This window comes from Saimiri boliviensis, chromosome 9, assembly GCF_048565385.1.
Source record: "Saimiri boliviensis isolate mSaiBol1 chromosome 9, mSaiBol1.pri, whole genome shotgun sequence".
Classification (NCBI taxonomy): Eukaryota; Metazoa; Chordata; class Mammalia; order Primates; family Cebidae; genus Saimiri; species Saimiri boliviensis.
The window spans coordinates 86,396,811-86,910,340 of record NC_133457.1 but is presented as its reverse complement, the minus strand read 5'-3'; the positions used below and the strand labels follow the sequence as shown (position 1 = coordinate 86,910,340).

The following is a 513,530-nucleotide window of genomic DNA, read 5'->3' as shown; positions in this document are numbered from 1 at the left end:
TTATACAGCACTTTTGAATACACAAGATGAACCCCTCAGGTTCATCTTGTCACAGTTTTTGGTGTCAACAAGATTGGTTATTCTCTTTACCTTCCCCACACTATCCATGAAATCTTGACTAGTCGGTGGCTCTATTTTATTGAAAAACGCACTTCTAATTACTATCAAACAGTCATTTATTATACAGCACTTTTGAATACACAAAGTAGAACTCTACTGATTTGTCAGAGAGATTTGAAAACTTTATTTTTAAATAAGTAATCAGTTTTCTCTCTGTCTCAAATATTTAAAAGTTGGAAAATAACCTGTAATCAGTCATTGAGAGTATACTATATATTTAGGTATCTGGCTGTATGCATTTTTATATGAGGTGTTTAATTATGATTTATTGAACAGGCATGTATTCATTGTCTGCCATTTAAGATATGATTTTCTCTACTGCCAAAATCTGTATTTATAATTTGTAATGGGGGAGGAATGACTATTTGATAGTAATTAGAAGTGTGTTTTTTAATAAAATAGAGCTACCAACTGGTCAAGATTTCATGCATAGCATGGGGAAGGTAAAGAGAATAACCAATCTTATTGACATCAAAAACTGTGACAAGATGAACCTGAGGGGTAGAGAACTTAGTAGACTGGCTGATGGGGATGTGTAAGACAGCATGCTGGAACCCTTCAGACTACCCAGCTTATTCTCTTTACCTTCTCCATGCTATGCATCTGCAAATGTCTGGAATTTTTGAAAGATGATCCACAACCATAAGGGAACCAGCATGGACTCTAGAAAGGAAGCAGGACATTGGCTCAGACAGTGGAGGTGGGAAAAGAATAGGAGGTGGAAAAGAATGTTTTACGGAACATAAACAAAAAGCATATGAAGAATGGGTCTCTAAGGAATAATTTCCCCAAGGAAACAGAAAAAAAGTTTAGACAAGTATTTTTTTCCCCAGAGTTTCAAAGAAATGAACAACCATATAATCTCAACAATGTTCTTTAAAAGCACCACAAAGAAATATAAGGATTTAAAGAAGAGACAATAAGGCTAAAATAAAAGATAAACTAGCAGAGGTGAGGGAAAAATAAGTCATTAAACCACTCAAAAGATAAGAGAATAGGGGCCCGGTGTGATGGTTCATGCCTGAAAGCCCAGCATTTTGGGAGGCTGAGGTGGGTGGATCACCTGAGGTCAGGAATTCAAGACCAGCCTGGTCAACATGATGAAACCCTATCACTACCAAAAATACAAAAAAAATAGCAGGGTGTAGTATCAAGCACCTATAATCCTAGATACTCAGGAGGCTGAGGCAGGCAGGGGAATCACTTGAACCCAGGAGGCAGAGGTTGCAGTGAGCCGAGATCACATCACTGCACCCCAGACTGGGTATGACAGAGGGAGACTCCATCTAAAAACAAAACAAACAAAGAAAAGAAAAAGAGAATAGAAACAAAAGACTAACCACAACTGAAATTACAGTGAGACAAGTACTTAGCTACTAACAAATAAGATATAAAAGAAATCATAGATCATTTTTATGGAAGACAAACAAAGGAGGTGCAACACATGTACAACCAGTAGTATGCAGGAGCTGGCTTGCACCAGCTTGCAAGAGCTGACTGGGCGTATGTACCACTCCCTAACTCCGTTTTCAGTAACATCATATTGGTGTCTTGAAATCAGCCATTGTGGGAGTTTTTCCACCACACAAATGGACACATGCTACAAACCAGGGATTTTGTTTGTTTGTTTATTTGTTTGTTTTCAGACAACTTGGTTATTACACATCTACCAGAATACCACTTTTTACAACCTTTGCTGTTAAAAAAAAAAAAAAAAAAAAAAAAAAAAAAAAAAAAGAATAAAATGGAAGAGAACAAAAGTAATTGAAGATATAGTAGAAGTATAAAAGTTAATTTCCTGAAATAGAGATTGTTAGATCAGGAGAACAAAAGAACATAATTGTCTCAGGGGAAAAAAAGAATCAGTCTGGAACAATTAACCCGGAAATATATCCTACTGAAGCTACAGAACTTCAAAAACAAATAATGTTCTGAATATCCAGACAGAAAAGGCAATTGACATATAAGAAAAAGAAAATCAGGGTGCATTTAGATTTCTTCACAGCATCAAGCAATGCCTGAGGGAATGTTCTGAGGGAAAGAAAGGGTGACCTAAGAATGTTCGTTTTCCTAGCCTGGTGTTCTTCAGATTTTCAAGGCAACAGTCAATTGTTCTCAAACACAATAAATCAGTAAACACAGCAGACATAAACCTTTATAATATTCTATTTTGTTATCAAATTTAGACAACTAAGAGATAAATTTAAAACATACGTCTCATGAATGATGAAACTATGGTCAGATGTTGTGATAATGATAATCATATTTATTTTAAAATAAATCTATGACTAAACCACTGTGTTTGGCAGTTTTAAGTTGCAGTAGGTAGATACAAAACCCCATCTCCAATCTCATCATGCTTTTTTCACAGTCTATTTTTCTTATCTTTAAGGGAATATGTTTCAAACTTATCTCTCTTGATGTGAAAAAAAATCTTTTTCTGAAGCTGAGAAATTACTGCAGGCACACTTTAGCTTCTTAATTTTAATAAGATTAAATATAATTTAGTTTTAAAGTAGCTTGTATGCTATCAGATATATATGGATGATACTTGAAAAAGTATATCTGTCAACTTATCCTACTTGTTATAAGCTAATACTTTTATCTCTTTCTGTACAGGAAGCTTTATGGAATATTATAAACTAAGGAACATTTTTGAAGAAAAGATTTTGGGTTGATTGTTTACTTCTCTATCTTCCTGAGAATTCCTTGAAATTTTAGACAATAAATGTATGTGTTTTAAAAATAAGCCATTATTGTCTTCAAAATATCCCAAAATATTATTCCTTTTTCTAACACATTAAAACTTTACAGAAAGCTGGGTGCAGGGATACATGCCTGTAGGCCCATCTACTCAGGAGCCTGGGGTGGGAGGATCACTTAAACCCATGAGTTCAATGCCAGCCTGAACAACAAAGACTTTGTTCCTAAAATAACTTCTTAATTTAACAACAACAACAAAAGCATTACAGAGTATGAAAATGGATAACTAAAAGAGGTCTGCATTAAAATTTGAAGAGAAGACACAAATCACCAGTATTGGGAATAAAATAGGGACTAAAACTACAGATTCTGAAGTCATTAAAATGATAATTTAAGTAAATACTTGGAAGAACTTTGTGTTCATAAATTCAACCACTTACAATAAATAGACAATTTCTGAAAACCACACACTAACAAAATCTCAACTAAAATGAAATACATAAGCTGATAGTCGTAGAACCACTGATAAAAATGGAATTCATAACTTAAAAGCTCCCCAAGATGAAATATCCAGAGATTGAAACTTGAAAAATAACCTGTAATCAGCAACAGAGAGTACAATATCTATTTAGGTATCTGGCTATATACTTTTCTTAATAGGAAGTGTTCAATTATAATTTAGTGAGAGTGTTTCATTGACGAAATCTACCCAACAGAGGAAGAATTAACATCATTTTTTCACAATTTTCTTGAGAAAACAGAAGAGAATACTTCCCATCCCATTTAATGAAACCACTCTTACCCTGATATCAAAACCAAACAAATTCAGTAGGAAAGAAAACAAAACTAAAAGCAAATATGCATTATGAATTTAGATGCAAAAATCCTGAAAAAAAAAAAAAATACCAAACGGAATCTTACAACATATAAGAGTAATTATATGTTGTCAAGTGGGGCTTCTCTTAGGAATGAAGAGCAGATTTAATATTGAAAACTAATGTAATTCACCATACTAAAAACTCAAGAAGAAAAATAATATGATCACATCAATGTACACAGAAAAATATTTGACAAAATCCAATACGTTTATGAATAAAACCTCTCAGCAAGTTAGGCATAGAGGGGAATTACCTCAACTTGATAAAAAGCATCTACAAAAAACCTCCGGTTAACATCAAACTTACGAGGCAAAAGACTGAATGCTTTCCTCCTAAGATGTAGAAAAAGGCAAGCATGGCTATTGTTACCAATCTTACTCAAGGTAGTACTGGAAATTCTAGCTGAATTCTAGCTCATTGAAAGGAAGCAAGAAAAATAACTTTATCTGCAGATGGCATGATTGTCTAGGAATCAAATGTCAAGGAATCTACCAAATAACTTCTAGAACTAATAAATGAGTTCTGCAAAGTCACAGCATACAAGATCAACACACATAAAAAATTGTATTTCAGTGTACTAATCATGAGGGTACAGAAAGTGAAATTTAAAACACAATGCCATTTACAATTTCTCCAAAGAAAATGAAATATTTATGTTTAAACTTAACAAAATGTATACAGTCTCTGTATGCTAACAATTACAAAATACAAATGAAATATGTCAAAGTAGACCTAAATAAATGGAGAGGCATACTCTGTTCATGGATTAGAAGACACAGCATAGCAAAGGTATCAATTTTCCCTAAATTGATCTATAGGATTAGTGAAATTCCTATAAAAATGTCAGTGTATTTTTTTATTATAGACATAGACAAGTTTATTCTAAAATTTATAAGGAAAGGTATGGGTCTAGAATAGCTAAGCAATTTGACCAGGAAGAATAAGGTGGAAGGAATCATTGATTCCAAACATTAAGACTTACTCTATAGCTGCAGTAATCATGACAGCATAGTAATAGCAGAGGGCTAGTCACATAGATCAATGCAACCAAATAGAGAATCAAGAAATAGACCCATAGATATACGAACAACCAATTTTTGACAAAAGCAAAAAAACAATTTATTGGAATAAGATAGCTTTTCAGTAAGTGGTGCTGTAACAGTGGAACCTGTGTCAGCAAAAAGAAACAAACACGCGCATACAAGAAAAGAAACAAAAACCACAACCTCCTCACAGCTAAAATTAATGGTGAAAGACTGAAAGCTTCTCCTCTAAGATCAGGACAAAGACGAGAATGCCCATGTTTACCACTGCTGTTCTATATAGTATTGGAAGTGCTAGCCAGAAAAATCAGGAAAAAAAAAAGAAAAAGAAAAAGAAAAAACATCCAAAATTGGCAAGAATGTGGAGAAATTAGAACCCTTGTGAACTGCTGGTGAGAATGTAGAATGGTACAGCTTCTAAAGAAAACACTTTTACAGTTTTTAAAAAAGAAACATAGAATTAACAGAAAAAAAATCTAAATGGAAAATGGTTAAGAGACAAGAACAGGCATTTCACTCAAGAGAATATACAGATGGCAAATAGGCACACAAAAGGATGTTTAATGTCATTAAACATTAGGGAAATTCTAACTGAAACCATAATGAGATGTCACTAGATACCTATCAGACTGGCTGAAATGGAAAATAGTGACAACATCAAATGCTGGTGGAGATGCAGAGAAACTTTATAACCATATGTTGATGGTGGGACTGTAAAATGGTACAGCCACTCTAAAACACAGTTTGGTAGTTTCTTACAAAACTAAATATACTGTTGTCATATGATCCAGTAATTACATTTCTGGGCATTGTTATGGGATGAATACTTGCATCCCCCTAAAATTCATATATTGAAACCCTACATTCCTGTGTGGTGGTATTAGGAGATGGGATCTTTGGGAATTAGATGAGGTCATGAGGGTGGAGCCCTTATGAATAGAATTAGTGTCCTTATGTAAGCCCTCAGAGAGGTTTCTTTCCCCTTCCTGCATGTGAGATTTCAGGGAGAAGACCACCATATTTAGACCCTCGCTAGCACCGAATCTTCCTGTGCTTTCATCGAGGACTTGCCAGACTCCAGAACTGTGAGAAACAAATTTCTGTTGTTTATAATTGACCTAGTTTGTGGTATTTTGTTATAATAGCTTGAATGAACTAAGACAGACATTCCTCCCAGAGAAATGAAAACTGAAAATTTACTTTCACACAGAAACATGAACAAGAATTGTCATAGCAGCTTTATTTATTATAGCCAAAAATTGGAAACAGCCTACATACCTTTCAATAGGTAAATGGTTAAACAAACTGTGGTACCTATTAACACATACCACAACAGACTTCTCAGCAATAAAAAAACGTGATTGATTTGTGCAATGTCATGGATGATGAATCTGCAAGGAATTATGCTTAGTGAGAAATATACTAAAAGGTTACATACTATTTATGTAACATTTTTGAAATGACAACATTTTATTAATGTAGAACAAACCAGTGTGGTTGTTAGGGGTTAAGGAGGCAATGAGAGGTGCAGGAGGAAAGTGATGTTATAAAATAGCAACAGGAAGTATCTTGTGGAGATAGAACTATGTCTTGACTGTGATGGTGACTATATGAGCTATACATGGTGTATAACTGCATAGCTACACAGAGAGAGAGAAATGCATACATACATACATATACATGGACATATACATAAAATGCATGTTCATATATAAAAATAGCTGGATGTGATGGTACACACATGTACATATGTATATATGTATATATGTATATGTGTGTGTATATATGTTATGTGTTTTTCTCTCTCTGCATGTAATTATATATGTATATATATGTATGTGTGTATATAGAGAGAGAAAGAGAGAAATGAGTACAAGCAAAACTGAAGATATCTAAATAAGGGTAGTGAATTGCATCAATATCAAGATCCTGGTTGTGATAATGTACTATAGTTTTGCAAGATGTTGGGAAAGTTAGATTAAGAATAAACTGCTCTTTTTGCATTATTTCTTACAACTACATGGGAATCTACAATTATCTCAGTAAGAATTTCAATTAAAAAGTAATTCATGGCTGGGTGCAGTGACTCATGCCTGTAATCCCAACACTTTGGGAGGCTGAGGTGGTTGGATCTCTTGAGGGCAGGAGTTTGAGACCAGCTTGGCCAACATGGTGAAACTCTGTCTCTACTAAAAATACAAAAATTAGCTGGTCATGGTGGTGGGCGCTTGTAATCCAGCTGCTCGGGAGACTAATGCAGGTGAATCCAGAGAAGTAGGTTGCTGTGAACTGAGATGGCTTGAACCCGGGAGACAGAGGTTGCTGTGAACCGAGATTGCATCAATAAAATAAAATAAAATAATAAAAATTAAAATTAAAAAATCACCCAGGTGTGGTGGTGCACATCTGTTATCTCAGCTACTCTGGTGGTTGAGGAATGAGAATTGCTTGAGCCTGGAAGGTGGAGGTTGCAGTGAGCCAAGATCGTCCTGGGCAACTGAGTAAGACTCTGCCTCAAAACAAACAAACAAAAAAAAACTAATTCACATATCCTTAACTTACCTTACCAACATTTACTGAGCACTTCCCATGTCAATGCTGTCCCACAGAACTTGCCATGATAATGGAAATATTCTATATATTCATTGTATAATACAGTAGCCACTGGTCATTTGCTACTAAGCACTTGAAATGTAACTAGTGTGACTAAGAAACTTAATTTTTAATTTTATTTAATTTAAGTCTAAATAGCCACATGTAGCTAATGGCTACCATGTTGGGCAGCACAGTCCTATATATCAATCACTAAGATGGGCATTAACACCCCTAAAATGAACACTAGTCTTCCAGAAACTAAGTCTATTTAAAGGAGGTTAATAAACATATCAGTATTATAAACCATATGCCAACGTAGGATTGCTTATATTTATTTTATGTCTCAAAGATGAGACACCTGACCTAGCTGGAGTTAAAGTCATGAGAAAATCCTTGCAAAATAACATACCCTGAGCTGAGTCATCAGGGCAATTAATGTGAGCCAGGTGAGTTAAAGCCTTTTGACTTTGGTGATTTGGGAGAAATAGTGTCCCAGGTACAGGGAACAGGATTTATAAAGACACACGGACATGAAAGGACATTCAGGAAAGACAAGTGTTTGGTAAGCCAGGGCAGAGTCAATAAGCATGGAGAGACAGGAAGGGGCTGGATGGTGAAAGCCTCGGATGCCATGCCTTAGACTTCAATTTCATCACGAAGATTATAAACAACATCAAAGTGTTTTAAGAATAACATAAGAAGGTTGACATCTTTAAAATACCACTTGCAGGCTGGCTGGGCACAGTGGCTCAAAGTTGTAATCCCAGCACTTTGGGAGGCTGAGGCATAGGAATTGCTTGAGCCCAGTAGTTCAAAATCAACCTGGGCAATGTGGTGAGAGCTTGTCTGCAAATTTTTTTAAAAAAATAAATTAGCTAGATGTGGTGGGGTGTGCCTATAATCCCAGCTACTTAGGCAGCTGAGGCCAGAGTGGCTTGAGCCCAGGAATTTGAGGTTTCAGTGAGCTATGATCATGCCACTGTGCTCTAGCCTAGGCAAGACAGCAAGACCCTGTCTCAAAAATAAATAAAAAAAATTACCACTTGCCTCTCAGTGAATTAGATATAGCAAGACTCCAGTTAGGGAGCTACAGGTGTAGCCTCTGAGAGGAATATCTAAAGACTCAAATACGGCAGTGGAAGTAGGCATGGGAAGAAGGAAATAGATTTAATAAACATTAAAGAGGTAGGATCAGGAAGATGTATCCAAATGGATGTAGATAATAGGGTCGTGAGTAATGGAGATAGCTTCCAAGCATTTAACTGGTATAGCTCCTAGACGGTGGTGCTATTGGCAGAGACAGTTAATGAAAGAGAAAGAGTGGGTTTGGAGTAGAACATGTAGGACTTTACTTTTTAAACGTGTTGAGACTGAGCAGTGTGAGAAAACCCCAAAGTCTCAAATATGTCAAGGAGGCAGTAAGAAGCATAAATCCGGGTCCAGGCAAGGAAGCATGGAAGACATGCCAGTGTGGGTGCTACCTGAAACCATAAATAGAGTTAAGATTGCCCAGGAAAACTACAACAAATGAGAATGGCCCAAGAATGTAACTCAGGCATATGCCAACATGAAAGGAGTTGGTGGAGGAAGAAGCAACCATAGGGACAATGACAAAGATTGCCTACAGAGGTGACAGGAGTAAAATCAAGATCAGCCTAGAGAAGGCCAGAGGGTCAGCTGCTGTCCTGAGCAGGGCGGAGTCAGTCCAGTTTTGCAAATAGTCATACAGTTCTCCTTCCTTTCTAGCCCAAGAGAAACCACAATTAAAACATTTAGAGGCAAGGTATGGTGGCTCATCCATGTAGTCCTAACTTTGAGGGAAGCTTAGGTAGGAGGATCTCTTGAGGCCAGGAGTTCCAGACCAGCTTGGGCAACCCTGTCTCTACAAAAAATAATATTAAAAAATAGCCAGGTGTCGTGGTGCTCACCTGTAGTCCCGGCTACTCAGGAGGCTGAGGTGGGAGGATTGCTTGAGTCCAAGTGTTCAAGGCTACAGTGAGCCATGATGGTGCCCCTGCACTCCCGTTTGAGGACATAGTGAGACCCTGTCTTTTAACCACACACACACACACACACACACACACACACACAACATTTTTGTATCAGTATGTGAAATCGGCAGACATCAATAGAACACAGGAGTCTAGAAATAAACCCAAATACATTTGAGAATTTTGTTTACAATAAGGGCAGCATTGTAAATCAGTGAAGAAAAAAATATATTTGTATGGGTTAAAGATTATGGCTAACGTTTTGTAGAATTGAGCTGTAAGTGCCAGTGGCCTTAAGCAACAGTAAATTACTTTATCCTATTTGGTAAGCTCTATCCTCTTTCTGAAAGGGAAATAAACCCATGTAACTTTAAGGCCATGGACTTCAGTGGGAGTCTGTAAAATCCGGATGAAATCCCCTTGAACAATTTGGGTCAAACTTCACTCAGGAACAAGGTTAGGAGTTCTGAATGAGATTTGCCAGATATTGAAAAAGTAAAACATTCACTGCTTATATATCATAGTTCAGGAAGCACAAGCTGTGCCAGTCAAGCAATTAAGACCTTTTGTTTGTGTAAGTTGCTAATACACAAGTGTACTTAATTGCTTCTAACCTGTTGAAATCCCAGCATGCTGATGAATATCAGTACTAGACTTTTTTTCTCTAAGAAGAAAAACATCCTCATCAACACTGTCATGAAAAGACTGTCCCCTAATGCATCTCCAAACCATGGTTTAATTTTGAGTTAGAAGCATAGAAAATAAAGTACAAACTCATCCACCAATGGTGTATCCGTAGCATCTCTATAATTGTCCCTAGGCCATGCTCAGGTGATGAAAAAATTAAGACTCACTTGTCATTTAGTAAAGCTGTCAGCATCAAGAACAGCATGGATTCATTTGGAGGTTTTGTAAGGCACCGACTGCTCTGTTTTGCACAGGTGTAGTGATTTAGAGAGAATCAGAGAGTTGATAGATTTGAAGAAGGTACCACATGCTCACATTAAAACAAAACAAAACAAACAAACAAACAAAAAAACCTGACTCTCTGTCCATTAAATTCACCCTATTCTCAGTTTAATTTTTTTATTTTAAAGCGCATCCTCACTGATGCCACCTAAACCCTTAGTTGCCTCTTGGAAGGGAATTTAAAAGGCTTCCCTTTTTCTGGAAAACCCAGCTCAATCGTATGAAGATCCATCTCAATCTTATGAAGATCTAAGAAGGATTTATTCAGAGGAGACAGATGAGAGAGTATTGCACTTTCTTTTCAGTATATGGTATTGGGAGTTAAACTAAAAGCTCTTGCCAGGATGAAAAGCCAGGACTATGTGGCCATCTATGCCAGATAGAATATAGCAGGGAGTCTATTTTTACCATGACAAGGACAAACTGTAATTTTGTAAGACGGGCCACAAATATAACATTGGAAATATTTCTAAGGTTAATAAGGACAGTCATTTTCTTCTAAGAACAATATGACCTATACAGCAGTAAATTTAAAATATATTAAAAAGGAAGAGGGAGAGAGGAAGTGAGAGGGAAAGAGAGAAAGACTTGGAGTGGGAAGGGGCAAGTTTGAGACTGAGTAATATTTAGCAGCTGTTTGACTTTGAGCATGGTCACTTCTGCTTTCTAAGCTAGTTTTCTTATCTGCAAAATACTGATGTCAGTTCTGCTTTCTTCATGGAGTTGTTGTATCAAAGGAAGGTACCCTGAGGCAAAGGAGATGTCTTCCAAGCAAAGCATAAAGGTCTGGCTCCGAGTCTTTACTCAATGATTTTGAATGAATGTCTAAAAGAGTAGTTATCAGAGTTCTGTGCATCAAAATCATCTGGGAAATTTATTTTAAATAATAGTGTCTGGCTGTATTCGATGTCTACTAGTTCAAGTTGAGAGGGAAACCTGGGCCTCTCACGGCCCCTGAGTGCTTCTAAAGCACAAATTTGATGTGGCAGCTGTCCTGCTGTACCACCTAGATGCCCTTTCAAGGAAGGATTTGTTTTCTTGTCCCTGGGAATGTGGTGGCAGGCAGCCTTTACCTCGCACTCCTGCTTCCCCCTTCTCCATCCTTAGAAGCTGTGTCCCAAGGGCACTTCTTAATACACATCTCAAACACTCAACTCTGTCTCTAAGTCTACTTTCTGCACAACCCAACCTGCTACATTTGGGGAATATGAATCTGAAAAACAGATTTAATTATTTTCTTTGTCATCCTCAAAAACCTACTTAGGTCTTCATTGACTGCAGAACCTTGCATGAAAGTTGAGGCCCTTCATGATTTGATACCAATCTTTCTTTCCTGCCTCTTTTCCTCATGTTTCTCAATCCCACACAAGAAAACAATGGACTGTTTTCTGTTTAACTGAAGATTTTCATGATGGAAGCCTTTGTTTAAGTGTTCCCCTGACATGAACTTACTCTTCTTTTCACTATTAAAATTTTATTGGGTCATGAAGGTTCCTTTCAGGTGCTACCTGAAAGATGAGGTCTTTCTTACTTTTTTTTTTTTTTTTTTTTTTTTTTTTTTTTTTTTTTTTTTTTTTTTTGCGACAGAGTCTCACTCTGTCAGCCAAGCTGCAATTTCGGCTCACTGCAATCTCTGCCTCCCGAGTTCAAGCGATTCTTCTGCCTCAGCCTCCTGAATAGCTGGGACTACAGGCGTACGCCACCATGCCTGGCTAATTTTTGTATTTTCAGTAGAGAAGGGGGTTACACCATATTGGCCAAGCTGGTCTTGAACTCCTGACCTCATGATCCGCCCGTCTCAGCCTCCCAAAGTGCTGGGATTACAGGCATGAACCACCACGCCTGGCCTGATGAGGTCTTTCTTAGTTCTCCAGTTTCATGCTAACCTCATTCCCTTGCTATAAGTTGTGGTGTTTGTGTACCCTGCTCACCAAACTTAGCTTCTCGAAATCAGTTTTCCAGCATTTTTTTTCCACGTCACTCAGCCTAGTACCTTAGTTATAGTGGATTCACAAACTATTTGTCAGATTAGCCAATGGTACTGAGGTAGTAATTAACTTGCTCTGTCAGGCATGGCTTCTATTTTCAGACTTATCTTATGCTCTAGCATGACTGCTGGAGCTCCAGCCAATCTAGTCTCTCATGACTGCCTAAAGGAAGATGGGAGGATTGGAGCAGAGATGAAACGCACTTCTCAGAAGCTGTACCCCCTACCTCTGCTTGTAACCCATTGCCAAATGCTTGGTCACATGACCAGACCCAGATGCAAAGGAGGCTGGAAAAAATCTTTTTTTTTTTTTTTTGAGACGGAGTTTCGCTCTTGTTACCCAGGCTGGAGTGCAATGGCGCGATCTCGGCTCACCGCAACCTCCGCCTCCTGGGCTCAGGCAATTCTCCTGCCTCAGCCTCCTGAGTAGCTGGGATTACAGGCATGTGCCACCATGCCCAGCTACTTTTTTTGTATTTTTAGTAGAGACGGGGTTTCACCATGTTGACCAGGATGGTCTCGATCTTTCGACCTTGTGATCCACCCGCCTCGGCCTCCCAAAGTGCTGGGATTACAGGCTTGAGCCACCGCACCCGGCCCTGGAAAAAATCTTTATTCCAAGATACACATGCCCAAAGAAGAAGGGGGAAAGATATCTGGGGCAATGGTCACTCTACTCTCTCACAAGTCAAAAAAAAAAAAAAAAGAAAGAAAAGAAAAGAAAAGAAAAGAAATGGGAATATTTAAAAATCTAAAATGTAAGTAGCCTCTAACAAAGTTTGAGCTTAAAGCAGTCATTATTGGGACATAAAAGAAAATAAGTGTTTTCCTTAGACTCTTCCTGAACTCATACTTAGGTTATAATCTTATCAACTTAAAAAGAAAATATGTTAAATTTACAAACAGTATGGACCTATTCCAGAGAAGTGGAGGGGGAGATGTATGTGAATATGTGTGAGTTAGAAACCTACAGAATTCTTTCTTTTTGATACCAGCCATGTTACAGAGATGGTGACATAATTTTAACCTACATGAAAAAGAGATAACATAAATAAGTATTCTGAGTACATAAACAAAAATTCTCAAACATGAATTTGTTTTTATGGGTCTTATTTCTCATCAGCATGGTATTCCAATTCAAGTCATTTGTTTGGTTCCTCAATCTGAGATGCTCTTCAAGTCATAATAGTATCATAAGCATATTTAAGTCTTATAATTGCCAGAAGCATAAACAGTCCCTCAGAAAACTCAATTAAAGATCTTTGAAAGAGAATAGGAGAGACATTTTCAAGGTAGACTTTTCTACCACCGTAAGAAACAAACCTAAGGAAAAAAACAGACCATTGGCATTGTCATTGCTCATCAATGCACAGACGGATTTTGCGGTTAAAAATAAAACCACAGGTCTCTTCACAAGAAAGATGGATAGAAAACAAAAAATTTGTGATTCTCCTTGGATAATTGTGATGGATAATCAGGGACACAGCTTTTAATGTTGATTGGCCTCGTCTTTCTGGAGACCAGAAATGGAATCCATCTGGATGCTTGCTAAAAGATAGCAGATGGAGTTATACCACATGACACTGAGCACTTCTCTCTGTCGTAATCCACCAATGGTGTTCTTTGCAAGTATAATATTACTGGAGACCTGAAAGATAATTTTCCTCTCATGATTTAGCTCCAGATTTGTTATGGCTATGGATCCTCCATGTTAGGAGAGAAAGTTTCTGAAATACCCACAGTACTTTCCTTTTTTGAAATTTGGAAAACAAGGAGAGACACAGTAGCATGACTCTATCTGGAAAGGTTTTGGAACAATTCATGGAAGGTTCATTGGTTGGCACCTTGAAAATAAGTGTATTTTAATGAGCAGTAACAACAAGTTTTAAAAAGTGAATTATTATGCCATAAAAGCAAATGAACCATCTCAGTTGGAAAATGTTAATTATTATATATAAAATGTAAAAATACTTGACTTCATGTATTTGCAACTGTCTTCTACCTCAACTCTTCATCCTTTTAGACCCAAAATCTGTATTTACTTGTCTTGAGGACCTAGTTTGTATTTTTTCTTTCACTGTATCTCTTTTCATCTACTTTTGTCTCTATCATCTTTAATACTGGTTCACCACTCCTCTGTTTCCTTGACTTCCATCCCACCTTACATTATACACTTCCCAAATAAGTCTACCTGCTATCATTTTTCTAGGTCTCCAGATTGGTTTCCTCTAACTCTTACAAAAGAACCTTTTTATCTACCATAATTCCCATTCTCCCAAGGAGGATATATCAAGTTAAGGTTCCCACTTACTTCAACAAGTCCGTTAATGTTTCTTTTGAAATGTCCTTTTTGTGCTGGGCCACATGGAGTTTTATTCACTCATTCAACAAGATTTTTTAAATGCATACAATTCTTTAGTTATATCCTTAAATGGGAGGTTGAGGCAGAAGGACTGCTTGAGTTCAGGAGCTCAAGGCTGCAGTGAGCTATGATCACATCATTGCACCCCAGCTTGGTGACAAAGTCTCAAAAAAAGGCATGGAAAAATCCATAACAATGAAGTCACTATTAGATGGACACAAATAAACACAGAACCTGTATCTCTGTGAAAAACTGAGCTTTGCTTTTCTTATCAAGTTTCTCATTGGTCTTTCCAGGGTTCATGTTAGATGCATGTTAGATAGTCTCCCTCATTCATACTTTTTTTTCCTGGAACCCTTTCATGGGATTTTTTTCCTCTGCACCACATACCACCAGGAGCTCACTTTTCCACCACTAGTTCTTTCTGGTCCTGCATCCATCCCATAGTCACAAATCTTTATCAGGTCATTTATATACTGCAGAGCTTCTGGAGACAGCTTCAGGTCTTCCAGTTCCCTCCCAGAAAAATGCCTCCAAGATCATGAATATGATCTCCTATTAATATATATCAACTCTTAAAGCATTGCTTATGGACAATTTTATGCTAAAGAAAAATCTCTTCCTAGAAAGGAGGAAAGAGAAAACAAAACACCTAGGTATGGTGTCTCACCCCTATAATCCCAGCACTCTGAGAGGCTGAGGCAGGAATATTGCTTGAGCTCAGGAGTTTGAGACCAGCCTGGGCAACATAGAAAGACCTCGTCTCTACTTCTTTTTATAAAAAAGAGAGAATGGCCACATCCTATACACCCACAGCCTTCTAATTTGCTATATGCATTCTCCCTAGCATTAGATAATCTGCTTTATTTTTATCCTGTTACCACATTATTGGAGAATATTAGAGAGAAAAGTATAGTAGACTCACTGCAAGTTTCCATTCTGTAATCTTACCAACGCTAGGGCAGATCAGCAAAGCTATCCTATATGAGAGCCTGTGCATGATTCCCCTTCATGCGTCCTTCTGGTTTCCCCAGAAGCTATGTTCCTTTCCCCCACAGACTATTCCTGTTTCTTACAGTGATTTATATTTAATTCCTGCTAATTAAATATAAAATTAGCAAGCATATGTTCATTGGCTTATCTTCCTTGGCATCAAGGAGGATAAAGTGTAGACCAGGAAACTAACTTTAATAATCAGTGATTTAAATGTAAAAATTACAATGGTGGAAAAAGGTGAGTTATATAGTTCTATAAGAGCCTGTAGAAGAGAGATTTAACCTAATAAGAGATGTCTGGAAATTTTTAGAGAAAGTAACTCTGAACCTGAGAACTGAAGACAGGGTAGGCATTAACTAGACAAAAGGTCACGAGAGGGGAAGATTGCAGGGAAAGACTTTTCTAAGAAAATCCGCATCCCTTGGTGCAAGGGAGCAAGAAAACGACAGGAATTCAATGTAAGAAGGAGCGGTGAGCTGGAAAGTTTAGAGCAAAAGAGAGTGTGGTTTAAGGGGAGGCTGGAAATGCGGAGAGTGGGGGGAATCCAGACCATGTAAAATCCTGCAGGCTGTGTTGAGGAGTGTTGGCTGTAATGTAAGACAGATGGAAAGCCATTGAAGGGTTTTAAACAGGGTGTGGGATGTAAAAAATTGACTTAGCTTTGAGAAGTTTGCTTAGGGATGCTAAGTGAAGGAAGAATTGGAAGAAAATAAAAGTGGATACAGATGCCAGTTAGGAGGTCCAGGTGGGAGATGAGGTAGCCTGACCTAGGCTGTGCAAACAGAGACGGAAAAAGTAGATTTGATAGATATTTAGAGGGTAGATCTGTAGAACTTCTCAATGATTTGAATATCAGATAGAAAGAAGAGAGAAATCTTAAAGATAATTTTAGGGTTTCTATCTTGGGGAATTGGGTAGATGGTGGTTCAACAGGACGTGGTTTACCAGGGAAGAAATAGTACATGTTGGTGGATTCTATTTTTTTTTTTTTCTTCTGCAAAGGAATTTAGCTTTCCTCTGTGAATTAGGCTTAATTCCACTGCAGAAAACCCTGAGAAAAAGTTTTAAATGCAAGTCATCATTTTGGGGAAGCCAATGTGAAAATGAGTAGAGAAGAGGGCAGTAAGAAAGTGAGTGAAAGGAATCTAATACGTGTTGATGAATAGGTTGCCGCTGTGAGCAACTAGGGCTCAACCTATCGGGAACCTCCAGATTATGTGCTTTTGAGTTGTTTCACCTTGGGGATGGTGATATGGAATACTGATATGCTAAGTCATATCCGTTATTGTTTGAAGGACTCTCCCATGGGCACTAATTCCTAGTACTTCTGGCTTGGCTTGTGTTCTAGCCAGTGATGCCCTGGAAGCCAGAGAAAGCCTCCGAGGGCAATAGGAAGTTGAATGCTGAAGAGATATTGGCAGAGCACAGAGAGTGTCTTTTGCCCTCTAATGCCCTCCAATATTTTCAATTTCACCATTTCTCTAAGTTTATTTACTCTATCTTGTTAATTTTGCCCTTTTCAACTCCTAACCCGTATCTCAAATTTTCTTTTATTGCTGCATTTTAACTAAATCATTGATCCACAAATTCTTTGATCTTCAAGTCAAAATGGTGCTTTCTATACCGACGTACACTCATAACTTCACATGTTTATTATAGTGAAAGAGTAATATATTGTGAAACAATGCCTGATTTTATGCCAGTCATGATGAAAAGCTAAGAGGAACTCATAGTCAAGCATGAAAATGTTGGTCGCAATGAAAGAACACTATAAATAATATTGACTTAAAAATGGAGACTTCAGTGCATTGGTCTTAAACTGGAAAGAAAGAGCAAGTTGGGTGCTTTCAGGGCCTGAATCCTAAGTTACTCCGTATTTTTATTAATGACTTCTGTGATGGAGCAAAGAACACATTTTACAACATTTGCTGATATTGCCAAGTTGGCAGCAACTGCTAGCACTTTGGAAAGCTACAATGTACAATCCAGTGTACCACTGGGCACAGACTAGATGCTTCATAAATATGTGGTGACTGATGGACTAAAATTGAGTACAGTCTTTGCAGACATTCTTTCAGATCCTGTGCCAAACCTCTCCATTCTCCTGGGCTCCAATCTTCATCTCCTTCTTCTCTGAGGACACCCGATGTCCTTTCAAAGATGTGATTTTAAATTCCTCCATTGCACTTTCTCCACCTGAAATTTCTATATTAACCCGTGATTATTTCTTGCTAGGTTGAACTCTCTCTTTTCCTCTATCAACTGTCTTCTGTTCTTCTGCTCCATTTCAAGCTCTCTTCATCCTCCTGGTTGAAACCTGTTCAAGCGTTCCCTATATTAAAAAACGCGTCTGCTCTGTGTTACGCAATTCCTCTGAGCCTTTTAAGTGCTTCTCTGGAGAATAATTCCCTTGATCCACAACTCCACTTCATCTTTGTCATTTATTTCTTAATGCCTCTGGCCTTAGAAGGAACCTCATAGAAGAACTCTGGTGCAAAGCCTTTTATGTCCACTTCATGGTACAGCTCCAATCACTTGCAGGTGACAGCTGAGTGCTCAATGAAGAAGTGCTAGTCAACACTTTGCAACTTCTCTCCACCCCAGTATCTCTTTCTTAAAAATCTCAATTGCCTCCTTTCCACTGGTTAAGAGTCCTTTATCTTTAGTTCTTTTTCAAATACATTTAAAGTTTCTTCCAAAGTTTTCTTCTATCCTTGGCCCCTTTCCTTCCTTCTCTAAATTCTTTCACTTGAGGAGCTTTCTTCTCTGATAGGCTCCACTATGACTGCAGATAACTTTGATTCAATAACCAGTCACCTGTGAGCTCTCCCTCCCTCTCCCTTGTTTATCTCTCACCTTTGTCCCTTAGTGTTACCCCTGTGCAATTTGCACTTGAAAATTTGACAACATACTATTTCTGTAGCACATCTTGAACATTTCTATCTCTGTACTTTTGCTTATGCAGGTTCCACTACCTATTATGCTGCCTTCTTCACCCTTTCTCCAATATCCTCTTTCCTAATTCTGTGCATTCAGAAAAGCCCAACACTATAGTTACCTCTTTCAAAAAATCTGTCTAGATAGCCTTCAGACAGAAGACATTTACCCTCATACTACATTATTCGAACTTCCATCAGAGTATTCACTGCTTTTCCCCTAGGTACAGTTATGCAATTATATGATATTTTCCCTACCCATTCCAGCCCCTTCAAGTGATTCCAGATTCATCACATAGATGTACTTCAGGAGATGTTGAAAAATATGTAGCACACTGTGGGACTCATTTCTGGAATTATGCCAGGCCACCTATCTCTTCTCCCATGTTCTTGTTCTCCCACCTCCAGCTTTCTAACTCCTGTTTATTTCTTTTTTTTTTTTTGAGACGGAGTTTCGCTCTTGTTACCCAGGCTGGAGTGCAATGGCGCGATCTCGGCTCACCGCAACCTCCGCCTCCTGGGTTCAGGCAATTCTCCTGCCTCAGCCTCCTGAGTAGCTGGGATTACAGGCACGCACCACCATGCCCAGCTAATTTTTTGTATTTTTAGTAGAGACGGGGTTTCACCATGTTGACCAGGATGGTCTTGATCTCTTGACCTCGTGATCCACCCGCCTCGGCCTCCCAAAGTGCTAGGATTACAGGCTTGAGCCACCGCGCCCGGCTTTAACTCCTGTTTATTTCATCATGGATTCCCAACACCGCTCGCTGCTGACCCTACACTTTTGTTCTTCTGTTGGACCTGCTTCTCTGATACCATTGGACATAATTTATATTACTCATAAGAATAATTGGGCCCAGTCCTGTAATCCCAGCACTTTGGGAGGCCGAGGCGGGTGGATCACGAGGTCAAGAGATCGAGACCATCCTGGTCAACATGGTGAAACCCCGTCTCTACTAAAAATACAAAAAATTAGCTGGGCATGGTGGCGCATGCCTGTAATCCCAGCTACTCAGGAGGCTGAGGCAGGAGAATTGCCTGAACCCAGGAGGCGGAGGTTGCGGTGAGCCAAGATCGCGCCATTGCACTCCAGCCTGGGTAACAAGAGTGAAACCCCATCTCAAAAAAAAAAAAAAAAAAAAAAGAATAATTGGGCCAAAGATTCTCCAAACCCCACCCCAGGACTCTTTAGCTTTCTGGATTTTAAATTGGCATAGGGTGGCCAGATGATAAGGAGGCTGAAATTCTCTGGAATTCAGGTACCAGATCCTGATATTGCCAAGTTTATCAAGCCCAATGCAGTTAACACTAATCCTTTTAACATCGTGAGTGCTCAAAATAGAATTTTAATTAATCCATTAGTTTCTTTGCATAATAAATGTTTGGTAAATGGGATTTAGGATAGGGTGTTTTGAAGGACCTAATTGGAGGAAAGTTGTGTGCTTTGGGAAGTCAACTGAGAGCAAGTTCTGTAGACAGTCTGCACAACTAGAGAAACTGAACACTGAGAGTGTATTGGGAAGCCATTTGGTTTGGTAATTAGGTGTGAGTTTTCTGAGCTCAAATCTTGGTTCCATTGTCCATTAGTGATCCATAACGACCCCTCTTTGCTTCATCCATTCAGTTGTGTGCATAATACTATATATGGTTGATATGGAGGGTAAATGACATAGTATCTAGAATTAACATAGAAATTAACAAAATGTCTGATACATAATAAATGTTTATTATTATCATCAAAGGGAGAAGGGCATAAAGAATCTGAGGAAAAAAAGTTGTCTTCTTTTTTAAGAAGTTGTTTTCTTCATAATTTTGCTAGCAATGGACTTGGATAGGGTCTTCCTAGTGGCCACAATAAAGTGGTGAGCATCATTTAAAACAGATCAGTTACTTAAGGAACCCAGACTTTTTCACTGTGTGTCCCATCTAGGTCCCTGAAATCCACTTGTTCAGTCAGTGGATGGGAAATATAGGATGAGTATCAGGAGTGGCGTATTTCTCATGGATCAGGCATCCATAGCCTCTACTCACATCCCATGGATCAGAACTCATCACACATGATTGTAACTACCTGAAAGGGAGGCTGGGAGACGTACTGTAGCTTTGAGTAAAAAAAAAAAAAAAATCGAAGACATGGACACAGGTGAGTAAGTACTTGCTGTTTTGACTACCAGTGCCATTTGATAAGCATCTGCCCTCTGGAATTAAGGGACCATTTCCAGAGCATGATCATCACAAGAAGTAGCAAGTACCAAGCTCATGCACATGTTTATGATGATTAGCATATTCTCCATCAGGGCCCTTCCTCCTCTCACTACTCATACAGGGCCACCTGGGGTTTAAGGGTATAGAGGATCAAGGAGCATAGGAACATGCCACTTTAATTAGACAAGAGACAATTTAAAAAGGCCCTTTATATGTATGCAGTAGACTAAGAAATACCAGGAAAAATAGCCAGATCTACCTAAAACTAAGGTTTCTGACCACGAAGCTAAGAGTTTACCTGAGTAACAAGTGTTCAGCAGAACAACATTAAATAATTAATATCTGCTTCCTTTTTCTCAGTTAACATTCTTGGACAGAGCTCCTCACAAATAGTCGACTAGTTTTAACTTTCACTGCCTAAGGTATGATGTCATTGTGTTCCAAACTAATGAAAAAATATTCGACGGTAATGTAAACCATATAATAGTATCTTAATATTAGTATATTGAAAGCTAAATTTCAAAATCAAATGTATAAGTGACTTGGCTTGCTTTTGAATCATGACATAAAGGAAAGCATTCATTTCAAATAGCATTATTTTTATACACAAAATAATAATTAACATAAATAGCACTTATTATGATCCAGACACTGTTGTAAGCATTGTACATGTATCATCACACTTCATTTTCTTAATTACTCTGTGGTTTGATCTGGCTCTGATTTCCCACCCAAATCTCATCTCAAATTGTAATCCCCACATGTTGAAGGAGAGATCTGGTGAGAAGTGATTGGATCATGGGAGGGGTGGTTCCCCCATGTTATTATCGTGACAGTGAGTAAGTTCTCATGTGATCTGGTTGTTTCATAAGTGCCTGCCATTCCCGCTGTGTGCTCTCTCTCTTCCTCACCATGTAAGAAATACCTGGATTCATCTTCACCTTCCTCCATGAACATAAATTTCCAGAGGCCTCTCTAGCCACGCAGAAGTGAGTCAATTAAACCTCTTTTGTTTATAAATTACCCAGTCTCAGGTAGCATCTTTATTGCGGTGTGAAAATGGGCTAATACACTGTGAAGTAAGTTTTATCTCCATTTTAAAGATGTGGAATCATCTCTCAGAGACGTGGGGAAATTTGCCCAAGGTCACACAGGTAGTAATAGGCAGGATAGTTATATCTCACACGGTCTTGCTCCAGAGTCTGTGCACTTAACCAATTCAATTGGTATCTCTCTCCTCTACCTCATCAAGATTTGAAATTAGTTAAACATAACAGAGAACTCTAGGTTCAGTGGAACTACTTTACATATTCCTTTTAGTTTTCTTGAAATATCTCATAAAGTCATAATATTTCAGCATATTATGGCAAAACATATTAGGCAAAATATTCTGATAAAAATAAAATTCAAACTCTGTTTGGACTAATAAAAATGCTTGTGTCATTCACATGGGACATTCTATGAAAAAATATACTTAGATTTTTCTTTATTCTGGGTAAACAAATTAACATCTGTTATACTAAATAGGCAAGCTTAGCCAGCCATGACGCTTCTCAACAAATATGTTCTGGAAGGTTTTAAAAATATATTTATTTTGGAGGCTTCAGAGAACTAGATTGAGCAGCTGGCAATGCCTAACGAGGCTCCTATTTCCCCTATTCATTCTATAGAAAACATTCTCTTTCAAAGAATCATTCAGATGAGTACAAAAGGAAAATATTAAAATATGGAAAAGTCAGGAGAAATAGAGGGTTGCCATTCTGCAAGTAGTAAGATCACATACATAATATTTCATTTTCCTAGAAAAATGGATGATTTGAACAATTTCATTAATTATTTTATCCAGTACTAGAGAAGGTCATTGCAAATAGATCTTGAGTCCTTAGGCAAGCTCAGTCCTTCTCTCAGCCCGCTGGGCTAAGACATTAAAATAACTATATCATAAGACATCAAAGGACCTGATTGAGCTATACTGTATTGGACATGGTTAGATATATATAACATCATAGTAAATAAACACTAGCACATATGCTACATGAGAGCAGTGGTTATGGTTCATTTGGGAAGAAACACAAGAAACCATGAGGGCACAATGAAACTTTGGGGGGCAATAGACATGTTAACTGTTTCCTGGTGTGATTGCTTCCTGGTATGTGTGTGTGTGTGTGTGTGTGTGTGTGTGATATAGATATATGTCAAGACTTACCAAATTATATATTTTAAATAGGGACATTTGTTGTATGGCACTTATGCTTCAAAAAGGCTGTTAACTTTTTTTTCCCCCAGAGATATTGATCTTAATGATCTCTAAGCAGCATCCAGCAGGAATAATATGTGACTTTAGCAACTCCTGGGGCTTTCCAATGAGGACTAGAGGGATCCTACCTTGCCCAGGACTCAGCAGAGAAAAATAACCTTAATTCCTCAAAAAGCTAATAAATGTTAGGTATGGTACTAGGCATTGAAGATAAAAGGAAAATTTCATAAAAGATTGTATGTTAAGACCAAGAAACAAAATTCAGCTATCTGTAGCATATTCAAGACAGATCTGAAACATAATAATAAAAAAGGGTCAAAAGAATGAGAAAATGCTAATCCAAATGGAAAAACAGAAATCACAGTCTTAATGCCAGGCAAAGTTGAATTTACAGATGAAAGCATTAATTTGTTAAGAGGAAGACTGACACTGCCTCACAAAATTATAAAAGTTAGGGAAATCTGACATAGTTGACTCTATTTTGGTTTAAATTTTCAAGCTATCCTGGGGCATTCCTGGGTATAGACTGAGCTGACTTTGGGAGAAATTTAGTTTATGGTTTAACCTTAAAACAAAGATGGTAATAGCCCTGTCAAAACTATTAGTAAACCACCTTTGTAAGTAAAACCAATGAAAGGTCATGTGGTTAGGATTATTATGACAGGGGCCTGAATTCTGCTAAGATATGGGTGTAGTATTCATAATCCCTCTCTGCTTAGAATCATATGGCCAGAGGGCAGAAGATCTGTGACTTCTATAGATTAGATGTTATCTAATAGTGATGTTATCAATTACTCCTATAGATAACATCACTATTATAGATTGGTTGTTTGAGATATCTTTCAGACTGACTCCACCTGGACTCTAGACTCATGACTCAGCTAATCCTGTGGCCCCACCGAGAGGCTGACTCAGCACACAAGGACTGTTTTCCACATCTCTATGATTTTATTCCCAACCAATCAACATGCCCCATTCCCTAGTCTCCTGCCAACCAAACTATCCTTGAAAACCCCTAACCTCTGAGGCTTCAGAGAGATTGATTTGAATAATAATGTCACCTCTTAAGTGGCATGGCTGGCTTCCCTCAATTAAACTCTTTCTATACTGCAATGCCATGGTCTCCATTAATTGATTTTGTCTGTGTAGCAGACAGGAAAAACCTGTTGGATGATTACAAGATCATCTTTCAGCATGACATGAAATCCCCAGTGGGAGTAGTCTTTGTGGGATTTTGTGGGACTATGCTATTTATAGTTTCTGGAAATGGTTCTAAGGGTATACAGTAAATGAAACAAGTATTCAAGAAAATCTGTCAAAATTCATTAGAAAACAGGAGAGTCTATGGTATTTGAACCAAGACCACTCTCTCCATTTCCCTTCCCAGCTCAGCAAGACAAAAACTTCACTCCATTATAGTGTAGCCAAGAACCCAAGCCTCCCCCTAACCCCAGTTCCTAGCTTGGAGGGCTAGCTTACTGGGAGAGGGAGGATTTCAGCATTCCTCACCCTCCCCTCAGCTACCTGAAGACGAGGCTAAGTTCTTGGAAAGTTTAGCCAAGAGGAAGGTTTCCCTTGCTAGCCCCGACTAGTAAGAGGGAGTCTCTTTGGGCATAGCACCTTTGAGGCTGCCGGGGTCCTTGATCTCCATTTATAAGGCCATTGTTTCATGCTAGGAGAAGCAAGCAGAGGTTAACTGAGACTGTAGCAGGAGTGGCCACGGGAAACGGATCTCTCAAACACCAAATAAAGGAGGGAGGTGTTTATTCAGCCTGGAGATCAGGCAGTAATTTGTCGAAAACCCAGCTCATCTAACAAAGGAAGGTTCTGCCTTTATATAGGCTTACATTTAGATCAGGGGTCCCCAAACTTTTTACACAGGGGGCCAGTTCACTGTCCCTCAGACCATTAGAGGGCCGGACTATGCAAGGTGTGACATCCTTCACAGCCAGCGCTGCTGCCTCCGCTATCCCAGACAGCGGTATACAGTGTCACAGGCCCAGCACCGCCTCCAGTGCTATATACAGGGATGGCGGTGATCAGCCTGTGACACTGTGTGTACAGCGTCCTGGACATCTGCAGCAGTGGTGGGCCTCTTCTGTGGGAAGCCCACTGCTGCATGTTTCCCATATTATAAGACATCTCCTAAAAATAAGACAGCCCCTGTCTTTTGGGGGTAAAATTAATATAAGACAGGGTCTTATAATAGGGGAAACACGGTGTGTAGTAATGTGGGCGGAGACTTTTGGGCAAAGGGAGGTTATAGGGGCCATTATGTTGTTGTACATTTGGGGGAGTATGGGGGCCACTGTACTGTGTAGTAATGGTTATAGTGCTTTGCCTTTCTTCCTACTTCTGCTGTTATTTCACACTGCTTCGGGTGCCACAGCCACAGACCAGATGTGCATCACATGATGTGCTTCCGGAGCTGTGACCCGTGTGTCCTGCGTCACCGGAAGTAGTACTGTACGTGAGCGACACCGTGCTTTGTGGCATCACTACATACAGTACTCCAGGAGCACAGGATGTGGATGCATATGTGGATAAATGGCCTCAGGGGGCCGCATGCGGCCTGCGGGCCATAGTTTGGGGACCCCTGCTTTAGATGTTACACATGGAAGACTTTTAGGTTTATAGCTTTAGGAATCACATATGAAAGAGTCTGGTTTACAGTTTTAGGACTCACATGTGAAAAGGTTTCTGGTTTGATCTTGTTTTAAGTAAAAATACTGCCTTCTGGAGAGTTCTCCCAAGGCCTAGCCTGTCACCTATAGGAAGGCAAAACCTTATCTTCTATTGAAATGCAGCATGATCGTCAAAGGGGAAGTTGATCTGAGAAGCCTGGGTCTCCCTCTTCAAGACTACTGTCTCCTCCTTCTGCTTATAGTTCAGCTTCTAAGGCAGGAATGTTACTCAGAGAGTAGTAGTACATCACTGTTCCACCCTGCCAGCTACCTCCTACCCTTTGCCAGTTCCAGAGCTTTGGCTCAGTGATTCTGCCTGAAGGTCTAAGTAGACCTTAAGACAGATAACTCCTAATTTCTTCACAAAGGAACTGGCTTCATTTGAAACAGAGTGTGGAGACGTTTAATCCTGAGGGCATTCTCAACAAGGATAAAGTTTGTGGTGAAAGGTAATTGAGGAAATACTGGCTACTCATTGCATATAAAGTTACCGTAGAAAAGGGGACTTTCCAGAAAAATGGAGAAAGAGATATCTAAGAAAATCCTTCCTGAGGTCAGAACAAATCTAAAACACTGACTTTAGTTTGATAGTGTTAGTATGCAGAGCAATTTATGCCCTACAATACTATTGAAAACAATAGAGCAATCAGCCAGCAATTAAAGGCTCTTAACAGCTGGGCATGGTTAGAGAGGTGATAGTCAAAGAGAGCTCTGTTAAAGCCAGTTATCCCAAGGTGACAATAGGCCCATCCAAGGCTGCAGCCCTTGAAGGTTATCAACATAAGTTTAGCAATAGTGAGGAAAACAGACACCACTAAAATAGCCTATCTAAAATTACCAGATAAACACACAATGAAATAACAATAATAAGCTCTAGAAAGGTATGTGGTACTCAGAGTGGCTACAATGTATTATCTAAAATGATCTAAAATGTCAATATTCAAACAAGATATTACAACACATGTAAAGCAAGACAAAACAAAACAAAACAAAACAGCAAAGCATGATCAATATGCTGGAAATATAGCAGGCAATTGAAAATACCTGTAAGATAAACCAGATATTGGATTTAACAGATGAAACTTCAAAGTGGCCATCATAAATATGGTTTTTAAAAAAATCATGATTTAAAGAGTAAAAGAAAGTACAGTGACATGTTGTATCAAATAAAAAAACACAATAAAGAGAAATAATTTCTTAAAGTGGGAATTTTAGAAGGGAAAGTAAAATTAAAATAAAAAAATTCTCTTGAGGGACTTGACAGTATATTTGAACTGGCAAAAGAAAAAATCTATGAGCTTGAAGATAGCTGAAAATTGATTACACAACTTGAAGAACAGAGAGGGAAAAAAAATAAGCTATCAAGCCATAAAAAGACATTGGGGAGACTTAACTCATATTGCTGAGTGAAAGAAGACAATCTGAAAAAGCCTACATATTATGATTGTGACATTTTGGGAAAGGCAAAACTATAGAGGCAGTAAAAAGACCATTAGCTGTCTGGGGTTTGGGGAGAGCTGGGGGAGAGATGAACAGGTTAAGCCCAAGGGATTGTTAGGGTGGTGAAAATATTCTGTATGAAAATGTAGTAATAGATATGTTTCATAATTAGTCAAATCTCATAGAACTGTATAACACAAAGCATAAACAATTTTTAGACTTGGAGTTCATAGAAACTTAAACTACTGATTATAGTAATAATGAGTATGTATGTATATTATATGAATATTAGTTCATCAACTGTAATAATATTGTATGAATATTAGTTCATAAGCTGTAACACATTTGCCACACCAATGCAAGATGATATTAATAGGGAAATTTGTGTGCTGGGGTGGAGAAATTGGGTGGGGTGGGTATATGGAAATCGGTGTACTATATCCTTAAATATTCTGTAAATCTAAAATTGTACTAAAAATAAAGTCTATTAATTATTCTTTTAAAAAGTGAACAGAGCCTCAGAGAAATGTGGGATACTATTAAGCAAACCAGCATATATATAATGAGAGTACCAGAAGGAGAGAAAAGATAGGAAAAAGGGTACAAATAATTGAAGAAATAATGCCTAAATAATTCCAATATTTATGAAAAAGATTGATCTATACAGCCAGGAATCTCAAGTAGCATAGAAAGTGATCCACAGACAAACACCTCATAGTAAAAATGCTAATAACCAAAGAAAAGAAGATGGCTGAAAAAGAAAATTTTTAAAGCAGCAAGAGAAAAATAACTTACCATTTAAACAGACTCCCAATATGACTAACTGCTGAAATCTCATCAGAAACAACGGAAGTCAGATGGCAATGGAATAACATTCAAAGTGCTCAAGGAAAGCAACAGTTCATCAAGAATTCTTTAATCAGCAGAGCTATCTTCCAAAAACTGAAAGTTAACTGAAGGCTTCTCATTTTAGAAAAAAGCAAGCAAAAATGTTTCTGGGAGGTCTGCCTTATAAGAAATATGAAAGGAAGTTCTTCAAGCTGAAAGCAAGTGACCCCACAGGGTAATTCAAATTCACATGAAGACAGAAAGAGCAATGGTGATAATCATTTCATAATTATTATAAGTGTGTATTTCTTGTTCCTTCTACTGTTTTAAAACTAATTGTATAAAAAAATGTATATAATGAATTATTTGACCTATGGCATAAAAAAAGATAATGTATTGCCAAACACAGCACAAAGGAGGTGGGTGAAAGAAGTTACTCAAGGTGGTAACTTGAAACCAGAGGAGGAAATAGAGGTCTGGAAATGATAAATGAGGAGAATAACATAGCAATAACTATAAATATATACTTGCCCTCTTTTCTTCTTTTAGATTCTTTAAAAGGCATAAAATTAAAAAGTTCTATTTATAACAATGTATTATGGGTTTGTAACATTTGTAGATGTTGTAATAGCACGAAAACTATCTCATTGGAGTTAAGTCAGTGTAAATCTGAAGCGGGTTCTGTTAAGTTCGGGTGTTTATAATTAAAGTCCTGGAACAACCACTAACGAAATAACTCAAGAAATAAAGTGAAAAAAATCAATAAAGAAATTAAAATACCACATAAGATAGTATTCACTCCATACAAAAGAAAGCAATAAAGGGAAATAGAGAAAAAAAAAGAATGAGACATTTAGAAAACAAAAAGTAAAGTGACAGATGTAAATTCACCTACATCAATAATCACATGACACGTAAATCAATTGAACAACCCCATAAAAAGACAGAAATAGACTGGATTAAAAAATATTCAATTACATACTATTTACAGGAGGCACATTCTAGACTCAAAACCACTACACTGAAAAATCAAAGTTGGAAAAAGATGGACCATACACACAGCAACCGTAAGAAAGCTGGAGTCACTGTGCTAATGTCAAACAAATCTGGCTCTAAAACAAAAACAAATGTTACAATGTTACTAGAGACAAAAAGGAAAATTTAATAATGATAAAAAGATCAATCATCAGGAAGATATAACAGTTATAAGCCTACATACAATAAAAGACTACTAAAATACTACAGGCAAAAACTGACAGAAATGAAAAAATATAGGCAGTTTATCATCATCATCAACAACGAAACACTTGGAATCTTGAATATTTCACTGTATTCCAATGAATACAGCTAGGCCAAAGATCAACAAGAAAACAGAGACCTGAACAACACTACAAAGCAACTAGACTTAACAAACATGTATAGACCACACCTAACAACAGTAGACTATACATTGGTCTTGATTCTACAAAATTCTTTAAAATAGACTTCATGCTGGGCCAAAAATAAACCTTAATAAATTTACCAAAGTTAAAACAGTACAAAGCATATTATCTGACCACAATGGAATGATACAAGTTACAACATGGATGATGAACCCTGAAAACATTATGCTAAGCAAAAATGCTACTTGCAGAAGGCTACATGAAATGTCCAGAAAGAGCATATCTACAGAGACAGAAAGTAAATTAGTAGTAGTTTAGGGCTCAGATGGGAGTGAGGCAGGGGAGAATAGGAGAATGATTCTTAAAGATTTCAGGCTTTCTTTTTGAGATCATAAAAATGTTCTCAAACTGATTGTGAGTATAATTACACATATCTATAAATATACTGAAGTCATTGGATTATATACTTTAAATGGTTGAACTGTATTTTATGCGGATTATATCCCAATAAAGTTGTTTAAAACATGTTGGATAATTCCCAAATAGAACATTATAATAACAAAATGTGTAATCCACAATGCAGAAGTGAGACCTATGAATATGTATGCATCAAATAATATAATATTTGTATTTTAGAAGTTGAAACTGTAAGAAACATAAAGAAATTATCATAGAAATTTTATAGCCCAATATCTTTATTTATTTATTGCATTAGATGACAGATTAAGTAGACAAAATAAAGATTTACAAAACTTAAATTGTATAATTTCTTGCATGGGTTCATATGCATATGTATATATACATACACATTGCTTCTTGCCTGAAAACTGAATATTAATTCTTGTAGACAAGCACTCCAGGAATACTCACAGAAGTTATCAAATATTAGACCTTAAAGAAAATTTAAGTAATTTTCAAATGTAAAAATAAGAAAAATATTCTCTGATCACATTGCAAAAATTCAGAAATAAATAAAACCAAAGAGAGAGACTTTTAGCTGACTTTCAAGGAAAAGAGTAGAAAGCAAACGTAGGTAAACTTTGGAAAAGATAAGAAAGAAATAATCACAGGTGCAGAAAAAACTTTAAATAGTTATCTTAAGGTTGTACATCAAGGCCAGTTAAAGAAGTGAGGAGTATAACGACTGTGTGTGTGTGCGTGTGTGTGTGTGTGTTTGTGTGTGTGTGTGTGTTTTAAACTCTCTATATTAATCAATTGGTTTTTTCATTCCCCTTCTGTATCTGCTACTATTTTGTAAGAGTGTCAAATTCACAAAATCATAAAGGGTCACATGTGAACCTATCCAGGAAGATTGCTTATGTCTGGCAATCCTGAACATGAGGTGAATGCCATGTCTGATGGGACTTTGTGTTTCCTTAGCTGGATTGGAGAGCAGGAATATCTACACATTCACTGGAGTGAAGACGCATGGTAAATTAAAAAATATAAAGTTTGACTGTACCAGACCTGGGCCTGACTATCTAGAGATATATTCGTTTTCTCTCTCATCACCTTTTTTCTGGTTGTTCTGTCTGGAATTAGTGGTGAGGTGAGGCTGATTCCTGCAGCTTCAGATTCTATACTTCAGGATTCTATACTTCAGCCAGCCTCTGATGGGGTTTCACCTTTGGTGGCACTGGTGGTGGTTAGAAAGCTGTAGGAAGGGTCCTTCTGTCATTCTTCTTCCTCTTGAATGGATAATATCTTAGTAGCCCTGTCTCCCTGTGTGGCTCCAGCTCTTCTCTCCCATGATGGTTCCAACCTGTACTAGAACCCCTGTCCCTTGGGTACCAGTAACTGCCTCTTCCCTCTTCTCACATCAGCCTGGGATGGTAGCAGCTTCCTGCTGCAGCTAATCTCAGATTGTTTCATTTTCTCCTGCGTCTTCCCAGTACTTTCACCACCTCTGTCATCAGCACACTGTGCCGCACCCCCAAGAACCATTACTAAAACTCTCAAGTAGGTTTTACCCACCCTTTTGATTATCAGTACATCAAGAAGTATATTCTGCAGTTACATGTGTGCATGTGTGAAGTGACATATGTCTAAGTTTATTATTTGCTTTAATATTTACAATAGCTGAAAACGAGAATAAGATACTGTTAATAATGGCATACCCATACAATGGAATATTGTATAGGCATTAAAAAGAATGAGGCAGAATTTTATGCTTTAAAGTTGACAGGTAATAATTGTCATATTTATGGGATATGAAGTGATATTTCAATACCTGTATAGGATGTATAATGATCAAATCAGAATAATTGGCATATCCATCACCTCAAACACTTACCATTTCTTTGTGCTGTGAACATTCAAAATCCTGTCTTCTAGCTTTTCAAAATATACAACAAATTATGGTTAACCATTTTCACCTTACAGTGCCACCACAGAACACCAGAACTCATTCCTCCTATCTAGCTCTAATTTTGTGCCAATTAACTAATCTCTCTACATTCTTCCCTCCCCCTACCCATCCAAGCCTCTGTTATCCACAATCATACTCTCTACTTCAATGAGCTCAATTTTTTTCAGCTCTCACATATGAATGAGAACTTATGATATTTACCTTTCTGCGTCTGACTTATTTCACTCAACGTAATATCTTTCAGGCTTATTCATGTTACCATGAGTGACAGGAGTTCGTTCTTTTTTTTAAATGACTGAATTGTCTTTTATTGTGCATATATATCACATTGTTTTTATTCATCCATCTATTAATGGATATGTAGGTTAATTGCATATCTAAGCTAATGTGAATAGTCCTGTAATAAACGTGGGAGTGCAGGAATCCCTTTGATATACTGATTTATTTCCCTTTGGAATGAATCACCATCCTTAGCCCATATAGTCATTAAGGATAATAAGGAGACTTTTTGATATTGCATACTTTTTCCACCTTTTTTGCAATGCTAGCATTCCAAAATTTTGTAATCTTTAAACAAAAATGGTTATTATAATTAAACATAAAAATGTATATAAGGTGCCTAGAATAGTTAAAATATCAATAACAAAGAGCCTGAGCTGCCAAAGTGGGCTCACTGGATTCGAAAGTTTGCTCTACTCTTTATGGGATACATGACCTTGATTAATATCCTTAACCTTTCTAAATGACAGTTTACTCACTTATAAAATGGGGATAATAATAGTACCTGCCTCACAGGGTGGGATTACAGTGAGGTGACCCATGAATAATACTTAGCATAGAGCACAGCCTATCATGAGTCTTTTTAATCACTTTGGACTATTGTTAGAATTAATCTTGTTTTCACTCTTATTTTAAAATTAAAAAAGGAGATTTCTTTATCCAAAGCTAGGATGAGCGTGTGAGGCAGCATGGTGGAGCCATCTAGGGGAAAAGCAGAGAAAAAGATTTCTCTCTGTCTCTGTACCTAACTCACAGACCAAGGAATTTGGTCCCTAAAGAGAAAGAGCCCCCACCCCCACCCATATAGCTATTGCATAGAAGCTGTTTTCTAGTAGGGCCCCTTGACATCACCACCACCCTCATGAAGGTGCTGAGATGTTTACAATACTAATTTGTGACACTAAATCTAAGTGCACCAAAGTAATAAACAAAAGGATGAAATAGGTGGGGCTTGAGGGATGGAGATGGTGATTATATTGGAATTCTGAATTGAGCAGTTTGAAAAAATAGACTCTAGTAGCACCTTTTGATGCACATATTTACAGTGGGCTATATATGCATGTCTTCCAACAAAAAAGAAGAATTGTGGACAAATTAAGATTTTTTTTAATCAAAGAAACACCATATTTTTTATTATAGTGGGATCAGCAGATTGCTCCCCAGATGAAAGATCTGCATTGATAAGCACTAGAAAGCATCAGAACGTTATTTTTTCAGCCTCTGAAGGAATATCTTTCCCACCGTGCTGATTGGAACTAAGGAAGTATGCATCCTCTTTCTGGGCAGTAGTAGGACTTACGAACTACTCCAAACTCAGAGATGACTAGTCAGAAAGAAAAGAGGCTATAAAAAAGATGGAATAAATAAAAGATTAGATGTATCATCCCTAAGACATGGAGCAAGCCCATCTACTTAAAAAATACTCTGAAGTCTAGAAAAATAAACATAAAAATGAAAAGCATAATCTTTATACATAATGACACTTGGAAAATTATACATTCTAAAAAATAAAACTCAAATATAAGGTAAGACATGCCCAGTTAAAAAGGAACTAGATTAGAGAAAGACAGAAAATGTAAAAGACAGGAATATGGTAAGAACTTAGAGAAATCTATGAAGGATAATTAAAATCAGTCTTATCAATAAATGAAGATAAGAGATAATAAAAGGCATTAATGGATAGATGTTGAGGATGGATAAAATACATGGGGGTTCATTATGCAATTCTGTTCACTTTTTAAATGTTCAAAATACTCCATGTCAATAAGTTGTGAAATAATCCTTCTTAGAAATAATAAGACATTGCAGAAAAGCAAGCTTCTAATTTGGAAAACTCCAAGAATGCAGAAGTGAAGTTTCAGGACTTAAAAAGACAAGTAGAGAAATGAAAAATATAGATAAGAAAAAGAGGAAAGCAAATAACCAAATAATTTATTATCTATCTATAATGCAAAAAAAAAAAATCAGATTAAATAATGAAAAAAACTCACACCTGTAATCCCAGCACTTTGGGAGCCTAAGGCAGGCAGATCACCTGAGATTAGGAGTTCAAGACCAGCCTGGCTGACATGGTGAAAGCCTGTCTCTACTAAAAATACAAAAATTAGCCAGGCGTGGTGATAGGCACCTGTAATCCCAGCTTCTGGGGAGGGTGAAGCAGGAGAATCACTTGAACCTGGGAGGCAGAGGTTGCAGTGAGCCGAGATTGTGCCATTGCACTCCAGCCTGGGGGACAGAGAGTCCATCTCAGAAAAAAAAAAAAAAAAAAAAAAAAAAGATAGAGAGAGGGAGAGAGAATAATAATAATAATAATGAAAAAATAATTGTTATTTTAAAATGTTTTTCAAAGCCAGAGGGGAAAATAAAATAGCAAATAAAAAAGAAAATTCCTCATATTACTTCTCTACAGCTTTTAATATTGGAAACCAATGGAGAATTATCTACAGTGGCTTATGGAGAAAAGACTGTAATGCAAGAATCATGTAGCCATTTGTATTAATCAGTTTTCTTTTCTTTTTTTTTTTTTTTTTTTTTTTTTGAGACGGAGTTTCGCTCTTGTTACCCAGGCTGGAGTGCAATGGCGCGGTCTCGGCTCACTGCAACCTCCGCCTCCTGGGCTCAGGCAATTCTCCTGCCTCAGCCTCCTAAGTAGCTGGGATTACAGGCACGCGTCACCACGCCCAGCTAGTTTTTTGTATTTTTAGTAGAGACGGGGTTTCACCATGTTGACCAGGATGGTCTCGATCTCTCGACCTCGTGATCCACCCGCCTTGGCCTCCCAAAGTGCTGGGATTACAGGCTTGAGCCACCGCGCCCGGCCCAATCAGTTTTCTTAGTGGTAGAAAAGAGAATCTTCTCTAGGTTGTTTGAGCAGACTTTGTTAAAAGATTCTTGGTTGTCTACAGAATTTCTGGGAGGATTATCATACACCCAAGAACCAAGCAATCAGAGAAAACAACTAACCACACCCACCCACGATTTGGCAGCTATACAGCAGAAAGAGAACTTCAGTGTCTCCGATCCATCTGCTCCAGATCTGAGTGCTCCTGTGACACACAAACATAGCTCAGAGATATTGTGGGTTCAGTTCCATGTCACTGCAATGAAGTGTATCGCCCAGCAAAATGAGTCATACAGATTTTTTTAGTTTTACATTTATCATTGTAAAACCAATAACAATTTTACAACTAGTTTTGTACATAGCTGTTATATGTAGGGCAATCTGTCTTTAAGCAGGGATACATTATTCTTAAAAAAAGAATCCCAGATAGTTTTTCCTTCAAGTCAAGTATTTGTAGTTTGAATATACCTCTTGGTTGTTTTTTTTTTTCTTTTTTTAAAAATTGGAGTCAGTCATCTGAAAACTCTGCCACCACTTTATCAAGTAGGTTATGTAATATTCTAAATGTTTTATTGTCATCGAACAATATTCACTGCACCTTCTCCAGTAGATTCCATCTCAATAAACCAGTTTCTTTGCTCATGCATAAGAAGCAACTCCTCAACGATTAAAGTTTTATCAAGAGATTGCAGCAATTCAGCCACATCTTCAGGCTTCACTTTTAATTCTAGTTCTCTTGCTGTTTCCACCATATCTGCATTGACTTCCTGCAATAAAGTCTGAACCCCTCAAAGTCATCCATGAGGGTTGGAATCGACTTCTTCCGAACTCCTGTTCATGTTGATATTTTTACCTCCTCCCATGAATTACAAATGTTTTTAATGGTATCTAGAATTTTGAATCTTTTCCAGAAGGCTTTCAATTTACCCAGCTCTATCAGAGGAATCACTACCTATAGCAGATAAAGCCTTACAAAATGTATTTCTTAACAAGACTGGAAGATCAAAATTACTCCTTGAATCATGAGCTGCCAAATAGATGATGCATTAGCAGTTATGAAAACAAGATGAATCTCCTTGCACATCTCCATCAGAGGTCTTAGATGACAAGTTGTGTTGTCAATGAGCAGTAATGTTTTAAAAAGTATCTTTTTTTTCTGAGCAATAGATCTCAATAATTGGCTTAGAATATTCAGTAAACCAGCTGGGCACAGTGGCTCACTCCTGTAATCCCAGGACTTTGTGAGGTTGAGGCTGGGGTATCACGAGGTCAAGAGATGGAGACCATCCTGGCCAACATGACGAAACCCTGTCTCTACTAAAAACAGAAAAATTAGCTGGGTGAGGTGGCACACATGTGTAGTCCCAGCTACTCAGGAAGCTGAGGCAGGAAAATCACTTGAACCCAGGAGGCAGAGGTGCAGTGAGCTGAGATTGTGCCACTGCACTCCAGCCTGGTGACAGAGAGAGACTCTGTCTCAAAAAAAAAAAAAAAACCAAAAAGAATATTCAGTAAACCATGTTGTAAATAGATGTCCTTTGTTACCCATTTCTAGATCCAAGCTTTGTGACCCATTTCTAGATCTAGGGTTTGTGAGCCATTTCTAGAGCACAGGCAGAGTAGATTTACCATAATTCATAAGTGCCCTAGGATTTTTGGAATGATAAATGAGCATTGGCTTCAATTTAAACTCATCAGCTGCATTAGTCCCTAACAAGAATGTCAGCCTGTTCTTTGAATCTTTGAAGCCAGGAATTGACTTCTCCTTATGAAAGTTCTAGATGGCATAGTTTTCCAATAGACAGTTGCCTTGTCTGCAATGAAAAACAAGATGAAAACTATGATGAAAGTGTAGCCACCTTCATCTGTGAGCTTAGTTAGATCTGGATAGCTTGCTGCAACTTCTCCATCAGAACTTGTTGCTTTCCACTGCATTTTTTAAAAACTGTACTTTAGGTTCTGGGGTACACGTGCAGAACATGCAGGACTGTTGCATAGGTACATACATGGCAAGGTGGTTTGCTGCCTTCCTCCCCCCATCACCTATGTCTGGTATTCTCCCCACGATATCCCTCCCCACCCTCCTCACCCCTCCATCCCTCCCCTAGTCCCCCACAACTGACTGCAGTGTGTGATGCTCACCTTGCATTTTTATGTTATGGAGACAGCTCCTTTCCTTCAACCTCATGAAACAACCTCTGCTAGCTTCAACCTTTCTTCTGCAGCTTCCTTATCTTTTTCAGCCTTCATGGAATTGAAGAGAGTCAGGACTTTGCTCTGGATTAGGCTTTAGCTTAAGGAAATTGAGGCTGGTTTCATTTTCCATCCAGACCACTCAAACTTTCTCCATACCAGCAACAAGATGGTTTAACTTCCTTCTCATTTGCTCACTGGAATAGAATTTTTAATTTCCTTCAAGAACTTTTTCTTTGCATCACAACCTTACTGTTTGGCACAAGGAGACTAGCTTTTGGCCTGTCTCTGATTTTAACATGCCTTCCTTACTAGGTTTAATCATTTTTAGCTTTTGATTTAAAGTAAGAGCTGTGTGATTCTTCTTAACTTAAGCTCTTAAAGGCCATTGTTGATTAAAGGTTATTAATCAACTTAATTTCCATGTTGTGTCTCAAGCAATAGAGAGGCCTGAGGAGTGAGAGAGAGATGGGGGAACCATCTAACAGGGAGAGCCGTAGAAGAGGCACAACATTTATTGACTAATTTCCCTGTCTTCTATGTGTGCAGTTTGTGTCACTACCCTTCCCAAATTACAATAGTACTATCACAGATAACAGATAACACAGATATAGTAATATCACCGTAACAGATATAATAATAATGAAAAAGTATGAAATATTGTGAGAATTATTAAAATGTGATACAGAAACTCAAAGTGAGCACGTGGCATTGCAAACACTGGCGTGGACAGACACAGCTGGGCGCAGTGGCTCATGCCTGTAATCTCAGCACTGTGGGAGGCTGATGGCATCTGGACTGCGGCCTCAGGAGTGACCCCACACCAGAACTGACCAGCTAAGCTTCCCAAATACCTGACCCCCAGAAACTATGAAATAGTGAATATTTTTTGTTTTAAGTTTTGAGGGCTGTTTTTTGAACAGCAATGTATTAGTCCATTCTCACATTGCTATTAAGAACTACCTGAGACTGGGTAGTTTATATAGAAAAGAGGTTTAATTGATTCACAGTTCCACAAGCTATACAAGAGGTATTGCTGGGGAGACCTCAGAAACTTAACAATCATGGTGGAAGGTGAAAGGGAAGCAAGCTCCTTCTTCTTAAGGCAGCGGGAGAGAGAGTTAGGGGGATGTGCTACACACTTTTAAACAACCAGATCTCGTGAGAACTCATTCACAGTCACAAGAACAGCCAGGGGAAAGTTTGCTCTCGTGGTTCAGTCACGTCTCACCAGGCCCCTCCTCCAACATGTGGAGATCAATTCGATATGAGATTTGGGTGAGAAAACAAAGCCAAACCATATCAAGCAATATATTAATATATTTTCTGAGGTAATTAGTTACAAAGTAATTGATAACTAATACAATGAGAATAGTTTTATTATAAAATAATAAAAATGTATTTTGTAGGATTTTTAATATTGTTAAATAAACTCTCAAGATCATGGTGATTTTGCATTTTAACTGTATGTGTTTTAATTTCATAAAACTATACTGATAACTCTTAGTCTCCGTGTTTCCTTCATCATGAAGAAGGATATAGTCCTAATAAAGTCAGCAGGTAAGGGAGATTTTCCCTTAGTAAACATTTTCAATAGGAAAATTCTCTACCGTGGGATATTAAAAGAATTGTTATGTTCTGATTTTCTCATTTATTCTGGATATCTGAACATGTCTAAAAGGTGCAAAAAATTTTTTTAACTTTTAACTGTCAGTTTTGAAAAGTACACAAGATACGGGACTGTTGATTGTCACTAGAGGGTTAAAATGACCATTTTATATCCCAAAGGACAAAAGAAATCATCCCACATTATGCTGCTCTGTGTAAAAGAACGTGAGAGTAAGAATTATCCAGTAACTGCAACCAATGAGAGACTTCTGTCTTGCCTGGCTCTGGAGGATATGCCTTTGTGCTTTGCACAGCAGAGCTGGAGAAAATGGGCTTACCCCTTGTAATGTCACACAGCCAAGGTGCTATAACAATCATACGTGACTTAGAGAAAATGGAGCTAAGAAGATGCCAGATTTAACATGGTTAAGACTCATGTGAATTAAGTAGTTTTCGTCCTAAAGTATTTAAACTTTTTGAGGTTTTATTGACTTTACCTCATAGTACTGCTTCTACTGCCCTTAATATTCTCTCCTACCATATAAAACCTGATGCTAATACTTCAGCAAGGAGTGCTAGAGAGTAAAATCTCACATGCCCTTGGATTATACCAAATACCTTTTCCATCTATAAAATACCTCTTATGCGTGAGAATAAAATCAGAAGGCATATGGAGATTAGATACTGCTAGTAAATTAATTTTCCTGTTGTTTAAAGAAGCATATCATTTTCCATTTTTTTTGTCTATTTTAACATTCAATTTATTTGCTTTCATTAATTTTCAGCTTTTGCTGGTTATAAACAGTACTATAAAGAACAGAGTAGAACAGAAACCACAGATAGTATGTAAAGGATAGTAAACAAAAGACAGAGAGACCATTAGCAGCCTGATGTTTAAGTGACAGGAACTTATAAATAGTTTCATTTTGACCATTTGGAAAGTATATGAGCATTATTATTATAAAATAATATACTAGATTGATTGCATTGATGGCTTAAGGTTCCCCAGTACTCCGGTGCTGAATCCTGGGGGGATTATCTCTATACTGTCTCTTACCCCTTCTTTCTATTCCCACAGTGCTATTTGGCCATCCATTATTTCTGTTCTAGGAAGTGGCAATGATTTGCTATTGGCTTCTTGCTTGTACCCCCAAATCATAATATGTTGTCTCAGTTTATTCTGTGGCTTTCTTAGGTCTCCTTTTTCGCAAGTGTATTCTCATCCCTATCCCCTTCCCCACTCCTGATATTATGGCTTTAAATATTGATTCTCAATTAAGGTAATATTCAAGAGAATTAACACATTAATTTGAAATTTTAAGCAAGATTGGAGATTGCCTACACCTTTGAAATTATATCACAAATTTTTCTAACCATTCTACATTTTGCATGTACATCAAAAGCAGTGGGGATAAGGGGTGTAGTGTGTTAAAACATAGATTGCTAAGTGCTGCAATCAACAATAGAGCTAACTTTTCTGACGAGTTACACGTTTCAAATCAGGTAATTATTTTGTTTATGAAAATGAATTAACTTCGAAAAGATTTTTATATCTTCCAATTACATTAATCTATTTTAAAGAAAGCAAATCAATAAAGTATATATAACAACAGTGTGTACATCGTGATAGATATCAAATATGTGTAAATTCTTCCCCTTATCTCTTACAAAACCACCTTCACAGGAAAATTTCAATGAATGTAAATTAAGTAGCCCATTCTAAGAAAGCATTTGGCTTCTTGTTGTCTGACAAAACTGTGACAAATGGAAAATGTGGAATTTCAAGATCTGTTAGTGGACAGAAAAAGATTAACAGCAGGCTTGAGACATCCAGAAGTAATGAATTCAGTCCAATTTCCATGTAAATATGGTAATGAACCAAAGACAAGACCCCCTGGTAAATATAGTAATGGTGTTGATTGGTGGAGTGATAACCAGGGAGTCCTGATCTATAAATTTTTTAATGAGATATGTCTGGTTTCTCTTGATTATTTATCATAAGACAAAATTTGAATTTATAGGTCATGAATGGCTGAAAAATGAAGGGTCATACCATAAACTGTAACTGAGAGACTATAAAACGGACTGTTCTAACACAGGAATGGATCTCTTTGTGTGAGTATTTCTCTATACACATTGCTTAGAGAGAAACTTTGTCTGAAACAAATATTTAATTAAATGAAAAAGATAAAACACTTTTGGGATCTGTGCCTTACTTTGTCAGATTCCTCCCAGAAATAAACATTTCATTTGTGCCTGTTTATTTCCTGTTTCCTTTGAATTATTAGTGATGTTTAACATTGGGTAGAATCTATAACTCTGTGAGTCTCCTTTGACAATTTAACCCATTGTATTAAAAAAAAAACTTGGATGTGGATGCTGAGGCACAGACAGGGAATAGTGCAAACATTGATGTCAACTGAAATATTTCAGAAAAGATGCTCCCTGAACAATCATGTGGATATAGTCAGGAATTTTTACCTATATGTTTAAATCCCCAGGAATTGGTAAGGGTTAGGGACCTTTGGGTATAGCTTTTAAGTGGGAATTTAAGTCAAAAGAACAAGGAAAATTGCAATGAAAATGCCTAGAATGAGTGAAGAAGAGATCCCAGAAAACACCAGTTATTTAATTGTCAGGGGAAAAAAATAATTCAGCTAGAAAAATACAAAAAAAAAGGATTATTAGAGGAGAAGCAGTAGTGTGTGGTATCTTGGAAGCCATTCAGGAGCTTTAGGTATGAAGGGATAGCTACAAAATTCAATGTCACAACAGGTCAAGAAAGATATAACCATGATGATAATATTAATAAAATATATGGAGCACTTACTCCATAAGTTATTGCTGATCTTCACCATACCACTCCAAACTAGTCTTTATCATCACTGTTTTACAAAAGAGGAAACTGAGGCTAAGAAGGTTAACTAGCCCAAGATTACACCATCTACTACTAAGTGTTTGAGTGAGGATGCTGACCTAACATTCTCACTCAAAGCTCTGCTTCTGTCTTCTGGTCAGGAATAGCTGAAATGCTGGATCTACTGGGTCTGGAGAGTGGGAGGTATTTTCACCCACAGGATAGCAGTTATAGTGAAATGGTGGAGGCAGGAGGCAGTGGGTCAGTGGGTGGACAGATGGAAAGGAAGGAGTAGCTGTGAGGATTCAACACTCTGAAGATGCCGAGCTGTGACAAGAAAGAGAAAGGTAGTGTCTGGGGGAGGATGCAACATTAAGGGAGGTTTTTTAGGATGGGGAAAAAATGGAATAAGTCTCCTGATGAAGAAGAAGGAACCAGCACAGAGGGTTGGTGGAAGTTACAGAAGAGAAAATGAATCAATGAAGGAAGGGGCTGGAATGGGTAGGAGGGATGGAGGTGAGATATCAGGGAGAAGTTTTAGTCTTGGATGGGAGAAGAAATCTTCCAGTCTTGAGAATGGAGGGAGGAAGGTTTTATGGGGGCAAGTGAGGGCAAGGGACTCTTGCTTGATGGCCTCAGTTTTGTTTCTTACCGAGCAGCAAACTCTGAGAAGTAGCAATGGTTTAAAGAAGCTTGGAGAAGAAGCAGTTCTAAAGCAAATAAGAGAGGTACTGGCCTATGCGGCATTACAAAATCTGACTTTTTAATGGTGTAATAAGACACACTTGTGCAGTTTTCTTCTGCAGCCTAAATAGGTAGAAACCTGAGTAAGAACAAAACATTTTCTCCACTTGCTTTTGATCCTACCTCAATCCCTAGGAGGAATTTCAGCCATTTGGAAGCTCTGGGAGAAATTTTCTGCCTATCTCTCTGTTTCTCACTTACTCTGACAGATGACATCTCTTTAGCAAAAAGCTCATTGTTATGTGCAGCCCAGACCCTCCTGAGGATGTCTTTTGGGACCTGTGGCTTTGTGAGCCTTGGATGTTTTCTCTGCTGCTGTCCCTGTGTGGTAACTCAGCAGGACCTCCCGATCCCCATAGGAGAGGCAGCAGTTGTCCAGCTGCTCTCCCCATGATGTGTGGTGGGTTCATTTCAGGCTGGGAGTTAGCCCCCCATTTTGGCCACAGAGTCATTCCACACTATCAGATCCGGACATATAAGCAATCATCCTCATATGAACTAGTATCTAATTATTCTAATTTTTAAATTAATGCAAAGTTACATACAGTGAAATACACAGATCTTAGCAATAGATTTTGGAAAAGGCATATACCTAAGTATCCTGCAATTCTATCCAGAACAATTCCATCCCTTCAGAAAGTTCCTTCTTGCGCTCCGTCAATTCCAGAAACACTTAGTGTTCAGAGTCACTCATCATGGATTAGCTTAGCCTGGTCTAGAACGTCACAGAAATGTGTCTGTCAGTATGTACTTTTGTTGTGTAAGGCTGCTTTCACTGTACTTGATTTTGATGTTCATCATTTTTTGTTCGTTTTTATTGCATATCAATATTTTGTTCATTTTTATTGCTAAGTAGCACACTAGTATATGATTGCATATTTATCCATTCAATTGATGGACATTTGGGTTGTTTCATGGTGGGGTTTCATGAATAAGGCTGCTATGAATAAATGTGTACAAGTACTTTGTGGACATATATATTTATTTTCCTTGGAATTACTGGGTGGTTTATAACAAACTGTCAAATCTTTTCCCAAATGTACCTTTTTACACTCCAACCATCAATTATAAGAGTTTTGGTGGTTCTACATTTCTGTCAAAGTTGTTAATTTTATATTCTAGTGGGCGTGTATCTAGCTCTTGGTGACCAAAGTTTATCTGCCAGTAGGCTCCTTGAGAAGAGCTTTTGAGAACAATCTTCCATTAATTATTGCACATTCAAAACATGTTTTACTCTTTTTTCTTGAGTGGCAGTTTGAGCTGCTGGATTAACTACAGCACTAAAATTAATGGACATGGAACCATTAATGGAAATAATGTCGAAGAAGGATGATCTGGGTGGCAAATGGCCACAAACATTGCAGTGAGCAGCCAAGAGGAATAGTTTTGCTGTTTGCAAGGTAGGGCTGCCATTCTTTATGGATAGCATCCTGGGATAATATGGTAGGCTAATGATTAAAGTGGCTCCAAATCTTACCATCCGCTTTGCAATGTAAACTTGTGAACTTGAAGTCTTTTCCATCGAGAGGTGGAGTTTTTGTGACTTAGCCAATATAATGCAGCAGAAATGATCAAGTGCCAGTTCTGAGACTAAAATTCAGAAGGCCTGGTACACTTTAGTGCGCTCTCTCTTTCAGTTCTACCTCTGCTATGCGAACAAGCTCAATCTAGTTGTCATCCCATCTCTAAGAAATAGCCAGGCCTAATTCCAGGCAGACCCATAAGCCATGGTTGAGAAATCTAGCCCTTTTCTTACCCACAGAAGTTGACCACAGACACATGAGTGGCCCAAGATTAACCAACCTATAGATTTACCGGCAACAATTGCATGGCTGCTGTTTTAAGCCAGGCATTAGCAAACCTTGGCCCATGGGCCAAATCTGGCCTGCTCTTTTTGTAAATGAGGTTTTATAGAAACATACCTATCTTCATCTGATCCTGCTGCTATGACAAAATACCATAGACTGGTTGGCTTAAACAACAAACATTTATTTTTCACAGTTGCGAAGCCTGGGAAATCCAAGGTACCAGGAGATTTCGTGTCTGGTGAGAGCTGTTCTCTGTTTCAGAGATGGTGCCTTGTCGCTACTTCCTGATATGATAGAAGAGGTGAATGCTCTGTCTTCACATGGTGGAAGAGATGGAAGAGATGGAAAAGATGAACTTGCTCCCCCAAGCCCTTTTACAAGGCACTAATACTATTGTACATATATTTGGGATACATGTGATTTTTTTATACTGATATACAATGTGTAATGATCAAATCAGGGTAACTGGAATATCCATCACCCTAAACATTTATCTTCTCTTTGTGTTTGGAACACTGAAATTCTTCTCTTCTAACTACTTTGAAATATACAATAGATTATTATTAACTACAATTTCTCAGCTGTACTATCAAATACTAGAACTTATTCCTTTTATTTAACTGTATTTTTGTACCCATTACCCCCCTCTTAACACTATTGCACTGGACATTAAATTTCAACATGAATGTTGGAGGGGCACAAACATTCATACCATAGCAAAAGATGAACTCATTGGTTTGCCTATTGACTACGCCTTCTTTCATGCTGTAATGGCAGAGTTGAGTGGTTGGATAGCATCCTGGGATAATTTGGTAGGTTGATTATTAAAGTGGCTCCAAATCTCACCATCCCTTTTGTAATGTAAACTTGTGAACTTGAAGCCTTTCCCATCAAGAGGAGAAGTTTTTGTGACTTAGCCAACATGATGCAGCAGAAGTGATCAAGTGCCTGCCGCAATTGAGACTAACCTGCAAAGCTTGAAATATTTACTTACTAGCACTTCACAGAAAAGTTTTTTGACCCCTTCTTTAAGTCATTGAGCTTTTGGGTGGTTTGTTACCCAGCAACAGCTAACTGATACACATAGTAATTGTCAGATAAATACAGAGAGGACTTTGAATAGTTTCCATTAAAATAGAATGCATTTATTGGTTTCTTTATTATATAGACATCGATGGTCTAATATTTAGCCATACACAAGACAGATATAACTCTTACCCTGACTGAGCTTACTGTTTAGTGGAGAAACAAATTTAAGAAGCAACTAAGGTATAATTAAATAGGTGGATTAAGTCACAGGGAGACTAGGTGACTCAGCCATTGACGGACAAGGTAGCAGAAACAGCTGGTATGGATGAGAGGATGTCATAGGCATTGAGGAGCATAATCTTTGTGAAGGTAGAATGGACAAGTCTAAGGCAAGTCTAAGCCATTGTCTTGTCTCAGGGGAGGTGTAGAAATCTCTCTCAGGGAGTACGTTAGGGAGATGAAAGTGTTCAGTATCCTTATGTGGTGGTAGTTATGCAATCTATACAGTATCAAAACTCATAGAAGAATATGCCAGAAAGAGAGTCAATTTTACTGTATGCTAATTTAAAAAAATCTATGCCAAGTATAGGCAATAAAATACTTCAGAATTTGATAAGAAGGTGAAGTTCATTATTATTTTAGTTGCAAAGTAGTTATAACCTTACTTTCCCTGATTATCTTATTAATTTCTAGGGGGATCTACAGCAAATTCAGAATTCAGTGCAAAGCTATCACGGCTCCAAAAAGTCATTGATATTGAGTCTTCTGAGAGAAAGCAAAAAGTTTCATGAAACCTGGAAGTGTTCTATGTACCTATATATGGACCACATGTGAGCTGTATGTAGTTATAAAATACCCCAGCTATCCCAGCTTCTCAGCTCCATGACATTGTTCTCACTTCTAATTCTGAAGTACCACCACTATCTTCAGCCACGCTTACATACACAACTTTTCAGAAGATAATTTATTCTGTCTAAGCTGACAACATGAGGTTCCACAGTCTCTGCTGCTCTCACACTCCCTTGAACAAAGACAATATTCACATCTGATAAAGTCTTCACTTACGCTTCCTGATCCACTTCTGGACAGTTTCCTAAACACAAATTTTATGTTTTCATCATACAAAAAGACATTTATTTCCTTAGGATCTTTTCCTATAAGCAAGTTATGCTACTCCCAGGTACCAGTGGGTGCTTCGACTGGCAATGTTTTAGAATTTAAACCAGAGGTGTCTAAGGGGCTATGAGATTGCTAAAAACAATCCACTGGGTGCCAGAAGAAAATATAGGAAAAAAATATTTAATACACCCATTTGCACTGGTTCCCTTTCTTGGTTTAGATGTCATGTATCCATAGGAAGGTGAGGTGTCACACATATACCCAAAGTACCCCAAGGAAAAAGAGTGAAATGCTACACTGCTGAGGAGTTGGCAATAGCGCCCCTGCTGGACTTCTGTGTGTCATGACAAATGTGAGCTTACAGGTGCCAGTTCAAGTGGTTTGTAGATGATCTTGTTATAACAAAATAATATCGTGTAAAATTGACAAGTGGCTTATATAGCTTCCCTTCAGAGAAAATTGGATTGAAGACAATGCTAGTAAAGTAAACAGAAGCCATCAACAAGGAGCTGGCGTTTCTCCTATTCTTTTTTTTTTTTTTTTTTTTTGAGACGGAGTTTCTCTCTTGTTACCCAGGCTGGAGTGCAATGGCGCGATCTCAGCTCACCGCAACCTCCGCCTCCTGGGTTCAGGCAATTCTCCTGCCTCAGCCTCCTGAGTATCTGGGATTACAGGCACGCGCTGCCATGCCCAGCTAATTTTTTTGTATTTTTAGTAGAGACGGGGTTTCACCATGTTGACCAGGATGGTCTCGATCTCTTGACCTCGTGATCCACCCGCCGCGGCCTCCCAAAGTGCTGGGATTACAAGCGTGAGCCACCGCGCCCGGCCTCTCCTACTCTTAATGAACGCCTGTTCTCCAAAAGACAGGCTCTTCCCAGGGAATGTGTGTTCCTGAACAGGGCTGGGGGCTGATGCTGTCAGATAAAAGGCTTTCATGGTTTACAACACGAGGACTATGCGGATAAAGTAAATGCCAAAGTTGCCAGAAGGGAATGCTTCAGATCTCAGAAAAAGTGAGGGATATTAGGCAAACAAACAATAGCTGTTTCTAATGAAATTCTCTCAGGTTGGCACACAGTTTAAATGTTGCCATTGGTTGAGTGTCAGATCAGTTTGGATCCTTCGTTATCCTGGAATCACTTGAAAGCTTATGTGCATTTACTGTTTTGCTACTTTTGCTAATTTTTATGTTTTATTTCCCCTCAAATATTAACTTCTTGAAAGCAGGAGTGTATTGTATAGCAGTGTTTCTCAAACTGAGATCACACAGATCACAAGGGGATCCTGATAAAATGCAGATTCCTATTCAGCAGGTCAGGGGTGGAACCCAAGAATCTGCTTCTAACAACCTATTAGTTGATGCCAGTACTGCTGGTCCATGGGCCACACATTGAGTAACACTGGTTTAACTCCAGGTGGATCAATTTATCAGGGTAGAAGTATATTATATCACAGCTGTTTATCATGGGTTCTTAAATTATGGGAATTATTCTGTGACTGCCTTCTATAAAGAAATTCTCTGTTTAAATGAAGCTTCTTCACTCTTTTTTCTTCCTTTAAGATGTCAGGAGAAAAACAGAAAGAACAATACAGCAAAACAATCCTTTCCTCCCTACCCTCCACCCCCTGCAAAGTGGCTGCAGGCTTACTGGAAATGTTTATATAATGACTCTCATCAATGGCACTATGTTATTGAATTATCCTCAGCAAACTAAATAACAAGCATAAAAAAGGCTTTTTCAGAAACGTGCTATTAAAGAAATTTCAGGGCACCTACATACTTTGCTTGACACAGCTAAAATCTTCTTCAACCCCATAGTCCCTGGTCATACCTGTAACACCCATTTGACCCACTGATTCAGAGATAAAATTTTCTACTGAATTTTACTGTCATTTATATATTTTCTGTGCTTGACTTGTTTTTCCTAGAAAATATTAAACTCTTGGAAGTTAAGGGTTAGTAATAAGAAAAACAATTACATCAATTAACATCAATCATTTACTATGTGCCAGGCACTGTACAGACTTTGTATGTATTATTTCATGCGTATTCTCAACAACTCTCTAATTTCTGTTTTACAGATGAGAAAACTGAGGCTTAAAAAGAATAACTAACTTACTTGAGGTATGGCAGAGACAACAATTTGCTACCCAGTATCTATTCCCCATTTCTTCTCTTGCAGTAGAGACTTAATTCCATGGGAGGGTACCAATACAGTTAGCTAAAAGCCTCTCTTGTCCAGGCATGATGGCTCATGCCTGCAATCCCAAAACTTTGGGAGGCTGAGACGGAAGGATCACTTAAGCCCAAGAGTTTCAGATCAGCCTGGGTGATATAGTGAGACCCCCAACTCTACAAAAATTTTTGAAAAATAAAAATAAAAGCCTCCTTTGAAGGTAGGTATGGCCAGGATACTAGCATGTAGGCAAGGAGACGTAAATAGAAAGATGGTATAGAACTTGAGGATGCAAAAAGAGAGCTGAGACTTCAAGTAAAGAAGCAATGTATAAGAAAAGAACGTGTCACCCTTCTGACTTCCTTCTTTTGTCAGACCTTCAATGATCACTTGATGGTTTTAAACTTTGGAAGCCATCTCTAACCACAAGTTGACCTTGGGGATGAAGGCTATACGCTAACATGGTGTAGCCAAAAAATAGGAAGAGCCTGGGTTCCTGGTGACCTTGAAGCTGCATTTCCAATGCAGCTAGGGCTACTAGCTCCAGACTGCTGTTACCTGAGAAAGAAAGACATATGTAAGTGCTATTTGAGGCATTTTAAATCTCTTCACTCTGAGCCTGGTCTTACCTAACTGAAGCGTATCTCACAGCTAACAAGAGATGTGGCACAGATTCAACCACAGGCAACTTCATACTGTCTTCCTACCCTCAGTGCCTAACTGAAAAGAGTATGTTGTCTTCTCTGCTTAGTTTGGCCACAAGAATTAACTCCTTACTAATAAAGAAAAAAAATCCCTTCCCATGCTTTGCTTTCCTGGTCTGCTTCAGCAGTATAAGGCAGGAATGCACTGGTATCCCTCTAAACAATCAGGAAATGGGATAAAGACACTTCAAGAATGGTGTAGATACTTTCAAGATGTTTCTTTTATTAATTGTTGTTCCTGAACTCCACATTTTTCTCATTTGCTGTCCATATATCTGAGGTTGCCATGATCATTTGTGCATTCATTTGGCCCATATTTATTAAGCACTTACTATATGCTAGGACCCAATCTAATGGCTGCGGATGGAAGAGTGAACAAAGCAGACAATATCCCTGGTTTATGGCATTTATATTCTTATGGTGGGGAGAAGAGGACAAACAATAAACAATTAGATAATAGGTCAGGTAGTGCTAGGTTTTATGGAGAAATTAAAATGAACAAGGGGGATCACATTGGCACGTGTATTAGTCAGGATTCCCTAGAGGGACAGAAGTAACACCTGTAATCCTAGCACTTTAGGAGGCCGAGGTGAGTGGATTGCCTGAACTCAGGGGTTCAAGACAATCCTGGACAACATAGAGAAATTCCATCTCTACTAAAATACAAAAAAAAAAAAAAAATAGCCAGGTGTGGCTGTGTGAACCTGTAATCCCAGCTACTTGGGAGGCTGAGACAGGAGAATTGCTCGAACTTGGGAGAAGGAGGTTGCAGTGAGCCAAGATTGCACCATTGCACTCCAGCCTGGGTGATAGAGACTCCATCTCAAAAAAAGAAAAAGAGGATATATATATATATATATCCTCTTTTTATATATATCATATATATATATATATATATATATATATATATACTTTTTTATTACAGGAATTCTTCTGTGACTGCCTTCTATAAAGAAATTCTCTGAATGAAGCTTCAAATGCACACACACACACACACACACACACACACATACACACATATGTATACACACATATCTATATGGGAGTTTACTAAGTATTACATTGCATGATCACAAAATCCCACGATAGGCTGTCTGCAAGCTTGAGAAGCAAGGAGTCTCAAAACTGAAGAACTTGGAGTCTAATGCTTGAGGGTAGAAAGCATCCAGCATGGGAGAAAGATGTAGGCTAGGAAGCTAAGCCAGTCTCACCTTTTCATGTTTTTCTGCCTGCGTTGTGTTTGTCAGCAGCTGATTAGATAGTGCCCACCAGATTGAGGGTGGGTCTGTCTTCCCCATCCCACTGACACAAATGTTAATCTCCTTTGGCAGTACCCTCACAGACACACCCAGGATCAATACTTTGCATCCTTCAATCCAATCAAGTTGACACCCAGTATTAACCATCACAGCAGGAATGGGATATTTACCTGAAACAGGTAAGAATGCAAATCATGAAAATTTTGTTTCCCAGCTTAGGCTGTCAATGTACATTTTTACTCTGGGAATGGACGCAAAATCTGGTGACAGAAGACTGATACATTTCAGAAAATGTTCTACATGATGCTTGACAACTTTAAGAACTTTTTATGTACCTGTGTGAGCATGTGATATTCAACAGTCCCAATTGGACAATAACTGGTTTGCTTTTCTTTCTCTTTTCTTTCTGCTCGGCTCTCACGTCATTCCAGCAGAAGCCCATTGCTTCTTTGCTCAAATAGGATTGTACTTTTTTAAACCAACTTGGAGAAGAGAATGAGAATAGGTGAGTAATTGAGTGTGTGTGGGAGCGTGGGTGCATACCCCAGATGTGCAAGTACGTTTAAGAAGAGCTGGAATAGACAAGATAATCCTGATATTTATTTGGTCAAAAATTGAAATTTCTAAATACTGAATTCTAAGTCTTCTCAGTCCTTTGAAAATGCAAACTTCTCCACAGCATCATGTGGTCTAAAAAATAAGTGGAGGTGGAAAGAGAAGTAGGAGGAGATTTGAAAGCAGTAGAAGAAAAGATAATGAGGTGGCTGCTAAAATTTTTGCACAAGGACATGAAGACTTCCCTTAATGTTTAAAAACATGATCTTCCAGCCTTTTCCAGTTTGACTTAATTTTCCTCATCTACTGAATTAATGAGAATCTGGATGATCTGTAGGTCAAGCATTTGTTGGAAATAAGAAGACCAGAGTTAATAGCTGTTGGCTTTGCCTAGGACCATAATCCATCTGCCCACCACAAACAAAAAGACACCAACTTTCCTGTCATTATTATAGGAATCCCCTCAGAAGCCTACAGTGACTGGCACTTTTTTGTCACTGGAATTAAAGTAACAGCTTCTCATCTTCCATGTGGAAATGTACATGACCCTAGGATAGTATACTATTGTCTCTAAAGAGAACTACTAATTTAATTTTGAGTTCGTGTTATATAAATCATGCCGTTCCATTAGCATGTCTTCGTGCTGTGACCTAAGTTCCCAAAATCTGATCTCATCCTAAAATGCCGATATTTTGCTATCTCTGCTAATGATACAATCAGAAGCAAATATTTTGTGGCTCTTTGTTTGTTATTTTGGTTAGAATTGCCTAAACGCAGAGCCTGAGACAGAGACTCAAGACTAGGTGGCTGAGGAAGAGTTCTCTGGAGAAAAGGAGTAGAGGAACAGGTCAGAACAGGAGAAAAAGCCTAAGCAAGGACACATTGTCAGCTGGCCTTTGGTCTCAGCCTGATCCCACAGGGAGTTCTGCTGTGTAAATTGTACCCTTCTTTCCTGCTCTGTCATGTCCGTGTCTATCAGTCACTGTCTGCCGGACATCCCCATCCACCGGAAGGGAGGGTTATAACCTACTGTAGAAAGCAGCTCCCATTGGCCAAGGGCATTTCTGTGCAGAACAGGGCAGTTGTGCATCATTGGCAACCAATATTTATAGAAGTTGAGACATGGGTACCTTGGCAGATGGGTGCACCAGCCTGACAGTGAAGATCCAAAAGCATCCCTCCCTTCTCTTTTCCATCCTGGAAAACTTCCTGATTGCTGCATCTTATAATATTCCATATTCTTTATTTTGTTTTAATTTTTCTGGGTACATAGGAAGTGTGTATATTTATGAGTTACATGAGAGATTTTGACACATGCATGTGATTCATAACAATCATTTTAGGGTGAATGGGGTATCCATCACCTCAAGCATTTATCCTTCATGCTACAAACAATCTAATTGTATTCTTTTAATTATTTAAAAATGTACAATCACATCATTTTTGACTATAGTCATTCTGTTGTGCTAGCAAATAAAAGTCTTATCCATTCTTTCTATTTTTTTGTATCCATTAACCATCCCTACTTTCCCTAACACCTCCATCCTCACTACTCCCTCAGTCTCTAGTAACCATCCTTCTATCCTCTATCTCCATGAGTTCAGTTACTTCAAATTTTATCTCCCACAAACAAGTGAGGACACCTTGCAGTATTCTTTTTTTCTTAAATTTTATTTTACTTTAGGTGTATACTATATCCAGCATTTCTCCCCTTGTTATCCCTTCCCACCATTCCCACCCCCCGCTGTCCCTCCCCTACCCACCCCCAAATGCCCCCAGTGTGTGATGCTCCTCTCCCTGAGTCCACGTGTTCGCCTTGTTCAACATCCACCTATGACTGAGAACATGCAGTGTTTGGTTTTCTGTTCTTGTGTCAGTTTGCTGAGAATGATGGCTTCCAGATTCTTAAATAATTACTTTTTTCTTCTTCTTCAGAAGAGATCCTTCTCAAGCTCTTCTTCATTCCACTCCTAAAAGACATGAATGATTGTATTATTCTTTCAATAATTGACTCAACCTGTGAATGAGTAACAGCTTATGAAGAGAGAATAGACATTTAAATTTTGTGCTCAAGGCACAATAATATAAAGATGGTACCCTGAGTCCTGTTTCATTTGTTGTACAAATGACAACCTGGAGTTTTTAGTCGACTTTTTTTTTTTTTTTTTTTTTTTTTTTTTTTTTTTTTTTTTTGCTGCTATTGGCTATTCTATAAATAGCTTGTGGCAAAAAATTTCATATCTGTCTATTTCTAACATTCGACATGGTTCCTTGCATGGAACGGACATTCAATAAATGCTCATGAATAACTGAATGAATTGAAAAATGGGTGGCGGTTGAGATATGAATATTTACTATAAGAATGCAAAGACTGAACAGTGCTGCAGTAAACATACATGTGTGTGTATCTTTATAGAAGAAAAGCTTATCAGTGATAGAATGGATAAAGAAAATGTGGCACATATGCACCATGGAATGCTATGAAGCCATAAAAAATAAATAAGTTCATGTCTTTTGCAAGGACATGGATGAAGCTGGAAACCATTGTTCTCAGCAAACTAGAAAAAGAACAGAAAACCGAACACCACATGTTCTTACTTATAAGTGGGAGTTTAACGATGAGAACACAGGGACATGGAGAGGGGAACATCACACACTGGGGTCTGTCGGGGGATGAGAGACTAGGGGAGGGATAACATTAGGAGAAATACCTAATATAGATGATGGGTTGATGGGTACAGCATATCACCATGGCACGTGTATACATAGCTATGTAACAAACCTGCACATTCTGCACATGTACCCTAGAACTTAAAGTGCAGTAACAATAATCATAACAAAAGATTATGTGTATAAGTGCCAAGTGAATAAGGGCCAGGCAGGTCATGTCGACAAATAAAAATGGTTGTGGCCAACTGGAGAGCAACATACAATAGTGTATGAGGGGCAAAAGCTTTCAGCTCTCCCAGATAATGAAAATTGTTTGGGATTGCTGACAGTTTGATACTTTGTCCTAAAAAAAAAATCCAGAAATTCAAAATTGTGTCTGACATTTCCTAATTTTTAGGTGTTGACAGCCTAACTAACAACCACTAACATTATAGGAGCCAATTCATACATGTATTAACAGAATTTCACTTGGGAAATTTTGGTTTGTGTCCACTCCCACGGAATATTTCCTGGTTGGTAATTATCTTTTTTTTTTCACTTTCAGTGAGCAACTAAAAAACTGGAAGAGCAAAAGAGCAATAGCCTTCTTCATCTTCTTCCAAAATCTACTACTCAAAAGTAGCTCAATCAAGAGCATCTTTTTATTTTCCCTGTAAGATTCTGCTTTGAGTCTTTTCCTGTCATAAGGCAGCTTTTTATTCCCCGTCTTTATTCCTGTGTATACCTTAGAGGTTATTATTCTCAGTTCCTCAATTCCTCGGCCTCTTTTGTCTTCTTACTCAGCTTATGGAGTTCTTAATCCCTCTTCCATAAGCCTTGAGGAGGTCCATGGTTGTGCTTCAGAATGGCTCTGTGAACGCCTGGGAATTCCTTTGCAAGATGATATGTATGTGTTTATGCACATTTTTATATGGAGAAAATGGCAATTTTAAAAATCATATTCTAAAAGGAGTACCCCGTGTCCATTCACTTTTTTTCTTCTTTTTTCAACTTTTATTTTAGAATCCGGGAGCATATGCATAGGTTTTGTAATACTCAGGTTTGGAATATGAATGAATCCATCACCCAGGTAGTGAGTATAATACCCAATAAGTAATTTTTCAGCCCCGACTCTTCTCCCCTGCCAGTTAGTCCCTGCTATCTATTGTTTTCATCTTTATGTCTATGTGCACTCAATGTTTAGATCTTCCTTATAAGTGAGAATATGTGGTATTTGGTTTTCTTTTTCTGCATTCTTTCCCTTAGGACAATGGTTTCCAGCTGCATCCATGTTGCCACACAAGACATAATTTTGTTCTTTTTTATGGCTGCCCAGTATTCCATGGTGCATATATACCACATTTTCTTAATCTAATTCACCATTAAGAGGCACCTGAGTTGATTCCAGGCCTTTGCTATTATGAATAGTGCTGCAGTGAACATACACACACCTGTGTCTTTTTGGCAGAACAATTTATTTTCCTTTGGCTATACTTAGTAATGGGTTTGCTGAGTTGAAGGATAGCTCAAGTCTTACTTGAGAAATCTCCAAACTGCTCCCCACAGTGGCTGGACTAATTTACATTCCTACCAACAGTGTATAAGTTTTCCCTCTCCTCTGCAGCCTCAGCAACATCTTTTATTTTTTGACTTTTTAACAAAGCCATTCTGACTGGTGTGAGATAGTATCTCACTGTGATGATCACATTTATGTGATGATTAGTGATGATGAGCATTTTTTTCGTGTTTGCTAGCTACACGTATCTCTTCATTGAGAATCCTGTCCATGTTCTTTGCCCACTTTTCTACAGAGTTATTTGTTTTTTTTGCTTGTTGACTTGCTGAAGTTCCTTATAGAGTCTGGATATTAGACCTTTGTCAGATGTATGGTTTGTGAATATTTTCTCGTACTCTATAGCTTGTCTGTCACTCCCTCGATGGTTCCTCTTGCTGTGCAGAAGCTCTTTAGTCCCACTTGTCAACTTTTAGTTTTGTTATAATTTTGAAGATGTAGCCATAAATTCTTTGCCAAGGCTGATATTGAAAAGGGTATTTCCTAGGGTTCCTTTTATGATTTTTATATTTCGAAGTCTTACAGTTAAATCCTTAATCCATCTTGAGTTACTTTTTATACATGGTGATAGGTCCGAGTCCCGTTTCATTCTTCTGCCAGTTATCCCAGCACCGTCTATTGAATAGAAAGTCTTTCCCCATTGCTTATTTTTGTCAACTTTTTGAAGACCAGATGGCTGTAGGTACGTGGGTTTATTTCTGGGTTGTCCGCTCTACTCCATCGGTCTATGTGTCTGTTTTTATATCAAAGCCACTCTGTCTGTTCACTTTTGAAGCTTCATATACACTTGCTTGGACCTCATAGCTGGTCATAACATGTTTCCTTCCCTTAATTTAGAAAATATTTCAGTGGATCCCCAATGCCTCCATTCTTAGATTTTGCATAATCTAAGAATGCAAATTATTTAGATTAGCATGCAGGATCCATTACCATAACTTCCAACCCTTGTGCCTTATGTTCCATCAATTGCAAACTATTCAGTCTCAAGTTCCCTTATGTTTCTGTTTGTAAGTATGTCCCCAACACCTCCCAACCTCTCATCCACCTGCCTAAGGATAGCTAATAACTACCCTTGGGTTGAGTTTCCCTGGAAGTTGACCATAAAACAAGCACTTGAGTGTGAGTTTTTAATGTGGGAGTTAATGCCAGGAAGCACTAGTAGGGAAGAGGGAAGTGAGACAGAGAATGGAAAGAATCTAGTAAAATGTGTGTTATCAAACCACAGTTACCACTGTGGGCAAGAAGATAAACTTATCTTGCCAAGGAACTCTAAAGCATGGTGTAGAACAACTTCAGAACTGTCTCAACTGCAAGTCAGAAAGTTGGGATACTTATCCACCAACTCCTGGAAGTCACCGGTTGAGGGCTTCTTTGTGGAAACTAAGGCAGTATTTGAGTATGTTCCAAAGCCAGGAAGAAGCCCTCAGGTGGTGAGTGTTTGGTATTCCCAGTAAATTGTCTGTAGCATAGAAGTTGAGTGTTGAAGGAATACGGGCATAGTAATATCAGCTTTACTATAAAATCCCAAATATAAAGATTGTTTTAAACATAGCCAATCAAAGGAAACTAATCCAGGGGAACATCTTCAAGGACTCATACCCTCATTTGAGTTATGTACCTGTCCTTTGTGCTCTCTTACAGATCTGGGATACCTTCTATAAACATATGAACTACATAATTGAGAAAGTATTTATGTAAGTACCATGGGCAAAGCATTATGCTAGGTCACAAAGGTGGAGCAGTGAAAAAGGCAGGAGTGGACGATCAGTTACATGGATGAAGAGAGTCACTGTAGGAGCAAGATGGTCACTTGCCTTCTCCAAGCCTAAGCTATATCTTTTATATATTAATTCTTAGCTCTTACTCATTGTCTGGCAGAGTGAAAGTTTACCCATGATCAGTGAATAAATGAAGTGCATTTCCCAGGCTTATTTGAGCCCTTTATTTGGAAAATGTGAGCATGTGGAACAATTCCAAGTTGAATTGGACATTTGAACTCTACCTGCAAGCACAGATCTGGAAAATCACTGCCTTTGACTGGGGCGTTGGAATGAAGTCATTATCCCTGCCTGTTGTTGCCCAGAAAATAATCTGTGCTCTTCCAGATAGTATGTACTCTTTCGGTAAATTCACAGCAAGCTAACTTTGTGGCCAGAATCACCACAATTGACCTGTTTCATTAAAGCCAGGCCTAAGAGGCAGCCTTTTAATCCTCAAAGTAATTCCCAGTGTGAGCCTTTCAGGCTAATCACCCTAGTGAGCTACAACTAGAGCATAATGAACCACTTTCTGACCTTTCGGTGAAGTCAAGTGCAGGATAATGCATGGAGCGTTTTCTGGATGATTTCATCTTGACACAACTGAGTTTTTCTTAAGAACGAATACAGCCAGACTTTTGGTGTTAAAAAAAAAAGTCTAAAGAAATACTTTTAGATTCAAGAGCGGAAGTTCCTACAGGTTTTTCTAGAAGTTTTGTTAGGAGTCACAAGTTCAAACAAGGAAGGTCATTTTAATTATTCTACAAATATAGTTAGTTGTACTCTTTATTTCCACTTGTTACTTTTTTCTCTGGAAATCGCTTGTTAGGCTAATAATCCTGTTTCGCTAGCATCGTGATCGAGTGCTCCACCTGTGGGCCACTGCTGACATTACACCATAATTGAGCCGGATTTTGTTTTCTTCCAATGCAGCCTCCTGCTGGAACATGCTTTAGACCAGTAGTTATTAAACCCAGAATCACCTGAAGAACTAATAAAGAACATGACCAAGTTTCCTGCAGTAGAACAGGGCCCGAGCTTTTGTATCTTTACTAGGTTCTGACATTCACTGAAGTTGGAGGATCACTGCTATTGATCATGCACTCCGGATTTTCTCACTTTGAGCAATTGTTTTCGGCGGAACACTTATGAAAAATAATTTTAAATTTATATCACTAAAAAGTTAATAAAACAATAAAAGAAAATGGAACGCATATATTACAAAAACAAATGAAAACTATTTTATTGTTATTCGAATTAGGAAACATTTCATTGTGTTCGAATGCTGAAGAAGCAACAAATACTTGTGAAACTTGCAGGTTAGTCTCACAACAGGTGTTTACCAAATACTGATCTAGAGTGTCACAGCCTTCCTTCATTTAGTCTTCAGTGCAAAGTTTTACCTTTAAATCACTTCATCTACACTCTGTAGTCCAAATTTCCCTTCCAGCCCATGGTCCATTTTCTGGTCATTTAAGTTATCTTTATTTAAAAGGCATGTATGTATTTCTATAATACTGTAAATAACTTATTTTTGCATGATCTAAATAATTAAATTTAAGCTGGTCAAGTCATATTATCAAAGAGACTTTAAAATTTTTTTTTTATAATCTTAACTTTTAGATTCAGAAGCTACACGCACAGGTTTGTTATCTGGGTACACTGCGTGATGCTGAGGTTTGAGGTACGATTGATCCCATCACGCAGGCACTGAGCACAGTACCCTGTTAGATATTATTTAGTTAGTTTTATTTTAATTTTTTTCCATAACTCATTGGTGTACAGGTGGTATTTGGTTACATGAGCAAGTTCTTTAGTAGTGATTTGTGAGATTGTGGTGCACCAATAACCCGAGGAGTATCCACGGCACCATATTTATAGTCTTTTATACCTTGCCCCCCTCCCACTCTTCCCCTCAAGTCCCCAAAGTGTCCATTGTATCATTCTTATGCCTCTACAGCAAAATTTTAAACATTAAATATGAACCTCAAAATTAATTTTCTCAGCTCAAATACTGACAATTTCAGGTCAGCATACATTTTATAATTCTGCAAAAATAGTAAAGCTTACCACTTCAAACCTACTAGAGCGGTTAAAACGAAAAAGAAAAAGCCAAACCAGCAGAGTAAGCACACCAAACGTGAGTGAGAAGATATGGAGAGCTACTAAAATTCTCATACACTGCTGTCTGGGGGTATAAAATGGTACAATCTATTTAAAGAAAAAAGAAAAGGAAAATATTTTGTAAAGTTAAAACACTTACAGTCTGATGCTCCTGGAAGAAAATGTATCTAATGTGGTGAGTATCACTCCCGGGTCATTACGTGAGACGTTGATTACTACTTGCAGAGGTATGTCTTGTATACAAAGAATACATGAAATTTCACTGCGGGACACTTGCAGAGCCAGAGCCCGGCGGCGCATCTTGGGACAGCGGCCATGCTGGCCCTGCCCAGGTGCTGCTCTCTGCTTTCCGCTTGTGCTGCTGGCTTTTTCCTGCCCAGGCAGGTGCTGGCTTTGGGCGGAGCTTGTCGGCTTGATTGCAGGGAGCCTTCTAGCGCTGAGCTTTCTCCTCCCCCACTTTTTTTTTTTTTTTTGAAAGGAAAACACGTGTAGGCAAAAAGACCCGTGGAAGAGTTTTCATAGCAGCTTTATTGATAACAGCCAGAACCTGATAGTAACCTGAATGTCCCTCAACAAGAAAATGGATTAATTATGTTATATTCACATAATGATATACTACTCAACAATACAAAAGGGTGAGCTACTGAGACACACGGCATGGTGAATCTCACAATCATTATGCTGAGCAAAGAAAGATAGACACAAACAGGTACTTAGTGTATGATTTCATTTCTATGGAGTTCAAGAACAGACAAAATCATTATATGGTGATAGAAATCAGAACAGAGGTTGCCTATTGAATTGACTGAAATGAGGCACAAGAGAACTTTTTAAGATGACAAAAAGGTTCGATTTGGGTAATGCTACATTTGTCAAAATTCATGTAATTTTATATTTAAAGGCTCGGCATTGCTCTATTTATACATTTTACATCAAGAAAAGTGAAAAAATATGGGATTTCAAATCAAGTGAAATGTTCAAACCATCTATTATCTTAAGCGATGAGAAAGCTTGATAGAGGCCTATGAATCGTCCTTTGCACTGCTGTGATGTGGCTGCATTTGCTGTGTGTGCATGTGTGTGCTCACACGTGTGGTAGTGATGCTAATAAACCCAAAGCTGAAAATGATCTTGCAAAGGTAAAGGTGAAAAGTTACATGGATTTTGTCTGGGGATTGAAGTTAGAGATACTGATCCAAGATCAGACAAAATGCACTTTCTTGAGCCAGGAGAGTCTGAGTATCTAAACCTTGGGTGCTCAAGTCCATTCTCACCTGAGTCAAAGGCAAGCTGTTTATTCCAGGTGAAAGCAAAGGTAATTTACTTAGGTCTAGAAATAAAGGCACATCAAAAACCAGGGGTGGAAGGAAGAGTGAAAATAGATGAGTTCCCAGGGCTTTGGGAAGAGGTTCAAATAGGCCAGAAGGTGATGGGCATCCTCCTGTTGAGATCTCGCCATGCCAGGGAAAGAGGGAAAGGATGGATAAGGAGGTAGGGAACTTGGCACTGGAATTCAACCCATGATCTATCCTCTAAGTGGCTCCTTGAGTTTCTCAATGAAGCTTCACCAGAACCCAAATCAGAGGCAGCTACTATTTCACTGACAAATCAGATGATTTGTCTAGGTGGAGGACCATACGTTGGACGTGTTCATTTCTGTACAAATTTCCTCCATTAAGAGAAAAGAAACACATCAAAGGTGATTATGTCATCAGTAGGGATGACAGCAAATATGTTTCCAATTTCAGCATACTGGTTGAAAAACACCGTCTTTGGCTGACTGCAGTGGTTCTTAACCCCGGCTGTGTTGTAATCATATGAAATGCTCCAATAAATATCCATACCTGAGCCCTAACCACAGAAATTCTGATTGAATAGGTCTACAATGGACCCAGGTAATTTTTTTTTTTTTTTTTTTTTTTTTGAGACGGAGTTTCACTCTTGTTACCCAGGCTGGAGTGCAATGGCGCGATCTCGGCTCACCGCAACCTCCGCCTCCTGGGTTCAAGCAATTCTCCTGCCTCAGCCTCCTGAGTAGCTGGGATTACAGGCACGTGCCACCATGCCCAGCTAATTTTTTGTATTTTTAGTAGAGACGGGGTTTCACCATGTTGACCAGGATGGTCTCGATCTCTCGACCTTGTGATCCACCCGCCTCGGCCTCCTTAAGTGCTGGGATTACAGGCTTGAGCCACCGCGCCCGGCAACCCAGGTAATTCTAATACGTGACGAGGACTGGTTTAGAGCAGTGGTTCACAAAGTGTGGTTCTTAGACCAGCAGCATAAGCATCAAACATCATCAGAGAATTTCTTTTTTCTTTTCTTTTTTTTTTTTTTTTTTTTTTTTTTTTGAGACAGAGTCCTGCTCTGTCACCAGGCTGGAGCGCAGTGGCATGATCTCAGCTCACTGCAACCTCCGCCTCCCAGGTTCAAGCAATTCCCTTGCCTCAGCCTCCCGAGTAGCTGGGACTACAGGCACACGCCACCACATCCGGCTTTTTTTTTTTTTTTTTGTATTTTAGTAGAGGCAGGGTTTCACCATGTTGGCCAGGATGGTCTTGATCTCCTGACCTCATGATCTGCCCGACTTGGACTTCCAAAGTGCTAGGATTACAGGTGTGAGCCACCGCGCCCAGCTGAGAATTTCCTTAAAAATATCACACCTCACCCTACATCTGCTGAATCAGAAATGTGGAATTGGGGCCCAACCATCCTTGTTTCATCTAGCCCTCTTGGTGATTTTAATGCACAATATAGTTTGTCCTGCAAGTTAGAAAATGAGTTGCAGAGGGGATTTTTCATGTTACATATTCCTGGACTGAGTTTTAGTCTCTGTTTTTTGACGTATTTCTCTTTTTATGCATTGGTATTATTTTTTATCTTAAACAGTGGTAGGCTTTCTTACAAATTGCATACAGATGTTGCTAATCTGTAATTCTTCCTCTGTTTCTAGAATTCTCTGCTTCTATAATTTGTATCTCCTTCGTAGCTGATTGCTTTTGCTCTTTTCCCATGTATTCTCTTCCTAAATCAGCTGCTTTTAAAGAAGCGTGTTCCTTCAGGATTTCTACACTGTGCCGCAAGGTTTTGCATTCATTTTCCAGGAGAGCTTTGCTGAAAGAAGTGAGCAAAACTCACTTTCTTTATTTGTTCTTCCAGTCCCTGCTTGGTTGACACCTCATCCTTCAGCTTGGATGGGAAACGGCCTCAATCTTTTCTAGCTATTGTTAACGAAGATTCTATCCAGGAGATATATATCACCTGTCATCTTTGATTTATTTTATCTTCTCACTCTGGTGATTTGCCAGTTATTTCAGCTGCCCAATGCAATTATTCAAAACGTCAAATTCTTTTTTATGTGTGGTAAAAAACAAGCTTCCTCTAGGTCTTTCCAAATTTTATAATAAACTGTAATTTGATTAGTTCTCTTAGCCAAGTATTCTGTTCAACCAGTTTTCTGCTTCCTGTGGTACTGCTCCACGCTCTCCTCAGGTCTTGATCTTTCTCTTTAACCTTCAGAGGTCAGACTTCATCTTCTCTTTGCTGAGTTTAGCTTCACCAAGGCTTTTATTCACTCAGAAAGTTTCAAAAAATTCCTCAAAAATATTTGTGATGTTTTTATCAACCTTTTGCCTTCCAACACCTTGTTCTGGTTGTTTGATTTTGTTTCATTCATTGTTTTCTTTCGTGTTTTTACAATTCCTAGTTTTTCCCAAAACAAGTACATTTCCTTCCAGCATTTCACTGGCTATTTTATTCATTTGTGAAAAAATTCTAGTTGGAAACTTTATGCAGTTCCTTCTTTGGGGGGGGGGGGTGTTTCTTTTGTATCTTGATCTTCACTCCCCCAAAAAGTCTTTGTTGCTTTTTTTGTTCATATTTGACCATTTTTATGGATTTTAATGTAGTCTTAAAGTTCAATAAAACTGTTGTGCTGTCGTTTGTTTTCTTTATTCTTTCTAGAAGAAACACCCTCCAGAAGAAAATGGCAGATGAACAATTTCTTGATAAAGTAGTATGAGTTATTGACTCACAAGGCCCTTCATGAGAATCAGGACTGCCCAGCAGTCTACAGGGAATGTAGCTTGTAGCATCCTGCAATCCACTGTTTCAGGCCTGCCTGGAAGAATCACATTCTTCACAGCCAAAACACATGGTTGCTCTTCTGTATTTACTTGTTTGTGTATTGGTTGTTTCTTCATTCTTGTAGAATCACTAGCCTCTCCCAATAGATCGAAACTACCTTTTAGGTACGTGTTAGCTCAATTTCTGCATTTTCTGGAGGCCTCTTATTTTCTTCTGCTGATTAATTATTCTCATTCATTTTATGTACTTGAGTCTTCAGTTTCAGAAGTCTCTTGCATTCTTAATGATGTATTTTTCAATGACAGAAGAATGTTCTTCTAGAGCAGAAATTGACAAACTATGATTCGTAGGCCAAATCTGGCCCTATCACTTATTTTTGCAAATTAAGTTTATTTATAAATAATGTTTTAGAAATAAAGCTACACCAGGAATCCCAGCACTTTGGGAGACCGAGGCAGGCAGATCACCTGAGGTCAGGAGTTCATGACCAGCCTTTCTAACATGGAGAAACCCTGTCTCTACTAAAAATTCAAAATTAGCCAGGTGTGGTGGCAAATGCCTGTAATCCCATCTACTCGTGAGGCTGAGGCACAAGAATCGCTTGAACCTGGGAGGCAGAGGTTGAGATGAGCTGAGATTGCACCATTGCACTCCAGCCTGGCCAACAAGAGTGAAACTCTGTCTACAAAAAACAAAAAACAACAACAACAAAGCTGCAAATTAGGGAAATGCAGCTATCTCCATTAGTTTGAGCGTTGTCCTTTTTTTTTTTTTTTTTTTGGAGACAGTGTCTCCCTCTGTCACCCAGGCTAGAGGGCAGTGGTGGTGCAGTTGTAACTAACTGCAGCCTCGAACTCATGAGCTCAAGTGATCCTCTGCCTCAGCATCCCACATAACTGGTACTATAGGTGCACACCACCACACACGGCTAATTGTTTTTTTTTTTTTTTTTCTGTGAGACAAGGTCTCATTATATTGCCCAGACTGGTCTCAAACTGCTGAGCTCAAGCAATCTTCCCATCTCAGCCTCCCAAAGTGCTGGGATTACAAGCATGAGCCACCATGTCCGGTCCTTTTGCATATTGTCTATGGCTGCTTTCACGCGTTAAGGTCAGGGTTGGGTGGTTGTGGCAGTGGGGTGGCACCTGGTCCTCCTGGGTCATTCTCTGACTTCCTGTATGTCATCTTAGGCTTGGACTCATGGATATCACTTTTAAGTATTTAGTAGGTTTACTAATTTCCTCCATAGTTTCAACTGTGGGCTTTTTCAAAGGATGTTCGTTGAGGAATTTCTCATTTTGCCCTCATTCTCACCCAAATTCTGAGCTATCTTTCTCCCTTCAAAGTACCAAAGCCTCAGTTTCTTAATTTAAAAAAAAAGCACAATCCTTATCTATTGGCAGCTCTGACATGCTGAAAATAACTGTTTGCATTAGGTGGACACTGAAGAGAGTGAGAATTCAACCCGCATAATTTTTAATTTTCCGCATTTCACATCTCTCAAAGCACATCTTGTTCCAAGGACATATAAATATACTGTGAAGGCACTAATGGGGAAAAAAAGTGCAAAAGTTCCAAAAACACAAAAATATAATATATAATCAGCTTATAATTTAGTATATTACAAAAACGATTCTAATCCTCTGCCCCTTCCTGAATCCACTATCTTTCCAACCTGACTTTGCCACTCTCCTTACCAAGAGATTTTCCCACCCAGTGACTCTGAACTGGCCTTGGGATTGGCTTTGGTGAATAGAATGAGCTGAAACTAGTGTTGCAGTTTCGAGGCTGGACCTCAAGAGACTTTACTTTCATTTTCATTCTTCTGTCCTGGCCACCATTAGCAGAACAAGCCTGAGCTAGCTTGAGAAAGTATTAGAGACCCTTAGAAAGAGAGCTGAATTTTTCAGGTCAAAGCCATCCTAGAGCAGAGGCTTCAAACTGACTCCAGTGGACCTTTCCCTTAACCCAATGACAGTTCTGCAGTTACTCTTTCGAAACCAAAGTCTCGAGACCTGTCTCATCTTAATTTTTCACGTCAGTGTTTGGCTTGCACATTTAAACTTCATCCAATAGTTTAAATGATTAATAGACAAAGTATTTTTCTTATTAATGGACCTCTGTGTTTTAACTGAGATGATAGATGTTTCATCTTTAAATGGAATTAGTTTGTTAGGGTTGCCATAATAAAGTATCACAGTCTAGGTGGCTTAAACAACAGAAATTTATTTTCTCACAGCTCTAGAGGCTGAGATCAAAGTGTCATCAGGGTTGGGTTTTTCTGAGGCTTCTCTCTTTGGCTCATTGATGGCCATTTTCTCCCTATGTCTTATATAGCCTTCCCTCTGTACATGCCTATGTCCATATATTCTCCTCTTATAAGTTCACCAGTCATACTGGATTAGAGTCCACCCTAATGATCTTACTTAATTACCACTTTAAAGATCCTATTTCCAAATATGGTCACATTCTGAGGTAATGGGATTAGGAATTCAACAAATGAATTTGGAGGGACAAAATTCAGACCATAAGGATGACTTTCGGTAAATGTCATTCAGCAAACAGTGGAGATGGAAGAAAGCTTCCAGGGTGAGGGAGCTCTGCAAGGCAAAAGGCCACTGGATATGGAGAAAGGAGAGAGGGCTAGAAACTTCAAACCGGTGAGGCAGCTAGTTTTCATCGAACACTTACAATTGCTAGGCAGTGCACTGAGCAAATTACTATCGTTTGCTCCTCATAGCCACTATATTAAACAGTTCCTATTATATTTATGATCACAATTTTTTTCAGGTTATACAATGATATAAGCAGCAGAGCTGGATTTTTAATCTACTCTTTCTGACTTCAAAATCCACTTTCTTGCCTCTACCATATACAAATAGAAATTGGATCCCAAGCAAAGCTAAGCGATTAGCAGTTGCTTCAGGATCATAGCTAGGAGCAAAATGTGAGGACTGGCAGAACTCAGTAAACAGTAAGTGAAGTCAGATGGGATGCAACATCAGAGTATAATTTCCACGAACTTTAAAAGCGCTACTTTCTCATAAGTATATAGGAAATGTATGTTAATTTGTAGCAGAAACTCATTAATGGCAGAAACAGTGGGATGGAAAACCTGGTTCAAAGGAGGGTTAAACAGACTGAAGCATAGATTGTCAGTGAAAGAATGTTGAAATAAGATTGTTAATTAGATACAAAACTAGTTAATGTACTACAGGGAAATACAACTGTTGCCCTATTTTATTGTCCTGTAGTACAGGACAAAAATCATTTGCATTGTACCAGTCTTTGAGAAGTTAACATTTAACTTTTTTGATTAGAGTGTGGGCCCTAATCAATAGGAAATAGTGAGTAAAAAAAGGGTATATTATGCAATAGCTGTGTTATCCAATACAGTAGCCAAGTTGCATATAGCTATTTAAATTTCAAATTAAACTAATTAAACTTATGTACACTAAATGTTCAGTTTTTTTAGTGACACTAGCCATGTTTCAGGTGTTCAACAGACATATATGGCTGGTGGTCACCATACGGAACAGCCCCCATAGAGAATGTGCCCATCATCACAGAGAGTTCCCTTGGACCACACTGCCCTAGAACATCAGATGAACCACAGGCAGGTTTGTTAAAGAATATTGTAGCACAACATAAAAATGCAAAGTGCTGTATATAATTTTTCATAATAACAAGAGCCATGAATTGTAGGAACTTGGATTTCACTGGAAGAGTCATGAAAACTGAGATGAGAGTTTGGCTGGGCTGTCAGCCAGTGTGCCAAAGGGCTTTTTTCCTGAGACATTTGCATGATACTTCTACCATGACCCATCCCAGTTTCAAAGCATCCTTACCACATGTGGCTGGGATGCTGTATGGACCCTGATACTGCCCATGTGAGCCTGCTTCCCTATAAGTGGCATCCCAAGACAATGGTCTTTAAGTGTTCTTCTTTTTTTTAATTTGAAAAATTAAAATTTAATTTTTCAAATTAAAAAAAAATTTTTTGAGACAGGATCTCACTCAGGGTCTCACTGCAGCCTCAACCTCTCAAGCTCGAATAATCTTCCCACCTCAGCCTTCTGAGTAGCTGGGACTATAGGTGTATGCCACAACATGGCTATTTTTTAATTTTTATTTTTTGTAGAGAAAAGGTCTCACTGTGTTGTCCAGGCTGGCTCTGAACTCCTGGGCTCAAGCAATCCTCCTGCTTTGTTTAAATATTTTGCTGCCATATTCCAAAACTAACTTGGAAAAAGTATAGGTCCTCTCACACTTTTAAATAGAATTCAATGATGAAATAACACTGTTACATCATATTTTAAACATACCAAAAGGAATCTGAATACTAATGACATTTTAAAATTTAGAATCATCCATTAAAAAGAACAAATTCTCCAACGACAGTCAGAAAATTTCCATCACATTTTTTACTACCTGAAATCAAATTTGTATTATGATTCCCCTACAGAGTTTTATTCTAATTTATTTTGTATTTGAAAGTTGTTTTTAATCATTCTACATTCTTCTAAGCACCAAAAATGCATATAACAAATTGAATTTTTTTGTTGATAATCATAAAGTTTGAAATATCTTAAAATATAGTGAAATAAAATGGCAGTTATTAGTAATTCATAACTGATAAAAGCATTGTATAGCTATTACAAATTTTGGTAAATGGGTATTTACATAAAGGGGAATTTTTTTTTTAATCACCAATGCATCTCTTAATAAGGTAAATGGGACTTTTTTCCAATTTTTTTTTTTTTTTTAAGTCAGGGTCTCATTCTGTCACCCAGGCTGGAATATAGTGGCATGATCACAGCTCATGGCAGCCTCCTCTACCTCCTGGCTTAAGCAATCCTTCCACTTTAGTCACTTGAGTTGCTGGGAGTACAGGTGTGCAATACCATGCCAGCTAATTTTTTTTTGGTAAAGACCAGGTTTGCGGCATTGCTCAGACTTGCCATGAACTCCTGGGCTCAAGCAATCTGCCCACCTCAGCCTCCCAAGGTGATGGTATTAAAAGCATGAGCCATGTCACTTGGCCCATAAATATTTATTTATCGATAAAAAAATGGGTCTGATAATAAGCTGTATTTGTATTATTATATGTATATAATACATCTACATATATGTGTATATAATACATCTACATATAATATATGTGTATGTAATACATCTACAAATAATATATGTGTATATAATATATATATGGTTACTGTGAAAGCTTATTCTTACCAACAAGTACATAAGATTAGAAGGGATTTTAATATAGCAATGGCATTCAATTGTTTGAAATTTCCAAATATATGCCAAAATCACATTGTTGTCTGTCATACAAATCTTTCAAAGATTCTATCAGCTATGAGCTTTATGAAGCCCTCCTTCAATTTTGCTGAAAGCTCATAATTGGAAATCTCCAGACTTGCAAAAGGATTTCTACCCCAATTTCTAGAATAGTTCAGAATCTCAGTATCTGGGAGAAGTAGCAAAAAGGCTAATTAACTAATATTTACTGGGTTTATTATGCTTTCCACCAGAGATATACTCTAAAAAGTTTTAGAGAATCAAAATATTGCTTATTTCTGTACTTTCTTTTGTACTTTGCAAAAAACATTTTATTAAATGTTTTTAAAATGTTCTAAGATCCTTTCCCTCTGGACTGTAAAAAGAAAAAAGAAATTAAAAAAAAAAGTCCTAAGATATTACATGCCTTCAATACATTTTTTTTCATCAAAATCTCAGAGGTATAGATCAATGAACAAGAAAGTCCCCCGAATGACCTAATTAGCAAGGCCAGGTCTAATTTTAAAATCCATTAGCCAAATCCATTTTCTCTGCCAGCAAAAGTGGGACATTATTTATCAATGTAAACAGATATGTTATGATACAAATGAAAATACCTACCTTACAGAATGCATCTTAAGAGGCATATTACTAAAAACATAGGAAAAAATTTTAGTTATAAAATGAAAATGATAAATCAATATACTAGTTTCTGTTAATTTGTGATTATTCAATATAGCTAAAATTATGAATTATTTATAAACAAAGAAATATTAGAAACATGCTATTTCTTTGAAATATATACTTATTTACACATCTGGACTTGTGTGTATGTATGAGAGTGTATGTGTGTTTGTGTGCATGCTGGATTCTGGTGTTCTGCTTTTGAGATTGATGATATAAGATATGTATTAAAAATTAGAAAGAATATTTTAAATTTCATTAGATCTCATGATTGAACTTTCTCGATATATTTACTTTACAAGAACAGCATAAACTGCTAAAAAACAAATTTGTCTAACAGCAAGTATATAATTTCTTTTAATTGCAAGAAAAACAATGTGACATTTGTAAAATGAAACCAGATGAGGTTACTGTAATCAAGATAAATAGCTCATGATATTATTCCATAAAAAAGCTTCGATTTCTCTTATTTAATAACAACGAATGTGAAAGAAGTCTCACAAAATTTTACCACTGTTTGTATCCAGAACAAGAGGTTAATCCTAGAAAACAGACTAAAGTGAAATGGATTAGAATTCCCCATCTGTCATTTTCATTCATTCAAAGGTCCTTTTCTTCCCTTTTCTAGGGATGCAGGTTGAGAGAGCAAAACATCGCTTGCATTTAAACACATAAAAGGAATTGATATTTTAGCTTTCAGTGTTTCTGATGATCTCTTTGCTTTGTTCTCCCGGAATCTTCCTCAAAAGGGATTCCTCCCTTGACAGTATTCAGGAATTTAAGAGGTTAGGTTGCTCACTCCCACTTCCCTACTCTACAAAACATCTGAATTAAATATTTTGGAATGAATGAAACACCACATGTCAAATTTTGAGGGACATAAAAGTAGAACATAGAAGAAAATGCGTAGCTTTAAAAATGTATTAAGAAACCAGAAAGAGTAAGAAAAAAAAAAAAAAGCAAGCCAATCGTTCAAATAAAGAATATAGAAAAGTAGCAGGAAAGCACATCCAATAAACAAGGACAAAAATAAAGGTAATAGCAGAAATTTATGAAATTCTGAAAAATGGAAATAATGGCAATAGCAATAATTAAACTAGGTCTTTGAAATGCTTAATAAAACGGGCAGAATTCTGGGGAGACTGAAGAGGAGAAGGAGGAATTTGCAAATAAACCCATAAAGTAAAAAAGATAGACTACATACATATATCTCCAACAGAAATTTAAAATAAAAAACATTGTAAATTACTGTCTATACATTTGAATATATAGACGGAATGAACAAATTCTTAGAAAAAGGTAAACTGCAACAAATCAGAGATAATTAAAATGGACCAATTAGAATTCAAAAAAAAAAAAAGACCTCCTCTTCAGAAACACCCCCGGATCCAACCGGTTTTATAAGTATGATCTCTCAAACATTTAAGAAAATGTTAATTCTATTGTTTACCACTTTCTCTAGAAACTAGCAAAAGAGAAAAGGCCACCTTTCTGTAATTGATCAAATAAAACAGTTTAAAAATGACTGCCACACTCAAGTGTCATTAAAAGAGGAGAGTGATAGGACTTGATTTGCAAAAACTGAATTCTTAAAACTTAGAATAAGGTCACTCTTCCCGCCACTTAAGGCATGGACTGGATGAAGTTTAAATTACAGGCAGGAGGAGGTCCAGTTAGGAGACTATTACAGTGGTCAGGGTGAGAGATGATAAGAACCTGAATTAAGAAACTAACAGTAGTAGTGGAAGAGATGGATTAGAGAGCTTTTAAGAAATCAGAATGGACAGGTCTTTTTTTTTTTTTTTTTTGAGACGGAGTTTCACTCTCGTTACCCAGGCTGGAGTGCAATGGCGCGATCTCGGCTCACCGCAACCTCCGCCTCCTGGGTTCAGGCAATTCTCCTGCCTCAGCCTCCTGAGTAGCTGGGATTACAGGCACGCGCCACCATGCCCAGCTAATGTTTTGTATTTTTAGTAGAGACGGGGTTTCACCATGTTGACCAGGTTGGTCTCGATCTCTCGACCTTGTGATCCACCCGCCTCGGCCTCCCAAAGTGCTGGGATTACAGGCTTGAGCCACCGCGCCCGGCCTGGACAGGTCTTAATAACTGATTATCCATAAGGAGTACTGGTGAGCAGCAGGGACTCTGAGGCCCCAGAGACCAAGACAATCACAGTTCCCATTAGCTAGGGTACGGGAAGGGCGGGAAGGAGCGGATGGTTACAAACAGCCAGAGTTAGAATTACAAGAGGAGGATATTTGGTGATTTTGAGATGCCATAAGCTCCCCCAGAAGCAGATGTAAGCAGATAAATGTAAGAGGTCAGATCATAGGAAGAAAACCTGGGCCAAAGATTTGGAAGTTTTCGTCACATGGAAGATAAGGGGAGACACGAGCATTGTTGAGATGCAACAGCCAAGACCATGTGCAGAGAAAAAGGGGTAAGGAAAAAATGGGGACATGAGCAGATATTTTTAGTGCTCCTCAGATCTCCTCTGTTAGCACTTACACCCTCTACCTGAGGCCTTTCTGCACTTGGAACGTGGTTGCCCACACAGCGAGCAGGCTGGAAATGCCATAGAGTTAATGCCCCTAGGAAGAGCCCTCAGCCAGTGAAAGCTGGGAGTTGTTGGCAGATAGTACCCCAGCCACCTCCCTGCTTGCTTGGGACAGCACTGAGCTCTGTCCTACACTGTCTCACAGAGACCCAGTGGGATTGAGCTCCAGATGCCTACATATGTATCTTTTATTGATAATGCATATTTTATCAGCATTTCCCTTCCTTGTCTTACTTCCCCACTTCCATAACATTGTTTAGTGGGATTGCCTTCCAAAATAAATTACTGCACTCAAATTCTTATCTCAGGGTCAGCTTTTGGGGAAACCCAAACTGTTCTAGGAAAAGAAGTGGCAAAAAGGGGGAACTTTGGAGAGAGGCTGTAGATGAAACTAAGAGAGTGTGATGTCACGGAAGGCAAAAGAAAAAAGAATTTCAAAAAGGGAAGGACATAAATACTTACATGAGGCAATGAAGGTAATGAAATTAATAGAGATAGAAAGTAGAATGGTAGTCTCCAGGGGCTGGGGGTAGGGGAAAATGAGGAGTGGCTTAATGGGTATACAGTTGCAGTTTTACAAGATCAAAAAGGTACAGAGACTGGGTGCACAATGTGAATGGACTGAAAACTCTTGAGCAATACACTTAAAAATGGTTAAGAAAAAGAGAAAATTGAATGAAACAAAACTATTGGTAGTCCTAGATCAAGCCATGACTGCAATCTACCAGCTTCTCAGTGGCATCGCTGATAATTTCCCAAAAGGTATTTTCAATTGTTTGCTGTTACTTACCATTTAAAAAATATGACTATTATTTCAGACACAAAGGAAAAACCAGTTGCCAACTAGTTTTGCAAGCTTGGACATGTTGCATCTTTTTCCTGGCTCAGAGCCTCCTTCCCTGTAAAGTGACTGAAATAGACTTGGTGATACCTAGATCTTTGTCCCTTCTAACATTCCATGATCCTATGACCTAAAATATAATTATGTTAAAATGACCATTTAACAGTATGTCCTCGTTTTGGTCAAATATTCTTTCTATAATCATTTCCATTATTCTAATTCTGTATTATTCCTATGTAATAGAATTGACTTGGCACTATTGTCATAAGAATATGAACTGTACATAAGTTACTGAAGTGAAAGTCATCCATTCACTCTTAAAAAATGATTAAGACGATAAATTTTACGTTATCTGCATTTTACTACGACCAAATTTTTTAACAGTGAAAAAAAGGAGATGATAACGAATAGTGTCAAATGCTATGACAATGTCTCTAAAGATAAAAATTGAGATATTTGTGCACTTGGCAAAATTGGGGTGCTGGTGAAATTGGAAGAGAGGTTTCATTGTGGCAAGGATGACACAAGTTCAACAGCAATTGCCTGAGCTGTAATTGGGGGAGATTAGCATGCAGGAACGTTTATATGAGGGGTAGGAGGAAATCAGAGAGACCTGCTTCTTAAATAGTCTTATACTACAATGAGGAAACATAAAATGTCCCTGAATTAATAGATAACCCAGTTATGTTGATCTCCGTGGCATTCTGTCATTTTTTCATCCATTCTATAATCTAGTGAGAGAGAGAGAGAGAGAATGAGCCAGCAAATGAGAGAGAGAACGAGAGTAAGAGAGAGTAAGAGAGAGAGAGAGAGAGAGAGAGAGAGAGAATGTGCAAGAGAAAAATAATGGTGAGAAAAAAAAAAAAAAAGAAAAGAAAGATAATGGTGAGAAAAACCAGGCGTGGCTCCTGCACCTAACTTCTCAGCATGTGGCAGTCCAGTGAGGAGAATGGAGGGTAAGCAAATACTTCCAAAACCTAATAATGAAAACGGATACTCATACAAACAGCACCAGTGATTAATTCTTGTGAAACAGAAATATGGTTAATAAACCCATAGAATTGCAACTGGACATATCCAAGGAGACAATGTCAAGTTTGATGGTGCAGGATGAGTAGGAGAAGTTATCTAAAGAAGAGGAAAGTGGAGGAAGTGGATTTAAGACAGAGAGGAGAACATGTCAAAGGGACTGTGAGAGGAGGAAGTATGACAATGTCTGAGCCTGAAAGAAGACTCCCATGACTGAAGCAGAAAAAGCCCAGCTGAAGAGCTAACAAGGTATGCAGGGGTCTAACGGTACAGGCTTTGCTGATCATCTTACAGAGCACTGACTTCATCCTAAGAGCAAGAAGGTCTGGGAATCTTTCACGTGGGGTGGGGACAGGTGGGTGTTAATGGTGAGAAGTATAGAGGGAGGCTGGGCAATAGTGGACGAGATAAGTCAGGAGCATCCAGCAGCAGTCCTGTTGTGAGATAACAATGGCTAGAACTGAACTGGGGTGATATCAGTAGATATTTGAGAACATGGAAGGGTTCAAGAAATATTTGGAGATGCAAGATGATCAGGGTCTCAAGTTTCCTATGAAGAAGTGAACTTAGAGTCCCAATAGGATGAGGAGTAAATTAGGCAGAATCCAGACGTCACCCAGACTAGAGTAGCAGGGTCGTCAGAACACATGTCACCACATATTTCGATGTTAGGATGGGATGGGATTTAGGAGAGATGCAGGCAGTTGGGTTGGTACAAGTATAGCCTCCAGGTAAACAAGGTTAATTAAGATCTTTATAATTACAGGAATGGAGGGCTGCACTAGGGCAAGTCAAGGCCCACTTAGTGTCAGACAGGTGGGAATTTTCAATGTTACAAAATTATCATGGCTCTCAAAGAATCCGAAATCAGAAAATCTACCATCTAGACCCATTTTCTAACTATTGGCCCTGTGTCATTCATTCATTCTAGTAGTTGTCCATTAATTCATCAATTTATTCACTTATTCACCAAATATTTATTGAGTGCTAATATGTGAAGGCTGTGTGCTAGACACTCAGGGAATGAGGAAAAAGACACACTACTGCTGCTTTCATGAGAGTATGACCAGAATGTGCTAGTCAAGGTTTAACATCTGCCTCTCCTCACTCACCTCTCCCCAAATCAAAGAACTGCTTTGTAGTTCATGCCACTTTCCATAAAGTAAACGCCTTATTTTAAGTTACCATGATGTCAACACTTCCCTAAATTCCTGGAAACTTACCAATGGTTCTCAGGAACTGCTCCAAGCCAGTTCCAACATCATTGGAACTGACACTCTAGTGGGGAAAACAGGAAAAATCAATAACCAAATGGGGAAATAAATATTATGATAGATTATTATTTCATTATTGGCAGCAAGTGAAGGGTGTGAAGGGGTGCTGTGATTGCAAACCATAAAGAGGGAGAAGTGTCTTTAGTTAGCCAGAGTTGTGAACTAAGACCTTTTCAAGGGAGAGCATGCAAACTGAGACCTGAGTGAGCTTTGAGGCTATTTTGGTGAACAACATGCCACACTCATCTAGCATGCTGCTGTCAGCTTTATTTTCATGAGATCTGGCTTCCCTGTGGTGATTAACATAAGGACAGCATAACAGAATCTGGAAGTACCTGGGCATTAATGCCCAATGGAGCAAATGTCAAGCAATGGGAGACAGAACATGTAAAGTGGCTGGCAGATAAATCATTTTTCTCTTCCTCTCCTTTGACAACCTGTTTTAAGATTATGTGTCTCTATTAGGTTCTTCCAGATAACATCTGCTGTAACCCAGCTACCACATTTTTAAAATCTTTGGAATGCAGCTCCTCATATTTTTTTTCACTTTCCTTGCCTCTGTTTTCCTTTTTTTCTTCATTCTCACTGCCCTTGCACTTCTCAATAAAACGTGGAAAGATTAGTTTTTGCTACCTAACAAAATACCCCAAAACGTAGTGACTTAAAACAACATGCATTTATTTAGGTCACAGTGCTATGGATTGGCCTTCGGGAGGTGACAGGCTCCCTTGAGTCCAGGAGTTGGAGGCTGCTGTGAGCCTGGGGCGCCACTTCACTCCAGCCTGAGCGACAAAGTGGGACTCTGTCTGTATGAAGAAAAAAAGAAGAAGAAAGAAAAAAGAATATCATCTTTACTAGCAATCAAGAAACAACTGCATAGTTTTTAGAAGAAATCAAATTGGCTAGAATAAAAATAATTTGATTTCAAAAGTGGCAGAAAGCAGAAAGTATAAGATTTTACAGATTCTTTTTTCTTTTGGGGAGGGCAACTTCTTGTGAATCAATACTTAAAATTACTCGACCCAACAGTTCTTTATCTAGTACCTGTACATCAGAAATAACTAACCTGTACTAAGAGATCCCAACAAAGAATGTATTATGTCATGGTTTGACATAAAAATTAGAAATAATTTAAACATCCATCAGAAAGTCAATATTTAAATTGTGCAATCTTATTATAGAATTTTATACACATTTTTAGAGAAGCGTGTTTTTAAGAACTGACATGGAAAAGGCTTATGAACATTAGTAAATGTAAACGTAAGTTGCAATACTATAGCTAAAGGGATCCCAGTTTGGGAAAATAAAAAATATGTATAGGTAACATATTCATCCCCATTTTTCTCTATGACAGCCTCAGTAATATCTACATTGCTTGTGTGTGTGTGTGTGTGTGTGTCTGTGTGTGTGTGTGTGTGTGTGCGTGTGTGTGTGTGTAAGAAAGATTCTGGGAGAATATACAATATACTGCTAACAACGATCACTTCAAGATAATGGGATTAGAAGGGAGTAATTTTGATTTTTTTACCCCATGTATTTTTGCAGAGTCTGAATATTTTACAGGAAGTTACAATGCTCCTGTAACTTAAAAAATGTCTGATGTACCAAGAAAAATGCTGTCAACAGCTATTCAAACTGTTATACCATCACTTAAAACCCTCATTCCAAATGCTGTCAACAATAATTTCCAGGTTTATCATCACAGAACATCCTTGAGGCTTAAAAACTTGCCTAGGAAATGTTCCGAGATTGTGTCTGTCTAACAGTTGTCAAAATTTCAAGTTAAATTAATTAATCTTGATACCATTCCTAGGGCTTGCCCACACAATCTTTGCCCATTATAGAACTTTGTTTCCAGTGGTTATAGATGTCGTGTGCTAACGATGGCTGCTGGTGAATTCCAATCTAATAAAAGCCTGCTAAGGACCTTACCAAAATGAACTAAAAGTGTGAGTTCCCAAAGGAATTATGTTGGTTACTCTTTGGCCTAAAACAACAACTACAACAAAAAACAACCATGAACTGCAATTGTGCTAGACACTTAGAATTAATAATAAAAATAGCTTATGAGTATGTACTTATTATTGCTTTATGTAAGTTGCCTCATTTCTCTGCAGTAACGTGAATAGAAGTAACAATACAACTCCAGGGCCATTTGTGCCTTTAAGTTACCAAACCCCAACATCAGTGGAAACAACACGGCCTATTATATTACAGACTAATGTTCTGCTTTCATCAAAGCCCATAGGCTCAAACCAAAACTGAAAATTTGTTTTCAAAGAGCAATATCCCAGTTTTGTTTTGCACAAAACTTCTTTACTCTGAAGCTGATTAGAAGAGCTGTCCAAACCATTTAGAGTTTAAAGAACTACTGGAATAATCCCAAGCCCCTATGGATAAGCCTAGGAGAAAAAAACCTCAATAAATTAATTTCTGAATTAAGTGGAAACTCAAAAACATGCCACTTAGAGAAAGACAATTACCACCACAAATGAGGGTGATATATTAGAGAAAGACAATTCACCACAAATGAGGGAGAGTTTAAAATTAAAATATCATATTCTTTCAAATAGAAATTTATTCTATCTCCTGAAACTCTCCAGTATAAACATACTCTTTAGAAATAAATGTTCACTGAAATCATATTTTTCCTCCTTTGCAAACAACAGTCATCTCAAGCAAAGAAAACTTGCTCTATCTTGTTTTCATGCCTTCATTTTTTAACTCTGTCCCCCTTATTTTATCTTTTTGTTATTTCAAGGGAAATCTCAAGGTAAAAACAAGTTGTAATTCCCAAAGTCTCAAGTTTTCCCTCTTCTAATCCTGATTTAGAAGCAAGTTTCCCATATAATCTTACAAACTGAAGTAATTAGCTGGGGGTCCTCAGTAGCTTGGAGACCATTCTAGAGGATTGTTTCAGGCAGAAGAGGCTGAGCATGGAAGAATGCTAAGTTTCTGATGCATTTGTTTCCATGAGGAGTCATAACCACCCCATCACATATGTGCCATTCCAGCCTCATTGGCTTCCTCCCTATTGCTAGAATAAAAAATTTAATTTCTGCTCACTTTCTCTTCTTCTCTCCTTTTCCCCATTAACCCAGTTCCCACTCTTCATTTAGAGCCAATCTAAAACTGACCAATACTTTTAAGTTTTCTCAAGCTTTTCTGGTCTGGAAATCCCTTCTTGCCTTATCAATTAAAATCTGTAGGCTTCGAGAGGTGCTTAGCTCAATTACGTTCATATCATCACTGACTTTATAAGAGTATGTTCTCTCTAAAAGTATATTGAAAACTCTTAGCCCCATTAGGTTAATGTCCTAACACTACACACTTTTCTAGTTTTAAAAATTAAGGTAGAATTCTTCCGTTTTTATATATTAATTCCACAAGTTCTGACAAATGACATATTGCATTGTATGTATATACCACAGTTTATTGACTCCCAAGTTAAAGGAATTTTAAGTTATTTACAAGTTGGGTAACTATGAATATAACAACTTAAAAACATTTAAGTAAAGGTTTTTGTGTGCATACAAGTTTTAATTTCATTGCAGTAAATACCTAGGAGTAGGATTGTCAAGTCCAGTAGTACATACATAACTTCTACTGTATTTTCTAATGTACCTGCAACCTGTTTTATGTAACTCAGACAGCTGGGCTTCCTTCCTCTAGTGATGTGAGTAAAATGGTTCAGACCATTACTAGCATATAACCTCAAGAAGTTTAAAGTTCTCCCCTAATGAAAACTTGCATTCAGGAATTTTCACTTTAAAGGGCATCATTGCATCTGATTACCAAGACCTTTCATGACGTCCTCCTTCACTACCCCACAACTTCACCAATAATAGTCTGCATACAAAATTTGCAAGACCTTTCAATTACTCATATTGTCCAGTCACGTAGAAACATGAGTTAAGTATCATAGATTTTACTGAAAGTTTATCAGGGCATAAGTTGTGTAGATGAGTGTTACACCCCTCAAAAAACAATTTAAAAATTACATCTTAAACTTTCATCCCTGTTCTTTCATGAAATCCCAACTTGGACATTCATCATTTCAAATTCTTTGTTTGTCCCCTTTTTCAAACTTCTTTTGTCAACTTCTCTCCAACTCTGAAGTGACTTTATTTCCTCCATATATAGGGCAACTCAGCTCTCTCTCTGCTCCCAATGGTGCCATGTACATTCAGATAAAGTCCTCAGCAAAACAAATGCAAAACAGAAAAGTTAAGTTTATTTTCCCTAATTAGAGAGCATCACGACTGTTTCTTATTAAGTTTTGGTTCTTTGAAAGTTGATTCAATTATAATTATTAATAATTAAAGTTATTAATAATGCTATCTACAACTGAGCCACATGATACACTATATTTTTTTCATTTCTTGCAAACTTTTTTTTTTTTTTTTTTTTTTTTTTTTTGAGACGGAGTTTCGCTCTTGTTACCCAGGCTGGAGTGCAATGGCGCTATCTCGGCTCACCGCAACCTCCGCCTCCTGGGTTCAGGCAATTCTCCTGCCTCAGCCTCCTGAGTAGCTGGGATTACAGGCACGTGCCACCATGCCCAGCTAATTTTTAGTATTTTTAGTAGAGACAGGGTTTCACCATGTTGATCAGGATGGTCTTGATCTCTTGACCTTGTGATCCACCCGCCTCGGCCTCCCAAAGTGCTGGGATTACAGGCTTGAGCCACCGCGCCCGGCCTCTTGCAAACTTTTTATCTGAACATATGGTACAAGTTAATAACTATCAGTTATCTAGTACTGTGTAGTAAACCATTCTAAAATTTAATGTGTCAAAGAAACAAACATTTCTTTTTGTTCACAGGGTTTCTTAAAGTCAGTTGGGAATTTCTGGTCTCAGCTTATTTCAGTTGTGTCTATACGATCAACGGTTGTTGGATAGATAGCTCTGTTGTTGGAAGCTGGGCTTCCTCAACGCTTGACTGTAAGACGTTTTAACATAGCCTTGGCTGAGACTACTGAGTTCTCATCTATGTTGTCTCCCATTTTCCAACCAAATAGTCTCTTATTTGCAATGCAATTGTGGGAGTCCAAGAGAAAGTTGTAAGAATGTCCATGTGCCCCTCAGAACTAGAATACCATCGCACCCCTCAGATCTAGCATACCATCTCTTCCAAACCATTCTGTTCGCTAAGCAAATCACAAGACCAGCCCAGATTCCAGGGTAGAGAAATAGACTCCACTTGTCAATGGGGACTGCTCCAGAGTCACATTATGTAGAGGATGCATATATGAAAGATAAAGAATTAGGGACATTTAAAAAATCAATCTACCACACCCATATAAGTAGAATATTCTATTATTTAAAGATCTAATTTCCCTATAATTCTAAATAAGTAAAAGTTTCACTTCTTTAAGGTCATGAACACAAATCTAATTAACGTAAACTTCACATTTCATCTAAAAAGGTATTTTTCCCAGTGAAAAGATCATATGACTGGATTCCTTTCAATTTAATCAACTACCCATAACCTAAAACTTAGTACCTCTATGGGTTTCTGTTGGTTGTTTTAGTCAGTACCATTGAATTTATTTAAATAAAGAAAATTTAAAGGATTGTGTAGAAAAAGTTTTTAAGGAAACCATTAAATAAAAAGAAAGCTGGGTTACTTTGAACTTAGAACTTTCCTAATACAGTTCCCTTTGGGGAAGGGAAGTGTTATTATGAAGTTATACACATACACAGTTAAAAGATTTAAATATTCTCCAAATATTTGTTTTGAAAAACATCAGTCCCCTACATCCCTCCAGCTACCCCCAATGCCTTCTTTCAACAGGCAAGCATTCCAAACCTTTTACAACTATTCTTTTGGTTTAGACATCCTTATTTCTTATAATTGCATGTTTCTATTTATCATTTTGTATTTCCTGTCTTGGGCATTACCTATTGTCTTCCTGATATGAAAAATAGTGACTCTTACATGATCTCTCTTGCATCTTCCAGCTCTCCCATGTAATCTCCACCCTGAAATATATCTTTTCCCTCCCCTCGTCCTCTTAGGATAGTTATATTCCAATGTGGATAGTTATATTCCAATTTGGAATGATGTATAATTACTGCAATTATTAATAATGCTATCCACAACTGAGACATATGATATACTATATGTTTTCATTTCTTGCAAACTTTTTAACTGCAATTAATTGTCTGTCTAGTTTATTTTCATAATTCCACAGGTATTTATTTTTAATAATTTAACCCCAAATTCTCTGCCAGTTACTTAACTCACTTACTGCTCCTCTTTAAATGTTCAGATATATCATTATCCAATAATTTCATTTTCTCAAATACATTTCTCTCAAGCCTTTCTGGCAAGCTTTCATCAGAAGAGTTCCTGTGAGTCTGGTGAATCAATGTCCATCTGATAATTGTCTTTCTCTTTTCCCAATTTTGAATTCTCTTTTTCTTAAACCGTCCTTATTCTTTCGTGGTTTATTTATTCATTTTGGTGTGCACATCCTCTGGTAGCTTCCAAAGAAAAATTTTGGAGGCCTTGAGTTGTCTGTAAATATTCTATACTTACATTCAGTGATGTGTCGTGAAGGTATAGGATTTTAGGTCAAAAAGACATTTCCTTTGGAATTGTAAGCCATGTTTCCCTTATCTATAGCTTCCAGTGATATCTTTATCTCCTAGTTCTGGTCATTAGAAGCCTAAAACCTTTATTCTCAAACTTTATTCTTCAATTACAACTTTAAAAATTATCTTCGAAGTTTGCAATATCTCCTATTCATCCTATGCCTTTGATATTTCCCCAATGTGTTGGCACAGGAATATTTTCAAATATTGCTGAAAATAAATGAAAATTTATTCATTTTGCCAGGCTCTTTCAATCAGGAAACTTAGCCTCCATCTTGGGAAATTTCTCATATCATTGTTTCTTCTTATACCTGATATTTCCCTAATACCTGATATTTCTTTGCAACATTCTTACTTTCTTTCTTTTTTTCCTTTTCTTTTATTATTACTATTCTGCTTTTAGATCTTGTGGGAGTATTTCTTTTTTTTTCTCTCTTTCCTATTTCCATTTCTATCTTTACATTCTTTCATTTGTGGAAATATTTTCAACTTTATTTTCCAATACTTTCATGGAGTTTTTAAATCTGTTCTCACATTTTAATTTCTAAGAGTTTTATTTCATTATTTGAAGTTTTCTTCTTAATAATATCTTGTTCTTTTGTTCATAAATACAATATTTTCCTTTATGACTTTGAGCATATTAATATAGGTGTTTTAAAATTTTCTTCTTATTGCATAATATGTTTTCTCCCAAGTAGATTTTCTTGTCTATTTATTTTGGTCTTAATCTTTTATGTTAAAGAATTTCCTAAATGTCTAGTGATCTTTAACAGTCTGCGTATATTTAAACCTCATTAGATGCTCTGAGCCAGTGGATGGGCTTTGTCAACTCTGGGCTTTACTGTGGAGGTGTCTAAGGGAGGTTTCTGAGGTACTCTTTAAAATCAGAGTTCTTAGCTCTTTCTCCTTGGGCTGCTCAAATTCCCCAGAGGAAAACTTCTAATTTCATACCAGGAGGATATAGGCCTTGCTGCCTGCACTCTAGAAACTAGGGAAAAAAAGGCTGGAAGTCTCAGAGTTAAGTATGCAAATACAAGACCACCACTAAGCTGGAAGGATAACCAAACACCATGGTTTGCCATGGACTGAGGAGTCTGCTGGGACGTAAGACTTTTAGCGCTAAAACCCGTATGGTCCCAGGCAAACCAAGACAGTCATTTTAGTTTGGACAACATTCTTTAAAGCACCTTTCTCTGGCCCTTCTTTGTTGATGCATTTTCCCACAGCCAAGGGCACTGCCCTAGTTTGTAGACTGCCAAGTTGCCTGAAGCCTGCTTCCAGGGACTGTGTTGGCCTCTTCCTTCAGACTGTCCCTCTGAGGGTGAACAATTTTACCCACCTGAGTATGCACCCCTGAAACCAAGAGATATACAAGAGTGGCCATTCGTAGGAGTTTTATAGAGCTTGCACAGGAGGCCTGGGAGTGCACAGGTGTTCATTCAAAGTCCTAACAGCCAAGAAAGAAATCAGGATGTGAAGGCAAGGAAGGGAGGCCAGGGCCACAGCCCCCATGAGTACTCTTGCTTTGGGCTCTGAAAATGCCAGATGCAGGCCTGGGCCTTCCTGTTTTCACCATACCTCCAACCCTCCAGCCCAGAGACCTTTCAGTTACCCTCTCTCACTACTAAACTTCTTGTATTTTACCAGAATGCAGAAAGATGATTGCCCAGCTACGTAAAATGGACTGTGGGATCTTGCAATGAAACCTCAAGAGACTTCCAGCCAATCCCCTGTTTTGGCCCCACCTCCTTCCCCACTAGCAGGGATACCCAATGCTGCCAACTTCTGAGCCTGCTGGAGGCCAGCAGCTGCCAACAGACTGCGTTTCATCAGTCCCCACTTCAGGCTTATCACGTAGCCTTCTTTGGTTTGCTAAGTCACGTTCTTCTGATTTACCCATTTTCTGGCTTCCAATATTTTATGTTGTGGCTGCATCCTCTGTCCCTTGTAGTAGTAGGTCTTATTCCTTTTTGGTGTTTTGTTTTGTTTTGTTGTGTTGTGTTTTGTTTTCTTTTGTTTTGTTTTGTTTTGATTAGCTTACTGTTACATGAATAGGGTTTACAGAGGGACAGAAAATGAATGTGTTCAATCACCCATCTCTGTTAGGAAGTTGAAATGTCAAAATATTTAAAATGTAAATAGGAGAAAAGATAAATTTGAGCAAAGATATGGGTGAGAAAATGAGAAACAGTCAATCCTTGTTTGACCCACTAATGAAACAATATCCCAAAATTACATGAGATAACGTCTACCAGTTTGTTTGCCGCCAGATGCATTATATCAGGCAATCATGAAGCTGCTCTGGAATGGGCGGAGAAAGCAAAGGGAATAAATTTATTTCCAAGATATTTCCAACCTCACCTAGTGATAAGCTGTGGTGATTGAGCTACTTTACGTATGGATGGAGGATAAGAGCAATTGCAAGCTCTTAAATAATACATACGTCTAAAAAATGTTGTTTTTAATTAAGTGTTTGAGTATGGTATTGAAAAAACAGCCCATAGCCTTACTTTAGCCTAAGTTCCTGAGTAGGGAAGACAGTTGGCAACACATTCAGGGCTAGAATCCTCGTGAGTGTGGTGGACAGGGGATCAACAACGCACTCACTACAGTCAGCACCTTGCATCATAAAGGCAGGCCCTGGCCAAAGGGAGTGGCAGGTATTGCCCTCAAGGCCAAGCCAAGCCTTCATTGGCTCAAGGAGAAGGAAGATCTTGACAGTATGCCTAGTATGGATTCCTGTAGCGCATTATTTCACTGAGAATTTCTAGATCTCATCTTACATGCAACAAATGAAGTGCCAGAGAGGTTAAGTAATTTACTCACGGTAGCTAGTCAATGGTTGAACTGGATATCCCATCTGATTTTGTCTAGTGCTTTGCAACTCTTCACATAAAAATCATCACTAATCTAGACAGAGGCAGGGGCTTTTACTATGGTTTTCCAGGAAGCAAGGCGAGGGGCCTTTGGACACAGCTTTTCTCCATCTGGGTACAGTGTACTGGGTCTGCCTTTGGCAACATGGTCTAGACAGTAGAGCGTGTCTCTGGCAGACGGCTTCTCTTTATTAGGCAATGCACTTGGCTTCCCTCACATGCAGGACCCAGCTGACTTCTGGATTTCAAATCTTCTCCCTAGGGATGATCAGGCAATCACTATCCTATAATTTTAGGGGGACTAAACGCAAACTATGAAATGTACTGACATTTCCTGGCTCTTGGCACCCTACACTTTGTGCTGCTGTTGTGGTAATTGTAGAATGGGTGTGTCTATTTCATATCAGGGGCCTCAACCAATTGAGATCAGATGGATGGTAAAAATAGGGGATCTTTTCCTTCCTGGGTTTAGAATTTATTTCTTTTATCATTTTGAACTACTTTGAATCCAATATTCTTCCACAAATCTCGCCCAGTTAGGCTGTTTAAGGAAAAGCAAATAGAAGTCATCTTAAGTACTGGAAGACTTAATAAAGTATTTGAAAGAAAATGCCCGTGGACATATAAACTGTCATTTCAGGCATTCATCCAGGCTTTGTTAAGAGTACAATAATTGAGAATGGCTTCAGGTCTTCTGTAACACAGCTCAGGGGCTACAAGGTCAGGCAAGGCTCCAGAAAAGAGGACAACTGAGCAGCCACTGACACTGGCAACACAGGCTGGTGAGTGCACTGACCCAGCCAGTAAAGGACACAAGGCCTGATAGCATCCCCTCCCAGGCCCTTCAGTGCAGATAACAGCCTGACACAGCTCTTCTCTGTCTCTGCTTTCTATTGGTCTTTCTCATCTGCTTCCACTTCCAAATAATTTACTTCATTTTTAACTGTCTTTAAACATAAAATTGTTTCTCTGCTTACAACACTTCTGACACCAAATGTGTGTGTGTGTGTGTGTGTGTGTGTGTGTGTGTTTTCTCACCAACATCCAATTCTCCAACTCTCTCCAGACACCAACAGGGAGTCCTACAATTTAATTCAATTCTGACATTAACTACCCAGAGTTAATGCAGACCCCACAAATCAAGGACTCAGTCCCACAAGACTGCCCCCAACTTCAGGTGCCAATCACAAGTAATGGGTCCCCAGCTCATCCACACTTCTGTCTGACTTGGCTACTAATAGAGAATTTTTGTAATAAGAGCTAATAGAACTCAGGGAAATACTTGACTTACTGTTTTTTGTAACAGTTACTACAAATGATACAAAAGAACAACCAGATGGGGAGGGTCACAGAGCGAGGTCAAGCACAGGCATTTCTGTGCCTATAAAGCTGGAGTGCACCACCCTCCCTCCCAGCATGGTGCTGCATCATCAACCTGGATGCCCCTTGAAACCCTTTGTTTAGGGTTATTATGGAGCCTCCTTTACATAGACATGATTGAGTAAATCATTGGCCCCATGGTGATTAACTCAATCATCTTCAGCCCCTCTCCTTTGCTTGGAGGTCAGGACTGAGGCTGAAATTTCCAACCCTTTAATCACATAGTTGGTTCCTGGGGTGACTAGTTCTCAATCTTTAAGACTCACCTCATTAGAACAAAAGTTGCTTCTGTCACCCAGAATTACAAGGATTTTAGGAATTCTGTGTCAGGAAATGGGGACAGAGACTATGTATATATTTCTTATTAAGTCATAATAATTATTTTATTTTTAATTTTATAAATTAAAAGTTATTAAATATGATTTTTAATAGTAAAAATGTCCATATAGTTATTATCCAGAATTAGCAACTGTTAATATTTTATTATATTTGCTTTCAGAAATAAATATAACATTACAAACGTGGTCTCTTTCAAAATCAGAAATCCCCTGGGTTTTTTCTAACTCTTTCCCCAACTGGAAAACAGGTTAATAGTGGATTTCTTTCCACTCCATGTTTTACACCATAAACAATAAATACAATAGGATATGGAATATATGTGTTTATTATTTACATAAATAGTATCAAAGTATATCTTGCCTCTTCTTATTTTAAGTTACATTTTGGAGTTCTAGCAATTCGATTTTCATATATTTATACATTTACGTACATACACATAACAATCATTTTTTTTGTTTCTATATAGTATTTCACTATATAAACAAGTTACATTTCATTTATTTCCTCATTAATGGACATTTAGATTGCTTTAATTTTTCTGTAATGTATAGTTGTTGCAGTAAATATTCTCCTAACAGCTGCTTATGCATATATGCAATCATGTATCTACTATGAATTTGCAGAAGTGGAATTGTTAAGTTAAATGCTAAGCACATTTTCAATTTTATTCTACCAAATTGCTCTCTAAAATGAGTGTCTCACTTGACATTCTCAGAGTAATGCTTGGAAGTTTCATTGTTTTCAATACTTTGCCAAGACTTGGTTTTAGCAGATTAAAAAAAAAAAAATTCCCCATCAGGTGGATGAATTTAGCATTTCTTTGTCTTTCCTTTTTTTTAATTCTTGAATTTTTCTGAAAACTAATCATGTTGAATTTCCTTTGAACTGTTGATTGGCCATTCGAGTTTTATTTTCTGCTTTTTTTCTTAATTTTTAGTATGTTTGCTCATTTGTACATTCAGCCAATATGTATAGATCATGTACCATTTCCAGGCCCTCTTCTACGCATTATGAGTGCAGGTGAGTGGTGAACAAGATGAACAAACACCGCAGCTCCCTTAGAGCTTGTATTCTGGAGAACTGGGAGAGGCAAGAAATAAACTAATAAAAGAACAAAGAAATTTCAAAAAGCATCCATGAGAATTTGAGACAATGAAGAAAATTAACATGAAATGTGATAGTAACATAGAAGGCGCAGTGAATTCCAGTGGATGATCCACTAGAGAGTGGCTTTCTGAGGAGGATACAATTAAGTGGAGATTTGAATGACAAGAAGGAACCAGATACCTACAAGCTGAGAGTGGAGATGCCAGCAGAGGAAGCAGCAAGTGCAAATGCCCTGAGAACACAAATGTGATGTCTTCTAAGGATAGAATGAAGCCCTCGGTAGTTGCATTCCGGGAAGAAAAAGGGAGGCAAGTAAGGGGTTATTTAAGAACCCAGATGATGCAGGGACTTTTATTTCATGCCAAGACTTTGATGTTAATCTAAGAGCAATGTAAGCCTTTGGAGGAAGCAGGGGTGCATGATGTAGTCTGATTTACTTTTTAGAAATGTCCCTCTACCTGCTGGGTAGAAAATGAATTGGAAGGAAGAATTAAAACAGTTAAGAGGCCATTGAAATGTTCCAGGATAGAGATGATGGAGGCCTGGATGAAGTTGTTAGCAGAGGAAATGAGGAGAAATGGACAGATTTAGGATATACCTTGGAGAAAGAGGTTACAGTACTTTGCGATATATTGATTAGAGAACAGAAGTGGAGAGAACCAGAATAACCAAAACTGTTTCCACCACACACTCACTTGTTCAAGTCACAGAAGAAAAACCACAATGTGTAAGAGAAGGCACTTAGGTCTTCATTCATTAGTTCATTAATTTCATACTGCTTCTATGGGCTGGATGATTCAAAGTGGTATCAAGGCAATGCTTCTGTCATCAAAGAGCTTTCTGTCTAGTGGGGCAGGACGTGGTGAGCAGACAAGTAAATTTATTATAGGAATGTGTGTCAAAGTCAAAATAAAGTACAGAGACATATCTCTAAATTAAATGTTTTATCTGGGAAGCACAGAATTGCAATTTGGGGTATACATATACACCAGGTGGTCTTCAGGTCTACCCCAGAAGAACCAAGAGAATATTGGGGATTTTATTAGAAAGAGAAATGTTACACACTGTTTTGAAGGAAAGCTCATTGGCACTATGGAAGTTTTTGGGAGCTGGCAAGTTCTGAATGGTAAGTGACAGTGGTAGGTAAAACTAGTCTTAGACTCATGGAAGGTTGTTTCAGCAGCTACAAGATAAAATTGGTCTTAGAGCTATAGCAGACTGTTTCAGCAGCTGGGCCTGTGGAAAATAAAATTTTTGGATCAGGTGCTATGTGTCTTATGTCCTTTTAATTCCTGGTCCCTCAACTCTGATTTAGTTGGGTATGACAAGAATGGCCCAATTTGTATAATCAACTTCCACATGTGTTATAAGAGAAACATTCTAGATGCTTCTGAATGCCCAGAGCTGGTGGAAATTGGAAAGGCAGAACATCATGCTATATAAGAAGCACCATCAAAACCATGGTGGAGACCAGGAGAATTAGGAGTAGATTTGAAGGACAGCCTATATACCAGTCTATCTCAAATAAAGTGTTACTAGAAAACCCTGAATAGGTATTTGACTCCAATAAGAAATCCATACACAGTGCCAATTTTATTTTTCTTCAAAATACTTTCTCTTTCTCATTTTCTTGTCAATTCTCATATGATTATTGCAAGATAATTCCTAATACAAGCACTGTGGTAGATTACTTGCTAAATTGTCCCAATTTTTCACCCCTTCCTATATCTACACCACGTGAGCATGCAGCTTGCTATGATCTTTGTCCCCACAAAATTAATATATTGAAATTCTAACCCCTAAGGTGGTGGTGTTAGGAGGGGAGGCCTTTGGGGAGGTAACTAGGGTATGAGGGCAGAGCCCTTAGGGATGGAATTAGTGGCCTCCTAAAAACAGGTAAAGAGAGCTCAGTCAGGCTATAACCACCTGAGGGGTTCTTCCTGCCCACTACATAAGGAAAGACCAGGCATTGTAGTAGAGAAAGAGTTGAATAGACAGGAGGCTGGCAATGTCACATGGGAGATAGAGTTCATACTCAAATCATCTTGTTCAAAGTTCATAGGTTAGGGATTTTTCAAAGGCATTTTGGTGGAAGGGGTGGAGGTGGCCAGGTAACAGGTGCTTGCTGCTGATGCGTTGGGGAGGTGAAATCACAGGAGTTTGAAGCTGTTCTCCTGATGACTGAATGGCTTCTAGCGTAGAGCCATAGGAGCTGGGTTGGCAGTCCAGGTGGAACCACAATGTCAGACACGCAAAAAACGTGGAAACCTATCTCAAAAGGTCAGTCTTCAATAGCAGTGATATTCACAGGTGTAGTTACTGAAGATGCGCATCTTATGACCTCAGCAATAATGGCTGATGATTGTTTATGTTTGCACCCTAGCAGGACTCAGACTCCACTTCTTCTCCCAGTTTGATGGCCTCCTATTCGCTTTATAAAAGCAAGGCCTATTATTATTTATACTACGGCCTAAATGTCTTCCAAATTTAGGTTGGCCCAATAGCCCAGGAATAATTACGGGAAGGCAAGATAGGGGTTGGGTTAGCTTAACTTACTGTTATAATTTCCTCACTGAAATAAGTTTTGCAAAGGTTGTTTCAACCCCTTTTACCATAGGAGGACATGGTGAGACGACAACCTCTCTGAACTAAAAGGTGGGCCTTTGGCAGACACTGAATCTTTTAGTACCTTGATCTTGGACTTCCCACCCTCCAGACCTGTGAGAAATATATTTCTGTTGTTTATAAGCCACCTAGACTACAGTATTTTGCTATAACACCCACACAGACTAAGATGCAGCACCTCCCGTCAGAAGGTGGAGTCTAGTTCTCCATCTTTTGAATTCGGGCAGGGCCATGAGTCTAGTTTGAACCAATATAGTGTAAGGAAGGGATGGTGTGCCAGGTCTCAGCCCAGGCCTCCAGAGAACTTGCATACATTTTCTGTCTTTTGAAAGCTTGCCTTTGCCATGAGAACAAGTCTAAGTTAGCTTGCGGTAAGATGAGAGGCTGGCCATGAGAAACAGCAATAAAGTCATCCCAGCCAAGATCCTGGACATGTCAAAGAGCATAGCAACAATCAATAAAGCTACCTGGCTGAGCAGCAGCTGACCAAAATGAGTAAGTGAGACCCACCAGGCCTAGCTCAGATCAGCAGATCCACCCAGTTGACCTGAAGACTCCAAAGAAATAATAAATGGTTGATGTTTTCTGTTACTAAACATAAAAGTATCTTACTATGCAGCAATAGCTAACTGAAGGATTTGGGAAAAATAATCAAAGTATTACAGGAACATAGTGGAAAATGAGAATAAAATGCTCTGTCATAAAGTCAAAAAGCCCTCTGTTCCTAGCTCTATTGTTAAGTGACTGATGCCCTTCAGCAATTTATGTAAGCTTTTGGATTTTGGTTTTCATATCTGTGGTTTAGATAAGATAAGAGTATTTCTGACTAAGGATGGAAAAGTAAAAACATTTTTATTTCAATTCCCTCTTGAAACATATCAAAAAGAATAATAAACAGAGGAAGAAAATGTTCAAAGTATGCAAGAGAGTTAAAACATATCCAGGCAAAAATGTGTACACAGATGTATACTATTTATAATAGCGAAAAAATGGAAACAACTCAAATGCCCATCAAAAAAGGAATAGATAAAATGTGCTATATTCACACAATGGAGAATTATTTGGTAATAAAGATAAAGCACTGACACATGCTACAATGTAGATAATCCTTGAAAGAAACCAGGGGGAAGAGGGAATGGGGAGTAATTGCCAACAGGTATCAGGTTTTGGAGGCGGGTAACAAAAATGTTCTGGAATTGGATAGCAGTGATGGCTGTACGACATTGTAAATATTCTGCAAAACACTGCTGAATTGTACATCTTAAAAGGGTGGATTTTATAATATGCAAATTGTCTCAATTTCTTAAAATATACAAAAAAAGAAAGAAAAAGGGGCTCAAACCTCAAATCATGGAAATATAGTTGCCCCCAAATGAAATCTGCACAAAAATGGCCAAGCCATTACCAGTCTTAAAGTGATATACAAGAACTCTGGTTGCAATGCTCAAAAGTGATTGTCAATTTTAAATGACAGCTTGGAATTAAGAAATATAGTTGTGAACCATACCCATTTCTTGAAGGCTGTAAGCAGAGATATACATTAAAGCCCAAGGGAAAATCATATATATTAAGAGGATGTCAAAAACAACCGATTTTGTTAGAGCCAGACTGTCACAGAACATTCCTGATTTACTCCCCTACAAATTATGCAGCATATAGCTGTACTCATTCGAAATGCCTATTAATTAGGTACCAGATTGAACTTGTTGATAGACATCACCAAATAAAAATAAGGGAAGGATATAATGTAAGTAAAAGGTAGAGGAAGAAAATATGGGTATATAACAAGAGGATTCCCAGAGAAACTTATAGGTCCTCATATTTTCAAAGAAATGACATACACCATGATGACGCCAAAAAAAAAAAAAAGAATTCAAACAGCAACCTTGTAAGACAAAATAGATGAAAAATCAACCTGCGGAGCCTAAGGAAAAAACAGAATGAAAATATAAAAGCATTCCTGAGATAAAGGGCCCATTAGTAATAATAGGTATTGAAACATCACTGTGGAAAGTATAATCAGGATCATGATGGATAGGTTTGAAAAAAATCACACAAAACAAAAATGGAAAAGAACCATGAAAACAATTATAAAGTAACTGATAGTTACAGAAGACACACAAAGGGAACTATAGGAACTATGTTTTGGTGGACTCTGTTGGTTTCCAATTGCTTCTGTGGTAAATTATTACAAACTTAGTTTAATAGAATATAAGTTAATTATCTTGTCATTCTGGAGGCTGGACATCTGAAATGGCTTTCACTGGGCTAAAATCAAGGAGGCAGCAGGGCTGCTTTCCTTCTAGAGGCTCCAGGGGAGAATAATTTCCTACCTTTTCCAGCTTCTAGGAGCTGCCTGAATTGCTTGCCTGGGATCCCTTCATCTTCAAAGTCAGCAGTGTAGCATCTTCAGATTTCTCCCTGACCCTGCTCTCGTCTCCTGTTTTTTATTTTTCATTTTTTTAAGGACACTGTGATTACACATTCTAGGTTAATCTAAGACAATCTCACTATTTCAGAATCCTTAGTCCCTTTCTACTAAGTCCCTTTCCCATGTAACGTTACATATGCAGAGGTTTTAGGGATTAAGATGAGGCTATCTTTGGGGAGAGGGGGTATCAGTCTGCCACCCATGGACACTGATATGATTTGGTTGTGTCTCCACCCAAATCCCACCTTGAATTGTAATAATCCCCACGTGTCAAGTGTGGGGGCAGGTGAAGATAATTGAATCATGGGGGCAGTTCCTCCATACTGTTCTCATGGTAGTGCATAAGCCTCAAAAGTTCCTGATGATTTTACAAATGGAGTTCCCCTGCAGAAGCTGTGTTGTCTGCCACCATGTTAAATGTACCTTTGCCTTCCTCCATGATTTTGAGACCTCCCAGCCGTATGGAACTGTGAGTCCATTAAACCTCTTTCCTTTATAAATTATCTAGTCTCAAGTATGTCTTTATTAGCAGCATGAAAATGAACTAATACAGACACCAACATATATCCTGGTGAAATTACAGAGGTTCAAGGATAAAAAGATCATATGGGAATCATAGACAGAAAAAGGAAGTGATATACATGGTGAAAAAGTTAGCTTCTGTCTCCCTCCAGAAATAATAAGTACCAAAAGTATAGAGTAATATTTATAAACTACTGAGAAGAAAGAAGTGTGACTAAGATTATACTCCCTAAATTTCCCTTCACATATAAAGAGAAAACAAATTTTTCAAGTATATAAGCTGTCATGCCTATGAGTTCTTTTTGGAAAAAAAGAAATTCCTAAGGATCAAGTTCAGTCAATTTAGAGTTGAATAAACATGAAGAAGTCAGGAATAGAAATTTAAATAAAATGATAGATAGTAAATCTTGAATACATTTAAACATGAAACTAAGATGAAATTGCTATTGACATTATGATTGCCAAATAGATTATAAATATAAAATTTTTAAATGTCATCTCTTAAACTCTGGAGATAAAGGCATGTTTTCTACCCTAATTTTCTCATTTTTAAAAACAAAGAATCAATAGATATGGAAAAAGTTGGAAAAATATGGCTCATAATTGAGGAAAGTTCTAAAGATGTTCAAGCCAACTCTCTCAAGTGTTGATGGCAAATGCTCATTATTTTTAGTTCCACAGAATCTCCTAACTATTAAACAAAGGCTTCCTAAATCAGAATGGGCTTGGCAAGAATACTAATAAACAACAGCCAAGTCACCACTCTCCCATATATCAATATCCCTTTATGGATTACAAAATGCTTTGGTGCCCATGACTGAAGATTGGGTCTGGTGACACCTTGGTAATCGTGCCTTACATCTTCCATTTGCCCTCAAGAGAAAGATCTTCTCTCTTCCTCTCCCACCCTGCTCTCCTCCCCAGAAGTCAGACCTATGCTGGCTGCATTGGTGGAACTGCTGTGCCCTCCGACTTTGTTTGCTCTGGGCCAATTGGGATACCCAAAAAATTGGAGGGAGAGAAGAGACAGATTATCCTGGGCTGGCTCTGTCCCTCTACTGAATGTCACCATTCCTTGCAAGGCAGCCAGCTCTACAGGAGTCTCTCTTTCTGTGTTCTGAGAACCACTCACTTCCTGCATCATTGCCTGCAACCAACTTCACCCTCTATTGTGGTTCCCCATACCCACACTTTTGTAAACAACCCCTTTGTTAACAAAACTTGTTGGATTACCCTATTGTGAGAATATCATTTGGTTTATGTTGGGACACTGATTAATACAGTTTTCTTAGGTCCGTTTTAAATTGAGCTAGCCAAGGCTGAAATAAGTTATGTGATTCTAGACCCAAGAGTCATTCTTCTATGTTGTCTTGCTTACTAGCCTAGGATTAAACCTGGTCCAGAGCTATCTGCAAAAGCAGTGGTTGGGGCACCTGTTCATGATCCTTTGGCAGGAAAAAATTCTAATTAATCTCTGGGGTAAGGGGTTCCATCTCTAACTAGTCTGGTTAAGTTAGAAATAAGCTTGCAATGAATTATACATCTAGCTTCAAAATTTCATTTTAAATCTAACTGACTGATAATACACAGTGGACCCTTGAACAACATGGGTTTGAACTGTGCAGATCCAATTCTATCTACACTTTTTTAATGAAAGTTCTACTGAGCATGCCTGCCTCTTCTGCTTCCCCTTTCATCTCCTTCATCTCTTCCTCCTCTGCCACCCCAGATAGAGCAAGATCGATTCCTCTTCTTCCTCTTCATCCTATTCAGTGTGAAGATGATGAGAATCAAGACCTTTTAATGGCCCAGTACCACTTGATGGATAGTAAATGTATTTTATTTTCCTTAGGATTTTTAAAATAACATTTTCCTTTCTCTAGCTTACTTTATTGTAAGACTACAGTAGATAATACACATAACATAGAAAATACTTCCTAATGAACTGTTCATGTTATTAGTAAGGCTTCTAATCAACAGCAGGCTATTAGTAGTTAAGTTCTGAGGGAGTCTAAAGTCATACACAGGTTTTAGACTGTCCAGGGGGTCAGTTCTCCTAACCCCTGCTTTGTCCATGGGTTGGAAAGAGTAAAAATTAGTTGTATCTTCCATCAGTCCTTTCCTACGTTCTTTGCATTTAATGCCTTCTTGTAGCTCATCAGCAACAGCCTGGGTTCTTTCCACTTGCACCCTCATCTGAAGTCTACCCTCAGTTCCTAGACATTCAATATGCCCATCACTCAGTTGCTGTGAAGATTAGATGCCAAATAGCTTCCAGTTGCTCTTTCCCCAGAGGGCTACTTTCAGTGTAGAAGGGATGTCTTGCCAGGAAAGTTATATCTTCCCTCTACACAACCAGGGACAAACTTACAGCCAATGACTGAGTGATACGGGGACATAAATCTATGATAGGACTTATGCTTTAGAGCTTCCCCCCACCCCGTCGTGGGATCTCCCTGAGGCTAGACCTACCTGAGACGACATTCTTGCAATCCTTCCCCATCCCCCTTAAGCCCCTTGCGGGCTTACCCTGAAGAGTTCTTCCTCAGTACATCATACACACAGGGATCCCTGTCCTAGGCTCTGCTTTGAGCCTGGACTTCATGTGCTGTGACTTGACAGTCTCTGTACTAATTTCATCTTCCCTCCCCTTGTTTTTCAAACATTTAACGTCCCTTATTGTGGGTGAGTCATTGCTTTTATGTAGCCAAGCATCAGGAAGCTGTGGGTAAGACTACTAGCACTCACTTTAACTATTTCTTTAGAAGCTATTCTGCGTCTGAACATCATTACGCCCAATTTCAAAACAGTCTTGACTCATATTTCATCCAGTCAATTTCACAATGCAGCAAAAGTAAGAATAAAATAGAATTTCCATGCTTTCTCCAATAAGGATCTTTAAATAAATACCATATTCATAAAGCTCTCCCAAGATTCTATTGTACACAAATAACAAGTACAACTTGTAGTTATACTTAAAAAAGAGTAGTTGCATTTAAAAAAGAAGTTAACATCAACTCATTACTCTATCATGTCTATTCCTGAAAAGAGAAACAATACTTGAGATTAAGAAAATAAAACAGAATTAGATTGGTTAGTTAGTTAGCTTGTGTTATTAAAGTTAACTTTATGTGGCTCCCAAGATGAATCACTTATTCACCCTCTACTGTAACAGAAAAATTGATAAAAATTTGTTATCTATGGTACTTAACGCAACTTGTTACTTTAAAGAAGAGAGAGTTTAGGAACTAAGAAATGGTTTATTTTAAAACATCTTTTTAATAGCTGTGAGCTTTTGAGCTAACCACAAAACTGCTGTACAACAAAGATGCTCATTAAGATAACAAGGGTGGGGTGAGAAAAGTGAAACTGTGAGCTGCATTCTCCCTATTATCTGTATACGAGTCTTTACCAAAATCTTCATGACAGCAAACCAACAGAATAGCCAATAGGTGGTGCTGTTGCTATGTGTAATACTAGCAAAAGACAGGACGATGCATGGGGGAAAATATTTGCCGGAAAGAGCACAGGACAAAAACATACCCCTAACTTCTGAATTCTCCAAAAGATGGCAGTGTCATTTCTTTGTCTCTCTTGTCTAAGCTCCACCACTTATCATTGAACTGAAGTGTTCAATTTCTGTGTTCCAGGTCAAAGCTATGGCCAACGTGGCATTTTCATATGAAGGTTGCAAGGATTCAATAGATCTCTGATATTACTAAGCTGATGTGGAAAGACATCCACATGCAGAAAAGATAAATATAGTCACTGGAACAGAGATTTTTAAAAATAGAGGATGTTCAAAAACTCCTCAGAATGCATCTGATTCCTGTAACATTTGGTAGAATTATTCCACAGTTATCTTTTGGGAAAGAAATGACAACTATTTGGGAATAGTTCTGGAAGTTTGCTATATGGTCTGGCTCTGTGTCCCCACTCAAATCTCATCTTGAATTGTAATCCGAATTGCAATCCCCACATGTTGGAGGAGGGACCTCGTGGGAGGTGATATGATCATGGAGGCAGTCCCCTCACGCTGTTTTCGTGATAGCAAGCGAATTCTCGCAAGATCTGATGGTTTTATAAGGGGCTTTTTCCTCCTTTCACACTGCACTTCTCTCTCCTGCCACCACGTGAAGAAGAACACGTCTGCTTCTCCTTCTGCCATAATTGCAAGCTTCCTTACAATTAGGCCTCCCCAGCCATGTGGAACTGTGAGTCAATTAAGTCTCTTTTCTTTATAAATTACCCAGTGTCGTGTATTTCTTCATAGCAGCATGAGAACAGACTAATACAGTTTATAAAGTTAAAAAAAATGCAAAACATTTTCGTAAAATTTAAAATAGTTTTCAAAAGGAGCATTAGCTATGCTAAAGGAAAAAGCAGCAACATGAATAGTTAATAAATATCAAAGTCTCTTTAAAGTATTGCTTTAGGCGTGGATAATTTATTGTTTTCTTTTTTATTTGTGATGAGATTTATCTTCCTAGTGTTAGTTTAGTCAAATCAGACTTCATGGTTTGGAAAGATGTCCAGCTGTGAAAAGGAAGTCACCTTGGGATTAAAATTTGACACAAATGATCAACCAAATTAAGAATATTTTACCATACTGGACATGCATTTTAGACTGATACGTGGAGACAAATTGCTTCTGATTCCAATGGTCACACAAGAAGATACTGGCCTCTTCAAACTAATTCATTAAGCATCTCCATTATTGCTACCCTTTGAAGAGTTGCAATCAAAGAAAAATAAGTTGCCTCATAGGGCAAAGTAAGAAATAAGAAGCAGTGAGCTAAAAGAACATGTTCTAACCGAATGCAAAGAAAATAGGAACCTTGAAAAAAGATTGGACGAACTGCTGACGAGAATGGACAGCATAGAGAGGAGTATAAGTGAATTGATGGAGCTGAAAAACGCAACACGAGAACTTCGTGAAGCATGCACAAGCTTCAACAGCCGAATTGACCAAGCAGAAGAAAGGATATCAGAGGTCAAAGATCAACTAAATGAAATAAAAAGAGAAGGCAAGAACAGAGAAAAAAGCACAAAAAGGAATGAACAAAATCTTCAAGAAATGTGGGACTATGTGAAAAGACCTAATCTACGTCTGATAGGTGTACCTGAATGTGATGAAGAGAATGAATCCAAGCTGGAAAATACTCTTCAGGATATTATCCAGGAAAACTTCCCCAACCTAGCAAGGCAGACCAATATTCAAATCCAGGAAATACAGAGAACACCACAAAGATTTTCCTCAAGAACAGCAACCCCAAGACACATAATCGTCAGATTCACCAGGGTTGAAATGAAAGAGAAAATGCTAAGGGCAGCCAGAGAGAAAGGTCGGGTTACCCACAAAGGGAAGCCCATTAGACTCACAGCAGATCTCTCAGCAGAAACCCTACAAGCCAGAAGAGATTGGGGGCCAATATTCAACATCCTTAAAGAAAAGAACTTTCAACCCAGAATCTCCTATCCAGCCAAACTAAGCTTCATAAGTGAAGGAAAAATAAAATCCTTTGTGAACAAGCAAGCACTCAGAGATTTCATCACCACCAAACCTGCTCTACAAGAACTCCTGAAAGAGGCTCTACACATATAAAGGAACAACCAGTACCAGCCACTCCAAAAACACACCAAATGGTAAAAAAGCATCAACACAATCAAGAAGCTGCATCAACTAACCAACAAAACAGCCAGGTAGCATCAAAATGACAGTATCAAATTCATACATAACAATACTATCCCTAAATGTCAATGGACTAAATGCCCCAATCAAAAGACACAGACTGGCAAATTGGATAAAAAGCCAATACCCATCAGTGTGCTGTACACTGTTGGTGGGAATGTAAATTAATTCAACCATTGTGGAAGACAGTGTGGCGATTCCTCAAGGACCTAAAAATAGAAATCCCATTTGACCCAGCAATCCCATTACTGGGTATATATCCAAAGGATTATAAATCATTCTACTACAAGGACACGTGCACACGAATGTTCATTGCAGCACTGTTTACAATAGCAAAGACCTGGAACCAACCCAAATGCCCAACGATGATAGACTGGATAGGGAAAATGTGGTACATATACACCATGGAATATTACGCAGCCATCAAAAACGATGAGTTCACGTCCTTTGCAGGGACATGGATGAACCTGGAAACCATCATTCTCAGCAAACTGACACAAGAGCAGAAAATCAAACACCGTATATTCTCACTCATAGGCGGGTGTTGAACAATGAGAACACATGGACACAGGGAGGGGAGCACTACACACTGGGGTCCGTTGGGGGGAAATGGGGGAGGGGCAGGGGGTGAGGAGGTGGGAAGAGAGAGCATGGGGAGAAATGACAGATACAGGTGAGGGGACGGAAGGCAGCAAACCACACTGCCATGTGTGTACCTATGCAACAATCTTGCATGTTCATCACATGTACCCCCAAACCTAAAATGCAATAAAAAAAATTAAAAAAAAAAAAGAAATAAGAAGCAACAAAAATGATGCCTCATCTGGGCATGGTACTCACACCTCTAATCCCAGCTACTCTGGAGGCTGAGGCAGGAAGATTGCTTGAAGCCAGAAGCTGAGACCAGTCTGGTTAATCCAGCAAGACGCCATCTCTAAAAACAAAAAAAATTTAATAAATGAATAGCTTGGCATGATAGTGTGCAACTGTAGTCCCAGCTACTGGATAGGTTAAGGCAAAAGGATTGCTTGAGCCCAGGAGTTCAAGGCTGCAGTAAGCTATGATTGCATCACAGCACTCCAGACTGGGTGACACAGTGAGATTCTGTCTCTTAAAATGAAAATGTAAAACAACAACAACAACAACAATGCTTTATAAAGCTTATAAGGTTCTTTCTATGCACCTGATAGTCTAGGCAACCTTTTAAGATAGGCAAAACCACGGATAATGCCAGCTTACGTTGATTGAATACTTAAGGCATTTTTCTAGCACTTTAAACCTATTAAATCATTTAATCTTATAATGGTCATATGAGGCAGGTACTATTATTGTCCCCTTTTACTAATAAAAGACACTAAAACTGAGAAAAGTTAAGTTGCTTCCCAAGGATATACAACAAGTAAGCTAGCTGGAATTAAAACTCAGGTAGTTTGAAAAACTCATACAATCATTGCATCATCATTTTTAGAGGTCAAAATGGACATTAAAGTTTATACAGCAAGCTATTAAAGGTGGAACTGAATTTAGAACCAAGGTATTGATGATTTGTGGCCTGATGGTCTTCCTTGAATTATATTTCATTTTTCTTTGGGTAATTCCTGACTTGCCAAAAATTACATTCCTCTTGAATAGAAGTGCCATCTAGACTTGTCTACACACAGACTGTGGTCAGCTGGTCTACCACAGATACTTCTCTGCACTTGACCACTGTGCTGTTTGGAATTTTATGCCTACCCCTCTCTGTAGGCTCCAGAATAAATGGAGTCAGCCTGCTCTTCCAAGACTCTTCCCAGATACAAGTTCTCATCTGAGAAATCTACAGTGACCAATTTAATGCTAACCTCAAAGAAGGAAGGGAAAAGAGAGGTCTTCAGACTTTAAGTTTCCAGACCTATCTCCATTTTGGCAAGAAAAGGGAGATTACCAGATGACTTCAAGTGTAGGCAATCCAGCATTCCTGAAGGTAGCTTGCCCAGTCCCCAACATTTTCCAAAGGATATATAAGGATGATAGGACAGAGGTATAGAGGTCCGAAATCTTAACAAAATGAGATACTACTCTCATTGGTCAAAGCTTTGCTGAGTTTTCTCGGTTTATTCCTGTTCAGGCATTTCTTACAGTTTCTATAAAGGATGCTTATTGTTATCAGTCAGCTTGGGCTGTGCTGTGCTACAGTAGATAAAGACACCCTCACCTCCAAATCGTAGTAGCTTACAACAACAGTTTTCTTTCTTGCTCATTTTTCATGTCAATCATAGATTGACTTACGCTCTTATATCTGAAGCCACGCGGGCTGAATAAGCAGCCCCTACCTGGGACCTACCAGACCACTGGCTGTGAGAGGAGAATGATGTGAAACCACAGAGTGGTTCTTAGAGCTTTTGCTCAGAACTGGCTTCTGACATTTCTGATCACATTTCATTGGCCAAAGCAAGTCATGTGGCCAAGCCTGATGTCAATGGAAAAGGCAAGTTTAATCCTTTATAAGGATAGAGAGTCCCCTAATATTGGAAACAATAATATAATGAACAGACTTACTAAATTACATTATATTAGGTATAAGGAGGCTGCTATCTGAATAAATTATAGGGTGAAATTACAAGCAAGTTCTAGAAGCTTCAACTAACTCTATAAAAGAAATATTAAAGGAGTCTAAACACTGAAGCTCTTCTCAACCTTTCTCAGCAGTGGCACAGTGAAAAAAATAAAAAGTCATTCCAGGTCATGGTAGTTGATTTGAAAGGGCAGGAAACATAGCCCAAGGAGCTGCTGAGCCCAAAGTGGAATTGCTCTTCCATCAGCAGCTGTAAAGCACAGGCCAGGTCGCACAGCTCCTTACTTAGCAACATTGCCAAAATTCCAGGCTTCATTTATAACTCACTGCATTGCAGTTCTTTCGGAGTACATTACCAGGACTTCATAAAGATTGATTGAGTTCTAGGAAGCCATTGGGTTGAAAGTCCAGATGTACATAAATCAAGTTATAACATCATTTAATTCACAGTGTATCTGCCCACGTTATTTTGGGGTGGAAGTGAAAAGATTTATAGTAAGTCTTGTGGGATTTGATGATCTGAAAAGTAAGAGATATTAAATGGGTGATTTAGTTGCACGAATCAACTGCAGTAGTTTTAAATTGACCCAAGCCTTTATTGCTACTGGTTTAAAATGAATTTTAAATAACTTGAAATATATTTTGGGAGCTCTTTGGGGTAAAGAGTTAAATGTGATTTTTGGCAGTCAAAAAGAAGATCTGACTTATATTCAGAAAAAACTCATCCATCAATAAAAATATATGTCAGCAAACCTCTTTATATCTTAAAGCACTGTTCTCTACCATAGCTAGTTCTAAATCTAAAAACTTTTACATACATATGTTCTATAATAAGAACCCAAAGTTCTCGTACTTGATGAAAACAATTTCTGTGATCTTTTTAGTCTCGAGCCACAAATCAATCTACAATTGAAATCACACTAGTTTTTATGTGGAAGGACATGAGAAGCCACAATTCCGATTCATGCCTCCATGGTCTCACACTAGCCAGACACCTGGAGTTCCAAATCTGCAGAGCAGGTGAAATTTGCTATAATCTCTGAGCCCAACTTGTTCTGTACCACTTTCTTTTGTTTGAATTTTTTTTTTTTTTTAGTCAGAGCCTCCCTCTGTCTCCCAGGATGTCTCCAGTGGTCATCCGCCTCAGACTCCTGAGTAGCTGGGACTACAAGCATGACCCACTATGCTCGGCTAATTTTTTTTTTACCTTTTATAGGGGCTAGGGTCTCACTATGTTTCCCAGGCTGGTCTCAAACTCCTGGGCTCAAGCGACTCTCCAGTTTTGGCATCCCAAAGTGCTGGGATTACAGGCTTCCAACACGGGGCCAGGCCCTGAATTTCACGATATTTCTTAATTCCTCAATTCCCCTTCTCTTTTTTTCCTATATTTTTATCTTTTCCTATCTTTTCTTTCAAAATCTATTCTTTAAAAGAAGTTGTTTTTAATTAAAATTTACCATCACATACCTTAAAGGCTGAGGAAATTTAATCTATTAGCAAAGGCCATCGTATGCAAATACCAACAGAAAACAAAGTTTTGACCAAAGGAAGGATGATTTAAAGGGAAATTAAAGACAACTGAAAATAAAAGTGGAAATACAGTCCTCTCTTTTTTTTTTTTTTTTTTTTGAGACGGAGTTTTGCTCTTGGTACCCAGGTTGGAGTGCAATGGCGCAATCTCAGCTCACCGCAACCTCCGCCTCCTGGGTTCAGGCAATTCTCCTGCCTCAGCCTCCTGAGTAGCTGGGATTACAGGCACGCGCCACCATGCCCAGCTAATGTTTTGTATTTTTAGTAGAGACGGGGTTTCACCATGTTGACCAGGATGGTTTCGATCTCTTGACCTCGTGATCCACCCACCTCGGCCTCCCAAAGTGCTGGGATTACACACGTGAGCTCTTTTTAAAATCACATAGTGGAGCAAATTTAAAAACAAATACTCAAAAGGACAGCTCGTTCGTACGGATGTTACGTTTCTGTCTGCTCCTCTGACAATTTTACAGGCATTTTTGATGGAACAAATTCTTAAAGGAACAGATTTTTCTCCCAGCGACCTCTAAAAATTTGCTCTTCACTTTAAAAGACTGAACGCAATATTTTTTCCAATTAACAGTAATATTTATTTAATTTTAATTAATATTCCTGAGAAATGTTGACTCTGCATTTGATTTTAAATGTTGTATGTGAATTTACTTTCATTCAATCTTTAAAAATGGTAATTCGAAAAATTTGGATTCTTTCCCTGCCTTTGTTACTTTTCCAGCAGTTCTGTGAAATTAGGAAGTTGAATTTGAGATAATATTTAATGGTGTTCAATTCTGAAATTCTTTGTTGGTTCTTTTAGTTGAGGACAACCTTCTTTAGTTGAGAACAATTACCGCCAAATTTATCTCTTTGTTAAATTGGAGCATGTGTGTATTACTTAAGCATAAAGCTAGGTACACTGCATTAACCATCACAATGCCATCTTCTACTGGCTATTAAAAATTACTGTTTAATTTAATATGCAGAAAACTACCCAATGATTTCTAAAACTAGGGCTTAAGTTTAATAAATGCACTGTTGATTACTATATTTTATAATCTAAATTTAATGTCTAAAATGTAGATTATAATACATTTAATTTAATATCTAAAATGTATTATAATCTATCTCCCTTCCCAATTACAATTATCTACACTTCCCTTTCATTCTTTTCCTACAGGTGTGTTGTTTTTGCATGTTGCCTAAATTACTCTTCTCACTTCATTGTTTGATTTTTGCTTCCAGTTCACCCAGCTAATACACTCTTTAAAAATGTATCATAATCTTTATTCATTGTACATTATATTTTATGTGTATTTCATCTGATAGTTATTTGAAGAATAATGCATGGACTTGACAATAAAAACTCAGACTACAAAAAGGGACACAAAATAAAAATGTAAAATCTTTCTGTCTCCCCACATCTGTCTTTCTTTCCAAAGAGGACTAAGTTTAACATTTCTTGGTTTTGGTTCCTGTGATGATTAGCTTGGAAATTCTAAACCAGTGCTGTTCAATAGAAACATAATGTGAACCACGTTTCATCTGTCTAGTAGCCACATTTTAAAAAGTAAAAAGCAGGTGAAAATAATTTTAATGATACATTTTATGTAATACCATTTATCCACAATGTTATTATTTCATATATAGTCAACATTAAAAAATGAATATTTTAAATTATATGTTACATCTTAACTGTATTTTACACTTATAGCACATATTAATTCAGACTAGCTACATTTCAAGTGTTCGATAGCCACATGTGGCTAGTGGCTGTCATATTAGACAGTGAAGATCTAGATAATATGCTAATAAATCCAATTTTTTGTCTAGCAATTTTAAACAGTGTCTGCTAATTTCCTGCCAAAAAGATGAAAAATTTAACAACTTGTACTACCCATTCTATCTTACAAATCTTATTAAATATGTATTTTTAGGTTTCCCATTAGTCTTCTTTATTATTTTGAAAACTACACCAACTCTTCTTTTGTCACACTAATATTAGAAAATATCCTTGCAATTCCAGCTATGCAAGGTGTAGAAACTAATATTCCCCTCACTTCTCTCCACCTCTCCCACTATGCCTCCAAACTTCTGTCAAGCTATAGCACTACTTTTAAATTGTTAAGGTTCATAACCCTTTTATTCTGTTCTACCACGTCAATAAATTTAATTTTCTTGTCTTGTTTTAGATCTCTAGATATGTAAAACATGTGACAGTATTTGAAATATTATGAGCTTGGCAACTTCATTGTACAACCAAGCAGTGTGACTGAACCCTTTGGAAGTACTATCTCCCACTCTCAATCTGTGCTACTTGAAGAAGAAACGTTCTGAATATTAAGCACAAATAAATTCTCATTTCCTCTATTCCATCAATTTGTCAGAATTGTGCTTCAGTTTAGTTTGTTTCATATGAAGATCATAGCTCATTATTCAATGTTGTGGTTTTTCTCGAATTCTCTTATTACCTTTCATTTACCTTGTTAACTAAGATATATACTGGCCATTTTATTTTTAGATCATCATGCTTTTTCATATCACTTAGCATAGGAAAGTGACTGTCTTCTTAGAGACTATCTCTGGTAGCTCACTAAGTTCCTTTTTTAATTTGAATTTATTGCCTTATGTGTCTGCTGCTGAGCTGTGATTCTGGGATTTAAATTCATTACTCTATTGGCTAAATTTGCAGTTTCTTACATGCCAAGTATTTCTCTTTCAGCCAAACAAAATATTTTATTAAATTATATTCTTTAGCAACTTTTTAAAAAAACATACATAAGAGAAATAAACTTTCTGAAGCTTTGCATGATTGAAAATGGCTTTATTTTCCTTTCACACTAGACTGGCACATTTTAATTTTCCAAGAAACATCAGGTTTCTATAATAGCCTTTCAAGCTATAAATGCACATTAGTGTGTCTTTACCCTATGGAAATTAAAATCCAAGTGAACCAGTAATTACACAGTTAGGGGACAAAATAAATCCTTGAACTTCTCATTGGAGTCCCTGCAGTGAAGAAATATTCCATACTTTACCTTTAGCCACTGTTTTGAACCAGTTGGGAAATCAAAAGTTGCATTATACAAGCCTTCCTGGTAGATACTTGGAAGAATTACAACACTCTTCAGCATGTTTAGAAATGTCCATATTCCTGCCCACATTTTACAAAGACATAATTGCATGGTGGGTGCCTTGCGACTTTTGAAATAAATACATTCTGTGAACGAGGAGAAATGCAAACATGTTGGCAAAACTGATTATTTTCATTGTGGATCTCATGCTTGCTTTGGCCACTTTTGTTATCTTTTATTTAATGGCTGCCACTTGTATTTTCATCTTGGTCATTTTCTATATTTTCAAAGTGGAGATGGAAAAAAACTGTGACTTCAACAAGGGCCACATCTGGGTACTGGATTCTAGCGATGCTACTGGGGCGCCCTTGGCAGGTGGCGCAGAGAAAGTCAGCTCCAAGCTGCTTCCTGTCCATTTTCCAGCGGTAGGAGAAGAATCTTTCCTGCCCAGGAGAGTGGTCTCCTCTTCTAAAGAGCAAGCAGCTTTCTGCGGTGGAGAAGGCATGTGAAGACTTCCCAGAACGCTGCACCCACCTGACTGAGAGGTCCTTTTTAAGGTGAGTATGTTAGACATTGAACTTCATTTTCCTTCTTATGAATAATACAAGTAAAATGCATTCATGAGATGAGACGAGAAAAACAAATTCTTTTAATCATTGCCTTCCAGTTCTCAAAATTGGAGTTGTCATCCTCTATAAATACTACGAAAAACTTTTGTTTTTAGCTGAGTCTCAATTACCCAGCAAGCCACGAAATTCTACCTGTGTTATTGTTTCTCCCAAACACTGATTAGACAAAGGGCAAAAGAGGATGGAACTTCGGTTTTAATCTTCTCTAGCAGTTTGGCTAAAAGGTTTGGTAAAAGAGAAAGTTTGAGAAAATGGATGCTTTGATCATCTCTATTCTATTTCACAGCTTTGGTTCAGCGGAAGCAAATAGACCAGTTTTGCCTCAGTTTTTGTCAGATAAATGGCTACCATAGGTTCCCTGTGTTTGGGTTTTTGTGGCATAAATCCATATATTTTATGGCACTTGCATGTATTTTTGTTTTCAGAAGGCTCCAGTAGGTTGATTTAATTTTAGTGGTTGTGATTACTTCTTAAAACCAGCTCCTTGTTTTCATATTTCATCTCCATTGCCTTATGGACTTCTGACTTCTAAACTTTTTAAAAGTATTTCTTCTGATCAAACTGAAAAATCTTCTTAGTCTAAATGTCAGATAACATTTAAATGAATTCCTTACAAAATGTAGCAAAATCACACTTAATAAAGAAAAAATAATAGGCTTAGCCCCAGAAACAATAAATGCATAAACTTTCAGGAAAAAATTAATTTAGTAAATAAGGTTATCCATAGATCAGTCATGCTGCTTGCTGAAGAGTACAGTAGCTCCTCCACAGAAGAAACTGGTTCAGTTTTGTCAAATGAGTACAGATTGTACTATGGGATTTTAAAATCCTCCCATTATATTGTTTCCAGGTTTATGCACAGATGTAGAGAGGCTGACCTACCTGGTGGGATGCACAACCAAAGAACACCTTAAACAATTGCCCTTCACGCTGATTACCTGCATGAAATTTACAATTATGGAAGCAGTATTTTATGAAATGGTTTTTCGGTTTTAAGAAAACTTGACTACCATGCAAGTATCATAGAAGAGACACCTAGAGTATGTTTCTGTTTGTCTTTAAATCTTGCCATTAATTCACTCCACAACATATGTAGAGGGTCAAGAGGGATGAGGAATAACTTCGATAAATTTTGATTCAGATGAGCAGAAGAATAGATTCTGCATGTGAGGCACTGGTGAAGTCAGGTATCCCAGGGAAGAACTAAGAGGAAGGAGTAAGGAAGAAGATTGTGGAAAAGAGACACGATGTGAACCTTGGATGTGATAAAACGGAAGGGTACCAAGGCAAACATTCACTTTTGCCTTGTGTAAACTTTTAGATATTGAAGAAAACTCTACACTCCACTGTGCTAACATTCACTGGGGATGGGCGATGGCTGGACCCCAACAAAGATTTCTTGTGTGGTCTTGGCCATTTGTCCCGGAGTTCTCTTGTTTATTTCCTATGTGTTCCTAATGTAAAGGATTAGGGTTGATGGCAATGATTTGAAAAGAAAGCAAATTTTAAAATGCTTTATAGTTTTGAACATCTGAAGCTGGCCCTCAACTTCCACTATACTCCTGTCTTGTACCTGGCTTCAGAGGAGCTGCTGGCCCTGCAAGGTGTTTACATTTGTATAACCTGTCAGGTTCCTCCAGCCCCACTTGAGTTATTTTTGCATCCAAAGCTGTCTCTCCCTTACCCTCTATGTGGGTTCCAGAAAGGTAAGTTTAATACTCCTAACTTAAAAATTCGGGTAAGTGAAAATTCATTTCTAAGACTTGCTATTTAACAGTGATTCAACAACGGAACCCACGTAACTTTTGGCTCTATTTTTTAGACTACGCTAGCCCACTTTTAAAATTCAAAAGGATCTTGAACATCACTTAGTATACTTCTCATCCACCATTATGAAGTATCTTCTATAAGAAGCTTGTCCAACCTGTCCTGGGCCTGCGGGCTGCGTGTGGCCCAGGACGACTTTGAATGTGGTCAAACACAAATTCATAAACTTTCTTAAAACATTTTGAGTTTTCTTTTTTTTTTTTTTTTGGCAATTTTTTTTTAGCTCATCAGCTAGCATTAATGTTAGTGTGTTTTGTGCTAGCGTTAGTGTATTTTATGTGCTGGTGTTAGTGTATTTTATGTGCTAGCATTAGTGTTAATGTACTTCACGTGTGGCCCAAGACAATTCTTTTTTCAGTATGGCCCAGGGAAGTCAAAAGACTGGATATACCACTCTTCTATAATATCCCTGAAAGATAGTTGTCCAACTTCTGCTTAGACATTCTGCATGAGATGCAATCTTTTCCCTCACAAGGCAGTGTGTTGTTAAGAAGTTCTTTATAACATACGGTAGAAATCTGAGTCCCACAACTTCCATCACTTTGTCCTATTTTCACTCTGTTAAGTGACTCAGAAAACAGCTGACTATGTACAATGACTTCACTGGAACCACAAACTCTAAGAAAAAAGATCAGCTTCTCCTTTTATAAATTTCCTGCTTTTTACTCAAAGCATTGAACAATGTTGTCTTTTTCATTGCAAATGAAACCCATGTAAGATCATGATAGTAAGATAAATCTAGGATGCATTGTGTATATTAGAAAATTCTTGATTTGTCTTTTCTGATTTCTTGTACATATTTATTAATCAGGAATTTTGAAATCCATTTCTTCAAAGCTTCCTCAAGTCTGGGAGTGTTGCCAATTTGCATGGAAGAACAACATTTTATTAGTGCATTCATAACTATTAAAATGTAATTCTAATGCACTGACCCAATTTCACAGCACATCAAAAATTTAATTCAACGCAAAATGACTGTCACAAATGTCTGATAATTTCCCAGTGGATATACTTTGTAAGGTCAGATAAATTTGGGTATTTTAGAAAATTGTCAGTACAATTTTTTGTGAATAATGAAACAGGAATACCCCGAGTAGCAAGCTATCCTAATCTTTACCGAATGAAGCCCCTTTCATCAAAGGTAGCTGAGAGTGGAGAAAATTGGGAAAGAGTCCAGCCATCCCATTTCTGGTGGCAGTGGATTCAGCTAAAGGGACCCTGGGACTGGAGTAGGGAAGTCCATGTTCAGGATCCCCAGGGCTTTGTTAGTAGGTTTAGGGGAGTCAAAGTGTTAGAAGCCAAAGATTTTCTGGCTTAGTGGATGGGTGAGGGTGAGCAAGCTTCTAGAACACAAAGAGAAAACTCAAGTCCTGGAATGCATATCTATTGTCCCTTTTTTGTTTCTGCCTCTGGTGATATTTCTAGTAATACAAAGTTGGCCCTGTCTATCTGTGGGTTCCACATTTATTAATTCAACCAACCGTGTATGAAAAAATATTCAAAAAAAATTTAAAGAATACAAAAAAATAATACTATTTTTAAAATACAGTATAACAACTACTTACATAGCGTTTACACTTTATTAGCCTATGTAAGTAATCTAGCAATTAAAGTATAAAGGAGGATGTGCATAGATTAAATGCAAATACTCTGCCATTATATTTAAGAAACTAAGGTATCCTCAGATTTTGGCAACACTGGGGATCCTGGAGCCAATCTCCCATGAATGCAGAGGGATAACAGTAAAAGTCTGTGGATCTGGGAGTCCCTTTAAGCTCTGGACCACACCACTTACTGGCAGTTTATTTGTATCAAATCACTGCCTCCCTCAGCCCCTTTTTCTTCATCTGAAAAGAAGGACATGTGAAACTAATGCCTTGTAAGGCCCCTTAAGGCCTAAAATACTATACATTTTATTTTTAAAATGAGTTTAAAAGTAATATGCTGGCCAGGCACAGTGGCTCATGTCTGTAATCCCAGCACTTTGGGAGGCTGAGGCGGGCAGATCATGAGGTCAGGAGTTCTAGACCAACCTGGCCAACATGGTAAAACCCTGTCTCTAATAAAAATACAAAAATTAGCTAGGTATGGTGGCACTCACCTGCAATCCCAGATACTTAGGAGGCTAGCAGGAGAATTGCTTGAACCCAGGAGGCAGAGGTTGTAGTGAGTCGAGATTGCGCCACTGCACTCCAGCCTGGGTGACAGAGCAAGACTGTGAATTAGAAACTTCAGGCAAAGTAATTGACTAAACAAATAAAATGTAATATTTTTTCAAAAGTTAAAGTTTTAATAAAGTCCTAGAGTTTGCCAACTCTAATTTTATTTATTTTTAACGTCCTGTGTTTTGAATGAGAAAATCTAATTGTTTTGCATTGTAAATCACCTTTTTTGTCTTATAAGTCAGAATTTGCTGAAAGTAAATGGACTATTTGTCAGTGGTTTCGCAGGTATGATACCAAAATCACAGGTAAAAAAAGGAATTTTTTCAAAATTAAAAACTTTTTATCAAAGGACACAAGTAACAGAGTGAGAAGGCAACCCAGAGAATGGGAGAAAAGATTTGCAAATCATGTGTCTAACAAAGGGTTAATACACAAAATATATAAAGAACTCCCACAACTCAACAACAACAAATTTTAAAACCCAATTAAAAACTGGGCAAAGAATTTAAATAGATATTTCTTCAAAGAAGATATACAAATGGCCAATATGACATGAAAAGATGTTTAATAAAAACCACAATGAAATATTCTCTCATACCCATTAGAGTGGTTATTATTTTTAAAGAGCAGAGAAGATAAGTTTTGTTGAGAATGTGGAGAAATTGGAACTCTTGTGTACCAGTCACTGGAGTATAAAATGGTGCAGACACTATGGCAATTACACAAAAATTAAAAAGTAGGTATATGATTCAGCAATTCCACTTCTTGATATATACCAAAAAAAAATTGAAAACAGAGTCTCAAACATATATTGTACACCAAAGTCGATAGCAACATTACTCAAAATAACCAAAAGGTAGAAGTAATTGAAATGTCTGTTGATGAACGAATGTATAAACAAGATGTAGTGTATACATCCAATGAAATGTTATTCAGCCTTAAAGTAGGAAATTCTTACACATGCCGCAACATGGATAAATCTTGAAGACTTTATGTTACATGAAATAAGCCAGTCACAGAAAGACAAATATGTCCATATAATTTCACTTATATGAGGTACTCAGAGTTGTCAAATTCACACAGACAGAAAGTAGAATAGTGGTTGCTAGAGACAGGGGTGGGGGGAATGGGAGATTGTTGTTTGATGGGCACAGGATTTCAGTTTCGTCCAAAGAAAAAGAGTTCTGTGGAGCAACGGTGGTAATGGTAGCAAACAACATGAATGTACTAACTGCCCCTGAATGGTACACTTTGAAAATAGCTAAGATGATAAATTTCACAGTCTGTATATTTGAACACAATAAAAATAATAATAAGAAGAAAGTAGATCAATTATATTTCGGCTTTTTTTTTTTTTTTTTTTTTTTTTTTGAGACAAGGTCTCACATTGTCACCCACCCTGGAGTGCAGTGGTGCGATCTCGGCTCACTGCAGCCTCCCAGGTTCAAGCTATCTTCTGCCTCAGCCCCACCAGTAGCTGGTACCACAGGTGTGCACCACCACACCCTGCTAATTTTTGTATTTTTTTCTTTCGTAGAGACAAAGTTTCACTGTGTTGCCCAAGCTAATCTTTAACACCTGAACTCAAGTGATCTGCCCGCCTCAGTCTCCCAAAGGGCTGGGATTACAGGCGTAAGCCACTGTGCCTGGCCCTGGTATTTTTTTTTAATCATTATAAAATGTCACATTTATTGCTACAGTGCTGTTATATACAAGACAGGTCTCCAAAATGACTTTAAATAGGATTATTTAAAAATCTCAATCCAGAGAGATCCAAGATGGCTGATCACTAGCAGCTCGGGATTGTAGCTCCCAGTGAAAGTGCAAAGAACGAGAGGACGCCATACCTTCACATGAATTCTTGTTGCTCACGCACCAGGAGATTCCCAGCGGAGGAGCCCCACGGGTCACCAGCGCAACTCTTGTGACCAGCGAGGCGGTTTTGCCGACGCCTTGGAGCGTCAGTTCTTGGTGCAGAGTCAGAAAAGCACTATCAATCTTAAGGCCGCTGATTTAGTCAGTGCAGTGGGTTGCTCAGATTTCAGCGCTGAGAATCAATAAGTCGGACGTCCACTCAGAAAACCAATTACAAAGATGGTAAATACAAAGACCACAGATGGATAAATTTATAACGAAGGGAAGAAAACAGCCAAAAAAGGCTGAGAATACCCAAGATCAGAACGCCTCTCCCTCAGCAGGGGATCACAGTTCCTCGTCAGCAACAGAACAAGGCTTGATGGAGAACGAGTGTGTTCCAATTACAGAAGCAGGCTTCAAAATGTGGATAATGAGAAACTTCTGTGAATTAAAAGAACTTGTTTTAAACCAATCCAAAGAAACTAAGAACTTTGAAAAAAGATTTGACTAAATGTTAACAAGAATACACAGTTTAGAGAGAAATATAAGTGAATTGAGGGAGCTGAAAAACACAATATGAGAACTTCATGAAGTATGCACAAGTTTTAACAGCCGAATTGATCAAGCAGAATAAAGGATATCAGAGGTCGAAGACCAACTCAATGAAATAAAACAAGAAGACAAGATTAGAGAAAAAAGGATAAAAAGGAACAAGCAAAGTCTCCAAGAAATATGGGACTATGTGAAAAGACCTAATCTACGCTTGATAGGTGTACCTGAATGTGATGAAGAGAATGAATCCAAGCTGGAAAATACGCTTCAGGACATTATTCAGGAAAATTTTCCCAACCTAGAAAGGCAGGATAATATTCAACTCCAGGTAATACAGAGAACATCATAGAGATATTCCTCAAGAAGAGCAACTCCAAGGCACATAATCGTCAGATTCACCAGGGTTGAAATGAAGGAGAAAATACTAAGGGCAGCCAGAGAGAAAGGTCAGGTTACCCACAAAGGGAAGCCTATCAGACTTACAGCAGATCTCTCAGCAGAAACCCTACAAGCCAGAAGAGAGTGGGGACCAATATTCAACATCCTTAAAGAAAAGAACTTTCAACCCAGAATTTCACATCCAGCCAAACTAAGTTTCACAAGTGAAGGAAAAATAAAGTTTTTTGAGAATAAGCAAGCACTCAGAGATTTCATCACCACCAGGCCTGCTTTACAAGAGCTTCTGAAAGAACCACTACACATAGAAAGGAACAAACAGTATCAGCCTTTAAAAAAAATACCAAAAAGAGCATCAATATAATGAAGAATCTACATCAACTAATGGGCAAAATAGCCAGCTAATATTAAATGGCAGTATTAAACTCACATATATTATTATTAATTCTAAATTTAAATTGACTAAATCCCCCAATCCAAAGACAGACAGGCAATTTGAACAAAAAGCTAAAACCCATCAGTATGCTGCATCCAGACCCATCTCACATTCAAGGATACAATAAAGACTCAAAACAAGGGATGGAGAAGGATTCACCAACCAAACAGAGAGCTAAAATAAATAAATAAAAAGCAGAAGTTACAATTAAGCAACAAAGATCAAAAGAAGCAAAGAAGGACATTATATAATGATAAAAGGATTAATCCAACAACAAGAAGAGCTAAAGATCCTAAATATATATGCACCCAATACAGGAATACGTAGATCAGTACCACATCATATCAACTTAGAAGTTTAAACGAAATGTTGATTGGCTCCTTGTTTGTTATTCTCTTCCCTCATTTTCTTTTATATCTCCATTATTAAGGACAATTATAGGCATACCCATATTTAGATTGCATTCTAGCCTGGGCAATAAAGCAATACCCCCATACTCTCTCCCTCTTCCTCTTTCTCTTTCTTCCTCTTCTTTATTCTTTAAAAAAAAAAAAAAATCTCAATCCAGCCAGCTGTGTTGACATCTATAAAATTATTTTTCTTTAAAAAAGTTACTTTTTTTGAAAACCAGTTACCTTGAGGCCCTCAGAGCACAATTTCCACCCAATAATTGTGGTTTTGACCATCTCTTCACATTTTTTCCACTTTTTGTGTTGGGTTAATCTCATTATATATATATTATATATGTAGGTATAAATATATCTATCTGCCTATATAGATAGATATCTGTTATATCTGTCTGTATATAGATAGACGTAATTATCTATCTATATAATTCTAGATGATATATAGATAATTATCTAGAATATAATTATAATTTATATCTATAATTATATTCTCTATATAATTGTATTATAGGTAATATAATTATCCATATACAGACAGATATAACAGGTATCTATATAGGTAGATAGACATATTTATATCTACATATATAATATATATAATGAGATTAACCCAATGGAAAAAATTGGGGGAGGTGGACAAAACCACAATTATTGGGTGAAAATTGTGCTCTGAGTGCCTCCAGGTAACCGGTTTTCAAAAAAAGTAACTTTTTTAAAGAGAAAGTATAGTTTTATAGTCAGGCAAAAAATAAATTGTATATATATAATTTTATTTATAATTCAATTATATATTGAATTCATAACAGCAGGGTCCTCATGACCAAATCACCTCTTCTTAGGCTCCACCTCCAAACACTGTTGCCATGGGGGATTAAGTTTCCAACACGTGAATCTTGACACATTAAAGCTATAGTATATTTCCATTGATTAGCTTTTCATAATTCAATTATATATAGAATTACATATATTATATATTCAATTATATAATTGAATTATATATAGCGTATATATCTAATTTTATATAGAATTATATATAGAATTTGTTTTTTTGCCTGATTATAAAAACTAGGCTATGAGGAATAATGCTCTTCACAGGGGGTATTTTGTATAGGTAAACTATCCAGATTATTTGGCTTTTAAGAATTGGATAGAACATACATGCCCATTCTTAACCTTGGCTGCATAACAAAATCACCTAGCAAGCTATTTAAAAATAATACTTTTTTTGGTTCTAGGGTAAAGCCCTGACATGAAGATTTTAAAAACATATCCAGGTGATTGCAACATGTGGCTAGAATTGAAAACTACTGCCCTAGGTTCTCAATCATTGAATTATATTAGTCTGATCATTTGGTTTGTTCTTGGCACTGATAAATATCTTAGTTTATTTTGTGTTGCTATAATAGAATAATCGAGACTGAGTAATTTATACAAAATTGTTTATTTGGCTCATTGTTCTGGAGGCTGAAAAGTCCAAAAGCATGGAGCCAGCATCTTGTGAGAGGCTTCATGTTACATCATTCCTTGGCAGAAGGCAAAAGGGCAAAAGAGTATAAAAGCAAGAGAGAGATGTGGCCAAACTTGCTTTTTTAACTAATTTACTCCCACATTAATGACATCAATCCATTCATAACAGCAGAGCCCTCACGACCAAATCGCCTCTTGTTAGTTCCCTCCAAACACTGTTGCCATGGGGGATTAAGTCTTCAGCACATGAATCTTGAGAGATACATTAAAGCCACAGTATATTTCCATTAATTAGCTAGCTTTTCAAAATGAAGAATTGAATATTAGTAAGCCAACCCATGAAATCCTACAAATAAGTATGGTATGTTCTTAGATAAATTAAAAACAATTCATAACAATTCAATAGCACATTTATCAGATTTGCTTTCACTCTTGAACAAGGTGAGTCAATAATTCACTTGATGCTTAATGGCAGTTAATTCTTAAGAAGGTCATTCAAATACAGAGACACAGCAATGAACTGAAAGCCTCACCTGAAGATTCTTATCAAAAGATACCAAAGTAAAGACAACAGAAAACAACTGCAGAATATTTACTATGTGATTGTTCTTATGGGAGACTCCTAAACTAGGTGACAATCATATTCTCAGAGATTCAGGTTCATGATTTCCACTGGATATTAAGCTCTAAATTTCCAAGCCTGAGTTCTTCCCAAAGCCCATTTATTCTTCATATTGCCTCATGCATGCTGAAATTCCTAGCATCAAACTAAAGTCATGTTTTACTTCTTCTCTGGGAGCTATAGAAGTAGACTCCATTTGAAGTCTTGGCCCCATGCCCTACACATTGTTGCCAGAATAATCTTGGCAAAATGTATGCTCAAAGACTTGTAGTAGCTCTCACTCAACTAAAATAGAGTGATTGTGAATAACTTAATCTGGTATACTTAGTTTTCTGCACTCTATCTTTCCAGCCTTATTACCAATGATTTAACTGCACGTTGCTGAGATTCAGCTGACCTAAACTAAATGTGGCTAGTCTGGGCTCTAAGCTGCAGGTTGGGCCCAATGCCTGGTCCGCAGGTCCCTCTTTCTCCTGGAACTGGCAGCTCTGTGAGGCATGATCTTCTCTTTGTGATGGATGGCTGGAGCACAAGGACACAGGGACACATGTTGACTTTTGTGGTGTAGGCTTGGAGTTGGCATATTGTCACTTTGGATTATGTGCCATGGGCAAAAGAAAGTCACATGTCTGAACCCAACATTAGTGGGGCAAAAAAGTGCACTCCCTCTATGGAAGTCAGGGAGGGGAGGGGTGAATACATATTTTCTGAACAATAATGTAATATACCCATAAAACATAACAGAATAAAATTTCTCATAATTAATAACATTACTAATATAATTAAGTTGTTCTTATTTTACATAAAATAAAATACAGGCTTAACATTGCCTGGGTGTTTTACATAGGATTTGAAGTCCATGTGCTTAACTTTTTAGTTTTTTTTTTTTTTTTTTTAATGACGTCCATTAAACAGAGATCAGGTCCATTTGCTGGAAAGAGGTGTTTGGAAACTGAGTTCTTTCTATTGCCATTTTTCAAGGCTGGAAATTGTTCCATGATATGTTCTTTAAGTTTCTTCCTCTACCTCCATCAACGCTGATAATGGCTAAGCTCTCCCAGAAGTGCACACAGATGAGGCCAAATTTAGTACTTGGTAGAGAAAAGAGGGGCTTTGGCACAGGTAAAATAAGTCTACTACAGACTGGCTCTGAACTTGGCCAAGTCATGTAAACTCACAAGTCTATACAGTTATTTAGTAAAACTTGCCTGAACTGACTAATAGGTTGCTGTGTTAAGTGAGATACTATCAGAAAAAACAATTCAAAATATTAATTATAAAATAGATATTCTTATTTATAAAACCAAAGTCACATGTCACTGAAAGGCGGTGATACATTCTGAGAAATGTATTGTTTGGTGATTTCATCATTGCGTGCAAATATCATAGAGTGTACTACACAAACCTACGTGGTATAGCCTACTACACACCTAATCTATATGGTATAGTCTATTGCTCTTGGGCTGTAAACCAGCACAACATGCTACTGTACTCAATACTGCAGGCGAGTATAACACAGAGATATCTAAACATAAATAAACCTAGAAAGCACACAGTAAAAATATGCTACAAAAGATAAGAAATGGTATTCCTGTGTAGAGCACTTACCATGAATGGAGCTTGCAGAATGGGAAGTTGCTCTGGCTGAGTCAGTGAGGCAATGGTGAGTGAATGTGAAGGCCTGGGACATTACTGTACACCATAGATTTTATACACGCTGTACATTTAGGCTACACTAAATTTATTAAAAATATTTTTCTTACCTCACTAATACCCTAAGCTTATTATACATTAAAAATTTTTAATTCTTAAAACTTTTCAACTCTTTTTTTTTTTTTTTTTTTTTTGAGACGGAGTTTCACTCTTGTTACCCAGGCTGGAGTGCAATGGCGCGATCTCGGCTCACGCAACCTCCCGCAATTCTCCTGCCTCAGCCTCCTGAGTAGCTGGGATTGCAGGCATGCGCCACCATGCCCAGCTAATTTTTTGTATTTTTAGTAGAGACGGGGTTTCACCATGTTGGCCAGGATGGTCTTGATCTCTTGACCTCGTGATCCACCCGCCTCGGCCTCCCAAAGTGCTGGGATTACAGGCTTGAGCCACCGCGCCCGGCCTCAACTCTTTTAAAATAATACTTTGCTTAAAACACAAACACAGCATGCAACTGTATAAAAATAATTTCCTTATATCCATGTTTTTTGAAAAAAAATCCTATTTATGTTTATTTTTTATGTTGTTAAAAACTAAGACATAAACAATACATTTGCCTAGACCTACACAGGGTCAGGATCATCAATATCACTGTTTCCCACCTACACACTGGAAAATGTTCAGGGGCAATAACACACATGGAGCTGTCATATTCTATGGTAACTATGTCTACTTCTGGATATTTCCTGAAGAACTTGACTGAAGATGTTTTATAATTTTTTTTAATAAGTAGAAGGAGCATACTCCAACAGTAAAAAGTATAATGGCCAGTTGCGGTGGCTCACACCTGTAATCCCAGCACTTTAGGAGGGTGAGGTGGGTGGATCACGAGGTCAAGAGTTTGAGACCAGCCTGACCAACATGGCGAAACCCGTCTCTAATAAAAATGCAGAAATTAGCCAGGCATGGTGGCACACGCCTGTAATCCCAGCTACTCAGGAGGTTTGAGGCAGAAGAATCACTTGAACCTGGGAGGCGGAGACTGCAGTTAGCCAAGATGGTACCACGCTCTTTAACCTGAGAGACAGAGCAAGACTCCGTCTCAAAAAAATACAGTGTAGTAAATACATAAATCAGTATCATATTTATTTTGAATTTAACAAAATTGAGGATTAAAACTATTTGCTTTGGTGCTATTTTTGGACATGCATATTACACCAACAGAACAGTTGCTGATGCAAACCTGTTTGTTTTCTTTAGACAAGGAGATTAGAAAGAGCGGGTTTCTCCTTTAGAAAGAAGCAAGTAAGTTGGAATACAATTTGTTTTGTTTCTTGTATTTGAAAGTGCAGTTTAAACAAGCCAAATAGATACCATATGGCTTTCAGTAATTTGACATTGAAGAACAATGCATGATTTGTATTCTATTTCTAGCTACTGCACAGTAACGGTGCTGCAATACCATGGGTTTTAATTCCTCTCTGCCTTTGTCCTTGCTGTGTCTTTGGGGTAGGACATTTATTTATTCACTAATTCATTTCTTTTCCTTTTTATCCAGTGAACTACAAAACAGATGGAAACTAAATAAGTAAATAAATAAATAAGTTCAAACTAAAATTTCTCCTTTTTAGTGACCTCACTGAAGCTGCATCATTGTCTAGGGTAAATACCTAAGGTTTGTTGTCTGATGCCACGAAGATTAAAAACACAGACACTCAGTGGGAGGGACTTTCCGAGAGGAGGTTTAATAGCTAAAAGAAAGAGAAAGGAGAACAAACAGCTCTCTCCCATGTAAGAGAGAGGGGCTCCCAAAAGCAACAGCCAACCAGCCTGTGGCATACTGCATCAGATTTTATAGGCAGGCTTGGCGAGGCGGTGTCTGATTTACGTAGGGCCCACAGATTGGTTGGAACAGGTGTGACGTTTACATAGCACACAGGGAAGACTGACCACCCCACCCTATTCTTATTATGCAAAGGGGCTTTCCACTTGGCTGGTGCCATCTTGCCTGTTCCTTACTGTACATGTGGCTGGTAAAAGAAGGGAACATGCAGCTGCCATTTTGAACATGCCTAGTCCCAGGTAATCATTTCCTATTGGCACAGCTCCTGGCATTCACCTGTGCAAGCTTCCAGCTTGCTTGTCTGTGTCTGCAGCTTGATTTTACAGGCTGTTCTTTGTTAGAAAAGAAAATAATTTGGGGGCTGCTTTTCATTAGAAGGAAAACCTTACCAAGGACTCCCGGACCCTCACTATCTGCCTAATTTTTTCTGAATTCCTATATCATCACCATCTCTGTGAGTTCATATTGTTTTGTTCACATTTTGTATTGTGATTGTATATATAGCCCCATCTTCCCTACTAAACCCCAGGCTTTACAAGGTCAGGCCTGCGTTTCGTCGTTTCAGAAATCCGTAACACCTGGCATGTTATAGATTATTTTTAAATGTTAAGAGAATTGCTTAAAAATTAAATACTTAAATATTTTTAGATCAAAGCCTCAAGGTGAATATCTTTGTAAAGGGAATAATGTTCTATTATGAGTGGTAATTAGATTTTCCCATTAAGTTTGATTGAAGGAAGCCAATTTTACAACCATAGTAACCACTCAAAGATCACAGCTGAAGAAAGCCAGTTTCAAATGCCACAGGTCACCCCACATTTTATCTAGCACATGATGTATATGATCACATTTGGGTTCCCAGTAAGTAATGAGAAAAACAAGCATTTGATGTTGTAAAATAAAGAATCGTCCCACGGCCATGCTGATCTGTTTGCCTGTCCTGATCACTAAAGCAGCTTTCTTTGATTACCAATAGTTATAAGGATTTCCCTACAAGTACATAGTACTTAAAATAATACTTTAATCATCTACTTCAACATGAATTTTCAGTCCTCTTGGATGGCTAACAAAATGATCCCTTCTTCTCTAAAACTGCTTCGTGTGTTTGTTCATTTATCTTTTCAATCAGTAGTCGTTTATTAGGCGCGTGTCAACTTAGTAGGCATTATGCTAGAGACACATACACAGCATAGGCAAATGTTTCAAAAAGTGAAAATACTTTTTGCATTCATCTCATCCTCACTGCACTGCCTTGAACCCACCACACAAGAAAGGTTGTTATCAGTGGCTTCTCTGTGAAAGAAAAATCTGCAGTTTCTTGGGTTTTGCTCATAGCTTCCCACAACAGGTAAGAATGTAAGAATGTTTTATTTCATTTACTTTCATTTTAAATGTATTACTTCATGAAGGGGAGATAAAATTTGCCCCATTATCATAAGAAATATGGAAATGAATACTGGACATTTTCTAAGCACATACATGGTACAGTGAACTCACTGCTTCCACTAGGTGTTTCTCAATGATGGAGGAATTTGTGAGGCTCGTCCATCAGTGCCTGCCATGCGAGGATGAAGGGCAGGGCTTGGGCCTCACATTTATAGGAGGCCTCATCCCGTTTCACATACAGTCACATGCAGCCACAGCAGGAAGTTTCAGAGTTGACAGACAATACCACTTGAGGCCCGGTGCAGTGGGTCACGCCTGTAATCCTAGCACTTTGGGGGCCAAGGTGGTTGGATTGCCTGAACTCAGGAGTTTGATACCAGTTAACATCATGAAACCCCACCTCTACTAAAATACAAAAAAAAAAATTAGCCAAGTGTGGTGGTGGGTGCCTGTATTCCCAGCTACTTGGGAGGCTGAGGCAGGAGAATACTTGAACCCAGGAGGGATAAGTTGCAGTGAGCTAAGATTGAGCCACTGCACTCCAGCCTGGGGAGCAGAGTGAGAGATTTTGCCACCAAAAAAAGAAAGAAAGAAAGAAAGAAAGATATGTGAGGCCCACTTGAATACTTAAAAATAAACATTAAAAACATATCCAAATGTTTAACCCAGTTTGGTCACTTTTTCATTCTGTTTCTTCATTTTGGTCACTTCTTAATTTTGTTTAAGGCTCTCACTAAATTATTTGAATCATGATCCTGGCTGTATTCTTATTTTCTCATTTTTCTCGACGTTAGAGAATGGTAGAATTCCATATTCTTCCTTCTTCCCAACTTAGTACCATAATAAATACACTCCTCCTCTCACCAAATTTATGCCATTTATCAATTTTGTAAACATAAGTACAAGAAGATTTAATTTTAATTTTATTCATTTTATTCTAGAAAGGAGACTGAAACTCTGGAGGATTTATAAAAATATTTACAAAGCTATGAAATATGTGCTTAAGTAAACTAATTTCACCAGTTCTTTTTATGCTTTTCAAAATTTGAAATGGAAAAAGGTAATAACATACTATATTCTCACACACACACAAAAATCCTATGAAAGGAAGAATTCAAAAATCTGTTCTCTAATCCTTTGCCCTGAGGTCACTGCTGTTCAGAGCTCTTTGCAAGTTTTTCTTAGACTTATTGTGAAACATGTACGTGTTATCTTATAAAAATGATATCAAGCACAGGTCTTGTCCCTACTTGTCTGATACCTGGGGAGATTTGGGCAGGTGGAGAGACTGGTATTTGACCACCTGATAAGGAAGTGGTTGGGGTTTGTGGCTCCAAGTTGGTTGGTTTGCATTTGAAAGGTCTGCTAGCAGGAGAGTTGTTCACTTACTGTCTCTAAGAATTAGTGAACCCTGTGAGGCAGGAGCAAGGCCCTGGATGTCAAGACTTAAGAATATAGAAAATCAAAAGCACATGGTTAATATGCCCTCATGCCTGCTTTTTTAATTTAAAGAAACACAGAGAATTTGCTTACATGTTTCAAGCTAACAAACATTTATTCGTGTGGCATAAATAATATATGAACAGACTTTTATGAGTAATATAACATCTGCAGCTCTTAGAAAATAAAACATAGTTAATTGGGAATCACATGAATTATGTAATCATTACTTTTATGTTTTGTTATTTCTAGGTCATTCAAACTGTCACCTTCACATGAATAGCAATGAAAGTCTCATAAAGAAGCAGAAATACCCAGGAGGCATGAAGAGTCATCATGCTTCAAAAGCGCGTGTGTTAGGACTTCACGACCTCGGTAAAAGTAGACCCCATAACTCTTAAAAGCTCAACCTTGGCCGGGCATGGTGGCTCACACCTATAATCCCAGCACTTTGGGAGGCCAAGGCGGGTAGATGACAAGGTCAAGAGATCGAGACCATCCCGGTCAACATGGTGAAATGCTGTCTCTACTAAAAATACAAAACATTAGCTGGGCATGGTGGTGCGTGCCTGTAATTCCAACTACTCAGGGGGCTGAGGCAGGAGAATTGCCTGAACCCAGCGGGCAGAGGTTGCGGTGAGCCGAGATTGCGCCATTGCATTCCAGCCTGGGTAACAAGAGCGAAACTCCGTTGCAAAAAAAAAAAAAAAAAAAAAAAAAAAAAAACTCAACCTTGGAGAGGAGAAACGTGCTATTTGTTGACACAGCACTGAAACCTGTTGAAATGTCTTTGGAGCTTGAGATGTCGAGAGCCATCAAAATGTTCTCAAGAATTAAATTGAAAAATATTTCTTCAAAATATTTTAGCCAACCAAATACAAACATTTTTGTCATTGTGACAAAAAAACTGGCCCATTGCCTTTGCTAGTCTCTGCACAGCCCAAGAGGCATATCCCTCATTAGCCAACTGGAAAACAGTGTGCAGTCTACGCTTCTGACCAGATGGGCGTCTCTCGTCACCATACCATCGTGTAAACACTTTATTTATTATACTGTCCATACTCTGTATTGCACTTGCATTGGTTATTTGTAAAGCTTTTCCTATTTCATCAATAGATTATCCTTAAATTTTAGCAACTGCATTTTAGTCACTCTGTATTTTTAATAGTGCCTACCTAAGTGCCATAAATATTAATAAACATTTTTTTCTGAATCAATAATCAGCCCCCAAAAATGTATAGCCATAATTGTAAATACTGTACGATCCAAAGAAAAGTGGAAATGAATGAAGGACCAATTTTGAGGAAGAATTACAGTTCTCGAAAATTCAACAAATATGTTCATTAAGTTTTTAAAAATTTAACAAAGTCAACAAGTATATCAGCAAGTATTCAACAAGTTAGTTATAAACATTTGCTCATAACTTTACACATGGTTAATGCCTTCAGAGCAGTGAGTCAGCAGCAAGATTCTCATTTTTAAACCTTTACCCCTTTGTTCATTCTAAGGCAAGATGAAGAACATGTTGCTGTCAGAAAAATTTGTCCAGGGGTATGTGAAGAGCCATTAGGAAGGGAGAAACAGGGAAATATGGACCCAAGCAGCATAGGGTCCAGAAAGCTGGGTTAGACACAAAGGTGTACATGCAGGAAAAGGTAAAACCAAGAAAGTGTGTTAATCTAAACAATGCTGTGAGCAAATGAGACTCAGTTCTCAGGGGACACTCTGAGAAACTACACAGAATATACCTCAAAATTGTCCACCAGAAGGACAAATGAGAGGAGAGATGATCCATTGGCTGTCTTGTATCATGGGTCATGTTGGTCCAGAAGGTGTACACAACTTTGCACTTTAAAGATTGCACCTGCTACAGAATGGCTGAATAGTTTGCAGAAGACATCTTAAGAGATGACAACAGAGAAGCAAGAGATAAGTGCTGCACCTGATGCAAAGTGCTGGCAGTGACAGTATCAACACTGGTGTCTGTAAAAATGTGGCCAAGAGGATATGAGCTATAACACAAGAATGGTTCAGCATCAACTCTCAGAAGCACATGAGTCTGATGCACATCTATTGTTCTTGAAATAATAAGGACAGGACCATATTCATCCCTTCTAGACAAGAGACATAGAAAGGGGCACCCATAGAGAGAAAAGATCAGTTGAAACTAGTGGGGAAGTGGAAGAAGCCAGGTGATACGGCTTGGCTGTGTCCCCACCCAAAATCTCATTTTGAATTGTGATTCCCACGTGTTGGTGGGTGGGAGCTGGTGGGAGGTAATTTAATCATAGGGGCGGTTATCTTCATGCTGCTCTTAGGATAATAAATGAGTTCTCACAAGGTCTGATGGTTTTATAAGGGCTTTTCCCCCTTTTGCTCTTCACTTCTCCTTGCTGCAGCCATGTGAAGAAGGACATGTTTGCTTCCCCTTCTGTCAAGATCCTAAGTTTCCTGAGACCTCCCCAGCCATGCTGAACTTAGCTAAATCTCTTTACTTTATAAATTACTCAGTCTGGGTATGTCCTTATAGCAGAGTGAGAACAGACTAATATACCAGGGCACTGAAGAAGCCTCAGACCAGACTGCACCTCTCTGGACTTTAAACACAGACCAACATCTGGATGAACATTTTTCTTTTTCTTCTGTGTATGTTTTTTGTATTTCTCTGCTATTTTAACTTGCCAGCTCTGACAGAACAATGCCATCTCCCAGACACTTTTTATCTACACGTAAATTAAGTTACTTTATTGCTTTAATGTCTCTGAGTTTTGTGCATTTTAGGGAGAGCTCTCAGCTTCTCCTTCTTACAACCTTAGTTTAGGCTCCTCGAAAAGCCAATCCTGAGAAAAGGATGTAGATACAGGTATTTTATTTTTTCAGAGACAGGAGTCTTGCTATGTTGCCCAGGCTGGGCTAGAACTCCTGGCTTCAAGCAATCCTCTCACCTCAACCTCCTGAGTGTCTGGGACCACAGATGCATGTCACCATGCCCCAGGTAGTTTGAGAGGTGACCCCAAGAAGTGCAGCAAGGGAGTGAAGAGTGAAGTAGAAAAGGGAATGAGAGGCCGGGCATGGTGGCTCACACCTATAAACCCAGCACTTTGGGAGGCCGAGACTGGTGGATCACGAGGTCAAGAGATCGAGACCATCCTGGTCAACATGGTGAAACGCCATCTCTACTAAAAATACAAAAGTTAGCTGGGCATGGTGATACACGTCTGCAGTCCCAGCTACTCGGGAGGCTGAGGCAGGAGAATTGCTTGAACCCAGGAGACAGAGGTTGCGGTGAGCCGAGATCGTGCCATTGCACTCCAGCCTGGGTAACAAGAGTGAAACTCCGTCTCAAAAAAAAAAAAAGAAAGAAAGAAAGAAAGAAAAGGGAATGAAAGGTGTGTGCATGAGGTGGCAGGTTACTACCATCTCAGTCTTTCTGGGAGTGTGACCCACAGAGTGTTAGGGAAGCTGGGCTGTTTATGCACCAGCTCCAGTTTCTCATTGGTTGAACATTGCTGCTGTGGAAATTAAACCCATGGCACTTCTAGGCTGCCACGCACATAGGCAGAGCAAACTCCTCTAGTATCAAGAAAGTCCCATAGGCAGAGAAGCAGGAAGAGAGGCATGGATGGTTGAGGTAGAAAGACATGGGAGTGTCGTACAGCTGCAGTGAATCCAGACATTTGGCTGAGGGATGTAGATTGGGGCATCAATAGCTTCTACTATATATTCTGAGAATATTTTACAAAGGGCAAAATCCTGCAACATGGAGAAACAGTAGCAACAGCATTCTTCTGGCATCTAGAAGGAAAGAAGATAAGTTAATTAGTAAAGGGTTAGAAGCAGTTAAAATGAACTCTGAAACTGAGACTATCTGTTGAACTTTGCAGACAAAAACTTTAAACTGGAATTAGATCCCCTTAATGAAAATCCCCTTTGCTGCTTCTGAAGAATGAGGAAAGAAACCCACATGTTTATTGCTTTCACCTATAAACCAAGAACCTCGCTGAACTATGTTAAATAGTAACTGGCTCTGTTTCTGTGAAGACCACATGGGGACTGATGGGTATCGTAAACTTTTCTTTTACTAGTAATCGCCCTGGTTCATCACCAACGTGGAGCCGCTTAAAGATGAGTGCTTTCTGACAGAAAAGCTGGATGACAAGATATGAAAATAGGTCTTAAATGTAGTGGATTTCACCAGGGCTAGAAGCATGGGCGGAGCAAAGAGAGGCTAGAAAGGAAACACTCTCAGTGGTATCATAGATTTTAAAAATTCACCCCAATTCTTCATTTTCTCTTAATTAAATTATAAATGCATACCTCTGCCTCATGGACTGAATGGACTGCCCACCCCTTCTAGATTTGGCTCTGTAACTTGCTTCGGAAAAGAAGTTGTTAGCAGACATGGCATAACCTGTATATTGGCTTTTCTTCTTGGCAATTGTGGTTGTCCATGAGACAAACATGTCCCAGGGGCTGCTATGTCTTCTCCTTCTGTCTAGGCCCTGGAAGGAAACACGGAGTGAACTGAAACTCATCACAGCCAAGAGCTTCAGTCTTGGAACATAAATATGGAAATGGAGATGCCCAATCAAGCATATTGTAAATCAGTCAATAGCAGTCAACTCAGGAACCCAAGTATGAGAGTAGATGCTGATTATTGTAACCACTAAATTTGTGGATGAATCTGTGAGGTAGCATTATAGCTGCAATAGTTGACTGATGTTAAGTGGTAGATTTTTTTTCTTGTCTGTAGTCAGGGTGATAATTATAATAGGGGAATACAGACTCTTGCTAAGACCAAGGATTTAACTGAGGAAACTAAAAAAACATGAAATGATTAGAAAAAAGCCAATGGGAAACCTCCCTGGAGGGAATCTGTAGAGAATTCTGGGTCAAGTGATTACTGCCCAGAGACAAAATTCTGCCTCCTCTCCAGTGATTGTGGATGATCTGAGTAGGTGAAGATGACAGGGCTCTCCAAAATAATGTTCATCTCTATTTATTATTTTATGTTTTTTATAATGAAACATTACAGAATGTTTGCAAATACTTAACACTCGGGTTTCTAATAGGTGAGCTTTCCTGAGTATATGGGGGAGGTTCTCAAATGAAAAGATATTTTGATACCATTTAAAACACCTAAATGAATCAGAGCTCCTTTATGCTGATGCATCACTGAAGAAAAGCTTATTCCAAATAGTTGTACTATGAAGATAATATGTATATAACATTGGACTGACCTTTTGGAGAGAGAAGTATATGATTTCAAATCTTTTCAAGTACAATATAAACCTATTTAAATAATAAAGAATTAGGAGAGTCATGCAAGTGCTTTTGAATGTTTGCTTACTGATTTTAAACATACTTCAAATTAGAAAATCAACATTATTATTATTTTTGAGACAGAGCCTTGCTCTGTCACCCAGGCTAGAATGCAGTGGCATGATCTCGGCTCACTGCAACCTCCACCACCTGGATTCAAGCAATTTTTGTGCCTTAGCCTCCTGAATAGCTGGGACTACAGGTGCCCACCACCATGCCCTGCTAACTTCTTTGTATTTTTAGTAGAGATGGGGTTTTGCCATGTTGGCCAGGCTGGTCTCGAACTCCTGACCTCAGGTGATCCGCCTGCCTTGGCCTCCCAAAGTGCAGGATTACAGGAGTGAGCCACTGTGCACAGCCTAGAAAATTAACATTATTGAAGAACTTGAAATGAAAGTCAAAGATCTAGGCTTTGCACCCTCATAATCCCTAATTTGACAGCAAGCCTTACTGGTTTGTGGGGAGGGATTCCTGTCAAAATTTTAATGAATAAATAATCCCTTTGACAGTTATAATCAATTCCAGAACATTAAAAAGATGAAAACCTTCCTAAATAATTACATGGGGCTTGAAGAATGCTAATAACATGCCCAATAAAGATAGCAGCAGTAAAGAGAATAGACATCAAGTGCAATGAAAATAAAAATAATGAATAAAATATTTTCAAATTTACTGTAGCAACATCTTAAAGTATTAGTAATGCATGGCAATCAAGGAAGGTTTATTTTAGGAATATAAGAATGTTGTAGTAATAGGAAATGCATGTATGCTCAAAGCATTGTATTAAAAGAATAAATAAGCAAACCACATACTACCTCAACAGTTGTTGGAAAAATATTTGACAGACTATATTAGCCACCCCTATCTAAAAATTTAAAACTCTCAGGGAGTTGGGTAAAAGACGACATTTCCTAAATTTGACAGATTGTCTTCAAGAAAACTTTCAAATACCAATAATAAAACGTTAGACTTATTCCTATTACAGTCAGACACAAGGCAATAATGCCACAAAATCCTCATTATTCAAAATACTCCTGAGGGTCCTATAAAAAAGAGACCAAAACATTGATAAATACTAAAAAAAATTCAATCCTTTCACATTAAAATTGAAAATAATAAAATAAAAACACATTCAAGAAATAGACTTGCCAAGTGTCTAGAAATAACACATACAAAAACCATAGACTTTTCAATTCAATGATGAGACATCAATAAAAAGATTCCATTCAAAATACAACAAAAGCATAATATCTGTTTCCCATAAAACCTTAAAGTTATTAAAAAGTCATATTTAAGGTCAGAAAAATAAACCTAAACATAAGAAAGTGAGTAACTTGGCTTGAAATGGGCAGCCTCAAATTTATAAGTGTTACATTTTTTCTTAAATTAATCTACCTTTTCAGCATTATTCCTATTAAAACTCTAAGGGTAATTTGAAATGAAGCTATTCTAGTGATTCAAAATGTTATCTCTAAGAGTAAATGCATAAGAACAGCCAGAAATATTGTAATACAGATAGCATTTATCTGAGTAGGAAAGGAATAAATAAATGATATTTAATATGTGGTACATACTATTATTATTCCATTTACACCTTACACAGTTGAGGAAACAGAACTATAGGGAGGTTAAATAGCCTGTCGAAGGTCACATAGCTGCAAAGTGGTGAAACCAAGATGCAAACTCAGAGCCAATGCTGTCCGCTTACTTACCAGCATGCTACATTGCCTCTGGTAAAAATATGTATGAGTGAATACATATATTGGACAAAGAGTTGACATCCATCACATACAAAGAGTTCCCATCAATCAATATGAAAAATAAACAACTCTATAGAAATAAAAATGGAAATAATGTCTATAAGCAATTTTCTTTTCTTTTTTTTTTCTTTTTTTTTTTGAGACGGAGTTTCCCTCTTGTTACCCAGGCTGGAGTGCAATGGCACGATCTCAGCTCACCGCAACCTCCGCCTCCTGGGTTCAGGCAATTCTCCTGCCTCAGCCCCCTGAGTAGTTGGGATTACAGGCACGCACCACCATGCCCAGCTAATGTTTTGTATTTTTAGTAGAGACAGCGTTTCACCATGTTGACCAGGATGGTCTCAATCTCTTGACCTCGTGATCCACCCACCTCGGTCTCCCAAAGTGCTGGAATCACAGGCATGAGCCACTGCGCCCGGCCAGCAATTTTCAAAAGAATAAAAAAATGGTGAGTAAATGTATGAAAAAATGTTCAAACTCACAATCAGGGAAATGCAATTTAAAAATAACAAACATTTATAAATTTTACAAAAATTTTTAAAGCACTCTGATATTTAATGTTTAATAAGGAAGTAGGAAAATAGCTTTCTATTCCACAATGTTGAAAATTAATTTGGCATTACCAGTCAAATTAAAAATCAACTTTAACTTAGCCATTAGCCTACTAAAATACTCACATATATGCAAAAGTACATGTAAAAATGATTTTTATTTCTAAAAGTGACCAATGGAAATAACCTCAATCAATAGAATGGAATATTATGCAGTCACAAAATTAAATAAATATTGACATGGAAAAAATGTCAGTTTGAAGCTATTAAATTTTTTAAAGGCACATGTACAAAAATTACATATAATGTAATCCTCTTTTCTATTTTATATGCATGGATATGTGCATATGTGTGTGAATCTACTTCTAAATGCATTGTAAAAGTTCTCTATGAATATGATAGTGTTCATAGAGAATACTTTGAGTACTCTCTATGAGAGAATACATAGAGTGCTCTCATTTATTTGTATGTGTGTGTGTATATGTATACACACATATATATATTCTTATTATACCAAAATATTATCCACAGAGAAGAGAAATTAGAAAAGAAAAAAGGTTTCAATGAAGAATGAAGATGCACTTTTATTTTAGAAAACAGAAAAGGTTTCAATGAAAAATGAAAATGGACTTTTACTTTATATATTTCTATAAGTTTTGAATTCTTAAAATAACAATGTATTACTTGTATAATTTATCAAAGGAAATAAAATCTGACAAAAGTTGTTTCCACAAATGAAAAGAGTTGACAAAACAAAATATTATGTTTGATGAATGTTTAACTACCAAATTGCCATTTCTAGATTCTGGTAACTATTATCATCAATTAAAATCTTGCTACTCAAAGTGAGGTCCCTGGACCAGCAGCAACAGCATTATCTGGGAGCTACTTAGAAATGCAGAATGGCAGGTCTCCACTTCAAACTAGCAGAATTTGGAATTTAGTAAGATCTCCAGGTGATTCTTCTGCACATTCAAGTTGTGAGACACGCTCTAAATATTAAGCATTTTTTCTTCTCCTTCAATCACTGACAAAGAAACTGCTTAAGAAGTAAAATATTATCTCATTAAATGTATTTTTTAATATATGAAAAATACTAGGAAGTGTTTTCAAATGTCAAAGATAATATGTGGAGATAATCCTTTCACAGTATTAAGCAATATTTTTAAATGTTCAAATGTTAAACACAAAATTAGAATTTTTCCATAATTTGGGAAGCAGGACAAATGAGTTTTTAAAAAATTACGTATTTTAAGAAGGGCAGGGTGATCTTTGCAGATTGTAGTTTTCCCTCTTGCATCTAAAATCAGTATGTTTCTGCTTCCTGAATAAAAAGCCAACCAAGCCCCAGCTGTCTGGATTTCCCCATCCCCAGGTGAACTTACACAGTGCATCAAGAAACAGTATGGAGAATTAGACACATGGTTCATACCCCAAGACCAGACACTCTACAGAAGGTTCAGCTTCCTGCTTTCACACAAAAATCAAGTTTATTCCCTTCACACCTTCACAACCTCTCACATAAATCTCGCCCAAATTAGCATTCCCCAAAGGAAGAAGCTCTCTGGACCAGGTGTGGCTTCACCTTTAATTGTTCTGTACTGCATCTGCATGTGGTTTTCCTCATTAAACTGCCATTAACACGAGGAAAGGGCTTCTGTTGCCTGAGCAACCAGAACTAGCACGTGCACGTGCCTACTGACTGCAATCCTACTTGTAGTTTTTCTGTTATATGTTTGGATCACTTTTATGGTCAAAACAATGCAATTCTTTCCCCAATTCTGCCCTCTTTCTTCTTTTGTGGCTCTCTCTACAGTGTCTGGCTGATTTGTCTAATTTCTCTTGAATATATTACCTTAACTTCTCTTGTTTTCATGAGCTTACGCTGATCCTTACCATCCTCCTAATCAGACTCTCCCTTTGAATTGCTCCTCTGCTAAAGACTGCCGCCTCAATATTCTGTTTACCTTTTACATGGGTCTCTCTAAAATATTATATTCACCATAAAATTGATTCAATTTGCAAAGATTCCTCATCTATCCTTATTTCCTTCCTTTTTACTCTTGCTGTAGTTATTTTGCTACTGAAATACAAGGCTAATAGAAAAATGATAACTTCTATTATTGTAATTCCTGGTAGTGAGTCACATAAAAATATTATATGCACAATCTCTTTTTCTAAAGTGGTGGTTCTTAACCTTGGCTGGATGTTGGAATCTTATGGGTAGCTATAATAAATACTAATGCTTGGATTCCATCCACAGAGATTCTGATGTAATCAGTCTGGGGTGCTGCCTGGGCAGGGAATTTTCGAAACCTTTCTGGATGATTCTAACCTGTAACCAAAGTTGGGAAGCATGAAGGCTGATAGCTTTTCAAGCTAGCCCTTTCCATTTTGTTACTCCTTGGTATTTATGATGGTAAATTACAAATACACACTTCCCTTAGGGGTCTTATGCCAGTTTTTGCCTAATTGCCCTCTAAACCATTATTCTTTCCTTGCTGTGGGTCATGGATTTCAGGGGGCGGATACCCATAGGCTGTTTCCCAGGCTCATGAGATAGCTGTTCCCAAAGAGCTTCACCCAATATCCAGTGGGAGGCTCTTCCAGGAACCTGGAGGGTGGGAAAAAGGGTGTCTCTTCCTCTTTCTGTGTGGTGGCTCTAGCTGTGTCCTCCTGTGCCTCCACTTCCTGCCAGACAGACTTACTGTGGCTTCAATTTCTTAAGTATAACCTGGCCATGACTTCCTTTGATTTCCATTAAGGACTATTAGTAATTTCCTACTGTATGTAACCTCTAGGGTGTCTCACCATTCCATTTGGCAACTAAGTTCCTCCATCACCTATATGACCATTTCCCAGTAAATTTTCATCTGCGTTAAATACCTTAGAATGGTTTCTGTTTTCATGGTAGAGCCCTGCTTGACACAGTTTTCAACCTACTATTTAGTTTCCCAGATGTTCTATATCTCTGATGTTCCCTCCACTAGAGCCCACTTTGATCATCATGTGTCAGATGTCAGCTTAATGACGTCAGGTCTATGTCACATTGCAAGATACATACATCACACACTGACCCAAGATCTCTTGTTCAGAGTTACCACTTTAACAGTGGAGATAAAAAAGAAACTTCCCTTTCCAGAAAAATTACATATCACTAATACTACATTCAGAAATAGAGTGATACATCCCTCACCAGACCTAATGAGTTCTCCAAGCCCTTTTTAATCCCAAGAAGCATCAACATCATTTCAGAGCTTTCAGAAAACCAAGAATCCTGAGGCCCCACTCTAGACATGTATTTTTAAAAATTGAAATATAAGTTAATTCATATCTGTAAGATTTATCTACAGTCATGCATCACTTACCAACAATGATACTGTTAGTCCATTCTCACACTGCTAATAAAGACATATCCAAGACTGAGTAATTTATAAAGAAAGATATTTAATTGACCCACAGTTCTGCATGGCTGGGGAAGCCTCAGGAAACTTATAATACTGGTGGAAGGGGAAGCAAATATGTCCTTCCTTACATGTGGCAGGAGCAAGAATGAGAGCCAAGAGAAAGGGGAAGCCTCTAATAAAACCATCAGTTCTCATGAGAATTCACTCCCTATCACAAGAACAGAATAGGGGAAACCACCCCCATGATTCAATTATCTTTAACTGGTCCTGCCCTGGACATGTGGGGATCATTACAATTCAATATGAGATCTTGGGTGGGGACACAGCCAAACCATATCAGATACATTCTGAGAAATGCATCTTAGGTGATTTTGTAGGTGCAAATATAGAGTGTACTCACACAAACCTGGATGGCATAACCTATATATCTAGGCTATGAGGTATAGCCTATTGCCCTTAGGCTACAAACCTGTACAACATGTTACTATATTCTATACTGTATAATATAGGCAATTATAACACAATGGTAAGTATTAGTGAATCTAAATATAGAAAAGGTACATTAAAAAGATGCTATAAAAAAACAGAACATGGTACACTTATAAAGCGCACTTACTATGAATGAAGCTTGCAGGACTGGAAGTTTATTTATGTGAGTCAACAAGGGAGTGGTGAGTGAATATGAAGGCCTATGACATTCCTGTATGTATACTGCTGTAGGCTTTAGAAACAGTGTACATTAAGGCTACACTAAACTTATAAAACTATTTTTGTTTCTTTAATAATAAATTAACCTTAACTTAGTGTAACCTTTACTTTATACCTTTTGAATTTTGTTTAACTTTTTGATTCTGTTGTAGTAACACTTGGTTTAAGACACAAGCACATCATACAAAAATATTTTCTTTATATCTTTATTCTATAAGGGTTCTTCTATTTTTAAAATTATTTATTGTTTGCTTTATAAACTCTTTTGTTAAAAACTAAGGCACAAATAAACATGTTAGCCTAGTACTACACAGGATCAGGATCGTCAAGATGTCACCAGGTGATAGGAATTTTCAGCTCCATTGTAATCATATGGGACACCATTGTGTATACAGTCTGTCATTGAACAAAACTTTGTTATGCAACACATGACTGTATTTAAAGTGTATGATGCAGTGGAGTTTCTTGTATATTCACCATGTTGTATGGTCATCACTACTACCTAATTCCAGAATATTTTCATTGCTTCAAAAATAAATCCTGGACCCATTAACAGTTATTCTTCATTTGCTCCTTTCCTAATCCTTAGACAACCATCAATTTCTTGTCTCTGAATTTGTCTACTCTGAACATTTTGTATACATTCATGTAATTTCACATAGATGAGATACAATATTTGGCTTTATCACTTAAAATAGTATGTCTATGATTTACTCATGTTGTGGTATGCATCAGTACTTTAATCCTTTTTATAGCTAATATTCTATTTTATGGATATACTACATTTCGTTTGTTCATTCATTAATTGATGGGCATTTGGGTTGTTTCCCTTTTTTGCTATCATGAAAAATGCTTCTATGAACACTCATATAGAAGTTTTTGTGTGAACATATGTTTTCAATTTTCCTGGATATATATATGCCTGGGAGTGGTAACTGTTAGAGAATATGATAGCTCTCTGTTTAAATTTTTGAGAAACTGCAATACTGTTTTCCAAAATGGCTGTACTATTATGCATTCCCACCAGTGATGTCTAAGTGTTTCCATTTTTCCACATCCTCACCAGCAGCTGGTATTGTCCATGTTTTTGATTATAGCCACCCTCATGAGTATGAAGTAGGATTTCAGTGTAACTCTGACTTGCATTTCCCTCATGACTAATAATGTTGATTTTTTTCATGTGTTATTGGTGATTTATATATTTCTTTGGAGAACTGTCTATTCAAATCTTTTGTTTATATTTTAATTGAGTCACTTGTCTTTTATTTATGAGTTGTAAACGTTCTTTAAATATTTTGGATACTATAACTTTATCAGACATACGATTTGCAAATGTTTTCTCCTAATCTGTGGATTTTTACTTCTTGGTATTATTCTTTATAACACAAAAGTTTTTTTAAATGATGTCCTGTTTTTATATTTTCTCTTTGGTTACTTGTACTTAGGTATTATATTTGAGAGGTATTATGCCTAATCAAAAATAGCAAAGACTTACTGCTATGTTTTTGGCTAAGAATTTTATATTTTTACTTTTTATATTTAGGTCTTTGGTCCATTCTGAATTAATTTTTTTTGTATAAGATGTGAGGTAGGGGTCTAACTTTATTAATTTGCATATAGATATCCAGTTGTCCCTGTATCATTTACTGAAAAGACTATTCTTTTCCCCATTAAATGGTCTTGCAATTTGTTAAAATTCAGTTGACCGTAAGTGTATTGGTTTATTTCTGTACTCTCATTAGATTCCACTGACCTATATATCTATCCTTATGCCAGTACCACATTGTTTTGTTTACTGTAGCTTTGTAGTAAATTTTGAACTCTGAAGTGCTAGTTTTCCAGCTTCACTTTTTTTCAAGAGTGTTTTGGCTCAGCTCTTCTTACTGCATCCTTTCAATTTTGATATGGATTTTATGATCAGCTGTGTCAACTTCTGCAAGAAAGACAGCTAGGATTTTGATAAGGATTCTGTTGAATCTGCAGTCCAATTTTTGGAGTACTACCATGTTAACATCGTCTTCTGGTCCATGCATGTGGGATAGTTTACCAATTATTTGGTCTTCTTCAATTTCTGTCAACAATGATTTGTAGTTTTTAGTTACAAGTCTTGCACTTCTTCTGTTAGACTTTTTCCAAATATTTATTCTTCTTAATTAAATAATTTTCATAATTAATAAAATTCTGAAATTTTCTTAATTTCATTTTTGTGGCCATGCACTTTAAAACTTGCCTTTTAACAAGACTTCCAGATGATTCTTATGAACATTAAGTTTGCAGAGTGCTGCTCTATTGACAAACTGAACTCACGTGACATTCCACACATCACTGGCAAATTCTGTCATAAATCTGCTAGCTCTCCAACAAGAAATGCCTTGAGGCAGCATAGTTACTTACAGAAAATAGCATAAAAACCAAGGATACTACTTAATGCAATGAATTAAATGTTTTTAAAGAAGAGGAAGCAATAAGATTCTAAAGGGTTTTCTGTTTTAATTTTCATGCAATAAAAAATTAGTATTAAATATTTAATTAGGAGGAAACTACAATGCTGACTTTTGTCTGAGTTATTTAGATAAGTGAGTCATTTGAAAAAATTATTTTGGTAATTGTCAATTCTCCATTTCATTTTCAATGCATTTGTTATTCTTTTTTCAATAATAGCAACAATTAAACAGTTAAACCTTATAATGAACGTGTTTCCTAAATGCTGTTCTACTTTGGCTCCAGATCTGACACAAATTACCTTTCTGATTTTGAACAAACCACTTAATATTTGTAATTTACAATTTCTTCAACTGAATAATAAAAGAATTGGACTACATTTCTCCAACATCTCTCTCTCTTTTGGTTTTATGTTAGATAATGGTAAATTTTCATCATATCCAAACATACTATATAATTTTATGAACGGTTACAGAGTCAGTCATAAGCAATATAAAGTACGATTCTGAACAAAGGCTGTGAGGTCTCATTTTTTTATACATAGTTACAGAAACAGATCAAATTCAATACAGCATTTATAGTCATGACAATATATTCTCTTAACTTGCAAGGTAGTTTTAGGAAACAATGCATTATTCCTTAAATTTGATGCATATGGGATTTAGTTACATGTAAGACTCTCCTCCCCAGCCAGATTAACCCTGTTCTGTATAATTTAATACCCACCTTCCCCCCAAATTTCACATTAACAATTTCATAAGAATCAGTGTGTAAATTACTACATTGGTATAAAAGTCTACTAATGTGATTGATACCTTTCAAGATGTTGTGAACGTTTTTGTAAAAAGCCGCCAAACTGGAGGCATTTAACAATATTCATCTTCCTATGGCATCACTAGCCTAGATGTGCTTTGCAATTTTAATAAAGCCTTGTCTTGCTTCAGGCTTCCTAGAAGTAGAGCACGAGGCAGGGATTCTTTCTTGTTTGGCGATTTATTGAAGAAGTGGTCTCAGAGGAAACTGGTAAGAGGTTGAGGAAAACAAGAGAGGGAAGGCGAAGGGGGTTGAGCAGAGATGGGGATCCAACTGGAATCCGACCTTTGCCCGATTATCAGAGCAGCTCTAGGTGCCAATGGGGAAGGGCTGTTCTATTGACAAACTCAACTCAAGCGACATTCCACGCAGCACTGCCAAATTCTGTCCCATAACTCTGCTAGCTCTTCAAAAAGAAGTGACTTGAGGCAGCATAGTTACAGAAAACAGAGCAAGAATCAAGGATACTAAACACAGGGACTTACATGTTTTTAGATAAGGGAAAACAATGAGTTACTATAGGGTTTTAATTTCTGTGCAGTAAAAAACTAGTATTAAATATTTATTAATTAGGAGGAAACGACAATGCTGACTTCTGTCTGCATTATAGACAAAATTGAGTTGTCCCACCATGAGGCGAGGGGCTGGCCTTTTGTATCCCTGCACTACTTGTTTAATGGGTGAGTGGGTTGTAACTTCCCAGGCATCTCCTGGTAGGTGGGCCCCACTGGCCAAGGGCATTTCCCGGGAGAGTGAACAGCTGTGAACCACTAGCAGTAGCACCCACAGCAGCAGGGGGAAAACACACTGGTCAGGTAAAGGGCCAGCATCTATGAAGGTCCAGTTCCACGATTAGTGGAGAAATACTTAATAACATTATTTTAAAAAGTAATGAGGCTGTATGACTTTGATACTTTTCCTCTAGCAGAGTGTCTAAAGAAAAGCAGATTTTTAACTGAGTTCTTATTTCTGTTGCATCTCTAGCCAAATCCATGTTGATGGTTGATAGATTTTTTTTTTAAAGACAGAGTTTCACCATGTTGGCCAGGCTGGTCTCAAACTCCTGACCTCAAGTGATCACCTACCTCTGCCTCTCAAAGTGTTGGGATTACAGGCGTGAGCCAGCATGCCTAGCCAGATTTTTTTGATAAAGAACAGCATGATATTATAAAATTTTATGCATTTGGGACAAATTTTATTTTATTATTTTCCTTTCAATGAATCACAAGATATTCAACACAAAATGAAATTTCACAAAATAAAAAACTCATCTTGGATTCAATATCCACCTCCATCATCCATATTCATTCTTCCAATCTCACAGACCAGAAATTTGGAGTATGTGGCTTCTCTACCTCACACAATTTGCTCTAACTTCAAAATATACTCAGAAATGACTGACTTTTCAATGTATCTATGATTGCCATGTGTAATATATAATACAATGCATACAGTAATACAATAATTCTGTGTCACAATCACACCTAAACTGGTAAGTTTATACATTTATAAGCTGAGACGTTTTGCTGATCTTGGCTGAGCTCAGCTGGGCAGGTCTTCTGCTCTTGGCTGAGGTTCATTCACACACAAGGAGTTGCCAGTTGGCTGATCTAGGATGGCCTCAGCTGGGATGTCAGGCTCTGTTTCCTCACCTTCCAGCAGGCATTCCAGTTCCAAGAAAGAGAAAGGTGAAACATGGAGGTCATTAATTGAGCCCATCACATGAAATGCATCTGCCACACCATCACAGTCTGATATAAACTCTCACTTGGATGTTTGCAAGCTCCTACCTTCTCTCCTTTCATTCACTGTGCTGCCTTACAAACCTATTTTCCAGTGGCTCATGCCTGTAATCCCAACACTTTGGGAGGCCGAGGCTGGTGGATCACAAGGTCAGGAGATCAAGACCATCTTGGCTAACACAGTGAAAACCTGTTTCTAATAAAAATACAAAAAATTACCCAGGCCTGGTGGTACGCACCTGTAGTTCCAGCTACTCTGGAGGCTGAGGCACGAGAATAGCTTGAACCTGGAAGATGGAGGTTGTAGTGAGCCAAGATCAAGTCACTGTACTTCAGCCTGGGTGACAGAGTGAGACTCCATCTCAAAAAAAAAAAAAAAAAAAAAAAAAAGAGAGAGAGAGAGGCTGGGATGATAAATGTAAAATTCAGAATAGGTACTACCTCTGGGAACAGGAAGAGGAGGATGCAGCGTTGGGAAGAAATACACCAGGGGTACAGCAGTAGAGACAGACTTTCTACTTACAGCAGTAGAGACAGAACAAAAAGAACTGTTTGTTCTTTTTCCTTTATTTTTTTCCAGCTTTCTTTTTCTTTAGCCATGGTATGCATTGCATTTTTTTGTACTTTTTGTATATCATATAGTATATTTTGGTGTTCATGAAATTGCCCTTAATAACATTTTTATTATTTTTTATTTTTATTTGACTTTTAAATTCAGGGGTACATGTGCAGGTTTGTTATATAGATTAACTTGTGTCATGGGGTTCGTTTCTACAGATTATTTCATCACCCAGGTACTAAGCTTAGTATCCATTAGTTATTTTTCCTGATCCTCTCCTTCCTCCCACTCTCCACCCTCTACTCTTCCAATAGGCCCCAATGTGTGTTGTTCCCCGCTGTGTGCCCATGTGTTCTCTATGTGTCCATTTAGATCTCATAAGTGAGAACATGCAGTATTTGGTTTTCTGTTTCTGGGTTAGTTTGCTAAGGATAATTGCCTGCAGCTCCATATTCCTGTAAAAGACATAATTTTGTTCTTTTTCGTGGCTGCATAGTATTCCATGGTGTATATGTACCACATTTTTCTTTAGCCTAAGTCTATCATTGATGGACATTTAGGTTGATTCAATGTCTTTGGTCTTAACATTTTTAAACAGTCTGAGTAGAATAGGATAGGTTGGTGTGAGGAATTACTGTTTTTAATTGGAAGCAATTACATACTGCATTAAAAAGCATACACACACACACACACACACACACACACACACACATATATATATTTTACATTCACATAATCAAACCAAAGCTCTCAGAATTTTCCACCAAAAAGTATTTATGGAGGGAGAGGGAGGGGTGTTATGGCGCACTTGTAAGCCCTGAAATGAAATAATCTCCATATTTGCTTCCATTTGTGTATAAATATTTTTTAAGCATGTATGCATCCTAGCGTATGGAAAGAAAATTTCTGGGAAGAATTACAAGAATCTGCAGCAGTTGAGAGTATATTCACTTTTCGTTTTATTGTGTAATTTATTGTATTTTTCATTTAATTGTACTTTGTAAACTATTTTGTTGTATATTTGATTCAATTTTTAACTACCATATGCAGCTTTACTTGTGTAACTGAATTACGTTCTGACTCAGGGCAGGAGGAGGGAGAAGAGGATGAGAGAAGGGCGGAATCCTGAAGACTTGGGTATTCTGTGCTCAGCCCTTGGGGTCCAGGATTCCTGGAGAGCCCAGCGCAGCTCCCCGAACCCGCCCGGCCCGGCCACCTGGCGGCGACGCGAGACCCGCGGGGCGGGGGCGGGGGCGGGAACGGGGGAGGCGGGGCGCGGCGGGGCGCGGCGGGGCGGGGCGGGGCCGGGGGCGGGGGCGAGCCGGGGCGAGCCCCGCCCAGCCGCGCACACGGGGTTGCCGTGGCAGCCGCGCCCTGCGTGGCGGAAGCTCACAATCAGCCAGTCCCGGCGGCTCCCACCCCGCCCCCTGCGCTCACCTGCCCTCGCGCTGGTCCTCCGCGGACCCCGGGCCCGCAGACACACGCACCTGGCCCTGCTGCCCCGCGCGCCATCTTGCCTGCTCTGCCTGGGCGCCTCCACCGGTCTCCGGGAGCCCACAGTCGCGAGCCGCGCCGAGCGTCAGAGTACAAGAGCAGGAGCCGCCCGGGTCGCCCCCCGCAGGCCCAGGCGCATAGATGCCCAGAGATGCGTGACTCCTGATCGCCCTGACGCCTAAGAGGTGAGCGTGGCGCCTGGCCTTTCCTTTGTCTCTACCTGTTCCACTCCTCTCTTCGGATTTTTCTGGAGAGTATAAAGTGGAAAGCACAGTAGAGAACCTCCCCCCCCCCCCCAAAAATGTAAACTCTCGGTCACACCGCGGGTGAGCTGAAACCCACAAAAGTTTGATGTTCCTAAGGAGCCTATATTGAGGGACTTTGCTAAATACTTTACAAGAATTACCTCATTTCCTTTTCACATAGACCCAGGAAGTGGGCACCGTTGCTATTCCCACTTCACAGATGCAGAAACTGAGGTACAAACTTAGGTAGGTAGCCTGTCCATATTTATCCAGCTAGTTTGTGTAAATAATAAATAATGATACAGGGAAGAGAGGATCACAGCAGATTTCCCCACCTCAAACCCCACACTTTCACCACTGTACCAAGCTTGTCTTCCTCCATTCCTCTCTAATCGTCCTCCCTTGTCGCACAGCCCCCTTTGAACACACACACATTCCCACAGATTTTCATGTAATTTCAGAGTATTCGGACCCTGAACATGGACCTCAAGTCAAGACATTCTGCTCTATTCCACTCCCCTTTGAGATTGTCATTGTAGATGGTTAGATGTGTGTAAGGTGCCCCAGGGTCATGCTGGGGAAAAGGGCAGGTGTGCTTCTATGTGGAGGCCCTCCAGAGGATCCTATGTGCTGCTCAGTTTACAAGGAACCCAGGACCCGAGAGTGACACTTGTGTGATTTCCTGCAGTGGGGTGAGCTCTTGGTCAGTCTTTGCAGTTGATTATAAAGGACACTACATAGGGTGCTACGCTCTCCCCAGCAATTGGGGGAGGCAGTCCACAGGAAACTGGCCCTTGGACTGCTGAATTCATCATCGTAGGTGCCAGTTAATTCTCTACTAGGGATGGATGCTAACAGAGGGAACACTGAAGTCCCTGATTAGGAAGTTCCTGATGACACCAATCAGGTGGCATTAATTCAGTGCAGTCATTACCTATGTAAGAGCATCTTGCCCTCTTCCACAGATGACACATGTACAAATGCAGTATGGTGACGCTGCACCTAATCCGAATATGGCTGATAATAAGAAAACAAGCCGTAAATAGCAGCTAAGGTGAATGTCACCAAGCTATGCAGCAAAGGCCAAGTGGATGACTGAGGCAGCCTCAGCTGTTGATTCTAACAAGCTGTGTTACTGGTTCCCTAGTCCAGCAAAGGTTATAAGCAGATTAAAGGCAAAAGAGGCTGGGTGCAGTGGCTCACACCTGTAATCCCAGCACAGCATTTAGGGAGGCTGAGGTGAGTAGATCACCTGAGATCAGGAGTTCGAGAGCAGCCTAGCCAACATGGTGAAACTCTGTCTCTACTAAAAATACAAAAAATTAGCTGGGTGTGGTGTTGGGCACCCATAATCCCAGCTATTCAGGAGGCTGAGTCGGGAGAATTGCTTGAACCCAGGAGGTGGAGGTTGCCAAGATCATGCCACTGCACTACAGCCTGGGCAACAGAGGGAAATTCCATCTCAAAAAAAAAAAAATGCAAAAGAGGGGCTCCAGCAAACAGGATATTGAAGCCACAAGCCATATGATGGCTGATGTCCCAGCAGTAAAGAAGGAAGCACAAAGAAAAGGCAGGCAGAAGAGTAGGAGAAAGAATGAGACAACAGCATGCATTTGATATTGGTGGTCTCTCTCCTTGACTTCTTGTCTCGGCTTGTTCTGCAACCACCAAAATCGTCATAATTCCCCATACACCAGGCCTAGATCGCTCCTGACCTCCTGAAATACGTACCTTATTGCCTTGTAGGTTTTAACTCCGAATGGCCAAAGATTAATGATCTACACTACCCACCCAGTCTGGACCTCATCCTAAGTGCCCCATCTCAGAAACAGGTATCTAGTTGTTCAAGCCAGAAAGTTAGGAGTTTTCCTTTATTCCTTTCCCTCAATTCTGTTAACTTTCAGTCATTTTTTGAGCAAACTTTTACTTAATGCCTTATGTGTCAGCTTCTAGGTGATAGGGAAACAATGGCAATTATAATATAAAGCTTCTGTTCCATAAAGATTATATTCTAGTGGAGGACACACACAATGCAGAAATTAAACATCTCTCTATCTGTACAAACTGGTTTTAGACAGTAAGTGCTTTAGAGAAAATCAAGAGGAAAAGGTAGCATGTGGTTGGAATTGGAATGGTGAGAAACACCAATCAGTGTAAACTCTGAATGAATAGCTCTCCAGGCAGAAGAAAGAAGTACAAACTTCCAGAAGCAGGAAGGAGCTTTTATTCATAAACAAAAGGCCAGTGTGGCTGGAGATGACTAAGTCAGGAGAGACTGGGGTGAAGAGAGGTAGGGAAAGTGTCTTTAAGAGATTGTAGTGAGCAATTTGGATTTATTCATTTTACAATGGAGAGCTATTGAAATGTTTTTAAACGATAACTTGGAGAGAACTTTCTAGCATGAAGGAAATATTCTATATCCTAATAGGGGTTTGGATTACACAAGTGTATATACATTTGTCAAAACTCACAACTACATGCATTTGTACATCTAATACTTGTATGTTTCATTGTGTATTCAAAAGACAAGAAAAAAAAAGAAATGTAAAATAAATATTTGAACTCCAGTTAAGGATATATGTGTTAGAATATGCCTGCAATTTACTTTGAAACAGATTAAAAGATAAGGTGGATTAGTGGATAGAGATAAAGATGGGATAAAGCAAGGAAACCATTAATGGTAGAATTTTAGTGGTATATATATGGGTGTTAAACACACACTTTCTGTTTAAAACTACACTAAAATGTTAGGGACTGTAAGCTTGTCTGATTTTATCTGAACTACATGTTTAAAAGATTTTTCTGGCAAATGTCTAGAAAATAACTAGAGGGGGCTGTTGTGGAAGCAGTGAGGTGAATGATTTGGCTTAGGAAAGTAGCCTGGGGATGGTCAGGATACATGCTGGAGGTAAAGTTGACAGCAATGGCTGCCGAATGTGAAGAGTGAGGGGATCTGTAGGGGAAAGAAAGAATGAAGGTTAAATCCTAGTGTTTTAATCTGAGTGGGTAGATGGATGGTGATGCCATTATCAGAAATGGGGAGAAATGGAGATCAGATGATATGAACAGCCGTGCTTTGACCATGTTGCATTTCAGATGCCTATTAAACATCCAAGGGAGAAAGAAGAGTAGGCTGGTGGATATATGTTTGAGCCTTGGGGAGAATCAGAGACGGCTTTGTGAATTTGAGAGTGAGCAATCAGAAGGTGAAAATTGGGCTGAGGGTCGAGGGTCATGAGAGAGGGCGAGATGCCAGGGGAGTGTGTGAGGACAGAAAAGGATCTTGAGGACCTAGCCCTGGCCACCCAACAATTAGGCTTCTTGAAACGGGGAGTCAGCAAAAGAGGCTGAGAAGGAGTGGGCAGTGGTATTGGATGGAAGCAGGCAATGAGGCAATGGAGATGTTATGGTTCCTAGAGAGACACAATTTAAAGGAGAGAGAGCTCACTGCCATAGAGAATGTAGGTGGGGGAGCAGGCTTGTGGTAGAGAAAAATGGTGCATAGTTTCAGCTTTTGTAGTAAGATGGAATCTTTTCGGTGCAAATGTTGGAAACCCAGCTGACTAGCTTATGCCAAAATAAGGTGACAGGGAGAGGATATATTTACTCATGCCATCCTGAACATAATGGCTTGTGGCACCATGGAATCCATGTTGCAATTAATGCCGTCAGTCTTAGTCTCTCTCCATCTTCCAAGAATGGACTCTTTCTGTGTCAGCCAGGAGAACTACCTGTAGCCCCAGCCTCACACCATACTATTGAATAATTTCAGCAGAATGTCTTCCCTGATAGTTCTGGAAAATGGGCTGCTAATTGGTTGATGTCTTTTATGCACATATGGTTGAGCTTCAGAGTACCTGGAGAGGGATGATTCCTTCAAAAAGGCCAGGCCTAGGTTACAGACACATTCCTCTGGTAGGGGACAGAAGGGACATCCCCATCCAAACAAAAGGGATAGGATTCCCTGTGTGATAATAGAATTCTTTTCTCATAAGAAATGAAGAAAGAAAAACAACTGGGCATACCTAGCATGGCCTGCTATTCAATCCAAAAGATTATTTTTCCGTAAAAAGAAGGAAAATTACATACTAGAATGCCCATCACAATTTAACAGGGGGATTGTTTATGGAGATTTACAATTGCCTTGCAGCCATTTAACTACATCTTTCCCACTTAAGATGACATAGAAATTACTCATCACATCTTTGATATGTTACAGAACCCAGTAGATTTCTTTTTACAATGAACAACTCAAAATTACATGTTTTTATAACACCTGAAGACTATTAAAACCTGTATGATCTCTATATTGTGCTGATATGAAACCATGTAGATAGATGGGAACCTAAACCCTTGCCGTGGCAATTTAGTTAACCTCAGCTTCTTCATGGTAAAATGGGAAACTGTGGTGAGGAGGAAGGGTTAAATGAGATGATAAGAAAACCACCTGGCAAACTATTTATCATTATAATGGAAGATTTGTTTTGAACTGTTTTAACTTTATGCCTACTCAATATTTTTTGTATTTATGTGCATATCCTGCTTTCTGAACATTTTATAAAAAACAATCTCTGTTCTTAAGGAAATGCCAAGATACTGTTATTTAATCAAAACGAAGATGATAACATTAACTTTGATTATTTTTCTTTTTTGTTACTTCAGTTTTAGTTTTGGTCCAGAAAGCATTTTCAAGGAGCTGGTCAGGCATGGCTTTAGCAGATAAGAGACTTGAGAACTTACAGATCTACAAAGTTCTTCAATGTGTGCGGAACAAAGACAAGAAGCAGATAGAGAAGCTGACCAAGCTTGGATACCCTGAACTAATCAATTTTACAGACCCCATTGATGGACTTAGTGCTTTGCACTTAGCCTCAGTTTCCAACGATATTGATATGGTCAGCTTTCTCCTTGACCTTGGTGCTCACCCTGATGTGCAAGACCGAATGGGCTGTACTCCCACCATGAGGGCTGCAGAACTGGGCCATGAATTGTCGATGGAAATACTGGCAAAGGCAAAGGCTGATATGACTATAGTTGACAACGAAGGAAAAGGTAAAAAATCCCAACATCCTCTGCAGCAGTTTGCAATTCACTTTGTAGCCAGAAATGAATAACATGGACTTTTTTTGTTTTCCAGCTTTAGAAGTGAATTACTTATGGTTTTAAGTGAAAGGCTAAATTCTCACTACTATACTTAAACCTAACTGCCTCCTCATGATTTGAAAATGAGATTGCTGTATCATAGGGAAATCAGTTATTAGAGCTTACTCATATAATTAGATTAATTTGTGTTTGGTGATTTCTTTTAAATGTGGAGAATTTTGAACATTATATACACTGATCATTCATTATAAAATATAAGCTCTTGTTTAAAATATAAAATATTTTAATTGTATAAAAATATAAGCTCTTTTTTTTTTTTTTTGTTACATTTTGGAATCTCAGGCATTACTACGCCTAGGACTCCAAAAAGATTTTGATCCCCTCAGTAGCACTCTGATGTAGGAAGGACTTGTACCTGGAAAATGGAAAGGATTAAAGTCAATTCTGGCATAAGCTCCAACTTTCTAGGATTGTCTAAAAATGTATTTGGAAATACAACTTCAAACTTTAGACATGACCTTTCAGCAGTTATTCAGATGAAAGAACTGCACTTCCACACCTGTAATCCCATGATCTCAAGACCATGGTCTGAGAACTTCTTGCCCAAATAACTTGAGGTTCAGGCAAAAATTGACACAGCCTCATAAAAATAACTGAGATAATTACCAATAAACTTAATGTAAACTGGTTAGCTTAAGCAGTTGTCCTGAGTCGCTGCAGATGCAAAGCCATTAACATCAGCCCAGCATTGGAGAAATGAATCTCATTTTATAATGTTAATCTTTACTGACAAGAGCAAAATCTTTCTAACTCTCCCCAGACTTGGTGTTTGATAGGATTACTTGCTTAAAACAAAAGAGGACAAAGAAAAGGGATAATTACATATTTCAGAGTACCACATAACAAACTTCACATGCATTCAGAGGCCAAATGTGTTTTGAAATTGTAAATCCTGAAAAAACAGTAGCCTCTCAAAGCTCTATGGAATACTATTCCCCAAAGTGTACTCCATGGACCACTGAATTGCCAGGATGTTGAGAAGCACTACATGCGGAATTGGTTTCACCATCACATTCATTAGAGAAACATTTTAGGCATGTATCTTTCACATTGTTGGCTCAAAAATGGTGATATTTTCCTTATTTATTTGACCATAAAATAGTTTTTTGATGGCATTTTATATGCCTGAAGTTTTGTGGACAAACTTTTGCGAAACACTATAATAGAGAAAAGTTTAACTTACTGAGTTTGAAACAGAGATAAATCACAGAGAAAGACAGAAATTCTATAGCATAAAAATGTAAAAATGTAAAATTTTTTTAAAGAAGATAAAATTGGAAACAAGGTCAAGTAAATACTTGGGCATTTGGCTAGAGGAAACAAATCTCATAGGCAGAACTGCAACCGTGCTAGGAAACAAATGTAAAATCTTGTTTCACATGTAAGCTTGTTAGGGTAGCTGCCGACAGCCTTCACTCTGCATAACCCAAGGTGCTGCCCATTGTACAGTGTACCTTGTCTCTTCTCCACATCAATGAGCCTCACTCACCTTGCGCATCCCTGTTTGGCTGCCACTGGCCAAACTGCTTTGCTTATTCCACAGTACACTCTCTGCCACTGACATCCTGTTTTCTGGTGACTAATCTTTGACTCACTGTACATCGTTTCTAAAGGATAAGCAAACATTTAAATGGCTAAGTGGGTCTTTAGGATGTGAGACATGACCTAGACTTAAGGTGCACTTTCTCTTTGAACAATTTTACAGAATGTGGAGAAGGTAAAGCTCTAAGCCAATACATTCTTTCTTGTATATTGTCCTAGGGAATTAATTACAGTGTAGAATTATTCTCCTTAAAAGGTAAGCTATCGTAGTTCCTTATAGCACCTATTCCCATTTTATTAGTTTTCCTATTTTTAGGAATGTGTACTAAGTCCTCAATGCAGTATGCCAGTTCTATGATAAGGTACGATATTTTTCAATCTGGTTTTTCCTTCAGTTGAGGAATGTTGATTCGTGTTCTTTGTGGCTTAAAGAGTCAGCCCAGATAGAATTTAACTGTGTGCTGCACGTGCCATCATTATGAAATAGTCATTTCATAAGTGGCTCTGGACCTTTTGTAATGAATTCAGCCTCCTTGGTTATCGTGCTTAGGTTGTTTTGTTGTGGTTTCATTGTTGCTGTTGGTCTGTTCTTGCCTCCTATGTCTTTCTCTGTCTTTGACTTTCTCTTTTCAGTAATATCCTTGAATCTTTTTTTTTTTAAACTGTTCTGAGTAACACTATTTTAGGTTTATCAGTTTATATAAAATATTATTTAGGTTTTGATTTTCATATACATTTTATTTTTTATTTTAATGGTAGAATTTATGCAATTTATAGTTATCTAGATTTCCCATAGGTTTGGCTTCAGAAATGTCATTTATTTTATATTGTGCATAATATATCTAATACATAAAATATATGTGAAATTATTGTCATATATGGTCCATATATTTGTTTTATTTTGCTGTATATGTGTATTTTTCTTTATATGTTTACAAGTATATTTTCTAAAATTGATGGGATGTTTTTTGTTCTTTTAATGGTTAACCTGATACTTCGTATACCCTTAAACCTATTTATTGAGTTAGCATCTTAAACAGTATTCACTGATTCTTTACTCTGATTACTAATATTAATACAGTAGTACAAATTAGATTAGTACAATAACCCTTCCTCTTACCTCTGCTACTTCCCTTCTACCATCCAATTTTATAGTTAATTATAATTACTTAGTTCTTTCAATGATTCACTGTATACTTTAAAATGATAAGTACCTGTCTTTTATCTCCTTACCTGCTTTAAATAATATCTGTCTTCAACCCCCAAAAATGAGAACATCAAATGCTTATACTATTTCTTCTTCCCTCCCTTCTCTCCAAATTTTTGTTAAATTACATTATTTTTACATTATTATGAATTGCAATATTCTTTTCTCTATCTAAAATTACTAAGGTGACTTAGCTTTGGTTCTATGGCTAAAGAGATTCAGTATTTATCACTTTTTTTAGTCACATATTCCCTATTGGTCTCTGGAAGACTCACTTTTGCAATCAAGTAGTTTAACTCACTTCTTTGGGTTTATATCCCTGATTTCTTACATCCTTAAGATTATATGTGTCTGTTGCTTTTATATACGAACAAAGTCTTGACTGGGTATAAAAGTTCCCTATTTTTACTCCAAGTATAGTGTAGAGATCCTTTAATTATACTGTAGTATTGAATGTTGTTGTGATAAATTTTTGAGGGCAGCTTGAGTATTCCTCTTTATAGATTAGTTGAATTTTTGCCTGGATTCTCACAAGTCACTTTCTTTGCCTAGCTTTACCCAAGCATGCCTTGTTGACTATTCTTAATCAACTTTTCCTAAGACCCAACGTGCCTTTTTAATCTTAAGATTCAGGTCTATCTTTGCACTTTTATTTTAGAATAAGTTATATTTAGTTTCTTTGCTATCATGGAAATGAATCAGCCAATAATTTTCACTGGGATAGCTTCTAGTGTGTATCTTTTTTGCTTGGCTTTCATTATGTTTCCTGTTTTCCTTGCAGTTTTTTTTTTTAATAGTTTGCATACTGGTTTCTCTTTTGGTTATTCTTTAAATGAAGCCCCCTTTTGGAATGAGCTCATTACAAAGTCAGTTTGGAATCTGATTGCTGTTTACCTAGATTTCTCTTAGCAACACTCTGCCCTGGGTTTGTAACAGTAACCCTGATATGTAGTATGCTTTTGACATGGATTATATGGATGGCCTGTATGTTACAGGTCCTGGATGAAGGCATTTAGCATTTTGCTTTCTCCAGTGGAACAAAATGATTTGCCAAATGGCAGAGACACTTGCCATCTAATTTTTCATCTCTTTACTGCTATACCGACAGCCTGCTTCTTAACACATGACCAGTCTACACACATTTCATCACCCAGTACCATCTTTTTTGTGATTCTGCAGTTTTAGAGGGGACCTGGGGACTTGCCAGTAGCTCTTTAGCACACATACCCCTGTGCATTCCAGCAAGGGACACTCAGGGTACATATTCAAGGTGCAAAATACTCAGAGTCAACAGGGTTCACCTATCAACACTCCATTTCTTTCATAAGCCAGGTCCTATCACATGTGGCTGGGACTATTTTCTAAGTATGTCAGAAATTAAGGATGTTAGTTTTTTGTTTTCTGTCTTGGTGTTTTAGTTGGTTTCAGAGAGGAAACCAAGGCAGATATGCCTTTAACTAGCTAAATATGGATTTTTAATATTTCTACTTTCCTTTCTGTCAAATATGTATAGATTGTTAATTAAATGCTCTCTGGGGATTTTATTTCTCTGCAGGCGTTTTGTTTTACTGCATTTTACCTACTAAACGGCATTATCGCTGTGCTCTGATTGCCCTTGAACATGGTGCAGATTTCAACAATTCTACCTATGAAGGAAAGCCAATATTCCTTAGAGCTTGTGAAGAAGCACATGATGTTAAAGATGTATGCCTGACACTTTTGGAAAAAGGAGCCAATCCCAATGCAATCAATTCAGTATGGCTATTCTTGTGAATACAAATATTTCTTGTTTCAATTACTGCATAGTATATAATCTTTGCATTTAAATATGATGACATAATCCTATTAGCTTATAGACTGTTCATTTTGATTCAAAATGCTTAAAGATGGTGTACCTTTATTATCTTCATATTGCTATGATTCTGTAGTGTTTCCTAATTATGTTTGGAAACTTGGTATTTATTATGCATAATGTCAAAGTATCATTATAGGGAATAGTAAATAAGGCATTGCTGATACCTAATAGGATATATCTTTTTGGAAAGAAAATATATATAGTTAGTTCTGCTGTTCCTTTTTTTTTTTTTTTTTTTGGAAACAGGGTCTCACTCCATTGCCCGGCTGGAATGCAGTGGTCCAATCTTGGCTCACTGAAATCTCTGCCTCCCCAGTTCAAGCAATTCTCCTGCCTCAGCCTCCTGAGTAGCTGGGATTACAAGTGCATGCCACCACTCCCCACTAATTTTTTTTTTTTTTTTTTTTTAAGTAGAGATACAGTTTCACCATATTAGCCAGGCAGATTTCAAACTCCTGGCCTCAAGTAATCCACTGCCTCAGCCTTCCAAAGTGATGGGATTATAGGCATGCCCAGCCTACTTCTGCTGTTTCTTACATCAATTTTGTTCACTCTCCTTATTTGGCTAATTTTATTATGTTTTCTTTTAATTTCCCTTTCTTGACACTAAAAATAGATTTTCTTCTCATTAGAAAACACCTGTGACCTAATTTTATATTAGGTATTCATATTTTATCTCTTTTTTCCCCTTTTTGTTCTACTTTATTTGCAAGAAATACATTTTTAGTATGATATTCCCACAGGGGCATGCAGTGTGACCTTGACTCTGATTTTAGAATTCTGTATTTTAGGTATTGACCCATTGTACTTGGTTAATTTTTCCTCTTTGTAATAAGATAGATGTAGAGAACTAAACTTGTAAGTGTAAAGCTAAGGTTAAATGGATTCTGACGGTATTTGTACTGATTCTGCTACTTAATATGATGGCTATAAACAGCATCTCATCTGTTTAATGTCCAGTCCACAGGCCGCACGGCTTTAATGGAAGCATCAAGAGAAGGGGTAGTGGAAATAGTTCGAGGCATATTGGAAAGAGGAGGTGAAGTGAATACATTTGACAATGAGAGGCATCACGCTGCTCATTTTGCTGCTAAAGGAGGCTTTTTCGATGTAATAATCAATTCCTTGCTTTAAAATTTGTTGCTAAAACTTTTCTGTCCCTTGTCTCAAAATGTTTATATGTCATATAGATTACACTAAGGCAGACTTTTTTTCTGAGTTGTCTATGTTGCTGTCATCTTGATTTCCCTAAATTACTCTAAAATTATATCTTTTAAAACTTTATCTCTTTATTTAGTTTTATGTGTTTTCAAATTTACTTATTTAATATTGTTAATATTTTTGCTGTGCACTTGATGATAATAATTTAAAATTCCTGCCACCTGGGACTACTGTATTTTGTGCCTTCAATACATACTAGGATCTTCAAAATATGATATGATCTAATTATGGGAGAACAGTGCCCTCATACTCTTATGTCCATGATGCTTGTGTGCATTAGATAATGATATACCTGAATGTTAAACTCAAGTATTCTGATTACCTAAATGTACAGCAAAGAATATCTCTTGATATAGTAACGTTGCAGAAACAAAATAGGAATTAGTACTATTTTTTTAATTCTGAATTTCATCTGAAATTTCTTTACTTAATTTTCTTTGAGTTTCAACATAGTTATCTTCATTTATATCACTATTTTCCCAGCAGTAAAAGTGTACGCAAAAATAGAAAACACATTTGGTAAAGAATTTCCCCCTGGATGCTGTTTTTCATTGCTCTCATGCTTTCTTAAATTACCTACACTAACAAAAATGGTAGTGCCGCGTCTAAGTATAGAGTTTTCTCTGCTCTAGATCAATGCTATTTAATAGAAATTTTGGTGATGATGGACATATTCTGTATTTGTGCTATACAGCACAGTGCAACACAGTGTCCATGCGGCTTTTGAGTACTTTAAATGTGGCTAGTGAAAAAAATGAATGAAACTTAAATATTTTCAATTTAGTTCATTTCAATTTGAATGTTCAATGGTCATGCCTGTCTAACTGATAATATACTGGATCACGCAGGTCTAGTTGCCAGTATTTATGTAATAAATGTACATTTCTATTCCTTCACAATATCCGCTATTTATTTTACAGATACTGAAGCTTCTTTTTGCCTACAATGGAGACATGGGACTGATTTCGTTAAATGGGAACACACCACTTCATTATGCTGCCATGGGTGGTTTTGCAGATTGCTGTAAATATATAGCTCAGCGAGGTAAAATTGTCTAGCAATTTTGTGCTTAAAGTATTTATGATTTACTCATGTCATAGACTAGCAGAGACTTTGGGCCTATCACTTGTCAGTGGCTTATTTTTTCTATAGCATAATTTCACCCATATGTAGAAAGAAAATTGAAAATTATTTCTTATACTACCCCTCTGTTAAATCATGAATCTGATCTTAAAAGTGATGAATGCCCATTTCTCCAAAATGTTTAGGTTATTGTTAAAACCTGAAGGGGATTGTTCCTGAGCCAACTAATTATTAAAATACTTACGGTTGAGGGCAGGTTGTGGTGGCTCATGCCTGTAATCCCAGCACTTTGGGAGGCTGAGGCAGGCGGATCACTTGAGATCAGGAGTTCAAGACCAGCTTAACCAACATGACATAACCTCACGTCTACTAACAGTGCAAAAAAATTTTGCTGGGTATGGTGATGGCACCTATAGTCCCAGTTACTTGGGGGACTGAGGCATGAGAATCACATGAACCTGGGAGGCAGAGGTTGCAGTGAGCCAAGATTGTACCACTGCACTCCAGCCTAGTGGACAGAGTGAGACTGTGTCAAAACAAAAACAAAAACAAAAAAAAACCTGATTAAATTCCTTATTTTAAAAATGCCAGCATCAATCTAAAAAAGGACATACACTGAAAACCATTTGCTTTCATCTGAATTTTTAATTATTTTATTTTAAAAAATATTCCATTATATCAAATACAAAGATAACTTTTCTGGATAATTTGCAGTTGTGGGGAAAATAATTTGAGGGAAAACATGAAATGAATACTTTCATGGAAAATTTGAAACATAAGCAAAATTTTTAATTTTTTATTTTCCTGTAGCTTTTAAGTATTAATTTAGAAATATGAACGATATCATAAATAGCTTAATGAGTTTCTTAAAATGAAAATATTAATTATATTTAAGGATATGAATTAACTTTTTGTTAATTACATGCTAATTAAATGCACATTAAAAGCTTTTTAACTGTTATCAATAGAACTGCATTTTGCAGAACTGTAGATATTTTTTCGAGTTTATGAGAAATAGGCAAAAACTTAAAGTCTAACAAGTCTATAATAGAGCAAAGAAAGTGTTTTATTTTTCTGTCTTCCACATAGACACAAAATTTTAGAAGTCACTAAAATTGTAAGACTAACATGCCCATATTAACTATAATCGCATAAGAACAGATCCATTTTTACTTTTATAAATGTATACTTTCTCTATGCCCCCAATATAATAAACCCTTTTGCAAATGAGAAAAAAATATATCAAATGCAGTTTTGGTTCTTTCAAACAGTCTTATTGGTTTTGTTTTCAAATCTGTCACTATTAGCAGTTTATTTTGGCATTTCAGTTAACATTGTGTGTTTCTAAAAACTAAAGATCCACCCATGTTGAGACAAGCTTCTCTAACTTCAATATATTGACTTATTTCTTATTGGGACAAATGTCACACGTACTCTATCATTTACGTATTCCTGGAATAACGTCACGGAAAGCACATTGAGAAGCCAAGAACCAGAGCCTGGGTCATGCAAAAAGGCCTAACTCAATGATGCAGAAAAGATCCACTTTCCTAGAAGAATAAACCATGAGGCTATTTTAAAGCAAATGTTTGAAAATGTTCTGCGTTATCTGCATGTTTGGAAATATAAACACGTCACCCGATCCTATGTGGGTGACCCAGTTTCACAGCAGAAGTGTTGTCAGTTACATTTCCACCTTTAGAATCTTACATCTAAGGCAGTCAGAGCAGCAAGAAACCCTTGGCGATAAAGTGCATGTTTCTGAATAAGCTCCCTGGGTTTAGTCTCTTCTGTACCTAGTTGTAAACCACTTGTGCTGGCTGGATTCATTTCTCACATTTCCTCATGATGGTCCTCTTTTGGCCCCTCGTCCTCCAGCTGGAGAATTTTATGACTCCCCCTGTAAGCACGTGAGAGCCACATCCAAGGGCAGAGAAAGGGATCTTGGGGATTCCTCCTCCTCTTCCTGGGCCCTCAACTCCCTGAGTTCTGCAGCACCAGCGAGCTGGAAGTTGAACATCTTTACCACAGAGGAACATCATTCTCACAGAGAATGAATGGATCTTTATTTGCTAATCATAAAGGACAAGACAGGAAGCTGTAAGTCAGAAGGACAGGAAAACTGCCTTTAGCTCCTTAAACTGGGATGTTGGAGTCTTCTTTTGTACACAGGGAGGTTTCTAACCAGGAGGAAGCTGGAAGCTGCAGAGGATGAGGTAAAGCAGGATGAAAATCCTTTGGTCCTTAGTGCTGGGTGAACACAGAAGTGGCTTGAGAAGTGGGAGCAAAAACCCCCAGACACCCTGAATAAGAAAAATAAATAGCTAAGTAAAAACAGCATATCAGAATTACTATGGAATTGCACTGTGGAATTACTGTGCTATGGAGTTACACTATCAAGTCACTGTTCTTATAACTGTCCAATAGAGAAAATTTGGAATATTTATTGTCTCAATAACCTTTTTTTAGTTTTTCTATTACTAGTAAAATTATCAGCCTTAGTATAAAAAGTGTGTGTGTATGTGTGTGTAGTAAAATAGATTTTTTGTTTTTTAATTTTTTGTGTGAATAGTATATATATTTGTGGAGTATGTTAAATGTTTTGATATGGGCATACAATGCTTAATAATCACATCCTGGAGACTGGACTATCAGTCCCTGCAAGCATGTATTCTTTGTGTTACAAACAATCCAATTACACTCTTTTTGCTATTTAAAAATGAATAATTATTATTGATTATAATAATATAAATTGTTTTGCTATCAGATAGTAGGTCTTATTCATTCTTGCCTTTTTTTACCTATAGTTTAAAATTTTAATTTTTGACAATACCAAGGAAAGTATGAATCCTGAAAAACATAGTCTGACTACTTCTTCAAAGCCTTACACATACAACGGATTTTTAATATCTCAAAACACTTATTATAGACAACACAGCCTTTTTGGTAGCACTAAATGGATTCCCTAAAGTGTTCAAAAAAGGTTATTTCTTTGGTGAATATTTACAAATATTGTTGGTCTCATCATTTTGTTAAATAAGGGACCAAAAAAGAAAATGAATTGTAATGTCTAACATGCACATACATAAATATAATGCTGAACTCCTCAGATTGAATTACAAATTACATTTTCCTCTGTGAAGGTTGTTCACATGGCCATACCACAAAACAGCAGATTAGTATAAATTATATTATTTAATGAAGAGTATAGAAAAAATAGACTTTATGTTTGTACACAGATTTACAGTCTAAATCATTCAGAAGCACATGAGTATTCTTCTGCTTTTCAGATCTGAGTTCATAAGGTCCTAGGTAAGCTGTTTGAATCCAGCTTCTTTCCAAATTCAAATGCATCCTTGATCTTTTCCTATTGGCCTGAAGTCCCCTGAGCAAGTGTACCAATATGGTATATGTTTCAAATATCTCTAAGGATAAATGTTCTAATCCTACTATAAATTCTTAACTTCAGAATTCACCAAAGTGGTGCTCACAGAAAAAAATCACAGCTGAATTTTGTAATTATGAAAGCAAAATGTATGCATCTTTATAGACACATAATTTGGGGACACATTTTTTACGAATCACAAGAAATTAAGAAAACAGTTGGATAAATGTCACTTATTAGCCATGCAGATGCCTTGGCACCATTCATAATTATGATGCTTTATGTTTTAGGATGTGACCTGAAATGGAAGAATTTAGATCATAAAACGCCCAGGGCTGTGGCTAAGGAAGGTGGCTTCAAAGCAGCAAGCAAAGAAATACGCCGAGCAGAGAGAATTGCTAATAAACTAGCCAGGCCAGGAGCCAAAAATCCAAATCCACTCTGGGCCCTTAGACTGCATGATTGGTCTGTAGAACGTGAGGCTTTCCTCCGGGAAGCCTTTTCTGCTGTTGACAAGGGCGATGGGAGCGTCAGCAAGAATGACTTCGTGATGGTGTTGGAGGAAAGGCAAGATTATGCAAGCTCAGAACAGCTGGCTGCCATTGCCCAACTTCACGAGAAAATCCGGGGAGGAGGAGTCAATATTAATGAATTCTTTAAAGGAACCGGATATTTAAGCAAGGCTTTTGTTTTAGGATCCTATGGACCTAAGAAAAAGAAAAAAGGGATGGGCAAAAAAGGAAAGAAAGGTAAATTTGTCTTACCCCTTCCAATCTGTGTCATTCCTGACAACGCATTTCCACGCCGGCAAGATGGTGGGCCACCATATTACATGATTGAGACCTACAAGAATGTCACTGATAGCAGCCGGTTTAACAGGGATCATCCCCCAGAACATCCCATTCAGGATGACTCTGCTTGGTACATTGATGATTCAGAGAAGGCATTTTCAAACATTAATATTATCACCAAGGCAGGGGATCTGGCTTCTCTGAAAAAGGCCTTTGAATCAGGAATACCTGTGGATATGAAGGATAATTATTACAAAACTCCACTAATGACGGCGTGTGCAAGTGGAAACATAGATGTGGTCAAGTTTCTTCTTGAAAAAGGGTATGCATCTCAGTAGAGAGAGGTTTAAATTTTCATGAGTCTTCACATTTCAAGGAAGTAAAAGGAAGACATTAAGAAACGTTTAGTTCCAGAATTTTTGTAACATAGAAAAGTGCTACTTTATTAAAGTCTATAATGAATTAAGGCTTTAATATATAAAAGCCTTTTATTAAGGCTATAATAATTAACTTATAGGCTTCATTAAAGAATGCTATTAATGCTTTGTTAAAAGTGCTGATATATTATAGGCTTTAAAGTCAATAAAATGCCCTATAAAAGGTATCATATTATTGATGGTCAGGGTTAGAAAAGGAGAATTTATGTTAGATTCTAAGCCCCTTTGTTAAAGCCTGTAATAAATTAATTAGGCCTATAGATCTTATATGGGAAACCAGGATAATGGGAGCATAGGATTGTGTGTACACAAGGATATTTTGCCAATTATGCACAAAGTGAAAGCCAGTGTTTACTCAGGGTTAATGGAGTCTTCTGATTACTACCGGCCTTTTGTCAATGGCAGCACAGCTCAGTCCTGTCTTAAAGCTTCACCTAGATGTGAAGTCACTTTTTAATCTGCCTCTATTTTGGGTATCTCAGCAACTTCAAACAAGTGGAATGGTGGCTATAATAACATGTTTTGGTCCTAAAACTTGCTGCCTTCCTCCAGAATGGGGCAGTCTTTTCTCTTGTCATGTAAATATGTTTAAACTATCAATACATGACATATTTATAATACTTAATTTCTTAGACTACAACAATCACTCAGGTTTAATTCCTTCTTCTTCCATGGTTGTATTACCTGGGGTGAGTTTCTTAACATTTTTGTGCCTCAGTTTTCTCATGTATTTACATAATGAGACTGTAGTGGGATTCATGCCACAAGATTAGTTAAAGATTAGATGAGTTAAAATATGCAAAGCACTTACTAACACAGTAATTGCATACTTCAGAAATAAAGTATTAATCTTACTAGTACTTTAATGTTAAAGAAAGACTCAAATTTGTATATTATCAAGAGAGCAACTAATGAGAATATGAACTTCTGGACAGTGAATTTCTAAACAGGACTAAAGTTTTAAATAATACATGGTAATATTTAGAATTTTAACAATGAAGTTTCATTTAAAAATGTATTACGTGAAGAGAAAGTAGACACAAAATGGAGCAATATAACTTTTATATGTCCTGTCAGCTTTTATCTTCCTTGGATCTAGTTTATAATTTTCCTTGATTTTAACCTTTGCAAAATTGTAATCCCTAGAATCTAAAGTGCCTTTTAATGTAGATATACACAAAGGAAGTTAAGACTCTCAAATAATACAGAGCAAAGAGGTTTGAAGAAAAATTATGGCACAGAGTTTACAGTTTAACAACTTGATAGAACTCTATGAAATCTTACTTTGCCTTTTCAGTGTCCAGTCCTTGGAACAACCAGTATTTTTAGTTTGTGCATCTATCTTATTTTATAGAGCTAATGTTAATGCAGCAGATAATTTTCTGTGGACTCCACTTCATTTTGCATGCCATGCAGGCCAACAAGACATTGTTGAGCTTCTTGTTAAATCTGGGGCTTTAATAGATGCAGTTTCAATCAACAACTCAACTCCTTTAAGTAGAGCCATTGAAAGCTGTAGACTGGATACTGTGAAATACCTACTTGATATTGGTGCTAAATTCCAGCTGGAAAATAGAAAAGGTATGTGTTCATATTATTGATGATTAGGGTTGGAAAAGGAGAAGTTATGTTAGCTTCTAAGCCCCTTCTGATTCTATTCTCATAGGCTTGCATTGTCCCCTGGGTTCCTGGTGCAAACACAAGCCTGAGTTCAATGTTACGGAAGTTTGTCTTATGCCAAATACCAATCAACTCACTGGTGTCAGAGGGCCATTTCTTTATGTTTGCAATCTTTCATGGACTGAAATACTTTTGTAAAATACAATAAAAATGATTTCTTAGAAAAATAAAATGAAAAAAAAAACAAAATACAAGGTCAAATCTTTTTAATCTTTAAATTTTAATGACAAAATTATATTAAGTTGCTATAAGCATTTATAAACACTTATTTTCTGTAGTTACTTCACCATGGATCAGTAAATATTAGTTTGTGAACTTGCGCCAGTTTGCAAATCACACGTTGAATTATTACACTTTTATTACTGTTAATTCCTAATAATGGCCTACTCTGAAGACTCAGCCTCTATAGAATTTGGATTTCTTAACGCTGGACAAAGTAATTCCTGAATTGAGGCTTCCCTGACTCTAGGAAGTAAATACATGGCCTTGTATCATAAATACAATGCAGGAAAAATTTTAAAGTCATTTGAATATATTTGAGCTCTGGTTTGGAAGTATCATTTTCCTATTTTGGAAGCCATTGCTTGCTTTGACTCTAAGTGGGCATTGTACCTCTGGTTGGTTCAGGTGGCCTCTGACTCACAGGTACTACTGTACCTGTCCTGCCTGACGATATTATGGGTAACATAATGCGCAGCCATCAGCTTCCCCAGGCCTTTTGGAATTTACCTCCTTACATCAAGGAAAGGGGAAGATAATGCAAAACTATCACACAGAAGGAAATTTGCACAATATGGGGAGAGAACAATCAATTAGATATTTAAAATGTAATCTAATATTTCCTGTCACTCTTTTAAGAAACATAGTCAAAAAACTAAGAAAAAATAATTTTGTATATTTAAGTGGCACTATACATCATGGGATTTTAGAGCTGTGACTACCATAGAGAATATCTGACCTAGATCTGTGAACTTCCGTATAGATATCACTTGCTATAGGAATCACCTTTATTAGGGCAGGCTTAGAGCTGATGTGCTGAGATATTTTTCCACATGGTTTATCATTAATATGTTTATAGTTACTCTGAATTTATGTTTGTTTCAACAGGGCATACTGCCATGGATGTTGCAAAGGCATATGCTGATTATAGAATAATTGGTCTGATTAAAGAAAAGCTAGATAACTTGCAAAAATCAGCAGAAACTCAAAAACTAAAAGGCAAGACTCCTATACTGAAGACTGAAGGCCCTGAAATTAAGAAAGAAGAGGTAAGAAAAAAAGGGTGATTACCCATTAGTAATTGGAACTCTTTAAAAATCTGTTTAGGGGAAGCCAGCAGCACTATTTATATATTGTTGTACAACATGGGCAAGATAATATGCAGTGCATACTTTCAGTACCATTATTATATAGTACTTTTAAAGAAATAGCTAATAAAATTCCTATCACTGAAGAGCCTAAAAAGTACTCACTGCAAAGAGAATCCATACAAAAACCAAATGGGTTCATCCAAATACAATTAGAATGTTGAAAATGAAAACCAAAATTTGTATTATATATGTATGTATTGATCCTGAATTATACAGATTTGATGAGATGGTCCAAATAGGGAAGGAGACTAATCCTTATGAGGACTGAAATAAAGCATGATTTTTTCTTCATTTTGGTCCACCATATCCCCTTTCATTGCCTACCATATCCCTTCCCCCTACCTGCCGCCTACACCCACGAATTTTACTGCTGAATTCTGGGATATGGAGCCATTGTAACTAGACTATTCTGCAAAATGATTATAGAAGATTTTAAACATTTCTGGTAATCCAGAGTGCTTCTAAACTGCAGCAGAAAGTTGAAGTTGTTTCCCATGGGAGTTACTGAGACATCAAGACTTTACCATTAGCAGGGAACCCTAAGTGTGTCTCTAGGTTGGATGCTTTCTTTAAGGAAGCAGATTTACTGGAGACACTTGGCTGATATGGGACAAGAAATGAAAGTCAAGAAGGAAAAGCTTTAGTGTCATCAAATTGGAAAAGGTTGGGGAAATGTAGGGGTAAGAAGTAGATAGGATGAAGGGATTATAGACAGCAGAGTTGTAAATATGGAGGGTGTTAGGATGGCAAAAGGTGGATCAGTCAACTAAAGGAGGATCAATCAACTAAAGTTCTTCCTTTATGCACCGTTATTTAGTAGGATTCCATCCTTCTGATTAATGAGTGGCCACAGATCAAGGATGGGTATCTCAAAGACTTATGTGATCTTCTACCAATACTTCTAATTCAAGTTAAATAAGGCAAACTATCTCTCCCTATCTTCAAAGTTATAATAATATACTATTTTATCTCAAATTATAACTTGCACAGTAGCATTTTTAGGTTTTTTTTCTGGCTTCAGAATAAGATGTGAAACAGCAAATAATATTAGAAAGTAAATATAGATTTTTGCAATTTATAATTTTTGGTCTTGTTTCCAGGAACCACTGTCATCAATTTATGCTGTACCAACCATATCAGAGGGAAAGAAAGTGCCAAGGGATAGTGTGGTTCATCTCAATTCATTGATTACCAGTGGTTATACCAAGAAAGTGGATATCACATTTATCCCACGGAGGGTAAGTGCTTTGAAAGTATCTTCATAGCAAGGTAGAAGCTCATAATGTCATTTTTATCAAATGCTTTTTAAGTAGAATATCCAAACAAATCTACAAAATTTGTCTTTCACAGTTACTATTTGCGAATGTTCTTTTGTCAGGTTCTTTTTTTTTTTTTTTTTTTTTTTCTTTTTTTTTTATTGCATTTTAGGTTTTGGGGTACATGTGATGAACATGCAAGATTGTTGCATAGGTACACACATGGCAGTGTGCTTTGCTGCCTTCCGTCCCCTCACCTGTATCTGTCATTTCTCCCCATGCTATCTCTTCCCACCTCCCCACCCCCCGCCCCTCCCCCATTTCCCCCCAACAGACCCCAGTGTGTAGTGCTCCCCTCCCTGTGTCCATGTGTTCTCATTGTTCAACACCCGCCTATGAGCGAGAATATACGGTGTTTGATTTTCTGCTCTTGTGTCAGTTTGCTGAGAATGATGGTTTCCAGGTTCATCCATGTCCCTATAAAGGACGTGAACTCATCGTTTTTGATGGCTGCATAATATTCCATGGTGTATATGTACCACATTTTCCCTATCCAGTCTATCATCGTTGGGCATTTGGGTTGGTTCCAGGTCTTTGCTATTGTAAATAGTGCTGCAATGAACATTCGTGTGCACGTGTCCTTGTAGTAGAATGATTTATAATCCTTTGGATATATACCCAGTAATGGGATTGCTGGGTCAAATGGGATTTCTATTTTTAGGTCCTTGAGGAATCGCCACACTGTCTTCCACAATGGTTGAATTAATTTACATTCCCACCAACAGTGTAAAAGTGTTCCTATTTCTCCACATCCTCTCCAGCATCTGTTGTTTCCCGATTTTTTAATGATCGCCATTCTAACTGGTGTGAGATGGTATCTCAATGTGGTTTTGATTTGCATTTCTCTGATGACCAGTGATGATGAGCATTTTTTCATATGTTTGTTGGCCTCCTGTATGTCTTCTTTTGTAAAGTATCTGTTCATATCCTTTGCCCATTTTTGAATGGGCTTGTTTGTTTTTTTCTTGTAGATCTGCTTTAGTTCTTTGTAAATTCTGGATATCAGCCCCTTGTCAGATGGGTAGACTGCAAAAATTTTTTCCCATTCTGTTGGTTGCCGATTCACTCTACTGACTGTTTCTTTTGCCGTGCAGAAGCTGTGGAGTTTGATTAGGTCCCATTTGTCTATTTTGGCTTTTGTTGCCATTGCTTTTGGTGTTTTGGTCATGAAGTCCTTGCCTACACCTATGTCCTGAATGGTTTTGCCTAGATTTTCTTCTAAGGTTTTTATGGTATTAGGTCTGATGTTTAAGTCTTTAATCCATCTGGAGTTAATTTTGGTGTAAGGTGTCAGGAAGGGGTCCTGTTTCTGCTTTCTGCACATGGCTAGCCAGTTTTCCCAACACCATTTATTAAACAGGGAGTCCTTTCCCCATTGCTTGTTTTTGTCAGGTTTGTCGAAGATCAGATGGTTGTGGGTATGTTGTATTTCCTGTGAGGCCTCTGTTCTGTTCCATTGGTCTATATCTCTGTTTTGGTACCAGTACCATGCTGTTTTGATTACTGTAGCCTTGTAGTATAGTTTGAAGTCCGGTAGTGTGATGCCTCCCGCTTTGTTCTTTTTGCTTAGAATTGACTTGGCTATGCGGGCTCTCTTTTGGTTCCATATGAAGTTTAAGGTGTTTTTTTCCAGTTCTGTGAAGAAGGTCATTGGTAGCTTGATGGGAATAGCGTTGAATCTGTAAATTACTTTGGGCAGTATGGCCATTTTCACGATGTTGATTCTTCCTAACCATGAACATGGAATGTTTCTCCATCTGTTTGTATCCTCTCTTATTTCGTTGAGCAATGGCTTGTAGTTCTCCTTGAAGAGGTCCTTTACGTTCCTTGTTAGTTGTATTCCTAGGTACTTTATTCTCTTTGTAGCAATTGTGAATGGCAGTTCGTTCTTGATTTGGCTCACTTGAAGTCTATTACTGGTGTATAGGAATGCTTGTGATTTTTGCACGTTGATTTTGTATCCTGAGACTTTGCTGAAGTTGTTTATCAGTTTCAGGAGATTTTGGGCTGAGATGATGGGGTCTTCCAGATATACAATCATGTCATCTGCAAATAGAGACAATTTGATTTCCTCCTTTCCAATTTGGATACCCTTTATTTCTTTTTCTTGCCTGATTGCTCTGGCTAGAACTTCCAGTACTATATTGAATAGGAGTGGTGAGAGAGGGCATCCTTGTCTAGTGCCAGATTTCAAAGGGAATGCTTCCAGTTTTTGCCCATTCAGTATGATATTGGCTGTTGGTTTGTCGTAAATAGCTTTTATTGTTTTGAGATACGTTCCGTCAATACCTAGTTTATTGAGGGTTTTTAGCATAAAGGGTTGTTGAATTTTGTCAAAAGCCTTCTCTGCATCAATCGAGACAATCATGTGGTTTTTGTCTTTGGTTCTGTTTATGTGGTGAATTACGTTTATGGACTTGCGTATGTTGAACCAGCCTTGCATCCCCGGGATGAATCCTACTTGATCATGGTGGATGAGCTTTTTGATATGCTGTTGCAATCGGTTTGCCAGTATTTTATTGAAGATTTTTGCATCTATGTTCATCATGGATATTGGCCTGAAATTTTCTTTTCTTGTTGAGTCTCTGCCGGGTTTTGGTATCAGGATGATGTTTGTCTCGTAAAATGATTTGGGAAGGATTCCCTCTTTTTGGATTGTCTGGAATAGTTTCAGAAGGAATGGTATCAGCTCCTCCTTGTATGTCTGGTAGAATTCAGCTGTGAACCCATCTGGACCTGGGCTTTTTTTGGGTGGCAGGCTCTTTATTGCTGCCTCGACTTCAGACCATGTTATTGGTCTATTCAGGGTTTCAGCTTCTTCCAGGTTTAGGCTTGGGAGGTTGCAGGTGTCCAGGAATTTATCCATTTCTTCCAGGTTTACTAGTTTATGTGCATAGAGTTGTTTGTAATAATCTCTGATGATGGTTTGGATTTCTGTGGAATCTGTGGTGATATCCCCTTTATCATTTTTTATTGCATCAATTTGGTTATTCTCTCTTTTCTTTTTTATTAATCTGGCTAGTGGTCTGTCTATTTTGTTGATCTTTTCAAAAAACCAGCTCCTGGATTTATTGATTTTTTGAAGAGTTTTTTGTGTCTCTATTTCCTTCAGTTCTGCTCTGATCTTAGTTATTTCCTGTCTTCTGCTAGGTTTTGAGTTTTTTTGATCTTGCTCCTCTAGCTCTTTCAATTTTGATGATAGGGTGTCAATTTTAGATCTCTCCTTTCTTCTCATGTGGGCACTCATTGCTATATATTTTCCTCTAGAGACTGCTTTAAATGTGTCCCAGAGATTCTGGTATGTTGTGTCTTCGTTCTCATTGGTTTCGAAGAACATCTTTATTTCTGCCTTCATTTCATTGTTTATCCAGTCAACATTCAAGAGCAAGTTGTTCAGTTTCCATGAAGCTGTGCGGTTCTGAGTTAGTTTCTGCATTCTGAGTTCTAACTCGATTGCACTGTGGTCTGAGAGACTGTTTGTTATGATTTCTGTTCTTTTGCATTTGCTGAGGAGTGATTTATTGCCAATTATGTGGTCAATTTTAGAGTAGGTGTGATGTGGTGCTGAGAAGAATGTATATTCTGCGGATTTGGGGTGGAGAGTTCTGTAAATGTCTATTAGGTTTGCTCGTTCCAGGTCTGTGTTCAGGTCCTGGATATCCTTGTTGATTTTCTGTCTGGTTGATCTGTCTAATATTGACAATGGGGTGTTAAAGTCTCCCACTATTATTGTGTGGAAGTCTAAGTCTCTTTGTAAGTCATTAAGAACTTGCCTTATGTATCTGGGTGCTCCTGTATTGGGTGCATATATATTTAGGATCGTTAGCTCTTCTTGTTGCAGTGATCCTTTTACCATTATGTAATGTCCTTCTTTGTCTCTTTTGATCTTTGTTGCTTTAAAGTCTATTTTATCAGAGATGAGAATTGCAACTCCTGCCTTTTTTTGCTCTCCATTTGCTTGGTAGATCTTCCTCCATCCCTTTATTTTGAGCCTTTGTGTATCCTTGCATGTAAGATGGGTTTCCTGGATACAGCACACTGATGGGTTTTGGCTTTTTATCCAATTTGCCAGTCTGTGTCTTTTGATTGGGGCATTTAGTCCATTGACATTTAGGGATAGTATTGTTATGTGTGAATTTGATGCTGTCATTTTGATGCTACCTGGCTGTTTTGTTGGTTAGTTGATGCAGATTCTTGATTGTGTTGCTGCTTTTTTACCATTTGGTGTGTTTTTGGAGTGGCTGGTACTGGTTGTTCCTTTATATGTGTAGAGCCTCTTTCAGGAGTTCTTGTAGAGCAGGTTTGGTGGTGATGAAATCTCTGAGTGCTTGCTTGTTCACAAAGGATTTTATTTTTCCTTCACTTATGAAGCTGAGTTTGGCTGGATAGGAGATTCTGGGTTGAAAGTTCTTTTCTTTAAGGATGTTGAATATTGGCCCCCAGTCTCTTCTGGCTTGTAGGGTTTCTGCTGAGAGATCTGCTGTGAGTCTAATGGGCTTCCCTTTGTGGGTAACCCGACCTTTCTCTCTGGCTGCCCTTAGCATTTTCTCTTTCATTTCAACCCTGGTGAATCTGACGATTATGTGCCTTGTGGTTGCTCTTCTTGAGGAATATCTCTGTGGTGTTCTCTGTATTTCCTGGATTTGAATATTGGTCTGCCTTGCTAGGTTAGGGAAGTTTTCCTGGATAATATCCTGAAGAGTATTTTCCAGCTTGGATTCATTCTCTTCATCACATTCAGGTACACCTATCAGACGTAGATTAGGTCTTTTCACATAGTCCCACATTTCTTGAAGATTTTGTTCATTCCTTTTTGCGCTTTTTTCTCTGTTCTTGCCTTCTCTTTTTATTTCATTGAGTTGGTCTTCGACCTCTGATATCCTTTCTTCTGCTTGGTCAATTCGGCTGTTGAAGCTTGTGCATGCTTCACGAAGTTCTCATGTTGCGTTTTTCAGCTCCATCAATTCACTTATTCTCCTCTCTATGCTGTCCATTCTCGTCAGCAGTTCGTCCAATCTTTTTTCAAGGTTCCTATTTTCTTTGCGATGGGTTAGAACATGTTCTTTTAGCTCATTGTAGTTTCTTACTACCCATCTTCTGAAGTCTGATTCTGTCATTTCATCACCCTCCTTCTCCATCCGGTCTGGTTCCCTTGCTGGTGAGGAGTTGTGATCACTTTTAGGAGGAGAGGTGTTCTGGTTTCGGGAGTTTTCTTCCTTTTTACGCTGGTTTCTACCCATTTTTGTGGGTTTATCCACCTGTTGTCTGTCTCTGTCCCAGGGAGTTGGAGCTTTATGAGTTTCCGTTGCACTACTGCCTTTTTTGATTTTTCTTTCAGGTCGGACCCGCCCAGCTAGCAGCACGCCTAGCCTCTGCCTGCCCGCAGGGGCTTTGCTGAGCTGCTGTGGGCTCCGCCCAGCTGCCCTGAGCTCTTCCCTGTAGTCCTTTTTATATGGGCGTAGTTAGAACTGTCTGGGCAATGGTGGCCCCGCCTCTGTTATGGGGGACTCTCTCTGTTGTGGCAGGTTGCCTCGGCAACGGCGGGTTGCCTCGGCAACGGCAGCCTGCCTCCGTAGCGGTGGAGAGTCTCAGTAATGGCGGAAGCCCCTCCCCCACGGAGCCGGACCGTCCCGGTTCAGCTGTGCTTGGTTTGAAGGGCTCAACCCAGAGGGTTTCCAATTACTGTTTTTGTTTTCGTTGTTGTTGGGGGTGGAGGGGTGGGACCAACCGAGCCTGATCACCTGGCTCCCTGACTCTGAGTCTTTTCTTTTAAGTTGAACGACCCCGCGTTCCGGTCGCTTGTTGAAAAGGCGCCGGGATCTCCCGTGCTGCGACTCACGGAGTCGGCTCGAACCGCGGCGCAGGCTCCTGGCAGATTTTTTGCCTAGGAATCTCCTGGCCTGGCTCGCTATTTCAGATGAATGGGCTATTCTGCCGTCTCAAGGCTCTGCTCGCCAGCTAAGAGGGCTCCCAGACCAGTGGCTTTTGTACGGAGAACCGCAGCAACAGGGAGTGGTCACAGCAGCCGCGCGGGCGGAATCAGCCCCTCGGGGGCCAAAACAGCCGCACCGGCTGGGACTGCGACGCTGGCGACCCCTCTGCCTGGGTATCTCCTGGTCTGTGGGCAATAAGAGTTCGTCTGGAAATGCGGCGTCCACTCACCCTCTGCACTTTCACTGGGAGCTGAAGTCCTGAGCTGTTCTTAGGCGGCCATCTTGAAAGTCGGATCTCTTTTGTCAGGTTCTGCTATTTTCAACTCAGTATGCCCAACTAATAGTTCCTGGCATCTGGTTCTCTTTCTATTACTATTTCTGTATTGAAATTTACATTTTCCTAGAAAGGTTGAAGTATTTGTGAATCAATGGCATGTTCTCTAGCTGTTTAGTCACCAAGTCCTAAGGATACCTTTTTTGGGGGAATACTTCACAGACCCAACCCATCTTTGTACTTACTACTACCAGCTCACTTGGGAGTTTCATATCAAACAAGACTGGATTTATTCAGTAGCTTCCTCAAACATCCACAACTAAAGAGGTGGAGGCATCTTATGGGGAAAATAATTGTCTTTTCATTGCCCATCCAACCACGCTGAACAAGCAGCTCCCCTCGCCTTCTATTATAAAAATAATTTTGACTTCTACATAAGACATGCAGGTAGTAAGCCCAGATGATCTTCTAACTCCTTTGCTTCCCTATTTTGGTATTCTAAAAAACAAACAGCAGCTGGTCTGAGCATACCTGGCCAGAGAAGTAACTGGAGAACATTTCTGACATTAGATATTTAGACAGTCATCATCAGAAACAGTGTGATGTTCATGTAACCACTGGTGTCATATGAGAGAGGGGAAGAAGTTAAAACACATCTAAAAGTTAATTTAATAGTTTTAAGTTAAAACTATAAAGAAGTTTTTAAGTTAAAACTGTGTACTGAAAATTGTCTGGATACTAGCATATTTACTGGCTGTCATACTCATACCTGCTCGGGCATGGCTATTTTTTTTTTTTTTAAGATTTGGAGTCCTGAAGCCACAACAGCAGAGCTGATCAGGAAGAGGGAACTGCGGCGGGAGAGGTTTACATATGAAGTGGACTTCGATGATTTTATGATGCCTTTTCAGAAGAACATCACAGAAAAAGCTCGAGCAATGGAAGCTGCCTTGAAGACCTAAGTCGCAGCAGTTACTTCTTGGGATAAATGCTTTGGGACCCAGGGACCAATCTTTGGAGAAAGTAGAGATTTCCATCAAAGCCAAAGCAATCCGTACACCAAGAACTTGTTACCAAATCTTTCTTCTTGCTTTAACAACTCTTAAGTATTCTGAGCTGTCTAGAGATGTATGTTATTTTGAGATGAATGTTATGTCATTCTGGATAAATCCCCAAACCCCTTTATGAAGGTAGTGAAATACATGGCATGTGGGTTATAAACATGCTGTCAAAAGATTTCCCAGGTCTCAAACTCCTGAGCTCAAGAAATCCTCCCAACTGGGCTGCCCAAAGTGCTGGGATTATAGGTGTGAGCTACTGTGCCAAGCCTGCTTATTAAATATGCATTTCTAGTGGAAATTGATGAAAACAATTTAGGTTTTAGAAAGAGAAGCGTATTTAATCTTTTAAGGAAGGAGTTTATTTCTCACATGCTATTATAAAGTGTGTGTATCGGATACCTTGGGTTGAATATACTTTCAACAGCCCCAGCTGTTAAAAGCCCTAGCCCTAGATACATAGCCCCAGCCCTAGATTAATAGATATTAGGTTGGTGCAAAAGTAATTGCAATTTTTACCATTACCTTTAATTGCAGCAAAAATCACAATTACTTTTGCTTCAACCTGATAGCTAGCTAGAAAGACAGATAGATGATTGATTGATAGATCAAAAGATAGGTAGATGAAGAGATTTATTGCAAAGAGTTGGCTTACATAATTTTGGGGCCTGGATGGTCAAGTGCTAAATTTGTAGGGTAGGCTGTCAGGAAGTACAGGCTGGAAACATGCACGAGCTGTCCCTGAAGTTCACAAGTGGAATTTCTTCATCACAGAAACCTCAGTTTTGTTCGTATCCCTAAATACTTCAGTATGTGTTTCCTAAAAGAAAAGGCATCCATTTACCTAATCAGATTACGATTGTCAAAATTTCAACTGTTGTTAAAGTGACTGATGGGGTCAGGTTCATCTAAATTATCTAAGACAATCTCCTTTACATGAAGTCAGTGTTGGTTGCATATACACAATTCCTTCACCACAACACCTAAGATTAGTATTTGATTGAGTTACTGCTTCCTATAACCTAGCCACGTTGAGACATAAAATTGACTATCTCTGGAGGTGTACTCCGGAATAAAAAGCTAGCTGAGGCATTGCTCACACCAGGAAACGCAGTGGGTACTAAACAGGAGCTCCAAAAATAACCAATGTCCCACTGGCCAAAAAAGAAGTCACTTTAGAATCTGTCTTACTAGAAGGCACTAACTCCAGATTACAACTTGTCAGTCACATATGGATTAAACCCCTTTCCTCTAACCTCCTCCCTCTCTTTCCAAACTTGGAGGAAACTTTCACAGGAGCCAGTCATGGAGGAGAAGGGAAGAGAGACAGTGAAGCAGGTAACCATGTCCACCTCTTTGGAGGAGACAGAGCTGAACAGGGGTTGCTTACAAGCATTGCCATTTGGAGCCAGGAGATTTGCTATTACAACTACATTTTGTCTGTTATGTAAGGTTTTGTTTTCGTTTTTTGTTATTTTTCCTTTGACTTAATTTCATATTTGTGGAAAGTTGCAATAATTTTACAAAGAACTCCTATATGCCCTTTACCCAGATTACCTAAATGTTAACCACTTATCACATTTGTTTATCTCTTTCTCCCTCTACATATGTGTGTGTGTATGTTTAATTTTCTTCCCCAATTGTTTGTCAGTTGAAGATTTGATGTTCTTTCTCACTAAACATTTCATTGTATATTTCCTAAAATCACAGTGTTCTTTTGCATAACAATATCACCATTGGCAAAATAAGGAAATTAACACTTAAATGAACTATTTAATCTATAGACTTTATTCAGATTTTGCTTTCTGTCTCAATAATTTCCTTTGTACTCCCAGGTCATAAAATACATTCATTTGCCCCATCTCTTTAGTCTCTTTTAGCTTAGAACAGTCTATTTTTCTTTGCTTGTTTGTTTGTTTATGACAGTATATAAGAACACAAGCTAGTTATCCTGTAAAGTGTCTCTCAACTTTGGTTAGTCTTATATGTCTTCAAGAATAGATTCAGGTGATGCTTTGGGGGCAGTGCACCCTTCTCAGTACATCATATCAGGAGGCACATGAAGTTGACACATGATGTAAACTTTGTAAACTTTAACTGAATTTGCAGTTGAGAGAAATGCAAATAAAAGTAAAGATGCAGTAATAAATCATAACTGCATAAAATTAACTGTAGTACATACTGTACAACTCTAATAATTTCATAGCCACCTCTTATTGCTATTGTGTTGAGTTCAAATGTTGTCTTTTCTCAACTTTATTGTAAGAATACAATATATATAACATACTGAATATGTGTTAATTGGCTGATTAGGCTATCAGTAAGGCTTATAGTCAATAGCAGGCATCCCCAAACTACGGCCCACGGGCCGCATGCGGCCCTCTGAGGCCATTTATCCGCCCCCGCCCCGCCGCACTTCAGGAAGGGGCACCTCTTTCATTGGTGGTCAGTGAGAGGAGCACAGTATGTGGTGGCCCTCCAGTGGTCTGAGGGACAGTGAACTGGCCCCCTGTGTAAAGTTTGGGGATGCCTGGTCAATAGTAAGCTATTAGTAGCTAAGGTTTCGGGGAGGCAAACCTTATACATGGACTTTTGACTGCAAGGAGAGTCAGTACCCCTAACTCCCTAGTAGTTTCCTTGTACTTAATATCTTATGGATAGGTACTTTGAAACTATGAAAATTTGCTTTTACTTTTATACTTTCACCTACTAATTTTACCATCTGTGGATGATTCTTGCCTAAAATACTTATTACAGTATCAGTTGCAATAAAATAATTTCTACATTTTATCATTATTTCCATTTCTTACTTAGCCTTCTGCTATTGGGCAGAGCTTTCTTTTTTTCCTCACTGATTTATGTATTCAAATCAGTGTAGACTCATGAATTCCCTTTTTATTTAATGGGAATTGTATATGTGTGGGGACCAACTCAGAACTCCAGAGTTGACATAAAGATTATTTTAAGCCAAAGACATTTGAGATTTAACATACCATATGCAAGGGAAAAAAAGCCTTCTCAGACCTTTGCTTATCTGACTACAAGCAGTAACTTCTAGAAAATAAGGCTGCCATAATCAGGTTTCATCTGCTTCTAGAACACAAATAATCCTACCCCAAATCCCTTCTACAGAAGTGTTGTATGGCCCTGAAGGAAATGTAAAGACCATTTATACCTGTATAGATAAACATTACCACATGTATTTTTATCTCCTGTTTGTTCACCTGAAAACCCATGTATCTTTTAAAAAAAGTCATTGTGTTTATATAAATGCCTTCTCCCCCTCTGCTTTACTTATCAAGATGATATATGAACCACCAATTTTAACTATCCCTTTGAGTTACTCATCACTGAGTTCTCCCAAGAGTATATGCCTTGCATGCATAAATAATTTTTTTTTCTCCTGTTAAAATGCCTTTTGTCGGTTTAATTCACAGGCTCCAGGCATTGAACCTAAGAGGGCAGAGGAAAAGTTAATTCTCCCCTATATGATCGTTTACTATTATTATTAATTTTGATGTTCAAATTGTTCCTAATTTAACTAGTGGAAAACCCTTCAAGTTGGCTCCTGATAAAAAGACATTTTGTTTTCTAAAATAATCAGAGGACTCTTTATTTCTTAAATGTGAGAGAAAATGCCTACCCTTGGCTTCCCTCAAGAACAAGGAAAATGACTGCAACAGCAGATTTTCAGAGGTGACCACTTTCTGTTTTCACTCTAGTGAGTACAACATTTTTAAAATGTCAGTTTGATACATAGTGGTGTCCTGGGATCACCTTCAGCGACTTGCAACTATAAACTGAGAGTGAACATTAATGTTAGGTCCTATTAACTTTACCCACATATGGAATGTTTTTATTTTAATTCCTCACCAACATGTTTAAAGGGGAGTTGTGTGAGGGGAACAGTTACACAATTGACTGAGTTTATTTGGAGTTTAATGCTAAACCCAAACAGAGCAGAGGCACAGTTCTAACAGTGGCCTAGAAGAACATCAATGCTATTCAAAGAGTGGTCCATAGGCCAGCAGCATCAGCTCACAGTGAGCTTGGTCCCACTCCCCGCTGCCCAAAATTATAGTACTGAAGTTTATATGAGCATAACAAAAATGTTGTAGAGGAAATCTTACTGGCATAAAAAGACCATCAATGTTGCATGAAAAGTATACTACAAGCAAGTAGTATAATATCAAACTTGTAAACGCGCAACACGCACATAAATAGTAATTTTTCTGGGTCTTAGAATTATGAGTTAATCTGACCTTTATTGTTTTATTTTGGCATACCTGTATCTTCTGTTTCTCTCTCTTACTTTTTCTCTCTTTCTCTCTCTTTTACAATGTACATGTACTGTACATGTACTTTGTAATTAACAATTTTTTTTAAAAAAAAAAAAGTTAACACAGAAGTATTTGCTACTTTTAATGCCTTTTTGTGCATTGCATTAAGATTCTCTCAGAAGACATGGAGCCAATAATTCAAGAGGAAATAATGTGTGAAGGGAGTGCTCCCAGAGGAGAGCAGTAAGGTGTATGAAACAGGACAGGGAAATGAAAAGAGCCAAAGAAGGGTGAGATTTCAGATGAAGCCACAGCTTCTGAGTAGCCCTTGGGATCTGTAGTGCACAGGCAAGGAGCTGGCTTCTAGGTTCCTGTATCAGCCAATAGCTGCAGGCTCGAAGGTCTACTAGCAAGGCTGATCCAGTGCTCAAGGGCAAGTCTGCAAAGGTCATGGTGAGAATTATTGACTAGAAAGCATGCAGAAGCTACGGCTGCAGGCATAGCATAGGAAAGGGGACAAACGCACTTATCTTTAAACTTACACTTTGGTGAACTGGGTAAGACTGTGGGTTTTATATTAGCAGACCTGGATTTGAATCTGCATACTGTTAGTAATCTGCATTTACTGTCTGCTTGCCTGTGGATTAAGTTATGAATGGTCATGACTCCCGATTTTATCATTTATAAACTAGGAATAATAGTAATATGTCCCTCAATGAACTCTTATGAGACTCTAGTGGAATAACGTCTTTAAGGGTGCTCAGTCTGTGTCTACACCTAGTTGGTGGTCAATATGTGGTTTGTTTTTAATCATCATTCAGGAGGAAAAGTGAACCAAAAGAAGGCACAGGAAGGAATAAGGACCCAGACCTGGACAGTCAGAACAGAAAGGGCTTCCTGGTGCAGATTCACTTTCAAGCCATCAAAGTGATTTAAACAGATATATGCGTGGGTTTGTCTATCCATATATACATATAGATATAACACCATATATATATCACACTATATATATATATCACCACTATATATCTATATATCACCACCATCTATCATATCTATCTATATATATAGAGAGAGAGAGAGTTTTTTTTTTGAGACAGGGTCTCACTGGAGCACAGCGGCGCAGTCACGGCTCATTGCAACCTTTCCCTCCTGGGTTCAAGAGATCCTCCTGTCTCTGCCTGCTGATTTTTTAAAAAATATTTTGTAGAGATAGAGTTTCACCACGTTGGTCAGGCTCGAACTTCCAACCTCAAGTGATCAGTCTGCTTCCGCCTCCCAAAATACTAGGATTACAGGCCTGAGCCACCGCACCTGGTCCTGAACATGCAGATATTTTATCTGCATATTTATCCACTTTATCTAGTTTCTCATCAGAGAAAAATGAAAAATTCCTATTTGCCGTGAGATGTAGTTACTAATTTCAGTAGTAGTTCCAGTGGATTGTGGCCCAAAGGTTATCTAGGTAATTACTAGTTAGGTAATTAAAATAATGTCTTACGTCAAGTTTCCTAGAAATAGCTTAGATGGGGAATCTAGTGCAAGTGACTTACCGAGGAGGAATGTGTCAGGAAATGAGAGAAGCAGAATAAAGCAGGAAAAGACCTGAGGGAAGGATATGATCTCAGGAGGGATTTAGCACCAGCCTAATTTCGTGGGAAGCTGTGGAAGATGAATGGAACCACATAGGCTGTCCTGCCCAGAGGGAAGAAGGCTGGGCTATTATATCCTGCATCGATCAGTCATTTGCTGGTCCCTTGTTCGGAGAGAAACCTTACAAGTATCACCTGGCTGACTGGCAAGGTGGCTGGGATCAGCCAAAGGCAATCCCCAGAGAAGTGGATAGCGCTTAGCCTCCAACCACAGCAGCTGAGCACTGGGTAGGCCAGCTGGTTGAGGGGATCTGGGCAGTGCACCAAGAGCATCTCCTATAAATGGCATGCTCTTGTATGCAAAGTTTAGGTGCAAAATTTCAGAAGGTGACTCGAGATCGTTTTGCATGACACACTTTGTTTTTAAAAAGAATATAACTTCAACAAACTTCCGAACTTGCCTCATTGTTACGAATAAAGATGAATGAGCAGGAACAGCGTTCAGAACTGACTTGGCAGCTACTTGAAAGGGGTATCACACATCCCACTGGTGGTTTCTGTTTCTTCAAACTTGAGTGTTATCAATTGTTAAAAATTACAAATATGACAGACAGAAAGACGTACTCAGCCTTATGCTCAGGATAAGGTCACGTCTAATTGATACAAATCAATCATCCTCAGTGAAGTTAGTTTAGCAACTTTTATTAAATTCACACTGCAGCCATGAAAAGTGCCCAAAAGAACTACTGAGCCTGTACTTTGTCATTAAAAAGGGTGGTATAAAAAGAGAGAAACAGGAAAATTCAAATGCCTTCTCCACATCAGGCATAAATGTGAAGTAAATAGTCATCTGCTGAACTATGGTATTATTAACTATACAGTATGTATATTTTGTTATATGGATTTCTGTTTATGTAACAATGCATCCTAGGGGAAGTTAACAAATGAAAGTAGATGGGGTGTTTGTGCATATCAAAGAATCTCATGTTAATATTCTTAGATCCTTAGGTAGTTATTACTGCATTGTGAACTTCATCTGAGTAATAAGAAATAACTGAATATTGTGTTAAGATTCTGGAACTGACTGGAGATTTCTTTTATCCTAGATAAATAATTGAGTATTGTGTGATGTGAAGTGATGTGTGACGTGATGTGATGTGATGTGTGTGTAGGTATGTGTTTATTCAGGATTAATAATTATGGTACTTTTCTTTTATCTTCAGTAAATAAGACTTTGAAGAGGAACTAATATGCAAAGAGATGATTTATTTTTCATAGGCTTAGTGACTTTTTATAAGATGTTTTGAAATAGCCATACATTTTTCAAAATGTGGGAGATTGTTAGATTCTTCATTATTGAGACCCGCAGGCTACAGTTCTATGCTTTCCTCTGAAAAGCACTAGAAGTGAGAGAAATAAGTATTCCCTCATAAAAATTAAATAATGAAATTAACACACAAAGAACAAAATGAGTAATTAGTATTATTGAATGCCTGAATATATCTCAAGTTAAAGCAACACTTCCCAACACTTCCTAAAGATAACAAGTCAACAAAAAAGAGGACTGATCAGCAATAGAAGATCACAAAATGAGAGTACATAGGCAGACATTGTGTGTTCAGACTCTGCAGAACTCTAGTCCATAATAAACATGCATCTCAGTAGAGATCGAGACTTTTCATGTTGTCAAAGGCTGGTACCACTAGAATGCTGAATCTGTCAGCAGTCCTTGCTCTACATATGATTTGGTTTTATTCATTCAGCAAATATTTATTGAACACTGATAATGAAAATCCAAGGTCTGTCTCTTACTCTTTTCATGGTGCCTGACAGGAGAGCAATTCATCCAGTTTGTATGTCCCAGGTTTCTGCATTATTTGGCTTCCAGTTGGATCCAAACAACAGAAGGTGAGAGAGGGAGGAGAGGAAAAGCAAGGTAGTTCTCCCTTTCCATCTTTGCCTTCATCAGCATCCCTGGCAACAGCTGAGACTGTCTCCCCCATAGCCCCAGCTCCCCACTGACTCTCCTGGTGTGGTCCTAGTTGGCCCCAGGTGACCCTGACCTCTAGGCTCTGGTAATATGACCCACTCCCTCTGTCCCTTCAGCCTGTAAGGGTTCAGTAAAGGAACGACCAACCATTCTACTATGAAAGCCAGACTCCCAGATATCACCATAACTTTCTTTCCCCAGCACACATCCACCCCAATTTAACTCCACTTAATCTCTTAAATTCTTGTGACGCTTCCTCCTGCTATCTCCACCCATACCACCATAATCTACCTTATCATCTTACTCAGAAAACCAATGAGAAATATTCTGATCTGTTCTTTTTCTCCTTCTCTCCTGCAGTCTTTCTATATGTTGATGCCAGAGAAATCTTTCCAAAGATGAAAAGTGATTATTTCAGTACTCTACTTACCATCTAATTAAAAGACTTTCAAAATTATCATTTTTCTTAATAATATAAGACAATGTATGTGAACATGGCCTGTGATCCCGAGTGGTCTGGCCACACTTACTCCTCCCCCAGATCAAGCCTTTAAACACTCGCTGTAGACAGTCTGTTATTTTATTTTATGTATATGCTCCCACCTTTCATTAAGTTTTTGCATGAACTATATCCTCCTTGTCCAGGAATTCATTTTCCCTCCTCTCCCCCAACCCCTCATCTACTTAATTTTCCATTCCTTTTTCATCTCAGAGAAATCATCTCTTTGTTAGGGCAGCCTTCCTCACCTTCTCATAAAGTTCAACTATCTTCCTATATACACTCATAGATCACAATGCACATTCCTTCACAGCACTTACTACGGCTGCAGCTATATCTTCACCTGTGCAATTATTTGACCCCGTAAGTATCATGACTGAGCATTCCAAAACATACCACATATTTCCTAGCCACACTGATGAGATTATAACATAATATAAATTTGCATTATTTTACAACTTGTGCACAACTGAAAATCACATGTGTACTTTCTCAGTGCCTCATTATGTGGAGAGAGAAGTTCCTCTTATACTAATTCAGCCCTGACTGTTGTACTCCTGAGTTCCTGCCTCCATTCTTTTGAATGGTTCCTTTTTTTTTTTTTTTTTTTTTTCCTGCTAGACTCTATTAGCTTTCCCTTTGCCACTGGGAACACAGCTATTTGTAGCCATCCCAGGTCTATAAGTAGCCTAAATGACTGCTTATAATTTCTGCCCACCAGGAGATGGGCTCCTTTACTCCATTAGTCTCCTGTTTGAATCTTAACTCCTCCTCAGGTTTTGGGATACATAAACATTGCCAATCATTCCTAAGAAGTGAAGGGATTGCAAATAAGCAAAGAGAAGGTAGTTTTAAACATTCTTTGTAAATGACCTTGCAAGAGTTTTTTCCTTTTTTAGAGGGAATAGTGGGAGTCAGAACTGGCAGAATAAAAACAGTATATTCCTAGACCATATATCAACAGATACATGTGTTCTGCAGCATTAAAATTACCCTTGTGGTGCTCATTCCTGGATGTGCCATGTGTTTTGTGATGCAAATCAGTACATATCCTTATATATTTTCCTCTGTGTCATGGACCCACAGAATTGCAGTAGCATGAACTTGTTGACAACAAAATTCTTTCCAGTGCTTTATAAAGCCTTTGGCTTTTCTTCATTTGATATATATGAGTAGGAATGCACAAAAAACAAGAACAGATGATATTATTTAAGCCATTTGGTAAGAAATGTCTGACAAGAAAAAAGAAAACATATGTATCAATTCAAGTGCTGTAATTGGTTTGGTGGTTTTCTATATTATCCTTTCTACTTGTAAAATTCATCTCAAATGCAGCAAAATGTTCTTAAATCTTTTATACTTCATTCTAAAAATCAATAGTCCAAAGAGGTTAATTCTTTTCCGGCTTTTGAAAAACAAAACAAAAACCAGAATAGAGAGGATAAATGTTTTCATTTTTTAGCTAAATTTTTCTGCTTGTTTCTGGTTTTTCCATCTCTACTTAATTATTGCTAACACTGGAATTATTGATAAAGTTTTAAAGAAGAGAAACAAATTCAGATTTTGGGAACTCACTTGAAATCCTCACTTAAAGACTAAAAGTCATTTCATTTATTTTCTTCAATAAACACTAAAGATCCACTATTTTCCAGTTGACCTCTTTGACACTGCTGCTACACACAGCAGTCACTGCTCCCTTGGTTCCTGCCACTAAAATAGGGAGATAGTCATTGAATAAACACAACTATATTATTATAAATTGGGATGCATGTTACCATGGAAAAGTACTGGGTGGAGTTCTAATTTGAGAGCCAGGGAGTGCCTCTCTAAAGAAATGTCTATGGTGACATCTAAAGAATGAGTAGAAGCTGTCAGATGAGGGGGAGGAAAGGTGTTTTAGTCTGTTTTCTGCTACTATAACAGAATATCACAAACTGGGTAATTTATAAACAATAGACATTTATTTGGTTTACAGTTCTGGAGGCTGGGAAGTCCAGGGTCAAGGGGCTGCATTTTGTGAGAGCTCTCTTTTTGCACCATAGCAAAATGGAAGGGCAAACAAGCATGTGAGACAGAGAGGAAGAGGAGGCCAAACTCTCAAGATAACTAACCCACTCCCAAGATTAACAGCATTAACCCATTCTTAAAGACAGAGCCCTCATGACTAACCTCTTAAAAGCCCCATTGCTTGATAGAATTACATTAACAATTAAAGTTCAATATTAACTATGGAGAACAGTTTGGAGGCTCCTCAAGAAGCTAAAAAAATAGCAACCATATGATCCAGCAATACCACTGATTGGTATATACACAAAAGAAAGGAAATCAGTATACGGAAGCAATATCTGCACTCCCATGTTTGTTGCAGCTCTCTGAATCACAATAGCCAAGATTCAGCAGCAACCTAAGTGTCCATCAGGAGATAAATGGATAAAGAAAACACGTTACCTTCACACAGTGGAGTACTATTCAGCCATAAAAAAGAATGAGACCCTGTCATTTGCAGCAACATGGATGGAACTGGAGGTCATTTGTTAAGTAAAATAAGCCAGGCACAGAAAGACAAACATTGCATGTTGTCACCTGTTTGTAGGATCTAAAAATCAAAACAATTGAACCCATGGAGATAGAGAGTAGAAGGATGGTTACCAGAGGCTGGGAAAGGGCAGTGGGGGGAGGGGAGAAAGGGTAGGAACGGTTAATGAGTATGAACAATAATTACAATGAATGAATAAGGCCTAGCATTCGATAGCACAACAGGGTGACTGTAGTCAATAGTAATTTAGTTGTACATTTTAAAATAACTAAGAGTATAAATGGATTGTTTGCAATGCAAAAGACAGATGCTTGAGGTGATGGATACCCCATTTTTTATGATGTGATTACACATTGCATACCTATAGCTAAACATCTCATGTACTCTATAATGCAAGTACAATGTACCCACAAAAATTAAAAAATAAAACGTTATATTAAATTCAACGTGATTTTCAAAGGGGATACTCGAACTATAGCCATGAGAGGCAATCTACACATGAAGGGTCAGTACCTGCCACATGTCTGAGGCCAGAAAGAGCCTGGCTTGGTAAAAAGCAGGAAGAAAACCAGAAAAGCTTGAACAAAGATGGTGGTGGCAAGGAGAAGCCAGCTTAGGATGAGGATAAAGAGGAAAACTGGGCCAGATATGGAGGACCTTGCAGGGAAGAGTAAGGAGTGTGGATTTCTTTCTACGTTCAATGTAGTGGCATAAAGGAATCTAAGCTGACAAATGACATAATCCAATTCATTTCAGTAAAATGTCATTCTGAGTGTTTTGTGGAAAAGAGGGAAATGAGGACAAAGTTAGATGTGAAGCTAATCAGTGAGGGTGTAGTAGTACTCTGGATGAGAAATGATTGTAGCATAGCTTAGAGTGTTGGCTCTTGTGTTAGCCAGTCTTCAAATTAGTCCCAATGAATCCTTTCCTCGTTTTCACATCCTGGTGTAGTTTCCTCATATGTTAATTAGTGTTGACCTGTGCAACCGAAAAGACCATGCAAAAATGACAGTGTGTGGGACTTCCAAAAGGAAACTGTAAGAGACATTGCAGCCTCTGTTTGCTCTCTAATGGATCACTCACTTGGGAAGTAGCCAACTGCCATGTTGTGAGGACACTCAAGCAGCCGTGAGGGGAGAATTCCCTGTGGAGAGAAACCAAGGCCTCCCACCAACAACCAGCACAAACTCCACAGCCATATGAGTGAACCATGTTGGAAGTAGGCCTTCCTGCTCTAGCCAAGCTTTCAGATGGCTGCGACCTTGGCCAAGAACTTTACTGCAATCTCGTAAGAGACCCTTAGCCAGAATGACTCAGCTAAGCTATGACACACAGAAACTGTATGAGATAGAAAACCCTCATTTTTCCAAAGCACTAACGTTAGGACAAAATATTATATATGAAGAGATGACTAATTTAGTTATGGAAGAATAAAGAAGAGAATGAATATTTTAGAGGCAAACCAGGTAAGGTGTGATGAATGCCTGCATTTCTGGGTGAGGTTGAGGAAGGCAGTAATGAGAACACCTCCCAGTTTTCTGGCTTGTGCAACAGCAGACATTGTATCATATAGTCAGTGTAAGAAAGACATCAAAAAGAACCATGTCTGAAGTAAAAGGTCTAGTTTGAGAAATGTTTTGTTAAAGATGCCTGAAAACATCCAAATAGGTAAAGAAGCTCAAAAAAGAAATCTGGGCTAGTGATACAAATTTTAGAGTTTTTGGCTTAGTAATGGAACTTAATAAGAATAAATTACATCAGTTAGACCAAGATGATGATTCTGCCTCAAGAGCCAAAGTCTGAAGATTTCCATAATGTAGAAATCTAAAGAAGAGAAGCAGGCATATGCCAGCAAAGGGAAAAATAATGATAAGAAGAGCTGGAAGGAAAGAGAAAAACAGAGAGTATGGCATCATGGAAGCCCAGATCATAGTTTCCCAAGAAGGAAGAAAAAGCCAATGTCGAAAATTGCTGAGAAGTTTAGTACAGTATTAACTGAAAAGTGGCTAGTTCAGTGATTCCTGATCTCAGCTATATTTCAGAATACCCTGAAGAATGTTAAGTAAATACAGATGCCCAGGTTCTACCCATAAACATTCTGATTTAATCGGGCTTAGGTGTGGATTGGTGTCTGGATTCCAAAATCTTTCTAGGAGATTCTAATGTACAAACTTAGGAAGCAATGGTTTAATGGATTTTGCGATGTGAAAGTATTTACAGACCTTGCCAAGAGCCATTTTGGAGAAATGGTGAAGACAGCAGGCAAGTTAAGTTGGTTAAGGAGTCAAATCTATTATGATCTTACATTCTTTTGGTAGAGCAGTGTTCAATCCTTCCCACATTCCTTATCTACTAAACAGAACTACTATACTTGGTAATAACCTTGTTGTAGGACACTTTTAGTGATTTCCTAGTCTGTAGTTCTCAACCCAATCTACTATTAGAACTATCTGGGAGCTTTGAAGAAAATGTTCATAATCTGTTTCTTCTACCTCAGTTCAATTAAATCAGATCTTAAGAATGGGAATAGGAAAAAAACACCCCAGGACACTAATGTGCAGCCAAGGTGGAGGCCTCCTTTTTGGTACTATGTAGAAGTTGTCCGTTTGTTGTTTTCTTGGTGCTGGAATATCTAGGGAAGTGGGGATTCTTCAATACTTATGGGCAAGTGCTGAAGATCACAAGATACCAGATGCTAAAAGGAAAATGATAGAAAGAAACTCTATTGGCCAAGTCTCTCAATGTAAGTGTGAAGTTTGTAGACTTCTGAAGATTTTAAGATTTTACTGATAATTCCATACCAATGCCTAGTCATAAGATGCAAAATACTATTGAGAGAAGAGCTGAAATTGGAGGCAAAATAGAACATTTGCCCCCATACACAGTTTTTTCACCAATGTATTGCACAACTCCAGGTGGCCCCATTAACATAGAATACTATATGGAATTCCTCCTGGAATTGTGTGACATGACAGCTTTGTCTGTAATTCATCTTAATAAAAAATGCACTCCATTAAGACAGGTTGGATAGATAGCATTGCCTCTTCCTAAGAACTATTGGTCTTCACATTGCTGATAGCATCTCCCAAGTGATTATAAGTCACATTGCTCTGTATCATCCCTAAATTATCCTCAAGAACTCCTAGGGCCATAACAATTTTATAAAAGACTCAGCTCTGATAATAGAAAATCAGTATTTTTAGTCTCTAGCTTTTGAAGTAGTCAGCTGGAAGTATAGCCAAAGAACTTCAGATTTCTCAAATGTGAGACCAAGAGACATCTGCTAGTCTCTGTTCAATCTCTAATTTTTCTGTGTCTTTCTAAGGGACACAGAATTGGTAGGCTTTGAATTTGCTATAGAAATTGTTAAATTCATGCTTTGTTCTTTAATAGCATCTTAGCTCTTCTGCTTACCAGCTATGTGACTTGGCAAGCTGTTTGACCTCTCAGATTCTGTTTCCTCGTGTATAAAATAGGGGCACACTATAGTAGTGATCAGTACTATTCACCAAATATTTCCTGTTCCCTCCACTCTGGACACATGGTAGAATTATACTCCCTGCTTCATTCCCTTGTAGTTAGGTGGTGTCAGGTGGGTAGTTCTGACAAATGAGCTATGCATGGAAGTGATGTTTGCCATTTCCAGGCTGGAGCTTTTGATTGCAGGTGTGAGGCTCTTTGAGTTCTCCTCCCCTCTGCTGCTGGCTTCTCTGTTAGCCTAGGATATATGGAGTAGGATGCAGAGTTGCCCATTAATGGATGTGGTGGGTTATAAACAAATGGGACTTCAGGTTGCTGACCAGCCTCACTAACAGACTTACTTCATACATTTGTGATAAGAACTTGTATTAGTCCATTCTTGCACTACTATAAAAAAATACCTGAGCCTGGGTAATTCATAAAGAAAAGAGGTTTGATTGGCTCATAGTTCTGCAGGCTATTCGGAAGTACAGCAGCTTCTGGCTTAGAGGAGCTCACAGAAAGCTTCCAATTATTGCAGAAGGCAAAGGGGGAGCAAGGCACTCCATGGCCAGAGTAAGAGGAAGAGAGATGGGGGGAGGTGCTACACACTTTTAAACAATCATCTCTAATGAGAATTCACTCACCATACAGTACCAAGCAGGGGATGATGCTAAATCCTTCATGAGAACTCTGTCCCCATGATCCATTCACCTCCCACCAGGCCCCTTCTCCAACATAGGGCATTATAATTTGACAAGAGATTTGGGTGGGGACACAGATCCAAACCATATCAGAACCTAATGGGATAACAAACACTAGGCAATTGCTATACTATCTGGCACACTATGAAGTGCTAAAAATATGTTTCTGTATTTCAGGTAAGTATTATCGGATTTCTCTGCCCAAGTATTAGTATTTGCATAGCTTTCAGGATTTAATTTTCAAGCCTAGAATTGAATGATTCAAGTTACCATTAGAAATATTTACTCTGACATTTAATTACACATGCAAATTATTGGTCATCAAGTTTGTAAATCATATTTTTTATTTATGGTAATTGATGATATGCAAGAACCTCCAGTAACTTAACATTACTTTGCTCACAAATGTAAACCCATAATGGCTGAAAACATATCTAATCTCCTTTTCAGTAAGTAATGACATGCAACTGATTAACTCAGCTCTTACCAAATGTAATTGAGATAAATCTTAACTGTTTGAAAATATTAAAGAAGCGTTTAGTTTTAATTCATTATAGATGCAAACTGTTTGGGTTTTAAAGAGAAAATCAAAAGAAAACACTCTAAAATAATACTGAATTCTTTCTCTCATTGCCTTTTTTACAAACATGCTCTACCTATAAATATGCACCTTTATAAATTATGACTAAATCTATTTTTAATGCTTCACAGTAAATCTTTTGCTCAATATGTGGGGTCTTAATCTCCGGTGTATTATGTACTAAAGGCTAATAAATTTGGCAGCAAAAATGGTTACATTCCATTAAAAACCAATTCCATAATTCATGACTGGACTTGGGTTCTGCTTCCAGCCCAATGGCATACTTAGCTCCCAAAGCTCTAAAACCTTTTCCAGTTTTATAATGTCCAGAGTCATATTTTTCTCCATTAAAAAATACAGCAATATTTATCTTGTTTTCCATGTGTTCTCAAAATGACAGTTTAAATGACTTGACAATAAGTAAGAATCGATTAAATTCAGTAATCCCTTGACAGGGGTGGTTTGATTATTTGATTATTCAAATTATTAATCATCATCTTATCTATTTAATTTTTAATACTAAAATGAATTTTTCTTGTAAAAGGAATAAAAAAATCATATCAGAGAAAACACTGCAAATTACAAGGAAGGAAAGAATCATTCATCATTCCAACCCCAGAAAAATATCACTGTTAACTACTTGAGGACTTTACCCGTGTTCTTTTATTCTGCAAACATTTGCCATAAAGGTGCAATAGAACACAAAATAATGTATGCTGTTTTTAAATCTTCATGTGCAATTATAAATGCAATCTATATAGATCCTTATAAGGAAATATGAAAAATTATTAAAACAAAAACATAACCCAGGGAAAAAAACATCAGAGATAATCATTATTCATATTTTAGCGCTTCCTCTAAAAGCAGCCGTTACTTAGCTACTTTAGTCTTTACTCAAAAGGTATGTTCTGCAGAATGGTCTTTAGCAGTGCCATTGTGTTTTCCGGAGTGCCAAATATTTGTTCACTTCTGAGTTTGAGCACCCACATACATCATGCATTTGCAATGAGGCAACAACAATGTGTTACACCCTGGTGTTATCAATGTAAATAAAACTTAGCCTGTCCTCTCCAAAAGCTCTAGGTCTAAGGATGTAGACTATGAAACAATCATAATGCGGAGTGATTAATGCTAGAATCTGAGATAAGTTCAGGATGCCGTGGCACTGCGATGGAACACAGACCTAGTCTGGTAGAGAAGAAGGTTTCAGGGAAATCAAAAGCTTCCTAGGGGCTGTGCAGTTAAGACTAGTTCTTCATGGATGCAGACAGACAGAGGAAGAGAGTCACCAGTGAGCAAGGTAATTCCATATGGTTGGAGGATAGGAAGATAGTGACAGAAGATAAGGTGGGAGAAGTTGGCCTGCAGGATTTGTATTCCATAATAAGAAGCCTACATTTTATGCCAAAGACAACAAGGCAGTTAAGCAGCAGAGTGACATATTCAGGTATGCATTTAAGAAAGAGCACTCTGGCTGCAGGAGGGGATGGATAAGACGTGGCAGGGCTGAAGCTAAAGAGAACGGTAAACAGTGGTCATCATCCAGATTAGAAATGGAGGGAGCCTAAATGAAGGCAGCAGTAATACAATAAATATTAAGTATGTCAAGGAGGCTTAGACTATTCCTATCTACATGCAGCTTGGGAATTAATGTTAGATGTTGATCATGCTTGCCAAATTATTAATGAGACAATATCTCAAGGCCCACTTTGATCATCTCCTTTCAGTCTTATAATATGAGGTTAAAAACAAGGCAAATAATATATCTTGGATTCTATTCTAAAGTGATCAGTATAATAAACCTGGTTAAGATTCTGACACTACAACAGAAATCCAGGAACAGGGACCTATGCTATGTCACATTAGGAGAACAGATGGCTCAGAGTGATCACCTCAAGAACTTCTCTTTGGGCAACATGACTTTTGTAAAAGAAGTAGGATAGTGTTCCTTTGGCCCATGATAATTTATTGAGGCTAGAAGGTGAAGAGATAATAAATCTGTTCTGAACAACATGCCTACTAAACCATAGTCATTTATAGTCCTCCAATGAGACAGGTACTCAAATGGATACACATTTGCTAGGTAAATAAATGTGTTGCATAGGGAATCAGGGCTTTACAGATAGTAGGGGACATTAAGGCTCAATATTAATGGTTTTCTTTTTCCATTTTTTTTGCTAACATGATTTATTTGCAGTTTTCTTAAGGTGACTGACACAGAATTCTATCCACGTTTTTTAGCACTGCACTTAAAACAGTCCATAATACATAATTTGGCTCCTAAATAATTTCCCCCCAACAATAAGAACTTTCCAAAACTGCTTTCAATTGCCTTATGGGGGTATCAGGAGTTTTCTGTCATTGGAAGTATTAAAAAAAAAAAGTCCTGGAATATCAGTAAATGGGAAGCATCAAGCAGGAATTATACATACATTAAAATACTGGTTTATAGTTTTGAGGGCATTTTTTTTTTCTGCTGGAGCTATGTGACGATATGCATATGTATTAACTGTTTTTCCTGCTACCTAAGACTGCATAAACAAATTCAACTAAGTTGATATAAGATTTCAGGTATGAGGTTAGAAAACCTGATACCCAGAATTATTTTAACACACATCGTTCAAGTTTGCTTACAACTTCACTAGATTGGAACTTCTGAAAAAGCAATGATTTGAACATTTTATTTATTCAACCTTTATTGAAAACCAATTTTATGTTGCTAGGTATGCAAAAATAAATCATATATAGCGGGCTATTAAAAATTGTTATCAACTTACAAACTGAGTACAGGTATCTACTCTCACAGTAAAGCCTTAGCAAAAAAAGAAGGATTTATTAAAATAATCCATAATAGTACATTTAAAAATCTTCCATTAGAGGAACAAACATGGTGAAGAATTTCTAGGAGATAGAAGATAATTATGTACAGAGAAGGGAATTCAAAATACATGTTGGAGAAAATGATTCTTTCAAAAGTCAGACATGCCCAGAGAAACGGCAAGATGGAATTGACAAGGACTATGGCAGAGGGGGACACAACCATCATGTGATGGCAAAAAATGCTGTTTCTACCTGAATGAATTCTCAAAATCTAAAAAAAAAAGAAAAGTGAGATCTGAGCTGTATTCGTTAGGTTTTCAGTATTCTCTCCAGCACTGCTTACTGAACTTGTTCAGGAGCGAAGCCACATGTCCCTTGGGAGTGTGCTGCAATGGCAAAAACAAATGGATGACTCACAGTTTTGACAGCGACTCTATACCAAGAGAAAAATCTGTGACTCAGGGCCTAGGAGGGAAGACTCCCCCCTTCAAAAACTCATCTTCCCCCCCCCCACCACCACCCCCATGCCATGTTATTACTCAGAGAACATTAACGGTCTAAAAAATTTCAACAGTTGTGTCTAAGAGATATGGAATTACCTTTTGCCTGAGATGCTGGGCAGAATGGGGGCAGTTTGTAACTAGAAAGATTTGAGCAAATCCAGGCTTAGGTATCCAAACTGTCCCCTCTGCTGTTGCCATAGGGGATTGAGATTTTGGAATCTTAAATAAGGTTTTCTTTTATCTAAGGAACTATAGTTTCCATGCAGCTCTGAGGGGGCTTAAGAGAAACTTAACATGGAAAATGGGAACTGTCAAAGCAGTGTTAGGGGAAATGAGATGGGGAAATTTCGCTAATGATGGGCATAGAGAAACTGACTAGATAAGAGAAGCATGAACATTATAATGATATCAAATGGACAATTTGAAAGTTTATTTTGAAGGAGATGGCTAAAAACGATTTTATTTTGAATGAGAATGTGATTGCCAAGAATCAGTCTTCAAGCAATTCAGGATTTAAATTTCCTTGTTCTAGGCTCAGAATTTAAATGGGCAAAATGCAGGAGTTCGAGACTGTATGAGCTTTGATCGTGCCTCTGCACTCCAGTGTGGGTACAACAGAGCAAGACTGTATCTAAAAGAATAAAAATAAAATAGAAGAGCAAATGCGCAACAAGAAAGACTTTAAGACCACTCTCCCCTCACTGTTCATAAGGCTGTCTTCTTCCCATTATCCAGGTTTCAATTTTAAGATCACATCCTTATATACAGCTTTCTCTGAATACTTAGCAATTAGATTAGCAATTTGATCTTATGTAACACATTGAAATGCAACACATGTGTTTCGAAGTCAAGTGATTAGAAGACTATGGGCCCTAACTGCTGTTTATGGAAGTATACATTTATACCAGCTGCTGTCAGAGCTCCCATACACACCCAATTCCCGTTAACAGTCTCCTCTGATTCTTCTTCTCACCGACAGCCTCTCACCAAGTACTGGTGCTCTCCTGAGGGTTTTCTCTGGCTGCAGGAGCATGCTTCAGCACGCAGGGCAGACTGGAAGAATCTGTGAACTGACGCCTCTCGAAGTAGCCCTCAACAGACATCAGATGGAAAATGTTGGATAACATCCCAACTCCTCCCCTCTTGGGTAGGACAGCACTAAGGAATGTCCTGCAGAGTCTCCCCAGAGTTCTCAAGGGCCTGATCCCCAGTTTCCCACAGCAGTAATTCTGCACATTAGCACACTCCTCTAGTAATTTTCTTCCTTTCCTGTCTCATTTCCCCACTCTTGTCCGGTGTTTCCTTCAATCACTCCTGGAACAAATCACTTGCGCTCGCATCTTTCTCTTAGAGTCTACTTTCGGGGAGACACGAACTCGAAAGGCATTTTTTACAAAGGAAAATCAAACACAAAAGAATGTAGAGTAAGATGATTTGGAATCAACAATGACTGATGATTAAGCAGCAAGAATAGCTGCAATTGGAAACTATAGATAACACTGGGGATGCACTGATAACACAGTGTCTTGGCCAAGCCCTGTGGGAATTCATACTGTTTGCCTGTGTGCAGCAGCAGTGCGAGTTCTGCAGTGCTGTGAAATATTTAGTAGAAACTGACTTTCACAGAATCCTGAATCCAATAAGTTTCCGTATTGTGTGTGCTATTTCAAATGTACAAATTACCAAATTTTACTAATTGTGAGTTCCTAATATAGCAACTTACTAGCAGGTGGCACTTGGTTATACATTTTAAAATGAAATGATATCATGTTGCATATCATTTCCCGTAATAAGGAAAAAGCTATTACTGTTCTATCAGTGTCAGCCCTTAAGACACCAGATAGGCAGGTAGATGCTGGACCACACTCTCTTTCTGCACTAGACAGAGGTTACAGACACTGGGTAAAACCCCAAGAACCACAAAAAGATGCTCACTGCTTTCCTGGCAGCCTGACCCTTTCACCAAAAAATACTATAACAATAAGTTCCCGGTTCTTAAAACAGCAAACATACCTTTAAAGGAAACAGAAAAAATACACGAAAGTCTTACCGACCTTGGGTTTGATATTTACTCTTCTCTTTCTTAGGTCAAAGCTACTGAGTATAAACTGGGCTCCTGCCAGGTTCTTACCATATTCCTTAAATAGTTGTTTTTCAGGAAGTTCTGTTTTCTAGAAGAGATAAGAAAATAGTACCTGGGAGGAAATGAGCCATGCTTTTGTTGCTGAGTGAGTCTAACATGTTTGGTGGGGGAGAGACACGTAGATGTTAAATCATTCACCCTTGGCAGAGAACCTCCTTTAGGTGGAATGTTTCTTATTCTCCTCCACCCAGAAGCCTTTTTTCTAGATGTCTGTGTTTGCAAGCTTGTCTCCGCCAACTGGGTTGTAAATGAAATGAGAGCACGGGTCTTGTCTAATTTACCTCTGCATCCCCAAAACAATAAGCACGTCTCTGGAGCCTGCAGGGGGCACTGCAGTGGAATCTTGCCCCAGGTCCCCTGCCCAGGTAAGGAGAAAAGCACGCATGAGGCAAGATTCCACTGCAGCGCCCCGTGCAGGCTCCAGAGACGTGGACCATCTTCACTTCCATTCCTTTACTGTCTCTGAGAAGCCTTCCTTAGTAAACCACTTGCACACGATTCTTGGGGTTTGCTTATGGAGATCAACAGCTATGACATCAACCCATAGGACAAAAACAAAAAACAAAAACAAAACAAACAAAAAAAAAACAGCACCAGAAGCAAAGTAGGCAATAAGGAATTAATGACTGCCATGTGTCTTACAGAGGAGCCTCGATTTCCACTCAAATTAGCTTGAGTGGAAAGTTTACAGAAGACTACCTTGCTAGAAGTACTTGATGGCCTTGGGGGAATTTGGAAGTCACCTTTACTTGCTAGAGCCACATGGTCTCTCTCTTCTGTTTCTTCTCTTGCTGTTGTCTTTTTTTGCTGTAGTCCCATATTGCCTATGATGCTTTACTCTAATGTAATGTGTTTGCACATGACTGTGGCTTCTTAAGGGAAATAAATTCTTGCCTTGGCTCCACAGAGAACCAATTTTTCCAGTCCCTTAATTCTGTAGGTCCAAATGCCAGATAAAAAGAAAAGAGGAAAAAAACAAACAAACAAACAAAGTTGGATGAGCCCATCCAAGGTCAAGTGCCTGCCCCATCCCGATCAGATTCAACTGTGGAAGCAGGGTCATCTGCCACGACACAACCACTTCTTTGACAGTACTGCAGGCATGAGTGGACTTTTTCAGGAGGAAATGTGCACTCAGGACAATGACTGACATCTGTAGGACAATAACCAGCTGAGATTGTATTTAGTTTTCAAGCCTCTCAATGTTGGCCTTGCCCTATTCAGCCAAGTGTGAAGATTTCCCCATCCTCTTGAACATGTTCCTTCTCTAGTCTCATGGGCTTGCTCACTGTCTACCAACATGCTGGGCTAAATTTGGCTCCAGGCTTCCTCTCTCATTGTCCCTGAAATTACATAGGCTTTGGCTCTTTTCTGAAAACGCTATCCTTCATTTCCTGCTTTCCCCATGAAGCCTTTCCCAGAATTCCAGTTGTCTCCTAATGCCTAAATCACCATTTTGTTTTGTCCATTTACCCATTGGTGGATGGTAGAGCCAGGGTTGTCTTCCTTACTTAGAGAATAAGTTCCTCCAAATCAGGAAGAGACCATGCCTCCTATTTCTTCTGTTTCCCCTACATCATTTGGCATGATTCTGAGCATGTAGTCAGCAAAACATAGCTGCTTCTCCCTAATGGACTGAATGAGGTAAACAAATCTTTTCTGCAGCACGTTTTTCAGTGCCTTAACCATAGGCTGGATAAGAAACTTTTTATACTACTGCCCCTTGGGCCTCCGCACTGCAGCATGAGACTATTCCACCTCCTACTGTAAGCATCTGTATCTCTTTGTCAGAGAACTTTTTTCCCAAGTAGCAGGAAGCCTGTCTGGCCTCAGGCATAGTAGACTGGACAGTCTGGGAAATTAATTGCTGGCAGCACTCAATCCAGGAGCTGGTGGATGTAAGCCATCTCGCTCACACCTCCACTGGTCAACTCTGGGTATTCTACACTGTTTCCCAGAGTTCCCCAGTGGGCTTGAGCTCCAGCTGCCCACGGTGGTGACTTACTTGATAATGGCCTCCTTGTGTCTGCCTTTCCTTCCTGTCTCATTTCTACACTTCCCTGTTAGTGGGATCACCTCCTGGGATCATCTCCAAAATAAACCACTTACACTTGAATTCTTGTCTCTGAGTCTGCTTTTAAGGAAACCTAAAGTAAGACAGCATTCAATAAATACCAATGGAAAGGTTAAAAAGGTCATTTTCACCTTCCCCTTCACAGGCAGAGAAGCTAGGCCATGGACAGGGTTGAATTTCTCAAGACTAACAGGATAGAGGACTCCACTCCCATGGAAGCACCTTTCAAGAAGATATTCTATGGGAATCAGTTTAAAACACAAAGCATTGCATCCTTGGGGGGCATCTGTGAAGTTCATTGCACCCAACCAAGACTCCTAGAGAGGGCAAGTACTGCCAACATGACTGCCAACAATTTACCGGCCCAATTTGGGATAGGCAAGATATATCTTGGCAGCCCAGCAGCCACATCCCCATTTGTCTTGATTTTCATTAATCTAAAAAAAAAGAGGAAAAAACAACAATAATGATGATAATAATAATAACGATGACAACTATTAGATTTTCTGCTAACCTTGGTGAGCAGCATTTGACTTGAGCTATGAAATCAGGGAAATGTCCCTTTCTTGCCTCTTAATTTTGGAACAAATTCTTCCTGTTAAAATAGTCCTTCAGGAACGAAACAGACAAAACCATACAAATGCTTGGAGGATGATGGAAAACCAGTTACTTCTGACTAACTGGAGGGGCAGCTTGAGCATTTCTGATGGTTGACTGCATAATTTCAGTTCTTGAACATTTAATGTGCCATCCCCTTGGTTGCTAGAGGAATGCAATTGCTCAATGAAATGTGAAGAGACTTGTCAAGAACTGTTTTCATGGTTATGTGCCAAGTTCTTGCTTTAACTTGTTTGCTTAATCAAATGTCTACTCATGATCTCTTTGGGAGTTTCTAAACTTCATTAGCTTTTTCCTTAAAGAGAAGTTAATCTACTTGGCTTGGAAGGTTTATTCATCATAGGTCAGCAAACATTAGCACTTTCTAATAATTAGTTCCAAGATCCAGTTTCTAGATACCCACCAAGTTCAGCCCTGGTTCACAAGAAATTGATCTATTTTCAGTAGAAGCGCTGTAACCAGTGAAAGATGCACTATCTCATACAATAGTGTTAATTTGTCATTACAGCCAAAATGATTTGTTATAGCAAAGCAACAATCAAAGCAAATGATGCCTGTCCCTTCATTACGGAAAATTTAGAAGAATTCTCTGTCATGAGTTTAATATGAGATTTGCCTGGCTATCCAGATGAAAACCATCTTAATGAATATGTTAATTCTTCATTGTCTTCTATTATAAAAATGTACACAAATTTTCTGCTTGGCTATGCATAATAAGAAGAGAAATCCTCACTGCTGTGAATCTGAACTTGAATAAAATTTGTCTTCTAAAAAAAAGAGCATACTAGATGGAGGGGAGGTTAACAAGAGCCTCTAGTTTACAGATAAAGAATGTCCTCCCGCTGTTAATTATTGTGGTAGGCAGCATAATGGCCTTTTCCCCCAAAATTTCCACATTCTAATCCTTGGAAACTAAATATATTACCTCACACAGCATGGGGCCCACCCACTGGGACTGGACCCCTCCAGTTGGCAGGTCCCTTGATGCTTTAGGTACATGGGTAGACACTCGCCTTCATTTACCATTCTGCTGAAACTATATCTCTAGGTTTCTGAATGGGAAGAAGGAGTCTACTGAAAGGAAGAGTCATGACTTCTGGAAAGGGGAAAAAATGAAGCAAAATGGAGTTCTTTCCAGAGTTGCCAAATTATTTTAATAAAAATATCAGACGTGTGCATAAAAAAAAAATGGACAAAATAGCAACAAAAATGCTATATGGAAAGATTTCTGAAAACAGTTCATAACATCCTATATTTTACATTAAATACAATGACTTTTTTATTTCCTTATTTTTCAGAAACTCAGGTATTATACACTCGAACTAGAAAAGCATCATACAGGTCAAGAAAACAACCAAGGCCGGGTGCGGTGGCTCACACCTGTAATCCCAGCACTTTGGGAGGCCAAGGCGGGTGGATCACGAGGTCGAGAGATGGAGACCATCCTGGTCAACGTGGTGAAACCCCATCTCTACTAAAAATACAAAAAAAAAAAAGAAAATTAGCTGGGCATGGTGGCACGTGCCTGTAATCCCAGCTACTCAGGAGGCTGAGGCAGGAGAATTGCTTGAACCCAGGAGGCGGAGGTTGTGGTGAGCCGAGATCGCGCCATTGCACTCCAGCCTGGGTAACAAGAGCAAAACTCTGTCTCAAAAAAAAAAAAAAAAAAGAAAAAGAAAACAACCAAAAAGATTGTTCAAACACCAGTTAATGACATGAAAAATAATAAAAACTGTTTAGTTAGATTGTTCCAGACTTTTATAAGGAAGACTAATATAAATTTACTGACACATTTCTTCAATGAGTATTTCCAGAATAAAAGCTCAAATCCTCAATGGTTTCAGATCAAAAGACTACACCCAATCTTAGATGTGGTAAACACCCTCCAGAGTACTTCAAATCACAGGTTAGATAGAAGTTATAGACCAGCAATATCCAATGGAAATACAGCATGAACCATACTCAAAAAACTTAAAGAAAACATACAAAATTATTGGTAAGAATCTATCTCATTTAACTCGGTATAGGAAAAATGTTATTTCAACATGTAACAAATATAAAAATTAACAAAATATTTTGCTTTTTCAAATTTATTCTTGAAATTTGATATGTATTTTATACTTATACCATATCTCAATTTAGATACTAAAATTTATCAGAAATAATCAGTATTTAGATTTCATAAAATTTATAATTGACAAGTAACATGCATATAATCAAGTTGCTCCAAGTGTACATTAAAAAGTTTCCAATAACTGAATCACAGTTTTTTTTCATTTTAATTTCTAATTACAATTAATTAGAAATTCAGTTTTTTTGTTTGTTTGTTTGTTTTTTTGAGACAGAGTTCTGCTCTTGTTGCTCAGGCTGGAGTGCAATGGCACAATCTCGGCTCACTGCAACCTCTGCCTCCCAGGTTCAAGAGATTCTCCTGCCTCAGCCTCCCAAGTAGCTGAGACTACAGGTGCACACCACTGCATCCAGCTAATTTTTTTGTAATTACAGTAGAGATGGGGTTTCGCTATGTTATTGGCCAGGCTGATCTCAAACAGAAATTCAGTTCTTTAATCACAGTAGCCGGCCAGGCACGATGGCTCACACCTATAATCCCAGCACTTTGGGAGGCCATGGTGGGCAGATCATGACGTTAGGAGTTTGAGACCATCCTGGCCAACACAGTAAAACCCTGTCTCTACTAAAATACAAAAAAAAAACAAACAAAACAAACAAACAAACAAACAAAAAACAGCTGGAAGTGGTGGTGTGCACCTTTAGTCTCCGCTACTCTGGAGGCTGAGGGAGGAGATTCGCTTGAACCTGGGAGGCAGAGGTTGCAGTGAGCCGAGATCGCACCACCGTACTCCAGCCTGACAGCAGAGAGAGACTCCATCTCAAAAAAGAAAGAAAGAAAGAAAGAAAGAAAGAAAGAAAGAAAGAAAGAAAGAAAGAAAGAAAGAAAGAAAAGAAAAAGAAAAAAAACCACAGTAGCCACATTTTACATGCCCCGTTGACACCTGCAGTTTATGGCTACCGTATTGAACATCACAACGCTAGATCATAGACAATTACTGTAAAAGTGTGAGATTTGTTTCAACTTCATAATTTTTTCTGCTAATTTTCCATGTGACCCATTTTTTTCTTCGTAATGTTTAGTCTGAAGCCTTTAAATGAGAAGCCCTTGTGTTCTTGTCACTGGTGTCAATAAGGAAGTGAAGAAGGTTAGAAAAGAAGAGAAGTTCCATGAAAGAATGGGAGGATGTTGGTGGAAGCTTCAGAGAAAGGAAATCAGCCTAACCCTCCAAGACCTGTTGGGCAGAAAGAATAGAGGTTCCCAGGGCAATAGGATGGGCCTAGAAATTGTTCTAGCACTCTTTCAGATGGGGCTCTTGTTTACAAATGACAGAAACTTGATTCAAACTGACTTTCACAATAAAAATACTCTATCAATTCAAGTAAATAAAACATCCACATGCTCTGTAGTGAGAAGCTCAGGCATGGCTAAATCCAGAGGATCAAATAATGTCATCACGAATTTATTTTTCTTAATCTCTCTGCATCAATGTCTCTGTGTTGCTTTAAATCCCAATCAGAGTTTCACCACGGTAGAAAGATGGCCACCAACTACCCCAGCCTATGTCTTATTCTTAACACCTCTATCAAAAAGAGAATACTTCTTTCTGAAAAGCCCTAGCCAATGTCCTGGGCCGATGCTTTTGGTCTGGGCATGGAGCTCATGTTCATTCCTCCACTCATTGCCAGGCCTGACGAATTTCCCGGCCTTGAAGATGGAGGATTGGATCTGACCACTCAACTTCATGAATTAGAAAAGGGAGAGTGAGGCAGGGTGCAGTGGCTCAAGCCTGTAATCCCAGCACTTTGGGAGGCCAAGGCGGGTGGATCACGAAGTCAAGAGATCGAGACCATCCTGGTCAACATGGTGAAACCCCGTCTCTACTAAAAATACAAAAAATTAGCTGGACATGGTGGCGCGTGCCTGTAATCCCAGCTACTCAGGAGGCTGAGGCAGGAGAATTGCTTGAACCCAGGAGGCGGAGGTTGCGGTGAGACGAGATCGCGACATTGCACTCCAGCCTGGGTAACAAGAGCGAAACTCTGCCTCAAAAAAAAAAAAAAAAAAGGGAGAGTACTTTGTTCTTCCAAAGGAAAATCAGGTTGCTATAGCTAGGAGAAGAGGGAATGGATGCTGGGCAGGAAAAATTTCTTGTGTGTCATATCAAGATTTTTGACAATAAGGAGGCTGGTCTGTTCCCCCAAAATAATTTATTCAGACTTCAAGTGTTTCATGAAGAAAATGGTATCATCTGCCAAATACCTAATCTCCTTTCCCCATTAGTCAGTCATGTGGGAATTCATACCTTTTTAAAGCTACCTAACCTTGAAAAAGTTGTTTACTCTCACCATGATTCAGATTTTCCATCTATAAAATAGAAATGATAATAGGATCTACCTCATACATTTATAAAAGATTAAATATAATCTTTATTATATTATCTTTTTATATAAGATTAAATGTAATCTTTATTATAAATGTATGAGGTAGGTCCTATAATATAATAAAAATTAAATATAATCTTTATTATATTATCTTATTACATAAGATTAAATGTAATCTTTATTATAAATGCATGAGGTAGGTCCTATTATCATTCCTATTTGTTCTTATTTGTGAAGTTCTTGCAATACAGTCTGGCAGATGACAAGGGCTAAAAAAAAACCCACTAAATAAATATGCAAAAGTATGGTATTATACATTTTTCTCAGAAGAGAAGATTCATTGACTTCTCAAATGAATTCATCTAGGCTTCTTCCCATCAAGGTGGCCTCCAGAGAGATGACAAACTACTGGAAATGTTTACTAAATGAATGAGTCTCATTTTGAAAGGAAAGGACATAGACACTTTTTAAGACACATGGATGTCCTTTAATGCAGCTCATCTATATTGTAATTTCTGTGAGCCTACATTAGAATGTAATTAAATTAACACCAATGCAGTCCTCCTGTCAAGGAAGCTCTGCCTAATGTAACAGCATCAGGGAACAGTCTGGATATTACGAGTATCATGAGGAAATGTTTCCATCCCCATTCTATTCTTATTGTCACAGTATTTGGTTTAATTAAGTTATATACGATATTAATTATAGTAAATGTAGTTTGGCTGGGAAAAAACTCCTTGTGATATGAAGGTCACATCTCCAGACACCACTGCTGGGGAAGGAAGAATTCAGTCCCTACTTAAGACACAAAAACTCACAGACACATAGGAAGACTGGGAACAGGAATTGCCTGCTCCTGAAAATGCCAATTTGATATATCGGGAGAAACCGAGTCTTAGAGTCCCTTAATTGTTGGATACATTCAATAAATAAAAGGAAAGAGCCACTTATAAAAGGTTATTCAAGGGACCACATACTCTGCCTTTCCAAAAAGATTAGTCTAAAATTACAACCCTAGGGTGAGTTCTCTGATTAGGCATTGCCTCAAGTAGGCCCTTGCCTGTTACAGGGACATTCGATACCTGGGGGGAAACACATTAATATTCTAGCCCCACCACCACTGTCGTGTAGGTAATGTATTAGATTACTCAGCTGGCATGTGGGAATCTTCCCCATTCCTCACTCCCCATACCCATGCCCTTGCCTAAGAACTCTCCAGTTCCTTCCACTAGAAAGTGTGCTTTGTCCCATGTGACTTGCTTTGCCCAGTGGCATACGGGAAAGAGTGAAGATGTACTGTTCTGAGTCCACACCCCCAAAAATGCTATCACGTTCTGCTCACCCCTTTTGTGTTTCTGCCACACCATTCTTCTAGAATAGAAGAATGTGATACATATGGAACAGAGGCATCCTGGCCCATCATCAATGCTAATCATTACACATCACTGAGATTTGGGGTGGTTTGTTGTGCGGTATGGTCAATGTAACAGTTGACTAGTTATTCAGCTAAGACACAAGTTATTCAGGTAAGTTATACACCTGTTATTCAGCTAAGACAGAGAGAGGCTCCGAATGTCTTAACACAGCAAGTAAGTTTCCTGTAAGAGAAAAGGCAGAATTTGTAGACTTCAGTGTAGCCATTCCCTGGCCCCCTTTCCCTGCTTTGTATAATTATAGAATCTAAAGAGTGAAATACTCAAGATTCTAGAATTTTTTACAGCTAAGAATAGCCATATGATGCATTTCTAGCCAGTAATACATGTGGTTTTTTTGGTTTGTTTTTTTTGTTTGTTTTTTTTTTGTTTGTTTGTTTGTTTTTTGCAGAGGACTCCTGGAAAAACTTTTGTCACTGTGAACAGAGCAGATTTCTGTTACTGCTCTTCTCCCATCTTCCTGCCTTGAAGGTAGTCATGATGCCTGAATCTAATGCAGCCATGGTACAGCCAGGAGGGGAGCAGCATGAGGTTGAAAAGTCAACCCCTTAAGGAGGGCAGAGTGGCAAGATGGAAAAGGCATGGATCTTTGATGATGTTGCTGAGTGAGCTAAAGCACCAGTAACAAATGCCTTCATCTTCTTTTTCTTAAAGCTAAAATTTGTGTCCATTTTGTTTAAGCCCCTATTAGATGGATGATATCTAATATGATATCTAAAATTAAATGAATTTCTAACTTATATGCCTAATTTATAGTTTGGCTTGGAACTGGCTTAGTCTGTTTGTATCAGAAAGATGGTGCAGTTTCCCCCACTAGGTACTTGAGAAACTAAGATAGAAACTGAAGATTTCATAGCTTACTGAGGGCAGAGGGAAGGGAGAGCATGGAAGCAGCAGTCTCATTCTTTAACTTCAAATAGAAGTCCCCCAGGAATTGAGATGGGGAAGGCTTGGATCACCTTTCTTCTCTGTGTCTTGACCGATTTAACCTATTAAAACTCAAACCATTCATTCCTAGCCTCTTCCATGAAGATTTCTCAAAATCCAGCCAGAATGAATGACAGCTTTTTCTGAATATCCAGAGTTGTTTACTGTTTTTGATCTATGTGTGCCCCTCAATTGATATATCACACTTGTCCCTGCTTGAGTCCACCTGTATAATGTGTCTTATCTTCCCTACAAAGACATCTTGATCTCTGCAGAATCTCCTGCAGAACCTAGTAAATGCTCAGCATATATCAGGTCTTTAGTAACTAGGAGTAACAATTAATTATATAAAATAAACATAAACTTCCTTTATAACATCCCTAGCATCACACCCCTGCCTATGAGTATATGGGTATATCTGGAAACTTAATTAGGGATTGGTAGCAAAAACAGTCAGCTATTCCTCTTCTACTGCAGAGGAAATAGATTAGGAGAGAAACAAGAGAGGACAACAGAAAGGAGAAACAAAGAACAATCAAAGTCACCTCCAGAGAGACCGGAGTCTCTGTATAATTTATTCCCTCTTGGGAGCATTTCTATCAGAGTTCTGATGAAAAGAGAGTTAGCAATCTGGCACCGTTTTGCATATTTACACTGTTCCTTAAAATATATGTTGAATCATTTAGACTTTATAGCTTCCACTTTAGTCAAAAAAAAAAAAAAAGAAAAAAGAGAGAGAGAGGGCAAGTCTAAGCTGGAGACTGCTAGAACTCATAATTAAGAAGAAGGGGTGTCTTACACTAGTTCCCCAGAAGCAAGCACTGAAATAAGGGTTTGAGTCCAAATGGTTTATTTGTGAGGTGACCCCAGTAACCATTGTAGGAAAATGTGGAAAAGAGTGAAGGGAAGGGAGCTAACACAGGTGCATTAATGAGCAGGTAACTGGAAATCAGTCCCTGTGGAAAGCTCTGTGTAGAACACAGCTCCAAATTGTCCCTCGTGTGTGACGAGGAGCTGGGATACTGATCCACTAACTCCCATTTGCACCTGGGCACTCCTAGCCTGCCCCACTCATAACTGACTGTGCTCCGGCAGCCAAAGTAAGTTCTTCAGCAGAGAATCCAAGATGCTTGCAGTAAGAAACCATTGGCATGTGCAGGAATGCTGAGTATTGATGATATATAAATAGAGCATTAATCATGTCTGCTATATGGGGAAAAGCAGAGGGTAACAGGGTAGGGGCTGGAGGATGAGAGGTCAAGGAATGAGGAGCACTCACCTGGGGATGGCTGACAACTGTATAGCCAGGTCTCAACAAACAACAATAGGCCTTCTGTTGAAACTGCTTGGGAAGCCTATAATATAATACACCTCCCATTTATCTTAATTGTCTTTAGAGTTAGAATGCCTTCAAAATCATAAGGTTCAAAACTTACATTTATCAAACTTCCTGTCCTGTATTGAGGGAATAACAGAGTACATCCATATAGCACAATATTCTGAATTTATTTAAAATTATGATTCATAGTTTTCAATAAAAAGGAAAGGCACTTATAATTTAATATTAAGTGGTTTCTTAAAAGGCAAGATCTAAAACTGTATATCTGGCAGGATTTCCACACTGTAAAAAACACGGACTGAACCAATATTGGAAAAAAATGTTAACTTCTGAAAAATTTTGAGTGGTGGGATTGTAGTTACTTTCCCCCACTTATAATTTTCTAAAGTTTACATGTTTTCCACATGGTCATGTATTACTCTTATAACTATAAAGATTTTTTATAAAATCTCTGAAAATATATATTATGCATCATGCCAGTCCTTGCCACTAACGGTCCTGCAATAATTTTGCTAAGTTGGCCCATCTGAGCCTTGTTGTTAGAGTCTGTTTAGGACTGTGCTCAAGGGCACTGGCTCCCAGGAGATTAACATCTTCAACTTTGTTCTCATTTCCCAAGAAGCTTGCATCACAGTGCAGTTCAGCCAACCAACATGTATTCACTAATTTAACAAATATTGATAGATTACCCAGTGTGTGCCAGGCATGAAATAAAACGAAATGTATTTTCCAGCAGTCATGGAGGGAACTGAGTAATAAAATCAAATAAGTAAAACCGTCCATCTTTGAGCAGTGCTATGCGGGAATGATGCCTGGTTGTATTAGAATCTGTAGTGGGAGATTTGGATCTAATGGGGTGGGCTGCCCTCAGGAAGCGAGGGTCAACCTAAGATCTCAAGGATGCATGGGAATTAACCAGGTAAATGTTAATCGGGCTTCTAATGTGTGCAACGGGGAGTCTTGAGACACAAACCTCTGTCCTCAAGGATCTAGCGATCCGATTGCCAAGCCACAATCAAGTTTCCTAAAATAACAGAAAAATCCCCACCGGCATTAGATTAAGGCCCTCAGTGTCTGTAAAAAGATGGAGTTCAAAGGAAAAGCAATCAATAAGGGCTAAGGTAGTCAGGAAAGACTCCAGAGGAAAAGTAGCTTAGGTGCACTTTTGTGCCAGCCAGAAGGAAAGGCTTGCCTAAGAAGGGGAACTTCATGAGCAGAAGTCCAGAAGAGTCCATATCAATAATCTTTATATAAGAGAGTGAGATGAGAAGTTGAGACTAAAACTGTTAGGAAAAGGGTCTCGATCCCAACCTCAAGAGAGGGTTCTTGCATCTTGCACAAAAGATTTCAAGGCCAATCCATAGAGTAAAGTGAAAGCAAGTTTATTTAAACAGTAAATGAATGGCCGGGCGCGGTGGCTCAAGCCTGTAATCCCAGCACTTTGGGAGGCCGAGGCAGGTGGATCACGAAGTCAAGAGATTGAGACCATCTGGTCAACATGGTGAAACCCCGTCTCTACTAAAAATACAAAAAATTAGCTGGGCATGGTGGCGCGTGCCTGTAATCCCAGCTACTCAGGAGGCTGAGGCAGGAGAATTGTCTGAACCCAGGAGGCGGAGGTTGCGGTGAGCCAAGATCGCACCATTGCACTCCAGCCTGGGTAACAAGAGCGAAACTCCGTCTCAAAATAAAAAAAAATAAAATAACAAAAAAGTTAAAAGTAAAAGAATAAAGAATGGTTACTCCATAGGCAGAGCAGTGAGGGCTGCTGGTTGCCCATTTTTATGGTTATTTCTTGATTATATGCTAAACAATTCATGAGTTTCTGGGAAAGGGCTGGGCAATTCCTGGAACTGAGGGTTCCTCAGCCTTTTAGACCATATAGGGTAACTTCCTGACATTGCCATGGCATCTGTAAAAGGTCATGGCACTGGTGGGAGTGTCTCTTAGCATGCTAATGCATTGCAGTTCACCTATAATGAGCAGTGAGGATGAACAGTGGTCACTCTCATTGCTGTCTTGGCTTTGGTGGGTTTTGCCCAGCTTCTTACCGCATGCTGTTTTATCAGCAAGGTCTTTATGGCCTGTATCTTGTGCTGACCTCCTATCTCATCCTGTGACTTAGAATTCCTAACCATCCGGGAATGAGGACAAGAGGACAGCTTCGATTTGTCATGATTTCATCTCCAACCCAACCAATCAGCACTCCCCACCTCCTGGCCCCCCACCCATCAATGTATCCTTAAAAACCCCAGTCTCCGACTTTTTGGTGAGTTTGATTTGAGTAATAATAAAACTCTGTTCTCCCATTCTGCTGGCTCTGCAATAATTAAACTCTTCATGGCAATTCTCTGTCTTGATAAATCAGTTCTATCTGGACAGCTGACAGAATGAACCCATTGAGCAGTTACACCAGTAAAGGGTGAGTAGCAGGTAGAAAGGATGGCTTATCCTTGGGAGTTGGGTAAGGACGCTTGAACTCATGATAGAAGCTACGGAGCAAAGGATGACCAGACAAAAGTTGTATCTATAGGAGGATGGATGTGGATTACTGAGGCCAGTCCCTCTGACCTCTCTCTTCCCAGAACCAGGAACTATTACTGTTGTTTTTTTGCTTTGGTAAGTAGATGAACCCAGGGCATGGTTTGAAACTCACAGTGTTGGTCATTTTTATGAATCAGTTTGTGCAAACCCATGGGAAGCTTTCCTAATATAAACAGGTGGAAAGAGAGAAAGAAGTCAGAGTGGCTGGCCTCAGTAATCCAGACAGCTGACCATCAAGACCCTCCTTATATCCTGAGGAAACTGGTATATGACAAGTTAACTGGGTTTTTAGCCTCCAAAAAGGAAATTTCTATAAGAAAGGGAAGCATCATTGCATTGGTTATATCATCTGTTTTATCTCACTTGTTTTATCTGTTTCTCTCCTATGGCCTAGGAAACATGCTGAAACAACAAATTTCTTTCCTCTTTTAGAAGCTCTGCCCACAGAGGAGACCATATCTGCAAGTCATCCAGGACTCAGCTCTTTTAGAGCTATCCATGGACTGGGAGACCCTTCTCTCACTTTAAGAAGTCCCCTTTCCTACCCCCGCCCCCAGCCTTCCTGGCTCACAAAATTTGCTGCCAGATGTAGTGGTGTGGGAGTGAGGGTGGGTGGCAGACGTCATGCTAGGAAAAGGCCTCCCATAGCTGGGAAAACTGCAGAGCCAAGGGGTGGAGGAGAAGACATCTCTTGCCTAGCAGATGCTGACAGAGGAAATGGTGTATTCTGCCCATGCATCTGTCCTCATGATTCACATGCCAGCAATTCCTCAGGCTAAAACATACCTTGGAGGTCATTTTCTGGCACATGCCATAACTAGATAGCCCCTCCTATTTTACAGATCTCTCTAGGAAAGGTGAGTTTCTGAACTTCTTTGTATTCTGTCTTACCGTATACTTTAAGGACTTTTTAAACAATAATAAAAAAAAATCAGCTTCATCCCTGCTTCAACATACATCACAAAGCTCCAGTTACAAAACTCTAGAATTTCTACAGTGGGATTAAAGTGTGGCAGTCCAGTCCAGTGACCTAATGGGATTTTGCTTGAAGTTATATTTGCATAGCACACAAGCTATTTTTATCTTGATTTTGTTTATGGTGCAGCACATGGAAATAACAGGCACTAAAGCCCATGCCTCCCAAGCTGGTCCTCGATGCCACCACTAAGCCCTAAGTGAGAGACTTGCTTATAATAGTCCTGCATCCTCACTTTTCCTTAACCCCAAGAATAGAACGGTGTCTTGCATAGAGAAATAGCTTATTGGTGAATAAATCGGTTAATGAATTATCTAGCTTCCCTAACAGAGCTGGTTACTTCTTTCTCATGCAAAGGTGAGCACCTGGTGAGAAGGTTCTCAGGAATCAGATTCACCTGAACACCATACTAAGACCTTGGCAGCTCTCTGGGCGGGGTTCCTGCAAACACCAAGCAGTTTTTCTGATCTCCTAGGCCCTCTAGTGGCTGTTCTTAGGCTGAAATCCCTCAGAACTCAGCCTCTCAGCTCCTGCTAAAAATTCAACCAGCCCTGAATTAAAAAAAAAAAAAAAAAAAAAAAGAACATTATTTAGCTTCTCTTAAATTGCAAACAAAACAAAACAAAACAAACAAACAAACAAACAAAAATTTAATTATGTCTAGCTTCTTATCAAGGTTTATCTGGGCTCAGTCTTCCCCTGGTTTGTGTTTTAATGAGCTTTTAATTTTCAGTTGAAAGATTATACCAGAGACTCACAATAATCAAGACAGCATGGATTGACATAAGGATAGACATAATTGTCAACGGACAGAGTACAGACTCCATACACAGACCTATACATATATAAGCAACTGATTTTCAAAAGTATCCTGCTTGCCTGCTTGTACCCCAAATGGCTCTGCCTCACCCCAAACGCATCTTTAGGTTTGTTTCAGAGAATTCCTGACTGTCTGTTTTGCACAAAAACACCAGGGGTCTAAGTGGGTTCTTTATGCAGAAGAGTGAAGATTTCCAGGCCCGAAGGGCCAAGGTGCCTTCCCCTGCAAAGCCCTTGAGTGATTCCAGGTACCAAAGCCTTGGTGGAACCAGGAACTATTACTGTTTGTTGTGACTTTGGCAAGTAGGTGAACTCAGAGCATGATTTGAAACTGGCCGTGTTGGTCATTTTTATGAACTGATTTATATAAACCCTTGGGAAGCTTTCCTAATATAAACAATCTGCATCATGGTGGTATCGCCTTCATCTGACCCCTGGGAGCTCTAAAGAAAAGCCCATCATACTCACCTGGCCTTCAGCCTGACCAGGCGATTAGGCCACTGGCCAGGATAAGACTGAAAGAGGAAAGGAACCCATACCATCTGATAATGACTGCTGTTCCCTTGGCTGAAAGGAAAGGCCAGAGAGCAAAGCTATTTGCAAATAGCTGGACTTCTACTGGGTGCTTACTCTTGAGTATCTTATATTGGGACACTAGTATGTTCATCTCCGTTTTACAGATGAGGAAACTGAGGCTCAGAGTTCAACATATTTTTGAGATTCAACTAAGTGTCAGGATTAGGATCCAAACCCAGTTCTAACACCCTTTAAAACCCACTGTTTAGCCCCTGCCTCTTAGCTTTCGGATTCAGTTTCTTGACTCAGTCTATGAAAACGGTGCCTTGTGGAGTTCAGCAGTGCACAACCTGCACATCTGTACTGTGTAGCTGAAACCAACTTCTGGATTGAAACACTTCCATGTTCAAGATTCTAAGCCTGGACTGAAATCTAGAGCCTTGTTACTCAAAGTGGTCCCTGAACCGGCAACATCAGCCATATTTGGGAGCTTTCTAGAAATATAAATTATAGCTCTCCTGCCACTACTCCCCCCACCCACCTTCTACTGAATTACAATCTCCCAGAATGGAGGCTATACCAGGATTTTTCAACTGTTATGTTCACTCAAATCACCTGGGAATCTTGTTAAATGGAAATTCCGGTGCAGGAGTTCTAAAGAGGTGGAGCTAAGCTGTTGCTTCTTTAAGCAGCTTCCAGATGATGCCAATGCTGTGAGCCACGCTTGGAATAACACAGCTTTAGATCAGTAAGTCTCAAACTTGAACCTGTATTCAAATCACCTGGAAAGCTTGTTAATACACAGATTGCTGGGCCCCACTCTAAGACTCTCTTATAATAGTCCTGCACCTTCACCTTTACCCTCACCCCAAAAATAGAACAGTTTCTCGAACACAGAAATAGGTTATCCATGAATAAATGGATCAATTAATTATCTAATTTTGCTAACAGAGCTGGTTACTTCTTTCTCATGTCAACATGAGTACCTACTGAGAAGATGCTTCAGAGGGTCTGGAGGGGAGCCTGAAAATTTGCATTTCTAACAAGTTCTGTTAGAAAGCCCAGTTTGGTGGCTCATGCTTGTAATCCCAGTGCTTTGGAAGCCAAGGCAAGGGTATTACTTGAGTCCAGGAGTTTGAGACCACCCTGGCCAATATAGTGAGAACCCATCTCTACAAAACTTAAAACATTAGTCAGGCATTGTGGTATGTGCTTGTCATCCCATCTACTTGGGAGGAAGATCCCTTGAGCTGAGAAGTTCGAAGCTGCAGTGAGCTATGATCTAACAAGTTCCTAGGTAATGATGCAATGCTGCAGGTATAGGGACCCCACTTTGAGAGCCACTGTTATAGCCTATCAGAACTTCCTCTAAGCAGACAACTAACTCCATGTTTTCTGGTTTTTCATTTTTATAAAAAACCTATTCAGTCCTTGAATTATAGCATGTTAGAGCTGAAAGGGACTTCAGAGACTACCTGGTCTCAATTAAAGAAATGCAGGTCGGGGTCCCACTCAAGGCCATACAATTAGCCAAGAGGAAAAGCCAGGATTTAGCATCCTGACTCACTCACTCTCTTTCTATGCTGTTTACTCTGCATCCTGCTGGCTCCAAAGTTCAATTTATTCCCTGGAATCCAACAACGGCAGTATTTTTGGTGAGCTCTCCATCCCAGGCCAGCTTTGCAGGCGCTAGAATCCCTGTGAGACACATATGTCATCCACACAATCGTGGAAATGCAGTGGCCTCCTACCTAACAGCTCTGTAAAAGAGGGCTTTGGAAAAAAACAGCAGCCGTGCTGGCCACTGTGGCAGAGAGGAACTGCAGCAGCTAGCAAGCAAACCCAGACAAGGTGATTCAGCATAGAGGCCCTGAGGCTGGCGAATAGGCCGGGATACTGCCAACAACAGGCACCCAGATTCTCCTGAGCAAATCTGAGGTCATTTAACCTCTCTGACTGAAAAGATGCTCTTCTTTAGGGAAAACAATACTTTCATTCAATAAACACACAAGAGGGTTTCAAAAATGTGCTTGGGGTGGGAGTCGTATCGGTTTCTGTTGCATGACAAATCACCCAATACTTAGTTGCTTTAAACGACAACCATGTATTCTTGCTCACAAGTCTCTGAGAAAAAGGAGAAATGTGCAAGATCCCTTGAAGCCCAGGCTTGCAACTAGCATATTATCACGTCCTCCATATTCTACTGGCCAAAGCAAGACCCAAGGTGAGCCCACTTCTTAATGGGAGGAACTAGACTTTATAGTATAAGGACGTAGAGAGGGGGAGGGTTTGTGGCCAGTTTTGCAATCTGTGACAGAGAGGAGAGAGGTTTTCTTAGTTTATAAAAGTCTGAGACCAAGACTCCAAAGCAAATGGTTTACTTGGGAAGGAAAGGAAATACTGGTAGGGGAGAGAAAGATTGAGACACAGAGAAGCAGCAGCCGGTAAAGGGTGCAAAGCCAAGTCAGCTAGCACTCTGGGCAGTTGGAGTATAATTACACTGGAGAAGTCTGGAAGCAGCAGCTTCCAGACACAGGCCTCATCATTATCCTACCCGAGGAAGGGCGCCAGATGTTCGTACATCAGTCTGTGATATGGTTTGGGTCTGGGTCCCTGCCCAAAACTCATATGGAATTGCAATCCCCAGTGTTGGAGGAGGAGCCTGGTGGGACATGATTGGATCATGGTGGTAGATTCCTCATGAATGGTTTAGCATCATCCCCTTGGTGCTGTTCCCATGATAGTGAGTTCTAATGAGATCTGGTTGTTTAAAAGTGTGTAGCACCTCCCTCATCCAAACTTTCTCTTGCTCCTGCCATGTGAGACATCTTGTACCTGTTTCCTCTTCCACCATGATTGGAAACTTCCTGAGGCCTCTCCAGAAGCAGAAGCCACTATGCTTCCTGTACAGCCCGCAGAACGATAAATCAATTAAACCTCTTTTCTTTACAAATTACCTAGCCTCAGGTATTTTTCAATGCAAGAACAGACTAATACAGTCCATGATGGTCATTCACCGAGGGCTGCTCTCAGAGCACAGAAATTTCCTATCATTTCAGCCTTCCACTGTGGGCAACGTGGCTTAAGAGGTCAGAGTGAGCCTTTTGCCAAAAAAAAAAAAAAAAGTGCAGGTGCAGTTAGCTTAGCTGGACCATTGTGGCCTGCGATTAGGCAAAGAGAATAAAAGGGGAAGGAGGATATGAGTAGGGAACCCACAGCATCTCCTACAGTGCAATGGTTATTAAGAAGAAAAAACAAAAACCTCAAGTTTCAGATTTACGTTATTTTAGTCAAAATGTCTTTTTTTCTTTTTTTAAGTCCGTTTACTGCATTTTGGGTGATACCTCATTCCTCTTGCTGGCAAAGGTTGGAACACTAGATGGCATTGTATTAAGTTGTCCTATAACTCAGGAAACAAAATGCAAAGGGATGTTCCTAGTCGTCTTTGGAATTTAACAATTATCAGCGTGAGTTGAGAGCAAACAACTGTCCCAGCCAAAGCAATGATGGGTTGCTTCCGCTCCACCACTCTGTCTTGAGCTCACATCTTGGCAGCAACATCACAAACCATGAGGGCCAAAGCACAAAGGGCAGGCTAAGGTAGGTGACATTTTCTAAAGACTGGAATTCACAAAACCCCTGGGAAGAGAAGCAGTACGGAGAACGAAGTCTTATAGTTCAAGAAAGATCTTTGAAATGTACAGAAAAACGGACTGCAAGAAAAAAGCAATAGACTATAGTAAGGATTTATTCTTGCTGTAGTAATAGTAAACATTTATTCTTTGCTATAAGTTAGGTGTCTTGGTGTGGCCTTAAAGAGATACTGCCTTTCTCCCTTGAGTGTAAATGAGAGAGAACTCTTGATGTCTTTTGCAAACTTAGAGAAACCCCAGAGCTAGCCTTCACAAAATGCTATAAGAAAAAGAGGGGCCAAGTGTGGTGACTCACACATGTAATCACAGCACTTTGGGGGCCAAAGCAGGCAGATCACCTGAGGAGATCAGGAGCTCAAGACCAGCCTAGCCAACATGGTGAAACCCAGTCTCTACCAAAAAAAAAAAAAAAAAGGAATTTATTCTTGGGGGTAGGAGTGGAAATGAGAGTGACAATAGGATGAGGTTGAAAGTAAGGGTCAAAAGCATTTAACATTTTCTTTAAAATATTTTAAACAAATGAGATAAAATATTAACAATGATCAATTCGTCATAACGGATATCAAGTGGATGTCATCTTATTATCTTTATCTTAAATTTCAAAAAATAAGAGGAAAGAATATGATATTCTCCTGTAATTAGCAAGGGTTGATAGGATTCAAGAGGTGACACTGATACAGGTTTTGAGTAACTGTTGACAAATACTACCCTTTACTGAGTTTCCATTTTCTTGTTTATAAACTGAGGATAATGATAGTACTGATGTCAGGGAATTGTCATAAACCTCAAATAAAATAATGTACTCATAGTGTCTAAAGCAAGGGGGCACAGTCCCCAAAGCAAGGGGGTCCCTCAAAAAACGCTTGCTTGCCTGGGACCCTCACCAGCCACCACCAGCACCAATGTGAGTACAAGGATCAGTTAGGTCCATCTTTCTCACTGAGTCAAACCATGCAATTGGCTGGTTGTCTGGATGTGGTTAGAAACAAAAAAAATCTTAAAGCCTTACCCTGAATCCTCTAAATCCAGAGACAAAGTTGGTCTAAGAAAGAAAAAAAAAACAGAAAATAGTTTTTGGTTATATGGGTAAAGAGACATCTCCTCTTATGGAAAAGGGAATTCTGGAATATAAGAGTAAATATTCCCAACTTTTCCCAAGGCTTTAAAATCTACCTTGAAGGAGCAGCCAATGTATTTCTAGAACAGACTTAGGTGTCTTGGTGTGACCTGTAAAGAGACACTGCCTTTTTTGAATATAATAAGAAAGGACAGTCTCTTCAATAAAGAGTTCTGGGAAATATCCACACACACACAATAATAAAACTATATTCCCATTTCTCACCATATACAAAGATCAACTCAAAACAAATGAAAGATCTAAATGTAAGACCTGAAATGATGAAACTACTAGAAAAAAAAATAAGGTAAATGCTTCAGGACATTGGCCTGGGCAAAGATTTTATAAATAAGACCTCAACAGCACAGACCACAAAAGTAAAAATAGGCAAATGGGATTACATCAAATTAAATACCTTCTGCACAGCAAAGAAAACAATCAACAGAGTAAAGAGACAACCTGGAGAATGAGAGAAAATATTTGCAAACTATTCATCTGACAAGGGATTCACAACCAGAATATACAAGTAACTCAGTAAACCATCATCATCATCATCATCCACTTTTTAAAATGTACAAATGGTCTAAACCAGACATTTCTCAAAAGGAGACATACAAATGGCCAAAAAGTACAAGAAAATATGCTCGGCGTCACTGATCATCAGGAAAATGCAAACCAAAACCACAGTGAGATATCATGTCATCAGAGTTCCAATAGCTAATTATTTTTTTCTTTTTTCTTATTATTTCAATAGTTTGAGGGGGAACAGGTGGCATTTGGTTACATGAATAAGTTCTTTTGTGGTGATTTCTGAGATTTTGGTGTACCCGTCACCTGAGCAGTGTACACTGTACTCAATGTGTAGTACCACCCTTTTCCTTGAGTCCCCAGAGTTCATTATATCATTCTTATGCCTTTGCATCCTCACAGCTTAGATCCCATTTATAACTGAGAACATACGATGTTTGGTTTTCCATTCCTGACTTACTTCACTTAGAATGATGAGCTCCAGCTCCATCCAGGTTGCTGTGAATGCCATTATTTCATTTCTTTTTATGGCTGAGTAGTATTCCATGGTGTATATACATATACCACATTTGCTTTATCCAGTCGTTGGTCAATGGGCCTTTAGGTTGGTTCTGTATTTTGCAATTGCAAATTGTGCTGCTATAAACATGTGTGTGCAAGTGACTTTTTCACATAATGATTTATTTTCCTCTGGGTAGATAGCTAGTAGTAGAATTGCTAGATCAAATGGCAGTTCTACTTTTAGTTCTTTAAGGAGTCTCCATACTGTTTTCTACAGTGATTGGACTAGTTTACATTCCCACCAGCAGGAGTAAGGTGGTATCATGTTGTGTTTTTAATTTGCATTTCCCTGATAATTAGTGATGTTGAGCATTTTCGCATATGTTTTTTGGACATTTGTATACCTTCTTTTGAGAATTGTCTATTCATGTCCCTAGCTGACTTTTTGATGGGATTATTTGTTTGTTCTTGCTAATTTGCTTGAGTTCCTTGTATATTCTGGATATTAGTCCTTTTTGGATGCATAGTTTGTGAATATTTTCTCCCACTTTGTGAGCTGTCTGTTTACTCTGCAGATTATTTATTTTTCTGTGCAGAAGCTTTTTAGTTTAATTAAGTCCCATCTGTTTATTTTTGTTTTTGTTGCATTTGCTTTTGGATTCTTGGTCATGAACTCTTTGCCTAAGCCAATTCCTAGAAGAGTTTGGGGATGTTATCTTCTAAAATTTTTATAGTTTCAGGGCTTAGATTTAAGTCTTTGATCCATAAGATGCCTAATTATAAAAAAAATTAAAAATAGCAAATGCTGGCAAAATTGTAGAGAAAAGGGGAACTATTGTACACTGCTGGTGGGAATATAAATTAGTACAGACATGAGTAACAGTAGAGAATTTTCTCAAAAAACTAAAAATAGAACTATCTTATGATTCAGCAATGCCACTACTGGTTATATATTTAAAGGAAAGACTGTCAGTATTTCAAAGAGATATGTGCATTTTCATGTTTATTATTTATCCACAATAAACTCCAATGTTCATTTATTAACAATGGCCAAGATATAGATCAACCTAAGTATGCATCCACGTATGAATGGAAATGAGTGTTTGGTAACAACAAAAAAAGATGAATGGATAAAGAAAATATGATATACATGCACAATGGGATACTATTCAGCCATATAAAAAGTAAAATCCTGCCATTTGTGGCAACATGGATGATCCTGGAGGACATTATGTTAAGTGAAATACTGCATGTTTTTACTTATATGTGGAAGCTAAAAAAGTTGAGCAATGGAAGTAAAGAATAGAACACTACTAAAACCTGGTCAGGGAAGGGGGAAGGAGGAGATAGGGAGAGGTTGGCTAACAGATATAAAATTACGGCTAGGTAAGATAAATAAGTACTAACCTAACTCTAAGATTACTATAGTTAGCAATATTTTATATTTTGAAATAACTAGAAGTAAGAATTTTAAACGTTTCTAACAGAAAATGATATTTATCATTTCTAAAGAAGTGATAAATGTTTGAGAAAATGGGTATACCTTGATTTGATCATTACACATTGTATATAGGTGTCAAAATATACTGTACTACATACATTTATATAATTATTAAGTGTCAACTAACAAATGTGTAGGACATAGCTAAAATAGTGCTGAGAGTGAAATGTACATCACTAAGTGGATACACTGCTAAAGGAGAAAAGTCTCAAATAAAAATCTAACCTCCCATTTCAAAGAGAATGAAGGGAATGACAAAAATGAGAGCAAAAATCAATGAAATTGAAAACTTAAAATCAATGAGGAGCTGATTTCTTGAAAACACCAATAATATTTACAAACCTCAATTAAAACAGATAAAAGAGGAAAAAGTTCAATATCAGGAAGAAACAGGGAATATCACTACAAATGTTTTCAACAAAAGGTGATGGGACAATTAAACATCCATAAACTATAAAATTAACTCTAAGTTTCACATCTTATACAAAAACTAACTAAAAACTTTATTATCCACTTGTGATATGGCTGTGCCACCAACCACTGAAATCTCACCTTGAATTGTAGCTCCCATAATTCCCAGGTGTTGTGGGAGGGACCTGGTGGTAATTGAATTATGGGGGCGGGTTTCTCCATGCTGTTCTTGTGATAGTGAATAAGTCTCATGAGATCTGATGGTTTTATAAAGGGCAGCACCCCCGCACATGGTCTCCTGCCTGCTACCATATAAGACATAACTTTGCTCCTCCTTCACCTTCTGCCATGAATGTGAGGCCTCCCCAGCCGTGTGGAACTGTTGAGTCTATTAAACCTCTTTTTCTTTATAAATTACCCAGTCTTGAGTATTTTTTCATAGCAGTATGAAAATGAACTAAACCTCTAAAACTTTTAGGGAAAAAAAAACACAAGAAAAACTCTTTGGTATATGAGACTAGGCGAAGAATTCTTAGATTATACACCAAAAACATGATCAATAAAAAGAAAAATTGAAAAAGTGAACTCCACCAAATAGAAAATTTGGCTCGGTGAAAGAATCTACAAAGGAGATAAAAAGACAAGATACAAACTAGAAGAAAATATTTGCAAATCGCATACGTGCCAAAGGACTAGTATCTAAGATACATAAAAAGCTCTTAAATGCAAAAGTAAACAAACAATTCAATTAGAAAATAGGCAAAAGATAGAGACATCTCACTGAAAATGTCATATTGATGGAAATTAAACACATAAAAAGATGTTCAATATCATTAGCCACTTGGAAAAAGCAAATTAAAACCACATTGAGGTATCATTATACATCTATCAGAATAGATAAATTAAAAAAAGAATTAACAAAACCAAATGTTGCAAAGGATGCAGAGATATCATGTCACTCATATATTCCTGCTGGGAATATAAAGTGGTGTGGCCATTCTGGAAAGAGTTGCACAGTTTCTTTAAAACAGAACAAACAGCCACCTGCTATATGGCCCAGCAATTGCTCTCCTGAGCATTTATCTTAGAAAAATAAAATTTATGTTCACACGAAAACCTGTACATGAATACTTACAGCAGATTTATTCATAATAGTCCAAAACTACAAGGCACCCACATGCCCTTCAGGTAATACATAGTTAAACAAACCACTCCATACCATGAAATACTACTCAGCAAGAAAATGGAAGGAGTTATTGATACATGCAACAATCTGAATGAATCTCCACGGAATCACACTGAGTGAAAAGAAAAGCCAGTCCCCAAAGGTTTCATATGATAAGGCTCCTTTTATATAGCATTCTTAAAATGGCAAAATTAAAGAAATGAAAAACAGATTAGTAGTTGCTAGGGGTTAAAGATAAAGTAAGGATGGAAAGAAAGTTGCTTTGACTATAAAAGTATAGCATGAATGATCCTTGTGGTGATGGAAAAATTCTATATCCTGGCTGTATCAATATCAATATGCTTGTTGTGATATTACACTATAGTTTTGTAAGATGTCACCATCGGGAGAATACACAAGATTTCTCTGCATCATTTTTTATAACTTGATGTGAATCTACAATTATCTCAAAAAGTTTATTTTTTAAAAAAATTTAAGGCTAAAGTGAATTTTAAATGCGAAAGAAGGCAAGTGGAGAAATAATTGGAAAGAGCACTGGACTTGGGGTCAGGAGTCTTAGATTCAAGTTTTGATTCAACCAACTTGAGAAAATAACTCCTCTTGTCCAAAATTCTTTGTATAATGCAATTGACAAGACCTACTACAGTTATCTCCCAGAGTTGGTAATAGGTAAAAATTATACTAATTAAGAAAAAAACTTTAAAAACGTAAGAACCATGGCTCTATATAAATACTTGGTATTGAAAAGCTTGCATTACATAAATGATGCCTCAAAACCTATTTCTCCTGGTAGTTTAGAAATACAATTACCTAAGACTACCAACTAATTTCACTTTCATCATCAGTCAGTAAATCTCAGAAATATAAGCAAAGAACAATCCAGACTAGAGAAGAGAAGAGCCTGATCTCTTTTCCAGCCTTATGACTCACTCGAGAGAAGCCAGGAATATGCCACATGTTCTCTTTCTGTTGCAAGGGTTGCTGTGAAATAACCTCATTTAAGCTGTGTTGTACAGAATGGACCACCTTAATGCTGAGGTTCCAACATTTTCTATTTCAGGACTGGTTTGGGGAGATTGCACAGAGTTCATCCTATGATCCTTCATGTGAGAACGAAACCATCTGGGCATTTATAACATAAGGACACAGAGCTAGGAGGGATAAAGCCAATCTTGGCTATTGCTGCTATGGGGACAGAGGGTAGAGATCATTTGCTCCATCGGAGAAATTTGGAACTACAGTTGACCCTTGAACAACATGGGTTTGAACTGTGTGGGTCCACATATATGTGGACTTTTTTCAATAAAAGCACCTGTCTCTCTTGCCTCCCTTTCCACCTCCTCCACCTCTTCTGCCTCTGCCTCCCCGAGACAGCAAGGCCAGCCCCTCCTTTTCCTCCTCATCCTACTCAAAGTGAGAAGAGGATGAAGACCTTTATGATGATTCACTTCTACTTAATGAATAGTAATGATTTTCTTAATCACATTTTCTTTTCTCAAGGTTATGTTGTTGTAAGAATGCAGTGTATAATATATATAACATATAAAATTGTGTTAATTGGCTGTTTATGTTATCAAGAAGGCTCCTGATACACAGTTGGTCACTACTAGTTAGGTTTGGGAGGAGTCAAAAGTTAGACGTGAATCTCTGGCTGCACAGGATGCCTATACTCCTAACCCCAACCTTGTTCAAGGGTCAGCTCTTGGGATGCTTTTTCAGCCATTAACTTTCAGTGATTTCAATGTACTCTAAACTGGCTTTTTTAAATGAGGAAATTTGTAGCCTCATTTAATAAGAAATGTAATAAGAGCTGGTTGATTCAGCACCCCAATGTTATTGCCTAGGGCTTAGGTGCTCTACATTTCTTGTCTTTTCTATACACATGGTGGCTTCATTTTAAAGGCTGGTTCCCACCAGAGGACAATTGTGGAGTCATCCACTTTCATTCAAATCTGGGGAGAATGTGGTAGAACAGCTTGTTCTTTAGAGCAAGGTAGAATTTTTCCAGAAGTCTCCCACGAACCTCCCATCACATATCTGGGATATGTGGCCAGAACTGGGTCACAAGACTTCTTATAAACCAATTACAGACAAGGGGGTATGAGCTAACCCTTAGCCCAATCAGATTTACTCCTGAAGCTGAGGGAATTCCTTGGAGACCTAGGGGCTACATGAAGACAGGGCACTTGAACAAAACTGAGGTTCTGTTAGGAAGAAAAACTGAGGTTGTTAAGTGCTATGTAAGTAGTTGGTGCTCAATAATGCTGCCATCTTGCCTTAGCTAACTAACAGGATTAAGTGGTGTATTTCAGAGGACTCTGATACTAAATAGTGCAAATATAGGGTAGGGTTTGACTTTTTTAGTTTTGAATCTTTCTTTAAACTGACTGTGAAACATCATGGAAGTCAAATTATTGGGCACTTGTTTTCTTATTTCTGAAAGGAAATTAAACTGTATAAACTCGGGCATGGTATTTACCTTCACAGTATGTCAGCTTTCTCACTTGTGAATTCCTTATCTAAAGTTTAATAGTACTTTACTCATAAAGTTGTATGAGTTTTCCAGGTTTTCCCATAACAAAGTACCACAGACTGTGTGGTTTAAGCAACAGAAATTTGTTTTCTCAAATTTGGAAAGCTAGAAGGCCAAGATCAAGGTGTCGACAGAGTTGGTTTATTCTGAAGACTTTTTGCCTTGGCTTGTAGATGGCCATCTTTTCTCTGTATCTTCACCCCATCTTTCTTCTGTGTGTGTTTGTGTCCTATCTTTTCTTCCTATAAGGACACCAGTCATATTGAATTAAGGACTACTTTAATGGCTTCATTTCACATCTCTGAAGACTGTATCTCCAAATAGGTCACATTGTGAATACTGAAGGTGAGGACTTCAACATACGACTCTTGGGGGTAATACAGCTCCATGCTTTGGATATAAGAATTAAGTGATTTAATATATGTTAAGGACGTAAATCTATACAGTAGATGCATACTCAATATTAGTTTTAAAATTACCTTATTTTCAGTAGTAGTAATAGATATAGAAACAATAGTAGTAATAGCATCACTAGTAGAAATAACAGCAGAACTGTCTGAGAGAAAAGGAGAAAGAATCCCTATGCAGGTAAGGGGGAAGACATACTTTATAAAGAAATGAGACACAAGAGAGTAGTATTTGTTTTGCACTCTTCCAGTTTCCATGGCTGTGTAACACATTATGTCAAAACTTACTGGCTTAAATCAACAACACTTACTTTCTTCACGAAATCTGCAGTTTTGAAACAGGCCCAACAGGGATAGCTCGCTCAAACTGTGCTCCTCATCAGCTGGGACAGTTCAGAGTCTCACTCACATGTCAATGCCAGCTGTCAGCTGGGACCTTAACTGGACACCTACCTGGGGCCTCTCCGCATGGCCTGGGCTTCCTCATACATCGTTGTTGTTCTCCAAGGGCGAGCATCCTGAAAGACAAAAAGTGGAAATTGTAGTGCTTTTTATGACCTGACTTCAAAAGTCACTCAAAATTACTTCTGTTGCATTCTACTCATTTGAGGCATTTATAAAGACTATCAAAGTTCAAGAGATGGGAAAACAGACTCCTCCTTTTTATGGAGAGTGTCAAGGTCTGGAAGAATATGTGGAACTGAATTTACTGCTGTGGTCATTTTGGGAGAATATAATCCTCCATTCATACCTACCTTCCCACATGCAGCTTCTCCTTCTGGAGCTTTCTTTCAAACACTTGGGTTTGTGATTTTGTTCCAGATCAGAATTCGATCCTTACACTATGTTACCCAACTTCCAGGGATTTGAAAATAAAATGGTACATTTGCCAGAAAACTTTTGAGAAGATCTTTATCAAAGAGGGAACTCTCTAAATAAAGGTGTAGTGTGCCTCATAATTCTCTTTCAAACAGGCACATACAGAAAAGGGGTTGACATTCTGATTTCCCAAATAATCTTTCCTTTTTATGACTTTGGACATAAACATGTCTCAGACCTGAGCAAGGAACTCAGATTTTCATCCTTAAAATTAAATCTGAAGACTAAGGAGAACCACCTGCCTTTATCAGCTCTAATATTCTAATAAAATGAGAAAAAAATGAGTTAAGAACATTTAAAAGCCATACACTGGGTTCATCAACGATTCTTCCACTGAAGAGAGAATCTGAGCTAGTTCTTGCTTTATATTTGAATTCTGTGCCTGGTTTTCATGATGGCAATAGTAATTTATTGACAAAATGCTTTTATTGAGTTGACTTTACTGAAGAGGCCCTGCATGCTTTTTCGCCAGCTTGCTACAATTAAAAGCAGCAGTAAACAGAGCCTTTCTATTTAGATTGAAAAGCAATGATTAGGCCTACCCAGCTATAAATAGGAGGCAGCTTCACATCTACCGCCCCAACCACACACATTAAAGACTCCAGCTCCAAATGCCCCCAATTTATTTCTACAGGACAAACCAATAAATTGTCCAACTCTGACCTCAAAACTGACAATTTCTTAGAAAATGAAAGTAGGTAAATTATGTATAATTCTAGATAATTACTGGGATGTCTATGAGGCCAGGAAATCAGTACACATGCTGAAAATCTAAATTTGCAGACTGCTATCTTCTCCTTTTACCGTTATTAAACCGTGTTTTGCCTTGAGCAGCTGTCAGAGATGGCTTTTATTTGCTTGGGGGCATAGAAGAAAACAATAAACTTAAGAATTACAGTAGAGAAGATGGAAAATATAAAGTTATTTTTTAAGATTCCTGTTAGTTCAGGTGATTCAACAAAGAAACCAGAACATGGGTAGTTACTGTTAAATATTTTTGAATAAAAATGTTTAAATGCAAGCCATTTATCCCACCAATAAGCTGTAGGTATCTGAGTTTTTAGAGATGTGAAGGCATTTGATTCAATCTCCTCACTTTCTACAGCAGGAAACTGGAGGCTAAGGAAGCCCTGTGAATTGTCCAAGGTCACAGAGCTTGACAGCAGCTGAGCTGGAACTCAATAGCTTTTCTGACTGTCACTGCAGCATCCATTGAATAGAAGAATTTGCTCTCTTTTTATTATTTTTAGTATAAAACCCTAGATTAATGAGATCTAAGTTGTAAAATTCCATAGGGTGCTATATTTCTTTGAGTGCAAGACAAGCTTCCAAAGGTGACAAGATTTTCCCATTTGGAGAAATGTGGTCCCCTCTGCCTCTGTATCCTCCATCTGAGCTAAAAGTTGCCAATTTCCAAAAGCCCAAGAAAGTAGGTTTCCAAAACATGTTTTGGGTGATCACATGTTTTTTAAACTTGTGAGTCTTTTTCATTTTGTGTTTGCATGTGGCCTATGTCTCCCAGTGATTTTCCAACTGCCCATGGTTCCCCTTGGGTCATGCACTGGATATTCTCTGTTGCTTTCTGTCACCTTCCCTACCCAACTCTGTGCCCAGGAGACTGGCTTTATGTACGCATCAATGTCACCCTAGTCTTTTGGCTATAATCAGGCTTAGCTATCAGGGACACCAACAGAAGACTGGAGAGCAGGGAGATAAAGAAGCCATGGGTTCTATTCCCCCATTTCACTTCCTGCAGAATAAAGCAGTTGCCCAGCTGTGCCCAGCTGAGATTAGCCAAATCCAGGAAAAATCAGTGAGAATTAACAACTGCTGTACTAAACTACTCCCTTTTAGTAGTGTTTTTATTCAGCAGTATCTGATTGACACAAAATATGACACCTGAAAAGAATTTAAGACAAATACCAAGTTGAAATAGAGATAAATATCCCTGAGACCCAGAAATGGAAGTAAACCCAGAGAAATAACTGGGATTGAGTTTGCAGATTCACTTGACTCTACATCCAGAAGCAAATGGAGACATCTGGGGCCCTGTGGGGTAGCAAAGCTAAAAGTATCCCATGGGAAGTAAGAGATTCACTCTTCAAACTCATTGCTTGGAACTAGTAACAAGTTCGAGGTTCTCTCATGCATTAAAGGGGGCTGAAATAAGCTCTTAAAACCACCGCCTGAACTATAAAACTAGATAGCAGGGAAGCCGTAGAAAATAGTCTTTTGTCCTGAACTTTAGCTTAATTCTGCTGACTTGGTAGCTGAATATGCAAAAACCTCAATTTCAGTGCAGTTTGGGAGGTCTGAGCTACCAGTATAAGACCTGTTTTTTTACTATGTTACTGAGAAATGGTGGAAGAATGGATTAAATATAAATCTGCAAGACTGTGAGACATAAAATGGGGGAAAGAGAAAGAGACAGAAAGAGAGGGAGAGGAGGAGGAGCGAGAGAGAGAGAGAGGGAGAGAGAGAGAAACTCCATTCAATAATAAAATTCCAAAAGAGAGAGAGTGAACTCCATTTAATAATAAAATTCCAAAACACATAAGGAAGTAATGCTAAGAAATACAGCAACAAAATGAACTAATGCAACTGAGTTTACTCCAGATGAAATGGAAATAATAATAGATACTATTACCCACTAGTCTTCACTAAAATAACTACTGAAGAATGTATTTCAGGCAGAAGAAAAACACCCTAAGAGATATAGAAGGATGGTGTGGAATGCAAAAACAGTAGTACATAATTTTGTAAAGTATGATGATAAATTTAATTAACTATTAATTCTTAAAAAGAATGGTATTTTTCACATCACTAGATAGAATTCAAATTACACCAAGAAAGATATAGATGGGAAAGATATTATGTGAGTAATAAAAGCATACATAGTTCTTGGGTTATTTGGGAGAAGAGCAGAGATACTAAATTACTTAAATTCAGTTCAGAATTTTTTTACTTGAAAATGTCAAAATGTTAAAACAATCAAACAGAAAGAAAAAAATGAGAAAAAATAAGCAAAAAAGAGGATGGTAAACATAAAATATGTAATAACTAAGTCCAAATAGAGCAAAATAAATGTAAAGGAATCAACTTTCTTATAATAACAAGATTATCCAGTCCAGATATTTAAAAATCCAAACATGTGTGGTTTATGATAAACACACCTAAAACATAATGGTCCAGAAAGCTTGAAAATAAAGAAATGGAATAAAACAAGTAATACAATCACCAACCAAAAGAAAGCTGATATGGCAATATGAATGTCAGATGATATTGGATCCAGGCCAAAAAGCATTAAAAGAGACATTATGTAGTGATAAAAGAACAGTTCTGTATTTGAATGGCTAAAATTATGGCTTGAAATATAAAAGAAAAATGCTGACAAAATTACAAGACGAAATTGAAAAATCTACTATCCTATGTGACATTTGAAAACACATATCAAAAGCCAGTGAGCCAGCAGAAAATATCAATTTGTATTAAAAAGCTGAAACATAATAAACCCACTTTCTAGATGTAGAAACTGGGGTCCAGGCAGGTTGAGTGATTTAAGCAAGATCACAAAGTTTGTATGAATTCAAGCCAGAACTAAAACTTACTAAATACTAATCCTATGCCCTCCCCATTTTATAACATTAACACATGTAAAATAAACTGCATATCTGCAGACATGATTAGCCTTTTCCCTGCCCTTAAAAGAATCCTTAGTGTGGTAGCATAACTGTCAGTGATCCACTCAGATTCGCTTGAATTTCTTTTACTTTTTTAGTGCGCCTTTTTTTTTTTTTTTACCTCCTACATGTTATATTTCTAATTACCTATCTCTGTGATTTTCTGTGGAGAACCACTATTAGGCCACTGGGGTGGCTACTGTGAAACAGAAGTTCCTGGGGTTTTACGTCCTCAATCACCGCCTTATTCAATGACTGACTGGTGTGGGAAAACGGAAGCCCAGCTCCTTTGCCTTGTAGTTCCGACAAATCTAAGGTATAATTTTCATTCCCACACTCCCCTGTGGGATCAGGTTGAGGCTGAAACTCTGCTTGGCTTATTCCCTTCTCTTGCCTGCTTTTCACATAAAAGTACGTTCTCTATCAAAAAAAAATCAAAGTGAATGAAAATCATTCACAATCTCACTATTGTAAGACTATTTTGTTCATTTATCTAAGTATATATACTGTGTAAATAAAAGAGTGATAAAGCAGAAAAAACAAAAAAGTGGTTCTAGGAAAAGAACATCTGAGTGGGTAAAGATTCCTGCCGCTTTTATCTTTGGGAAATTTCAGTTTGATTTGGGCACCGGGAACCTGGCGTGGTGAATGTAGTGTCTGCCAAGCCACAAAAACACTGCTGCAACTTCGGACTTCAGGTCACTTACTATTGAATGGCCAACTTTCCGTCCCCAGCATTCCCTCTTGGGTCCAATTCCAGATTAATAATGGCTTAATTCCAAATCTGGAGCGTTCCTGGCCTCTCCCTGCCTCTCAATGCAATTGCTTACTTCCCTTTAGACTGGCTCTGAATCTACAAGGAGGCAACTCTGGGATTCTGACCCTTAAGAGGCAAGAGTCGAAAGACCATGGGTAACCATATAAGCAACATCATGTGCTTTCCAGTTAGTTGGACCATTATTTTAGCCTCTCCTTTGTATCCTATAGCTTTGCATTTCTTTGCTTTCCAAGTCCGGATTTATAGGTGGGCCTTGTCTAGAAATCCAGGTCTACTTGTTGTCAGGCAAACAGTTTCATTAACTACTGGGGCTTAGAATAAATTTATATAATAAAAGATTTACTGGCCGGGCGCGGTGGCTCAAGCCTGTAATCCCAGCACTTTGGGAGGCCGAGGCGGGTGGATCACGAGGTCAAGAGATTGAGACCATCCTGGTCAACATGGTGAAACCCCGTCTCTACTAAAAATACTAAAAAAAATTAGCTGGGCATGGTGGCGTGTGCCTGTAATCCCAGCTGCTCAGGAGGCTGAGGCAGGAGAATTGCCTGAACCCAGGAGGCGGAGGTTGCGGTGAGCCGAGAGCGTGCCATTGCACTCTAGCCTAGGCAACAAGAGCGAAACTCCGTCTCAAAAAAAAAAAAAAAGATTTACTATGTGTTCAATGCACGGTATATGCCACTTTACAGAATAAGAAATGGAAGTTTAGATATGAAGATTAACTTGCCTTGTCCAGATTTACATGCCTACTAAGTGGCCAGGTCGTGCCACAAAACAACCAAGGATTTAGTGAGTCAATCATGAGCCCGACTCTCCATGTATCCTACAAGTCACAACATTCCCTACCCTGGCTTTGCTGGCCCCAGGCTCTAGCACTCTCTTACTGAGCGCTCTAGTTGTACTTTTCTGGTTGGGGCCCTGACACCCATCCTCTGACAACTCATTTTCCCCAGGAGCTAACACCTGCTCCTCAAAGTATGTCTCCAGCTTCTACCTGCCATTGTTCACAGAGACACATGAAGAATCTTCCACAAATACACATCTTTAGGGACTTTCTGCTTCAATGCCCTGCCCTCCTCCTGCCGTACTGAACCATGGCAATGGAGCCTAAAACTTTCAATGCTATCTTAGGTTGGGTTCCCCAGAAGCAGAACCCAAGACAGGGAAAATCAGACACACATGGCTTCAGTCCTCTTGAGGAAGGACTCTCAAGAGAAGCATCTAAAGAAAAGCAGACAGGACAGGTTGGGTAAGAAGCCAAGCAAAAATGCATGCTCAGGAAAAATATAAACCTGGCCCGATCTGAGAGAGGCTCTGGAGCATAAATCACAACACTGACATGATGATTCTCATCATTAAGACAAGTTGGCTGGCCTTTTGTACTCCTGTATCAGCCAGTCATTGCCGTAGACTTCTCCTGATGAAACGGTGTAGGGACTGTAGCTTTCTGGGCATCAACCAAGGGTGATCCTTGGGGAAGAGGACCTCTGAGCTTTTAGCAGTCAACACTCACAGCAGTTGGAGGCTGGAGCCCCTGCTCATCCTCCGGCATCTACTACAAGTACCTGGGCCTTGGGCAATGAACATGGGACTTAAGCAATCAGATCCTTTTTCTCACCCCATCTTCCTGCTCCTGGCCTCCTCCTACTCCCCACCATCCTGTGTGGCTGGGGCCCCTGATGCCATGTTCCTATCAACAGGGTCCTGGATTTTAGTACCTGCTCAGAGTCCACTGCATTGGCACCTGACACTTTATTAGTGTTCTAAATCTTTGTTTACAGTTACCAGGACTCTCTAGGTAGCAGCCAAAAAAGTCAACAAGGAAATAAAACTCCACCAGCTGGTGTATTTGTTGGGGATAAACTCATCACACAGGAAACAGCTGGGTAAGTGCCCACAAACGTCAGGACATTGCTGGTCGCAAAGGCTCATCTGAAGTTGCAAGTTTGAATCTCCCCTTTCCAAGCTGATCTGTTTATATGCACTCCTCCACACCTTCAGTTCCTTTGCACCATGTGAGCCTCAGGAAGCTGAGGCAGTAATGAGTTTTGAAGTTGTTCTACTGCCTGTGACAACCCACTGGCCAGTCAATTGATCCAATTGCTTGCTGCTACCTCCAGCAGCCTCTTGGCAAAATCTCTGCCATTATGTACCACTGTTTCCTTATTCTGAAGCTCACATCTTCTCATGCTGAAGTCTGTGTGCTTCCCAGTGTATGAAAGTAACACTTTAATGTAGCCCTGAAGAAAACTGTCTAGCCCATCTGGACATCTGCCAGTCACTAGGAAGAGAATAGTTTTTTCAGGCACAAATGTTAGAACACTAAGGAGTGGAAGGCTGAAGGGTTTCTGACTTTATAACCAGCGGGTTCTTTGTTCAGCAAAACTTAGCTTCTAGTCCTGAGCCAATTCCAAAATGCTGATTTTCATCCTTCCACTACTTTGAAGGCATTTAAGTTCTAATGAAAGGGATTAGGCCGGGACTTGGTGCCAGAAATTAAAATGAAGGCATAATTTGCATGTTTTGACAATACCTTCACACTTATACCCATGCCATGCTTTCTTAAACACTCTTGAAAATATGTGAGAATCAAGATTTCATAATCCACTTCTTCTGGAATGCCATGTAGAAACATTCTTATATTACTTTCTCCCTGCCTTCTGATTTTACTCACGGGCTTGGTAATCACCATAGGGATGGGGTAGCCATACACAGCTTTAATGCAGTCAGAAGTTTGTGTATTTCCCCCTTTACCTTGTATTGTAAAGCCATGCTGAGGTTCACAGTTAATGCTGCAGCTCACCTTGAAAATAGTAACATCTTTTTCCTGAAGATGCTCAAACTCCAGGTAGTAACCTCAGGTTGTGTCACAGTTCCTTTGAGATGCTTCACTGCTTTTAAAAAATACATGATAAAGATAATGTATTTCTTGATTCTAGTGGTATTTTTTAGCAAAAGCCTAAGCTGCACCAGGGTGAGGTGTTGCAATATTTTCACAAACGTTGAGGATTACTGCTGTTCCTGATAGGTCAGTGTGCCCAGATGGAGACTGTTGCCTTTGTACATAATGCGTAAGCTTCTTTTCCAGCACACAATTGTTTAAGAAACCACATTTCTTGCTATGCCCTGATAATCTTGCCTCTTGAATCACTCATTTCCATTAAGAGCAGGATGGAATCAGAACAGCCTGAACAAGGATAATCTCTAAAATGTGGTTTCAAATGGAGAAGTGTGACATGGTTTGTCAGAGGCTTGGAAGGTGCACATTGTTTAGTAGGTTGACCCAAAGCCATCCTCAAGAAGTAGGATGGTTTTAAGAGCAACGCACATTTTTTGATACTCTTCCCCCTGAAAGTAGGGTCTATTTTCCCACCCATTGAACCTGGGTGGGCTTTGTTATTGCCTTGATCAGTAACAAAGTGCAGCAGAGGTGACACTATAATATCCAAGGCTGGGTCTGAAAAAAGTCATGTAGCTTCTTCCTTGTCCTCCTGGAACATGTATTCCTGGTATCTTCAGCCTCCACGTAAGAAATTTGATTGTCCTCAGGCTGCGCTGCTGAACATACTAGGTGAAGAGGCCACTAAGAGAGAGATGACCAACAAGTCCTAGCTATTCAGGCATCATACATGGGAGGGGCAAAGCCTTCAAGATGGCTCTAGCCCTAGCTACTGCTCAACTGTGATCACAGAAAGCCCAAAACCAGAAATGCCCAGAGGAGCCTAGTGGACCCCAGAACTGTGAGAGATACTAATAAATTGTTATTGATTTAAGCCACTGTGTTTTGAAGATGTCAGTTCCACTGGAATACATAATGAGAACAGGAAGTACATTACGTATAATATAATGTACGATTCAACCCAAAGGACTGTCCTACCCCCCCACTGGATACATGTCTGTGATAGTTGGCACTGCTCTGGGTGCACAGAGCCGAGGCCAGGCCTCACAAGACAGTAGAGTGGGTGGATATCTGAATGCTATGATTTGAGATAGACTGAAAGGAACCTCCCTCAGAGGGTTGCTCAGGTTCCTGACCTCTTCCACAGTAATTGCCTTGATAGGATTTGCAACCTTGGAAACTTGCAAAATGTAAGTGATCCCCTCGTTCAGTGGGTTTCAAACTAGGAGCACTCAGGTTTTGAGAAGGGACTTCCAAGGAGGTAGGTGAAAGCAGCCTACTAGAGACATCATATTCTCTCTCTGGCCTCAGAGGCAGGACTTCTTCCCAGCCTCAGGAGTAGAACTGACCCAAGGTGTGTATCAGTGCACCACATTCTTCTTGACATTTTCATTGGTGTAGGGTTGGGTATTAAAGTATCAGGACTTTCCCAGGGAGTTCTGGGAAAACAATGTTCACCCTTTTTTACTAGATTGTAATTTAGAAGTATAGTACTCTGTGAGCTGCTAGCGGCCATTCTGTGTTGAATAGGAGAAGTGGCAGAGAATCCTAGGAATGGAGTGGAAAGAGGAGAAGTAGATCCAAGAAGAGACAGAAAAAAAAATTGATTCCAATGGCTTTGAACCCGGTATTCAGCTGTTCTTGAAGCTGATCTTCCCTGGACCATTTTGCTATGTGAGCTCACAAATTTATTTTGTTTGTTGATTTACGCAACTCAAAATTTTAAAATCAGTGAGTACAGATATGCTTAGCTTCTCTCAGAGTTTGTGTTTTAGCAGTAAAAGAAAATGATTTCTGCTGCTAAAAACATGTTTGGAAATAGCTGATCTTAGTCCTAGTGATCTAGTCCTTTTTGTTGTGCAAAAGGAAATGCTGAAGTCAAAGTTAGAACAATGGTCACCTGACATAGACCCAAGTGATGTTGATGATGATGACACCAATGTTCACCAAGTACTTATCCTGGGGAAGACACTGTTCTAATTGCTATGAATATATTAGCTCATTTAATCATCTCCAAAACATTATGGAGTATTCTATTATTATCACCATTTACAAATGATGGAATTGAAGTACAGAGAGGATAAATAGCATCCTGACTAGTAAGTGGTGATGCTAGGATTGAGCCCAGCTGTTCTCTTAGCCGTATCCTACACCCCTCTGACAAGATAGAGTGCCTTCTCATCAACCTCTGGGTTCTGGGCTCTGCCTTTCCACGGTGCTTCTATTCTTAAAGCATGCAACCCAGAAGGTTCCTGTTAAATGTGAGAGAATTTCTATCACTGTGGACCTGCTTCCATCATCTGTTTTTATTCTAACCACAAAGTAAATGACTTACTCATGTCTGCTTGGTTCTGACTCCTTACTAAGAGTAAGGGAATGCAGAGATCAAATGGAAGGAAGATTTTAAACTTTGTCACCTTGCTTCTGCTTCCAAAAAAGGCTTATGCTTTAAAATATGGCACAAAATGCTTTATTCTTCAAAAGAATAAAAATCAAATTGTAGCTGACTCCAGCTCCTTGTTTCACTTGGGCGGAGGAAGATTCAATCTCAGTGGGTATGATTTTTTCCTGCCCACTCCTCAGCTCCCAAAATGGCCCAGGAAGTTGTATGCAGTATAGAATTTGAAAGGGGTAATGTCACTGGTTTTTGGTCAACCTGTATGATCATTGTTCAGATTTGTGTAGTCCCTGGAAAGAAGGTGGCTCTGACAGTTCTCTGTCATTCTTGTCTACAGGGCACCTTGTTATATGGTTGATTCCCCAGAGCCTGGTGTCAAGCTTCTCTTTGTGGATCTTATATACATCCTGTTCTTATAAGGAGATGCTAAGTTGTAAGATTGGAAGCCACCATCTCTTTCTTTTTCTCCATTAATCTCTACCTCTCTGCCTTTGCTATTTCTGCCCATCCCTTCCCTTCAGTGAAGAACACTGATCCCCTCACTATTCTGCTCCATTCTTTATAGCACTTTTCATACTGCATAGGTTTTGCCTAAATTAATAGAATTGTGGGGCTTTTAAACATTCAAGCATCGTTTATTTTAATATCCCCCTAAATACCTTTTGAAAAGTCTATTAGAAGTCCAATCGATTTAAGGGTTAGTGTGTATTTTAATTGACCATTCAATTTCAAATAAATGTGGAGGAAATTATAACCCTGTTCAACAGCTAAACGACAATTTAAGAAGGATGAGACCTTGATTGAAACCATTAGTAAGTTAGAAACCAAACTCTGATGTGGTCAAAGAAAACAGCCCAGGAATTTATAAAGCCTGCCTTATTTTGCTTTTAGGAAAAACTATAAAACCATAAAACAAGGAGAAACGTCATCCAAAAATTTGAAGCTAATTAATAAACAGATTAATGTATTACTTTTGTTTGGCATTGAGAAACATTGGTTAACCAAGATTTTATTACAAATATAAAAATAAAATGGGTAGTTCTAACCTAGCCTATGGACTCAAGGCTTGGAAGAAAGACATTTTAATATCATGTCATCTATTAACATATTTTGATCAACCCACATGATCAGACAAATTCTTGATCAGATGGGCTCCCTAAGAACATCCTGTTCTTTCTCGCTTTCTCTCTTTCTTTCTTTCTTTTTTGACTTTTTTTCCATAGGTTATTGTGGTACAGGTGGTATTTGGCTACATGAGTAAGTTCTTTAGTGTTATTTGTGAGATCCTGGTGCACCCATCACCCAGGGAGTGTACACTGCACCCTGTTTGTAGTCTTTCACCCCCGCCCCCTCCCACCCTTTCCCCCAAGTCCCCAAAACCCATTGTATCATTCTTTGTTCTTTGGGAGTTTTTTTGTTTTCTGTTTGTTTTTTGAGATGAAGTCTCACTCTATCACCCTGGCTGGAGTGCAGCGGTGCCATCTCGGCTCACTGCAACCTCTGCCTCTCAGGTTCAAGTGATTCGCCTGCCTCAGCCTCCCAAGTAGCTGGGGCTACGGTGCATGCCAGCACACCCAGCTAATTTTTGTATTTTTAGTAGAGATGGGGTTTCGCCACGTTGGGCAGGATGGTCTCAAACTCCTGACCTCAGATGATCTGCCTGCCTTGGCCTCGCAAAGTGCTTACAGAAGTGATTACAGAAGTGAGCCACTGTGCCCAGCCCATTCTATCATTCTTATGCTTTGGGTCCTTATACTTTAGCTCCCACCTATCAGTGAGAATATAACTGTGTTTGGTTTTCTATTGCTGAGTTACTTCACTTAGAATAATAGTCTCCAGTCTCATCCAGGTCACTGCACATACCATTAGTTCATTCCTTTTTATGGCCATCGTGTGTGTGTGTGTGTGTGTGTGTGTGTGTGTGTCTCATATATATATTTACTTGGGTGACATATGTATGTCATGTATATGTCATATATATCAGTTTTTTATCCATTCATTAATTGATGAACATTTGGGTTGAGAACACCCTTTTCTATCAGTCCATTTCATTTAGTTCCCATTTCAAAGATTATTCCATAAACATGATCATCCCGATAAACATAGAATAAACACTTAACAAAATTCAGTACCTTTTCAGGATGACAAATATTTGACAAATAGTAAACATTCACAGCTATCATTATACTGCATAAAATTGAAAAGATTCCCCACAAAATCAGGAACAAGACAAGGAGGGCTACTCTCACTATTTCTGTTAAACATTATATTAGAGCTTCTAGCTGGGGAAATTAAGCAAAAAGAAGTAAGAAAAAAAGGAAATAAATAAATGACATTCAGATTGGCAAGGAAGAAGTAAGATCATCTCTATTTGCAGATGGTATGATCTTGTATATAGAAAATCCTAAAAAGTCCATGTACACACACACACACAGCTATTAGAACTAATAAATGAATTCAGCAAGACTACAGGATAAAAGATCAAAATTCAAAAATTCAAAAATCAATTCTACTTCTGTACACAAGCAATGAACAACGCAAAAATGGAATTAAGAACGAAATTTTATTTATAATAACATTAAAAAGAATAAAATACTTAAGGAAAAACATAAGCAAAGAAGTGTGTGATTATTTATTTTTTATGTCTGCTGGAGTGGGCCATGGGCTACCCAGACACTTGTCCAAGTGTTATACTAGGCACGTCTAGGCATGTTCTCTGGAGGAAATCAACATTTGAACCAGCAGGCAGCGTAAAGCAGATTGCTCTCCCTAATGTGTGCTGGCTTCAGTGCATCAACTGAAAGACCTCAACAGAACAAAAAGGCTCAGTAAAAGGAAGCTACTTCTGCCTGACTGCTTGAGCTGGTCTTTTCTGGCTTTTGGAGTCAAACTGAAACATCAGCTCTCCTGGGTTCTCCAGCCTGCTGACAGAAAAATTTGGAACTTCTCAGCCTCCATAATTTCATGAGCCAATTCCTTATAATTGATTGCACTCTCTCTCTCTTTCAAAGGTACATATGGGATATATGCGCCTATCCCATATGTTCTGTTTCTCTGGAGAACTCTAATGCAAGATTATACACTAAAAACAAATATATATATATAGTTGAAAGAATTTTAAAAATACCTAAGTAAATTGAAAGACATTTTATGTTCATGGATTGGAAGACTTAATATTATTATGATAGCTGCACTCCCCAAATTAATTTACAGATTAAACTCAAGCCTTATCAAAATCTCAACTGCCTTGCTCACAGAAATCAACAAACTTATCCTCAAATTAACATGGAAATGTGGTAAACTCAGAATAGCCAAAATAGTCCTGAAAATGAAGAAAAAAGTTGGAAGACTCACACTTCCTCATTTCAACCTTACTATGTAGCTACAGTAATCATCTCGAATACTACATATTGGCATAGAATAGACAGATCTGTAGAACAAAATTGAGTTTAGAAATAAACCCTTACATTTAAAATCAAATGATTTTGGACAAAGATATCAACACAATTCAGTGAGGAAAGAATAGTCTTTTCAACAAATGGTGCTGAGGTGACTGGCTATCCCCATGCAAAAGAATAAATTTGTACCCTACTTCATATCATACACAAAAATTAACTCAAAATGTAGGAGAGATCTGAATGTAAGTACTAAAATGTAAAAATCTTAGCAGAAAATCTAATATTCATGATCTTATATTAGGTGATAGTTTCATATGTAAGACACTAAAAGCACAAATCAAAAACTTGTGTGTGTCAGAGAACATCATAAGTGAAAACAAAAACCACAGAATGGGAGAAAATATTTGCAAGTCATATATCTGAGAAAACACTTGTCCATATAAAGAACTCTTCAAAGTCAACAACAAAATGACAAACAACTCAATTAATAAATGAGGAATGGATCTGAATGGACATTTTTCCAAAGAAGATATTCAGATGGCCAGTAAGAACATGAAAATATATTCAACATCATTAGCCACTATGTAATTATAAATCAAAATTATAATGAAATATCACTTCATGTCCCTTAGGATGATTAAAATAAAAGACAGACAGTTACAAACATTGGCAAGGGTAGAGAATTGGAACCCTCATATATCAGTGATGGGATTGTAAAATGGTGTAGCCATTTCTGAATAATAGTCTGGCAGTTCTTTGAAAATTAAAAATAAAGTTACTCTGTGTGTCTGTGTGTGTGCGCGCACACGCGCGCGCGTGTGCACACGTGCACACGTGTGCACACGTATTTAAGACAGGCTCTCACTCTGTAGCCCTGGCTGGAGTGTAGTGGTGCAATCTCTGCCTCCCGGGTTCAAGCAATTCTCCCACCTCAGCCTTAGAGTTACTGTTTGACTCAGCAATTCCATATCTAGGTAATAATCACCAAAAAGTGGAAACAACCCCAATGTCCATTGTCAGCTAATTAATAGATAGACAAATGTGGTATATTACATGCAATGGATTATAATTTGGCCATAAAAAGGAATGAAGCACTGGCTCATACATTCTAAAACATGAATGAACCTTGAAAACATTATGCTAAGTGAAAGAAGCCCATCACAAGAGACCTTATATTTTATGATTCCATTATAGCAATGACCAGAATAGGCAAGGTCATAGAGACAACAAGTAGATTAGCAGTTGCCAGGCAAAAAGAGGAGAAGAGAGAGATAGCAAATGACCATTAATGGGAGTAATGAAAATGTTCTGGAATTAGTGTTGATGGTTGCACAATTCTGTGGCCATACTAAACAGTGTTGAATTATACACCATAATATATTTTATAATATATGAAGCACATCTTAATAAATCTTCTCCAAAAACTTTATATAATATATGCTGAATATCACATATTATATAATACAGTATAATCAATATAATATATATTATTGTGTATTATATATTGTATATATACTTATATAGTATAAAATTTTAACAATTGGACATATTATAATTGTTATGAGCCTATATATCTTCCGTTCCAGTTTAAAAGCTGGAAGTCCCTGAATTCATTTGACAACTGACAAAACTTTCTTCTTATTTAAATATGCTGCCCTAACATCCTTTAAAGATCTGAGAATTAAAACAAAACAATATCAGTCAAAAACTTCCTTGTGACTAGTTTATCCCTGTGTCAGGTTTTCTATTCATTTGTTTTCTTTTGGTTTGAATTGGATTGATTTGTACATTATGTGGTTATGAGTTTCTGCTGGGCTTCTAGTACTGGCATCACCACTAGTAGCTATGATACAGGGAAAGTTAACTCCCTCTCTTTGCCCAGGTTATTGATCTGTAAAATGGGAAAATATTTGAGGCCATCACAAAATGTCAGTAGAAGGACTAAATGACCTCTTAAAAATTCAGGGTTCAAGACAACCTACAGAATAGGAGGAAAATTTTGCAATCTATCCATCTGACAAAGGCCTAACATCTAGAATCTATAAGAAACTTAAACAAATTTACAAGAAAAACATCTCCATTAAAAAGCAGACAAAGGACACAAACAGACACTTCTCTGAAGAAGACATTTATGTGGCCAAAAACATGAAAAAAAGCTCAACATCATTGATATTAGAGAAATGCAAATCAAAACCACAATGAGACACCATCTCATGCCAGTCAGAATGGTGATTATTAAAAAGTCAAGAAACAACAGATGCTGGTGAGGTTGTAGAGAAAAAGAAATGCTTTTACACTCTTCACAGGAATGTAAATTAGTTCAACCACTGTAGAAGACAGTATGGCAATTCCTCAAAGACCTAATACCAGAAATACTATTGGACCCAGCAATCCTATTACTGGGTACGTATCCAAAGGAATATAAATCATTCTATTATAAAGATACATGCACATGTATATTTATTGCAGCACCATTCACAATAGCAAAGACAGGGAATCAACCCAAATGCCCCTCAATGGTAGATGGAATAAAAAAAAAATATGGTACATATACATCGTGGAATACTTTGCAGCTATAAAAAGAAATGAGATCGTGTCCTTTGCAGGGATATGGATGCAACTGCAAGCCATTATCCTCAGAAAACTAACACAGGAACAGAAAACCAGACATTGCAGATTATCACTTATAAGTGTGAACTGAACAATGAGAACACATGGATACAGGAAGGCAAATAACACACACCAGGGCCTGTCAGGGGGCCTGGAGGAGGGAGAGCATCAAGATAAAAAGCTAATGCATGCAGGGCTTAATACAGAGGTGACGGGTTGATTGGTACAGCAAACCACCATGGCACACATTTACATATGTAACTGTATTAGTCTGTTTTCATGCTGCTCATAAAGACATACCCAAGACTGGGCAATTTATAAGAGAAAGAAGTTTATTGGAATTACAGTTCCATATGGCTGGGGAGACCTCACCATCATGGTGGAAGGCAAGGAGGAGCAAGTCACACCTTGTGTGGATGACAGCAGGCCAAAAAAGAGAGCTTGTGCAGGGAAACTCCTGTTTTTAAAACCATCAGATCTTGTGAGAGCCATTCACAACTGCTAGAACAGTCACAAGAAAGACCCGCCCCCAAAATTCAATCATCTCCCACTGGGTCCCTCACACAACATGTGGAAATTATGGGAGCTACAAGATGAGATTTGGGTTGGGACACAGAACCAAACCACATCGATAACAAACCTGCATGTCCTACACGTGTATCCTGGAACTTAAGATAAAATGTAATACAATTTTTAAAATAAAAAACGAAGAAAAAATTTTTTCATTTGAGATTCAGTCATTAAAACAGGGACACATACCCAATAAATGTATTGCTATTATTTTAACACTTATCACTCTGTTCTGTGGATTCTGAAAAGTAGCTTACATTTTAAACCACTTAGGCCTTATAACTGGGGAAGATTCTGCCCTATCCCTAATTGGGCGAATGCAAGAAGCATGAAGGACAAAGGGTCAATAGAGTCACAACCTGTAGACAGCCTGAAAACCCAAATTTGGGGCATCCTTTTGTGCTGCTTTACAAATAGCCTTCACTTGTTTTTCCTATCTGGCTTCAAGATTAACTGCTAAATTTGGAAGGAGGACCTTGAAGTTTGCTCATAAATTTTCTGTGTTTAAAAAGAAGATTTTTGTCATTAATATTCTGGAGTGAGCATGAGTCAGGGAGAGTGACTCAGGCTATGTTCTTAGAGGTGACTGGCCATAAATCCACTTTTGTGGAATATTAATCTCCCCTGGCTCCTTTGAAAAGTTAGCAATTATTAGTAGACAGTATGAAAGAGAGTCTTCAAAAGAGGAATGGTAAGACAATGTCACCTTGAGTTTCTTCCAAACTCATTGCTATTAGAGAAGAGAAAAGCTGTTCTCTCAAAGAAACTTTGGAGCAGAGCTGTCCTGGCAGGCAGAGACAGCAAAAGGAAGTCACTGGTACCTAAAACTTAGGACATATGTGAACTGGATCCCAAGAAAACCCTTCAAGGAAAGATAAGGTTTCATGAAGCAATTTGACTCAATAATGAATTGTTCTTACCCACTGCTAGAATACCTAGGTTGACTTGAAAATATTAACCCATTTGAGGGTTTTAATCTCTAGAACCTAACAACTAAAGGTGGATAATATCCATGTCTTTGGGCCAGTATAAACAGAATCACATAATTAGGGGATTCAAGAAACGGACATGAAGTATTACCACCCACTCCAAGTCCTTGCTTGAGGAAAGGATACATTGAAAGCACAACACACTGGTTTTCTTTTTCTTTCTTTTCTGTACATTTATAATCGTGGGTTCTTACAGTGTGGTTCCCAGAAGGCAGCATGGGCATCACCAAGGAACTTGTTAAAAATGCAACTTCTCAGGCCCCTCCCCAGATTTACTGAATCAGAATCTCTGAGGTTGGAACTCAGAAACCTGTATTTGTATCAACCCCTCCGGATGATTCTGCCACTTGCAGAATTACTGCTCTAACTACAGCCAGTTAACAGAGCAATTTTTAAGAAGCAAGTGCTTATACCAATTGGAATTACTGTAGGAAGGACAAGACAGAGAGAGAGAGAGAGAGAGAGAGAAGAAGAAGAAGAAGAAGGAGAAGGAGAAGGAGAAGGAGAAGGAGAAGGAGAAGGAGAAGGAGAAGGAAAGAAAGAAAGAAAGAAAGAAAGAAAGAAAGAAAAAAAGAAAAAGGAAGGAAGGAAAGAGGGAGAGAGGGAGGAAGGAAGGAAGAAGAAAAGGAAAGAAGGAAAGGAAGGAAGGAAGGAAAATAAATTGGACCACAGTGCCACAGTGGTCTAACTACATAAGGGTTTATTTTTATGTTACAAGAAGAATAGAGTTCAGCTACCCCGGGCTGATTCTGCAAAACCAGAATGTCCTCACTGCCCGAGGCTCCTTCTGCCTTGGCAAGTGGTCTTTTCCCTCAGGTTCAACACTTCAAGGCCATAAGATAGCTGCTTCACCTCTGCCTTTCATCCATGTTCAAGGCAGGAAGAAGAATGAGAAGTGCAAAAAGTAAAAGATACATGCCACCTGGGTCTCTCCACTTCTAAAAGGCTTCCTGGAAGCTTTAGCTAATGACCACCACTCATGTTGCATAAAATATAAAAATATGAATCAAATATTTCATCATCAGGGATGGTAGGGACAATAGGAAAGCAACAAGTGTTAAAAACAAGTGGTTAAGGCCAGGCTCACGCCTGTAATCCGAGCGCTTTGGGAGGCCGAGGCGGGTGGATCATTTGAGCTCAGGAATTCAAGACCAGCCTGGGCATGGTGGTACATGTCTGTATTCCCAGCTACTTGGGGGACTGAGGTAGGAAGATTACCTGAGCATGGGAGGTAGAGGTTGAAGTGAGCTGAGATCATGCCACTGTACTCCAGCCTGGGCAACAGAGTGAGACCCTGTCTCCTAAAAGTAAAAAATAAAGAGTGGTTAGCAATTTTATTACATAAGTTCCAATTCTGGCAAAGTGTGCTTTATTTTATTTTGGAAATTATTATTCTTAATATTGAAAATGCAACGTTTGCCATTGTATTTATACCTTTCCTTATTATTTCTTCATCACTGGGTGATTTTTATTCTTGATAAAAGTTTGGAAGTTGAACTGCTAGCACCAACTGTAATATGAGTGTGTAATGCTAGAGCACTGTAGTGGAATAAGATAGCTTGTGTTGTCTTTTCTTGACTGACTTCATTTCCCTTAATTATGGAATTTTGTTCATATCTTAGTGTTACTTCCTGATCAGAATTTTTTTATTTTGCAAACCAGTCCAAACAGTAATATCGTTATTACAGAGAAGTATTCTTAAGTCCACTTACTTTGAAATATACATCTTTCATCAGCTACGTTTTCCTTCTTGGCAGCAGAGGTTTAGATTTAATTGGGAAAACGTCCTTCTTGCACTTAGAATAGGCACCCTCCTAGCCAGCTGTGCCTCTAGTCTGAAAAAAGCCGTCTGATGCTCACTACTGCCTGTCAAACATCCTAATGGATTATTGTTCCTCTCTGCCAACCCCCACCCAAGGACCTAGCCAGCAAACACTAAAACACCCAATCCATGCAGGCGAAATAAAATGATGGGGGGAGCAAACTCTAGAAACTTGGTACTCAGAGTAGGATCTTTCCACCAGAAGCATCAGCATTGCCTGGACCCTTGTTAGCAATGCAGACTCTCATGTGTCATCCCAAATCTACTGAATGAGAACCCACATAAAAAGACCTCCAGTAGTGGTTGTGCAGATTAGTTTGAAGAGCATTGGCCTAAAGCAGTGGTTCTTAAAATATTGCTCCAGGCCTGCAGCATAATCACCTCCTGGGAAATTGTGAGAAATGCAAAATACCAGGCCCATCCCAGCCCTGTTGAATCTGACACATTAGGAGTGGGGCCCAGTAATCTGTGTTTTATCAAGGCTTCCGGGTGATTCTGATGTAAGCCAAAATCTGAGAACTTTCCCTACGATGATAGTCAACCTTACTTATACAGTACAAAGAAACATGGATGAACCTGGAAACCATCATTCTTAGCAAACTGACACAAGAGCAGAAAATCAAACACCGCATGTTCTCACTCATAGGCGGGTGTTGAACAATGAGAACACATGGACACAGGGAGGGGAGCACTACACACTGGGGTCTGTTGGGGGAAAATGAGGGAGGGACGGGGGGTGGGGAGGTGGGGAGAGATAGCATGGGGAGAAAGGCCAGATATAGGTGAAGGGGAGGAAGGCAGCAAATCACACTGCCACATGTGTACCTATGCAACAATCTTGCATGTTCTTCACATGTACCCCAAAACCTAAAATGCGATAAAAAATAATAAAAATTTTTTAAAAAAGAAATCAAGTAGCATATTTAAACATCACAGCTGTCTCCTATCTTAAATGTTTCTACTCATAGGAGGAGTGTTTTAAGTCAAATTTCCCAGAAGACCACCAGGGAAGACCCCATCTATGTCTAGCCCCCACTCTTCTTCTCCCTCTGTCTATATAACACTTGACAAGAATCCACATTTCAGACTGTTCCTTATGAGCTCACCCACATTGCCACACATTTGTTTCACCAGCCAAGATAAAAACAGCCTGCTGAGCCCCAAAGGAATAAATCATGGAAGAGGGCTAGAGAACACGTTTGACTGGTTTGTAGGGTCAGCGTCAGGGCTGCAGTCTACTGGATAAATGCTGCTTTCTACAGAGACAGGTTGTGGAGGGGAGAAGACCTAATTCTCCACACCATTGTCTTGGTGCCCCAGCCACAGAAAAAGAAAATAGTCCTGATTTTCCACTCCTCCTTGTATGCACACTCTTTGCAATGCGATTTTGTGGTTCTTCCAATCCAGAAATAGACTGTTTCCTAACCCGTTGAATCTGCTCTATGACTTGAATTAGCCATAGAATGTGGTGGAAAGGAGGGTTTGCCAATTCCAAGCCTGGCATCCATAGGCTTGAGCACTCTCCTTTTTCTCTCAGACCCTTAGCCAGCACCAAGTGATGACACCCAGACAAACTAGCCTGAGAAACGCATGCCCCCGCCATGCCATCCCCCAAAAAACAGCCAGCTAGTCACCACACATGTGGGCAAGGCCACCCTGGAGCAGCCCTCCTTCAGTTGACCAACGACCCCCACATGAGCCCAACTGAGGGCAGCAGAGAAGGGCCCAGGGCAAAAGGGCCCCACACTGACCTATAACCTTGAGAACTAATAATGGCTGCTCTTCGAAGATGCTGAATTTTGGGTTCCTTGTTAGGCAGAATTATTGTGACAAAAGTTAATGATACCTCACAACTTTCAGACCCTTCCTGGAGAAACCCAAATATGGGACAGAAGCATTAAACTACAAACTACAGACAGCTCTTGACACCTGACTCTGAGTGTGAGGAAATGGGTTTGCAGCTCAAGACCACGGAGGAGGCAAGGGCATTGGTGGTCAGAGAACACAGCACTAGAGAGAGCAGGCTTAGAGCTCAAAGGGGCTCGTGAGCTGCAAACAGCACAGCCTAGAGCCTTCTGTGAAGTCACACGGGGAGGAAGTGATGAGAAGGCAGGTTCTATTTTTGCTATGTGATCTAGAAAAAGTACCTGGGAAGCCAGCAGGGAGCCAATCAGGGAAGTTGACTGATGGGGCCAACAGGGGCTTCTGTTTTATAAAAGATGTGGAAGAGAAAGAGAGAAGGGCCCAGAAGTGTGAAATTTGGTGGTAAAATTAGAACTAGGTTTTTTTGTAGCTTTAAATTTTTTCTTTATTGAGGTATAACAAAAATACAGTAAACTGGCTGGGTGCAGCGGCTCATGCCTGTAATCCCAACACTTCGGAAGGCCACAATGGGAGGATCGCTTGAGCCCAGGAGTTCAAGGCAAACCTGAGCTATGTAGGGAGACTCTGTCTCTGCACAAAATTTTACAATTAGCTGGGCATGGTGGTGCATGCCTGTGGACCCAGCTACTCAGGAGGCTGAGGTGGGAGGATCCCTTGAGCTGTGATCACACCTCTGCACTCCAGCCTGAACAACAGAGTGAGACCCTGTCTCAAAAAAGCAAAACTAAATAAAACACGAAACAGTACATTGCACAGATCTTAAAGAGTCCAGCCTGGTGAATTTGTGGTGTAAGCTCCCAGATCAACATGAAAAGGCATTGTAGCACCTGGAAGGCTCCCTCGTGCCCATTCTTGGTCAACACTTCTTCAGAGGCAACCCCTCTTCTGACTTCTACCATTGCAGATTAGTTTTGCCTATTTTTGAACTTCATATAAATGAAATCATGCAGTATGTGCCCTTAACTTCATTTTCTTCTGCTCATCATTTTGCCTATAAAATTCTTACATGGAGGTGCATGTTATAGTAAGATGTTCTTTTTTATCATTTTGTAATATTCCATTTTATGAACATACCACAATCTATTCTGGTCTACAGGCAATTTCACCTTATGAATAGGGCTGTTATGAACATTCTTGTACATGTCTTTTAATGCACATACATTCTCTTTCTCTTGCTAAACCAGTGGCTTTTCATCAATCCCTCCTTTGTTCATCAACTGGCCTAATAACCCAACACCCTTGGTCACTGGTTCACAGCAAGTTCACCACAGTAAGAATCTGCCTCTGAATTCAAAGCCCACTCTAAGAGGAAGGGCAAGAGGAGGAAAAGGGAGAGAAAGAAGAAGGCAGCTCTGGTGACTACAGAAATGATCATCTGTTCTTCCTAACTTCACATTTCGTCTCTAGTGGCTATCCAAAGTGCCTAAAATGACATTCATTTGAAGTAAAGATGTGAAGATTCCTTTTAAGATGCAAATGTGCTTTTTAGAAGGGTAAATACATAAAGTAATTTAAATGTTATCTTTCTGGTGCTTCACAATGTTCAAATTATCCTTTATTTATTAGCTCCCTCACTATCCAGAGTAGCCTCTTGACCAGTGGCATCCATTACCCTAGGAGTTTGTAGGAAATGCAGAATCTTGGTTCCCAGCCCAGACCTGGAATCAGGATCTGCATTTTTAAAAGATCCCCAGGTAATTCCCATGCACATTAAAGTTTATGAAGCCCTATATTATCCCACTGATACTTTATACAAAACTCTATAAATAGAAAGAGGAGTAATAATTGTTCTCATTTTACAGATGGAGAAATAATCAAGATGCAGAAAGGTAAACTTGACATGCCAAGGGCACCTTGCTGGTTCTGTGTCAGGGGACGGTCTCTCAGTGGAAGGTCTATTGAGTTTCTGAACACAGATATTTCCATTATTTCACACTGACACCCACTGGCACACCTAAAGCTTCATCAGGCCAACCAGCCTGCCTCTCCCTAGAGGGCAGTGTCTTAAGGGCATGCACTGTGTAACTTTGTTTGGAAGTTGGCATGAGGAGCCACTAAAGACATAAATGTTGCAGTGTGGTAAGTAGGGGTACAAGGGGCAGGGTAGAGGAAGGGCAAAGGAATAAGGAACCCCAGCCACCACATGAAATGGCCCAGAGGGGCTTGGGAAAGAGGAGTGAGGGGGCTCCAGAGACGCATTTCAAATTCCTGGCCTTGCTGTCTGCTCCTCCCTCGCCTGCAGGCAGGAGGTCTGTGCTGTGACGCAGTCTGCTAGAGCCTGTTGGCAGCCAGCCCGGAGTTGGCCTGCACCCCCACTGCAGAGCTTTCAGTTACGCAGGGAGAGTGGAGGCTGCCCAACACACCTCTGCTGGGCACTGCAGAGCATCCGTGCCACCTGCACCAGAAGGAACACAGTTCTGCAGTAAAGCCAGCCAGACTGCAGTAACCCGAGACGGGTGTAGCTCAGACTCCAGTAACCTGAGATGGATGTAGCACCATGCCCTTGCACAGCTACAGGGTCTGAGGACCCTGGCTTTTCACCATCTCTTTCTGCACCCCCCTCCAAGAAGCTGCTCCAGGTTGCAGAGTTGCTCTGCCTGTCCTGAAGATGTCTGGATGCTCCCCTTGACCCTGAACCCCATGACAGTTTCACAGCCAGGAAGACTGGCTCAGCAAGACTCAGGGTTCAGATCAGTGAAACTTACCTAGATTCCATGGTCTGTCTTCCCATCCAGCTGGAGGGGGCTGGAAAATACCCCCAGGGCTCTGCCTGCCTGTGTACTGGTATGGGAAGACTCCAAGAAAATGTACAGCCTCCCCCACACCAGATATCAAAGATACAGTTAGCAGTGGCCTTCCAAAGCCGATGTCTTATTTGTTTCCTAACCTAAAAGGATGGCTCTAGTGGCAGAAGTTCTGGGACAGGCAAAAGGAAGGGGATACCACGGGCTGGTGAGGGAGCTGCTCAGGGCAGGTAAAGAAGCTTGTGGAGAGGTAAAGCTACAATGTGTAGTGAGCTGCCTCTGTGGAGTGTGAGCCCAATAATCTCCTCAGTCTAAAGTTAGGGCACCTGCCTGTGCCTTGACCTGCAGCCTCCTAGTGCTCCCAGCTGCCGAGTTTGCCTCCGGAAATATTACCCTTCTGCCGTCCATGGTAAATGTTACCCTTTCTCAGTGTTCATAGAGAGAGGAGACGGATGCCTCTCCCTATGAACCATTACAGACTGTATTCAGTCAGGGCCTAGTTGTGTGGCAAGCGCACTGAATCCAATCTCCTGGCAGACAGAGCCATGCAAGAAAGAGGGTCAAGTTTCCAGGCCCAGGTTTAAAACCCTTGTGAGTGTCAGGTGTATGTTGGTGAGTGATCAGAGGTGGGGAAAGGAGGTGGAAGTCCTTAACAAGCATCAGCCAAAACCAATGCCTAGGGATTAATGGTTTCTCAAGCAGCCTGGGATGTCCTTCTCATAAGGTTTGCCAGAAAGGATGCTACTCACCCTCTTCCCTACTCCCTGCTATGGGTACCTGTACACAACACCCAAAGCAGGACACATCAGGGAATTCAATCCAAATCCCATAATGATGGTGGAAATTTAAAAAAATCTTCATGGCAGAAAAGGTTCCGTGTTAGATGCCACGTGGCAAGGGTATAAGAGATAATTCAGATACCATGCTATCTGAAATTCCATCCATATTTTTCTCACCTGTTTAACTGAAGCAGCCCGAGTTTAACAATCTCGCTCAGATTTTAGTCTTTAATCTTTGCTCAGATTTTAGGTACTCAATAATTATTAATTGAATGCATGAATAAACTGTCAGTATCTAGGTGACTAGATAGTACCTCTCACTGTGCTTGTAAGAAATCAGTACTCTCTACCATATAGGCATTCACTTATTCTACAAATGTTTATTGAGTACCTGTTTACATAGTACTAGGTGCTAGGGAAGGAAGACAGTATACAAGCCCTCAAGGAGCTTCAAATACAGGTGGAGAAACGTGCAAGACCACAGCGCAGCTCTTTTCTACTGTCAAAGAAATGAACCCTTGCTACAGAACTCTGAATCTCCTGAGAGCTTGTTAGAGATACAGAGTCTCACACCCCACCTGAGACCCGCTGAATCTGAACCTGCCTTTTAAGGAGATTCCCCAGGAGCTTCCGAGCACATTAAAGTTTGAAATCTACTGATCTAGACAAAAGAAGTTCTAAAAATTCAGGGGAGAGAGAGATTATCGTGCACATAAGTGGTCAAAAAAAAATCCATGCTGGAGTTTGCCTTTAAAGAATGTCTGGGCTTTGGCTGAGTATGGAGAGCTCAAGGAATAGTAATTTACCACCTCCAATGAGTTAAAGAAAAAATTATGTCTGCAAACTGCAGAAGGCAGTGACATTTTACAGACACATTTTCCACAACAGCAAAAGCTTTGGCTCAGGTAGGATGAGTCTGCAAATTCTTGTGGCTGATGCTATGAGGATCCCCAAATGGCAACTCGCCCAGTTTGGACAGCTTCAAGGTCAGATTGCCTGCTGTCCCAAAATGGACAGGCCCAGGAAAGATTCCTGGCCTTATCCAACCCACCTGTCAGTCAAGTAGAACAGCCAGTGAGAAACTGGCTTATTATTTTCCAGCAGTTACTCAGTCAATTGGCAACTCCCAGCAAACTGAATTCTGGAGTGGCATCATGTGAACATTGGTGTGGTGGCTGCTTTATCAAGCCAGACCAGCAGAGCAGATAAATCACTGCGAATTTGTGATTAGAGGTTGTTGGCACCATGACTATTGTTTCATATTGGATCAGACTGAGCAGGTGTCTTGGTTTTCTTGAACTCATCCTTCCTGCATTCCATTTAAGAATCAAGATTTTTGTTTTTAATATAAAAACTGACAGAAATGAATAAACAGATCAAACATGACTCTCTTTACTGTTATCTCTTGTTTCTACCTACCACCAATAATGTCTAACAATTGAATCCAAAAAAGATTATACAGCACTTTGCAACTGCATAGTTATATGGAAATTCTCATTCAGCACTGAATGAGCCGCTTACAATTCAAGCCTGTGGTCCATAGTGATAAAATCTGCCCATTGTTTCAGAAGTCATGTCAAGGAGAAATTGCCAGGTGAGCTCTAAAGACAATGTGGCCAACTCATTTACCACTGGGCCATTGTTTTCCAGAAGCAGGGATGGGTTTGTGATGAGTCATCTATACTCTAACCCCCGTGGCCGTGGCTCATGTTTATAAGGCAGCTGGCAGGAATAAGGAGGTTGGGCTGAAGCTGAGTAGCAGGACCTAGATAGCTGGCTCACATGAAGTGGAACCTGGGATTTTGACTCATCAGCTCTTAGTCCTGTTAATTAATAACAGGGCATTAACATCTGCTGTGAATGTACCACTACTCATCCCACTCCCAACCTTTGCTGCCTTCTCTCTATCCCAGTCTCCAGGAAGCTGGAAGCAATGATCAGCCATCCTAGTTTCTCAATTATTATCAAAAATGTGTTTTCAGCCTGGTGCATACTGGGGGTGTGCCTAAGCAGCCTGATGAGAAGGGGCAGACACACACTGAGAAGCGCAGACATACTCCCCTTTATCTAAGGGCTCTGCTATTTAGGAAAGGGCTTTTGAGTGAGGAGGTTCGAGCCTCAAAGGCTTGTCTCATCATTTTTCCCCTGCCTCTCAGAGACGGACCATATTGTGCTGTGTTTTTGAAACGATCAAATGATTGTGTGAGGAGTCTGAAAGCAGTATAGATAAGGAGTGGTTGAAGGAACTGATGGCGCTGAGATGAAACATTATTTCAAACGTTGGAGGCGTCGTCGTGGGAAGAGGCAGCAGGTGTGTTCTTTGTGGTTCCCGCAGGTGGTATACAGGTTCGGTGGAAGGAGGTACTTTCTCACAAAGAAAAGCCACCCAACAATAGGAGGCCAGTCCCTGCTTCTCGAAGTAGGAGCCCCCTATGATGACAGGTACCTAAGCCGAAGCTCCACAACTATGTGCATTATAAGCAAAAGCTGGAATAGAACTCAGCATTCCTTTAACTCTGAGAGTCTATTGACATATGCAAAGCTAACCTTCTTAAAGCAGCTCCTATGGTCTCACTTTACAGATATCCCACTGAACGCCCACAGCAGTCCAATAAGTTAGGTACCGTTGTTATGTTTTGTTTTGTGTCTTTCTGTCCTCACTTCTGCTTGGAATGCTCTTGCCTCAACTATCTCCCTCTTTTCACATTATTGTGGTCCTCTCAGGGTGTTATTTCCTCCTAGGGCTTTCCTTCTCTTCCTAGAGAGGGAATAATATAAACATCGCTCCCCCATTTCTCCATCACTTACCCTGTTTGATTTGTCTTTATGGCATTTAGCATCGCCTAAAATAATGCTGCAATTAGATCCGTTTATGATCTGTCTCCTCTGGGAGAAGAGAAGGACTTGGTTGCCTTTGCTTAGTGTTCCGTTTCAGCATTGGGAATCAAGGCCTGGCATAGGATAGGTGCTCAGGACATACGTGTGGAAGAAATAAAGGGGTCATTTTTACAGATGAGGAAACCTAGACATTAAAGAGGTAAAGCAACATCCCAGGGCCACACAGTAAGTAAAGAGAAGCACTAGGTTGTGAGTAATTTGACTCCGGAGTTCACACATGTGCATACAACTCCCTACTTATGATGGTTCGACTTCATGGTTTTCCGTTTTATGATGGTGCAAAAATAATATGCATTCAGAAGAAATTGTACTTCAAGGACCCACATAACCATTCTGTTTTTCACTTTTAGTACAGTGTTCAATAAATTACATGAGATATGGAACACTTTATTATAAGAAGGCTTTGTGTTAGATGATTTTGCCCAACTATAGGCTGATGTAAGTGTTCTGAGCATATGGAAGGTAGGCTAGGCTAAGCTATGATGTTTGCTAGGTTAGGTGTGTAAAATGCATTTTACAATATTTTTAACTTATGATGCGTTTTGTGGGACATAGCCCTTTGTAAGTTGAGGAGCATCTGTACCCCATTTGACCCTTTGAAAAAAAAACATATTTTCTCAAAGAAAAGCTGAGAGGCCCTTGATAATTCAATGGCTGGTGCTGGCTCTTGTTTTATGACTTCAAATGACTTGTGCCTATAAGCAGGTGGTCACTGGGTTGCCAGTCTTAAAAAGCTCAGGGAGAGAAGTAGAGGGCAAAAGGCAGAGGACATGAAGTTACCTTTTGCCTCAATGGTCTGACTGCACAGTGATTTGCTGAATGAAGCAAGTGAGTCAGAAAGGGATAGAGAACAGCTTTTGCAGTCACCTGGTCCTAATCTATCCCTGTGCAGATATATTGACTCTGACACAGCTCCTGTGCCTGGAGTCCTCAAAATCAAATTTGCAAACTCAGAGCAGATTTTTTGCCTCTCCAAGTGATTTGAAACCATATGCAATGTCATTCTTTCACCAAAGCAGCTGAATTTATGTTCCTTGTTTTCCCCCTCCTGGTAGGGCTTGGATTTTTCCATGACAAAAATCTTGTTCATTTGAATATAAACAGGTTATAAAATGAAATCCACATTGACTTTCGCAGTTAATAAAAAAGAGCATGGACTTGAAAATCAGACTAGCCTCAGTTAGAATTCAGGTTACTACTTAGAATCTCCATTTTCCTACCTGAGAAATAGAAACTAACCCTTTTTGCATGATTTTTGTAAAGATTAGATTTAAAAATATATTAAAGGGGGCACCTGCCATTGATTTTCTCTTCTGCTGTCAGAGAATTGTTTTCCAGCTAGACGTCTTCTAGTCTTTCTGTAGCTGGGTACAGGAAGAAGCATTGTCTGAAGGAGCTATTGGGGTGGAATCCAAAACAGCTCAATTTAATTAGCAGAAAGACAAGGGCATTCCAGTTCATTGTGGCCAGAGAAGTGCTGTACTCACTCATTGTTTGCACTCCTGAGGTCAGGCCTTTGGGTCAGAGCTTGAACCCTCTGCTTGCTTCATGTCCTGGCTCCCTGGGAAGCCATCCATTTGGCTTCAAAGGGGCAAAACTAAGAGAACGATGGAGCTGGCACTTTCATGACCAGAGCCTGCCCTGGCCACTTCCTCTCTTGGAAGCTACAGTGGAAAGTGGGGACCGTTTTGCCATGTCAGACCTTTTTGAGGACTCTGCTGGGCCTGTGGATCTGCCAGTTTGAAATTCTTTCTGATTTGAGAGACAAAAGCCTACTGCTCAGCAGTTTTAGATTAAACCTAATGAGTGCTCTCTCGAAATCACCATTGTTCCAAGCTTAGTATCATCCTCAGTGACCTAGTGGTAACAAATTCTGTTGGCATACCTCTTACTAACAAAACACATCAAATATGTGTTGATAAAATGTGATACTAAATTATAGAGTGTATCAAGAAATATGCTTGTACAGTGCATCTATGTGCTTCTATTGCTGCCATAAAACTTTTGTACCTACCTCCAGCTATCACCAGAAGGGGTTCCGCTAGCTTCTAATACAAAGCCCTACACAGTTGTATCTGGTAATTTATATGATAGGGCAGGAAAATGCATCTCAGGTCTCAGATATCTGCAATGGAAGGCAGGTTCTGTCACTTTCAAGACTCATAACACAGGAAAGGGTGTTCAAAGGTGCAGGGTAAATCAAAAGATGGTATTCACTGTTAGGTGTCTCAAAATGAATATAAATGTTCATGCACTCTTATATACTCCATTTGAAACAAAACAAAGCAAAAATAAAATTAAACCTGACATCTTGGGAATGAGACATTCTAACAGTGTCCTGCATATAGTAGGTGCTCCATAAATAAGTTGAATGGATGCGACAGTAAATAACTAGGTAAATCATGGAGCCTCTGATATCTAGGTAATGCAGAAGCATTCATAAAAAAGGGAGGCCTCAGTGAGACATATAAATCCAGTGAAAGATCTTAAGTCTCAAAAAGGGAGCAGATAATTTCTTTTGCTTTATGTTTTTCAATGGATTAATAAATAATAGAATTCTGGTCTCTTCTCTGGAGGTTGTCACTTACTTGGGCAAGTTTTCCTGTTTGTTCCTAATAAATGATATCAGTTTTAATGCTGTGCTGCCCAAAGATAACATCTGATATGCCCTTAGAGTCAATTATACAAAGAAAGATATATTTAGCCCATGGCTTCTCAACCTTGAAACTGTAGACATTTGGGACTGGATAATTCTTTGCTGTGAGGAGCTGTGCATTGTAAGATGTTTAGCAGTGTCCCTGGCCTCTACCCACTAGATGCCAGTGGCACCCACACCCTATGTGATAGCAATTAAAAATGTATCCAGACACCACCAAATATCCCTAGGGGACAAAATGGCCTCTGGTTGGGAATTACAGACTTAGGCCTCAGAAATGATCAACTGTTAGATAAATTTGATTTCAGGGCTTTTACAAGTTGTAAACTAACTTTTCTGTAAGCACAGCTCTGCCATGGTATTTGTCTTGTAGTCAACTAGGCCCTGGACAAGGTAGCGATAGAGACCAGAGATCTCAAAAGGTGTTTACAAGGTAGGCTGTTATGCCAAATGATATTATTTCAGCTAGCTATTTACACAGTCCTTATTGTTAACAAGCCACTCTGAAATTCACTGATTTTAAACAATAGTTATTTATTCTTATGCTTCTGGGTTTACAGATCGGCTGGGGCCACTCAGGGTCTGTAAGTTGACTGGGACAATTTTATTCCATGACTATTATTTTTAGACCCAGGCTGCAAAGATAGCAGCTACTAGGGAGAAGCTCTTCTCAGGATGGAGGAAGAAGCTTCCAGAAGCACTAGCAGGAAAGGCAGCGGCTACTAGGGAGAAGCTCTTCCCAGGATGGAGGAAGAAACTTCCAGAAGCACTAGCAGGAACATGCATGGTCTCCTAAGGTCTAAGAAGGCACTTGGCACACACTGTCACATCCATCCACTGCTGCTGGCCTAAATAAGACACATGGTCAAGGGCAACATCAGCTGGGCAGGAAGGTACACACCTCCCTTGAAGACTGGGGCAAAAGAATGCATGAACGCCAAAGATGACATTTTCAGTACAACCACTGAGATGGTGTCATGGGTCTTCGGTTCTCACTTGGCCCCATTTCTTTAAGAGACAAACATGGGGAGGTATCATTGGTATTCGAGTCACATTTGCAAAACATATTAAGCCCTCAGTGGGAAAATGCACAACACAGAGAACAAAATTTTCTTAGCTACATTTAAGAAATCTTACTATTGAGTCAGTAGGCTAGTGGTTTTATTTGTTTTGTTTTGTTTTCAGGACTCTTGGTAAATATTGTCTTAATCTGGGTTAATTACTTTTAAAGGGAACCTCAAGTATCAATGCAAATGATTTGATATTTATTTCATATTCTCCTTCCTTGCAACTAGAATACTAAATAAATCACTAGCAGCTTGACAACAGCGGCAGCCTACAACAGAGGTATAGAATCTGTACTTTTGTTCCGCCTTCTTATGTACTCTGCATTAATCATGGCCATGGTACAGAATTCTGTGTACTGTTCAGTCTTCTGTGTTTTTCAGAGAGTATATAGAGAAATGGAATGGGTCCAACAGCAAAATTATTATTGGAAGGGAATAGAAATTGCACTCTAGTTGAATCTTCAATAAATATCTACCATTGATTTCATTAACTCATAAACGTGAACACTAAAAGAGAGCTCAGAGATTCCCGATACATCTTCCCAGGGACCTGACTAAAGTCAACCCTAAAATCTTACAGATGAGAAACACTGAATTCAAAGAAAATTCATGTATTGTTCAAGTTTTCCCTTTACCAATAACAGACCCTAAGCTAGATGCGCCCAGGCTTTTTAGCTCCTAATTCTAGAACCTTCCAGCATACCATACTTGCTTAATAAAGTAAAGGAATTGCAGGTATTTGGTCTAAGGGAGAAAATAGTCATTTGGGATTTTAAGTAAATGAGAGTCTCTTCCATCTGGATGCAGAACTCGGGGGTGTCAAAGCGGGTAAGCAAAAGGCTTATGGAGAACAACGGAACACATCCCTATGGTCCCATTCATGGAGATGTGGGATGAGAATGAAAGTGAGGGTTTTCAGCCTTCGTGACAGAATGTTCGTCCTGTCACCTGAACCTCTGTCTGACAAGTGCCGTGGAGACTTTTCATTCCTATGCTGCTTTATAGCTTTCTGACATTCGACACTGTTGGCTTCCTCCTCTTTGAGAAATTCCCCGGACATTTTTCTGATCCCAATTCTCTGATGACTGTTTGTTTATTCTTTCTGCAGTTTCTCTTTTCAGGTGCTTATTCTAAATAATGGTGTTCCCTTTGGTCCTCTCCTTTCCTCACTTCATATGCTGTCCTTAGGGTCTAAAATCATGGTTCTCAAATCTTCATCCCCAGCCCAAATTCTCTTTTAAGCCCAAAGCCACATTCTCAATCTCCTGGTACACATCTGTTGGCCCACGGGGACCTGACGCCACATTTACGTCTTCCTGTGCTTGCCCCTCAAACACTCTCCTTCTCCAGCAACTCCCCACTAGGATAGCAACTGCATCTACCCAGATACCTAACCCAGAAACTAGGGACTTGACAGAGATTTCACTGTTCCCACCATGCCTCACATCTAAGCAGCCACAAGCTCTGCAACACTACAGCCTCAATATTACCTAATTATCCCCTTTCCTTCATTCGCAGACATTGAGTTCAGACACATCTTGTCATTTCTTACCTGGGACTGTGCACTGACTTCCTATCCATTCCTTAAGCCCAACCCCAGCCCTTCTGGCCTCCATCCATAAACCATTCTCCACATGACCACAAGCCATCTTGCGGTATAGAACACACATTTTTTTCCTCCTTTTTTTGTTTTTTAAAGGATAGGGTCTTACTATGTTGCCTAGACGAGTCTTAAACTCCTGGCCTCAAGCCATCTTCCCAACTCATCCTCCTGAGTAGCTGACACTACAGGTACATGCCACCATGCCTGGCCCACAAATTCTTCAGAGGGTTTCTCTAATAATGAATAAATTCCAATTTTATACAGTAGCCTGATTTATATCAGTACTTGTACTCTGAGCATGAAACATTTATATATTAATTCCACATTATTTATTAAGTGCCTATTATGAGCCTGGCCTTGGCAATACAATAGCAACAAATATTTTTTTAACTCATTCTCATGGAGCTTAAAATTTAGTAGGGAGAAGCACACAATACAAAATTAAATAGATACCTATAATGAATGATATGTTAGGTTGGTGCAAAAGTAATTGTGATGTTTTTGCCATTGAAAGAAATGACAAAACCTGCAATTACTTTTGCACCAATCTAATAAATGAATATAATATATATTCAGTGAGAAAGTGAAGAGTGCTTTTGAGAAAAGCAAAACAGAAAAGGGGAATTTGGAGTGTTGTGAGGGAGGGTTGAAATGCTAGGCAGGGTCTGAAGAAGATGACATTTAAAGACCACAAGCAGGAAAGGAGAGAGCTATGTGGATAACACGGAAGAACAGGATTCCAGGTGGAGTGAACAGCAAGTACAAAGGCCCTGAGTCAGGAGTTCACTTGCCAAGTGGAAGAAACAGCAAAAGAGACCCATGTGGCTGTAAAGTGAGACAGGCGGCAGCAGCCAGCTTGCATAGCACCCCATTGCCAATGATTGCAAAGGTACCTAGAAAGAAGGCCAGCACTGAAATTTAGTGTTTTTGGCTTTCCCTAGTGTCTCTGAGAAAGTGTCAGCCTGGCATATCCATTGTCAGAACAATCCACTTAAATAATACGTATCCTAGTCAGTTTTTGCTGTGCAGCAAACAACTTTAAATCTCAGTTGCTTACAAATCCAAGCATTTGTTTTTCTCACTTATGCATCTGTGGGTTGGGTGATCTTGGTTGGGCTCAGGGTGGCTTGACTCCAGGATGTAGAATTGGGCTCATGTCTGCCCACCTTGCCTCTGAGTTTTTCCTAAACCAAAAGACACATTCTATGATGATTGCAGAGGAAGAGGTCCAGCCAAACCATTAAGCACTTTTAAAACCCCTGCTCACTCAAGTGCCATTAGTCAAAGCAAGTCACATGACCAAGCCCAACATCAAATAGAAGGATGCAAGCCCACAGCAAAGGGCGTGGAAGTATAATTCTGCAATTGTAAAGGAGTGAAGAAACAAGACCAATCATCCAATCTTTCATTATACCATAATTCTGCCTTGAATCTCTATACACTTTTGCAGGTTAGAAAGTACTTACACACTCCTTTCTATGATACCTATTTAAAAGCCTTGTACATAGTAGGTACGCATAAAACGACTTCCTTAATAATGAAATCTATGGTTAAATGCCTTATTTCCTATGACCCATACAACAATTTGTGAATTAAATAAAAATTCTCGTTACTTTACAGATAAGGAAGAATCCAAATGACTTTTCATTCAGGGTGGTAGACTCAAGGATCAAGCCCAATTCTTTACTCCCTAAAACAAAAGACGAAAATTCTATGATCTCAAAATTAAGTTTACAGCAACATGAAGCCTATATTTGATTAGTGTTGTCTGCAGTTCGAAGCACATTTCATTGTAAATAGTTTTGGTTAATCTGACATTTGTGAAACACAGTAAGGGCCACAGTGAGTCTCAGCTGGGTTTAGCCTCCTTTCTGAGATTGGCCTTGCTGAGCTAGGCAAGCTGACTGCTCATTCACCCATTTATATTTCATTCAACCAACATGAACTGAGTGTTTATAACAAGCAGTGTTTCTAATGCTAGGGCTTCCAGTATGAACAAAACAGACAATCATGGAGCTCTTTGAAAGGCAGACAGTAATATGTATGAAGCTGGGAGTGGTAACTGATCTGAAAAAAAAATACAGCAGAGTTGGGGATAGGAGGTTAAGGAGGATGATGACCAAGGTGAAGTAAAGGAAAAAGAGTAGAAAGCTATAGTCTCCATGGCAGAGAAGGATTTTTGTTCAGCTGGTAATAAGAAGAATCACCTCAAAGCACCAGGAAAAGAATTGGGTTAAATGGACAACCCTTCCCCAGGGTTGGTGGCTCAATCGGCATGAGTGTCCCTAGGAACGCAGCCTTCACCCCAAAAGCAACAAAGACCCTGCTTTTAAATTGATTGTTGGGGTTTCTTCACTTTCTGAAACTCTCTGAAAGAGTCATAATTTTTACTTTTCTTCCTTACTAAAATTTCAAATTCAGGTTGAATTTTCAAAAACTGAGTTCTGTCCTAAAACTTAAGACAGAGGATGTCAAAATATCTATAAGATGCTTATATGCTAATAAAATGTTTCACATCAGTAAAGTGCATTAAAGGGCATTGTTGTTGGGAACTGAGAGGTTCTGAGTGGTCTTCTTATCTCCCCCCCGCCCAAGAAAATAAAAGAATGTTGAAAATGATTTGCATAGAAGTCTGCCATAATTCAAGATATGACCTGTAATTTAATTACAAATATTGTTGTTTGGCTTTCACTAGAAAGGAGAGAACCCTCAGTAACAAGGAGAGGCTGGGAGAAGAGCCTTTTTATAATCACTCTGTTCTCTCTAGGAGGAAGAACATCTTTGGGAACCTTGAGGCAAACAATTTCATTGCATTTACTTTGACAAGTACCATCTGTTAATGGAAAATTATCCTGGATTTTCATTTACAGTATAAATATAAAGTTTCCTTTTAAAATAACTTTAATTTGTAAAGTTAGTACAGGTGGTGCATTCTTGGATTAGCTTTTTCAACCTCCCCTTTTCTTTCCAAGAGTTTGGATGTCTTAAAATTGTACTTTCCAGACATGCCTGTGGTTGGGACTCTGTATGAATTCTGTTGTGCCAATTAGTTGCAGTTGCATGAGTTTTGTAATGCAGAAAGAAAGTGGAGAAAGCCTTGCTGCAGTAGTGGAGAAAGCCTTGCTGATTAGTAAGCTTTGAGAGATTTGAGCACATGCAAAAGTCAGACTCTCATGGTTCTACTCTAGTCGACTGAGGCATTTATGATGGCAGCCAATAGTGAAAAACATGAAAGTTGCAGTTTCTTCACTTTGACATCAAAGTTCCACTGGTGCCTCTGACTTCCATACTCTTCTTACCATTTTATAAGCATCTCTTTCCCTGTATTAAGTCACCTTCTGCTTGAAATACCTAGAGTGGTTTCTCATTACCCTATTAATTTAACACATGTGGCAAAATTGTGAAGGTGGTAAACACTGGTCTCATGGTGCCATGACAAGAAATACACATTCTCAGAATTTACACACAAAGGATAAATGAATGGATTTCAGAAATATTACAATTTGGAGGCAAAGTAAAGCTAAAAATGCCAAGAGAAACTCATTTAATTGATGTCCTGTTACTTCAAATTCTGTTACCTCAATTTCTTTTATGAAATGTGTTTTCAATTAATCTAATTGTCTTGGAGTCCTTCAGCCAACTGATTTTTCAACTGGTTGGGAGAATGCTTTTTGGACATTTTGGTGGAGTATAAGGAAACAGAGTTGTCTCTTTGGCTACCTTCATCACAGAGTGAAAGCTACGTACTTACCTGAAGCCACCGCTCCATGTGACTTACTATTCAGCTGACCTAGCACTTGAGCTTCTGAGTGAAGCAGATGTTAGGCTCAGTGGATGACTCCTTCAATAAACATGAAGAATGGCTTCAAAAAGAACTATGGATAAATTATGAGTGGTTGGGGCTTCATACCAGTGGCTGGGGAGGGTGTGAGGAGAAGAAAACATAGCAGTGACTGCTAGCCCTATGAGATCTTATGCACCTAAGAAGTCCATTTAATTTATCAGGGGGTTCTGATAAATTAGGAAAATTTAGCTGCCTCAGAAAACCTGAAGAAAGATAGATAGAGCACTTTAAAATGTCTGCAAATATCTGCACTGTCAGTAATGTGAGCAAAAGAACCTTTTGAATACTGAGTTGACAAGTCTTGCTCTAGCATTGCTCTAGCATAGCCTTAGGTTTTAGGGGATTGCGTAAGCAGAAATTGCCTCTTAAACTACAAGATTCCCTTTTCCTTTTTTTCATTGTTGCTTTGGTAGATCTCTGTTGTTTAGCTTGCCCCTATCCACTCTACCAACTTTTGTTAATCACATTCCACTCTTCCTTTAGGAAACACTCCCTCTCCAAGTCTCAGACCATATGAACATGGGCTGACTGGCCTAGGGTGGGCTGACCGAGCACATTACCCAGGCCTGGCGAACTAGATCATTCTGGACCACTGTGATTGGTTCAGACATGGTCACATGATGCAAACCTAGACAACCCCAGACAACGAGCATGAGTCTGATGACTTTTGATAGAACCATGTGGGAAAAAGACACACTTTGTTGTGTAAATAAACTGGTGGATGTAACCTTATAACTATAAGGAGACCTCCCTGTGAGACAAGCTTTGCCTGAGAATGAAGCTAACATAAAGGAAAGATGAACAAACAAATGAAAAAAGAAAGATGAAAACAGAGACAGAGATAATCCTTTAAAGGCCATACGAGCCCTGGATCCAGCCATACCTGAAGTCAGACTACTCCCTGGACTTAGTTACATGAACCAATGGATGTTCATTAATGCTTAGATCAGTTTGAACTGACTATCTGTCACACACAATCCAAAGCATCCCGATGAATGCTTTGGTTTTTTTTTTTTTTTTTTTTTTTTTTTTTCCAACATTAACACAGTACTAATTAGGGAGCATACAGCTTTATTTTTTTCCTTTTTTTACAACTCCCCAGAAGTCTTCTGACTCCTGGTTTTATCCTGTATTCATTCAGCAGTCATTTATAGAGCACCCACCATACGCTAAGCATTGTCCAAAATAATAGTTTTAGGAAAATTAATATGGCATAGACCTTGCCATTAAAAAGTTCAGTCAATACCGCCTTCCTAAAGTGCATTAAAAAAATCACAAGCTGGTCATTCTGTTTTCTCCAAATTTTCAGCTTTCAAAGAAAATTCAACACTCAATTTCAAAATGTTTCTAACTCTTACCATAAATTTACTTTATTGCATATGAACAGTTTAATTTTAAAATAGAATTAATTTTCACCAAATTTCTTCATGTTTTTAATGTTGTCACATCTTCACCTTAGGAAAGTTATTTAAGCTCTCTGAACCTTGGTTTTCTCATCTGTAAAATAAATGGGTAGAGGGTACTGATTCGCCTGGTATCTTCTCAACCTGAAATTCTGAAAGTTTGCTCACCTGTGTTGACTCCTTTCTTCCTTTGAAACAATTTTTTACTCTTCCCTGTAGCAACTTCTCTAACACATATCCCACCTGCCCCCTGCAACCTCAGGGAATTAAATACATTTCTCAGAATCAGGAAGACAGCCCTGCTTTCATTCCTAATGCCTGTAACCTGTTCTCTATGAAGCAGCCAAACTGATCATTCCCAACTATATATGAAATCAAACTCCACAATTTCCACTCATATTTAACATCCAGTGGCATCCTATCGCCCTTGGAATAAAATCCAAACTCCTTACATAATCCCTGTTGCTAGTTTGAATGTGATTCCCTACCCAAATCTCATGTTGAAATGTCATCCCCAATGCTGGAGGTGGGACCTAGTGGGAGGTGATGGGGGAGGATTTCTCAAGAATGGTTTCATACCATGCCTTTTGTGCTATCCTTGCAATAGTGAGTGAGTTCCCATGAGATCTGTTCATTTACAAGTGTGTGGCACCTTTCCCCTCTTCCTCTTGCTCCTGCTTTTGCATGTGACATGCAAGCGCCTGCTTGGCCCTCTGTCATGATTGCAAGTTTCCAGAGGTCTCCCCAGAAGCAGATGGCAGTGCTATGCTTTCGAGAGCCAATGAAGCCTCTTTTCTTTATAAATTACCCAGTTTCAGGTATTTCTTTATAGCAACACAAGAATGGACTAATACACCTGCCTTTCTCTTCCTCTCTCATCTGACTTCCTCTCCTCCCTCTTGCTCACTATATTCAAGCCACTCTGCCTTGAATTTGCCAATCTTGCTTTCCTTTCAGAGCCTTTGGTCTTGCTGCTCCCTCTTTCTGGAATACTTTCTTCCCAGATCTTGATGAGGTTTTTATTTCCCCACTTTACTCAGGTTGTCCATTCAAAGATATTTCCTGACTCTACCCCCCATCTAAAATAACATCTTACTCCCACTCTTCTCCCTATTTCATTTTATTTTCTCCTCAGCTCTTATCACTCATTGAAAGTATAATATATCATGTTATAATGATGCTATCTTATATAATTAACATTTAATTTAATATAATTTAATGTAAATTACATTAACATAGAGAGTAGCAACTAGTAGAGGCTCAGTTGGCTTTGCGGAGTGAATGAGTAATTTTACTCTAATTCTCATAATAGCCATCTGTTTAGCTTTGAGGTATATATGACAAAAACCCACATTAGTCACAAGTCCTGCTTTAAACATCTTTTGTTCTAATATATGGACGGTTTTTCTATCCAAGTGGATTTTAAGAAACTTCAAGATCCTATAAACAGATATCCCTTCTTTTGTGAGTTCTCACACACTGCCATTCACTAGTAGAATTTTAATCATATTTTCAGAGGGAAGTGTATACTCTATAGATCCTTAAAAGTTTTTCTTGCCTTCTTAAAAGATTCAATTGGGACATGACAGAATTGGTTTCTAAGACAACCTGTAATGGGTAGCATCCAAAACTTGGTTCACCAGGTGGAATCACAGACAAGTGCACAAAAATCATGATATAGACTTAGAGTTTAAACCAGAATGATGTGCTCTACTGATGAGATCTTTCTGCTTTTTATCAAACTCATTCTGTTTGGCCATTTTATTCTAGAAATACGGCCCAGGCAAAGGTCACAGTAAGCTGGACAGTGTTCCCAGTTCATCCAGAAAGCAGCTCATGAAAACTATCTCAGAGTCTTTATCTGCATATGCCCCAGGTTAAGAGATGAAGGACAAGAATTTGGGTGTAAGTCCTGGTCAACAGAATAATGTTTAGAAGATGAAAGGTCAAGAGTCTCCCTGATAGGCTGGGTGTGGTGGCTCACGCCTGTAATCCAAGCACTTTGGAGGCCAAGGTGGGAGGATCACCTGAGGTCAGGAGTTCAAGACCAGCCTGACCAACATGGTGAAACCCCATCTTTAAAAAAAAAAAAAAAAAATCTCCCTGATATACATGTTTACTCAATGATAACAAGAATGCACAAGATTTTTACAACAGTGTTATTTGTAATAGCCAAAAATGGTGAGAATCCCCATGTTCATCAACAGGAGAATGGATGAATGTTGTTGGAATTCATGCATAGATTAGCGCACAAAAAATGAATGCATGGTTTACGACTGCATTGAATGATACTGATACATACTATGGAGAGAAAGAAGTCAGTCAACCAAACACAAAAGAGTACATACTAAATAATTCTATGTCTAAAGTCCAAAAAACAAGTAAATTTAATTCACGGCATGAAAAATCAGGACTGTGTTTACCTTAGGTGGTTAGCGACTTGAAAAGAACATGGAAGAGGCGCTGTGGTACTGGTAATGATCTAGGTCTACATTGGGGTCCTGGTTACACAGATGTGTTAACGCTACCAAAATTCATTCAGTTGTGCACTTACAATATGTGCATTTTTCTGTATTTATTTCATATTTCAATTAAAAGTTTACTAAAAAACCTTCTTCATGTGCTTTAGAAATTTTAAGCCAAGAAAATTAAGAAAGCCCTCTTTTGCAAGTACTCACAGATTGCTCTGCCAACTTTCAAACTCATCAGAAGCATGTTTTGAAAAGACATTGAATCTTTAGCTGAACCTCACAAAAAGAACTCATTTGATTCTGAAGATGTCACACATCCTGAGTTTGTAAGGAGAAAAGAGTTTGGTTTTCACGATCCCAAATCATACATTTTTCAAAATCTCACACTTTCCCTCTTGGTCATGATCATTCATCAACACACACACACGTGTGTGTGTGTGTACATGTGTGTATTTAACATATATACACATACATGTATGTTCTAATGCACACACATACATAATGTGTATAACACATATACATACATATATACATAGGTGTGTGTTGTGCACATATATGTATGTATGTGTATGCATGTTGTACACACACTCTAATTCCTGTACATCTCACCTGTATTAGGCCATTTTTTAAATTGCTATGAAGGAATATCTGAGGCTGGATAATTTATTTTTTTTAAAAAAAAGAGTCTTAATTGGCTCACAGTTCTGCAAGTCTTTGCAGGAGGCATGGTGCTGGCATCTGCTTGGCTTCTGGTGACAGCTTCAGGATGCTTAAAATCATGGTGGTGGAAAAAAGTCTGGTGGAAGGTGAAGGGGGTGCTAATGTATCACATGGTGAGAGTGGGTACAAGAGAGAGGGAGAAGGGAGAGATCCCAGACTTTTAAAGAATCACATCTTGTGTGAACCAACTGAGCAAGAACTCACTTATCACCAAGAGGATGTTGCCAAACTATGAGGGATCTGCCCTCCATGATCCAATCCCACTAGTCCCCACCTCCAACATTAAGTAGTACATTTCAACATTAGGTTTGGAGGTAACAAACATCCAAACTATATCATGACCATTTTTTCTACCACCTTTTCTACCTTCACCACCACCAGAACCCTGAACCCACATGTTATAACTCTGAATTTTTCCCCACCACCACTATACTTTTCAGCAATCTTAATTTGATTTGACTAATATGAAAAGATTCAGAGATAACAAACTTGGAAGGAAATGGCTATAGGCTTTATTTTACATACAGATAAACTTTGTTTGGTCTTCACGGGGTATTTGTTAAATTTCTGAATGTGAATGTCTTTAGGCTGGGCAGATGGTCTCCATCCAGTTAACTGGTTTCCCAGCACTCTTTGCTATTTACCTCCCAACACACTATACTTACATTTCCCAAAATCTCACATCTTCCCTTCCCTTATATTTTCTGCCAAGAATATAAGACATTTTGAGTTTTCCACTTTGGTTGTTGTTGTTGCTTACTTTTTTATTTCAATAGATTTTTGGGGAACAGTTGGTGTTCAGTTACATGAATAAGTTCTTTAGTGATGATTTCTGAAATTTTAGTGTACCCATTACCCAAGCAGTGTATACTATACCTAATGTGTAGTCTTTTATCCCTTACCCCCCCTCTCAACCTTCCTCCCAAGTCCTCAAAGTCTATTGTACCATTATTATGCCTTCATATCCTTATGGCTTAGCTCTCACTTATGAGTGAGAATATGCAACATTTGGTTTTCAATTTCTGAGTTACTTTACTTAAAATAATGATTTGCAATTCCATCCAGGTTGCTACAAATGTCGTTATTTAGTTCCTTTTTATGGCTTTTATGGCTAAGTAGTATCTGTGTGTGTGTGTGTGTGTGTGTGTGTGTGTGTCACATTAAATATATAAATACATATATATATATATATATATATATATATATATATATATATACACACAACATTTTCTTTATCCACTCATTGATTGATGGGCAGGTGGGCTGGTTTCACATTTTTGCAATTGTGAATTGTGCTGCCATAAACATGTGTGCAAGTATCTTACTTGCACAATGATTTCTTTTCCTCTGGTTAATAGCCAGGAGTTTTCCACCTTTGAATTAATTCTTAGGAACCAAAAAACATTGCCCTTCCCCACTTGCCTACTGAAGAAGGTCAAGAAAGCCTCTTCTGGGGAGCAAAAAGTTAAATGAAAAATAGACATGTTTCTGTGACTGTTGTCTGCCTGGTTTAGTGCTTCCAAGGTACCGGAGTTGATTGGCTCATTGAGGTGTGTGTGTGTGTGTGTGTGTGTGTGTGTGACAGAGAGAGAGAGAGAGAGAGAGAGAGAGAGAGAAAGCTAGATCTCAACCCTACTAGGGAAAGGATCAGATATGCTTACAATGCTCCACCCCTGCAACTAAAATTGTCTTTGGCATAAAAAGTCACTAATGTCGAACTTCGAAGTATTTCTCATACCACAACGTACAAGAGATTCACTCACCAAAAATCTCATGATACTTAAGAAAATATTATCTCTAAACATGAGCCAACTTGGTTATGAAAAAGAAACAAAAAAACTCTCTGCTAAAAATCCAACCACTTCAGAGTATACCAGCAGCATCACCTTTATGGAAAACTCCTGGAAATGAAAACAACAGTCCCTTCATGAGATAATTAGATCATCCTTCCTCAATTCAAACTGAAAATATTCATTTAGAGCCCAGACAGCCTGGTCTGAGAAATTAAACCCCTGATCTTGTGGGGCCTGATGGTTTAGAGTTTATGATTCTCTGTTAGCTGCATCAGTAACTGCTGTGTGGACCTGCATAAAACTGCTTGCCTATTCTGAGCCTTGGTCTTTTCATCCGTAAAAGGTGTGCAAACCAACTGATTCTATTTCTAAAAGTTACTTTTGGTTCTAAAATCCCGTATTACAAAATGTGACATTCTATTTCTTAACCTGGGTAGTGATTGTACAAGTATTTGCTTTATAATTATTCTTTAAACTAAACATATATGTCTTATTCAGCCTTCTAAATAAGTAATGTTTGACAATGTGTTGAAAGGGGAAAACATTCTATCAGAGGAAGCCAGTCTAGTACCATTCTTGAATTCATAAAAGTAGGTGTGAAAATTAAATGTCAGAGGCAAAAAGCCAAGAGCAGATTGAAGCTTGTAAAACTCCTGAGGCTTCAAACCATTTCAGTTATAAGATAGAACTGAACAAAGTAGAATGAATGGGAATTTGCAGGGCAAGAAGGACTGTTACAGGCTTATAAAAATCCCCACAATGGTCCTAGGAAGAAATTGAAATCTAAGGGCCGTTACTTAATGGCCAAATTCTTAGTGAAATGTGACCATGGACATAGGAAACACTTTCTTCTGGTTTACAATAAGGAGGATCTTAATATTCTCAAAATGACTTGACTGTAAAACTTTTTCCTTTATTGCATTTATTTCTTTTGCCTAGCACTGTGCTAAGCCACAGTAATACAGAGAAAACTAAGGTATGCCTGCTTTCAAGGAACTTGCAGACTTAGAAGCCTCTATGTCATTTAGAAGAAATTTTAAGCTTATTGATTCTCCTGAGACCTCTGATCTCATCTAAGAACATCCTACTCCCCCACTGCTGGACTGGTTTTCTGATGTGCTTCAGAAAGCTCCTGTCTCAGGGGGCTTGTACTTGCTATACCCTCTGCCACACAGTCTCTTCTCCTATCTTTACTTGACTCCTTTTCATCATTCAAACCTCAACTTAAATGTCAGAGGTTATTTTCTTGACTTCTCAAAAAAAGTTTCCTCCTCCCCCACCTCAGTCATTCTCTACTTTATTTCTTGAAGTAATGTTCTTCCCAATACTCCATATTTGAAAGTTTCTTTTGCTGTAGTTGTTTTCTCAAATGTATTTCTAGTCTTTCTTCTCTTAGTACAAAGAAATTCTAGGAAACTAAAGGCAATGCTTTGTCCACTGTTCCATCCCAGAGCTCAGAGTAGTGCCTGGCACATAATAGTTACACACAAAATATTTTCAAATTTGATTATTATTTATAAGTGAGTGAAAAACATAAGGCAAACTCAAAATAAGTTTTCCAAATGATTTTTAAGGTTCTGTTTAATTTTCAGATTTATGTGGTCCTAAGTAGTAACAAGAGATAAAAGTTTCAGGGAGTTGGAAAGTAAGAAAAGAGAGATGAATCCTGATAGTGTTTGTACCTTCTTTGGTGGTTGGAATTATAGAGGGTTTCACAAAAGGTGTCATTAGTGGGAGTAGGAAGGATGCATGTAATTCTTCAGTATAGAAAAGGAGAGAAAGGTATTCCAGATCAAGTGAACAGCATAAGCAAAGTTATGAAGAGACAAGCCTGCACAAAAAGTTGGTAGAACAGAAAACAAATAGAAGGAAAGAGTAATTTATGCAATGATCATGAAAAGCTTTGAACTTTATTCTAGAGAAGACAAAGATTTGAAAAGTAAAATGACCTCACTCATCTGATAGAACTATTAGACTGGCAGCAGTATGAGGAATGGATGTGTCAATGAACACTTTGAAATTGTGGCCAAAATTGTACATGTATATATATTTGTGAGTGTGTGATATTTGGTCATTTTATTGGGGAGAGAGAACCATGGCTTTCATCAAAGCTCAACATAAAAGAAATTTTAAACTAAGGTAAAATAATAAGTTAAAATATGAGCATTGTTATAGAAATAAAATAAGAGGAACCCATGGTGAAGATAAAGAGATCTAGCAGAAGAAATATTTCCCTTTTTAAAGGTGATTATTGCAATGAGCAGTATAAACCTATTAATTGAATATTTATGCTTTAGGGAAAGTTCAGTTATACATATGATAAACATTCAGGTAGACTGAAAATTTCTAGAAGATGGAGGAGAATTTTTTATTAATAATGTAGGAAAATCTTGAACTACAGTATACAAGATAATAATTGCTTAAAGACAGGAAAGATAGACAAATTCAGGTCCCAACGAGCTAGGAAAAGATGGAAAAAGAGAAAAGTAGAAACCATACTCAGGTATGTTCTATGTGATTCTCACCTCTGCCTCAATAATCCATTCTTTTGTGATGGGTTGGTCTTTCCTGCTAAGCAGCTCCTCCCATCCTCCTATGGATGAACAGTCAATTCTTTGGTCATACTTGAGTCAGCTGTCTGGTGATATAATTGCCAAAATAGCTTGACATTTTAAATATCAGAGATGACTCAGCTGCCCTAAGTTATAATAACGCTATTACGGGGCGGGGCGGGGGGGAGCAGGTAGAAACAGCCCCAAAGGAGAGGAGAGTGGGATACTAAAGTTCCGAAGAATTAAGATGAGATAATGAACAACAAGGAAACTTGATCCAAGTCAAGCCAATGGTCATCTCACCATGGGGACCAATTGGAGAAAAAGTGAAGTTAAATAAGGACACTGGCAAGGGAAGACAACAGGCAGTGGAGTCAGATGGCCTCATCCTTGTAGAAGCTATGCACACCCATCTGAAGAGGAGGTAGTTGGATTAGAGGAATTGGCTCCAATTCCATAGGAAAAAGTTGTAGGAGCCAGGAGGCTGAAAGATGTCTGCCATCTGGAGAAACTGGGGAAGGAGAATTGGAAGTCATGTGGATCAGTGGTGGGGAAACGGGAAGGAAGAAAGGCTATTTGGCAGGAATACTTTGGGCGGGGTCGGCTTCTCCCACGATACTCTAATTCAGGGATATAACTTGCACACTCTTCGTTAGAAGCATCAGCAATAAAAGAAAATAATTTTATTTCCAAATCCTAATAAATCTATATTTTGAACTGACATTTAGGAAAACTGTCTTTTAATATGTAAATGTGTTTCACATGCAATCCTTTTGGAAAAACACCAAATCTCCAAAATCTTTAACAGCAATTCTACAAAGTATAATGCATTTATAATTTTTTTGTTAGGGATAAAAGAAATTATACCAGATTTCTCAGGATATAGAATTTCTTATTGGAGAATGAGAATGCACTACAAATCATTGAAACACTGGCAGGGCTAATCAGAAAAAGTTAAGATTAGTAATGGTTACAGGTACAAACTTTTAAATGAGAACACCCAAGATCACATCCTGGCTCTACTAGTTTACTAATTGTTTGGTCTCAGGCAAGTTCATGAACTCTATAAACCTCAGTTTTCTCCACTATACAATGTGACTAGTGCCCACAGCAAGGAGTCTTTTTTTTTTTTTTTTTTTTTTTTTTTTTTTTTTTTTTACTTTTATTTTAGATTCAGGGAGAACACGTGCAGGTTTGTTACAAAGGTATATTGCGTGACATTGAGGTTTGGAGTACAATTGAACCAGTCACCCAGGGAGTGAGCATAGTAAGAGATAGGTAGTTTTTCAACTTCTGCCCCCTCCCTACTTCTCCCCTCTTGTGTTCCCCAGTGTCTGCTCTTCCCATCTTTTATGCCCATGCGCAGCCAAAGTTTAGCTTCCACTTACAAGTGAGAACATGTGGTATTTGGTTTTCCGTTTCTGCATTATTAATTCATTTAGGGCAATGGTCTCCAGCTACATCCATGTCACTACAAAGGCCATGATTTTATTCTTTTTGTGGCAGCATAGCATTCCATGGTATATGCATACCACAGTTTCTTCATCCAATCTATCACTGATAGACACCTAGATTGATTCAATGTCTTTGCTACTGTGGCTAGTGCTTCTATAAACATACAGGTGCATTTTTTTGGTAGAACTATTTCTTTTCTTTGGGATATATACCCAGTAATGGGATTGTTTGCCCAAGTGGCAAACTGTTAGTTCTTTGAGAAATCTCAAAGAGTTATTATAAGGATTAAAATTAAAAATAATAATGCTTGTAAGTTATTTAACACAGTGCCTCATATATTTTGGGAGCTAAATAATTACTATCTGTCATTTCCATCACTATTATTATCAGTTAATTAGAGAGGCTTCCAGAATTATTTATGGACAATATTGATCAGGGTTGTGGTTTTTCATCTTCCACTGACTTGCTGTATGAATTTCGCCAAATGACTCAGCTATAAAAAAGGAACAGGATCTATGTCCATGTTGAATCTCAAGAATTTAGATCATAAACATTATTGTTATATTAACACTCAACTTGCAAATAAGAGTGTTGGGCTCTTGCATCAGCTCTACAACAAAGTCACCAACAGGGCTAGACAAACCACACGACTGTTCTAGGTCTCTGTTTCTTCATCAGCCAAGATGGTTAAATTACACAATCTTCAACGTTCATCTGAGTTCTAACATTCTATGACTCTGCAACTACTGATTCAAATGTGGCACTTGGGAGTTATAAACAACGTAACTCCCCTTCGCCTGCATTGGACTATATGGGGACTGAAAGTGTAGTGTGGGGTGGGTATGTGACCTCCACAGGTAAGAGATGAGTCGCCCTCATCCACCTGTGTCCTCTCAAGAGCCATTTTGTTCTGTTTCTGGCTGGCTGCCTCTCCAGTAATTTTCTGCAGCAAGCTCTATCCTTATCCCAGCCAGTGAGAGGAAAATGAATTCACCCAGCAGTCCTATGCATCCTTTCGGATGTGGCAGGGAGAAAGCACGCCAGGCATTTCACTGTTAATTATCAGCAGCCTGGCTGCTATGGCACCTTGCTGTGCCAATTTGAGAGATGAGACTCTTTACACTGCTTATTAGGCTCAGCTAAATAAATATTACCCAGCATTAATGTTGTCAAAGATACAGTCTGAATTCAGCTCCCTGAAGTGGCTGTTGGTACCCAAGCTTTTCACCATCAATTTTTCTTCCTGTACCTCCTTCCCTGACCAATCTACCACTAATCTCTTTCTCTCCTCCCTGGATGTTCAGCTGCATTCTGACATCAGAGGACTGAAATAATATCACTGATTTAGCTCCTTTGCTGAAGGTTATCAAATACTTGTGCTGCTACTAGATTTAAGGGCCCCGACATTGGTTACTTTACAGTTCTGTAGTAATGAACTTGAAGTTTCTGAAGCATGTATTGGGTTAGAGGCTGCTCTTTCCCCCAGCAAAGTGAGTTTTGAAAGACTGAAGCCCTCTGGCTACGGCAGTTGATTTAAAGGTGAACCCTAATAAGCACAATCAAAAGAATTAATTTCAGGATTTGTTTAAGCTACTCAAAAAACAGAAGTTTTCTTCTCGGCTGGATGTTGAACCTAGAAAATACAGCCCCAGGGAACCACTGTTAGCTATTTTGCAACCATGAAGGTAGACACTACCAATAATGGAGCCAACATATAGTAAGTGGTGGAAAGAATTTGAGAAAAGAAACCCACTCCTGGTCAAAGCATTTAAGAGCCTAGATCAAGCTTTACCTAAAGGCATATCAATCTTTGGACATTTCAGTTTGAATCCTTATGGCTCTATTATTTAAGTCTGAGTTGGGAATTCTAATACTTTCAGTTATTCATAGATGTGTTTGTTACATGTGGTCTCCTGGATGTGTCTATTTGGAGCAAGTATAGGTGGAGCTTTGCCCACATCACTTCAAATCTTACTACCATAATGCTCTCCTACCTGAATTCCCACTCCCAACGGTTAGCTATAGTGATTTTGCCTTAGCACAAGATAGTACAGAAGTTCTGGATAATAAAACACCACACTGAGGTAGCCCTCAACAAATGATTGGCAGCAACTGGTGAGTCAATAGCCCAGCTTCCTTGCTCCCTTTGCTGAGATGCATGTTCTATACGAGCTCTCAGAGTTCCCCAGGGGAATTGAGCTTAGTTTGTTTGATAAGGACCCTTCATTGGTTGCCTTCTTTTCTCTGTCTTACTTTCCCACTTCTATATTAGTTTGTTGGTATCACCTTTTAACTAAGTCACTTGTACTTGGGTCCACAAGGAATTTACACAAAGTAACACCTACTTACAACTTTTAAAATGCACCCTGCATATTGTGGCTGACATGATTTCCACCTTTCCACTCCCAGATAGACTGATGCATATCCAAACCATTTGACATAAACTCAACCTAGAAAGAAGCTATGAATTCAAAGCCAAATAAGCCAAAGTGTTCTTTCCTTTCAGTGCCAGCAAAGCAGAAGGTGAAGGACTCGATGGAAGATTTTAGGAGAGAAAGAGAAGTAAAAGCAGGAACAAGCCAAGGTATAGAGGACATTCATTCATCCTCAGGCTCCAGAAGTGGCAGTGAGCTGTCTGGATACCCACTGAAAGTCAGAGTCAATGAGGTTATTAATCTGGTGGTCCTAAAAGATGAGCAGCACAGACACGTTTAATCTCTGGATACACTTCCCACTCTGCATAGCTTCTCTCTCAGTTCCTAAATCTTACGTGGTAAGAAAAACATCACCAGGCATGGGGCTTTGCCAGAAACATTCACTCAAAACAGCACCTGGCAGATGAAAAATGCACTTTTAAATTATGCACTTTCTGACTAGTCTTCCTAATGGTATGTTGACTATTATTTACATGAAAAATGTTAAAATGTGGATTCATTTGTTTTACTTTTATTTAGGACATTTTAAATAAAACATTCACTTTAATACTCATGGAGAAAAGCCTACTTCTCCTTCATCTTCCTCTCTGTCTTCCAATCAAAAATCCTTGCCAAAGAACATGTATTGCCAACAGGACTTGCACTGATCCCATCACACTCCTACTAGAAAGTATAATCACGAATGGAGGAGCCAGCACCTTCTAAATGAAATGGCCCTATTTCCTCATTTTACCACTAAGGATAAAGAAGACACAAAAGTCTTTGACGATAAAGCTGGACAGGACTTTAACAGTATCTGTTCCAATTTATTCCTGTCACAGATGAGGAAACTTAGGCACAAATCAGTGAAATACTTGGTTCAAGACTTTAAAGCTAGCTAGTGACAAAGTTGGGGTCAGAACTAAGGAATCTTAAGAGGAATTCCATCCCCTCTTCATACTATCCTCATCAATTCTGGTTAAATTTTTTGCTTGATTTTCATGTTTGTTTTATCTTAAGCTCATATTTCAACCCTATAACCGATCTTGGATGTGATGTGGGTTTTTTATTCTTAGGAACACCTAAGATTATTCCACTGTATTTACTGGCCTTGCCTAAATAGATGCATTGGGGAGAAATCCTCCTATGTAATAAATTTTGTCACTGAGACATTGCAAGAAATAGCCCATGGCCTTTTCTTCTCCTTTTACAAACAGCCTGATACCAAAGTTTGATTATCCTACAGATTCAACCTTAGTCCATTTGGTTTGATGCTCATTCCTAATCCCGGACTACTTCCTGGGTCTGAGCCCAGGTACTGGTATGGCCTGGAAAATGCCAGAAGCCATATGGACTCCCCAGGCTACCTCCTGGATGAGGTTGGATGGCACATGCCGAGGAACCATCTCTTTCCAAGAGATGGAACAGATGGCATTCCAGATATGAATATGTATAACGTAGACTGCTAAGTTGTTAAATAAGTATGTATTTTTAGGTGGATTCATGAAAATCAAGGATTTTATAACTGAAATGAAAGCTAACCAAATGAAACCACAAAATACTGTTGAAAGCTGTGCATTATTCCATGTTTGTTGGTATTGGCCTCCACAACATGCTCCAACCTCTAGAGAAACCACTGGAGAAGAACCAGGAAGAAATAAATCAAAACTGCAGCAAAGGATGTTAACTTCAAGATTCCATGTTGTAAGACTCTGGAAAGTCCACGGATGGCAGAATTCGTATTCAGAAGAGCAAGGTGTGGGCTGGATTTTTCTTTGGCTTTGCTACCCTTTTCTATGTCCCTTTATTGACAATTCCACTCTATCACACTCCCAACTCAAATTCCTTATGTTTTAATTTGGCTGCCCCAAGAACAAGCCTAAGGGGCCTAAGAATAATGGAAGTCATTGAATCAGCAGAATCAGTCAAGAAGATCAACTTCCATAAACTTCTAATACAAACAGTCTCCTTCAGAAGACTTTAAGCTCTTTGCACAGTAATAATCCTACCTTACAGGTACAGTTATTTCCAGTTTACAGAAAAGTTTAACAACCCCATGTGAAAAATAGAGCATGAATTATTACCCCTATTCTTATAGAGAAGGAAATGAAGTCTTGGAGAGGTTAAACAACCACTCAAAAATGCACCAATGTAAATGTGCCACTGGGACTTGAATCTAAGACTCTGATTCTGTCCAGTAATGCATCTGATTTGGCATTCACCAATGAACCTACAGCCAAAAGAGCCTTAACAGAGAAGTCCAACTGCTGCTTGAAAAGCCTAATCCATGGATTAACAGATTCCATTGAGTTAGAACATCAACAGGTAGAATAAGATATATGTCCACAATCTATAAGCATTCCAAATAGAGAAACTGGATTCTTATTTACGTATTACTGATGCAAGTCCTTAACTCCTTGCTGTATCCATGACCTTTTGCAATCCCTTCCATTAGAGACAGAATACATTCTACTGCTCCATTGGTAATAGGCAATGGAAATGTGATCTGTTTCATCCAGTGAAATGTTAGCAACTATGATGCAAGCAAAGACTAGAAATGGACCTACTTAGTTGTGCCTTCCCTCTTGTTCTCCTTTTATCTGCCCACAGTAACTCACTGAACCAAGGGAAATGAGAAACATGTGCATTGACCGAAATCTAACTCACTGCTTTGAGACAAGCACATCTGAGCCCAGCCTAGATCATCCAGCCTGCAGCCAACTGCTGACACATGAGCAAGAAAAAAAAAATATATTGTTGTTTGAAACTATTGAGTTTGAGGCTGATTTGTTATACAGCAATAGCTGACTAATGCACTTGCTACATTTCTTTCATCTTCCTACTTCCAATTCAATGCAAATGGGGTCTGCCTCTTGTTATTATTACTGTTTCTTTCCAGGCAGCAAATCACCACCTCTTCTGATGTCCTCAATAATCAGGAGCCTCAATATCAAGATCTACATCATCATCAATTTACAAAAAGCTATTATTGGGAATCGAGATGGTAGTAAAAATAAGGTAGGTGAAGTTATATACACAAAAGTGGACATCATACGTGCCAGATCAATATTTAATAAGTGATTGAAAACTTCAAACATTTAAATATTACTTTGTGGTTAACAAGTTAAGAAAACATTGCGATTAGACAACATTTTTTATGTGCTTCTTTACGTAGTGGCCTGGTGCTTGATGTGCTATGAAGACAGGATGCCCATCCCCTTACAGTTTATTGATGAACACAGGCAATGCAGAGGCAGATAGCTAGTAGAAAATATAGATAGGTGTTGGATAAATTGTTAATAAAAGGTGAGATTAAATGTTTTGTTTGGTCTTATTTTACCATTTCAGATTTGCTTAATTATAATCTGCAAAGCCCCAGCAACCCCAATTCTTCTGCATTCCTAGAAACCTGTGGCAGGTTTCTATTTAGAAAGCATGTAATTTAAAAAATTACATGCTTTTCTAGGTGTTTTAGAGTTTTAAGTTGCTTAGTTCTTTATGAAATTACTCCATGCTGGGGTGAGGGGAGAAGAGTGTACCAATACCAATCCACTTATAAAAAGGACTTGACTATTCGTCAGTTAGCTAGGGACAATTTCCTGAAGATAATGGAAAGAGAACAGTGCCTAACACTTGGATGGTAAGCACTTGAATAATATTTACTAAACTAAAGAAGGGAGGAAAATAGGAACCAGTCCTGCCCTACCCATCCTTCCATTCCTTCCACTTTGTGTTTCATTTCAGTTTGGTCAGATCCATTTCTTTGGCACCTCCAGCTCTCACCAATTACAGCCCTATGATTCAGCCATTGCAAATCTCCCAAAGTGTTCACTGATCACATTTCCTCCTTAGTCCTCAGCACAGTGCTTCTTTCATATTTGATTCTGGACACCTGCAGGTTTTCCATTTTGGCTCTCAACTTCTTTTGTACTCTACCCCAATGGGCTTTGTTTTGTACATATCCCCCACCCTGAGTGTAGCCTCAGAAAGGTGGCCTTTGGTTCTCAATTATAAGAATATATCTATTCTTTCTAATAGCATCATGCTGGGCCCTGTAGTATCCAATCCTATAGTGCTTACAAGGCACTTTATTCCACACTAACTCATCTGACCCTCACAATGGTGTTCTCAGTTGGATAGGATGACCCTAACTGTTCAAATGAGGACTCAGAGTACAAAGGAGGTCACAGAGTTATCATATAGAGAAATCAAGACACAAACCCAGTTTTCCTGTATCTAACTCTGGGAATTATTTCTTTGCATCATGCTATTTTAAAAAGTACTAGCACTGCTGAAATTCTTGTACTTTCTTTATAATACACAACCTTAGAAGGAAAAATAAATCACTGCTAAGAAAAGGAACTTTTCTTAGCTCAAAAAACAGCCTCAAGAGGACTGAACCTCTTACAATGCTCATCTTTGCCCAAATGATCATCAGCCACACTCCAACACATTGATACAGACTTTATGATCTTATAATTTTGAGTTCAGTTGGCAGGACTCACTCTTCCAAAAATAGCTTTGTCGTTAATGGATAGGATGAGGTGCGTTACAAAGGCCCTCAACTGCATAAACATTGGATTCCAGCCAAGCCTTCAAAGGTGACTAAAGAAATGTGAAGAAAAACCAGAGATTGGTACTGGCTTGTGAACCTCTGAACATATATTGGAACCTACCAATTTTATAAAATTCACATTCCAAAGTAAGGAGCATTTGAGCCTTTAGACAGTAGAGGACCCTAAAAACTGCATCTTATTCAAAAGATGTCCAGCTTGTCCAGTGGCCATTGTCCAATCTGATTCCATTTTAAAATCATTTCCACATAACCAGCTTGAGGGTGAGATTCTTGAAAAGTTCTAGACCAGGAGGAAATGAGTGTTTGGTTCCTGGCTGTGCCACTAGTGGACTGCATGAAATTATGTGGACTATTCCAACCTCATTCTTTTTACAGGTATTTATGGAACACCTACAACATGTCAGACATTGGGAATAGAGCATTCCACAGGACAAAGTCCTTGCTCTAAGAGAACTTAGCTTCTAGAGAAGATATATGATAAACCAATAAATATAATAAGGACATGAAAGCAATAGAGAACAAAAGTGCTGTGAAAAGCATGCTGTTTTGGATAGGATGGTCTTTTGAGCAGTGACATGAAATAAATATCTGAGGGAAGAGAGTTCCAGATGGAGGCAACAGCAGGAAGGCCATGAGGTTGAGGTATACCTGATGTGTTCAGGGAAGGGGGAGAAGTCCAGTACAGCTGGAGCAGAGGGAGCAACAGGGAGGAGGGAAGGCGAGGAGGTAAGAGAAAACAGGGGCTCAATCCTGGAGGGCCTTTTAGCTTTGGTAATGACTTTGGATGGTAAGGCAGTGGAGGAATCTGAACAGATGAGGGTATGAACTGACTTACATCCCCCGAGTGTGATCTTGGCTGCTGTGTGAAGGAAAGACAGACATTTCCTCATCTGAAAGCAAACTGATAAGGACCAGAGAAATGAAGAAGCTTCCCACTGCACCTCTAGGAGCTGAGATTTCCAGTCACACGTTTTGCTAAACAAATCACTGCCCATTTTGGTTGAAGCCCATCTGGGCCTGAGCTAACTCTTTGATCCCAGAGGCCAAGGCAGCGTCATTCCCGCCATTAGCCCATGGCTAGTGACCCGGGAGATACAAAGTCAATCTTAGCTACAGCACGAGCTCCTGCAGAAGGAACCTGGTGACCCCATAGTCAGGAGGTCTCAAACCACCAGGATACATCTCAGAGTGGCTTGGCTGAGATGTACCTTTGGGTGCTTTGACACTGAAATGACCCTAGTCACTACTTTTCATTTCCGTCCTTTCTCCCCTAAAGGTCAACTGGAAAAGCCAGCCGGCTGAAAGAACTCCACCTCTGTCCAGCACAGATTATTCTGTGGACACTCAAGGTTCTGAGATCTTACTTCCTTTTTCTGGGTCACCTGCTTGGTGTGAATTCATCCAACTACATCCATTTATTTTTAGAGCTGTAAATTATATCTGCATTTCTACTCTCCTGCAGAAATTCAAGCTCAGAGCTTGGGCAGGGGCCCTGTGTTTGAGACACAGCGACTGGCAAGGCGTCTTGCCTCCCACCTCTTCTGAAGTGAGGGCTCTGCGCCACTGTGTCCCAGCCCTTCAAAAACCCTGAGTCATTTCACTGTTTCTGTTTCTCCCCTGTCCCCAGCAAGGTTCCCGATGCAAAGAACCCCGGAGTGGGGCGACCGCCTCCCTGCAGCTGGGCCGGCCACCCCCACCCCCACCCCCACCCCCACCCCTCTGGCTGCTGCCGCCCGGGGGAAGGTCCGCGCGCCTGGGCCCAGGGAAGAGCAGGAGGCGCGGGGGGTGGGAGTGGGGGCGCCCGGGAGGGAGGGTGGCGCCGCGGTGAGGGCGTGGGCGGGAGGGAATGTGCCCGGTGCCGCAGTAAGCTGGGTGGCGGTGATGTTTCACGGGTGCAGGCTGGGAGGCGGGGTTCCTGACTCACTGCGGCACTGCAGGGCTGGCGACAGCGCCTCCCCCGCGCCCCCTGCAATCTGCCACCGAGCCGAGGGGCGCCAGCAAGGCATCCCCTGGGTCAAGGGGCCTCCCGTGGGCTTTCCAAACAGCCTGTGCTCATTTCCGCCGGAGCCCTCGGGGCGCTGTGCTGCGGCTGCATTGTCACTGTTTGTTTATTTCTACATCTGCTCTGTTAGAAGATAGAGTCGCTTAGGGCAGAACCTTCTAATCCACCCCCTGATGAATTCGGGCCCTCGCCTTTGTCACAATGCCTGGCGCGTCATCACAACTCGAGTGATCAGTAAACAGCAGTGAAGGAAGGGGGGTCGGGACTGGAGAGGAGAGGGGGAGGAAGACAGAGGACAGGAACAAAAACGGAAGGGAACTTGGGCTTTCGTAACTGCGGAAGTCCAGAACAGCTCCCTGTGTGATGTAGGGCGTAAACCCGTACAGAGATGGGACTTGGCTGAGCTGCCCTTCACACACTTTGGACATTATTCCAAAGTGTATGCTCCTGCCATGTCAGTGATGGTGGACAGGAGGGAAGAAAGTGACAAGAAGGAAAGGAGGTGTCTTTTGCTCTCAAAAATGAGAAGGGTCATAAACAATCCATCTGCTGCAAATCACGATTTTCCCCCAAAGCAAAGCAGGTCAGTAGCTCCTGGCGGCCTCAGAACCCACAGATCCTGGAGGCCTCTCTAATATCCCATTTTACAGATGAGAAAACTGAGGTTCAGTCAGGAACATAGACAGGAATCAAGGTTTGGGGGTTGGGATTTGCCATTCATTACTTTGCCTCCTGTATCCACTGCCTTCCCTGAGCATTCTCTTATTCTGGTTTCTCTGAAATTAAAATTATGGGAGAAGCAACACAGAGCGCTTTGCCCAGAGCCTCGACCTCGGTAAGTGAAGACGTGGAATTCCGAGTGCAGAGACCCAGGCAGCCTCCGACACCCCCACGTACCCCTGGGCTTTGAGCAGCTGCCAATGCCTGCCTGACAAGTTTCTGGGGCATCTCTGCACACAGAGAGGTGTGACTCCTGCAGCTCCAAAAACAGATTTTGCCATCTCATCCCCACATTTGCAGTCTCCAGTTGGCTTCTTGTGATTGGCCAGAACTTCTCCTCACTGGAGAGATGAGGAGAATCCAGTCCTCCAACCGGCTGGGAGAAAACACTGCAGTAGCAGAGATGGGAATGGCTGTTCCACCCCTCGGTGATGGGATGTCAGGGAGCTAGGGTGGGTTCAACAGGCTGAACGATGCCAGGCACGCCCAAGGGTCTATATATACATTTAACCCTGGAGGAAGCGGCCCCTGACTGGGCTCCTAACCTGTACTTCTCATTCTGTAACTGGGGGCATCATAGTGTATTCTTTGGCTTTCTGGAACAAAAGATTTCTCAAATTTTAATTTCAAAAGTTGCCATCAGGACTGGCAGCCGTGTACACAGAAGGAGGTTGCTAATGTATTTCAGATTGGGGGCAATTAGAGCTTCCCACCTGCCCACCCCAATCTATTCCCAGATCTACTGCACCGCACGGACTCTTGGCCTCCTCTAGAGTTGAAAACTCTTCCCTGAGAGATGCACTCCTTTAAACTAACATAAAAACTAAACTAACAAAACCATAGCACTTCAAGGTATCCCTAGGGTAAGGCTTAATTACCTATTAATATCTCTAACACAGCAATTCTCTTGCTTGGCTATTCCCTAGAAGCACTTGGAGAATTTTAAATAATGCTGATGCCCGGGCCAGACCTCAGACCATGCATACTTCTAGAGGTGTTTCTAAATGTCACCCCCAGGTGATTATAACAACAGTTATAATATGAAAACCTTTGCTCTCATGTGAACTGCTAGTTTGCTGGTCAGCCTCTGTTCTCCCTTCTACTAACAGCACCTGATGTTCCTTTGGAGACCCCTCTCTCTTTTCATCCATTTAATTGCATTTCACTAACCCCATCATCACCTCCCATTTTACTATTTTTCAGGGGAATAGCAGGCTACCAGTTTTGCCCTTTATATTTTTTTATTCTCCTGAAGAAACTAATTGGTTCAGGCAGAATATGTGATACAAGGAGGTCCAATGAAAATCATTCTCAAGACTGGCTGAAGCTATTGGGAAGGGAAAGATCTCTCTCTGCTGCAGTTATTTAGGAGAAAACATGGGAGTCTTGAGCTCCCAGCAGCCATTTCGTCACCACATAGAGAAAGTCTGTGTGTAAATTAAGGCAGCACAAAGGAAAAGAGATTATTCATGGAGGGAAAAAGACTAGAACCTAATTAAAACCATTCCTGAAGCCAGATGCTTCTAGTAACAGATGCAAACTCCCCTTTTTCACCCAAGAAAACTTGAACTGAGTTTTCTATGATATGCCACATCATAGCGGAGTTAATCTGCTGCCTTAAAATGCAGAGTACAGTCCTAATCTAATGACAGCAAACAAGCAAGCTTCAACATTCCTGATGAAGGATTCCAGGTGTCTAAAGACAAGTGGGTGTTGTCCATCTTCAAGGATAATGGCTCTCAGTGGACAAGGTGAGGAAACTGAAGATAGCAATATTCTACTACATTGCTGTTTTCAATTAGTATCAAGAATTACTGGTAGCTTAGTCTTTGCTGATTATGAAAGAGCTTAAGAAGTAAATAGGTTCCAGGACTAGGTTTTAACCATAAGAGTTTTTATAATAGCCAGTATAGTAGTGGGATATAGGAAGTACACAGAAGCACACAAGAGACCATCAAGACAATGCATTGGATGTTTCAGATTTCCTTCTTGGTCTTGGGAGATTCCCTGGAAGATGTGCCCTCTGCCTGAAAGTGCAAGTGAAGCAAAAGTAATTGACTCACTACATTTTGGATTTGAGAGTTTTTCACTGAACAATTGCTACGTAACAAGCTAACCCTACATTTGGTAACTTTAAAAATGTTGTGTTTGACTTGCCTTTGTGTAGACTTGGATCGTTTTTCTGGGCTCACCTGGGATCAGTCATGCATCTGCAGGCTTCTGGTCAGTTAAGTGGCTCTGTGTCTGAACTTCGCTGGCTATCGGCTGGGGCTGTGGGAGTGACGAGCCGATGTATCTGTCATCCTTCAGAGCCTAGCCTGGGCTTATTCACATGGGGGAGGCAGGATTCCAAGAGTGAGTGAGAGGAAAATTGCACAGCAGATCTCTTGAGATTTCAGCTCAGAACCTGCTCACTGTCAGTCCTGCCACATTCTGGTTTTCAAAGCATGTCACAACCCCATGTCTTTTTTTTTTTTTTTTTTTTTTTTGAGACAGTCTCACTCTGTCACCCAGGCTGGAGTACAGTGGCTTGATCTTGGCTCACTACAACCTCTGCCTCCAGGGTTCAAGCGATTCTCCTGCCTCAGCCTCCTTGGTAACTGGGACCACAAACATGCACCACCATGCCTGGCTAAATTTTGTGTTTTTAGTAGAGGCTTGTTGCTTAGTAGGGGCCTTGTTGGCCAGGCTGGTCTCGAACTCCTGATCGCAGGTAATACACCACCCACCTCCCCCTCCCAAATTACAGGTGTGAGCTACCAGGCCCAGCCACAACCCCACTCCTTGATGGAAGAAGCTGCAAAGTCACATTGCAGAGCACCAGTAAGAGCTCAGACATCATTTAGCCCAATCCTCCCTGTTTAACAGATGAGAAACTACAGGCACTGAGTTTACCCAAGTCCCCACCTGATTAAATAAATTATATAGGATTATGCTGCCTTCCACATTGTTATTCTGTCCACACTAATGCTTCGTCTACTCTATCTTCATTTTCAAAGTTATTTCTCATACGATGTAGGTCATATCCATTATCATAAAATCTCTGCAAAGTGGTTAGGCAGACATTGTCTAAATTTGCTGCTTAACAATGGAAGAAACTGACACTCTTCTACTCAAAGTTTCCCATCAAATATATAGCAGTTCTTTCTCAGGGCTGGGCACTGGAGTCACAACAGAAAGCAGGACAGACATAGACTTTATCTGCACAGAACATAGAGTTTACCATTTAAATGGTGTCACTGGGACTTCAACCAAGACTGTATGATTCCTCCTCTGGATGTACTTTTCAACTACCGTTGCTATTATGGTTCCCTGAAGGCTAGTTTGTCTACCAAAGCCAATTGTTTGTATCTGTGATGGGGCAATCCATATTAACTTACAGGGTTTTCAGCCTCCCCTCATTCCCTTCTCATCTCCTGCGAATGAGAATGCTCTATTCGACCACTCCACTTCGTGTGTTCTCCCTTGTCTTCACTGGGTAAGGTCCCAGGCTTTTGTGGTGGTTGAATCTGAATAATGGTAGATAAAGTTTAGAAGAAGCAAGAGAAAAGGAGTAAGAGAATGAGATAGGAGAGCCACATTTGGTGGGGCAGCAGAAAGAGCTGAGGAGCAGAACAGAAAGGAAGGGATTTGTAGAATGAGTAAAACTATCGGCTGCATGAAAACTAGAGACAAAAAAGACTTGTAAAATACTGTTCTGAGTTATGAATTGGATCTCTTATTTTTCTTCCAGATACAAAAATGAAGTTTGTTCTATTTTTTTTATTTTTGTTACTATCGGCTACTAATTTTGTTGGTTTCTAATGTAACACTTTGGCAAGACCTAAACCACATGCAAACTGGGTAGTTACCTGGAGCAAATCTAATTAAGAATCATTATGTCCCCTGGAAGGACAACCAGAGTTTGTCCCTTCTCTAAATACTTGGTCCAAATCAAAACATCAATTATAGTTTTCTTAAGAAAAAAAAAAAAAAAGCAACACTTAAACCCATACTTTATTCCGATTTCATTGATTTTTCCCTAATGACTTTTTTCTGTTTCAACATCCTAATTAGGATATCACATCATATCTGTCATGTTTCCATAACTCCTCTGGGCTGTGGTAGTTTTTCAGACAGTCCTTTTTAGGGGGTAACCACACAGCTTTGAGGAGAGCTAGTCAGGTATTTGGTGAAATACCTTCAACTTGATTTTTCTAAATTTTTATTTTCATGGTTACACTAGCGTTGTTTTCCCATGGAAAAAATACCACAGAGGTAACATGGCATTTTAAACATATGATATCAAGTGTGCATATCATCAACGTGACTTATCACTGATGACGTTAACCTTGACCATCTGGCTCATGTAGTGTTTGCCAATGTCTCCACTGTAAAGTTGCTTCTTTCTCCCTCTCCTTCCTGTATTCTTTAGAATCAAGATGCTAATTGTAGTCCACACTTATGGGGTGAGGAGTTCTGTCTTTAACCATAGTAAAAAATTTTATTTATTTAAATGAAATCATTTAAAATAGGAGTAGGAAGGAGAATGATTCTCAGAAAAACAGTAGTGCTATAAAGCGTGAGGGAGTTCCCATGTTATAAGTATGACAGGCAGAAATATTGCAGAGTGTGGAATGAGGAAATGAGAAGCCACATGCTGGTGAAAGGAAGGTTTGGAAAAAGAGAAAGAAAACTTATTTTTTGCTTAGGATTGTCTTGGATATGCGGCTCTTTTTTGGTTCCGTATGAAGTTTAAAGTAGTTTTTTCCAGTTCTGTGAAGGTCAGTGGTTGCTTGATGGGGATAGCATTGAATCTATAAATTACTTTGGGCAGTATGGCCATTTTCATGATATTGATTCTTCCTAACCATGAGCATGGAGTGTTTTTCCATCTGTTTGTGCCCTCCCTTATTTCCTTGACCAGTGGTTTGTAGTTCTCCTTGAAAAGGTCTTTCATATCCCTTGTTAGTTATATTCCTAGGCATTTTATTCTCTTTGTTGCAATTGTGAATGGGTATTCGCTCATGATTTGGCTCTCTGTTTGCCTGTTATTGATGTATAAGAATGCTTGGATTTTTGCACATTGATTTTGGATCCTGAGACTTTGCTCTAGAAATAGAAATACCATTTCACCCAGCAATCTCATTACTGGGTATATACCCAAAGGATTATAAATTGTTCTATTATAAAGACACATGCATATGTATGTTCATTGCGGCACTGTTTACAATAGCAAAGACTTGGAACCAACCCAAGTCTTATCATGTCCATCAATGATAGACTGGACAAGGAAAATGTGGCACATTTACACCATGGAATATTATGCAGCCCTAAAAAAGGATAAGTTTCTGTCCTTTGCAGGGACATGGATGAAGCTAGAAACCATCATTCTCAGCAAACTGACACAAGAAAACCAAACACTACATGTTCTCACTCATAAGTGAGTGTTGAACAATGAGAACACATGGACACAAGGAGGGGAACATCATACACCAGGGCCTGTTTGTGGGTGGGGAAGATAGGGGAAGGATAGCATGGGGTGGGGGGATTGGGGAGGGATAACATTAGGAGAATTACCTAATGTAGATGACAGGGGGGTGGATACAGCAAACCACCATGGCATATGTATACCTGTGTAACAACCCTGCATGATCTGCACATGTACCCCAGAACTTAAAGTTTAATATTAAATAAAAGAAAGAAAATTTAGCAGTTGTTCTCATTGAAAAGTTTTGAAAAGAGATACCTAAAGAGAATGTTGTGAATGTTTTCTGAGCAACTCACTGAGAAGCCCCTACATTACATCTTTGAAGAAACTTACAGTGAAGATTTACAGTCATCTTCTAGGCACCAGAAACTACTCTGCTATCTTGTTCAGGCAAAAACTAGTCTACAGGAGAAACCTATTGTATTGGGGTTGCATCAGCAAAGAATAAATTGGGCTGTGTCTAGATCTGAAATGAAAAATCTGTAATCCAAAACCAGATTAAGCATACTGTTTAATTCCTTCAACCTCAAGAAACTTTTAAAATTGCTTATAGTAGCAGATATTTGCAATGGCATCCACTAGTTCCACAGCAGTTTTCCCTTATTTATCTAAACATGCCAGGGGTAGAGTGGCTAATACTGGCATCTTTGCACTGTCTTGAAGATGGGACTCTTTTGTTAATTTTGTATTCCTTTATTATTGCTTATACATATATTGTACTCCATTATGATTCACATTTTTTGGTCATTACTTTTTACTTACATATAGCCTATAATTGTTTTTTATGTATGTTTTACTGCAGAGAGAAAGATTATTCCCCCTTCAATGCCTGTAAACTGATTGGCTGCTTTATGGTTGCTATTTCCATTCTGCACATCTGTGTTGAAAGATAAAGCCTCAATAACTTATACTGAGCAGTTTAGCAAGTTGAAAGAAACTAAATGTAGAATCCATGTGTTTCCACAAAGGATATGCAGGTTTCCACTAGAAAAATGACTTAAGTGTTTAGGGAAGAAATAAGCATGTCCTAACAAGAGTTTTGCAGTCAGCAAAACAAGGTATGTGGTAAATAAGTTCTATCTTGGAAATTGCCAGAGTCTCAGGCGTGTGCTGCTGGCCCATCCAAGGAAACAAGTTAAATTAACTGTCTGGAAGGCATCCACAGAGATCCTTGGCTAGGAGGCAGAAGCAGGACATGGAACAGGTGCCCCTGTCCACTATTCCTGGGCACAAAGTCTCATTTCCACACGCTGTGGCAGCAGGAGATGCAGTAAATAAACCAAGCTTCATTTCAGCTCATAAGTCCTCTGTGTACTAATAATGCAGGGAAACTTAGATCATGAAAGAAAGAAAAAATAAACAAATGCTGATGGTTTTTAGAGCTAGTGTCAGTGATAAGCCTGGAACAGACAAATATTCTCAGTGATTCAGACAATTACTATTAAACAGAGACCAGTTTCCAAGAGACACTGTGGTGCCAAACACAGCTTTTATCATTTTTGATGAGCTTTTTATGATGCTTGTTATCTATGCATATTGTTAATATTATTAATGACATAAAAAATAAACATTTAGCATTTGCCACCTGTGTGCCAGAAGGCAAGCCTTCTTCCTTCTTTGGTCTTTGTTCTCACTAGTTTCCTTAGGCCATCTTTGCTTTGAGAAGGAGGCAGCTTGCCAGCCTAGACCTTGTTTGAGTTCTCGTCTGAAATATATTGGTCACCTAAGTGCATAATTCACAGAAGCCTCCAGCTTGGTAGCCCCTGAACCCCCAGTCCTCCAGTTTGCTTTTGAAGACTGCTGGAAAATAATAGCATTCAGTTAGCTGTTATTCTTGCATTAGAAAAGTAAAATGAAGTAATCCACCAGAAAAAAAATAAAATTTTTTTTTTAACATCAAAATCTTAAGTGGGATTGGATATGAACCATAGAAGAAGACCATCTTTGGGAAACCCCTACTGCAATAAAATTCTTATCTAGGAAGAAGCAATTGGGCCAAATGCGGTGCTGCCCCCAGTGGTCTGGATAGCAGTGCTCTGTGAGACTAGCAGCTTTCAGTCTTGGGAAGAATCCAAATCTCCATCAAATAAAAATGTCTACACTGGCCCATACCCGTATTATCACACTTGGGTGCTGTGTGGACTGTGCAGGGTATGTTTGGGTTGGTTAACTGTCTTAATCTGCCTGTTATATGTCTCTGCCTTGTACCCATAGCTAATATATCCTTAAGTGGTAAGGAAGAGACAGATGATAACTAAATAAAATTTTAGTATGCATCATTCACGAAAACAAGTCACGTGACCAACCCCAGATCCCAAGAGTGTGGAAATAGACTCTGCCCTAGACGCTACCTCATAGAAAAAGGAATTATGAGGTCGCCTGACAAAAGGATATATGAATACAGGGTTGGGCAAAGAATTAGGACAAATGATGCAATCTATCACAGCCAGTTTAACATGAGCTCTTTCAGATTAACTCAGTCTCATTTGGGCAAATAATTAATCAGTTCTCATTCAAATGCTTTATAAGGATTGTTAAGTCTTTCTTCTCGGTGGATCTCACAACCTGATCTTTCCTTCTAATACAGTGTTTGGGAACAGGTAGAAATTTATGTTCTCACCTACACGTTCCCAATGCCCTCAAGTTCAGATATAACCTACCAGGTAAAACTCTAATTTGGCTGCATCTATTATAGTTGATGGATCTTGTGTGATTTATAGTCTATCCCTGCTGAATTGTCTTTCTTTTGGGGTTTTGGTGTTGAAATTCCTCCTCTGGGACATGGCAATGATTCCCATTCAACCTTGAGCCTGAGTGACTCACCCTGCAGGCCTCTTCTACAAAATCGCCACATTCTTTTACTCAGAGGAGTCCCTTGGTGGGGTCACAAGTCAGTTTCCTGGAGCATGCAGGAAAGTGTATTCTCTATGAAGCATTCTCAGGCTAACGCAGTAACATAAGCTTTCTTTCTATTTAACAACATCATGTATTCATTTCTTTTCTTTTTTGACATCTCCCTGTTAGCATAGGACTCATCTTATGGTCTTTAAATATTCCTAGATCTGCGGGTAAAAGTGAGGAATAATTTTCCCTGTTCTGGCATTCCTCCAAAACTGTCTGGTTATTTCTCCCACTGTATCATCTTGGATGCTTTTGGCTCTAAATAACAGAAACCCTGACTCAAACTGGATTAAGCAAGAAAGAACATCTTTATAGCACAAAATGAAAAGTATGGCATTAGGCTTGGTTGAGCAATGTCAGCTGGGACATGGGTTATTTCCATCTTTTCACTATGAAATCCACACTGCTGACTTCATTCCAAAGTTGACTTCTCTGCATAGTGAGAAGTTGGCTGTAAATAGTGCAGTAATACCCCCTTATCCAAGAGGGAATTGTTCCAAGACCCCTAGCGGATGCCTAAAACTGCTGACAGTACCAAATGCTATATAGACTATGTTTTTTCCTATCCATATATACTATGATAAAGTTTAATTTATAAATTAGGTACCATAAAGATTAACAACAATAAGTAAAATATGGGTTAGTTGAACACAAGCACTACAATACTACAACAGTCAATCTGGCAACCGAGAGGGCTAAATGACTAACAGGTGGTAGCATGTGCAATGTGGATACGGTACACAATTTAAAACTTGTGAATTATTTCTGAAAATTTCCATGAAATACATTCAGGCTGGCTGACCATCTGAGATGCAGAAATCAAAATAAAACTATGGAGAAGGGGTAACTACTGTACAGAGACCCTGATTCTTCCATCACCAATGGGAAAAAAATAAAAGAAAACTTATATTTAAAAACTTTTCTTTCATCCTGATTGGGTCATCTCAGAATAAATAAGAGTGGACAGAGGAATGTCATGTGTTGATTGACTAAAGCCTGGGTTTCTGAACCAATTGCCATCAAGAAGGTTGAAATTACCAAAATTTTTCCTGAGACTAAGCCCCACCCCAGTAACTAAAGGTGAGTTCAGTTTCTCTGGTCACTGTGGACTGTGTGAGGTGAGATGGACATTCATTCTACCAATAAGGAGCAGGCAATTATGAAGCTTGTTGCTCAAAAATAATAATTCTAAGTGACCATCAAAAAACCATCTTTCTAAAGGTTTTGTCTCTCTACTAGAAGGAACCAGTTCACTCATATCTGACATCCCGCCCCTCAGTTTCTCTTTCTCCTCTCTCTTTCAGTGGTGGGAAACTTTCTACTCCTTTCTGTCTCATTGAAACCTTCCTTTAAATGCAAGCTAAGTTTTTTCTACTCTGTTTTATAGTGTAATTCTGTGTTCAGTCTCCACACATTGCTCTTAATACATAAAGGAAGGCTTAACATTTTTTAAGTACATTTTTTTCTTTGCTGACAAAAGTTAGCTTTCTAAACTTTTGTTCCACTCAACTTTTAAACTGTGATTCAGTGACACCAAATATTGTCTAGGGGTCCCTGCCATCCCATGAAGATACACATGCCAGTGATCTAATAAGTAGAGAACAGCAAGGCAGTAAGAAAAACAGGTCTACAGGAAATTCAGAATATGTGGAAAAAATATGGGCTAGGCTAGATGGCTCATGTCTGTCATCCCAGCACTTTGGGAGTGTGAGTGAGAGGATCACTTGAGCCCAGGAGTTCAAGACCAACCTGGGCAATGTAACGAGACCCTGTCACTACTGAGAAACAACAACAACAAAAATTAGCTGGGTGTGGTCGCAAGACCCTATCTCTACCAAAAAAAAATAGGCATGGTGGTGTGTGCCTATAGTCCTAGCTGCTTGGGAGGCTGGGATAGGAGGTTCACTTGAGCACAGGACTTCAAGGAAGGCTGCAGTAAGCCATGATTCTGCCAACGTCCTCCAGCCTGGGCAATAGAGTGAGACCTGTCTCAAAAAAAAAAAAAAATACATCTATCCGCATCACACTTCTGCCTGCCTGGTTTTTCCTCCAGGTACAGAGAATTAAAGTCTTCAAACGCAGACATCATCAATTCAGTCCATGTTGCTTAAGATACAATTGGCTTCCTTCCAAACAATTACTGTGATTTGTAATGATCTACTTATTTGCAATTATGTCATTTGTTTGTCTGCTATTTTATGGCCTATTTCCTGCACTAGAATGTAAGCTCTATGAGACTTCAACTATATTGTTCATTCGTATCCCTAACATCTACTAGAGAACCTTGTATGGAACAGGCTTCCAGTAGTTATTAGTTAGATGAATGAATGAATAAATTTTCTCCTTCTAAATTGAATGGTCTTATGCAATTTAGCACTTTCAGGCCTATTATGTTAGCTGACTCTCAGAATGAGGTTACTCTGTCTACCAGATAATAACAATAATAGTAATTATTCAACCTCAGAGACGTTAAGTGATTTGCTTAAAGACACCCAGTAAATGTGAAATATGAATTTTTTAATTTTTTAAATTTTTTATTTTTTTGAGAAGGAATCTTGCTCTGTCACCCAGGCTGGAGTGGAGTGGCAGGATCTCGGCTTACTGTGACCTCTGCCTTCTGGGTTCCAGCCATTATCCTGCCTTAGCCTCCCGAGTAGCTGGCATTACAGGCATGCATCACCACTCCTGGCTTATTTTTATACTTTTTTTTCCAGTAGAGACAGGGTTTCCCCATGTTGGCCAGGCTAGTCTCGAACCCTGACCTCAGGTGATCCTCCTGCCTGAGCCTTCCAAAGTGCTGCGATTACAGGCATGAGCCACCGCACCCGGCTGAAATATGAATCTTAAACTTGGGTTTTTCTTTCATGTTCTGTGCTCTCTGCATTTTTACTTGTCTTAAAGTTCTCCAAGTTTCAGAACCATTTTAACATGTAAAGATGGTAGAAATCCTCCTCAAGTCAAAGTAAATAGGGTGAGCAAAGTTAGGGGAGACAATAGCGAGCCTTCTGGGAGAAATCTGGTGGTACATTCTGGGAGCTATTTCAAGTACTTAGCCTCACCCAATGCCCAGGGAGATGTGAGACCTCCCACAGCCCACAGGGCAAACTTTTCCTTGCCTGTGTTTGCTTGTAAAAACAACTACTACTGCCTCTAGCAATGCCTAGAATCATATTCCCTGCATAATTAGAGAGTATAAATGGAGGACACAGTATTGAAATCACAAGATAAGGAAGATTATATTAGGCTCTGCCTTCCTGAAATACTCCCAGAGCTAGAGCTATATGGGAGCAAGGCCAGCAATCAGAGCTTGGGGCTTCTACTTTAGCAAAGGGGAAAATCCCAGGCCCTGCAGGCATGCCCCATTCCAAGCTCAGGGATTGGAGACAGTTGTCTATCAGGAGTGCAGGTAACACTACATACCAGAAGGGAATCTGACAGGAGGACAAGTGATGCTGGCATTTTCCTCCCTTGGAAATCTCAAGAACTCGAACACCAAAGACCTAAGGCTGCTCGGATGCTCCAGCAGCTATACAACCTCCACCCTGCCTGAACAGTCTCCTACAAATAGGAAGCTATGTGATCTGCATTATCTCAGGATAATGATTTGCAGGACTAGAGTCTGTCCATCAGCAGTAACCGTTCTTACTCAACCTCTATAAAAGCTTTGCCAGAGGAGTTGGGCTCTGTTTAAGTTTACTAGGCCTGCCGTAACAAGGTAATACAAACTGGGAGGCTTACATGTAATCTCACAGTTTTGGAGGCCAGTAGTCTGAGACCAGGGTGTTCATAGGACCATGTTTTCTGAAACTCTGGGTAGAATCCATCCTTGCCTGTTCCTCTTTCCTAGTGGTGGCCACCAATGTTTGGCATTCACAATCTTATGCTGTGCTATGCCAACCTCTGCCTCAGTCATCACATAGCATTCTCCCTTTGTGTCTGTCTTCATGTGGTGTTTTCTTCTTCTTATAACAATGTCAGTCACATTAGATGAGGGCCCATACTAATGACCTCATCTTAACTTGATTGCACCTGCAGGGTACTATTCCCAAATAAGGTCACATTTATAACTACCATGGGTTAGAACATCTACATGTCCTTTGGGGAACATAATAATCCATGACAGACTAATATTACTATACCCACTTTTTGGAGGCAGAAACTGAGGCTCAGAGAAACCAAGAGATTTACATAACAGCACTAGGGTGAATCAATGTCATAGTGGCCCCAATATTTTTCCTGTCTCTCTGGTTCTACCTATTGGTAGTAGATTTCCCCAGTGATTCTGGGCTTGGCCATGTGACTTGCTTCAGCCAATAGGACAGAACAAACATGATGCTAGCAGAGGCCTGGAAAGTGTTTGTGCATTAGGATTCCTTCTCTTGCATACTCTGGAACACTGTGACCATCAAGTCAATTAACCTAGGCTGGCCTGTTGAGTGATGCGTGATTATGTGGAGAGAGACTCCAGTCATCCCCATGGCACCATATGAAATCAGTCAGCACCAGCCAAACCTCTAGCTGACCACAGATGCATGAGCAAGCCCCACCAAGACCAGGAAAGCTCAACCCAAATCAGCAGAACCCTTAGCTGATCCATAGATTCATGAACAATTATGTGTGAATGGTTGTTGTTTTGAGTCACAAAATTTGGGAGTTGTTTGTTACACGGGGAAAACTGATACAGTTACATGGGTGTTAAATGGCAGGGCTGGAACTTGTATTCGCTATGAGACCTGTTCATATCAAAACAGTTCTAAATCAATGGGATGATGGTTCATAATTTTCCTATTGGCCACACCATGAGTTTCCCATATGTCCACCAGCATCGAGCCAATATACAGAGCATCTAACTATATTAACTTAAATATTTTGTTTCCCTTCTTTTTTCCCTCCTTCTCTCAAGTATGAATAGAAAGTTGTAGGTTTGTCCTTTAATTGTGTGATTTCTGGCTTTGAGAAGATTGACCAAAATCTGTGGTGTTAGTGGTGAAGCAAGAAAAGACTTGAGACTCTGTAGGTGAAAGAACAGTCATATTAGAAACCAGTCAGTTGGCCCAATATAATGCAGCATTTGCCTGCCTCAATTATGTCCCACGGTGATGGAGAGTTTAATCCTTGCCCCTCACATATGAAATAGGCCACCACTAGGATCTTTAATATATTTCTTATTTTTTTTTTCTCTCTCTCTCTTCTGCAGGCTTATGGGTGAAATGCTAGCTATTGGAAGTATTTGAAGGTGTGACCAAGGAAGCCATGAAAATTCAAAATGAGGCAGTTGTTTAGGGATGGGCTGACATGCTTGTGGTAAGATGGAAGGAGGAAGGCAGATGAGAAAAGGAATGTGCAACTGAATCGATTGGCTATTACTATGCAACAAACCATCCCAAAACGTAGTGGCATAAAACAACCACCATATGTTATTTCTCATGAGCTTGCATTTCTATTAGAAAGTTCTGCAAATCTGGATTGGTCTTGGTTGATCTTGGCAGAGCTTGCTCAGGCATCCACTCTCAGCTGCTAAATTAGCTGTCAGTTCCTGGTTCAGGTTGGCCTTGGCTTGGATGGCTTGGCTCTATTCCATGTATCTCTCAGATCCTTCCAGCAGACTAGCTCAAGCCTGTTCTCTCGATGGTGGCAAGGATCCAAGAGAAAGCGAGAAAGCCAAAATGTTCATGCCCTTTTTTTGAGCCTCTTCTTTCAATGAGTTGGCTACTGTCTCATTAGCTAACATACGTAAAGCAGTGTGGAAGGTCACTAACAAAAGCTGTGGGTAAATGGAGGCATGGAAATCGGTGTCCTTTAACGCAATCAATTCGTAATCACAAGCCAATGACCATGAAGCTGGACAGAGAAATAGATTCTTGGAAGGAAGAATAGCAAAATGTCTGGAGTAAGAGGAATTGGGGTATTTCAGGGAACTCAGCAAACAGTGTGATGACAAAATGAAAGCACATTCATGCACTAAGCATCTGGGTAAGTATTTAGGTTGGGGTCTGTGGTGACCCAGTCTGCAGGTAACCCTCAGCCAGGCCCAACATTTCACTGCCCTCCTACTGCTTACCCAGAAACTACTCTCCTGTATTGACTAAGCAGGAAAGAGGAAACTCTCCTGAAAGACACAAGGGCAGATCCAAGCAGGAGCCAAGGTTTTCCAGAATGTGGTCTTAGGTCTGTGAATGTCTTTGGACAGAGGCACAGCTGAACATTTCTATGGTTTCTGTGACTTTACAATCAACACCACCTCTTGACTATGCATCTCTTGACTAATTTCTATTTCTCAAATTATAGATGAAGAAATGCTTATTCTAAGGACAAAAACACAACAAAAAATCCAAAAGTATATAAGATGAAAAATAATAGTGTGGCTTCTATGCCATTCTCCAGAGAATAATAACTGCTCTCAATGTGGGCACTTCCTTTCTGTCTTTTTCCAGCACATGTTCTTTTTGCATGTGTCCTTTGCACATTATTAACCAGGACTTGGGTAATGATGCCAACATTATAGGCATCACTTTCTCACAGCCCAGAAAGCCAGCCTTGTCTTCTTCCTTGAGCCATTCTTCTCTAACCAGAAAAATACTCTACTTAGTAATGATTCTCTCTGTGTGTCTGTAAAGAATAACATTGGAAAGTCTAATGTGGAAACGTTGAACCAGGCTGGGCATGATGGCTCATTCCTGTAATGTCAGTGCTTTGAAAGACCAAGGTGGAAGGATGGCTTGAGTCCAGGAGTTCAACACCAGCCTGGGTAACATAGTAAGCCTCCCATCTTTACAAAAAATAAAAATGAACCAGGTGTAGTAGCACATGCCTATAGTCCTAGCTACTCAGGAGGCTGAGGGGGGAGGATCACTTGAGCTCAAGAGGTCGAGGCTGCAGTGAGCCATGATTGTGCCACTGCACTCCAGCCTGGGTGAGACTCCAGCCTCCGTCTCAAAAAAGAAAAAAATAAAAGGAAAGAAACAAAAGAAATATTGAATCAAAAAATATCGGTAAGAGTGAAACAAAGGGAAATTTAAAAATAAAGATATAACAGTAGGAAAAACAACGGCAAAACGAACAAGACGTGGAAAATGTTGTAGAGACCATCTGGCCCAATATTTAATCTAAGAATCTAATGCAAGTTTCTTACATTATGAATAAATAGGGGTGATGGGCCTAGAGATCAGACATATTTTAATCATGAGCAGACCAAGTGAGGCCTCATACCTCTCATTCAATTTTTAGTCCATGTGTAACCTGATTAACTGGGCCATTTCAGTTGTAGAACACTCACTTCCATCACTGTCTCCTACTTCAGAAATGTGTGTGTTTCAGTTAGAATTTGATTTGGGTACAGATGCCTGTGATAGAAAATGCAAACAGTGACTTAAAGAAATAAAAGTTTATATTCCTCTCACATAAGAAAAATCTAAATTTAAATAGTGCAGGGCAGGCTTAGCAGTCCATGGTGCCAAGAGTAAAAGCTCCTTTTATTTCGTTGCTTGTGGCCTTCACCTACGTCTCAAAATAGCTACTGAAACTCCAGCCATCAAATCTGCATTCCAGCCTCACAGTAGAGGAAGGAAGAAGGGTAAAGACTCATTTTCTAAGGAAATTGCTTATCAGCCTCATACAACACATCCTCATATACTGCATTAGCCCAGTGTAGTCAAATGACCACACCTAGCTACAAGGAAAGCTGACAAATGCAGTTCTTGTTCTCAGGGGAGAGGTATGTGCCCAGCTAAAAACAAGGTGTTCTACCACTAAAGAAAAAGGGAAGGGGGATACTGAAGTTCAAGTAGTAATCTTAGACATATAAAATCATTAAAATTATTTCCCCCCCAAACCCTTTTGAGAAACTGAGTACATAAACATAGATTATAACTGGGCACTTCAAACTTGTTTTAAATACACAATTGGCTGGGCATGCTGGCTCACACCTATAATCCCAGCACTTTGGGAGGCCGAGGTGGGTGGATCACCTGAGGTCAGGAGTTCAAGACCAGCCTGGCTAACATGGTGAAACCCCCCTCTCTATTAGAAATACAAAAATTATCTGGGAATGGTGGTGCATGCCTATAATCCCAGCTACTCAGGAGGGAGACTGAGGCAGGAGAATCATTTGAATCCGGGAGGCAGAGGTTGCAGAGAGCTGAGAGTGCACCACTGCACTTCAGCCTGGGCAACAGGGAGAGACTTCATCTCAAAAAAAAAAAAAAATTAAAAAATAAAATAAATATACAATTTATTGTTTTCAAAGGATGATAGAAGGAGCATTGTCTAAGTTAAATAATGCAGAAGACTTTAAATAATTGCAGTCCAATTGGTTTCCATATCCCAAGAGGCCATCCCAACCCAGAGGCTTTCTCACAGAACCATGGGGAAAGATCTCAATTGTCTGGAGTCTGGCTCTGGGATAAGGCAGTACTCTCAGCCCTTCGGAAGGGGAGAAGGAAGTTAGTTCTATTCCTTAGGCAGAGGGCCTCACCTGTGGCCAGTCAACCCCAGGTTCTGCAAGAGTGAGAAGCAGAAAGCCTACCTTACATTGCCTTTACCTGAGGAGAAGAAGCCAGGTGTGCTCTCGGATGGTCAGGGGTAGTGCTTAGGAAGATGTCAAAGGGCTGGGTAGAAAGCTGAGAGTGAGCTTCTTTGCTCACTTCTCAACTACAAACTGCTGGAGAAATAAAAGGACATTTTTGGGCCTGCAGCAAACTCTCTCTCAGCCTTCAGTTTCCCAATGTATAAAATGGGGATGATGGAACTTGCCTCATAGATTTATTATAAGGGTCGTTTAAAAAACATTTTCCAAAATGCCTGGCATACTCCTCCACTTACTGCATACAAGTTCCTTTCTCTTCTTCCTTTTGGAATAATATAATCTGATTGTAAGAATGTGTTTCCATAAGACAACATGATGAGAAATGTTTGGTAACATGGCTAGAATTGCAATATGGTAGCCACTGGCCACATGTGGCTACTGAGCTCTCCAAATGTGTCTATTGTAACTAGGAACTGAACTTCTAATGTTATTTCATCTTAATTCATTTAATCTTAAATTTGAAATCTGATGCTTGATTCAAGTATTGAAAAATGTTTAAACATATTTGGAACAATTTGAGTATGTGAATTTCCTTTCTCAACTATAAATCTTACAAAATCTAAACGCAGATCGGGTATTCCAAATTAAAATTTAACATTCAAATTAAGATGTGCTATATGTAACAAATACATACAAGATTTCAGAAAAATTCCTGTAAAAAAGAGAATGTAAATGAACTCAATAATTTTTATGTTAATAATTTTTATATTGAAATATGTTGGATATATTGGGCAAAGTAGAATACATGATAAAACTAATTTTTCCTGTTTCATTTGACTTTTCTGATGTGATGATTAGAACATTTAAAGTTACATAAGTGGTTTGCATTATATTCCCAACGGACAGTGCTAAGCAGATGATAGCAAATAATCATTTGGACTGAGTCTTATCACCAGACTGGCTAGTGATTTTGGCTTTGCACAGACATTTCATTAATTAACAGAGCACCTACCCTGAGCTAGGGATAAAGTATCAGTTGAATCAGAAATAAGCACATAAGCAAACATTGAAAATAAGACAATTTCAAATAATTATTATAAGTAGAAGGAAGGAAATAAAGTAATGAATGAGAGAATATCCAGAAATTGAGCTAGTTTCTTTACATGGAGGGCAGGCAGAGAAGGCCTCTCAGAAGAGGGACATTTGAGTTAACATTTGAAGGGTAAAGATGAGCTAGAAGTGCAAACATTTAGATGAGGGGAACTTTTTACAGAAATATTAAATGGTTGTGCTCTCAAGATCAGACAGCTAGCTGCTGAGTGAGACTAGCACTATATACCCAGACTGATCTGTCCTGAAGTCTGTGGTCTTATCCATTTGTGAGAGATGCTAATTCCTACTCTAACAAAATTATTGACACTAATGAACTGCCCTCCCCCTGCCCCATTATATAGAGCACAGTTCAGTAGGGTATTGATGGGGCATTTCCCAGTTAGATTCCTAAGAGCAGAAATCCAAAACAACAGTTTTATACAGCTAGGCATGTGGCATGTCTTGGAGAAAAACATCCTTTTCTACTCTTTTCAGCCTCTTGACTTCCCATGACAAGATCCAATTACAAATATTGCAGAGCAAGAATCAATGAAATAAAGAAATAACAGGAATGATTTCTGAGGACAGAAATTAAATAAGTGTATCTTTCCAAAGCTATGACTTAATGAGGTCAGGATAACAAGCTCCAGGAATAGAAATGACCTAATGGGAAAATAACAGCAATTCTGAACGAGGAATAGTGGAGATTTGGAAGTAAGGGACTAACCATTATGATAGTCCCATGGGAAGTTATTAGATCTTGAAAGGTAGCCATCCCTTCATTCTTCTATAGGCCAAAAAAAAAGTGGATGTAATCAGCCATGTCAAGTTATAGAATTTCATAGGCGAACTGATGATGGAGCACCAATTTTTGATCAGACTTTGGACCTACAGGATTTTTCTTCAACTCTAGGGGCTGCTGTGAAATTATAAATGTCTGGTGTGACACCATTTAAGCTCCAGATCTTGACATTTTTTTTTTCCTGATGCTGCCACTAAGATTGCAGAAATCTCGTCAGCCTTTGCTTTTCTTCATAAGAGAAGAGGGATGAAGAAAATATCATAGACAAAAAAGCAAAGATGGAGAAAGATGTCCCCAGTGTTATATGAAGAAGCCTGGAGCTGAAATGATTGGAAAGGCCAAAAGGATGTTGAAGTTTACAGGATTTGAGACCACAGCCAAAGTCGCTGTGTCAAAAGAATAATTCAAGTTTTAAAAAGTCATTTTTGTTTAATAAGAAAAATTATATATCTACCTCAGAACCCTTTCTTGGGCCCCAGGTTTGTAAATCCAATTTCCCACTTGACTTCCAACCCCAGGTGGAAATTAGGATATTTCATCGTCACCCCAAATGGAACATGGCCAAAATAGAACTTTGGAGTTCTATGCCTAGCTTTTCCTATCTGGAAGAATTAACACTACTTAGATGATCAAGCCATACCACCCCACATCCATTTTATCACCAAGTCCAGGTAATTCTACCTCCAAAATATATTTAGAACATATTGTCTTCACTTAACCTCCAGAAAAGAGGTTAGGGTTAGGGTCCAAGCTCTCATCATCCCATGTAGCAGCAACAGTCTCTTAACTGGTGTCCCGGCTTCTCTCCTTGACTTCCAATCCCCAATATTATTCAAATGGTGGTCATAAGCCCACCCAGATCCAGGGAAGGAGATATATACCCCCAAGCTCTCAGTGAAAGGAGTATCTGAGAATTTGCCATTTTATTCTAAACTGCTACATTCACTCTTACAGAAATCAGTCTCCATCCCGGCCATTGCAGGGCACTTTTGGCATTCTCACTGACTGCTTCTAGTCACTGGCCTTGACCATATGAAAAAAAAAAAAATCCACACCAAATTCATCCTTTACAAAGCCAATATTTTGCATGGTTTACCCACAGAAACAGGGCTGGCCTCTGTTGAAGCTTCAAGGTATTTAACTCAGTCCAGTTCTATATGTCTTTATTGTTAGCTCTGGTTGTGTTTCAAACATTTATTAGTCAGATGGCCTTTGCAACTTATTTAGTGTCCCTGGGCCTCAGTTTTCCCATCTGAATTAAGTGTCCTTGTATCTCATCATCTCTAAGTGCCTTGCAAGTCAGCCAACTCTATGAGAGTTGAGCCATTGACTATGCTCACAGCCCACGGACACACAGTTAATAATAATTTTTTAGTTGCATTAGTTATAAGAGGCTTGCTTCTATTTCAGCTTTTCATAGAACATGATGCAAACCTCCTGAGGATCTGAGCTGTGTTGCCCTCCCTCCTCCCCAGCACCTCTAAATTATTCTTACCAACTTGACGCTTTGATTGTTTCCATAGCCCATTTTCTAAAAATCTGCTTTCCTTTTTGACCCAGCCAATTTGTCCCTATGCCCATATTCCAAGCAAGCCCCTGTCTGATTTGGCCTTTTAAAAATTTTCTGCAATGTTTCTTTTCTTTCTAACTGCTCCAATTTTGTTCTTGAGTCTTCTTATTCAAAAGAGGCTCCTATACCTTTTGTTAGCATAAATTTATAACAAAAAGCAATTTCTCTTGTTTGAATTTTCTTTTGCTCTATGTTAAAAGGACAATGCATGCTGAGGCAGATAACTAAACTCCTTTTATATATTGGAGATTCATTTAAGCTGGGGTAGAAGACAAAGGTAATAAATATTTTTCAAAACTGGTAAAAGTTTTAAAAATCAATCATAATTAAATTACTTACAAGGAGAAGGAATTTCTTTTGCTTATTTCCAACCAAGCCTCTTTTTCTAAATTTTGGCTCTGAAATACATATGAATATATTATACATATAGGCAAATGAATATAATGAAAGTAAGTTCTTATGAAAATACTTTTAGCACCCTTAATCAAACTAAACCACTATGAGGCATCAACAGTCCAGAGGAGTAAGGCCTGTGTGTTTCAAAATTTTTATTGCAGTATAACATTGACATGGAAGAACACATAAATAATAACTATGTGATCTGATAAATTTTCACAAACTTAAAACACTCACGTAATCAGCAAAAGGGTTACAATTTTATCTTATTTAAAACATCTCACTGATGGGCTCTTGAGAAACACCTGTGTAGTTGTCCTACCTTGTTACTAACTTGATGTAAGCACGAGGCTGTCCCTCCAACTCAATGACATATTCTACATGGCCAGAGAGTAGGACTGTAGTTTATACCACAAATTTTTTTCTGACATACAGGTAAATAAGTGCCCTGAAATGTGGACACCCTCAGTAAATGAATATGAACTGTATCAGACTCAGTTTATTAAACATTAATACACACAAATCTCTGCTCTACATGCTTTCACTTCCTGTTTTATCTTCTATGTCACTGACCTTTCTTTCTAAGTCTTTTTGCTGTCACCAACCTCACTGACAAATTTTTCAGTCAATTATTAACAAAATGCCTTCTTCATCTAAACCTCTCTCTGGCTGAGTTCAATTGGTCTCATGTCTTTAAATAACACCTATAAGCTAAAGACTCTTGTGTTATAAGCTGTACTATAGCCAATTATTGCACTTATGGCCCCTTTATAACCCTCTCATATCTTTATCTGAACTGTTGCAAAGTTAACATTGCAACAACTCACATCAAGAGATGGAATCTATTTCCTTATCCATTGAATCTGGACTGGCTCTATAACTTTCTTTGGCCAATAGAAGGTTGGGGAATATCAACTGCATTATCAACATCCATCTGGCTTACTCTTGGAGCCCTCCCTCTACCGTATGATGAAACCCAAGGCAGCCCACTAAAGAATGAAAAACCACATGGAACATTACACTAACTGACAATCAACCGACCCGCAGAAGCAAAGCTATCTAGCCAATTCAAAGCTGACTACTGATGCATGAGGTAACTCAGGCAAGACCAAATGAGTGTCCCAGCTAATGCAGCTAAATAACCAACCTGCAACATCACAGGTAACAAAATAGTTACTGTTTTAAACTGCTGACTTTTGGTGTGCTTTGTTACACAGCAATAGCTAACTGATATACCAGCTTAGATAGCTAACTGATATACCAGCTCAGACATATGTGTAGATATGTATTCAATACTGACCTGAAACCTCCATATGGATAGCTCATCGCCATTAAAAAAAATGTATACAAAATTTGATATTTACTCCACCTAAAACCTCTTCAATGTTTTCCTTTTGAAAAATGGCTTCCTTATCTGTCCAGTTCTTTAAGCCAAAACTCTAGAATATGCCATTTAATTCTTCCTTTCCTTCACCAGCCACATTCAATCCATCAGAAAGTCCTGTTGATTCTAATTTCTAAATTTTTCTTGAATCCATTTATTTCTGTCCACTCTACTAACATCATTTCTCCCAGTCTAAGCTGCTCATGTCTTATTGCCAACAGCATGACAGTAGCCTCCTGTCTGATCCCTTCTAAACCACTGCAAATTTTTTTATACAAAAGCTAGTTTTGATTTTAAAATCTTAGAAGACTATGCCAGTTCCCTGCTTAAATGGTTCAGAAACTTCTCATCATGCTTATAATCAAATCTAAATTAAGTGTCATGGCCCACAAGACCCTCCATGACCTATTTTCTTCCATTCTCTCCAGTCTTTCTTCCCACCACTCTCTCTCTTTAATTCACTGCATTCCAGCCACCTTTGCCCTTTTTTTCTTTTTTGAGACAGAGTCTCACTCTGTCACCCAGGCTGGAGTGCAGTGGCTTGATCTTGACTCACTGCAACCTCTGCCTCATGGATTCAAGTGATTCTCCTGCCTCAGCCTCCCTCTTCTGTAGCTAGGACTACATGCACACACCACCATGCCATGATAATTTTTGTAATTTTGGGTAGAGATGGAGTTTCACCATTTTGGCCAGGCTGGTCTCGAACTCCTGACCTCAGGTGATCCACCCACCTCAGCCTCCCAAAGTGCTAAGATTTCAAGTGTGAGCTGCTGCACCCAGCCCATGTTTGCCCTCTTGCTTCTCCTGAAATAACCAAGCTCTTCCTCATCTGAAGGTTTCTACTCTTGCTCTCATCTGCTGCAAAATCTCTTTCCTTGCTTCTTGCTCTTTGCCTGGTGTCTTCCTTTACCTCTTTCTTATTTCAGATTAAATCACACCATCTCTTGAAGATCTTTTCTTCCCATCCTGTCTAAAGTGGTCTTCCTGCCCCCCATTTTTCTTCATTGTCTCATCCTATTTAGTTCATTGAAAATATTATGATTGCTGATTCTTGGTGTATTTACTTAACAACATGTGTTTTCTTGCCTGTCTTCTCCACCAGATTTGAAGCCCCATGGGGGCAGGATGCCATGTCTACTTTGCTCACTTAGCATCATAAGTGCTTTCCACAACTTTTGGCCCATGGTAGGCACTCAGTAAACATTAGTTGAATAAACTAATCTAATCTAAGTCTTCCAATAACAGTATCAAGTAGATTTTTATGATCCCAGTTTTACAAATAAGAAATTTGAGGGCAGGCATTATTCATACTACTCATACTCATAGTAGACAGACAGTATGGTAATCAGGTCAATTTGTCAGAGAAGTGGAGTGGGAACAGAAACCCTGTAGTTCCCATACAAAGCCCAATCCTCAATCCCTCGAGTCCCATGACTTGAGAAACAAGCAACTGTGCTCTTGTGGGAGGGAGTGTTGCAAAGGGATGTGAAGAACAGAATGCCCCAACCCAGACAGGTGTTTCCCCCCATTGGACTGTGGCTGCCACTCTGAGAGTCACATCCTCACCTAATTAAATCCAGATGCAGGAAGGGAGGGATAGACAATAATGGCTGTTCCTCCTACTTCCTACTTAGAAAAGAGGAAAATATTTTCCTGAAGCCTTCAGTGGATATAGCTACATTTCATTAACCAGAATTTGGTTCCAATCCCACCACTATCACGTGCAAGGTAGAGCAAGATTGCTACTTCTGATTTACCTTCATCAGTCTTCATTATCACCTGGGCTAGGCTGGTTCCACTCAAATGTATTAGGATTCCGATATCTATAGTGGAAAGGAAGAATGGCTATTGATCATGCTGGCAACGGCATCTGACATAGCAATTCAATTACTCTAGGTTCTTTTGTCCCACTTTATTCTAGATAATATGGATGCTGTGGATTAAGTCCATGGACTCAGAAGCTTAGAGCTCGATCTGATGATATTGAGTCTTGGCCAAGTTAATCTATTCTTCTCAGTAATTGATGAACCCATATATTATATCCAAATAGTTTCAACTTCCCAGCAATGGATAAATTTATATACCTGGCATAGCATAACAAAACCACACAGTGTAACAAGGCACAGTCCTAATGATAAAGCTAAAATTGTCCTGATAAATCAATTCAGCCATGTTTTTAATTCAGCACTTTATAAGCAACCTAAATAGGCTAATATCAAAATAAATCACTTTTGGTAAACCTCAATGTTCTCTTGTTCTCTTCCCCATAAAGACAACTTTTATTTTCAATAAAATTCAATCTATGTATTATGTTTTATCTGCAGTAATACAAGATTTGTTGAAAACTATTTATACACGAATAGAGGCAAGTTTGGCCTTGTAGAGCTGAGCTTTGGCTGGGAGTTGGGAGACTGGGTTCTAGTCCTAGAACTTCCAAAAACTAGCTGTATGAATTTAGGCAAGTTACTTCATTTCTTCTTCTGTAAAATGAGGAGATTAAAAAGATTATATCTGAAAGCCTAACTGAAACCATTTGAACAATATATTAGTAAGGGTAATTGATGCTAGCAGCTATAACAAACAGCCCCCAGATTATAGTGGCTTAACACAATGAAAGTTTATTTCTCACATAACAGTCCAGTCGGATTCATGAGGCATTTTTGCTGTGTTTCCTCCAAGCAATGTTTCAAGAACCCAGCTCCATTCATCCTGTGATGCCACCATCCTCAGCATTTGGCTGTCATGGCTCCTGTAAGAGAAGAGAACATGAAGAACAAAACAGGAGGTTTTTATGGGAGCCATGTCAATTCGACCAGATATCTTGCCCAGAACCTTGTCACATGGCCTCTGACTAAATAAAAATGAGGCTAGTGGCTGGGTGTGGTGGCTCTTACCTATAATCTCAGCACTTTGGGAGGCTGAGCTTCGTCTCTACAAAAAAATTTTAAAATTAGCTGGGCATAGTGGCACATGCCTGTAGTCTCAGCTACTTTGCAGGCTAAAGTGGGAGAATTGCTTGAGCTAGGAAGTTGAGGCTGCAGTGAGCCAAGATCATGCCACTGTACTCCAGCCTAATTGACAAAGTGAGACCCTATCTCAAAGAAAAAAAAAAAGTAAGGCTGGGTAACATAGACTGTGAGACCAGAAAGCAGCATCAGGATTGGTGAGTATTAATACCATCTCTATCATAAACATTTTTTGGAATATTTCTTTCTCTAAATTCAAAGTAGCTAAGGGGAATATTAATCTCATTCTAAATATTTTACTGTGTCGCTCCCTATCCTGTGTTTCCAAGTGCCTCATATTACTATTCTGTGTTATCGTGAGTCAACTGTTCATATGTCTCTCCAGCTATTGGCTGAGAGTTCACCGAAAGAGGAAACCTTTGTAATCCATCTTTGTACCCTGAAGGCTTAGCACAGAGGCTGGTATCTATTAGACCTAAGAAGGATTGGCGACTCTGGACAAATCAGAAAAGAAGAAGTGTTGTCAACTGTTTTCTCTTGGTGATAGTGACGATGATGGTGATGGTCAGTGCCCACTCCTAAATATCTATATTGGGGAGACACGGTCTGTAGGGTGAGCACTTGTCTTTTCAGTGTATTCTTGAGGGAGGGATGAAATGATGTTTGTTTCATACTCTAGAAACGCTGGAGAAAACAGCAATTGTCATTTCACAGAATAAGGGAGAGGGTTTCCTGAGGTGGGAGACAGATAGAAGGAGATGTAAAACCGTCAACCTTGATCCCCACAGTGATGAGGAATGATGACAGCAGGAGCAAGTTATGGGATGATTGTGTGTTTGTGAACCTAGGTCTTCTACAGCATTAGCTGGCAGGGCCTTCTCCTTGACGACCTCAGGTGACCTCCTGGAGCCCATAGGTCTCACCAGGAGAGGGTATCAGGCCACCAAACTGACTAACATAATAGTTCTGGTTGAGGATAATCTCTAGCTTGACCTCTATCCCATCCCACAGTCCAGAACTGCCACCCAGCATGGCCTAACCCAGAGTCTATTCCCAAATAAGTGATTCTGCAGGTTGCTGGAATTCAAAGACGCTCATACCCCAGAATTAGAAAACACCCCTGTGGCAATCTCAGGTTCTCAGCAAGCAGACCAGGATGCACATGTGAGCTTCCTTTATTTCATGTTAATAATGCATTTTCGGTTTTTAAAATCCAACAATAATCAACATTGGTTGAAAACTCAATTTCTAGAGCAGTGCTATTCAATATACTAGCACTGGCCTGTGCAGCTATATAAGTTTAAACTAGCCAAAATTCAACAAAATTTAAAATGCAGTTCCTCAGTGGCAGTAGCCACATATTAAGCACTAAATGGCCACATGTGGCTAGTGGTCACCTTATTGGACAAGGCAGCTATAGTATATTCCTATCATCACAGAAAGTTATGTTGGATAGCACTGCTCTAGAAACTGCTTCCATGAAGCTATGTGCCAGCTTTCTAAGTCAAATTCTGTCGATCCTATTTGGTAGAAAATATGATAAACGTTTTAGAAAATCAAAAGAGGACTTTTATTTGGCTGAAATTTAAACATATGCATGCAATTTCTTAAAATACATTTTACATATTTGAAGGTTCAGTTCACCTTGGAAAGTCAAATTTCACATCTCCGATATGAACGAAACTTTAACTTCCTGGAGTTCAGTGGTAATTACGGATTATAGGTTAAAAATAAAGTTAATAACTCCAAAAAGAGTATGAGCAGCCGGGCGCGGTGGCTCAAGCCTGTAATCCCAGCACTTTGGGAGGCCGAGGCGGGTGGATCACGAGGTCGAGAGATCGAGACCATCCTGGTCAACATGGTGAAACCCCGTCTCCACTAAAAATACAAAAAACTAGCTGGGCGTGGCGGCGCGTGCCTGTAATCCCAGCTACTCAGGAGGCTGAGACAGGAGAATTGCCTGAGCCCAGGAGGCGGAGGTTGCAGTGAGCCGAGATCGCGCCATTGCACTCCAGCCTGGGTAAGAAGAGCGAAACTCCGTCTCAAAAAAAAAAAAAAGAGTATGAGCAATGTAAGACTTTTTCCAGGTAACATTAGAAGTAAGAAATAACTAAAAAAAGGACATTGCTTATTTCGAAGGGCATTATCCCCAGGTACATATTATTTTAAAGAATAAAATTTTGTGTTACCTTTTTCAAAGCACAGACATTTCTTATACATGTTAACCTTCTAAGCTGTATAATAAGATATGACATCATTTCTTTCCAAGAAAAGAAGTTAGTTCACCTAAGAGAAAAGTGAATCAGCCAGGATCCTGTTTTATTATTGGTCCAGGAGAAGCAAGGACCCTACCTGACCTTCAGGGAAACCATCTGGGCTCGTTATTAAAGCTGTTTATAAAACTCCTGGCTCTCCTTCTCTAGGGATATGGGAGGACTCTCTTCCCCACTCTCTAAAGTTAAAAAAGGCCACATGACTTGGCTTGCACAATTAAACATGAATAAGTGTAATGAATATCTTTTCCAGAAGAATCATCTGAGTACCTGTGCTTGTCTCATTCCCCCTTTCCCTCTACATTGACAATCATGGAACTCCAAGTTGGAGTCTCCATCAGCAGATATCCACTAGTGAGTATGATAAAGAAAGGCTCTGTTAATCTTCATTAGACACATAGCAAGTGGAAAAATAATTTTTTCTTGTATTAAGCCATTATAAGCATGAGGACGTTTGTTACTGCAGTATAACATAGCCTGTGCTGACCAATACATCATCCAAATCTAGGGCATATGGCACCAAATAGAAACATGGTTCTCAGTCTTTTGTTTCTATGAATACAAAGCAAAAAAGCTATATGTATACAGATCAAGAATCAGATAAAGATGAAGAATCAAACTTAACAAAAGCAATCCTAGTGGCCGGGCATGGTGGCTCATGCCTGTAATCCCAGCACTTTGGGAGACTGACGTGGGCAGATCACATGAGGTCAGACGTTCGAAACTAGGCAGCCCAACATGGTGAAATCCCGTCTCTACTAAAAGTACAAAAATTAGCCAGGCATGGTGGTGGGTGCCTATAATCCCAACTACTTGGAGGCTGAGGCAGGAGAATTGCTTGAACCTGGGAGGTGGAGGTTGCAGTGAGTCGACATCATGCCACTGTGCTCCAACCTGGGTGAGAGAACAAGACTCTATCTTTTTTTTTAAAAAAAAAAAAAAGCAATTCTAGGTCTAGGAATGATTTCCTACAGACACTAAACATTGAAAAAAGAAATGGCTCATTCAAGTGAACACAAATTGATAAAGAGGTTTATTTAAACTCTGCTGTGAGCTGTGGCCTGTTTTCCTGCCTGGTTGAATTTTAAAATACCATATAGATTGTGTATACCTAAGACGCTTTTCCCACAAGAGCCTTAAAATTTTCATTTCTTTCTTTCTAGATATGCTGCCAAGAGGATTCTTTTTCTTTAAGAACAAATAAACTAAAGAAATTAACATCCAGCTTGCTGAGTCACTTGTTTTCCACTTGCATTTTAACTACAGGGATCCGAAGACAGCCTGAGCTAGGCAGAGAAAGAAAGAGATAGAGAAAGAGTCAGAGAGAAAAGAGTGAGAGAGAGACATAGAGTCAGGGAGAAATTCAAACAGAGATGGAGAGAGAGACTGGTTCTGGAAAGAAAGACGATAAATTAAGTTAAATAGAAAAAGCAGAAACAATCTTTGAAACGTTTGGTTAAGGCATCTATTTTCTTACTCTGTAGTGGGAGCTCTGAATAAAAATATTTTAAGGAAAGCTGTAATGTGATCAAGGGTTGAGTTGGGGTTTAATAGTGGAGTCAGGTATTTAAAGTGAAAGATCAAGTTTTGTATTTATTTTTCATTTTTTAGTATTTTTGCTTTTTTAATCCCATGTCCTCTATCATTGACTATCTGACTTTAACAAAATCAGCTCACTTTTGTGAGACTTGGTTTCTTTATCTATGAAAAGGGAATAGTAAAACTTACCACATAAGTTGGTAGAGAAGATAGAATTCTAGAAAATATATTGGACAATTTCTGAAACCACCTGTCATCAAAAGGGAATAATAAACACTGCTTCTCTCTTCTGTCTTTTTTACACCATCTCTTTTTAATTCTACCAGGAAGTTTCTTTCTCTATGAGTCTTCCTGAAGAGTAGCTGTGCACAGGAAAAACTGTAGTGCTAATTTGGCCATGTATTGGAATCCTGGGTTAAATTTTTCCACTTTCTTATTCTATTTAATCTTTACAACAATCCTACATGAGTTGATCTTCATTTTACAGAGGAAACGGAGGCTTATAGAAGTTAAACAAATCCCAGATCCACACAAATAGTCTTCTAGTAACCTATTGCCATAATAATATAGTATTGAAATTTCCCGCGAGTTCAGTGGCTCACAACAACCATTTTGTGTGACTCATCAACCTATGGGTCAACTTGGCAGTTCTGCTGGTTGAATCTGGCCTCAGCAGGGCCCACTCCTGCAACTATAGTCATCTGGGCTTTGGCAAATCTCTTTAGTCTATGGCCAAAGAGCAATAAGTGAGCAGCAAGAAATCGAGTAATCTCTGACTCTTTTATTAAATAAAATGCTGATCTTGGCCCAGCTAATTAACCTTCCACAACTGCAAGCCAAGGCTCTCCTTTGGTCCAGTGTCTTAAACTCATGCAGTCCTGGGGTAGAGAAATGAGGAAGCCCATAATTCTGGTAGAAAGCCTGCCGCTGATCCCCAAATCCTCCTGAGACAAATGAATAATAGCAGGATGGAGCCTACCAAGGGCACACAGACAAAGAATACAGAATCGTCCAACCTCCCACCAATTCAAGGGCAGAGCAATTAAGATGCAGAACTCACCACAGCTAGAGATTATTTACATTGATACTTTAGCACAGCAACATACTACAATGTGGTCCACTAACCAGCAACATCAGCATCACCTGGGAGTTTGTTAGCAATGTTGACTTTTGAACTTCAATTCCAGATCCACTAAATCAGAATCTGAGAAGCACAGCTTTAGCAAGAATCGCAACAGGATTATACCAGTGGGAAAGCATCTATAGCCAGATTTGTTGTATTAGATGAATTAACCCTTCACGCCCCAGCATCTTGCTGAGTTTCTGACCTCCCACCCAAGCACTCAGTATCTTCCACTGTCAATTGGCTCTGCTCTCTGTGATGAGTACCTGGTATTTTGATTGTTCAACATGCATTTCCTTCTTGTTTGCCTCATGCTGATTTTTCCTTGGAAGGAGTTTCCTTCCCCACTCCTAGTCGTTGTGTGTCAGGTTGGAATTATCATGGGTTCTGGGAATGAATATATGACCCAGGTCTGACTAACTAAAAACAATAGGGATTTTGTTGGAATGAGTAGAAAAGTGGCATGTTCTTTTCTGCTGTTGATGATAACTGGCTGAGTCTAGGTGAGAATGAAGTAAACACAGAGATGATGAGAGGTAAGTTCCTGATGGCATTGTTTGAGCACCTAAATCCACCTTTGCTTGAAACTATAGACCTGATCCCAGGCTTTTTAACTGTGTAAGCCAATACATTCCCTTTTGTGCCTAAGTTACTGTGGTGTGGTTGCTATAATTTGCAAGCAAAATGGTCCTGGTCTGCAAAGCCACCCTATATTGCTTATAATGGTGGTTGTTGGGGTTTGTCTTATTTGTTTGGAAATGGTGTCTCACTATGTTGCCCAGGCTGGACTTGAATTCCTGTCTTCAAGGGATCCTCCCAACTCTGCTTCCTGAATAGCTGAGGTTACAAAGGTGAGCCACTGTGCATAGCTGGAAATACGATTAATGTGATGAGGTTTTAAAACCATGTTCAAATTAATACCAACTTGATTTTGATAGTACACTAAAACTTTGCTCTGACATAGCTCTCTTCCCTCCTGCTCCTTGATGCTATTATTTTCCTATAAATTACATCTTTATACATTATAAACTCATCAACACAGTTTTACAACTATTGCTTTATGTACTTTCATTCAGGTAGGAGAATAAAAAAACATAATAAAGGTGGCTTTTATATTTATCTTCATACCTACGTTTACTGGTAGTCTTTAATTTTTTATGTGGATTTGAGTTATTTTCTAGTCCCTCCATTTCAGCTGAGGCACTTCCTTCTTTGAGTTATTGTTGCTGTTTATGTTTTAATGTAGAAATGTCTTTGCTGAAATACTTTAAGTCTTCTTTATTGCATGTGGCCCTGAAGTTTTTGCTCAGCTAATTTAATGTTCAGCTCATGCTTGGACACAGATTTTTTTATGTATTTTGTACTAATAAGGCTCATAATCTTTGCTGAGAAGTTCTGTGTATCTGTTTTTTGGAGTAATATTTCAATGCTCCACCAGGCAGGTTACAAAGCTGCCTTAATCTTTGCTTCCTGATTATGCAGTCTCAGGTTATGCAGAGGTGAGAGAACACGGGGCAAGCACTCAGCTTTATGCATGTGCATGGCTTTCTAGATTCCCAGGAATATGTCAGAACTTTTCAAAACAGCCTATTGAACATCTCATTTTCCAGCATTTCCTTTTAAGATTTTTGGTCAACTTCTTGTTTGTCCCAGCCATTATCACTGCCTCAGGCAGCAGCTGTGTGAAACTTTTGATGCTGATTGTTTTTGACGAATGCTTTGGGGAGATAATGTTTACATTATATGAGTTCTAAGTGACATCAAATAAAGATAAGCCTCAAGAGTGGTAGTTTTGAGGAAATTTTTAATTTTTTCTTTTTACTTTTTTTCTTTCCAACTTTTATTTTAGGTTTAGGGGGCACGTGTGTAGGTTTGTTGCATGAGTAAATTGCATATCATGGAGGTTTGGGGTATGGATTATTTTGTCACCAAGGTGATGAACATTGTGCCCAATAGGTAGTTTTATGATCCTCACCTTCAGGAAACTTTCAAACAAGTTAAATAGTGACAATTCTCTCTGGATGGGACTCTGGGGAGCTCCAAATCAATTCTGTTCTCCTCCAAATGGCATGTAGGTTCCTGGTTTTCAAGGTTGCTATAAAGCTTCAGAAAGGGGAATGGCAATGGGGCAAGTTAAATGCCACAAAGTTTCTTGTTCTTACCAAAATGCAGACATTTTTCTTAAATAAATGTTCCTCAGATTGTTGCAAACCTTTGGTTAATTTCCAGATTTCTAAAAAACATTATTTTAACAATTTTTGTGAGTGTTCTTGCTGCTTTTATGGAGGAACAGATTTTCAGAGGTCCTTATTCAACCCTCCCCAAAGTGGCTCTCCCATAATCATAATTTTATTATTAAAATGTTGGCTCCAACAGATCTCCTGAATAGATGTCAGTTCTCATATCTCATATTTCCATTTTAATCTCAGTATCTTTCCTTAGCATTGTCCAGGAAAACAAAGGGGTTAAAAATACATTTCAAGGAATCATTTTTTTCTCTACACTTTAAAAAGCAATGCCATTTTGGCATACTGAATAAAAAAGGTATTGGAGTTGCCAAAGCATTATAGGATAGGATAGTGAAGACAGAACTTTGCAGCCCACCCAAACCAGGAGAGCTTGTATAAAAGCTTTTTGAAATAATTGTGTTATTGCCATTCTTTTAAAAAAGAGTAACACATTTACATGAAAACAATAATGAAGATTGTTTAAATAAAATAAAATCTTGCACCTTACTCATTATCCTTTCCAGAAGTAACCATCTTTAAATAAATACTTCCGCTTCTGTGGGAGGCCGAGGCGGGTGGATCACAAGGTCAGGAGTTCAAGATTAGCCTTACCAAGATGGTGAAACCCCGTCTCTACTAAAAATACAAAACATTAGCCAGGCATGGTGGAAGGCACCTGTAATCCCAGCTACTCAGGAGGCTGAGGCAGTAGAATCACTTGAACCTAGGAGGCGGAGGTTGCAGTGAGCCAAGATCGTGCCACTGAACTCCAGACTGGGCAACAGAGTGAGACTCTATCTCAAAAAAAAAAAAAAAAAAAAAAAAAAAAAAACATAAAAAAAAAAAAAAAAAAAAAACCCTTCTGCTTCAAGTTATCTTTGGTGTTTACAACCTTAGTTTTAAATAATATCTTTTATTTCTTGATTTACCAATTTTAAATAAGATATAAACTGTCCTTTATGGAAAAAATGAGAAGATCATTTTATTGGCCCTTTCTTCTTTATACAACCACCAAACTTTTTGGTTTTCTGTTGGCTAACTTTATAATTATACATGTAATTTTATATATAATTACACCATGAGTAAATTTTATTTTTCCTTCTATCAATTTTATACTGATTCTTTTAGTCCTTTACCATATAAAATGAGTAAATTTGGGTGTCTGCATTATAAACCCTCTCTACATTGCCTCTCCTAAGCCCTCTCCTTTACTTCTCACATCTGACAGCTCTCTCACTACTTCTATATGTTAGGCCCCATAATATCCAGATTCTGCTTGGTAAATAGTAAGTCATTTATTCTTGGTCTACAGTTTAATTTAAACTTCACAGATCAAAAAAGAGCATTTACAGCATTATGACTATAAAAATAGTAGTTATTGCAGAACCAAGTAGGGTGGTAAGTCTTTAAAGAAGAAATGAAGAAATGTCTCTGTGGCACTACATTTTCATACCAAAAAAAAAAAAAAAAATGAAGATAGACCAGGCGCGGTGGTTCACACCTGTAATCCCAGCATTTTGGGGGCAAAGGCAGGCAGATCATGAAGTCAAGAGATCAAGATCATCCTGGCCAACACGGTGAAACCCCGTCTCTACTAAAAATACCAAAATTAGCTGGGCATGGTGGCACATGGCTGTAGTCCCAGCTACTTGGGAGGCTGAGGCAGGATAATCATTTGAACCCAGGAGGTGGAGGCTGCAGTGAGCCGAGATCGTGCCACTGGACTCCAGCCTGGGTAACAGAGTGAGACTCCATCTCAAAAATATATATATATATTGAAGATAAAGGAAAAATAAAAAAGATATCCTTAAACTTCATCAAAAAATGCTCAAAATTGTCTCATATAATTGACTTCATATTTGGACCAAAAATACATAATACAGCTTTTGTTTTTCCTGTCATTTATAGGGGTATTTTCTTTTCATTACTGAGAGGAGATACCTATACCATTGTCACGTTGATACTAGAATTAGCCACCAATTAAACTACACTATTTGTCAAATAAACTAATTTTACACTAGTGTATTACCATAGCTGTTTCCTAGTTTTGGTCCTAGGGAAAAAAAATTCTTAGTTCTAATATTTCCTAAGTTCCTGTGTCCCCCTGCTTTGCATAGATTCCTTTGTGAGTTGTTGTATTGTTAGGGTATAATCCTTAGAAAATATTTTTATCTGCAAAAACAGTGCATGGGAGGTAATTGTCCTGAGTCTGTGCACATCTAAAGAATGCCCTTCATTCTTTAGTAATATTCTGGCTTAATATAGGCTTATTTTTCTTGCAGTATTTGAAGATCTGTTCCATTGACTCCTACCATCTCGATTTGTTTTAAGAAGTCCAGTTTTGCTGTGATTCTTACTCCTTTGTATGCAATCACCGTTTTTCTTCTCTATGAAGCTTCTAAGAGCTTCTCTAGGGAAAGTGGGAAAATATGCACGATTAAAAAAAAAAAAAGAAGCATACTCTTTGTGCGGTACTACTTACAGTGAACAATATTTACCTAGACATATTAATGGCTGAATGACTATTTAACAAACAATTTTGTTATTGACAGGCTGGGGAGAAGAAAGGAAGGTGACATAAGAGAGCCTTATTATTAGGAAGTCAACTGATAGCCTATTTTATAAATCAAGAATAAGTGAGGTCTGCAGATTATTTGGAAACAAAAAGAAGTAACCAAAGAAAATGCAAACACCATTGAAAACCATTGCCTCTGGGAAATATATATGTAGCTATAAACATATATATAATGTCAACAGGAGAAAAGTCTATGAAGAAAAATAGTGCAGGATAAAAGAATTTTTAAAAATGGAGGTTAGCAATTTTAACTAGTTTAGACTGTCAAAGAAGGCTCCTTTGAAAATGTGGCATTTGAGGAGATGAGACTTGAGAAGACCTGGGGGAGTCTATTGCAGGTAGAAATAATAACTAATACAAAGGTCTTGAGACAGGAGTGTGCTTGGTTGTTCAATGGACAGCAAGAAGGCCAAGGTGGTTGGGATGGAGAAGTGTTGGGAAATGAGTCCAGAGAAGTGGCCAGGAGCATGATATTTTAGGGTTAAAAAAAAGGACTTCTAAGTGTGATGGGAGCCACTGAAGTTTTGAGAAAGGAAATATGATCAGATTTGTCCTTTAAAAAGTACCATTGCAGCAGCAGCTATGTAGAGGAAATACAGGTGCTAGGAGACACAGTAGGAGGCTACTGTAATATCCCAAGAGAGAGATGATGGCCACTTAAACTAAGGTGGTTTCTGTGGAGGTGCTGAGAAGTAGCTGGACTTGAAAAGTATTTTCACAGTAGAGCAACGAGTATTATTTATTAGGTATGAATGTGAAAATCGTCAGTGAAATGATGTTAAGATTTTCATCCTCAGGGACTAGGAATGTCTATGTAATTCTCTAGTATAGAGAACTAAGACGAAGGGAGCCTCTTGAGGTTAAAAAATCTGAAATCTGCTTTTGCTAAGTTAGATGTCCATATTTGCCTTATATTTAGGCACAGATATTGAGTAGAAAGTTGTACATACACGATACAGTTCAAGAGATAAATTAGGGCTGAATATGCAAAGATAAAAGCATCAACACATAGGTCCTACTCACAGCCCTGGAAATGGATAAAATTACCAGGGAATGATTATGTAGAGAGGAGAAAAGTTCCAAGTCTTGAACCCTTGGAGTTGAGAAAATGAAGCAAAACCAGCAATGGAGAGTGAAAATAAGATGTTTGTGAGCATACTAGCTTGGAAGAAAGGACACCGGAAGAGAATGTTAATTAAGAATGTAATAGAAGTAGATTCTTACAGAGTACAGAATCAACTTATGCATATATATGTTCAGTTTCAGCTACCTTTGATTCATCCAGATAAGAGAGTCCATTAAGAAGCTAGGAATATGACTTTGAAGCTCACAAGAGTGAGTGAGACTGGGAATAGGAAATTAAAAGTCAAATGTATAAAATTATGGTTAAACTCAAGGGTATGAATCAGATTTTTTGAAGACAACATGTGAAGAAAGAAATAGAACACTGAGTCTCTTGATGTACCATGGTCAGTAGAGAATCCTGGAAGACCAATCAGAATTCTGTATTTTCTGACATGGAATTTAGAATAGGTAGTTTTCAGTACCTATTCTAACTCCATTATCAACTGGTTGCATGATGTAAGATAATCGTGTATTAATCGGAATTAAAATAATAATTACTATTATACATAACTCAGAGAGTTGTTGCAAAAATAAAATGAGATCATGTGTGTGACAGCTCTTTGCAATACTTTATATTTCTTTAGCACAAAGCTATACAAATAAAAGCTGTTCAATTTTTATTCTCTTTGGCTGAGAGCACAGAGGCTTTCAGGGTGGAGAGTCAGGACAGTTTCCATGGACATATGGAGCTCCCAGGGGGCTTGTGCAGGACTCAAGGAAATATCCAGCTTAACCTGCTGGGCATCACAATTTTGCTGCTTCAACCCATCTGCTATGGAAAATGAAAAGCCAACAAAGAAGGGAGAAACAGAGGTGAAGACACCTGACAATGAGAGCTTTAAGAAGGGAAGGAGCGAGTATATGCTGTCAGGTGAACCTAGAAGTCAATAAAGATGAAAAGTCCATTAGACATGACCAAGAGATCACTGATGCAATCTGCTTATGTATTAGAATGTGCCTTGCCTAGGCTGGTGCCTGTGAACTGGCAGAACTGTGATGCCCTTCTCTGCTAGTATCAATAAAATGGCACGAGATATTCTTGCTCCATTCCCAGGTATATCCTGAGTCATTCATTTCAACCCAGCTTAACCCGATCCTCACCTTCAGAGTTCTTTACCCATGGAATCAATTCTTACTGAAGATCTCGTATCATCTGCCTCAAAACCACTGATCCATATTGCCATTGTGTTCTGACCTCTGGCTGACTCACTCCGATATATTTTGGAAGCATGTTATGCCCTGATTCTTATTTAAGCTGTTTATTGAATATTGATCTCTGAATTCCCTCCTTAATTGTAATTTGAACTCCTGTCCTTTGAATATGTTGTTTCTGTTTGCTGCAGGTTAACAGCCTAGATCTCTTTCTTTAAATTAGCCCCAGCGAAACCTTGTTATTCACCCAACCAAACCTGTAAATCATACTCATCCCTCTATCAAATGAAACCCTGAAGTCACTAACCAGAAAAGGAATACACAAGCCACAATGTCTTGAGGCAGAGAAGGTAGCTGCAGAGGGCAAAAGAGAGTCTGATGGGCTGGAGGAGGCTGTACTAAAACATAGTAATTATGAGTTTGGGCCCCGGGGTTCAAACCTAAGATATCCCACTTCTTAGCTGTGTCCTTGGCCAGGTAATTTAACCCCTCTAACCCTCAATGCCCTACTCAATTTTTCCTAGATCCCAGTGCCAAGCATATGGCAGATGTTCGATTCTGAGTAAATGAATAAGTTCATACAGATGGAAAAACCAAGGCCTAGTATGATTGATACATATCTAGTTAACAGCTAATGAAAAAAGGCAATCCTCCATATTAAGCCAAGTTACATGTCATGTCTTAGAGAAATAAAGTCTCATCAAAATGATAGACTTATTGTATTTAGCCAATACTTCATATGATACTCTGTGCTTCATAATTTCCTTGTCAATTAGGTATAATTATTGTCTCCATTTTACCTAAGAGATAACTGAGATACAAAGAGGTTGCAGAATGAATATGATTCCTAAAAGATTTACTTAAAGAATACTGTGATCCCTATCAAATAGCCTTTTTGAAATGTACTAATTTGGACTATCATTTTCTCTGCTTCTCTGTTCCTGATTGTCACAGGTACTTCCTTTCTACTTGACCACAAGCATGTCTCAGCATTGGGGAGGGTCCCAGGATGCATTGTAAAAGGAAGGCTGTAATTTTGGTGCATCAAGGAACAAAAGTGTGGAAACATCCAGCCTCTGGCTGCTGGGAACTCCCCTTCTTCCTTCCCATGATACTGTCTGTAGTAAAGAATAAATGTTATTTAACATTCTGGGTGCACAGTCATATTTTCTCTTAACATGGCAATACAGAAAGAGTAACTAATATTCCTGGTTCTCTTTTTACCGCTCACAAATATATATCCACCTTAGAGGCTTCAGGGAACAAGGACAGACTAGATAGTTTAAACCTAGAGCTAAACTACTCTAGGCATTTTAAGGTACTTCACTATATATAAATGGGGTGGGGGACTGGGTGAAGGACTAAAGAATATATGAAGAGAAAGTGGCAAGCAAACCATGTAGAAAGCAAACAAGGAATCAAAACGGCTGTTATATCAAACTGAATATTCTTGCACCCAAGCTGAATATTCTTGTGCCCTCACAGTGTTTTGAAAACACTGTCATAGAGTGCCAGGCATCTCCCAAAGGAGGACCCTAGAGAGGGGGCTTCTGAGCTGGGCCATCTCTAAACTATTTCCAAGTTGATTTTGGAAAGATCACATGGGATTTTAGACAAGTTTTTATTACTATTCCTTATGAAATTGTAATTATTGAGTCAACAACGAATGTTGCACTTTACCTTGGACAAGCTAAATACATTGAACCTAGAGCTACTGCAAACCAGAATACTTCAGGGCATAATGTACCGAAAAAAGCTTTCGGAGGCTTGAATTATCATAGTGTAAATATCCATCTAGCCAAGCAGGTAATTTTCTCATTACTCATCCTAACCATTAGATACTCTGTGTGTTGGTCCTTTGTAGAAATAACCCACAGCAGCTGAACCATTTTGGAGCAATGGTTCCTTCCCTGTATGGTTCAGGCCTTTGCAAACCCTGAGTAACATGAATCTGTCGGCTCCCTACTGGCAAAATGATGATGTTTTCTTGTTTGTTTTTGTTTTGTTTTAATCATGCCATGAGAAAATCCTAGGGGGAAAAAAATCTCATTATCATATTCAAAATACATTTTAGGGTTATCTGGTTATCCTTAGCAGACTTTTATGTACCCAATGTTTATGCTTCTCAAATTAGACTTTTTTATCTTTCCGAGAGCAAGATGAAGAACCTCTCAAACAGCATCATTTTCAAAACAAGCACTAGCAACAGAAAATGCTGTCACCACCACCAGCTAATCCTATAGGGTCCATGGTATTTTCTTAATGCCTTGAAACAGTCTGCCTCTCTCTTCCTATCTGTCATTTTAAAAGATGTCAGTGTTGGCCATCAGCAGTTGAAAACTCAGATACCAAGCCAGTCCTTCCCTGTGACTGCCACACAGCTTTTGCCTGCAGGAGAAGCCTCCATCACTGACGTAGTTGCTTTTTAACTTTTATTTTTTTTTAACCTGGAAAATCCCCCGCCTCCTCCATTCCTTCACAAAACTTTCTGCCTGAATGATTTCTAGTCTGAGGGCCATACATATATTTTGTTTCTCTCTCTGCAGGTTTTTTTTTTTCCTCTTCAAACTTCCGCATACTGCCTTTTTTTAAAGTGTCACATTTTGGAGGAAAAAATCTGACTATAAAGGATTTTGCAGTACATTGCTTTCATTGCCACTTTCCCCGTATTCCAGCTTGGTTTATAATGAAAGTTAAGAGCCGTAATCAGGAGACTTTTGTCGGCAATTAAGTATCTAAGGACTTTGCATATTTTCTTCTTTATTGTACAGAAATCCTAAGTGTTTAATGAATATTTAAGTAAAAAACTTTCAGTAACATGCCTTTTTTTTTTTTTAAGGAGTTTGGCTTTAATAAACATCCAAACACTGTTAATTATTATGGCAAACAATATGTCAAATAAAAAAACCTTTCAGGTCAGGGAATCTTCAAGAAACAATGATGTCTACTGATTTCAATTAAAGGTGTCCTTTATCAAATTCTTAACAGCCCCACTCTTTCTAAACGCAGCGCCTTCACAACTCTTCTTCCTTTCCCCCCTCCCTGCTTCCCTCCCTCCGCAATAGAGTGCAATCAAAGGCCGTATTATTGCTTGAGCTCTCAGGCCAGCGAGATGTGATGTGATGTGTGTGTGTGTGTGTGTGTGTTTGTGTGTGTGTGTGTGTGTGTGTGTGTGTGTGGTGGGGCGGGTGTGTGCAGGGGAGCGGTTGTACGCCGTTTATCCGAACCCAGCTCTAAATGGTTTCTCCTAAGCGAGACAAGGATTTTCCATCGCCTAAAAGAGGCCATCAAGTTTTAACATTGCGAGGCACGACTTCTAATCGCATCCTTCCCGGAAAAGTACAAACAGTTCCTCAGACGAGGTCCCCCACCTCCCACGCGCTCCCCAGCCCGCCCTCCCCGCGGAGAGCCCCGCGACAGCCTCCCCAACACCTGTGAATCATCCGGGAGGCGGCCACCGCCGAGCTAACCGCGCACCACCCCTTCCCCGGGCCGGTGCACGGCCAGGAAGGACAGTCAGGATTGTTGCTTTATCATGATCATTTTTAATCTCTAATATGACCAGCACAAGTAGCCTTTGTCTCCCCGCCCTGATCTGAGCATCCACGGGCCCCCGAGGCGGCCTGCACCGGTACTGAGTGAACCACCAGATTCGGCCGCGTCCCAGCCATCCTAGTTCCTAAGCCCCCACCTCCTCCCGGCCGTCAGGACGGTTTCCTCGGGGCATCCCTGCCTCCGTAGGGTACCCCTAAGACACCCAGCACGCAACCCCAGTGCCGACTGCAAATGCCACCGACAGCAGCGTCATCCGGTTTTGCCCTCGGCAAGCAACTCAACTTGTATCCCCCAGCCTTTGCAAGCCCACGCCGGCGGGGCCACCTCCGCTTCCCTGCTCCTTCCCCCCACTCCCGCCACAGCTCAGGGAGCCTGGCTCTGACGTACTTCAAAATAACGTGCGCCAGCCTCGCTCCCCGGCTGACCACGGCAACGACAGCTGCAAGCCCTCGACGCTGCTTCGGTAGCATGAAGAAGTCACTCATAAAAATAGCAACCCACGTAGCCTGGCCATATATGGAGCCGGCGAGTGTGGACGGGGATGCCCCTCCGGACCCTCTTTGGAGGAAACAAATCGCCGCTGAAAATTTTCCCCCACCCCTCCCATCACTACCGTTTACCCCCCCTCTGCCTTCCCCTTTCCTTGGATGACTGAACCACAGACTCCATTGAACGGGGTGGGGGTGTGGGGAAATATATATCTACACATCTATACACACATACACACACAAATATATACATATAGTACATGTACTATAAAGCATATACACACATGCATATATACATATACATATGTGTACACAGACACCAGAGAACATCAGGAATGCAGTCGCGGGGTGAACGCGTTTGCCCAGGACTGAGTGTTAAAATGGAGTCATAAGAATCGCCCCGTTCGGGTGTTCACAGAAGGCGAAAACACGGACGTTTGCAGGGCAGCGCACCGGGAGCCGAGTCAAGCGCGCCGCAGCTCGGGCCCCGCCCCCGCCCCCGCCGGTGCCCCGCCCCCACTTCCTCCCGCCCCTCGCCGGGCGGCTATTAAAAGCTGCTGACGTCAAAACGGACGGCCATCTTTGATGAGGGCAGAGCTCACGTTGCATTGAAGACGAAACCTCGGGGAGGTCAGGCGCAGTCTTTCCTTCCCTCCCTGCTCGGCGGCTCCTCCACACTTGCAACCTGCAGAGGCCCGGAGAACACATCCTCCCGAGAAGCCCAGGTAAGAAGCCCCCTCCCCAGATCGTGGCTCTGGCTCGGGATGGCTGCACACCCAGAAGGGACAGCAGCTGGGCAGTCCGAATGGGCTTGGGTAAATGCAAGTATTGGTGCACTTAGGGTGCGGTATTCCGTGTGTGCACGTCTGGTGGGGGCTTTATAAAGTGTTTTTGAGGTGAGCTGCTGGGGGAAGGGGAAACGGGAGCCCTGCAAATGGAGCGACAGGGAGGAAGAGCGAGGTTAATAACTTACTCTTTTGAAACAGTAGTGGGACCCCCTCTTCCTTCCATTTTGCGATGCAGTTTTCAGAGATGTTTAGGGCTGTTGGGTTTTTCCCCCCTGTAGTTCTAACCCTATTATTAGGACTGTTGTCGTTAGGATGCTATTATCCAGGGAAGAATTAAGGGTGTGGGTGCTGGGGAAGCGAAAGAAGGGGGAGTTCCCGCCCCGGGCAAGCTGAGCTGCTGCAGCGACAGCAACCTCCATGCCCCGCGGACTTGATTTATGCCGCCTGCTCCACGTCAACTGCAGGCTGGCGGGAGGCGGGCGGGTCGTGTCGGGTGGGAGGGCTCTGCGGAGGGCTGGCGCGGGTGGGCTGGCCTCGGGGACTGCGGCTGCCCGCGCTCAGCACCCTGGATAGCAATACCAAGGACTCGCGCGGGCGCCCTCGACCTTTCAGCACCGGGGACAGCGGTCCGGCCGCAACGCCGCATCTGCCTGCGGCAGAAACGCCTGGCCAGGGCTGGATGTGCCAGGGCTGGAGACCAAATTGTCTCTCTGAGGCCCCGGTCTTACGGAGACCCTTAATAGAGCAGTCATAGTTGGTTAAAAGAAAACAAGAAAGAAATAAATCTTGCTCACAGAGACTCCTTTGCAGACAATTTTCTGCTTCCCTCCTCACCTCCTTCACAGCTTCAACAAAATAATAGTCTACTTGTGGAAATCTTCTGTGTTGCCCTCTGCCTCTTATTTTAGGTAGAAAATAAATACATTTTTAAAATATGCATTTATCCTTCAGCACGGTATCAAGGGTTTTGTTTTTTAACACAGAGTAGATCTGTCTACAGATCTTGGGTGGGCATGAGTAGTGTATGTATGAAGAAACCAGTGCTACCTGTTTATAGGAATGATACGTCTCTCTATGTTTCCATTTGATAAAAATTTGAGATTAGCTGAACTAAGCAGAATCAACTTTAAAAATGAATCACTGTTTATTTTCCTTCTCCCCCCATCTTGCAATCAGGTATTAACACAAGTATTCATCCACAAAAACACATCTGATAAATATTACAGGTCCTGTACTGTATAACCTCTTTGGCCATGGTTTCAGAGTTACTGGAAGTCTTTCCTATCAGTATTGGTTATCACAGGCTGATAGCTTTAGATTTTGAAAACATTAAGACTGGTCTTCCTCAGAAGAATCCAGTTATGTCCTTCAGGGTAATGCAGGTAAAGAACCATGGTGTTAGACTGGAACTGAACTCTGACCTAAAAGATCTACTGCAATTTCTCTTATGGCACTGCGGAATTTTGCTGAGGTGGTGATAACTACTTTAACCATTTTCTCTTCTGAGGCTTGGAGCATCTGAGAGAGCAAAAGTCATCAGGGATACTCCTCTCTGTTTAATATATATATAACTAGCATAAAATGACCAGTATCAAAATTACGCCATTTGAGTAGTTAGCAAAAAAGAGTAACAGCGTCATATGTAAGAATCTATACAACACATTAAAGAAATGCTATAATGATCCCCTTAAAGGACCCCAAATGAGACCTTGGATTGTGTTTAGATAGTCATACCTCCAATCTTCTGTAAACTACAGATACTAAAGTTCCCTGTTCATATACAGAAGGCGATTTCATTCCTAGCTGTTTAATTATTTCCTAGTGTTTTTTTCTTTTTGTGGATGACCATGTTTCCATGTATGTATATGTTGATCTGTTATTGTGCATGGATGTAAAATTATTCGGGTGGACATTTATATAAGAGTATTTAAATGTATAAAAGAAGTTTATAACTCTGCATCTGCAGACAAAATAAACAACTGTGTTTTAGTGATGAGAGGAGAGAAGAAAATATGGGCAGGAATCTTTAAAAATGCTTTAACTTCATGCTGCATGTCCAGACAGCTCTCTGCGTAGTTGCGTCAAATGAAAAGCCTAATGCTGCCGGAATTACGTGCTTGGACATTAGCAATTACTGCTGGGTTTGTTTGCTAGTGGAAAACTGGGAAGGAGGGAGGGAGGTAGAGGACCGCAGTAAAGATGGCAAAGAGCACAGAGCTGAGAGGAAGAAGCAATTTGCACAATTAGAAAGCTAATTTTAGAATAGCTTACTGAGAAATTTAAAAAATATATTACTGAACCATGTATCTAACATTTATATCATTGACAAGCTTCAGGGGGAAAAAATCGAGAAATTTCCTATTTTAAGTTTGAATTTTTAAAATTCAGGGCAATGCGGTGAGAAGAGGCAGGAGCAGATGGACATAGGATGAGCCAGGAGTCATTTACACAGACCCTCTGATGCCTGTTTGTTGGTCAGCATTTACTGCATTACCACCTCAACGTTCAAATTACAAAACAACTTACAATCCTCTTAACCTCTTCATGGCAGAATCTCCCAAAAATCCACAATTTTATTTTACTTTGTTAAACACGCACAACCACACACGCACAAACACAATACAAACTACTACTTAATTAGCTTGTCTAAAGACATTTCTAAGCTCTAAATGTTAACCCTTGAGTGAGTGTTATCAACTGAAAGACATATCTCTGCCTGTGACACCTAGAAGCTGCGTAGCAGTCAGCCTTCAGCCTAACAGCGTAGGTTTTGACAATGAGTAGAAATGAGAAAAAGAATTTGAGTAAGAGGTTGAGAGAGGAGACATGAAGGAGAAAAACAGATAATCTGCTTTTTAAATAATGCACTGTGAATAAACAGTGTTTCTCACATTATGGGACTGCTTTACAATTCTATAAAGGAAGGAAAAATCCATGTTTTAAGCCTCAGCACTAGATATATTTCTGCAATGTCATCCCTTGTCAGCAAGGACCAACCTGATAGGAAAATATTGATCAATTTGTATGAACCAGATACATAAATGAATCCCATGGGAGATATAAAATCTCATGGTTTTGTCTTGACCTCAATAAGTTTAGCATCTAACAATTTCAATAAAAGCAATAAACAATAAGTTAATAAATAAAACCAGAATGAAAATGCAATAAAACATGAGAAGAAAAATTATGAGGACATGCGTGATTAATTTCCAAGTTAATGTGACCAAAAATAAGGAACGTAAATTCAGGAGGGCAATGTCACAGTAGACTGGGACCACCTGAGAGAGGAGACAGGCCTTGAGATGGCTTTTGAAGGTTGCAGAGAGGTGGAGAGTTCTGCTAAGTTGAAGTCACAACAACATATGCAAAACATCACATTAGGCAAGCCCACTCTACAGTTAGCAAACCCTGAAAATGCCTGTCCATTTGGGTGGAGTAAGAAGCTTGGAAGGAATAGGCTAGGATGGAGAGTTGGAGCCTTCTGTGGAAGGCTTTGAATGTCAAGCTAAGAATTTGGTGCTATATCCTCTACAGTTGATTTCTGAGCAGAAGCTGAAAAAAACAATATAACTAGGTCCTTTTTAATATCCAGAAATTGCTATTGACAGAGTGGATTTAATTTGCATTCTTCCGGAAGTAGAAGGGAGCAAATTGGTATCATAAGAGATGGTTAATGAAAAAAAAAATCAGTCCTCACTGAAGCATCTTTTAAGATCACTTTTCAGGATATATATATATATATATATATATATATATATATATATACACACACACACACACACATACACATAGATATATAATTCTTACTTGGGAGTTAATTGCAAGTTTCAGTTTTTCATTACTGACTAAAAGAAATTATGCAAGTTGAGCACTTGCCAGACAGATTGAAAAGAAGGTCAGGAATCTGGTGATGAGGAGTCCCAGAAAGTCCCAGAACGTGCACTTGAATAATAAACATGGTGTAGAACACTCTATTGCTCTCTCTGAGTATTCAGCATTACCAAGTACACTGACTAGAAGGAAGAAAAAAGTCATCAGTTCTGAGCATGTTTTGAGCAGCAATACAAATAGAACCAGCCCCAAGTGGCTAAAAATGGGAGGAAAAAGATGGAATTGTAGAATTTTGAAAAACTGGGGTGGGCAGTATATCCAGTTTCTTTCCCTGCCTACCTTGCTGACTCTTGCTACTTACCCTCACTTCAGGGCTACCTCGAGGTCTGAATTACACCCTTTTTGTTTCTAACCTTGTAGTTACTACTCTCACAGCAGAGCTTCAAAATTCCAAATGCTGACAGAATTGTTAAGCCAAAATAGTCAGTGGGTTTGTATAGAGGAAGAAATGGCAATGGCAGATATAGATTTTACTGCCATTTCATTTCTGGCTATGAAGCATCAAGAGACTATCTTTATCTATTCTTCACTAAAACACTGACAGTAGAGACACCACAGGATAACATTTTGATATCCAAGCTGACTACCTAGGGGAAACTTGGAGGTGGTGGTATTTGATGCTTTAGGAGATCAGGTCGGTGGTTATTAAACTGAGTCCAAGGGCCACACAAGCATCAAGTAAGGTGAAGGGAGGAGGTACGGCATAGCATTGAGGAAGTAGGACATGATGAGTGGACAAAAAGTTAAAACAAAAAAAGTCTTACAAGAGGAAAAAAGCTTCGTAGAAATTTCCAGAGAACCCCAGCTGCACTGTGAATTCCTCAGAATTGCTATTACTGCCTTAACAATAATACCTATTCAAGCACTTCACCCAATATGAAAGTCCAAGGAATTTCTGATTTCTAAATAAATAGTGCAACCTACAAACACGTATGTTCAGATATAGTATTAGAACACACTTAGCCATAAGTTGATTTAGAAGGACAGAGGTGCCCAAAGCAGTGATTAATCAGAATAGGGATATGGGGAAGAAGAATGTGACTCTCATTCTAAAAGTGTTTACCTATACTGCTCACTGTATCCTCCTAACAACCTTGTGGTCAGATTACTATTATTATTTCCATTTCACAGATGAGATAACTGAGGCACAGCAAGGGTAAGTAACTTGTCACAAAGCAGAGCCAGGACTTAACTGTGAACAGTCTAACTCCAGAGATTAAACTATGAAGTATATTTTATGCTATCTCTTGCATCATCCACATTTTTCATATTGGCCAAATAAGGAATAGAGAGTACACATGACTTTTTTTTTTTTTTTTTTTTTTTTTTTGCTGTCTTTTCCTCCTCACTGGGTAGCAAGGCCTGAAGGTAAGGATACTGGTTAGAGCCAGGAGACCCAGCTCTAGCCCTGAAATAACTGCTTGTACAGTTATTCCTGTTTGGAATCACACAGTCTTTAAATTAGTCACTCAACCACTGTTGAACTTGGTTTCCTTATTGGCAGAATGATAGAAGTGGACTAATGATGCCCAATATCCCTACCATTCAAAAATCAATGAAATCAGTGCTGAAAACCCCAGGCAATGGGTCCTGGCTTAGTGACCAATGGCCTCAGCTGGCATCATCTTAATAATGCTTCAGTAACCAATCTGACCCTAATTGGAAGATTAATTACATTCATTGCCTCCTTCATCCCAATCCTTATTTTTTCCCCTCAAAATTGCTTTGCCTTCATCTTTCTGAAGCCTTCCCAGAGTTAAGAAATCCTGATTTCTTCCTCAAAGCCCTATTCTGAGTCATCACTGCTTTGGGTATCTCCTGCCCTTCTCAATCATATTTGTAGCTATCTGGCACATACTGTCTCCTACAGCCTGCCTAAACTTTGTATAATTCTCTTTTCAACTGAATTAACTGCTCTTTAAAATTCCTTTCTAGACCTCTTTTGGATCATCTCCTGTGTCTGACTTAGCAATATATTAGCTGCGATTCCCTCACTCATCCTCTTACTTCCTCTGCTGCTTAGCAAAGAGGAAACAGAAACTTTTATAGAATCTATGAGCTCTAAAGGACTTTAAAAGTAACATCCTATGTGACCTGAATCTCATGATACTGATAGACAACTCAAAAACTAATCACATTGGGAAGATGTGGGGTAAAATGACATTACAGGAAAACTTTGAAAACATGGGACAAGGGGAGAAGGAAGCTTTAAAGCCTATGAGGTCAGAGGTCAGCAGCTGGTGGTACAACATTGATTAATTAAATTCATAATTTAATTTTGAAAGTCACACATCAAATAAATTCACATGTCCCTGAGGCAAGGGGCTGGGGAACACCTTTGCCTTGTCACAACCTATTGCAGATTTCAGTATCTTTCCACCAAGGTAAAATACGGTATCACAAGAGGAAATCCTAACTGATTTTCTTATTGTTGACTACAGAGGTTAACCTCAGCAGTGACTGACTTACTGTTAAGAACAACAAATCTGTATCCCTCAAAAGAGATGGGGGGAAATCCTGTTTAAGGATTAGCATTTCCTTTTAAATGATCCAATCATTCTAGAGAAATTCAGTCAAATGATGCCTGCTCCCAACTGACACTGAATAACAGCTGTACTGGGCTTATGACTTGCTTTCTTTGGTTGTGGAAAAATATATTTCATCCCCTTCTTTGCTGTTGTTGATGTGGTTCATATTACTCAAAGATGTCTAATTCTCATGTCTTAAATGGAGACTATTGGCACTTTCTGCTGACTCGTCATGTCTTATCTTCCAAGGTAGTCCATTTTTACTTAAAGAAAAAGGTTATTTTCCTCAAAAGTGGCAGATTCCACAAAATGGCCATCTGGTCCCAGCTTCCCCATCGCTTCTTTCATTCAAATGACACTAGTTACAGATCTTGAACTTGAGAGATGACTTTCCATGCCTGTAACCTTGAACCGGTGGTTTCTGTCCTTTACTGATAACAGCAAGTAAAAAAATGAAAGTCTCTTAGGTGCCCCCCTGAGGCCAGAGTTCAGCCCTACACTCCTGCCTCATTGCTTTTTCAGAGAATTCTCTCAGTTGAGCTCTGAAAACCCTGCAAGCTGGACAGAGTTCCCTTTCCATGAAGAGTCTCAGACCAAGCTGTTGATCTCCTTTATTTATGTTCATCTTTGGTATAGTTTCAAAGAATAATGACTGGCAAATTCCAAAACAGTGAATTTCTTAAATTTTCCTACACTTATTTCAAAGTTGGTCTGCAGCTAGGTATAAGTAAATTACACTGTGACTTCTCTATCAATAAACAGAAAATTCACAGAAATAAATGCCAGAAAGCCTGCTGGCAAAATATTTCACTATGCATTAGCCTTGTTGTGTGAATTTTTTATTTTAACGGGAAAGTCCATTCCTAATTTATGCCAGAGAAATTGCTGAATGTATCTACTTTTTTCAATTCCATGATGACTGCCCATGTATTCCTTCATCATAAATCAGCTGCTATTATAGCATTCTTCATTAATTAATCCATTGAACAAATATTTATTGAACATCTGCCATGTACCAGGAAAACACTATACTGTTTCCTGAAGTTAAAGCTGTAAAAAAATCATCATGTTTCTGCCCTCCTGTGTTATGCTAGGTGTCCCCTCATCAGGTGTTATTATTTTAGAAGGCATGTTTCAATAGGATGCCTTTTAGAAGGCATTTCTACATTGAGTTAAGACATTTAACTCAATGTAGAAAAGAGCTATAGCTCTAATCATAATATACTGAGCTGTCAGTATCTACAGAGAGATTGCTATATCATAAACAAATACGTATTAAGAACCAGCTTCAGCCATCAGGGAACTCAGTAAATATCCAAGGTATGTCTTCTTTGTGTGAACTTGTCTCTATTTACATGGCAATCCACTAGGATGTCACTAAAATGTTCCTTAAATGCATGACTATATTCCAGTATACCAGTCTGTTGGGATCTTTCCCTGTACAGGCCACTTTCTGCCACTCATGGGAAAAACCGGTCAAGCTTTAAGAAACATGGTACCTCCCGGGCCAGAAATCCTATTCCCAACTCCAAAACTCATAGAGGAATGCAAAAACAGTTTGACTAAGAAGGGGCCCTTTGGATGAGTGTTCCTCCCAATCCAATCCACTTCCCTCCTCTGAAAACTTCCTATCATTAAACAAAGTTCAGTGATTCAGGATCAAGTGGAATTATTTCTTAATTCCCCAAACTCCTACTTTCAGAAATTCACCTCTTACCAATGAGCAATGCTCCTGTCTCACATAAGATTGATCACACTGCTTTGTAATTACCTACTTATGTATTTCTCTTCCTTAATAGACTTTGGAAGTCTTTGAAAGCAAGGGTAATATCTTAGCTTTCTTTGAATCTTCAGTACCTATAACAGTGCCTGTCACACCCATGTATGCAGGAAATAAGTGAGCGAATGGGGATACCAGCCACCCCTTTGCAGAGAAAAGAATTCTACCACTGTAAGTAATTCTACCTTTTATTGATCAAATGTTATGATCGGAATAACTCAGGAATTGTTGTGTAGCCTTGCACATAGATTCATCCTAAATATTGGAATAAAATTATGTCCCAAGGAAGTACTTTGGTTTACCCTAATTAGCTGCCAAACTATGGCAAACAGTGTAATACTCTGATCTGTTGTTTTATCACTTATGAGTCAGGAGTTAAAATGCTAATGAAGGATCAGAAGATTCTCAAAAAAGGCATTGCTAAAATCAGGTTTATATTCAGAGATTAAAAGCCATTCACTAAGAGCAATTTCAGTCAGTTTTACATTCAAGTCAAGCGGTTTAGCATACATGAAATATACAGTTAAAATGTTTTACTGTTCACTAAGATGGAAAGGATATTTTATACATCCATTTGAGACATATAGTCATGGGGCGGCGGAGATGTATGGGTTTGGCTAACTCTTGCCTTCAGAGTCACATATTTGCTACTGCACTGTTAGAACTGGCATGGTGGACAAAAGTTTTTCATGTCGGTTCTGCTTCCTTAAAAGGGTCCTTCAAAGACACCAATCTCTGACTTTTCCTCTCAAATAGTCAGTCTCCTCATACCTGGGAGAGAATCATAAGCCTGGGCATAATTTGGGAAATCAGTCCCATTTGTCCTTAGAAAAATACCCTCCCCAAATGAGCACTGAATTTTCCATTTCTGTTTTTCCCATTCCTTCTCATGAAACCATGGGTTAGTCACTCTTCACCCTACTTTCTTCAGAGAAGACTGAGGATACTACCACTTAATGACCACAAGGAAAAAAGTAACTAACTTCCTAAATGCCTGTGTGCTGTACTAGACACTTGATGTATGTTATTTCATTTAATTTATTCCATGGATTTCTACCACTGAAAGTAATTCTACCTTTTCTTGATCAAATGTTATGATCGGAATAACTCAGGAATTGTTGTGTAGCCTTGCACATAGATTCATCCTAAATATTGGAATAAAATTATGTCCCAAGAAAGTACTTTGGTTTATTCCATGGCAACCTTAAAAGAGTTTGGAACGCTTGTCTCTGACTGCAAAGTCTATGGTTTTCCCCACAACCCCGTAAATTATCCCTTGACTTGCACAAAATTCAAGTTTCTGTAATAGAAACACACTGCTGATATGTAGAACATGAGTCAGCCAAATCTAAAAAGCTGAGTCCTCTGAGGTAAATAGCCAGGTGAGATATGGTGGTGTAAGTGACCAGAGAAACTATGTGTCCAAACAAGTTCATCGAGCAGTGGATGGAGAGTCAGATGGCTGCATGCCAGCTTTGTCACTTCAATTGTATAACCCTGAATAATTTACCTAATCGGAACTGAGCCTCACTTTTATTTACATCTGTAATGAGAGCAATTGCTGCCATGCATATATGTCAAGTGGCTGTCACGAGACCTAAAGGAGCTAATGCTTTGTGGAGTAGTTACCTCCACCACTCTGAGAAAGAGGAAGGGACTGTTTTTATGTTCAGTTACCTGCTATTTGCCATAGCAGATTTCCGGGGTTCTTTATCACAGGTTACATGAGGGCCATGTGCTTCTTTTCCTCTTGATTATGTTGTTTGCTTAAAGAAAGAAGTCTTCGTAGCGCATTATTTTTTTGCTTGAGCAGCATGCATAATAAAATGGGGAGATGTGTCAACAGTCTGGTTTTTCTATCAGGGGGTGGATTAAATAATGCCTTTGATTAGCATCTCTGCTTTGGGAATGACCACCTATTCCTCAGGGTAATGCTTAGATACACAAAGAGGCCCAGTTGTTATTTAACTAAACACCGGTCCCCCCTTCCTTTATGTCTTGGATTTTAAAGATGCTTGAGAAGTTAAAAGAGAGAATATGCAATATGACCTGCTATTCTTTATCTTACGAAAAAGAAATTTTCTGTAAGCTATTTAGTGAACCATTACTGAAGCTACATCTGTTGGCTTCATTTTATATTCAGCTTTGTGTTAAGGACTTTTGTTGGGGGTGGGGATAGGTTTCTTATTAAATATCGTGTGAGCGCATGTGTTTTTGTACGTGCATACAATACACAAGCAGAGAGATGCAAACCCGGATTCTTTCTTGGAGCCAGCCTTGAGTACAAGATTCCTACCTGCATCTTCTCATTGTCAAAACCTTGAATTTTATTCATAAACCGATAAATATAAAACCTGTACAAGCAAGTTACATAAACAGCAGAATGTACGCTCCTAAGCTGCATTCACAGAATGATTTTTCTTTAAAGTTGGAAAAGGCTTCCAAAGCAACCCTATATAGAGCAATGACTTCAAATTCTGCTTTGGGGAGAAACTACAAGACAAGAGAGCTTCCTGAGAAAAGATTTTGAAACTCACACTATCTTTTGAGCATCTACTATACGGCACATATTATGTTAGTCTATTGTTGCTTGTTTTGTATTTAACTTCTGCAGCAACCTTCTGAGTGGCAGGTGTTACATTTCACACATGACTAAGAGAGAATGCTGTTTGATCAAGGTCCTACAGTGGATTCTAAGGTACTGATCACCACCCTTCCCCCAACAAACCAGTTCATACATAAACAGAGTTTAGTGATTAAAATATTAGGCATTTTGTTAAGCAGGATTGGGGGGGTGGGGAGAAATAAAAGACTACAACCAGCAGCCAAAGTCAGATTATTGGACTTCCTTACTCCTTTCTAGTTCTATTCCAGGGTTAGACATTGGGACCCACAAAGGAGAAAGGGCTAAAGAAATATGTGTAGTCAGACAGGATAACTAGAGAACCATAGGCCCTTCCCTCCTTTTCCCAACCACGCCCATTCCCCCAAGTGAAAGAACCTGCTTCTGGAAGCATACAATCTGGGGGAGCAGAAAATGCAAACTTGCTATAGGCAGGCAGATCCCAGAGAAAAAGTCAAGGAGAACTGAGCTATACTTGCTCACTGCTTATTTCCCATCTCACAGAATACTTTAGTTGGGAGTGGGAGGGGCAAGTAAAGGAAGGAGTGGAGGGAGTATCATCCCAAACACTCATCTTCCTGAAGACTGGAGGTTCCCATTTTATGGGACAAAGTAGGAATTGGTGAGTCTTTCAGAGGAAGAAAATGGTTCCTTCTTCTACATAGCAAATTAGAGAGAGAAATTGAGTTTGAATTTAAGATCTCAAGTGCAATGACCTTTCACAATCAATGATATATTACTCTAGGGCATTGTTCTCAAACTATGGTGTTTAGCAGCATCAACATCACCCAGGATTTTGTTCAAAATGCGATTCCCAGACCCCACCCAGACCTACTGAATCTGAAACTCTAGGGTGAGACTCAGTAACCTGTCCTGCAGGATGTTCGCTCCATGTTACAATTCATCCATCAGATATAGATTGTGCCCCCAACATAGACTGGGCACAGTTCTAAGCAATGGTAATAAGCAGAGAACAAAGTAGAAGTCCTGTTCTCATAGGGCTTACCTTCTAGTAGAGAAAGACGATACTATTAGTTAAATAATGTAGGACAGGGACATAGAGTGATGTCCCAAGGAGGTAAAATGATGATTTAGATTAAGAGACTGCATCTCTGTGAGGCAGCGTTTAAGCAGAGACCAAATCATCTGTGGGATCAATGATTTTTATGCCCCCTTCCCACTATAACATCAGCAGAACTCTAGCACTTGATCCCATCACTTATCAACAATAAAAATAAATTTAACCTTGATGTGAATCCTATAGATCTGCTTTCCCATCATTTTCTCATTTGTCTCCCAGATTTCATGACTAGGCATACTTACAGCTAAAGGATACAGTGAGAAAAAAACTTCATAAAATCCAAACAGTCCACAGTGACAGAAAACAAGGTATAACTGGTCCTCTGAGTCAAGTCTTTTCTCCTCTGGCTCATTTTGCCTTCTGTCCTGACCATATTATGTGCACAGATATACTGATGAGCTGGGGTACCTATGCCCTGTGTAGGCTAAATGACTCCACGATTATAGACAAACCAAAGATTCTGTAACAGGATATTAAACCAGGTGGTAAATTCCCATTAAGCCTAAGATTCCTTCCAGACCTACTTAGGCCACATCCCATGTAAGCTTTATGAAAATATATGCAACCCAGAGGGAGAAGATATGAATGTGATCCCTTGACCCAGCCAACCGTAATATTCAAACATGTCACGAATTTTCTTGGACACAATGAAGGAAGGGAAAGGGAGAATCTCATTCCTCTACATTTACTAACTAAAACTCATCTTTCCATCAATCACCAAAAAGGACTCGTGTAAAGATGAGCTATCTCTGGTCCATTGAGAAGGTAAGCATTAAGGGTTGGCATCTAATTGGATAATGGGATCCAGGAAGACATACAGACCCTAGAACTGTTCAGATTCTTTCTTGAGATGGAAGAACTGGGCCCAAAGATGCTGTTCAACTACAAGACTATGCCTCTGGACCAGCAAATTTAGGCTCAAGTTCATGTTCTCCCTTGACTCGTTCTATTCCCTTCTTGTATCTCAGGAGTTTTGTTTTCCTTCCTTTTTATTTATTTGAGCTTGTTTTCAACTTTGTTTGCCTGCGTGTACATTTTTATGTATTACTGAATTGGACATTAGTCCTCTACTTTACGGCTTGAGACTCATAATGGGTAGCTCTTTTATGTGCTTTGTCCTCCAAACTTTATTAATAACTTTGGCCCAATGGATCAGAGTTGGCTTCTCAGTGAGCAGGCAAGGTTCACTTAAATAATCATTCTTGAAGTTCCTCTTTTGGATCTGACAGGCTGGTGACTTAAAAGAACCATGTCCTGGGCCGGGCGCGGTGGCTCAAGCCTGTAATCTCAGCACTTTGGGAGGCTGAGGCGGGTGGATCACGAGGTCAAGAGATCGAGACCATCCTGGTCAACATGGTGAAACTCTGTCTCTACTAGAAATACAAAAAATTAGCTGGGCATGGTGGCGCGTGCCTGTAATCCCAGCTACTCAGGAGGCTGAGGCAGGAGAATTGCCTGAACCCAGGAGGTGGAGGTTGCGGTGAGCTGAGATCGAGCCATTGTACTCCAGCCTGGGTAACAAGAGTGAAACTCCGTCTCAAAAAAAAAAAAAAAAAAAAAAAAAAAGAGAACCATGTTCTATATAGACAGACTTAAGTTTTATCAGGCTGCTTAGCAAACAATTGCATTGATTTACTCTGCATATGTTTCATGATCCTTCTTTCTTTTTTTCAAATTGTTTCCCCTCTATAATGTAGTTTTTTTTTAAATTCATGACAGTTCTGGAAAGGAAGACGTATAGAAACCATAACCATTTTGCAGATATAAAAACTAGGACATAGAAATTTGACTGCCCTGGAAAAGATCACCTACTTATTTGATGACGGAGCCAGTTCAGGGATGAAGGTTGACCAGATGTCCAGTTCCCCAATCTTGCTCTTAATCCATAAATGGAACACTAGTGCTCTATAGGCTTAATACTATCCACAAATTTATTTTATTTGGACAGTACTGGATTTACAAAATCATTAATCTGAAATGCCTGGAGGCAGGGTACTTTCTCTCCATTTTCCCACAAAGCCTACTACTACTTTATATAACTGGCCGAAGGCACAAATTTTATTATCCTCCCAGTTCTATAGGCATTTGAGTTTGCTTTCATTGCTTACCAAAGTTATGAAATTTTTCATGGCTTTATAATCCTCCAGGATCAGAAATAAGTAGAAGTTTCTTGGTTATCTTACCACAACTCTTTCCTATGAATGTCTTAGTAAGTTATGTCAGCATTTTGAGAAACATGATTAGATAAATAAATTGCACTAAATAGACTATGTTTTTTGATCTGGGTTGAATTCAAGTGCTCTTAGCTTTTTGTTTTTCCCAAGGATCTCACTGGCACTATGGTGAAGACATATTGAAGCTACTCTCAGAGTGATTTTTTCTTAATGTATAAAATAAAGTAAATAGGCATTAGCTGAGCATGGTGATATGCACCCGCATGCTAGCTATTTGGGAGGCCAAGGCAGAAGGATCACTTGAGTCCAAGAGTTCAAGAGTTCAGTAGCCTTGAACCGGACCATGCTACTGCATTCCAGCCTGGGCAACATAGTGAGACCCTGTCTCTGTAGAAATAAAGTAAATTAGTTAGGCATGGTGGCATGCCCCAGCAGTCCCAGCCACTCAGGGGACTGAGGTAGGAGAATTGCTTAAGCCCACAAGTTTGAGGTTGCGGTGAGCTATGGTCATGTCACTGCACTCCAGCCTGGGCAACAGAACAAGACCTCAGCTCTAAAACATAAATATTAAAAAATAAAAATAAATACATGGGGATTATAAAGGAAACCAATTTTATTAAAATGCAGCTATTAAAATTTTAGAAAAGCCAAATTAGTGACATGTGTTTTTTAATTAAAGCATTAAATAACAATATTGAGTGGTAAGTCTAATAACTACCATAATTTCAAAGTGGTAATGAGAATATATCCTATTTTTAGATAGCTGCAACAACTGTAAAACAATACGAGGGTATCAGCATTGAGTTCTCCTGTACTCCTGTGTGTGGCAGGATGGGAGAAAGCCAGTCAAGTGGAGGGAGGAGTGGGTCCATATGTCATCCAGCTGCCAGTGAAAACTGGCTGGCCCTGAAGCAGTTATTTTTGTTGTATAACTAACCACCCCAAAACTCAGTGGTTTAAAGCAGCAACCATTTCTTACTGCGTATGGGTCTCTGGGTCAATGAGTTAGTTCTTCAGTCAACTGGTAGATTGGCTGGGGCCTGCTTGGTGGCCAGTAACCACTAACCATGTCTAGTAGTTATTGCTGGCTTTTGCCTAGGGCATCAGGGGCTGGACCACATGTCTCTCATCCAACAGGCTAGCCCTAATGTTGACATACAGATATGGCAGGAATGACAGAGTTTCTCAGAACAGCAAGAGAGAGCAACCTCCAATATATAAGCACTTCCCAAGTCTTTGTTGAGGCTGCATTTGCTATTATCTCATTAACCAAAGTAAGTCATGTGGCCAAGCACAGAGTCAGTGTAGAAGGATCCTAGGAGGGGAATTATGCCAACTATATTTACAAAAAATCGACCACAGTTCCCACCAAGCTTGGGAGCATAAGTCAGAGAAAGTTCCACTTTACCATAAACAGATGGGCTCTGCCCATCCATCCTGGAACTACACACCTTCCACTAAGTTCTACAATCCAGGAAACTTAGACCTGGCTTATTAGCACCCTGTGCCCACAGGCCTTGGAGCCCTCAAGTTTAACTTTGGATATCCTTGGTTCATGAGGGCACCTGAATGTCTAGGTTCATCTCTCCAAGGTAGCTGAGGAATCACAGACCCAGGTATCTGATCAATTCAGAGGGGAAGTCAAAGGGGAAATTTTCTCCTTTGAACATTGAGGATAAGTAAGCCTTTCTGGATTCAAACGGGCAGGGTGGGTTGGAAGGGGATCAGCATCTTATTGTTTTATGGTAATGTTGCTTTATCCGTAATTTCACTTGAGCCTGTCTTGGTAGAGACAATTGCATTTCAAGGTTTTTTTCTCTCTCTCCAGAAGTCCTCACTGTTTAAGCAAATTCTGCTTTCTCCTCTAATTACAAGAGCTATCCATAATGTTAGGAACAATTCTCAGCCAGGCCTCTGCCCAATGAGCACTTTGGTAATGGGAACCCAAGGGAGGAGGCAATGTAAAAAAAACCCTGAAGGCTTTTCAGCTGTGTTGCTGCGTCATGGAAAACAAACCAAGCAACTGCGTGGAAGCCTCACAGGAGGTCCCACCAGAGCCCTCTTCTTGGCTCTTCCAGGGATTAGCAGGGCACAGATGACTCACCCAGCTACCTAGCCTAGTACTTCCAAAGGGCATTCTGATACCTGGCTGTACATTTCCTCAACTCACTTCAGATATCAATGAGAAGATCCCTAAAGATGAGGCCTGGGGCAGAACTGTCTGTTTCAGTTCCTGCACCTTCAGTTTACTGAGCCTCAAAAGGAAAAACAAAAATTAAAGGCTTCTAAATTCTTTAGTTGGAATTCTGTCCTAGGCTGAGCCCTCCCAAAAGCAGATCCTGAGTGAAGGATGAGGGTACACACGTTTTATTTAGGAGGTGATCCTAGGAAGTGCTGAGGGGAACTGGAGAATCTAGACAGATTCAAAGAAAGCTAATGCAGGGGACACTCTTGAGCAGGTTGCCTGTTGCTGGGACTCAGCACAGCCAGGGACCTCTCTCGAAGAGAGGGTACAGCATGCCTGGATTACCCCGCCTGAAAAGCAAGGAAGCAATTATGCACCAACTCCCATCCCTCAGTGGCTAAGGGCTGTGCCCAGGAGTGTAAACTTGCACCCAGCCCTGCAGGGAACCAACTCTACACCTCAGATTGAGGCAATGAGTCTTGCCTCACTTGCAGTAGAGGCACTAGCAGAAGAGGCCCTCAGAATATACCGAAAAGTTGAGGGCCATGGGTGTATGGTGGGCACCAACTGCCTGCTATAGTTTTGCAAACTGTTACCACCAGACACCCCAAGTATCACAACAGCTGTCTCCAGCTTCAGCACATTGATAGCTTGGCCCTTCATTTATTCACTGAGTCTCTACTGGGTACCATTCATTCAATATCTATGTGCCGGGTACTGAGATAAAGTTTTTTATCATCATCATCACATCCGACTCTCAGGACAACATGCAGGGTATTATTAGCTTCATTTTATAGCTGAGAAAACCAAGGTGCAATGAGGTTAAGTAAATTACCTTAAGTCCCTCAGCTTAAAAATAACAAAGCTGAGATTCCCATGCAGATCCACTTTTAAGCCCAACCTCCATCCACAGCAAGCTTCACCTCAATTAGGTGAGGAGTCTTTTCTCCTGCTGAGAAAAGGTTCAGCCATATACAGCCCCCATACCACCATTTCTCCTGAATCCTTCTCCTCTTTCTTTCCTGTCTCTCCTGTTCCTTTGTCTCTTGTTCTCAGGTTGGTTCCATGGAATTAACTGATGTCCCGTCAGTGTTCCAGATCCTTTCTTGGGGAAGTGGGCTATCCCTCTCATCCTCCAGGCCTCCTTACCCTGGGCACTGGGATCACTGTCTGCATGCTCAACACATCTTTGAATCTCCAAGTCCTTAAGCTCCCTCCAACTCATACCCACCCACCCACGATCTGGTCTTGTTCCACCCACAAGCAATAAGTGCTTTGGTGGATCCTGCTGCTTCTGGCATCCTGGGGGGAAGGAATCATGGAACCATTTCTTTGCAGCACCTTGCAGGCTTAGGACGGGCCTCACCTGTGGACCCCAAGCAAATTGAACCACATGATTTGTTCATAAGCACCAGGCCACAGTGTAAGCCCTGATTCACTGTGGTTAATATTTTAAAACTAAGATGCCATGTGGCAATGACTAAAAGAGGGAGTAATTAATTCTAGCCTGGCAGCAAGGGAGTGGGAGGGAGGTGGCAGCTCCAGCAGTCTTGGGGGGAGTCCACAGTAATAAACACAAAACTGTCGTTTCCAGGTGGCAAAAAATATAAGGGGAATGGGTGGGTGCAGAAGGATGTTGTGTGACTCCATTTTAGAGCCAACATATCCAACTTAATGAGGATCATACTGTTATTTCAAAAATAACATCAATAGGCCGGGCACAGTGGCTCACACCTGTAATCCCAGTACTTTGGGAGGCCAAGGCAGGTGGATCACATGAGGACAGGAATTCAAGACCATCCTGGCCAACACAGTGAAACCCTGTCTCTACTAAAAATACGAAAGTTAATCAGGTGTGGTGGCGGGCACCTGTAACGTCAGCTACTCAGGAGGCTGAGGCAGGAAAATAGCTTGAACCCAGGTTGCAGAGGTTGCAGTGAGCCGAGATCACAACACTACACTCCAGCCTGGACAACAGAGCTAGATTCCATCTCAATAATGATAATGTCAATAACGTATCAATGCTGACACCATCTCTGATGGGGGCTCAGAAGCCACTATCAGTGAGTGGCAGATTCTCTCCACTCATCATAGGCCGAAAACAAAAAGTAAAGCTAGACCTAAAAAAACTGAACGAATGTGACAGAGGTCATTGATGGAAAATGCCCTGGTATAGTTCAGGGAGCATAAATTTTATACAATGGTTCCAAATGAACCGTTTAAATGGCAAAATCCAAAGTGTTTCATGGAGAAGGAAGAGTAGGAGGACTCAAGTCATTCAAACCTCATTTTTAAATCCCACCTTAGATTCCAACTCCAGGTTCTTTTGAACCACTGAGCATGCCATGCCACCTCTGTGGCTTTAGACCAGGAGTCCCCAAACTTTTTACACAGGGGGCCAGTTCACTGTCTCTCAGACCGTTGGAGGACCGCCACATACTGTGCTCCTCTCACTGACCACCAATGAAAGAGGTGCCCCTTCCTGAAGTGTGGCGGGGGGCCGGATAAATGGCCTCAGGGTGCCACATGCGACCCAGGGGCCGTAGTTTGGGGACGCCTGCTTCAGACAATAGTCGAATTTCGTGCACACATATGTGAAATTCACAAACACCCATCATAGGTGATATTTCAGGTAATGTAAGTGCTCTGAAGACAAAGTAGGAAAAGCAAAGAGAATGAAGGAGATACTATATTTAGACAGAGTGGGCATTCATCTAAGAATTTTGGCTTTGAAACACAATTGAATTCTTTCTAGGCCCAAGCCTGTAGCCCTTTTTAAAGTACAAAGTAGACTTCATTTGGTCTGCAGACAGGTGTACAAGCAGGGAAGAATTATTTCAAAAAGTCATTACAATTTTCGTGTGCTCCCGGGCACTAACTGAGCGCTCTATGCATATGAAGTCATTTGCTGTTCACTCTGCCAAATGCAGTAGGGAATTGCAACATTTCCATTTACAGATGGGAAAACTAAGGTTCCAAGGAGTTACAAGGAATATGCACAGAATGTGGAATATGACCATACTAGTCAGTGGGGTGGCCATCCCTGGAACCTGCGTAGCCTTGGGTCAAAGCTTCTGTGCTACTTCACAATGTCCCATGAGCCCTCCCTAAGTAAAGGAGCAGAGGAGGACAAGACAGGGTAGAGCCTTCTGGTTTCGGGAAGGCAGCAGCAGGAACTCAAGGGGACTTTCTGGAACCCGACTGTATTCATTAGCTCTTGCTGTGTAACACTATTACCATAACCCTAGTGGCTTAAAGCAACATACATTTCTTACCTCACAGTTTCTGGGGATCACAAGCCTGGGCCCAAATGGCAGGGCGCTCTGCTCAGCGTCTCACAAGGCTGCTGTGCAGAGGTCAGCTGGGGCACATTTTCATCTGCAGCTTTCTCCACTTCCAAGCTCATTCAGGTTGTTGACAGAATTCAGTTCCTTGCATTGCAGGACTGAGGGTCCTGTTTCCTGGCTGGCTGTCATCCAGGGATCACGCTCAGTCCCTCATCATGTGACCCCTCGGGGGCCACCCACAACATGACAGCTAACTTCAAGTCCAGCAGGAGAAGCTCTCTCTTCAGGAAGGGCCAGTCCTTCTTTTAAGGGCTTCATCTAATTGAGTCAGGCCCAGCCCAGGCAATCTCCTTTTTTACTTACCTAAAAATCAAGTGATTCTAAGTCTTAATTATACATGCAGGATCCATTTACATTTTCCATATATCATAACTAATCACTAATCATCCTGTCATGCTCACAGGTGCCCCCCATGCTCAAGAGAAGGAGATTATAAAGAACTTGGGCACCAGGGCACAGAAATGCTAGGAGTCATTTCAACATGACACCCTCCATGCCAGGAAAGCGTGATCCTGCTTCCTTCAGCCATCTTCCACGCCTCCCCCAAAGGCTGCACATGTTCCTACCCTACGGAGAGGCTTGGTCCACATCATACAGCCAGAGGCCTCCCAAACAAACATTTCTTAGCAGCCAGGTCTTGTTCTGAACTGGGTAATTGTGATGTTTGCAGGCCCATCCACCTGCCTGAGTTGGGGCCTGCATTCATTGTTCTGATCTTGATTGCCTCATTCTACAATCATCCCTCCAGAGGAGGCTAGGCTTGCAGAGCCCTGGAAGAGCAGGCAGGGGGCTCTGGAGCATTCAATCTTTCAGCGTTTCCCATTAACGACCTGGGGAGTGATGCCAATGTCTTCAATTGCTCCGTGGAGCCAGCAATCACAGCGGGCTTTGGGGGTCCCTGACATAAGCTGGAGAAAAGCCTCTCTGCGAAGCAGCTGCCAGGGTAATGGAAAAGCCCTGTGGCCTACTGAGCTTCTACGGAGCCAGGCAAGAGTCTCGGGCTGCGTGCCCTGCTCTAGAGAGGCCCAGTGTGAACTGCAGGGCCGACCTGGGCTTTCCTGAAACAGCTGTTCTTGTGCCGAAGAGAACAGCAGAGGCCTTGGCTGGGAAGGCAGGGATCAGGATGGGAGGGCAGGGTGGGTACAGTGGAGGGCGTGAGGGCAGCATCTGTGTTCTGTGATTCACAGGCAACCTGGCAGTATCTCCTGAGCCTCAGAGCACGTGGGGTTGGCTCCGCACAGCAGCTCCTCATCAACCTCATCTTCCTCATCACACACAGTTGCAGCCCACAGCGTCCGTCAATTCCCCCTCCCTGTTTCTGCCACTCCCCAGGTATTTACTGAGCACCTATTACAGGCCTAGTGCTGCTCCGGGCACTAAGAAGACAGGGGTGAATATGCCAGGCAATGTTTCCTCTCAGGGTGATTACCTTTTAGGGAAGGGGCAGACATCGAACAGACAGATAGACGAGAAAAATATTAGATGTGGATGGTGGCTAAGCAGGAGATTGAAATAGGTCGTGAGAGACAGGGTTAGGGAAGGTCTCTCCAAGGAGGAGGTGTTTAAGCTGAGGCCTGATGACATGAACGGCCAGTCATGAGATGGTGTGGACAGGAGTTGCAGACAGTCCATGCCAAGCCTGAAGCTGCGGCAAGGTGGGTGCTTTCAAGACACAGCAACAGGCTGATGCTGTCGGAGGGAAGCACAGAGGAAAGTGAAGTATTAGAAGGGAGCCAGGTCAGCCAGGGCCTGGCAGCCTGCAGACGAGATTGGCTTTTGTTCCAAGAGTGCTGGGGAGCCCCTGGAATTATAACGGGGAGATTGATATGATCTGATTTATCTTTCTACAAGATACTCTGGTTTGGAGTGGAGTGAGAGTGGAGCCTGCGAGGAGGTGACTGCAGTTCCAGAGTATGACTATCAGTGAAGCAACTGAGACTCAGAGAGGTAGCGTTCCTTACGAGGGGCTCCCAGCTGGACAGGAATGGCCAGTGGGTGAGAACCTTAACTGCTGTCCCTGCAGTCTCCACCTGGAGCGGAAGAGAAGCTGATTCTAAATCTATTCCCTAAATGCAACAGAATGTGTATGCAAGTGATTCAGTAAGGGAGGATTCTCAAGTGAAACCTATATAAGAAAGTGAGGGGGAAAGAATGGGGCAGGAGAAAGGATGTGGTTGCAGCTGAAGACTCCCAGAGGAGCCCTGGAGTGTGGATTGCATCATAGTTACTCCTGCCTTGAGACTTGGAGAGGCAGGCTTTGGTAGCCCTGAACCGGTCAGTCATTGGCGAGCACACAGCGGAGGGGTTGGAAACTCCCAGTAGGGGAGGGGACTCCTGTCTGTCAAGGGCAGAGCTCAGGAGAAATCACAGGTGTAAACTCTGAGATATGTCAAGCCCAGCATCTGGGGAACAGGTGCACCTGCCAGCGGAAAGTGCAGGAATCTGGACAGGGCACCTCCAGCATCTGTTATAGTAGCCATGACTTTACTGAGAGAGGACAGGGAGGAGGCCTAGACTAAGAAAGTATCCTGCTGCAAGAAAGCATAGGACCCACATTTCTAACAGTAAATGAGTTAACATAGGAGGCCTATTACGGGAGAAACCTCTCATTGCCTACAGATGCTCTCCAAATAATCAGCTCCCACTGTGCACTTAAAATAGGAATCAATTTATGGGTGTTCCATTCATCCAGCTTCCCAGGAATAAATTCACTGCATTCTGGAAGGTTGTATCTAAATATTCATTTAGCCAACATAAAAGGAGATTAAGATTAGGTGCACTTAATGAGTACATTAGAATCTTCCACCAAAGATATCTGATCCTGTTTCTGAGAATAAGTGGAGAATAAACAGGGCCTATTAGCAAGGAGTGGCTCTTCCTGTCCCCTGCTCTGTGATTGCAGAGAAGAAACCAGTAGCTGAGAAGTAGGACGGCCTAACAGCTGCTTCTGTGATGGCCACAGCTTTACTTAGAGACAGTGGCTTTACCATTCAACCGTGTAGCTCTTTAGAATGTAGATCCGTGTTGTCCAAACGTTGCCTGCACTTCAGAATGCCCTGGGATCTTCTAAAAATCCCGAAGCCCAGGCTGTATCCTGAACCAATTGAGTTACAATCCCTGGGAGTACTTTTTAAATAACTTTTTATTTTGGAATATTTTTATATTTACAGAAACGTTGCAACAGTAGTATACCTCTCACCCAATTTCCCCCATTGTTAAAACCTAACAGTATCATGATACATTTGTTACAACCAAGAAACTGACATGAGTACATTACTCCTAATCAGCCTCCAGACGTGATTTGGATTTCATCAGCTTTACAATTGGTGTTTCTTTCTTGTTCCGGGACCAATCCAGAACACCACAGTGCATCTTATTGTCATATACACCCTGTCTTCTTTAGTTTGTGACAGTTTACCAGTCTTTATTTGTTGTCCATGACCTTGACAGTCTTGAGTAAGCATTGACCAGGGATCCTGTGGACTGTCCTCCAATCTGGGTGTGTCTATTGTTGTTCCTGTACAAGACTAGGGTTGTTAGATTTGGGTTATGGGTTTTTGGAAAGAATACAGCTAAGGCAACATGGCCTACTTGTCATTTCATGTCAGGGGACACAGTGGATCCATATGACATCACCGGTAATATTACACTTTGCTTTGGTGAAGGTCATATTGGCCAGGTCTCTCCACTGTAAAGTTAGTATTTTTCCCTTTCCCAACTCTAAAATCTTTGACTGAGTCTGGCTCACCCTCAAAATATGGTATGTGTAGAGGTAGGTGGAAATCAGTCAGAAATCTATAAGGTACATTTTCATGGCCACCACACTATCCTCATCAATTTGCCTTAGTTCTCAATCACTGTTTGCACACTTTGTCAAATGATCTAGGACTTTGCATACCCCTCAGTTCCCCTGGGATTGAGCCAGCACTTCCTGGCTGTTACCTTGGGTGAGTTATTTAGTTTTGTCTGAGCCTCGGTTTCCTCCTCTGAGAAATGGGCATTGGTCAAATATCTATTTCTAGGAGTTATTACCAAGATTAAATTAGATAATACCTAATAAAGTTTTGACTATGGTGCAAACATTCACCAAATGTTCACTATCAATTGTGTTAATAATAGCAGTAGTAATAATTGCCTTCTTTATTCTGACCTTGTGTATCTGATATCTAAGGTCACAATAATGCACTTCAGTGACACAAAACAGTAAGCTAGAACTTACATTTGGGAAAAAGAAACATATAAAACTAAATCCACCGAGTTTATTAAAGAAACATTTACTTAGCACTTACTATATACCCAGCATTGTTCAAATCATTTTATAAATATTAACCCATTGCATCTTCATAAAAAGAATTCAAGGTAGGAATTATTATCACTATTTTACACATTAGGAAACCGAGGCACAGTGAGGTTAGGCAGCTTACCTAAACGCACACAACCAGTGAGTGGCAGAGCCAAGATTTGAATGTAGGCTGTTCGACTTCAGAGTCCACACTTGAAACCACTACACGATGCTATGTGGTATAAACAAGAAGTATAAACTGTGTGAGACTGTGTGAAAGGTGGCTGGGTCTCATCAGGAGAGGGAAGCCAGTGAGAAATAACATATACTAAATCTTTTTCTTTTTTTTTAAGATGGGGTCTTGCTCTGTCACCCAGGCTGAAGTCCAATGGCATGGTCTTGGCTCACTGCAACCTCTACCTCCCAGGTTCAAGCGATTCTCCTGCCTCAGCCTCATGAGTAGCTGAGATTATGGGTGTGTGCCACCACGCCTGGCTAATTATTGTATTTTAGTAGACAAGGGGTTTCGCCATCTTGGTCAGGCTGGTATCGAACTCCTGTCCTCAGATGATCCACCCATCTCAGCCTCCCAAAGTGCTGGGATTACAGGCGTGAGTCACTGCACCTGGCCATCATCTGCTAAGTCTTACACAAGCATATGCCAGACAGGAAAGAGGGGCCGGGATCAGGGAAAGAGAGCTGAGGTGTTTGGAAAGATTGCTAAGGGACTCCCAGTCGAGTGTGGCATTCTCTCCAAAATCCAGCTGATATTAAGCATTCTCCCCCAAAGCCAACTAATATTAAATTTTCTTCCTGAGAAATACCTCCTTCTCTCTCTCACTGTCTATAGCTTGCTCTCTCAATTTCTGAACGTGCACTCGGGAATTCAGTTCATCTTTGGTTTTAGGAAGGTTGGAGCTGGCAGGGCATCTCTTTCAGTAACTGGAACTGATGGCCAGCATAAAAGAACCTGAACCACTCAAACCACATCCTCACATCCTCATGCTGTGTCTTCCACAGTTAAGAAAACCAGTCCACCCTCCTTAACCTTTAGGTCAGGAGTTTTGTAAGGCAAAGGAAGTTTCTGATTGGGAGAATTTAGATTAGCTATCAAATTATATTTGGGGAAAGTGAATGTTCATTTAAAACTGAGGGTCGGGCCGAGTCCGGTGGCTCAAGCCTGTAATCCCAGCACTTTGGGAAGCCGAGGCGGGTGGATCATGAGGTCAAGAGATCAAGACCAACCTGGTCAACATGGTGAAACCCCGTCTCTACTAAAAATACAAAAACTTAGCTGGGCATGGTGGTGCGTGCCTGTAATCCCAGCTACTCAGGAGGCTGAGGCAGGAGAATTGCCTGAACCCAGGAGGCAGAGTTTGCGGTGAGCCGAGATCGCGCCATTGCACTCCAGCCTGGGTAACAAGCGAAACTCCGTCTCAAAAACAAAACAAAACAAAACAAAAAAACAACTGAGGGTCTAGGTTGAGCACGGTGGCTCAGGCCTGTAATCCTAGCACTTTGGGAGGACAAGTTAGGCAGATCGCCTGAGGTCAGGAGTTCGAGACTAGCCTGACCAACATGGAGAAACCCCGTCTCTACTAAAAATACAAAATCCGCTGGCATGGTGACAAATGCCTGAAATTCCAGCTACTTGGGAGGCTGAGGCAGGAGAATCACTTGAACCTGGGAGGCAGAGGTTGCAGTGAGCTGAGATTGCACCATTGCACTCTAGCTTGGGCACAAAAGCAAAACTTGGCCTCAAAAAAAAAAAAAAAAAAAAAAACTGAGGTGTCTAAAAAAGGTTTTATTTCTGGGGCAGTGTGGGTTTCAAAGTATTGCATTTACAGTTTCACCCTGGGAGTGTGCCCAGATCCAAAGTCTTGCATCAGAATTCAACTACAAACTTCTGGGTGACAGAAATGCTATCTTCATCTTTCTCACATACACACAGACACTGACAATTCCCATACAATGGGTGCCCAATATGTGTCTTAAATGAATTTATTATTAAATAGACTCATGATAAGGTGCTGTGACTTGCTTATTTGTCCCTGCATCTATATTTGAAATCCCAAGAGCACATGTAAATCATAAGCTTTGTCCTTTCCTTTGTCCCATCTTGTCCCCGTATAAAATTATCTTTCTACTTCCAAAATTGGCAGGGAAGAGAAGCATGTTAATTCACTTCATGACTGAAATTTTAAACATATCTTTACTAAAGTCTGAGACTTCAAAGCTGTGTGCCCTTCAGCCCAGGTAACTAGTGAGTGTCCCCAAGCATTCACATTATTTAATGGAGCTCATTGGAATTCATTTTATGCCCAAATATGTTGACTCCACTTCTGTCTAAAGCCTGCTGGGAAAACTTGGAATTCCAGTGGCTTCACCAAGGGCATATTGATTCTAAGCTGAGTCTGAGCTATCTCCGAGCTATTATGTTTGAAAGACAGGATCTCACATTGAATTTTCCTGGTTTAGAATAAAAGAAAAGATGGTGTGTGTGGGTGTGTGTGGGGGGGTGTGCGCGCACACTCACAAGTGCATCCTGTGCACATCTGTGCCCGTATGTGGGGTGGGAGGAGAAGCTGGAGAGTGAGATAAAAGGGGGTTGGCCTGTTTATTGAAAGGGAGGGGAAATTGCATTTGCAAGGTTCTCCTTATCAGTGAAGACAGAATAATTGACTGAGCCCAGGAAATTTTGATGTTTATCTAAAACATCTTATGGAAAAGAAAGAAAAGAAGGAAGTCATCATGACAGTGGCAGGGGAATGGGTCCTACTGCTACTTACCATGCCCAGGAGCTCCATCAGTACCCCATCCCTCAGCCGCAATGCACACACAGCCTCAGTGAAAACTATATGCTTGCTGAAAAACTCACTTTCCAGACAATATCTCGTAAACTTCCTACCAAATTGCGACCTTTTAATTTCGTGGTCCCCTTGAAATCCAGAAAGAATAGATGTGCTAACAGTGGCCCTTTCAGTGGAAATATAAGGACAGAAGAGGAGAATAAATAAGTGCCCTGTCACTAATATTCATTCTGTGAATATTAGTGTTCACCAGCCACTGGGTACAATATTACCATTAGGGCTCACTTCATCAGGCACAAATATTGAGCATTTATTATGTTCAGGCATGATCCTGCATATAGTGGCAATTTAGCATAAAGGTTAAGAGCCTGAGACCTCGGGGAAAGTTATTTAACTTTTCTGTTCCTCCATTCTTCATGTGTAAAATAGGGGTGATGATAATATAGCATTGTTATGAGCACTAACACACATGAAGAAGTTAGACCCTGCTTGACATGATGTGACTCACAGATGTCATCTATGGTGTTTCTGAGCACTTAAGATGGCCTCATGCATCCAGTTAAGATCCATATGACCCAAAAGTTAGAAAAGAACTGGCAATTTCTCAATGGCAAATGCAAAATCTTTTTTACTTCTTAAAAGATTTGGGAAGCTGCAGAGAACAGAAGACTGCCCCCAAGCTCTCATAAATCGATGACCAACAACACAGTGGTCAAGAGGTGCCACTAACAACCACTTGTTCGGATTGGTGATGGCATTTAGGGACAGCCCTGTAGCAAATTTTTGTCTGGCTACTGAAATGAAATGAGATGACAAGATTTTATTTCACCAGTGACATTCTTCCTGTCCCAGCCCACAACTTCAGTATTTCCTTTTAGACCAACGCAGGCATTAAACTGGAAATACATTTCAGCTTCAATAGAGGAAAAGGCTCAGAATAGAATCATTGGTTGTTCCTGAGATGCCATATGAAAAATTTAGATTAAGTCAGGCTTCCTTTTTTCCTCTTGGCCTATTTTCTTTTAGTAAAGGATGTAAAGACAGCACCTTCCATGACTGTGCCTTCCAAGCATGCTGCATTTCTGCTCTACTTGCTGCCTGCTGCTTACTCATCCTGATAGTCCAACTGTTTCTAAAACTCCTACCATCAAAGAGTGAAAAGAAATTTGACTGCAGGGTATGGAGGGCAGAGCTGGGAGAGAGGATGATGGCACGAAAGCAAACTTTGGAGATCTACTCAGTAGGTCAGTTAGCTTTTGCTTTGTAACAAATGACCCTCAACTTAAAACTTGGAGGCTTCAAACAACATTCGTTTATTTAGCTCATGATTCCGTAAGTCAGCAGTTTGGGCTGAGTTCAGCTGGACTGCCTCTGTAGTCTGCTGCTAGATCAGCTGGAGGGCTCATTGGTTTAGAGCAACCTTAGCAAAGATGACTTAACTCTATTCCACAGGGTGTATCTCATGATCCACTAGACTAGCCTGGGTTTGTTCACCAAGTGGTTGCATGAATACAAAGAGGGATGGCTAACATTTCAATCTAATCATGTGGAGCCCATGCCCACGAGGTAATGAGACCTAAAAAGTTGTTCTCCCTGATTGAATTACATGGAAATTATCAAACACACGTGTGTGCACAGAAACCAACAAAAAGTATACTTGGCTTTAAGGATAAGGGCACAGGGTGCAGAGAGACCCAGGAGAATCCATAAAATAGTTCATAGCCACCCCCAACACTTCATGTAATTTACCTGTTAATATTTTCCCTCCTTCAATGCAAATTATTTTATAGTGTTTTCTTGTGAATTACAAAAGTAATTAATGTTAATTGCAGAAAAATAGGTAAAGAGGAATATGACAAGGAAAATGAAATTAACCATAATTTCATGTGTAGAGGCAATAATTATAATTATTATATTATACATATAGCATAACATGAGCTTGTTTCATATTTAAATATCCAATAATACCATTTGTTATGCTCCACGTGTCAGAACGTCTGCTAACTGCTTTATATGTACTAATTCATTTAATCCCTACAACAACAATCATTTTTGAGTGAGGAAAATGGGGCACACAGAGGCTAGACATCTTGCCTGTGATCACACAGCAAGTAGGTAGTGGAACCACCATTCAAAGTAGTGCAGCCCTACTCAGAGCATTTTTGACCCTTAAAATCTCCACTATTGATCCTCACATCCAATGCTACTCAAATGTTGATTTGCATCAGAATCCCCTGAAGGGCTTGTGAAAACAATTTGCTGAGCATCATTTCCAGATATTATGATTCATTTAGTCTGGAGCCTAAGAATTTGCATCTCTAACAGACTCCCAGCTGATGCTGATGTTGCAAGTTCATCAACCACTCTGCGAATAACTCTGGTCACAGCAGCGTCAAGGTATGTACTGTTAATTCTGCTTCACAGATGAAAAAGAAGTTCAGAAAGGTTCAATAAATAGGCCATGGATGCACAGCTTGTCAAGTCTATGTTATATCCATTTTCCAGTTTACTCTCACAGAAAACAATAACAACCAATGTTTACTTTATTTGATAGCTCGTGTCTTTCTTCTGGTGAGGCTGTAGTGCTCAAGGAGATAGTTCAGAAGTTAGACGCAACCTCTCTGAGAGCCAGGTTTTCCTGGGAGGTATGTGGATTGCAGCCACTCATTTGTTCACTCATTCATTCCATCCCTTGGCAAGGGGCCCTTGCTGGGAAGCCCCATCCGTGATGGTTGGTGATAAGAGCCCTTCCCCCGGCAGCTTCCACATACTGATACTGAAGTGACTGTTTCTGACTGAAGGAATGACAATCTCATCAAGTGAAGTCTGAACAGAAAAAAAAAATGGCCCAAAGATGTTCTTTTGAAGCTATTGACGGGAACCTGTTCCCAAGTTCTCTGAGCTATTTTCAAACAGCAAAGAGACTGGTATTATTTTGGCAGGTTCCTTACAAGAAAAACAATAACCCTTCTGTGATGGCAGAGCCTCTGTGATGTCTGCCCAGATGGAGTTAGCTTTTGTAGCCATGTGAGACTGGCTTGAAGCTCTCTGGGTGTCCATCCATCCTGCTCAGTGCAGGCCACAGACAGCAGCCCAGAAATCTGTGTTTTAATAAGCTCTCCAGGTGATTTTTAGAAACCCTAGTCTAACAAGAACCCTGCAATGCTAATTATTTTGCTTCCCAAGGAGAAGAGCTAACCCTCTGGAAAGTTTTAGTTCTGCTTGTTTCAAACTTTAGTGACCATCAGGATCACCTGGAGAACTTATTAAAACATAAATTCCTGCCAGGCGTGGTGGCTCACACCTGTAATCCCAGCACTTTGGGAGGCCGAGGCAGGTGGATCATGAGGTCAAGAGATGGAGACCATCCTGACCAACATGGTGAAACCCCATCTCTAATTAAAAAAATACAAAAATTAGCTGGGCATGGTGGCACACACCTGTAGTCCCAGCTACTCAGGAGGCTGAGGCAGGAGAATTGCTTGAACCTGGGAGGCAGAGGTTGCAGTGAGCCGAGATTGCGCCACTGCACTCCAGCCTGGTATCTGGCAACAGAAGGAGACTCTGTCTCAAAAAAAAAAAAAAAAACGAAACCAAAAAAAAACATAAATTCCTGGGCCGCACTCTCAGAGATTCCAATTCAGTGGATCTAGGGTGGAGCTCATGAATATGCATTTCTAGCAAGTTCTCTGCAGATGCTGCTGCTGCATGTCCTGGACCACACTCCTAGACTCCTTTAGCAACATCCTTAAAGAAAAAGAACTGACTGCAACTGTCAGACCTTTACAAGATCTCTAATTCTGCTGTTTTATTTAAAAATTATATTTTCTTATTTAGAGAGCTCGGTTTCTTCTGAAAACAACTTAAAGTATTTTTCAATCAAAGTCTACAAACTATTTAAAAATAGATTTGGTTCTGGTTGTCCAAGATGTTTCTGAAAGAACTTGTTGGGTCTGAGTAAGTGGAAGAGGTATGGCGTAGCTTCATGATTCCCGTTCAGGAGACGTCGATCACCTTCTGTCTGCTTAGAACTAGAGCCCCCATGATTCAGATTGCAGGGGGCTAAATTTTCTGAGCACATTAGTCAAGCCCTGCAAAAATGACACCCAAATGGCCACGAGTGGTCTCCAAGTCCCCTGAAGAAGAAACCTTAAAGCATTGCCCCAACACTTATCTCTAGTCTTAAACCCTCAGTGACTTAACCCAGAGTCTCTAGGATACTGACGCTTAATGGGCAAAGTGTGTATAGAATTTTTTAAATTACTCATTGGTCTCTCCAATAAGTATTAGCATACTCAAATTAATTTGAAACATATTGCCTTAAATAGTCAAAGGAAGATGGGTGCCAAAAAGCTTTGTGAAACAGTTAAAAAACATACACAGTCATGTGCCATGCATTTGGTCAATGATGGATGGATGGGTGGTCCCATAAGATAATAATACCAGATTATTACTGTACCTTTTCTATGTTGAGATATCTCTAGGCACACAAACACTTACCATTGTGTTACAGTTACCCTTAGTATTCAGTACAGTAACATGCTAAACAGATTTATAGCCTGGGAGCAATAGGCTATACCATATAGTATTACAGTGTGTACTTTAGCAAACCTAGATGGGATAGTCTGCTTAGATGTTATCCCATCTAGGTTTGCCTAAGTACACATTATAATGTTTACACAATGATGAAATCGCCTAATGACGCATTTCCCAGAAGGTATCCCCATAGTTAAGTGATGCATGACTGTATACTCCAACTTAAGAGCCCAGGATCATATCAAACAAAAAATGCTATGAAGAAGTGTGAGACATGATCCTTGTCCCACAATTATTTACTTGCTGCTTTCTGCGTAGTAGGTACTCAGACTAAAAGGATGCTGGTGGAGTGGACCTGTCAAACACGAATGTACAGAGAATTTTTGTCTCCTGGAGAATTTGTGCTTCACGGGAATTTGAGGACCTATCACAGTGTCCTGGGAGGTAGAGATAACATAAAGAGGCCAGTGTAGCATGAAGCAAGAAACGCTGGGAAGGATGCCTGAAAACCACACAGGAGTCCAAAGGGAGCCTTGGTCCAGGCTGCCAACCTTCTCCAGGAGATGTCATTTGTTCAGAATTTTGAAGGCTGGATGGAAGACTGGAAAAGGGTTGAGGGATGATATTATGGCAAAACAAATAGCAGACATTGGAAGGATTACAGTAAAAGTGAGTAGGGAAGCATTTTCATCAAGCGTGCTCCTGAGGAAGCAGTGATTAATAAGCATGAGATCTGATCCCTTGGAAAATGTTAAACAAACCTGCTCCTACGACCAAAAAGAACACATGAATTTCTTTGAAGGGAGTCATGTTTGCACTTGTGATTAAAGCAGGATAACCTTTCCTGGGTGGCTTTTGTCTTTCCTTTTTGTTATTCATGAGATCTTCTGTTTTCATCGTATATCCCCTCGAGGTTCTAGGTAAATGAACTACAGGCTCAGAAAAGCCTGTTTGCCTATCATAAGTTCCTCCTAGAAAGCGAATTTATGGAAATTTTGGATATTTGTGTAGCTACAGAAAAGGAAATCTCAAATCTGGGGAGATGGAAAGAACAGGAACCTACAGAGATTTGAGGCACAAAATTCTCTGTATATTTGTGTTTGACAGGTCACCGCAGCAGCACATGCCAAATCAGGATGAGCGAATTTCATAAGCTTGCTTTCTTATATGGCTGCCAGGACCTTCTAGAACCATCTAGAACTCTACCACCCTCCAGTTAACAGGCCAATATGTGCCCTGATTTGCTCTTGGGAACATTTTGTACATCTGCACATACTGAGACACACACATGCAAACTTGGTAGAGGCAATCATAATTTCTAGAATTAGCACATCACTATCATAGGAATGTATAGTGACTATATGTCCGAGATTTATTTACTTCATTAGTGAGAAAACCAGTAGGTAGATCAAGTTGGTTCACAGAGTATTTGAGGAACAAAGATTTATGTGGCCAGTCAGAAAAGGGAGGTTAAAATAAATTTGTTAAATTGGGCTCCAAACTGATTAATGCCCTCCCGCGCAATACAACTACAGTGTTTGGGATTATCCTTTCTGCCAGAGAGATATAATTTGCTTCTTTACTGGATGAAAGTCATTTGCTCAGTCTTCTATAAAGTAACATATAACTTGTCAGTCTGGTCTCTAATCAAGAGTAAATAACAAAAACTTTTGAGGGTGATTGACACATTCATTACCTTTATTGTAGTGATGGTTTCATAGCAATATACATATGTTAAAAATTTGACAGATTGTGAATTAAATATGTGCATTAGTTGTATGTTCTTTATACTTCAATAAAGCTATTGAAGTATAAAGAATCCCCAGGCAATCCTATTAGAAAATATTTCAACTGATATAAAAGAGTTTTCTCATTCTTTTTATTAGCTTTCAAACTTTAGACAATTTTTCTTGGCTCTAATTAAAGTAATTGTTCTCAACTCAAAGAGATTTAGGTTTTGACCACTTACTAAGTGTGTAACCTGCTGCAAAATATTTAAACCTCCCTAAGACTCAGATTCTCCATCTGAAAAAAAAAATCGAGATAATAATAGATCTCTATTTCATAGGTGTATTACTAGGGTTAAATAAAAATATGCATTTGGGTACTTAGCACAGCACCTGGCACATGTTAAGGACCTAGTAAAGGTTAACTGTTCTTAATTATCATTTCCGAGGAGCAACATAGCTAAGGAGCTATGTGAATGAGAGACAATGAGATGAAGAAGATCATAGACCAGGAATGAGACCCTAAGGGCACTCAAAACTGTGGTCTTGACCAGGTCGCTTGTCTTTACCTTATTTCTGATTCCTCAGCTACAATCTGTGAGGGGTAGATGAGAGCTAAAGTAGGTCCTAACTTTTAAAGTAGGATTTGCCGGGCCTTGAACTGAATCCTGATGGAATCCTGGCTTCTTCACATCCAGAATCTCATAAGCTCTTCGAGGTGTCTGTCCACGGTATTGCATCTCAGTGATGAGGACTCTGGATTTGAATCCTGGTTCTGCCACTCACTAGCTATGTGACTCTAGGCCACTTGCTTAGCTCCTCTGTGTTTTGGTTTCTTATCTATAAAATGGGGATGATGACGGCACCCACCTCACATAGAGCTGGAGGAACTATGATACTGAGTTGTCACATATCAGGATCTGCACAGTGCTGGGCTGACTCTACATGCTCAGGGATCATCCCTGTTACTGTGAGCACCTGCAAATGAGTGGTTGAGCAGCCAAGGGTTCCATTCAGCAAGACTGAGGGGTGCTGATGGATCTCATAATCATGAGACTTGAAAATGTAATTTTTATATGCAGGACTCTTCGTGGTGTCACTCAGCAATAACTCCAGTTATATTTGGGGGTACTGATACAAGTCGTCTGGCAGTTGTATATGTAGTTTATGACATTTATACATTTTGTGATCTACATGTCACACACACCCTGAGACTGGAAAAAAGGTGTTAACACCCACTAAGGGGCTGACCTGGTGGTTCTCAGGGTGACCTGGCCAGACCTTCCACCCTGCTGACTGGCAGGGTTCCCTAAGCAGGATGTGCCCTCCTGCTCCCACAGAGCCCACAGATGGCTTACCACCTGCTTTCGGGAAGATGGCATCTCCCTAGTTCTGGGGCATTGCTCAGCCTGAGCTACAAGGTTTACCCCCAGAGGATTCCTTTAGCAGGCACTGTGGGTCTCCTATGAGATCCCTTCGTTCCCTTTTACCAGCCCATTGCACAGCTGCTGCATGTTTTGCTGCTAAAGGCAATGTGTGATTTTACTCGTACAAAATATTGCTTCATCCATACAGAGACCAGAAATGGCTGGGAGTTTTTGTACCTCACAAGTGGTTTTAGCCAATGACTGACTGATACAGAAGTGTGCAAAAGTCCAGCTCTCTCTCCTGGAGATGAGGGATGCTCTGAGGTGCATTTAAGACTCCAGAGCTCCATGGAGGATGCTAATGCTGGCACACTCTCCTTGTTTGGCTTCTTCCCCTTTCTTGACCTATCTCCTCTACTCCCATCCTGATCTTCCCCCAGAGCAGTCCTTCAATAAATTCTTTGCACATAGACTTGATCCAGGGTTGGCTCTTAGAAGCAGCAAATTCAGGACGCTCTCCTTTTCCCCACAATCGCACCTCCAACAGAGAAGTGCCTTTTTGCAGATAGCTTGTGGAATCCCAAAGGAGGATGGTCCTACTCTGAAGTTCTTAGAAACACAGAACTTTGAGCAGTTTGTCCCATCCTGAGCTATCTTCTTTGTAAACACTTTGGGAGCAGGAGGAGAAACTGGTTAGGAAGACACAGGCCTTGTGGTAAATGGAGAAAATAGCAATTCAAATCCTCCAAAGAAAAAACAGTTCCCCCAAGGCAAAGTGCTGGAGACGCATACCTGCTTCTGATCTGGAAAATTATTTTTTAATGCACTGGGCAGTCTCGGACCCTCATGAACTTCTTCCAAAGCAGATATAGCCTGTCTGTGTCTCATTGACCTCAGGGAAAGTCTCCCTAGCTTCCCTCCAGCTCAGCTGCCATAGAAAAGGTTCTGAACCTTCAGACTTTCTTCATCTGAAGTAAAAAGATTTATGGGACACATGGGACTCCTGAGCCCAGCCATTTGTGGCTAAGGTACCTTGAAATGATACAGAGGAATTCCTTCTCCCCGAGACATTAGGGCAGCCCATAGCTAGACTTTGGGTAAGAAAAAGATCTGAAAATTTGCCTCCTGGAGTTTGCCAAATACCAGGGTCCATGTGGACCCATGGGTGAGAATAACAGCTGTGACCACCAACCTGCCAAGTTTTCAAAAGAGTGGATGGTATTAAACAGACTCACTGGTGTGGCAAAGCACTTCAAACTTTGATTGTTTAAAAGGCAGTCAAACGATGCCTGCTCCCCTGGCCACAAGTGACACCCTTAAGTATTGTCCACCATCTTGCATGTGTCCTTCCAATGGGCAATTAATTCTTTGAGCAATACAGAGACTAGGTGGGAGAGGGCGAATGGGTCAGGGTAAGTTCCTCCAAGTTTCTGGAATAGTAACACGCACACATACATGCACACACAATTTATTTCCTCTGCCAACTCACGGTTCTGGAGGAGGAATTCACTTAGGCCTGTTGTTCCTCTTCGTAACACTTAATCATGAGTGGTCTGTATACTACCTGGCAATAGAAGACACAAAATGAAGGGGTTTTGGCTCAAGAAAGGTAATAAAGAGTACAACTTGAGAACTACAGTTACTGATGAAGTACAACTGGTTAAAAAGATTAGTAGGCAAGTCTATCTTTTCTATGATTTAACACAGGAAACAGGTGGGTTGGAAGACTTGTGTCCCCCATTTATTGAACATTTTTCTGTTTTCTTTGACATAATTAAAAATTCTAGCCTCCTTTTCCTTTGTTAATGTGGCTTTGATAACTTTGGGCTTCATTTACTGATTTTACATAGGGCTATTAAGCACAGAACTGTGAGACCACGATGATTATAAAAATAGAAATAAATGCATAATAACAAAACTTACAAAAATGGATTCCATTAAATTCAGAACTGATAATAAATCAACATTATGTTTTAGAAAACCGTTATTCATAGATAATGCAGGGGTATAAACAAAGTTCCAGAGGGAGAACATGTGAAGTAGAACAGATGGATTTAGGCAGACCTCTTACTGGCAAAGCTACAAGCTGCTTGCAGACAGATTAAAGCCATCTTAGAGAGGATGAGCTTTGGGTTGTTTTTCAACACCTTAAGCATTCTATAAATGAGTAAGAGTTAAAATCAGAACTAGGTATCTTTAAGAAATAATAATAGCTAAGATTTAGGCAAGAATGTGCTTAAACTAGTTTGTTAGTAGTTGAAATCTTCTTCCTGTGCATCTTTGGAGTCTATTCACTATCACGGAGTACCGTTAATTAACCTACATATTTTATTTTAAACTTTTCTGAGTCATCAACTAATGGAGAAAGAATAAATTATTCAATAAATGATGTTGAAAAGGGCGCTGTTTAAAAATATATAGATTAGAGCTTTCATTCTTTCCATATGAACACTAAAACAAATTTTAGCTGGATTAAAATGTCGAATTAAATATGACCACTGAGAAAACTAGAAAAAAAATGAATATTTAGCTCATTTTGGGATATGCAAATATTTTACAGATAAAATACTGAAGAAATCACAAGTTAAAAGTATATACTGATGAGCCTTTGTAGAAAGCATTTTGGTAATATACTTCAGCTGTCATTAAATCATTTATTTTCTTTGACCTAGAAATTCAGTCCTGGGAATCTATTATAAGGAAATAATCCAAGATGTAGATACAATGTTTATGTAAATATATTCATGGTAGCCTAACTTATAATGGCAAAAAGAAAGGGAATGGAAAGGAAAGGAAGGGATGGGGAAGGGAGAGGAGAAAGGAAACAAAACAACCCCAAACATTCAGTAATAGGAGATTAGCCAAACAAACCTTAATATGTTCTATGAGGGAACATTACACAGTCATTAAAAATGCCACTGAGGCAAAAATGTCAGATTGCATCCCGGGATTCATTCTTAGAGATTCTGATTGAATTGGACTGGGCTGTCGCTTGAATACCTCAGGTGCTCATGCCTGTAATCCTAGCACTTTGGGAGATTGAGGCAGGCAGATCATGAGATCAGGAGATCGAGACCATCCTGGCTAACACACTGAAACCCTGTCTCTACTAAAAATAAAAATAAAAATAAAACTGCGTGGCATGTGGCTGTAGTCCCAGCTACTCAGGAGGCTGAGGCAGGAGAATCATGTGAACTCGGGAGGTGGAAGTTGCAGTGAGCAGATCGCGCCACTGCACTCCAGCCTGGGTGAGAGAGCGAGACTCTGTCTCAAAAAAAAAAAAAAAATCATTTGAGCAATGACTATTATGAAAATTTTCATAATGCAGTTAATTATAAAAGAAAAAAACAAGATAATGTGTGTATATCTGATTCTACTTTAAAATTAATTTATGTATATGCATACATACATGTATATTGATTCTAAATAGTACATTAATTTCCAATCTTGGCTGCACATTAAACTCCTCTGGGGAGCTTTAAATATACTGCATCTGGGATTCATTCTCAGAGATTCTGATTGAGTTGGTGTGGAGTGTCACCTAGGCATCAGTTTTTTTAAAGCTCCCTGGGAGATTTTAATGTACCCCTTCCGATTTGAGAACCATGGGTATACGATTTAAAAAAAGGAAAACAAAATTCTTCACTGAGAACACTAAGAGAAATAATAAATATTATTCAACCTTCCAAAGCATAAAGAAGTTCACCTGGCCAGGCATGGTGGCTCACACCTGTAATCCTAATACTTTTTTTTTTTTTTTTTTTTTTTTTGAGGCGGAGTTTCGCTCTTGTTACCCAGGCTGGAGTGCAATGGCGCGACCTCGGCTCACCGCAGCCTCCGCCTCCTGGGTTCAAGCAATTCTCCTGCCTCAGCCTCCTGAGTAGCTGGGATTACAGGCACGCGCCACCATGCCCAGCTAATTTTTAGTCTTTTTAGTAGAGACGGGGTTTCACCATGTTGACCAGGATGGTCTTGATCTTTTGACCTCGTGATCCACCAGCCTTGGCCTCCCAAAGTGCTGGGATTACAGGCTTGAGATACCGCGCCCGGCCAATCCTAATACTTTGGGAAGCTGGAGCAGGTGGATCGGTTGAGGTCAGGAGTTTGAGACCAGCTGGACCAACATGGAAAAACCCTATCTCTACTAAAACTACGAAAATTAGCCAGTATGATGGCATGTGCCTGTAGTCCCAGCTAGTCAGGAGGCTGAGGCAGGAGAATTGCATGAACCCAGGAGGCAGAGGTTGCAGTGAACCAAGATTGCACTGCTGCACCCCAGCCTGGGCAAATGGAGTGAGACCCTGTCTCAAAAAAAAAAAAAAAAAAAAAAGTTCACCTACTAGGCCAACAAATTTCATAGCATAGTGCCCAAGGAAAACTTTACCTGTTTGTATTATTCAGAAAAATTATCCATAACTTGGAAATAAAGCAAAATGATGGCTGCACGTCTCTCATTTGACATACTGGTACAGCATCTAATGGGCCCACTCAAGGATTATCCCATTCTCTTTCTTTGAGATACTCTCAACTTTGATCGGGGTCCAGACTCTGTTTGTTAATTTAGAGATTCTTTTTTTTATTATTATTTTGAGATGGAGTTTCGCTCTTGTTACCCAGGCTGGAGTGCAATGGCGTGATCTCGGCTCACCGCAACCTCTGCCTCCTGGGTTCAAGCAATTCTCCTGCCTCAGCCTCCTGAGTAGCTGGGATTATAGGCACACGCCACCATGCTCAGCTAATTTTTTATTTTTTATTTTTTATTTTTTTTTATTTTTAGTAGAGACGGGGTTTCACCATGTTGACCAGGATGGTCTCAATCTCTTGACCTCGTGATCCACCCGCCTCAGCCTCCCAAAGTGCTGGGATTACAGGCTTGAGCCACCGTGCCCGGACTTAATTTAGAGATTCTTATGTGATGAAAATTTAAATTTAAATGATTTCTATGTGGTAGAAAAAACAACTGCAAAGGTTACACTTTTATTGCTCTGTAAGATATTAACCAGCTTTGTATTCATTAGTAATCTTATTCCAACATTATGTATGAATTCTCTTTGAACCAGCCTTAGCATCTTGTGGGCCCTCTTGTGAATGAGTTAATAACTCTACATCACATACTCCTATATTTTTATGAGACTCAATGTTTTTAACTTTTTGAAAGGGTACCTTGAAAACTATCTATGATTAAACATGGATTTAGTGATAGAAGTGAACCTAGAAACCGCAACCTGAGTGGAGATTGATCCAGCAACAACATCTTAGCATTTGGCCACAAAATGCTTCCTCCCGATGTTCTCAGGACACGCTCTCTATATGGCTTACAAACATCTCCAGGCCCTTTGCCTACAAGGTCTAATCCAAGGGCCTTTTAAATCCACTTCATGATAATGACAGGGAATGCCAAACTGAGCAACTGAGGAAGTGAAATTTTCACACTAAGTCAGTTACAGTCACAGTAGGTACTTATCTTAAGCAATTAGATATTTGGGTAGATCCCATTTTACCAATCAGTCTTCTGTCCTCATTGACTTCCACAATCACTTTATCATCACGTGGAGCTCTTCTGCCATCAGCTGGGATGCCTGACACTTCAGCTGGGGACCTTTTCCTATTTTTTGTTACCCATCCCTGTGTCAAGTACTTAATGATATATAAAATTCTAGAATGTAAGTTAGTAGCTTTGCTGTTTAAAGAAACCCTGCAATGAATTCACTTCTAGAACAAATAATTTTCCAACGAGTCTCTGAGTTACTTTAACTGCTTGGTAGGTTGACATACAGTAAGGTTTTTTCAAAGTGGGATTGTGTTCATAGGTCCTGTTTCTTCAAAGAGGGACATACCAGAACTGTTAACTAAGGCTATATATGCACAGATATATATATATATATATATATATATATATGTTTAACAGAGGTGATATGTATGTGTGTATATACATATATATATATATATATACACATATATATACACACATATGTGTGTGTGTGTATATATATATATATATATATATATATATATATGTTCAGCAGAGGTGATAATTATGATGAGATCTAGGGTGAATGCCCATGTCTTTTGATATGAGATTGTCAGATTAATCTGAGGAATAACAATTAGGTTGGCATTTTTGTTTCTCTCACCTCCATGGAAGCAGAATTTGCAAGTGAGTCAGCTCCTTCCTGGGAGTTTGCTGGCTTAGGAAATGTCTTTCTTGTTTCCACAGTGGATCCTGTAATACTGAGGAGCAGATGGTGTTTCTTCCAGCAAGGCAAACCTTTTCCATCAGCATTCTAATCGCTGTGATGGTCTTGTGGGTGAAATGCTATTCTGAGGAACCATTTTAAAAGACCAGCTAACCAGGAATTTTTTTTCTTCCCTGTTTTTTGTTGTTGTTGTTGTTGTTGTTGTTGTTTGTTGTTGTTGTTTTGAGACAGAGTCTCATTCTCTTGCCCAGGCTGGCATGCTGTGATGTGATCATAGCTCACTGCTGCCTCTAATTCCTGGGCTCAAGCCATCCTCCTACTTCAGCCTCCCAAGTGGCTGGGGCTGCAGGTACACACGGCCATGCTGGCTAATTTTAAAATTTTTTGTAGAGATGGGTCTTGCTATGTTGCCCAGGCTTGTCTCAAACTCTTGGCCTCAAGCAATCCTTCTGCCTTGACCTCCTAAAATGCTAGGATTATAAGCATGAGCCACTGTGCCCAGCCAGAAATCATTCTTATGAAAGGTCCTCGGTTTGTGTCATCAATACCATACATACACCTTGGGTTTCTTCATAGAGCCAAAGACACCAGGTTTGGAAGAGAATTTACACATCACCTGATCCAGTGTCCTATCTTATAAATGAACCATGTCCATCAAAGGCTACCAGCTGGTTGATTAGCCTTTCCTGAAATAGGGAGCTCACTTCTTCCAAGTCCTCTAACCCAGACTTTGGACAGATATTAGAAAGTTCTTCTGGCCGGGCGCGGTGGCTCACGCCTATAATCCCAGCACTTTGGGAGGCCAAGGCAGGTGGATCATGAGATCAAGAGATCAAGACCATCCTGGTCAACATAGTGAAACCCCGACTCTACTAAAAATACAAAAATTAGCTGGGCATGGTGGCACACACCTGTAGTCCCGGCTACTCGGGAGGCTGAGGCAGGAGAGTTGTTTGAACCCAGGAGACGGAGGTTGCGGTGAGCCGAGATTGCACCATTGCACTCCAGCCTGGGTAACAAGAGCGAAACTCTGTCAAAAAAAAAAAAAAAAAAAAGAAAGTTCTTCTGTCACTTCCTCCCAGTGCTGATGGTTTTATTCCTTGGAGTCTGTCGCAAATTTTCCTCTGCCAATTTGATAATTCTTAGTAATTATTTTAGTAGACATAGTTAAAGTAGGTGAAGTTCGTAGGTCTTCTCCCTCATGACATTGGAACTAGGTATTATGTTTAAGGAAAACAAGCCTCAGGATGGATTCTTCCCTCACTGAAATATTTCTTAGCAAGCAGACACAATACTAGTTGGAAATTTGTTCTATAAACACAATGTAGTACCTGTTTTCTGTTCATTTGGGCATTCTAATCAGCACCTTACATAATATTCTAGTGGCAGGATTCAGGTGACCTTGCAGTCAGATCAGATTAAAACAAACAAACAAAAAAAGTGGTTCTTAAACTGTGTACCCTGAACCACCAGCAGCAGCAACATCAACTAATAAGAATCTTAGAAATGCAAATTGCTAGGCCCTACCCCAGAATCACTTACTACGTCAGCAATCTGAGTTTTAACAAGCCCTACCACTGAGAACTGGTCAAGAAACTCCTCTAACCATGACAGAATCAAGGAGCAATTTTAAGCCTTGGGTTAATGGCATACGCAGACTCACTACACACAACATACAAACACACATACATACAAACACACACACATACACAGCTTATATTATGTGGGATGTTAGTACCTTTCCAGTATTTCTAGACAATTTTTATATTTTGAACACTTTCCACCAATAAAAGATTATTCCTAACATCCATTATGTCAATTAGTAATCCTTTCCGTAGATCACAGGCAAACAGAGTTGAAGCACTTAGAGTAGCTCTCTCAGGAATGTGTGCTCCTGATATAACTCTTTCAAATGCTAACTGCCTCTCCTGGAAGTCTGTATCCCTGCTTAGGGTACTGTCAGTGTTTACTAACCACCTCTGGGGTACAGATTACAACTAATGCACATTCATGCCCATGAGTTGTAAGTGAAATCACAATTGGATGGCTACCATTGAACAAGTCTAGTATCTATTCCTTGCAGTAACTGAGTCATCCTGTTTTCTTTTCTCCAAGCTAAACATCTTCATACCTTCAGTCATCCTTAGTATAATGGGATTTCAAAGTCCTTAACCACACTGTTCTCCTCTCAGCTTTAAGGTAACTACAAATGAATGAGTATGAACATGTGATTCAGGAAATCACTTGTCCTGTGGGCTTCCAGATCCCAAGGATAAAGGTACCTCCACACACCGTAAATGTTCTACTTCTGTTCCTGGGCCACCACACCCTAGATTTTGCTCAAACTCAGACTCTCTCTTTGCAAAGCTTGCTTTGCCTATGCTTGCACCCTCTCCATGGGCCAGACAGATAGAAACATAGGCAAGAATGTGGGTGTGTGATTGAGCCCCACATCAATAGCAATGAATTCCCCAGTATAGCACATACACCTTCAGTGGCTGGCCAGATGAGCTTAGGGGGATGATAGATGGAAGTTTGCATTATAAATTTTAGCAATTGTATAGCTACTTTAATGTATATTAGACAAACATAATTAGCTATAACATTTCTGATTTTATAGATATTATTACTTGGAATAAGGCAACATTTGAAAGGTGCATTCAAATCCATTATTTTAAAAAGATCTAGTATTAATAATGTAGTGTGCATTTATGCCTAAATTGTGAAGAAAACATAAGAAGCCCAGAGTTTTGGAAAAACTATTCACAAGGATAATGAGTTCAGGATATGGGGCCCTGGCCACAGTTGTCTTCACCGTAAATACTTTTTCTGGGAAAACAGAAATTATGATGATCAGCATTATTTACCTGCCAATCTGTTTATCTTTTCTCCAGAAGGCAGAAGAAAATAACACAAAATGCAAAAAACACAATTAGTTTAGCAACACAAACACCATTGATACTCTGATAAATAACCATATAGCTCCTATGTCTGCTTTTAATTCAGGAGAGAAAGCATTCTATACCAAGACCAGCACCCACCAAAGAAGATCTAAGTCAGAAAAAAGTAGAGTTTTAGTTTTGCTATGGAAGGGTGATATCATAAAACATAAAAATAGCAATTGTCTGAAATAACAGTAGGAAAAAGGCCACATTGGCCTTAGTCCTGTTATTTTTATATTTTCTAAAAACATTCTCAACTAGCACAGACAAGTCTCTTCTTCTCCACTGTTTTGATGTTTGCCATTCCATGAATACCTTAAGGTGAGCCCTAGATTGGGACTTAAAGATTCAGGCCCTGCATGACTCTGTAGTTTCACGTTACTCCACCTTTCTGAGCTTCCCTTTCTCCTGCAACAAATGATACTCAGTAACCCTCAAGTTCTAGCCATTCTGTGACATTTTGTATGTTGAGTCTTCAAATCCAAGTAAGTTCAGCCAGGCTGAGAATACAGAGAATTTTTGTTCTTTCCCCCCCTCCCTTTTCCTGATTCAGTGATTTGTTGATTCCTCTAAGTACATAGCGTGTAGTTATCCAGATGTGATTAAAAGAATTAATAAATAAATAGCTCATAAACAAGTGGAAGTTGCCTTCAGCTGGATTCCTCAGACGTAGACCCTGAGACAGGGATTTATGTGATAGTGATTTATTAAGGCAGTGCTCCCAGGAGAAACCAGAAAGGGAGTGTGGAGAAGGACAGCGAGGACGGAAGGAAGCCAAGCAAAGGAGTCCTTGCCGGCAGGGTCCCAGCTTTGGCATGATCCTGGAGACTCTCTGGAGTACATTACACCTCGCGGTTTGTCTCACCTTAAGGCACAGAAGCAGTACAGGAGCTAGGTGTTTGGACTCCCCTGACAGTCAGTTATTAGCTATGGGCCTGCCCAGGCAGGTGGGGGTGGGGGGAGTCATGGGTCAAATGGTCCCAGGTACTTGCTGCCACCCTCAGCGGATTAGGCGAAGCAACCCTGGGGTGCTCTTACAAAGAAGGTCACAGGCACAGAAACACGGAGATGACCACAAAGAACCCCTCAGGGAGCTGAGATCACCAATAACGACAACTCCTGAAGGCAAACTGTGACTAAGCCTGAACACACAGCAGATTCCTTCCAGGTTTCGGTGTGGTCATAGGAGTGCAGAAGTAGTTTGGTTTTCGTGAGAATGGTAGTAGTGGGGTCTTTTTCTGTTTGGTCTTAGATTCTGTCTGTTCACGCACTCCTGAGAGGAATCATTTTGTTTAGGGTAGAACAAGATTTTCTTTTATTGTGGCCAAGCGTTAGCACCATGCTCATCTCCCAAGAACCAAGTCGTATACCTCGGAATACAAACATTTTCATCAGTTCTGTCCTAGCAAGGGGAAGAAAGAGACCCGAAAGCAAAGGTTTCTTGTGAAAGCTCCTAGAACCCTCCCTTCGGGGCGGGTCTCCACTCCAGCTTCGGGCTGGATGCAGCACTCACAGTAGCACTTGGTAAATATTGGTTAAATGGATGAACCAGTTACTGTGGTTTGTTTAACTATGATCAGAATCAATGAGACAAGGTTGGGGCCCCTCTTCTCTCTCTCCTGGTCAGTGAGGCCACTGTGCTCTGCCTCCGAAGTAAACAATCAGGAACTGTTGCATAATACAACCACAGGGCTAAATACCCATTTAGCCACATTTGCAAAACAGACAAAAGAAACATTGGCATTTTCGAAAAAGAGAGATTTAGGCATAATCAGTGTTGGTTGTGGCTGGATGCCCTGTTACAATTAAGAAATGCCAATGCTGGCTGCATTTAAATGCCAGGCCTCCCCAGACCTAGCACCCTAAAATACAAAACTCAAGCAGAGGCCGCTTTTCATGATGCTGTCATTAATCCTGGACTAGCCCAGGGAAGAGGCATATCAGGGAAGCCAGACTTCCCTTCTCAGAAGAAACCAGATCAAGACTGTATCTATTTATATCCAGATATACAGATACAGAATCCCATTTAGGAATGGCGTGGGGTGGAATGTTCTGGGAAATAGATGAGCCAAGCTGGAAAGGAATTGGGCTTTAATGCCCAATTTAGTGCCTCCCCTCAGAGACACTGTGGGAGAGGGTGACAATTCTGTGAGCTGGTTAAAATACTTGTCACTTGAGATTGTTCTTCAGCCACATCCTCCTCTAAGAAGCATATTAATGGTGTTTAACACATATTATGGCATCAGATTGGAAAGAACATGGTGGGAGGAAAAAGGGACCACCACCTCAGATGATGACGGCCTCCTCAATGCTGGGGAGCCGTGTTCTTGTGTTTTTGAGTGGTTTATCATAAGGTTACCAGAGTTTCCCATTGGATCCTTGCAAAGACCTTCAGCCCTAAGTGATGCTACACATGGATCCTCCCATTCTGGGAGGCATAAGAAGGACCTATGGTTATTGTTGAAAATGCAGATATTAGTCTGACTTCCAGATTGCTTTCCACAGGTAACGTAATTGGGAATCTACATTTTAACAAGCAACGACAAAAAGTTTTGATGCAAGGACATCTCAGACCATGCTACTAAGAGGTCCTATTTTGAGCCATTGTGACTCATCTGTTATCCAGAAAATGGATGTAAAAAATGGATAAAAGATGTATATCAATTCATTCACATGTGTTCATCATATTTGAAATACAATCTGGTTTAACTAGAAAATAGTTTAAGACCAGTATTTCCTGTCATGAAAAGAGGAGATTGAATTTCATGCACGGGAATATTCAAAAATATAATAACAAGAAGCCAAGTCCATTTCATACTTCAGAAAATTTATAACTATGAACACGGAAGATTTAAGAAATGCCCATTCTTGGTGATAAAAATGTAAACAGAAACTTCCAACATGTAATTTGCTGAAAGTACTTTTTGCTCTGCTCCTTACTTTAGCATTGACATGAGCTTTAATTATTTGCAGAGGACGAAGAATAATGTATTAGTACCCTCCACAGGGTCTCCAATTTGCAAAATCCTCCATGTCTTCTTCTTCTATCTTCTTCTTCTTTTTTTTTTTTTTTTAGACAAGAGTTTTGCTCTGTTGCCAGGCGCCACACTGGAGTGCAGTGGCACAATCTCGGCTCACTTCAATCTCCACCTCCTGGGTTCAAGCAATTCTCCTGCCTCAGCCTCCCGAGTATCTGGGACTACAGGCACACGCCATCACGCCCAGCTAATTTTTGTATTTTTTAGTAGAGACGGGGTTTCACCCTCTTGGCCAGGATGGTCTCAATCTCTTGACCTCATTATCCGCCCACCTTGGCCTCCCAAAGTGCTGGGATTACAGGCTTGACCCACGGCAACTGGCTTCTTCTATCTTATACAACAAACCTTCACAAATGCTGTTATTTCGGAGAAACAGAATGTTGTCAGTGTGCTTTTTCTAATAACTATCTTCTCTTTTTTTTTTCTGAATGCAAGATTTTTATCTCATGAAAATCAGTCATTTTGTCCACCTTCCAGCACAGGCACCATTAAGAGACCCACAACCCATGGCACCATGGAGCTTTCAGTCAGCTTGGGAAGTAAATGATGTTGGGAGTCTGTAGGACATGTGAACTGGGGAGGTTAATATAACACAGCACGGTCAAGGTTGGAGCACAGGCAAAGTCACCCCCAAGGTGGGACCCCGGCCTCTCACACCTACCAGCCTAATATAGAGATCAGGTGGTTTGGGGCAGCACTTCTCAAATTACGTGCTTGATAGTTGTTCAGCAAGTGATCCAATTCAATAAGTCTGGGGTGGAGCTTCCAACACGCTCCCAGGTGAGGCTGATGATGGTCTGGGCACCACATTTGAGTACCAAAGGTTTCAAGGTTTCTATAGAACCCCCCTAGTTATATAAAGTTCCAAGTTTGATTCCTATCACATTGCAAGTTCTTGATAAATAGCTATTATTGTGAAAAGTGTTTTGACAACTAACAGTTATGTGGCATAGAATGTTAGAATAAATCCAGCTGATTTTGTCCAATAGGGAAAGGCTGCTTCAAACCTGGATCAAATTCCGATGATTCAGAAAATGGAAGGAATCACCCCTCCACCAGTTTCACTCACCCCTCCAATGAGGGAACTTAGGGAGTTGTCTTAGCTGCAGTCACTATGCTTACCTATTCCCTTAGAATACGTGCTTTGCATCTTATAGTTGCATGATCTTCAAGAAATTTCATCTAGTGAAAATAATAACACTAAACCCAGTTTTGATCATATTCCCATGCCATTGCAGTCAGGGAAAGAGATTATTAGTCTCCAACCAAATCCAAGTACTGGCTCTTTCTAAAGGGCAAGAACAGAAACCCAGAGAAAATAAAGGTGACTACCATGAACCGAGTGAGAGCATATTAACCCATGACTTAGATGCTTAGATGCCCATGATCTCCATATTAGGCTGGTAGGTGTGAGGGGCCGAGCTCCCACCTTGGGGGTGGCTCTGTGCCTGTGCTCCACCCTTGACCATGCTATGTTATTTTAATCTCCCCAGTTCACATGTCCTACAAACTACCAACATCATTTACTTCCCAAGCTGACCAAAAGCTCCATGGAGCCACGGGTTCTGAGTCTCCTAATGGTGCCCTGTACTGGAGGGTGGACGAAACGACTGATTAACATGAGATAAATTCTTACATCTAGTTTGATGTTGTTGCTGTTGTTTTAGTTCATCTGATGAATTTGAGAGACATAAGGCTAAGAGAAATGAATATTTGATTAGACAGAGTTTGATCAAGGTTGTGCAACATGAATAACATAATGGTAGCAATACTTATCTTCATCACTGATAAATGCAATAATGCACTATGAAAAGGCAATCATGGACCTGTAAACACATGACAACACAGCTGCAAAATGTAAAAAGTAAAAATGAGCTGAAATAGAAGAAATTGATGGAACTAACTCACCGCAGAAGACCTGAACGCACCCCATTCAGAAATCAATAGGTCAAACTGACTAAAGAATTTAGCGAGTTTGAATAACATAAACCTTCCTTTTCTGCTTGATTGGATGTCAGTAGGTAGGTGGCTAGAGTCAAAGACAGAATGGACTTTCTTTCCAGACACAAATTAAACGTTCACAGACATTGGCCATATGTTAGGGCACAAAGGAAATCTCAACAAATTCCAGAAAGTAAAAGTTATATGGACCACTTTCAACATATTGAAAATAAAATTAGAAATTACAAAAAAAACTTCTAATATTTAAATCTTAACATCACATTTTCAAATAACTCTTGCATTAGAGAATAAATTAAAACTATATAGATATAAATAACAAAGAACATACTATATGCCAAAACCTATAGGATACAGCAACAGTAACACACAGAGGACACTTTATAGCAGTAAGTATACTATACCCAAAACAAGAAAAATGCCAAGTAAATGAGTCATGTGTCAATTCAAGAAGATATAAAAGGAACAACACAATAACACATCTTAGGAAGAAAAAAGAAGAATAAAGGTGGGAGTGGGGGGTGTGGAAGAACCAGTGATTTAAAATATAGGTAAAGATGATAAACAATAAGAAGAACTGGGATTTACTGAGATGTGGCTGTGAAATCACCCTGTACTGTTTTCCAGTATACATATGAATCTAAAAATAGCCTCCAGTTTGTAATGAAAACATGAGATATCCATACACTTTTCTTTGAGAATAAATATGCTTTGAAAATATATTTTTTAAATGACCAAAACTCTCGATCTAACATTTAGCCTAATGTCAATACTTACCACTAAGCCTGCTTCATAATCTACAAAGTAAGGATAGTAGTAGTATGCACACTGTGTTTCACTGAAAGTTTATATAAAGTTATACTTTGTATAAAAAGTTTTTAAAATAGTGCCCAAGAAAGAGCAAGCCCTCCATAAGTGTTAGGCAATATGATTCTTATTAATAGATAAGGAGAGTTGTCCCACTTGGTTTATAAAGTCCTTTTGTTCCTCTTTGGGCTTTGTTAAGTATAGTGAGTTTTTATAAACTTTTGTTTAATTTGAAAGTGTACCTCCACCAGAAAACAGTCCAGGTCTGCAGGAAGAGAAGGATCTACCCTGCAGACGCTTCTACAAATGATGAACAGTGTGGGGAGACATCAAGATGCAGGTTTCGGCGCTCTGTGATAATGCAGCTGATGGGTGTTGATTTACACATATTTGTTAGTCTGGTTTATTTATTAAAAGAGGAACAGAAAGAAATAGATATTAGCTCAGGTACACTTTCCTTATATCTTTCCTGAGACATTCCCGTCCTATGGAACTTGGACTAATGATGAATGTCCCCAGCATCATAGCCATGTCCCTATCCACCTTGCATATCAAAAAACACACACTGCTCTATCCACATTCACCTCTCTTCCTGGGCCCTAAACTCATATTTCAGTTCAGAGTCTTCAGCTGGAAAGCATTTTTACCCAAAGGCACCTAGCTAAATAAGCCCCTTGACAGGGAAGAAGGGTTTTCTGTGGAGTCCATTTGCCCTCCCATCTTCTGAGGGTTTCAGATAGACTTGTGTGTAGCATTAAAGAATAAAGAGCTTTTCAAATTACCCCTGACATCAAAGAATAACTACAGGCTGCCCACCTTGAAGCAAGTATCTTGACAGTGACAGACCCTCAGACGTTTCCATTTCTCATGTTAAACATCTGTCTCAGATGTTTCTGTCTCTCACCACTGCTACTGGGGCTAGGAACGTTTGTCTGCAGTTGGTTACAGAAATTAGAAATTGTTTTGAGAGCTGCAAGGGTACCCTATAACTTTGCAATTAATCATACAGATTAAATCTGATTTGCAATCCTAAAACCCTGTAGGAATAATCAATCAAAGGCAAATTTGTTTTTATATCTTGTATTCTACTTTATGCATTGTTTTAAAACATGTTCCAGAGGCCTGGCCTAGTGGCTCATGCCTGTAATCCCAGCGCTTTGGGAGGCTGAGGTGGGTGGATCACTTGAGGTCAGAAGTTTGAGACCAGCCTGGCCAACATGGTGAAACCCCATCTCTACTAAAAATACAAAATTAGCCAGGCGAGGTGCTCATGCTTGTAATCCCAGTTACTCAGGAGGCTGAGGCAGGAGAATCACTTGAACCTGGGAGGTAGAGATGGCAGTGAGCCACGATTGTGCCACTCCACTCCAGCCTAGGCAACAGAGCAAGACTGTGAAAAAAAAAAAAAAGAAAAGAAAAGAGAAAGAGTGAAGAAAGGAAGAAAGGAAGGAAAGAGGGAGGGAGGGAAGGAAGGAGGGAGGGAGGGAGGGAGGGAGGGAGAGAGGGAAGGAAGGGAAGGAAGCCCTTTCAGACCAACTGAATTAGAATCCCTGAGGGTGGGGCCCAGCAATTCATTTAAGCAAGGTTTCTGCTTATTCTGACTCTGGGGGAAGTTTCAGAAACACTGTCCTGGACCACAGCTTGAAAAGTGCTGACTGGGGAATGCTGAATGCTACTTGAGGGTGTCAGAATACTTCATTCATGTCAGTTAACATGAATTGAACCCTTACTAGGGGCCAGACCCTTTGCTAATAAGCACTGATTATTTGAGATAATCAATTAGATACTGTTAGGCTCTCAACGGACTAGGAGATTGTCTTACATCAGAGCCTCAGGGAATAGTTTTGAGTGGCTTTTCTTTCTACTTTCCTCTGCTTCCTAGTTTCCTCTGTCTACCTGCTCTGCAACACCTGAGATCTAGAAAACAGACACTGGAAGGAATTTATACCAAGTCACTCCTGAATCTCAAGACGCAGTTTAATGTGCTAATATGAGGGAAGTCTTACAGGCTGTCTTGATCATAAATGCCATTTCACTACTAACATCCTTTCAGCTATTGAAATTACTATTAATAAACATGCCTCTTCAGCTGCTGTCTTTTAGAATGCTAACATGCATGAGTTTGGGGTTTATAGGAGCAATTTATTAAGCACTAGCTAAACATCCCAACAGATCTGGAGGTGCACTCAGCACCTGCTCTCCAGTCATTCTTGTTAGGAGAAGAGGAATTGCTTTTTCAGCTTTGAAATACTGTGTGTTTGAGACCTCTTGGATTCATCAGCCCTCCTTTCAAATCACAAACGTATCTCCTTGTTTTAGAGCAGGACAAAGGTGTAGGAGCTCCAGGGGGAACCGTGAAAGTGATGAAACCAAGGGTATCTGCCACATGGCTTCTCTGCCATCGCACCAGCTGCCCATCAGCCAGACCTGGATAGGTTGCTGTCAGCTTGGAGCCAGGGGACCCTATAGCTGTTCTTCACAGGCTAAGAATAACAACTTTGAGAGGAGATTGCCAAGGAAACACAGGAAACTTGAGTATGCGTGGTAGGGGGCATGAGGAGAGACAGGAAGAGAGAAGAGAGAGAGCATGCACAGAAACAGTCATCAGCAAACAGACCTGAAAGAGTGGGACAGAGCAATAGCACTACAGGTCTGAAAGCACATGGACCTCTGCCTTGTAATAAACTGACCCGTTAAAAGGAAAGGTCAGTGCCTTGCTTAGGCTGAAGATAGACATTTTCCCCCAGGAATCCAGCAGCAAAATGTAAAGATGGAGCTCAGGCCAGAAGGCACTCCTGTTTGTCTCCTCGTGGTACTCCTGTGAGAGGTGCTGCTTAGAGACTGGAGGCCCAGGCACTCTGCTGGTTTCCCTGGTTTCAGGCTTCCACGATGCTCAGCACCACAGCCACATGCCTCATGTCAAGACGTTAGTAGAGGAAAGCTGATTAGCAAATACTGGGTTTGTTCCACTCTTAGCCAAAGTTATGGGACTGTCCCGAATGAGCAAGGCTTTCTGAATATTAAGCTCCACATCCCTTTTTAAAAACAAGGTTGGCCAGAACTATTCTATAATTTATTCCCCTCAACAACCCCATGAGATTGGTATTGTTTGTCCTGTTGAGAAAACTAAAGCTCAGAGATGGCGATGAACTTACCCAGATTCACCCAGCTTCTGAGTGCCAGAGCCAACAGTCCAGCCAGGTCTTCCTGACATCAACACCTTTATCCACCCACTTCACTAAACTATGGCTCACAATCTACTCAGCTTCCCCGCAGGTCCACAGCTTTATTCTGGAAGATAGATCCCCAGTCGCTTGGGAATGCTGGAATTTCATTTCTGTGCGTCTTGTGATTCAGGAGTGACTTGGTGTAAATTCCTTCCGGTGTCTGTTTTCTAGATCCTAATTTCTAAAATGGAGGCATGGAAATGAATTCTCATGTATTTAAGCAAAACACAGTGTTCACATCTCTACATCATCTCATGAACCCATGTTCTAGTGGCCAGAACAGGCATCCGAAAATTAGCAGGCTCATAGTAAGATGCTCTGTCAGTTACTGAATGACTGCCCGTAAAACCAACCTCACATTAACTTACTCCATTATTTGTTTAAAGCCAGTGGTAGAATAACACAATGCCGAAGCTTTGTTATTTCTTTTTTTTTTTTTTTTACTTTGACTTCATATTTAATGCTTTGCTCAAGAATCACTGGGTAGAGAACTGCAAAACCTGTTATCTCCAAAGAAGTTTCACTTTAGGATTCCTCCTATCTAAGAACCTTAAATAATATGATGTATTTCACAAGAGCAATAAATTTGGAAAGTGATGTTAATATATTCTAAATTAAAAGCCCAAAGATTCCATCTTTGCTGAGAGAGCAGTAGGATCATGGACCTGGAAGGTGAGATGGCAGAGCCTCCTCCCCCTGGCTCGGATCTAGGCTTGCCTCCCAATGAGTAGGTTCCTGATTTTTTTCATACAGAATTTTCATTTTTATTTTTGCAAAAAGTGATTCTGATTCTCATGCAAATAATAATAGTAATAAACATGGTGGTGCCCCAAGGCCCTAAATCTAATTTCCTTTCCCAGCTTCAGTTTTCAGTAGAAGAACAAACACAAACATTTCCTTTTGGTTAGGAAATCATGCTCCTGTGCCATGTTTCTTTTCCATTTTAAGTTTCTTCAGACATTTATTACTTAGTGTAACGCAGGCTGCTATAACAAAACAACGCTCACATTGCCATAGCATCACAGAAATATATTGTTTGCTCGTGTAGGAGTCCGGGTGTTACTGGACAGGAGTCACTTTCCTCCATGCAGAAATGTGGAGGACCCAAGTTCCTGCTGTCTCATGGCTTAGCCATCCTTTAAGATTCTGTTTTTCTAGCAGAAGGAGAGAGGGAGGAAAACACCTGCTTTCGAATTGCCTTAGACTGACAGGGACACACATCATTCTATTACCAGTCAGGGACTGTCTCTAGCCACGAAGCACCACTTTCTTGCAATGGGACCTAGAAATGTAATTCCTGGCTGCACGGCCATTTCCCAGAAATCATGCTCTACCATGCAAGAGTGAAGATAAAGTGCACAATTGACCATCTTAGCTACAAGACAAGAGCCCATGCCTTCTTCAAATGTGCTACTCACAGAGAAGTTTTCATTCTAGCAGATTCCTACCCCATTGGGCCCTTTACCTCCTTCCCTCTGATGGCCTGGGGACATGGCTTCCTCAGAGAGGTCTGTTGCAAACCCATGGGCACCCATGATACCAGACATGTCCCCTAGTGTAATATCATCACACTGAATCATCAAATTCCTTCTTTTGCTTGCGTCTTCCCAATTAGACTGAATTCTGTAAAGGCAGGGAATTTGCCTATCTTGTTCATCACTGTATCCCTAGTGCCTAGCACTGTCTGGAATATTACAGGTGCTCAATAAATATCTGAGAAGGAAGGAAGAAGGAGGGCTCTCTCTGGAATGGACTCAGTCCTGCTACCCATCATTTGCACCATGTAGGATTTCAAGAGAGTAGCCAAGAAATGGACTGGTCACCTTTCAGGCACAAAGACCCATCCTCTTTGGAGTGATAGTGGCTCACCCTCACACAAGTCATTTTGGTAACCTCTGATGACAACTGAAATAGATGAAAGATTGTCTGTCTTTGGCTTCCAAAGCTCTCTAAATACAGTGGAATTCTATTCAACAACAAAAATGAATGAACTACGAATACATTCTTCAACATAGATAAATCTCAAAAATAATTATGCTAACTGAGAGAAGGCAGACAAAAAAATAGTACATACTATGTGATTTTTATTTATGTAAAATTATAGGAAATGCAAACTAATGGATAGTGACAGAAAGTTTTCTGGGCAAAGATGGATGGGATGGGGCAGGGCCCAGTGGGTGCCTAGGAAATTTGGGGAAGTCATGAGTTCATTGTTTTGATTGTAGTCATGTTTTCCTGGGTATATACTTATCAAAACTTCTCAAGTTGTACACTTCAAATATGTGGGGTGGACTGTATATCAGTTATAATTTAATAGAGCTATTTTTTAAAAAAGAAAAAAGAAAAATAAATAAATGGGATGGTAAAAGTGCACTAACCCCAAACCACATCACTCCACATTATCATTTCCAACCCTTGGGTAGTTCGTCTCTTTAAAAATACTTCATAGGGGCTGTGCACAGTGGCTCAGGCCTGTAATCCCAGCATTTTGGGAGGCCGAGGCAGGTGGATCATGAGGTCAAAAGATTGAGACCATCCTGACCAACATGGTGAAACCACATCTCTACTAAAAAAAAAAAAAAAAAAAAAAAAAAAAAAATTGAAAATTAGCTGCATGTGGTGGTGTGCACCTATAGTCCCAGCTTTTGGGAGATTGAGTCAGGAGAATTGCTTGAACCTGGGAGGCGGAGGTTGCAGTGAGCCGAGATAACACCACTGTACTCCAGCCTGGCGATAGAGCAAGACTCTGTCTCAAAAAACAAAATGCTTCATAGGTAGATAGGTGTCTATCTCCATGGCAGAATTAGCAAGTATGTATTTGTGGTGCCTTTCAGATAAATAGCACAATTCTGTTGACCCCTGTCTGAACATAGCTTTCAGTTCAGAAAACTTGAGTCATATGGACTGAGTATGGGCCATTTAGATTTTCTGGTCTTTGCACACATCTACATAAGCTCTCATATTTTCACATCTACTTCTTCCCAGGTCCAGGGCCAAACCCATCACTGACCCCCCAGGCCAGGCGCCCAGCCACTCCCCACCACTACCATGGCAGAAGACGCGGACATGCGCAATGAGCTGGAGGAGATGCAGAGAAGGGCTGACCAGTTGGCTGATGAGGTAAGGAGTGGAGACCTAGAGAGGGGGGCAAAAGATGGGGGCCTAAGTGGTTTGTCAAGTTCAGGTAGGGAAAGGCTTTCTTTTAATGTCTCAATTTGTTTTAGAAAAAGTAATATGACTGATTTTCTATACACCTAAGGCTTCTGCAGACCAGAATGAGTTGATTATAAAACCTTCATACGAATTAATATCTTGGTCCTAACTCTCAATTTCTAGAAATCTTGAAAAGTCAAGGTCCTCTAAGAAAAGAAAGAAATGTCTTTGCGTGCCTTACATGCAGTGCTGTGCTGGAGAAGGCTCAGTTCTGAGAGCAGATTGTTAACATTTTTTGGGAACTTTGCAAGCTGGTTGCTAAATGCAGCCATTATTAAAATCGAATTCCATAAACTGACAATTAGACAGATTATATTAAAATCAAAAATAATAAACACTCAAACCTCATCATTTCCTAACATTTTGCTACATTTTACTACTCTCCATGCTTTTGAGATCCATCCATTGTATCTATAGGGTGGAAATAAGGTGCAATAATGTGTTACTATGTATTTTTCCAACTTCATGATCATAGCATGAAATTGTAGCTTAAAATCAGGCAGAGCTGGGCACAGTGGCTCCCACCAGTAACCTCAGCTACTTGGGAGGCTGAGGTGAAAGGATCACATAAAGCCAGGAGTTCGTGACCAACCTGAGCAACATAGAGAGACTCCTGTCTCTAAAAATACTTTAAAATTTAAAAATCAGATAGAGTAAGAATATTTATAGTCCAAGAATCTGCAAATAGTACAGATCAGGACTTGACTTATTGTTTTGCTGATTGCCTAGACTTTAAAACATGGAGAAAATATTTATAATGCAGATTAAAGTTAAAATTATGTATGTCTGGAGCTATTGTACTATGAATAACACAAAAAGAGGAAATCTTCCAGTATTTGAAAATTATGATTCCCTAAGACAAGAAATCCCTTTTGTCATTCACAAATGAGTCAAGTTCCAACACATGTCTTCATCATTTCATTTTCTTCTTACTCATTAACATAAATGAGAATATCCAACCAACATCCACGTCAGAATTGCACTGGTTCATCACATGGTTAGCTACAGGCACAAAAGTTCAGCAAAAATCAGTAAAAGCTTTCTGTGAGAATCAAGTGGCTATGTGGAATTTATAATAAAGAGAGTATTGTATATTTTACTATTCTTTATAAATTTGGTGCCATTCATCCTTTATATCAGGAATATAATACACTTGAATACATGTATGTCTTGGTATATTTGTCCTAGAGTGCCGGTAGTTAAACCTTTACCAGCAGACTGCTACTTGCAGCCATTCTATTTCAAAAAGCAGCCAGCTGACAGCTCTTCTAGGAAACTTAACATTCTTCAGGTTCCTGCAGAATCTTGTTCAAAATAAGTTTGTCACTTCAAAGCAAAGCTTTGAGAAATCACACTGGTTGTTGGATTCTAGTCGTTTCAAAAGAACTGAGAAAAAAGTGACAACGCCATGCCCAAGGGCCCATTGCAGAGCTCAGACTTCCCACCTCATTTTTTTAATCTGAAGATGAAGATAATTATTATAGCTGTCTCCTATAGGCAAGTTATTCCAAACATGCTTGATTTTTTTTCACCCTAAGGCAGGCGTCCCCAAACTATGGCCCGGGGGCTGCATGTGGCCCCCTGAGGCCATTTATCCGGCCCCCCGCCGCACTTCAGGAAGGAGCACCTCTTTCATTGGTGGTCAGTGAAAGGAGCACAGTATGTGGCGGCCCTCCAACGGTCTGAGGGACAGTGAACTGGCCCCCTGTGTAAAAAGTTTGGGGACGCCTGCCCTAAGGCAACAATTTAATTTGTACTGATAAGAATTTCCAATAGTGTTCCTAGGAGTTTTGTAAGAAACTTGATGTTTTATATTCATTTCGATTCATGAAAAATTATGTTTGTGTTTAAAATTCAATATTTCTGGCCCAGGGAGGCCAAATTAGTCCTCTGAGTATTTGATATAATTTTTCATGCATTCTGAGCATGCAAAATTATTTTCTCCAGATTACTTTGTCTTTGATATCAAGATCAGCTTCATATGGTTTTGATTTTATGAAGATAAGCTTTAATGGAATTGCTTTAGGGAATCTGATCATGTAAAAAGCCTGAAAGGAAAGAGTTTGAAAATGTAATGACATTTTGTGTTTCACTTGTCGACAGAAAAGAATATGTGATAGAGACCCTTTGTGTTTCTCAAGTAAAGAAAGTTTTTCTGACTTTCCAAGACCTCTGGATCCTGCATTCATAATGTTTATGTTTGTTTGTTTGTTTAATCTTAGTCGCTGGAAAGCACCCGTCGTATGCTGCAACTGGTTGAAGAGGTAAGAAGTGAGAGTATTTTAAGATAAACACATCCCTTATGCTGATATATCCTTTCCTAGATGTTATTACGTTTCCTTACGCCATGATCCCATTGATTCCAGTGTGAATGTAGCCTATCAGGAAAGCTCATAAGGAAGGAGGTGCTGTATTTAGCTTGCCACATAGCCGTGAAGGCCCCTTCACTCTCCCTTCCAGCCCAAGCCACCTCTGTAGTCTGGGAAGCAGAAAAGAATAGAATTTCCAAGTCAGTGCTCTCAGGAAATCACAATAGATTGTATCACTTTAAGCAAATCAGAGCAATTTTTAATATGCAAAGGAGTTATCTACATAAAACTTTATTTGTAATTATTTTAGTACCTGTAAATTGCATCTAATCTTGAGATGTTGTTCTAACTTTAGCCACATATATGACTTTTAAAAGTATGTATGCATATAAATTTATCGTTTTTAGAAATTGTTGTATTTAAAGTCAAGCACTAAAATTTATGGAAAAAATAGGAAAACCCTTTAACAAGGGCAAATATCAAGTCTAATAATATAAATACAGAAGCTTTTTTAGATTCCTGTCTGGATTGAGCATCCATTTGTGAGACAGGGTTAATGAATCCCAACGTATTTTTAAACAGGTAAAATGGGGCAAATAGCAATAATGGAATCAAAAGGGCACTTGCAATCATAAACCTCACTCATTCCAATTTGGTAGAGCAGCAATCAACCAGGCAGAATAAATGGATTAATTGAACTTGCCCAATGGGAGAGATGAAGTGGAAAAAGAATGGATTGAACTATATTTATCTTAACCTAATAAAACAAGCCTAGTACTTTTTATGGAGTGAGATGCTGTTTTAGCCGTGCTTTGAAACTGCTTATCAGGTGTATAAATTCATGTGTGATTATCATTTTTAGAGATCTTGGGCTTTCTCTGGCAGAATGATTAAATGAACCTACTCCCGTCATGCTACCATAAATTGCAAATGCAGCAACATGAAAGGGAAGAAAAGATAAATTTTACAAAAGCTAAAAGGAAAGGCAGCCGCCTCTCACACTCTAGGAGCCAATGTCTTCCTTCTCTTTATTTCTGTAGCTTCAGCTTCTCACCTAGCAATGAGATATGGCTAAATGTGAATTGCCACAGGAGGAGTGGGAAGGAGGTGGCAAGCATGCACTCCCTAGGAAGCCGGGGAAGTGGGTGGGGCGCACATAACAAAATCTGTTATCCCCTAAAATGATAATTTGAGCATGCAGTGTGGCACACACAGGCCACACAGGAAGGCAGCCCTAGCAAAGCAGGCTCTCAACACAGGGAAGCAGCGTTCTGTCTAAGTGAAGGGCAATGCTTTATCTACACTGTCCCGAGAACACCACTGCTCATGCAGAAATACTTGGGGACCAAGAAAAAGGCAGATACTCTAAATCCAGAGGTGCAGGCAAGGCTCTTAGCATAGACTTACTCTTTCTCAAGTTTTCAGGAGAAAAAAAAGGGAAAGAAGCGCATCTTAGTAATATGCCAACATGAGCTCTGATGTTAACCTGAAGGGAGCCCAGAAGTCAACTAAGACATTTGATTGTATGTTATTATATTATTATCCTCATACATCCTTATGACCTTCAACCATAACCCCAATCTCATTTTTCTTTTTTGCTTATGTGTATGCACATCTGATATAAGTTTCTGAAATACCAGAACTGTCACCAATCTGCCTGCCTGTGCAATGCTGAAATGCTGCCTAGATTGTGGCAAGGACAGAACCAGTGAGTCAGAACACACCTTTAACTGATCCCTTACACATCATAGTCTGAGACATGGTCACTTTTTCACGCATCTTCTTAAACTGCAAGCTGTGTCGGCCAGTCTTCAAAAATGAGTATCTGCCCTAATTTATTCTAAGGAAAAAAAAAATCTTAAAAGCTTATTGATTGAAGTACGATTCTCGAATTGTATGGTTTTGTTTCTCCTAAAGCGTTTTTCAATCAAGCATGAAGCTACATCTTAGAACAAGGAGCAAAACAGATGGAAGCTATCTCCTATGTCTAATAAATGAGAGGAGGCTATTAGGCTTTCTATGCTTAGGAAATTGTGAGCAAAGTGTTATTAGAGTAGATTGATTTGCTCTAACTTCCTCCTGGGTTATTTTATATTTATGACCAAACATCCTGATGTCTAGGACATTGGCTACTCAGATGATATTCTGCTTTTCGATCAAAAAGGATGTTCTCTAGGAGAATCTGTATTAAATATTCATCAAGGGCAGAAATCATTTGGAAAACCTGAGCATTGAAGCACCGGGATCTTACCCATGATCCCAAGGTTCAACAGTGCCATATAATTTGAATTGAGCTGAATCCTTATTGAAATTCAGTCTCAAAGACAGGAAAGGTTACTAAACTTGTGAAATCTCCCTAAAGCAAACAGTCTTACTTTCAGTGGAATATACAACTTTCACCATCCTTGGTAGACTCCTGGGTGTAACCGTGATTGGGGTGGGGATCTTGCTTTTTAATAGCTGTCATTATCAGCATTTCAAGGTCAACGTAAAACTACACAGAGCTCAGTGGAGAAAATTCAGAAAAAATGAATGCCATAGAGAAGTAAAAAGGTTAGAAATCACGTAGCATTTGGTTCTCAGCCTGGAGTTAGGAACTCTCTTTTGGTGAATGCATTTCAACAAATATTCACAGAATCCCTACCTCTCAGGGCTAGAAAGGAAGATGTAAATTAGTATGGTGCTGGGAAACTGAGAAGTAAATTCAAGGCCATATTTGCCTCAGGCGCTTAGGGGAGGGAACAGCTGATTCTGGTAAGAGAATCCTTAAGGAGGATTTAATTTCAGGGGAAAAAAGTTAACTCTGTTAATGCTAAATACAGGAAATGAAGCCTGCTCATGAATGCCTAGGGCTATGTAAACTAAGCCCAGGAATAGCCCTACAGCCTTAGGGCAGGTCAATTCAGAGGCACCACATAGCTTTCAGGGAGTGGTTATTGAACAACTAATATTTCATTAATGTTTTAGCATCCTTCCTTTTTATGCCAACTTATTTTTCAAAGCTTTCAAGACACTTTGGCCGTTTGAAGAGAATAAGCATTCTAAAGCAGTATATGCCAGACTTTCTGCTAAAAATGAAAAAATTCAGGTTGGGCAGTCCTTTTCAGATATGCAGATGTGGGGTCTTTTGGAGAGAGTGCCTGGAGTGTTCTGGTTTTAGTTCAAATGTTTTGGACTTTGGGGAAAGCATCTCAGAATGGCCAAGGAAAGATTCGAAACATTCTGTAAAGATTGTTATAGTTTATCTGCAAAAACTGAAACCAAAAAAAAAAAAATTAAAATAGAGAAATAATAAAAAGAGAAAAGAAAGAAATGGAAAAGAGAAAGTAATCCTTCGTATCTCCAACTCCCCTGTTTTTAGGTAGGCGATTTCCCCAGCAATCTCAAATAGAAACTAAGAATTGAGCTAAGATAAAAATAGAACTACCTCCTCACACTCCTAGCTACTAAAACATAATACTATTTAAGGAATAAGAGAAAGTAATATTCTGCCTCCCTGAAATCTTGTTTCTTCTCTGCCCATCTCTAAGCTTCTAGTTCCCCCAAAAAACCGCTTAGTTATTTTGATAGCTGTCAGCAAAACAGCAGAGCCAAATGCAAGTTCTAACAGGTACCCAGGTGGCATGTCCCAGGGACTGTGCTTGGAGCTATCATTACCATCATCATCAAATGTACATTACCTAATTTAATCTTTGTTAGCTTCCTTTTACTACTATTTTGATCTCTGTTTTGCTGTAGAAGAACTTGAGGTACACAGTGGTACACAGTAGTTTCCTTGAGATACGCAGGTATAAATGACAGACATGAAGTTAAAACCCAGGTCTACCCGATTTTAGAGTGTAAGTTCTTACACATAACACTTAACTTCTCTTCCACCAGCAATTCTTACAATCATTATTTTTTTTTTTTTTGAGAAATTCACCAAAAAAAAAAAAAAAAAAAAAAAAAATCCAAGGAAACAAGGCAGTTTAAGGGATTGAGATTCTACTCAAATTAAATCCTGCATCTTAGTGTCTTACTTCCTGAATGCATGGAGGTGTCAGCTTCCCATAGAGGTGAACCTTGAGAGGCTGGACCATCTGTAGCTCATATTACCTCATAACAGACTGTGAGAAGTTATGAGGGAGGAGTTACTGTCCCCATTTGACAGCTGGGAAGCTGAGACACAGAAGAGGTGACTTTAGAGCACTAGCTTTATAAAGATAGGTCTAGAATTCAGAAGTAATGACTCACAGATCCTGGTTCTGCCCACCCGACCAAATTGTCTGACACACAAAGGAGCACATTTGAGAAGTCATGCATTGGTCTACCCATTATCCTTAGTGCCGAGGGCAGAGAAGAGGCTCAATAAATACTAGGAAGGAAGGCAGGAAGGGAGGAAGGGAGGAAGGGAGGGAGGAGCCAGCCAGTGGGTGATTGACCAACTATCAACTACTCAAGCTTATTTGGCATCCCTATCTTTATCTTAAACATGGAAAAACATTCTGGAAGGTCAGATGTCTCTCCCAGGTCTCATGACTGGTGGCTGGCTGAGCTAAGAGCACAACCCAGCATCCCTGACACCCACATCAGTGCTTGCTACTTCTGTTCTCCCAAATTGGGGCAACCTAAAAAACACTTGCTCCCTCAAATTAGTTCCGTGAATCATTCTAGTGTTAAAACATTCAGCGCCAAATTGGACAAATGTGAAATTATACTTGCAGGACTCCACGTAAAAATAAATGGGTATGATAAAATATCAAGAAAGTCCAAACCGATGAGGGCTGGACTGGCCAAATTAAAATCACTAACCTTTTTCCCATCCACTGTCCCCAAAAGAATGGAGCAAGGATGTCACATGTGGCCTGATTGGGTCCTTGAGGAGAAAGTGATCTCCGAGATGCCTCTGTCCTCAGCAGAACCTGCATTGTCACATCCATATGCCTGAATAGCCATCTGCCTTTTATAATTTCATCTCACAAGAAATGGAGAAATAATCCAGAAAACAGCAAAGAAATCACTGAAATACAGGCTAGTACAGACAAAAGCCTATTTACAACACATTTAAAGAAAATATTTTGGAATGTTTTTTGTGTATGTATGTCCCTGAACCAGCTCTATGTTTCGGGAAGTTTGTCAGAAATGAAAAGCCCAGCCGGGCGTGGTGGCTCAAGCCTGTAATCACAGCACTTTGGGAGGCCGAGGTGGGTGGATCACGAGGTCAAAAGATCGAGACCATCCTGGTCAACATGGTGAAACCCCGTCTCTACTAAAAATACAAAAAATTAGCTGGGCATGGTGGCGCGTGCCTGTAATCCCAGCTACTCAGGAGGCCGAGGCAGGAGAATTGTCTGAACCCAGGAGGCGGAGTTTGCGGTGAGGTGAGATCGCGCCATTGCACTCCAGCCTGGGTAACAAGAGCAAAACTCTGTCTCAAAAAAAAAAAAAAGAAAGAAAGAAAGAAACAGAGAAAGAAAGAAACAAAGAAAGAAAGAAAGAAAGAAATGAAAAGCCCAGGCTCTACCCTAGCCCTATTGAATCAGAATCTATATTTTACAAGATGATTCATGTGCAGAGGATTCATATGCACATTCAAGTTTGGGAAGTAGTGGTCTAGAAGCTTCAGATACTTGATAATGATGATATTTTTAGTTTGCCTAGATAGCCTGCTATAGATGCATTTTCTGAATATATTTATTTTAGAAACACTTATGTAACACTAAGTAGGCTGGACTCCATTCTAGCACATTCCACATATTAATTCGTTTACTGCACATACCACCTCAATGAGGTATTAACTATTGTCATTGCTGTCTTACAAAGGAGAGAACTGAGGCACAGAACAATTCGGACACTTGCCTGAGGCCCTGTAGTTAGGGAGTGAAATGACCAGCATTCCAGCCGAGAGTCTGTGTTAGAATTAGAACTTTCCATGCCACATAAGAAATAGCACTCAAATATAAATTTCCTCAGCAAGGTCATTTGCTTCTACAGAAGGGTGTGGCTCATAGATAGAACAATGGCGAGTGCACACCTGAACAAAGGAGGGAAAGGGGTACTTATGCCTGTTGGAGGGTCACCCCTAATGCTGTGCCATTCCCCTATTGGCTAGGGTTAGACCGCACAGTCTAGACTAATCCCGATCCTCTGTTTTTAAAGGGAGGAGGGGTACGAGCCAGAGTGGCACGGTGGGTAGTTTACAGGCGGGAAGGATGGTTACGGGCAGGTCAGAGCAAGTAGCCAGGGGTCAAAGCAGATGGCTGGAGCAGGTGACCGGAGCAGGTGACTGGGATGAGTCAAGATGAGCAGGGGACCGGGGGAACAGACATGAACTACTGATTAGAACTGGTGGAAAATGTTATTTACTGAAACTACAGGGAAAAGTTTACAATGGAGAATTAAAGAGTAACTATCAAAGAATAAGAGAGCTGAACATACTGACATACTGATTCTTTGAAGAGAAACTTGGGATTCACTATATCTAACATCTAGCTCCAGAGTCTATGCTGTCAAGGACTCCTGAGGCCATTCTTGGCCAACCCTGTTCACACTACATCCTGACTTTGCCACTAAAGCCTATCAAAGTGTGCTCAAAGGCAAAAGAGGCTTCTGTGTCCTGGATATGTTTTAACTACACACATTCTCTAAAATGATGAGTTTATAAAAGCTCACAGAAATCATTTTCAGTGTTGGATTTTATTTTTCAGAAGCACTATTGCAATTTAATTGTTTAAATACTATTTGTTTAAAAGCCCTTTGGTGGCCTCCACTAGCATCTCTCTCTTTCTTAGTTCAGAGGATGTCAATGGAAAATAAATACCATGAGAGTGGTCCTAGCTTAGAATTTATTCTGGGGTTACCATGAGCTTTACTTGAAAAACCAATTAATTCAAACTATAAGCAATGCCATTTTATCCTCATTAGCAGTCACCCCGTAAAATGAAAGGCATTAACTGATTAAACTTTCTAGAAATGAGGATTCTTAAGTATGAGTGACAGAGATATCTTGTTTCCTTCTGTACTGCCCACCAACTTCCACTCTCTTCCTGTGCACAGTTCAGGTGGTGTTTGGTTTGTTTGAATAATAAGCGATGAAGGGCACCTTTTAAAAACTTCTCCTGCACAAAAGAATTTCTGTAAAGCTTGTAAAGGAGTTTCTCACACTAGATATGCAGAATTTTAGATTTCAGAATTAAGAGCCCTTATTTCTTATCTCAATCCCATTCTAAATACTGCAGACCCTGTCTATAAAGAGAGAAAATAGGAGAGTGAGTTTCCCTTTGAGCTGTGTTTTCCAACCTTTGAGAAGCCATGCTCTCTTCTGTTGAATCTAAGAACCTCAACACCCACCACCAAGATCCTTGCTCACCTTCCCCATAGGGCATCCCGCCCCAGTTTCACTGCTGAAGACTTTCTGATGTATCATGACAAAGAGGAAAATTCAAGCTAGAAAATTTCCAAAGGTTCGCTTTCTGTGATTGGTGTTATAAAAACTGTAGACATTTTTATTTCTAAACATAAAATTATAGTATGTGAAATTACAACATGAAGTATGTGTATTCTGATTTTATGCAGGCCCCACCCTAGCTCTACCCCATGGAGACTGTGCTCCATTCCTCTTCTGCCCAGAACATCACTGGTGGAGCAAGTCCACAGGTGGTCCGTTCTTCTATCCCTCCCCAACCCATCAGGGCTCTCGTCCGCACTTCCTCCCTTTTTTCCTTTTGGTCCTTCTTCATTTTCCATTTCTAGGGCTAATTGTCCCCTTACTGATTTCTCTTTCTCTCTTTTCTCTCTCTAACTCCTTTTCAACTTTGCTACCATTATTGGAATGTAGAGTAAAGATGCTGGTATCAGGACTTTGGTTATGTTGGATGAACAAGGAGGTAAGTTCAGATTTCTTCAGTAAGAACAATTCCGCTTCTGAATAATGTGCATTTTTAAATTATTTGTGCATATGCAGGAGGACATTTTGACATATGTTACATGTGTACAAGAATGTGAGGGTTTTAGGTTTTTCATGTTGCTTTTTTTATTTTTCTGTTGAAAAGATTGAACGTGTGGAAATGTTGAGGCCTTCTTCATGAGTGAATCAATGAACTACTATCTCTGTTATATATTTTGGGGTAACAGAATTTTGAAGGCAAACGCCATTGTTTATTTTTTTTAGCAATAGTATTTTGGAGTGTAAGAATTTTTTTATTATCCTTGCCCCCAAATTTTCCCAATAAATTTGGATTTCCTCTAATAATACCTAGATAGAACGAGAATGTGGTATATCATGTTTTCTACTTCTTTTGACCATCCCAATTCAGTATCTAGTAGTTTTGATTTCCAAGTCACTATGGGTATTTCTTAAATACCTGAAAACTACCTTTCACAGAATATTACCTGAGGGGAATTATCTGGAAAATAGAACATTGAACCAATTGAAATATTTGCCCCCCCCCCCTTTTTTTTTTTTTTTTTTTTTTTTTTTTTTTTTTTTTTTGAGGCGGAGTTTCACTCTTGTTACCCAGGCTGGAGTGCAATGGCGCGATCTCGGCTCACCGCAACCTCCGCCTCCTGGGTTCAGGCAATTCTCCTGCCTCAGCCTCCTGAGTAGCTGGGATTACAGGCACGTGCCACCATGCCCAGCTAAGTTTTTGTATTTTTAGTAGAGACGGGGTTTCACCATGTTGACCAGGATGGTCTCGATCTTTTGACCTCGTGATCCACCCACCTCGGCCTCCCAAAGTGCTGGGATTACAGGCTTGAGCCACTGCGCCCAGCGAGAAAACAGAAACTCTTATTCTACAGCTGGGCACTGCAGCCTGATACAAATGTCTTGAAGAATAATTTGATAATATCTTCACATTTTAAACTGTGCCCATCTTTAACCAAGACACTCCACACCTAGAATTTTACACTGCAGATATATATTTACAGTTATATGAAGAAAAATGTATGTGCCTTACTCATAATAATGCAATATTAGAAACAACTTAAATGTCTGTCAGTGAGGAGACCAATCCAATTAATTGTGGTACGGCCATAAAAGAAATGTGCTGCAACCAACATAATAAATGAGATATATCTTTATTTACTGACTTCTGTCGATTTGGGATGGGAGCCGGAGGGACTGGAGGAAGGTACATCCTTTGGAGTCCCCTGGGGAGCAAAGGCCAGGAAGCAAAAGAGATTTATTTGGGAAATGTCTGTGATAGGTCAAGGGAAGAGGGACAGGAGTAGGTAGGGACAGCCTTCAGACTATGAATGAAGTCTGATCCCTATAAAAGTAGATGGGGAAGGAAGGAGAACTGGAGGAGAAGAGCTTCACACTACAATGCTACTCTGAGAAGCCCCCATCCAGGCTCATGGGAACCCAAAGGCAAAGATTGCTGATTAGAGGAGCCCTGTGTTGGGCAGAAATGTTCCAGCACTAGCAGCCCCATTGTGCTCAGCCATTGGCTAGAAGCATCACAGGAAGAGCCTGGCCTCAATATAAACACTGTGGCAGGGTCCTTAGTTGCACAGCTAGAGGCATCTGGCTGTCATATAAAGACTTTTGGTTTGACATTATTTATTTGTATTAAACTTTTTCAATAAATATATACCAATTGATCCAAAAAATGGACAAAAAGGTTTTGAAAAAAAGTTGAACATAAACTCTAATGCTTTACCTTCAATTTTCACAATACAAATTGTCAAAAGTTATATACAAAGAATGAAGTCTAATGGAGTTCCATGTTGAAGATATTGCAATTGCAGTGGAAGTCTTCAGAACTCTCCAAATGGGTTTATTATTATCATGTGACTTGTTGGCTGGATCTGTGTAACAATGTCCCAGGCTTTGAAACTCAGGGTGCAGCAAGTCATTGCTTTTTAAAAATAACTAAACAGGCCAGGCATGGTGGCTCACGCTTGTAATCTCAGCACTTTGGGAGGCCGAGGTGGGTGTATCATGAGGTCAGGAGTTCAAGACCAGCCTGACCAACATAGTGAAACCTCATCTCTGATAAAAATTAGCCAGCCATGGTGGCATGTAATCCCAGCTACTCGGGAGGCTGAGGCAGGAGAATCTCTTGAACCCTGGAGGCAGAGGTTGCAGTGAGCTGAGATTGCACCACTGCACTCCAGCCTGGGCAACAGAGCTAGACTCCGTCTCAAAATAGGTAAATAAATAAAATAACTAAACGGCAAGAGCCCAATAGAAGAGTGGTACCCACACTCCAATAATTAGCAGTTTCACCTCATTTTTTTTTTAAGTTAATGATTTGTAACTTGAGGGGGGTGGAAAAAGAGAGTTTGCAATGGAGGGTAGATTTAGGAAAGATTTGGGATCAAGCCTTTTCCCCCTGAACAATAAAGCACTGACATAAAGACATAGAAAATAATATACACTAACCTGGTATCAAAAAGAGAAAACATGAATAACAGGCTTACATGAGTGATAAATTGCTTTGTACTTTGATAAAGAAAATACAGAGATAGCAATTTGCTGAAATCTTCATAAAAATGTAAAAATATATATTCTTTAGCACAAATGATCTCCAAAATCATCTGTGTATTATTCTCCGAGAAACAAGGCAGAATAGGATGTCTGTTTGACAGATTTCCCTATGAGACATTTAATGTTCTTGGCTAAGACATTTCAATTATGACCATACCACAGTAAATGCTGAATTCCTCAGTTAAACAAGGATAGACTGGGTTTTATCAGATGTGTGGTGAGCAGATAGATACTGATGAGAAACATGCAACTGTAAAACCCCCGAAAGTGGGTGGTTTCTGTCCAGTCTTAAATGGTACACATTTCATTTATACTATAATAGGAACTCAGAACCCCCTTAATTAGGCAGTAGGGACCCAGAAGGACCTTTCTAACTGAGAGATGAGCATGTCAACAACTATCTTCATTGTCATTAAAAATGCATTTAAATTTTGCATATGCCTTTACTTGTTTAGATCGGTAACTGCTTTGAAATTTCTCTTCAGTTATGCTCTACTAATTTTCTTTATGCTTGAGCACCAAAAGTGTTGACTATTTCTACCCCACAGCAGCATGGGAGCCTCAAGAAACAGCCATCCTTCTAAAGAACCATCCCAACCATTCTTGGGTCAGGCCAGGCCATTCCAGGTTGTCCAGTTAAATGACTGCACGGGGAAATTTCCTATGGGATTCTTGCTTTATACCCAGGTATCAGGAGACACCAGGGAGCACTGAGCATGGCAACACAGCCCTGGAAATGTACTGAGCCCTGGGACTTTTATTCCTCTAGAAAATTTGTCACCAAGAGAAGTCCTCAAATGACTTTGGCACTAATGTAGGCTTTTACCTCCATATCGCTTGTTCCTTTTGCTGGTCTTCACTGGGTTATGTGTCTGTTTTGATGCTGAAGATGTGACTTTTGGGAAAATCCCCTGGGAACAACTCCAAACTAAACAGTGAAATCTTTGTCTACTATCTGACAGAAGAAAGACAAAGAAAATCCCTGTCCAGAGAGTCAGCCTTCTTACAAGATTCACGGCACTACAAGGTGGCATTTGAAGAACCATCTCTCTAGCTAAAGTCCACTCACCAATATCTGTTATGAATGACTAAGGCTGTACTATCCAACATGATAGCCACTTAACAGCTATTGAAATTTAAATAAATTTCTATATGATCATCAATGCTAAGGGAAATGAAATTCACATAAGCAGTGTCTTATAACTAGATATACTCATGAAGGCTGCATACTAGATTAATAGTATTAACACTTACTATTCTTCTACTGATTTTTACCAGGTTGAGAATACTAAGGGCCCCATGTTGGCTTACTTAGGAGAGATTAGTAGAAATTTTGTTTTCACCAGTCATTGGAAAAACATTAGTGGAAAACATTAACATAGATCCTTGAGCATCTTATCATTGGTGGATCTATCACAAATAACCAGTGATCCAACATCATGGCAAAGAAAGCCCAAGCTCTGGCCCCAACATATAGTGTCATCTACTAGAAGACCCCTCCCTACTCAAAATGTGATTATCCTCCCAGCCTCCTAGAATAAACAGAAACCAGCCAGAGAACAAGCTTAGGGAGATCAAAAGCAGTCAACAGTGGATGGTGCGCTCCATCAGCCTCAGAGATGCTGCTGTCCGTCCCAGAATGAGAAGCTTTTAAGCATTTCCTGAGAAACGTCTTCACAGAAATCACTGAAGTGCTGTGAAGTCCCAATACACCAAACATCTCCACAAACCTAACTCAGTACACTCTAAAAATTAATCTTACTGTTAAAATTTCTGCAACAAAATGATTCCACAATATTTTTTAACTTAAGGGTTTGACCTAGAATTCATATGCAAATATATATTCAACTGATATTGGTAGTTATAAAATAGTGTTTTGAGTCAACTGCTTTCTGAATAGTTTTCTGAATCAAATTCAGCTTTGGAATTTTCTCTTTTGGTCAAACCTTTGCCAAATCAAGCTGGTAACCAATGGCAGAGCCCAGCTTTCCGAAATACAGATTTAGACTTGCCTGTTTGTTTTACCCTTTTAATATCAATTATCTAATTCATAGATACCTGTGCACCAATTCACATATATATGTTGTGAATATATAATCTCTGGAAGCACAGTGATGGGTCCCTGATATCTTTACAGCGAGTTAATATTTTGGCCAAAAAAATTTATCAACTTGCTTGGTAACCTAGGAGAAACTCCTCAAGAAGGACAGATAACTGCCTATGTGTCCCCATGCCATAATCTATGATTATTTCAGCTGCCATTAGCTGCACGCAGCATTTCTTCTTCTGATCCCAGACACCTCCTCCAATCCATCTCAAGCCCATACTCCCAAGGATCATTAGCAATTATTTGATTGGGATTTGGTATCCCTCTTGTCTGTACATATAATGATTCTGCATCTGATGATGAGCTCCTTTCCCCCGACCAGTCCCTCCACTTGAATTTTTACCTTTATCTACAGACTAATTTATTGCATTCTTAAAGGGAAACTGGAGTGAAGTTCTTAGGAAAAAAAAAAATCTCCTCACATGTAGAGTATTGCAGTATATATATTTACCCCCCAACCACTATTTTTTTTTTTTGAGACGTGGTTTCACTCCTGTTGCCCAAGCTAGATAGAGTGCAATGGTGCTATCTCAGATCACTGCAACCTCTGTCTCCTGGGTTCAAGAGATTCTCCTGCCTCAGCTGCGCCAGTACACCTGGCTAATTTTTTATATTTTTAGTAGAGATGGGTTTCACCATGTTACCCAGACTGGTCTTGAACTCCTGACCTCAGGTGATCTACCCACTGCTGCCTCCCAAAGTGATAGAATTACAGGCATGAACCACTGTGCCCAGCCATATTTAGCCCTTTTAAGGAGTTTTTTTTAAAGCCATCGCTGTGCCTGTATTTATTCAGCAAAACTTCTGCACTACCTTGCTATTTCCTCCAGGTATTCAGTGCTGGATAAACAATGATTTTTTTTTTTCACCCATCATTTAAGAAGCATAGGAGAAATAGATTCCTCATGAACCGATTTCTGCTATTTAGCCTCTCAAAAGAAAACACAATAGGCTTTTTTTTCCCCCCCAAATTCACAGTCTGGCAGTTTGGGTCACTAGTGAATGTATCTTCATTTTTTGGAAGCACAGTTCCCACTGTATAACTTAATGTGAAATTGTGTTTAAGTGATAATGTATGCCCCTAGGCTGGGAATGTACTTATCAATTGCATTCTAGGCATGCCTTTATTCCAGGAGGCATAGGCATGCATGCATGAAAATACAGATGAAAAGAGGAATGGAAATGTAATTAGGTTTTGTAATTAGACAGCCAAGACATCCATTGCTGCTTTCCTTTAATAGTCTTTTAAAAGCTGTTTTAAAAATCCTTTCCTTGAACTTGTAGTTATCACAATTTGGTGACACAATTCAAAAAATTAATCAAGTTGGTATATGTAACCCTGGCAACCTAGAAGTATGATTCATTTTTATAACTGTCGATCTATGTCTTAGAAACACTAAGGTCAGCTATACTAGCAGCAGTGACACTGTACTGTCCTATGCTCCAATCCATCACCCTACCTCCAAAGAGACACTCATTCTCCCTGCTTTCTCCCTGGGCTTGGTGTTTGACATGCCTGCCTTTATAGACTTGGAAATCACGGGGTGGAGAAGTGAAATGCCTTCCAAAACATTCATGGCAATTAAGTCATAGGATGAGAGAGGAATTGCACTGTTCCAGGACTTACAGTGTTGCTGTGTGGATGTTACTTTTTTTTTTTTTAACAGCTTTTATGAATTACATATGCACAATCAAGTGCAGACCACGGGCTACCTCTGGCTGGACAGCCACTGCTAGGAAAAGGAAAGAGGTCCATATCCATTGCTTATGATTGCTGCTGCTGCTGCTGTTGTCTCCAAAGAAGAAAATGGATTCTATTTTCTACCCTTATCTGGTTGAGGATGCTTAAAAACCAAAAGATGGAGATATTTTAAAGTTGCAACAGACACTTTCTCTAGTAGCATTACAACATAAACTAACACCCTATTTTTTTTTTTCTCCTGGGTTTCACTGGTGCCTGAGTAAGTGAATATGCTGTGCTGTTTTCCAGGACACTCAGAATCAAACAGGCCTTCGACCCCATCCCATCATGGTTGAATTACAAACTATTTTGAGCATCGTTTTTGTTCGTTTCCTTCCACCCGTACCTGTGTAGGGCAGTGGTAGCGGTCTTCAACAATGCATCCTCTTGGACAATGCATTGCGATACCTCTCCTTCTCTTTCAAATTCTGTTTCACATAGTCATTTCTCATGTTCTGTTGGAAACCCCCAAAAAATTCATTCCACACTGTCATCCCTTTGTCCTAACCAGAACAACTCGATCGTGTCGAAGAAGGCATGAACCATATCAACCAAGACATGAAGGAGGCTGAGAAAAATTTAAAAGATTTAGGGAAATGCTGTGGCCTTTTCATATGTCCTTGTAACAAGTAGGTACTGGGTACCAGCTCTAATCTGTGGCGTCCAGTTTTCTTTCTTTTTTTTTTTTTTTTTTTTCTTTTTTAATGTCAAAGTGAATGTCTGAAGTTTTGTCTTTTTTTTCTTTGTCCTTTTCCATCTGCTTCATTCTGTGGGGATAAAATACTTGTGTTTAATCAGAACAACTGGAACGCATTGAGGAAGGGATGGACCAAATCAATAAGGACATGAAAGAAGCAGAAAAGAATTTGACGGACCTAGGAAAATTCTGCGGGCTTTGTGTGTGTCCCTGTAACAAGTAGGTGCTGCCTGCCTGCCTGAAGCTTTGGTTTCCCAAGGCCCATCTCCAAGCCTTGACAAGCTCATTCCTGCCAAGCTCATAAGCAGGATGAGCATGTGGCATGCAGAACAGATCAATACCGTCTCCAATGCATTCATCTCATAGCATAGATGATATTAGCAGGAGTTACTGTTGATGCATTAAAAATCAGGCATACTACAGTGAAACTTTCACTGTCAGCAACTTTTATTGATGAACGTTTCAACATTTTCCAGAAAGTGTACCTTGAGACAGAGTCTAGCCTCAAGAAAGAGGCACCCAGGGAACTTCCTTTTCCCCAACCCCAAAGGTCAAAATTGCAGATTTAGAAAAGGCTGTGGGTAAGTTTAGAAGATGAGAAACACATATATGAGGGTTTGATTTTTTCTGAAATAAAAGAGACAGGTAATTTGGCCCAAGCAAGCATTCTATAAATTAAGAGAATACGACAGAGATTCTCCCTTTCTACTGCCCGCCAGTTGCCAAATTTGGTTAATAGATGCTGCTGCTGCACCCAGCAGAGGCAAAGAGCTCTTCGGCAAGAAGCGCTCAAGCCTTACCCAAATCGGACCCATCCCTCCCAAATTCTTCTCCTTGGAAGATCTACCAGTACACTGGCTGAAATGTTGAAATGTGTAGATTTTGCATGCACAACATCACAAAACATTCAACTGTTCTCAAGGTTCTGCAACGCTTTTTTGGAATGTAGCAGAAATGTGACATGTGGTTGTAAAGGTTTGCAACAGAGGAACCTAAAACTGAGGGTTCTGGAAGATTATCTCATTTGACTAGTGGTGGAAAAAGAAATGCATGAGTGGACTGTCCAACATGCATTTGGAAAATTAAACTCCTTATCCAGTCTCCCTCCCCCCTCCCACTTCCCCCTTTTAAAAGAACCCTTTTTCCTAAAAGCTCTCCTGATCCTAGCTTTTAGAATAGAAATTGACATCATTTTTAGCAGATTATATGACCATTCACATCCTTTAAACTTTGAGGCTGATTAAAAATATCCCACTTCCTGTTTAGGAGGGGGAGGGGCTCATATTGCAAAAAAAAAAAAAAAATTTAAGATTTGCTTTTTAAAGAATGATCTACAGTGAAGCCTGATTAACTGGAATCTAGGTAACTGGAAACCTCAGCTGCATGCTCTTTCTCCCTTCCATTTTTAGGAAAAAAGAAAAAAATTCCTATCAGAAATGTAAACCGGTTTTTCTTCCAGGGCAGTCTAGGTAGTGTGCATTGCCTCACTCAGTCTCCATCCTCCTGCAAATTCCACATCTATGAGAACCAAACAGTAATAGTTGATCTTCACAAGAAAGGCCATCAAGTAATCAATATAAATGATAACCAAGGAAAGATTCGATCTGGTTTTCTACCTTAAGACTCTTAGGCAGGAAAGTGGCTCAGGAGTCTAGAAAAGATATTCACCCATCACCCATGAAAGAAAACTTTCCTCCATGGTCCCACTGTTCATTAAGAAAGTCATATAATTCACCAAAAAAAATCATTGCCAAGCATTCCAGTTAGTCAAGATTTGACTGTATATTCCTTTCCGTGGCAACTCATCCCCAGGTGAGATTTCCATTCATTTCGCGATAAATTCCAACATATACATTTTCCCCTCTTCATCAACTGTGTGTGAAGAAAGGGTGGAGGCAGGGTCCCCTGGGATGGATTCTAATGTTCTAATGAAATGATGGCTCCTATGAATTCCACATTTGAGTGGTCACTAATTTCCTGAATGCACAAGAGACCCTAAATTAAGCTTCAAAGCTTGACTGAGGTGTTCCCTATTGTGTGTAAATAATGCTTTAAAAACCATGTGTCACAACGCAGTGGCTGGTGGTGCCCTGGACTCTCTGAGGGCTTCGCCCTGTCTCGGCATGTTTTGAGGGACTATGGTAGATGTACGGCAGTGATGTGAGTCTATGTGCAGCATTGTGGGTGCAGTGGTTTGCCTTCTTTCAGAAACGCATACTTCCCACTCCTTTGACTTTGCCAAAGATGGTATAGCCAACATTTGACATAGCAGAAAACATCACAAAGTCCATAGACCTTCTTTTAATCTGAGGAGGGAGGAGATGGGGAGTTGGAAAAATTAAAATGAAAAAAGCCAGGCTCTAAGCCCTATTAAATTTAGTCTGGGGATCTTGTTTCATTGAATGTGTCCATGGCCGTTTGGTGCAGTACATTTTGATTGCACTAAGGCCTGTGGCATTATAGATTCGATTGTGGGAGTTGTTCAATTCCATCAGTACAGCTTTTCAGTTTGTCTCCAGGGTTGCTTGGTCCCCAATCTGCAAGAATTGGAGCCAGTTTTAATAGATGGCTACAGTCCTCTGGTGAAAGAAGAAAAAAAATGTTAAATTCTGGTGTCTTAGAATAGAAAATGTGAAAATGGGACCAAAGAATGTCTCTTGTTTTGGACTAAAAAGCATGTGGTTTCTACTATGTAAAGAACCTAAAAACATCTTTGATTGCCTTTAATTACAACACCCACCAAGATATGCTGCACATGTTTCTATTGGGCACAATAGGTATGCCTGGATTTTAAGTTTTTCTCCAAGGCAGCTCAGTGAATACAGCCCATGGAGACCGTAACAGCATTAAACCACTCTCCTGTATTACAACCCCAGGATAGTTTAAAGTAGGAGTTTGGAAGCACTCTCCACCCTGCCCCTCAGCCCAACAAAGAAGCTACTGAACCTGCGTTTCAAATCCTCATGAAGGCTATTACTGTCCTGCTAGTGCCTTTTTCGAGAATGGTCAACTTCTGGAGTAGTTTGGCTTAAATGAGAATGCTTCACTTTCTACTCATGCCTGTAGCTGGTGCATGAAGAAGACATAGAGGGGTTTCCCTTTTTGGTGCTAGATGGCTTGTTCTCTCTTCTATTTTCCTGCATTCATTTCACTATGCTTCTTTTACTTTTTGTCTCTGTGGACAAAGGTTTGTACATCAATTCTGGATGTATGGTGACTGTTTGGAAGTACCGATATATTATCTAATTCAAATCACTCTAGAGGCAACGTGAAGACCATCACCCTTGGCCAACCACCAATCCTTTATGTCCTTCATGGAGATTTGGAAATGTTAGTTCCACATGTTTCGGGGAAAAAAAAATATTCCACAGGGATCTTTGCATGATGGTGTGTGAAAACTTGATTGAGGATGTTTTCTTGTTGATAGTGTGTTGCTGTGGTTTGGTGTGCACACTCTACTTGGCAGTCTTGTTTTGTGTCTGTCTGCCAGTATGTTTTCCTGTGTGTTTTGTGTCTCCAAATATAACCACATCACTAAAATAGAACTAAATGTCCTCCAGCTACCTTAATCCTTGTCTGAAATCCAAACTAAACCACAAAACAAACCAAAACAACAACAACCTTGTGGGCAAAGATCGAAGTCCACTACAGTGGACTCCATTGAAAGTGAAACGTTGAGTAGCTGAGGCATGGTGGTGGCCAACTGTTTGGGTCTGGATTATGATATATCGGTATTCTCTAATGCCTCGACTTAAAACTCTTTTGCTTGGTTTGATTCTTCGCTTGAGGAACTGACAGTTGCTGAGAGCTTGCTGCTCCACCCCTGTGCCTTGTCACTCACCCTCTCTTTTACATAGGCTTAAATCAAGTGATGCTTACAAAAAAGCCTGGGGCAATAATCAGGACGGAGTGGTGGCCAGCCAGCCTGCTCGTGTAGTGGACGAACGGGAGCAGATGGCCATCAGTGGCGGCTTCATCCGCAGGTGAGCCTCATAGCACGCACCGTAGCGGTTCTCTATTGTCAAGTACAAACAACTCCCAAACTGAGTGGTTTTCTAAAAAATAACCATTTTATTGCTCATGAATCTACCTATTGGCTGAGCATTTTTTTAAGCCTTTCCTGGCCCTTGCCTGGGGTGGGGGATCCAAAATGGCCCCATTCACTCGTCTAGTGGTTGGCTGGGGCTGTTGGTGGGGCACCTCTGTTCTCCTCCATGTGGCCTCTTCGGCAAGAGAGCCTAGGTTCCAACATGGTGGTACCAGCATGCCAAGGGGGCAAGCCTCAGTGCACAACACTTATCAAACCTTTGCTTGTATTCACTGAAGGCTCATTAGACAAAGCAAGTCACATGACCATATTCAGCCTCAATATGGCAGTAGACAGGCATCTCATTCCATGAGTTTAATTGAATAGCGCTTATAAAAGAAACTACTTACAGAGGGGTGGGCAGGGCTAATTACAAGGAATGGTGAAGCACTTCAGAGCTACCAATAGCAGGAAGCTGTTACCACCATAGTCCTGGGGGACAGGAGGAGGAATGATTATCAGAACCCAACATAGTTATGACTGTGGGCAAGGAACCATCAGTAGAGAAATACAGCCACTACCAAAGCTAGCAGTAAGTGAGAGAGGGAGATAAAGGTCCTACTCCTCACTCCTCTGGGCCTCCAGTTTCTCATTGGCCATTAGCCAAAGCCTATTAAAAGCCAGAGGGTAAGAGAACCTGGATGATACAGTCACGAGGTTAGCCTCTGAAGGTACGGAGCAAAGAAGGTCCAAGAATGGATTTGGAGTGAAAATAGAGAATAACAAGCTTTTTATTAATGATTTATTTTAAAACTTAGAATCAAAAACCAACTTAAATATCTATTTTTAAATCTCGGCCAGACATGGTGGCTCACGCCTCTAATCCCAGCACTTTGGGAGGCCGAGGCGGGCAGTTCCTGAGGTCAAGAGATCGAGACCATCAAGGCCAACATGGAGAAACCTCGTCTTTACTAAAATTACAAAAATTAGCTGGGCATGGTTTGAGTGCCTGCAGTCCCAGCTACTCGGGAGGCTGAGGCAGGAGAATCGCTTGAACCCAGGAGGTGGAGGTTGCAGTGAGCCGAGATTGCACCATTGCACTCCAGCCTGGTGACAGAGTGAGACTCTGTCTCAAAATAAATGAATCAATTAATAAATATATATATTTTTAAATCTCAAATTATGACTCAGGGACATTTTCTTTAAAAAAAAAAAAAAAAAGAAAGAAAGAAAGAAAGAAAGAAAGAAACTCAAGTTATATGCATCAGCCAACTCAGAACTCAGCTCTCCCTCGGCTCCCACGGAAAATAATCCAAGGATTCTCAAGCCTGGCTGCACATTAGAATCACCAAGGGAGATTTTTTTTTTTCTTTTAATTGAACACCTATTGAACCAGAATCTCTTGAAGTGAGACACAAGCACCTGTGGCCCATTAAAGCTCCTCAGGTGATTCTGATATGCACTCAGGTCCAAGCACCATTGAGCTAGAAGTATGTCTTAGCTGTTGATGATCATTTAAACAAACTTCTTCCTCACAGGAAAAAAGCTAGAAAGTTCTCCTTTAAGTTTTTAAGTTTTCTCTGGCCTGGGCTGTTTTTAAAACCATAATGAGCCAGTCTAGATTGAGAGTTATCATGGGCAAAGGATTTTAACCTTTTTGAACATTTTTTAGCTCAATACCATATATACTGGGGAAATTTTGGAATAAATACCTTTGTTGTTGTTTTGTTTTGTTTTTGTTTTTGTTTTTGTTTTTGTTTTGAGACGGTCTCGCTCTATTGCCAGGCTGGAGTGCAGTGGCGTGATCCCGGCTCACTGCAACTTCCGTTTTCGAGTTTCAAGCAATTCTCCTGCCTCAGCCTTCCAAGTAGCTGGGACAACAGGCACGCTCCGCCTCACCCAGCTAATTTTTTGTACTTTTAGTAGAGACGGGGTTTCACCATGTTGGCCAGGATGGTCTCGATCTCTTGACCTTGTGATCTGCCCGCCTCGGCCTCCCAAAAGTGCTGGGATTACAGGAGTGAGCCACCGCAACCGGCCGAATAAGTACCTTTTTAACTTTCAAGTTGGACTGTAAAAAAATGTAACATGTTTTGTGAGCCAGCTCCTTCCTCCCATTCCCACTCCACTCAACCTGAAACAATACTCTTTTGTCACAACTTTTTATGCTGAAATCACCTATTCACCATGCCACTACAAACCCATGGTATTAACATACGAGCAAATGAAAATCATCTTGAACAAGTAGCTCTCCTTGGAGTTCATGGGAGCAAACAGGGTTAAGGGCCAGACTGTAATTATCATTACTCTTCCCATTGGTGTCAATCCCAAATGGAAAAAGAGATGAGCATAGAGACTCTGACTTGGCACCATAAGTTTTTCATTGTATTCTTAATTTGAGTCTTAGAAATTTTGGTTGGTATTTCAGAAAGAATACTATTTCTGTCTAATTCCATCTTCATGCTCTAACCTAAAGTTCTTTCAAGTAAAATGTTTTCATACTTAAACAATAAAAATTGTAATGAGCACATGAAGGGGAAATGACATAATGGCAGGAGTGAGAAAAGTAGATAAATTAATCCATTTAGTTTACCTTCTTTAAGAATAGAAATTCAGGGGATCGAAATGCAATTGTAAACATTATTTTTTAAATGTAGAAAAGCTAAAATGTGTTTTTATACTGGATGGAGATTAAATATAGATAAAGTTGGTGCCCAGAGGACTACAGATTTCCCCTATGCTTTGGGTCCTTCGTGTTCAATATGATTCCCAACATCTATCTTCTAAAACTTGCTCTTTGGATCCCAGGGTAACAAATGATGCCCGAGAAAATGAAATGGATGAAAACCTGGAGCAGGTGAGCGGCATCATCGGGAACCTCCGTCACATGGCCCTGGATATGGGCAATGAGATCGATACACAGAATCGCCAGATCGACAGGATCATGGAGAAGGTGAGCACGTGGCGGTCAGCAAGTCACTACTGCGAGTCACTTCTGAAATGACCATCAGGAAGTGTGAAGGGCATAACAAGATCCTCAAAACACGGCCTTGAATTCAGGCGCACTGATAGCTGGAAATGTTCTTCATTTTCCAAGAGAATAATATAGGATTCAGCAACAGAATTAAAGTAAAAATAAGAGACCGAACTTAATCCATCAGATATTATCTAAGGCTCCTGTTGGCCAAGCACTGTGCTAGGCACTTTGGGCCCCATACATAGGAGAAAGACATAATCCCTACTGCCAAGAAATTCACAGCCTATGGGAGGCAATGAGCCTCCAGATGAATTTTCTATCACTCAAAATATAATTCACTAAGAGATCCACAGGTAAAAATGCTAAACAGGATTAGATAAGGAAGGATCTCAAGAGGCAAATGTTGGGAAAATCTCAGAATAAGTTGACTTTGAATTAAGGCTTGAAGTATGGTTAGTATTAATAGTTCGTCAAGCAGAGGTGGTAAAGAGAATCAGAAAATGGGGGAAGGAAGGGTCTGTTTAGCCAGGACATGATTATGATCTTTGTTTTTATAAGTGCCAAAGCTTTAACGATAATTCAAAAATATCCAGGTTTCATTTCCACTTTAACAGTTCACACCCCCAGATCTCAAAATAGGGAATTTTATATGATAAAATCGAGTTTACACAATGATACCAGACTTGGCTCTAAGATCCACAGTGTCAACGTGGGCATAAGAAAGACTGGAGGGGTAGACTGAAAAGGGGTGGATTTGGGGCTTAAAATTAGAAAAGATCAGGAAGAAACACTGGAAAGTTCCTATAACGAGACCTAGGGCACCAAAACCTGATATTCTACAACAGAGAAATCTGACATAGTTTATATTTCCTTGTTTCATACTCTTTCCTCAAGCAATAGAGGCTTGAATATTGATTAGAAACTCTTATGTCCAAATGCTAAAAAGAAATAGAACATTATAGATTTAATGATAAGTGCACATCTACAGTCTAGTCAATGTGGGTAACTTACGTTGTGTGTTTATTTTCTGGGAGATGTTGAAGTTCTTTGCCTGATATCCTAAATCTCCTTATAATAATTCATTCCATTTCGGTAAGCAGAGAAAGACACTTTTAAGATTTCTAGAATCGTAAGTCTAAATAATAGTTTCTTGGTATCCAAGCAGCCTCCAATGACTTGAAAAAGGCGTAATAAGTAGGCATCAAGGGAACACCTCGCCCTGGTGTGTTGTACTTATTCCTCGTTAAAAATATCTGATTGTATATTTTGCCTGATCAATCTGAGCACAAACTTTAGTGTTCGTTGGCAAAATATTTGTGTTTTGCTTACTTTTACAAGTAATGGCATGCTTATCACTGTTAAGAAGGCTTTCATATGATAAAGCTTTTAAAGCTGTGTAAATCAATAGATAATAGAATAATATTGAGAGTTTCAGAACTCACTAGAGCCAACACACACTGACCTAACCCATTACAGCTCAGAATAATGAACTAAGAAATCACTGCTGAGCTGCCTTACAACAGAAAAATGATTTGAAAAATACAGGAAGTATTCGTTTTATATTAATGGACCCACTTTACTTGCAGTTGCAGCTAGATAATGCATCAAAGCCAATTAGGCTTCCAGAAGGAGAGTCTTTACTAATAGAAAAGCCAAACTCTTATTGACAGAGTTGAACTTTAAGCAAGAAAATGTGTTTCTGGAAAGGCAAGATTCTGCCACTTTGTATTCTAGTTCTCATCTTTAGGGAGAAGGTTTTCTTCTAAGCCTAGTGTACTGTAAGGACAGAGACATATGCAGCTACAAGGTTTAATCAGAAGCCAGGCAGGTGGATGGGTAATAACTGTTTCAATTTGTATCAATCCTTGAGTACTGAACCATTTAGGAAGTGGGAAAGGGGTCTCATTGACTTTGAATAATTAGTTTCCAGTCAACACTTTAAAAAAACCCTTTTTTCAGAATTGAAATCCACACGTGATTTAAATAAAGTGTATTTCAACTCAACATTGCCCCAAATGATCATGTCGCATGAACTGCACAATTATTAATAGATTTCCACCTTTTCATTGAAGTTCTCATTTCTGATAACAGGAAACAGTATGCAGAAGTCTCCTGCATATCTAAGATATAATTACAATCACACTGCAGGGGTAAGGAGAGTCATGTGATGTTTCTCTCATAGTCTCTCATGACCCCAACAGCAGCTTTCACCCAGTTCTATCAATCATGATCTTTTCTCATCACTTAGATCAATAGTGTAATTTTGGGAGTCCTTAACAATGAGATTTTTAATACATCCCCATGGACTGTCAAGAAATTACTTTTTCTATTTAAAAATACTGTTTTCTGCTTAAGGGTATTTACATATATAAATGCCTAACCATATATATATGTGTGTGTGTGTGTGTGTGTGTGTATGTATAACTATCTATAAATAAATAACCAACCCCATATAGATATACATAGATATACCTTCTGAGGTTAAAGACATAATTTTTTCAAAACTTACTCAATTAGAGGCAAGCCTATATCAGAGGGTTTATGAGAACTGTTGCTAGGGAAATACCTTAGCAATGTTCAAACTTTAATTTAAAGTTACCATTGGTAAGTTAGGCATGAAATCCCAGCTACTCCAGAGGCTGAGGTGGGAGGATCCCTTGCCCTGGAGTTCCAGGCTGCAGTGAGCTATGGTCATAAAGTTGTCAGTGGTAGATGACAGCCACACACTGGAATATAGTGAGGCTGATGCTTTAGCAGTCCTCACATTCTTCTATCAGTGAGGAAACATAGCATTTGAAAGCTAAAATTTTGAGTGCTAATAGGGTTTTGCCAATCACCAGCTCTGTGACCTGGTTACTTCACCTGAAGGATAGTAAGAGTACCATTCAAACCCATCAGAACAGGCTGAAAGTCTGAACTGGGTTCTAAAAGTTACCTGCCATGCTCTGAAATTGAAGAGATTCCCAGAGTGTTCAGAAGATGGGCTGAACAGCTCCTTCTAACATTTTACTGGCTCTCTGGTGGTCATCCTGGCCTTTTCACAAGGACGAACATGTAACATATGTTAGGCATGCCAGCAAATTTAGAATTTTCTAAATAGAAATATAAAAACTGGAATGGGACAGATGTCATAAATAAAGTCCTACAGCATATAAGTAGGGTGATCATAGGGGCATTCTTCAAATACCAGGAAGACGTCTAAAAGGAGATTCCAGACTTTTGTCTAAAAGGAACTAATTCTTTTATATAATAAAGATGCAGTACTTTCTATGTCAGAGACTACATGAGGTGGAATTTTCATATGCTTCAGAAGTAAGTTAGGTGGAAATCAGAGAGGCTCATTGAACATAAGTCTGTTTCAGCCCCTCCAAAATCCTTTGAGGATATACAGAGTAACCTCACACTTTACTTCAAATATCCCCATGTGAAGTCTCCTCAGTGCATTCGTGTACAGGAAATCCTAGAATGTTTGCCCTCAGAAATGCCATTATTTTTAAATGCATTATTGTTCTTATTTGAGCTTTTCTCAGAGTTCAGTCTGGCAACATAATAATTCAATCTACAGGAACATTTCACATTGCTCTGATCCTGTAATTTCCCATTGCACTGAAGTGCCATTATTTCTGATACCATTTGTAGCTAGAAACAGAGGGTTTAAGAACCAGGTAAAATTGGAGAGATTATCCGTTTTCCAGTGGAGAAAGCCAAGGTCAAAAATACAAGTCCGTAGTTCAAAACAACCAAAATAAATGCCTTATCTTACTATGTAAATCTTGGTTTTAAAAGTCAAGTCTCAATTATCCAAACAGATGGCAGAGGACTATTGCCAGGTAATTCAAAGCTATGATTAATCTAGAAATGTTTATTTTAACTTTGCAAATATCTGTTTGAACATGGATAATTCTAATGTCCCGGGAATTCACAATGTGAACTGAATACAGAAGATTCAGTTCAGTAGAAATTGGGAAGTACAACAGTAGGTGCAAAGTTGGTCATCATTGAGTGATACTGGTTGACAGAAAAACAGTTTGGATTCCCCACACTGCCTCGAAGCCTCCTCCTCTACTTCCCAGGCTGTAAGAGGATAGACAGCATAACCAGTCAGGGGAGGACAAAACAATAGCCTCAACAGAATCGTTGTCTTCCCCTCTGCTTGCTGATGCATTTTTCTCAGTGGCAATGGGAATCATTCATATCCTAGAGTTTAAAGATTTATCTTGGCGGCAGCCCTAGGTTTCATGTTGCATATACAGCAAACAACCCAAGCAGTAAAGAGATCAACCAAGAGACTAAAGCAAGCCAGATACAAAATCATGGTAAAATGTGCACCTGTTAAAGACAAGACAGTTATTAAACTTGTAGATATGAGTCTTCACATTACAAGATGAATCATTGGTCTGAAATCTTCAGTACACATTAAAAACTAATAAGCATCCTAGAAGCAAGCCAAGTTTCACATGGTAACAATAAATGCAAGATAAACTAAAGAGCCCTTCATTTTTGCAAAACGTTATTCCAAGCACATTATGTGTATAAACTCATTTGATCTCAGTAAGTGATGAATAGTGTGGACTCTGATTCCAGGTTGCTAGCATTCAGACTCTGATTTCTTCATTTATTAGTACTAAGACTTCAGACAAATTGCTCAGATACTTTCTGCCTGCTTGTCTAATTTGAAAAGGAGAGCTAATAATAGTACACATTTTCTAGTTGATATTGTTAATCTTGATGTTGTCAAAGTTTAATGAGTGGAGCATAATATGAACACCATGGGGTTTGGGGTTAAAATTTTTTTGACTCCCCCAGAATTTAACTACTAATAGCCTACTGTTGACTAGAAGCCATAATGACCTAAAAAGTCCATTAGCATATATGTTTTATGTACTATTTACTGTATCATTACAATAAAGTAAGCTGGAAAAAAGAAAATGTGATTAAGAAAAATCATAAGGAGAGAAAATACATTTATAATACTCTCGTATTTATTGATATCATCAGTTTATATCATTTGTTCACAAGATGAATCATCAGTCTGAAATCTTCAGTACACATTAAGCAATTCAAAATATTTTTGATATGTCCTGACTTTTTTTTTGCTTCTTGGGAGCACTGCTAGCATCATTAGTGGCACTTTGTATGGGTGCCATGATGTTATTCAAGGTTTACAGTATTGTGCTAAACACAATTTTTTTAAAATGTGAAAACTGCAAGAGATCACTTTTTACTGCACTATGCAATTTACTGGAGAGATGGTGAGGATGATTAGCATCACAGAGCATTTGAAGCGGACGCTCACAACCCTTGAGTTCACCTTAATAACAGGTGGTGGCTATGAAATTATTAGAGTAGTACAGTATGGACTGAGGTTAACTTTATACAGCTATGATTTAATACTGCATCTTTACATTTCTCTTAAATGCAAATAGTGCCATACATGGTCTATGTTTGTTTAAGTCTTATATATTTTAACTTTTCATAATAGATTTGTATTTTATGGTAGTAAATAATAGAATAGACTAGTATCTACATATATTTTATGCATTCATGACATGCCTAATTTTTTCTTAATTTTTAAAATATTTCTAGTTACACATTCATCTGCAAGTTTGTCTTACTTGTCACAAATCTCCGAAGTATTTTCCAATAAATTTATTGAAAAAAATCCCAGTTAGGTACAATGGCTCATGCCTGTAATCTCAGCATTTTGAGAGGCTGAGGAGGAAGAATTGCTTAAGCCCAGGAGTTTGAGACCAACATGGGCAACATAGTGAGACCTCACCTATACAACAAATAGAAAAGTTATCCAAGCATAGTGGCCCATGCCTGTGGTCTTAGCTATTCAGGAGGCTGAGACAGGAGGTTTACTTGAGCCCAGGCAATCAAGGCTGCAGTGAGCCATGGTCACAGCACTGCTCTCCAGCCTGGGCATCAGAGCAAGACTGTCACAAGAAAGAAAGAAGGAAAGAAGAAAGAAAAGAAAGAGAAATCCACATAAAAGTGGATTCACACAGTTCAAACCCATAATGTCCAAGGGTCCACTGTGCATGTTCATGCTCATTAGCAATATTTTTTATCATTCTCAGGTAGGAGACAAGAAAGCTGAAGATCCAAGATGTAATTTGTTCAAATTGACACTGCTAATAAGTTAGCCATGGTTTGAATCTTACTGTATAAGAAATGTAATTCAACTTAGTCCAACAGATGTGAATGTCTACCATAGATATCACTGAGTGTCATTCCAGGATAGAAAGATAAATCATATATAAACCTATGTTCTCTGGTAGCAAAAAATATTAAAAATGAAAATTAAGCTTCTACAGTCATGTTCAAGTACAGCCATAGCCATCATTCTGGGAAGACAAAAGAAAGAATGGCCCATGCTGACCAAGGAGGTCTTAAGTGGTTTCACCCAAGAGGAAGCATTGAAGCTGGACCCAGAAGGGTGAATGGATTTGTAAGTGATAACCTGAGTTCTGTTTCTTTTCCTCCTTTTCTAGGCTGATTCCAACAAAACCAGAATTGATGAGGCCAACCAACGTGCAACAAAGATGCTGGGAAGTGGTTAAATGTGCCCACCTGTGTTCCCTTCCGAATGCTGTCGGGCAAGATAGCTCCTTCATGCTTTTCTCATGGTGTTACCTAGTAGGTCTGCGCACATAACACACATCAGTCCACCCCCATTGTGAATGTTGTCCTGTGCCATCTGTCAGCTTCCCAACAATACTTTGTGTCTTTTGTTCTCTCTGGGTCTCTTTCTTTCCAAAGGTTGTACATAGTGGTCATTGGGTGGCTCTAACTCCTTTCATAAAATGTCTTGAGTTTCATTTTTCCTTTTCTCTCAGTGGCATTTGCTGAATAACAACAATTTAGGAATGCTCAATGTGCTGTTGATTCTTTCAATACACAGTATTGTTCTTGTAAAACTGTGACATTCCACAGAGCTACTGCCACGGTCCTTTCTTTGAGTGTCAGGCTCTGAATCTCTGAAAATGTGCTGTCTTTGGTTCCTCATGGCTGTTATCTGTCTTTATGATTTCATGATTAGACAATGTGGAATTACATAACAGGCATTGCACTAAAAGTGATGTGATTTATGCATTTATGCATGAGAACTAAATAGATTTTTAGATTCCTACTTAAACAAAAACTTTCCATGACAGTAGCATACTGATGAGACAACACACACACACACACACACACACACACACATCAAACAACAGCAACAACAACAACAGAACAACAAAGCATGCTCAGTATTGAGACACTGTCAAGATTAAGTCATGCCAGCAAAAGTGCAGTAGTGTCACTTTTTTTCCTGTCAATATATAGAGACTTCTAAATCATAATCATCCTTTTTTTTAAAATAAAAAGAATTTAAAAAAAGTTGGATTTGACACACTCACCATTTAATCATTTCCAGCAAAATATATGTTTGGCTGAAATTATGTCACATGGATGTAATATAGGGTTTGTTTGCTGCTTTTGATGGCTACATTTTGGAGAAAGCAATCTTGCCGTGAAACAGTGTGGATGTAAATTTTATAAGGCTGACTCTTACTAACCACCATTCCCCCTGTGGTTTGTTATCAGTACAATTCTTTGTTGCTTAATCTAGAGCTATGCACACCAAATTGCTGAGATGTTTAGTAGCTGATAAAGAAACCTTTTAAAAAAATAATATAAATGAATGAAATATAGATAAACTGAGATAAATATCATTATAGCATGTAATATTAAATTCCTCCTGTCTCCTCTGTCAGTTTGTGAAGTGATTGACATTTTGTAGCTAGTTTAAAATTATTAAAAATTATAGACCCCAGATGATCTGCTCCAATTTCTTCATGGACCCGTCTGATTTTTGCACTCACACAAGAAGAGGAAGACTGGCTACCCTATCGCAGCTACTAAAAGTCAGTTCTGTGCGCCGAGGACAGCGTAGGGGAAAATAGAAGGTTTAAGCATGATTCCAGTGGCAACTGACTTGGCTTGATTCTCATAACTTGTTCTAGAATTACCTTGTGAATTCATTGTTGGCTAAGGGAGAAAATGAGTTATCCAGAAGACACAGAAAAAAAAAATTCATAGGAAAAAACTCTATGATATCCAGTCACGGCCCTACATAGATTCAGGTATATCTGGTGTCTGTCAACTCCAGTATTCTTTCCTTTTTACAGAATCTCCACCATCTAAAATTGAGGGCTCCTCTGTCACATCACCACTGACTCCATATTTTTTTAAACAGCTTTACTGACTCACTGTAAAATTCACCCATTTAAATATATAATTAAATTTTGTTGTATATTCACAGAGGTGTGCAATCTAATTTTAGAACATCTTTATCACTGCCACCAAAATACCCCATATCTATTAGCAGTCACTCCCATCTCACTGCTCCCAGCCCTAGGGAACTACTATGTTTACTAGTTCTCTCTATAGATTCGCCTATACATTTCATACAAATGGCATCATACAATGCGTGGTCTTCAGGGACTGGTTTCTTTCACTTAGTATGTTTCCAAGGTTCCTCCATGTCATATCAGGATCAGTACTTCATTCTTTTTTTTTTATGGCCAAATAATATTCCATTGTATGCATACGATCCCATTGTGTTTTTACATTCATCAGGTTGTGAATATCTGCATTGTTTCTGCTTTTTGACTGTTATGAATAACGCTGCTATGAACATTCATGTAAAAGTTTTTGTGTAGATGTAAGATTTTTATTCTCTTTCCCCATGGTTTTACCAATATCATTGCCTGTCCCACCACAACTGCCACTAATACGTCTACCAACATTACCTCCACCATCACTACCCCTACTCCTACTAACACCACCACTGCCTCAATTACCACCACCTTACCTTTTCCACTGGCTCTACCACCTCTATATCATCTTAACTAGCATTCCTATCACCTCTACCCTTATTACCACTGCCGTGATAATCAGCATCATCACCTCCATCACCACCATCACTGCCACTGCCACCATCACCACCACCACCTGTACCACCACCATGTCCTCTGCCAGCATCATCATCACCACTTCTGTCACCTCTGCCACCTCGTCCACCTCTCCCTACATTCCCATAGCAGCAATGCAGATTGCCTTGGTTGTCTGTCAGATAATTTTATCCATAAAACATCTCTGGAGGTTTGGTGAGAGCAATTAAGGAGCAAGAACAATGATAACAGCAAATGTGTGCAGTTCTTTAACCTTTTCCCAAGCCTGAGAACAGGCTCTATAAGTAGCCAGAGGCTCTTAGAAGTTATTGTAAGGACCAACAGTAATAACAAACTATTCCTTAAACTTAAGGTAGTAGAAAGGATGCTAGAAGACGGGAAAAGTGAATAAACTCACTGCCTATGTCAAAGCTGCCAAGGGGTCAAATATGGGCCACATTTGAAAATTCTGTTCCAAACTCCATCTGTTCTTAGCCAGATGAGAGAGTGTGTTTCCACATCATTTGAGTAATTAAAACCTCTCACTGGATACATGAAGAGTAAGATACAGGCATTTTGCTTTAAGGCCTGTCACATGATCCTTTCTGAAGCATAATTCTTTTGATGATTGAGTTTATCCAGTCACGGCTTTTATGCAGTCATCTCTTTTAGGCTAAAGAGAGACATATGCCCCAGGGATGAATCAGCTCTGGGTAATGCGCCAACTCAGAACGCACATTCGAAATGAAATGATTAGGGCAATGTGGAACACTGTGAAAGCTCAATCTTCTACCTCCCTCGTACATGGCACTGACAGAGGACCCTTCTACAAAAGACCAGAAGGTGAAGGTGGCCCCAGATTCCAGTAACAGTTCCTTTTCTCTTGTCAGACTCTCATTTCTATTTTTACCCTCCTTCCACATCCTCCTCCAGCCTCTGCTTTCACCAACTTTCCCCAATCTCTGTCACTAATTCACTAATAAATTGATGATTGCACTGAAAATGAAGAGAAGAGAAGGGAAAGAAAATCCGCATTTTGTGATCATCTATCTAGTACATGCCAGGCACTGTCCTAAGTGCTTCATTTATGTTGACTCATTAAACTCTTCTAAAAAAAAAAAAAAAAAAAAAAAAAACGGCAATTTGGCAAAACTGGCATTATTAGTCCCATTTTGCAGATGAAGAAATTAGTAGCTTATTTGAACAAGCTCTCTCAGCTAATAAGTGATGTGGGTGTGATTTAAGCCAGATGTGTGTAACTTTAAAGTTACAGAGTTATAGAGAAGTTATAAATGGAAGATACATTTCAGGAATGCACCTCTGTCAGTTCAGCCAGCCAAGAAACTCCTGGAGACATTTGGCTCCACAAGGAGAAGCAAAGAAAGATGAACTAGACATCATAGCAGAAGGTCCTGGTGAACCTACCTTTCGTTCACTCATTCATTCAAGAAATACTTATTGAGCTTCCATTATATAACAGGCCCTCTTCTGAGTATTGAGAAAACAGCAGTAGGAGAAACAAAAAGCAGACAGAGCAGGGAAAATTCCTTGCATTAACTGAACTTACACTCAAGCTAGGGGAGAGAGAATGACAATATATAAAGTATGTGGAATGGTAAATGTAGAGAAATGCAGCACGATGAAGTGGGTACAGAGCATAAGAGATAGGAGAGAGTGTGTATCTTAGTCCACTTGTGCTGTTATAGCCAAATACCACAGACTGGGTAATTCATAAATAAAATAAATTTATTTCTCACAGTTCTAAAGACTGGGAAGTCCAAGATCAAGGTACTAGCAAGTTTGGTGTCTGGTAAGGTCTGCTCTTGTGATGACACAGCTTCAAGACCATTCTATTCATGGGGTTTATTGTCTTGAGTTTATGATCCTATCTCCAAAAAGAAATCAGAAAAATTTGGCCCATATCCTCCTAGCAGCCACTGCTGATGCCTTCCCCACATCCTCAGCCCACACCTCTGTTCACAAAAGGCTATTTTCAGTGAAGAACCATGTAATTCTCTCCCATGAGGCAGGGGTAGCCAAAAGGGCTGAAGTTTTAATGGCCCTGCAAGCAGTCTTCAAGAATGGATGAGGATGGATGAGTGGATACCCCAGCCGCCTCTTTGGCCCCAGGTTGGGATAACTCCAAGGTGCGTGTTCTGCATTGTCTCCCAGAGTTCCTCAGCTGAATCAATCTCTAATTGCTCATGTGATAACTCACCTGATAATTATCAGTCACTTTACTGGCTCTGTGCTTTTCTCTATCTCTTTCCCACCTTTCCTACTTTTCTTTTTCTTTCCTGGAATATCTCCTCAAATAAACTACTTGCGCAAAAAAACCTTGTCTCAGGGTCTGCTCTTCAAAGAGTCCTACGTTAAGACAACACCTTCACAAGATTCATGCCAGCTCCTAAGCATCTCCTCCTAAATACTGCTGTAGGGAAATGTGCTGCCTTCTAGCTGCTCTCCAGCGTTTTTTGGATCCATCGTTTTTTGGATCCGTCATGTTTTAGTGAAATGCACCTCTGTATTCCTTGGTGCTGAGCAAGAAGCTGCATGCAAAGCAATACCAAAACGATTGCCTGAGGCTACTCCCCTTCACTGTGAAATTTAGCCTTTGTCTTCAGGCATCACCATACTCTCCCCAAACTAGGGTTGGAGAAATGAAAGTTTAAAGTAAGCGGCAATGTGCTGCCTCCCACAGAGTTGCACACTAAAGGGTAGCATGGAGCTCTGGAAAGAGAATTCAACTAGAAGTCTTGATTCAGACTTCCCGGAGTTTTAATCTATGAATAAGCAAAATGGACATCACCATGTTTACCTTACCTTATTCACAGAGTGGTTAAGAATATCAATGGGGTTATGTTCATTAAATTGCCTTGTAAATCTTCCGTACCACTGAAATGATGATTAAGGTGAAAGGAAACACAATCAGCACCATCAAGGTCAAAACAGGCCTCTCTTGCTACTTTTAATTAGAAAATTCACTTATCATATGTGTGCATAGGGTGTACTCACATGACTTCAACTTAAGTTTAAGCAAATCAGTTTTCACATCAAATATGTTTCACACATTTGTTGGATCTACCAATAAACTGCCCAAGTATCTCCATGTTCCTAATTGTAGCAGGAGGTGGGGGGCGGGTGGGTACTGAATTTCTCACATTAAAACTCAGTCACTGACCATTACCCAAAAGTCACCAAGGTCAAGGGCATTAATACTAAAACCAGGCAAAAGTTCAAGGAATATGGTGGAGGCTACAAACTTCTGTTATCAGTTAGTTACTACTATGCAACAAACTGCCCCAAAACATAGTGACTTAAAACAATAAATATTTATTTAGCTTGCAATTCTGCAGTTTGGTATTTGGGGATAAGCTTGGCTGGCAGTTCTTCTGGTCTCTACTGGGCTTCTCAGGTGATTCTGGTCAGCTACGGCCCACTGAGTAGCTCAGTTTCTGGGAGTTGGCCAGCTACTGGCTGAGGCTCTTTCTACATGCAGTTTCTCATTCTCCAGCAAGGGTCCAGGGTTTGTCTTCATGGCAAAGTCAGGAGTCCAAGGAAGAAATTGGAAGCATGCAAGTTATCTTGAGGGCTAAGCTCTTCACCTCTGCCATGTCCTATTGGCCAAACAAGTCACGAGACCCATCCACATCCAAGAAATAGAGAAATGTGCTCTGCCTCTTGCTGAAAAATTCTTCAGTCACATTGCTGAGTGTGCATAAAGAGAGTGGTGAATAATATACCTGTCTTTGCAATCAATCTACTAAACCTCAAAGAGGTATATGGAATTATTCTCTCTTCTTTGACCCTAGAATTTTATGAAAACAAAACGTTAGGGAAACTCTCTGTGTGTCTTAGAGTGGGCATTTGCCAATATTCTTCCCCTTTAGTGGTATTCGAAAGAAAAATTACAGGGCTCAGTGGTCCAGCAGCTCAGCAGAGGATTTGAGAACCATAAGCAGTGACTGTAGGGCAGAGGATGGCTGCTGACAGCCTGTTGATAAGACTGACCTTAATCCTGAAACAACAAAACTAATCCTTCTATTCAAAGCAATAGGGTTTCAGCCACATCATTAACTCCGCAATACCCAGAACTTGAAACATTTCAAAATATTCAAGTAAAACTGGATCCTCAATTAGCACTGGACAAATATCCTTATTCTGGAAATGTCCGTGTTGTTGTTGTTTTTTTCCTTTCTTTTCTTTTCTTTCTTTCTTTTTTTTTTTTTTTTTTTTTTTGTTGTTGTTGTTGTTGCTATTTTGTGGGAATTTGCACTGAAATTTAGGATGAAAAGGGGTCTTCCTTTTATTTTCCTTTCCTCCTGACCTTTTTTGTACAAAAATATAGTGTTCTCTTTACTAAGGGGACCAAAAGGACTGATTACTCAGGGTTGAAAAAGAAATTATGTGTGTCAGAGACAGCTTAAGTATACACAAGATACATCCTGGGTGTCTGAGGGTGTGGGAGATGGCTGCTATCTTCCGAGGAACTGTTGTACTTCTTTAAAGGAACTGTGACAACCACCAGTTTAGGAAAGATGAGGCAAGTGCTAATGATGTGTGTTTTTAAACTTCCAGAGGCTGTGGAGATAGAAAGCCCTAGAGACCTAAATCTGTGCTTTTATTTGTTGTTAAAGGCAAAACTCCAAACCAGACCAAACAGACTCTCCAAGGGGCTAGAGTTTTTATACCACTCCACTAAAAATTCACTTTGTTTTCCACGCGGATTGATTTGACCATGACAATGGCCCATTTAAATTTCTACTCTCAGAACTTTCATTTATACACATTAAATGCAAATAGCCTGTGCAGCACTGAGAATAATTAGCAGTTCTTTAGTCAAGATATCGCTTCCAACTATCTCAACAGAATTTTATTCCAGAGCAATGATTTTAAACCAAGAAGAAATTTTGGAGTATCTTGGAAGTGCTTTTCCCAAGTTAGGGGATGTTATAGGATGTTTCCTTAGAAAACAAAACCTGAAACAGAGAAGTAAGTCTAAGTAGTTTATCTGGAAGTGTGACCAGGGAACAGGAATGAGGGATGAGAACATGAATGGTGAAAAAACTCATTGGAAAGCCAATGGAGGCATGAATTATGAAGTTAGCCAATGCTACAGGCACCTGCACGTTTGATTCTATGGGACAGCTGAGAAGCCTATGAAATGCATATTAGGACCATCTGCCTGGGACTAGAAAGGGAGCTGCATTTTCCCCTCAACTCCCAAATCCTTCTGGTCAAGGATTGCTACACTTTGTTTTCCATTACTGTTGATGTGACAGTATCAGTGGCCCATATAAATTTCTACTCTCAGAACCTTCATTTATATACCTTAAAGATTGCCACAGGGAAGAGTGTTAAATTCCCTGTTCTGGGTTGTGTGCATGGATGACAAGGGGTTCTTTGCAAGGATGTCCTGCCCAGAGGACTAGAGAAATTCCAGGGCAGAAGGGAGAGGTGGGGCTGCGGTGGGAACAGTCAGCTCACACTTCTGTAAGGCTGGTTGGACTCTGTATGAAACTGATTGCCACTGCTGTGGGTGGAATAAGAAACAGGGACAAGAAAATTAGAAGGTATGTTTAAGAAGCATCTACTGTGGGAGGGAAATGAGGAAGAGACTAAGCAAGCAGGGCACCTACACAGGGCACTGCGTCCCACCGTTCAGGTTGTATACAGTACACAGCTCCACATCTGCCTGTTCCATATATAGGGTTTCAACAGAGATTTTGTTTGAAAGAGCTTTCACTGTTAGAACAGAAGAGGAAAAATAAAGAAAGAAAGAAATCTTAAGTCTCTGTTCTTGAATAATTAGAGGACAAATAGGATGAACTCAAGAGCCAATGAAAAATCTAAATACAGAAATATTCTAAATATTGGTAGTGAGTCTAAGGTTTTGGATGACAGAATATTAGGAAAGGTGTTTTTTGCTTTGTCTTTTTTTTTTTTTAATCCTAAAGACTCAGAGGCAACGAACAAGATAGTTTAACATGAAGAGGAAGACAAGGAAAAGGCACACCAAAGAAGATAAGAGTCAAGCAATTTTGACAAAACAATAACACAGAAGACAATGAGGAGAACTGACATTGCTAGTTAAAAAGGAACAAGAGTTCGAGATCAGCCTGGCCAACACAGCAAAACCCTGTCTCTACAAAAGATACAAAACTTAGCCAAGTATGGTGGTACGTGCCTATAGTCGCAGCTACTCGGGAGGCTGAGCCAGCAGAATAGCTTGAACCTGGGAGGAAGAGGTTGCAGTGAGCCAAGATGATGCCACTGCACTCCAGCCTGGGTATCAAAGGAAGACTCGATCTAAAAAATAGTTTACAAGGAACAAAAGAAAAATATATAAAAAGAAACTCTTAAATAACAATGGTTTCTGAAGGATTGGAGACAGGGGCTGGTTACAAACTCAGTTCTCCCTTGCCTCTTCAGGCTGTTTCTGGTTCATCTTCCCGAAATAACCTGTTCCTTGGTTGCCCTCTCTATATTCTCACAGCCACCATGAAGAGGAAGACAAGGAAGCCATCACCAAGGTGTCCTTGAATACACCTTCCTACACCACAGAACTGTTCTCATCCTGGGTCTCAGCTCATCCAACACTGCTCCAAAGTTTAGCAACCTTAAACTCCATGTATGTCATTCTCTAACCAAAACAGTCATACCTCCACTCTCTCACGTTCTTGTATCTCTGCACTTGCTCTTCAAACTAATCTAAATTTCTAGTGTCTGCTTCTAAGTTTTCTCTAAATGAGTCCAATTTCCAATCCAGTAAAGAGCTCCAGTGTGCGACAGCCTCCACTCTTGTGTCAACAACTTCCATGTCCTGCTCTTCAGTCCTGGACTTTAAATCCCAAACTCTGGATCAATAGAGTTATCTGCCTGACCCCTCTTTAGGCCTGGGGTCCTTGGGAACACAGGAAAATCCTGGACTGCTGCCACAGAAAATGTATGATCCCATTGAAGCTCTCATGCTCAGTAGGTGGCAGTGTAAATTGGTACAACCACTTTAGAAAACCAATTGGCTGTATGTACTAAAGCTGGACGTATGCATACACCAACTTGGCAATTCCATTTTTAAGTATCTGCTAAACAGAAATACAGCAGTCCTTTGGCATAGGCAAGGGATTAGTTCCAGGACCTCTGCTTCTACCCAAATCTGTGCATACTCAAGTTTTGAAGTCAGCCCCGTGAAACCTCAGTATGAAAAAAGTCAGCCCTTTGTATCTTTGAGTTTTGCATCATATGAACACTGTATTTTCTATCTCCATTTGGTTGAAAATAATCAACATGTAAGTGGATCTGTGCAGTTCAAACCCATGTTGTTCAAGGGTCAATGGTATATACTTTTGTTCACCAAAAGACAGGTACTAGAATGTTTGTAGCCCAAACTGGCATTTATACACATGCCCATTAACAATAGAATGAAGAAATAAATTTTGGTTGTTTTAACACAGAACACCTACAGTAACGAGAATAAGTAAACTACAACTACTTGCTGAAGCAACATACATAAGTCTTATTAACTCAATATAGAACGGAAGAAGCCAAATACAAAAGACAGCATATTGTTCAACTCCATGTGTATACATTTCAGAAACAGTATAAATGAGTCCATAGTGTTAGAAGCCAGAATAGTGGTAATCCTTGGGAAAAATGGTTTGCGACTAAAGGCACAAGGGAAGCTTCTGGGGTACTGGTAATATCCTGCTTCTTGATATGGGTGCTGGTTACATGGGTGTGTTCAGTTAGTGAAAGCTTACTGTACTGTGTAATATGTTACATGTGCACTTTTCTGTATGTATGTTATATCTCAACAAGGAAGTTCAAAATAGTTATAAAAGTGACAAAAAAATATATAGTCTCCAACTTCATCTGATTCTCCTTTCAGTTCCAGGGGACTTCCAAACACAAAAGAGCCCTTCCTACCCTACCCTTTTCCTTTCCTCTCTTGTAGCATGACTTTTCAATGCACTTAAAAGCAGAAGCAGAAGTTACCAGCAGGAGCATGGGTTACATAATTCCATCCCAATGTGAAAAATGCTCCCTGCAGTAGTACAGCACCACAGACTGCAATTATAAGGCATAAACCACTTTCAGTTCCTGTCCTTCCAGTTTCAAAATGTCCCTTCCTATCTAAGCTGTACTGCCTTCCTGTATCAGTCAGGCTCTTAGAAGGACTGGGTAATGTAACAGGACTTTAATAACATCAACTATTTATAAAGGTGTGGACAGGTTTAGAGAAACCAAGAAGGAGAGTGCAGTCCCTTGGAACTAGCAACAGTAGGGGCCCTTCCCATCCCAAGTCCCAAAGAGGCAAGGAAAGGGAGCAGTTTTCCTGAACCTAGAAAAGGTAGTTGTCTGTGGAGAGGACACCGTTTGGCTGGAGCTGTGGCCTTTGGAGAAGGGATGGTGCCAACCTAGGGAAACGTGGAGAGAGAAAACTGAAAATAAATACCAGTCTCCCTCCACTCCTACTGTCTGATTTCTTGCTTTTCTGATGGCTCCCAAGGGCCAAAGCCTACCAGAAGCTAGCAGATCGGAGTCAGTAAGGGGGTCCACACAAACTGGCCCTTCCAAGACCCAGAACAGGGTGGAGAAGGACAGAGTGTTGGTTTGGAGGAATGAGTGAGGGCTTCAAACACATTCCCTTTCCATATATATCTTTCTCCAGTCATACTGACTCTACTGTAGCTGCAGGAAACACTCTTACTAAACGCGCCTCAAGCCAAAGTAAGCTTGTGGTGAAGGTCACACAGAATTGAAATAAGAGAATCATGGAGTCTTCTCCTTCTCTTGCTTAATGGCTATGTGGTACTTCCACTTCTATCTGTCTTCATAGTCTCACTGCTTTGGCTCCCTCATAATGTTTGCTAAAGAGAACCAACCATGTTTTCTCCATTACTTTTTTCATCTTAACCTTTCAGCTTCTGGTTTCATTGCTTCCTCCCTCATTCTTGAGATATTTTCTACTCAAATTCCCACAGAAAACAATCCAGTTAGTTCCCTCCTTAGGTTCACAACAGGTGACATCATAGGTTACTGAGCATCCTATATTTGGATTGGCTGAGCTCAGTCATGTGGTCACTTGTGGTCCAATCAGCTATTGATGGGGAATTAGGTCATGTGACACAAAACATGACTACCTAAGTAGCATGTGCTGTAGTTGAGAGAATGGGTGCAGTGAGTACCTATTGATATCTACGTAATTGTCTTAAAGATCTAGTGTCTAAAGTATTTCATTTTTGGTTTAGATGCTCTCAAAACAGAGACTGAAATACGCTCTTGGATTCAGGAAGTTTATTTAAGAGGTGACCTCACAGAGCCAGAGTAAGAGAGCTTTTAAAAGAAAGGCCAGCCTAGTGCGGTAGCTCATGCCTGTAATCCCAGCACTCTGGGAGGCCGAGGCTGGTGGATCACCTGAGGGCAGGCGTTCGAGAGCAGCCTGACCAACATGGTGAAACCCCGTCTCTACTAAAAATACAAAAATTAGCTGGATGTAGTGGCGAGTGCCTATAATACCAGCTACTCAGGAGGCTGAGGCAGGAGAATTGCTAGAACTCTGGAGGCGGAGGTTGCAGTGAACCGAGATTGCAGCATTGCACTCCAGCCTGGGGAAGAGTGAGACTTTGTCTCAAAAAAAAAAAAAAAAAGGCCAATATATGCATTGTTGTCAAGGTCACCACTGTAGGCAATGGGGTTCAATTCCATGGGGCCTCTGAGAAATGTACAGAATGCCTCTCAGAATTGGCCAACCAAAAGATGGATGGCAGGAGTTTATTCATCAGCTCTCATCCCGGTGCCTAACGGGTTCTTTCTAGAGGTTCTGTCTAGGTCCCCACACTGCCACGCTTGCATGCACAGATTCGAACAAACTCTCATTGATGCCCATGGCATTGAAGACGCCCTGAGACGAAGAGGAAAACCCAAGGTACATACTAAAGGCAAGATGATTCCTGCTTGAAGTCAGTCAAAGCCTGCACAGAATTGTCTACCCATGACTAAATTGTTACCACCCATGCCTAAAGTCAGAGCTAAGACCAAGAGACCATGGATAGTTCTAATACCATGCAGCAGTTGATAACCATTGTTGTTTTCATTTCTTGACTCAATTTTCATGTCCATTCTCTGCAATCTATCTTCCATCTTTCTTGACCTTTATGAAACCCTCATTCAGGTCACCATAAAACTCATCATATTTTCTGGGCACAAAACAAACAAATGAAATATTTCAGTCCTCAGCTACTCTAGTCTCCCTGGGATATTTGATTTTGTTAACCTCCAACTTAAAAAAAAAAAAAAACTGTTTTGTCTGTTTTTGCAAAACTGCTTTCCCCTAGGTCTTCTCTGGCTGCTCTTTGTCGATCTTCAGTTTCTCTTCCTCTGCACACATTTTAGGTGTCCGCATTTCCCTTAGATACTAAATTGGGTTTGCTTCTCAAAGTATACAAACCCAACCTTGCCTATAATAGCTTCAGTTACTACCTTTATGCAGATGATTACCAAACCTAGATGCTTGCTGCAGGCTCCTCTTCTGAGGCTCAAAATCACACTTCTGCCTGCCTACTAAACACCTCCTTCCAACTCACCCACAGGCACTTCAAACTCATCATGAACCACAATGAAATGCTCACCACCGCCCCCTTCTAAACTTCTCTGCCTTGGGACCGAAGCCAGGAACCACCCCCTCATTAAATCAGTCACCATGTCTTGTCTGTGCCACCTCCAAATATCTCTTTCCTCTGCCCCCTCCTTTCCCATGGCCATATCTGGGAGAGCACAGATTCAATATGAACCTACCCAGTTTCTGCTTAGGTCTAGCCTCACCCTCCATACCACTCCAGAGTAAGGTTAATAAACCATCAGTCTGATCATTTTATGGCTCTTGAATCCACCTTTAAGATGAAGTGAAAATTAGTATTATATACAAAGCTATTCCGGGTCCAGTGGCTGCCAACAATTGGAACTCATCTATTACTATTGTTCTCCAATTTACTAAGATACTTGCAGTTATCTGAAAGGATGTGCTTCTCCCACCCCACCTGGCAAATATCTGCTCGTCTTTGGGACTTCATTCAGGCAACTGAAGTCTTGAACTTCCCAAGGCAGATTTAAACACTCCCATTTCACTCTTCTCAGAGCACCCTGTACAATTTTCAAGTATAATATTTATTATATATTGCTTTGCAAATTTTTTTCATTATGTTTTTCTCTTTTATGATGTTGTAAACTTGTCTCTATTACTATTGCTGCATAACAAGTAATCATGCAATATAAGTGGCCTACAACAATAAATATTAATGTCTCACACTTCCTCTATATATATTTGAGCCGGGCTCAGCTAAGCAGTTCTGCTTGTCTCTGCTGGAATCATTTATGCACCTGTGGGTCAGCTGAGTTTATATCTAGTCTGTGCTGGGTTTGAGCAGCTTAGCTGAGTTAGCTCTGCTCCGTTGGTCTTTCATCCTTGAAGGCAGAAATTTTTGTCTCATTCCTCATAGTGTTGAATTGTTGAGTCAAAGAGCCCAATGAGATAGCTAGTTAACACTGTATATATTAAACAGAAAATTCTAAGTTAAATTGTATCCCCCACATTTTCCAAACTCTTCCCTCATCCATGCCTACGAAAGCAGAATACCCTCTCAGTCATCTTCATAAATACTATTTTTCTCTATTTCAATGAGTGTGATATATAAGGCTTCCATGTTTCTTACAACCTCCCAGCAGAACATTCAAATTCCAGGTAGTATTTTTATCCACATGGTAACAATGACTTGTTTGCCTTCTGTGAAGCTGTGGGGTTTAAAATATGTCTACAAATTATTTAACACTCCCTTCAAAAGGTGAGGCCTAACTCTCTTCCCCTCAAGTATGAGCTTAGTGACTCACTTCCATGGACTAGAATAAGAGAGAGGTGACAATGTGTAATTTCTGAGACTAGGTTATCAAAGACCTTGTGGCTTCCTCTTTCTTTTTCTTGGATTACTTGCACTGGAAGAAGCCAGCTGTTGTATCATACAAGTACTCAAGTAACCAGGAGGTCTGTGTGACAAGGAACTGAGGCCTCCAGCCAATAGCCGTGTAATCTGCTTCGAGGAAGCAGATCCTCCAGTCCCTTGTAAAGATGGCAGCTCCAACCAACATATTGACTGCAGTCTCATCAGAGACCCTAAGCCAAAACTACTCAGCTACGGTGATCTTGCATCCTGAATCTCAGAAACTTTGTGAGATTATAAATATGTGTTGTTCAGGGTTGCTAAGTTTGGGGATAATTTGTACATAGCAATAGATAACTATTTCAGCCACTTGTGAACAAGCTATTAAACCCTCTCCCAGAGCCCAGCTTTCATAATTACAGTATTACAGTGGCTTCTAAACAGCACAAAGGGTAGAAAATAGACTGTCACCACCATCTCCACATTAGAATTCCTCTACCTAGTGTCTATTAAAATAACAAAACAATTACCTACCTTCATTTGAGGCTAATAAAAAACTGTCAGATTTTAGGAGGGAATGTCAAAATTGACTGCATATGTTACCCAGGAATTCCGTGTTGAGCAGCTAATTTCTAGAGGAAGAATTGAAAAGACTCAAGATCACCCCTTTGACTAAAGCCCAATCTTTAGTTTTCAAATTTTATGTTCAGCCGCTGCCTCCTCAGAGAAACCAGATTGTTAGAACACTAACCTGACATCCAGTTTATTTAAATGTCACTTGGTCTGTGCTCTGCACCTTGGCCCTGAGAAATAAAACACTGCAGGCCAAATTCTGGTCTAGCCCCAGGGTGATAATGAGGGAAATCATGAGTCTCCTAAAAATAATGACAAAAGGGAGCAGCATTGGAGGTGGTGAGTCACTGTTGTTTGGGAGGCGGGAGAAGGAGAACAGAGAGAGGAGGAGATTATAAAAAAAAGCTGAGTAGAAAATAAACATGGATGATGCCGACATGAAACTGAAGGGAGCACCCCAGGTCCCTGGCCCCCAAAAGCTCTAGAGCACGCTAAGCTGGAGGGCTGGGCAGTCACGGAGAAGACTGCCCACTCCTGGCTCAGCCCAGGGAGCTGTCACCCACCCGTGTCTGGTTATGTTTCAGGTCCCCGAATCTCTCCTTTAACCACTGGACAGTAGTATCTATGTCCCCATCATGACAGGAAACAAATACAGAAAAGACACTTTTCCCTGGCACGATGGCAAGCCCGGGGGCTAGGAAAAAGAATAGGGCCCTGGGGATTCATAATTTAACAAGGAGATTGACCTAGGAAGAGTCATAGAAAAAAGGCTGGAGCAAAAGCAATGATAGAGGATTGCACACAAAATTGTGAAAGACTGAAGAAGGCTGTCTATTCAGACCCAAGCCTGGAGGGGGTGGGAGGAAAAATCTGGGAGGCTACCTGGAGAAGGCAGCATATGAGCTACAGAGAATTATCCTGATGAAATATGGGTTGTGGGAGAGAGTAGGGGCCCGGAGCAATTCCAGGAAGAGGTAAATCACCACCATTATTAGTTTCCTATGGCTGCTCTGACAAATTCCCACAAAGCAGGTGGCTTAAAACAAAAGATATTTAGTCTCTCGCTGTTCTAGATGCCAAAAATCTGAAATTAAGGTGCTGACAAAGTCATGCTCCCTAAAGAGACTAGGTTCCATGGGATAATCCATTCTTGTCTTTTACAACTTCAGGTCGCTGCCAGCAGTTCCTGACTTGTGGCTGTAGAATTTCAATCTCTGCCTCCCTCTTCCCCTCACCTCCTCTGTGTGTCAACTTTCCCACTGCCTCTGTCTTTCATTTTGTTGACATTTTGTTTTGTTTTGTTTTGAGACAGTCTCACTCTGTTTCCCAGGTTGGAGTGCAGTAGCAAGATCCCTCTTGGTTCACTGCAACATTCACCTCCCAGGTTCAAGTGATTCTCATGCCTCAGCCTCCTGAGTAGCTGGGATTAGAGGCATGTGCCACCACACTCAGCTAATTTTTGTATTTTTAGTAGAGACTGGATTTTTCTGTGTTGGCCAGGCTGGTCTTGAACTCCTGACCTCAAGTGATTCACTCACCTTGGCCTCCCAAAATGCTGAGATTACTGTGGTGAGCCACTATGTCCAGCCTTGCTTCTGGTTTATAAACCTATTAGGATTACTTTTGGGGCCCAGATAATCCAAGAACATCTCTCCATCTCAAGATCATTTACAATCACATCTTCAAGGACCCATTTTTCTTGCAAAGTAACATTAACAGTTTCCACAGATTGGGACCTGGTGTCTTGTGCTGGTCGTTATTCAATACGTCAGAACAAGCTAAGACATGGACACGCAGATGCTCTGGTGAGTAGACATTTTGGCATTCCTCAAGCTTAAGTAGAAGTGAGAGATGAGGTGGGCAGATTACCAGAACATAAAGAATTTTACAAACCAGGATGGGAATTTGGACTTTGTCTGGAGGACAACAGAGCATCCTCAAAGATTTTAAGTGAAAGTGAAGGGGCCAGACTCTCTTGACTGGAGATTCCCTTGGCTACAGTGTGGGGTAGGACAGGAGAGGGCAAACCCAGAGGCAGAACATTCAATCTTATACTGGGAATTGTCTTTAGAAGACCACTAGTAAAATACAGGTGTATGGCCCTGGAGGGGGAGTGTCAGGGAAATCCTGGAGCCACCAGGTCAGATTTTGTCAGCAAGTGACATCGCTGTGGGATCTGGAACAGAGAGATTAAGGCTCTGAATGGACCTCACAAGTAAACAAATAGTGCCTAGAATATGTGTGTGATACATGCTTGCCAAATAAAAGAGAAGCAAGAAAAGCAGGTTTTACAAAGACGGTGAAAATCAGAGTGGAAATGGGGGAAAGCCAGGAGGGGCCCCTTGGCCTATAAGGTCTTCATGAAGGCACCTGTGCCAGTGGGAGCCGCCTCGCCCTGGAGATGACGCCACCCTCCCCAACAACGCACACCGGTGCCTGATGTCAGGGCACTGAAGGCCGCCCCGCTGACTCCCAGGGCACAGCTCTGCTGCTGTTCTTGTTCCAGAGCTCCCTGTGGGGTCAGCCGAGGCTACAACTGAGCCCATATCCTCATTCTTCTCCTGCCCCTGCCCCTGTCTTGCTTCCCTCACCAGATTTCAGATTTCTTCTGAGAGCACACCATAAATAAATCACTTGCATAAGAACCTCCCATCTTAGGCTCTGCTCTAGGAAACCCAACGTGAGACAGCCTCCACTTCTGGTAATGTGGCTCTTTGGACAGTCTCAGCTAAGAGCCAGGCAGCAAGCAGAAGCTCAAACCAGTTGTCAACAAGTTCCAGGAAAACACTTAATTCCACACATTCTAAAGTGAGGGAAGAAGGTTTTGTCAAGAAAATTGATATTCAAGAAGTAGATTCCAAAAATCAGATGGTCTGCACTAAGTAGAGTGTTTATTTCCCGAGAACTGGTTTCTAATTATTGGTTTCTAATTACTATTCCTTTGGCACTTATATCACTCTTCTTTGTACTGAAAACTTACGGCTTTGTTACACATTTTGTTTTCACTGATTAAATTCTCAATTCTTTATGGATGAGGCTCCACACTGGGTTTTTTTATTGCCCTGTAAGCTCAAAGCTCACACCCTCTTGATTTTATAGACTTTACAGAGAGCTTCGCTTACTCGAAGCATGGACCATTGACCAGTAGCTTCAGCATCCGTTGACTTGGTAGAAATGCAGAATTTCAGCCTCCACTGCAGATCTACTGAGTAAGAATCTCTGAGAAGGAGCCCAGCAGTCTGTGTTGTGACAAGATCTCTGTGTAGTTTTATGAGCAGTAATGTTTGAAAACCACTGACATATATAATCCCTTTCAACTTGTTGGAAGATGAATTGTTTGGAGAAAGATGGACCAAAAAAACAGGACAGTGACAGGAATGGAATCTACCCCCAACAAACATTCTCCTACCATGTGCAAGACATGGGTGTGCCAAGTTAGGCTTCAGGTGCCCCGCCCCATTATGAGGACTCAGACTCCAAGTTCAACTTTGGTTGGCTTGGACAAACTATTTATCTCCTTCAGCTTCTATTTTCTCATCACTGAATGAAAACAATCTTAGTACCTACTAACTCACAATGGCTAAATAGATTATGATATAGCCATACAAAGGAATACTATGCAACCTTAAAAATAAGGTAGGCTTATCTCTGCCGTTATGATTTCTATTTTTATGTAATGCAGGATTCTGAGGAGTAAATTGTGTATACTTATGTGTGTGTGTGTTGGGTAACAAATAAAGGACTTCAAAATTTTTTAAATAAAGGTCTCAATGCATGTATATGTATATTAAACATTACACACAAATACTGCATATATGTCACATATGTGTGTGTTCCACATACACATTACATATGAGAGTGAAGTTAAAGGAATTGTGCTGGGCATGGTGGCTCATACCTGTAATCCCATACTTTGGGAGACTGAGGTGAGAGAAGTTCTTAAGCCTAGGAGTTCAAGACCAGCCTGGGCAACATAGTGAGACATCATGTGTACCAAAAATAAAAATAAAAAAATTTAGCCAGGCTTGATGGTGTGCACCTGTAGTTCCAGCTACTCAGGAGACTGAAGTGGGAGGATCACTTGAACCTGGGAAGTCAAGGCTGCAGTGAGCTGTGATTGCACCACTGCACTCCAGACTGAGTGACGAAAGAAAGAAAGAAAGAAAGAAAGAAAGAAAGAAAGAAAGAAAGAAAGAAAGAGGAATCACTAATGTATTCACACACTTATTGCATGTATATTATGTGTGTGTGTGCACATAATACAGATAGGTTCTCCACTTTTAACCTCATGTATAACACATCCACAGAGCACTGACAATATGCTGAGCTCTGGGCTGGATATATCAGTGAAAGGTGCTGGAAATACCAGTGAAAGTAAGAAAATCACAATCTTGCCTAAGAGGAACTTACATTCTAACTAGGAAGGCAGCCAACAAAGAAGTAAATAAATAATAGAATATTTACAGGTCGTGATTAATGTTATGAAAGAAATCATCTAGATGGTATAATTGCAACTTGGGGGGTTCAAAGAGAAACTTTCCAGGAGGAGGTAATGTTTAAGCAAAGATTGAAGCAGGAAAATCAGTCAGTGATTCGCAGTGCTGGGGAAAGGGCATTCCAAGTGGAGGGAGCAGCACAGGTAAAGGCTAAGAGATGGGAAGGAACTTACCTTGCTGAGAGGAAAAAGAGCATGTCATGGAACAGGAGCCTAGGAAGAGGTTGGGGCAGTGTAGTGAGTTCAGCTGAGGAAGCACAGCTTGTGAGCTTTGAGAACTGCTAAGTATTGGCTTTTCTTTTTCTTTCTTTCTTTCTTTTTTTTTTTTTTTAGAGTCTTGCTCTGCTGCCCAGGCTGCAGTGCAGTGGCATGATCTTGACTCACTGAAACCTCCACCTCCTGGGTTCAAGCAATTCTCCTGACTCAGCCTCCTGAGTAGCTGGCATTACAGGAGCCCGCCACCATGTCCAGTTAATGTATGCATTTTTAGTAGAGATTGGGTTTCACCATGTTGGCCAAGCTGGTCTCGAACTTTTGACCTCAAGTGATCTGCCACCTCAGCCTCCCAAAATGCCAGGATTACAGGCATGGGCCACTGCACCCAGCCTAAGTATCAGCTTTTATTCTAAAGCAAGAAGAACCCAGCAAAGGGTTTATTCAAGGAACTAACACTGTTTGATTTATGTTTCTGAAAGATTCCCAGGTTGCTGAGTGGGCAAAGTCTTCCAGGAAAGTATGAAAGAAGGAGGACATTACAGAAATCCAGGTGAAATATGGCATAGCTGGCAAGGTGACAGCCATGGAGTTACAGAGAAATGGGCAAGCTTGGGAATTACATGAGAGATAAAGCCAGAATTTTGTTTTGTTATTTTTTGTTTTTTGTTTTTTGTTTTTTTGAGATGAAGTCTTGCTCTGTTGCCCAGGCTGGAGAGCAATGGCACGATCTCAGCTCACTGAAACCTCTGCCTCCCAGGTTCAGGCAATTCTCATGCCTCAGCCTCTCGAGCAGCTGAAATTACAGGCACATGCCAAGAACCCTGGCTAATTTTTGTATTTTTTAGTAGAGACAGGGTTTCACCATGTTGCCCAGGTTGGTCTCAAACTGCTGGCCTCAGGTGATCCACTCTCCTCGCCCTCCCAATGTGCTGGGATTATAGGCGTGGGCCACCATGACCCTAAAGCTAGAATTTGACAGTGAACTGGAAGGTGAAGTATTGGTCTGGGAGGCCATTGGCTGTGAGTTGCTCCTAGACTGTTCTTACCTAGGACAAATGGAACAATTCAGTCCTGCCCCACCTCCCTCTCATTCTCCAGCAGGTTGGCTTGGGCACTTGCTCATGGCCACAGCAGAGGAACAAACCCCACTACAAAACAACAAGCTTTTTCTCAAGCCTCTGCTTGAGTCACAGCTGCCAACGTCCCATTGGCCAAAGCAAATAAAACAGATACCAGAACCAAATGGCCAGGAAATAGATTCCACCTCTTGATGAGAGGAGCTGCACAGCCTGCTGACTAAGGGCAAGGTTACAGGAAGGGCTGAGGAATGGGAGGCAGTGCTTTTCAAAGAACTAGAAGCTCTCTATTAACAGCCAGGGTCAGGAGACCATAGAGGCTAGCACAGTTGTGGAATGTTGAAAATGATAAGTGCCTATCACGATCAGCAACATCAGTCAGTTTAGGATTTATCAATAAAGTGATAAGTGCCAGACCATGAAATGCCCTAGAGCCCTAGGATATGCCTAAATTAGGGATTCTCTACTCTTTTGTGTTATCATAACAAAATAAACTGCAGGTCAGCCTGAGAGCGACTGGCAAGTGCTTCCATTGTCCCTTTAGCTGCCCTCAAATGCAATGATAAGTGCTTCCCAGTACTTAGTTACTTAACTAATAACTGGAATAACCTGGGTGGGGTTATTCTGGGCCCCAAGCTGGTATGCTGCCCTGGGAAGACCAAAGGAATTTCCCTAGAGAAGCAAAATTCCTCTACTGTCTCCACACAAACCATTTCTACAGTTGGGTGGGGGAGTGGGGTGATGTGGTGGCGCTGGTGGTGCTGGTGATGATGTGTTTCCACTCTATTTGGTTTTTTGGGTTGGTTGGTTTGTTTCTCAGGAGCTGTAGGGCCCTTGCTGACATCAGTCATCATTTTTAACTTTATTTGGGACATGAAAGGATAAGCCTCTCCCTAATTTCTAGAAATATAAATAGCAAGGAAACAGAATATTAAACAAGCAAGGGCTTTTAACAGAAGGTCTGCAGATGTTGCATGGTTCTCTGTATCACTGCAGATCTGTGGCCTGTCTCTGCGAAGGGGCAAAAAGTATTGGGGCACCTCACTCAAGAGCAGCAAACAAAAGCCAAAGTCTGGCAACCCCATCTGTTCCCCCCAAGAAGGAAACGTTATAGTTTGTGTATACAAACAAAATAGTAATGTCACGGCCGCAGGTAATGCAGTTTCCCATGGGTCTCTGACTTAACCAACGTGCCCTTTTACACATAAACTTGGAATTGGGATGGAGGTGGGGTAGACAGCTGGACACATTGCCGATGTTGGCACGTGGTACAAATGAAAAGGTACCATCTGTGCTACTGCTGAAAGATGATGATGCATAGATGTGACTTTTTAAATGTTCCATCTGGATATAATTAAATTGCCTCCTTAAAATAAAAAATATCCATGTTTGATATATATCCTTTATCTTAGTGATCTCCATAGATTCTTCATTATTTTTATAGAATTCACTTCATGAGAATCTGACATGAAATATTAAAACCTAAAAACAAAGGTCTTTGGGGAGATGAATATGGTGTTATCGTTTCTCTGGCTGACTTGTTCTTGACTTTCTTATCATTTCAAAAACAATTTCAAAATACAGAATTCCCTACTATCCTCCTGAAAAAAACACCCTGACTGGAAAACTGGATAGACAGGTAGAAAGAGAAAGTTTGTCATCTACGCACAGGAGGAAGACAGGATGTGAATTTGCCAGAATATCCAGTTGCCTACGTTTCTAAACCAAGAAAAGCTGCAATTAATTTTCTTCCCTAAAAACCATGTTGGTTCCAAAGAACATTCTGAGAATAATAATAAGGGTAATTATAATCACAACTTGAATTCAGAGTGACTTGCTTCTGAAGCACTAAAAGCATAAGAGGGAACAAAAATACACAGAGAGGACTCTAACAGGCCTCTCTCCAGGTACAATTATAGATTTCAAAGCTGTTGTTACCTTACCATGGCAACCTTCATACTTAATTTCACAAATGTTGAACTTTTGCCATCCTATTTCTTTGGGGGAGTCCTTCAACTCCTGCTTTCACTGAATTCATGTCATGTCATTGCCTTCAATACTTAACATTCTTCCAAGTACACACTGAGCTCACATCCCCAGACCAAAAACAGCAGCAAAGATGAGGAAGAATTCAGCTGTGCCCTCAGCAAAAGCACTTAGATGTGTTCTTTCTGGCTGATGAGAACCAACAACAGAACATAACTCCAAAGGAAAAGTGTCAAGTTCAAAAGCAAAACTTTGACCTTCAATATTAATAATCATTAAGTATCTACTGTGTGCTGAAAGCTATAGGAAATACAAAAGTTAAAATAAGCCATATTATTCCATCTCACGACATTTACAATTTAGAAGGAGAATTAGATCCAAACCACTATAAAGCAGTTCCCAATGTGTGATATCCCCAAACTAACAGCATCACCTGCGATTCTAGCACAAATGCAGATTCTCAGGCTCCACCCCCTAGGCCTTCTAAATCAGTGCCTCTGAGAGTTGCGCACAGCAATCTGTGTTTTCAAAATTCATCCAGGTGGCTCTGATGTGCTCCAAATTTTGAGAATCGCTGCTGTGAAGCAATAGAGCACAAATGCCGTAAGACAGATACAAACTGCTTAAAGTAAAGGGAAAATAACATCCGTTTTGGAAAGAGGACTTCCTGGAATGACAGTATTTCCATGCAGCTTTGTGAGTTCACTAAGAAATTGAAATAGAAGAAGTGGATGGAGTAAGAGAACATTCTGGATGAGTGAAAAATGAGCCAAGCAACAGAGTTAAGAAAGTAGAAGGCAAATGGAAGGGTCTAGACTGACTAGCATGTAAGGAGACAGAGATCAAGGTCAGAAGATAGGTTGGGGGTCTCAAGAGCCAGTCTGAGGAGGGTTTTATCTAGCTCAGTGGACAATCATATGTTATTCAGGTCTTCAATTAGAGGAGTAACAAGATTAGAAGATTCATCTCATAGAATAACCTGGAAGAGAAGAGGAAACATAAGGGTGGGGGAACAATTGAGTTGACAGTTGCAATAGTTTGAAATAATGAAAGTCCCTGCTGCGCACAGTGGCTCACTCCTGTAATCTCAGCACTTTGGGAGGCTGAGGTGGGCAGATCACGAGGTCAGGAGTTCAAGAGCAGCCTGGCCAAAATGGTGAAACCCCGTCTCTACTAAAAATACAAAAATTAGCCCAGTGTGGTGGTACATGCCTGTAGTCCCAGCTACTCAAGAGGCTGAGGCAGGAGAATCACTTGAACCTGGGAGGCGGAGGTTGTAGTGAGCTGAGATTATACCACTGCACTCCAGCCTGGCCAACAGACTGAGATTGTCTAAAAAAAAAAAAAACAAAGTTCCTACTAGGGATTTTGCAGGGTAAATATAAAAATAAGGAAAGTAATTGGAGAGACTTCGAAGGACTACATTAATAGGGTTTAGTAGCTGATTCAACACTAAAAGGGAAAGAATGGGGAAAATCAACACCTTAATTAGCGACAAGAGATTTAGTCATGTCATAAACCAAAGAATAATAAGATTAGGAGGAATTGGTTTTGGGAGATTTGTTTGGACACAGTTGGTCTGTGATATAGTGCATACCACGGCTAGAATATAGGCATAGAGTTTATAATAATAATATCTGTAAAATTTGGCCACATAGGCTATGCCTGGTTCTGAGCTAGGTATATGACCTGTATTATATCTTGTAAACATTATACTGACTTTATGAGCAAAACATTATTATCCTCTTTTTTTTCTTTAAGAGACAGGGTCTTGCTCTGTCTCCCAGGCGGGAGTGCAGAGGCACAATCATAACTCACTGTAACCTCAAATTCCTGGGGTCAAGCAATCCACCCACCTCAGCCTCCTGAGTAACTAGGACTACAGGCCTGTGCTACCCTGCCCAGCTAATCTTTTTATTTTTTGTAGAGATTAGGTCTTGCTATGTTGCCCACACTGGTCTCTTATTGCTGGCCTCAAGCGATCTTTGCAACTCAGCCTCTCAAAATACTAGCATTACAGGCATGAGCCATAATATCCAGGCTAATACCTATTTACATTCGTTAAATTTGATTATGTTGCATGAAATAAGTTCAAAAGAAGAATGGCTTAAACACACAGGGCCTATTCTACTACATAAATGATATTGGGAGGTCAGCAAGTTTCTTCTAATGCCCTGCTTCAGCATCCTCCACTGGTGAATTTCATCCTCTAGGGTTCTTCATGACTCAAGATTGCTGCTAGAGTGCCACCCATCAGGGAGATGACAGCTGCGAATATGGGAATGGGGAGTTGCTGAGAGTAGGAATGTAAAAAAATAATAGGTTGAAATAAAGAACCTTGGAGTAGGAGCATAAGGGCCTGGAAATATCACAGAAAGGAGACAGAGAGGAAACTTCTGGCACCATGTCCACAAAAGGCTAGGAAATGCAAAGCTTCAGGATGAAAAAAAAAAAGATTGGTAAGTGGTGTCTAATGGTAAAGTCCATGGCAACTGAAAATGCATATTGGATTGAAGAACATGAAGTCCTTGGTGACCTTTAAAATAAGAGCATTATTCACGTTTTTCATGGCAGTGGAAAAATTAGGGAAATGTTAGGTGGTGAAGCAGTGAAGCATTGATTCCTCTTCCGTGAAGTTTGGTGATATGGGGGAAGAAATAAATGGTGGTAGGGCTTGAGTTTAGTGGTACTGAGGTAATGTTTTCATGGATTAGAAAACCTGAACACAATTTCCCTTTATGACGTCAAGTCTCTCCTGAGACTAGATTTAAATCACATGAGTGTGTGGGCTGGGGCAGCCAAGTGCTTCTTCTATGATCAGCATCTCCAATCCAGTATCTCCCAGGGACAGTGAAGGAAGTGTTGGCTGATATTATATCATAATAAAGAGCTGACATTACACTTTTTGAAGGCTGTCTGGTAAGCTTAATTCATTCATTTTTGTTTCTCCCTCCCAAAGCTGGATGGAAACCCATCCAACTCTGGCTTGGGATCTTGAAGAAAAATTACATTGCAAAAGTGAGGATGTTTCATGGCCTTCTGCACTCCCCAAGGGCAGCAAAGGCTCTCTGGGTGCTTTGCAAAGCTACAGAATCTGAAATGTAAGGGCTGTGGATCCATTTCAGCAAAAATAAATATCAGATTACAATACATTGTTTTTGCAGCTGACTGAGGCTTTGGTGTAGTGAATATTTCATTCTGCAGTTGCAAATTAAGAGAGAAGTTGCTGGCAGGGCAAAGTGTGGTGTTTACATCATTTCTTTATAAAGCCATTTTCTCTCCTCAAGTGGTGCATTCCCAGAGGATTTTTTCCCCCCTCAAAAAATGCCTGGTGCTTTTGCAGTGCTCAGCATGCGTGACTTGCTTTGAAGGCTGTTAAAAATAAAGACAGATAGTTGGACCGGTTCTCTTGGTACCTTTCCTTCTTTTCTCCATAAATTTTTGCCCCCTCCTTTCCACCTCCTGCCTTAGGTCCCTCCCTGGAAACCCTTGTACTACAAAATTATGAAAGAATGGCAGATACTGAAACCATAGCATGCTTTTGCATTTCTAATTTTTTAACCTGAAACTAGTGAGCCATAACACCCTGGAAGCTTAAAGCTGCTGGAGGCAAATCCAGCTCTTCTGACTTTAAAATAGCAACACATCTTTTACCATTTTAGCTATTTTGAGGTAGATTTTCATACACATGCAAGCTTATTGAAATTAAATGCATTTTATTTTTATCTTTTTTTTCTTTCTGGAGAGATGGAAGACTTGGGGACACTTGTTTTCTATCTCTTAGTGAATAAATTTGAATACCTAACAGTAAGTTTTCTACGTATATTGATTAAAATCAGTCCAGAAATAGACCCACACAAATATAGTCAACTTATTTTTGACAAAGATTCAAAGACAATTCAATGGAGAGAAGATCCATTGAATCTAGATAAGGACACTATATCTAGATAAGGACACTATATCTTTCACAAAATTTAACTCAAAATGAATCATAGACTTAAATGTAAAGTGTGAAACCACAAAAATTCTACAAGAAAACCTAGGAGAAAATCTATATGACCTGGATTAGAAGATGAGTTTTTAGATATAATTCCAAAAGCACAATCTACGAGAGAAAAAAATGTTATGTCATATTTTGTTAAAATTAAAAACTTATCTGAAAAAGACTCTGTTAAAAAACTGAAGGAATGAAAATAATTGCAAACACTTATCTGACAAAGGATTTCTATCCAAAATATAACAAAGAATTCCAAAAACTCATTAACAAGAAAAAAATGGAAAATTATAAAGATTGGAGAAGGCATTTGGATTGTGAGAGGTTTTCTCACTCTCAGAAGATTCTTCAAGCAATCAGTATGTCAACCGACACAGATGTTTTTCTTTCTTCATATAATGAAGATCAGGAACCCAAACCTATTTGAAAAGCTGAAGAGACACCATTAATCCCCACTGGAATAGTAGGTTTTACAGTAATTTTTGCATATGTATTAAGAAATTAAAGATCAGGGGAAATATTAAAATGTCCCTTCACCTGATCCACATGTGTATGGCAGTCCAAGGCTTTGTTGTGGGAGCTATTCTCTGTATTGGGAATTCTGGGCAAAACCTAAGCCTTAGAAGAAGAAGAGATGCTGTCTTGGTCTTGTTAAAGGAGCTTGAATTAGTTACGCATTTCACTATTGAGGTTACATGTTTATATTGAAAATAAATTGAATGTATTCAGACAATAACATGGTATTTTGCATATTGGCTGCCTTTCTTGCAGGCTTGATTTGCTTGGAGACCAAATTACTCATGGCTTGTTCACTAACTAGGTCACTCAGGAGAGTCAAGTTAACACAAAAGAAACATGTGACCTACGTGGACTTGATAAACATGTCTACCTTTTAAAAATGTTAAGATGAAATCAGTTATAAAAAAGACAGTAGGCCAACCTTGAAGTACCCCCAGTTTGCTGCAGAATATTAAATGCTTTGGTGTTATGTAGGAGTCCTATTTATTCTACTTAATTTAACTCTTTTTTTGCCTGCCTTGTGAACTGGTTGGCTCTTTTAGAAGTCTTTCAAAAAAGTGCATGGAATATAACTTATAAAGCCTCCCACAACTGAAATTGTATGTGTGTGTGTGTGTGTGTGTGTGTGTGTGTGTGTGTGTGTGTTTAGACCAAATCTAGGCTGAGTGCAGTAGCTCACACCTGTAGTCCCAGAACTTTGAGAGGCTGGACATAGTGGTGCACACCTGAAATCCCAGTTACTCGGGATGCTGAGGCATGAGAATCTCTTGAACCAGGGAGGAGGAGGTTGCAGTGAGCTGAGATCATGCCACTGAACTCCAACCTGAGTGACAGAGCAAGACTTTGTCTCAAAAGAAAAAAAAAATCTAGAAAGCTGACAACATAGCTACATAGTAATGGTATTTATTTCAGAATCACAATTCTTTTTTTTTTTTTTTTTTTTTTTTTTTTTTTAGGTGGAGTTTCACTCATTGCCCCAGCTGGAGTACAATGGCATGATCTCAGCTCACTGCAATCTCTGCCTCCCGGGTTCAAGTGGTTCTCCTGCCTCAGCCATCCAAGTAGCTGGGATTACAGGCATGCATCACCATGCCTGCTAATTTTGTATTTTTAGTAGAGGTGGAGTTTCATCATGTTGGTCAGGATGATCTTGAACTCCTGACTTCAGGTGATCCACCCACCTTAGCCTCCCAAAGGGCTGGGATTACAGGTATGAGCCACCACGTCCAGCCACAGAAATCACATAAACATAAGAATAGCTTAATTATGGATTCCAGCTTAGTTCTTTTATAACTGCAGAATTGTATTTTTGCTGCTATTGTACTAGAATAATTTTTAAATGTCATCTTGAAAGGGAAATACGTACTTTAAGCATGAATGCAAAGATAAATGAAGAACACGTTAAATGTGTGCATTATCTTTATATTCTCCATAAGAATCATAAACATTAAACTAAACAAATTGCCTATAATGAAAATGATTAATGATTTATGAGCAAGCTGGTTTGGCCAGACATATGCAAACTTTGACATACTACAGAATACCTTATCACACTCGTAAAATTCTCATCTAACCTGCACTTAATTCCATGGTGATAACATGGTAAAGGTATTGTTATTAAAATAAGTGACCATACCAAAATAAAAATTATATACATATAGTCACATTAGATAAGAACAGCAGATAGAATGTAATCCTGATTTTGTAAATAATCATCATAATAAACACATAAGCAGAATATGCATGAAGAGAAAAAAAAATCGTCATAAATAAATAGGAAAAAAATTTACAACAGCCAAGTCCTTTATTCTCCCTGTTTTCAAAACTGTAAACATTTCCCTTCCTAGCTCTTATTTTTGTAAACTGAGCAAAAGGAATTATATTATGTGAAAAGCGATTGTAGGGGAGAGAGAGTGACAGCAGATAAAGAAGAAAGACTTCCAGACTGGAGGAGGGCACACATGAGCTGCAGGACGCAGACCCTGTGCCTTGTGGCCACCCAAGGCCTCAGAGGAAGCTCAAACTAAGCACTGAGCCTTCTGTCAGAAGCAAAGCTCTGTAGGCTCTTCTGGGCCCTAAAGCAATAGTCCCTGCCACCCTGAACCACTGGACACCTAGAGATGAAGGTTGCCATGCTTGGTTGAAGATGAAAGGCCTTTCCCCACTTTTCTAGCAGTGCTTAGAAAAGGGACCCCAGAGAGCTCTTTGATCTCTTTCCACCATTGGAGGATACAGAGAGGAGGCTGTCTATGAACGAGTTGTGGACCTTCGCCAGACGTGGAGTCTGCAGGAGCCTCGATCTTGGATTCCCTAGCCTCCAGGATGGTGAGAAATGAATGTTTGTTGTTCAAGCCACCCAGGCTCTGGTTTTTTGTTATTGCAGTCAGAATGGACTAAAACCTACCCACTTGATAACATATGAATAAGAAAACAGCTGTCAGGATATATGCCAGAATGGTTACAGGTGGCTAAGTCTGAGAAATGGAATTACAGGTGATTTTCTTTTTCTTTATCAGTGCTCTTTATTTCCCTTCATTGAGTATGTCAACCTCTGTAAAAACGGGGACTGAGTGGGTGGTTGGTGCAGTGCCTAGGCTCTGGGCTTTAGAGATTTAGGTCTGAAAGACTGCCTCTTTTACTTATCAGCTGTATGAATTCAAGAAAGTTATTTACATTGCTGAGCCTTATGTCCTCATCAATAAATGCCAATAATGGCAATCTTATAGAATTATCACAGAGATTATAATTATTCTATATAAAGAATACAGAATACAGTTATTGATAGACTTACGACCTATGCAACTTACGACCATTCGACTTTACGACCACAATCGCTAGCCACGACTGCTCCGCATCTGGCAGCGCAAACGTTGCCCATCTGGGCATACGACAGGGCGGACCAGCTTCTGGCAGCACTACCATCTCCGCGTGCACCATTTCAACTGTATATAAAGCCTACTCAACTTACGACCAAATTGTGTTATGACCGTTCTGCGGTCCCGACCGCGGTAGTAAGTCGAGCACGTGCTGTAGTTTCCCACATAAATGCACACATAAATACTTAAGATGATTATATACTTTAAAGGGGTAAAGTTTATGGTATGTAAATTCCATCCCAACAAAATTGTTTAAAAACATGAAAAAATACTTGTGATGCTTTTACATGAATATTTAGGTGAACTATGGAAAGAGCTAGTCTGGCTACCCAGATGAATATAAAGTTAACATATGTCCATAATTTATATCTTTTATTTAAAGTAAAAGTAAGTAAAAGCATTGCTTTCTTCCAGCTTGTTCTTTAATGCCAACTCTGAAACTACAAGAAGTTCTGCATTATAACAACTTTTTCCTAACAATGACTGAGAGATCCATAGTTTAATAAGTCATCAATTAGAGATCATGACTGTGTTCCTTAGCAGATTGTTTAGAAAATCACTTAATCCGTTGACAGCTGATATTCTTCCTCTAATAATATGAAAAGGGTATTCCTTGTTATATATTGAATTGTGTGCCCCTCCCCCCCAAAAAATTTGTATGTTGAAGTTTTAACCCCTAACACCTCAGGATGTCACTGTATTTGAAGACAGGCTCTTTAAGGAGGTAGTTAAGTTTACTTATTTAATTATTTATCGTTTTGAGACAGAGTCTCACTCCATCACCCAGGCTGGAGTGGCGCTCTCTCTCAGCTTATCGCAATCTTCGCCTCCTGGGTTCAAGCAATTCTCAGGTCTCAGCATCCTGACATAGCTGTGATGACAGGCATGCGCCACCAAGCTCAGCTACTTTTTGTCATTTTAGTAGACACAGGGTGTTGCCATGTTGTTCAGCCTGGTCTCAAACTCCTGGTCTCAAACAATCCACCCGCCTGGACTTCCCAAAGTGCTGGGATTACAGACGTGAGCCACCGCTCCTGGCCAAGAAGTAGTTAAATTTAAATCAGGTCATTAGGGTGGGCCCTAATCCATTATGACCAGTGTTCTTATAAGAAGAGGAGATTAGGATACAGACATGCACAGAAAGGAGAAGCCATCCTCAATCCAAGGAGAGAGACCTCAGAAGAAACCAACCTGCCAACACCTTGATCTTGCGTCCAAAGCTCCAGAATTGTGAGAAAATTAATATCTGTGGTAAAGCCACAGAGACAATGGTGCTCTGTTATGGCAGCCACAGCAAACAAATACAGTCATTTGCCTACCTGAGTTTTGAAAATATTGGGAGGAACCCAGTTGACATTTAGATGAAGTATAAAAATACTTTTTTACACAAGTTTAATAAAATTGCTATCATTTATGATGTACTTATTCAAAATTATAGTGTGGTAGCTATTCATATTCCAAGGTATATAGCAAACATATTTAATCTTTAGGTTAAAAATAAAATGTGGCATAAAGGAAAGTATCCAAATTAGAAGTGTTTGTGATCACCCTCGCCATTTCTTCCTGAGGATAAAAGAAATAGACAGTATTTGCTTGGTTTGTTTATCAGGGTATTGTTGTGGAAGGAGAGAAGACTTGAAGAAGTTGAGAAGGTGCAATTAATCTTCATGAGAACAAAAACAGAAAAGATAGGAGAAATAGAAGAGCTAGCACAACTGGAAACTTTGGGGAGCACATGAGAGAGAAAAGATTCAGTAAGAGCTATGAGGAGTGGAATATTTCGGGGAATCGTATATAAAAAGGGTTATTAGGAAGGCATGCCACGTAGAATTCATTGTGGTGTCTCCTCATCCTTCCATGAAAAATTATCACAACATTCCCACATTATTCTCCAAGGTTTTAGATTTATATTGCTTTTTCTGACATTGCAAAATGTTGAAAAGTAAAACGAAAACAGGGAGCTTAAGACAGCTCGGTCCATTTAGTATTTTTCTCTTAAAAATTTCCACAATGTGAAATACAAAGTAAAATGCTATAAGGACAATGATTAAGCAAAGAATATTTTGAAGTTCACTTTTTCTTCCATTTGATTTCTCTAGCTTTCAAGTGTCTGCTACTTAGTCCATCTGTTGTTCTATTATGTTGTTTTTGGCAAACAGATGCAGGCGAAGAACACTATTGCCTTTTCTGTTTTATATAACCCTAGAGATACAGGCATAATTTTGTTGGGTTTTCTTTTGTAGAGAAAAACTGCAAAGGACTAAAATACACCAAAATTTACTGTATGTTTTAAATGAAAATATAGGCACTGTGTAATATACCCTTCCAGATTACTTGATGCTATGGAGTCTCTATACCTTTTATTTTATTTGAGTTCTTAACAATTCTGCAACCAAAAAAAAAAACCGCAAATGATTCAGAATTATGCAATCATTACTAATTTCAGAACATTTTCATCACTCCAAAAGAAACCTCATCTCCATTAACAGTCACCCTCCTTTGTGCCTTTCTCAACTACTGATCTACTTTCTGCCTCTGTGGATTTGCCTATTCTGGACACAACACATATAAATGGAATTATGCAACATATGGCCTTTTGTGTCTAGCTCTTCTGAGGCAGCATGTTGTTTTCCAGGCTCATCTATACTATAGCATGAATGAGCACTCATCCATTTTTATGGCTTGGGGCTGAGTGGTGTTCCATTGTGTGGATAGACCACCTTGCATTTGCCCATTTATCAGTTGAACATTTGTGTTTCTTCCACATTTCAGCTATTACAAATGACACTGCTATGCAAAAAAAAAAAAAAAAAAAAAAGAAAGAAAGAAATGCAAATGATTCTCCACATTCCATTTTTCCAAAGCACCCATGGCTTCTTTATCACATTCAGATAGTTTTTACTTGTTTTCAGCTCTTGCTTAGATTATTTAAGAGTCTTGAGTTGATTTTTAAAGTCACAAGAAACACTTTTTCCTTTTCCTACTTGTTCATGAAATCGAGGGACTGGGATCTAGCTGAACCTCTACAAATACACAAATGAATCTGGTGGAGGTTCAGTTGATTCCCCCTACCCAAACAAGCCATTTTGGAACCAATTATGGAAATTCAAATTCATTTTGACATTTGTAATAGCCTATGTGTTCTCTTCAAATTGTTCTTTGAACTGGTTAACATCTTACTGGTTTCCTCATTAATGAGTTAAATTAAATCTTTGACATGTGTCCATTTCCTGTTTGTGGAAGAATCTTGAGTCTGTCTTTTCTAAAAGCTTTATCATTAGTACTTTCATAAATGGACTGTCTTTATGCTTTTAGGAGCCCAGCTGAATATTAGCCTTACCTGAGTTTCAACTGGACACAAAAAGTGAATGACTGTTTTGGAGTAAGGAATAGCAGGGGGCAGCTATGGAACAGCAGGGCTGAATTGACCTCTCTATTCCTCAGTCAAGAGTCTCAACTGTGTACATCTCCAACTAACCCAGGGAACCTAGTTGTAATCTGCATGACATTTTTATCTCTGACATTCAGTTTGGCTTTCAAGCATCACACAGTAGAAAAAAGAAACTCATGAATCCAAAATGAAACTGAATAATATTTTTCCACTTGGCACTATACCATCTAGTCTAATGTGAAAAAAAAAAATCCGTTTCAGTTTGCTACTGCCTGCTGATTAGCATGAGCTCAGCTGTCCTTCAAAAGTTCAGCTTCTCCTAAAAGCAGACATAGTCACTGCTGTGAGCCAAACGGGGAGAGAAAAATCACAATTCTCAAATTTTCCTGAGGGTTATTTTTTGGGAAAAATACATTTAATGCATGGATTTTGCTTACTCTGAAAAGTTCCTTCACTTCTGTTTTAAAGGTAGTATCAAAGAAGTGTGATGACAACATCCACGGGTAAAACACCTGCCATCTTGAGATAGATGTCTCCAGAAAACAGAAAATGATGCAAGAGGTTTGCTGTATCAGAATTAGAAACACATGCCACGTGCTTTCTGCCACTGCCAAACTTGAAGCCACATCCTGGCATTTAGGTTAAATGCTCTTTCCAAGGTACTCACGGCTTCTTTATCACATTCAGATAGTTTTTACTTGTTTTCATCTCTTGGTTAGATTTACGAGTTTGAATTGGTTTTGAAAATCAAAAGAAATACTTTTCTTTTCTTTACCTGTTCATAAAATTAAGAACAAGAGCACTGGGATCAAATCTAGGTAAATATCTTAACACACAATACACAAAGTGTAATTTTCAAAATGTTTAAAATTACACAATTCTCAATAAAATTTATAATGAATAGAAATCAAAGTGTTATTAAACTCAAGAATGAGTTAATGGTTTTCTTTTTTTTTTTTTTCTTTTTTTTCTTTCTTTTTTTTTTTTTTTTTTGAGACGGAGTTTCGCTCTTGTTACCCAGGCTGGAGCGCAATGGTGCGATCTCTGCTCACCGCAACCTCCGCCTCCTGGGCTCAGGCAATTCTCCTGCCTCAGCCTCCTAAGTAGCTGGGATTACTGGCACACGCCACCATGCCCAGCTAGTTTTTTGTATTTTTAGTAGAGACGGGGTTTCACCATGTTGACCAGGATGGTCTCGATCTCTCAACCTCGTGATCCACCCACCTCGGCCTCCCAAAGTGCTGGGATTACAGGCTTGAGCCACCACGCCCGGCCTGAGTTAATGGTTTTCTTGAACCAACAAAGTTGGTTCGAACCAACTTGTAGGTTCAAACTTGCAGGATACAAGGACTGAAAATTATATAGTCAATGAAAGAAAATAATTATGCAATAAATCACAAAGTTAGATGCAAAACTGGTATTGTTCTACCAGCAATATAACTATATCCTTTGAGATTATCTTTTCTACCCAAGAAAATGTGTATGTATCACTATCAGGAAAAATAATCCCCACTGATTCTGTATTAGCATAATATTGGTCAAAAATTATTTATACCTTATCAGTTTCCAGTAAAGAAATACTATAGAGTTGTAAATTGTCTGAGCCCTACTCAACAGTAAATGGTAAATCAAACAAACTTATATATTGTGTCACCCTAGGACAGGAGTCATCCAGTTACAGCCTTGCATAGACTCTGGGCCAGAGCTAGCTCACCACCTGTTTTATAAATAAAGTTTCATTGGAACCCAGCCTCATACATTTATTTATATGTTATAAATAGCTGCTTTTGCTGCAGAGTGGAATAGTTGTGACAGAGATTGGATGGCCCACACAGTCTAAGATAATATCTGGACTCTTTATAGAAAACAAAAAACAAAACTCTTGATGTGTTAGGACATCCTTGTTTTGCTATAAAGAAATATGTGAAACTGGGTCATTTACAAAGAAAAGAGGTTTAATTGGCTCACAGTTCTGCAGGCTGTACAAGCCTCCTGTTGGCTTCTGGGGATGGTTTCAAGAGCTTTTGCTCATGGTGGAAGGCAAAGTGGTAGCAGGCATATCACGTGGCAAGAGCAGGAGCAAGCGGTAGGCAGGAGGTGCCACATACTTTTAAACAACTAGTTCTCAAAAGAAGGCACTCACTATTGTGAAGACAACATCAAGCCATAAGGGATCTTCCCCCATAACCTGAACACCTTCCCCTAGGCCTCACTTCCAACACTGGGGATTACACATCGATGAAAGATTTGGAGGAGACATTCAATCTATATCACATTCCAAATTTTGATCTGGGAACAGGACATTGTCTAACAATGAAAGGTTCCATTTTTGTTGTGTGTGTGTGTGTATGTGTGTGTGTGTGTGTGTGTTTTCACCTTGCCTATAAGTTTTGGGTAATATTTTTTCTTAACAACAATATTAGTTTAAAAAAAAACAAAACGAAAAAAACCATAAGATTAAAATTTTAAAAAATGTCTTCAGGGAAAAGGCACATCTGAAGTAATTTAAATACTGTGAATATATGACTGAAAATGTGTGCATTGCTGCCATGTGATACAAAGAAATTAGCTTAACAGCACTAGAGATCCTCAAACTCTCCTTCACTATCAATTGACAGAGAAACACTAAATTCTTTATTTGTAAATTAATGTTTAGAAATGGTATTAGAGCAAGAGTTTTAAAATACCAGTCTAATTTTGTCCATATTACCTCTTCAGAGGTTATATATCTCCTACAGTGACTAGACATGACCAATATGAATTATAGACATTTGGGGAATTGCATAGACTCCTTAGCCCCCATCTGCAAAGCAGGGGTAGGCAAAATGCTATATTAAGCCCAATTCACAGGAGTAAATTTATTATTATTATTGCATTGAGATGGGGGTTCTGCTGTGTTGCCCAGGCTGGCCTCAAACACCTGTGCTTAAGGCTATCCTGCCTCAGCCTTCTAAGGAACTATGTCTGCAGCCATCTAACTATGGCTGCAGACCTGGGCATCCCTGTGCTCTGGGAGCCCTGGGAAGCCCCCTGCCTCTACAGGCTTCAAAGTGCTTGCTTCTGTTGCCTGGCCTCCCACTCCTGGCTCCCAGCACTTGCTCTGATTTCAGAGCAAAGTTGTGGCTGAGACTGGGCACTATTTCAACTTGGCCAGGTGTGTGTGCTTAGGGCAGCACTGATATGCCAGCTCCGTGCTGCTTCAGTCCCCTCCAGACTTTCAGTGCCAATGAGCATGGGAGTAGTGAGGGGGTGCTGAGGGCAGTTTGGTATGAGTCTGCAAGCACTCCTCTGTATGAACAGCCTAGGTGCTGTGAGTGCCATGGATGGTAGGTTGATGGTGGTAGGAGGTGGACAGCCACCTGGGCGGAAAGGGGCAGGACCCTGGTAAAGCCCCACCTTCAAGCCAGGAATAGCCTGTAGCCTAGGAGCCAGGCTGACAGTTCTTAGACCAGAATGAGAACTTACGGTACCTTTTCCAGGTCTGCCCATGGCCACCCACGGACCGATCAGCATGCACTTCCTCCCCACTGAAGCTCATAGAAACCCCAGACTCATCCAAACTTGAGTAGATTTCCAGACGATCTGCCTGCAGAAAGGAGCTACCTACTTCAGGTCTCCTGAGCACTGTACTGTCTCTTAATAAAGCACCACTTGCTCACCCTCCAGTTGTCCTCATACCTCATTCTTCCTGGATATGGGACAAGAACTTGAGATGCACTGAATGGTGGGGCTGGAAGAGCTGTAACACAAACAGAACTGAAACATGCCCCCACTACATGCCATACCATGACAAGGAGAAAGAAAGGAGAGAAGAGTTGTGGCCCTTCTGGGAGCCCAGACTAAGAGTCCCAGAGCTAGGGGTATGACACTCGATTTGGGGCTCTGCCATTTCTGGTGTCTCCAAGCTTCTGGGCACCAACAAGTTCCCCAGTGCCTGCAGTGGAAGCCATGTGTGGTATGCCTAGTCCAGCCGCAGCAGGGAGCCAGCACCCATGCTGATGCCTGGAACTTCCTGCCTCATTGCAGCCAGTGTGCCTGGCAGTGGCTAGACCCCAGGCTCACTCATTCATGCACCCCCTCACTGCTCCACGCCTGGCTCACCTTTGGCAAGTGTGGGATCCAGGCTGGTAGCAAAAGCTGAGTGTATCCTACCAGGCCAAATGGGTGAAATGAGTCCAGCGGGCCCAAGCAAAACTCAGGCAAAGGTGCCATTGGCCACAGAGGTTTCTGGCTGGTGAAGTGACACCCCAAGGATCCCGACATACAAGCACTTACCCCCACACCTGGAAGAAAGATGCAAATTCTGACCAAGTTTTATTTAGGTTATACACAGGGCTGAGACTCAGCAAGTATTCACATCTTGTTAAAATATGTAATACTTAAGCACCAAATGGTAACTAGTCATGGCTCTGAGCCACTTATATCATCCTCAGGTTATCCCAGTCATCCCAGCCTCTCCCTCTAGTACCCCCAGGATCAGTCACCTACTACACTAGATCTTAGCCAAAAGGCCGAGAAGTAATGGATCAGTCATCTACTAAAGGGTTAATCCTGGCATAGAGTGGAAAGTCAATATCTAGTCAAGGGTTCACACGGTGATTGGTTGGTGCCCACATCATGTTTATACTAAATACTTTTACATTTTTATCCCTGACTTTACATTCCCTATATTGCCAAATTGTTCACAGTTCCTTTCCAGTTAAGTTTCTCCTGGCACCCACCAGCCACATCACAAAATCAATGCAAATCTCTTTAAAAACAGCAGCAGCAAAATATAAGGAAAGCCAGGAAAAACAAGCATAGAATGGGAACCAATGTTAATTCTACAACTAACGCTACCAAAATGAGGAAAGATTATGCAAACTATTCTAACGAAAGTGTTAGGTATCTTTTTAAAAAAATCATAAGCATTGAAGAAGAGTATGGTCTAACATAGAAGAAAGAACTAAGGCATTTATACACCAATTGGTAGAGGTGCTCACTGGAAGGAAAACCCATAGGAAAATCCCTTAATGAAAGAACAAAGAAAATAGAAGAACAAGACAAGAAAGCTTGGGAAAAAAACTTCTGATTTTAGACTGCTGCTTAACCTAACCTGGATGCCCAGAATAACTTGTCCATTCTGACTTTAGCTCTCCACAGTTGTTGAATGCTGTATTTGCACACATTGAAGTTCAGATGCTGTTGGTGCCTCACCTTGTGTCCCCTGACTCCTCTTCAATGAACATCAGTCAAACTTGCAACAGCCAGCCCTCACATTCTTTCCCTAAGGGCTTTCGCTGTCCCCTAGAGTCCCCTCTGCCATTTGGTGTATAAATAGGTCAGTTTCTTTGAACCTCAGGTCGAATATTCTACACCAGCTTTCAGAGTATCCCTAGCAGAACTGAGCTCCAGCCATCCCTAACAAGAGCTGGCTTGATAAGGTACATGTCACTGGCTCCTTTCCTTTTCCCTGTCTCATATAACACTCAATTCCAGTTTCCTTTATCTTCTAAATAATCCCCAAACTCTCACCTCCTAAATTACATTCAGATCTTTGTGTCAGAATCTGTTCTCTGGCAGAATCCAAAATAAAACACAGTAGGTGATCAAGAAACAGTCATTCACTCATTCAAAACTTACAAGTATTTCTACTTTTTGGGACTTACTGAGGTTTTCTTTGTACTCTATTTTATATGTGTTGATGGGCACTTGGAAAGAATGCATATGCATATATATATATATATATATATATATATATACATATATACATGGGGTATGTATGTATATATGGGTATATATATATATATATATATATATATATATATATATATAAAATCCATTTAACTTTATTTAGACCTTTTGTATTACTTCTTTTTCATCCGCTCAAACTATAATAGAATAAAATAGAATATTATAGAAGAGTTTATTTGAAGTGCTCTATTACTAGAGTGCTTCTGTGAATTTCATTTTTGTCTTCTATAGTTTCTGTCTTATGATTTTTTGTTGCCCTGTTATTTGATGCATAGATATTTAAAACTGATATATTTTTATATGCTTTACACATTTCAAAATTATGAATTACCCACAGCTTTTAGGACTGAATTATAATCTTTTCAGACATTATGACCATGATTTCTGGGTTTTCAAAAATTTGCCTTTCCTAATAACACAGTTTTGCTCATCCTTCAATTTTTGACCATCCTAAATCACTTTTCTAACACACGTCCCTTACATATGGCAAAGGGTTTACAATTGCTTAAGTTCCAACCTAATTTAAACTTATCCTCCTTTAAAATGTAAGTTAAATCCATTTATATTTATTAAGCTGACATGTGTCTGGTTTCTGTTCTGTCATATTCTTTTACATCTTCTGTTTTTATATATTAAAGTCTTTAATATTTTAAAGACTTTATGCAGTCTGTTTTCTTTGGTTTGCTTTCTGAGTGTTGTTCTAAGATTTGGGGAGGTTTGTAGTTCTGTTATGATGGTTATTTTTATTAATGCATATTGTCAGCACATAATAGTTCCCTGTTATAAGAAATAGTGTTTTCTTCTTCTTCCCCATTCCCTTTCTCTCCTTTCCACTACCCAATTTAAATGAATAACATTATCTTTCTTGTTACCTTTGTACTATTAAAAATGAGTATATGCCTATCACTTTATTAGTCAGCTTTTAATATCATTTAAATCAGCAGACTTATTTTAATTCCTACCTTCTTCACTGAGATTTGTAGTATTGCAACATTTCTATGTTGTTCACAGTCACTTCAAAATGACTCCATCACCTTTAGCCAGTGTATTCTTACAGTGCTTTCTGAAATCTGTTTTTTTTTTTTCTAGGTTCTTTCACTAATCTCTTGCTTTTATCCCTTCCTTTCTTTTTTTTCTCAGCTGCTCTTCCTCTCTGCTGCTTTTATATTTTGCAGTCTGTGAATCATATTTGTCTCCTACTTTTTACTAAAGATGGAATCTATGGAGTGTGTTTTTTCATTCTCCTTGAAGATTCTGTATAGTTTTCAGGAGGAGAAAAAGTTAAGAGACTTACCTACACAAAAAAATCATACTGGAAGTTTCTGGGTCTGTGTTTTGTTGTTGTTGTTGTTGTTGTGTTTGTTTTGTTTTGTCATCATGTAGCCTTTCTCATGCCCATTAAAGGATCAAGTCTTGCAAAACCACAAAAGCAGTGACTCTGATCACAGGAATTATAGGTATTTTAACAAAACAATAAAGAAATCATTTGAGAAACCTTCCCAAGGTACAGAAGTGCTGTGATTTGAAATGTTTATCCCCTCCAAAGTAATGTTGAAATTTAATTGTAATGGTGTTAAGGGTGGAACCTTTAAAAAGTGCTTAGGCCATGAGGCTCTGCTTTCATAGGTGGGATTACTGTGGATATGAAAAGTTGAGTTTGGCCCTCTCGATCTCTCTTTTCCCTTCTACCATATGATGGCTTTTGCCATGTTTTGACACTGAAAGAATGCCCTCACCGGTTGCTGGAATCTTCACATTGGGCTTCTCAGCCTCTAGAAGTGTGAGCCAATAAATTTATATTTATTATAAATTACCCAATCTGCTGTAATCTGTTAAAGCAGCACGAAACAGACTAAAACAAGAAGTAAATGGCTCTCTACTCTAGCAGTACAATGATCTAGGCCAACTTCTAACCATTCCTCATCTGGTAATAACTGTTTTTCTTTCATTTCAGTTTTACAAGTCTAGTTTTACAGAATTATAAATCATTAGCAATAAGAGCAATGCTGAAGTGCATATTCTCAAAGAAATGTAAGCTGTTGATAATTTTTTCTTGGAAGGTAAATGTTTTGTGCTTATTCCTAAGTACTCAAGTAATTTAAAAATTTGGACATAATCATAACTGTCAAGGTAAAGATGATAGTGAATATATCCACTTGGAGTACTTCAGGAAAGTTAAGTAATATTGGAGAATATTGTTTACCTATAAAATTAGAGAACTGAGCAGAAAGAAAACCTATAGATTATGTTACTTTTACTCATTGTTTAATTCCTGACCCTTCCTGAAATATCTGCTTAATTCCTGTGAAATTGTCATAGCTCTCTGATAGCAGTTGACTAGTGATAAAATTCAGGTCACCATCTATTACAGGCCAGAGAATCTGACTTTCAGCATAGTCTCAGTTATCAAATTTGCCAAATGCTATAGAATATTCCAAAAACAAAAGCTTTCATTCCTTGGTATAGATAGCACCCATCTATAAGATAAAGAAAATTAGACCTACTTCATACAATTGGTGTGAAGATCGAATAAGAAGACGTAGATAAAGTGCATGAGACATAAGTAATCAGTATCAGTGGCCCTCCTGTGGGCTTCTCAGCTCTTCCTCTCCTCCTCCATTTCTTATTAGTATAGCCTGGATTTCCCGTGGCAATAGTCATTTTGGACTTCCCAAAACTAGGAAACTTTTTACTAAAAGTAGATGATCCTTTGTTTAGTGGAGTATGATGTAGTCCTCTAGTGAGCAGAAATGGAGTATCCCATGTTTGCTCCTAAATGCTATTTGGCTCATTAATGACTTGCCCCTACTATGGCATTTCTCACATTGTTTTATAGGGTGTTTTTTTTTTTTTTTTTTTGCATATATTTCTTTCATCTTGATTTTAAAATATGGAAAGGCAGACGCTACATTTTCTTCTTTAAATCTATGATATTGATTGTATTAGTGATCTATTGTTGCATAACAAACTACTTTGAAATTTATCAGCTTAAAACCACACACATTTATTTTCTCAGAGTTTCTCTGAAGCAGCTTAGCTGCATAGTTTTGGCTCAGGGTCTCTCATGAGATTGCAGTCAAGCTGTTTACTGGGGCAACTGACATCATTTTTCATATTCTTGGTGGTGTCATATAATGTTCAACAGAGTCTCTCTCTCTCTCTCTCTCTCTCTCTCTCTCTCTCTCTCTCTCTCTCTCTACCTCTCCTCCTCACATTTAGATTCTATATGAGACAGAAATTCCAGAGTTAATTTACTTTTGAAAAACCCTTCAAATTACCCCCTAAAACACAGTCTGTATCCCTTTCAAGATATTGAACACAGTGAAAGTTCTGGTTAAAAGCTAGGGACAGTAGTTGGCTTGGAATCAGGGGACATGTTGTATAAAAAAATTACATAATTTTAAATACAAGAATTATATTTAACTCAACTACACAGACACACACACACACACACACACACACACACACGAGGCATTCAGAGACTGAGGAGGCTGAGACAGTAAAGCTTCCTATTGCACACTGAACGCAGGACTCACTCCCAATTAATGGATTAGCAGTTGCAATTTAAAATTTAAAAGGTTGTTTATTTATTTATTTTTACCAAGTTGAACCTGCCTACATGAAACACATTTATGATTCAACACTGACATATTAATATTAAAATATGAAGAAGTTTTCAGATTCATCCGTAAATACCAAACTACTAGTTCTCTAAGATTTCATCTTATACTTTGCCCGTTCAGCATTTCCGAGTTTTGCCCTGCTTGCTGATTGATGCTAACCAAGCAGGCCTCAGAATCGTTCTAGTATTAGAGCCGCTAGAAACCAAAGTGCTTTCTGCAGAGTATAATATTGTTATGTTGTATTCTAATCATACGTGTAACACTTTAACACAAAGTTCCCTTTGGTTATTTTAAGTTTATATTGGTTAGGGTTATTATATTTAGTTAAATTTACACAGCATTGGCCAGGCGCAGTGGCTCACACCTGTAATCCCAGCACTTTGGGAGGCCGAGGTGGGAGGATCCCCCTGAGGTTGGGAGTTTGAGAGCAGCCTGACCAACATGGAGAAACCCCGTCTCTTTTAAAAATACAAAATTAGCCAGGCATGGTGGTGCATGCCTGTAATCCCAGCTACTTGGGAGGCTGAGGCAGGAGAGTCACTTGAACTCAGGAGGCAGAGGTTGCGGTGAGCCGAGATCACACCATTGCACTCCAGCCTGGGCAACAAGAGCAAAACTCCATCTCAAATAAATAAATAATTACACAGCATGAAAGGCAATAACATCATGATCAGAAGTGTACAAATCCAAACACACACACACACACACACACACACACACTTTATTCATAGGTGTTTGAATCAAACCTATCCCTTAATATTGGTTTGTTGTATGATCATTTGTCTAGTTACCAGCTAGTCCTCTCTGGCAGATAATCAATGGCACTTGTGAAAAGTTTAAGATGCATATTTTTTTAAAGCAGTGTAGAAAAACAAGTTTACAGCTACTCAGGAGGCTGAGGCAGGAGAATTGCCTGAGCCCAGGAGGCAGAGGTTGCAGTGAGCTGAGATTGCGCCATTGCACTCCAGCCTGGGTAACAAGAGTGAAACTCCGTCTCAAAAAAAAAAAGAAAGAAAGAAAGAAAGAAAAACAAGTTGAAGAAAAATTTCCTGGAGTTATTTTTTCCCCAAACTGGAGTACTGTTACATTTTAGCAGAAGCCCTTGTGCTTGCTTATAGAGGATAAAGCTTCCGTTGCAACCAAGGAGACCATTCCAATCTATTCCACGAGCTACATCGAAATTTGAAGGTCAAAAAACTCTGTCTTCCTTCTGTTGTCCTTGTTAAAAAATAATATATCCTATCTGGAAATGTGGAGCTTGAATCCTTTGTGGTGAGTAAGTGCTTCCCTCATTGTTATGTAATGTTTATTTTCTGAATTCTTTACCACTAGTTGTATGTATAAAGTTGGTTCTAATATAGGTACAGACATAAACACACCTTGGTTAAAAGTAAAGGAGTTTTGAATAAGCTGGCTTCTCTGACCAGAATATTACTAGGATGTAAGCACTGTAAGCGTACAGGCCTCTGTATATTCTGTTCACTGCTGTTTCCCTAGGAAAGTCCCTGGCACATAGTAAATGGTGAATAAATATTTGCTAAATGTTTTTATGGTTGAAACCATTGTTTATATTCCATTAGCTGTTGCCATATGTTTTATTTTCTTTTTATATCTCTGTATTAACTTCCTAGGGCTGCTGTAACAAATTACCACAACCTTGGTCACTTTAAACAATAGAAATTTATTCTTTCATTGTTCTTGAGTTTGTAAGTCTGAAATCAAGGAGTCAGCAAGTCCACACTCCCTCCAAGCCTGCAGGGGAGAATTTATCCTTGTCTCTTCTAGTTTCTTTCTTTTTTTCTGGTGAAAAGATGCATATATTTAGAATTAGCCAGCCATATTTAGTTTAGATGATCCCAGTTTCGTTGGCAACATCCAAAGCATCCTAATCTGGAGCCCGTTGAAAATATGCCTTCTTCTCTTTATCAGGCCTAAGCAGGGTGTTGACCTTGGCCACATCAATGTCACAGAGCTTTTTCCACAGCCTGTTTGACCTGGTGCTTGTTGACTTTCACGTCCACAATGAATATAAGAGTGCTGCTGTCTTCTGTCTTCTTTATGGCAGACTCAGTGGTCAGCAGGAACTTGCTGATGACATAGCAGTCAAGATTGTTTCTCCTGGTGGCGTTCTTTTGAGGGTATCTTCAGGTGCCTCTGAAGTTGCGGTATCTTGTGGGGCGGGTGTTGGGCAGATCTTCTTTTTGTGTGTGTATAGCTGTGGACAACTTTCAGCACTACCTTCTTGGTCTTTGAAGTCTTTGCATTGGTTTTGGCTTTGGCTGTAGGAGGGGCAAGAGCTTCCTTCTTCATCTTCGGCACCATCTTGTGAAAAGCTCTCTTCTAGTTTCTGATGTCTCCAGGCATCTCTTGGCTTGTAGCTATACAACTCCAGTCTCTGCCTCCATCTTCACGTGGTCCTCCTCTATGTCTGTTTCTTCTCTTCTTTTTATCAGCACATTTGTCATTGGATTTGGGGCCCACCTGGTTAATCCAGGGTGGTTTAATCTTGAGATTCTTCGTTTAATTACACCGACAAAGACTCTTTTTCCAAATAAGGTCACATTCACATTCACGAGTATCTGAAGTTGAAACTTGGACATGTTGTTTGTGGCCACAATACAACCTACTACAATGTCTAACCGCCAATTTTAAGATTCTACTCATTCAACACACGTTTGTTAAATGTCTATTATGTGCCAGGCACCAAATGGTGAGGATGCAAATATCAGCATGATGTGGCCACTGGCCTTCCTTAGCCAGATGAAAACTTATCATTGGGTTTTATTCCAAATCCGTCAGTAATAAAATAAAATACTCACATAAAAGGATATCTTATCTACTCTGAATCTCTTCAGATTAATTTTTCCAGAAATTCTAATGAACACTTTCCATTGTTGTTAATGTTTCAATTGTCCTGTTATTCACTTTTCAGATGTTATTAGCTCAATGTCATTTCTTTCAAAAAATTTTATGATGTGAAACCATTTTAATTTGTTTCAACATATTTTCTTTCACTACAAATCAAAGTACAGGAGCAGTAAACTTAGCAAGAACCCATTTATCCCTATACCATTTTGTCATTAAGGTAACATCAACATCCCTCTGATTGAGGTTGGCCATATCTTATTGTGGCCTGGTTTCTTTGGAAAGCAGAGCCTGAGAATGCGTAGGTAGTTATTTGGAAAATAATTCCAGGAAGCAGGAGTGATGGGGGAGGTGTTTTGGAGGAGAACAGGGGATCAGGGAATCAAGAGGCAGAAACTAAAGAGGAATACATTGTCAACTGAGCCCTCACAATGCAGTAACTGATTTTTACCCCTATAAGACTTTCTGAGGTTTTATGAAACATATCTCAAGGGCAAAAGAGGGAAGAAATTACTTACTTGGTGGCTTCCATCCCTTATTTGTCAAGGGTCAGCACCACCACTCATCTGGGATACACAAGCATAGATGCTGAGCAGTTCCTAAGGGTATTTCCACCCTTTTTATATTTCCATAAAAAGGATGTGGCTGGTCTGGGTGAGATGTATCTCCCCAAAGCTGGTCAAGGCGTGTCCTGAACTGGTCACTGTGGTAGCCAGTGAGTAAGAAATAGAGCCAAAAGAATTCACAGATGAACACGAGAGGTGTCCAATAGACTTTTACTTCCCACAGGGATTTCTGGATTTCTTTGCTCTTTCCTACTGCCAAGCTGGTTATCCTTAGCTTTTGAGACTTTTCAGACTTGGAAGCAGTATAATACCATGAGTCAGATCATTGGACTTTGAAATCAAGAAACCAGGCCTCTGACTGGAGAACTCACTCTCTGTATGCTTCAACCTCTTCATTCATATCAAAGGATAATCACACTTACCTCATAGGTTCATTATAAGGATGAAATGAGGATTACCAGGAAAGTGCATAGCCCTGGGCCTGTATTTTCTGACACCCATTCTTGACACCAAGTGAGTATCCCACATTTCAACTCAATTCTGACACTGAATAGTTGGAGTTTGCACAGACTAAGGGGCTCAATCCCACAAGACTGCCCCTACTTCAGATGCCAGCTGCAAGTCCTGGATATCCCTAAGCCACCCACAGTCTTGTCCAGCAGGCTACAAATTCAGGGTTTTCCACAACCTCTCAAATTAAATAATTCTGTAGAATTGAGAAAGGAGTTCAGGAGGACTGGTTTTGCAAGGTACCGGTCATAAAGACTTCACTGATAAAATGAGATGTAGTAAAGAAGCCAGCCAAAACTCAGCCAAACAAAGATGGTGGTGAAAGCAACTTCTGGCCATTCTCACTGCTCATTATATGTTAATTCGAATGTATTAGTCTACTAAAAGACACTCCTACCAGCACCAAGACAGTTTACAAATGCTGTAGCAATATCTGGTAGCTAGCTTATATAGTCTAAAAGGGGGAAGAACCCTGACTTGGTTTGGCTGTGTCCCCACCCAAATCTCATCTTGAATTGTAGTTTTCATGATCCTCATGTGTCATGGGAGGGACCTGGTGGGAGGTAACTGAATCATGGGAGTGAGTTTTTCCCATGCTGTTCTCATGATAGTGAATAAGTCTCACAAGATCTGATGGTTTTATAAAGGGCAGTTCCTCTGCACCTGATCTCTTGCCTGCCACCATGTAAGATGTGCCTTTGCTCCTCCACCACCTTCTGCTGTGATTGCGAGGCCTCCCCAGCCATGTGGAACTATGAGTCCATTAAGCCTCTTTTTTAAATAAATTACTCAGTCTCCAGTATTTCTTCATAGCAGTATGAAAATGGGCTAATATAAACCCTCAGTTCCAGGAATTCCATATCCCTTTCCCAGAGGACTCATGAACAATCTACCCTTTGTTTAGCATATGATTAGGAGACGACCATAAAAATAGCCAGCCAGCAGCCCTCAGAGCTGTTCTTCCTATGAAGTAGCCACCTTTTATTCCGTTACTTTTTTTTTTTTTTTTTTTTTTGAGTTGGAGTCTCGCTCTGTTGCTCATGCTTGAATGCAATGCTGCAATCTCGGCTCACTGCAAACTCCACCTCCTGGGTTCAGGCAATTCTCCTGTCTCAGCCTCCTGAATAGCCGGGACAACAGGAGTATGCCACTGTGCCTGGCTAATTTTTGTATTTTTAGTGCAGATGGTTTTACCATATTGGTCAGGCTGGTCTCAAACTCCTGACCTCAAGTGATCCACCTGCCTCAGCCTCCCAAAGTGGTGGGATTACAGGCATGAGCCACTGCACCCAGCCTATTCCTTTACTTTCTTAGTAAACTTGCTTTCACTTTACTTTGTCACCTCACTCTTGATTTCCTTCCTGCATGAAGGCAAGAACCCATGTGACCTTCCAGGCTGCACTCCCTTGGGGTCCACCCTGTGAAAGAATGACTCACAGGACTCAGGAAAACACTATGCTTACAATTACTGTTTTTCCATAAAGGATACAAATGAATAGCCAGATGACAAAACACATATGATGGCAAGGTCTGAAAGGGTCCTGAGCATAGGAGCTTCTGTCCCCATGAAGCTAGGGTCTGCCACCCTCCTGGTATATCACTGTGCACTGTGCGCACAAACTGGGAAGCACCCCACACCTCATCATTCAGAGTTTTTATTGAGGTTTTGTTATGTAGGCATGATTGGGTTAGTCATTAACCACTCTAACCTCAATTTCTGGCTTCCCCTCCTCAGCAGTCAGCGAGTGAGGCTGAAGGTTCCAACCCTCTCACCACGTGGTTGATTTTCTTAGCTACCAGCCCCCATCCTGAAGCTATCCAGGGAGTCTGCCTAAAGTTACCTTATTAGCATATACTCAGATATAGCGAAAAGTGGCTCATTATGAATAACAAAAGATACTCCTGTCATTAAGGAAATTCCAAGGGTTTCTGAAATTCTGTGACAGGAACCAGGGGCAAAGACGAAATACATTTTTTGATTATTCACAGTACCACACATAGAGAGTGCTCATTGAACACTGATGTTGTCTCAAGGTGTGGAAGCTGTGTCACAAACCACCATCATCACAACTACCCCTGTAACACCTCTGCTGTGTTAACTTTTGAATTAAAAAAATAAATCTTAATTAAAAAATTTTTTTCGAGCCAGGTGTGGTGGCTTAAGCCTGTAATCCCAGCACTTTGGGAGGCCAAGGTGGGTGGATCACCTGAGGTCAGGAGGTAGAGATCAGCCTGGCCAACTTGGTGAAACTACATCTCTACTAAAAATACAAAAAGTTAGCTGGGCATGGTGGTGCGTGCCTATAATCCCAGCTACTTAGGAGGCTGAGGCAGGAGAATCACAGGAACCTGGGAGGCAGAGATTGCAGTGAGCAGAGATCACATCACTGCCCTCCAGTCTGGGTGACAGAGTGAGACTAGATATCAAAAATAATAACAATAAAAAAATTCGGAGCAAAAGAGTTGGAAATGTTACAGATCACAAGCTCTTTGGTTTCCCATGTAATAAAAATTAATACAGGGCCAAGTAGTTTTCCCATTCAAGGCTTTTATTTCAGTTTATGCTCAAGCTCAAGAACTCCCTGAAAAAGCTGGTAGGGGCTTTTTTTATTAGGCAAAGCACAGGAATTAACATCAGGGTAGGTTATGCAGGCTGGGCTGGGCAAAGCACATGATGTGTAGATTACGCAGTTAGCATATCTGGTTGCAGTGTTTATCTTGAGTCAGGGACCACCTAGTGGTCTGGCTAGCAGCAACAAGGCTGTAAATCAATTGTTCAGCATTCCTACCGTGGTTTAATATTTAGATTTCCTAAGCCATTTCCTGGAATTCTTTACATAAAAGGCATGGTTAAATGTTATGAAAGCACAGAAGAATGGCTACTTTCTTTGTGTGACTAAAGCCTTGGGATTCGTGGGCATATCACCAGCGAGTGGTGTGGGTTTTGTGATCAGTGAAACAAGAGAAAAAAATATATATGAGAAGGAGGAGCTGCGTCCCATTCCTATTCTATCTCAGAAATAGATAAATCAGTACCAGTTCAAGTTAATTTCCTTTGAAAAATGTAGGAGGCAACTATATTCTACCAATGCATATAACAAAAAATAAAAACAATTATATTTTAAAGGTGTCCTAAATTAAGGCATCAAACTGAGGAAAGTTGGATTACCTACAAGTACAATGAACAGTTTTTGTTCTTGAGGAGTGAAGATTCTAGGCAGAGAGAAATGACACTAACTTGGCACTAAGCAGAATGAAGGATAAACAAGGGGTAAGAGAGCAAGTGAAGCAATATTGCAAGACAGCTCGAATACATTAATAAATGAATTCTACAAACAGTTAATGCCAGTGAAGAATGACTCCAGGATTTGAGAAATTAAGAAAGTGTTTACAGAAAGTTTCAGTACCCAGGTTGGTAGAATTGAAACCTTTTTCAGGACAACGAGAGGACATTGAAAGAAGCGAAAGTACAGTAGCAAAAGTCTAAAGACAAGAAAGACAACATGTGTTCCTGGGACAATTAGTTCACCCTTGCTAGTGTTTTGAGTTTAAAATGAGTAACGCAACGCTAGCAATAGCAATATCAAAATTCTAAAGAGTCTCATGCCATGATCTTTTCACTATGAGTAGACTGTGTTGATTTGTTAGCAAGTTTAGTTTCGAAGGAGGAAAAGATATTGAGGTCAGTTGTAGAAACGGAAAGTTTGAAGTCAATGAATTCAAGGGAATATAGTCAGGTCACCAATACCTTGTGGAGAAACAGATAAAATGAGGAGGGTAAAAGTGAAAATTATTTACATTCTTGAAACCACAAAAGTGAACTGAGCCAAGAGCACAGCTGGAATGTGACCCATTGGGGTAGGCAGTCCCACAGAGCCTGAACACATGCCCATTCAGGCCGCCTTGGTTAAGACCTGTCCTTCTCCACCTGACAATGGGAAAAAAACACACCCAAAGGAAGTAAATAGTAATTACATGTGGAGATAGTGGTGGTCTCTCTAGTTCCACCTTGGGATTGAGGTTACAAAAGATAATGTAGAGAGAAAACACTCTGAAGTTATTTATAGTAGGCTTAAATTGAACTTACTTGTTTGAGAGTTTCCAGGCCCATGTGGATTTCTCTCCCTGACCTTGGTCAAAGTCAGTCTATTATAAATCAAGTATAGTACATCCACATGGTAGTTTATATGCCTTTTTTTTTTTTTTTTTTTTTTTTTTTTTTTTGAGACAGAGTCTTGCTCTGTTCACTGCAACCTCTGCCTCCCAAGTTCAAGCGATTCTCCTGCCTCAGCCTCCTGAGTAGTTGGGATTACAGGCATGCGCCTCCACGCCTAGCTAAGTTTGTAGTTTTTGGTCAGGCTGGTCTCGAAATCCCAACTTCAGGTGATCTACCTGCCTCGGCCTCCCAAAGTGCTGGGATTGCAGACGTGAGCCACCATGCCCAGCCTCTTCTCTCTTTTTTAAAGTGTTTGAAATTTTTTTTGAAGTTTGTTTTTTTCTGTTTTTACAACAAGGTCTTACTCTCTCACCCAGGCTGGAGTGCAGTGATGCCATCTTGGCTCACTGCAGCCTTGACTTTCTGGGCTCAAGCACTCCTCCTATCTGAGCCTTCAAAGTAGCTGGGACTACAGGCTCATGCCACCACACCCAACTAATTTTTTTAAAAATTTATTTATAGAGACAAGGTCTCACTAGGCTGGTTTCAAACTTCTGGATTCAAAAGATCCTTTCACTCTAGCCTACCAAAGTGTTGAGATTACAGGCGTGAGCCACTGCACCAAGCCCCATAAATGTTTTCTATGACATACTTGCTAAGGGTTTTTCCGGTATATGGTACGTTTAGGACTTGAGCAAAGAGGTTTAACTCATTTCTCAGAAAGCTCAACACATTTTTCAGTCCCTTGAGTAATGTTTCATTTTGCTTTGTTTGATCCATAGTTCATTTCTCATTTCTAATTTAATAAAGCACAACTCTTCTTCCCAGACAATGGAAAGCCTGAATCAACAATAACAATTTTTGTGGGCAGATTCCATGGGGAGGGATACAAAGTATCAAATGGCTATGTGAAGAATTGAATTTCATAACATTCTGGGAATCTGTGAAGGAAAAAAAAGCCAATGCAGGGCCCCTAGGCCATAAATTGTAAACATAGTCTTCTGTAATTGGGTGCCATTCTAACAGAGGCAGCTCTGGTACAGATGAAAGTGTTGCTAACAACTATAATGGAAAACTTGCATTTGAGTCTCATCTGTACTGCTTACTAAGCATGTGGTGATAGACGGAACACTACACCTTAGTTTCATTTTCAACAAAATGAGGATAATAATACCTCCCCGAGATGTTGTTAAAACTATACATAACATGACATCACAATATCCACTGAGTCACCATCCCTGGGCTACCAGCACGATAATCAGTAACATCTCATAATAAATTACAGGATTGATTATTAGGGAAAAAAGACAAAAAGCCTATATCTTAATAATAATATACTAGTCATTCTAGATATTTGATCCTCTTTTATTTCCATCTAATTTCCAATTGATTCATTTACATTTATTTCACAATATTAAAAAAAATTATTGAATGTTTGTCAGAAAGGCCTTTGGACTCCAAGTTAGTGATAGTCATTTCATTGCAAAGCAGAAACACAAAGGTTTATAGAACCTATGTGTAGTTTATATAGTCTTTTATGCTTCCACTGTATAAAAGAGTGATCAATATGAAATAGAACCATAGAAGCAACAGACTGTTTGGAAAGCAAATAACTTATACAAATTGGCTTTGGTGAAAAATAATGTACTCTGATTATCCTAACCCCAAAGTACACAACATCCCTAGAGTGCCACATGACCATCCTAGGCATTTGTTTTAGAATAATATAAGTGCCTAAAAAGCCCCAGGAACTTGGAATAAAATCATTAGTATTTGCCATAATTTCCATACCATATGTGACCCTTGGGTTGAAGAGTTAAAAAGAAATGTAATGAAACCTAGCCAAGAATTTTGCAGTGGAGGAAAAAGTATTTGTCTCAATTTTACTCCAGAAATTTTGTTCTTGAATGGGAATGTAGACAAGAATGAAGAAATTCATTGAATGAAGATACTAATTCATATCCATGGCACTTAGTTATCTAATTTGTTTCAGGCTTTTATGGTTGAAAATGCTAAACCAGTATTCATTCATTCATTCATCATTCATTCATTCATTCATTCATTCATTCGAGATGTGGTCTCACTACATTGCCCAGGCTGGTCTCAAATTCCTAGGCCAAAGCAATTCTTCTGCCTCAGCCTCTCAAAGTGCTGGGATTACAGGCATGAGCCACTGGTGCCTGGCCTAGATCAGCATTTCTAGAGTCAAACAGGAGTGACAGTGTTTTAAAGAAGAATATATCTTAATGGTTTTCAAACTCTTTAGGCAGTAGATCTGGAAATCATGATGCTTTTTGTGGACTCTCATGAAATACTAATATATTTAACTCGCATTGTGGCAGACTGGCTCCATGCTCATTACTCTTGTTTCTTTTCCTGGCATATGTGACAACTCCATTTTCCAGCCTCCTTGACCTTTAGTTTGAGCCATTTGACTGGGGTATGATGAATGCACTATAAATAGAGGTGCTGTGGACTGGACATATGATCAGATGCACCATCTCTTTTCCCCTTCTCTGGCAACCATGGAGGCCATACGTTACAGAGCACAACATGAAAGAAGCACAGAAGCCTGAATCTCTGCTTGAAGGAGAACCTCTGTACTATTCTTTATACTTTTTTGATTGTCTTTAAATATCACAATAAATTTTATTTTATTAAAAAATTGTTTTAAGTTTATAAAACATAGAAATGTTCAATTAAATCAAACACTCACTTGGTGGATTTGTTATCATAAGCAGACCATGAGTTCATCCAACTTTTCTTTTTTTTTTTTTTTTGAGACAGTTTCGCTCTTGTTACCCAGGCTGGAGTACAACGGCGCGATCTCGGCTCACCGCAACCTCCACCTCCTGGGTTCAGGCAATTCTCCTGCCTCAGCCTCCTGAGTAGCTGGGATTACAGACACGCACAACCATGCCCAGCTAATTTTTTGTATTTTTTTTTAGTAGAGACGGAGTTTCACCTTGTTGACCAGGATGGTCTCGATCTCTCAACCTTGTGATCCACCCGCCTCGGCCTCCCAAAGTGCTGGGATTACAGGCTTGAGCCACCGCGCCCAGCTCTCATCCAACTTTTCAAAATGAAAATACAAATGGAATTATTTGCATTCAACAGAAAGTGCTCCCATTTTGACCTTAGATTAACTCAGTCTATAAATAACCTTGAAAAAATAATAAAAAATGGTCTCGAGATCTTATGCATTGATTCCTAGTAGAGGTTATTTTGTAAAAAGGATGAGACAGCTCTGCAATAACCTAACTGTATAGTCATACCACAAAAATAATTCAGTTGGCTTAGGTTCAAAATCTAGCCACGCTGTTGCTATTGTGCAGAAAGGTTTTTACTTTGCTTGATGTTATTTCTTACTGCTTCTGAAACCCATTACAATCCTTGAATTATCTCCAGTGCTGCTAGTTCTGTCTAATTACTCTCTAGAGATAGACCAGAAAATGCAGATATGAAAGTAAGGCTTGAGATTTTTGTGACAACAGGTTGGTGGTGGGCAGTGAAAATGACTGACAAGCAGATGATCTTTCTGCACAGACTCTATACCAAATAAGAATGTCTACAGCCATAAACATTTATATATTGACACCTTTGGTTATAAGAATTCTAACAATAGCTTTTAGAAACAGTCATTAATAGATCTTGGCATTTCAGTTCCTGCTGATGTCTTATACCCGATTTTAACAGAACCTAAAAATGGTTTCTAATTTGAACTCATTAAATACATTCACACTTAATATGAAAAGAACATCGAATAACACATTAAAGTGTCAGGATTTTAAAACTCAAGCCAAAAACCATTTGGTTAATCATGACTTCTCTATTTATTTGTTTGTTTATTCTCTATTCCCTAATCATTTAATGTCTGACCTATAACACAAATGCAATACAAAGAACAGTCCATAAATGGGTTTTTATATAGATCTCAGGATTGCTTCTAGTGGCAAAAATGGAAGACAGAGCAAATGCAAACCTCCTTTCCCTGCTGCTTCTAAAATTCTGTTTTGTAGAAAGCATGTATTTTAGTAAAGTATAGGAAAGAGCTTGATTTTTTTCCTTTGTGACAAATAAAACTGAATAAATACATATTTCTCCCAAACACCTTTTCTGTTCAAAGGTTAAGCAGACTTCTAGAAGAACAAAATGATATTATTAAATGAAATGCAAGTGTTGAAAGAGAATATTATTATATATCTTAGTGCAAAGCCTTTCAATGCTTGTCAGATCAATTCTGCAACCTCATTACACACTTCGACATTTAGAGGATTTCTGCTTTAAATATTCTCACAGGTTTCAAACATTTTCAGCATCTTAGCAGGAAACTCAGGGGCTGCTGAACCTGCTTAAGGATAAACTTAATACTGGTTGATGCTGGAGCCTAGGTGATGCCCTGTGCTCCAGAGAGCCTTTAAGAAGACGGTAGCTTATTAACGTTATCAAACCTGGGGGAAGATGACAGTAATTGAGGGAGAAGATAATTCTTGCAGTTTCAAAGGAACAGTCATTTCTTATCCTTGACATTACAAACTCAGATGTAGTAAGGTAAGCTTTATCTTTGCCAGGTTAACCACCAACTCTGAGTCACTAAAGACTAAGACCACGAACTCTGCCAAAGACAAAAATCCAACAAGCAAGGAAATTGTTGTTATTCCGACTGTTAAAACTGGGAGAAAACCCCAGTGTCTTGGCAGGGTAGTTTGCCTTACACCCGGGCTAGAGTACAGGGGCACAATCTCGGCTCACTGTAACTTTCGCCTTCCAGGTTCAAGTGATTCTCCTGCCTCAGCCTCCCCAGTAACTGGGATTACAGGCGCTTGCCACGTCCAGCTAATTTTATTTTTTTGTAGAGATGGGGTTTCGCCATGTGGGCCAGGCTGGTCTCAAACTCCTGACCTCAGGTGATCCGCCCATTTCAGCCTCCCAAAGTGCTGGGATTACAGTCATAGTGCCTGGCCTGCCTTACACTTTTATAGGGAGGTGTAGACACATTATAAGCGGGGTGATTTACAGTTAGGTTATTTTGCAATTAGGAAAGGTCTCTATCTGTTAGCTGAAAAGAAAATGTTTATCTCTATGTCTAACTATATTCAAGGGGACAGGTTGTTCTAATCTCAGATAATCATTCACGAGACAAAGAATAGAGAGGTGGAAGGTCTGTCACTGGCTTTTGAGTAGGTTCAAGCCAAAGAAGAAAGGTCAATATTTGGCCTTGTCACAGGTAAACAAGGGAGGCCTCTGTGCAAGTCTGTTAGGGCTCATCAGAAAATGGGCAGCCAGTCTGACCTAAACTGTATGCAGAAGGATGGCTCTTTGCCATAAACCTTTTCCTGGAACACAAAAGCGTGGGGGGGGATTTTAGATAACAAAATGTTGGGACGATTTAACTGTGCTATTTTCTGGGAGCACAGGGCTCAGGTCGAGTTCAACATTGTCAACTCATTTAGTCATCTGCTTATCCATCCACCCCAAACTGCCTACCTTACCTGAGAACAAAACCAGTTCTCTAGTGTCACATTCAACCTTGTTGAATCAACCTGTTTAATCATCAGCAACATATCAGAATAATCAAAAGTTAATACTGAAGAGGCCAGACTTCCAATGTTAGCATTTATTTATGCCAAGGTGAACTCCTAAAATGCATACATAAATTAAATGCTTATAGAATGATTTGAAGGTGTCATGGACTAATAATTACAAGTCTGTACTCTGCTGTCAGTCTTTCTCTGAATTTGTACTTTTCAGAACTTTCTATGTCTCTGTTTCCTCATCTCTAAAGTGAGGATATTGCTCCTCCAATCCTTATATGGTCATAATGAGAACTGATTCCGATAATGTGTCTAAAACAGCACTTGTCAAACTTTAATGCATTTCAGAACCCTATTGGCATCTGGTTAGACAGAAGGTTCTGATTCAGCAGGTCTGGGGTGAGGCCTGAGGCTCTGCATTTCTAGCAAGCTCCCAGTTGATGGCTATGCCACTGATGTCCAGACCACACTTTGAGTAGCAAGAATCTAAAGCCTCAATCACACTGCCTAGCACATAGCCAGTGGTTAATCAATAAGTGTTATTTGTATTAAATTATACACCTGTGAGTAAAATAAGGCCAATAAAGCTTTCTGTAAGGTACATACACCCTGTGTTTTTGCCTTATGTATGTCCATACACGTGATTACATAGTAATGAGACATACAAACTGCATTTGAAAGTCACCCTGATTTTGCTGTCTCAAGTTCTGCTCAGTGTTAGATTTCGCTAGAATTGAGTATACGTTCTCAGCTAATTCTCCAGCGCCTCACTAATTAATTTTTAGTCTGAACATTGCTCATTAAATTGTGAGCCCCTTAAACAGCTCTCTGAAAGTTCAGAAATGATCAAATCAATACACCTGGTGTTACAAAAGAAGATTGTTCAAGGAGGAATAAGAAAGGCTATTGGGTGCTGTCAAGCTCACAGAAGAGTGAGCCAGGCATTTCTCTTTTGAAACCCAGAGCTTACTTTAAAAGGTGGGGTGACTTAAAAGGTAAAGAGAGGCTCATAGCTCAACTGAGAGGATCTTTATAAATAGAAGACAGAGGGACAACTTCAAATATCTAAACTGAAAAATTATATGACTATTCATGGAGATGTGTTTTTAAAAGCCTTGTGGAATTCACATGTACTGCTGGTGGGAGTATAAATGGGTACAACCACTTTGGAAACTACTTGGTAGTATTTGGTTGGTACAAAAGTAACTGCAGTTTTTGCATTGTTGGAATTTGCCATTTGATATTGGAATACATTCTTAAATAAATATGGTTATGTTATTCGTCATTTTAATGGGCACTTATGGTTTTTTTTCTTTTGCTAATGGCTTATTATTCCTGTTTATTTTAGATTATGAAAATGATGCTAGATAAAAAGCAAATTCAAGCAATTTTCTTATTTGAGTTCAAAATGGGTCATAAAGCAGCAGAGACAACTTGCAACATCAACAGTGCATTTGGCCCAGGAACTGCTAACGAACGTACAGGGCAGTGGTGGTTAAAAAATTTTTGCAAAGGAGCGGTGAAGATGAGGAGCATAGTGGCTGACCATCGGAAATTGACAAGACCAATTGAGAGCAATCCTCAAGGCTGACCCTCTTACAACTACGGGGGAAGTTGCCAAAGAACTCAACATCAACCATTCTAGGGCATTTGAAGCAAATTAGAAAGGTGAAAAAGCTTGATAAGTGGAAGCCTCATGAGCTGACCAAAAATAAAAAAAAAAAAAAATCATTTCGAACTCTTGTTTTCTCTTATTCTACACAACAACGAATCGTTTCTCAATCAGGTTGTGACGTGTGATGAAAAGGGAATTTTATACAACAACCAGTGATGACCAGCTCAGTGGCTGGATCAAGAAGAAGCTCTAAAGCACCCCAAAACCAAACTTGCACCAAAGAAAGGTCATGGTCACTCTTTGGTGGTATGTTGCTGATCTGATCCACTATAGCTTTCTGAATCACGGCAAAGCCATTATATCTGAGAAGTATGCTCAGCAAGTGGATGAGATGCATCACAAACTGCAGTGGCTACAGCCAGCACTGGTCAACAGAAAGGGCCCAATTCCTCTCCAGGACAAGGCCTGACCACAGTTCTCACAACCACTGCTTCAAAAGTTGAACAAACTGGGCTATGAAGTTTTGCCTCATCCACTATGTTCACCTGACCTCTTGCCAACCAACTACCACTTCTTCAAGCATCCTGACAACTTCAAATGCTTCAACTACCAGCAGGGAAAATGCTTCAACTACCAGCAGGATGCAGAAAATGCTTTCCAAGAGTTTGTCAAATCCTGAAGCATGGATTTTTATGCCACAGAAATAAAAGAAACTTATTTCTCACTGGCAAAAATGTGTTGATTTTAATGCTTCCTATTTTGATTAATAAAGATATGTTCGAGCCTAGTCATAATGATTTAAAATTTATGGTCCAAAACCACAACTACTTTTGCACCAACCTAATGTCTACTAAAGCTGAACATGCACACGCCCAGTGACCCACCTATGGAATCCTACTACTAGGTATCCAACAGGAATGCATATGCATGTTCACCAAGGGGCAGGTACAGAAATGCTTAAACAGTACTAGTCATGATAGCCTGGACTGGCCACAAGCCAAATGCCTACTCATTACGGTTAAGTAGCATATCATACAATAAAGTATTGCACAGCAATGCAAACTGTTGAACTATAACGTATCACAATAATGTGGCTGAATCTCATGAAAATGTTAAACATAAGAAGCACAACAAAAGAATGAAATTAAAAGCCAACAAAATTAACCTATGTTCTCAGGTGTTCAGACAGGGGCCACCTTTGGGGTAGGGACTCAAAAGGGCTTCTGCAGTGTGGGTTATGTTCTTTTACTTGGTCTGTGCACTGGTTACAGAGTATGTAAACTCTGTGATAAGTCAATAAAAAGAATAAACAACTGTTTTGCCAAATTCTCACAACACTTCTAACACCAAATATGTGGTTTTTCCACACTAAGCCATTCTCCAATTCTCTGCAAACCACTGAATGTCCTACAATTCAACCCTGACAATGCCAGTTAGTGTAGACTCCACAGATTGAGGGCTTAGTTTCATAAAACTGTCCCCCACTTAAGTCCTAAGTTGTCACCTGTACTTCTGAACAGCCAGCTACAAATCAGGAGTTCCTACAATCCCCTCCTCAGGTTTGATAATTTACTGTAATGGCTCACAAACCCCAGGGAAACATTTTCCTATGCTTACCAGTTTATTACATATATTACAAAAGATACAAGTGAACAGGGAGCTGAAGAGGTATACAGGGCAAGGTATGAGGAGAGGCTGTGGGACTTCTCCAAGACAGCCACCTCCCAGCACCTCCATGTCTTCAGAAAGTCTCTAAACCCTATCATGTAGGGGTTTAATAAAGCTTCCATAATGTAGACATGATTGATCAGATCATTGGCCATTGGAGGTTGGGGTTTAGACTGAAAGTTCTAATCCTTTAATCACATGGTTTGTTCTTCTGGCAACCAGCCTGCATCCTGAATCTGCCTAGGGGCTTTCAGCCACCAGTCTTCTCACTGACATACAAAAGGCACTTTGATCACTCCAGGAATTCCAAAAGGTTTACAAGTGCTTGTGTGTCAGAATCCAGGACTAATATCAAATACAGCAAGCCCATTGTATCCAAGACTGAACCAACTGCAGATCAAAAACATTTGGAAAAAACAATAAAAAAAATACCAGTGGGCCAGGCATGGGGCTTACACCTGTAATCCCAGCACTTTGGGAGGCCTAGGCGGGCAGATCACAAGGTCAGGAGATCGAGACCATCCTGGCTAACATGGTGAAACCCCATCTCTTCTAAAATTACAAAAATTAACTGGGTGTGGTGGCGCACATCTGTAATCCCAGCTACTCAGGAGGCTGAGGCAGGAGCATTGCTTGTACTCAGGTGGCAGAGATTGCAATGAACCGAGATCATGCCGCTGCACTCCAGCCTGGCAGTGACAACCTTAAGTCCTAACTTAAGACAGAGCAAGACTCCGTCTCAAAAAAAAAGCAAAAGTCAGTATGGTATCACAACTACTTACACAGTATTTATATTGTATTAGGTATTATCAGTAATCTACAGATGATATGAGATATACGGGAAGATGTGCATAGGTTATATGCAAATACTACATCATTTTATCTCAGGGACTTGAGCAACCTCTGATTTTGCTATTCTGGGGTGAAGTGGGATTCTTGAAGCTACTGAAGAACAACTATGTTATAATTTTAAAAAATGCACCTAGCACCCTTATGATTCAGGAAAGTACAAGCGTTCAGAAGCCCTGTGCCGAGAACTGTGCGCATAGACCAAATATACATTTCTTAATGATGTCACCATCATCTCTCTGTCCACTTAGGATTTGTGCACTTTTATCTATGTATCCCACATATTAACAAAATATATATTACAAAAAACCCTACAACTCTCTTAAAAGTGATGTAGACTTCTGAGGTGCTTTGTTTTTCTATTCAGGAAGGCATTTTTGAGGAAGAAACGATTTGTTCTTAAATATTTAACCTATCTTTGATCTGTCAGATCTCAGCTTCGATTGACTCTTTAAAAGATAGTAAAAAGAACATCCTAAGGAATATGCTGAGAAACAAAAGCATCATGCTTCTTTTTAACCTTTGTTTTACTTCTTTTTTGAGATAGGATCTAGCTCTGTTGCCTAAGCTGGAATGCAGTGGTGCGATCTCGGCTCACTGCAGCCTCAACCTCCCAGGCTCATGCAATCCCCCATCATCAGCTTCCAGAGGAGCTGAGACTACAGGCATGTGCCACCACTTCTGGCTAATTTTTGTATTTTTTTGTAGAGATGGGGTTTTGTCATGTAGACAGTCTGGTCCTGAACTCCTGAGCTCAGGTGATCTGCCCACATCAGCCTCACAAAGTGCTGACATTTCAGGCATGAACCACTGTGCCTGGCCAGCACCATACTTCTTAAAGGAGGGCCACAGCCTTCCAATTTCCATTTTCTTTCCACTAACCTGTTACGATCCTTGGGCAAAGGACAATTAAATAATCGGAGGAGACGCAAGAGATTCCTCTCTTCTCCCTGTGAAGAAAAACAAAGAGCAGTGTACCTGAGGATTTGGGATGCAAAATTAAAAGATCTGAGAAGAGACTATGAGATTACTTTTTATTTTAAATTTAGTTTTATAGAGACGGTATCTCACCACGTAGCAAAGGCTGCTTGAACTTCTGGGCTCAAGTGATCCTTTTGCCTCCTAAAATGCTGGGATTACGGATGTGAGCCACCACACTCTGCCAGAGATTTCTAAAAGGCTACAAAAACCTTGGGTCTATTTGAGGGTGGGCCAAGACATCCTGACCCACCCACCACTCAGCACGTGGACAAGGATGAATTAACAGAATGAGGGGAATAAAAGAGAGTCAGCTGTGAACTGGGGAATGAATCAGCCTTGGAAATAATTAGCTCACATACAAGGTGCTGCCATTTCTAGGTGCTCCCAAAGCTCTTTATTATTTCCCTCATTCCATTTTCCCTTACATTTTACCTCCCAATCCAAATCAGTCTCATTTTTGTTGCAAGATCTCCTGGTCGGGGCTCAGAGCTTGGCCCCTGAGGAGTGAGACAATTTTCATCTAATCCAGCTTGCTCGTGGAAAGAAATCTGTTAAATGAGCTTTTTCAGTGTCTATCACTGGTGTTGTTCATTTGTTTCCTTCAGCTTTTCCCAAGTGGTGCTCATTCCCTTTAATTTTTTACAGCAATTTGTACCAGTTGTTGGAATCCATTCATTCTTATCCATACTGTCCAAATTGAAAAAGCTGTGAAAACTAAAAGTTCTTTCTTAAATCGAATGGAAAACCAGAACTCACATGAGGCTGTTTATAATGTCAGTTATCTCACTTGCTGTGAATTTTTGTGTTTTATTGCAGAGATTTAAATGTGTTTATTACAGGGTGCTGCTTTAGATACCCCTGGAGATGTAATGCAATATACAATATATGCACTGTATTACCTTTCTACAATCCAAAAATTTCAAATTCCAAAGCACATCTGGGATTGCAGGGCTATAATCAAGAATTTTATTCTAGAATGGAGATAAACTTGTTCAGCTGCTAAATGGATTGGGGTTAAATTTAAGCAAGTCTTACGGCTGTAAGAGTTTTTAGACACAAATATTTACTCCCAAAAGACTAAAGTCAATCAATATTTAACCTAGAGTTCAAATTTAAAAGTTGATTTTTAGCTGTCTACAGGACTCTGATCCTCACAAATCAGATCCTTTTCCTTACTTTATAAGGGGGTGGATGGAGAACACAACTCAGAACACTGGGGAGAGGCATCATCAGGTCAGAAAGAAGAGAAAATGAGTCTTTTGGCAAACTTTTGATGTGTCTGAAGCAGGCGATAAGTTAGTTCGTTCCAGGAACGGGTTTGGTATGGATTTCATAAATGACTTTTCAGAGAGATTTTCAGAAAACTTTTCAGGGTTTTTCAGAGAGATGGTTTTAGCAGAACCCATTTATCTCCTACTTAGAAGGCTCCTCTGTGGGACAAAAAAGAGCTTATAATACTCCAAGAAGCCATGTGTTTCATTCACTTTAAAGACCATGAGCTTCAAGCTTAGCCTCGTGGGCCATATTGTATGGAAGGTGTAGTAATTAAACTAAACTTCAGATTACTGATTCTCTGCCTTTGCTGCATATTGGAATCATTCCCTGGGAAGCTTTTAGAAAAAGATTATGAATTGTGTCCTAGCCTTAGAGATTTGGACTTAATTGTCTCGTGAGTTCCTTGGCTATTGGAATTTTTAAAGCTACCAGGTGATTCTAATATGCAGTAATGGCTGGGAATCCTGCTTTAGAAGCCTCTTAACAAATCTGAAGACTTTTATGTATGAGCTCTCAAGATATTTTTTGCAAAGGGCTTGCTTTATAAAGACGTTGATAAAGCTATCCTTGTGGACATTGCCTCAGCTAGCTATTGCTGTGTAAGAAACCAAATTTTTTTTTTTCTTTCTATCAGTCAGCAAGTTGGCTCCATTGATTTGACCTGGTTCAGCTGATTTTGGTGGATGTCAACTGGTGAATCAGATGAGGATTAGCTAGTCACAGTGTGGGAAAATAGGCTTTTTTTTTTTTTTATGGGAGTAGCTGTAATGTTATGTTGTTAAAGGGCTTGGATGAGGGTGACAAGTTGTACTGGGGCCATTTCGTGATACTCTGTCAAGAGACAATGGGAGGACATAATATGAAAAGGTCCCTTTCAAGCCTCTATCATTGTTATTGATACTCTTGTAACCAGTGAGTGATGGCTTTCATTAATGTCTCTTGCGAGGGCATCATTTAGCAGGTGTCCACTTTGGCTTTGCTTTCCCCAACTTTAAAAAAAAACATGTTACATTAAAAAAAAAAGAAAGGACAATAAGCACCAAATATATATATATATATATATATATATATATATATATATATATATTTCACCCAACCACAGGTAAGCACAGTTCATATTTTGGTGTATATCTTTCCAGATTTTTTGCATACTCTTTTTTATTTTTTACAAAAAGTAGAATTACATCCTAAAAGCATAGTCTGGTACAAATTCTGACCAGTTACTTGTCTTTTTTATTTGATTGGTTTTGGTTTGTTTGTTGTTTGTTGTTCTTTGAGACAGAGTCTCACTCTGTCGCCTAGGCTGGAGTGCAGTGGCACAATCTCAGCTCACCGCAACCTCTGCCTCCTGGGTTCAAGTCATTCTTCCACCTCAGCCTCCTGAATAGCTGGGATTATAGGCATGTGCCACCATGCCCAGCTAATTTTTTTAGTTTTAGTAGTGGTGAGGTTTCACCATGTAGGTCAGGCTGGTCTCAAACTCCTGGCCTCAAGTGATCCACCCACCTTGGCCTCCCAAAGTGCTGGGATTACAGGTGTGAGCTACTGCACCTGGCCCGGTTTTTGTTTTTCTGAGACAAAGTGCCACTCTGTCACCCAAGCTGAAGTGCAGTGGCACAATTATGGTTCACTGCAGCTTCAACCTCCCAGCTCAAATGTGCAGTATCTCAAGTAACAGAGACTACAGGCATGTGCCATCATGTCCAGCTACTTTTTGTGTTTTTTTTAGAGACAGGGTTTCATCATGGGCCTAGACTGGTCTCAAACTCCTGGGCTCAAACCATCAACCCACCTCAGCCTCCCAAAGTGCTGGGAATCACTGCAACCAGACTAGTTACTAGTCTTCTATATGTGGACATGTGACTTATCCTTATTGTCACAGTTTTTTATTTGTAAACTGGTAATAAGGCCTAACTTATAGAATATCATATGGAATAAATGAGTTAATGCTATTGTGAATAGCAAAGTTGTGATAAACATATGATATAGATACAGGCATCTTTTCAATGTATTTGTTTATTTTCCTTTGAGTAGTGATATAGTTTGGCTCTGTGTCCTCACCCAAATCTCATGTTGAATTGTAACCCCCATGTGTCAGGGACAGACTTGGTGGGAAGTGATTGGATCATGGGGGCAGATTTCCCCCTTGCTGTTCTCATGATAGTAAGTGATTCTCATGAGATTTGGTGGTTTAAAAGTGTGTGACACTTCCCCGTTCTCTCTCTCTCTCTCTCTCTCTCTCTCTCTCTCTCTCTCGCTGCCGACAGAAGAAGATACTTGTTTCCCCTTTGCCTTCTGCTGTGACTGTAAGTTTCCTGCAGTCTGCCACCATGCTTCCTGTTAAGCCTGTGGAACTGTGAGTCAATTAAACCTCTTTTCTTCATAAATTACCCAGTCTCAGGTATTATTTATAGCAGTGTGAGAACAAACTAATACCAAAAATTGGTACCAGGAAAATGGGGCATTGCTATAAAGATACTGGAAAATGCAGAAGTGACTTTGGAACTGCATAATGGGCAGAGGTTGAAACAGTTGGTAGGGTTCAGAAGAAGACAGGAAGGTGTGGGGAAGTTTGGAACTTCATAGAGACTTGATGAATGGTTGTGACTAAAATGCTAATAGCCATATGGACAATGAAGTCCAGGCTGAGATGATTTCAGACAGAGATGAGGAACTTATTGGGAATTGGAGTAAGGGTCACTCTTGCTATGCTAAAAAGAGACTAACAGCATTGTGCCCCTGCTCAAAAGATCTGTGGAACTTTGAACTTGAGAGAGATGATTTAGAGAATCTGATGGAAGAAATTTCTAAGCAGCAAAGCATTAAAGATGTGGCCTGGCTGCTCCTAAAAGCGTATGCTCATTTGCGTAAAGAATGAGATGGTCTAAAATTGGAACTTATATTTAAAATGGAATCAGAGTAGAAGACTTCAGAAAACTTGCAGCCTGACCACGTGGTAGAAAAAGAAAAATCCCAGTCAGATGCAATAGCTCACGCCTGTAATCCCAGCACTTTTGGGAGCCTGAGGCAAGCAGATCACGAGGTCAGGAATTTGAGATCAGCCTGGCCAACATAGTGAAACCCTGTCTCTACTAAAAATAAAAAAAAATTAGCCACGCATGACAGGCACCTGTAATCCCAGGTACTTGGGAGGCTGAGGTAAGGAAAATTGTTTGAACCTGGGAGGCAGAGGTTGCAGTGAGCCAAGATTGTGCCACCATACTCCAGCCGGGCGACAGTGTGAGACTCCGTCTCAAAAAAAGAAAAAAAAAAAAAAAAGAAAGAAAAAGAAACGAAAAATCTATTTTCCAGAGAGAAATTCAAGCCAGGTGCAGAAATTTGTCTAAGAGGAGCGAAATGTTATTTGGCTAGGAGGAGCCCTAGTCTAGGAGGAAAAAAAATGGTTTCATGGGCCAGGCCCAAGTCCCAGCTGCTTTGTACAGCCTCAGGACATGATACCCTTTATCCCAGCTGGTCCACCTCCCGATGTGGCTAAAAAGGGGCCAAGGTACAGCTTGGGCCGTAGTTTCAGAGGGCGCAAGTCCCAAGCCTTGCTGGCTTCCATATGGTGTTGGGCCTGCAAGTGTGCAGAAAGCAAGAGTTGAGGTTTGGTGACCTACACCTAGATTTTGGAGGATGTAGGGAAATGCCTAGATGTTCAGACAGAAGTCTGCTGCAGGGGCAGTGCCTTCATGGAGAATCTCTACTAAGGTATGGCCCAAGATCTTGGGAGCCCACCTCTTGCATCAGTGAGTTTTGGATGTAAGACATGGAGTCAAAGATTATTTTGGGGCTTTAATTAGTGCCATGCCAGGTTTCGGACTTGTGGGGGACCTGCAGCCTCTTTGCATTGGTTGATTTTTCCCGTTTCGAATGGGAGTATTTACCTAATGCCTATACCCCCACTGTATTTTGGAAGTAACTAACTCACTTTTGATTTTACAGCCTCATAGGCAGAGAGGACTTGCCTTGGATGAGATTTTAGACGTGAACTTTTGAGTTAATGCTAGAATGAATTAAGACTTTGGGGTTAGTGCCATGCCAGGTTTTGGACTTCTGTGGGCCTGTAGCCTCTTTGCTTTGAAATAATTCCCATATGTCATTGATCAAGGAAGAGTCTTGAACCAGGCCCAGCTGTCAGTCCCACGTGCAAGGGTCTGTTACTCAGTCCCTGGTTTTTCATCAGTATCAGCTGGTTAGAGACAGAATAAAACACAACCTTCAGTTGTAGTATTTTCTGGAGCAGCATGTTTCAGACTTTCTGCTACACACAAATCACAGGGGCATCTTGCTAAAATGAAGATTCTATTGCCTAGACTGGGTTAATAGCCAAGACATTGGGGAAAATGTACCCAGGGCATTTCAGAGAACTTTATAGCAATTCTCCTATCATAGGCCCAAAGGCCTAGGAGGGAAAAAACTGAGACTGAGAGCCAGCATTGCTAATGAGCTGCCAAGTGTTACTGTTGCAAAGTCAGGGCTTTTTAAACTTCAACTCACATATCCTGCAGGGCTTGTTAAACAGCCCCACCCTCAGGGGGTCTGATACTGAAAATCTGGAGTGGGCCTGAGAGCCTGTGAATTCCTCCCCGGTGATGCTGCTGATCCAGGGCCACACTTGCAGTGTTTTAAAGAAAAAGTTAAATAAAACAGGTCTTTCAGGTGTATTATTTATATTTATTTACATATAATTATTGTACATATTTCAGATTTATTGTTAACATCTTAATATTCAGTTTTGAATAGAGATAAGCATCTAGATCATTTAGATATAAGCTGGTGTGAAAAATCTTATAACCTTTATATGTTGAAATTCTATCAGTAAGTTGAAGTATAAATATATATTCATTACTGTAAGTTTAAAGTGCTACTATAGTTAATGATTGTCAAAGCTGAGGATTTTAGCTACAAATTCAATAATTAAAAACTTTCAAGTAGTTAGGCAAGATCAGCAGCTAATAGAAACATAGTAAAAGAGAATGCCTTGGCCAGGTGTGGTGGCATGCACCTGTTGCCCCAGTTGCTCAGAAGGCTGAAGCAGGAAGATCGTGTGAGCCCAGGAGTTCCAGTTTGCACTGAGCTGTGATGGCGTCACTGCACTCCAGCCTGGGCAAAGGGGCAAGACCCTGTCTCTACAAAATAAAGTTAAAAAGAGAGAATACCTCTATTAGATAACTTGAGGAACAATCTACCCTTTTTGAATTAAAAAATGTTTATGGACTTTTAAATAAGAATGGAAGGCAGAATAAAAGGATTATATGTAAAATGTATTTGAAATCTTTGCAGAATTATTAGATTATTATTCATGACATTAAAATAACCTTTAATAACTGTATTTATTTTTATTTCATGATTAAATTCCATTCCACCTATGAGTTTTAAAAGAGAACAACCTACCCCAGAAGTTCATTCTAGGTTGGTGATAGTTGGCTTCAGTCCGATATTTATTTAAACACTAGACCAGTTGGCATCCAACCAAAATGAGTTTTGGCACACTTCCAACATGAATCTTTTTTTTTTTTTTTTTTTTTTTGAGATGGAGTTTCACTCTTGTTACCCAGGCTGGAGTGTAATGGCGCGATCTCAGCTCACCGCAACCTCCGCCTCCTGGGTTCAGGCAATTCTCCTGCCTCAGCCTCCTGAGTAGCTGGGATTACAGGCACGCGCCACCATGTCCAGCTAATTTTTTGTATTTTTAGTAGAGATGGGGTTTCACCATGTTGACCAGGATGGTCTCGATCTCTTGACGTCGCGATCCACCCGCCTCAGCCTCCCAAAGTGCTGGGATTACAGGCTTGTGCCACCACGCCCGGCCTCCCAACATGAATCTTAAGAAATGAATCAGGAGAGCTCCCAAGATCCTGGGTCATACAATGCCCTTCTTCCCCTGGGTAACTGAAGCAGCCCAAACCTCCTGGCCCAGCTCTGCCGCTTGGCACTCTTGTGGAATCTTCTGGAAAGTTAAACAAGTCTGATGATTTCCTTTCTTGTGAGAGTTGAGTGAGGTTAGATTAAATACAGGATGCTCAGTTAAATTTTAATTTCAATTAACTATACATTATTTTTCAGTGTCTGTCCCAAGTATAGGGGACAAAGGAAGGCTTCTCTGCCTTCCAAAGGTTTGCTGAAAATGAGCTGACAATAGGCAGATTAATAGGAGATTCAGGCATGCAAACTTATTTAACATGTATAAGCACAGGGGAATTCTGGAGGATGATTACTCAAATAACCTAGTGAGGTCCAGATGCATATATGCTCGTCTTCATAGGGGAAGGGGAGATGGGGATGTAGGAGTGAATAATTTTTTGTGGGGAATGAATGGAACTGGGCGAAAGGCAATATCTTGTAAATGATTCTCTTTGGAAATTGACTGGAACCTGAGAACAAACAATGGTTTGGGACAAAGTTTGCCTGGGCTATAGGCGTGGTGTTTAATGTTCAGTCTCTTTCTCTGTGATAGGAGTTTTTATCTTCTCTGGCTGATAAAATTTCAGGGAAGAAATCAAAGGCAACTGTGCAATTTTTTGGTAGGTCTGGTTTCTAGGCAGATAAGGGAATTTCAGAGAATAACCTCATCTTGTGCTTTGTGAGAAAGTGTTGAGAGTCAGGACACGGGTGGTGGGTGAGATCAGAGAGATATTGAAGCTGCTTCCTTTGTTCTGCAAGTCAAAGAGCCATATTTAGGGGTGCTGTTTTATGAACCCCAACACATACAACATGTGGAACATTCCTGTATTTTTATTTGCTATGTCTGCCAACATTAGGTGAGGTACTAGCTGCAGGAACATTATCCTAAGACAGAGTCTGTGACACTCCACATTTCTTCCCTTGTAACATCAAATGGGAGCTATGCAGAGAATGCTAGTTTCTTTAAATTTATAAGTTATTGTATAAAAGCAATTTTCCAAGGTCTCCACTTTTATAGTGTAAATTTAATCTAGTAACTAAAAGACTAGTTTAAAACTGAGGAAACCATAGTTCCAGTCCCAGTTCCACCATAGACTGGGTTTGGGACTTTGAGATAATTATTGATGTTGTTTCATGGCTCTAAGACACCGATGCTTATCAAATATACCATTTTAAAAATGCTACCAGGAGAGAAAAAATGTTGCCAATTAAACTGCGACACAAAACTAAAACACCATTGATGCATGAAGATACATCTTTATTTCAGAGACATTAAAATGTGAGGGAAAAATGAGTGTCTTAAAATTCATAAAGCATATTTTGACTTGCTTCACTTATATAATGAGGATAATTATCATTTTCCCTACTGAGTACGTATAAAGATTAGACCAAGAAATTAATAATCAGATCTTGTTTCACAATCTAGTTTTGAATTGCACAACAGGGAACTTTAGCTTCCAAGATGGAAAGTTTTCCAGTTGACTGTGCCTATAAAGGTACCATAAAGAAAGCTGAAAATTTCTTATGGTTTTTTAAAAAGGTTTTTTCCATCTGTAGGTCAAAATTATCTTAGTCTTTTGACCCACTAGATGTAGAATCATCTTTACGGTTATTATGTATCAGAGTCCAATGTCATTTAAACAGGAAGCAGCTGAGTGCAAGAGTTTGCTTCATCTGCCTGCTCATCCATTCTTTGATTCATTGATCCATTGACCCATTGATCCATCTACCCATCCTTCATTCATTTCTACCTCCACTCTTCTGCTCATCCATCCACCCATCCATCCATCCATTTATTCATTGAATAATTCACCCAACATTTATTAAATTTCTATTCTATGCCAGATAAGTAAAATTTGAGAACACAGGGATAAAGAAGTTTCTTGCATTCAAGGAGGTGCCAAATAAAACAAAAAAAAGTACTGAAATGCTCTAGTTACTAAGAGATCAGATGTTTTTGCATCCAAAATCTCAGGAAAATAGCTTACATGTTCTTTTACGTGGACTACTTCCTTTTCTAGTCAGGGCTCAGAACACAGTATTATAAAGTATTGTGGTACTTTTTGGAATGCTGAGTATTTTTGACCTGAAGGAGGTAGGAAGGGCCTCAGAAGCTAGAAGGTTTCCCTGACCTTGTCCTGCAATCCTGTCTCTCACCCTTTTTTCTCCTCCAAAGCACGTGATAAGACCTTATGACCTACCTTTCCTGAAAGTAGGTCATAAGACCCTCATATGACAAATGTCCTGAAGGAAAGAAATGCTACACCCAGAGACCAAGAGGAAGTTGAACAAAAGGACTTTGCTGGATTCCCTCCTCAGTAGATTACCATTAGATCATGGACTTTTTGTCCAGTCAGGTTTCTCCTCAGCTATTCACTCATTTCATCAGACTTAGCCCAAAAATACAGTTTTCCCTGCATCTTTGTGTCTTCATTTCTGAAGATTTTATACCATATAAAACTTTAATTAAACACATTTGTTACATTTTTCTCTTGTTAATCTGTCTTTTGTTATACACGTGTCAGCTATGACCCTTGCAATGGGTGATGAAAAGGTAACTTTAACTTTTTTACCCATACGCATCTCATTGACTATTCAAAGCCCGCTCATTTCTTCAAAAGTCAGCTCAAATCCTCCAGCTCCATGAAGTCTTGCCTTATGAATCTCCCCCTTTTCCAAATTCCCAAATTGCTTAGAAATATTTGATTTGGCTCCTAATTGGGCATTGAATAAGCAAAATATATAGTATGTTAGATAGTAATACTAGCTAAGGAGAAAAATCAAGCAGGAAAAATCAAACCATGAATATCCAGAAAGGGCGAGGTTTGAAACTTTAAATTAGGTGATCTGTGAAGGTCTTACTAAAAAGCAGAATTTTGAGTAGTCATCTGAGGTAAGCAAGGGGTGAGCCATGTGAGTACAAGGGAGTGAAATTCCAAGCAAAGAGAACAGCTAGTACCATAGCCCTGAGGTGGGAGTGTGTCTGATGTGCTGGAGGAACAGGAAGACCATCGTGGTTGCAATGCAGTGAATAAAAGGATGAAGTTGGAATACAAAATCAGAGAGGTATGGAAACCAGGCCCTGTAAGATCCGTGCATTTTACTAAGAATCTTGTATTTTACTCTGAATGGGACCATTGGAGGGTTTGAGAAGTGACATAATCTAATGTATTTATTAACTAATTTTTAACATAATCTCTTGGCCCTCTGTATTGAGAACAGACTGTGGGATGAGGCAAGGGTGGATGCAAGAAAACCAATTAAGAGGACTTGGCAATAGTTTAGTCAATAAATAATGGTGACAGTGGTGGTTGGAGAGATATGGTTAAATCTGGAACATATTTAGAAATAGGTCCGATAGAATTTGCTGATGGATTATGCATAGAATACAAAAGAAAGAGAGTTAAGGATAGCTGGGCAACCAGAAGGATAAAGGCAGCATTACCTGAGATTAGGAAAACTGTGAGAGGCACAGGATTTGGAGAAAACCATATGAGCTTAGTGTTGTACATGTTAAGCTTGAGATGAGTATTAAACATGTGAGTGGAAGTGTTGACTGGGCAATTTAGTGTAAAAATCTGGAGTTCAGAGGAGACATCCTGCTGGGAGTAGATAGCTGGTACTTAAAGCCATGATTCATGATGAAATCAACTAAAGAGAGAATGTAGGCAGAAAATGAGAAAAGATTCAAGGATTGTGTACTGGAGATGTTGCTGTAATTATCTCCATCAGAGCAGAACACTTTCTGACCTGTCAGAAAGAAGTGCTATCTAAGCCTTCAAGATCCTTAAAACTGGAGACAGGATAGGAAATTCACTAGAGTGGAAATTGCAAATGTTCACTAGGTATCTTTGATATAGGGAGAAAATGGAAAAGAGAGAGCTTTGGAGACAAAAACAGAATGCTAAGATTTTTGTAATACCTGTAAGCTGTGTCCAGCATGTAGAGTCGGTATCACATATATAAAATTCCCCTTTAAGACAAGTGAGAATAATAAAAAGAAAACTTGGTAGCTGAAGATGTCACAGTGTATGAGTATTCTGATACCAATTCTATGACACCAACTGTGTGTCCTGCAATTCAATTCTGACACTACTTACCCAGAATGAGTACAGTTAAATGAGACTTAGCCTAATGCTGCTTCCTTAAATATTTTAAGTTCATCCTAAAGGTTTACATAATAAACTGAAATATAACTGGATATGTAAACAGACTAACCTACCTTTGGGCTAATTACCAAGTTTTGGCCAATCTAAGGTGACAAATAAGGCAAACACCAAGCTGTAACCAATGTGGCTATTTCTCTACCTCACTTCTGTTCTCTGTAGGTCACTTTCTTTTTTCTGTCCATAAATCTTCTATCACATGGTTACACTGGAGTCTCTCCGAGGCTACTCTGGCTTGGAAGACTGCCTGATTCATAAATTGTTCTTTGCTCCATTAAACTCTGTTAAACTTAATTTGTCTAAGGCTTTTCTTTTAACAATATAGACAGGTTAGGGGGCTAGTCCTCCACAAGATCAGCCTCACTTTATACATCAGACACAAGTGGTCCCCAAGATACTTGCACTTCTGAACAGCCAGTTCCAAGTTCAGGGTTTCCCATGACACCCTCGGTTTTGATAATTTGCTGAATTCCAGAACTCAGGAAAGTTCTGTACTTATGATCACCATTTTATTATAAAAGATACAGATTACAAACAGCCAAATGAAGAAATGCATAGGGCAAGATTTGAGGGAGGAGGAGACACAGAGCTTCTAAGCTCTTCCCTTAGAAGAAGTGGAATCATGGTGTATCATCCTCCCAGAGCATTGATGTGTGTACCAGCTAGAAAGCTCCACAGAACCTCAATGTCTAGAGTTTTTCTTGGAATTTTATTATCTGTGCATGACTGATCACATTATTGGCATATGATTGAACTCAGTCTCTAGTTCCTCTCCCATCCCTGGAGGTCAGACTAACCCAGAGAGGCAGCCTTCTAATCACATGATTGGTCTTTCTGGCAGCCAGCTCCCACCCTAACGCTACTGTTCCACCAGGACTTGCCTTGTTAGCATAATAAAAACACTCCTACCACAGGAAATTCTAAGTGTTTTTGAAGCTCTGTGTCAGAAACTGAAAACAAAGATCAGACAGATTCTTTATGATACCATGGTATAGCAGATTGCATTTTCCAAAAACGATCACAATACTATCTTCTATCACACTTGCTCTTCTTACACTCTTCCCATGGAGACATAAGGGCTAAGTACCCTCTTCTTAAATAAATCTCGGTGTGCTGTGAGAATAGTGACAGTAGCCCTGTGACTTCTGAAGTTGGACTATAAAGGATGATGCCATTTCCGTTTGGTTTCTCCTAGGACACTTGCTCTTGAAATCCAGACACCTTGCCCTGATGAAACCCAGGCCAGGTGGAGAAGCCGTATGTAGGTGTTCTGGCTGACAGGTTTCACTGAAGTCACAGAAGACAGCAACATCAGCCTCAGTCATTAGACATGTGAGTGAAGAAGACGTCAGAAGGCTCCAGCTGCCAGCTGACTGCAGCTGCATATAGACTCCTGACTGAGAACTACATAGCTGAGCCCAGTGAACCTCCAAAACCATCAGAGTTAATAACAACAATAGCCAGATGCAGTGACTCAGGCCTGTGATCCCAGGGCTTTGGGAGGCTGAAGTGGGCAGACTGCTTGAGCTCAGGAGTTTGAGACGAGCCCAGACAACACGGCAAAACTCTACCTTTAAAAAAGATTCCAAAAAAATTTAGCCAGGCATGGTGGAACACACCTGTAATTTCAGCTACTTGGGGTGCTAAGGCAGGAGGATTGCTTAAGCCCAGGGAAGTTGAGGCTGCAGTGAGCCATGATCTGGCCACCGCACTCCAGCCTGGGTGACAGAGCAAGATGCTATCTCAAGGTAACAACAACAAAATGTTTGTTGCTGTTTTACACCACTAAGCTGGGGGTAGTTCATTTTGTAGCCAATAGGTAACTGATACACAGGGATTTCCCATGACTTAAATTTTGCTGCCCGATGCCATCCTTTAAATAAAAACTGAATGCACCCAATAAAATGAATGTGTTGGAGGGGTATGGCAAATCCTGAGTCCAATCTTAGCTCTCTCATTAGCTCCCTGCTAGACCTTGAACAAGTCTTGCTATTTTTTTGGCTTCTGGTTTCTTTGTTAAAGGATGAGGCTGATGTGTTAAAGGAACTTCGTATCCTTCTTGGTTTTTATTTACTAAACTTCCGTGGTTTATACTCATCTTCCACAATAGATAGCGATGAAAGATTGGTTCATTTGACGTTTCATATTTCAGTTAAAAGAAAAGTCTCAGCTCACAGCATAATAAATCTTTATTACCCATTTTGAGAAAGAAAGAGTAAAATTGTCGGCAATTAAGACTACAAGCTAAGATTTGAGCAAATGGGTCTGAAATATTCTAACTTGATTAGCAATATATAGGAAAACGTTGACAACATTTTTGTCAAAATACATATTCTACTTTGGACAATTACCTGTCACAGATGATTTTCTTTCTGTCTTCCTGAGGCTGGGGATAAACCCAAGCCCTGTGATTTCTAAGCCAAGGCCTTCAAAGTTAAGAAGATAAATAAATTCATGCGCTTTATGCTCTTCTTGCACCTCCAGTGCTCCCTGGGCTCATCCTTTTCAATTGCACTGATGGGAGCTGATTCCAACCTTGTCCTTGCTATTCCTCTGGGTAGATTTTAAAGCAAGGCAAACTAATAAATAATGAAGACAGGTGGAGGAGGCAGGAGAAATTTTGTTTTACGGTACACAAAGTGATTTATGTTGGTCATTAAGAATATGGATTCTTAAAAGAATTTTCCTTTTATTTCCCTCATAAACGATAGATATTTTAGGGCTTTTGCTTAACTTTGCTTGTTGTTGCCAGGTGTTTTTAACTCAAGCTTATTTGTGTGGTGTTTGTATGGTAGCATGGTTTGAATCAATTTTCCATCCAATGTAAGAAACAGAAGATATTGTATTCAGAGATGGCCAAAAAGTATTGATTTCATCTATATTATCTTGTTCATAAGCACTGATTGTGGGTATGAGTAACAAGAATATGCATTTGGGAAGCTTACATTTTTAAAACATTTTAATGTATGTAAGCATAAACACTTTTCCTTTCTTCCCCTCCCCCATCAAATACATCCCACATTCAATTCTGTTTACACATATACATGGTTACTTGATCTATGACAAAAGTGGCTTTGTAGGCCAGTAAAGAATGACCTTTTCATTAAGTACATGCGTGCTCTCTCTGTACACACACACACATATATATACACACACACACATATGTATATATAATTTGACCCCAACACATATATCAATTCCAAGTGAATTTCAAATCAATGTATGAAAGGTACAGTAAGAAAACCTTTTGGCCGGGTGCGGTGGCTCAAGCCTGTAATCCCAGCACTTTGGGAGGCCGAGGCAGGTGGATCACGAGGTCAAGAGATCGAGACCATCCTGGTCAACATGGTGAAACCCCGTCTCTATTAAAAATACAAAAAATTAGCTGGGCATGGTGGCGCATGCCTGTAATCCCAGCTACTGAGGAGGCTGAGGCAGGAGAATTGCTTGAACCCAGGCGGCGGAGGTTGCGGTGAGCCGAGATCGCGCCATTGCACTCCAGCCTGGGTAACAAGAGCGAAACTCCGTCTGAAAAAAAAAACAAAAAACACTTTTTTAAAAAACAGAAATAATTTTAAAAATTGGATTACGTTAAAATTACAAACTTCTGTTCATCAAAAGGTCCCATAAAGGGAGTTAAAACAAAAACCACAGAAAAAAACAATATTTGCAATGCATGTATTCAATAAAAGATGTTAATCCAGAATATATAAAGAACTCCTACAAGTCAATATGAAAATATGACAAGGTAATCTGATAGAAATTAACAAAGGATTTGAACAGACAACATCTTATGAAAGATAAATTCAAAGAGAATATCTAAATGGCCAGTAAGAACTTGAAACTGTGCTCAACTTCATTAGTCATGAGTGAAATGCAAATTAAACCTATTTACAAATTAAAATCCTCCAGAAAGAGTAAAGTTTAAAAAGTCAGAAAATCTCAAATATTGGGTAGGATTTGGAGCAACTGAAATGCTCACGCTCTGGTAGTTGTAAGTACCTCTTTGGCCACATCAGCTCATGCTGACTGTCAGCATGTAGTTGTGTTCTAGCAATTTCTCTCGGACTAATGGATACCCAACAGATGCATATGAGAAAATAAATGATGCATATGAGAAAATAAATACAAAAATATAAATGCATATGAGAAAGATAAACTTACTGACAGAAAATGTGGAAGGCATTTCAGAATCATTTGACTAGTGTACTAGAAATGGAACGGAATCTATTATATAATTGTCTTCTAGATGTCACATCAATATACCTCAACCACAGTGTGAAAGTGATCCTTTTCCTAAACTTTGGCCAAGAACAGTCATTATCTTTGTCAATTTAGTAACTGGAAGTGGACTTTCCTTTTAAAATTTATATTTAAAAGAAATTACTGGGGGTAGATTATATGTAATCTTTTTGTTTCCAATACACTTGGACCCAGAAATCTGAACTATATTTATTTATCTTGAAGAAATAATCAGGGATATGGGAAAACAATATACACAACATGTTCACTGCATTGTTGCTTATATTAGCACAAACAATTGTGAAAGCATCCCAAAGGTTTACTAATACCAACTTTATTATCTAAATTATGGCATAATCTCTGTAACTGAAATTTCTTCAGGCACTAAAAATGATGTAATATACTCCATTTTCCCTGATGTGATTATTACACATTGTATGCCTGCATCAGAATATCTTATATAACCCATAAATATATACACATACTATGTATCCATAAAAGTTAAATGAAAAATGATGTAATAATTGAATGTGTAGAATTCTACATGTGTATCATGTTCATGACATATTAAGTAAAAGGAACAGATTATAAAATAGAACATACTGTATGATCATCTTTTTGGAAAAAAACATGCAGAAAATAACTGAAAAGATACATAGAAAATGTAAACAGTGGTTATCTCTGGCGATAGTAGGAATACGCTTGACTTTATTGTGTGTGGGAGTGTGTGTGTCTGATTCATATTTTCCCAGTTTTCTATTATAACATATTTAACTCATAAAATTAATAGTTAAAAAAAAATTTCCCTGGGTAGATGATCAAATCCTTGAGGCTAGAGACTGTAAACAAATTTCTGTGTTTTTTTTTTATTCTCACCACCAATGTGCTTAACTATCCTAACAAGCAAACAGAAAGAGCTCAACAAATACTTCCTGAAATGAAATCACAATACTCGAAACAATTAAGATGGCTAAAATAGGATATTTATCATAAATATTTTCTCAAAAATTTTAATAGGAGATTGTCAAGCTGTATTATTTCCCTCTAAATTCACACTTTATTACAGATAATAGTATTCCATGGCTTTTAGTGAGCCAAGTCTAATAATCTCTCCAGCGAAAAGCGTTATCTACATTTAGGAATAGTTTTCAGGAATTTCATTCTCTTTTGTGAGTATTACCATATTCTTAATACAGCAGCATATAAATCTACTTATAATCCCAAAGTAAGCTAACACTGGATTTAGGTGCATCAAAATTCAAATTCTGTAGATGATTGGCAAAAGTTTTCATTATGGGATACCACAGATAGTAAATGGAAGCACTCAGCTACATGAAAAAAATTATATTCAAAATTTCCTTCTGATTAAGAGATAGCTTATTTAGACAGCTGAAACCGGGCCCTGTAGGATACATTTAGTCTCTTTGACTATTCCCCAAAGATTACGAGGAAGGAACAACCTAACTAATCATGTGTTTTGTCAAGGCCTGCACTGATTTTTATACATGATAATTTAAAATAACCTGTATAATGTATGTGATTGTAAACAATATTATTGTATTTTAAAGTTATCTAAACAACTGTTCAACAATATGAACAATATGAAAATACAGAGTACAATGGCTGATTTATGGGTACCTAAAATTTCTTGTGTGTCATGTAAATGCCTAGGTAGCTTTGATTATACAAACTAAATGAGTTCAAGGATATCTATGATAAAAGGTATTAATGACATAAAGTTTAAATAGCTTGTGTAAAATACTTCACTTATATAAAATGCTTCAAACAGTTGATTTATAATGTCTAACATGTAAAGACTCTCTAATAGAGTACAAATGGAAGAATTAAAGAGGACATCTTTAAGACCAAATAAGTATTTGATCAAAAGCTTCCTTTCATTTGCTTTAGCTCTCCACTTTTTTCCTTGCTGCTAAAATCCTAACATCTTTTGATTAATAAGATGATAATCCTGTTGGACTCCTATGGCTCAATAATGTTTAATGCTACATGTCCTGAGAGTCCCACGAAAGTATTGAGCAGCTGTCACTGACTTCATTCTCTTCTGCACACCATCCTTTACTTTCCACAGCTATCAGGGTTTCCTGTTCTCTCTCCTGAGGTACTTCATAATGCAAGTACAATATTCAGACCTCAATCTTAAAGTCAAAAAACATTGCCTAAGGCTTACCTTAGTTGATATTTTTACCTATCATTTATTTCTGCCAAAAGGAACTCCTCTGAAATTATTTTCATCAAGAATTTTCATTTCATGTTTCATCATCTAAGTTTGAATGCTGATCTTCTTGAACTATAGAGGAAGGTTTCCTTTACTCTATTTCCAGTGTTTTCTACTAAGGATTATTACAACTTTATGAAACACAGAGGCATTTATAAATATATTTTAACTAATTTGTGATATATTCAAAATAACAGCATTGATGTTTCATCGAATTTTACGGCAGAACTAAAAATGACCGAATTTTAAAAATCACTATCATGAAAAGTGGAAACCGCTAATCTATAAGATCAGTTGGAGAGGTTCACGGTGTCACCCCTTCTTGGAGGAGCTTGAAAAAATGCAGGGTAAGGACAAGGAGAACCAGGACAATTCCCAACTCCTATGTGACACACCTTCTTCAGTGACCACTGTAAACACATGTCATGAAGAACCCTTCTTTCAGGTTTGGGGAGATGATGAAAATGCAAAGGCATGGCATCAAGAATGCTTTTTTCCATTTGTGTGACTACGTTTTCAGTAACTACTTTATTACAAATATGCGCTTCCTCTTGCCTTTATTAGGTATCTATTGCTGTATAACAAAGTACACCCCAAATTTCACTTAAAACAACATTTATTTTCTCACAGATTTTGTGGGTCAGGAACCAACCTGGAAACAACTTAGCTGGCTTTTCTGCTTCAGGGTCTCTCCTGTGGCTCCAGTGGCAGGGCTACACTCATCTCAAAGTTCCACTGGGGAGAAATTGCTTCCAAATTCACTCTTGTGGTTGTTGGTAGGATTCAGTTCCTTTTGAGCTGTTGGCTAGAAGCCTCACTCAACCCTTGCTATGTAGGCCTCTCCAGGGGGCAGTTCCCAACATGACAGTTGGCTTTCATTGAGAGAGAAGGCATCAAAAGATAAACTCATCTTTTTACCACCAAATATCAGAAGTGACATCCCGTCCCTTCCGTTGTATTCTATTCATTAGAAGCTAGTCACTAGGTCCCACCTACAACCAGAGGGTGGACTGCCAGGAAATGGGATTATTGGGAGCCATCTTAGGAGGCTGCCTACTACATGCAAAATACATTCCCCCTACTCCTCAGATCCTCAAGAGTTTTACTTTTGCATAACATCAGCTCAAAGTTCAGAATCTCATAACTGGAATCGAGCCAGGGTGATCTCATAATTGGAATTGCCCCAGGCTTCCTCAGGGGATAATTCTTTAAGTACAGTTCCTAGAGCACCGTTGCTTTCCATCTATAGATCCATGAAACTAGAGACAAGGTATCTGCCTTCTACTCACAGCATAAAATCATGGATAAGGCATAACCACAGTCATCACCATAACATTCTGTCAACAAAGATGGGAAATGGGAGGCATAAAGGAGTCACTAAATCCAGCCCATACACAAGGGGAGGAAATTATGCAAGGTCTGAAACCAGGAGGTGGGGATCACTGGGGGCCACCTTAGAGGCTGCCTACCACAGTGTCCTTCTGTTTGACTCTAATAATAAAAGAAGTAACACTTTTAATAGTCCATGAGACTTCAGGTGGGCTGATATTTAACATGTATGGATGGCATTGCTCTTTGTATTGTGATTTTTTTCTTTGGCTCAGAGTAAAATTATTTTTGATTACAAGAATATTGGATTGCTTAACAATTATATTTCTCTTTATCACAGCTATAGATCTGATCATTGACTATTAGGTTGGTTCGTTTCCCAAAAATTTCCAAAATGTTTTCCTAAAGTTTAATGTAACATTTCTTATCCATACTAATTCATCTAGCTGCCTTCTATATTTCTTCTTCAATTTATCAATACATCTTATATTGGCATAAAATTCAAATTGCATCCCTTCGTGAAACATAGTGTCTCTACTTTGAATATGGGAGCCTTTCTAGTTTCTTTTTCATACTAGTGACTAGAGAAATAACTTCCACTGCCTTCAGGCTGCTTCCTGAAGTCCTGGTAGAATACCTCTTATTGTCCTTCCTTTTCTGTCAGTCAATGGTTCTCAACCAATGACAATTTTGCTCTTTGGGGGACATTTTACAATGTCTGGAGACAGTTTTGGTTGTCACAACAGGAGTGTGCTACTGGCATCTAGTGTGCAGAGGCCAGGGATGTGCTAAATAAGCTGTGATGCACAGGGCAGCCTCCGCACAACAAAGAATTATGGGGTCCAGAATGTCAATAATGCCAAGTCTGAGAAACCCCCGTCGAAAACAAACCAGTTCCTCCTCCCACTTTAAAAATGAAGACATTACAAAGTTGCTTTCGCCTTAGTTACTATATAAACCTACTTCCCCCCCCCCAAAAGCAAACATTTCCCCCAAATAACAAAAATGTGGAGCTGTGATACAAACTAGCAACTGCAGGCAAACCAGGTTCTACATCAATTACCTAACCACTGAAGAATCTAGGCTGAGATAAAGGGCACTGTGAAAAGTGAAATTTTACTAAATGTGCAGTATGAATACTTCTTTTGATGGGCAATATATACTGAATGTTTTATGAGACTTTGAAATCTAGTTTTATTATTTAAGTATATGTAACTACTACTAACTAGAAAATATCTAAACTATGTATCCAAACTGGAGTATGGATTAGAAGTCTTTTTAATTTCTGTTTGTTCTCAAAATTGATGTCAAAATAATAACAAAAATTTAGAACAATGTACAGCAGCCACTTAGAATCCCTAAGATAACTAAAATATTTTTAAATGAATAATTATTTGTATTTTTATTATTTTACGGCATTTCTATTCACGAATCATCTTTTTTCCTAAATCAGTATATCTATAATTTTACGAGTCATTTGTCCAAATACACAGAATAGGCCTTTGGGAGAGAACAAACACACGCACAATTTTTCTTAATTGACACCAGACTGGTTGCTTCTTTTGAAATACAAACACGCTATTCTCTTAGTTTTTATCTTCAATAACATATGAAAGATCCAAAATCAAGTTGGCTGTCTCTACAGCCACCTGTAGGCCACTAAGCTTAGCAGTCAAACAATCCAAGGTCAGGTTGCTGACTGAGCCTACAGCTTCTTGTGAAAGGCAGGTTTGTGGCACAAAAGGATGATATGTACTTCTTAAGAAAGACCAGCTGAGTTCTTCCTGGCTATTGTATAATCCACAACCACACTGTGAAAGCAAATCTGGCCAGTTAACAAGGCAGGGAGAATCTGCTTGAACAGACCAAAGGTGTCCATACTTCATGTCAGTGAGAATTTCACCTCCATCATGTTCTAAAGAGCGAACAACAGATTCGAGAGCACTGCAAAATGCTTCAGCAATTAGCTGAAGTTCTGTTTGAGTACATTCATCATCTTTGAGAATGCTTTCTGGGTTGTTGTGAGTCTAAAGAGCAATAAAAACATTGAAAACACATACAATTAATATAAAATGTTTAAGAAAGAATAAGATAATGAATCAAAACTTTATTCCTAAAGTTACTACTTATTTTCATTTAATTTGGGGTATGGCACAACGCTAATGGGCTTGTATGGGTCAGATGGCCAGGCTACAAACCCTTAACTAGGTTGGTTATAGTAAAAACGTATATACTACCTGTCATGTTACCAGAATGAGTGAATCAGAATAACCCCATCATCAGCTTATTCTGAATAAGGCTTGGTAGTGCCTCCTTAATACATGAAAGACAAGGCATAATGTATGTATTACAGGTTTTTCTGCACACTGGAGGAAGTTCTTGAAGACTGATGTCCCAAATGAAGTACTTATTTATCTCTGCAAAATGTTTGAGATGTGTTTAAAATGACAATGCACATATTTTTTATTAGGAAACCATGATGTAAATTTTCACATCAATGTTTTAAAAATGAATATTCTACTCTTTAAATTAATGAAAAGGTAGTAAGACATTAAACTGTCTTCTGGTCCCACCATGTAAAAAAGTTTATACTAGAAATTCCATGACAGAGAAAAAAATTAATATATAGGTATGCACCACATACCAATGCTTCAGTCAATGACAGACTGCATATACAATGATGGTACTATAAGATTATAAGACCATATTTTTACTAACCTTTTCTACGTTTTGATATGTTTAGATACACAAATCCCATTGTGTTACAATTCCCTACAGTATTCAGTACAGTAGGATGCTGGAAAGGTTTGTAGCCTAGGAGCAACAGGTTATACCATATAGCTGAGGAGTGTAGCAGGCTCTACCATGTAGATTTGTGTAAGTACACTCTGTACTTTTTGCACAACAAAATTGCCTAATGATGCATTTCTCAGAATACATCCTTGTTGTTAAGCAACACATCTGTATCAGCAAACGAATAACTGAATGATGGTTTAAAAAATCCGTATCTTAACCGCTTAAAAACAGTGACTACCTTCTTACTCAAGACACCTCCTTCCTCCAAAAAACCTTTGCTAGTTTACTCAATTCCATTTCAAAATACATTGTTGTCCATTCAGCATCAACAGATTGGCACAAATTTTGTTTTCGATAGGTATATTCTGGTAACTTTTCATGAATGTGCTTTATCTTCAAACAGATTCTAAGTTACTTGGGGAAGGACAGGTCATATTTACCCAATGAATAGATTGTTAATATTTGGAAAACACCTATACATTTTTGTATCCATTTTCAAATAAAGTAGGCCAGTACTTATGAAATAATTAGGATTACAATGCACTAAACTTATCTGAGAGCTGTCAGAAAACAGAGTTTCCCACACTAATAAAAAAATTCTATTTGGTAGAATTAATAAATATCATACATAAATATCAATTTAAAAATTATAATAGAATCTAATATGTGAACTGCTTAAATAAATGAAATTAAGCATTTTCTTGATGCTCTAGAAGACACTTAAGTATTCTGTAGAAACTTGGCCTTTTTGTTTGTGAACATCAATTATTACTGTACTGCAGCAGCTGAGATCTCTGAGAATTCCCAGTAATAGAATGCTAGCTTCAACATGCAGTACATGTAGACAATACTCGAAGAATGTGATCATTTGCTAAAATATTATATTTCTAATAATGATTATATTACCTTGTATTTACCTTTTTATTTTCCTCAAGTGTTTTTCATTATGTATTTGATTTAGACTACTGAAAGATTCAGTGTTAAAGGCTACAAGTTTACCTATATAATAAACCTATACATGCACCCCTGAACCTAAAATAAAAGTTTAAACTAACAAACAAGAAGGCTATAGGATATTATGATTTTGGCTTATTAACTCATGAAACAAAAGTTGCTGAGAATTCAGGTGATCCAAAGAGGATTATCTTATGTACCTTGTGTCTGATGTATGCAGCCAAATGAGTTTCAGTACAGCCACCTCCCAACAAAGCCCATGGTTCCTTGAGGGTTAATTGCAGGACATGCAGTGCCGTCTGACATGTGAGCTAAGAAAAAAACCCAAATCATCAGAATCAGACATTCACATCATATAGACAAAACACTATAATCATGCTCTCAAAGCATCACAGTGAATTCAAAGAGTGTGATTTTAATTGCTAAAGAACAAAACTTTTGTTGTGCCAAGGTTGTCATGTGATTGATACATTCTGAATAATAAAGTTTAGAGATTAAAGAAGATACTTTAGTGAGAAGTTTGTTTTCATGGAGCCAGATTAATATTTTCTTTCATATACACTTAGCCCTTCATATTGAGACTCACAAATATATGGCCTCAAAATATCTGGGTCAAGGAGGTTTGCTGGCACTTCCACTAAAAAAAATTATTTCAGTTTGCTGAGTGCAGTGGCTCACGCCTGTAATCCCAGCACTTTGGGAGGCCAAGGCAGGCGGATTACAAGGTCAGGAGTTAGAGACTGGTGTGGCCAACATAGTGAAACCCTGTCTCTACTAAAAATACAAAAATTAGCCAGGCATGGTGACTTGGGCCTGTAGTCCCAGCTACTTGGGAGGCTGAGGCAGGAGAATCTCTTGAAGCCAGGAGGCAGAGGTTGTGGTAAGCCGAGATCACACCACTGCACTCCAGCCTGGGCAACAGAGCGAGACTTCATCTAAAAAAAAAAAAAAAAAAAAAAAAAAAAACCCAAATTATTTCAGTCTAAATAATAAATTTATTTCAAATTTTTTTGGAAATAATAGTTATAACCCAGCAATAATAAAAAAAACACACAGACCTTTAACATTTACTAAGGATATATCCTTGAGCATACATGAATCTTTAAAAATTGTGACCAATCCCATAGATTATCACTTCCCTTGTATAAAAGTTGCATGTATTTTTGGTGGCAGAGTCTCATTTTCTAAGTGAATTATTCATACATATTAGCATCAAAGACTATACAATTCAAATTAATTTCTTAGAAAAGTTCAGATGTCAAGGGCCTTTTAGGTTTCCAATAAATAGTAGAAATAATAAATGGCAACACATGCCACATTTACTTTAATGCCACAGGCATTTAAATTAGCTTACTTGTGACTTTGCATCAATCATTTTAATTTTTGCTTTCTATACTACCTAGGGAAGCTATGAAAAAATAATCATAACTGTTGAGTAATTAATTCCTCCCTCGGCCCCTGGATATGGAATTCAAAGTTCATTACCTACCTTTAGCTCATCCCAGGCAGTGTCATTTCTGTTGCAGAGAAGTAAGCTGCAGATTGTTGCTTCATTAGGAATAAGATGAACAAAATGTTTGGAGCCAAATTTTGCAGTGCACACTTCTTTCACACTTCCATAACTGTTAGGAGATATTGAGCCTAGAGATCCAATAGGCTGTGTTCCTATTTTTTAAAGATTGGAAAATACAAGACGTATAAACAAAAGTGGAGAAAACAACCATTTAAAAGTATATTTATTCCTAGCCAACATAAAAGACTCATAAGCATAGAATTTAAGATATGAAATGTAGGATAAATAAGATGAATTTTCCTAAATTGCTAAGTTATATTCTGCTATTAAAATGATATACAAATAAAGGAAAGCAGAAGTTATTTTGGTTTACAAATCTCTTTAAATATCTTTTAGAAGTCATTTTGTACTCTCTTCCTAGAAAAGGGCACATACAATTTTGCATACATTTTAAGGGAGTTCAGAAATCCTCAAAGCCCATCAGGGATTAAAGATCCCAAATTAAGAACTTGACTATTTGGATTAAGGGTGATATGAGGTGACAGGCTATTTTTTCAAGGCACTGTTATTTTCAATTTAAAATTAATGCAGCTATCCAAATAGCTGTGTAGTTGAATTCCTTTGGGGCTCTACATAGTGAATATGTAAGAATTATTTTTTTGCCTAGCAACTACTTATAAAATAGCTAATTACGCCAAAACAGTGATGTTTCACTTTGTTATCATTTGATATTTAAGCATTTTGTCCTCCTACCTGCACATGTGAAATAGTAAAGTTTTATAAACCACAAGTAAAAATATGAATAAAGAAGTTAGGGTGACTTGAATTTTCCAGATCTCCAAATGTAATGGAAGTTATTTAAGAAATCTACAGCAAACTCCTACAAGAAACAAGGCTAATTTAAACTCTAAAGCTGTAATTCTGAGCCATTCTTCCCTTTGAGCTAGTTTACTTTCCCTTTAGACTCACCTTTAAAAGATGGTTTCTTTCAAATGGTGTTTAGTTTGAGTCTAAAATGTTGGCCAAATGTGGTGGCTCAGCCACACCTGTAATGCCAACACTTTGGGAGGCTGAGGTGGATTGCTTGAGGTCAGGAGTTTGAGACCAGTCTGGCCAACATGGTGAAACCCCATCTCCACTAAAAATACAAAAACTAACCGGGCCTGGTGGCAGGCGCTTGTAATCCCAGCTGCTTGGGAGACTGAGGCAGGAGAATCGCTTGAACTCAGGAGGTGGAGGTTGCAGTGAGCTGAGATGGTGCCACTGCACTCCAGCCTAGGCAACAGTGAGACTCTGTTGCCAAAAAAAAAAAAAAAAAAAAAAAAAAAGTCTAAAATGTCTAAAAACACTTCCATCTCAAAAAATTTATAGAACATAATCAATAATTACTGAACAATTTCACTTATTTGAATATTGTTTCTTTACTTCTGAAGCCTTCAAGAATAACGAATACTTTTAAGTGATCTAAGTAAAAAAGCCACAATTTTATCGTATAATTTCACATGGTGGGAACAACAGATTCTGGTGAGAAGACCCAGCTCTACTGCTTATCAGCCACTGGATGCTGTCACCCATGTCATTTAACTTTCTGCCTCTCTCACCAGAGGCAAGTGGGGATAATAAGGCTTACTTCACAAATAAATCAAACCAAATGTTAACAATGCTCTGTGAGCCGCAATAAGCTTTACATGTGGCACCCATGCACAGTAACACCCACTACTCAACCTAGATCATTAATAAATAGGAAGTTTGAAGGCCTGATGTGAGATAATGTTAACTCAGATACACTAGGGGAGACATATAAGGCCAAAAACATACTTCATCTACCTAAAAGTTTACCTGCACTATGTGCCTGGTAGTTTCTCCCCACCCCCACCCTTCTTTTTTTTCTCGAAAGGTCTCTGCTTGCAAGACCCAGGACTAAAGCTATGGCTGTTAATGGCATGTTTTAGGTATATACTGTGGGCTAGTGTGGAAACCCAGCCCCCAGTTACAACATGGTTTCTATGGGAAAATATTCTTTTTGTTTTGTTATTTTAAAGAGATGTGGTCTTGCTTTGTTGCCCAGGCTGAACTTGAACTCCTCAGCTTAAGCAATCGTCCTGCCTCAACTTCCCAAGTAGCTGGGACTACAGCCATGCACCACACCTGGCTAAAATGTCCCACAGTTTAAAAATTAATCTGGAAGACCAAGTATTTACAAGCTGGAAATTGCCAGATTCATGCAAAGCTAGTAGATATTTAATGATATCAGTCTGGCTTACAATATCAACAATGAGTTCCGAGGAATTATTTTCATTATTAACAAACTCTACTTTGACAGTCATTTGAGTCTTACAAAGAAAGGTAGGGCAATAACCCAGAGATACTATGTATTAAACACTTGGCATACATACAACTCCTTTTTGATGATTTATAGCAAGACTTTTATTAATGAACTTCAACAACAGTTTAAATCTAATGAATTAAAAATGGGAAACAATGCAGACTAAATGATCATCTTTCTGATACGTTGTCAAAGCAGTTAAAGGAATATTGCAAAGTAGCTAAAATCAGGAACTCTTCAGCTTGTCATTTTTCTTTGGCTCTAACAGATCTTACATCTGCTTTTAATTTGCTGAGTTTGTAAAATACAGTGAATTTCTTGCCTATTGTGGTTCTGCATATTACCAAATATAGTTCAGTCCATTCAATAAACACTTTAGAATATCTACTGTGGGTCAGGCCTGTAATAGGTGCTGAAAGTAAATAATCTTGGTTCTCAAGGTCAGCTGGAAACAGTTTTGATAAAGATAAAACACAGATGCATGTACCTTCCCCTTCCATTAGAAACAACTGCTTAGGGAGAGGTACAGAAGTTTGTTGGAATTATGATAAAGTGAAGAAAAAGGGGCATTCTAGTTACAAAATTACTTTCTAAATATAACATGATTTAAAAGTTTTGTTAATTAAGCTGAAGAATTTTGTGTGAAGTATGAAAGACCTTAAGATTATAAAGATGTTAGACTTCTCAATAACCTGTGAAATATTTGGGGGTTAGACTATGACAGACTATAGTACATTTGGGGGGCTGAAAAATACATACAAAATGGCCATAATCACTGTATTTTTAGTATGTGAACAATACAGGATCTTTGCCAGAAACCTTTGCTGCCAGAAATGATACCGACACGTGGTGAGCTTGGTGGCTTCTAAAACTTATCATGATTTTAACAGTGACACACACCAAAAATATCTCTGCTCAAAAAACTGTGATTTATTAACTCTAAGAGGCAAAAGCCAAGAATGATTTTTACCTGTTATTTTAGTCAGGGGTTCCATCAGAGTCACTCCAATTCTGTCTATGGCAATAACACGATGCATACTGAGAAACTGCTTCAAAGATGGATGTATTACTTTTTGGCAGAGGACAAGATCTACGTGGTCACTGACTAGCTGCCTTCCTAGGTTAAGCAGCTGGTCCAGGACTGCATTTTCAAGAGAAACCCCATAACTGAGCACCACAGTTCCTTCTCCAGTGTCGGAAATGTCTCCAGATAAAGTTGTACAAAACAGTGCCACCTTGAGGGCAGTTGATTTTTTGATAGGTAATAACCTCATTAATTGAACTTCGGACATTTCAATGAGTATCCCAGGTAATACGGTGGAATCTATAACTCTTTGACCTTTTAAAGGTACAATTAAACTCTTTCCTAAAATGATGTGGCCTTCAGCATTTTCTGGAATTGTAAGCAAAAAGGCTCTCAGAATCAAAGCACTGACATGCTCTGTTTCCGCTCTGGTGAGTGTACAGGCAGGTTTACTCGTTAATATACTGCGCACCAAACAAAGGAGGATCTGAGTACTACTGAAGTCGACTGGGATTCGACAACCACAGGTCTCAGACTTGAGATAACTGATGCAGACACTCAAAAGATGTTTATTTAAACTAATGACAGTGGTGGGTGTCAAGCCTAATCTCTGAACATTTTCAATCAGGTTGCAGCAAAGAATGGCTGTGAATAAGCCACAATCACTGAAGCTTGACACGTGATTCTGCACGGAGGTTGTCAGGATCTTTAATATGGGATGTGTGACCGAAAGGTGACTGAGCAGGGCTGAGGACTGTGAGGTTGTGCACACGTAACCTCCAGAGCCATTGTGCAGCTGCTTCAGCCTACCTGAAGGGCCATAGCACGATGTTACAATTCTTTTCAAGACAGAAAGTGTGGTCCTGACTCTCTCATTTGTCAGTGGTTCACTCTTACACAGTGATGGCTTCTTAGTATCTAAACGAGACATCTTACTTCAGGTGATAACTTGTAAAGACCGTTTTTACTATGTAAACCACATTTTTCTATTTATTGCATTATCATGTGTTAACATAAAAAATTATTCTTTAGGAATTAAAGTATAAATATGCAGCATTGTGGCTATAAAATCAAGCAGTTCAATGTTTATGAAGCTAAATCAGCATATAATGATTTAATAACAAGTCAGCAATTCCAAATATTTATTTTACTTCACTCTTCAATACTCTTTTGTTTGATTTGAGACTGAGATTTTACAGACTGCTTTGCAGACCTCTGTAAAAAGTAGGTTCCAAGATGGATACCTATGAAAGACATCCCAGCTACAAGAATCCAGTTCTTTCTAATCCAACTGGTATTTTTCATCTCTTCTTTTGAAATGAAGCTCAGATTCAAAGCTGCTTCTTTATCTAAGAAATAAAAACAAAACATTTTAGAGAAATACTTCCCAAGCATTTTGTAGAATGCAGTTTCATAATTTATTCTAATGCTCTGCTGCCCTATTTTTTTTTTTTTTTTTTTTTTTAGAAACAAGGACCTACTAACTGGCACAAGCCTCCAGAAAAATGAGAAAAGTAAACCAACTTCGACTTAAAATTCTTTTTTCTTCAATAAATCCCCTCTACAAGAAAAAGTGCTTGTATTTCAGTGATTCTGTAAGGCACAACATCGCTAGAAAGCTTATAGCAGTTATTTGAATATGGCATGCTTCTAGAAAACAAATGCTACAATATAAAACACAGAATTTGGTCTTTGAGTCTTAAATGAAGTCCCAAATATTTTGATTCTCCAACATCAAGATTTAATGTTGTTTTAATCTTTAACTGTGGTTTGCTTGGAAACTTTAGGTTTGAACAGAAGCACATTTACATCAAATCCTGTTTGTAAATAATTATAAAAACAAGATAGCTGTTGGCATGTTTACTGCAGAAACTCACTAATGTATAGTCTATATTTAGCTGAATAAATCTGCACAACACATTATACCAAAAAAACTAACCATGTTTTAAATACCTGGCTAAAGTCAGAGCTATCTATCATTTTACTTTATCAGTCAGTGATTTTCAGTTTTGGAAGTCCTAGTCAACTAATCCTCCCCAAAGCACTGGTTAATGACAGTACATACAAAAACCAAGGGATACGCTGAATAACAACAACAACAACAAAATAGGATCTGAGTTGCAGTTCGATTTCAAAGTCTAAATACTATGTTATCATATATCAAATGGACACACAGAAATAAATACAATTCTAGTTTCCTTAACAAGATAATGTCCTTGTTTAAAAAATTAGTGTGGCTTGAGGCATAAATTCCTGACACAATAATAATGTGTGAAAAGAATAAAAATGTTAGATAATAGATATTTTCTGTTGAACCCTGATGTTTTAAAAGTATAATTATTAGTATTTCCAGGAATATACTGAGTATGGTAGCCTCCTGGAGAACATTTAGCATAAATAAAACAAATCTATTTAGCCTAAAGTACTTCCTAAAAGTAGGCTAGAGCATAGTATGGTGATCAGACCAGAACCCTGATTTGAAGCTGTGCAAAGAGGTGGGCAGAACAAGAAAATGTTATGCAAAATGTTATTTTGGTTATCATTCCCAATTTAGTTAAAGGGCTGTACCCATGGCAACTGGGCCCAAATAAAGTAAGGGCAATGATGATCAGCTTTCTTCCTGTGGTGATAAAGCTATTGTCAACTTTTGCATAGCAGGATGAGGGAAAGAAAAATCTGTTTATGCCGGGAACAGCCAAGGTACTTAAATATTTCAACGGTTATTTCAGATTCAGCAAAATCTGAGAAATACATTTAAATGAAGCCTCACAAAGTGATTTCTATTTCATAATTTGCAAGTTAAAACTCACACACACACACACACACACACACACTAAAAACTATGATTAAGAAAATGATTTTTCTAGTTAGAATATTTTTCAGTACTTAATAGTGACATGCAACTTTTCAGAAACAGAATGCCATGCTGGCATCTCTGTCAATCTTATGGTAGTGAGACCAGTCAACACATCTTTTGGCTAGTATTTCATTAAAATAAGAAAAAAAATCAATGAAAGTGTTAGTGACTTCCAAATCATTTTAAAGATGCCAAAACTTGCTGACCTGTGGTCACAGGTCTAGACCAGGACAAAAGAAAGTACAAGAAAGAGGAAAAAAAAAAACCCAAACCATTGGGGCTGGTTTATAGAATATATTTGGAAGTATCAGTTCAGCTCTATTAAAACTCTTTCTTCCTAAACAAGGTGCTCCATGATTCCAGGAGTTACCATTAGATGAAGGGTCCTGACTATTCCTGGATGTACAGGCAGATGGGTTTTTGTTGTTGTTGTTGCAGTGATGGATAACTTAATTAAAATAACACTAAAACTTGCATGACTGTCTTCTAAATTAAGAGGTGCACTATAAAATATAATTTAAAGAAAATATAAGCAGGTAAAAGTTTTTCCTAGAAGCAAATGGAGTTCTTTGGCAAAAAGACTGATTATAGGTATGAGGTAAGAAACACAAGGTAAGCTGGCGTCCTTTTCTGCCAAAAAGTAAAGATGTTATTAAAGACTACCTGTATCATCACACAAGGACAAAGGAAGAAACAACAGGAATCAACTTGGAGAGGATCCAAAATGGTACAACTTCAGCATTAAAAAAAAAAAAGGTAACTGAAATAGATTAATTAAAACATATGCAAACCCACAGGTTCATACTGACACTAAAAACAAAAACCCTAAGCTGCTTGAGCACTCATTATTATTTAAAAAACCAACAAAGGGCATTACAGAGATAAAACATTTATCTTGCTTTTCTTGTATAAATGCATTCTGGGGTAACTGAATAGTTGACGATGAAAAGTTGTTCCACTTAATAAATGGGGAAGGAATGATAGAATTTGAGCAGCATCATTTGGCAACCCCTAATGAACTAGTACATTAGACCCATATGCAATGATTGGTAAATTAAGCCTGTGGACCATATCCAGCCTGTGGCCTGTTTATAAATGAAGTTTTATTGGAAAGCAGCCATGCTCATTAATTTGTGTACTGTGTCTGAGTGCTTTTACACTACAACAGAAAGCTAATGGGTTGGTATAGACACTATATGATCTGCAAAGCCTAAACTATTTACTATCTGGTCTTTTATAGAAAAAAGTTTGCCAATTTCTACATTACAGCAATAATACTGAATCTTTGCTAAAATTTATTAAATAAAAGATCATCTGGCCAACACAGTGAAACCCTGTCTCTACTAAAAAATACAAAAAATTAGCTGGATGTGGTGGTGGGTGCCTGTAATCCCAGCTACTCGGGAGGTTGAGGCAGGAGAATCATTTCAACCCAGGAGGCAGAGGTTGCAGTGAGCTGAGATCACCCTACTGCAGCCACCGTGACAGAGTGAGACTCCGTCTTAAAAAACAAAAACAAAAACAGAAATCAAAGGGGAACTTTATAATGGAAAGAAACTGATAACCTGCCTGTTAATCTCAGCAACACTGGCTAGGTATAGTGGCTCTTGCCTGTAATCCCATCACTTTGGGAGGCCAAGGTCAGAGGACTGCTTGAGGCCAGAAATTTGAGACTAGCCTGGGCAATACAGCAAGACCCAGGCTGCAGTAGGGTGATCTCAGCTCACTGCCTCCTGGGTTGAAATGATTCTCCTGCCTCAACCTCCCAAGTAGCTGGGATTACAGGCACCCACCACCACATCCAGCTAATTTTTTGTATTTTTTAGTAGAGACAGGGTTTCACTGTGTTGGCCAGGTGATCTTTTATTTAAGTTCTAAAAAAATTTTAGAACTTAGCCAGGTGTGGTGGTGGATGAGTAGTCCCAGCTACTCAGAATGCTGAGGTTGGAGGATGACCTGTGCCCAGGAGTTTGAGACTGCAGTGAGCTATGATGAGGCTATTGCACTGTAGCCTGGGTGACAGATCAAAACCCTCAAAAAAAAAAAAAAAAAAAGTCCACAACACCATCAAAAGTGGATCAGACATTATATGTGAAACAATATGATTACCTAGGATCTATACCACAGCACCATCCATGAAGTATTCTTGTTCAAAAAATAAATAAAGCCTCTTGATTTAACTACCAGATTACAGGAAATGGGGGTGAGAGAGAGGAACTTGTTAAATGATGCAGAAGCAATCAACCAAATCGAGAATGTGGGGATTTTTTAAAAAGGCAGATTTAGGAGGGGAATTGAAAAAAGACATTATTTATCAAACAGTATGTAGACCTTGTTTGGATCCTGATTCCAACAAACTACCTCTAAAGACTTTTTAAGACGAATTCAGAGATATGAACATGGCCTTGGGGTATCAAATTGTAATTAGAGTCACTGTTGCTTGGCACGGTGGCTCACACCTGTAATCCCAGCACTTTGGGAGACCGAGGCAGACAGATCACAAAGTCAGAAGTTCCAGACCAGCCTGTCAACATGGTGAAACCCCATCTCTTCCAAAAATACAAAAATCTGCTGGGAGTGGTGGTATGCACCTGTAATCCCAGCTACTCGGGGAGCTGAGGCAGGATAATTGCTTGAACCTGGGAGGTGGAAGTTGCAGTGAGCTGAGATCACGCCACTGCATTCCAGCCTGGGCAACAGAGCAAGACTCCATCTCAAAAAAAAAAAAAAAAAAAAAAAAGTCACTATTAAGTTTTTCTGGGTGATAATGCAAATGCATTTGTTCATGTGTGTTTATTCTTACTGCTAAAGACACAAACTAAAGGACTACATAGTGGAGCTTAAGATTTGCTTTAATATATTCTAGCAGTTCAAAAAACAGGAAAAGATGGATAAAAGAAGATTGGCAAAATGCCAATCAACTATTAAAGCTGGTTTATGGATACCTGAGGGCCCAATATACTATTCTCTCTCTATTTGAGGCATGTATGTAATTTTCCATAATGAAAATAAAAATAGAAAGTAAGGGGCAAACATAATGCATTATTTTTATGTACTTCAACTATTTGGAATTGCTGTTTAACTTACTCTAAATCTGGCTCTAACTTTTGCTTATTAAAAGCCTGTTTAAATATCTGCTGCTGTTTGCTTGACTGGAAGTGTTAGTCTCTAAAATGTTTAACTATTGCTGCATTGGCCTCTAAAACCTCTTACTATATTCACCTAATATTTTAGAGGAGATTCTTTTCTCAGCTCTATTTTTCCTCCAGGAGTAATTCTTTTTGCACAATAAGAAACTATTTAATTTTTTCCTCCAAAGTTTGGCCATACCTGGCCTCCAAACTTACGACAAGAAAAACAAAAAGATGTCATAAGTACAACATACATACATACTATAATGGTCTTATTATAGTCTGGAAGATTATGTATATAAAAATCCAGCATCTAATAAATTCTCTGAACTCCCTATGCATATATATTAAAATGCTTCCTATAAATATAAATTTTAAACAGAATGTAGGGTTTCTAAGTTGTTAAGCTTCTATGTTACTATCTGGCTTTTTGTATTAAATAATTGTCTAATACATAAGCCATGTTCTTCCGATTCTGCTTATGAACATTTAAAACTAAAACCTTGATTTAAAATATTGTTGAAACAAGTCATTATATCATAAGTCAAAATCTCAGACCAAGGCTTATAAATAAGGAAAGTCTTACCGAGGCTCTTCTTCCATAAAGGGCAGAACTTTACACTCATCTAGGTTATGACACAACTTAGAGTGTATTACTCAAGGTTAAAAAGTAAATTACAATAGAAAATGCTTTATAATCATGGGATCACAGTTCTTTATCTGAAACTCCTTGGGCCATATGAGTTTCATAATTCAGAATTTCTTAGATTTTATAAACACAATACAGTGTATTTAATAACATCTATAATCGATATAATCAGAATATAGTGTAACACTATATTATAGTAAATAAAATGCAACAAATGCCAACAAAATTTCTGCAGTGAAACTAAATTTTCATATTAAGTGGAATAAAAACAGTAACCTGCCCCATTGATCTATCAGGGATATGTTCTAAAACCACCCAGTGGATGCTTGAAACTGGATGTAGCACTAAACCCTATACATACTAGGTTTTCTTCTTATACATACATACCTACGATAAAGTTAAATTTATAAATTAGGCACAATACTCTTGTGCTTTGGGTACATTGTGAAGTACAATAAGGGCTACCTGAACATAAGAGCAGCAACACCACGACAGTTGATCTAACCCAGAGTGCTACTATTGGACTAATGAGCAGGTAGGGAATGACTCACATTCTGGGTGGATGAAGCAGAATAGCCCAGGATTTCATCATGCTACTCAGAACAGTGCACAATTTAAAATTTATGAATTATTTCTGGAATTTTCTATTTAATATTTTCAGACTAGGGCTGACTGCAGGTAACTGAAACCGAGAATAAAGGGAGATAACTGCACTGGAAATTGTCTCTCATGTCAGTTAAGATCGTTTTGCTGCCAAAGGAGTTAGGATAAAATGTTTCGGTTTTCAGAACTTTTTGAATTTTGGAATTACGGATAAGCGGCTAAGACCTGAATTATTAACTACATCCTCTTTATTTCAGTGACCCTCAAAAGTAACAAATTATGTTCAAGCTAAAATAGTTGATGTTAAGGAATGAATACAATTAGTTTTGTATTGTAAAAAACAAAGAACACTAATAGAAGAAAAGAATCTTGGACAAGTTCAGACTTGTGGTATATAATGGTAAGGAGTCAGGGGCTCCTTTGCACACATTCATGATCCTGGGGATGCTCCTAGCAAACTGCCCTTTCCCTTTGCATTCAGATGACTGCCAGAGAAGTGACAAACGTCTCTGCACAGCACACTTTTCTAGAAACAACTACAGAATAGTATTTTGCCAGTGGGTCATAAGGTAACTTGCCAACTTAGGCTCTCTCTCTTTCTTTCTTTTCTTCATTTATTTATTTTTGAGACAGTGTTTCATTCTGTAGCCCAGGCTGGAGTGCAGTGGCACAATCTTGGCTCACTGCAACCTCCACCTCTGGGTACTGGTTCAAGCAATTCTCCTGCCTCAGCCTACAGAGTAGCTGGAATTACAAGCACATGCCACCATGCCCAGCTAACTTTTGTATTTTTAGTAGAAGACGGGTTTTCACCATGTTGGCCAGGCTGGTCTTGAACTCCTGACCTCGTGATCCTCCTGCTTCGGGCTCCCAAAGTGCTTGGATTACAGGCATGAGCCACTGTGCCCAGCCAATTTAGGCTTTTTTTTTTTTTTTTTTGCCAGAGATCTAAAAGATCAAGTTTCCTATTGTTGGAATGTACCATATGATTAACCAACCACATTAAATGAAACTTACCTGAAGACCGCAAGCCTGCTACTTCCCTTGGATTTGGCTCTTCTGCAGATTTTCAAGTTGAAGACTATCTTGCTCAGGAATGTCGTCCTTGTGAGGTATTTGGAAAATAGGGCTGCTTTGGATTTTGTACCATCCCAAATGTACGAGCCCAATTACAGGGACCATAACAACCAGAACTCTGTAGTTTCTCCAGAGTTTCTGAAAGATCATAGTACTTCAGGATCAGTGTACCTAAGAAAAGGTTACAGTTAAAGGAGGAAGAAAAAACACTAAAAACCATAACCTCTCTTTAACTGCATCTCTAAATCACTTCAAGTAGCACGCTGTACTCTAAAAAATGCTGAATGTGAAACAGTTTTAGTTATAATAATACACTGCAATGTTAATAAACAAAAAGAGATATGTCATTGACCCAAAGGGCACAGGCAATCAGCCTTGGGAAACTTACAGAGCAATACTGACTTTTTGGCAACAACTGTAAAGGAGCAACATTACCTGCTGAAAAAGCTATATGAACCTTTGAAAACACACATGCATGGAGTGTTCCTTAGATATATTAATGTTCTCTGAGCCACAATAGAGTAAGAGTCTTTTTAAAAGTTATATATATATTTTATAAATTCTATATATATTTTAACAATTTATTTAAAAAGTTATATATATATTTGAGAGATGGAGTCTTGCTCTGTCACCAGGCTGGAGTGCAGTGGCGCAATCTTGGCTCACTGCAACCTCTGCCTCCCAGTTTCAAACAATTCTCCTGCCTCAGCCTTCTGAGTAGCTGGGACTACAGGCGGGTGCCACCATGCCCAGCTAATTTTTTTGTACTTTTAGTTGAGATGGGGTTTCACCATGTTGGCCAGGATGGTCTCCATCTCTTGACCTTGTGATCTGCCTGCCTTGGCTTCCCAAAGTGCTTAAAGTTATATATATATTTAAATTATAATTACAGGCTGGGCATGGTGGCTCACACCTGTCACTACAGCACTTTGGGAGGCCGAGGCAGGCAGAACACCTCAGGTCAAGAGTTTGAGACCAGCCTGGCCAACGTGGTAAAACTCCATTTCTATTAAAAACACAAATGTTAGGTTGGGCGCAGTGGCTCACACCTGTAATCCCAGCACTTTGGGAGGCCAAAGTGGGCAGATCATGAGGTCAACAGTTCAAGACCAGCCTGACCAACATGGTAAAACCCTGTTTCTACTAAAAATGCAAAAATTAGCCAAGCGTGGAGGCATGCACCTATAATCCCAGCTACTCAGGAAGCTAAGGCAGGAGAATAGCTTGAACCCGGGAGGCCAAGGTTGCAGTGAGCCAAGATTGCGTCACTGCAATCTAGCCTGGGTGACAGAGCAAGACTCTGTCTCAAAACCAAACCAAATCCCAAAATTAGTCAGATGTGGTGGCACATGCCTATAATCCCAGCGACTCAGGAGGCTGAGTCAGGAGAAATGATTGAACCTGGGAGGTGGAGGTTGCAGTGAGCCAAGATCATGCCACCGCACTGGGCAAGAGAGTAAAATGCCATCTCGAAAAAAATAAATAATTACATTTAGTCACAATTTTAACAGAAGAATCAAATGGTAATCCACAAATATGCAGTAGGAATTTAGGTTCTATTTTCTCACAGGATATAGTGATAGTGTTTCAACTGAGATTAGAACAGCTGAGCATGTATTCCAATTGCAGTAAAAGACTTCTGGCTTGGATACCATGAATTAGAATGAATTTAATGTCATTTCCACATTTATGTGCAAAACTACTGGATTTTAAAGTGTTTGCCTTGAATCACTAGAAACCCTACCCAAGAGGATTGTTACCAACCTAGTTTAAATGAAGAAACTGGGGCTAGAAAGTTGCCTGGAGTTACAAAGCTGGTTAGCTTTTAAAATATATATATATATTTTAAATTTGGAAAAGATGGAAATAGGGCCCAGAAAGGCTGTGTCTGATGATCTGTTGGGTTTGGGAACTTGAGTCTGGACAACCTCTAGAGATTCCTTAAACTCTTAATAAGGACTGCCCACCATCTATGAGACATGCTATGAACTTGGTTCAATTGCATCTTTGAGTTTTAGTAGCATGAAATCTCCTAAATAACTTTATTTTTGTCTAAGTGCCATTAGAAAAAGATCTGAACAGAATTTCTACTTATTCCCCTTTTTAAAACTAAAACACAATAATAATGTTACTCTCAACCATTTTTGTGTTTTGTATATACATTAAAAATAACAAACGGTGTTGTCTTATAGCTATGAACATGTTATTCTTAGCATTATAAATCATTTTCCCCCAAGGTCTAAATTCACATTTTATAAGGATTTCGTTGCAAAATTTAAATTACTAGATGGAAAAAACATGACCTACTCTGTAAATGAAAGTATTTTAGGTGAGCACAGTGGTTCACGCCTGTAAACTCTGCACTTTGGGAGGACCAGGTGGGCGGACCACAAAGTCAGGAGTTCAAGACCAGCCTGGCCAACATGATGAAACCCCATCTCTACTAAAAATACAAAAATTAGCCAGGTGCAGTGGTGGGTGCCTATAATCCCAGCTACTCGGGAAGCTGAGGCAGAGACCTGCTTGTGAGCTGCACTCAGAGCCTGGGACAGAGTGAGACTCCATCTCAAAAAATAAATTTATATATTTTATGGTCTTTTCCTTTTCTAAAGTACTCCGGTATACTATATACTTTTTGTAACCTTTAGAGAATATACCTTTTATTGACATGCTTATGTTCTATTTTTAGAGGAAATCAATTACAAATAACTGTATCATAATTAAATTTCAGTGTGACGTCCAAAGGCAAAAGCCTTAGAAGATTTGAGAGTACAATAAAATAACTGGAAAAGGAACTAGGTGATTTAGATTAACAAGGGAAGAATTCTAGTAAGGGCTACATTTTATAGGAAGGACAAAGCCTACACCAAAGTCAACTGGCCTGTGTTGATTGACACATGGCCTTTTTGTTTACAAAACACCTTAAACAAAAGGTCTAGAAGGTATTGTTATTCATATCCAGTCTCCTCAATACTTAGGGTAACTCTGGCAGCTCTGTTACTCTTAACATGAGGTTAACAAGTCATATTACTTTTAACAGCCATCTCTGCCATTCACCATTTACTTCTCCATAAGCAATAATATAACTCAACACTTGTCAGTTTTTTACTGAACCATAAACTCAAGGGAAAAAAAAAAAAGCAAAAACAAACAAAAAAAACCCCAGCTTAGAAAAAAAGAGGCTAGGGCCAGGCACAGTGGCTTACACCTGTAATCCTAGCCCTTTGGGAACCTGAGATGGGCAGATGGCTTAAGCCTATGAAACATGGCAAAACCCATTTCTACAAAAAAATACAAAAATTAGCCAGGCATGGTGGCACCTGCCCGTAGTTCCAGCTACATGGGGGGGCTGAGGTAGGAGAAGTGCTTGAACCTTGGGAGGTTGAGGCTGCAGTGAGCCGAGATCACGCCACTGCACTCCAGCATGTGTGACGAAGTGAGACCCTGTTTCAAAAAAAACAAAAAGCAAAAAAGAGACTGGATAGGACAAAAGGATGTAATAATAAAACTGAGATTTGTAACTCAAGAAGAACTAAAATTAGGAACAAATTAAATGACGATCTGTAACACTGATATTTGCAAAAGTGCTGTACTCTTCTCTCCAGCACCGTGATTAAAGCAAGCAAAGACATGGTATGAACCTTTCTTGAGAAGAGTGAAAACAGTATTTCAGAAAAGGATCAGCTTAGCTCCCTACAATAATTAATGAAATCTATGGTTCATCTCCCAGCTAAAGACAAAAGAAATGGTCAATTTTATGTATATTGTGCTTAACAGTCTATTATTCTTTCCACTAGGATAACTTAAGGATCGATGAATCTTTTTCTAGATTTACGTTTAGTTAAACCTGGAAATTAGTATCTATTTTAACTGAAAACTCTTTGTTTGCTAAACATCACTGAGACTCGGTACGGTATTTCTTGGTCAGTAAATGATATAGACTGATTTAATGATTAATTGCTTTAATGTTTACTGAACATCTACATGTCCCTGTTTCCTCAAATTCTCCGTATCTAATATATTGATTTGGCTAATGGGGGTGAGAGAGCCAAGTAACTATTTTCTGACAGATAATTCTGTTGTCCTTTGAGAGCACTGGGAAATAACTAGGATCAGCATGAAAGGGGTTTTTACTTTACAAACTATTTTTAGAGTTTTAATTTAATTCACATAAAACAGTAAGTATCACACTGTACATACAATAGTCCATTTTCACTGAGCAAGATGGAATTAGCACTTTAAAATGGCATTGGCATACAGTGAGACCTCATTTCTTTCTCTCTCCCTTTCTCTCTCTCTGTATATGAAAAATATATGAAAAATAAAAAAAGGCCAGGCACAGTGGCTCACACCTGTTACTCTAGCACTCTGGGAGGCTGAGGCAGGTGGACTGCTTGAGCCCGAGTTCAAGAGTATCTGGGCAATATAGTGAGACTTCATCTCTATTTTAACAGAAAAAACATATATTTTTAAAAAGTAACATTGGCATATAACTTTAACCTACTTCATTTCTTTCACTTAATAGCTTTCCAGTACATTGCATGCATAACCACTATTGCCTGCATAACCACTTCTCAGTGCAACACACATTAGACTTTACTAGACCTTACCAGCAAGGCTCATTGCTAGTTTTACCAAAAAAAAAAAAATAATAATAAGTTTTCAAATTTCATATATGATAGGGTTATTAGTGAGGTAATGTGTTATTTATTTTGTTTATAAACTCTTGCAGAGTTTTTACTTACAATCAAACATATTTTGGGGATACAATTGTAATTTGGCACTTTTTTTCTTCTTAGTTCCTTAATGGTTTTTTACAAAATAAAAATTAGGCTAGGCATGGTGGCTCATGCCTGTAAACCCAGCACTTTGGGAGGTGGAGGCGGGTGGATCACGTGAGGTCAGGAATTCAAGACCAGCCTGGCCAACATGGTGAAACCCCGTCTCTACTAAAAATACAAAAAACTAGGCTGGTGTGGGGTGGGTGCCTGCAATCCCAGCGATTTGGGAGGTTGAGGTAGTAGAATCTCTTGAACCTGGGAGGTACAGAGGTTGCAGAGAGCTGAGATGGTGACCCAGCCTGGGCAACAAGAGTGAAACTTCGTCTCAAAAAAAAAAAAAAAAAAAAAAAAAAAAAAGTAGCATTACTGTCCTTTTCTAATAAATACAGTATAACCTTACTTTATAAAGTTAGCAAATACAGAAACAAGAGAGCTTAAATCCTTTGGGTGTAACAAAAATGTGATCATGATATACATGCTGTTTTATAATCTTCTCTCTTCCAAAGAATATAAATCTCCATCATCATTTTTAAGAGCTATACGGCATTGATTATAATGGAGATATCCTAATTTGACCAATCTGTGATTGACAGAAATTTGAGATTTTTTCAATGCTTTATTGCTAAATATGCTATGGCAATAAATAGTTGTGTAAGTACTCTAGAGTTCATGCTCAAAGGCTCTGTTTGCTACTTTTCAGAGTTAACAAGTTTCTTACAAATTAACTCATTTTTCAAATGAACTTGACAAAAAGGTTTTAAAACCTTGACTTTTACAAAGGTTCATGCTACTGAGAAGCAGGGAGACTGGGAGATCCAATTTGTGAAACAAACTTAAGCTATTTACAGTTTGCCTTGAGATGGGTCTTCTCTCAAAACACTTGGCAAGTCATTCCAAGTGGCATGGAAGTATCTTGTGGACACCAGAGATTCTGAGTCTAAAACAAAGATTTCTCAAGATACAAGCTCAAAATGATCAGATGTGATGAGCAGGAACTGGTTAATCCCTAAGTTAGTGTTTGATGTTCATTCATTGAACTTTTCAAGTTTGGAGCAAAGCAACAAGAAATATGACAAAGATTTTCTTCCCTTCCTTACCCTCTAATGTACTTGCCACTGCTCTTTCTTATCTTTCTTTCCTTAATCTTCTTTAAACATATTCTTAGAAGAGTCCTTTAGAACAGAGAAATCAAGAGACATGAAATTAGATTAGTAAATTTTAGATCAAGTAAATAGACAGTTGATATTTATAGTTTCATTCACTGAAATGTCTTTTGATGAGTTTAGAAAAAGTTTAGAGGCAATCTTAACATGGATTATGCTTTTTCATATTCTCGCAATAATACTATCTTAAATTATTCAGAATTTTTCATATTTTTCATTTTGTTTTGCTTTTATAGCAACTTTATGAGATCATTTTATAAATGAAGAAACACTAAATGATTTATTGTGAGATTACTGTTAGGTAATTGTGGCAGTCAATTTAAATTGTGAAGTCTTTTTTTTTTTTGTGAGACAGAGTGTTGCACTGTTGTCTAGGCTGGAGCGCAATGGTACAATCTCGGCTCACCGCAACCTCTGCCTCCCAGGTTCAAGCCATTCTCCTGCCTCAGCCTCCTGAGTAGCTGGGATTATAGGTGCCCATCACCACACTCAGCTAATGTTGGTCAGGCTGGTCTCTAACTCCTGACCTCGTGATCTGCCTGCCTTGGCTTCCCAATGTGCTGGGATTACAGGCATGAGCCACCGTGCCTGGCTTGATTGTGAAGTCTTAAAAGTCTTGGCTGGTATTCTACTAAACAATTTCTCAAGTGAAGAATTAGTGCCCCAGCTTGGACAGTACTGGCAATCAGAATTTCCAGTGTGTGATCACAGATGAGGGGAACATTTAGAAGGTGTGATACACACTCTTGAGGATCACTGAGATCAACTAGTGTGGGGTATTATGCCTGCCATGTTCTTCTTCATTTTTTCTTCTTTTTTTGAGGCAGAGTCTGTCCCCTAAGGTGGAGTATAGTGGCACCATCCCAGCTCACTGCAATCTCTGCATGCCCAATTTAAATGATTCTCATGCCTCAGCATCCCAAGTAGCTGAGATTATAGGTGCACACCACCATGCCTGACTAATTTTTGTATTTTTAGTAGAGACGGGGTTTCACCATGCTGCCCGGGCTGGTCTCAAACTCCTGGCCCCAAATGATCTGCCTGCCTCAGCCTCCCAAAGTGCTGGGATTACAAGCATAAGCCATGCTTGCCCCCTGGCATGTCCTTCTGATTTTCATGTCAGTCAGGTGTATAAAAGGTTAACAGTTGTTGTTTCACTTGTCAAAAATTACGAGGGCATTTTACAGTTCTGGAAGTAAGAAAAAGAAAAAAATCAGAGGGCAAAAGAGTCTATATCCTCCAAAACCACATCTGTGACCTACTAATGGTTGAGAATTAGCTGGGCTAGTTCAGTTTTCTTTAATTTAGTTCCAAGTACTGAATGACAGCAAGAGATTAATGAACAGAAGAGGGTGAAGCTTACTATACGTCTACCTCATTACAAATACTGTAATCTTTTTGAGAAGCTATAAAGGCCAAGAAAACAAAACTGACACACACACACGCGCGCGTGCATACAAGATAGTAAAGTTAAGGGCAAAAAGGCAAGTAAGCGTCTTAGAACTTCCCAAACAGCTGGATATAGCTATCTGATTATTCTATCTAGCACAGTATTGGTTAAAGCCATCAAGTTTTGTTATGTTCTCTTCAAAATTAGGCCTAAAACAATCTGGAGGCAGGGAATGCTACATGGAAAGTTCTCACTCATTTTGCCTAGCGGGCTTGCTGGGCGCCATCTGCTGGTCCTTTGTCTTCCTTCCCAGTACTACACAATCTCTTTCCTTTCAAATAATGAATGCATCTTTTCCTAGAGTCACTTCCCATTCCATTCCTCAAACTCAAGCAATCAGTTTTTGTTCTGTTCTCCATGGAAAATGTTCTGACCACAAAGATCACCAATCCTTCCCCTTATATAATCTCTCTGTAGCTTTTTGATGTGTTCTTGAAACTCCTAAGTACTCAGGAACTAAGTACTGTTCCTTCTTTGTCTCCTTGAATAGCCTGCTGGTTTCCATCCAGATTCATCCTTATCAGAGCTCTGTCTTTGGTAGTGTTTGTTTCCTGGCTAGTCTCATTCAATCCCCAAACTTCTATGATCATGCATCCACTCTGGCTCTCACATGTTCATCTCCAGCTTAGACCCACATAATAAACTGCTACTGTTCATCTTTGAACTAACCGTCCCCACAAAGAGTCTCAATTCATCTCATATAAAATCAAGTCCTCTCCCTCCTAAACTGCTGTTCCACCTGCATTTCCTGTTTTCATTAACAAAAAGCATTGTTAAGCCATTCAATTCAGAAATCTGGATATATAGCGGACTCTGCCCTTTTTCCTTATGCTCCTCATCAACTCAGTCACCACTCCCATTTGATGGGAGTGCTTCTTTACATAACCTCTCCTCCCCAGGGTCACAGTCCAGACCCTTGTACCCTCTCACATGACCTCCTTGCTTTGAGTTCAGTGGTTCTCAAAGTGTGGTCCCCTCAACAGAGCCATTAGCATCACCTGGGAATTTATTAGAAAGGCAAATTATCAAGCTGCCCCTGACCTACTGAATCAGAAACTCTAGGGTGGGGTCCAGTAATCTGTTTTAATTAATTCTTTAGGTAATTCTGAAGCTAAAGTTTGAGACCCACTGTTCCAATCTACCTCCACTAATCCATTCTCTACAAGTCTGATAAAGCCATCTTGCAAAAAACCCCCAATCTGATTGTATTCCTGCTTTGCTTAGAAGTCTTTAGTGACATTTTTGACTCGAGTGAAATCTAAATTTCTTGGTACAGCAGAAAAAAAATCTACTAGGCTCTAGATGCTGCCTACGTTTCAGAAAGTCAAGCACTTTAAATCATTTTTGTAAGAATGCAGTCATGTAGTTATTAAGGGATGAGCTGTAGAATCATACTACCTGGCTTTGAATCTTCACTTACCACTTTATAGCTGGCTGTGTAGCCTTGGATAAGTCACTTAACCTCACTATGCTTCAGTTCCATCATGTGTACAATGTGAATAATAACGTCCATGTGACAAGCCTGCTGTGCAGTTATCACAATACTTGGCACTTAGTCTGGGCTCAGTAATCGTTAGCTATTATTATTTTGATCATGTCGAAAAGAAAAAAAGGCATTACTGGAATTAACCTGTAGTATAGCAAGAACAGGAGAGGACTAGAATTAATGCCCCAACTAAGTGAAGTGGTCCCCATAAAGGAGGGCTCGCTTCTCTGGGCAGTTTCAGTAAGTTAGCTATGAATAAAAATACCCAGTCTCCAGAGAGAGGTTCTCAGGTCTCTGGGGTTTGACTAGTGTAGACAGAATCTGGTAATCAGATTCTAGGATATTATAGTACAGATAACAGTCAAGCTTCTAAAGTGAGAGCCAGGAAAGCGGTGAAGAAAGTCAGAAAACTTAAAAGACACAGAGCAAAGCAGCAAAGACGGGAATAATTTCATGTTTGTTTTTCTAATAACAGTTAACAGAGCAGCCAAGTGATTAAATGTGAGAAACCTACTATGACTGAAACGTGGTCTACATTTTCAGAAATGCTGTTGGTTGCTTAAGAGCAAAAGCACTGAGTCATGGTGAGAATCAAATTCTAGGCCGGGTGTGGTGGCTCACACCTGTAATCCCAGCACTTTGGGAGGCTGAGGTGGGTGAATCACCTGAGGTCAGGAGTTTGAGACCAGCCTGACCAACATGGGGAAACCCCGTCTCTATTAAAAATACAAAATTATCATGGCATGGTGGCACATGCCTGTACTCCCAGCTACTCAGGAGGCTAAGGCAGGAGAATCCCTTGAACCCGGGAGGCGCAGGTGGGGGGAGGCGGAGGTTGCGGTGAGCCGAGATAGCACCATCGCACTCCAGACTGGGCAACAACAGCAAAACTCTATCTCAAAAAAAAAAAAAAAGAGAGAGTAATATTCTAACCTCCATCACAAATTAGTATGGTCTTGGACAAATTACTTCTCTCCTGCCTTAAGAGCTCAATATCATGATCTGAAATAGGGGGCCATATTAAGAAGATAACTATATACATTCATAGCTTAGTACAGTGTCTAGCATGTGAGAAGTGCTTAATACTTGGCAGCTATTACTTTTATTGGGAATTATATTATCTTACAAAGCGTATATAAAAATAGGCACCTCTGGAGGTTCCTGCTTGATCAAAGCAATTATATATTACCATAGAATATTTTGACTAAAATTGAGTTCTAACTTATAAAAAGAGGAAATATTGTAAAGACAAATCCAAACACAGCTATGTATCCCATGTTCACATCATTCAGGGATTAGCAATTTTTACTTCAAATATGTATGAGATTAATTCTATCCAAATGCTCACGTGGTGTCTATTAGGTGCTAGCAAGACTATTAGGCTCAGGGGGGACCTACCAAGAAGAGTAAGGCATGAAGGAGAATGCAGGTTTGAGAAGATAAGAGGACAATCTTATTAAAACACAATTCAATGTTGTACAGGATCAAAAAACCAAACCAAACAAAAGAAAACTCCCACAAAAAAACTGTATAGATTAAGTTTTTCCCAAGTTTACTCATTTTTCAAAATCATAGTTCTGATTTTTTCCTCTATCCTCCTCTGAATTAGACTCAATCCATTTTTACTTACTCCATCTTTAGTTACAGCAGGGAGTCAAGATCTAGAAAAGCTAGTCACTGCCACCCACTATAACAGAAGGTAGCAGCCACTTGTCTTTTTTGCTGTATTCCTAGTGCACAGTAGAAAAGTAGAGAATCTTGTTCCCTTTGTTCCACACAGGGTGGCTTATTCTTGTGCTTCAGCTCTTAGCTCAGATGTCACCTCCTCAGAGAGCCTTTCTCTGAGTATTCAGTCTAAAGTTTTTTTCCCCTCTTCCTCCCCATTATTCTCTAGCATGTGTTTCCTTCAAAGCCTTACCTTTGTGGTAAACGCTGTGATGTGCCACCCTGACCCCCCAAGGAATGAAAGGCTTATTTCCCCAGTGCCTGGAAGTGCTGAGACAGACCTCAGCTGCCAGCCTCCATCCATGATTGATTTGGCTGAAGAGAGTTGAAGTTAGGCCCTTTCCAAGGCAACAGCATCCAATGACAGATCAATGCAGGGGTATAAAGACCTGGCCCTTCCCTTCAACTCTGAAGGGTCAACCCAGCGCTAGAGTTCCTGTGGGATTGGTGGAGAACATCCTTGGGACTTGGATGAGGTTTAACGTTTTCTGTCTGCCCAATTCTGCTTCCTTTCTTTCCTGGTAATCATCCAAAAAGTCTTTAATACTAAAGTCCTGCCTCCAAATCTCCTCAGAGTCTGATTCTCAGGAAACCCAACCTAGGACAATCTAGAAACATCTTCTTCATTATCAGTGTATAATCACCCCTCAGTACCCTGGGGGATTCCATCCAGGACCCATCATGGAGACCTAAATCCAGATGCTCAGGTCCCTGATTAAAAAATCATGCAGTAGGCTGGACACCATGGCTCACACCTGTAATTCCAGCACTTTGGGAGGCTGAGGTGGGTGGATCACCTGAGGTCAGGAATTCAAGACCGGCCTGGCCAACATGGCAAAAACGCCATCTCTACTAAAAAATAAAAAAATTAGCCGGGTTTGGTGGCAGGCACCTGTAATTCCAAACTACTTGGGAGGCTGAGGCAGGGAGAATTGCTTGAACCAGGGAGGTGAAGGTTGCAG

At 39.4% G+C, this 513,530-nt stretch overlaps 6 protein-coding genes and 2 pseudogenes across 8 annotated transcripts; 4 read left to right on the top strand and 4 right to left on the bottom strand.

Annotated features, from left to right (window-relative positions):
- Positions 1–136,541: 136,541 nt before the first annotated feature.
- Positions 136,542–317,657, bottom strand: LOC141585555 (uncharacterized). Its single transcript, XM_074405397.1, has 7 exons — positions 317,366–317,657; positions 316,849–317,041; positions 300,555–300,674; positions 299,683–299,748; positions 237,599–237,681; positions 218,636–218,700; positions 136,542–138,835 (listed from the first exon to the last, which is right to left on the bottom strand). Exons 1-4 carry the CDS (start codon positions 317,655–317,657, stop codon positions 299,688–299,690), a joined length of 666 nt encoding a protein of 221 aa, XP_074261498.1. The 3' UTR covers positions 136,542–138,835; positions 218,636–218,700; positions 237,599–237,681; positions 299,683–299,687.
- On the top strand, positions 140,805–171,242 carry ANKEF1 (ankyrin repeat and EF-hand domain containing 1). Its single transcript, XM_003933205.4, has 10 exons — positions 140,805–141,163; positions 145,886–146,275; positions 150,691–150,890; positions 151,951–152,100; positions 153,132–153,255; positions 156,970–157,792; positions 159,262–159,488; positions 160,695–160,855; positions 162,058–162,195; positions 169,284–171,242. Exons 2-10 carry the CDS (start codon positions 145,930–145,932, stop codon positions 169,440–169,442), a joined length of 2,328 nt encoding a protein of 775 aa, XP_003933254.1. The 5' UTR covers positions 140,805–141,163; positions 145,886–145,929; the 3' UTR covers positions 169,443–171,242.
- SNAP25 (synaptosome associated protein 25) lies at positions 317,524–405,599 on the top strand. Of its 3 annotated transcripts, XM_039479346.2 has the most exons (9): positions 317,528–317,674; positions 346,764–346,835; positions 373,224–373,358; positions 375,674–375,715; positions 383,577–383,625; positions 390,878–390,995; positions 394,634–394,759; positions 397,612–397,756; positions 404,278–405,599. In XM_039479346.2, the coding sequence occupies exons 3-9, from the start codon at positions 373,287–373,289 to the stop codon at positions 404,344–404,346; spliced, it is 621 nt and encodes a 206-aa protein (XP_039335280.1). In that variant the 5' UTR covers positions 317,528–317,674; positions 346,764–346,835; positions 373,224–373,286; the 3' UTR covers positions 404,347–405,599. The 3 variants fall into 3 exon arrangements, with proteins under 3 accessions (XP_074262343.1, XP_003933252.1, XP_039335280.1); XM_074406242.1 differs by lacking the exons at positions 346,764–346,835; positions 390,878–390,995 and adding an exon at positions 390,591–390,708 and having other exon boundaries at positions 317,524–317,674; XM_003933203.4 differs by lacking the exon at positions 346,764–346,835 and having other exon boundaries at positions 317,527–317,674.
- A 10,973-nt stretch (positions 405,600–416,572) lies between these two features.
- LOC104652214 (HIG1 domain family member 1A, mitochondrial pseudogene) lies at positions 416,573–431,615 on the top strand (annotated as a pseudogene).
- Positions 431,616–449,095: 17,480 nt separating this feature from the next.
- Positions 449,096–463,147, top strand: LOC141585554 (histone-lysine N-methyltransferase SETMAR-like; annotated as a pseudogene).
- A 17,613-nt stretch (positions 463,148–480,760) lies between these two features.
- Positions 480,761–494,670, bottom strand: MKKS (MKKS centrosomal shuttling protein). Its single transcript, XM_010343758.3, has 4 exons — positions 493,593–494,670; positions 490,273–490,448; positions 488,984–489,094; positions 480,761–487,060 (listed from the first exon to the last, which is right to left on the bottom strand). The coding sequence occupies exons 1-4, from the start codon at positions 494,575–494,577 to the stop codon at positions 486,620–486,622; spliced, it is 1,713 nt and encodes a 570-aa protein (XP_010342060.1). The 5' UTR covers positions 494,578–494,670; the 3' UTR covers positions 480,761–486,619.
- Positions 494,671–494,774: 104 nt separating this feature from the next.
- Positions 494,775–494,951, bottom strand: LOC141585682 (uncharacterized). The gene has a single exon (XM_074406241.1). The coding sequence runs from the start codon at positions 494,949–494,951 to the stop codon at positions 494,799–494,801; it is 153 nt and encodes a 50-aa protein (XP_074262342.1). The 3' UTR covers positions 494,775–494,798.
- Positions 494,775–502,113, bottom strand: LOC141585681 (uncharacterized). Its single transcript, XM_074406240.1, has 2 exons — positions 501,904–502,113; positions 494,775–494,995 (listed from the first exon to the last, which is right to left on the bottom strand). The coding sequence occupies exon 1, from the start codon at positions 502,111–502,113 to the stop codon at positions 501,922–501,924; it is 192 nt and encodes a 63-aa protein (XP_074262341.1). The 3' UTR covers positions 494,775–494,995; positions 501,904–501,921.
- Positions 502,114–513,530: the final 11,417 nt, after the last annotated feature.

What these genes read in the sequence shown, in the direction of transcription:
- LOC141585682 (XM_074406241.1), bottom strand. Translation starts at nt 494,951, where the DNA reads ATGAAAAATACCAGTTGGATTAGAAAGAACTGGATTCTTGTAGCTGGG.
- ANKEF1 (XM_003933205.4), top strand. Translation starts at nt 145,930, where the DNA reads ATGGCTTTAGCAGATAAGAGACTTGAGAACTTACAGATCTACAAAGTT. An exon ending in AGTTGACAACGAAGGAAAAG is followed by an intron (nt 146,276 to 150,690) that starts GTAAAAAATCCC and finishes ATTTCTCTGCAG; the next exon opens with GCGTTTTGTTTTACTGCATT. An exon ending in TCACATTTATCCCACGGAGG is followed by an intron (nt 162,196 to 169,283) that starts GTAAGTGCTTTG and finishes TTTTTTTTTAAG; the next exon opens with ATTTGGAGTCCTGAAGCCAC.
- LOC141585681 (XM_074406240.1), bottom strand. Translation starts at nt 502,113, where the DNA reads ATGATCTTTCAGAAACTCTGGAGAAACTACAGAGTTCTGGTTGTTATG.
- MKKS (XM_010343758.3), bottom strand. Translation starts at nt 494,577, where the DNA reads ATGTCTCGTTTAGATACTAAGAAGCCATCACTGTGTAAGAGTGAACCA. An exon ending in CTGCCTGGGATGAGCTAAAG is followed by an intron (nt 489,095 to 490,272) that starts GTAGGTAATGAA and finishes TTTTTTTCTTAG; the next exon opens with CTCACATGTCAGACGGCACT. An exon ending in CTGCATACATCAGACACAAG is followed by an intron (nt 487,061 to 488,983) that starts GTACATAAGATA and finishes ATTGCTCTTTAG; the next exon opens with ACTCACAACAACCCAGAAAG.
- SNAP25 (XM_074406242.1), top strand. Translation starts at nt 373,287, where the DNA reads ATGGCAGAAGACGCGGACATGCGCAATGAGCTGGAGGAGATGCAGAGA. An exon ending in TGCTGCAACTGGTTGAAGAG is followed by an intron (nt 375,716 to 383,576) that starts GTAAGAAGTGAG and finishes ATTGGAATGTAG; the next exon opens with AGTAAAGATGCTGGTATCAG. An exon ending in TTCATATGTCCTTGTAACAA is followed by an intron (nt 390,709 to 394,633) that starts GTAGGTACTGGG and finishes TCTTTTACATAG; the next exon opens with GCTTAAATCAAGTGATGCTT.
- LOC141585555 (XM_074405397.1), bottom strand. Translation starts at nt 317,657, where the DNA reads ATGTGTTCTCCGGGCCTCTGCAGGTTGCAAGTGTGGAGGAGCCGCCGA. An exon ending in CGTCCGTGTTTTCGCCTTCT is followed by an intron (nt 317,042 to 317,365) that starts GTGAACACCCGA and finishes GAAAATTTTCAG; the next exon opens with CGGCGATTTGTTTCCTCCAA. An exon ending in CTGGCGCACGTTATTTTGAA is followed by an intron (nt 300,675 to 316,848) that starts GTACGTCAGAGC and finishes CTTCTCTTACAG; the next exon opens with GAGCCATGACAGCCAAATGC.